Source organism: Diplotaxodon limnothrissa, linkage group LG12, assembly GCF_057381915.1.
Source record: "Diplotaxodon limnothrissa isolate DT_005_m linkage group LG12, D_limnothrissa_male_GT1.1, whole genome shotgun sequence".
Taxonomy (NCBI): Eukaryota; Metazoa; Chordata; class Actinopteri; order Cichliformes; family Cichlidae; genus Diplotaxodon; species Diplotaxodon limnothrissa.
This window is the reverse complement of record NC_140607.1, coordinates 21,618,734-22,167,635: the sequence shown is the minus strand read 5'-3', so window position 1 is coordinate 22,167,635 and position 548,902 is coordinate 21,618,734. Positions and strand designations below refer to the sequence as shown.

At 40.7% G+C, this 548,902-nt stretch overlaps 35 protein-coding genes across 56 annotated transcripts; 19 read left to right on the top strand and 16 right to left on the bottom strand.

Annotated features, from left to right (window-relative positions):
• Nucleotides 1–4,515: 4,515 nt before the first annotated feature.
• Nucleotides 4,516–23,663, bottom strand: LOC146621318 (ubiquitin-associated protein 2-like). 4 transcript variants are annotated; one of them, XM_085367339.1, is made up of 30 exons: nucleotides 23,605–23,663; nucleotides 21,622–21,759; nucleotides 21,325–21,402; nucleotides 21,085–21,195; nucleotides 20,777–20,933; nucleotides 20,545–20,622; nucleotides 18,023–18,086; nucleotides 17,707–17,795; nucleotides 17,496–17,548; nucleotides 17,252–17,316; nucleotides 16,844–17,075; nucleotides 16,501–16,750; nucleotides 16,210–16,347; nucleotides 15,855–15,991; nucleotides 14,918–15,150; nucleotides 14,214–14,451; nucleotides 14,055–14,094; nucleotides 13,655–13,781; nucleotides 13,401–13,458; nucleotides 13,057–13,276; nucleotides 12,755–12,846; nucleotides 12,362–12,412; nucleotides 12,097–12,175; nucleotides 11,481–11,675; nucleotides 11,214–11,384; nucleotides 10,537–10,641; nucleotides 10,402–10,434; nucleotides 9,947–10,020; nucleotides 8,928–9,119; nucleotides 4,516–5,375 (listed from the first exon to the last, which is right to left on the bottom strand). In XM_085367339.1, the coding sequence occupies exons 2-30, from the start codon at nucleotides 21,715–21,717 to the stop codon at nucleotides 5,280–5,282; spliced, it is 3,552 nt and encodes a 1,183-aa protein (XP_085223465.1). In that variant the 5' UTR covers nucleotides 21,718–21,759; nucleotides 23,605–23,663; the 3' UTR covers nucleotides 4,516–5,279. The 4 variants fall into 4 exon arrangements, with proteins under 4 accessions (XP_085223465.1, XP_085223466.1, XP_085223467.1 ...); XM_085367340.1 differs by having other exon boundaries at nucleotides 12,362–12,409; XM_085367341.1 differs by lacking the exon at nucleotides 10,402–10,434.
• A 3,268-nt stretch (nucleotides 23,664–26,931) lies between these two features.
• On the bottom strand, nucleotides 26,932–34,389 carry LOC146621317 (uncharacterized). Of its 2 annotated transcripts, XM_085368327.1 has the most exons (16): nucleotides 34,331–34,389; nucleotides 33,569–34,252; nucleotides 33,201–33,369; nucleotides 32,994–33,091; nucleotides 32,426–32,635; nucleotides 32,076–32,163; nucleotides 31,811–31,888; nucleotides 30,812–30,933; nucleotides 30,559–30,664; nucleotides 30,397–30,468; nucleotides 30,183–30,292; nucleotides 27,975–29,995; nucleotides 27,676–27,825; nucleotides 27,405–27,468; nucleotides 27,148–27,241; nucleotides 26,932–27,081 (listed from the first exon to the last, which is right to left on the bottom strand). In XM_085368327.1, the coding sequence occupies exons 1-16, from the start codon at nucleotides 34,387–34,389 to the stop codon at nucleotides 26,932–26,934; spliced, it is 4,275 nt and encodes a 1,424-aa protein (XP_085224453.1). The 2 variants fall into 2 exon arrangements, with proteins under 2 accessions (XP_085224453.1, XP_085224452.1); XM_085368326.1 differs by lacking the exon at nucleotides 31,811–31,888 and having other exon boundaries at nucleotides 27,405–27,825.
• A 4,409-nt stretch (nucleotides 34,390–38,798) lies between these two features.
• Nucleotides 38,799–41,270, top strand: LOC146621316 (Rieske domain-containing protein-like). Its single transcript, XM_085368325.1, has 4 exons — nucleotides 38,799–38,932; nucleotides 40,410–40,631; nucleotides 40,737–40,771; nucleotides 40,922–41,270. Exons 2-4 carry the CDS (start codon nucleotides 40,436–40,438, stop codon nucleotides 41,210–41,212), a joined length of 522 nt encoding a protein of 173 aa, XP_085224451.1. The 5' UTR covers nucleotides 38,799–38,932; nucleotides 40,410–40,435; the 3' UTR covers nucleotides 41,213–41,270.
• Nucleotides 41,271–42,474: 1,204 nt separating this feature from the next.
• Nucleotides 42,475–47,831, top strand: gtf2h3 (general transcription factor IIH, polypeptide 3). Its single transcript, XM_085368323.1, has 13 exons — nucleotides 42,475–42,679; nucleotides 42,771–42,850; nucleotides 42,949–43,055; nucleotides 43,436–43,578; nucleotides 43,669–43,731; nucleotides 44,175–44,204; nucleotides 44,304–44,332; nucleotides 44,426–44,500; nucleotides 45,174–45,227; nucleotides 45,419–45,487; nucleotides 45,581–45,716; nucleotides 45,800–45,836; nucleotides 47,687–47,831. The coding sequence occupies exons 1-13, from the start codon at nucleotides 42,670–42,672 to the stop codon at nucleotides 47,754–47,756; spliced, it is 903 nt and encodes a 300-aa protein (XP_085224449.1). The 5' UTR covers nucleotides 42,475–42,669; the 3' UTR covers nucleotides 47,757–47,831.
• On the bottom strand, nucleotides 47,765–52,396 carry psmd9 (proteasome 26S subunit, non-ATPase 9). The gene is made up of 6 exons (XM_085368324.1): nucleotides 52,251–52,396; nucleotides 52,059–52,158; nucleotides 49,651–49,844; nucleotides 49,444–49,545; nucleotides 49,106–49,194; nucleotides 47,765–48,469 (listed from the first exon to the last, which is right to left on the bottom strand). Exons 1-6 carry the CDS (start codon nucleotides 52,374–52,376, stop codon nucleotides 48,442–48,444), a joined length of 639 nt encoding a protein of 212 aa, XP_085224450.1. The 5' UTR covers nucleotides 52,377–52,396; the 3' UTR covers nucleotides 47,765–48,441.
• A 1,217-nt stretch (nucleotides 52,397–53,613) lies between these two features.
• On the bottom strand, nucleotides 53,614–58,676 carry LOC146621313 (rab5 GDP/GTP exchange factor-like). 2 transcript variants are annotated; one of them, XM_085368322.1, is made up of 9 exons: nucleotides 58,441–58,676; nucleotides 57,048–57,224; nucleotides 56,721–56,848; nucleotides 55,881–56,032; nucleotides 55,730–55,799; nucleotides 55,512–55,647; nucleotides 55,285–55,379; nucleotides 54,727–54,983; nucleotides 53,614–54,631 (listed from the first exon to the last, which is right to left on the bottom strand). In XM_085368322.1, exons 2-9 carry the CDS (start codon nucleotides 57,203–57,205, stop codon nucleotides 54,245–54,247), a joined length of 1,383 nt encoding a protein of 460 aa, XP_085224448.1. In that variant the 5' UTR covers nucleotides 57,206–57,224; nucleotides 58,441–58,676; the 3' UTR covers nucleotides 53,614–54,244. The 2 variants fall into 2 exon arrangements, with proteins under 2 accessions (XP_085224448.1, XP_085224447.1); XM_085368321.1 differs by having other exon boundaries at nucleotides 57,048–57,221.
• Nucleotides 58,677–59,767: 1,091 nt separating this feature from the next.
• Nucleotides 59,768–70,944, top strand: cfap251 (cilia and flagella associated protein 251). The gene is made up of 20 exons (XM_085368320.1): nucleotides 59,768–59,962; nucleotides 60,068–60,208; nucleotides 60,382–60,491; nucleotides 60,579–60,687; nucleotides 62,487–62,567; nucleotides 62,661–62,738; nucleotides 62,830–62,871; nucleotides 62,972–63,192; nucleotides 63,287–63,460; nucleotides 64,292–64,542; nucleotides 64,641–64,792; nucleotides 64,918–65,094; nucleotides 65,204–65,388; nucleotides 65,476–65,590; nucleotides 65,773–65,936; nucleotides 66,038–66,128; nucleotides 70,044–70,187; nucleotides 70,262–70,490; nucleotides 70,610–70,723; nucleotides 70,817–70,944. The coding sequence occupies exons 1-20, from the start codon at nucleotides 59,768–59,770 to the stop codon at nucleotides 70,942–70,944; spliced, it is 2,901 nt and encodes a 966-aa protein (XP_085224446.1).
• A 706-nt stretch (nucleotides 70,945–71,650) lies between these two features.
• mlxip (MLX interacting protein) lies at nucleotides 71,651–98,305 on the top strand. 2 transcript variants are annotated; one of them, XM_085367337.1, is made up of 17 exons: nucleotides 71,651–72,215; nucleotides 76,275–76,381; nucleotides 79,358–79,440; nucleotides 79,642–79,731; nucleotides 79,857–79,898; nucleotides 84,033–84,207; nucleotides 84,318–84,407; nucleotides 84,585–84,679; nucleotides 86,354–86,924; nucleotides 88,621–88,727; nucleotides 89,296–89,404; nucleotides 89,491–89,624; nucleotides 89,845–89,952; nucleotides 90,058–90,185; nucleotides 92,387–92,510; nucleotides 95,854–95,983; nucleotides 97,937–98,305. In XM_085367337.1, exons 1-17 carry the CDS (start codon nucleotides 71,893–71,895, stop codon nucleotides 98,041–98,043), a joined length of 2,523 nt encoding a protein of 840 aa, XP_085223463.1. In that variant the 5' UTR covers nucleotides 71,651–71,892; the 3' UTR covers nucleotides 98,044–98,305. The 2 variants fall into 2 exon arrangements, with proteins under 2 accessions (XP_085223463.1, XP_085223462.1); XM_085367336.1 differs by having other exon boundaries at nucleotides 83,964–84,207.
• Nucleotides 98,306–116,228: 17,923 nt separating this feature from the next.
• On the top strand, nucleotides 116,229–130,806 carry LOC146621310 (leucine-rich repeat-containing protein 43-like). Its single transcript, XM_085368318.1, has 12 exons — nucleotides 116,229–116,315; nucleotides 116,392–116,604; nucleotides 117,041–117,151; nucleotides 118,889–119,031; nucleotides 122,162–122,400; nucleotides 122,523–122,686; nucleotides 124,338–124,476; nucleotides 124,884–125,026; nucleotides 128,799–128,888; nucleotides 129,990–130,202; nucleotides 130,375–130,456; nucleotides 130,667–130,806. Exons 1-12 carry the CDS (start codon nucleotides 116,229–116,231, stop codon nucleotides 130,804–130,806), a joined length of 1,764 nt encoding a protein of 587 aa, XP_085224444.1.
• A 4,053-nt stretch (nucleotides 130,807–134,859) lies between these two features.
• On the bottom strand, nucleotides 134,860–160,296 carry clip1a (CAP-GLY domain containing linker protein 1a). 3 transcript variants are annotated; one of them, XM_085367335.1, is made up of 26 exons: nucleotides 160,186–160,296; nucleotides 156,492–156,792; nucleotides 155,310–155,845; nucleotides 154,507–154,631; nucleotides 154,196–154,412; nucleotides 153,890–154,087; nucleotides 153,711–153,802; nucleotides 153,437–153,497; nucleotides 151,156–151,260; nucleotides 149,073–149,981; nucleotides 148,798–148,914; nucleotides 148,441–148,498; nucleotides 148,208–148,291; nucleotides 147,936–148,092; nucleotides 147,614–147,779; nucleotides 146,984–147,199; nucleotides 142,388–144,832; nucleotides 141,599–141,736; nucleotides 141,327–141,433; nucleotides 141,040–141,160; nucleotides 140,875–140,927; nucleotides 138,253–138,370; nucleotides 137,604–137,736; nucleotides 137,012–137,064; nucleotides 135,739–135,866; nucleotides 134,860–135,464 (listed from the first exon to the last, which is right to left on the bottom strand). In XM_085367335.1, exons 2-26 carry the CDS (start codon nucleotides 156,580–156,582, stop codon nucleotides 135,236–135,238), a joined length of 6,657 nt encoding a protein of 2,218 aa, XP_085223461.1. In that variant the 5' UTR covers nucleotides 156,583–156,792; nucleotides 160,186–160,296; the 3' UTR covers nucleotides 134,860–135,235. The 3 variants fall into 3 exon arrangements, with proteins under 3 accessions (XP_085223461.1, XP_085223459.1, XP_085223460.1); XM_085367333.1 differs by lacking the exon at nucleotides 151,156–151,260; XM_085367334.1 differs by lacking the exons at nucleotides 142,388–144,832; nucleotides 151,156–151,260.
• Nucleotides 160,297–164,805: 4,509 nt separating this feature from the next.
• Nucleotides 164,806–173,288, bottom strand: zcchc8 (zinc finger, CCHC domain containing 8). The gene is made up of 14 exons (XM_085368317.1): nucleotides 173,102–173,288; nucleotides 172,926–172,968; nucleotides 172,756–172,830; nucleotides 172,519–172,618; nucleotides 171,680–171,757; nucleotides 171,482–171,585; nucleotides 171,292–171,357; nucleotides 171,121–171,181; nucleotides 170,901–171,037; nucleotides 168,576–168,718; nucleotides 168,333–168,448; nucleotides 167,143–167,229; nucleotides 166,265–166,385; nucleotides 164,806–165,893 (listed from the first exon to the last, which is right to left on the bottom strand). The coding sequence occupies exons 1-14, from the start codon at nucleotides 173,274–173,276 to the stop codon at nucleotides 164,827–164,829; spliced, it is 2,373 nt and encodes a 790-aa protein (XP_085224443.1). The 5' UTR covers nucleotides 173,277–173,288; the 3' UTR covers nucleotides 164,806–164,826.
• Nucleotides 173,289–175,645: 2,357 nt separating this feature from the next.
• Nucleotides 175,646–177,234, bottom strand: LOC146621307 (SUN domain-containing protein 3-like). Its single transcript, XM_085368316.1, has 8 exons — nucleotides 177,146–177,234; nucleotides 176,963–177,024; nucleotides 176,809–176,868; nucleotides 176,620–176,700; nucleotides 176,425–176,525; nucleotides 176,151–176,318; nucleotides 175,975–176,064; nucleotides 175,646–175,759 (listed from the first exon to the last, which is right to left on the bottom strand). Exons 1-8 carry the CDS (start codon nucleotides 177,232–177,234, stop codon nucleotides 175,646–175,648), a joined length of 765 nt encoding a protein of 254 aa, XP_085224442.1.
• A 5,428-nt stretch (nucleotides 177,235–182,662) lies between these two features.
• On the top strand, nucleotides 182,663–185,394 carry LOC146621306 (uncharacterized). Its single transcript, XM_085368315.1, has 4 exons — nucleotides 182,663–182,882; nucleotides 184,064–184,193; nucleotides 184,412–184,545; nucleotides 184,618–185,394. The coding sequence occupies exons 1-4, from the start codon at nucleotides 182,763–182,765 to the stop codon at nucleotides 185,392–185,394; spliced, it is 1,161 nt and encodes a 386-aa protein (XP_085224441.1). The 5' UTR covers nucleotides 182,663–182,762.
• A 6,272-nt stretch (nucleotides 185,395–191,666) lies between these two features.
• Nucleotides 191,667–194,398, top strand: LOC146621305 (uncharacterized). Its single transcript, XM_085368314.1, has 4 exons — nucleotides 191,667–191,886; nucleotides 193,068–193,197; nucleotides 193,416–193,549; nucleotides 193,622–194,398. The coding sequence occupies exons 1-4, from the start codon at nucleotides 191,767–191,769 to the stop codon at nucleotides 194,396–194,398; spliced, it is 1,161 nt and encodes a 386-aa protein (XP_085224440.1). The 5' UTR covers nucleotides 191,667–191,766.
• A 6,270-nt stretch (nucleotides 194,399–200,668) lies between these two features.
• LOC146621304 (uncharacterized) lies at nucleotides 200,669–203,400 on the top strand. The gene is made up of 4 exons (XM_085368313.1): nucleotides 200,669–200,888; nucleotides 202,070–202,199; nucleotides 202,418–202,551; nucleotides 202,624–203,400. Exons 1-4 carry the CDS (start codon nucleotides 200,769–200,771, stop codon nucleotides 203,398–203,400), a joined length of 1,161 nt encoding a protein of 386 aa, XP_085224439.1. The 5' UTR covers nucleotides 200,669–200,768.
• Nucleotides 203,401–229,663: 26,263 nt separating this feature from the next.
• Nucleotides 229,664–236,821, bottom strand: rsrc2 (arginine/serine-rich coiled-coil 2). 2 transcript variants are annotated; one of them, XM_085368311.1, is made up of 10 exons: nucleotides 236,706–236,821; nucleotides 235,481–235,622; nucleotides 235,132–235,172; nucleotides 234,030–234,193; nucleotides 233,708–233,839; nucleotides 232,780–232,896; nucleotides 231,791–231,876; nucleotides 231,310–231,548; nucleotides 231,086–231,175; nucleotides 229,664–230,967 (listed from the first exon to the last, which is right to left on the bottom strand). In XM_085368311.1, exons 1-10 carry the CDS (start codon nucleotides 236,709–236,711, stop codon nucleotides 230,782–230,784), a joined length of 1,203 nt encoding a protein of 400 aa, XP_085224437.1. In that variant the 5' UTR covers nucleotides 236,712–236,821; the 3' UTR covers nucleotides 229,664–230,781. The 2 variants fall into 2 exon arrangements, with proteins under 2 accessions (XP_085224437.1, XP_085224438.1); XM_085368312.1 differs by having other exon boundaries at nucleotides 231,310–231,545.
• A 963-nt stretch (nucleotides 236,822–237,784) lies between these two features.
• Nucleotides 237,785–265,828, top strand: kntc1 (kinetochore associated 1). Its single transcript, XM_085368309.1, has 61 exons — nucleotides 237,785–237,922; nucleotides 238,033–238,153; nucleotides 238,292–238,407; nucleotides 238,590–238,665; nucleotides 238,819–238,896; nucleotides 238,992–239,026; nucleotides 239,116–239,226; nucleotides 241,110–241,203; nucleotides 241,860–241,912; nucleotides 241,992–242,104; nucleotides 242,198–242,252; nucleotides 242,343–242,441; nucleotides 242,552–242,595; nucleotides 242,683–242,745; nucleotides 242,832–242,907; nucleotides 243,359–243,484; nucleotides 245,247–245,413; nucleotides 245,521–245,632; nucleotides 245,763–245,906; nucleotides 245,995–246,051; nucleotides 246,285–246,356; nucleotides 246,487–246,606; nucleotides 246,792–246,935; nucleotides 247,025–247,120; nucleotides 247,246–247,349; nucleotides 247,721–247,823; nucleotides 247,891–248,025; nucleotides 248,134–248,253; nucleotides 248,502–248,574; nucleotides 248,766–248,833; nucleotides 248,927–249,228; nucleotides 249,351–249,523; nucleotides 250,317–250,417; nucleotides 251,455–251,599; nucleotides 251,895–251,951; nucleotides 252,051–252,214; nucleotides 252,294–252,398; nucleotides 252,502–252,630; nucleotides 252,952–253,068; nucleotides 254,333–254,442; nucleotides 254,586–254,802; nucleotides 254,931–255,020; nucleotides 255,117–255,282; nucleotides 255,901–255,959; nucleotides 256,073–256,289; nucleotides 256,372–256,445; nucleotides 256,565–256,775; nucleotides 256,857–256,969; nucleotides 257,087–257,142; nucleotides 257,559–257,637; nucleotides 257,722–257,846; nucleotides 257,934–258,069; nucleotides 258,179–258,274; nucleotides 258,460–258,516; nucleotides 258,828–258,882; nucleotides 259,982–260,045; nucleotides 262,043–262,172; nucleotides 262,253–262,342; nucleotides 262,815–262,969; nucleotides 265,549–265,651; nucleotides 265,787–265,828. The coding sequence occupies exons 1-61, from the start codon at nucleotides 237,785–237,787 to the stop codon at nucleotides 265,820–265,822; spliced, it is 6,645 nt and encodes a 2,214-aa protein (XP_085224435.1). The 3' UTR covers nucleotides 265,823–265,828.
• A 3,434-nt stretch (nucleotides 265,829–269,262) lies between these two features.
• LOC146621301 (hydroxycarboxylic acid receptor 2-like) lies at nucleotides 269,263–270,228 on the bottom strand. Its single transcript, XM_085368308.1, has one exon. The coding sequence runs from the start codon at nucleotides 270,226–270,228 to the stop codon at nucleotides 269,263–269,265; it is 966 nt and encodes a 321-aa protein (XP_085224434.1).
• Nucleotides 270,229–280,756: 10,528 nt separating this feature from the next.
• Nucleotides 280,757–306,963, top strand: hip1rb (huntingtin interacting protein 1 related b). 2 transcript variants are annotated; one of them, XM_085367331.1, is made up of 32 exons: nucleotides 280,757–281,061; nucleotides 295,346–295,409; nucleotides 296,049–296,191; nucleotides 296,354–296,410; nucleotides 297,109–297,189; nucleotides 297,289–297,365; nucleotides 297,564–297,625; nucleotides 298,138–298,278; nucleotides 298,369–298,426; nucleotides 298,862–298,937; nucleotides 299,091–299,273; nucleotides 299,362–299,417; nucleotides 299,505–299,577; nucleotides 299,885–300,068; nucleotides 300,176–300,264; nucleotides 300,365–300,481; nucleotides 300,782–300,883; nucleotides 301,036–301,230; nucleotides 302,092–302,239; nucleotides 302,366–302,452; nucleotides 302,556–302,663; nucleotides 302,843–302,979; nucleotides 303,820–303,930; nucleotides 304,037–304,095; nucleotides 304,255–304,285; nucleotides 304,413–304,475; nucleotides 304,602–304,702; nucleotides 304,896–305,001; nucleotides 305,811–305,934; nucleotides 306,021–306,082; nucleotides 306,298–306,540; nucleotides 306,774–306,963. In XM_085367331.1, the coding sequence occupies exons 1-32, from the start codon at nucleotides 280,969–280,971 to the stop codon at nucleotides 306,780–306,782; spliced, it is 3,240 nt and encodes a 1,079-aa protein (XP_085223457.1). In that variant the 5' UTR covers nucleotides 280,757–280,968; the 3' UTR covers nucleotides 306,783–306,963. The 2 variants fall into 2 exon arrangements, with proteins under 2 accessions (XP_085223457.1, XP_085223458.1); XM_085367332.1 differs by lacking the exon at nucleotides 280,757–281,061 and adding an exon at nucleotides 285,414–285,512.
• A 2,758-nt stretch (nucleotides 306,964–309,721) lies between these two features.
• Nucleotides 309,722–322,822, top strand: LOC146621299 (RILP-like protein 1). Of its 4 annotated transcripts, none has more exons than XM_085368307.1 (8): nucleotides 309,722–310,167; nucleotides 316,698–316,848; nucleotides 319,260–319,378; nucleotides 319,482–319,757; nucleotides 319,860–320,054; nucleotides 321,538–321,680; nucleotides 321,760–321,864; nucleotides 322,031–322,822. In XM_085368307.1, exons 1-8 carry the CDS (start codon nucleotides 309,877–309,879, stop codon nucleotides 322,119–322,121), a joined length of 1,371 nt encoding a protein of 456 aa, XP_085224433.1. In that variant the 5' UTR covers nucleotides 309,722–309,876; the 3' UTR covers nucleotides 322,122–322,822. The 4 variants fall into 4 exon arrangements, with proteins under 4 accessions (XP_085224433.1, XP_085224431.1, XP_085224432.1 ...); XM_085368305.1 differs by having other exon boundaries at nucleotides 319,452–319,757; XM_085368306.1 differs by having other exon boundaries at nucleotides 319,257–319,378.
• Nucleotides 322,823–324,102: 1,280 nt separating this feature from the next.
• Nucleotides 324,103–326,676, top strand: rilpl2 (Rab interacting lysosomal protein-like 2). 2 transcript variants are annotated; one of them, XM_085368303.1, is made up of 4 exons: nucleotides 324,103–324,471; nucleotides 324,557–324,705; nucleotides 326,053–326,193; nucleotides 326,603–326,676. In XM_085368303.1, the coding sequence occupies exons 1-4, from the start codon at nucleotides 324,178–324,180 to the stop codon at nucleotides 326,622–326,624; spliced, it is 606 nt and encodes a 201-aa protein (XP_085224429.1). In that variant the 5' UTR covers nucleotides 324,103–324,177; the 3' UTR covers nucleotides 326,625–326,676. The 2 variants fall into 2 exon arrangements, with proteins under 2 accessions (XP_085224429.1, XP_085224428.1); XM_085368302.1 differs by having other exon boundaries at nucleotides 324,554–324,705.
• Nucleotides 326,677–329,036: 2,360 nt separating this feature from the next.
• kmt5ab (lysine methyltransferase 5Ab) lies at nucleotides 329,037–332,611 on the bottom strand. The gene is made up of 8 exons (XM_085368300.1): nucleotides 332,602–332,611; nucleotides 332,304–332,407; nucleotides 331,016–331,163; nucleotides 330,640–330,844; nucleotides 330,432–330,519; nucleotides 329,982–330,041; nucleotides 329,685–329,875; nucleotides 329,037–329,247 (listed from the first exon to the last, which is right to left on the bottom strand). Exons 1-8 carry the CDS (start codon nucleotides 332,609–332,611, stop codon nucleotides 329,037–329,039), a joined length of 1,017 nt encoding a protein of 338 aa, XP_085224426.1.
• Nucleotides 332,612–334,240: 1,629 nt separating this feature from the next.
• Nucleotides 334,241–334,997, bottom strand: mtrfr (mitochondrial translation release factor in rescue). The gene is made up of 2 exons (XM_085368299.1): nucleotides 334,629–334,997; nucleotides 334,241–334,533 (listed from the first exon to the last, which is right to left on the bottom strand). The coding sequence occupies exons 1-2, from the start codon at nucleotides 334,884–334,886 to the stop codon at nucleotides 334,303–334,305; spliced, it is 489 nt and encodes a 162-aa protein (XP_085224425.1). The 5' UTR covers nucleotides 334,887–334,997; the 3' UTR covers nucleotides 334,241–334,302.
• Nucleotides 334,998–337,917: 2,920 nt separating this feature from the next.
• Nucleotides 337,918–382,242, top strand: LOC146621295 (membrane-associated phosphatidylinositol transfer protein 2-like). Of its 3 annotated transcripts, XM_085367330.1 has the most exons (26): nucleotides 337,918–338,615; nucleotides 357,008–357,250; nucleotides 361,021–361,235; nucleotides 361,981–362,102; nucleotides 362,679–362,912; nucleotides 363,033–363,368; nucleotides 365,682–365,777; nucleotides 368,101–368,205; nucleotides 368,280–368,344; nucleotides 369,252–369,496; nucleotides 370,491–370,680; nucleotides 370,873–370,992; nucleotides 371,182–371,396; nucleotides 371,525–371,700; nucleotides 371,866–372,036; nucleotides 373,060–373,212; nucleotides 374,141–374,305; nucleotides 375,181–375,468; nucleotides 376,017–376,165; nucleotides 376,245–376,361; nucleotides 376,855–376,971; nucleotides 377,503–377,651; nucleotides 377,825–377,974; nucleotides 378,076–378,256; nucleotides 378,410–378,538; nucleotides 378,672–382,242. In XM_085367330.1, exons 2-26 carry the CDS (start codon nucleotides 357,173–357,175, stop codon nucleotides 379,053–379,055), a joined length of 4,350 nt encoding a protein of 1,449 aa, XP_085223456.1. In that variant the 5' UTR covers nucleotides 337,918–338,615; nucleotides 357,008–357,172; the 3' UTR covers nucleotides 379,056–382,242. The 3 variants fall into 3 exon arrangements, with proteins under 3 accessions (XP_085223456.1, XP_085223454.1, XP_085223455.1); XM_085367328.1 differs by lacking the exon at nucleotides 373,060–373,212; XM_085367329.1 differs by lacking the exons at nucleotides 373,060–373,212; nucleotides 375,181–375,468.
• A 307-nt stretch (nucleotides 382,243–382,549) lies between these two features.
• Nucleotides 382,550–385,162, bottom strand: arl6ip4 (ADP-ribosylation factor-like 6 interacting protein 4). The gene is made up of 5 exons (XM_085368298.1): nucleotides 384,967–385,162; nucleotides 384,568–384,891; nucleotides 383,292–383,409; nucleotides 383,123–383,192; nucleotides 382,550–383,042 (listed from the first exon to the last, which is right to left on the bottom strand). The coding sequence occupies exons 1-5, from the start codon at nucleotides 385,127–385,129 to the stop codon at nucleotides 382,986–382,988; spliced, it is 732 nt and encodes a 243-aa protein (XP_085224424.1). The 5' UTR covers nucleotides 385,130–385,162; the 3' UTR covers nucleotides 382,550–382,985.
• A 467-nt stretch (nucleotides 385,163–385,629) lies between these two features.
• Nucleotides 385,630–390,912, bottom strand: mthfd2 (methylenetetrahydrofolate dehydrogenase (NADP+ dependent) 2, methenyltetrahydrofolate cyclohydrolase). Its single transcript, XM_085367323.1, has 8 exons — nucleotides 390,742–390,912; nucleotides 389,026–389,210; nucleotides 388,773–388,895; nucleotides 388,339–388,491; nucleotides 388,143–388,250; nucleotides 387,969–388,061; nucleotides 387,746–387,871; nucleotides 385,630–386,927 (listed from the first exon to the last, which is right to left on the bottom strand). Exons 1-8 carry the CDS (start codon nucleotides 390,819–390,821, stop codon nucleotides 386,779–386,781), a joined length of 1,017 nt encoding a protein of 338 aa, XP_085223449.1. The 5' UTR covers nucleotides 390,822–390,912; the 3' UTR covers nucleotides 385,630–386,778.
• On the top strand, nucleotides 387,642–401,010 carry LOC146621292 (MOB kinase activator 1A). Of its 3 annotated transcripts, none has more exons than XM_085367326.1 (8): nucleotides 387,642–387,878; nucleotides 390,378–391,065; nucleotides 392,503–393,111; nucleotides 394,248–394,414; nucleotides 394,852–394,945; nucleotides 396,350–396,483; nucleotides 397,109–397,272; nucleotides 399,147–401,010. In XM_085367326.1, the coding sequence occupies exons 3-8, from the start codon at nucleotides 393,098–393,100 to the stop codon at nucleotides 399,222–399,224; spliced, it is 651 nt and encodes a 216-aa protein (XP_085223452.1). In that variant the 5' UTR covers nucleotides 387,642–387,878; nucleotides 390,378–391,065; nucleotides 392,503–393,097; the 3' UTR covers nucleotides 399,225–401,010. The 3 variants fall into 3 exon arrangements, with proteins under 3 accessions (XP_085223452.1, XP_085223450.1, XP_085223453.1); XM_085367324.1 differs by having other exon boundaries at nucleotides 391,276–393,111; XM_085367327.1 differs by lacking the exon at nucleotides 392,503–393,111.
• A 1,207-nt stretch (nucleotides 401,011–402,217) lies between these two features.
• trafd1 (TRAF-type zinc finger domain containing 1) lies at nucleotides 402,218–414,232 on the top strand. Of its 3 annotated transcripts, none has more exons than XM_085368297.1 (12): nucleotides 402,218–402,599; nucleotides 402,880–402,928; nucleotides 403,030–403,165; nucleotides 404,949–405,002; nucleotides 405,100–405,523; nucleotides 406,078–406,353; nucleotides 406,428–406,492; nucleotides 408,662–408,922; nucleotides 409,092–409,230; nucleotides 410,017–410,224; nucleotides 410,420–410,477; nucleotides 412,524–414,232. In XM_085368297.1, exons 2-12 carry the CDS (start codon nucleotides 402,894–402,896, stop codon nucleotides 412,560–412,562), a joined length of 1,695 nt encoding a protein of 564 aa, XP_085224423.1. In that variant the 5' UTR covers nucleotides 402,218–402,599; nucleotides 402,880–402,893; the 3' UTR covers nucleotides 412,563–414,232. The 3 variants fall into 3 exon arrangements, with proteins under 3 accessions (XP_085224423.1, XP_085224421.1, XP_085224422.1); XM_085368295.1 differs by having other exon boundaries at nucleotides 410,014–410,224; XM_085368296.1 differs by having other exon boundaries at nucleotides 402,224–402,249; nucleotides 410,014–410,224.
• A 2,338-nt stretch (nucleotides 414,233–416,570) lies between these two features.
• On the top strand, nucleotides 416,571–466,243 carry smtnb (smoothelin b). The gene is made up of 20 exons (XM_085368294.1): nucleotides 416,571–416,876; nucleotides 436,944–437,101; nucleotides 438,557–438,635; nucleotides 438,722–438,800; nucleotides 439,848–439,921; nucleotides 445,032–445,128; nucleotides 449,220–449,887; nucleotides 450,865–450,916; nucleotides 451,626–452,225; nucleotides 453,560–453,633; nucleotides 460,413–460,592; nucleotides 460,803–460,878; nucleotides 461,037–461,069; nucleotides 461,832–462,011; nucleotides 462,219–462,281; nucleotides 462,384–462,456; nucleotides 462,539–462,715; nucleotides 462,808–462,934; nucleotides 463,067–463,218; nucleotides 465,687–466,243. The coding sequence occupies exons 1-20, from the start codon at nucleotides 416,826–416,828 to the stop codon at nucleotides 465,838–465,840; spliced, it is 3,147 nt and encodes a 1,048-aa protein (XP_085224420.1). The 5' UTR covers nucleotides 416,571–416,825; the 3' UTR covers nucleotides 465,841–466,243.
• Nucleotides 466,244–467,587: 1,344 nt separating this feature from the next.
• On the bottom strand, nucleotides 467,588–471,276 carry selenom (selenoprotein M). Its single transcript, XM_085368292.1, has 5 exons — nucleotides 471,110–471,276; nucleotides 470,368–470,403; nucleotides 470,135–470,169; nucleotides 469,970–470,048; nucleotides 467,588–467,994 (listed from the first exon to the last, which is right to left on the bottom strand). Exons 1-5 carry the CDS (start codon nucleotides 471,203–471,205, stop codon nucleotides 467,764–467,766), a joined length of 477 nt encoding a protein of 158 aa, XP_085224418.1. The 5' UTR covers nucleotides 471,206–471,276; the 3' UTR covers nucleotides 467,588–467,763.
• A 5,005-nt stretch (nucleotides 471,277–476,281) lies between these two features.
• Nucleotides 476,282–493,906, top strand: inpp5jb (inositol polyphosphate-5-phosphatase Jb). Its single transcript, XM_085368291.1, has 13 exons — nucleotides 476,282–476,443; nucleotides 482,779–483,299; nucleotides 484,708–484,815; nucleotides 485,070–485,178; nucleotides 487,968–488,084; nucleotides 488,901–489,076; nucleotides 490,556–490,667; nucleotides 491,026–491,135; nucleotides 491,337–491,532; nucleotides 492,639–492,776; nucleotides 492,872–492,955; nucleotides 493,036–493,140; nucleotides 493,571–493,906. The coding sequence occupies exons 2-13, from the start codon at nucleotides 482,791–482,793 to the stop codon at nucleotides 493,904–493,906; spliced, it is 2,100 nt and encodes a 699-aa protein (XP_085224417.1). The 5' UTR covers nucleotides 476,282–476,443; nucleotides 482,779–482,790.
• Nucleotides 493,907–500,627: 6,721 nt separating this feature from the next.
• mat2ab (methionine adenosyltransferase 2Ab) lies at nucleotides 500,628–503,980 on the top strand. Its single transcript, XM_085367322.1, has 9 exons — nucleotides 500,628–500,843; nucleotides 501,576–501,653; nucleotides 501,743–501,865; nucleotides 501,956–502,068; nucleotides 502,158–502,301; nucleotides 502,382–502,600; nucleotides 502,678–502,860; nucleotides 503,224–503,357; nucleotides 503,808–503,980. The coding sequence occupies exons 1-9, from the start codon at nucleotides 500,750–500,752 to the stop codon at nucleotides 503,908–503,910; spliced, it is 1,191 nt and encodes a 396-aa protein (XP_085223448.1). The 5' UTR covers nucleotides 500,628–500,749; the 3' UTR covers nucleotides 503,911–503,980.
• An 8,812-nt stretch (nucleotides 503,981–512,792) lies between these two features.
• Nucleotides 512,793–515,851, bottom strand: lg12h2orf68 (linkage group 12 C2orf68 homolog). Its single transcript, XM_085368290.1, has 4 exons — nucleotides 515,706–515,851; nucleotides 513,242–513,357; nucleotides 513,002–513,144; nucleotides 512,793–512,915 (listed from the first exon to the last, which is right to left on the bottom strand). The coding sequence occupies exons 1-4, from the start codon at nucleotides 515,813–515,815 to the stop codon at nucleotides 512,793–512,795; spliced, it is 492 nt and encodes a 163-aa protein (XP_085224416.1). The 5' UTR covers nucleotides 515,816–515,851.
• Nucleotides 515,852–516,205: 354 nt separating this feature from the next.
• Nucleotides 516,206–521,362, top strand: usp39 (ubiquitin specific peptidase 39). Its single transcript, XM_085368537.1, has 12 exons — nucleotides 516,206–516,372; nucleotides 516,669–516,747; nucleotides 516,828–516,922; nucleotides 517,008–517,144; nucleotides 518,417–518,569; nucleotides 518,659–518,884; nucleotides 518,978–519,052; nucleotides 519,399–519,466; nucleotides 519,711–519,899; nucleotides 520,647–520,789; nucleotides 520,923–521,058; nucleotides 521,186–521,362. Exons 1-12 carry the CDS (start codon nucleotides 516,312–516,314, stop codon nucleotides 521,360–521,362), a joined length of 1,539 nt encoding a protein of 512 aa, XP_085224663.1. The 5' UTR covers nucleotides 516,206–516,311.
• Nucleotides 521,363–521,776: 414 nt separating this feature from the next.
• On the bottom strand, nucleotides 521,777–525,309 carry sftpbb (surfactant protein Bb). 2 transcript variants are annotated; one of them, XM_085368288.1, is made up of 11 exons: nucleotides 525,179–525,309; nucleotides 524,873–524,925; nucleotides 524,683–524,760; nucleotides 524,433–524,555; nucleotides 524,167–524,286; nucleotides 523,985–524,065; nucleotides 523,714–523,897; nucleotides 523,488–523,630; nucleotides 523,209–523,289; nucleotides 522,806–522,916; nucleotides 521,777–522,236 (listed from the first exon to the last, which is right to left on the bottom strand). In XM_085368288.1, exons 1-11 carry the CDS (start codon nucleotides 525,228–525,230, stop codon nucleotides 522,192–522,194), a joined length of 1,071 nt encoding a protein of 356 aa, XP_085224414.1. In that variant the 5' UTR covers nucleotides 525,231–525,309; the 3' UTR covers nucleotides 521,777–522,191. The 2 variants fall into 2 exon arrangements, with proteins under 2 accessions (XP_085224414.1, XP_085224415.1); XM_085368289.1 differs by having other exon boundaries at nucleotides 524,683–524,757.
• Between the last annotated feature and the right edge of the window lie 23,593 nt (nucleotides 525,310–548,902).

Sequence of the window (548,902 nt, the reverse complement as noted above, 5' to 3'; positions counted from 1 at the left end):
TGGCTAAAATTGCTCACTTAGAGTATGAATAATATACACTTTTTGCAAGTATAGGAATTTAAAGCTAATAGTTTGAATATATATGTGTACAGTACTTTGCAAATGTCTTGAGCCGCACCTCATTTCTTGATATCTATATATTTATTTATATTTTATAAGAGTAGTGGATGAATGGCTATGACTGACTGTTTGAAAGCAGGTCAGATCCTCTTTTAAATCTGTTCAAATAAATACATTTGAACTTGAAACATTTGAGTTTCTGGAGTCCCTGTGACAGTGCTGGGGATGATAATGATACAGAACTGACCCCAAAAGTGATTAGTATTATCAGCAGATTACCTGTTATGTCTGTTTTCTTGATTTTGGGATTCATGTGGTTGTTAATCCCCCCAAAAAACACAGACAAACTTTTAAAGGTAGAAAGAAACATGTTGAGATTCTTCACTGGACCTGATATGACAATCTACACTTTTGATATTCTGCAAATTAATTTATAAAAAACACACAGGAGTGTGCACTTTACATCTGGTGACTCCGATGGGAGTGCTGTTTTCTAACGATCGACCGTTTCGCAAGCTTTCCCTGACTGACAGATTTTTATATGTTTGCCCGCGTATCACATTTCAAAAGCTGTGGTGTTTTTCCCTTACTTTTCACCCTGAAAAGTTCACCAGCTAACAAGATGGCTCATTATACTTTGGATGCAGCTCGTTTTTCCCGCACCTTGAAATCTGCTTTTGAATGCATGCTTTGTCAGTCTCTCTGGCCAATATTGACACAGACATGCCAACGTAAAGTTGAGCAAACTATGACCTTCACCTCAGCCATCATCCAATGAGAAACAACCACAGATGTGTAAATATTATTTATCCAGAAAGAAAATATTCTTCTTATTTACAGAAGACACCTAATCCCTCTTTTAGTTTTGTCAGTTTGATGATTCTTTACGTCACGATTAATGATTTGCCGTGCGGATTGTTTCGAAAATATCTTAGGTTAGTTCGCTTGAGTTGGGTTTGCCTTCGGCTACATCTTTGGATGCTCGACTGCCGCTTTGCTGTATGTCGGGATTATGTGCCTTCCTCCAATACTGGTTTAATGCACATTTTCTTCTATATCAGTGAAGCTCTAGATGTCATGGCCCCCCAGATCACAGCCCAGGTCAAAGCCGAGTGAACGCTGTCATTGTGGAATGTGTTCAGAATTGAGACTTTCATTCAAGGTCCTTGTTGATTGATGGGTTTTTGTTTTGCAGCAGTTTCCTGGCGACGTCTCTGTTCGCACTGAAAACTCTGTTCTGAGTGGTACACAAGTAAAAATCAGCATAATTGCACTAATTACAGCCAATTTTATTGCTGAATGGACCCCGCTGCCACGTCTTACAACAAGCGGGAGGACAAGACCATCTCACGGCACGCTCAGATAGAGACGAAAGCGAGTTAAAAAGGCAGATCCACTGATCGCACTCCATTCAGCAGGGTGAGAAAAGAAGAGGAGACAAGATACAGCAGAAATTGATCTGGGCATCAAAATTGAGCACCCAGGTCACGAGACAGCCTTGAGCAATGGGGCCCCCTGGTTTCCATTCAGGTCTTAGCTGTCGCGATATCCTGCGTGACAGCTTCACAGCTCCCAGAGTCTTCTCCAGGGAGAGAACCGAGTGAATCCCAACAAAACGTCTTTGTCGACATCTGAGAGCGGAGCGGTCACACGAGTGTCAACAAACACTCCGAGGGGCATTCCTGTGTGCATTCCTGTGCCTCTTCAGTGGAATAACAGGGTGAATCGCGTGTTTGAAGCCAAACACAACTTCGGGGGGGGGGGGGGACTCCACGATACAGTACAATAGAAGGCCTCAACAGGAAACCGCAGCCAACAAGCTTCATTCAACAAGGACACAGCTAATTTGTTCATTCAGCATTGAGCCCATCACTTCTACAGGGAAACATCCCACATGATTTTTCTTCCATCAGCACAGGCATGTTATCAGATGTGAGCTAGTCATGTAAATGCATCCAAATTGCTTTCTAATGTCTCCACATTCTGTCATTGGTTTGCTTTCCTTTTCTCTCCAAATGTTCTGTTTTTTGCTCTTTACTTTCCTTCACGTACCTTTATGTCCCTTTGGTTATTTCCCATGGCTCCTTGGCCTATTACGTATTGGTATCTCTCTGGGCGGACATCCAGGGAGCTGAGGCAACTTCACTTTGACCTTTGACCTTGTTGTTTTAGGCTCCTGCACTTAGGCCACAATAGCACCTGCCATTCACCAACTTTCTCTCCTCGCTGTCCTGAATTTTATCCTCCCATATAACCATCATTCTCCTCATCTCTTCACCCTTTCCTTTGTCCAACACATTCCAGGGTTATATAGGCTCCTCTGGGTGTTCACACACACTCTCTACATTCACTTGAGACAATGAATGTAGGGTGGAGACAGAGAGCAGTATAGCTAAAACTTTGAAGGTCCATCTGTGAATGTTGTCACCACCAGTTTTCTGTGTACTTATCAGGCAAAAATGACTCAAATAATCTGCAAAAACAAAAAAGTGTTTGTTTTTTTTAGGTTTGATCACCTCACATTTAGACACACTCGTGTAGCATCACACGTATGAACTGTGTACATTGATCTGCCTCAGTATTAAAACCAGCTTCATGAAGGCCCCACTCTCTGTGCTGCTCAAACAGGCCTGAACCAGCTGTATATGGATGTAGGACCTCTGGAAGCAGAAAGCTGGCAGAAGAGCTTCCGTGAATTAGGCTTGTTCCAGTATATCCCACAGACTGGGATCAGGGACATTTAGGGGCCCTTTCATCACCTTGATACTTTGTCACGTTACACAAGCCGAGCTGTTTTTTCAGTGTCACAGGGCACTTTGAACTTTTGAGGAACAGCATGCCGCTGCCATGTGAAGCATGTCAGGTTGATATACTGATAAAGACCGAGTGTCTGCCAGTAAAATAATGCATTGTAACAAAACGGTCAATGTGACCCTTGTCAGTGGTTTTCACCAGCACACTCAGTCTGAATATTTTGATTTTCATAAGAGGATTTATTTGATATGTTCCTGTAACAGTGATCCACTCAGTCTGGGCTCCTGGGTCAAAAGTCTGTGTATGGCATGGAATTAATACCCACATAGGGCAGTTATATACTGCCACCAGGTGGTGACTGATAAGTTACACACAATTGCAGTTGAACTCATCACCATTTCTAACCATGCCTTCGCCTCTACACAAACAGAATTAAACTTCCTCACTTTGATTTTTTTCATATGCTATACATTTCAAACATCACTCAAAAAAAGGTTCAGAACCGTTGCTGGGACTAACCTTGATTTATCAGTTTGAAAATGAAATGTCTCATAAAACTATGAGGGCCTCAAGTGACATCATAGCTCACCTTTAAAAATATCTCGTTCTCTTTACGTGATGGTACTGTGCTGAACGTGCACAAGACTAACAAAGTCACCGTGCATCAATGCACCGTGCCGCACAAATTCAGCCACTTGAAATAAAAGGCCCTGTCATAGAACAAGGATGAGATTAATACACTTTTAAACGTGCATCAGTTTAGCTTTCATTAACATCACAAACTTGGTATTTTATGGGAAAAGGAAAAAAAAAAAAGAGTGCTATGATGGATTCACTGTGATCAGAGCCACCTGTGTCTTGCTCAAGCTGGGCCACCATATGGCCAACTGGCTTAAAAGACTATTGCAGAGAACAGTTACACTGACCAGATTACAGAAAATGCTAAACCTGCGTGTCAGGGACCTACTCTGCTCTGAATCTCATGCGAGTTTAGAAATGGAAAGAAAATATTTTTTCTCGGACTTGAACTGAGGATGCTTTTATCATTTAACATTGTAGCATACAAGTATAAATTAGATCAAAATAGGACAGCAGTAGTTCTGGTACTTAGAACTGAACCACAGCAGATGGCTCTGGAGGTTCAATTTGGCCCGGATTTTACACCTCATGCCTTCTTAATGGAATCTAATTTATCTGAGCTTGGGACAGCCTGAGAGTTTCTGTCTTAGTCTTGAATCGGAGTCTAATTACTACACCATGGAGCCATCTTCATTAACAGTCATTCACTGTCAGTGGGTGGCACAAAGAACAAGAGCAGATTATTTAACAATAGTGATCAAATATGCCCAGCTGGGGAAAATATGCATTCTCCACATAGAAAGCCTCCAGTCTGCAGGGGGATTGACACCCTGGAGCTTCTCACTGTGAGGCAACAGTGCACACCACTGTGCTGCCAAAAATGACCAGTTTATCACTAGTAACTTTTGTGTTTTAAGGCCTTTTTGTACTCTCACGTTAAAAAATATTTAGCCGTTTGCCTACACATTTGTTCATGATTTATGTAGTGAAATAGACATTCATCCGAAACAAATAAATCCCAGTAAATACAAGTAAATATGTTAAAACACTGAAAATGAGTCTGAAGACATGGGTCAGTCAAGGAAAACCCACTTGATTAACTTGTGTAAATGTACATACATATAAAACAAGGAGTCAGTTACCAACTGCTCAGAACTTTATTTCGAGAAAATGAGGGTTAAAATTAAATAAAAATATAAAATTTAGATGGGCAGGTCTTTCTTTAAAGAAAGTGACCCCGGGAGAGTAGGCAGCTCTCCAGAGGAGAGGGAGAGAAGAAAGAGGGAAAAGACAGGAAGCTACAAAATGAAGCTCAGAGGGACGAGCCCAGCCATTCAGGAAGTCATGTATAAAAAGAAAAAAAGAGGAGACAGATGCAGTTAGTTATTATAAACCCCACCCCCATCTGAAGTGTCCTCAAATGCAATCAGTGCTATAGCTCTCTCCTTTTCCTTTTTCTGGTTTCTTCCAGGAAGTTTTGGGTCGTTTTTCTTCTTCACTCACTCTCTCACTAACATCTCATTTTGTCTCAATGTAACATCTTTTCCTGCAGTTTTGAAAAAAGTAAACAAAAAGTCCTTCAAAAATAAAATGCAGCAACCACATTTCATGTTCTACTATTACATATACAGTATATATATATATATTTATATATAAATACATAAATATCTTACATGTACAACCAATTTTGAAAAAGGGGGGGGAAGAGAGAACCCAAAAGACTTAAGAGGACTTGGAGGTGGGGGGAGCAGGGCAACGAAACCCATGGTTGCTCATTGTGAGGGTAGTGTGTTTGTTTTTCTGTTTTAGCTTTACACACGCAGCCTTTCAGGGAGACGAGGAGAAAAAACAAAACAAAAAAAACAAAAAACATATGGAAGCATTCCTCAGTTTGTCCAGTATGCAGAGCTGCTATAGCTGGACTTGCTGCCTTGGGTTTTCTGCTGCATGCTGCTGGACTGACTGCGCTGACCAGGGCCGCCCTATGAAGAAAAAGAAGTCCATTCAGTGGATGTGTTTAATTTGTGTCATTTCAAAGTGCTTATATTATTCATTTTAGTCAGCCCTATTCTACTGAACTTATCACACAAGAGGGTGTAGATTCTAAATATACAACAACAGTGGAGAAAACCAGGAATTATCAAGGAGAACTTTTCAGTGATGATGGATAGTGACAGGCCAAATAAAATCTTTAAAACTGCAGGAACGATTCTGTCTCTCGATGCGCACAAAGCATTCGACAGGGTTTCCTGGCAATACTTGGCCCATACACTTGAAAGAGTCAAATTTGGGCCAAACTTAATTAAGTGGATACAGATTCTTTACTCCAACCCAATGGCGGCTGTACGGGTAAATGGAACAATATCAGCCAGATTTCCACTGGAACGTGGGTGTAGACAAGGTTGCCCACTGTCGCCCCTGCTGTTCGATATAAGTATTGAGCCTCTGGCGCAGCTGATTAGAGATGAACATGAAATTCAGGGCCTTACAATTACTGGAGAACAGCATAAATTGTCCATCTATGCAGACGATGTACTTTTATACATTTCAAATCCTGCAGTCAGTGTACCTCATTTAAAAGAAATTATTAGTACATACGGTTACCTCTCTGGTTACAAAGTTAATATTGACAAAACATTGGCAATGGATATAGGAGGAAACATTTCATCTGGCTTTAAATGGCCAAAGGAAGGTATCAAGTATTTAGGAATTCAAATTCCTCACTTATTATCAGACTTGTTTAAAAGTAAATTACCGTATTTCCCGGACTACAAAGCGCACCTGAATATTAGCCGCACAAGCTAAAATCAGGGGAAAATCCTGTTTTGTACATACATTAGCCGCACCTGACCAAAAGCCGCAGGTGTTTCAATGTTGACTTATCATATGTAAGAGAATATGCACAAAGGGAATTGTCAGGAAAGAGATGGCTGTTTGGAGACATCACTTTTATTAATATTTTGAAAAACAAGTTATGGGTACATATTTGCACATGTAGTACATAACAATAACCTACAGCACACCAGAACAATAGATTCGGCCTACCTTTTAGGCTCAGGTGCAGTGACACAGCTTTAACAAGAAGAAAAGTCAGTCATTCACCACCATCTTTCTCTTCTTCCTACGCACTAAAACCACCAAAGTCCTCTTCTCCAGTGTCGGATACAAACAGGCTCATGATGGCTTCGTCATCCACTCTTCTTCTCTCCTTCGTTGTCACTTTCAAAACCAAAGAAATCCTCATTGTCAGTGTCAGAGTCGAACACCCTCAGAAGGGCCGTGGCGGTGTCCTCCTCTCCATCATGCAGCAGTCCAGCCCTTCAAAATCCGTTGGTGATCATGGATGTTTTCACACTTTTCCACGCTGTCAGAATCCACCGGTGGAGTTGGGCATAACTTGCTTTTTGGGCATAACTTGCAAGTTTATCGCCGCTCATCATCCACGACTCCCGCTGAACGCGTAGCGCTACTTTGAAGTTTGTTTTTCGCGCTACTTCGTACGGCACTACGTTGCCTGGCGGACGGACATGTGACTAACATACCACTCTTGAACCCCGATCCTTCCGCCAGGCAACGTAGTGCCGTACAACAGCGGAACACACAAAACAAATCGTCTTACGATATGACAAAAATCACGGACAATCCATAGAAAAGCCGCACCTGACTAAAAGCCGCAGGGTTCAAAGCTTGTGCAAAAAGTAGCGGCTTATAGCCCGACATTTACGGTATGTAAATTATGTCCTGTCTCTGTCTTTCTTGGGTCGGATCGAGAGTATACGTATGAATGTATTGCCAAGACTTCTATACCTTTTTCAAATGCTGCCTATAAACATTCCCAACTCTACATTTGATAATTTAGATAAACTTTTTTCCAAATTTATATGGCAAGGCAAACGCTCAAGGATCAAGTTCCAAACATTAAAACTGTCAAAACTGCAGGGGGGACTGGCTGTTCCAAATCTGAAATATTATTTCTGGGCAGCTCAGATGAGACCCCTGACTGTATGGGTGCGGGATCTGTCTGAAACTCAGTGGCTAAACATTGAGAAGACAATATGCGAAAGACCATTGAAATCCCTGTTTTTTTTCTAACATTTCAATTAAAAATGTGCATATGGGGGAATGGACGAGGGTCACTAAAGATTTGGCGTAGAATCAAACAATCATTCGGTCTTCCAAAAGAAATTTCAATTTTATCAAGCCTCTCCTCCCTGCAGGGTTTTTCTCCTATTGTGGAAGACTGGCTTCAGAGCATGGTCACATAACGGGCTTCGTAAACTTGAGCTCATTTGAACAATTGAGGTCAGTTTCGGCTTCCTTCTTCTGACTTTTTCAGATTTCTGCAGCTAAGAAGTTTTTTGACAAAACATAAAGAATGGAGGCAAGTTTTGGAGCCCTCACCCACTGAGGAAATATTTCTAAAAATATTTCAAAGTAATTCCTCTGCAAAATTAATCAGCAATTTCTATAACGCATTTATGAGTTTCAGTACAAGTGCAACTTTGGATATTAAGGCAAGGTGGGAAGCTGAGACTGGCACTCAAATCTCAGAGGACGCCTGGGAAGAGGTGTTCGGTGAAGCCCATCTCGTGACTAACTCTGGGCTGTGGAGAGAATTCAAATGGAAGGTGGTCATGAGATATTTTAGAACCCCAGAGATAATGGCCAAAATGAAGCCTACAAATCCTGATACCTGCTGGCGAAATTGTGGTACTCATTTAGGAACCCATATCACAAATGCCCAAAAATCTGCTCATTTTGGAATGACATATTTAGAGTTCTCAATACAGTTTTCCAACAACCACTAACAAAGACCAACAGTTAGCCATTTTAGGAGTATTACCAAATGGTTTTGCAGGAAACAATAAAAAGTATCTCTTAAGAATCTTGCTTACAGCATCACTAAAGTGTATTACTATTAAATGGCTGAATCTTGACCCACCTTCATATAATATGTGGATTGATAAAGAGAAATTTACCAGATGGAGGAAATAACCTATGCTCTGCGGATTCAGAGAGAATTGTTTACTGAGCGTTGGCGACCCATACATGCTTTACTGTTTCAATAATTTAGCATAGGTCTTTTTCGTTTCGTTCATTTATGGCTATTAAGATTACATATTGTTAAAAAATATGTGACAAAGTTTTTTTTTTGTTCTTTTTTTGGGGGGGGGGGGGGTTTGCTTCCCAGTTTTGTGTTGTGTTTCCCAATTGCAGTTCTTATTGTAATCAGTATTTCTGGACTGCGGTTCCAGTAACTGTCTTACTTGTGAACATTGCAAAGTTGTAAATTGTAATAAAAACTGAGTTTAAAAAAACAACAACAACAACAACAAACTGCAGTAACACAGGTGCAGAATTTAATCAGATGTACACATTGAGTACTTTTCTTATTTGATTAGCACGAAAAATATTTAGTAAGGGTACAGCAGCCTTTTTAATAGACAATAAACCAAAAGCAAAACTAAACTATACTAAAACCTCGAAGTTTAATGTATAAAAATATTTTTTTCCCACTGGTTGTGGAGGGTTACCTGTCCGTCCTGTGTGAGGTGATGGTGCAGCAGCTGGGAGTGGGGCTGTTGGTGAGGAGGCAGAATGTGCAGGAAAGGTGCAGGGGCGTAGCCAGGCGCACCACCAGGGTTCAGGGGCCCCGTTCCTCCTAGTGCTGAAGGCAGGCTGAAGGGAGGTGGTGTCCCTGTGTGGAAGCCCTGCTTGTCAAATGACTACCACAAAAAAAAAAAAAAAAAAAAAAAAAGAACAAAAACAAAAAACGAGGACAAAAGATTCATTTATGTCTGGCAAAAACAATCTAATCCATAATCTTTCCATTTAATATTCTTCTGAAATTAAAGTTCTTCATCCGAGCTTTATTTTAAAAAATTTGACATTCAAACTGAAATGCTCACATTTCTACATTTTCATTTGACAAGCAGAATCATTTAAAGAGGATCTAACTGAGCTTGATTATGGTAATATATGTAGCCAAAGTTTGTACTAACCAGATGCGTATATGGACTAAGGCATCAACTAAGTCAAAAGTTGAGAGTTCAAGCTGCTCTGTATGTAAAGTCGCATGCAAACTCACAAACATAAGCTATGAGCAGTCACACGTTGTTAACATGTGGCTGTTAGTGAGTTCTTCAATGAGTGAGGAAGCTAAAGAACACTACAGGGGAACCGTATCAAAGAGTTCAAGACAACAAACCTAACGAGACATTTTAATCAATTTCACCAAGCCAATGGAGCTAACAAAGTGAAAGCTATGCAGAACTCTGAGCCAACCACAGGCCAGCAGCCTCGGTATGAGCAAAGGATAAAAACAGTCATGTAGTGGGCTTTAAAATAGGGTGGAGAGTGGATGAACTGGTATTTTTACCAGTTAACTTTGCACCACACATTTAAATGATTAAACCTCTTAAAAAACGTCATACAAAACACATTGTTTTAAATATAATGTTGTAAACCTCAACATCTGGCAATAAACCCATTCTGATTCTGATTCTGATATACAAACAGATCATGCTTAGACATGTGGACCACACACACACACCTGTGTTTTGCTGTAGATTGAACCTCCCATGTCAGGTACTCCACCACTAGTACCTGAACCTGACAATCCTGGTGCTGGAAAGAAATGAAAGAGGGGGAGAAGGAAAAAGAGGAAAAGACAATGTTGGGATTTCAGAGGGAAAGGAGGACAAAAACAGAAAAAGCAACAACAAATCAGTGGGAATGCATAAAAACAAAACAAAACCAAAACCAAAAAAAAACAAAAAACAAAAAAAACAAAAAAAAACAACAGCAGCTGTGTCACTTCAATGCTGATAAGCTTATCTTCTAAACTAAATGCCAGTTTCCACTGTTAGTAGGACACAGGCCAGCCAGGAGGAAGAAGCATAGTAAGTGAGGAGGAGCAGGGGCATGTTTCTCACTTCCGTGCCGCCCTTTAGCATGTACCCAGCCATTTGCACATGAAAGTAAAATCACATGCTTGCATATACACACCTTTCTCAAGGACACTCTCGACTGTAGAATCATCTGCAATTGTGAGTACACCCGTTTTTCCTCCTTGAAAAACGCCCACTAACTGTGTGTGTGTTTGTGTGTTGTTAGAGTGTGCACCATGTGTCGTGCATGTACCTTTCCCTGGACCGCTGCCTGCTGACTTGGCCTGTGACTGGGCAGTGCTTCCATACCCTGCCTTACTGTATTCCCCACCGTGGGCTTGAGACAGGTCATCAAAGGCTGAAGGGGGAGGAGGAAGAGTATAGAAGAACAGAGGAGGCAGAGCAAAGCAGAGGGGGGAGGGAGAGAGGATGAGGAGCAGATTTTGTGAAGGAGGAGGATGGGAAGGAAAAAGAGGGGGGAGGGGGCAGGAGAGAGAGAGAGGCAGTAAGGTAACCTGACTGAAATGGCAGCTGTCTATACTGAGCTGTGTCCAACTTTAGCAGGGGGTTTGAGCTATGCATGCAGCACAAGCAGAAAAAACAAACAAAAACAAAACAGGCCCAACTCTACACGCACATGCAGCATGTGGTGTACATGTGTAAAGGTTTGGAAATTCAGTTCACTTTCCCCTCCCACTAGAGACACCTTGATTTAGTCTGACGTCTATTTTTACACTTGAGTCTCAAAATACACAAAAATAACTTTCCAGGAAGCCCACAATAATGCCAGCTTTTAAGCTAATTAAGCTTCATAACTACATTTTGTGTTGCTGAGATATCAGTTTAGTTTACTAATGTATTACAACTACTATTACAATAATAATAGAATTCTAACAAACCAGACAAAACCCTGTTTAGTCCAGGTCTTACCTGTGCCATATGCGTGCTGTCCATAACTTGGCTGATGCTGTTGGTGGTACTGATTGGAGGGGTTGGCCAGGCCCATTGCTGGCTGCTTGGCTGAGGCAGGAGGCACAAAGACAGTGGGGGCATACTGGAAAGCTGAGGGAACTCCAGGCATACCAGCATAATATGGCAGACCTGTGAAATGATGGAGGATGTGCAAATGGTTAATAGTGTAAAACCTTAAAATGACTGACGTCGATGTGATTAAACATGATTTTGTTTTTCCCTTACCAGTGTATCCATAGCCAGGAGGGAGAGGGGGGTTGAGGAAGGCCTGGTTCTGTGTCTGCTGACCCTGGCTCTGACCCTGCCCTTGTGTGCCTGTCTGCTGTGTCTGCTGGGGCTGTGACTGCACCCCAGCTGTAGACAGGGTGGTTGGAGGAGCTGGAGATGAAGAGTCATTCCTGCCAAACTTTGTTGCTTCACCTGAGCAGAATCAGGAGAGACAGAAGAAAGGTAAGACAAAAGTGGAAATGAACCCTAAAGCCTCATTTCTACTCTTATAACAGGTACTCCAGCTTTCCACCGAACACAATTCCCCATCAGTAAAAACAGAGTTCTTAGATGACCACCCTTTAGGCAACAAATACACGAGGCTTTAAGGATATTGTTGGGCTGGTGTTCTTAGGAAATGTCCTTCATTTGCTTCAAGCCATAGCAAAGATTAAAAACACAGCTTAGAAAAAAACTAAGATGCTCACCCCCCTTAAAAAAATAATAAAAAAAAACCACCTACAGGCAACAGAAAATTTCAGTTCAACATAATCTATAAAAAAAAAAAAAAGTGCTTAACCAAAGTCATCAAGTCAAAATGATGAAGTGCAAGGGAGAATAAAATTTGATCTACCTGAATATGGGTTATTAGCAAGTCCATCTCTACCAGGCATAGCAGTTGTAGCACCAGGGAATGTTACACCATAGTAGTCCTGTCCAGATAGAGGAAAATAATTAATAATTAAAAAGACAAACAGCATTAACCTCCTAGGACCTGGCGTCCACATATGTGGACATCACATTTTGGGTTGTCTAGATCAGATACTCAGATATTTCTCATGTTAAAAAGCAACTAACATTAAGGCATTATTAAAGGTTAAGTTAAGCAACAGACTCACCAAAGGAAGACGCGATTGCAGCATTTGCAAGTCCTCATATCCATATATCTGCTGTTGAAATTAGGACAATGGTTATTTAGCAGATGTTGGAGTCTCTAATAAACATCGCTTATGCCTACAAAGCCTTTTATCTTTACTAGCTGCTAATGAGTGTATTCAGTACATGATCAAAATCTTCCCAAATGACTAAAAACCTCTATAGAATAAAGAGAAAATTCAATCCCTCTGTTCAGTTTCTGCACTTCTAGAAAAACCTGCATTTATTTATTTTTTAAAGAGGACACCCAATTAATCTATCTTTAGGATCCATATTAAGTCTTTCCTTTCCCTTAAAAATTCATGGGATCAAGAGTAACACAAACAAGTAATTATATGATACAGTTAAATAGCTACCGGATATGCAGGGAGCAATCCACCAGGGCCCATGATGTACTGGTTGGCCAGGAGAGGTGGCACTCCTTGGGCCAAGTTGGGAGGAGCTTTACCTGGAGCAGACACCACAAAGGACATGTTATGCACTGAATGAACATAACTATTTATAGATAAGTACAGTCTCAGTTAAGTGTCCAAAACAGCCGGATTAAAATCATAATTCATAGTAAAAAAAAAGAAAAAGAAAAAAAGAATTGAGTATGATATTTCAAAATATTTTAGTTTTAACGTCCATCGTGGTGTTATGGTAGTAAAGATCATACCGGAGGTGGTGGTGAGCAGGGGTGCTGTGCGGCTGCCGGCAGCTGAGAGTGTGGCGTTTGTGCCATTTGGAATTAGTCCAGGTGCTCCAGATGGATGCAGACCATTGGTGGCAGAACTACTGACAACGGGGGGAGCTGAAGGATTGGGATTAACAACCTGGCTGGATGATGGCGAAGTAAAGGCATGGATGTTTCCGCTGCTACTCTCCTCGTTACTCGTCTGAAAGAATAAAAGCAGAGAACGCATTTTCTTTTTGTTTGTTTGTTTGTAAACTCTGGAGCTTAGTTAAAATTTTGGATTAAAATAAAATTATAAAATCCAAACATACTAAGCATCTGTTTACCGTAAGGGAGGAAGTCGTAGAGAGGGTCGACCCAGATGAGTGCGTACTGCTTGTGTGACTACAAAGAGAATAAAGCGAGTCTGTCAGCCTGCTGAAATCTGATAAATCTGCAAAAGCACTTCAAATTGGATGTGTGATCAGGAAGCAGGGAGATTCAGTGAAAAATATGTCCACTTTAAATGATTTAGATATGTGCTTGTAAGCATCATCATCTCCAGGCAAAAACATCAAAGTGCAGCCGAGCCGCTCCTTACCTGCTGAACGATGAGATGGATGTTGAGTGGGAAGCTGTAACTGCAGGAGAAGGGATGTGGTGGCCAGGGCTGCTGTCACTTGTCATAATGGGAGACTCAGTTGTCACTGTCCTAGATGATGCTGTGCCTGGTTTAAAATTAGAAAGATTAATCTGGGGCAAAATTTGGTCTATTTGTCTGTTTTTTTTAAGTTACTATATGAGAAGGAAAAGAATTGAACAGAATCAGGGTGAAAAAGAAAATGAGATGGGGTGGCTATAAAAACGGCATTTAGCAAACCACAACTTGCGCTAAGATGCATCTTTCCATTTCCTCCTCAGCATTAAGCAATCAATGTTCATTATACCAGACTTTATTGGCCATGTGAGTGCATTTTTACATTACTGACAATAGTACTTACCGTCTTGTGTGCTCTGTGTCTTCATACCAGTGTAGCCATTCTAAGAGAGAAAACGTTTCAAGACTTGGTTTCATCATTCAGCTTTCAGGCAAATAACATTTAAGTAGTTGCCAAAATCTTTATTCTGTTTGAGACCTGAGAAAAAAGGTTTATACTCACCGTCAGAGGCCCACCAGGAGCCGATGGGATATCTTTGCTCTGTGGGAACCCAAGATGAGGGGGTAGGGACCTCGGGATGCTGCTCTCCACCCGGCTGACTGTGGTTGGGGCTGAAGAGGAGGGTGGCGCAGCAGCACTGGGGAGACCAAGGGAGGGTGTGGGCGTAGCACTAGGTAAGCCCAAAGAGGGTGAAGGGAAGTTGGGGTCCGTTACAGAAGATAAGCTGCTCATGTGTTCACTGTTTAAAGGACAAATAGAGATTTTGTGTTGGGGGAGATATAAAGTAGTATAGGGTCTCCAAAAATAAATAAATAACATTAAATAAATGTAAGCAAAGTTGCAAAGGGTTCCTGATGGAGTCATGAAAAAGCTCAATTTAAAAAAACAACAACAAAAAACTGGTTCAATTCAACATCAAGAACTTTCTTTGGACAATGAGACTTTTCTGAATCTGAGGTTTAACATTTTTTTAAAACCAAGTTTCCTGAATGTTTTTAGGGCTCTGGGCTACACTGCAAAACAAAAAGAGTTGTGGTCATTTTAGTCTCTGGAATTTAAAGTGTTGCGAATCACCCGGTTTGCCAGTATTATATCCACTAAATGGGGAATTAAAAAAAGCAAAAAAACAAAACAAAACATAAAAAACCCACCACACATAACAAATACCTCACATACACCAACATGCTTGCATGACAAACACATACCTCACAGCTCCTGGCTTAGAGAACAGGCTATTCTGAGGCGGCTGTGTGGGAATAGCAGTAGGAACTGGCATGGCTGGTGGGGCCTGAACAGGCGTGTGTTCCCTGGCCAACTCAGTTGGTACCATATCTGATGTTCCACTGCTAGCCTCAGACCCAAAGTCTAGAGCTCCAAACTGAACATTAAGACCAGACACATCTGCCGATCCCGGCATCTCCACTGCTGACGATGGAATCTAAAGACGACAGAAGGACGAGTAATCAGAACTGATCTAATTTTTGGATTTGGGGTAGGTTTCTGTTCTTTATTACAAAAAAATTGATTGTGAAAACATTTTACCAACATTTTGTCAGTGTTCAATCAGAGTTAAAACAGTCCCATTAAAAAAAAAAAAAAAAAAAAAAAAAAAGTAACTGAAGGTCAGGACAAAATGTGATGCTGATTTGAGCATAAGCACCAGCTGCTGCTCACTCAAGAGCAGATGTAGTAAAAGGTGAACACGACCTCATGCTTGCAGCTTAGCGGTGGCTACTGTCCAAACAGTAACCAGAGAGGTGTGAAAAGTCATTATTTGTAACAACAAAGACACCGAGTTGAAAACAAAGCCAACAAAAGAACATAAATAGCTGAATATTCTGGTCTACTGCTACTTCAAGACTAGCAGATAAACAAGCACCGGGAGGAGTCAAGTACAAGCAGTCTATTCTTTAAAAAAAAGTTTGCATACCTGTGTGTGTAGTAAGGGGAGCATAAGGCTGTGGAAACTACCTCATTAAGTCTGCTCATATAACTGGTTAACTAGCAGACCTGCCTTGTAAACCCCTTAAGAGGAGATAAATTACTGATTTTCGGTTTCTATCTCCTCTTAGAATGAATACAGCTCTTTTGTCATTTCTCGTTTACATTTTCTGCCAGATAAAAAGGTTCAAAGAGGCTTACTTTTGAGGGAGGAGGCGCTCTGCGTCTCTGTGTCTTTATTTGGCGCTGAGGAGGCTCTGTGGTCAAAGGCTCCATGCCTGGCAGCTTCACTCCTGGAGAAGCGCTGTCTCTTACAGGAGGGACAGAGGACTCATGACCTGAATGAGAATAAAAGCACCATGACCATTCACCATGTCATTATAGTCACAACAACAATAGCACGGTATAGCAATAAAGCAACTGACTAACTCGACTTCCTGTTATGTATCTTTTTTGTAGGGGCACTACATATTTTACTGTCTCTCTACTCTATAGGTAGCAACAGCCTACAATCACACTTTTAGTGGTACAGGATAGTTCTATTTTGCAGGCCTACCTGGCGGTGTGGGGGCCTGTGGAGCATGTGCCTGGACAGGGCCCAAAGGCTCTGTGGTGGGAAGGATTGTGGACTGCTGTTGCCGTTGAGCCAGCTGGCTGAGCACCACTGATGGCTCTGGCTGAAGCTTAATCTCCGCTGAAGACAAAGGGAGACAAATATACATTCATTACCATGACTACAATACTGATATTCACCATACCTCTGGGTTTTACTCCATTCTTTAAAAAATGCTTCCAAACCTAATAACATCTTTGTTTTGGATTCCTAACTACTCTGAGATAAACTTACAGTGTTGGGCAGTAATAGAGCCATTCTCCAGTCTTTGAGCCTTGTTGTCTGCAGAGGGAGAGGGGGCAGGAGCTTGCATTGGAGACTGCCCTTGGTCTTTGGAAATGCTGCTATTGCTGGTGGTGGCCAACATCTGACTGGTTCTTTGACCAAGCCGAGGCCCATTCAGCTGCTCTGATGTCCGGATGTCAGGGGCAGGTGCCTGCTTGGGTGCATTCAGTGACCCAAAACCAGAACCTAGGACTGAGGACTGACAGGGAGACAGAAGAAAAAGGCGATGAGGATACATCTAAATGTATATTGTATTAAGGTCTATAAATCTATAGAGTATAGTTATGAATACCAGTGCAGCATGTGCGTAGGTGGTACTGCCAGAAGCTGCATGGGCATAGCTGTTGGCTGTGGCATGTGCGTAGCTGTGTGTTGCAGTGCGTCCATTGTGATGTGAATTGGTAAACACCAGGCTTTGGCCTAAATCCTCAGCTGAGGGGCCATCGACTATCGCCCCCAAATCGGAGTCCACAGAACTCCCTACACCCACTCCAGCCTTAGGAAGTATGCCAGCCAGGTCCACACTGGGAACAAGCAGGAAACAGGAGAGCACACAGAAAGTGGAGTGAAGAGTGAAAGTAGAAAGGTTTGGAAGGAGGAAAGAAGGAATAACAGTGTTGATTAAATAAAATGCCATTCCCCAAAATTAAACAATTTCTACGTGTTCTTTCAAGGTGCCAATGACTTATGAAGGGCTTACTTGTTTCCAGGTGTGATGTGATTTGTTGGGGCAGAAGAGGCAGTGAATACTTTGGTCTCAGATAACTGTGTCAAAGATGAAGATATTAGTACAGCATTCCAAAACCTCCCAGAGCCACATCAAGTCACCCTTTAACAACAGGACTTAGTTAGCTAACATCATTAGACAGCAACACTAGACTTTAAGCATAAACGCGCACATTTAAAGCGCTGCAATACACTTTCACTGAAAAGCAGTGCCTTACATCTTCATTCCAGTCTTCTGAACTCCAGTCTTCTGGGTTGCCTCCCCATGTCCCTATTTAAAACAGAAGCATAGCCAAATTAGTGTTTTTGTAATTTCTTGTGGCAATCCTGAAATAGTCGAAAACGAGACATTTGCTCAAATGTAGAAAGTGGACACTAAAAAGTATATATTGCAAGAAAAATCAGTGTATGCCTGACTATTTTCTTTACCAGCTTCCTCAGCAGCTTCGTTGCCATCTCCTTCCCATGCCTCCTGGCGAGCTCCAGCGTTAGCAGAGTAGTCAGCAGGATTGAAGGTTCTGGAGGGAAAAAAAGCAGCAGTGTGAAAAAGCAAAACAAACCAAAAAAACAAAAACTGAGCAAATTGAAAGACATCTGTTTTTACTGATAACGGTAGGCAGAACAAATTTTCAATCAAGGAGATTCAGAAACATATTTTTCCACACACACTTGTTTTTAAGATATGTGCTTGTAATCAACATCATCACCTCCTTTTGTAAAACTTTTACATGATGCATATTCTTACCCCATTCCCTGCGAAGAGAACCTGTTACCAACAGCTGCTCTTCCTCTGCCACGAACCCCTGCAACTGAAAATGCAGCAAAACAACCATATGAACAACACAACCAAGTCACTTAAGTCTAAATTCCTCATTAAGCATTTTTAAGAATATCAAGCCTTGGGACAAATGATTGTCAGTGACTTCTCAGCTAAGTTTCCCATTAGTGCATTGGAAAAAAAAATATGATTAGCAATAGATTCACTAAATTTTCATGTCAGGGCATGTGCACACCTCTGCAATCTAAAAACAATTTGTGTGGGGAGTGGTTACAGTGATCCATCATCAACTCAAAACAGGTTGTGGTGTTTCTGTCTGTTGACTTCATTTTAAGATTGTAGCTTCATTAAAATTTGTATCTGAATTTAAGAAGACAGGAGTAAGAGTTGTCAGCCATTTTATACACTTTTTAATAAGATATTGAATTGCAGACATGGACAGCTGAAGACAGGTGGCTCTTTTAAATCAACTGCCTATTGGGCATGCATAGTTGCATTGTAAAGTAAATTCTCCTCAGATGAGTCTGTGCGGTCACAACAAACATGCAGACCCTCACACTCACTCATTATGAAATTTACATCACTCGACTCTGAACAAACCCCGGTGGAGTTGCAGATACAGAAAGTATCATCAAGGCTAGGGCTGGGCCATATTATACCGTTCATGGTAATACCGGTATAATGTTAGGCAACGATAGGAAAATGAAATATCGCGATAGAATATGAGTAAAACGCGCATGCGCAGTGCCTTTGTTTTCATACGCACATGGCCGATTGTTGAGTGAAACAAATGAACCAGAATTGGTTTGTAAAAATGGTGCAACTTCAGTGATGTAGAACTGGTTTGGTGTTTGTCCGTCAGATACACGACAAGGCACATTTTTTTGCAGAACATGCAAGCGGCCGTTGTATTTGTCGGACTAAGATGCTCTTAAATCTGGGAGTAATCTGGGTCCTAAACTCCGTACCTTCAGGTCAAACGAACACTGCAGCATCACTGAGAGTTAAAAACTGTCTAAATTCTTTAATAAAACGATCAGCATTGCTGCTTTACCAGGTGTAACTATGAAGTTTAACTTCCAGGCATCCATGAAAACAAAATTTATTACATTTAACGGAGTTAGAAGTTAGCAGGAAGCTAGCGGAAGTTAGCTCGCTAGTTTCGCTAGTTACCTAAGCATGATATTGCATGTTCTGACTGAGAGATTTCTGAAAAAATTCAAACGTACAGCTCTGCTATCACTTCCAACATAAATGAAGACAGGAAACTAAACAGCAGTGGCGTTTGTAGGGTTACTGAAGTTGGGCTAGCTGGTATATAATGATGTGCTACGTGATCGCTAGCGACACAGCTATGTTAGCATAACATAAACAGTGAAGCTGGAGGACGAACACTAACACTTTTCCACTTATAAAAGTTAACGTGCCTGATAGTTAGGGACAAATGCAATCGCATGGCAGGATGCTGTAAACGGACCAAACTTCAGTCAGGAGAACAACTGAGATAATCCATCCACAATACAAGGTTAGTCATTAATATACTGCAACAACATGGGAATAGAGCAGCTGCCAGAGAATTCAACATTAATGAAACAATGGTACAGAAGTGGAGGAAGCAAGAAGAATGAGTTTAATAAAGTTTGATTTATCTGACTGCTTTGTTTCGCTTAATGTGCCTTATAATCCCGTGCACCTTATGGTCCGAAAAATACGTACTGCACACTGCAGTTTAATGTTGCAAAGCACCTCTTTTTAACTTCAGTGGATATTATACATGGTTATGCTCAGGATATGTCAGCCCATTTCTACTGGAAATGCCTTTTGGTTAAACTTTCAGCAAGGAATTTGCATTTGCACTGTTACATTTTTATAAAGCTTTAATGTACATAAAAACCAGCTTCTTATTTAAGTGAAAATAAATGGAAGGTTGTCTTTTTGCGCTAGTAATGTTGTGGAGTTGTATTTTGTCTCGCATCAATTATATCGTCAGTTATATCGTTATCGCAAATTTTCAAATATATATCGTGATAAATATTTTTGGCCATATCGCCCTGCTCTAATCAAGGCTGTAGCAGAACTACTAAAAAGCATGAGGAAATGTTTTGACTTAATGCTCTTAAATCAGCTGATAACCATCCACTTACAGTCACCATTTCCTGTAGGCTAAATCATTTATGGCACGTAAATGAGGCTCTGTTGCTGGTGTAGTACTTTCTCTTTCGCTTTATTGTTGCTGGAGGAGGAAATAAACTCCTCGCTGTGCATCTTTGGCCCTGTTCCATTTTTGCATTTTAGTGACTGTATGCATCAAACACCCATTCAAGCAAGCACATGGAATTGGTGGACTTAAATTTTGAAGCAACAGACAAATACGATGCCGGTCACATCAGGGAACATGAACCTGGTAACTACAGTTAGCATTCTTATAATCCAACTCTGCATTTGGATATGTTTAATAAATCTGACATGTGTTACTCTCCAATGCTTACCTCTACCGCGTCCCCTGCGTCCACGGTCTCCTCCTCTCTCACCAGGAGCCACATCAAATCCATTCTCCTCTGACCGACCTGAAATTCAACAAAAAAAAAAAAAAAGATGAGGAAAGTGAGATGATGGAAAAGTCATAATTAACACTGAGCCAAAATAATGCCATTGTCCTCGATGTGAAAGATTACGTTTTTATCTTATTTATATAAGGCATACGACGTGTCTTTTTCTTACCCTCACGTCCTCGGCTGATGCCTCTGCCCCTTCTGGTGGACCCTCCACGCCCACGACTGGCATCCCTCTCTCCCTTCTTCTCCCTGCTCTCCTTTAACTCTGAAGGTCCTCCTTCTTTCCCAAGGCTGCGCTTCTTTCCTACAGTCTCCCAAGAGGTCTGAGAGTTGAACAGAACATCATGATGGTGCTACAAAATGCATTTGTACTTCTACTTTTGCATCATGATTTAGTCTCTCCCAAAACAGCAATAACGAAATCATATGTAAAAAGCAAGCACAACACATGTTTTGGGAATGGAGCATACTTACTGTGTCAGAGGTGCTCTCCAGCAGGAAATTGATGGCTCTGTTTACATCTTCATTGCAGTCATGAAGGGCTACCATACACTCATCTTGAGTCTTTCCAGTGACCTCAATCAGCTGTGAAAGTCACAGCATAGGAAAAAAAAGAAGAAGAAGAAAACAAACACAGTTAAGTTTTAAATCCAGGAAAATATATCCTGGTGACCCAGAAAATTTCTTTACGCACAAAATATGAACAAACATTACCTGTTTGACTTTGTCTTCAAATTCAGCATCGTTTTTGTCATAAATCACTTGGGCTAAACGAATCTGTTCTGCTGTGGCCTGGCAAACAAACAGAGCTTAATGAGAATCAAGAACTATCACCATCTGAATAGTACATTTAAATGTTTTTAAAAGCATTTGGATCCTTTATATATTTTAATGAAAAGTGGGATAAAATCATTTAAAAGTGAAAAATTACGTTTAAGAGATGCAATATTTTATTGAAGTTAAAAGACTATTTTGCTTAATAACTCTGTATTTACAATGACAACCACCCACCTGTATCTGCTTCTGTTGCTGTGTTGTTTGTGTGGTGGTGGGCAGCGTTTTGTCCCGAGTACCCCGGGCTTGATTGCTGACCAGTGAAGTCATCATATACAGTATATACAAAACAATGTATGTACAAAATAGAAAAATCTGAAAGACAAAGGACACAGAAGCAAAGGTGAAACGAAAGCCAGATGGTACGGCATCATTACCCCTTAGTAAGAAAACAATAATAAATAAATGTGCAGTATATATAATTTGAAACTCAAAGTCAATGATGCACATGAATATTTGGTTCTTGCACTATTGGATGTCTCTATTGCCCGCAACACAGCTGATTATGGTATCCTGAATGAGAGACTTAGAACTTGGGTGGGCATCTCTTTCTTGCTCTGGACCTTTTCAGATGCTTTTGCTAATTTTTGGTCCTTTTCTGCCATCCTAGGGCCCAACTTGTTTCCCTTGTATATGCTGCCACTTGGACAGATCCTAGTTAAACTTGGACTACATCCATATTATGAAGAACAGGATGGCAGCCGATTATCCGTCTATTAATACACAAAAAACTGAAGTTCTTATTCGTGCCCCTTTGGTCCTAAGGTAAGTGAAACTCTTGGACATCTTCAGTTCTCCCAGCTTTCAAATACCTGGGTTTTACGTTTGCTTTACTTGCTTTTGCTTTAACTGTTGTATTTTATTTTGTAATATAAAGCACGTTGTCACTTTTTGCTCTTGAAAATCGCAATTTAAGTAAACTTTCCTTACTTACAGTGCTGATACTGTACACTTAATATAAACAGACCGACTCACTAGTATACCATGTAAGACTATAACCCCCATCTGTCGCTCCCTACATCCCCGTTTAAATTTAGCCAGCCCAGAGGGGCCTGTTGGGTGTCAGCTTACAGCCCTGCCTTATTCTCCCACACAAAAACACTCAGTGCACCGCTATATTTTAATACTGGTATTAACATCTTTTATATATATCAAAAATGTGAATAAAAGATAGGCAACAACAACAGAAATACAGGCTTTTTAAAAAGGCGAAAAACAAAAGCACAAACACTGCCTGAGTAGTATCGAACAAAGCAACTGGCTGTAGCTAATAATACAACCAAGTGACAATTTGTCAGGCAGCGTGGGTTCTTAAATAAAATCCACGGGAAAGGGTTATCTGGCAAAGCATTTGCGTGCGTCGTACATATACAGATAGCAGTGTTTATTTTTGCCTTAATTATACGTATTAAATATCAGAGTCACTCTTATTTGTGTGATAAACTCGACAGAAGCATGAACCACAGAGGCTAACGTTTATGTTAGGTCAAACTAGCTCACGATAGCAGCAGCCCGGCTAACTGCTAGTCTTTGTTCTGTGTGCGAGTAACACGCAAATTTCTTCGTTAAACTACCACAAGCCGTGTGTAGAGTATCAGTATCCTAACCTGTCTGCCAATATGTCTATTCTATGTACAGTCCGTCTGGGGTAGCAACCAAAAAATAAACAACCGTGACAAGCGCTGCCATGCTCCCCTTTGTGTAGCCCAACGAGCTAACATTATGCTAACATTAGCTAACATTATCTTCATGGGAGATGTGGCTAACGTTAGCAACAAGCTAACAACTGAAACTAAAACGAGCTGCGTGGTTCGTTGACATTTCTAATTGTCCGTGTCCCTTAATATATTTATAGGCACACAATTCAGGGAGAAAAGTTATTAAGATTTGTTTGGGCAGTAATCAGGAGCCAGAGACAGGCGGCATGCCGACTGCCCGGCGTGCGAACGGCCCGTCCGCATACAAAGCAGCACCGCTCAGCACGGATACAACGCAGTTAGTTAGACGACTAATAGCCGAATAAGACGAATAATGTTTTTGAACAGGCCCATCGAGTTCGTTAAAATAAACAAAAAATACACAATAACATACCTGAACTCTCAAAACGACTTAATAATAAAAAAAATATTCAAACATAACAAATCTGAAGCTTTCGTTTACCTGCTAACACGCTTCGCTCAGCCAGCAGCAGATGCTGTCACGTGACCTACCCCGCCGACACTCGGCGTTGTGAAACCGGCACAGCCAATCAAAACCCGCCATGCAGGTCAGATGGCCAAGCACCACGCCCTTACATACTCGTTCCTGTGTGTGAGCGCGCTTCAGCCTTATGCGATACCGATACTCTGTACAAAAACTTAATGTTTCATTGTCTTTCATAATACAATATAGAATTGCATTTTGTAATTGTAATAATAATATAATAATATAGCTTCACAATGATTATAGGACATCAGACTACTTGTTCTCATTGCTTAATGATGCAGAATAATCATATAGAAATAAAAAACCTGAAGTTGTGCGCTATTTGAGCATGTTGCCTGCCTGCAGCACCAAAGGACTCTGTGAGAGACGTCTGTCTTGCCTTAGCCGCACCTGTCCCTGTCCTCTCTTCCTCTTCAGTTCGCCTCAACATAAGCCCATCATATTCTGTGATAGGATTTACTCTGAGGTGTTTGACGAGGTTAGTGGTGTTGCCACAACACCTCACTGTCTTGCCACATGTATCGCAAACCGCGTCTGTTTGTGGAGGTAAAATATGTCCACACATGACTGTTTACGCTCAGCCATTATTGTGAGTGCGCACGCCAGGTGCAATGTTGCCAACTTAGTGACTTTATCACTATATTTAGCGAGTTTTCAGAGCCCCTTAGCAACTTTTATTCTAAAAAACGACTAGTGACAAATCTGGTGACTTTTTCTGGTGTTATTGGAGACTTATTTATGACAAGCGTGTATCGCTCTTCTCAACAAGCAGTGGGTGCTGCTGTGGGCACCTTGCCCGTGCCAAAGCGCTCACGGGCAGAGGATAGTCCTCCCCCAGCTGCTATCAGGGCAGGAGATGTTCCCACCTATGCGTCCAAACTGCAAATGAATCGCGTATGAGTGAAGCCTCTGCTCCCGCACTGACTGTAACGCAATCAGTTCTTCTTTTACTGTTATGTTGTTTTGTGGATCACAAGGTTTAAAACTACTTAAACACACACACACACACACACACACACACACACACACACACACACACACACACACACACACACACACACACACAAAGTAACTCCACTAGAGTGCCTATTTCGGGTCACTTTTACCGGTCCAAGCGCAGATAAAGGAATAAGGTTGGAATTGTGACATAAAAACAAACAAAACAATAATCGCTAAAAAAAAATTAAGTTGTAATTCTAAATAAATTCTAAATGCATTTAGGACGTTTTTTTTACTCACTTTATGTCTCTTCTTTTTTTCTCTCCTACACCGTGGGTTACAATGATATTAGCATGACCAATTATGCAAATTAGGCGATGACGTTGTTTGACTTCTAGAGACTTTTAGCATAGCCAATAGCAATTTTCCTTACTGAGGAGTTGGCAACACCGGCCAGGGGCTGCGACACATTTATACAGCCGTATTTAGCATAAGATATATGAAAGGCATAAGAGGAAATAGTTTCTTCCAATTTAGACGATCCGAATGATATATTTTCTTTCCACTGTGTTCCTGTTAATGAAAAACTACAAATTTACCCCAAAGTACTAAAATATCGATATTTTAATATGAGAATCGATTCTAGAACATAAATGATTGGTATCGGAGGAATCGATATTTCAGGATCGATCCGCACATCACTACTTATAACAGGTGGTAGTTCCATCGACTCAATTTTAATGTTTTTTGTTTGTTTGTTTGTTTTTTTTACCATTTCTATGTGGAAACAGATCGTCTACCTCCATCTCACCCTATCCTTAGTATCCTTCCCTGTCACACTACCTTCTCCATGTCCTCCTTTATTACGTTCATGAATTTTCTCTGTGGTCTGTTTTTTCCTTCTGGCTGGCAGCTCCATATTCAATATCTTCCATACCTCCTCTGCACATGTCCAAAACATCTCTACCTGAGCTGTCCCTTTATAATCTTCTCCATCTTGGTGATGAAAATCTTAACAATTTCCTCTCTGCCCTGTCTTTTTGTCAGTGCCACCATCTCCAAACTGTATATCCTATTACTACCGGTACCAACTTCTCAACCTTCCCTTTTACTCTTGCTTCTATCCTTCTGTCACAAACCACCTCTGACACTCATCTCCGCCCCCTCCACACTACCTGCACTCTGTTCTTCACCTCTCTTGTGCATCTATTGGTTTCGATGTCTGATCCCAGGTATTAAAACTCATCCATCTTCACTACCTCAACTCCTTGCATCGCCACTGTTAACCCGTCTGCCTATCTTTTATGTCTTTCTTTTACTGATTTTCATTCCTCTTTTCTGCAGAGCGTACCTCCACCTCTCATCTTTCTTCCAGCTGCTCCCTACTCTCACTACAGTTCATAACGTCATCTGCAAACATCATAGTCCACAGAAACCCGTGCCTGACATCATTTGCCAGCCTGCCCATCACACTGCAAACAACAAGGGGCTCAGAGTCAATCCCTGATGTAATCCCACTTCCACCTCGTCACTTCCACCACTTTTTTGTTCTCCTCATGCATGCTGCTTTCATATTATTTATCAGAAGACTCAGCACAAAACTCAATGTCAAATTGAGCTTGGATAAAAATGTAGAAGGATGTGCTATAATTTTAATACAAAGAAGTGCTTGGGTATACTTTTTTTAGTCCTTATTTTATTGATTTTCAGTTGCCCTCTGTGGAAAAATGTGCACACATTACCCAAAGTTAAACACTGACATTTAAAGAGGAAGATTTCAAATTCAGAGATCACAACATAACAGATATCAGCAATCTTGAAATCTTAAAAAATTTAACACTAGAAAACAGTCTGCTAAGCAAGCATTTCTATTACAATCTGAGATCAAGCTCAAACAAATGCGTGGTTCTATGAGTTGTCAACCCAGAGACACAGATTTAGCTTTGTCCAGATAGTGGTGCTGTGAATAAAATATGCATTAAGATTAAAACCAAAGATTTTCTTTAATGAAAAATTACAAAATCAGCAGTTTTCATGGACAGAGGCTAAGAAAAAACAGATAGAAAGAACTATCTTTAGTGGCAGAATCAGAATTCCATATATATTACTGTCACCATGAAAGAAAAACATATGATTGTACGTTTCACCAGTAAAACCCTTAGTGCATCATGCATTTTGACATCAAACACATCAAGTGACAGCTGTCCAAGAACTCATCAAGCTCAATTTACTTAAACATAACAAAGCATATAGGATGACCATATATGTACGATATGTAGCAAGCTGCAGTTATTGTTGTCACTGAAAACATTGCACAAAAACATAAGTATTATTAACTCAAATTCAACTAGTTGATCTGTGATCGTCTGCTCCCTGTGGGTGGATTGAGGTGATGGGCTTCAGATATGGCTGTAGCTGAGCTCTCATGCTGTGTACACACCAAGCCTTTTTCTCCATGATTTCCTCCAGCTGCTGGACATATTCTCCAAATGCCTAACAGAAAAAGAGTATGTACATTAAAAAAATGTAAAGAGTTGCTTTTGTTGCTTTATTTCTCACCATATCAGGCTGCTGGCACAGAAGCTTCCCCTCTTTACGACATAAAGCTTCCATCTCTTTTAGCTGCTCCCAGTGGGCCTTGAATATACACCACCTAAAGTTAGAATGGGTACAAAAAATATGCATTAATGTTTTATTAAAATAACCCCTTTTTGTGCATCATTCTAATATTATCAAATACACAAGAATATGTTTGTGTTATTTTAATGTTTTTTGGATGATTACACTAACAAAAATTGTGAGAATTCTGGACCTACTTTGCGTGGTCTAAGTCGTCCAGCTTAAACAGCTGGATCGTGGGTCTAATGTGGTGATTAGTGGCGCTTTCTTCATCATTAAACTCTCCAAGATTGTTTGGTTGGAGTGAAGTGGTTGAGTTGGAGGAATGCTTTGAATATACTGTGTGACACTGGCTTGCTGGTGTGTAACCTGAGACACTTTCTAATTGTGGTGTTAAAATGGAAGCTAATGGAAGTTTTTCGTGGTTATCATGTGCATATTCTGGTGGAACTTGTGCATCATTTGTCATTAAATCCTGTAAACTGGGTAACCCTTGCACAGAAGTGCATGTAGATTTTTTAAGTGGTGATGCAGGAGGTTTGTTGAATGTAGCTGGTGGTGTTTGCTTCTGATTGCTATCTTGATCCTGTGAGGAGTCCAAAATATCTTCAGGAATACCTGCACAGGAAAACAAAACAAGGTTGTGGACAGACCTGTTTAAACACACACACACACACACACACACACACACACACACACACACACACACACACACACACACACACACACACACACACACACACGACCATCAGAATTTATACTTATACCTGTGTAACAATTACTGAGATGTACGTCTTGTTTTCCCTCTGTGTGATTCGTAGCTGTCGTAGTGTCAGATAAGGGAGGGTAGTGCGTCTTTGCCTGTGGCAGTTCCACGAAAGACAGTTGCAAACCCGTATTCTCATCCTCTACAACTTCCTCCATCTCTTCCCACTTGTTGTATTCTCTATTGTCATTAAGAGGACTGAGCGAGGTGTTTTTGTTGTCCCCTCGCAGGAAAGAGATTGTAGCAGCCTGTTGATCCACTTGAAGCTGGGAGATGCTGAGGGGCTCCATGATGGAGCTAAAAGAATCCACCTGAGTCTCATTTTGAGGTAAAACCAACTTTTTGACTTCTGAATGGTTATGTAGCTGAGTGTGAGCTGGATTTTCTGGTGGTTTGTTAAGGGGTTCAGTAGGTGTGATGGAAGTAGTGGAAGGTAATGTAGCTGGCAATTTACCGGGATTAGCAAGAAACCATAGTTCTTTCTCTCTCTGTGTGTTTGATTGTACTGCCTCTGGGATGACTTTCGTACACTTTGATTCAAAAGAGGCAGCACTAAGCATAACTGGGGTCAGGAGTGTGCTGGTATGTTCACAGTCCGGGGAGAGGGACTGCTCTGCAGGGGGGTAGCTAATGAGGCTGTTGCCCTCATTGTTCATGTGAGCAGACAATAAACACCCTTTTTGAGCTGCTCCCCCCTTCCCAGCATTCCACACTCCATCAGCTGGGTCATCTGAGGTATTCAGTCCTGCCACACCCACTTCCAGTCTGTCTTGTGAATCAGAGCTGTGACACAATTGTGTCTCACTTGTGTCAAAGCAGACAGCACCTGCTGTCCCATTTGACATCCACACCCACCTCCCTTCTCCCCTCTCCACTCCAGCTGGCCTCCTCTCTTTCCTTCTTTGCCTTTCTTCACTTGCTGCCTCAAGTGACCTCCTCTTCTCGTTTCTACTCATTTCTTGTTCAAATCCTGTCCATGTTCCTTCCAAAGATGCCCTCGAGTTTTCCCCAACACCACCAGTGTCTCCATTAGCATCCTCTTCACTAATGTTATTAGAGATCGAAGAGGTTTCAGTTTGTAACAGAATCTCAGCGCTGGGAGAAAACACCTGTCCTCTGTTACCATTAACTCTATCTTCAGATCTGGTTGTGCATCCATCTAAAACCAGTTCCAAACCATGATTCGCACGGGAAGAAATGGAGAGGTGAGAGACAGAAGGCTGAGTAGAGGAAGAGGGAGATGGATATATAGAGGGTGAGGAGAGTTGGCTGGATAAAGAAGCAGAAGAGGGCATAAACTGCTGCAGCTGCTTGTGATACCATCTCAGATGCCTCTCTCTTTCCTTATCCCTTTCATTGGCCTTTGGTAACCCCCTTTGTATTATCCCTTCCCCTTTACTATTTGCATCTCCATTCTCTCCACCTTTTTTTATTCCACCTTTCATAGCATGTTGCTCATGTTCTTCTTCTCTGAAACAGGAGTCAGATTTACTTTCAGTAAAAAATGAATCATTCTCATGAGCTTCTCCCTCCTTTTGCACCTTCCATACACGCTTGTCTTTTGGTTGTCCCGACACCAGCACTGCCCTGGGGCTTTGCTGACTAACAGACTGTCTCTCCATAGTTTTTAAACTGTCATTTCCTGTTCTCCCCCCTCCTAATTCATCTGCTTCATTTCTCCGATGCCTTTTGTCACCTATTCTCAGCCAACCTCTAACTGGAGAAATATGTTCAAGTCTGATCTCTCCCCTCCGTCTCGCATTTGCTTCCTCTCCACATTTGGTGTTCTTGGGTGTGGAGCAGAGAAATGCACTCCTCACAGGTGACCTTGTGGTAGGAGTTGTGGGACCGAAAGAATCGCTTTGTCTTGTTAACTTTGGCTTCTTTGGAGGACTTTTCCCTCTACTGCTAACAGTGCTACCAGTGGTGCTGCTGAACAGGTTTTGATTGGGTGAGGCTGCTGTCTTGCCTCTGTTTCTTCTTCTTCCTCTCAGCCCTCCTTGTCTTTTCAACTCTTTTACCCTGAAAATATTAAAGAAACCTTGATTGTAAAGACTGAATTTAATAGAATTTTCCCTTTCATACAATATAAAATCAGAGGACTGAAACCCGGCATGGCTTTACACAATAAAGATATCAATAAATATTTTAAGAAACTAATACAGTATATTAAATTCCCCTCATTATACCTGGATATGTGCACACTTACCGGTCTGCATATCTCAGTGTATTAAGTGTGTGCTCCGTTGCTGTGTGACCAGGTGAAATGTTGGCAATCATGCATGTCATTGAGTCACCGACAAATGAATCTTTCAAAACCTAGAAAAAGAATTCAGTATCAAAACATAGAGGATCAGTGGAGAAACCAGAAAATCAGCCATATGATGCATACTCGTGTCACTATTTCCGTCAGCTTTTACTACCTGAGTCAGTTTGCTCTGCCTAAAAGGTGTATGCGATTGTTCCTGATCAAGTGACCGGATACATTCTTTAAGCTGAGGGAAATAAAAATCAACAATGTCAATGAACATCCTTGACTTTATGTTGGGCCTCTTAGTGTGAGAGCACGTATCTGTATAGCTTACAGCCAACAGACTCTGGTTGATCTCAGCTCCCTCCATGCGGCTCTGCCTGTCAGGTTCTTTGGCATCGGATGCTCTTTCGCTTCCTGCCAGATCCACAAACCACATTCTACGCAGACACATACACACACATTTTACAGTCATTTTACACCGACACTGTTGTCTTGTTTGATCTACTAATCAATAATCAATAATTCAAGTATGGTTTCAGAGAAAGAAAAAAGTAACATCATGAAGTGCGTTACCTGTCACTCACCTGCCAGCTATCTGCTGGTTTGAATCTCTAAGCTGAATCTGAAGCAAGGCATGGGATCGAGAAGAGAGTGGATTCACGCCACTCATCCCCTGTGTCCGCTCGGCTGTACCCTGAGAAATCACCTGAGTAAGAGGGGAGAGATGGAAACTACTCTTACTAGGTTGAGGAGATTGCAGAAATCATACTTACTGTTAGGCAATGTTTCATGTATTTAAGGTTATTAAAGACAGAGGTGGGGATCACAGAAAAAAAAATGTCCATGAGACAGCAACACTATCAAAATGACTCTGGTAAGTCAAACTGCTGGGGGAGTCTGTTTAGAGTGCTTACATATTTTAATAAAAATTTCAGTATCAAATCATATTGATATTGTGACTCACCCCGACCTAAGATAACACTGGTACACCTGTGAGACCATAATATAAAAGTGAAGTGCAAGAACAACTGCTACACTCAGTTCAGTTATAGCTGGGGACCTGTTTCTTATTATTTCCAGGGAGAAAAGATCTTGGAATCTTTCTGTGCATTAGCTCATCTGTTCCCAAGAAGCAATGAGGTCACGCCATTGTCTGTCTGTCCAGAATTCACAGGAATTGCTTCGCCTCCCACAGTATTGGTCAGATTGAGTCAAACTTACAAAAAATAATGACCTAACAGATCTTCACCCAAATTGTATTCAAAGTTGAGGTCATATTCTGCATTTTAAGGACCCTTTTCCATTTTCAAAGCATAATCATCATACACACTGCATACAATTTCACCAAATTATCATTCCTGATGGACTGAACAATATTAACTTCAAAGCATTTAACAGAGTCATTACTGTGAGATTATCTATGTTGATTTGCATGCACAAAGTGATGAAGAAATAATTTTATTATGTTATTGGTCATGATCATTGTTGGGGCCTTCACATTAGCATTACATACTATTTTCAGTAATCTGGTCAATGCTATAATTTGTTGATACACTCACATATACTTATGCTTTACTACTGACCTGAGTCATAACGCTCCAAACCTCAAACACTTTATTTGGTGTTGAAGTAGATGAATTTGTCCTGCGGCCCTGCTTGACCTATCAGTAAATTTTATTTCTCATTGTTTTTGAAATACAGCCACACACATTAAAATGAACCACTTTTCTTTCTGTAGTTCACACACTAAAGTAACCAGTGAATTGTGATGGATCATAAGCCAGAAACACTAATATGTCACTGATTTTTTTAAATAATATAACTTATTGTAAAGAAAATCAGGCAAACCTCCAGCAGAGAGCTGACTGAGTCCACTCTGACATCTCGCAGCCCTGAAATGTGAACCACTTTCTGTCCATCCTCCCTAGCAAATAACCTGCAGAAGAAAGAAAGAGAAAGATTAAGAGATACAAATACAGAAGAAAGACTTTGAGGCTTTGAGCAAAATACTAAATAAAGAAGTGAGGACATCCTAGATCCAGGCATCTCAATTTTATGATAATGTTATCATAAAATTGAGACCTAAATGACCCCAGTGAGATAGAGATTATATGAATTCCCCCAGTGCAGCGTCCAGCTCAAAAATCTGCATGCACTTTTAACACAACCCCCCCCCCCCAAAAAACTTAAACACAGACCTTTTTCTGTGGTCCAGGAGGTCATACAGCTGACCACAGTAGATCTCGAAGAAGCTGACAAACACCAGCTGGTATGAGTGTGTGGCTGACAGGTGAGCAAAGATGTCCTGAACTGCCAGAGCATATAGTCCTGGAATGGCAGGTGAACCCAGCATGGTGTGAGTCTTCCCTGCACCTGTTTGACCGTATGCAAAGCAGGTGACTTTGCCTCTGTGCTCACACACACAAAGAAGTATAGACGATTAGGATACACTGATACAAACAATGTCCTTAATGTGGTGCAAATGAATACCTTTAACCTAATTCACTTTTTTAAATTGGGCATTTTTGTACTTTCTGCCCATACTGAGATGTACTGTTGTGCATGTTTATTTCATTTAACAACCTTTCATTTAACAATTTTTATTATTTAGTTTATTATACTTTAAAATTTGTTAAATTAAAGTTGCACAAAGTCCATTTAACTAAAGCATTGGGACTGCTTTTTTTGGTGTAATGATATACTGTTTACTGCACACTCAATCAAGTTAGTACAACTCTAGCAAGATGTCCATGAATGCAACCCTACCCTTTGAGCATGTGCTGCACCAGAGGATATGCTGTTTGGTGATAAACCTCTTCGTTGGAGCTTTTCTCCCCAAAAACTTGGTCAAAGTAGAACTTGTGCTGTGTGGACAAAAAAAAAGCAACAGGAAAGGTTTGAAAAGGCCTTAAAGTAGTAATTCAAATACCGTGACATTGGTTAGAGTACACTGTCTCCTCTCTGCACATTCACCTGCAGTATGTATTGTGAGAGATCCACGGCTTCCTTGACTTCATGGACAATCACACACTCTCCACCTGGAGTTGTCACAACATCTGCCTCTCTTTGTCGGCTCTCGGTGCATGTCAGTGGTCTTTTCCTCACACACACCTTAATCCGCTGCTCTTCTGCTTGCCTGGCTCTCAAATTAGAGTTAGAATTTCAATCACAGTAGAAAAACTCAATATTATAAAGAGACACTGTCATAAAGACAATGACAGTCATCAAAAATGTTGTCTCATCAGTGTGTTTACATTTGCTTTTTTCTAACTGTCATTTATGTATCCTGCTGTCATCAATGACATTCAGTCTAAGTAGAGGACAGTATAGACCACACTCACTGTTTGCACTGAGCAGGAGGAGTACTCATTGGTAGTCCATAGTTATATCCAGCTGTTCTCTTTGCTTCATAAACAGGTGTTGGCTTACACATGCATCCATCAGTGTCCATTTCTGTATAAAGAGTTTTCTTCCTTGTGGTTCTTTTTCTGTCTTTGTGACCCAAAGGTTTGTGATTAAATGTGTTTGATGTCACATTTGCAGGCTTGGGTTTTGGCCTATATTGATGTTGCACAGAGGTAGCAGATCCTTTTTTCCTAATGGACTCCTCATATCTGGCATACCTCATGTTAACGTGAACAACAGGATGAGACAACCGCTGATGATGATCACTGGTCTCATTACTGAAATCAAGTCGCCTGCGAACATGTGATGGTCTGGCAAAAGTGCTGGCAATTATATTATTGACAGCAGCTCCATTACCATCTTCATCATCAAAAATGCTGTCACTATCATGATAAAAGCTGCTATCCACTATAGTGCTGCCTTCGACGCGTCCACCACCACTATAGTGATAATCATCATCATCATCATATCCAAGGCCCTCCAGATCAAGAGTTTTGACAAATTGGACAAGTTGAAATAACCGAGTCCTGTCCTCCATTGTGTGTATCCCCAGCAGGGGGTAGTCCTCCATGGTGAGCACTGAGATGTGGGCTGTACGACAAACACCCACTGAGGTAAACCTGAAGCACAGGAAAGGGGGAGGCAAATTGTTTTATAGCAGAATAGTGCCAATTTGAATGGCTTGTGGTTGCTCTTACCTGGCATAGTGATGCTGTAGCCCGACCGCTCTCAGACACTCATACAGACAAAGTGTCATTTCCTTCTCTTCCTCTTCTTTCCCTTTTTCCTTTACTTCGCTCCACCTGCCCTGGAAGTGGCAGAGACATCCCTCAGTATTTTCGTCTTACAGCCAATAGCCGGTCATTGTGTCATTACTACCACACTGCTCTGTTGTTGGTAAGCAAAGCAGAGGATACTGGTAGCAGGTCGAAATCTGACACTAGGCCAGCAAGGAGAAAGGGGAGTGTGCTGCAGTCGTCACACATTTCTGTACAGTAGCAAATACGATAAATATAGCAAACACATGTAAACAGCTGCTGGCTTCTACACAGGACTGACCAGTTGCTGCAACAGCTCTGCAGTAAGGCATGAGAGACAGCCTCTTCTCCTTCATACATAAGCCACAGTCACTTTGGTGAGTCCATACTGGGATTTCATGCCCTGCCTTAGTAACTGCAAAACTTCAAATTGTGCTATATAACTTACTGAATGGGGTTTCATGTATATTCATGTCTGCAGAGCATAAAGTAAATGCTGAGGAAATCCCAATTCCTATCACCTGAAATGTGACTGATCTGCCATTGGGCAGATCTGTCACTGTGTATCTGTGTGTCACTGTCATCTGTACTGTCACTGTGAAAACATCCAGTGCTTCTGGACTGATCACGTGTCATTGTTTTACAGCTGTTAAGGGTTTTCCCCCCGTTTTACTCTCTTTCTCTTTTGCCGTGACTTTCTTTTTCCCACAGGTTGAGGTGGGCATGTACCACTCCCTAGCAGAGCCACCTGGTTTTCTGCTCTTCAGCCAGTGCACTAATTTCTAATCTAATCATTACTTATCAGCACTTAAGAACAAACTCGAGCTACTGTTCTCTGCCAGATTGTTATCTATGGTTGTGGTAATAAGGCTTTTTGATGTTTTCTGAGTACGTTGCCTGCGCTAAAGTCACCTGTTTCTCTAAGTAGATCCGTTTGTCAGCTGAAGAGCTCTCTCCCTGTGGATAGTAGTTACCTGATATTCTGAGCTGGTCTGTTCCTGCAAAAAGAAACTGTGGACTTACTCACCGAAATACTAAACTGCCTGCCTGTTTGCCTGGATTCAAGTAAGAATCCAGTTAAGTTCAAATATCAAACACCTCAGTCTTTATCAACAAAATGAATGAACGTGAAGCCTGCACGCAGTGTCTGTTTTGGGTCACAGCTGGTCATGACAGCATGGATGGGACCAGTGCTGGAAAGTAAGTAGAGCTACTCAAGTTCTAGACTGAAGCACTTATGCTATGTTGCTTTCTATTACCACTGTATTGGAGGCACTTATTGCTCTTTGTACTGCTTCAGCTTCAGCTAGTATTTATTTTGCAGTCATAGGTTATTATTATAATAAAAATTTAAACCTAAAAATAAATCGGTATACCATTATACATTACACTAAATAGAAATTACTTAAACAAATCAGAGACAGAAGATTTGTTCATATTCATCATCTGTCCTCTGAAACACTGCGAGCAAGTCAGGAACCTTGGAATCATTTTGGACAGTAATCTTACTTTTGGCAATCATATTAATAATGTCACTAAACAGCTTTCTACCTATTAAAATTTTGTGTAATTTAAGCATTTTCTAATTTTTAATATATTTTATTTGAAACTGAATCTGAGAAAAATGTGTCATGCATTAATATAAACCAGGTTATTCTATGGTAATGTTCTATTTGAAGGATTATCCCAGTCGGATGACTTCAACTAATTCAGAATGCAGAAGCGAGAGTCCTTACGTATAACATACGTAAGGACTCTCTAAACTGTCCTTACGTATTACATATGTAAGGACAGTTTAACACAGAATTGCCTTTAAAATATTTTTATTAGTCAAGCTCTCAGTGGTTCGGGTCTATTATCCAGAACTGAATCTAAATCTGTTGAGGAAACTTTCAATTCTGTGGAACAACCTGCCTGCTGACCTGAAGTCAATTACAACTGTGTATAGATTCAGAAACAAACTTGGAAATTTTTAAATCCCATGGTTCTCTACATAACAAAACAGACATTGACATTACATATTAATTATGTAATTATGATTCTAGTTATAGCTGGTAGATATCATCTTTTACAATTTTCCTGGACTCCCCTGTCTGGTTGTTACTGCCTGTGCCACCACGGTTTAAAAATCCTGGATTCGCCCCTGAATGGATCCCACTTACATGCTTGTGCTTGGTTTAGTTTAAGAAGTGATTATGCTAATTTTGACACAAATAAGTTTTCTTTTTCTAAAATGCGAAAATCACTACAAAGCTTACCAGATCAAGTCCAGACCACGCAAAGAGCAACAGATAGCCGCAAACGCAGAGCCAACTGAATAGATAATTTGATTTTTCACAAAGTTGCTAGCTTCAGCAGGACCACTATTTCCGTACACAGAGAGGGTCTCCATGACGACGGAAACGGTTGAGGAAGAAGAGCGCTTTGTTTTCCCGCTGCTCGTCCTCACGGAAAAGAGGAAATGTTAATGTTAACATATTTCCGAAGGACAGCCGGTCGGTTCAGCATGACAGAGGGATGATAATCCTTAGGACGGCTTAATGCCCACCAACAAACCCACTAAGACAGAAAGCCTTCTTACAGGCATTACAGCATACTGAGAGATGGCAGTACTACGAGCTACAGTATATTTTCTGCGTTTATATAATATAGAGTTTTCAAACTGTTTTGTTTTTTTGTTTTTTTGTTGTTGTTTTCTTTGTTTTGTTTTTTTTTTGGGGGGGGGGGCTTGTTTTACTCAGTCTAGATAAATCTTGTATACATATATCCTCAAAGACAATGACACAAATATATCTGCCGCACAGTTCCGGGGGATGCAGTCCAGGGATCAGAGCGTCCAATTCAGCCCACTGGATAGCTGTTCGAGGACAATGACTGTATAAATTATTTATTATATGCTCATTGGTCAGATTACAATGAGGTCTATAAGTAATAAAAATGTGCGGCTAATGCAGGCCAGTGTTGCTACAGAGAAGTAAAAATGAATGGAAAGTAAACATTTTAAAGCATAAATGCATAAAATCCTGTTGCACTTACAGTGAGTCAGGATACAAGTTTTTATCCTGAAATATCCTTATTTCTTCATCCAATATGATCTGTCATGTGTCATCGATGCATTTAATGACAATGAATGTAAAGACTTACATGTATTAAAATTGGATTTATTTTGCATGGTTCTCTCAAGGTTATTATTCTTTGCTAGTTTATACATTATAGTTTTTCTAGCATAGTCCAGTTTAGATCAAAATGGGATATATGTGGCCCATTAACTTAAATGAGTTTGACACCCGTATAGGCAGACAAAATGTTTACACTCTGATACACTCCAATACGATTGTAAGCGTCTTCATGGTTGCTTTTAGAGATAATTGCAAGTAGAAAGATAGTGGTTTAAAGTTGCACTGTCTATAAATTAAATATACAGGTCAGTGCAAAACCCGTGATGCAATCCTCATTTCGTTATATTTAGCAAAGAATATGTAAAAAAAAAGAAAAAAGCTCTTTGGGAATCACCTTGCTGGTATCTTACCTTTGGCATTTATTTTTATTTATTTATTTTGTATATTAAACTAAAGAAATGGGAAAGTTTATATGCTTTCCAACAAGCTGCTAGTAACAAAGTGCCTAAACATACAGTTTAACATAGGTTCATTGTTAAGTTGTCTGTGTAGAGAAAACACTTTCGTTAGATGCATTTATGAGTGATTTATAAGTCAGTGTTAAGTAGATTAACAAACAAAATGAAATTCCTCTGAAAACGGTCCAGTGCAAAGACTGGACTGGAAATGAGTAAAAAAGGAGCAAATTTCCTTAAAAAAAAGAAAAGAAAAAAGAATCTCCTGAAGACCGGCCGAACGACTGCCTAAGAGCACTTAAAAATCACAATAAAGTCTGGCTCCTTGGAATCAAAATATAAAGAAATGCTCAAGACATACACAAATGGGTGATAATAGACTTCTTCATCTTGGTACTTGCTTTTTATTGTATTTGTCCTTATTAACATAATTATTGCTCCTTTTTGTGTGAAGCTTTTTTTTTCTCAATTCAATATGCACTTGTTGTGCTATTTCAGTGTGTGCAGACTGCACTGCTGTATCATTTTCCACATTTTTTTTAATTTTCTGTTATTCCCCTATTTTGTTTTGTCTACCTCGCATGAATAAAGAAAATATCTCACCACGCAAATATACACACTAATTACGCAACAGTGAACTACTTCGGACAGATTTGCCACGAAGTGAAATGTTCTCTGAAAGTTTTTTTTCTTTTTGCTTTTGTTGCATTCTGTATAGTTTCACCGGGGACGTATTTCGATGTAACACACAACATTGGCGCTTCCTGTTCAAACCTCAAACACTCGTAGATTTCTTGAAACTTCGACGTTTAGTTTACGTTTTGTAATTTCACACGTGTCCAGTTTTCTCAGGAGGCCTGTTTTAGAAAGATAACGTGCTGACACGTGATCGAAGCGCTCTTCAGCAGCAACGAAAGAGACCGAGCATGACAGCCGCTCATTGACTTCACGGTGAAATTACAGAAAAGGTAATTAAACGCTTTATGGAGTTGGCGTAGAGAAATAGAGCTGAATAGAATAGAATAGAACGCGTTACTCGTTATGTGTTTCATATGTGTAAATGTGAACCTTATTAGCTAGCATATTTCTGTGTGTTTTAGTCACACAACGCTGGTTTCCTCCGTCAGGTTTGATAGATGAAAACAGGTGACAGGAGAGTATCCCTGGACAAAATTCAGACTTTTTACATAATCTGTACAAAGCCAGTCAAAGTGACAGATTATCGCTTACGAAAGGATTTACAATGTTTGTTTGTTTTTAAGTTAGTATATGAACTTTGGAAAGGAAAACAGTTTCTTCTTCTTCTTCTTCTTCTTCTTATTATTATTATTATTATTATTATTATTATTATTATTATTATTATCATCATCATCATCTAGGTATATATAAAAAATATTTTTCAGTAAATGTGCAGGTTGGTGAAAAGAAGATGTCTAACTATAACTGTACAAAAAGAACATTAGGTTGTTTACAGTGTTCATCCAAGTGACTTCAGCAATGACATCAGTCTATATCTCAAATATACCAGAATAACCAAAAACTCTTCATGGCAGTTATATTGAAATTGTCTGTGGGCAACATGAAACCAGATTTACACTTATTATTTTGATTTGGGAGGAGGTGCTGGCCGTCGGATTGGGGTCTGGAATGCGGGGCCTCCCTGCTACTGCAGATAAGGAGGCGGTCTGCTTTCCTCCACCCCTGAGAGAAGGGTTACATCTCCTGGGTCTGTGTATGGTTTGCCCCTCTGGGGCAGGGGTACCCAGACCTGGGATATAGAGTATGTTTGGAGAGTGTGAATGTGTGTACAGTGTCTATTTGTGTCTGTCTCCACGTCAGGTGAGTGCTGAGTATTTGTTTGTGTATATGGGGGTGGGAATGCATGGTTGTGTCTGCATGCGCCTGTTCGTCTGTGTCTATATGTCAGCTTGGGTCTTAGACTCCACCTCTCTGGGAACATCTCAGGCTCTCCGAGGTATGGAGACTTATCTCCCCTCACCACACTCCCTGCCAGTGGCTGATGCCCTCAGACGTTGGTGTATTGGTGGTTCTTGGTGTCTGGGGCTGGGCGCTCATGTATGTACCGGCTCACTCCTGGTGGCCGATTGGCGGGGCCTGGTGCCTGTGGCTCAGCTGTGCCCCTTCCGGGGGTGGGGCCCTGAGGCCCGGTGGCCAGAGGACTTTTAACTGTATTTTCATAGGTTTTACAGCTTTTCCTTTGGATAATTCATACTACTCTGAAGAAAGTAGTAGGTAGACAATTAAGTGACTTTACTTGTATGAAGACATCCGAGGGGTTCTATGTGTAGTTATAAAAAGAGACAGACAAACACTGTTTTTTTGTGTGTTTTGTAACTGGAGTGTAATAAGCAATCCACATAAAATAAGAAATTAAAGTGATCTTTTTGTTCTTTTCATAAGCGTAATCTTTTTCATTTTATTCAGAATATCAGCTATAAGAAGAGATCAACATGTCCTCTGAGGACGAGATGTCTCAGACTTCTTCTGCCTCTTCCTCCTCCTCAAACTTGTCTACCTCCCACTTCATTGGAAAGAAGGAGGACATTGTCAAAGCTGGCCGTGTGACAAAGCTGGTGAACGGATGCAGAGATGTGCTGGTCGTGCATCACCAGGGGCAGCTTTATGCAATGGACGTGCACTGCTACCGTAAGTACTGCTTCTGCTGAGATAATCCATAGTACATTGCAGAGTATATGTTCTTCTACGGCTCGTCGTTGATGTCCATAATGCCACGTTTTTTTTCACGGACAGATTCAGGTGGTGCTTTACAGTATGGAGACATTGAGGTGAGTTTTCTGCTGTTTATTCTGATTACTGGTGTATATTAAGAAAATCAGTCACCTTTTGACTCGTTTACTGTAAACAGCTGTGCATAAGTCTGACACTCAACCTTTTCTGTAATATCTAAAAAATCTTTTGATCTGTGTTACCTTTAGGAGTTCAATGGACGGCTGTGCATCGTGTGTCCTTGGCACAAGTACAAGATCACCCTCGCAGAGGGGGAATCGCTTTACCAAGCTGTGGACGACCCTACAGCCAAACCGCTGAGGACTTACTGGCGCTCCAAGGGTGTCAAACAGCGGGTTCATAAGGTCACTGAGGTCAACGGGGATGTGTACGTGACGCTCAATGACTCCGGCGAAGCCATCAAGTCAGACGTCTACCAGACTGAGAAATACAGGCGCGCTTCACTCAAAGCCAAGCCGAAAGCCAAACCCAAGACATAACCTTTAATGCTTCAGGGACAATTTAAGGAGCTTTGCTCGTCTTCCATCTGACTCTCTGATCTTGTAATAATATAGAAAACATGGTGTTCTGCAGACGTGCATACAATCAGTAAATGTCTGGCATGGTGACTCCTCAGGAACATCTCTATTTTGAAGCTGATACAAACAGCTGACCAATACACAGTTTGTTTTTAGTTATATTTTCTAAATTACTGTTATTTTTAAACAAAAATAATCATTGTGTTTCATTATAACTTTATATGTGAATTTTTATAATTGTTGTTATTATTATAAGATAAGATAAGATAAGATAGAACTTTATTAATCCCTCGGGTGGGTTCCTCTGGGAAATTCGACTTCCAAAAAAAGCACAGCAACGACCAAAGTTACAGTTACAGAACTGTTATATATATATATATACACACACACACACACACACACACACACACACACACACACATATATAAATACAGAGACAAATATAAATAAAATATACAAAGGGGATAAATAGAATAAATAGGATTTTTTTATGTTTTTATGTTTTTATTGTATTTATTTTTTTCTTGTTATTAAACTACCTTAATGGGGATCAATTTTTCCAGAAAAAATGGGACAGTGTGCAAAAAAAGCAGAATGTAATGATTTTGAAAATCATTGAAACATTAACTATTTAACTCAAAGTATGATGAAAAATAAAACATGCATCGTCTAATCTTATCTGTTATGCAATAAATAACACAATTTTAAAATGATTCAAGACTGTAACTGCTTATATTGTGAAATCTACAGCAGCAGCTTCTCAGGTAATCAGTTAGTTCAATTAAACTGATAACCCCCTGTCGTGATACTGCTGAATTTTATATATATAATATATAATTTTCTGTAAAAGATTTAAAAACTTAATGTGTTGTTTTTTTCTAGCACATGAACAGGATGATGATCTGAAGCTTGCAAAGAAATATTAGAATTAATTTATAGATGGAATTTCCATCCATAAATGTATTTTACAGACCGCCCTGCCTCCCGCCCTATGGCAGCTGGGAAGGGTTCAAGGGGGCCTCTAAATTGGATGAGCAGAAGATAAGGGATAGATGGAGAGATTTAAGAACGAAAAAAGGGTTGGTTTATATGACCATGAATGTAGAGAATGTATAGACCTAAGAATTTACGCTACAGCAAATGGGCGCTAGGTGGCAGCAGTGTGCCGGGCGTCTGTAGTCTGCTATGAAAAACCACAGAAGAAGAAAGAAATCTTTTCCTGGAGACGCCAGCGGTGTAAGTGATGAGAAATAATGTGCGTATCCCTGCATATAATTGTTTTTCCTAAACTATCTGGACTTTAATACGCTCCTAGCTGTCTGCAGATTGTTTGAAGTTTACGATAAAGTATGAGCACTAAAAGAAGATAGAGCAGCAGAATAGAAGCCATCTCTTTTTCAAGACAATAATCCGCCGTGATGGCATCAGGTATGTAGCCTGGCTCATAATGAGTCTTTGCAGTATTTGTTTTGTACACTCAGGTGCTTTTTGATGAATCTCTTTCAAAAATGTTGCCTAGAGGACGAAATCAACCTCCTGGTGATCGTCGTGGATGTAAACCCCATATGGTGGGGGCAGCAGGCTCAGCGGGATCCACAGGTATTAGCTGTGATGTCTGTGGTTACTCTGACTCATTAAAGTTTTTCTGAATGTCTCTGATGCCAAACAACGCTCCATGTACCCCTGTGTCCGCCCAGTTCACCCTGTCCAAGTGTATGGATGCAGTCATGGTGATGGGCAACGCTCACATGGCCATGGCTAGGACAAACAAGCTGGCTGTCATTGCTAGCCACTGCCAGGGCAGGTAATTTCATACCATAGTTTCACTGGGTTTTACTGCACAGAGGAATTTCTGAGGTCCACACACAGGCTTGTAAACCATATTAGAGGAGAATCACCATCATGTGGAAAAGTATATTATCTGTCAGTTCTTGGACTTAAATATTAGGACATAAAAAACAGCAGTCGTCTTAAAATCAAGGAAATACAATATCAGATGAACAAAAACTGTTCATCTGTTTGCAGTGCAAACAGATTATCAGTTTAGCTGGTGGGTGTGGAATCCAATATGCTGGTCTGAGTATTTCTTCCACTAGTTTCAGTTTCCAGGAATAAAGTATTGTCTGTTTAATGTTTTGCTGCTGTCGCTGCTCATACGCGCTTTTCTCCCACTCACTTTTTCAGTCACTTCCTGTATCCCAGTAAGAGCTGGAGTGGAGAAGACGGTGGTGGCAATGATGTATCCTCAAGCGGAGATGGAAAATATGAACTCCTGTCTGCTGCCAATAACCTTATTGTCGAAGAGATCAGGAACATAATGTCAAAAAGTAAGCGTGTATTTACGAGGATAAACTCTTAGGTATTTAAAGATGTTGTACAATGCTCCCTAAAATTCAGTGTATCTCACATGATTTCAGTTGAAGTGACGGGAAATTCAACAGATACTTTGTTGGCCGGATCCCTCGCCAAAGCTCTCTGCTGTATCCTTTTCGTGCAGACTGTTTTATCATTTATGACATACTGTGCAATAATAAACAGTGCATTCAGTGCACGACTCCACAGAATCAGCCAGGAAGTGTAAGACAGGTGCTGGAAACTGTAAGCAGATATTTATATTTATAGCTTTTTTACAAAATTACTGTAATTAATGTCAAATGGGCCTACATATATGTAGGTAGTGCAGGAAAAATATTGTTAATCTTGACTTTAGAGGACATTTAGTGTCTATTTTGAAGAGAAATAGAATGCTATCACTTATTTAATCTTTCTTTTTTGCAATTTTAATTTATATGCCATCGTCGCCCAGAGAATTTGTTTGTGTTGCAGAACGTATGTGATGTTTTGCTCTAAAGTTAAATATCTATAGATTATTTATTTTCCACCAATATTATTTACTTTTTCACCTTAATCCTTTAATATATAGATATTCACCGGCTCACGAAAGAGCTGGAAGGTGATTTAATCTTTATACATGCTTAATGCCAGTTATTGAATGAAGTTTTCCATTTACCCTGCTTTAATGTGTATATATATTTTCTCTCTCTTTTTTTAGTTGGACAAGAGATTAAATCAAGAATACTGGTAATGCCCAAATGTTCAAATATTATGAATGCTTTTGTTTAGTTTTTTTCCCCACCTGACTTTGACCCCTCTTTGATGCTTTGCACTGTATAGGTGGTAAAAGCAGCTGAGGACTGCGCTCTCCAGTACATGAACTTCATGAATGTGATTTTTGCTGCTCAGAAGCAGGTAGAATATTAATAGATCATTGTCCTGTATTAACACTTAATTACCCTTTACTTACTACAGCAACTGCTGTAGATGAAAAGTTGGACCTAAAGATGCTTATAATGAAATGCTGTGTTGAAATAAAATAGTTTAAAACTCCCAGAAATAAGTAAAGCTGTTGACACTATATATAAAAACATCTGCTATCACTTAACATCCAAGTCATTTTCATGCTGTTTTTAAGAAATATCAACCACTAATCCTTCTTTATTACACATAGAAGCCAAAATTTACAAAATAGAGTTAAATGTTTTATTCATTATGACCCAAACTAACCAGCTGAGTCCATAAATTCAACAAGACCGTCTTTACAGAGGTAAAGCTTGAGGAGCCGTTTTCCCATTGACTTCTATAAGAATGGAAGTGTTTTTGCAGCCAGAGCAGTCGCCACCTGGTGGCCATTAGAAAGAATCCAGGTTTAAGGCACTTGACTTTTCAAACCTGGGAGCCTTCTTCACCTATTATACTATTTATGATATCAACTGAAGTTAAACTAAGCCCAGGTTGTACTTGTCCTGTAATACCAGTTTGTAATATAAAATGGTTCAGTGAGTCAGCGTAATCTTTATTTAGGTAGAAATAGAAAGGTAAAAATGAAACGCTAAATTTAAAAACGTTTTTGTGTTTTAAACAGAACATCCTGATAGATGCCTGTGTGTTGGATTCAGACTCTGGTCTCCTTCAGCAGGTAAATTCTTATAGCTCTGTAAGGACAATCACCACTTTGCAGTTTTCCAAGTATTTAAGAAAAGTACTTTGTCTTAACACAAATATTTTTCAGTGTATTAACATCTTTAGTGCGAGGTAGTGTGGTGATTATCATGTGATGTGATGTGTGCCCTCTACCATGCTATCGTAACCGTTATATACTCATTTCAGGCTTGTGATATAACTGGAGGATTGTACATGAAGATACCACAGAAAGTCGCCCTTGCACAGTATCTGTTGGTGAGAGTGCAGTACAGTTTCACACGCATTAAGAAGAATGGGGTTGGTTTCATTTGCATCTAACGACAGCTGTTTTTGTTGTCTTCTGAGCAGTGGGTGTTCCTGCCTGACTCTGAGCAGCGGTCACAGCTGGTGCTGCCGCCGCCTGCACACGTGGACTATCGAGCTGCGTGTTTCTGCCACCGTAACCTCATTGAAATCGGTTATGTGTGCTCAGTTTGTCTGTCCAGTGAGTTTGAATTGCTTAAGTCTTTATTACTGGAAAGAGCTGCAGTATGTTTTTTTTAATCAGTCTGTTTCTTTTGTTTTTAGTATTCTGCAACTTCAGCCCCATTTGTACGACATGCGAGTAAGTGTCAGTGTTTGTGGAGTAGTGCTAATACATCTACATGTGTACATTCTGTACACTTATTTCCATATTAGGGCTGCCACAAGCGATTATTTTGATAGTTGACTAGTCACCGATTATTTTTGCGATTAGTCGACTAATCAGATCACGCGTCCATTGGACGTACAAAGTACAGCTTATTGCACCAGCAGCATCTGCTCTTATTTAACTATCATTAGCTATCATTGGAGTTTATTAAACGCAGCCGTCTGCTCCTTGCTATCTAAAATATAACAGGACACCTTAGTATATTCTCCAGCATCTCGCTCTTCTGATAATCAGTTGTCTGCTTGACGTTTATTCAGCTGTGTAAAAACTATAACTTTAATCTCAGCCAAACCGATTTACTCAGGAACAAATAAAATACTGAAAAAGGCCAAATAATAACATTTGTAAGTGATCTAATTGACTTGTATATCATGTTTAGCCTTAGTAGCGAAAGACAGCGGGGGGTTTGAAAACGATTGCTCTAGTGAGCCTTGAACCCCGGCTCGCTATCGAGCTGGTGGGTAACAGACGTCTCCGAAAACGTCGGAGCGCTTTTGAAAATATGTGGTGTCTTAATAAACTGTGCAGATATTTGAGGTTTACACAGCTACATCCTCGCCTGAAAAATGTTAAACGTTTATTTTGTGCCCCAGAAAGAATAATAAGAGTAATATTAAAACTAACTAGCTGCCGCCATTGTTGGAAACTGAGCAGGGCCGCGCTATGAATTCTGGGACACAGCTTCTTCTTCTTCGAGGTTTAACGGCAGCTGGCATCCTTCTTCATGCAGCGCTGCCATCTTCTGTCTCAGTCCGTTATTACACTCTTGAACCCTTCTACTTATTCCTGCGTCTTTTGGGATCTTACAAAGCTTCAAACGACGCGTCGACTATTAAATTGGTCGTCGACGATTTTGATAGTCGACTAATCGTGGCAACCCTATTCCATATGTCTTTGAACATTGGCTTTTTCAAAAATATTTTTTGCCTCTGTACAACAGCACAGTGGATTTGTATCAGGTCTGAAGTGCAGACTGTTTTAATTCAAGGGGTCCAAAAAATATTACATTAACTGTTCAGCAAATACAGCTCTGTTTATATACAGTCCACCATTATGACAAGGTGATGCCTGTTTCCCTGTTATTTCTTGACAAATTAAGGAGAACTTTCTTTGGATAGATGAAACCACGGTTAACTTGTCCAAGAATTATGGGAAGTGAAAAGTATGGAGGAGGAGTGAAACAGATCATGATCTGGAGCATACCATTTATCTGTTAAAAATATTGGAGGCAGTGTTATGGCATGGACATGTATGGCTCCCAGTGGAGGCAAGCCAATAGTGTTGATGCTGTGAATGCTGATAACCGTAGCAGGATGAACTGTGAAGCGTGCAGGTCTATACTCTCTGCTCAGCCAAATGCTGAGTTTCACAACGCAAATGGATAATGACCCAAAGCATACTGCAAAAGCAACCAAATAGGATATTCTTAAATGGCTGAATCACCTCAACTCGATACAATATGCTTTTAGCTACTAAAACCAGAGACCCACAAACAAGCCTGGGTGAAGGCCTAGCAGAGCATCTAACAAGAGCAAAAGGAGCATTTGATCCACTGACTGCAAAGGACCTTTATCCAACTATTGAAACTAACCTTATGTGATGTTGTTAGTTTGATCAGTTCATTTTAGGCACCTGAAAGTGAAGGGCTGTGTATAAAGAAGTCTATAATAATTAAACAGTGCAAAATTTTATTTAAACACCTTAAAGCTTAAAGTCTGAACTTCAACTTCCATTTAAATCATGTATTGTTTTTTTCTTTTTAGGACTGCCTTCAAAATCCAGCTACCACAGATAGTCAAGCCCAAAAAGAAGAAACTGAAACAACCAATGTGATGGGGGATTTTTTTGTGTTTGTTTTCTCATACTAATACAGTGAATTTAAATATACTTGTGAGGCAGTATAGCCTTATGGACATGTGGAGTAACACCGATTGTCTTCATGTTCACCGAGGCTGGTACTCATGTTTGTAAAAACATAATTCAGACATGACTGAAAATAAGTCTCGTTTTCTTCGTCTTGGGTAAAAATCACTCACCCAAAATTAAAACAGACACCGTTTTGTTATGATTTCATTCTTTTTACATTAAAAAGACACCGTAATAAACGTATGTTTTTGTTTCATTTTTACAATAATCGTAATAGTGCTATCTCCATCGTGATCTCAGAAAGGTTTGGGTGTTTTTTCTCCACAGAGTTCAAAATAAGCCTTTATTAACAGAGGACTGCAAATCACGCATGTGCTCACAGTCAGCTCATCATCACTTCAGATAAATAAGTGTCCAGCTGTGCTCCCAACAGGAAATCAAACACTGAACACCATAAAGCTGCTTTTTAAACACACAGAAATCTAATCAAGGTTCAGCTCCACACTCGGTAAACTCAGCATGACTTCTTGAACAGAGGTGCTTTATTTTCATACATCCTGTTCTGAAAACTGGAATAAGGGATATTGTTCCAAGTTCCCATAAAGTAGTGAAAAAGCCAGAGAGAGTTTTCAAACTTTAAGTGTTAGGGTGATCATCGCTGAACTGGAACGATGTTACATCTGAAAAATACAAAAATCAAGAATAACTTTTTACTTCTTATGGACATGATATGATGAATTTTAAGTATGTGTACTAAAAAGTGTTTTACTAGTGTCACTACATGGCAAATTGTAGAAATAATATGCCAAGAAACAATTTTTCAGCATTTTCTTGGCATTGAGGGCATCACTTGTTTTTGTTTCCAAATATCTATTAATCTCCAAACTCGTACAACTCAGGAGCTGCATCCTCTGAAGGTGTGCACTACATAGGACACAAAGCCCACACTGAGCTGCAACTGTGACAGCAGCAGAGGTAGAGTAGTATATTTTTGAGGGATATGAGGGTGAGAGAATAAACCACAGTATTTCAGATGATGCAAGAAAATTAATTATTCATTCATTCATTCATTCATTTTTAAATTTGAAAACTTCTCACAGCCCCGAGCAGGTGTTGGATTTTATATCCAGTAAAAATTTAGAATGGCGTTTTCCCAGATGATGTGATAGGACACAAACTTCGTTGGCAGCATAGAAATGGGAGAGACTTTGCTACAGTGCTGCAACACGGTCAGCCTTTAAAGGATGCATCCCCTGAGCTGGGGGAGAGCTTGAGTCTATATCAAACATGTCATTTTACCACAGTCGTGCACTCACCCCAGCAAACCTCTGCCTGACCACCGCTGTGGAGTCAGGCTCATCTGAACTTTCTGGCCAGCCCGGATCACCGAGACGTGCAATGGTTTCTGCAGAGGAATGTCAAATTACAGTTTGCAGACTCAAATAACAACAAGGGAGATGCTTTTAAGAAACAAAAACAAAAAATCAAAACATTGCATTCTCTCATTATGACAAAGTTAAATACAAATGAAATTATATGCAAAGTATGACTTCTTATGCATCACAAGCTTCATGCATCAACAAAAATAAACTGTAATGGAATATTAAGAAATGAAGTTTGATTAATTGCCCATTGAGTTTTCTGTGGTTCTTACCCCTTCACTGTGTTGCACCACAGAAGCAATATTCTGGAGGTTCTGAAAGTTCCCTGAGTTCACAGAACCAAACTCGATCAGCTGATCACCGACTCGGAGCCCCTTTTAAAAGAAACAATCACTAAAATTATAGGAGAACCCCCCCCAACAATGTTTTGCAGTACAAACTGAAAACAGCTGCTAGCTACAAAAGTTCACATCACTCACAGCTCCACAGGCAGGTGATCCCTCTGTCACAGCATCAAGCTGTGCAAAAGGTGGAGGCAGCGTAACCTGATGTTCCATCGCCTCCTCCTGGGCTTCTGCCTCATCCTGTTCCCGCTTGGCTTTCTCTCGAGCATGCAACTTGTGTAGGGCTTCTTCTATCTCCGCCATGATGGTCTTGTGATCGTTCTGTAAACCTGAGTATAGAATAAATATCTTAATAGGGTTAAAACCAATCTGAAATCAAAGAAATATAATAAATAATAAGTATACATTAAAACATTAAATAACATATTAAGTAAACAAAAATATATAATATACACCCAATAGCCACTTTGTTGAAGACATCTGTTCAACTGCTTGTCAATGCAAATACCTAATCAGCCAATAACATGGCAGCAGCTACACTAAATGTAGCAGGGAGGCTGGTCTGAGTCTTTTAGAATCTGCTGAGATTTTCTCAACCAACCATCTCTAGGGTTTACAGAGACTGGTCAGAAAAACAGAAAATGTCCAGTAAGTGGCAGTTCTCCGGGTGAAAATACTTTGCTGATGTCAGAGGTCAGATGAGAATGGCTTCGAGCTAATAGGAAGGCAACAGTAACTCAAATAACCACTCGTTTAAGCTATGCTGGAGTATCGCTGAACTCACAACATCTGGAACATTGAAACATATGAGCTACAGCAACAGAAGACCACACAAGGCGCTACACCTGTCAACTAAGAACAAGAAACTACAGCTACAATCGGGAGGGGCTCATCAAAATCAAACAACAGAAGATTGGAAAAATGTTTCCTGGTCTGATGAGTTTTTCATTTCTGCTGCAACAAAAGCACGAATCCACTGCATCAGCAGTTCAAGTAGATTATGGTGGTGTAATGGTGTTGGGGATATTTTCTTGGTCCACTCTGGGTCCTTAGTACTGAGTGAGCATCATTTAAACTTCCCACCCTACCAGAGTATTGTTGCTGAACATGTTCATCCCATTTTTAGCACCTTGTTGAATCTATGCATTGAAGCATTAATGCAGCTCTGAAGGCAAAGGTGGGTGCAGTCTGGTGTACACTCTGGCAAGTGTATTACATCTTAGAAAAATAAATGGCATTTAAAATGCTTACTACATGTATTTAAAACCAAATAGAATTATCTGTTGGTGTCATCTTTAAAATATTTTAGTGACCATTAACATGTACTTTTGTTTCATCATGCCTTGGGAACGTAGATAAGTTATCTGAAATACTACTTTAACTTTTAAAAACGCACCGCACACGTGGTGTGTGCGTAAATTATGAGATATCAGTTTGTGCTTTGATAGCATACATCAGTTTTTCTGCCACACAACATAAAGAGACATTATCTGCCACCAGAGATGGGCAGTAGCGCGTTACTTGTAACACGTTACTGTAATCCGATTACTTTTTTCAAGTAACGAGTAAAGGGATTACTATTGCAAAAAATGGTAATTAGATTACCGTTACTTTCCCGTAGGAACGCTGCGTTACTGCGTTACTAAAACCGTGGGTTTTTTGCAAGAATGTCTCATGACAGTGACGTAAGCAAGTGCGACGTTTGTGACAACAGCTGTATGCAGATCAACAGTGGATAATATATCGAGTACTGACCTTACTTTGAGTTTGATTCCATAAAAAGTGACAAAAACATTAGCGTCTGTTGTGCGTGGGAAGAAAACGTCTTTTTACAGCGAAAAAAACCCCTAAACCTCCAAGCAAGCACCGAGTGCGCAACGACGTAATGGGAAACTCACAGAGAAACTCGCGGATTCTTCCACTGACCGCCGCAGCACACCTGCACCAGGGTAAACCTCCGCCTACCCGACTCCTGCTTTACAGGTGAAAATAGAGCAAAAGGAGCGCTAGTCTTTGATTTTATTTATTTTCTGCTGTGTTTTACTTGCATCTATTTGAAAGAGTGAGTGTAAACACACACACAAAAAGAAAAAATTATGTGCTGGAATGTGCAGAAAATAGGTTTAAATATTAAACAAATTTCTTCCAGTCAGAGAATGTTGCATATAATTTAATTTTTGCTTGATGCATAAAGTTAAAAGATTAAAACTAATAAAACAAGTTTTAAAAAGGGACTTTTCCATTTGATTACATTTTGTATGATGGATTATGCAGAAAAAGTAGAATTGGGCTGAAAGATCTATCGCTTTATCACCTATTCAGGTTGTAAATCGTGTTTTTAAAAAGTAACTAAGTAATTAATTACTTTTGAAAATAAGTAATCAGTAAAGTAACGGGATTACTTTTGGGGAAGTAATCAGTAATTAGTTACTGATTACTTTTTTCAAGTAACTTGACCAACACTGTCTGCCACACAGTCAAACACGACATGCGTGTCTCCAGCTGTCAGGGAAACCACTGAAAGCAAACAAACTGCTGCTCACATGAAATGTTGTGCCTAGCCGTCCTAATCTGGTACAGATTAACATCTGCTCGTGGGTAACCCTCCGCATCCACCAAAGAGTCTTCAACTCCGACCCCCTGCTGTAAATAAAAGTAAACAAAGGCGATTAAAAAAACCTTACTGTGACTTAGCTTTGTGCTACGTTTTGCTAATAATATGGTCGCCGACTTACGTCTTGTAGGACATCGTAATACGCCTTTATCTGCTCTTCAATTTCATCTTTCTTCTTGATGAGGTTTTTAACATCATCCATTGTTATTTCGGAGTTTCCAGGAATGTTTTCATCTGTCATCTTCATGGCTGCTCCAACTAGTGCTTCCGGTGTAACGCCTGTTTCTTCTTCGCTTGTCTTTATTTGGCAGTAAAGCGCTCCGCTGCCCCTCAATGATTTGCTCGTTGTACGAAAACATTTTAGACGATCTTTAAACTGGTATTACTGCCAACAGCACAAATAATAATGAAATTACTGTTGGTCATTGTTATGGTGTCCAAAACAACTACAGCCGAAAAGCGCAGAATTCTTATGAAATAACTAATAATTTAAATGACACATATAGAATTTCTAAAAATACCTAAACTGGAACATTTAAACTTTGGCTCATATTTTTTATACTCCAGTGGAAAACACGTTCACCACTGGGTTCCATCAGTACAAAGACCAAATAAAAAACTTCCGACATCTCATACACAACAGTGATCAATGACTCTTCCTTTTGTGCATCTCTCAGCTCAGATGTTTTTGTCCTCTACCTGCTTCCATCTGAGAAGCAGAGCTGTAAGCTCTCGGGGCCCTCTTCTGTTGAACAAGCTCGTTTGGTTTGGGAGAGAAACACCCTCTCTATTTTTAAGATTAGGTTCAAAACTCTCCTTTTTGATATAGCTCATTGTTTATATGTTTATATGCGACTTTACTCTTAGTTATTATGCCGAGACTCTCTTCCACTCGACTGAAGATCTAGATTAGGCAACAATATTCACAAAAAAAAAAAAAAAAAAATTAGGTCAACTTATTGCCTGTGTATCCTGAATGACTAGGACCCCGCCCCCCTCCTGATGATGCAGTAATGCTGGTTGTAAATAACAATTTTGAAGTTGCAAGAGATTATCACTATTTTTGCCCTCACCAAAACTAAACAAAATATTAGTGCGAGGCTTTTTTGAGTACTTTATTTTTCCTGTATACCAATTTATTTATTTTCCAAAAGAGCTACCAACAGTTTTTTCTAATCATATAAGATGCAGACAGTTATTGCTACTAGAATCTCAGCATGAATTTGAAACCTTTCAGTTTTCCATTTATATGATAAAGTTTTGTTTTTTTAATAAAAAAAAAGTTAAAGCTTTTAATGGAAATTAGTAAAGGAGGACCAGGTTTGGACTATCAGTCATTGGACTGAGTCATTTCAACATCTGACACCTGTCTGACTTTCCAAAAAGCCAAGTTTCTAAAACTTCTCTGTTGGCAATATGGCAAATAATCATCGGCTTTAGTGAAGGAAAACACCCAAACACATTACATTCAATCATGTGTCACCTTTAATATATTAGATACATACAATCACAGATCTTTAGATGAAGCCCTTGGATTTTTTTCAGAAATCTTTCTAGAGCTGTAAACAACGTGCAGCTTGTGCATGCTAAAGATTTTTTGCACCCACGTGCTGAGAACAAATACACAGCTTTCACAAATACACCCCTGACTTTTAGTCAAGAACAGTCACACCAACTTGTCCTGTAGCCTACTTTGGAATTTCAGAGCAGCATACATAAAGGCACAATGGTATAAAACTATTCAAAATTATCATAGTGAATAAGTATTGTAAAGTGTTTGTTCTACATCTGTAAGTGCTGTGTACCCTGAGTGCTTAGATAGTACATATGAGATCTCTTATTGGAAAATGGAATGTGATTTATTGGCTCAATGCTTAAATTGGACAGATGGGCAAATAATTTGGACTAGTCATTAAAACCTCTGTGAACGTTGTGTTACTGCATGCATCAAGTTTCCTTCATCTTCAGCTGGCTTACAAATGCCCTACTCCTGCATTGGGAGCATGTGCAAATGTGGCACTGGAAAGTACGCTTCATTTGTCCTGCAGCCTACAAATGTTAGTGCTGACGATTAAATAAAGTCAAGTGCCAGATTAGCTCTATTAATAGAAATGCCTAACAGCCTGTTTCCCTCAAACCTCCGTCTTGATCCTCAAGCACCAGCACTGACTCCTCCTTATTATCCTGAGTGGACAACAAAACCTCCTTCTGAGCAGTTATCTCCTTCTGAGCCAGGACAAATTGGCTTCTGGTCTCGTCCAGCTGTGAATGAACTTCTTGCACCCACTTTTGTAGCTGCGCATTGAGAGCATCCATACCTTGGTCCAGCTTCTCCTGCCTGCCTTTGAGGTCTTCTAGCAGGTTCTGTGTGTCACTGATCACCTGCTGCCTCCTGTTTAATGCACAGGGAGTACGCTGACCCAGCATGTAGCCTTCAAACTCTTCTGGACTGAGGCTGAGTGCCGGCCCATCCAGCTTTTCAATGAAGGCCACAGCACAGGACTAAATAAAGAGATGCGGACACCCGTATGAGTTATTAACAGGTCTAACAACACCCTGTGGTGTATGATGGGTGAGGAACTTTTCAGTCAACTCACCAAATTTGTGAAATAGTAGCCGCTCTCTCCTGCCATCAGACTGTGAGGGAGCCCAAAACGAATCACGTATTGCATGTTGGAGTGGAGGCGAGGCGGATTGGCCTTCAGCACCACGTAAACCAGGCTTGACAAGAAGTCATCAGCATTAGCAGGCTCACTGTTTGAGCGGGAAAGGGCTTCGAAGACATGCTGGCTGCATTTGGAAACGCACGCGAGTTTGTCTTGAGGTGCTCGTTTGGCATCCATTTCGATTATGGCTGTGGGAAAAATAAAGGCTGGAACTCATTTCAAATGTTATGACATTGACAAAATATGCCTCCCTTTATCATTAAAGTAACAGTTTTTCATTTTGGGAAATGCACTTTTTCTTTTCTTATGTCAGGGAGTTAAATACGAGGCTGCAGTTGGCAAGCCTGGACCCGTACACAGGTAATATGTTACCAGCATTAAAGCTGCTCATGACATGAATCTTTTGATGCAATTTTTAGATAAGAAAGCAAACAAATGCATTTCCCACCATATCAAACTGCTCATTTAAGTATTGAGATTTTAAATCACCAGTTATAGCAGGCAGAAAGGGGTCGCCTGTGACAGAGACCTTTTCATCAGGAAAAGGTACGCCTAGCATCTGCGGCGTAACCCAGTTCAAAGAACTGCAAATAAGAGACATTAGTTATAAAAAACAAAAACACAAAACTTCTAATCCTGACTTTTAACTCAGGATTAGAAGTTTGGGTTTTTTTTTCCAAGATGGGTAAAACCAAAACAAAACACAGCTGATGTACCGGATCCTTCTCTGGAGAGCCAGGTCCTTCTGTTCATCATCACAGCTGTCATGGCAGAAAACCCATTTGTGCAGCCGTGTCATTATTAACTTCTCTACATGCTCCATTATCTGAGTGACCTGAGCTTCAGGAAAACCTGAAAACATAAACAGCGATTTAAAAGCCACTTTAAATACAAATATTGCATCATACACAGTTTGGAACAGATCTGTACTCACTGCTAAAATATTCAGCAAAAGACTGATAAAAATCCTGCACGAGGTCTGACTGCTTCTGCACCGGCAGATCCTGCAAAGATGACGTGAATCGATGATCAGGATGCCTCTAGCTCGTGACATAATTGTCGTGTTAGATGCTTAAACTGCTTACATGGTATGCCTCCATTGTGTTGAGAAAAGCTGTACAGCGGGACTGCAAGCGCTGGGAAGGAGGACTCCGAAGTATCTTTAGGAAACCAGTGAAGTCTCCAGGCTCAAGGTTTTCGTAGGCTTTTAACACATTTGCACGGCTTTCAGAAGACTCTGGAGGGACAAATAGTCAAAAGGTGAAGAGGCAGCAAAATCCAAACAGATAGCCAGATAATCTAATCCAGGGGTGAGGGAACTCTAGGCCTCAAGCGCCAGTGTCCTGCAGGTTTTAGATGTGTCCTTGATCCAACACAGCTATATAATATGGGTAAATTACATCCTTAACATGTCTTGAGGTTCTCCAGAGGCCTGGTAATACTATATATAGTATATAGGTATGTATAATTTGGATGTGTACAAAAGACCAAAACAGTATATATAGTGCATTCTGGTTCAGCAGAAGGTATGGTGGATGTTTATGTACAGTGATTATTAGTAAAGTCTGTTGCCTTATTCTCTGCATTTTGCTGGGGGGGTTTCTTACAGACAGCAAAAATACTGAGTGAAGGTTAAAACTTTTACCTTCATGGACTTAATGACAATGTTTAGAGGAAGAATTCTGGCTTTCTATTCAGAGGTGCTGGGTAGTATTAAGTTATTCTTCTTTTTGAGTATTTCAGAGAGACAGGATTGCAGAAAAAAGTAAAAAGGGCCACCTTGGTTGGTGTGACAGAGGAGGATGCTTGGACAAGGTGAAATGGAGGCAGCTGATCTGCTGTGGCAACCTCAAATGGGGCTAGCTGCTGTAACTGGCTGTTGACCTAATAATGACTTTAAGACAACCACAAAACTAAAGTTTTACCTTGAGGTTTTGGAGGCGATGGGCTGCCCCAGAACAGTCTTCTCACTGTGTTAATTCGACGACCTTTCTCAATGTTTTTCTTCTCCTCAAATTTGGAGAATGTGGGGAGCGTTCCATCACTGCGCGGTCTATGAGGAATGAAAGGATTAGACATCTCTGTCCCGAGCTGAGAGACAGAAAACAAATGGAAGGTCTCTCTATCTGCATTTAGACTGATGCGTTATACCCTCACATATCCAGATGTCATATTAAAGGGCAGTATTCTCACATACATTTTCAATATACTTTAACATAATGAGCAAACGTAACAGCGTGAATAAAGTTTACCTAATTTCTTCTCTCGGGGTTCCAGCGGCCCGTGCCCTCTCTCTCCAGCACTTGGAGCACAAACCCTGCCATGCTGGGTTTCCATAGTAACCACATGCGTTCTTACAGAGCAGCTCCTCCTGAGAAACTCTGATTCCTCTCTGTTTATCCATCCACATGTCTTTTATATGCTACCTGCTAGACATACAATTCAGCTTTAGAGCACAAAAAAAGTAAAGTTCCACTATACTTATCATCATAATTATTATACTTAACTACTCAATATTTGTCTTATAAAAAACGTCAGTAATTTTAAAGAAAGCTCAGTTGTGTGTTTGAAACTATAGCCTGGTTATGCGTACCATAGCCCAACACCCTGTGAAAATAAAAAAAACAAAAAACAAAAACTCAACCAAGTCTCATTTTATGATTCTGGATGACCACATAATGTCAGAATTGCAGTGACGCAAAGAACATTAAACTGAACAACTAAAACTGATAAATATAAGATTGGAAAAATGTCCAAATTCCATTTTGGCACAGGGTCAGAAAACATTAATGCATGGATCCATCTTGCCTTGTATCAATTGTTCAGGCTGGTGGTGCTGTGCAAACTTTGAACCTTAGTGCCGACTAAGCATTGCTTAAACACCACAGCATAACGGAGTATTGTTGCTCACCACTTCCATCCCTCTATGACCACAGTGTTCCTATCTTCTGATGGGACAGACAACACACCATTTCACAAAGCTCAAATCATCACAAACTGGTTTACTGAACACGACAATGCGTTCACTGTACTTGAGTGAGCTCCACAGTCACCAGATCTCAATCTAATAAAGCACCTTTGGGATGTGATGGAACGGGAGATTCACATCATAGATGTGCAGCAGACAAATCTGCAGCAACAGTGTGATGCTGTCATGTCAATATGGACAAAAATCTCTGCGTAATGCTTCCGGTTCAATGCTGAATCTATAGCGTGAAGCATTAAGGCCAATCTGATTGCAAAAGAGAATCCAAGCCGACACTAGCAAGCTCTACTTAAAGTGTCCAGTGAGTGAAAAATATCCTAAAATATCCTAGTATCCTAAGACGTCTTATACATGTCTATGGCGCTGAGAGTTAACTAACTTTTTCGGCAGTATCGAGTACTATTGCAAAAAGCTATAGCCTCGTGGTAACATTTTATTCAAAACTTTTCAATGAAGGCATAATGTCTAATCCCCGAGTGTATAAGAGTTGGGTGTTAGCCGTTAGCATCTCAAGCTGGAGCGGCTGACTGTCAGCTGAGGGGGATTGGCGACAAGAACCGCTGGCTAATGCTAATGCTAGTACCAACTAAAAGCGAGTGACCAGTCAATCATTAAATCAGTCACCAAAACCTCGTTTTAAACACAACCGTCAGTCTCACCTGTCAGCTGATAAAACCATTACCAGCCCCAGCTGTTATCTTATCAAAGCGCTCCTTTACTTTCTGGAGTCGTCACAGTCATAAACGCTTCATACTGATAACGAGAACCTTTCAGACCTCAGTTGAAGACATTTAGTAAGAAAAAACAAAAGGCTAAGAACAGGTAGCAAACATTAATAACGCCCAGTGGCACGAAACAGAACCAGAAAGTCCGCCGCTTCTAAAGCCGTGCAACCGGAAAAACCATCCAGAAGGAAACCGTGAAAGTACAGGTATTTGGACACCGTGTCGACCCTTCAAAGTAAAAGCTTTATATATACCGAGCATCTGTAGATTTCAAAATAAAACATATTTTTGGTTAATGCGATCTCGTATTATTATAGTTAATAACCACATAATCTTGTCTATCGTGGCTTTTATCTTTAAAAAAAAAATACATAATCAAATAATGGAATAATTGTCAACTAATCAAAATTACAAAAATATTTAAATACATAATTATTTTATTTAAAAACATATTTAATCATGTCACTATTTGATTAAATATGATACAGTGCATCGTGAGTTTATTTTATCTGTCAACCTCACAGATCATAAATGTCAGGGGGCAGGGCTAAGTGAACTGGTTTGTGTTTGTATAAAACAAGCAGCGGTTAGTAGATCACCCACAGAGCTTTCCAAACCAAATCTATCCCATAAGGGCATATATGACAGCTTTGACCACTCAGTTTTTATTGGGTTTCTTGCATGGAGCACTGTTCAGAACCTGTGATACATCAATTAGAACTGGAGCAACTATAATAATTTTTATTTCATAATTTTTAAAGGCAATTGAATTTTTTTTTGTTGACAATTGTTTTCATTGGAATGTCTATACTAAACTTATTTAGGACATTCCTGGCTTACTATGAGCACCAAAGAAAGTACAATGTTTATTTTTTTGACAGTAATTATCCTATAAGTAATGTAACAATTACAATAAATAAACATATTAAATGACCAGAAAGATCCTCCTGGTGTTTTCATATCGAAAGGAAAGCATTTCCCCCCACCTTTAATGCTTTCGAGTGCTTTTGTGACTATCATGCTTTTAATTTGAAAAGGCTCATCCGTTGATCTTCTGTAACTAGGCAACGAAACGCTTCCCTCCAAGTAGCAGCCAGACAGAACAGACAAAAACTTTTGGTAGGAATAAAATTAGAAAGAGCAAATATCGAATAGAGCTTAAATGTGTTGTTTTTCTGTTACTATTTGGCCTACAGTTAATTTAGGGCAAGGATAATAAGGAGAAGGCTTATATAAGTACCAAAAGGTAAGGTTAATCATAATGGAGCCACCCACAAGCTATGAAGCTGAAAAGCACCCAGTAGTGGGACAAGAACAGGACAGGGGAGAAGCAGGTAAGGATAAAGAAAAGGAAAACTCTGACATACCGAGGAGGACTGGGCAGTCTCAAGTCTACACTGCAACTAGAGACACACTTTTCTCAAAGAAGACAACTGATGCTGAAGCACATGTACTGGTAAGTATGTCCCAATCAGTGTTTATATTTGAGTGTAATTTGAAAGTATTTGTCTGTTTTACTTCACATATTCTTGGCAATACCCTAAACCTGTCCTTCATCCAGTCACTAGATTTCATCTGTGGCATGAGCCCTGCTCTTCCCGTTTTCACTCTGCAAGACCAGGATGAGCTGGTTTTGCTCTATGCTGCGGCTCATGTTGGAATTATTTACAATCACACCTCAAAGTCCCGGCACATGCTTAAGGTAAAAATCACTTCAGCTTTTTGAACAATGTAAGAGTAAGTCATTGCTTTAAGTTGCAATAAACAGTCTGAGAAATCAGATCATGTTAGCCTGGGTTTTCATGTTAAATGTTCACAGTATATATCTTTTCATAACAGGTGTGCAGATTTATATATTCTCCTTAATGTCTTCAGGGGCACTCCCACTCCATTTCATCTATGTGTGTGAGTGAAGACAGACGCTGGATTGCAACAGCAGACCGGGGACCAAATGGCATGGTGATCATATGGGACTCCTACTCTGGGTATCTCTTCATTCTTCACACATTGAGGCATTTTCACTGCATTAACCTTGCTCTCAATGGTAACCACCTATATGATAAATGTTACAGTATTCCTGTGAACACGTTGTTTGACTGTCACCCTGACGCCGGTGTCATAGCAATAGCGTTTTCAAGCGACACAAAACATCTGGCAACACTTGGGACAGAAGAATTTCAAGTAAGTATGGCAGCTCAGGGCTGTCACAATATCAAATTTCCACCGAGCTATTGTGCTGGCAAAAAATACAAATAAAAAATAAATCACTGTAATCATAATATGTGTATGGAAAATAAAAAATGATAGCAGCATCAGTAAAATGTATATAAATTAATCGCTCTTTTTTAAATTTGTTTTTCTAATATTTCAATGAAACTGCATTTTAGTCATTTTAGGTCATTTTTTTAAGAGTCATATCACCATGTGGGATTGGCAGTCATATGGAAAAGAAGGTTTTGCAGGACGGTTTCTGTGAAAAAATAAGTACACCCCATGAATCGGTGGCTTTTAGAACCACCTTTAGTAGCAATAACCATTTTCTGTATGACTTTATCAGTCTCTTGCATTATTGTGGAAAACTTTTGACATTGAGGTTTGTGGGTATTCATTTATTCACCACTCTCTTAAGGTCCCAGCACAGCATTTTAATCAGGTTGAGGTCTGGACTCTGACTAAAAACTTTGACCAAACTTTTACATTATGACCTAAAATCTCCACTTAGGTCTCATCTGTCCAAAGAACATTGTTACATAAGTCTTGTGATTTGTTCGGATGCAACTTTGCAAAACTAACCTGTTTTGCCATGTTCTTGTTAGAAGAGAAGAGGCTTTATCACGACAGCCCTTCTAGACCAGCCATACTTGATCAGTCTTTTTCTAATTTTCTAAATATAGCATTTATCATGCAAACCAAGGACTTTAGAGTCTCCGATGTAGCTCTTGAGTTTTTTTGCAGTTTCTCTGAGCAGGGGTGGATTTGCTGAGACATCCATTGCTGGAAAGACTGTGAGACTGTATTAATACAAACCTAACCTGAAAGTTCCAGACCAGCAAACTGCCAAAACCTCTCCTGTTACAGAGGTGCTCACACTTGATGAGGATAAGCATATAGTTTACAGCAAAGATTATTAGATTAGATTTACATTTCATATTATATCTATATTTCTACATTTATCTGTCTATATTTACATAATATCTCTATCATCACCTGGCTGCTAAAGCAGTAAGTGTGCACTTTGTTTTTCACATGACTGCAGCTGGTCAAAAAAAGTTATAGCGCATGCAAGGTCTCCCTTTTAGTTGCATTTTACCAGACTAATCTTCTAGTCCTGTTATTTCCTGGTCAAAAGAAATGTCTAATATAGTCAAATTTCAACATTTGTAAGTATAGACTGTGAAATGTTGACAGTTTGGCCATATCGCAATGATGAAACAATTTTAGTGAAAAAGTGAACCAAATAGTGCGATTTTTGACCCCCTCCTATGCAATCATGAGGCGTGTAGCTCAGAGAATGCTGCTGATGTGGAAGGTAACATTTTGTATGGCTTATTTAAATATACTGCAGCTATTACACAAAAAAAGCTGATTCTGAGGATGTTTTGTGAGAGGGAGCAATTGAAAACTTTACACATTGTATGCTGTCCTTTTCACTCAAAATGGTGTAAGTCAGTTATTTAACCAGAATTGTCCAAACGTATACAAAATTACAATTACATAGTTATTTATACTATTATCACATTTTATTTTACATATAAGAGTTACACTGACACCCACAGTTTAGATACACCTAAAAAGAAAAGAAGTTACTGCTGAGATTATGAAACATGCTCTTCACGAAAAGGGAAATTTTATATTAAGCAACACTTCCTGGTCTTAGAAACACTTACATACAAACACAATAGGACAAACAGTGCCTGTATGGTAAAAGCAAACTTTTCATGAACTGACAATCTGCTTAAATTATATGGCGATCTTTTCAGCGTGTGTGCATTTGGGACTGGACCAATGAATCAGAACAGCCTTTGTGGTTTACCGAGCTCAATCCTAAATATGGTTTTCAGGTAAATATGCTTTCTCAGTATGTGAATAGCACCTTTGCTTTATGGAAACGGCACTGTGGTGAACAGATGTTGAAGTGTTAAGCTGTTTTTCAGGATTACATCATGTTTAGGCTGAAGAATAGCTCTCAGCTGCTCAGCAGCAGTGAAAGTCATGTGTTATTCTACAGCAGCGTGAGTTCAGCTGTTCAGTATTTTTTTTTTTTAAAGCGTAGTACAACTGTTATGTATTTATTGTGATAGTGATAGACTCATCCTTTTTCAGGCAAGTGGAAGTCTGCAGTACACTGACCTGAAGTTCAAGAAGGTGAAGATAATCTTCTAAATTTGAAGTTGTTATTAAACTGTCTGTCTCATTATGTAACTGAATATATTGATTTGTGTTCTGGTGTGTTTTGCCATTACAGTTCAATAAGGAAACCAGTGGTGCTGCTGAATTTACTTTGGACCGTTCTGAAAATTTTGGTGTGGCAAATATGTCTCTCAGTCGGTCTGTGTTTCACTGGGAAGAGCCTAAGATCTTAATAGCCTCTGGAGGTGGTGTTGTTGAGTGGCTTGTGAAAGAAGACACGGCCAATCGAATCAACCTCCAGCAACAGCAAATCACTGTTCTGGCCGTCACCGACAGGTGGGCACAGCAAGAAATATTGTCTGTTGTTGCATGTGAGTTGTGACCTGCATTTACCGGTTCCTAATCTATCTTTGTCTGTATGCTTGCACAGCTGCATCGTAACGTGCAATACTGAAAGCCACATCTGCTTTTACAATGGCAAATTCACCCTGCTCGCTCGGTACACTGAATTAAATCTGGATGCCATTGTTTCTATTTCATTTTCCAAAGAGTGGATAAGGAGGCAGCAGGAGTACAGACTGGATTCCAAACCCTTAATTACCAGGTATACAAATTTACTCTACTACAGTGTTCAGCCTAAAGAGCCACTGAACCAGTAGATCAGACTTTTACTGGCCATAAAAGAGACACCAGTCTGATTACTTTCTATACTCAAGTACATAGCAAATATTATTGGTAGATTTATATTTTATATTATAAATCTAAAGCTTGATGCACTGTAGTAACCACTGCTTCCCTTTTTAGATTCAGCCCTGTACGTTGCAGGTACCATTGCTAGAGAGAGATGGATTTATTTCTGTCAGCACTCAGCAAAAATACAAGATAGACAGACAGCTTCTATTTTACCTACTTCTCCTTATATGAGTTTGTGGTACTGCTATGTTTAACAAACTTGTGGTGGACAGGAGCAGACAAAACTGTGGCTTATTTTAAAAAACAGCTGAAAAATTCATCAGTTTAGACAGGCGTTTGGGTAATGTTTTTGTTTAATATGTCTGTTTTTTTTGTCTGATGTATTTTTACATTCCCTGCAAAGTACTTTGTAACAGATTCCTGGCTTTAAAAGTGCTATGTAAATAAATTTTACTTACTAACTTTACTTACAAAAAGTTCACTTTTCTTCTTTTAATTTATGTGCAGAGGTAGTTTAAAGAGATTAAAAGAAAATAATAGTGAGCATCCATTCATGTTCACAGAGGAATTGATCTGTGCTGGCCAATGAACATAGGCCACACACTTTTTTACTGGCTCAAAGCCATCAGGACACTTGTTATGTTGAACCCGATACTATATCTTCACGCTGAACTGTTTTACACAGCATAATGAAAATACACATTATACATTTTTAGGCAAGCTGACCTGTCTTTTTCTGCAGGAACTTCACTGTGACCACTGTCAGTCACAGAGTTGTGCATGTGAACGCAGAGAGCCTCATCACTCGAATTGTGCTGGACGAGGATTATGAGCCTATACATGCACTGACATGCCACCCCAGTCAGTCAGCTGTGGTCACTGGCAACCACGGAGGCATTTTAGAAATGTGGGACTATAGCAGCAAAGTACGCAGTGGTAGAAAGGTCTTTAACACAGAGAAGCAGATTCAGTGTGTCACATTTGACCCTAAAGGTAAGGTCAGACTATGTTTAAAAAGAAAAGTGCTTCCATATCCTCAGTGTGTAAAAGCTGCTGTTAGATTTTGTTTGTCACATTTCATTTCTAAACAGGATTATATCTGGCTGTTGGTTTTGCAAGTGGAGCTGTTCACATACTGAATGCCAGAACCTTAGAGAGTGAACAAGAGGAAGCTTTACATTACACCAAAGACAGCATCCAACTCATCACCTTCTCCTCAGACTCAAAATATCTCGCCACTGCGGTGAGTGAGAGAACTGTGTGGATTGGAATTTGTTATAATGTATTGAGTTTTGTTAGAGCTGTCATTGCTACAGAAACATTTTTTGTTGTTGTTGTGAGATGATTTATGATTTGCGCGTCTGTCAGGATGCTGGAAAAGCAGTGTCAGTGTTTCACTTGATCACCAAAGAAGGCTCTTTACCTCAGTGGATGCATTTGGGTAGGATCCACTCTCACTACAAGCCCATCAAAGATCTTCTTTTTGGGGTTCACCTGGACAGCACCCAACCCAGACTACTCTCTCTGGGAATGGACTGCCAACTGGTTAGTCTACCTGGTCTAAGTTGCAGCACTCTTGTCTACTTCACTGTTTTGTTTTTGACACGATAATGGTACACGCAAATCTCTGTGCTTGTGTGGAACTGAATAAAAGGTGGAGTACGACCTGGAGAACAGCAGCATGGACCGGCTTGTCATCTTAAGCTCGGAGCGCATTGAGCAAAGCGGCGTGCCAATGTGCATGACTTGGTATCCTCCCCTAACGGCAGAGCAGTTTCTCCTCATCATCACAGATCAATATAAGATGAGGCTTTTCAACAGCACAACAAAGATGTGCAGGTCTGCAAAATACTGTAACAAGATCAGTCAGATGTTGTGTCACAGCAAAATACTCACGCATCTCTATTACATGTTTTACAAAAACAGAAAGACCCTTCAAGGCCCAACATATGGCTCTCCAATTAAAAAGATAGTTGTTCTTCCCAAGTCTGAAAAAGCTGATACAAACTCATATTACCTGGCGTTCATCACAATGGAAAAGGTCAGTGTTTGCAGTATTTTACTGACAAATGTTTGACTTTCACTTCCACCAAATGGTGTGTCTTGTTTAAATTCCTGCAGTCGACTGAATGCAGACGTTTTTTGTGTCTTTCTTTTCTCTGATCAAATTGTCATCACATTGACAGTGATACTGTCATGAAGAGTATTTTGTATTTTCTTTAGTTGGGTCTCCAGATTCTGCCACTGGATGGGAACCCCTACAAGTCAAATGCTTTGATCTGCCATTCAGCAGGAGTGTCTGCGTTTGCCTGCTCCTATGATGGCAGATTCATTTTCACTGCAGGAGGAGCAGACTGCACAGTCCTCTCATGGGAAATAAACTTGAAGTATGTTTTTTTTCTAAATAGCAACCTTGTAATCAGTCGAAATGAAAGAGCAGTATAATGATGTTTCCTGAAATCTGTCTCCTTTCCTGTGATGAATGTAGTGTGCTTGAGGCAGCAGCCGCTTTGGGCGGAAAGGACATGGTACCTTTTTACAATCTCTTAGAGGGAGGACGAGATGGCAAGTTCTACAGAGTGAGTAAAATTTTTCCTTTTTCTGCTGAACTTTAAGTAAACAAGCATAGCATTATTCAGATTTTTTTAGACTGAAACATGTTAGAGGCACACTTACTCAAGTGCTTGTTAATGCAAATATATCAGCTTGGATAGGGCAGCAGTGTATGTAGACATGGTCAAGATGATGGTCAAGGCACCCTGCTGAAGGCCAAACTGAGCATCAGAATGGGGAAAAAGGTGATTTAAGTAACTTTGAACATGGCATGGTTGTTAGTGCCAGATGGGCTCATCTGAGTTTTTCAAAAACTGCTGCTCTGCGAGTATTTTCCCACACAACCAATTCTATGGTTCACAGAGACTAAATACCCAGTGAGCGGCAGTTCTCTGGGGAAAAAATGTGTTGCTGATTTCCTGAGTCAGAGGAGAATATCATTACTGCTTTGACCTGACAGAAAGGCAACAGTAACTTAAATGACCACTTCTTGCAACGAACGTATGCAGAAGATTAACTCTTTGAAGCAGATGGGCTACAGCAGGACATCCCAATCATCCCCCCAATCATCTCCCAGTGTCACAGTGGATCAGGTCAGGAGACAACTGAGGAAGCTTCGCCCCAGAAAGGCAGCAGGCCCAGACAAGGTGTGTCCGAGGATGCTAAAGGCGTGTGCTGCTGAACTTGGGGAGCCGGTACAACGAGTCTTCAATCTCAGTCTGCGACTGGGGAGAGTGCCCGCCCTATGGAAGACATCCTGCATCGTCCCAGTTCTCAAAAGGAACCGGCCCAATGAGCTGAATGACTTCCAACCGGTGGCACTGACGTCACATCTTATGAAGACTCTAGAGCGGCTCTTCCTCAACCTCCTCCAACCACAGGTACAACATGCCCAGGACCCACTACAGTTCGCATACAAGGCGGATGTCGGAGTGGAGGATGCCATCCTGTACCTCCTGCATAGAGCCCACTCACACCTGGATGGGGGAAAAGGCACGGTCAGGATCCTGTTTCTTGACTTTTGCAGTGCCTTTAATACCATCCGGCCCTGCCTGCTTCAGGAAAAACTGAACAGGATGGAGGTGGACCCCTGCCTGGTCACTTGGATCTCCGACTACCTCACCGACAGACCACAGTACGTCAGGCTGAAGGACATCACGTCTGACACTGTGGTCAGCAGCACAGGAGCACCACAGGGAACTGTGCTGTCCCCTCTTCTCTTCACCCTGTACACCTCTGACTTCTGCTACAACTCTGAATTATGCCACATTCAGAAGTTTGCAGACGACACAGCCATCGTGGGGTATATCTGGGATGATCAGGAAGAGGAGTACAGAAGTCTGGTGAGGAACTTCGTCACATGGAGTCACACAAACCACCTGCAACTCAACATCTCAAAGACCAAGGAACTGGTTGTGGACTTCGGGAGGTCCAGAACAGGTCCACTGCCGGTTCAGATAGAGGGAGAGGAGGTGGAGGTGGTCAACAAGTACAAGTACCTCGGGCTGTGGGTGGACAACAAACTGGACTGGTCATCCAACACAGAGCACCTGTATAAAAAAGCCCAAAGCCGACTGTACTTCCTCAGGAGGCTGAGGTCTTTTAACATCTGCAGGAAGCTCCTGAGGATGTTTTACCAGTCAGTGGTTGCTGGAGTACTTTTGGGGGAGCAGCACAGCAAAGGAGGACTCATCCAGGCTGGAAAAACTGATCAGGAAGGCTGGCTCTGTGGTCGGCATGAAGCTGGACACTCTGGTGACAGTGGCAGAGAAAAGGACATTAAAGAAACTGCTGCACACTTCCATAAACAACCAGAGGAGTCTGTTCAGTGACAGGTTGCTTCTCCCAAAGACAAGAACCAACAGACTTTTAAAAAAAAACCCTCCTTTGTCCCACACGCCATCAAACTGTTTAACTCCTCTCTGGAGGGGAAACAGGAGGACAAAGGAGGGGGGAACAACTAAGCTGTAGTGCCTCTTCACTGTGCAATACTTTTTGTTAATAACCAACGGTGCAATAGACTTCAATACTTGAAATGTGCAATTCCCTTATATTCTTATTCCTATTTATTCTATTTATCCCTTTTGTATATGCTTTATTTATATATGTTTCTGTATTTATATATGTGTATATATGGTATTCTGCTCACATTCTGTAACTTCTGTCAGTGCTGTGCTATTTGGAAACCGAATTTCCCAGAGGAACCCACCTGAGGGATTAATAAAGTTTTATCTTATCTTATCTCTCTTATCTTACAGCAGCTAAAAACCACACCGGGTGCCACTTCTGTCTGCTAAGAACAGGAAATTGAAGCCACAATTCACACAAGCTCACCAAAATTGGACAGGGAAGAAAAAACATCTGATGTCTAATGAGTCTCAGGCAGATGATGCTCAGCTGAGCACCAACCGACTCCACTCTGCCATCTATTCAGCAGTATGTGGACTATAAAACATGGGATAATAAAACTCTTGACCATCTATATGCAGACAGCAGGAATGCATACAAAGCCCCCGCCCTGCACCCAGTAGGTATTTCAGACAACAACCTGGTCCTGTTAAGATCTCAATATGTCCCTGCTCTTCAAAGACTCCATGTTGCCATGAAGTCTGTGATGAGGTGGATTCAGGAAGCTTGCGAAGTTCTGCTCCATACTCCCCTTCGACAATGCAGAGTCGGACAAGCCACATGGGGATGACATCATCAGAATCGTGGATTGTATCACAAGTTATATAAATTTCTGCAAGGATACCATTGTCCTAAACAGCATGCCCGATGTTTACCTAAGAACAAACCCTGGATCACCATTGACCTGAAAGCCCTAATGAATGAAAAAAGAGGGTTTTCAGTTCAGGAAATAAAAACGAGCAAAAAAGGATACAGTACTGGACCCCCTGTTGCCCCTCCCCACACAGCACCAATCTTAACACCTCATCAGCCATCAAACGTTCTTCCACTTTGTGTTCCTCTGCCTGTCTCAGTGAGAGACAGGAAGTCACTAAACAAACTGCTCTCAATCATCCGCTCCACACTACAGAGGGACCAGAGCTCATTCTCCCTCAGATTTAGTGCTACCATAAAGAATGCTACAGGAAATAATTCCCACAGTCCTTTATATAACTCTACCATAACTCTTCTTTTTGTGACAGGTGAACACACCTGTCAGGATATAAAAAAAATTCTAAACATTTTACACACTTTTTGCACTACCTCGGATTACCCCTGAGGTAGTTTTACTTTTAGTTTTAACTTTCAGCAGTTCTGAAAGCAAAAAGTGGTCCAACATGGACGATCAACATGTAACTAATAAAGTGTCCACTGGCATTAATGGCATTATATAATATGGTATTTTGTGCACCAAAAACTAGAATACATGTATGTATTTGTTTGATCTCTGGTTGTTAAGCACCTTAATATAAATGTCTTTTTTTAATTCACGGAGCTCTGTTGTTAAATGTTTATGTATTAATTCTCCTCCTTTTACTTACTATTTTTTCTTTTTAAATTGTGTTTATTTCATTGAGCTATTCTTTTTTTTTTTTTTTTTTAAACCTACATGACCTAGACAATAATTTCCCAACTTTCCCCAAAAAAGTTTATTTAATCTAACGGATTCATTGTGCTTTTAATTCTGTTGGTTCTCAGAGAGAAAGGCATATGTGCATGAATTTCGCTTATTTAATTGAAATTTTCTTTAAAAAATATGAGCCTACACTTTTTTATGCATGGCTATACAAAATGAGTTTACAGAGAAATATATTTTAAAAAAATATGGCAACTATTTTGGACATTCGGAACTGAAGACCAATGCACATGGCCACGCATAAAATGTATTTCTAAATAGTACAAGAAAATAAGATAAGTCCTCGCCCTAGTACAAGTTTTAAAACTGTTGTTTACTGTGACATTTTAATCAGTAATGGGAGTTCTTCTGTCTTTAGGAGATGGAGGACTTTTTTTATTACTGCCAAGTCCATCATCAAGGCGTGGACTCGATGGAGAAACGACAAGTGTCTTGCAAAATCCCCTTGTCAGAGGTTTCCTCTCTCATGAGAGCTTTGGGGTACTATCCTACTGAACAAGAGGTAAATTCAGTGAAACTAAAACCGCCACTTAATCTCAACCCTTTAATAATAGTTAAACATATTTTCTTCACCAGATAGAAGACATGCAAAATGAAGTTAAGTTCAGTAAGTATGCCGAAACAGGAAAATATGTAAATGACGTTGACCTGGAGGAATTTATCAAGCTGTATGTCAACCACCGGCCGGCCTTCAGCATCTCTAGCAGTGATCTGGTTAGAGCTTTTTGGGCCCTTGGGAAGGTTGACAGCACAGGACAGCCCGTCCTACAGAGACAAGAGCTGATAGAACTTCTACAGGTTCGAGGTAACGAGAATGATTGGTCAGCATCTTACTGGTTATAAATCTTAATCCTATGGTCCATGTTTTATTGTCAGTTTTTATTAGCTCATCCAACACGTTTGTTATTTTGATATTAAACCCAGGAGAACACATGACAGAGGAAGAGGTGGTGGAGTGTTTCACTGCTCTTTTAGGCCTCGATGATGTGGAGGAGGAGGAGGAGGAGGAAGAAGGAGGGGGACTATCTGAACCTAAAAGTGTGTAATGCAACAACACATACTTCCAAGTCATTACCAAAAAATTCACATAAATGCTGAGAATAAAATATTTTTTTCTGTGCATGTACTCAGGTGGACATTCAGAGTATACACTGGACTCTGTGATCCCAAGTGAGATATCTGTGGAGACATTCACAGGTCAGATCCTGGGCTTCACGTCCTCAGCAGAGCAGAGCAGCAAGTCTTCCCCTCCAGAGTGATGAACCAAAAACGTCTGCCTGAGAATCTGTGTTTATGACGAGGTTTTAGCTCTGCTGGTCTGTTTAAAGACCAGCAGTATTACTGTAACATGTTATTAACAGAAGGTAGAGTGTAATCTGTGTTTAGCTTAAAATATAAAACATTATATCTTATACTAATACAAAAAGTCAGTTAAGCAGTAGAGAGTTTTTTTCTGTTGATATTTGAGTGTTTCTGATGACAATCGCTTCCACATGTTAAATGTAGAAAATGCATTCTAATAAAGGAAGATTTAAAACAAGTCTTGTTCTCTTTTATCAGCCGCTCCCTTCATAGGTCGCCACAGCGGATCATCTGGCTTCCTAGGATCTTCTGTCAAATCATCCTGCTGCATGTCCTCCTTCACCACACCCACGGATCTTCTCTGAGGTCTTCCTCTTTTCTTTCTACCTTGCAGCTCAATATTCTAAAGCCCTTTTTCTGATATATCACCTATCCTCGCCAAACCATCTCAGACTTGTTTCTCTAACCTTGTCTCTAAACCACTAAACCCGATCCTTAAATTAAAGATATTTTCACAATTCACAAGCGTGATCATTCGTCTTTCCTCGCTGCAGAAACGTGCCTGTGGCTGCAGGGTCTGATTAGTGGGCGGGGCTCTGCGGCGGCCCAATCAGAGGCGCTTTTCGACAGGAACTTCCTGCTCTGGGCAGAGGGTCCAGTGAGCAGCTTCTCGTCAGCTGGTGGTTGAGACTCGTAGCTACGTCAACTCAAGACAACAAGTTAAGTTGGGAGTTTAATGACCGACAGCGAGCTTAGCGATGAGTGAACCGAGGGCCTCGACTCCGCGGCGTGAAGCTGGTGAAGTTTAACGGTCGGCGTGTTCTCCGGAGAGACTCATGAAAGGGAGAGTTTTATTGTTCTAGCTTGCTGGCTAACTTTAGCCATTTGTCTGGTGAGTTATCGACATGGCTATGAGCGAGGTGTCCCTGCGGCACAAATATCGTTGCCCTTCCGCGAGCATAAAGCAGGAGCAGGATGACGACTCGGACACGGAGGAGACTCACCTAGGGCTGAGGAAGGCAGAAGGACTGGAGTCTCAGATCATCCATAGCGGACACTTCATGGTGTCCTCGCCCCACACCGAGCATCCGCCGAAGAAAGGCTACGACTTCGACACTGTCAACAAACAAACGTGTCAGACCTATCATTTTGGAAAAGCGAGCTCGTCGCACTTCTCCATAGACGCCTCACTGACGAAGCTCTTTGAGTGCATGACTCTGGCGTATAGGTAAGTTATGGCGAACTATGTAAACACATGGGGACTATTCATTTTCACTTTAGCTCCTCCTCACCCACTCCTCCACGCTGAGCTTTCCTCTATGTGCAGAGTCAGGCATGGGGCGACTGCATGCGGTCACGAGTCTTCCTTTAACTTCCTGCTCGATGATCATGATTTTGTAGGGAGTGTGGTCCTGGAGATAGTTGTAGAAGCCTTACTTAGATCAAGGAACTAGACACGGAGAAAAAACAAGCCCTGCATCTAATTATGTAGGGATTTAGGTTGAATTGTGTAAATTGCTAAAAAAATATCCTCTGCAACTCATATTATACTACATGACATCACCGGGTTGTGAATTTGCAGTATTTTTTATTTTGTAGAAATGTAGGCCACCTTTCCAGTAAGACTACTTTCTTTTGATTGGGTGCTTCTTAAAAAAGTTAGTTAGCACTAACTACTGCAACTCGCATTCACTCAACCACACACACATACAGTGACTTAACTAAAACACACACATCCACTCTACCACCTGAGACAGTTCTACTCTGTTCTGCTCTAGTTCTACTCTGGCCAAGCCGCATTGTCCAAAAGACTCACACAGTGTGCAGTACAGTAAATAATACTCAGTACAGTAAATACATGCAAAAATGATGCAACGGAAAAGAATTGGTCAAGAGGGACAGGCTGTAAAATTTGACAGGAAGAATGGAAAGACGGGAAACTGTGAACCAACCCCTTTGGATCGTAATAAACATTTCCCCTTAAGGCACTTTGGAATTTTTTTTTTGTTTGTTTTTTAATTTAATGGTCTGTCTTTTTACAATTCAGCACTCAGATATCAGAATGGTACACCTGCATCCCTTAAGTCCACAAAGCGTCAGTGATTTTTATCATTGATTGTTTGACTCTCCCATCTTGTTGTTATCTCACACTGAACAGACAGAACCGTTACTGTGGTGTGTGTGTGTGTGTGTGTGTGTGTGTGTGTGTGTGTGTGTGAGTGTGAGAGAGAGAGAGAGAGAGCCATATTGACCATTGCTGAGTCAAGCCACATTGTCCTATCTGTGTGACCACACATTAATGTTTAGCATTATAGTCGTTAGAGAATATTTCAGGGCTCTGGTAATTAAATTGTTCCTACTTAAATTAAGTTGTACCTCATCCCTTCTTACTAACCCCATTGAGTTTTGCAGTTTTCTCATCCAGGAACCCTAGAACCAAAAAATCTGGATGCAGGAATCAACTAGATATGTTGTTATGCTGACCCTTGTGCACAGTGGATGTTTATAAAAGTTTAATTTGTTTTGTGGCAGGCTTATCTACAGTCATGTGAAAGAGGAAGTTTTCACAGGACTCTGTGCAATCCTGTTAAAACCTAAAAGCACCCTTACTGCTGCCACAATGAAGGAAAGTAGCAGCCAGGTTTTATAGATCATCAGTAAATGTGAGCACCTTTATGAAAGCAGAAGTTTTGCCAGTTTGCTGGTATGGACATCCCAGAAAATTCACCTCAGATTAACCAGTGCTCGTAAAACCAGCAAAAACCACAAAGAGCTATGTCTCAGACTCTAAAGGTCTCAGTTGAAATGTCAAATGTTAAAGTTAATGACAGAAATAGAAAAAGACTGAACAAGTATAGCTTGTTTGGACGGCCTGTTTGGAAAAAGTCTCTTCTCTCATTGATAACAGGATGGGAAAACACAGCAGCAAATCAACAACAGAATGTCTGAAAAAGGAAAGGATCAAGGTTTTGCAAATGGCCCAGTCAATGTTCAGACCTCAACCCGATTAAAATGCTGTGGCAGGACTTAGAAAAAACTTGTGCATAAACAAATACCTGCAAAGTTTATATAACTGATGCAACATTGTAATGAAGAGTGGGTGAAAACTTCTCCACAATGGTATGAGTGACTGATAAAATCCTGCAGCAAACAATTACTTGGAGTTAATGCTACAAAAAGGTTGATCTACAAGCCGTTGAATCATAGGGCGTAATTAGTCTGTGGGCAGAGTCCTGTAAAAGCGTTCCTTTTCACATGACTGTACTTGTTATTGTTTCTTCGCTGATTAGACATGAAGTTAGCATGGCAATTTTTCCTGTGCGCTAGTGGGATGAATCAAACATACTGATCATGTCAGCACTCTGAGTTGAACTGTAAACAAAGCTGCACATGCTTCTGTGGTTGTAGTAGAGGTATGGACTGTGTTTTAAAGACATTTCTACTTGGTATGAAGTCAATGCAGAAGGCTCTTAAAACTAGCATTCTCCTTCATAGCCAGCAGACTGGTGGTTTTATAAAATGAGTTTATATGACTTGGTGACATATCAGATTAAAAGAACAGGACACCCCCACCATGACCCTGGCTCAGGCCTGTACATCAAAATTTGCCTTAGTTTAAAATCTGATTTCTGTGCCATCATCATATGTGTAGCACATAAGTGCTTCAGAATTAAAAATATTTATTTCTCATCAATAGTTGATTCATTTTAAAGCCAAAAATATGTCAATTATTCGTGTAAACTGTGCATCTCAAGTTTCCAGTTCAATTACAGATCCAGACAATGTTGAGCAGTTATGCCTGAGCAGGGATTTATAAAATTAATTGACAATCACTATAACTCAATTGCCAGTTGTTCCATGCAGCTCTTATTACAAGATAATGCCTCCATGCAATACTTAAATCAGATAAATAAAGCACCTTGTTATTCTGAAAAGGTAGAATTTGCAAACTTACAATCAATAAATAGGATTATTGATTGTATGTTTGCATAAAAGCAGTGCTTTTGTGCAGATTTAAAGAAGAAGGTTTAAAGATGGTCCCTATAATGGTACATTATAGTAATAGTGGCCGTACTCATAGTTTTCTGTTTACAGCTATGTTTGAGGTGCCAGTTGCTCAGAGGATTTCCTTTGCCCTGATTATTTAAAGATACAGTTACTGTTCTGTTGTTTTTGTTGTAAGTGATGAGGGTTTATTTCAGCAAAAGGGCATTTACCATTGAAACGGTTGTATATGCTCCAAAAGACTCACACAGTGTGCAGTACAGTAAATAATACTCAGTACAGTAAATAAACAAACAAATGATGGAAAGGAAAAGAATTGGTCAAGAGAGACAGACTGTAAAATTTGACAGGAAGAATGGAAAGACGGGAAACTGTGAGCCAACCCCTTTGGATTGTAGTAAACATTTCCTCGTTAAGGCGCTTTGGAAATTTTTTTGTTGTTGTTTTTTAATTTAATGGTCAGTCTTTTTACAATTTAGCACTCGGATATCAGAATGGTACACCTGCACCCCTTAAGTCCACGAAGCGTCAGTGATTTTTATCATTGATTGTTTGACTCTCCCATCTTGTTTTTATGTGACACTGAACAGACAGAATCGTTACTGTGATGTAATCATTAAGCGCACATGCTGTACACATACCTGCACATACAGATGAGTTCCTCCAGTGCTCACTTGTCTCAACATTACCGACGTGTGTGTGTGTCTGTGTATTAGTGATGTTACTGTTTGCGTAAGCAGCAGGAGCAGCTGCCATCATCTTGTTGTATAACTTGTAACTCAAGCATGACTTTAAACAGGCTTCCTTTTTCTTGTCTGCCTTTGCTTTCCCGCTCTTGTGGTTAGACATAAGTCACGGGTTGAGCAGGCGAACAACACATGTGGTTTATTTTCACACCTTTTTTAATGTGATTATACATTTTTATTTATTTACATTTTGTCCTGCGGCCCACCTCTGTTCAAATATAATTAGCCAAATTTAGGCCGCACAGTTGGTGAAACTCTTTCGTCAGACACATAACTCCTGTCAGAGGATGGTGCTCCCTTACTTTTTTACTAATTGATGGGTGTTGGATCAGTATAGCCTCTAAGTATCACTATTAGGCTTTAAAAAAACCTGTGATCATTTCACCTGAAAAAGATACGTGATTAACGTGTGCATGATCAATTAATCAAAGAAAAAAACTGTTTGTGATTTGCTAATGCAGGTTATTCTTACAGTATTTTAAAGGTTTTGGTTTGGTCTTACAGTTATTTCACTGATGTTTTTCTTTCCTTTTCAGTGGTAAGTTGGTGTCTCCAAAGTGGAAGAACTTCAAAGGGCTAAAACTGCTTTGGAGAGACAAGATTCGCCTGAACAACGCCATATGGCGAGCCTGGTACATCCAATGTAAGAGTTCCACAGTGCTTTTCATTTCATACACAAAATGTGAAAGTGACTGTTTTTGGTTAATATTTAATTAAACATTGCCTTCAGTGTAACACAATTTGAATCAATCATAGAATCCAGTTATTTTTAGAAGTGATTACTGTTTTGCGGTTTCTTTTGATGTGCTGCTCTTAGTTTCTCTAACTGCATAGCTCTTTTCTTCCCAAATGAATTTTGCACCAGGTATGTTTAGTTTCACTCCTATTTAATTGGTTTTCAGCTAATTAAAGTGGAAATAAATGTATGTTTAAAAGAAAAAGAATTCAACACAAAATGATTGACTAAGAAGCCTAATACAGTACTGTGGAAGTCTAGAGGCACTCCTCATTTCTTTAAGTTTTGCTTCTGGACCTTTGTGTAATTTTTTTAAAGTGGTCTTAAGCAGTAGTTCTCCAGGCTTAAAAGTCTTTCAAAGTTTTTCTGTGGACAGCAGCTGCTTTTTTTTCAGTCCATTAATTCTACCTCACCCTTTTCAAAGAGATAATTTTATTAAGCGACTTAATGCTGCTATATATGACACTAAAGCATAAAAAAGGCATATAACTCCAGGGATTAAGCAGTGTTGTGTCTACTCATAGCACTGAACTTATCAACTTATTTTTTTCTGTCAGGTTTTTCCCCCAACCCCCCCCCCCCCCCCCCCCCCCCCATTATAAAATTTTAGCAATTATTGTTCCAATGTGTAATTTCTAATGAGACACTAGTTTTAATCACTACAAAAACTGCATTAAGATCTAAAACAATATGCATAAGAAGGGGAGGAACATGAAAGGCTTTGAAAAACTAACTACACCCATAATTTAGTGCCTCGTAGAACCACCTTTAGCAGCTCTATGTTGAAGTACTTGTTTTGCATGTGAATTTATCTGCCTCTCACATTATTGTGAAGAAATTTGGCCCGCTCTTTTTTTTTTTTTTTTCTTCTTCTTTTTTTTTCACAATGTTGTTTCAGGTCAGTTTTGCGGGCGTTCATTTGTGCACAGTTCTCTTAAGGTCCTGGCACATCATTTCAGTCAGGTTGATGTCTGGACTTTGACTGGGCCATTGGAAAACCTCAATTCCAAGTTTGAGCTGAGCTTTAGCTATTGAACAGATGGCTTCACATTTGTATCAAGAATGCACTCTGACAGTTAGTGTGAGGTGTCTGTGTTTGGTTTATTTTGCAAACTTTGCAAGCTGTGCTGACATGTTCCTTTAGAGAGAAGAGGAGTTCTCCTGGCAACCGTTCCAAACAAGCTGTGCTTGTTCAGTGCTTTTGAAGTGATCTAAATGTAACATTTAACATGCTAACTGAAGCCTGCAGAGTCTGAGATGTAGGCTTGAGGTTTTTTTTGTGTGTTTTAAAAAATATATATATATTTATTTATTTATTTTTATTGTTTGACTTTTTTCTGGGACATCTCCCTTTGGATTGTGGGATTATGTTAATATACACCTGAATGCTCCAGGTGAGCTTTGCAGATGATCAGTTAATTAATCAAGTGCATTTGATTTCCAGTGCCTTCCTTTCTTAAAGCTATCTAAGCAGTAAGGGTATAGTTATTCACAGGACTGCATAGAGCCTGTGAAAACTTTGTTTTTCATGTGACTTTAGATCCTGGGGGGAAATCAGGTCAGAGCACAGGAAGTGTGGAATCAGCAGTATGTGTTTGATGGGCTTCATAAAAATCTCTTGCTATACCAGATAAATTAGAAGCCATTTACAAACAACAAAGAAATACAGGATAGGATGAGATATGCACTTAATAATGATACTAAAGGGAATGGAAAGGATGTCATGCCGGTCTTACTTCCACCATAATAGATCTTAGAGACAGTTTCTGATCTTCTGTCTCCAGTATCCTTTCATACACAGGCTGATCCAGCAATGTGAGAGCAGAGTGAAGGGGTTTGGAGAAACCTGTAATCAACCTCTCTTATTATCACTGTTGAAATCTTTTACACATTTTGTGGGACATGTACTGACCTGAATACTGCTTTTAAAAACGCTTTGTTGGAATGGACTATTAGTATCATGGTTAGGACATGTCAGCATGCTTTTCTCACTGAAATTATAGTTCAAGCTTCTATTTGTGTTTATAAATAGCTACTTGTGGTCCTTCTGATATAATACTTTATCACATGTGAAGATGTTTCTTGAAAGTCATTACTACAGCAGAGGCTTAGCCACTTTTCCAGACATGCAGTAAACCTAATTCTAGAAAAAAATGAAAAGTAAACAGAGAAGCACACGGACTACACTTATAATCCATGTTTTGCAAGCTGAGCCACTATGTTTTGGCTAATATATTTCAAAGTTATACCAGCCTGGCGATAGCTGACTTAAAACTGAAAACTGCATGTCTTAAATACACTTTGATGTGAATCTAAGGTCACCACAGGTGACGCCTGATTTGTGGAAGTGACTAATAGTAACTTTCATTTACATCACTAAGTAAACTAAATCTGGGTCAAGTGTTTCTGAGCTGGGTGAGTTATAACTAAACAAATAGAGCTATTTATTTTAACAATGAAGCTTTCATTTGCAGTTGTAGTCAAAATGTTACATCCACTCATCGTGGGTATAAATGTTGAAGCAATTTTGGGCCTTTGGTCAATTCGTTGAACTCTTCTTTTTCTACGGTGGAAAAAGAAAAGGGTAAATATATAGACGCAGTCGTTTAGAAATGAGCGTATTCTAGTTTGTTTTGTTTTCTGTTTTTAAATCACCAGAGATGTATGCAGTACAATCATTCCACCCTGGAAAAATAGCAGTTTGAAGAAGTCATTAGGGGACCAAAATAACCTTGACATTCGTGTGCATGATGAATGTATGGGAACCCTAACTGTACATACCTGTTATGTTGCTTGTTTTTTTTCATATTCTGCAAATATCTTTTTCTAAGATGGAAAAATCCAACTCTCTATTTTAAACTTGAGTTATTTTTCAAACCCCAGATGTGGAGAAAAGATCGAATCCTGTTTGTCACTTTGTGACACCACTTGATGGAAGTATGGACCTGGACATCCCTCGTCCTGAGGTAAAGATGAAGAAGTTGTGATCATTGTGAGATGCACAGAGACTTGTTTTTTCTTTTCACTGAAATCATCCAGTTGTCCAGACACTCAAACCACTTTCTTGAAATTGATGTTTGTTTTCCTTTCCTGCTTCCTTTCTTTGTACCATATGCTTCTCATAGGCTTCGTTTTAGTTCCTATCTCTTGCCTTCTCTCTTTTCCAGGCCATCGCTGCAGAGGGGAAATGCTGGAAAAGAAGAATTGAAATTGTCATAAGAGAATACCACAAATGGAGAACATACTTTAAGAAAAGGGTGCAGTATAGTTTTACTGAAACATTGTTTCTGTTACAAAGATGCTGAGAAATTTTAGTAGACATGTTGTTTGGCCATAAAGCATAAATATTTATTTAATGTTGAACTTGTGAACTCTTTTATAGCTACAGAAACACAAGGATGACGACCTCTCGAGCTTACTTAAGGTATGCAGCATTGCAACATGCTTAGGTCACTAACAAGACGTTAATATTAACATAATCATTAGTGTCAACATCTAACATCTGTTCAGCCAGATATTGATACTGATGAAATGAAACCACACTAACCCAGTCAACTTGAAATTATTTGTACTTAGAAGATCATCTGTGACTATGCATACAAGGCACTTATGATTGTGTGCATCTAATTTAGCTTGTAAAACTATGTACTCACTCACTCACTCATTCAGGGTCCCATTATACCCGGCATGTGGAATATTGTCACCTCTCCCATCATTTCCGCCAGTCGTGCACTTCTCGATGTGCACGACAAAATGTGTGTCGCGACACCTGCACACATACCCCCAGTCATCACAGCCATCCCTCAGTTTGATATCCGCTCTTCAACGAGCCAAGCTGCGTGGCGGTACCTTGTTCCTCTCCTTCAGGGAACAGAAGTTATAGATATAACCGTTCATTCCCTTTCATTCGATTCAGTTGATTCACTAGGTACAGCACACAGGTATGGAACATTTCTACACGCCCCACAGAGCAGCCACCGAACTAGAATCAGACCGCCAGCGCTTTAGCGTGTGGTAGACCCAGCAGAAAGGACATCATGAGCCACCAAAGGGGCTGTGACATCCAAATGATGGGCATTACTTTTGTTCAGTTCTAACTAGCTGCAGCACAAATATCATGGCCCTTTCAAAAAGAGCCCATGATGTTTCCATTCCCATGGTGGAATGAACAATCACACCCTGGGGCAAAGCAAGACTCTTGGTGCTGTACACCAGTGAGATGGCTTCTATAATCCAGTGGGAAAGCCACTGTTTAGGCAGAGCAGGACCTCTGGCTGGATTAGCAAAGCAGACAAACAACTGGTCACATAAACTCACATTCTGAGTAAAACCAGAATCAAACGTTATGCCAAGGTTCCTAACAGAGAATTTTGCCAAATAACCAAGAGGTCCAGGTGTCTCATTTATCCCAGACATGCATTATTCTTGTGCAAAGATAATTATTTTAGTTTTGTCTTAATTTAACTGAAGAAAACCATCCACCTGCCAGCCACTGCTTAACAGTGTCAGGGCACTTTAACAAACTGTGGAGTTTAGACATGAGCGCTGATGTCGAGGTGTGAGTGTCAAACCTATGGTTCAGGAGAATACTGGAGCAGCTACCTGTGCTGTAATGCTGACTATAAATGGATGTGGTTGTGTGATGATTTTACATCACACAACCATGTGAAAGGACCAACATGCCGGGTATGGTGGCATCCTCACCCATTCAGCACTGTGCAAAAGTTTGAGGTGTTAAATTTAAAGTGGAGCTTTAAAGAAAATGAACCTGTTTATTAGTTTTACTCAAACTTCAGCCCAAAATAAAATCTGTATTTGGTGTTAGTGATCATTCACTTTAAAACAGCAACTGTTTTTCTGGGGGTTTATGTCAGCTTCTGTTCCTTCATGCAATCCCAGACGCAGTTCATGATAAAATTTGAGCTCTTTGTGGAGCCTAAAACATTTTATTTTTGTTTTGATGTGAGTGAATATGGATATAAAACCCCACTCATCTGTCCTCAGTACTTCCTCCGTGAAGACGTACAGTGTCCAGTCAAAAGTCATACAAACTGATATTTTATTTGACTACCTGTAGCTTTAATGACGGCACACATTTGCCATGGTGACATTTTAATAAGCCGTTTTCTCTTTTCAGTAAATAATCTCAGGGCATTTATTTCTATCAACAGTTGCATGAATTTTTCACCAACAAAGGTTTTGTGTTGATGCGATTCGAGTGGCAGCTTATAGTGCTGTGAATGTCTGCTCATATGTGTAAGTGGACTCGTATTTGTATAGCACATTCCTAATGACGCAGAGTGCTCAACTCACACACACATTCATACAGCAATAAGCTTTATTACCCTGAGCTTAAAGGTGGTATGACTTACAGCCGTATCACTCTCTGGTTCAGTGAGCATGGCATTTCAGTATATTCAGGTAGTCAGCTGACCTAAAACATTGCTTAAATAGGCCTGAACAACCGGAGCAACCCCAGATCACAACACCACCTCCACTAGGGATCATGGATGCATTACTTCAGCCATTTCTCTTCTTACCCTGCTTCATCTAGTATTGGTATGAGTCCGATGTTTGTGCTCCATAGCGAAATGAAGTCTTTTTTTTTCCCAGTTAGTCTCACTAATTAGTGGTTTTCTCGAAGCTGCACAGCTGTTTAATTTCAGTCCCTTTAGTTCTCTTCTCATCATGTGTGGAAATGCTGTTACTTTTACTGTTATCAACATATCAATGACTTCTAATGTTTATTTATTTACTTTTTTAAGATTTAATTTCTCCAAATGTTTTTCCAGACATGATTGTTCAGGATTTCTTTTGATTTAATAGTATATTAGACAGTATTTAACTCAGTTTTACCCTTTTCAGTTTTTTTCTTTGCTTGATCTAGGACAATAATTTGGCTGAAATGGAGTAACACAATTTCCATGAGTATGGGATAGATTTTTCAACGTGGCTGTTTAAGAAATGAGAAGCTAATCGCTGCATCATTTACAGTCAAATAACATGTTGCAAGCTGAAACATAGTAATCACTGCAGTAATTATCCAATTATTGGAAGACTCTTGGCTTTTTGTGTAGTTACATCCAGGTGGTGACTTATTTTGGGGGCTGGCCATTGCATGCCTGTTGCTGAGAAAAGAAGGAATGGGATGGGAATGTGTTTTCCGTTTCAAAGATGAAGCCAAAATAATGCAGGCTATATCAGCGAGGGAACAATGTTCACAGAGGACAGAGGAGTGCCCACTCTGAGTCGAGGACGAGTTCCTGCCCCAAGTGGAGGAGTTTAAGTACCTTGGGGTCTTGTTCACGAGTGACAGGAGAAGGGAGTGAGAGCTCGACAGACGGTCTGTTGTGGTGAAGAGAGAGCTGAGAGTAAAAGCGAAGCTCTCAATTTACTGGTCGATCTATGTCCCTACCCTCACCTGTGGTCACGAGCTGTGGGTAGTGACCGAAAGAACGAGATCACGGATACAAGCGGCGGAAATGGGCTTCCTCCAAAGGGTGGCTGGCCTCTCCCTTAGAGATAGGGTGAGAAGTTCGACCATTTGGGAGGGGCTCAGAGTAGAGCCGCTGCTCCTCCACATCGAAAGGAGCCAGTTGAGGTGGTTCGGGCATCTGACAAGGATGCCTCCTGGGCGAGGTCTTCCAGGCATGTCCCACCGGGAGGAGGCCCTGGGGCAGGGGACACTGGATAGATTATATATCTCGGCTGGCCTGGGAACGCCTTGGTGTTCCCCCGGACAAGCTGGAGGAGGTGGGTGGGGAGAGGGAGGTCTGGGCTTTTCTGTTTGGGCTGCTACCCCCGCAACCCGGCCCCGGATAAGCAGAAGAAAATGGACGGATGGATGTTTTGAGCTGCTTTTTATGTGTTGAAAAAGTATTCAGTATGGAGAGATCATTCGGACAAGTTCAAATGATTTACGAGATACAGAATTTGAATAAAAGCTATTTAGTGATTAGGCTGTGGAACAGCGGAGCAGTGACCCAGCAGTGACAGGAGTTTGGACAGGATCCTCTAAGATCTAGAGACTGATGGTGGTGAAGAGGGAAATGGAAGCTTTGATGGGGCTCTGAGACACCGGGGGGGAGGTGGAAGTGCATGAATTCGAGTCTGACATTACAATGACAGAAGAGCACTGAGATCTGAAGCATGCAGGAAGCAAGCTGATTGGGTCATAGAAGAAAATGATTGGACTAGAGTAATGATGTCAGTCTTGAGTTTGACAGCATGGAAAAGTAAATGTAAACAATAAATAAATAAATTAGCAGCCTGCTTGAATGTAGATCGAGGTTAATCTTTTAGGCTTCACTTAAAAGACTGAATTGTAGCTTGTATCGTTTAAAAAAACCAAACATCTAAAATGCATAAAATGAAATTTCCCATCAAACTTTTGCACAGTTCATGTAAATGAGGAGTTCACAATACTACGTGATGCTGCATGCTTGTGTGTTGCTAACTGGTGTGGTTACTGCATTTTGAACGCTCAAAGGGGCCGGAGGAGCAGTTATCCCTGTTTGGGGAAGTCTCTCCAGACATGCTCCGTGTCTCCTTTTATCAGGATGAAGAGGCCGCTGCACGCTGTGTGACTCGTCGTATGATTACTGAAGCGCCTGCCCCCATGGAGATGGACAACCTTTTCGATATGGACGTTTTGATGTCTGAGTTTACAGACACATTGTTCTCTACGCTGGCCTCACACCAGCCCATACCCTTCCCTAATCCGAGGGAGATTGGTAAGAAAATCAAGAAAAGATATGCTTGTGGAACTGGGTCTCTTATATTTGCATAAACACAGCCATGCCGTGGCCCTTACTCCCCATAACTCTGCCTCTCCTGTCCAAAGCTCATGCAGGGAATGCTGACATGATCCAACCAGGACTCATCCCGTTACAGCCTAACTTGGACTTCATGGACTCATTTGATCCACTGCAAGGTAACAGTAAAGCACCACCCACAGCTGCATTAGGACTTGACACAGACTAATAGTGCACACTGTACAGAAATCAAGCACACATATTCTAGTAACTCTGCTACAGCAGTTGACCTAGCCTAACGCAAAAAGTAGTGTGGTTTTACTAACCTCTAGCTAACATAGAGACTCTTGTTCCAGACTTATTTCACAGCCTCCGTCAGCCCGCCTTCCCCTCTGTTTCCCCCACTGCATCATCTGTCACCCCTCTACCCAGCAGCAGCTCTCAGTCACAGGTAAACACAGATCCAAGGCTCAGTCCCTAACACACACCACCATAAAAACAGTCTGTTCAAGGAGAGTTTTTTTTTTTTATTGTCTTAGATTTAAAATTTCTTTGTATTTCTCCCACGTCTGCCACCAACTTTCTGCCTTACTGTAGTTAGACAAAAACAATGAAGTAACATAATAATATTACTAAACTGTTTACACAGCACTTTCATACATGACTTGCTCAAACTGATTAACATTTAATTCATAAAATTTTCAATAAAATTGTGTACTCTAAATAGCTCTGAATATTTGGCTTTTTTTTTCATACCTTCCTCCTTGAAGTTTCTCAAAAGTTTTTTAATCAGCCATGACTTGGCTTTAGTGAAAAAAATGTGTATCTTTTGGGTCCACGGTTAATTGTTTCTGGGTCCCTGTATGAATTTTAGCAACTCAGACAGTATAAAGGCTCATCATAGCCATGAAAAAGATATGCAGCGTTCGTGAAACCTGAACCTGGTTGAACCAGCAGACACTTTCAAAAGTGACATGAAGGTGTCACAGAGTTGCTGCACATCCATAATGTGAAACTCCTGTTCAACCACCAGTGCTATGGAGATCTGGTGGCTGTGATATTTAAACGGTGCTCAGTCGGTACAAAGTGTACACCACCACCACCACCAGCCTGAACCACTGATAGACAATAGATCATTGCTTTTATGTTACTTACCTCAAATCTGGACCCAACCACTCGAATGTTGCAGCAGAAATCAAAGCTTAGGCAACATGTTTTTTTTCTGTTGTCTCATATTGGTGAGTCTATATGATGGTCTTCTGCTGCAGACCAGCTGCTCTAAGAAATGCTCTTTTGTATACCTTGGGGTATTGCGTCACTGTTGCTTTTCTATGAGCTTAAAGCAATCTGGCCATTTTTCTCTGACGTCAATCAAGACATTTTCACCCAGAGGAACTCCTGCTAACTGGATATTTTACCTTTTTAATCATTCTCTGTAAACCCTACAGATGTTTTTGTGGGAAAATCCAAGCAGGTCAGCAGTTTTTAAAAAAACTCAGAGCAATCAACATCGATGCCACGTTCAAAATTACTTAAATCACTTTTCCTCCTCATTCTGAAATAGTTGTACCTAATAAAGTGTCCAGTGAACTTGTTTAAAAAAACAAGAAGCTTGTTTGACAATTATATATGCACACTGTCATAGTCCTGTCACTGTACTTCACTGTAATTGACTTTAGAAAACCAGTATTTGAAGACAGGACACGTACTACACTTTAAATACTCCATAAATAATCCTTTGGTACAGCACTTAATAATTCTGTTAAAACTATGACCTGTGAAATGAATAAAATAGTGTGGCTCAAAAATAAACTTCAGTATGAAGCAAATCAAAAATCTAAATAAGGTGAAAATATTTTTAAAATAAAAATTTCAATAAAGTAGAAACTTCAAATGAAAATTAAGGTACAGGATCAGTTAGCAGTGAGGTCAGTTATTAATTATTCAGAATATTTAGTATTATAAATCATGGATCCACTCCTGAAACTTTTACTACCGTTAGTTAAAGAGCAGGTATAACAGATGTGTCATCAGACAGTCTGTTTACTGTCATAAACCACAGAAGTGTGTCTGCTCTGTGTCATATTTTACTAAGTGTGCTTGTTTCCTTTTCATCCCTTGCCAGGCCCAGTTAATGTCCTCCATGCAGCTGACAACCAACCCCATCTCCCCTTCTAGCCCCATGTCTGTCCCCTCTCCCATGGCCAGTCAGTCAGGCGGTAGTAGCGATGTTGTCTATGCGCACAACTACATGTCCTTGTTCCCTGGGCAGGTGGCGCCCAGTGGTCAGGTTCCCTCTGTCGCTCAGCCGTTATCACATGATCCTCTGGTACAGTGCCTTCCAGGTCAGGACATGGCCTCAGCAGCACCCATGGTTACCTCACCCTTGAACAACACCTCAGTCTTGGATGAGACTGTAGCGGCATCTGTGATTACGCACACAGCCTCCTCTGTCACGCCGAGTGACTCTGCCACCACCTTCAGCCACAGCTCGGATTATAGCACCTTATCTGCACAAGCGCCAGGTCACCCATCCCATCTCCAAACCGTGGCTCCTCTGGCTGCCACTTCTGTACAGCAAACTCAGACTTTTGCTCTGCCTCGACCTTTACAGCCACCCAGTGCCAACAAAAGTCGGCCCATGCCAAGGATCGCTCCTGCTAACACCCTTCCCTCGTCTCAGATCATCCTCACAGGTCTGTGGTTTCTAAAATCAAGATCAGTATTTTATATCTGTAAAATAGAAATGTAAAATTATCATTTTCACCACAAGGTAGCGCTACAGTATGTCTAATGTAATGACTTAATGTTGTAACACACATATTTGAGTTACTGTAGCTTCACTTGTGTTAGAGTTTTAAGGAAAAAAGTACACTGAGGTAGTTATTTCAAGTATAGATGTTTTCATTTTAAATATGACAATCTTTGTAAGATGTATCAGGAAAAGCTGCTGAAAAGGAGGTTATACTCATCGATGACATTAAAAGACAGATGTAGTGTGCTGGTCTGAAATGCCAGTGTGGAAGTAGCCTAAGCCAGGAGGAGGCGAATCACCCTTTTGTAGAAAACCAAGACTTATTTGATCTTTGAGCTTAGCAAAATGTTTCTGATGAGCTCATCATATCAGTCGCTTCATTTTGTAAACTACAGAGCTACAGTTTCATTGTACTGTGGTCGCAGATTTTGAAGCCATCCTGATAACCTTCTCCCACCAACGATGTGGAGATCCAACCTCTTTAGATCCAATTAAAATCAAGAGATGCTCTGGAAAAGAGTAGAATTCTTGGAACAGAGTTTAATACACTGAATCATATGAACAGCAGGAAAAATACATACAGAAATCTAGCAAGAGAATTACATAGCAGAAAGCAAGCAAAGCAAAACCCCGGGGTGTACAGCCTTGAGCACAGACAGTAGAGCAACTCTGAGACGGACAAGGAGAAACAGCAGAGGGGAAAAAAGTACTGGGGGTGTCCACTGGTCCCCTAATATATAGGGACCCGTATCCCCGCCCCCTGCTGCTGGGTAACTTTCCCACCCGCCTTCCAGCCAAACACAGCTGCAGGGGTCAGGTAGCGGCCAAGGTCTAGGCCAAAGGCCAGTCAGGACTCTGACTACCCTTTCGATTTGGCTTATCACAATAGGTCATGACACGGTCAAACATCACACATTAACCCTAATTATTAAATCTTCACAATCTTATTTTATAATTACATAGGTTCTTAAAACACTTCTCTGTGTGTGTGCGTGTGTGTGTGTATTTTATCGTGATGTGTTCAGGATCTCTGTTACAATGTTACTGTTTTGGTTGTGCTGCATGAAAGACGTTGAGTGTGTATTAGGGAAGGTTAGTTACCGGAGAGTAAATTATTCAGGACAACTCTCCCCTTACATTAACTGCCCTGTTACTGTACCACCTTAATATACCATGGTGAAGCAAAATGTCTTGTGCTTAAGACTCTACATGAAAGTTAAAATATATATGTTCAGTGCACATAGATATATAGTGTATATAGTTACATAGTTATCATACAAAAATCCACCACAGTACTATTGTGCAAAGTACAATGACGATAAAAAGTTAAACTACACTAAACTTGGGTCTCCGTTAGAGTCAAAAAGAGTAAAGATCTGGGTTTAGGCAGTAGAGTGAGGTTGTCTTTTGATTGAAAAGAAGATAATAGATAAGCAAAAACTGTACCCTAGTTTCTAGGTCACATCCACAGTTTGTCACATTTGGTTTCAAAAAGCCTCAAGAGCTCCTGTCCACAAACCAATGAGCGAGGTTAATGTGGCTACAACCATATTTTATATACATCCTATGATTAGATTTCCCACAGAGCTTTCAGATCACTCTGTAACATTTGTGTATGTGTGTGTAAATCCTCTCAGGCCCTTTCCCAGGTCATGCCAATGCTGTGATTGTTACACCCACACCACTGAAAGCAGATTTGGTCCCTAACACAGGTGTGGTCATCACTTCTCCTGCTCTTGGACCGGTATGTTTGCAGCTTATTGTTTGAATTTATTTCCTACAGTTTTGTTAAATGAATAAATAAATAAATAAATTGTAAGGTTTTATATCATATTATAACAAAACAAATCTAATTTTTACCATGTCTTAAAAATTAGGTAAGTACAACCTCAGATGAACAACAAGACATGAGAAATCATGTTGTTTGATAATTTATTTTGGAAAAATGTAACCAAAATGCAGAAGCAGTGTGAGAAATGTGATTCTATAGCTTGCAGAATCACATTTAGCAGCAATAACCTAAAGTACATTTTCTGTGCCATCTTCAGTGTCTCATATCTTTGTGGATTAATTTACACGCTTCTTTATAGTGTTTGCAGGTATTTGTTTACGCACACATCTCTTGCCACACTAATTGCCACGTTTTTAAATCCTTAACTGGTCTGGCACCTGTATATTTGTGAAATTTGTTCGAAGGCCGTCTTTTTTATTTTTATTTTTTATTTTTTCTTTAAGTAAAGAGGATTGATATTTATTGCAAAGTTTCTTTCATGTTTTTATATTTATTTTTTGGATATTTTCATGTATCTCAGGCATCTGGATTTCACGTCGTGCCTCAGCCTCAGAAGTCTCAGACGATTGTTCCCAAAGAAAAATCATTTTCCTCTAGCTGCAAAAATCAGAAGGGTTCCTGCAGTGTTGGTGAGAATTAATTCAGAAAGTTACTTTAAACTTCACCTCCACAACGTGTTAAAACCTGTTTTGTTTTTTGTTCCTTTTCTTTTCAGTTCCTAATCAGCCACAATCTGGACAAAGGTCGCCCTGCGGGTTAGATCAGGTTCCTAGCCCACAGTCGTTACCCAGCCCACAGTCATTAATCAGCAGTACCAGTCCAGTTTTGGTGAAGAACGAGCAACCTCAGGTTTGTATTCGTGTGTTTTCAAACATAAAACTCAAACTTAAATAAGTTTGATCATGTTTGAATAGGACTGAAATCCAACTTTACATGTAAAACATCTTAATTAACTGAGATTGACCTTAATGCACGGATTACACCGTCATGGGGCATTTCCGATGTTTCTTTTTAACATTGCATACAATCTCCATAATACTGTCTAATCCTTTGTGCTGTTGTATGACAGATCCGGAGGACCACACACATATCTGCTGAGCAAAAGAGGCGATCAAACATAAATATTGGCTTTAAGACACTCTGCAACCTGGTTCCTGCTCTAAAGTCCCAATCAAATGTAAGCAGGCGTACCTGTATGTTATCATGAAATGTCCAGAACCATGTTTGCCTCTAATGCCTGATTTGTTAATTAAAAACATATTTATTAACTTTGTGCTTTTAGATCAGTAATGCAGTGACGTTACAGAAGACAGTGGAGCACATTATGAAGCTCCAGCAGGAAAGGCAACAAATGCAGGACGAAGTTAAGAGACTACGAGAGGAGATTGAGGAGCTCAACACCTCCATTAGGTATGTTTAAACATTTTGTATCATGTCTTAAACATTGAGCACTGTGCACAAGTCTTTTATATTTCAATTTTTCTTCTAAGGAGCCAGAGTTTTTACAGTGGTCTTGAGTAATAGTTCTCCTGGATTTTTGATGTTTTTTCAAAGTTTATCTTTGGACATTGGCTGCTTTTTCACATTTTTTCAGTCCAGTTCTTGCACATGACCATTTTCAGAGCCATGTTTTATTTGTTTAAGCTACTTAACGCTGAACTATGAATCATTCAAGGATACAAAGGTACCTGAATCAAGCGCCTACAACTTTAAAAATAATCAGTTTTAAATTGTGTCTTTAGGCACTTTGTCACTAAAAATAAATTATCTGATCCCCTTTTTTGTTTGTTATGACTTAGATAATACAGTCTAACCAAGTCATATCATTAAAAAATGAAAAAGTTGTTTAGCAATCACTTTTTCACACAGGGCCATGTGTAGGTCTCCCCCCCCCTTAATAATAAACATCTTCATTTAGAAAATGCATTTTGGGTTTACTTATGTAGTCTTTGTCTAAAATTTACATTTGAAACCTTTAAGTGTGGCAAACACAAAAAAGAGAAAATCAGGAAGGGGGTAAACACTTTTTCACACCACTGTATCTAATTAGCAACAGCTTTTTCATCATAACAGTGATCCCAAACACACTGCTGAATGTGCCGATGCAGCTTGGTGGATTGCCGGAGCATTATGACTACCGTAGTCAGGAGTCTCGTGGAGTAATCTGGGTCCAAAACTCCGTCTGTTTCAGGTCCCAAAGTCAAACGAACACTGTGGCATCACCGTCTAAATGATGTGCTACGTAATCGCTGGCGACACAGCTACGTTAGCATAACATAAACACAGTGAAGCTGGAGGATAAACGCTAACTTTTTTCCACTCTATAAAAGCTAGCGTGAGGGTTCCTGATGTTTAGGGACAAATGCAATCACATGGTAGGATTCTGTAAACGGACCAAACTTCAGTCAGTAGAACAACTGAGATAATCCATCCACAATATGAGATTAGTAGTGATGTACTGTTTTCCTTTCAGATCCGATACCAAGAAAATTTCAGGGTGGTATCCACGATACTGATCTGATACTTTATACAAAAATGTAATGTTTTATTGTACAGTGGTCCCTCGCTATAACGCAGTGGATTTCACCTATGACAGGTTATTTTTGGAACGTAACTCCTGCGATAAACGAGGGACCACTATATTTTAAATTATGGCTTCATAATGGTCACAGGACATCAGACTACTTGTTCTTATTGCTTAATAATGCAGAATTACCATACAGACATAAAAAACCTGAGGTTGTGTATTTGAACACGTTGCCTGCCTGCAGCACTATAGGACTCCGCAAGAGATGTCTGTCTCGCCCTAGCGGGACCTGTCCCACTCCTCTCCAGTTCACCTCAACATAAGTTTCTCATATTCTGTGATATGATTTACTCTGAGGTGTTTGACGAGGTTAGTGGTGTTGCCACAACACCTCACTGTCTTGCCACATGTATCGCAAACCACGTCTTGGCTGTTTGTGAAGGTAAAATACGTCCACACATGACACTGTTTACGCTCAGCCGTTGTTGTGAGTGTGCACGCCAAGGGGCTGCGACACATTTATACAACCGTATTTCGCATATGACCATGAAAGGCAGAAGAGGAAGTAGTTCCTTCCAAGTTAGACGATCCAAATGATATAGTTTCTTTCCACTGTGTTCCTGTTAATGATAAACTAAAAATTTACCCCAAATTAGTAAAATATTGATATTTTAATATGAGAATCGATTCTGGAACATAAATAAGTGGTATCGGAGGAATCAATATTTCAGTATCGATCCACACACCACTAGAAGTTAGTCATTAATATACTGCACCGACATGGGAATAGAGCAGCTGTGAGAGAATTCAATATTAATTAATCAATGGTACAGAAGTGGAGGAAGCAAGAAGAATGAGTTGAGTAAAATTTGATTTATCTGACTGTTTTGTTTCACTTAATGCACCTTATAATCCGGTGCGCCTTATGGTCCGAAAAATACGGTATGTTTGCACAGGTTTCAGTACATTGCTGCACCGACCAAAATGTAAGGAAGTAAAGAGTGGCTCGAGACTTATGCACAGTACAGTACTAAACATGCACAGCGATCTGATGTATTAACTCTGAAATCTTTCCTCACTGCAGCTTGTGTCAGGAGCAGCTTCCTGTGACGGGCGTACCGATGAGACGACATCGCCTCGACCACATGCAAGAGAAGTTTAATGAATATGTGAAGAACCGCACACTTCAGAACTGGAAGTTCTGGATTGTATCCTTCTACAAGCTAGCTGATGTAACAGTTTTTATTTTTTGAGGGAGGCTTTTGTGTCTCCCACTTGAAACTAGAAAGAGAGGCACCTCACTGAGATCTGAATGATAAGTTGCAGGAAATACACAGCAGAGGCAGAAGCAGGCTTCCGACAGGAGAAGTTACGCGTAAGTTATTTTCTTAAGAAGGGTTTAGATAAAACTGGTGCCTCATACAGCTTTTAAATTTCAAAGTTTTCAGTCCATGAAATATTAAAAGTATTCATATATAAATAACCTAAAATAAATAGGTACTGTGTTGTATCAGATAGCAGAGGGATTGGTTTGTTTGTTATCTACCAGAGTCCAATTAGCCTCCCCTCACACAAGACCAGAAGAGTTTATAGATCTGTATTGACTTTGTATTATGTGAAGGGGAATCTTTATTTATTTATTCAGTTTAATATTCTACAGTTGCACCTCCTCTCCCCTTAAAAATTTCTCAATTATTAAGAAAAGACCCAAAGAAAATAAATTCCTTGCGTTTGTCTGGTTTCTTCTAATTTATCACCAGTGACTCTGAAGCAGGGAGTTTGTTTTTAGGAGCAGTAATTATCCCAGATAAAGTTTCTTGTGTTTTAGCCCTGTTGCTGTAGTGCAGGTTACTAGCATGCGGGCTGCTTTTCAGGCCCATTCGGACCCGGACCTATATCCAAAACAGATTTAAAACCTGATGGGATGCTTCTGTTTTAACTGGTGCAGGTTTTCTGGTCTTTACAGCAGTGGTTCAGTGGCTGAAGAAACACGCAGAACAATCGGATGTGACTTAGCTATCTCACATGATATCGTTTAGCCAATCAACTCTGTGCATTCCGGGGGATACACACGGGGACTCTGCAGTGCCAACAGCTGAAAAGACAGTGAAAAGAAAGTGACAAATATAGAAAAAAGACAGGGAGTGATACAGACGACTGTGCTGGAGAAGGCCGAGACAAAAAAAACGGAGAGAAAAATAAGTAACAAATGGTGCTGGTGCAAAAAACAAAAACATTGGACAGTGAAAATAGAGGATTAAATGGCTGAATGCTGGACTTCTACACATCCAATCAGGCGATCTCCTAACAAATGTGATCCTGAAGGAGCAGTTTGTAAAAAGTGACTATTCCACTGTATTTGACTTGACACACAAATGCAAGGTTTTCTACAAAGTAAATATAATCAAACTAAATATTGCTCCAGGCTCACAAATGACCACCTCCACATGTGTATGAATGGCTCTGACTCCAGTCCAGGACAAACTACAGTTCTGAGCCAAAACATGGGAAAGAAAGCGAGCCACTAAAACTGTTCAGCTGTTAGGATGTTTATTATTTTTAAAACCAGTGGAGACTGTTCAGTCAGGATGTGAAACAGAAAAGGGGAGGTCTATTTACTTTTTCTATTTCGGATGTTAGGTCTCCCATAACTGCTGGGCCACTGTAACCTTCACCCTCCACATCTTCCCGCCCTTCTCTGAGCCCTTGGAATTTCTTAAGTTTCTTGTGTTCCTGATGTTGCTGTCATTCGGAACTGCTACATCTGTCATTATAAGCTGTCTCCTTCTGTTTGCCATGGATGTTAGTTGCCTCATCCTGGACTGTGGTGCTGACACTCACCAGTCCCCAGCCTCCTTCCTTCTGCTTGGCATACAGCCTCAGGATGCTGGACATGAGGTGAAACCCTGCATGCATGCATGCATGCATGGTAAGGAGCTTCCTTTTCTTGATATCAGTGGCTTCTATCTCCTCCTCTGGCCAGCTTATTATCCCAGCAGGGTCTGATCACAGGCAGGGCATAGGTGTTATTACCCCCTCAGTTCTTACTACCTTCCCTCTCTATGTTATCATCAAACTACTTTTCTCCAGGCCGGACAACATTCCGATGTCACTGCTGTATATCCTGGTGGTGTGGATCAGTGAATTGATGTCTTGTTCACTCTCGGCATACAGCTTGATGTCATCCATACAGGAGGTGGCTGAAAACTGCTCCATTCCACAGTCAGTATTTGTAGCCTGTAGGTTTGGGTGATATATAAAAATTTTCCAGCCGACAATTGTCAGTCCAATAATCGATGATGGGCGATATATTCGCGCATGCACATATCCTCCGTGTAATCATGCACAGACTGATTTCATGTTTATAATACAGAAGAAGTCCAAACATGGATGAACTAATTTCCCCAGAAAAATTGGGGCTGTCAGCGTTGGCGCAGCATTAATGCGGTCATCACAATTAACATGATTAAAAATTTTAACGCGCTAAACCCATCTCCATCAACAAGCATTTGGGCGCACTCTGAGGAAGGTGCATTTGCTCACGAATAAAAGAGGGTGCTGTTAAAACAGCGCTATTATTTATTTTTATTTTTTTTTGTTGACTGCTTCTATTAGCTCCATCATCATTAGCAAACTTGCTCATGGGCAAATAAATGAATAAATCGCCCTTGTGAAAACGATCACCGATAGTTGATATATTCGTCCAATCACCCAACCCTAGTAGCCAGTCTTGTCAATGATCTCACTGAGGGGGTTCAGGCCGATGCAGATGCATCCCCATTGAGTTCCTGATGAAGGCTCTTAGGGTCCTGTTGATCTTGTATAGTTCTAGGCATTCCAGGATCCAAGTGTGGGACATTGAGTCATCGGCCTTCTTGTAATCTATTCTTCTAGTCTTCTCTTAAATTCATTAGCCAATGAGCTTTGCTACCCATATGCTCTTCCAGTATTGTTCCGTCTCCAGCCTTGGTGGTGCTGCTCTCATATTGTTCCCTTGCCACTGAAAGTACACCTTGGCTGGTTCTGTGGAGAACAGCTACTTTATTCTCTGCCTTCTATCTCTCTGGTTTACCTCTTCAAGCAGCTGGCCAAAGTTGTGAGTCTTTTCTTGGCAGTTTCCAAAGTGTTAGGTATGGACAGCTCGCTGTACTTCTTAAGTACCTCCCTGCAGTTCTGATAGTTGGCTAACCACTCTCCTTCTCCAATGGAGGGTACTGCTCCTTGTGGATGTTCAACTTGTAGCCAAGCATCTCATTGATCACTGCTGCTGTAGTGTAGATCAGCTTGTTTGTCTCAGTATATATCTTAATAACCCTGTATTATGTATATATGTGTGTGAGAGAGAACCTAGCATCCTAGTAGGGAAACCTTCAGGTATTTATTTACCTTTGCTCTCCAGGTCAATAATGTAGTAGGGTTGATAATAAGACTTCAACTGTATCAAAACCACACACTGCATTTTTAATACCTCTTGGCCTTTTACATTTAAAGCCTATTTTGATAAGTTGTGTAATCAGATTTAAAGTTCCTCCTTGACTGTCATACATTCAGTTCAGCATCATTATCAAGCCTCTTTTTGATTCTTTCAATGGGATGGTGTCAACAGCAAGCAGAGCAGAGCTTTGTCAGACCACGCTGCAATGGCTGGATCGTCACTGCTCGCTTCCAGCACTCAGACCCAGTAAGTAAAATAACCGACATGCTCTGACATACAAGTGGGGGGGAAAGTCCTTTACGTCTTCATTCCACCTACTGTTTGCAAGAGAAGTGGATCAGCACTTTTGGATGATTTTTGACCCCAAAGGGACTTTCTTCCATCTGCACAGCTTTGACTATGCCCTATCTTTCACCATCTCTGTATATTCCTGCCTTTTAATCAGAAATCACACAACCATGACACAACAGGAAATTCAACATTGTAGCACAGTTTTTGAACGATATGATAACTCACTTGAGGGGTAATCACAGTAACTTTGTTGTAATTACAATGAGTGCATCTGATTATTACATAGCATTTTCTTCCACTAAAAATGCTACGTCCTGATGAACAGAGGCAACTTTTTGAGATTTGTGACATGGCGTGTTATGCTGTTGGAAGCAGTCTTAAGAAGATGGGTACACAGAGGTCACAACAGTCTTATAAACAGCATGACAGCATCACAACACACAGAACAGCAAGACAACGCAAAGCAATCCCCGGGGTGTAGCGCCTTAAGTGCCAACAGCAGACAGACAGATGAAAGATGAAGACAAACATACCCACACTTGTCAGGGCTGAGGCTCCTTTATATTGAGAGGCATCTACGGCTTCTCCTCTTTTTGTTATGTAAGCTCCCAAAATTTGACTTTAATTTCCACTTTGATTAAATTTTTCCCAATTTGTGTGAAATCATTCTCTTTAAAAACAGTTACACATTAGATGTATTTATTCATGTCTTACTTTGATCAATGTGTCAGTTTACACAACTTTCCCAGACCTCATCGTCCATCATCTTTATAGCTCATTTTGACAGCTTTATGGCCAAGGTCAGGTTAAAGCGTCAGGATCATGGTTGTTATGCCAGCTTTGCAGCAAAATGCAATTAGTCCTCCTTGATATTTTTATGGCTTTAAAGGAGTTGTAATGCCAAAGTTATCAATTTCACTAATTTATGGTAACTTCAGACTTCAGTTTGGGCTGTCAAAGCTATAATCTACCAATATGTCACAAACCTGACCTAAGTATACTGGTCACAAATAATTTGTGTATGTTTCGACTGCTTAACATGGGCACTCCCTAAAATATAAAGCACTGTAGTACAAGTATATAGTGTATACCAGTATATATCATTTCAGAGTCTACATGCCATGAGAAACATCCCCTACAGGTAGACATAGTCAGCAACGATACTAATGGAGGCTGAGAAGTTTAAATGATGCTCAAATGGTAGTAAGGGGCCCAAAGTGTGCCAAGAATATGTCTACAACATCCCCATCATTAGACCACAACTGATCCATTGGAGCAAGGCAGGACATGAAGCTGGTTTTCTTGTTGTTTGTACCAAATTCTGACCCTACTGTAAAAATACTGCAGCAGAAATCAAGATGCATCACGCCAGGCAACATTTTTCTCCAGTTTTTGTGAGAGTCTTTGTGAACTGTAGCCTCAGTTTCCTGTTAGCTGACAGAAGTGGCACTACATATGATCTTCTGCTGCTGGAGTTCATCTGCTTCAAAAGTGCTGCATACATCGGCTATAACCAGTGGCTGTATAAATTACTTTTGCTTTTCAATCAGCTCACAGCAGATTGGTCATTCTCTTCTGACCTCTGGCATCAACAAGCCGCTCACTCTCTGTAGTATTTTATAGTTTGTTCTCTGTATGAGATGGTTGGTTAGAGGCAAATCCCAGCGGTTTTTGTGATATTAACACCAGTTAGTGTGGCACCAATGACCATGTCACATTCAAAGTGACTTAAAATCACCTTCTTTATGCTGATGCTTGATTTGAATTTGACCAGGTCATGCAGTCAACCAAAACTCAGATTAAATCAGAGCAAACTACATGCGGCTCTAAATGGAAAGCACACGGGCATCTGTTTGTGCAAATATCAACCATTTGTTTTAATGCAATTCATTTGGGCTTGTTTTTCAGTGGTCCTAAGTACTCTTCGCCAGCTGTGCACTACCACGTCCATTCTCAGCGATCCATCCGTGCTCCCTGAAGAAGCCATCCAGGCCGTAACACAAACAAACTCTTAGATTCCTCCTGGAAGTGACCCAGAAGCCACCTGAACTTTTTTTTTTTAACCATCATAACATATCACTGGTTTGCCTTGTAGCCTTTCAGCAAGCTCAGTCTTCCACAAATCCCAGAAAAGAGACTATGTTTGACTTTTGGGAACGAGACACATGGTGCACCAAACAAAATGAGTGCAAAAATGACTTTTTAATCATATTTAAATAGAAGTAACTATGACTATCTTTAACTTTCAGATGATTTTCCTCTTTTAGTGTATTAGAAGCTGGCCCATGTTGTTTTTATGTCTTGAAAGCAACAACTTGTATTTAAATTTAAGTTACATTTAAAAAATGTTAAGTTGCAAGATTGTGTTTCAAAAAGGGAAATGCTGAATGGGAAGTTTGTTCTCTTATGCAGTATAAGGACATCATTTCTTTCCTTTCACAAGATTATCAGATGTTTTTTGTTTTGTTTTGTTTTTTTTAATCTAGCTAGAAGTACAATTTATTTTATTTGGAGGTTCAAACGCCTCCCATTGAGGAGATTGAAATATATTAAAGTTGAATACTTATATGTTGGAATTTGCCTGTCCTGTTCTGTTCACCGTCCCTTGTTTACTCAGGTGAATGTTATCTTGTTCATAGCAGTTTTTTTCCGTCCCTGCTCTGCCCATTTCTACTGAGCTCACCTGCAAACAACACAAGGATGAACGTTGCAGGCCGCAGCACGATGCCGCAACATTACTGTCAGCGCCCACAAGACGCGTAACTGAACTAGCAGTACAGATTTTGCATACACTACTGTATATTCCCGCATCTACAGTGTTACAGGATCTTCAGTGTGCAGTAGGGGTCTTTCTGGTTCTTTACTGATCACTCAGGGCTGCGCTAATCATCTAAGAACAAGTCGAGCCAGGATCCTTCTCAGCAGGAACACGTACTGTCTGTAAGGGTACAGGTTTCACTTATATGCTGTTTCTTTCCTTCTCACGGGTACACGTGTTCAAAGCAAACACAGATAAAAAGCAATGCATTGGAGGAAGCGCAAAGAAACACACCCAAAGCCATATCCAAGAGTATTCTCAGTCTGTTGTGTTACTGGCATAATGTTTTTATGGAGTACTCTGCTTTGTGGAGAGCTTGAGGGTTAGACACTGAGTGCAGCTGGCAGCCTTGAGGTCAAAGTGTGCCTGCATGTGATCTTTGCCAGCGGATTCGTCTCTATCTTCTTTTGTGGTTCAGCACTCCTCAGGCAGATGTTGTGAGTTTGTTTTTTTTTTTTCTTTTATTGTGCAGAACAACTGAGTTTACAGTAGCACAACGCACCATGTTTAATAGATGAATGTGCAGCTTTTTGTGTGTGCAGTTCTTTTCTTTTTTTTATTTATGATTGGATTGCACGAGTCTTTTATAGGGGAAGTTGTGCTCTTGTGTTCCTCTGTAGGCTGCTCAGTTCACAAAAAATGGAGAATGCAGTGATGAACACTTAAATGAACAGTTTGGTGTTGCGAGTCAAATATATAGAGTTCAGATATGATTTACTACTATTTGATGATGAAGATGCACCTCTGAATGCAGCTAGGCTTTCTCTTTAAATAGTTTTGTAGTTGTTTCTCCTCTTTTGATGATGTCTCTGTGCCGTTTCTCTCCTGTATTACACCGTTTTCTTTCCTTCTCTCTCTCTAGTGATCTTTACTTTTGTGTTTCTTTGTGTGGATTTGTTTTGGATGATGTACAGGATGACGCAGATTGGATCTGCTTATGTTCGACTCCCAACATTTAGTATTGTATTGTTGGTTTTATGAAGAAAAGATATTTTCTTATGCTGGATACGACTGTTTCTTTGTGCTCTTCCCAAATGTCTACATGTAACATGATGGAAAATGCCTTAAATGATTCAGAATCACAATAAATACAACAAAACTGAAAACTTTGTCTTCTCATCACTTTAATTTCAATACAAAACATTTGCTCAATAGAATCCATGACCAGGTATCAGATTTAACTAAATATTTTCAATAAAAGAGAACATTAGTAGCCGACCAATCAGTGAATTCTAAACGTAGCTTTGCCGAGCCATTCGTCCACAAGCTCCAGCAAGCACTTGGTGTACACATAGCTGTCCAAGTCCTGCTTGAAGGAGGGTAGTCTGCATGTGTGGGAGACCGTATTGCCGGTCCAGAGATGCACCACATCACGTATGATCTGGCAGATGTAGTGCAGCTGTGACGACAGCTCCGGGGTGAACTTTGACACCTTTGCCATGTAGCACTCGAAGGAGCTTAGCTGGTGAGCGGTGAGGTGCCGCTGCTCCGGCTTGATCAGCTCTGAAATGTTCAGGGTGAAGCAGGTGATGTTGGGAAGCAGTCCAAAAGCATCCTGCAGGAGAATCCATGAACATACAACTCCGTAACTACTCATCGCTGTTTGTGTGAAACTGATGATGATGTGTTGTTATTTTTGTAACACAAACGCATGCAAATGATCCACAGAAGAATTTGAAACTGACAGACTGTTCAAATACAGCTCTTAATTCATCACTTTCAGTCCCAGGAAGAGTTTATTATGCCTTTCTTTGTTTTCTAATGTAAAGTTATGTTTACATTTTTTTTTTAAACCAGCTGCTAAAAATAGAGCAAAAGTCTTGATAATGCCTTTAAAGCATCAACATACACTCATGGTCTGTGGTGTCACCAGCTCCTCATGTCCATATAATCAAGGGAGCACAGCCTACAACTGGTATTGCTTGTAACATCCTAATACCAGTGTATGCACCTCAAATAACCTGATATGACTATAAAAGCTTTAATTTACTAAACCAGTGGTGGACTACCTATAACACCGTTTACCAGCTCAGTTTAGTTTCAGCAGAGACAGAATCAAGTTAAAAACATCAGTTTCTTTTATAAAGTCTAAATTCGTCCCTCATTATGTAATACTAATGATCTTTGTAAGCATCAGAAGCCTTACCAAGTGCTCCAGCGCGCTACGTATCTTCACCCTAATCATCCGGATGCTGGCATTCAAGGCACGCTCGGCTGCCCTGTTTCCAACAGCCTCACAGTTTGCTTTCACAGCCAGCAGGCAGAAGAAGATAAGGACTGCAGCAGCAGCATGAAAGGGAACACAGTGGAGATTAATTAGATTGATTACACTGAGCAAGTTTGCCGACCAAAAACTCGAGTCGAGCTGCAGCCTGCTTTCAAATGACACAGCCTCACTTCAGGATGCTTACCAGCACGGAAATTCATGACAGCAGGAGGCGTTGGTTGACTGCAGGCTCTGATGAGATGCTGTGGTCCATCTTTCAAGGATCACTTTTATTAGAACTCCTGAGATAAAGATCAGGCTTTTAATATTTTCCTCTGCGTGCAGCTTTGAGAATAAGAAAACTTTAGGATTCAGGTTTTTTTCTCTTCTGGGGGTTTCCTCAAAGGAATCCCTGGTTTAAAAAAACTACACATCCCGTAACAGATCTCATGTGATTACTCATTTAAATTACATGAATGACTTGCACAGCTTTCTATATATATATATGTGTGTGTGTGTGTGTGTGTGTGTGTTTCTATTAGCCTAATATTAAACAAGAAAATGAGTCAGTGAACGTAATCAATCAAGCTTTGTCCTGAAAATGTAAATGTGTCATCACTGTTTTAGGTTTTTTCTTGAGCTTAATCATTATTGACCTTTGCAGGTCTCCATTAAGACCAGCATATAATGGTAATATATTACTAAGGGGCTCAAGGTGAGAAAATATCCCCCATAACATCACACCACCAAGAGCTTGAACCATTGCCGGATGGATTCTCCATCCAAATTCCGACCCTGTGATCCAAACGTCACAGCAGAAATCAGAGTCATCAGATCAGGGAATATGTTTTTATGTTTCTGTGGCACACAGTGTTGTCTTCTGCTGCTCTGGTCATCTGCTTCAAGAGATGCTCCTTTACATCCCTTGCTGGTAACACATTGTTATTTGAGTTGCCTACCTATGAGCTCAATGCAGTCTATTTTCCTCTGATCTCTGACATCAACAAGCGATTTTCACCCAGAGAACTGATCCTGACAGGATGTTTTCTCTATGTTGGGCCATCCTGTATAAACCCCAGAGATGGATATGTCTGATCAGCAGTTTGTGAAATCTGGCACCAACAACCAGAGTCACTCAAATTATGTTTCTTTTCCCTTCTGATATTCAATTTAAACTTCATTATTATCATCGTCACCTAAATACACTACATGTGATTGGCTGAATAGGCATAGAGATACTAAATTGCTCTTTTTAAAGACTCATAGTGCTTTCTTACTACAAGAGTCTCACTCACACCAACACAAGTCATTTTTTCTACATTCACATATGTGATGGTTGGGAGCATCTGATGGATTACGTTGGGGTTCAATGTCTTTCAGAGTTGTGGATGTCAGCGATCGAACCACTGACATTCCAAGGACCACTTTTATTGAGGCTTTTCAGAGAAAGATCATTCTTTTCCTTTGGGTGTGGCTTTCAGAGCAAGAATTTTAGGAGTCAGTGTTTTTCTGCTGGGGCTTTCCTTTGTAAAGAAATTTCTTCAAAAGAAAACACAAAACATCGACACTTCCCGTAACAGGTAGTCAACCAAAACAGATTAAATCTGTAATAACTGGACAAAACAAGAAAAGTGTACAAACAAGAATTAAAGGTGGGTACCTTTGTGCTTTACCCTCGTTTAATCTTATTTCCTGTGATCTCTCATGTAAAATCAAATAAGTAACTCTTTAAAAAAATGCCAAAACTGTTTCAGGGTTAGCTAGAATGCAATTTTTTTTCTATCTTTGACCTTTACCATTGTCCTTTAAGGCCAGCGTATGATTCTCAGCTGCTACTAAGAGGCCCAAATTGTGGCAAGAACCTATCCCCACATCATCACATCACCAAAAGCCAGATACAAAGCAGGATGAATCCACCAAATCCTGACCCTACCATCTGGATCCTGCAACTCAAGACTCATCAGACCAGCGTTTTTTCCAGTCTCCTATTGTCCAGTTTTGGTGAGCCTGTATGAATTGTTGCCTAAGTTTCCTGTTCGCAGCTGACAGGACTGGCACACAGTACAGTCTTCTGCTTATGTAGGCCATCTGCTTCAAAGGGAAGGGAAGGAGCCTGAGCTAATGTGTGAGGTTGAGAGGTACTGGCTAAATATAGTCGGGCTCACCTCAATACACGGTTTGGGCTCCGGAACCAGTCTCCTGGAGAGGGGCTGATCTCTGTCTCAGCCTGGAGTTGCCCTTGGTGACAGGTGGCAGGCTGGGGTGGGTGTCTTATCTTAGTGTCCCCTCAGCTTGCTCCCTTACATTGGAGTTTTTCCTGGTGGACGCAAGGATTTGTTCCCTGGACCCATGCGCTGAATGACAGTTCAGAGTAGTGGGTGCTCCACCTGACGACTCCACCTGTCGTCTTATTGGGAGACTTCACCACTCAAGTCCTATCGGGCTGGGTTAGCCTGTGGGACTTCGGAGGCAGCCGATTCAGGAGGAACAATGCGGTTTTTGTCCTGGTTGTGGAACACTGGATAAACTTTTTAACCTCTTGAGGATACTTAAGGGTGCATGTGAGTTTGCCCAACCAGTCTGCATGTGTTTTGTGGACTTGGAGAAGGCATGTATGGGGTCTCTGACCCATTGCTACGGGCCATTCGATCCCTATACAATTGTTGCAAGAGCTTGGTCTGCATAGCCAGCAATAAGTTGGGTCCCAAGGGTGGCTAGCCCTTCCCTTATAGATATATATAGGGTGAGGAGTTTGGCCATCTGGCAGGGGCTCAGAGTAAAGCCACTACTCCTCTACATCGAAAGGAACCAGTTGAGGTGGTTCAAGCATTTGACATCCCCACACTCGTGAACAAGACCCTGAGATACTTAAACTCCTCCACTTGGGGCAGTTACTCGTCCCTGACTTGGAGTGGGCAGTCCACCCTTTTCTGGCTGAGGACCGTGGCCTCAGACTTGGAGGTGCTAATTCTCATTCACACCGTTTCTCACTCGGCTGTGACTGCTCCAGAGCGAGCTGGAGGCCACCACCTGATGAAGCCAACAGAACCATATCAGATATCAAAAGTAGAGATGAGATCCTGACACCATCTAAGTGTTAGCCATGTGTAGTTAGTCCCTGTATTGTTGAGGGGTGAATTAAAAATAGATTTAATTTTTAATCATTCGTGCTCCAGTCTGTGTCCTTTGGCTAAGTTGCACTGCTCTCTCTTGGCAGAAGAAAAAGCAAAATTACTTTTTAAAAAATATCATATTTAGATAAAAGTAACTATCATTACATCGAAAGCTGATCCTTATTGTTTATTTGTCTGGCAGAAGAATATTTAACTTCATTTAATATATTTAACTACCTGTGCTTTCTAAAAGTATTTATATAAAACTTTGACTTTGGTTGTTTTAGATCTTTTAGTCTTAATATAAAGATTTTTAGTGTGTTGTGTACATTTCTAATGTGCTGCCAGACTTGTTTGCTGGACTAAAAGAGTGGTTAACTGACCAAACTGAGTAATGATGACTGGATAAGTCAGCCTGCAGCTGGAAGCTGGTGGCTTAGGGCCACTTGGTGGCTGTAATGTGGAACTACAGGCTGACAGCTGATTACATCTGCACAATACACTGGGCAGATGCTGGAGTCTTGTGGAGCTCATAGGAAGTGATATCAGACGGGAACTGTGCAGAAGAAGGACAGCTCATTTCCTGTGGGTCTGGCTGCTGTTTGAGAATGAGAAGAGATCAGGAAACAGCCTGCTGGACAGTTACAAGGACTGGACTGTGCTGTAACTCTGTGGACTGGGCTTTTGTTTTTATTTTGCTGTATTCAGGTACCTGTGTAGTGTACTTTGTCAATGGAATTTCCCCTCAGTTCTTAAAGAGTGTAATAACTATTTTTATTATTTTTAATCATCCATCAATTCACTTTCTTATCCGGGACCGGGTTACAGAGGCAGCAGCCTAAGCAGAGAAGCCCAGACTTCCCTCTTCCCATCTTCCTCCTCTAGATTTTCCAGGGAAACGCCAAGATGTTTTCAGGCCAGCAGAGAGATATAATCTCTCCAGGGTGACCTGGGTCTCCCTGGGGCCTCCTGCCGGTGGGACATGCCCGGAATACCTCACCCAGGCAGCATCCTTTTCATATGCCCGAACCTCCTCACCTGGCTCCTTTCATTGTGGAGGAGTAGTGGCTCTGAGCCCTTCTTAATGATTATATTCCTCGTTCTATCTATAGGGGAGAGGCCATCCACCCTTCAGAGAAAGGTCATTTCTGCTACTTGTATCAGCGATCTCATTCTTTTGATCAGTACCCACAGCTTGTGAGGGTGGTGACATAGATCGACTGGTAAATTGAGAGCTTTTTCACGGTCAGCTCTCTCTAGGTACTACGGCAGACTGGTACAGTGTCCACATCACTGCAGCCGCAGCACCAATACGTCTACTGTGCTCTTGCTCCCCTCACTCATGAACAAGACCCTGAGATACAGGGGACAGTATTTGGATCAATGTGCGTTATAATTTGTATTTAAATTTCAATTGGTTTTAAAGATTTAAAGTCACAAGAATGTGCGTGGGTTTTTAAAAAAAAATATGAAGCAAAGTTTTTATCCAACATTTGTTTGCTGTTTCTGGTTGATGTAGAGTATTCAGAATCACAATAAATACAACAAAAATGAAAACTTGGAGTTCTTTTCCCTTTATCTTTAATAAAAAATAATTTGGTTATTAATAAATAAATACAACCAGGATATCAGATTTCAATAAATATTTTAAATAAATTAGAACATTAGCAGCCGACAAATCAGTGAAATCAAAACTTCGCTTTGCCGAGCCATTTGTCCACAAGCTCCAGCAAGCACTTGGTGTACACATAGGCATCCAAGTCCTTGAAGGAGAGTGGACTGTAGGTCTGGGAGACCGTCATGCCGGTCCAGAGCTTTTCGGCATCCTGCATGGACTGGCGGATGGCCTTTAGCTGCGATGACAGCTCTGGGGTGAGTGTTAACACATCTGCTATGCGGCTGTGGAAGGACGAGAGCTGGTGAGCGGTGAGGTGCTGCTGCTCTGGCCTGACCAGCTCCGAAAAGTTCAGGGTGTGGCAGGAGATGTTGGGAAGCACCCCGGGAACATCCTGCAGGAAAATCAGTGAGTTACAAGCTGCAGGCGGTTCAAATACAGCCGTCAATTTATCACCTTCAGTGCCAGAAAGGTTGAAAGGCTGTCATTGTTCCCTAAAGTGCAAATTTACATTTTCACCTTATTTTTTCCAAACCAGCTGCCAAAGCCCCCCAAAACTTTCAGTTTACTTTAGAAAAGGAAGCTGAGAAATGTACTTTTAGATTTCTGCTTAATTTAAAAGCAGTTGTAGATGCTGATTACGCATCACTGTCGGTAAGTCGGCAAATAATTTCAGCTCACTGATTTACTGATATGTCACCTAGTCCCTGTTAATCTCTATTAGGGCCTTTCAGTGCACAAACTAAGAACAAACCTAAAATAAAAATGAGAATTATTGTTATTTATTGTGTTTGTTAAATTATCTAAAATTTTCATTTTAATATTTTTAGCATAATCTCAGTCGATTCTGACATCTGACTGGGCTGTGTGCTCAAACACAGCACAGCACTTTACCGAAGCTGCTTCCATTAAGATGAGTCAATTTTTACAAACTATCATTCAAGCTGCTTTAAAACACATGTAAACTGTGGAAACTTTTACCTGAGACAGTACTGAGTTAAAAAACACCAAATTCTTCACACAGTCTCCCTTCTTTATGATCTAATGATCTTTGTAAGCATCAGAAGTCTTACCAAGTGCTCCAGCACGCTCCGTATCTCCACTCTAATCTCCTGGATGGTGGTGTTCAAGGCTTTGTTCCTAACAGTCCCGCAGTTTGCTTGCACAGAGAACAGGCAGAAGAAGATAAAAACTGCAGCGGCAGCAGCAGCAGCATGAAAGGGAACACAGAGGAGATTAATTAGATTTGAATACACTCACATGTACACACAGAGAGAGAGAGAGAGAGAGAGGGGGGGTGAGCTGCAGTAACCACTGGAGAGTTTCAACATTGCACAAGTTTGCCGACCAAAAAACTCGAGTCGAGCTGCAGCCTGCTTTCACACAGCCTCACTTCAAGATGCTTACCAGCACGGAAATCCATGACAGCAGGAGGCGTTGGTTGACTGCAGGCTCTGATGAGATGCTGTGGTCCATCTTTCAAGGACCACTTTTATTAGAACTCCTGAGATAAAGATCAGGCTTTTAATATTTTCCTCTGCGTGCAGCTTTGAGAATAAGAAAACTTTAGGATTCAGGTTTTTTTCTCTTCTGGGGGTTTCCTCAAAGGAATCCCTGGTTTAAAAAAACTACACATCCCGTAACAGATCTCATGTGATTACTCATTTAAATTACATGAATGACTTGCACAGCTTTCTATATATATATATATGTGTGTGTGTGTGTGTGTGTGTGTGTGTGTGTGTGTGTGTGTGTGTGTGTTTCTATTAGCCTAATATTAAACAAGAAAATGAGTCAGTGAACGTAATCAATCAAGCTTTGTCCTGAAAATGTAAATGTGTCATCACTGTTTTAGGTTTTTTCTTGAGCTTAATCATTATTGACCTTTGCAGGTCTCCATTAAGACCAGCATATAATGGTAATATATTACTAAGGGGCTCAAGGTGAGAAAATATCCCCCATAACATCACACCACCAAGAGCTTGAACCATTGCCGGATGGATTCTCCATCCAAATTCCGACCCTGTGATCCAAACGTCACAGCAGAAATCAGAGTCATCAGATCAGGGAATATGTTTTTATGTTTCTGTGGCACACAGTGTTGTCTTCTGCTGCTCTGGTCATCTGCTTCAAGAGATGCTCCTTTACATCCCTTGCTGGTAACACACTGTTATTTGAGTTGCCTACCTATGAGCTCAATGCAGTCTATTTTCCTCTGATCTCTGACATCAACAAGCGATTTTCACCCAGAGAACTGATCCTGACAGGATGTTTTCTCTATGTTGGGCCATCCTGTATAAACCCCAGAGATGGATATGTCTGATCAGCAGTTTGTGAAATCTGGCACCAACAACCAGAGTCACTCAAATTATGTTTCTTTTCCCTTCTGATATTCAATTTAAACTTCATTATTATCATCGTCACCTAAATACACTACATGTGATTGGCTGAATAGGCATAGAGATACTAAATTTCTCTTTTTAAAGACTCATAGTGCTTTCTTACTACAAGAGTCTCACTCACACCAACACAAGTCATTTTTTCTACATTCACATATGTGATGGTTGGGAGCATCTGATGGATTACGTTGGGGTTCAATGTCTTTCAGAGTTGTGGATGTCAGCGATCGAACCACTGACATTCCGATTAGTAGACGCTGCTAAAGATGTTTACAGTCCTGTTATTAACGCTTTTCTTCTTTATGTGGGACAAAAAGTTGGTTCTCATAACATGAAGATGCAGTCGTGTTTATGGTTAAGTGATGGTTAGGCGGGTTAGTATCTGTGCTTACACTAAGTGTTAGTCAGCAGGATGTTCTGCGAAGTCATCGAGACAACTCTGTTTGTGTGGTCCGCCTTTGGCAAGAGCGTCCTCTGAACTTCACCGTGTGAAGGTTTGGCCGTAGGTTCGCTTTTAGGTTAGTGCTGCGATGGCTACAACATTTTGATGGCTAAGGTAAAATGTAAAAAAACAAAACATTATGTCGTTTGTGTGGCAAGCAGAGAAACAAGGAAAGGTCAAAGGGCTTCATGGTCTGAGCTGAACATTTTATTATGCCAGGTAACGTTTTTAAACTGCACATGTGGTAGGTTACGTTATCCAGTCAGAATGGACCAGCCATAAAACATTACACATCATTCGATATAAATAAAATAAATACAAGCAAAAAATAATAATTAATTAATAAATACAAAAATAAATAAATAAATAGGTAGGAAAATAAATATTTTTAAAAACTCTTACATTTTGTCTAACAGGTTAGTGAAAACATTAACAAGACGGCTCCATCTGTGTGAAATTTTTCACCCATATCATGCTGTTTTTTAAAATACCAAAGATAGTGGTTTTCTTATTGTAAGTGTCTAAAGCCTTTAAATCTATGCTGCAATGTTGCCGGGGGGCACCAGCTAAATCTGTCTGCGCAACAGTCAAGTTGAACCGTTTAAGGAACACATTTGTGTTCTTGGTGACTTTTTCAGCCCCCAAATTTCGGTCCCCAATTACATCCTTGACAAATGCTGGCAGGCTTTCGAGGCAGCCCACAATGGCACAGATGGAATTCCTGATCTCGGTTTCGTTTCCCATTCCCCAAGTTTGTCCCTTAAGTTTCCCTGTGTCGGTTGAGTTGAGTGGCAGACCTGCGTATTTGCACTGCAAAAGAAGTGAGAGCAGTTAGCGCAAAGGCAATGATGCAGCACAGCGCTCTGAGGATGTTAGCTATACTTCCATGATAAAAATCAGAGTTTCAAAGGGTTCCTTTACAACAGATCGTGTTTATCGTGACACATAAAGTGGCTTTGACAGTTGAATGCAAATCTTTAGATTTATATTTACCGGCACATTTTATTTTATTGTACTTACATAATTATTTGTTGCCCTTTGTAGTTCGCAGAGAGATGCTTCCAAGTTCTTCTTCATTTCCTCTTTAAGCTCTTGTATAGGGTTCTTTGGCACTGGGTTGGAAGCCATAATGGGAATACATATCATCACGATGAGCGACAGATGAGGGAGCTCTGCAAGCAGTTATGCAAAAAAAAAGCTGATGTCAAAAAAAGCTGAAATCAACACTGCTGGCAGATCACCTGATCATACTAAAAAAGAAAGCTAGACTTGAGAGACTGACACTTAAACAGTTATTTCAGATGGTAAGCACACCCTCATACCTCAAAGCAGACTTACACCATAAAAGGCGGTAAAGTAGCAGAAGGATCATTTACTTCAGTGTATATTTTTATGTATATAGTGCCATTTCAAAACACTGGTTACTTCACTACAAAGTAAAAACCCTACAATCTTAGAGAAAGAAGATTAAGCATGTCGCAACAGCAGGGAGAAAGAACTCCCTTTTAACAGGAAGAAACCTGCATCGAAACCAAGATTGGAGAGGGGAGAGGAGGAGAGCGTGGAGACACACAGACAAAATGCAAACTATGAGAGGGGAAGACAAAAGTTGATGATATGCACTAGTGAAAAGAGCTGAGTGGAAAAGAAGTGCTCAGTGCATCATGGGAAATTCCCTAGCACTCTGAGGCTATAGCAGCATAACTGAGAGATGGTTTCAGTCACTTGATTCAGCTCTAAGTAAAAGCTTTATTAAACAAAACCAACAAAAAAACAACAACCAAAAAACAATAACAAAAGCTGAAGCCTAATCTTAAAACTACAGAGGATGTCTGTCTCCTGAATCCAAACTGGGAGGTGGTTCCACAGCCGAGGCTCAAGCCCCTGCCTCCCATTCTACTTTAAGAAACTCTAGGAACCATGTTTAGCCTGCATTCTCCATCAGGACTACAGGTCTGTAAGGGCCCTGATCAATCAGTACTTTGTATGTGAGTAGAAATAGGATCTCTTCTTCTAGTCCCTGTTAGCACTCTCACTGCAGTGGATTGGACTGAAGGCTTTTTTCTTTAAGCTTTTAGAGCAAAATCATAATAAAGAAGTACAGAATAGTCCAGCATAGAGGTAACAAATACCTCAACAAGTTTTTTAGGGTAACTCTGAGGCAGTTATTGACATTATAGTATGCAGATGAAAGATGGCAGCCATACAAATTTGTTTAATGTGACCGTTAAATGACAATGACTCCACGCTTCGAGCAGTTCTAAAAAGCCTCACTTCAAAACACACCACAACGTGAAGATAAACAGCAGCTCTACACAAAGATCTGTGTCTGATCTACGCTTTGCAGGAACAAATGATCCTCCTATACTGTTCAACTAGAAATCAAAAGGAGCTTACCTTTAATAAGACCCATGGTGTTGCCTGTTTCTGTTTGCTGCTAATGATCCTAAACTGGCACACAATGTGCTTATATACCAAAATGTGGGATTTTTTTTGTTTCAGGAGATGACGTTTGTGGCACTATCGTCCAGAGAATCTTTCTAAATGTTTCTATTTTGCAATTGTAGGTCGTTCACCACATGAACTTACTGTGGGTAGATGAAGCAAACTACCACAGAGGCATCTCAAAGATCTGATGTCTGTTGATTAAAGACAAAAAGTGGTGAACTGCAGGTAATGATTTGACTGTGTCTCCCACTGACCCCATAGTTAACTGCTTGTGGCAGTACAGGAAACCCAGAAAGACTGATCGCTTTTTGTTCTTTCTGTTTCTGAATCACATTGCTTTCCACTTTTGTTGACCAGATATTTCCAAATAAGGTCCAAAAAGCCAGATTAACTTTAACTGCGGGGCTCCAGAGGGCCAAGGCCCGCCGCCTTTGGATTCAATCACAAGGGGTCGCCGCTGCAGGTAGTGTCACAAACACCGAGATGATCCATCTCCTTCATGTTATCAGCACATGTTCAGTTTCTGTGTACTTGTGGCAAAATGTAATCAGCCACATGACGTTACCGACTTATAGACTGCGTAAGAGGCCCTGAACCACGCAGGGCAGGACGGATTCAAATTTTCATGTTGTTTACACAACAACTTAAGATTCATCTGACCAGTCAATATTTTTCCAATTAAATTTTTGACGTTCGTGGGCACCGGTTTGGCTCAGTGCGCTGAGCGGGCAACCACATGCCATTCGGCTGAGAGCGTCCCACCCGGGTTTGAGTCCGTCCCGGGTTTGAGTCCGACCCATGCCCCTTTGCTGCGTGTCTCTCCCCCGCTTTCCTGTCCGACCTTCACTGTGTCTATTAAATAAAGCTGAAAAAGGCCAAAAGGTTTTTGATGTGTGAACTGAGGCCTGCTCTTAGTTGACAGGGATGGCACTCGGTGTGGTTTCTGCTGCTTTAACCCATCTTCTTCACAGTCACACATGTTGTGTGTTTAGAGATGCTCTTTATATTTGCTATACAAATAAATTTATTATTATTTGAGTTATTGTTGCCTTCCTAAGTAGAAGCAGTCCGGTCATTCCCTTCAAACCTCTGGCATTAAAAAGGTATTTTTACCCAGAGAACTTCCGCTCGAGGATATTTGCTCTTTTTCGCACCAATCTCTGTAAACAATAGAGATGGTTGTGTGGGAAAATCCCAGATTAGCAGTTTCCAAAATATTCAAACCAGCTGGTCTGGCACCAACAACCAACCCACATTCAAAGTGACTTAGATCAACTTTCTTCCTCATTCTGATGCTCAGGTTCGTCTTCAGCAGGTCGGCTTGACCACGTTTACTTAAAGCAGCCTTGCAGCATCTCAGTCTGACCTTTTGAAAGGCTGTGTTGAACTACAACACATTTACTCCTAAATACAGTGTGCCGCTGCCATGTGATTGGCTTAGATTTGCATTAATCAGTTGGGCAGGTGTACCTAATGAATAAACTTAGTTTGAGCAAAATGCAAAGAGCTTCACTCACATACACTTTTTCACTTATTTATTATTCAACAACTATTCAAGTGTGGTTCAGTAGTTAGTAGTAGTAGCACCTAATAACGTAGCTGGTGTATATTTGAAGTGGAGAACAAAACTGTTCGTGGAAATAAGGGGAGCCATAACTCCTCATACCTGAGAGTAATTTCCACTCAGGGTTTCACAGACATGTCTACAATGGTTCCAGTTCCAGTAGACTCACACAAGCATTGAAGATACTGAGTCATATTCAAAATCTACTTTATTGGTACACAAATTTCATAGAAATTAATCTAAGAAAAAGAAGTCAGAGTTTTTCCATTCTCAGACACAACACAGGATCTTATCACCTTGTAGTCTGTGTAAAAGGTTTTTATCTGAAAACGTTATCACTGAATGTCACCTGCAGTCTGTGTCAGTTATCTGAGATCTCAGTTTACTAATTCCATTCTCCTTGTGGTTTACAGGGAACTCTGTCACTCGATTACTGGAGAATTCCACAAAACATTTGTGCACACCTAACTCAACAATAATTAATAAGCTGCCATAAATTTTTGCCAGATGTTCACACTTCCCAGAATGTGAATCCAACTCAGTTTCCAACTCAATCCCAGGCCTCACTGCAGCCGCATAAAGGCCACTAATGTCTGTTCAAGCATGGGGTAAAAGAGACAAACCCGTATAACAAACACACTCATTCATATATTTCCTCATTGAACAGTCATTTCCAGTGGACAAGCACACAAACAACATCCTTATATTTTCAAACTTTTACAAAAACTCAAACAACTCACCCATCAGAACTTCATCTTTTGGACCTTGTGTTCAGCAAAGTAACTGACAGCACTGCTCAATTCCAAAATCCTTGTGGTTTACTCATCCTGCTCTCTTCCCTCTTTCCCCCTGTGAGCACTTCCTTGCTTTGGTTGCTAAATATATATTTTAAAAAGCCACTGCGCTTAGTAAGTGCTCTGAGCGAAACACAGGTGGCATCAACAGGTTTGGGCACATTTTGCAGAAATGACAGGAAGCAAGACGAGGAAGTAAAGCAATATATTTCGCCAGAATCCCCCACTGGCAACAAAACATAAAATGCACCTATTAAATCAGTGGAGTGTAAAAAGTCTGAGTAAATATTTGCAACTAAAATCCAGTTCATCTTTTTGTTCACAGTAATTGTGAAAAACACTGACTTTATTTTACACTTCCTCATTATTTTCTTTAAAATCCATCACTAAATAAAATGTATTATGAATACGAGTCAGTATCTTTAATGCTTCCACAAGTCTTATCATGTAAATCGATCAATAATCAGTGCAACACATGCCATTTAACATTAACTTTCTGTAGGCTCACCTGCACGTCCCCCACGGTGAAAATGTGTGGTCACCCAAATTCATTGTCATCCTATAAGAAAAGCCTCCACAAGAGCAAATTTAAAATCGATATTTAGTGTTAAACTAAATACCTGAAAATGTAAAGACATTCCTATCGGGCTCTTTACCCCAAAGCACCTTTGTGCTTAAATATACAGCTGCATGGAGCTGCTACATCAAGCCTTTGTCTTTGTCAGATGACTGGTGTTAATCAGTAAATCTGAGATGAAAACGATTGAAATGCACACATTTACTCTTCCATTCAAGGAAAAACACAGATTTAATTAATAATAAAGTTATGTTTGTACCTGTCAGGAATTATTGTGTCATTATTATTCACCTCTGTATCTCCTTCCTGCAAATGTCTGGGAGCTGCCAAGGGTTAATTGCTAATTGTTTACATTAACAAGGTGTGGCTTGAGGTGTGCATTTGGCTAGCTTTGGGGCCTGGTTAAGTAAAACTTGAACAAAGAAAAAGAAGAAATACTGAAAGGAAAGCAAGATGGCAGTGAAAGAATAAAACTTAGAACTGATTATCAGTCAACCATCTTTTTAGCTAATGTTTAAAACATTGTATGTATGCTGCTGTCTGATGCTGATGGGGACACTTTTGCACAGCCTTTGCAGAGTCACATCTACGTCTGTTTATCCTGATGGTAAAAACGTTTGACATAAATGTAAGACAAATTTTCACGCGTCCATGTGACCAGATTTTTTTCAAAGCTAAGTAAGCTGCACTGTTAAAGCATTAGACTGCGACTGTGTTATAATACAGTAAATTATATTGGGAAAAAAAATCTGAGAAAACATTTTAGCTGCACGAACAGACGCTTTATTAACTATTTATTTGAAGATGACATTTTTCAATGTGACTACTTTTTTAAATTTAGGATTTAAAAGAGAGTTTAGAGTCATTCAATTTCCCAAATATTCATCACAGCAGTTTTTCTGCAATATGTAAATATTACTTTCTAGACTGTCCTGATTTGGTGAAAAACACACATGCTGTTTTAGAAACTTTTAACCAAAGACGAGAATGATTCAGCCTTCCTTTTGTGGTTTCCTGCTAACCTTGTTTCTTCTCGTAACTTAGTATGGTGTCAGTTGTATTTAGCAGCATTTTAGAGAAAATCTGACTATCTTCCTTTAAATCGACTCCTAGTAGCGAATGACCCCAAATAATTCACTTATTGTTTTTTTATGAAGTGTTCTTTTCCTTTTTTTTCAGGAGTCCAAATAACTTTTGTTTTCTATAAAAGTAACATCTTTAATTTGCCAGTGAGGTAATGATCACTCAGTCCAGTAGTCATGTTATAGTCATACCCATTATAATAACCTCTTTATTAAAGCATTACATTCATTTAACAAAGCTAGAAAGTTATCATACAATCATTATTTGATGAGGGTGGCCTGTAAATAACTATCAAAGTAAAAGTCCTTTGTGGAAATAACACTATATTAAGGCCAATACGTTCTAATTCAATACAGTTTGTCCACTGGATTACATTACTGCGAATACCCTAGTCCATAAAAACCATAATCCCTTCACCTTTTGCAACTCCACTCTCTTCTGTAGATGTTGTAGCCAACCACATTTAGTGCAGCAGAGCCATAATTTGTAGGAGAAAGTCAGTTCAGTTATTGAGAGCAAAAAAGAAAGACAGAATAGTAGTTGGGTGTAAATAAGATAAAAACCCACAACATGCATGCAGGGGATGATGGAAAACTATAGTCAGGAAGAATAAAGAAGAATCAAGACAGGCAAAGAATAAAAGTTAAAATTTATTGATTAAAAACAGATGAATAGTGATGATTTAGGAAGTATGGCAAAGTCGTCAGGTGAATGACCTTCAGTCGGCTTTTCTGTCCACTTCCAAACACAAATCCTTTCTACTAAGGCAAAGGTCATCTCACCACAGAGACAACAGGTAAGGCCAAAGAATCACTCACAACAAAGAATCACCAAGCTTCATCAGAGAAGAACAGCCGTCATTTTATTCAGTTAATGTGTTTGATTTTTAATGGTTAGTAAAACAGAGGACTTCAGAGCCATTCATGCCGAACTCCCTCCTAATGTTTCACAGGGTAGCTGCATGGAGCCCCAGGTGTTGCCAGGCAACCCTACAGGCATTTGTAAACAAAGAGCAGAAGTCCTTTTCTTCTGACAGACAGACCAAAGACTGACCATGAATGCACGAACTACACTAGCTACAGTGGGACCGTGGTGTAAATCCGCCTAAATGTGATGAAGTTACACAGTGACTAAGTCAGCCATGAGCTCAAGCACACTGTCTGCTGTGATAGAGAAGCTGATTCGCAGCCTATGTCTGAATGACTTTCCCGGTGGAAATGGCACATGGGTAAGTATCTAAAACACTGACTTGTCTATAAATACTTTAGAGTCTAAGACATTAAAAACATGGATTCAATCTGCAGAGAAACACCAAAGGGAGTGCGGAGCGAGCAGAGATGGAGTCCACGGATGCTCTCCTGGATCTGCTGAGCTGCCCTCATTCTCCATGGCGCCATGATGCAATGTGGAGCCCTCAAGCTTTGCCTCTCAGACAGCTGGCTGTGCTCACACCTGAACGCCTCCACGCCCCCTTCATTTACAACTACTTCACTTCACTTCGTATTGTTGACAGAGACGTGAGTAGGCCTCTCATTAGGAGTGCACCTGTGTTCACTGATAGCCTTTGGCAACAGTCATTGATCAGTCTATGATCCACAGTCATTCAGAATAAAACATTTTGTACCCCAGATTGAGAAGGAACCATATGAGTATCTTCACTGACTGTGATGTGCAACATAAAAAGTAATAATTTTAATACAACTCAAAAAACAACAGTTGAAAAAGAAAAAGAGTTTTGTAATATGAAGGGTTATTGGGGGTGAATTTTATATTTGTCCCAATGTTAAACTGCTGTCAGTTTGTCTAATGTTTCTTCGCCACAGATTAGCTCAAAGCTACCAGTTTGCCTCGGATGACTCCTCACCCCACTATTTATCATAGCACGGATTTATTTAATGTTTGATGCTTTTACACATTTGTAAAGGTTTATCTTCTGTCTGTCTGCGTGTTCAGGTAACAGCCATTGACGATGGCCTGTTGAAGTTCTCAAAGCTGGAGGAGCTGGTGCTGAGTGCTAACAAAATCTCAGAAGTACCCACAGTACACCTTCCCCGCACTTTAAAGGCAAGTCCCAGTCCTGCTTCAGCTTGAATTTGCAGCTCTTAACAGATTAAGTGTAGACAGCATTGTTATCATTTAAATGTGATTCATGATTCACCAAAAAACACTATAGCTGTCCCTTTGTGCATCATCAAAGACGACACCCTTGCTTTCGGATTTACCCATGAGATCTGCCTTAGTTGAAGCCTTTAAGCTCAGTTGAATGAAGTTTGCAAAGCCCTCTGGAGAAAAGTTTTATGGTTAGATGAGACAAAGACTGAGCTATTGAGTTTGGGAGAATCAAGGTGAGCTTTCAAATCTGAGAACACTGTACCAGCTATCAAGCATGGCGGCGGTTGCATCATGCTCTGTTTTGCTGCCATTTATATTGTCACATTGCAACACATGCAAGTGGATAGAATAATGGAGGAGGAGGACTACCTCTAAATCTTTCAACTTCACCTCAAATCAACAGCTACATGGTTGAAAGTTGGACACATTTGGCAGTCCCAGCAGGACAATAATCCCAAACAAACTGGTTTTGGAATGGACACAGTAGGCTAACATTAAACTTCCCTTAATGACCTTCCCAAAGTCTGGTTAAAAGTTGGGTCTGTGCCAGCAAAATCAACCAGTTTGAACTCGAACAATTCTGCCAAGAAGAGTGGTCAAATATCCAGCCAGGCTACCAATAGTGTCTCATCCAGGTGCAACTTGCTAAGGGGCGTTTAACCAAATATTAGTGGGGGTGTGTGTAAAAGTCTGAGCCTCTGTGTACATGTTTACCCTGTGTGAAGACGAAATCCAAAATAAATTCAAACTTCTGCACTCAATTCTTGTTTTTTAAAGTCATTAAAGACATGTGTGCTGTAAAAACTTTAAACCACGGAAAAATAACAGTTCAAATTAGCACTAAACCCATGATGACTGTGTGTAAATTCTGAACACAAGCGTCTGTGGGAAAGTGGTTTTAACGTGTTGATGCACTGAGAGCTTAGCCCAGCACAGTCTGGCAGTGGCGGCCTGAACGAGGGGTGCGTAGAGTCATCTGCAAATCCAGCCACACTGCTGGCTTTGCAGATGCAGTGAGAATCAGATTCAGATTCTGTGATGGAGGAAAGAGCTTCTCAGCTGTTCTCACTCTCTGCCACACAGTCTCTCAATCTGATTTTGTGCAGTTTCACTATCATATACCGATGCAGCTGCTCTGGATGGTCTTGATAGTCCCTCAGTAGGAATGTGGTGAGGATGGGAGGTGGGATGTAGGCTTTCCTCAGTTTTTGCAGAAAGTAGACATCCTGGCTATTGAGATGTTCAAGTTCTGCACCAGGCGAAGACCGAGGAATCTGATGCTCTTGACAACCACAGCCTAGATAACACGAGAAGGTGACGATGACAAGTGCTGCAACCAGTGTGCAGTGTCACACTTGCTCTTTTGCTTTCGCGTTCTCGCTCTTTGTTCCCTCTCTCTTTCACTCTTTTATCTCTCTTTGTCTCTTTCGTTCAGCGTGCACACAATAACGCATACATGCCAAGGACTGTGAAGCTTTAAAGTTTTGGGCTTTAATGCACAATCAGACTTATAGCTCAGCAGCTCAAGTCAATCAGTCCTTGGTGTTTATTTTGTTTGTTTCTTTTTCATTTTCAGATCTATGATGATGACGCCCAGCAGGCTTTTATCTGAAAGTTCAGAGAACATAGTGTAGCTGATGCTGCATGGAGATGAGTGAGTGACACATTTTGACCATGTTTCTTTCAAAGATTTTGGAGCTACGTGCAAACCGGCTTTCGTCTTTAGACAGCCTCACCAGCGGTGCTCCTCCTCCCCACCTGCAGTACCTCGGCCTCGGCTCAAACACTCTGGGTTCCCACAATGATGTCACTCATCTTACTGGAAGACAGTGGTTAGTTCATAATACACACCACACATGCACAGACACACACACATACACACAAACCGGAAGCTTTCTGGCATTTTAAGAAAACCAAACCAGGTCAAATCAAGCTTTCAAGTGCAATTGTGTACTTTCTAATCAGTCAGCAGGTGACATTACTTCATTGCAGGTTGCTTTTATGTGGATTTACTTCTCTTTCACACCTGTGTGTCATACTTGCACTGATCAAACTGAAGCAATATCAGCTGGTTTGCTGCTAAAGTGGCCACCAGAGACTAAAACACACCCTGTTGGGAGTAAAATCTTTTCATCTCACCCACAAAACTGTGAGGAAAAAACAGAGCTTTCACAGTTTACAGAATTATAATACCAGAGGGGAATACAGGTCTGATGATGTCTGTGTCTGTTGCAATCAAAAGGAAGTATTACAGCTTCATGTTAGAGCTCTGAGGCTTCTGCTCTTAATCATCACTTAACCAGAACTGCAGACATCTACAAACCCGTCAGGATTTTTCAGAACAGGAAGTGTTAAACATCTTGTGAAAACAGGAGTATAATGGCTCGTACAGGGGAGAGAGGAGCCTTGTTGAGCAGCTTTTGGATGGACTTCTTTTGTCCTCCACTTGTCCAGTTCCCTCAAGATTTTTTAAGGACACACTGCACACAGTGCCCATAAATGTCATGTTTTTGGCTTGTAGCTCGTTGGAAATCGTCTCATTGGTGCAAAAATACTATTTTATGCCTACCAAACTATGTTATGTTATATGTTGGGTGTAGTCTATGTCATTTTCACCAATTCAGTTAATAAAATGGGAACAAGTGGTGTGTTTTTATTTTATTCATAGGTCAAACAAAAAAACAAGCAAAAAAAACCCCAAAAACAAAAAACACAACAAAAACTTTACTTTGAAAATGGACAATGACAAGAAGTGGACTGAAAACGAGTGAAAAACAAACAAAACACTTTAGAAAGCCTGGAAAACGAATGCTCAACACCAATTAAAAAATAGCTTGGCTCCTTGGAAGCAAAAATATAGAGAAGACTTTTACACAGTATTTTACAAATCTACAAAAATGTGATTTGAACGTTGAGTGAACCATGGAAATTCATGAAGTGTCTTGATAGAGTGTCGGGTGAGCTGCTTCTGTGCACCTTTAGTTTTTTCAAGATCAAGATCAACCCCCTTCAACCTGATAGCTGTGAAGGCCACAGCATTCGAATGATATCACGGCCTATGAATGACCGGCTCATATCAGGAAAATCCCAGCAGAAATTTACCATCGTAATGCAAAAATGATCAGTCAGAACAGCATCGTCATGATTTGCAGTGAATTTTATCTCCATTGGTGGGCGGCTGGATCCCCGTTGGTACACATGCACACACAGTTTGTGATTTTAAGGGTAACTTTCCAAGTGTGACCACTGACTGAGGGTATTTTAGAGCCTGAGATTGTCTCAAAAAGACACAGTTGCATTGATGTTTATAGTTTGAAACACTAGAGGACCAAACATACAGCTTTGATTTTATTTCTTTTTTGGAGTTACGTTGATCAGGTGCCTTCTGTGGCCCCCTTGGTCCATTCACTGAGACGGTGTCCCACATTTCGAATGGCGTTCAGTTTTGAAACTCAACTCTGTGAGAGAGACAGACGCAATGTTTCTGTTACGCAGTGAACTTTATCAGTAAAAGTTGGACTTGTCTTGGCTGTCATCATGGGTTTCCTGCAGGTTAACCTGACACCGCCCTTTGCTGCCTACGCTACACCCAAAGATTGCAGCTCACAACTGATAAACACCACATAAGAAAAAATTAGAAGGAAACGCAGCTACATCAGTCAAGACCGGGAAACTTTAAGTAACTGGCTTAAACTAGTCAAAAGGGTTTTTACAAGTGCTCATCAGTCATTTGTGTGCCATACAATGAAACTGTCATTGGTTGCATCCCAACTGAAACCTCAGCATTAACAACCAGAACAGCAAAAAGGAAGGAAATAAAAACAGGCATGACATCATAGACGGAGGAAAAAACAGGTTTAAAAAAAGAAAAAAGAAAGAAAAGAAAATCAAAATTTTAAAAGAGATTTTAAAGGCGATTTAAGTGAATCTGGGATGTCGCGGGAGGAGATTTGCATTGTGGATGCAGAATGAGATTATTACATCTGGATCTTAAATGACTGGCACACACACTGTAGCTGACATTTAGCGATAACTGTGATAACAGCCTACAAGGATGCTGTGTCATAGCCGTTCGCAGTTGACTTGATTTTGATTTCCCAGATAAATTTCTTTGAAATTCATGACTAAATAAAGCATATTTTGAATATGACTGACGTGTTTAGATCAGGGATGTCAAACTCCTTTTATAGTGTGGGCCACATACATTTTGAACTTAATTAAGTGGGTCGAATTGGTGAAACTCAGCCTGTATTTATATTTACTGTGAGCCCAGTGTAAAAAAAAAAGATCAATTTTTTGATCTTTTTTTATGTTTGACACCCCTGGTCTAGAGAAACTGTAACTATTTTAGACACGGACGGATTCGTGTCAGTGCGACCCTGGGTGGAAATTACACTCAGGGATGAGGAGTAATGGCTCCTGCGTTTCTGTGAAAAACTATTTTGTGCTCCTCAGTTTCACTATGTATATACATTCCCTGGCCACTTTATTAGGCACACCATTTCAGCTGCTCATGAGCGCAAATATCTAATTAGCCATTCACGATGTAGCAATACAGTGTGTTTAGGCATGTATGAAACTGAGTATCAGAATGAGGAAGAAGGATGATTTAAGTGAGTTTGGATGACAGCTGTTGATCTTCAGGGATTTCCCAGAACCATCTCTATGAGTTATAGAGAACAGGTTGAAATAGAGAAAGTATCCAGTGTGTGTGTGTGTGTGTGTGTGTGTGTGTGTGTGTGTGTGTGTCTGTGTGTCTGTGTGGTGTGAGGTATTTTATTGGCACACTTTGGCCCTCTTAGTACGAACTGAGCATCGTTTAAATATCATAACCTATCTGAGTATTATCCATCCCATGAAGATGGATGGAAGATGTGTTAAAACACAGTTAATAGCTGCATGGATCACAAGTTGTCTCATACACATCTGTCCTGTAAAGCCAGCACCTCTGTCTGTCCTCAGGCCACAGCTGGTGTGTCTGGACCTCAGCGACTGTGGGTTTCAGGACCAGCCAGCTCTGCTAAATGGCTTGAGCACCCTGCCTTGCCTCAGGACGCTGCTGCTGGAGGGAAATCCTTTCACGCTTGCATCTTCATACCCAGGACTGACTGTGGACAGCCTCCCGCAGCTTTCCTGTCTGGACACCTCATGGATTTCCCCGGAGGAGAGGATTCGCTTTAGGGGCTTGGCCAAGATGAGTGGTGAGTGTGTAAGCTGCCCTATGAGCCCTGTGAGCGAGGGCCCCAGATTTCTATATAATTTTAATGCACACTGAGCATGTGCTTACAGGTCATAACATCAGAATACTTTTTACTTTGCACAGGCCTGGCAGTAGGCATAGCGTCACCCACAGTGAGCGTGGGCAGGATGATGGGAATTCCAGATCCTCGGATGACTGTGGATGACAAAGCTCCCGTTTTCCCTGTGGCCAGCTACCACTATTTTATCACCTACGAGTTCCTGAGGCATCAGACACCTGCTCACTCTGTGACGTATCCTTCCCACACATTTTTAGCATAGCTACAAGTTTAAATGTTTTTAAATGTTTTGGGCCTCATTCTAATATGGTTTTAAGCATTTAAGCTTTGGACGTACAATTGTCAGAATAAAGAGTGCAATTTAGTCAAACAACATATTTCCTTCCTGTGTTAAAAGATAAAGCTACCCACACGCTGATAAGTTCGTCATTTGTTGTTTCCACCTTGGTTACGCAATCTCTCTACTACACACTACATCTTCACATCTTTCTTCTTCTTCTTTATTAAAATTTTACTACAAATTGAGGTTTGTGGGGGTTTTTAACCTCACCTTTCTTTTGTTGCACGTGATTAATGTATTTACTTCACTGCTGTAACTAAATTAAGAGCAACAAGCAGCAACAAAATCCTTCTAAAATCTCTATCTAGCAATTTACCGGCAATCTTAAGATTTGCTTTAAATTTCTAAATATCTTTTAATGCAACTGTATCTAATGTATTACATTAGATACAGTTATAAACCCTGTTTAACTTTAACAGGCCAACAAAGTTTTGCTTGCATTTACAGAAAAAGGTGAACGAGTCATGGTGAAACATAGACATAATATTTAATCCCACATTGGGGAAATTCACTTATTACAGCAGCACAAATGTGAAATTGAGATATTATATATTAGAAAACTAAAAATAGAAAAAATTAATAAGAAAAATCGTGTAACGGCTATTACATGCAGTAAAATGCAACAAGATTTTTTGTACAGTTCAGTGAGAGTGAAGGAGAAATATTGTTAGTATTAATTTTACATGGCATGAGTAATATTTTTATGTTATTATAATACAGTATATATACATATGTGTGTGAGTGTGTACCTGTTTAGACATCTTTGTGGGGACCAAAATCTCGCCCACATTTTAAGTCTTCAGACTTAAAATGTGGTTTTAGTGTCAGGGTTACAATTAGGTTATGGTTAGGGTAAGGGTAAGGGTTAGGCATTCGTTTTTGATGGTTAGGGTAAGGGTAAGCGGCATGGGTAAGTACATGAGTACACACGTGCCATAGGACACATTTACAGTGCAGTAATGTTTAAAAAAATGTTGCATTTACTGACAAGGTTTGGGAGCATTAATAGTTTTCTTTTTTTATACTTCTTTAATATGTAAATGTATTTATTCTTCTAAAATGGCAACTGCTTGTTTTTCTACTACACATCTGTCAGATCTGATGACTTTGTGGCCATTGACTGATTGACTCAGTAGCCACTTTATTAGGTATAGCTGTATGTTAATGCAAAAATCTAATTAGCCAGTCACACAGCAGCAACTCAAAACAACCCGCTGACGTTGACACTGAGCACCAGAACGGGGAATAACTATTTCACACACTGCTGATCTACTAGGATTCTAACACACAACCATCTCATACAGACAATGCTCTAATCGCTGGAGAGATTGTAACTCCACTTTCTATGTTGTAGACAGCAACAAGTCTTTAACGTCACAAAAACACAATACACAAGCCACACACTTCAGTCAAAAAGGAAAACGAGCACATCATTTCCTAAATTTAAGCACACAACTGGGAGGAAAAAGGACTCAGAGTACCACAGAAGTAAAATTATCCCATTACTCCAAATTGAAATTGATTTTCTTTTTTTTTACAGAAACTTGACACTGAGACAAAATCTGACACAAGATCTGTGACTGAAGGCCAACGATCAAACGAGAACGGCGAAAAACAGACGTCCAAACAAGATGGCGGCATTCTGAACTCAGAGAAACCCAGTTGTGGCAACACATGTGGTAATAACACTTATCTCATCTGACCTGTGTGTCTTTGACGTAAACGTCTGACTGCAGATGAAGCACAGCAGACACTGTGACAGCTTTTTGTACAGACACTTTGATTTCTTAAACTTGGTGATGTGTCCTGTTCAAATGAGAGAATTTTTCTCTTATAAAGTTTGTGGAATTTACACAAGTGCTTTAAAGGAAACTACAGTCAGATCAGCCGATGAAGAGCTGTATGCCTACATAACCTGAAACCAAATGACGAACCTGATCTTTTATCGCCTTCATCAGGTGTCAAAGGCACTGATGAGCAGCCAGTTTATATCTGGTTTACTTGTGTGTTTTCTTTTACTGCAGTGTGTAGTCATAACAATTCAAAAGCTGGACTTTTTTGTATGTTTTTCTTATTTACTCCTTAGAAGTGTTAAGGCACAGCACGTCCAAGCTGTCGTGGTCAGAGAGCATGGACTTCGGTGACACGCAAACCCACACTGTGAGCGCTCTGGGAGATTTAAAGAAATTCCTCAATCGGGGACTGCGTTTATGCTTAGAGGAAGAAAAGGTACAGAAAGTCAGGTTTGATAGGGTGTGTGATTGCTCAGGCCTGCAGCCAAATTTTTCTGATTCACTGAAACCTGAAATGACTCAAAGGCACTTTGAAGAAGTTAAAGTGCTTCATTGGGGTCATCTTGAATTCAAAGACACACAAAAATCAAAGTGAAAAAATGATCACTTTCTGGAAAAGGGTGGAGTGCCCACTCCGGGTCAGGGACGAGACCCTGAGTTTAAGTATCTCGGGGTCTTGTTCACAAGTGATGGGAGAAGGGAGCGAGAGATCGACAGACGGATTGGTGCAGCGGCTGCAGTGATGCGGACGCTGTACTGGGCTGTTGTGGTGAAGAGAGAGCTGAGTGTGAAAGCAAAGCTCTCAATTTACCGGTTGATGTACGCCCCTACCCTCACTTATGGTCAGGATCTGTGGGTAGTGACTGAAAGAACGAGATCGTGGATACAAGCGGCAGAAATGAGCTTCCTCCGAAGGGTGGCTGGCCTCTCCCTTAGAGATAGGGTGAGAAGTTCGGCCATTTAGGAGGGGCTCAGAGTTGAGCCGCTGCTCCTCAACATTGAACGGAACCAGCTGAGGTGGTTCGGGCATCTGACAAGGATGCCTCCTGGGCGAGGCCTCCTGGGCGAGGTCTTCCAGGGATGTCCCACCGGGAGGAGGCCCTGGGGCAGGACACACTGGGTAGATTATATATCTCGGCTGGCCTGGGAACGCCTTGGTGTTCCCCCGGATAAGCTGGATGAGGTGGCTGGGGAGAGGGAGGTCTGGGCTTCTCTGCTTGGGCTGCTGCCCCTGCGACCCGGCCCCGGATAAGCGGAAGAAAATGGACGGATGGAAAAAATGATGCTGCAGGCTCGTCCGTTTTGCCAAACTTTCAATGCAGCAACTCAGAATGGTCTGTATGACCCCATGTGGTAGTATACACTAGGGGTGCAACGATATTCGTATCGATATTGAACCGTTCGATACAGTGCTTTCGGTTCGGTACGCATATGTATCGAACAATACAACATTTGTAATTTATTTTATCAACTTTCCTTCTGACGATGCTGCCTGTGTTGAGCGCTCAGTGAATCTGCGTTCGACTACTCCGCCTAGGCTGCACTGTCGAGCGCAGATCCACTGAGCGCTCAACACAGACAGCATAGTCAGAAGGAAGAGCGCAGGGCAAGCTAGCGAGACAGAAGTTAAGCTCTCCTTGCAAGATGGACCTCCCCCACTCTCATTCAGATCTGGCGTTTGGAATTATTTTGGTTTTCATGTGAGGTATGACCCTGAAGGTAAGCGAGTCATGGACTAAAGTAAAACAGTATGTTGGATGTGCCACGCAATGCTTAATTACATGGGTGGGAACTAGTGTGTTAGCGCAGTTAGCTCGTTAACGTGTTGGCCGTCTAGCCCCATGCACGGGGCGATCGGCGGTAGCTCGTTAACGGAGATTTGCCGTGTTGTGGCGTTAAGGTCATTTCAACGAGATTAACCTGAAAGCACTAGTGGGAACACAACGAATATGACTGCACATTTACGCCGACATCATCCTAGTGCAAAGACAAAAACAACAAGCATGCTACTAACTTTAGCCGAGTCATTTAGACAGCTGTTAGCACATGATTCTCCTTATGCTGCTGAGAATATAGCCCAGAAGAAGCGGATAGTATAGCTTTTATTTTGGAAAGAGCCATTTCTCTGTAATAAACTCTCTTTTCCAAAGATGAGTGATTCCTCAATCAGATACAGGGCTTGCAAAATCGCTAGCCCGACGTCCTGGGGCTAGCGATTTTTTCAGTCGGGCTACCAAAATCTATCTCTTCCCTGCCCGTCGCTATTGTAGGAAGGAAAAATATATGTCAATGCTTTTGCATTCTTTCAGAAATGTAGCTGGGTAATTATGTCATTGGCATCGGTGAGCCACTGTCAATATGTGACATATTGAAGTCGCGTTTGAATTTGCGCTTGTTTTTTTGCTTTCACTTTGCAATCGTGCGAACTGTGTATAGAGAGCGACAGCACTGATCTGTGAGTGATGATAATTTGTGCACCAATTCCTCTGACATCTCTTATTAATCGTTAGCTTACTATGCAAACATGACAAGTGAAATCTCCCGCAGCAAGCTTAAACATGTGAGGTTGATCGCGCAGAGAATCGCTGAGCTTATGTGAGTCGTGTGTAAAAGCAGCAGTATATATATTTTAGTTCTGCTGAGCCAAATAAGACAGGTCAGGGTGAAGAAGTGACAGCCAAAGAAAAGCTTACCACAAAACGGAGAAGTTATGACAAATCAGACTATAAGGCAAAAAGAAAGTGCAGCTTTATGGTTTCATGGACAAAAGAATTTCTGTTGCTGCGATATGACGAGCTAAATAACCAGGGCTGCACATAAGTGGTCCGCAGGTGCGCATTCGCTGTCAAAATAAAAAACACGCACAAGGGTTAGGGTTAAATTTAAAAACTGTACTTTTGAGTTAAAATATATATTTATAATTTTAATAAATGACAAATTAAAAAGGCATGAACATTTTTTTTGTATCGAAAAAATATCGAACCGTGACACCAAAGTATCGAACCGAACCGAACCGTGAATTTTGTGTATCGTTGCACCCCTAGTATGCACGTAATGTGACGATGGATGAGGTCCTGCGGATCTAATCCCAGATCTGGACCAGGGTATCACTCTTGGACAGTCTGAGGTGCAACCTGGTTAGATGGACTACCCCTCCATGGGTATACCTCCCCAGACAATCACTGGGTCACCACCAAACCGGTCATGCTGAAGGATGTTACAGGCAGCTTAAGGTTCACCTCAGCCTCTCCTGACCCTTTCATGTCTGTCACATGTGCTCAGGGTGAACCGGCTCTCATTTGTGAAAAGTGGTGGACCTGCCAGTTCTGGTATTCTGTAGCTAAGAGCCAGACAGTGAGCACAGCGCCTACTAAATGACATTGTCCTCAGGCCACCCTCATGAAGTCTGTTGAAGTCTGAGGTCATTTTGTAGCTGTGGCAGAGCTTATCTTGTTCCTCTGTGCGCACTAGGGTAGATAACGGTACTGTTGATGGCTTAAGGACCTTCTACGGCCCTGTCCCGCTCTACTAGAGTAAGTGTCTGTCTCCTGGAATCTCGTCCATGCTATTGAGACAGTCCTGGTCCAGGTGTTACCTCCTACCACCAGCAGTGACACAGATCCTACTGCCAGCAACCTCCACCTGTAAAACCATTCGTGTTATGGGGTTGTCTTATTGTTCTCACTGTAGTGCACCTGTTGTTAATTTCATTAACACCAAAGCATCTGAAACTGTTTTAAAAAAAAACCCTCTGATACTAAACTGACCTGATCAATATCCCAGGAGTTTAATCGACTTGATGCTGCACTCTGATTAAAAAGAGTTCCAGTTGATGATAACCTTGGGCCTGTTCAGTACTAATGTTGTCTCTGTAAGCTTATTGATGAGGCTCTCCACAACAGTCACAGTTTATCATGTTGACCAAAATTATTTGGTTAAACCTAAAAATAAATATATTAGAAGCAGGAGACAATGAGCAGGTCACGAGCATGTGTACTCGTACTCAGGGTCTCAGCCCTCCTGAGAAATGGGTCATTTGGTAGCAAATCAAACACGCAGATGCAATAAGGGAGGAAGGCACCTTATCAGATTTAGCACATAGAACACCAGAAATATTCAATTTTATTTCTGAAGCAGACAATGAGCTGAAGATTTGTTGGCCACTGTGAGCCGCAAAATGAATCGAAACTCATAGTTTGTGGTTTTAGGTCCTGTCATGGCCTGCAGCTTCTGAAGAAGTCCCGCTGACCAAAGCCAACCAAACTGGAAAAGAGAAGAAAGGCAGGAGGGAGAAAGAAGTGAGTGTATCATGTAATACCATTGAACTGTAGGTACAGCCATCACCTAACTCACCGACTGCAGACACAATAATGAACTTATTTTCAGGGAAATCTTGCACCGTTGTGGAACGTGGAAGAAACTTTGTGATGTGGACAGATACTCTGATTTTTACGTCTGGGTTCAGTGTCGGAAGCTATGCTTTATTGCATACTGTATATTCCTTTCAACGCTGATGGTGCCTTTACTTCAGAGATGCAGGCTTTTGACGAGTGTCAGGGGTGATTTGTGCAACACTAGGCGAAAGCATATAAAGGTTCAAAAGTTCAAAATGGACCAAAAAGTGACCCTTGGGGAATCCCAAGAGCTGTTTCTGTTTGGTGCTTATCATAAATACTGAGAGATTAAAGGTATGCACATTTTTTCTGTTACGGTGGAGTGGGTGGAGATAAGTGTCAGGGAAATAGCAGTAAATCTAAAAAACAACTAAAAGGTTCATGTTTATATGTGGCACCTTCTTTTTTGCATAACAGACCTTTAACATGCACTTGATGGTACAGGGAACTGTGATCTCAGATGAATATTTCTGGAGGTGTTCCTGAGTCCATGGAGGGATTTCTGTGACATGTTTTTAATGCAGTGCTGCCTGACGATCCAACGATCTCTTGCGTAAGGAGATTCCTCCAGATTATCTGAATCTGTTGATTTGATTATTCTGAAATCATTTATAGATGCAGTTTTTTGCAGGTTGGTGAACCTCTGCCCATTTAAGTTCTGTGTAACTTTCCCTCTATAAGATTATATCCAATCATGTTACTGACCAGTTGCCAGTAAACCTAGTTGTAATAGTCACTTACTTTTTCAGGTTTTTGTTGCTCCCGTGCCAACTTTTTAAAGATGTGTTGCTGCCAATAAAAATATTAACTCACTCACTTTAAACACTTTCTGTGTCCTGTGGTGGATAAAATTTGGGTTTATGGATTCTGGTTTTATTTTATTTATTTTAATTTTTTTTAGAAATGGGGTTGTAATCAACCGAAACATAATAACTGCTTGGAAAGCCTCAATGGGACTGTATATAAACAGAAAGTTATTTAATGTCAATGGTCTCTTCTTTCTAGTCTCCAGTTAAATCTGATTTCACCAAGTCTAAAGACAAAAATAAAAAATCTGTATCTGAGCTGGTCCAAGATGCCCCGATCAGACGAATCCTTGGCTCCGTGCACATCCCCCTGCAAAGCCTGGTCAGAGGAGGCCAGCAGGTTAAAGTCCTCTGTGACTTTGGCATGCTGCACACAGACTCTGAGGTGGAAGCAACACAAACACATCAAAAGGCAAGTTTGCACATATGAGTTTATGTTTTGCTGAGATATTATTGCTGTTTTCTGGATGAGTTACATGGGACAAAGGTTAAAATAGGAAAATCCATCCAAAAGAGTAGCATTGTAGGAAAGGACACAAAAAACAAATTGACATGTCCGGGCTATTTTTTTCGTACATCTTTAGGATTTGGGAAGGAAAATCAAAGACGACAAGAAGGAGGACAAGGAAACAAAAGGGAGACAGCACAATGCAGCATCGTCAAAAGGTTAGCGAGAAGACTGCTTCATGACAAAATGGCTTTGACATACATAAGACAGGATAAAAGCACTAGACCACTTTGAGAGTCAGAGCAGCTGTAGATGCTGTGGTCTGTGTCTAGGAGAGGATATTAAGAAAGAAGGCAAAGAATGAAATTGCATCATTAGTCAGTGAGCTTTTCTTTTTCCGTCTCTGTAATCCTGCGTGATTTCGGCAGATAAAGAGAAGAAGTCACTTGAGGTGCACGACTCAATAACCAGCCAACAGGAACCGGTGATTGTGGAGCTGATTGTGGAGCTGAAGAAATGGCAGACTGCATCTGAAGCTCACCACTTCCTCCTGCCACAAACCTCCTAAGGCAGACTGCTCTCCCCGGGGTCCGTTTGTCCTTCCTTCCTCATGACTGTTAACTGTGACTGTACCGTTGATTTAACTGCATAATAAATTTCTTGCCTCTGCAAAGTACCGCGTTACCAGGCTGCTGTATTTGCATCCTATGTGCATCCTATGTGCATGTTCTGTGTGCATTTAAGTGGACTGGAAAATGTCCGTACTTAGGGCTTATTCAGAACCTCAAATTAAATATCATACCCAACTTTGTGTTCATGTGACATGGAAAAACCACCCAGACTGACAGATTCCTTTTAACTACATGGAAGCTATTTTTTTTTTTTTACTTAAATCCACTCAGTGAATCACCATCTTGTGGTGGTGGAGGGGTTTGTGTGTCTCAGTGAGCCCAGGGGCTATGTTGCTGAGGGGTTTTTGCCCCAAAGCAAATTAGTCCTGTATGAAGGGCCAGACAAAGAGTGATTCAGAGGACCTCTGTAGAAGTAAAGAAATCAAGAGAACGAATTACTGTGCCCAAGATGGGGTTACCAGGGCCCCTGCCCTGGAGCCAGTCCTGAGGAGGGTGGTCAAGTGAGAGCGCCCTGGGCCCGTTGGACCCAGCCACTCCAGTAGGGTGGGTTCAGTGATGGAGAATGTCAGCACTGAACCCCATTAGAGCCTAACTTTTTATATTTTTTCAAGTGACAAAAAGCAGTTGTGGTAACTTTATTAAATTATTAAAGTGATTATCAAAGCTTAGATCACTGTCGAAAAAATAATGCCAAGCTTCATAACTTGTTCACTGTGTTTCAGAGAAAGGATGATAAATTATTTTATGTCTTTGACTTTTTGGAGTAACAACAAATATTTCCATCTTATCTCTTTTCACTTCTGAAAAGTTTCTAGAAAATTAATCAAGAATCTGACCCGTTAAACAAGTTAAATTGTGATCCTTGAAATGTCTCTGTGAAAGAATCATAATACATCACTGTTGACCTTCAGGTCATCAGTGACTTCAGTAAGAGCCGTTTCTGTGCTGTGGTTGGTTCTGATTGGTACTTATCAGAAATACTGACATTAAAAGTATGAATATTTTTTTTCAATTAGGGTTGAGTGGGTGGAGATGAGTGTCAGGGGTGAGTTCTGACAGAAGAATAGCAGCAACAGTGAAAAGGACTGTTTATAAGATGGTAGTGAGACCTGCTGTGATCTATGGTTTGGACATGACAGCCCTGACAAAATGGAATGATGAGACCAGGATGGACACATTAGGCTGAGTGGTTTGGAGACAAAATTAGAGGCAATGCTGAGTTGGTTTGGACTGAGTTGGTTTGAAGATTAGTGGTTACAATGGACAAAGGATGCTGAAGGTGGAACCGTCGGGCCAGAGGAAAGGAGGAAGACTACAGTAGAGGTTCATGGATGTAATGAAGGAGGACATGCAGGAGGTTGGTGTGACAGAGGAGTATATCACAGATCATAGCGCTTATAAAAGAGTCTTACAGCAAATATGAAGTCCTTATTAAAGGGGATTGATAATATAACTAGGTGTTAAAATATATTAAATAAAATAAGCCCGCCAGGCAAGTGCTCCAGATTTGGCTTCTGGAGCTTTCTAAGTGTGCCTCTATGAACACGTTTGCAGTCTATTAAACAATTCCCCCTGGTTTAGTACTCTGGTTTTGAAATGTATAAAATAAAGGTTTGCATATTTAGTGTACTGTAGTGTACAACAAGGTGGAAGGATTCAGGTGTGACACACAGATATTATTATGAAGGAATTGTGCACAAAGATGCTTCATTTACCCATAAACGTTTTATTTTTTAATACACCAATATTGAAAACATGTTGCGAGAAATGCCAAAGTGTTTCACCGTTTCATACAGAAATGATCTTCTAAGAAACTTTTTTTGGAAAGGCCATTATATATATATATATATATATATATATATATATATATATATATATATATAACAATTCTGTAACTGTAACTTCGGTCGTTGCTGTGCTTTTTGGAAGTCGAATTTCCCAGAGGAACCCACCCGAGGGATTAATAAAGTTCTATCTTATCTTATCTTATTACAGGAACTGAGAACTTATAAGCATCAAGTCCATTAATTAACAGTTTCTTTTATTCTTATCAATCTTCCTGTAGTCCTTTTCAAAGTCCATAAAAAAAGTTCCCTATTAAAGCCAAACAGCATTGCTTTTTGCTCCAACTCCATATCAGAGCAAGGAAACCTCTCCCTGTTACAAATTTACACTCATACTATCAAATCTTTAAGTACATAGCATTTCCAGGCATAAAAAATAAACTATAGCTCCCAGACTTTGCGCAAACGGACATTTGTTTTTCAATCAAGTCATTTACAGCTTCAAATAAACAACTTTTATGATATTATATTATCTCTGTAACCCCCTTACAAGCTGTGCAAACGGTGTTAACATACCGATAAATTAAATGATTTGAAGAAGACTGCTGCTTCTCCCAGAATGATACAGTGGGGCAAAAAAGTATTTAGTCAGCCACCGATTGTGCAAGTTCCCCCACTTAAAATGATGACAGAGGTCAGTAATTTGCACCAGAGGTACACTTCAACTGTGAGAGTCAGAATGTGAAAAAAAAAAATCCATGAATTCACATGGTAGGATTTGTAAAGAATTTATTTGTAAATTAGGGTGGAAAATAAGTATTTGGTCACCTCAAACAAGGAAAATCTCTGGCTCTCACAGACCTGTAACGTCTTCTGTAAGAAGCTTTTCTGTCCCCCACTCGTTACCTGTATGAATGGCACCTGTTTGAACTTATCATCTGTATAAAAGACACCTGTCCACAGCCTCAAACAGTCAGACTCCAAACTCCGCCATGGCCAAGACCAAAGAGCTTTCGAAGGACACCAGGAAAAGTATTGTAGACCTGCACCAGACTGGGAAGAGTGAATCTACAATAGGCAAGCAGCTTGGTGTGAAAAAATCAACTGTGGGAGCAATCATCAGAAAATGGAAGACATACAAGACCACTGATAATCTCCCTCGATCTGGGGCTCCACGCAAGATCTCATCCCGTGGGGTCAAAATGATCATGAGAACGGTGAGCAAAGATCCCAGAACCACACGGGGGGACCTGGTGAATGACCTGCAGAGAGCTGGGACCAAAGTAACAAAGGTCCCCATCAGTAACACACTACAACGGCAGGGAATCAAATCCCGCAGTGCCAGACGTGTTCCGCTGCTGAAGCCAGTGCATGTCCAGGCCCGTCTGAAGTTTGCCAGAGAGCACATGGATGATACAGGATTGGGAGGATTGGGAGAATGTCATGTGGTCAGATGAAACCAAAGTAGAACTTTTTGGTATAAACTCAACTCGTCGTGTTTGGAGGAAGAAGAATACTGAGTTGCATCCCAAGAACACCATACCTACTGTGAAGCATGGGGGTGGAAACATCATGCTATGGGGCTGTTTTTCTGCCAAGGGGACAGGACGACTGATCCGTGTTAAGGACAGAATGAATGGGGCCATGTATCGTGAGATTTTGAGCCAAAACCTCCTTCCATCAGTGAGAACTTTGAAGATGAAACGAGGCTGGGTCTTCCAACATGACAATGATCCAAAACACACCGCCCGGGCAACAAAGGAGTGGCTCCGTAAGAAGCATTTGAAAGTCCTGGAGTGGCCTAGCCAGTCTCCAGACCTCAACCTCATAGAAAATCTGTGGTGGGAGTTGAAAGTCCGTGTTGCTCGGTGACAGCCCCAAAACATCACTGCTCTCGAGAAGATCTGCATGGAGGAATGGGCCAAAATACCAGCTACTGTGTGTGCAAACCTGGTAAAGACCTATAGTAAACGTTTGACCTCTGTTATTGCCAACAAAGGTTATGTTACAAAGTATTGAGTTGTATTTTTGTTATTGACCAAATACTTATTTTCCACCCTGATTTACGAATAAATTCTTTACAAATCCTACCATGTGGATTCATGGATTTTTTTTTCACATTCTGTCTCTCACAGTTGAAGTGTACCTCTGGTGCAAATTACTGACCTCTGTGCAAGTTCCCCCACCTAAAATGATGACAATCGGTGGCTGACTAAATACTTTTTTGCCCCACTGTACATCCACTTACATTAGCCCCTCACTCACACAAACCCAAGATAGCAAACATTTTTTTTCCTTCAAACTCATTTACAATTGCAAATGAAACGTTTATTTCATGTGTAGCAGTTTATTTGAATGAATGGAGAGATTCTGCCAAACCTTTCTCCCCTAAGAGCGCTTAAGGGGTGGTGTGGACAACAAAGATGCTTGGAAGAAAGAAAAAAAAAAGCATACAAAATGTATACACACACGCACAATTAGGACCCCAGAAGCACAGCGTAATCCAAAATGGTGTGCAAATATAGTGATTGTGCGAATGAGGGTTTAAAAAAGAAAAAAGAAAAAACAAAGCAAAAAGGCTTTAAAAGGTCTGGTCATCGTTACAGGAGTCAGTCCAGTGCCCAAAGACCTCACAGATGTCACAGTAGGGCCGCTCCTCACCCTTATTGCCATGGTAGGTGGTGTGTGGAGGGGAGTCTGGCATTTGCGTTTGCGTAGGACAGTCCTCAGTGTCGTGGAGGTCAAAGCAGTCGCAGATGTCGCAGAAGAGCCTCGGAGGAGGTTTCTTCTTTGCAGGCTGCTTGTCGTGGCTGTGGAGCAGGAGAAAAAGTAGAAGAAGAAGGATAAAATGACAAAGAAGAAGCAAAAGAAGGAAGAAAAAAAGAGGAGAGAAAAGGTAGAAAAAAGGAGAAGACAAGAAGAAAGAAGCAAAAGGAGGAACAAAAGGAGAAAATCATGAACAAAAACAATGGAGAAGCAGCAGAAGAAAAGGAGGAAAGGAGAAGGAGAAATTGTTAAGAGTCATTGCCACGCAGCGAACATCATTTTAAACACCCGAGAAGCTCTTTTGTGAATCGGACTAACCCGTCACAGTTATCCAGCTCGCTTGGATTATTCCCATTAAGGGCAGCAGCTGCCATTTTTTCCAGTTTGTCCTTGAGCTCCTGATTCTTCTTCTGGAGGTCCACAATGACTGAATTCAGGAAATCAATCTGTAAAGGAAACACACAACATTAGCATCAAGGCTGCCCCCGGAGAACAATGAGCACAACATTTTCTAACATATTAATAATTTTAAACAATGGGGGTTAGAATTATTGTACTGTTCAAAGGCTTTGATTGCTACAACAATGTGGACAGTAACTATGGTGATGTTACGACAACAGTAACTACGTGTCACTAAATATTCCCAAAAATCAAATCCCCCTTATAAAACAAATAAACCAAAAAAAACAGAAAGAAAAAAAAGAAGGTGCTGAGTGGCTACTGAGAGTCATCAAAGAAGAATCAAAGCTTGAAATGAGCCACAAAGAAAGCTCGCTTATGATGACTGCCAATTAAAACCTCTGAATCTTAACAGAGCGCTCACTGAACGCTTAAATCAAGCTCGATTCATCTTTGGAGGACATTTGTAGTTTTCACACCAAATAATGTGACTCGACCACATGAAACATAAGAGCCACAGTGATGGACAAACATGCACAAGTGAAGCTGATGAAAACAATAACAAACCGCTGCCTGATGGTGGTGCAGCATTGCCAACATCAGAGACAGGGCAGAGGAGAAGAGTTGGAATAAAGAAAGAGAAGGAGAAAAAAAAAGAAAAGAAAGTGAAATTCAAATTAGGACTTCTGCTCGACAACACGCTCAAGTCATCACAGACACGTACTACAGTATAACATTTTTAGAATAAACATGGGAGGGAAACTCGTGAAGCTGAAAACACGCTCACAGAGGTGACCCGATGGAAGTGTGTTACCAATTTGTTTGGCTTTATCAGTCATCCTTGTAGAGCTTGGGATGACGGAAGCTTCAAATCCTTTCAGTGAAATTAAACTCCACTAAATTCACCTCCACAAAACATTATACTGTAAGAATTAAATGAGTCAACAGAACTATAAAATCCACTATATAGCCTGTTGCTACAAACAAAAACATAGTGTCATTTAGTAGTACTGCATTGGCAAACGGCCCAGTCATTCACAAACAGCATTCAGGAAGTCTGTTTCCATACAGCTGCCCCAAACGGGCAGGGTAGGAAAGCATTGTTACACTGAATGTGTTAAAAGAATAAAATAGACAAAGCAAAACTCTCAGTCTGTTCACCGGTGTCAATCGGGAGTGCCGCAGTACACACCTGACTCTCTGCAGTCTCCTTATCCTCCCTCATTTGGTCCAACACTGCATCACCTGGAAAACAGAAATTAGTTTACCTTTGGATGGACGCACTGTCAAGTTTCATTAATTCTGCTGCTATCGAATGGCTGCAGTACAAGAAGAGATTAAAGGATTAATGAAGTATGTGGACCTGGCTAGACCGCCACAGCAATTACAGTCTACATAACGTAAGCATGTTTGTGCAGTTTTGGATTAAAATCAACCTTTATTGCATATTTTCCATTGACCTTTTACTCTGTTTCCTCAACATGCTATACAGACTCTTTGCTGAAGGAATACATTTTATACATTTAATCTGCTGAACAGTAAATGACTAACATGGCAGAAGAAAGTGGTGCTGCACGCGGTGCATCATTGTAGGAAATTACACATCAAATGCCCCCCCCCCCCCCCCCCCTTTTTAAAAAAATAAATAAATAAATAAATACAAACACACATAGCCCGAAGCAGAGGCCAAAAGAAAACCATTCTGATTTCAATTATCTGAGCCAGGTGACACAAAGAAAGTCTGGCTATGTTGAAACTGTGCACTGTTGTGCCCGAGGACTTACCAACGGGCCCCACGGTCAGATCCTTCTCGAGTCTCTGCACACGCGCCTGTAGAGTAGCTTTGTCCTGCTCCAAGGATTGAATTGTACCCTGCAGTGTCTTAACTGAGGCACTTTCCCCGCGTACTACAGCCAGCTATGATGAAAAACACAAAACAAAACAACCCGTGATATTAAATTACTGAAACGTTTCTTTTCAGCATTATAGTACACAATAAACAAACATTGTACAAATACAATCTCAGCCAATCTTCAAGCCAAGATTTGAGAGTATATTCAAAATAAGAAGACGAAAGCATAACAGAAATGTGTTACCACCTCCAGATGTTTCTTGCATTTCACAGATGCACTTTCAAGTTTCATTTTTAAGCAGAAAGCGTGGCCACACTTTATGACCTAGAAGTAACTTCTTGTTTCTAGCCTCTGAATTTGAAGAAATGTGCCTCGAACCTCCAATTAAAAGCTATACCAACTGTGACAATGACACTGAAACCCACACATGGCATTTAACAGCCAGCTGACATAAAAATGTTCCTTGGAGCAAACACTTGGAATTGCAGCAACAATCAGATGAAAAAGTTTGTGCTTCAGAATTATGTAACAACATCCTTCCCCTGGCTGTGATTTGCTATAACAACTTAAAATAAATTACCTCGCTCTTGAGGTTTTCCACCTGCTGGTCCTTTTCTGAGATTAAGGCACCGTTTTTATGGATGGACTGTTGGAGGGCAGCCTTCTCCTTATCCAGCTGTTCCTTCAAGGCGCTCTCACTATTTCAGGAGACAAATGGAAAAAGTTTATTTCTATGGACAAAATTTTCAAATTGTAAGACAGCAAATGTACTGAAGACAACGCTAAAACTGAGATCCAGTACAAACAACATGTCATGCAGGTGGGATGGAGCTGTAGGATAAATTACAAGCATTAGTGTCTTGTACAGGTTTATAGAAATGTGGTCAATATACACTCACAAGCCAGTTCATTAGGCACACCTTGCTAGTACCAGGTTGGACTCCCTTGTGTCTTCAAAGCTGTGTTAATTCTTAGTGGTACATATTCAAAATGTGGCTGGAATATGTGTGGCTGCACATCTATGATGCTAATCTCTTTCCCACCACATCCAAAAGCAGCTCACTGTCATGTTCAAGAAAGCAGTTGGAGATTATTTGAGTATTGTGACATGGTGCTGTCACACTGAAAGCAGCCATCAGTAAACTGGTACACTGTGGTCATAAAGTGATGCACATGGTCAGCAACAACACTCAGACAGGCTGTGGTGTTTAAACGATGCCCACTTGGTAGCAAGGGGCCCAAAGTGTGCCGAGAAAATATCCTCCACACCATTACGCCACAGTCACCAAACTGAACTGCTGATGCAAGGCAGGATGGATCCATGTTTTTATGATTTTTGCACCAAATTCTGATCCTACATTCTGAATTTTTCCAGCAGAAATTCAGACTCAGACCAAGCAGTGTTTTTCCCACCTTCTATTGCATATGTGTCAAACTCTGGCCCGCGGGCCAAATTACTATTAGAGCTGGCCTACTGGTATTATATAGCTAATATATATATTGTTTAATATTAAGCTTTGCTTGTTCCATATTCAGTTTTCCAGCAAAACTTATTTGAGTCCATAAGAAAAGATTCATTCCTATATCTGGAGGAAGATTTTTTTTTTAATAAATATTAATGCTAGCCCGCGACTTTGTTCCAGTTTTGAATTTTGGCCCACTGTGTATTTGAGTTTGACACCCCTGTTCTATTGTCTAATTTTGTTGAGTCCGTGCAAGTTTTCTCAGTTTCCCGTTCTTAGCTGACCGACACCTAGTGTCATTCACTTGTAATCGGAAGGTTGCCGGTTCGAGCCCCGGCTCGGACAGTTTTGGTCGTTGTGTCCTTGGGCAAGACACTTCACCTATCGCCTACTGGTGATGGCCAGAGGGGCGCAATATGGCAGCCTCGCTTCTGTCAGTCTGCCCCAGGGGAGCTGTGGCTACAACTGTAGTTTGCCTTCACCAGTGTGTGAATGTGAGAGTGACTGAATAGTGGTATTGTAAAGCGCTTTGAGGGGTCCCGAAAAGCGCTATATAAATGCAATCCATTATTATTATTGTGCTGCTGTAGACCATCAGCTTCAAGGTTCGACGTGTTCAGAGGCACTCTTCTGCATACCTTGCTTGTAGCAAATAGTTATTTGAATTACTGTTACCCTTCCATCATCTTAAAGCTGTGTGGTCTTTCTCCTCTGGAAGAAACAAGGAATTTTCATCGGAGAATTGCTGCTAATTGGATATTTTCCCTTTTTGTTTAAAAAAAATAAATCAATCAATCAATCTTATAGAGATGGCTGGGTGAGAAAATCACAGCAGAACAGCAGGTTTTTTTTGTTTTTTTAAATACTCAGACCAACAACCATACCATGTTCAAAGTCACTTAAAACACCTTTCTTCCTCATTCTGATGCTCAGTTTGTAACTAATGAATTGGCCAGTGAATGTATATTTACGCTGTGACATGACTGACATGGAGTAATATTAAAAAGCATTAAGTACCTGAAGGCATTATTTGGCAGGCTTTAAAGGAAAGGAAGAGCATATTCACTTATTCATCAGTTCAGATGTTTAGTAGCTGAAGTCATTCGTGCTTATGCTGTTTATAAAAGGCTTTAAAGTGGACCTCCTCATTCCCAGCACCACATTTTTATCTTGCACTCTACTAAAGGAGCTTTCAATGACCAACACTTCAAATGATCAATCATTATCTGCCACTGTGAAACAATAGATTTCCTCAGTTGTCTGTCTGACAAAAAAAAGAAGAAAAAAAAAAGAAGCTAATTTGGCTACTATTTGAATTTTAATATTTTACTTTCTGTCACTGGCTGCATCTAGGCTTGTTTTGAACCTGGTGGCTGGGCGCCACCTCTCAAATGCATCTGTCATATCAGTAATATGAGGGTGGATATTAAAAGGTTATGCAGCAAGATTATAGCAATGTTGTTTCTCTGAATATTCAAATGATACTATTATTAATATTAGTGCGGATTTAGTCAATCACAAGCTGTACAAACCAGAGTCTATATACATTTCTGGTAAAAGGTGTATATGAGGGAAGTGTAAAGAAATATCAAATTAAGTAGAAGATTTTTTTAAACTTTTCCTGCAAAAGCAAGAATCATCAAGTGATGTTTACTACATATTTGTAAGTGGTCTGATTATAAAAAACATATGAGGTCCACTTTGCGTGAATCACGTAATGCAGGTGTGAATAATTTTACCTTTGCTTCAATTCTTCCAACTGTTTTTTGAGCTTTGAGTGCTCATCCTTAAGCTGGCAAAGGGGGGGAAAAAAACACACAAAACAGTTAATATTCAGTCACTGTCAGTTGAATTTAAAAATCAGAATCATGTGGGTCTCTGTATCCAAAGAATAAAGTTTAAACCTTCACAACATCACTCTGGTCTCTGTGTTTATCATCGAGCTCCTCAGTCAGTCTGTTTTTCTCATCTTGGAGCGTCTGCAGGGACTGCGACTTCACAGAGACCGCTTCTTTAAGCTCCTCACTGGAGAAAAATATTGTTGTTCAACTCATCCAAGTAATTTTTCAACTCAAACAGACCATACACTGGCTTTTCATATCTTTACAATAATATGCTATTTAGTTGATTGAAAATATGAATATGATGTGTTTCTGTAACAGAAAACAGTTGAGGATGAGGATGTACTCACATTTCCTGGCATAAACCTTTGCTCCTCTGAGTTTCAGTGCAAAGCTGTTCTTTGGATACATTAAGGTCCTCTTGATACTTGGAGTTCTCTTTCTTCAGCCTTTCCAGCTTTAAAAAACAAACAAACAAACAAACAAACAAACAAACAAACAAACAACAAAAGGTGGAGATAAATACAATCAGAAGATTTTTTACTTCACACCATCACTTTCACATCACTTTATACAAAAAGCCACATTATTAGAAGTTTCTCTTCAAAATCCCATCTTTTACCTGTGTTTCCAACTCCTGCTTGGACGTCTGCAGCTCGTCCAGCAAAGACTGGACTTCATTCTTCTGCTGCATCAACACGGCCTTCTGTTTTGTCAGCTGTTCGAGAGCCTCGGCTGTCTTGCCAGAGGCCTCTGCAGCCTAAATGGCAAATGATCAGAGCAGATTGAAATTAAAAGCAGCACATTGTTGGTTAGGACACCAAATTACTTCAACCAAAACAATAGAATTAGAAATGTGCAGATCAGATTTAACTACTTGTAATGCATGATTTGTTTTGACAGCAATTTTAAAAAAAAATGTAATTAACTACATGTTAAATTTATTTCCTCAAATAGCTCGACAATTATCAGACCTCAGGTTTTTGCAATCCAACTGTGCCTAAAAATGAACAACATGAAGATTTCACAATGAGGAAACATAATTACTACATAAAGACTTAAATCCTGTGGCCTCAGAACGGACACTGACAGCTGATTGTCTTGTGGAAGAGACAGTCAACTATTTAAATTATGGCATTTCTCACTTATCATTGAGCAGGACCCAGATCACCTGACACCTACATAACCATATGATCAACAGGAATTTTTGCCCAACATCAGATCACGTTATAAACCCACAGGCTAAGGCTGGGAGCTAAAAGAGGTAAACACTGGTTAGTAAATGGAAAGTGTTAAGACATAAAGAGCAGAGGGACAGTGCGACAAACCAGCAGGCATGCAGTGAGAGGGTGACATAGCCCCAGCCGTTCTAACATGTGTTAATCAGTGATTTCTACAGGAGGACAAATACCTCAAGTTGCTTAGAAATGGCATTTTTTAGCTGTGATTCCAGTTTCCTGACTTGCTGGGTGGCTTCATCCCTCTCCACCTGGAGGGCATCCTTCTGAGCTGTTAAATGTGCGATGCTGGAGGAAATTTTTTCTTTTACAGCAGTGGAAGCAGATACCTCGGCTACAGCATCTTGATATTGCTTTTCCAAAGTTTCTTTGTCTGTCTGTAGGACCTTAACATCAACCTGTAGTTTTTCCTGACTAACCTGCAAACACTTCAACTCTTCAAGAAGTTTTGATTGCTCTGCAAGCCAGTTCTCCTGGTCCGTCTGGAGGGAAGAAATCCCCTGCTCTAGTTTACACTGGCTGGCTAACAGCTCATCCTTCTCTGTGGTCAGTGAGATCATCTGTCTGCCCAGCTCCTCCAGCTTCGATAGTAACTGGTCTTTATCTTCTGTTAACTGTGAATTTTCTTGCTCTTGGCGCTTCAGTTGTGCCTTCAAAGCCTCCACATCCACCATGAAGGCCTTCTTTTGCTCCTCAGCATTGCTGAAGTTGTATGAAAGCTCTTCTTTTTCCTGAGCAACTTTGGACAAAGCTCTCTGTAGTTCTTCAATTTGCTTGGAAAGAAGATCGTGGTCAGACACCGTTTTACTGCGCTCATTAGATTCAGTCTGCAGCTGGGTCTCAAGTACGCGCTTGGCATCGGAGACTGAATTAATCTGACTTTTCAACTCCTGGATCTCCTGAACTAGCTCCTGGTTCTCCTTCTGCAAGGACAGCACTTTTCTCTCTGCTTCAGTCTGTAAGGACTGAAGATGTTTGTGTTCTTCTGTCAGTTTCTCTACCTGATTAACAAGCTCAGAGTTAGCCTTCTCAAAATTCAGTTTTAGTTTACTGTGCTCTTCACTGAGTTCAGCTTTGCTCTTTTTAAGCATTTCATTATCAGAGGACTTTTTCTTCAGTTCATTTTGCAGGTCAGTCTTTTCCAGTTTCAAAGAAGTCAACTTGGCTTCAAACTCTTTTTTTTGCAGTTCGGTTTCCTCCAGCACTGTTGATAAGTGATTCTTCTCCTGAATAAGGTTAACATTAGTTCTGGAGCAACTATCCAGTTGGTCACTGATTGTTCGGATATCATTAGCTAGCTTATCACGTTCGAGAGAAAGAGCACTTTTGTCAGATACGGCCTTTGTGTGCTTCTCTTCTAACTCTTCCTTCTCCCCAGCCAAACGCTCATAGTCCATGTTCTGCTGCTCCAGCGCTGAATCCAGGCTCATCTTCTCTTTTCGTAAAGCATGGAGAGCCATCTCCGTTTCAGAATTCTGAAGACGAAGCGCTTGCTTCTCTTGCTCAACAGATGCTAACGTTTCTTCAAATTTCTCTCTGGTCTGGGTCAGCTGTTCTGTTGATACTTGAAGCTTTTCCTTTAATTCTTGTATCTCTCTGAGAAGCTCTTCTTTCTTGTTAGAGGTTTGTCTTTGGATTGCAAGAAGGTCTTCCTTCTCCTGTAGCAAGTGAATCCTTTCAGAATCAGTCACTTGACTGCTTGTCTTGAATTCTTCAAGCATCTGGGCCAAGCTCATTTTTGAGATTTTAAGTTCTTCACATTCACGGATATAGCTCTCCATGTTTTTCTTTGTAATACTAAGCTTATTCTGGAGCTCCTCCTTCACAGTCTGAAGGCTCTTTTTGTCCTCCACAACTGCGCTGATTTCAGAGGACATCTCTGCCTTCTCTTTTGTCAGCGTTTCTGCTAGGGCTTGGAGCTGGGTGTTCTTGATTGTGAGATCTTCTTTTTCTAAGTTCAAGGATTTCAGTTTTGCCTGCAACTCAGCATTCTTAGCATCAAGAGACTTTTTAGCATTTCTAGCAGAATCTCTCTCCAAAATCAGATTGTCCTTCTCACACGTCAGCCTTGACTTGCTTTCATTAAGGTCCTCTTCAAGCCGGTTTCTCTCCTTGCAGACTTTTTCATAATCCTCAAGTAGCTGCTTCTTTTTCGCTTGTATTTGCTCAATGTCCTGTTGATGCTTTCGGATAGAATCATTCTTCTCTGCATTTTGTCTTTGAAGCTCCTCAATTTGAGCCAGATATTCACTTTTACTTTGCTTCAGATCTTTGATTTCAGTCTGTGCTTCTAGAAGACGGCTTTTGAGCTTGTCGAGTTCCTCATTCATTGAAACATCTGAATGCTTCTTAGTGGCGAGCAGTTCCTCTTGGCGTTTTGTTAGCTTTTCTCTGGTTGTAAGTAGTTCTTTATTTTGGACTGAAAGTTCCTGGTGAATAATCTCAAGGGCAGAAAGCTTAGCCTGAACATCTGAAAGCTGCTTCTCCAGTTTGCCTTTCTCAGCCTTAAAATCCTCACTTTCCTTATACATATTTTCCAGATCTAGGTTTTGCTTTTCCAGTTTTTTCGACAACTGTTCAACGTCATGCTTGTAGGAGTCAAGCTCAGCAGAAAAACACTGGGAAAACAAAAGATGACAGAAAAAAAGGGAGGGGAATACCCAAAGCAAGGAATGAATGAATACAAAATAAACCAAGCAGATATGGATATCAGTCATGTGCAAATGGAAAGGTTAAGCTGCAGAAGCATCAAAAATGGCAAAAGATCAAACCAGAGCTTACACCACAATGATTTTCAAAAGATATGCATATATAAATAAGAGGCAGAACATTTTCACTTCTGCTTTCTTTGAATACGACTTGAACAGTGCATCTAAGATGAAGCAATCAAGATATGATTGATGACACAGAATTTATTACATTTAACGGAGTTAGAAGTTACCAGGAAGCTAGCAGAAGTTAGCTCGCTAGTTACCTAAGCATGATATAGCATGTTCTGACTGAGAGATTTCTGAAAAATAATCAAACGTACTGCTCTGCTATCACTTCCAACATAAATGAAGACAGGAAACTAAACAGCAGTGACGTTTGTAGGGTTACTGAAGTTGGGCTAGCTGGTATATAATGATGTGCTACGTGATCACTAGTGACACAGCTATGTTAGCGTAACATAAACAGAACGCTAACACTTTTCCCCTCGATAAAAGTTAACGTGAGGGTTCCTGGTGGTTAGGGACAAATGCAATCGCACGGCAGGATGCTGTAAACAGGCCAAACTTCAGTCAGGAGAACAACTGAGATAATCCTCCCACAATACGAGGTTAGTCATTAATATACTGCAACAACATGGTAGAGCAGCTGTGATAGAATACAGCATTAATGAATCAATGGTACAGAAGTGGAGGAAGCAAGAAGAATGAGTTGAATAAAGTTTGATTTATCTGACTGCTTTGTTTCGCTTAATGTGCCTTATAATCCCGTGCACCTTATGGTCCGAAAAATACATATTTGACTTTTTTATTTGGCACACTGCAGTTTAATGTTGCAAAGCACCTCTTTTTAACTTCAGTGGATATTATACATGGTTATGCTCAGGATATGTCAGCCCATTTCTACTGGAAATGCCTTTTGGTTAAACTTTCAGCAAGGAATTTGCATTTGCACTGTTAAATGTTTATATAGCTTTAATGCATATAAAAAAAACAGCTGCTTGTTTAATTGAAAATAAATGGATGGGGTTTTTATTTTTGCGCTAGTAATGTTGTGGAGTTGTATTTTGTCTTGCATCAATTATATCGTCAGTTATATCGTTATCGCAAATTTTCAAATACATATCGTGATAAATATTTTTGGCCATATCGCCCTGCTCTACTGCCGACTTGATTCTGAAGCGTGTGGTTGTATTTGTATCAAAGTATCAAAAATTATCCTTAAAATTTAAATTTATTAACCTTTTACTGAGTGTAGAATGATATATAGTAACTTGACTTGCAACATAACTGAAGAATTCACAAACACATGTTAGAACACATGAATACTTAACTTTGGTTCAACTGTTGGATTTCAAAGTCTTGAATCACATCTTGATTGCCTTATTTGTGCGTACACTAAGTTTAAATTTCAACTCAAAAGAAATAAACAAAAAAAATTGTAACCATCCATCTCACGACTAATTAATGTAAAATAAACTTTTTAAGTGAGCACTGACACAAACAAATCAATTTTTTGAAAAGTGGAAATGTTCAAATTTTTTAAAAAAAAGAAAAAAACAAGCAGATTTTTACTATGACTTCATAAATTTAGACAATAACTTCGTCATTTTGGGTTTATGTCTGTAATTGTATCCATGTCATCCTGATCTGAAGTTCTTAAAACTTTTCTAAATCCATGGCAATCCAGATTCATCTGAAGGTGAACATGCGATCCATGTGCACAGCATTTAAAACTAATCGTTTCTCTTTATGTGAATGTTTTTCCACTAATAAGTATAAACCATCTATAAATACAGACAGAATTTTATAAGCTCTACCCCTGCAAGCATGCAACCCATGGTGCCTTTGATTGTAGGGCTTGTTATTAACTGTAATGTGAGGGGAAAATTAGCAACTCAAAACAAATAATGTGTATGGCAAAACGTAAATAAACAACAACAACGAAAAACCCAAAACAGTTAAATACATCTTCCTCATCGTTTCCGTTTCAACCATTTTAATGTTTGAGGCTACCAAATTGCCAAAAATAAAAATGCACCAATAGGTGTTTGCACTTACCTGGGCCTGCTCTTTGTATGGCTGCAGTTCAGACACCATCTTCTCTAGCTCTTGGGTTTTGTCCTTGGAGGAGGAGAGTTCCTGCTTAAACTTGTCAACCTGACTCTGCAGTGTTTCAAATTCCTTTGCATGGAGCTCAGACACCTGAGAGAGGGATTTCTTCTGTGAGGCCTTGAGCTCCTCAACCAAGGTCTCACCCTGTTTAACAGTCTTCTCCTAAAGAACAGGGAACAAGAAAGGGACACAACAATAAAATTTTTGTTGCCTTGTTTTGATGCAGCTCATGTCAAAAGAATATGTTTTTAACGGAATAATTTACATCGAGTAATAAGTAGTATGTTACTTTATAAAAGGATTCAAGTTAACCAAAGGCTCAGGGTCAGTTTAAAAAAAAAAGAAAAGAAAAGAAAAAGGTTTGTAGAGCAAGATTTTTTTGCAGTTAGGAGTTCACCAGTGAACAGGCTGATTAATTCCTGCCATAAGTTAACCGCTCTGATGTTAAATGAAGTGTTTTGTGGTTAGTGAAATAAAGATGCTGTGAGCATTTCTAAAAATAGATGTGTGCATTGAAAATGCTAGCTCAACATATGTACTCAAAATATACATCAAAACATATTTTTTGTGACTAACCAAAGTAGTGATGTTCTCCTGAAGGGTATTTATTTCAGTCTGATGTGCCTCTCTAGTCTCTTTGAGCTCGTGCTCTTTGTGGGACGCTTCTTGTTGGAGTTGTTCATTTAAGCGTGCCACCTTCTCCTTCTCCTCTGCTAGATGATTTTGTAACTCCTCTAGCCTCCTGTGTGATGACAAAAGAAAAGGAGGATGTGTAGTGAGCAGTCGGATAAATTACAAATTACATGGACTAAAACAAAAGAAAAACAAGTATCCGACTCTTTCTGAGTAAACATTGTAATCAGGTCATATTTAATGATGGAAAATTAAAGTGTGGTACCTTTCTTTCTGTATGAGTTCTTCATTCATTTTGGTCAGCTGTACAGAACTATCACCTGATGCCTTCATCATATCAGAGATATCATTTTCCAGCTTGTTTTTGTCTTTTGAAAGCTGCTCGTTCTTTTCATCTGAAGCCTTTAACTTCCTCTCCAGCCCTGTAAAAACATAAAAAAAGATGACTTTGTTAAAACAAAAAATGTACACACACACACACACACACACACACACACAATATTTAAAGACCGATCAATGAAATGATAATGATCTTACCAGCAAGCTGACTTTTTAATGACTCTGATTCTTGGGCCAAGGATGTGTACTCCTCTTCTTTCTTACTCAGTTTCTCAAGTGTTTCTACAAAAACAAAACAAAAATCATACAAACAAAAGAATTATACTGATACTAGAAGATTTTGCACATTAAAAACGTAGAATGACAGCAGATGACAGGAAAATGGGATGTGAAAACATTTCGGTAACTCAACACAGAGTGACTCAGATTACCTTCCATAGTTTTTGATGATGTAGTCTGCTCCTCTGTGCTTTCAGCCACCTTTTGTTTCTGTCAGCAAAGTTTAGGAAACGTTTTTTTATATGACACTTCTACGGTAGACAAACTGCCAATATGTAATGTTTTAACTGCGTTCAATACTGAGATCAACCCACTGGATCAGTAAATATTAGCTGACACTAGCTTACTGCAGATATATATGCAGATTTGTTGTGTGACAATAATAAATATCAAAAAAAAAACAAAAAAAACTCCAGCAGAGAAATAAGATAAAGGTAAACTGTGGGGAAAAGGGAGGTACAATTTGGGGAGAATATCTCCAAACCCAAAAATTAAGTCACAGTTCTCACCAGGCCTCCAAGTTCTTGTTCCAGGGTATCCTTCTCCTGCTTTACAGTATTCAGACTCTGCTGTAAAGAAAGGACTTCCTGCTGTTTGCCCTCCAACTGAGAGTTTAATTCAGCAACCTTTAACATATAAAATGCAATGAAATGCATAACAAACAAAAAGCAATGATTTTATGAAAATGGTACACCAAGTCAAGGATAATCACATCACCAGGAGAAAAATATGGCACATAACAAAAAGGGAGCATTTATTGATCATGAAGTTACCAAGAACCCACCTTGGCACCCTGCTTGTCTCCTTGGCTCTGTACCTCCTCTAGCTGAGCTTTCAGAGCTACAAGCTCCTGGTTACTTTGTGCTACTTTGCTCCGCAGAGCCACCATTTCCGCCATCTGTTCTTTGGTTTCTCCATCCTTGTCTTGAGCCTGTTGTGCTAGCGTCACTTCCTTCTCCTCAAGCTCCTTTACCCTAAGTTCAGCAGCATGAAGCTTTCCAAGAACATCTTCCATCTCCACCAGGTGCTGTTCTTCTGTTTTTTCAACACTGGACCGAAGTGACTCCTCCAGTCGCTCTTTGTCCTCAGTCAGAGACAGCACCTGTGCCTTCAGCGCCTTCAACTCCTGAGTCCATGCCGTGGCTTCAGCTTTGTGTTTGGCGTCGGCCTCCTCCAGAGCTGACTTGTGCTCCAACTTCAGCTTCTCAAGTGCACTTTTGGTTTCTACAAGTTCTTCTGTCTGAGCACCTGCACCTTTGCTGAAGGACACCTTCAGCTCTTCCATGGCTTGCTGGTGAGAGGCAACGGCAGCCTCCAACTTTGAACGCCACAGTTCAACAGCGTCAGCATTCTCCTTCTCTGCCTGACTTAAGCGCATCTGCAGCTGCTCTTTGTCACCAGAGAGCCTCACAGATGTAGCCTGAAGCTGAGCAACTGCATCACTGTGGATTTTTTCTTGAGCTTCTAGCTTCTCCTTGTATTTACCTAGCTCTTCTTGATGACTAGTTTCCTGAGAAGCCAACTGATCCCTCAGAGAGTTTATTTCTTCCAGGAGGGGAGAAAGAGTGGAGTTTGAGTCCTCAGAGCCCTGCTGGACCCCAAGACGCAGCTGCAGGTCAGCCACCTCTCTTGTTCGAAGTGCAAGGTCCCTCTCAAGTTCCATAATACGGGATCTTTCTGACACAGTAGCAACCTTTAAAAGCGGGAAATCTTTATTTAAAAATGTATCTCAAACTAGCCTACTAAATATCTTAGTACATTTAAAAAAAACAAACAAAGGATTAATAAGATTATTTAATAACTAACTTTTGCTAAATATATGAAAAACTAATTGTTAAAGAAATTTAAAGTGATTACTGGGTGAGATTTTTTCCTCAATTTGCTTTTTTTTAAAATGAGAAGGATACAAAACATTTGATGTTGAAAATAAATCATTATACTGACCTCTTGTGGTTATAAACGGTATGATCCAAATAATGGAAGTGAACACTGAAAGCATGTATGGAGCTACAGCAGTGTGCAAGAGATTTTCCACCAAGTATTAGACTAGAAAGTGTCCTCACTGACGTCGTGATTTATCAGACACACAAACTAAAAACATCTCAGGTAGTCCTGATATTTTATAGTGCTTTTACACCATTCAAGCTCTGGTACAAAATTTTTTTATTTTTTTTTTGTGTTAACATAGTGCAGTTTTAAACCTACAGGCCTAATCCTCCTCAAAACTATACATTTACTGTGACTGTAACACTGTAGGTGGACTGGTCTGGGAGGTGGATACGGTTTTAAACTAGCAAAACGCAGGGACACCAAATAAGCGGGACAAATGGATGTCAGGAAGGACCGGGAAAGGAGAGTATAGGATAACTGGGAAAATGATTAGCTTGGTACAAGCTGGGGAGGAGTTTGTCTGTCTGGTTAAGCAGTGATATCACAAAACCATCTGCTGGAAATATAGGTAAACATGTGTCTCTCTGTCAGATCCACATGGTTATTGTTTTGGAGGTCAAAACCTCCATATTTTCAATATAAAAAGATTTTGAGTGGACCAGTGTGAATTTGAGATAATTTAATATCTGATAAAGTGTGACAAAAGAAACTAATACTTTTGACATTTAATTTGCAAACTGTAAGCAGGGCAGACTAATTTAGGATTTTAAACATACCAAAGATGTTTAATATTTTAGTATATGATTTAATCTGGTTTTTAAGATCAGGGTTATTAGTTTTATGTAAAGCTGAAAAAATGCATCTGTAGGGTACATTTACCACAAGCCCATATACAGCAAGAGTCCAGTTACTGCTGCACATTTTTTGGCTACGGGCCTTTTTCCCAACGCAACACGCTGCAGAGCAGAATTCATTACCCTAGTGTCTTCTAACTCTCTTTGGAGTTTCTCAGCTTTGGTCTTTTCAAAGAGCAGGCTCTGTTCAAGCTCCTTAATGTGGGCATGCTCCAGTCTGGTCTGCGTCTGTTAGTAAACAAGGGGGAGAGGAAGAAAACACACCAGTGCCACCATCACATGCCAGCCCAACGCAGACAGAGAGGGAGGGAGACAGGAGAAAGGAAGGAGGGGTTGGATAGGGATGACAGTGAAAGTGTGTGTGTGTGTGTGTGTGTGTGTGTGTGTGTGCGTGCAAGTGAGTATTTGAAGGGTTGAGGCAAGGACACTGGGTGGGTGTGGATAGTGATGGATGAGTGGAAATGAGAAAACACCCCCATGCAGAACTTTCAGGCTGTGCCATAAACAGCTGCAAATAGGGATTTTTTTCAAAGAAACAGTGGGGGGGAAAAGAAAAAAGAAAAAAAAAAAACAACAAGCAGCGGACGACGGGGGCATGTAGTATGGATGTGCAGGATGAGTATGTTGATGGAAGCAGTTTAGAAGTAACCATGCAAAAAAAAAAAGTCACCTGGTAAACAAATCACACAGACTGTTATGATACACAGAAAATTTGATACTGTGTGCCAAGCCAGCAAGTAAAATCAAGTTAACATGACTTCACCACGGTGTGGAGAGAAGGCAGTACTGGGAGTTTCCTGATCCCTGTGTGTCACTAACACAAAGTTGGTGCATGTTAATATACAGAAGATGTCCGATTTTACCAGACGAAGTCAATATAAAGACATTTATTATTGTGGTTTTCTATATACAGCAATTAGTGTTGTCAATACCTACACTGCTTTCTCTCTTTGGTGATGAGGCCACTGTCCACACTTTAAATATTTAGTGTTGTGAGAAACCAGCCGTTATCAGACCACCGTGTGCAAGACTTGTGACCAACTTAACAGATATCAATCAGTAACAGAAACATTTTAGGCTCAAGAAATAGAAAGGATCTCACTGGCTTTCTCTGTATTTTGGTGCTACAAGTACAGATTTTTATGGAAGCTTAATAAAGCATTACTTAGAAAAACGCTCTGCTTCTAATCTTATGTAAACACAATAAAAGTTAAAAACAGGGTCTGTTTGGAAAATTGGAATAGCACCAGTTTTAAATGTATGTAGACCATGGTTTATCCCAGGTCTTCATTGAATACAATGGATAAAATAAACTAATATTTAACAATCTGATACACCATATCCAGTCAGTGGTATGGATGTTGGACCGGTTTTATTAGAAAACTGAAAACACATATATTAAATTACATTTTAACTCTTATCATAGGTGTTATTCCTCCCTGGTTGCAGTGGGCAGGCTCAGAAATTAGGACTGTGACTGGGTAGTGAAAAGACAAGGGGGCATTTCCAGTGGTTCCATGCTGAGCACTGGACCAACATGAAAGACGAACATGGGAAGGAAGAAGAAGCAATAAGACCGCGTCACTGAACAAGGAGGGTTACTGAGGGTTACAGCTCAACATTAGTACACCTTCAACAGCTTGAAGTTAACACATTATTTTTTAGTTTGGTGGTCATATTTTTTTTTTTAACTACACAAAATTATTTATGAATATCTGCTGCTTTAACTGTTAGTACACACATTTAAAGAGAAGGAAAATTGAGTTTCTAACCCTGTAGCCCACAGTTTAAAACATCTATTTTGAGCTAGGATGCCTTCAGAGTAACAGAGGTGGTTTCCTGTGCAACACTGTGGAATAAATAAATTCTTTAATTAGAAAAGAAACACATACTACTGAGCTACTGCACTCTCAATATTGCAACTTGGGATGCAAGTTGCTAAAAAAAAAAAACAACAACAACCCAGTAACAAATGGTAAACAGATCATGACATAATTTATCTGTCTGCATTAAATTGGGGGTTACATAAAACTAACACTTTCAAAATCGAGATGTCAGATTTGGTGATTTAATGGAAATGGGGGCAGGTTTAAATGCAAACATTGTATTGACTTGACTGTACTTGTGTGAATCTCATGTAAGATTAAAGTAGATATATTATGCTCCATATTCTATTATAGGACTCTAGTTGAGAAGATTTGTTTTATTTGAAATTCAAAATTTACCAAACTGGACCTTGGAGTAGCTACTCCAATTTTGCTAGCTTTACCAACATTTTAAATCCCTTTATTATGTGGGTTTATGTAAACTGGAATTTCGGGCACGGTGAATGGGGCAGCCCACTGCGTCTGAAGTGTAAATTTAGATATGAAGTCAGCGGTGTGTATCCGTGCTGTGTATTTACCTCCAGGTCTCCTTTGGTAATGGAAACTTCCTCAACACGAAACTGAAGATCCTCCACCTTCCTATTTAACAGAAACATATTTACTCCTCTGAGGCACAAGCCACCTCTAAACTGCAGTGATCAAGAGCGATGCCAACAACAAATTTATTACCTTATGACTGTAAAACAACAGTACTGGGAGCAAAGCTCTCACCCCACTTTCAGTGTCTCACAACATTGAAACTAGAGGACCTAATTTACTCTCATGAGCATCTTTAACTAGTCCCACACTCACCTACGCTCCTCCTCAAGCTGATTCAGCAGCTCCACCTTGTCTTTGTCTGCAGCTTCTACCAAGGCACGCAACTGATCCATCTTTGCCTCCATCTGTCAAAATCACAGACAAACATTTAAAAGAGATAAAATTAATACATACTAAACTAACTGTGGTTCAGGCTCAGTGACTGAGCTGACCTGCTCATGCTCATCCCTTAGCAGGGTAATTTCTTGCTCCATTTCTCCAACATGGCTTGTGGCCTTGGCAACTTCTGCCCTCTCCATGTCCCTCTCAGCCATGAGCTGCTCAATATGCTGTTGCTTTTCCTTCAGTGCCTCTTGCAGGGCTGTGGTGCCTGAAATCTTTCGATTATACCTTGAGGATGTCTCTGTCAGCTGTAGAAAGAGAGACAGGTACCATGTTCATACTGCTGCGTGTCTCTCACCATAATGCCACATAATACACTGTTGTTGTTCTTTGTTTTTTTTATAAGTGTGTCTCACCAGGCCTGTGCGGCTCGGCTTAGCACTAACAGAAGATGCCACAGAGCTCATGGTACTGATGGATGAGGCACTGGGGCTCCTCTTCAGCCCTGCCGGTGTGGCCACCACTTTCCGAACGGTTGTTTTTGCTTTGGCAGGCGTAGTGGAAGGAAAGCCAATGCGTGTGACTTTGTGCACTGGAGCAAATAAGCCATACTTGGGTTGGCACTGAAAATATCTGAATACAACCACAATAATAAAAGTGTTCAATAAAAGGAGGAGTGTGGTTGAGTTTACACACAACTTGTTTATAGATCTTGTGGCTTCTGTACCTTGTGCCTGCCACTGCCCCATCATTCTTTCCTAGGGGCTCGTCCAATTCCACGCCACACCACTCGCCTTTGGCAAAGTCTGTTTCTCCAAGGAAGCGTACCACTCCTGCCTTTGTACCACCAACCTAAGAGGAAATACACCAAAGATTAGCCAACATTTAATTCTCTTAACAGATGAGAGGGGACTAAAAAGTAATCAGCTTTGCCTGGTAATAAATCCCAAGGGAAATAATTCCATAAAAGCCACAGATGCAAACATGCCAGAATTGTGGGGTATGTGTGTGTTTATTACATTTTATTTTTTATCATTTATAAAATAATGTTTAATAATAATAAATTATTTATAAAATAATTTCTAAATTATTTTAAAAGCATAGTTTGGAAGTTTACTAAATGTGGTAATGGTGAGCATATTTCCTCTGCTGCCCAACAGGCATGAGTAACACTTCCTCTTTACTTAATGTGCTACACATCCTCGTGATTGTGCGGGGGAAAAAAGGAATTCATAAGGAGGAAGCAATGCACTCAACATCTATAAGCAGACCTGAGTGACTGTACTACGTTACTAAAACTACTTCACTGACTCAGAAGTGAATGGTTCAAAGTACAAGTGAAAGCAACCATATTTCATTTGTTAGCTTCCTAAAAACTGGAGGAGGGCTTCGTGAGTCATGTGATTCTCAAGGCCCTGCTGACATTGCTAAAACACAAAAGGGAGAACCTTCAGATATTTGTAGCTTTGCTGAAATGTTCAGGGAAGAAAACTGTAGGCAACTTTTTTTTTCTACTTATAGAAACTTTACCAACACACGGTCACCAATCTTCAGTTCCCGTTCCCCCTTCTTGACCGATCCAGTCTCTGAGAGGTTGGAGACAGATTCACTGTTTGTCCTTGCAAGGTTGGAAGATGGGGTAGCTGGTGTTGTTGCTGTTGAGGCCTTCTTGGCTGTCGCGGTACTTGAAGGCAGTGCTGTTTTTGTGGCTACGCTTCCGACTGAGGGAGTGGGTGATGCTGCGCGGGACGTCGGTGCCGTCTGAGTTCCATTAGCCTCTTCTTCTGTGCGAGACAACTTGGAGGGGCGGGTAAAAATCCCTCGCAGGGCTTCACACTGAAAGTATCGAACGCCTGCTACTGACCCATCGTTCTTCCCAATTGGCTCATCTAGAACAATTCCCGCCCACTGTCCTGGGGCAAACTGCGTTTCTCCCAAAAACTGTATGTAGCCCGGCTTATTTCCATTCACCCAAACTCGATCCCCAATCTGGAAGCTCTCCTCCACATTCCCTGACTCTCCAGAGCTGGCACTTGCAGCCGATTTGTCTGCAACAGCAGTTTTAGCTGCATTTTGGTGAGAGGGAGAGTAGTAAGTTATTAATTTGAATCACAGAGCCACGTCACAAATGCAGAGCAAACACAGCACACCCCTTGTATATATATATATATATATATATATATATATATATATATATATATATATATATTTTTTTTTTTATTAGTGCTGTCAGCGTTAGTCTCGTTAAAATGACGTTAACGCCATAACCGCATTAACGCAGCAAATCTCCGTTAGCGAGTTAGCGCGGATCGCCTCATGCATGGGGCTGCACGCATTAACAAGCTACCTGCGCTAACGGCGTTGAAGTCTTGCAGCTCCGCAATCCGCGTTAACTCGCTAACAGAGATTGCTGCGTTCATGCGGTTATGGCGTTAACAAATTTTTATATTTATATAACACTATAAATGTACTGTCATCTGTTTAAGTCTTGCTGCTTAACGGGGTATCAAAGGGAAATCTTGCATTAAGAATATACTAATTATTTATTCAAGAATCAATTTTCATGTTTATTGTAAGTTTAAAAACAAAACACACACACACACACACACACACACAAAAAAAACAAAACACCAAACATGTACATTGTTTTAAATAAGGCTATACCTGCATTCAAATGCTACTCAGCTGATGAGTTTCGACATGTATTCCTACCTGTGCTGGGGTTGGTCTTGGGGGCTCCTGTTCCAGGTGGCCGAGCTATCTTGCTAGGCACTTTTATGCCACTGGGCTTGGCTGTGCTCATGTTTCCTCCTGTGATCTGAACCACAAGGCTTGTGTTCGTCCCTGGATACAGACTGACCCCAGACCATCAAAACCACTGCCTGCTGCTCTGTGATTGCAATGCTTTTTCTCTCTCCGCACCAAAATTTAATAAACAAAAAAAGGAAAAAAAAAAGAAAAAAAAATGAGGAAAAGGGAGAAGGGAGAAAAAGCGCTTCTTGCAAAAAGGACCCTGTTGATAGAGAGAGGGAAAAACAAAACAAGTAACATTACTTGATTTTGTGAACCTTTACTAAAGTATTTTTACTCATTGGTCAATAACCCTTCTGCCAATATCCTCTGCCTTTAACTCTTATTGTCTTTGACAAAAATAATTTATTTAAATAATTGATTTAATTTATTTAACTAAACTAATAAACAACAGTGCACCTGTTGCAAGCCATGATCTGTAGACTTTGTTTTTAGTGCTGTGTTAATGGAGGTATTTTGTTATGACAACAAGTTCCTCGGCATACACGACATCACAGATCTAAAAATACCCCTTCACAGCCTGACCAACGTGCAGTCTGTGGTAGTGCCATCTGAACGTCTGATAATGTGTGACCTTGACCACAGAGCACAGACTGTGTCACAGAGGGTCTCTCTCAATCTATCATTCTGACATCAAACAACATGTAAGGCTTGGCTGGCAGCTTTTTATAAAACTGGATTACTGCAGAAACACGACCACAGGCAGCAGATTATCCTGTTTGTCAGATTACCTAAGCACACAAGCCGAATGGTTGAACGCTCCATTTTAACAGAAATTGTCTGTCACTTACTTGAAGCAAAGACTGTGGAATCATAATCATAATGTTTTATACATCTGCTGACCTTTAACATGCACTTAGGCAGGGAAAGACCCTGCATATGTCCCCATCAAGCCGAGACACTGTTTGTACAAGTATGGAATTATCACAACAATTTTTGTATGTAATCTGCAAAGAAATTTGCTTATAATGAAATTCTACCAGTATACAAACAAGGGTTTTCATTTAGTGTACTGACACTTAATTCTGTACTTGGGCTTTACCTTGTCACGTTATGAGTGAAAACAAGGAGCTCAAGGACTTGAACAATGTCAAGAAAATGATTTTATTATATGTAGCTATTCCTGTAATCATTGACTGCAAACGTCTGAAACGTCCCAGGACAATGAAACAAGCTGTGCATGTATCGAATTCCTGAGAGCGTTAAAAGTTTTTCACTTCAAAACAAACTATGACGTGAATCTCTTCTGAGTCAGGCAAGACGCTCGTCTTCAAAGTAAAGAAATTAAATGTTCAACAGCAGCACACAAACATTACTTTCATTCCTGAAAGGGCCTAAGAGCTGCACTACACAGGTTTACCTAAACAACTTAAGAAAGGAAGCTCTCACGCAGCCTCCAAGATATTTCTCAGCAGAGAGTGAAAGGTGGCCATCAGCAGACATGACCCAGTTTGAAAGCAGTGCTCCAGTTTTATCCCGCTGTGTCTTTGAGTGACGACTGACTCAAGCCCTCAGGTCAAAAATAGGCAAAACAGGGAAGCCATAGCCATTATAGCTGAAGACGTCTATGCAAGACTGCACTTTCTAGTCTGATTGACCCATGAACGCGTGGTACAATACGCAGAGGTTACATTCATTGTGCAGAGAGTTTTAAAAGCAAAAGGTTAGTTCTATCAGAAAAACCACAAAGCTCTAGTACAAATATCACATGAGCTTGACCAGAGGATGTTACAGCTCTGATTGGTGAGCTGAGGCTGTGAGCTGAACATGATCCTCTCACGGTGAAGAATTTCCCACAGCAGTAATGTTAATCTTTTGCCACTGACTCAGTCTAATCTGTAGCTTGGGGAAAACACCAAATACTCAAGCTTTGCAAAAGTTAAAGAGATTTAATACACTGATGCATGCAAAAAAAAGTATAATTCTTAACTAGATTCACATTATATCACATGTAGTATGATTTTCTCTCCCCTGGTGTAAATAAACAAACAGAAACAGGTAGACAGTAGCTTGTAAAGCAGAAGTGAGACTTCTCAGAGACCTCCATTAACATAGATGACTTCCATTTTCACAACTGCATACATTTGCATGCTCAGTGTCCATTAAAGTATTGGATATGAGTGTTATGGCTCTGACAAATGATTTAACTGTCCCCCACCACACAAAACAGGATGAAAACAAATTAACGTCCAGACAGAAGTTCTTAAAATTCTTCAGTATATTCACTACTAGTTGGAAGGAGTTAATGGTTACACAAGTCCACATGGTCTTCCACAAGATTAATATTAGCCAGAGACTTCACTACTAAATCAGGCCCATTTCCACTATTTGAGCTGCCAAGGTATCCTTTTAAACTCCTGCCCCAAACAAAGACCAAGTAGGGTGCATTTCGTTGCATCCATAAGCAATAAACTAACACCTTTACATCTTCAGATGTGTGCATTATCTGACATGACTTGCACATTCTCTCTCCTGCTTTGGTCATCTCAAGGCCAAGTCAAGCTCTGGCTCTTCCTATTTGAGGAAACATCTGCAGGGAGGATTATTCAGGCCCCTGTTAGCACTGACAAACGTAGGCAAAAAAAGCCTCAAAGGTACAGAATAAGAGCCAAAAGCATCCTGTGTCCTCGAACTTCACTTGTTTTGAATTTAACAACCCTCACCTTGCTGCCATTTTACAGACACACCCCTGTCCTACAAAGATTCTGGCTCATACCAATGTGAATAGACATAAATAAGGCCTGGAATGACCAAAAACAGACTTCCTACCTCTTTAATGTGTTCTTACAGCACTGCAAACATTACAGTTAAAAAGATAGCATTCACGAGCCCCTTGCCTCTCAATGCAGCTTCACTGACACACTGCACACTGTGGCTGAGCTGTAAACCCAGTTATCTTTGTGTCAGGTCAGCGAATTTGCCTGTAAGCGACACTCGACTTGTCACCTCTGCCTACCAGTGGCTAGCGGACCGAGGAGCTGTCGATGAGGTGGCACATCTGGTAACGCTGCTCTAAAAATGTCCTGTCAGCTAACTCACCTTACCAGCTAGCTGAATGGTAGCTCTTCTCCGCTAAGAATGGGAGACATTAGCGCTACACAGGTTCAACACGTCCACGTCCAAACCTCCCACATAGCCCCCCAAAAGAAAAAGGTGTCATAAGCTAAGAAACTGAAAGGCAAATTCCACAAGTCCAAAAGTCTCCGCAATGTCACCGGCGCTCCAGCAGGGCACACTGCTGCTACAAATTCACTCAGCACACGTAATTGTTAGCTAAAATCATCTGTATCGAATGAATGTTCGTATAGTGTTGTGGCGCTCAGGTGCCTGGTCACCTCTTCGGCTTAAATGGATCCCGGTCGGGGGGGGGGGGGGAGAGATGTGATCAGTTGCTAAGTAACGCTAGCAGCGAGGCCCAAAGCGGTTCAGCGAGCCGGTGGTTAAGACCACAAGCAATATGGGCTGGTTAGCTAGTGAGCTAAACTAACACCTCACCTCAAGTAACGTCTGAACAACACCTGAACAACTTTCACGCGTGTTTATCAGCCGCTGTTGGACCAGAAAATATGCGGAAACGGGATGAGGAAGTACTGACCTGATGTGTTTATGTACAGACTTCGTCGTCCGAGGGGAAAAAAATAACACAGCTAGCAAGCTAAGTACAGAACCTCGATGACTTTTAGAACTACGTTCGACTCACACACGGGGAGGCAGGCACAGCCCAGCGTGCGTGCAGTCTGTCCAACGGCTGAGGGAAACGTCAGGGGCGGGAGCTGACCAAAGATGATATGTGCAGAAAGATGGAGCACTCCATTGCTTCGAAGACTGAACGATAGATTAAAGAAGCACTGAAAATAGTCTTTTTTGCCATCCATGTGTAAAAAAGTGACGTACTATGGAATTGTTTAAAAAATAATAAGATAACTTAAATTTTTTAGTTTTTAAGTAGACACTTTAAAATAATTAATTGGAATTTTGACTTAGGAATCCCCAAAAAGTTTTTCTTCTTTGTTCCAAGTTTCCATAGATAACAATAAACTGGGGAGGAAATAAAATTAGACTTCACTGATTCATCTCGCATATTGGTAACTCGTTAAAAATGGTGGTCATAGTATTTTAGCTAGTTTTTTAGTAAACGGATGTTGGCCTTGGATGCAGACCAGCGCATCAAACCCTCGGAAGTTCTCAAGCATCCCTTTTTTGACCCTGGCCTGAGAGTTCCCCCTGCATTAAAATGAGAAGCAGAGGGAGACAAAAGTCTCCAGCATTGCTTCTTTGACCCCAGACAAAAGTGACAAAACCACAAGCAGGGGTTGGAAAAGGCAATCCACAGCAGAAATCCACTGCAAATGCTTATCTACAATTCAAACCCAATACTCCTTTAAAACTGATAACAACAGCTTAAGATTTTAACAAAAAAATAATTAAGTTGCTCCAATATTTATCACTTTGGCTTTTTTTTTTTCACTCCCCCCACCCCAACCAGTCGCGGCAGATGGCTGTCCCTTCCTGAGCCTGGTTCTGCCGGAGATTTCTTCCTATTGAAGGGAGTTTTTTCTCCCCACTGTCGCTAAATGCTTGCTCACAGGGAGTCCTCTGATTGTTGGAGTGGCCAAATACTGTAGGGCAGGAGTCTGTATGTTAGAGTAGCTCTCGAGGACTGGAGTTATAGAGACTCTTGCTCTAGGGGAACTAGCAATTCTTGTGAAAATGTAAAAGAAAAATCCTTAAAAACAATAACAACAACCAGCAAATATGGTCTTGAACGTGGGCACAATTTTGGTGAAAATCCATTAAGTAATCACTGTTTCAAGTTCATACCAATATTCAAAGTGGAGCAGCGGACACCTTACCATCACATCAATCCTTCAATCAGACCTCAAACACAATGTTAACACTGATAAATTGGATACAAATTAATTAAATAAACCAGCTTTAAGCATCAACTAAGTCTTGTTTGTAATTCTTCAAAAATACAGAGCTACCCTTCAGCTTCCTAGTAGACAAACTGTCATGATACTGGGTCTGGTGACCCAGGGTTCTTATGTTTTTGAGTTGTGTTAATATTGCAGTGTCAGTCATGTTTTAATATGATTTAACTTTTGATTTGTGACTATTTAGAATTGTAGTTTAAACATTTTCCTGACTGCATAAGTCTCAGTGAATTTAAAATACGTTTTCCAAGTCATAATCCTTCTTTCCCGAATGGACTTTTATCTTGTGCAGTCTCCAGACTTAAACCCCATTTAGCTGGTGCCACACACATTCATGGGAACCTCTACAACAGATATTGGAAGAACTTTCTGAAGAATATTTGATTTCTATTGTAAAAAGAAAGCCTCGGGTGTGTTCAGCTGTTATATTTGCCAAATCTGGCTACTTTGACGACTCATAATTTTAGAATACATTATTGTGTACAAATTGATTCCATGATTATTTCTTTTTAACTCCAATTGCTTATTTGTACTCTGCTTTCATTTCAGAGTGCAATGAGACATTGAACTGCATATTTTTCAATTTAAAAAATTGAAAAATTGGGGTGTTCTAAAACTTTTGACCAGTAGTGTTTGTGAAAGTAGAAGCAGAAGAACAGTGGCAGAAGACCACACTGGATGCCATTCCTGTGAGCAACAAAACAACGAGGCTACTATAAGTCATCTTACCTTGTATCAGTGATTCAGACTGCTTGTGGTGTCGTAGATATTAATACTAATTTAAAATCCAAAGACTACCTGAGTATTGTTGCTGACAATATCCAACCCTCTGTAATTAAATTGTCCCCATTTTCTGATGGCTGCTTCCAGCAGGTTGACAGACTGTGTGAAAAAGCTCAGATCATCTTAAACTGTTTTCTTGAACATAAAACTGAGTTTACTATACTCAAATGACCTTCACTGTCACCAGATCTCAATCGAATACAGCACCTTTGGAATGTGATGGAACAGCAGATTCACATCACGGATGTGCAACAAATCTGCAGTAACTGTGTGACGCTATGATGTCAACATGAGTCAAAATTTCTGAGGAATGTTTCTAGCTCCTTGTTGAATCTGTGTAAATGTAGTTATGTGCAACACTTTCATTGCTTGTAATTATGTGTTCACACCTAATTAAATTTCATTAGAAGAGGGACTTAACTCACACCTTATGCATTCATTTACATACATACACACACAACCAACACTATAAAACAATTAAGGCTACGTTCACACTAATGCGTTTTCGTTTGAAAGCGCATCGTCTTCTCTCTGTTTTGGCCTTCGGTCCACACTAAGACGGCGTTTTCCCCAAGGAAAAACGCAGCGTTTTGGAAACGCTCTCGAAAACGCATACATTTCAAAACTGAGCTGTCCTGTCGCAGTGTGGACACTCGAAAACACAGACTTTCTAAAACGATGCTGCATTGTAGTCATGTGACCAATTAAACAAAGACAGCGGAGTGCATTATACAGCAGTTGTTTTGATTGCTCTCAATTTCCACAGCCCTAAAAAAGATCGATATCAGTTTGTACATGCTCCAGATAGCTTTTCTTCAAATTCTTTAATTCTCACTCGCTTTTGCGTATGCGCAGGACTGGAACGTAAGCGTTTTGGGCCATTTCAATGTGGACGCACAACTCTGAAAACGCTAGTGTGGACGCGGAGTGTTTTCACCCGGGTCAAGTTTTTCCATCTTGTGCTGGGCAGCTGTTGTACCACACTGTCATGCTAAGACAGCAGATGCCTTCTATTGTGGCTCTGTAGATGTTCACAAGCAGCAAGAAGAGAGTCCGGTCCATTTTAGCTTCAAGAGGAAGAAGACCCTTAGTTGGACTTTAATCACCAGGTGTGATGTGTTCAGCTACCAGATCAGGTCACGTTAAGTGAAGACCCAGGAACTTGACGTTGTCCACACGCTCTACTCCCTCCCCGTATACAAGGAGAGGCGTTTGTTCTGTCTTCCTGGATATCCTGCAGTCCATAATGAACTCCTTAATCTTGCTGGTGTTCAGGATAAGGTTGTTATCTAAGCACCACTGTGGATGAGAGGATAATTCTGCTCCTCCAGCTGAGGGAGATACAGTCTCTCTGCTGCTGGATGAGTCAAAGAGTGCAAAGAAACTGTTCAAGGTGTCAGGGAGAGTTGGATCACAGCTAACCTGTTGGTTACTGTGTTTACAGTCTGTTATACTCCTGATGCATCGCCACATATTTTGCGGTAAAGTAAATTTTACTTTAACTGAATTTCAACTTGCTGAAATTTCACTTTCAAGGTGGTTCAAAGACATGATTAGATCAGCTATTCAGAGTGCCACAGGAATCTTCACTGAGCGCTGCTAAAATAGCTAATATTGAAGAATATAGTCTAAGGAGCTTTGAAAGAAGAGCATCACGACTTCTTTAAGCTGCTTGAAGACATTTCACTTCTCATCCAAAAGGCTTCTTCAGAACTGAAGACCAGGACGACTGAGAACCTTCACAGACATTGAAGAATATAATCATTGTCTATCATGGGGCTGCCGGCAGGCATATATTACAAGAACTATTTAAATTCCTGAAACTGCATTACCGTTTTTGCTAGAGACCAAATTCAAATAGTTTGGGAGAGAAGAGAAGGCAAGCTTTACGGGGATATTTGGTGTAACATGGTAGCATATGGCATTTATAAGGTACTGCTTTCTGAATATGGACAGAAAAAGAAAATCAGCTCCTATTCGTTACCATGTGTGCGTCACGTTACCGTATTCCTCCAACATTTGGGGCTTAAGAGCACATTAAAATGATTCCTGAAACATGAGAATAACTTTTTTTCTTCAATTTTACAGCAAAAATGACAAAGTATGTCCATAAATCTTGGTCAATAAAAGGGCTAATTTGCATATTTCATTTGGCCATGGGGGTGAAATCTGCAATCAGACATAGCAACTTGAGCAGAAACAATATTGTTTACTCCATTACTTTAGAGAAAATCGAGTGGAACAAATAACACAAAAACACCACAAGATGAAAAATAATGCAGGTCAAGAGATTACCATTGTACACATTTTACAGTGAAGTAAACAGTTCACTTGTGCTGAAAAAGAATCTCAGACTAGTTGGTCAAAATCAGTTGTTGAAGCATCTTTAAAAGGCTTTCCCTAACTGAATTTTACATATCGACTGCATTTACACAGAATAGAAAAAACCATGCTGAATGGAGATGAAATGAAGACTTTCCATTAAAATATACTGTGTTTTGAATCAAGGCAATAAACTGTCACTTCTTCTTCGCCAGACTTCGTGGGGAACTTTTAAGCAAGTCTCTGATCCTAAGGTATGTTCCTGTGGCTTCAGCAACTTCAGTGAACTCTGGTGTATCTTCAAATGGAACGATGCCAGCTGCAAACTTGCTACGATGCGGAACAGCAGTTATCTTGTCGAGATGCCCTGGAGTCGTACAGTCTCCACTCACCGGATGAGGCAAATCTGACTCGGGGCTCTGTGGGTTGTCTACTTCGGCTTTCACTGGCTCAGGACTCTGAAATGTGCCGTCCTCGACTAACAGTGAAATGGGACTCTGAGGGGTGCTGTCCTGAGTTTTAACTGGCTCGGGACTCTGAGGGGTGCTGTCCTGAGTTTTAACTGGCTCGGGACTCTGAGGGATGCTGTCTTGGGTTTTCACTGGCTCGGGACTCTGAGGGGTGCTGTCCTGAGTTTTAACTGGCTCGGGACTCTGAGGGATGCTGTCTTGGGTTTTCACTGGCTCGGGACTCTGAGGGGTGCTTTCCTGGATTTCGGCTGGTTCGGGACTCTGAGGGCTATCGTCCTTAACTTTGACTGGTCCCGGGCTTAATGACAAACCCTCTTGAACTTCCGGTTGATTTTCTTTGCTTAGGGAAGGTTCTTCAGGTTTTATTGAGTCCATTCCTTCATCCGTGTCTTCAGTTTCTGTGTCCGCGTGTGCAGATGTGGATACACTTGGTGAACTTGGTACAGGAGTTTGTGCGGCAGGTGTCTCACAGTCACTGTTAGAGGCCATGTCAGCATTTTCTAGAGCTGCCCAGATCAGTCTCTGCTGCTCCTCCAGTTCCTCCAGTGTCAGGTCATCCTCTGTTCCCTCCCCAGTCTCATCAACCACCACCCAGTCACGCCCTCGCACAGCTGGAGAGCCGTTGGTGGGAGTAAGTGGAGGTGTACCTTTAGGGAGAGGTGGGGGGGTGGGTGTAGCAGGAGGAGTGCCCTGTGGTAAAGGCGGAGGAGAACTAAAGCAAGGAGAGCCAGGAGGCAGTGGTGGCTGGAACTGGAAATCATCAGAGCTGTGAATTTGATGAGGTGTTCCTGGATCTATGAGAAGAAATAAAATAAAATCATCCACAGAGTGCTGACTGTGTATTTTTGTGCAACTGAGCTACAAATACCAAACCAAAACATTGTTTCTGTGAACTCAGCGTGATCTACTCTTGTTAAAAAAGTTATTAATTAGCAATAATCCTGGTAACAATTTACATAGAGCATTGATATACTGGCAGCAGCCAGGTCAACATGTTGGTTCAACAACAGTAAAATGAGAACTACTCATCTTTAGAAGATCCACAGTTTTTACATTCCAACTTAAAAACACAAAGTGAAGTTGGATGGATGGGATCCCAACTCTGGAAATCTAACCATTCAAGGAGAACATGAATGCAGGCTGTGACACCCAGATGTACGGTTACCTGATTCAATATCCATGTCCGAGCTCCTGTCTGGGGTCCGGTCCGGGCTAAATTTACTCCTCTTCCTCAGCTGTGGAGATGAGTCAAATTCATGTCTTCTCTTGCTGGAGGCGGCACCAGGCTGTTGGCAAGAGCAACATGCAATAAGACCAAAAAGCACGACTTTTGTTTTTCCTTTCTTAGTGTAACATATGTGTTAAATACTTGTGAATTTCACCCAAAACACTTTCTTTTTTTGGATTAAATATGTCATTTTTGCATCTCACTCTCCTACCTGTGTGATCCGAGTCTGTGTGCGTTCATGTGCATGTGTGCGCTGCGTGGTGACGTAGGCGCGTGCATGTGTGCCCCGGTCACAGCTCCTTTCAGCATGGCCGGAGGAGAGGTGTACTGGCAGTCGCATGACACACACAGATCGAACGCATATTTCTGTGTTGCAGATGTGCAGTAAAGAGCCAAAGACTCAGTACTGTCTCCTGCCTCTTACTTTCACGCCAGAACACAACGCAGAACAACAGGCGTAACGCATGAACGGGTTACATTAGCAACATATTTAAGTAGAAATATTGAAATCCTGTGGATTAAATGGAGGTCTGTGCAGTTGGATCAGTGTTGATTCATGCTGTAAAATGCGTAAAGGAGATTTTAAAGGATGGGTCATGTGAACACCATAAACTGTTGCACAGAGCAAAGTAACCTCAAGACAGTAGATTTTGTCCTCGATGAGAACAGTAATGGCTTAAATATCTAATCTATATCTTATTTCTAAGAATGAGCACTAATCTGCTAAATTTTGCTCAAGGTGGTGGCCGATAAAAATTTGGTTGAAGTTGAGAAGCTGCCGTTGCAAGAAGTCAGTAGGGAGCTGGGATACAGACCGTGGGAAAGAAGCTGGACAGGTAGGCTGCATAGTTTTGCTTCATGTGGCTGCTCTGCATTGGAATTGAACCATAATGCAGGAACTCCTGAAGATACAACAGAAATAAAGAAAAAGTGTTATTTAACTTAATAAAAAAGACAGCAAAAAAAAGGTCCCAGCATACTTTAATGGGTTGTAAACCATTTAAACTCCACATTTAATTGAAAATAACACAAAGACAACATAGCAAGTTTGGAAACTAAAAATATGTAATCATTGTTGATGCCAGCAACATTTGTCAAAAAGTCATAAGAAGCTCATATACACCACAATATAAATTAGCTCTTTTTAAAAATTAAAAAACAAACAAACGCAATTTAGTACCTGGACTTTTATTTACTCCACAACTGTCTAGATGGCTGAAAAATGTTGCTCCTGACCCTGTGTGTGTGTTTCAGCATTCACAGGGCTGACACCCATACAAACATGGACGCTGTTTTTTTTCTGATAACTACTCAGATGGTCCCTCTCCTCATCAGAATTTAACCTTTTTAGTTGTCAGATGACATGACAGGTGGCAGTCGTGTCATTTCTGTGTCCTGTTTACATTTTCAGTCAGTCAGTGATCTCCACTATAAAGCTGTGGATATTGCAGAACCGTCTGTTGGCCTGAGGATCTCAGTCATATATCTATGTGCAGCGATTTTTTTCTAGATTCACCAAATTATTTTTTGAAATCATCTTTTTTAGATGACAAACACCTCAAATTCCTTCCAATTTCACACTGAGAAAGAACCTTACATTTATTATTATTTTTCCCATGTTTTGGTTTATATTCACACAGTGAAAACCCCAATCAAATCAAAAATGTTTGTGTACTCTGCTGTGTGCCAGAATGCAAAGCATGTCTGGCTACACAAACAAATCGCAACAAAGGGGGAAACAAAGCAGAGTTTGATTTAACCAGACTAGAGAATGTAAATTTAGCTTCACAAGTACTGATCTGTTGCAATTTACCTAAAAATGTGTTGTGTTGAAATTATTCAACAAGATATTTCTAGTCTTTCATTGCCCCTTTCTTATTTTTATGACATCAAATCAACATTTAATGTTGATGGTTTTGAAACAGTACATCACATATTTACTTTTTACTGGATACCAGGCGGTACTGGAGGTCAAACATTTGAAAAGGCAGACTGCAACACTTACATCTTTCATTTTGTGTGGTGCGGCTACATTGAAACCTGGGAAATCCACCAGTTTGGAAACATCATAAGAGAGGTTTTGTGAATTAGTGTTGTCAGTTACAGTGCCATCACTTGATGCTGTAAGAGAGAAAAAAAACAACATCCTCTATCATCTGTGCAGACTGCAGAAGCTTTTATTTTTCTACTTACTCTGTTCAACAAAGAAAACAAATTGTGAAGCTGTTTAGTTCTTTTTCAAACTTACCATTTCCGTCATACAGTGATAAGCCAGAGTTTTCCATCTCTGCCTCTTTGAGCCAACCTGGTGGGTAACCTAGCTGCCTCATGCGATAGATCAGAGGAGGTAGGGTGTTCTCATCAATGCCCAGAGCTGTCAGCAGCTCCTCACTGTTTAACAGCACAACACAGTAAATAAATCAAATGAAAAATTAAAAGACTAAAAATTACACTTGTCTAAGGGGACATAGAGACCAAAACCATGTGATCTACATGCCAAATATCTTTGGTATAAACTAACTAACGGGTGAAGCCTTTGGAGTACGAATGTGAGATAGAAAGCACTTACCGAGGAAAAGCTTAGAAAAAAGTACTTGTGTGAATGGGTGAATAAAGCAAGTTGCGCTTTCAGTGCTCAGAGAGTGTAGAAAAGCGCTTTAAAAGAAAAAGTCCATTTACTGCCAATGTTGCTGAAACTGCAACCTCTCAAGAACAACAGGCTCACAGGGCGGCAGTAGCAGCGAGCCAAAAGCAGTCTTGGGTGTGGTTACGCTTTCAGAAACCCAAATGTATTAAAGGACATGCAGCTAACTGCAGCAAGTCTACCACCAGCATGAAAGAAGCTGAAGCCAAGGATTATGATTTAGAAACTCTGAGTGAGACACTGACAGCTTCTTCTTCATGTAATTAATTTGGTAGAAAAACAGATGTAAACAGAACAAATATTACACTGTCAGACAAAGAACCTGGAAGCTGCTGTGGTTGTAAAATGTTGTAAATACAATACATTTTTAAAATTCAATTGAGAAGTACAGACTTATTTCAACATGAGTACTGAAAAAGGTACTGTTGCAGACATAAACCTTAGGACAATAACGTTGGGCAATTTTCACCCATATGATGAAAAAAGATCACTTAGTGGTCATTTCCAAGGGAATTCATAATCATAATAAAATGTAACAGGGGTCATTCTTTCCCCTCTTATATCTTATTTTGTTTCTCTCCCACAGTTGTCAGTTTGCAGGGAGACTGTGCCTTCACCATTTTTCATTTTTATGATTTTTTTTCCCATTAATGATTCCCAAATTTTGAGCCTTTATTTATTTTAAATTGAGTCCCCAGATAACACTTTTTTTTCATTTTATGAAATGAGGTACGTATATATAACTAGGGATGGGTATCGAAAACCGGTTCTTGTTGAGAACCGGTTCCCACTGTTTCAATTCCTTGGAATCGTTTGCCACTTTTAAAAACGATTCCCTTATCGATTCCAGTCGACCCGAATGACGTCATCACGTTGAGTAGCGTCTTTTACCCAGTAGGAAACACGGCGCCTGAGCGGCACAAACGCTCAAAAGTTTGGTTACACTTTATGAGAAAGGATGACAACAGGGCAACGTGCAATACTTGCAAAGTAGAGATTTCATCAAAGGGAGGAAACACTACGAACATGTAAAAGCATTTTGCTCAAAAAACACGCGATTGCTTTCAATGAATGTCGTGTTTTTGATCCGCTCCGGACTAGCGAAGCTCAACCCAGCAGCAGCGGTAGCGTTTCCACGTCCTCTCCCGTTAATACTACAGGTAACTAATCAATTAGCATTGCATATTATGTTAGCGCGATTTACCTTATTACAAAACCTGCTATTACTGTGCGTTGCATTTAGATAACCATGATGAGAGAGACAGAGGCTGGCTCAGATGCTGGCAGTTCTCGCTGCAGTCTACCGGTAGCGTCTCCTTTCAGGCCAGGATAGACGAATGTCACCCAGCAGTGTCTAAGTTTGTGGTCAAAGGCTTGCACCCATTTGCCACAGCAGATGCCCCCGATTTCACTTTGGTAAGTGAATGTGTTTAATTGTAGGCAGGGACATTACTGGATATTCTTGTGTAATTGCTACAGAATAATTTATGTTAAACTTTGTTATTGCTACAGGAGAATATTTATTTTATTATTTTACATATACATTTTTTTTCCTGGGGACCCTGTGACACCCCATTGAAGAGCCGTAGGCTGTGGATCTCTTAAGATCTCACTGTTGGGTTTGTAAGGCCATGTTACTCCTAAATTTCTATCTTGTTCAAAGAGAAGATATAAAACACAGTTCTAAGCTAATCGACTTTAGTGTTCTCCTTTTTAAAAAAAAAGAATCGATAAGAGAATCGATAAGAGAATCGATAAGGAATCGAATCGTTAAACAGAATCGAAAATGGAATCGGAATCGTTAAAATCTTATCAATACCCATCCCTATATATAACCCTGTAAAATATGCACTTTTGCAACATTATGTAATTAAATTAAAATTGTGAGTAAATAAAGATGTGTGGAGAGTAAAAAAAAAAAAGTCCTGCCTCATGACTCCAGGCTTGTATTTGGCAAACCGCTCCTCCACTTCATCAGCATGGTATCTCTGGTTACTCTGCATGGCTTGGTTGTTGCTCTGATTGAACTCCTTTCTTCTCTCATTAATTGCAGCCATGTCTTTAGGCTAGGAGAAAAAAAAATACATTACTATATTAAATTATGTTCTGTCCTTGTGTTCATCCTGGATTAACAGATCATTAATGGTACCTTGGGACAATCTCTCAGCTGGTGACTGCTTGAACCACAGTTGAAACACATAGACTTGGGTCTACAGTGAACAGAGCAGAGACAGAATCATTATACATTATAAATTCCACCCAGCACACAAACAAAGAAGAGTTGTAAACAGGAAAAGCTATGGAATTTTTGTAGTCTTACCTTTTGTCTTTCATTTCTATTTCCTGGCCATCAGTTCCAATGACTTGGTTGAAGACTTGCTGATAACTTTGCAGCAATTCAGGAAGCTATAATCCATTTGTCTACACAGCTGTGAATTTTTAAAACTTAATAAATCTGACTACAGCACTTCATAGGCAATAAATGTTTAATTTATTCATGTTAAAGATACGTTGGGACATCCCATCCATCGGTCAGCTGGGGGTTTTCATTTACCAGAGGCTGTCCAAGTTTATCAACACTGAAAGTAGTGAAATATAAGACACTCCCAACAACCTAAAACAAAAACATAACACAATAAGTTACTACTTGTGAGCCTACACATCTCGTTTTCAGTGTGTTTGAATGAGAAATAACAGCATGTGCTCACTTTAAAGGCTTCTGTTGTTGTTCTCACACTACTGGAAGACATCATCTGTGGATCTTCGTCCAAAGTAAAAGCGGAATTCTTTATAGAGGGAGAAATATGTATTTTTAAACAGAAACTTAATTGTGATATTGAAAATATTTACAATAGTAATATACAGTGCTGTGAAAAAGAATTTTCTCCCTTCGTGACTTGTTTTATTTTTGTTTTTTTTTGCAGATTTGTCTGTCACATTTACATGTTTCAGATCATGAACGACTTTATAAGACAATGAAAACCTGAGTAAATGCAAAATGCTATTGTTAAAGTTATGTTTCTGATAATGAAGTCAAAAAGAATTTCTAAACTTACCTGTGTAGAAAACTAAAACGCCCTCACCCCTTGCAAATGTAAAATTAATCGTGCCTTTCTGTCTTTGTAGACAGACACATGTATTTAATTTTCAATGATTTATTACAGGTATTTGCCGTATTATCAGTAACAGACTGGATGTTATTGCCAGCTTGACCCCATTTAATGACAGACTGACAGCATACCAACTTAGTCTTATGGCAACATTAATGGTAGGTTGTAATGACAGGGTTAGCATACCAGCAACAAAATGTTTTTTGTTGGGTTTTTTTTTTTTTTACAATATTACCCCATCAGCCTTTTACAGCTTTTATGTCAAAAAGTGATAAATTACAATATGTGCTATTGTAATGTTAAAAAATCTGAACAATGTCATATTTTGAGTGAGGTATTGTGGTAATATTCTATCATGTTGAGTCTGGTGATTTTCACCTCTAACAAATAGACACAAAAAAAACTTCTTCACGGCTCTGTATATTCTAGGTACACACCTGAGGTTTGATGTTAAAGGAGGACCTCTTTTCAACGTCTGGTTTATGGTGCCTCAAAATCACACTGCAGATGCAGTCTTCAATTTCCTGGCGACACGTCCTAGCAGGGTGATTAAAAATTGTCATTCATATGTTGTGAATGGATCTAAACTAAACATTACCATAGATGTAATAATTTCACCAACAAATACGTTCATACATAAAAACTTACTTAAAATATAAAGAATTCTGACTTACTTTGATATGATGTTGTTTGTATAAAGGACCTGAAGAAGAGGCCCGTCGGTGTTAACATCTTCAACAGTGACGCCGCTGTAGTGTTGGAGGAGGGAAAACATCGCAGGATCACGGTTGGCGAACAGTTTCGTTTCATTTGAAATGATCATTATTGGGTGTCTACTAGTTACCTTGGTCGCGTCAGGAGGCTCATTTTCCTTCGTAATATTTTATGTGGTCTGGGAATTAAAGAAAAATGACAAATTCTGCAGAAAAAGGACTGTTAGAAGTCATTTCTTGGCTGTGTTTTGGTTGCATCCTATGCTAGCAAATTTAAGCTAGTGCTAACAAACTGCCACAAGGATATTCTCCTCAGTGAGTCTCTGGATGTAATCGTCGCACTCCTCCAGCCTGCTCCGGAGCTCGCTCCTCTCGTCCTGCTCTTCATCATCATCTGTGAACCGAATGTGCGTCGTGACCGGGGGAGCAGGCTCATCGAGCTGCTGAAAGAGCTCACTGTCCCCAAAATCAACTTCAGCCATACCTGGCGCTACCCGATCCGTATGCGGAAACACGACATATCGTGCGCATGCGCAAAATGTGATTGCTCCTGATACTTTCACAATAAAACTACTGAACCGTCACGTAACTGATGTACGTAAAACCACTAATTTTATTTGTTTTTAACTTGCATTCACAGCGTAAAGTAACCCTAAATAAAAATATAAATAAATTGGATTACTACATATCTCTGAAGATAAATACAAATAAAAAAAACTCCAGGAATAAATTTGAATTAAAAAGTTTTTCTTTTCTTTTCTTATGGACTCAAATAAGTTTTGCTGAAAAACTGAATATGGAACAAGCAAAGCTTAATACTAAACAATATATATATATATTAGCTGTAGCTAATATATATATATATAGCTTCAAATTTGTCCCACGGGCCAGAGTTTGACACCTATGATTTAAATGGACAAGTCATTTTTTGAACTGAGGAGACCAGTTGCTCGACCTTTGGGAAAGGATTATCCCATTGTTATATATAAACCTTTCTGATGTCAGTTTTGACAAGACTCCCAATAGAACTGGCTGAGATGTCAGTATTTGTCAGTATGTATGTCAGTATTTTTATTTATAAATCACCTAGAGCTCCAAGCCATGACAGTGTCTCAGAATTTACACGTGTTTTACGGATGTTTGTGTTTTAGAGAGGTAGGCACATATGTACCTCTTTCCTGGTTGGACATGTTGGCACTGATTTTAGAGCAGTTCTTGTGTTGTTGTATTGTGTGTTATGGATTCAGCACTGAAGCAGATGCTGATTAGCAGACCTAGTTTGACTGAGCAAACTCACTGCAATTTTTTTATTTTTTGCCTAGACAACAACACTGTGATCAAGATGAAAAACAAAACAAAATAACATTTGCATCTTTTCTCAGTTTATCTATTAAATGTATTACTCTTTTACAGGTCCAGCCAAGGAGTTCCTGCTTAATCTGTGAATGAGTAATACATCTGTGAATAAGTGAGTTGAGTGACTGAGCTGACTGTCTCTGTGTGGGATCAGATAGTAGAAGGAGATGTTCTCTGTCCCTCCTGATGGTGCCTGAAGGACTATCTAGGAAATATGAATGTGGGGTGAAATGAGGGAACATCACCTTGCCTGAAGTCTTTGTGTCTTGACGCACACTTGCTGTCATGGTGTGACTGGGCTCAAAGCTCTCACTGGGTGTCTTTGGTTGAAGGATGTAGTGTCTTGTATCCTTCTCATCTGAGGGATCGTCCATTAGCCTACATCAGGAGGCTCCACAATGCTGCAGCCAAGTGGCTGCAACCCAGCCCAATGGAGGGGGAAGTTAAGCTGCTGAACATGCTGACACTGCAGCAGTTGATGGAGGGGCTCCCAACAGGAAAAGCAGAGAGGGTCTGCTGTTATCGGCCAGTGAACCTCGAGCTGGCTGTGACGCTTGCTGAGGATCACTTGGCAGCACGGCAGACCCTGGTCCAACCAAACCCTGGTTTGACCTGTGGCTTTTCTGGAGGCAGAGAGGGTGGAGGTTAGGTTTGTGAATGGCGACATCCCATAGTGCCACTGCAGGTCTTGTTTGAGTGGATTGGCATGGATCTCATCGAGCCATTTCAACGCTTTGTATTAGTGGCGGATGTGTAATCTGGTGGATTATGCAACATGATATCCCGAAGCACTGCCGCTGTGCACCATTTTGGCAAAGAGTGTGGTGCAGGCCCAGTTTCAGATCATCTCATGAGTCAGCATCCCGAAAGAGACAATGACTAACCAGGGCACATTATTCATGTCTCACACATTAAAGGAACTGTACGAATTACTGGGAATTAAATCTGTTTAGACTGTTCTGTTCATGTTTGGGAGATTAACACAGGAGCAGGTATCATTTGCCCATCTTTTTCACTCTTAGCTGCTGTTTTTTTCTTTATTGAGAAAAGAGACAAAACACTCCATCCCCGTATTGACTACTGCACCCTTAACCAGATTACAGTTAAAAACAAGTTCCACTACCTCTTCCTTTTTTCCACCTTTGAACTCCTGCAGGGTACGTCCATCTTTTCCAAACTGGAAATGCTTACCATCTGTATGTTCCTACTTCAGCTCAGTCTAAGGTATTGCATTGAGAACACACAGCAAAATTTAACTCAGTAGTTAAATTAACTGCTTATAAGTTCATAGCAAAGGAAATTTCGGTGATCTAATCTGAAAAAATATGTTGGGGAATATATTGGATCCTGCACCATCACTCAAAATAAGATGGTCCCCACTCCTCCTGCAGGTCTCCTCAGACCCCTGCCTGTACCTGGGCAGCTGTGAGCCCCCAGAGCCCAAGAATTGGTCACTCACTTACTACCCAGGTAACACAGTCATTCAAATCATTTATTAGGTAAAGAGTTTGCCATGGACCCTAAAATTATACAGGCAGGGGAAGTCTTGATCTCCAGAGTTCCACTCAATCCTAAGCTTCACATATCTGAAGATGCTGTTGTTTGTATACTGTTGACAAATGAGAGAGAGGTGGTAATGAAAAGAACCAACCAGGTTGAAAAGTAAATGCTATATAACATTGTGCGGTAGTAGCCCCTCCCAGACCAGCTGTCAGTGCATCCCAGTAAATTTTGTCATCAGTTTTTTCTTATTTGGTTACAAATTGAGCCCATTAAAAACAGCATGACTGAAAGAGCTCTAATATGTTTTTGTGTTGTACTCACTGGTAGGTTGAAGGTCTGAAATTCTCTTCCTTGGCTGTCATATAGGAAAGTTCCCAAAAAGGTCCCTTCTGCCCCTATGGTCAACATTCCCTTGAAGAAGAAGAGAGGTTTTGGTGAGAATTATAATACAAAAAAACGTGAAATCTTTAGACTATCAACAAAATCATGTCACTCACATAGGCAGAAAACACTCTTGGGGCGCTTTTTTTGGTTCCATCGGGCGACTGGTGTTTTCGGAGATGTCCCAGTGTCAGGGCAGTGATGGAGACTGGGTGGAACAGTGAGATGATTACACTCTGACCTGCCAGGGGCCAGCAGTTCCCTGGAGGCACAGGCAAATATTCCTGAGGAAAGAAATTAATTATTACGCTGCCCAGAGTTCATAAATGTAAACTTTTTCTCCATGTTATATCACTTTAAATCTTGCTGTGCAAACTATGTCATTCTTACTTGGATTACTCTTCTACTGGCCCTGGAGGGGTCCACCCACTGCATACATTTGCGCACAGAGTTCTCTGTCCATGAGGAAACCCCGCTTTGGATCATGGCTCCTGAATTCACACAAATCACAGACAAATTATTTGTTTTCTTTGTGTACATTCATGTATAAATGATGATGAGACAGATGAAGATGGCGATCTTTACCTTGAGATTCAAAAATTGGCTGAGTGTCTGCTGTTTCTGCTTCTTTTTTGCTGTTTATGGAAATTGTGCAGCTCACAATTCCTAAGAGACACGAAGTAGAGAGGTTAGGGGTGGATGTGGGGACAAATGGTCCAGGTTTTACTTGTGTGTTAGGAAGGATTGTCTGACAGAAAGTTCTGACTCACTCACCAAAAGTCAGAAGGGGCAGCAGTAGGAAAGCGGTGATGGTCTTTAAAAGTCTTGTTTTGTCTGCAAAGAGAGAACCACAGGGGAGTTTACAGTCTGATAACAGAATCTTCTTCTCTCATTCTAAATGATGTTAAAATTGAGTAGTGGTCCTTACTTTGCTGTATGCGAGGGTTCATAAAGGGACCTCGTCTCCTATGTTTTCTCCGACGGAAGACCCTAAAAGATGACACACATGTTTAAAGACTTATTCTACAGGTGAAGATTTACACCGTCGGTACGCCTGAGGATGTTTTATCCAGAATGTAGCGTGCAGTCCCAAAAGCATCCACACACATACTTGTATGAGGTCTCTTTATATGAAATATTTGGAGCTCCGTCTTCCCTATAATAGCCTGACTCCTGCAGGCGGAGGCTTCTTCGTGCCATCACTGTAAAATGGCAGAAAGACAGAAAATGATCAGTGATTCACTCTTTAAACACAAGATGCATTCATCACTATGTAAAATCAAAACTTATTATTAAAAGCTGTTTACTTTCTCTACTTAGAATCATTCAATATATTTAACATCCTAAGACCTGGCCTCCACATATGTGCACACAACACATTTTGGGTTGTCTAGACCAAAATGCAAAATTTTGCTCTACAAGGGGCTGATATCCACTTATGAGGACATTATACTGCCATTGAGATTTAAAGTGAATGTCCTCATATGTGGATCTCATTTTTCTCAGAAACAAAAATCAGGTCGAAACAAACAAAAAAAAGTAATTCTTTGTTTTTACAGCCCAAATAACAAAGAGAAATTAAAAAGGCATGCCATGAAAGAGTTCAGGTCTTAGGAGGTAAAACAAAGCTTTGCATCTCTGCTGCAATAAGTCTTTAAAGCAATGTGCACCAAGCTCATACCTTTAGGGATCAGGTGTTCACCTGTCTCTGGCTGATCTTTAGTGGATCAGTGTATGCTTGTCGTTTTTTCTCTCTCTCGCTGCAATCACAGGTATCTGAGTATGCTGAGTATGCTGAATGCTGCAAACACGAAGGTTTACTAATAAATTTATTTTTTTTCAAATCCAAAAACATTCTGTCTGACGCAGTTGCCATGGAAGCACGTGTAAACACTGTCAGCAGAGTTGCTATAATTCGTCATTTTTTCACATCACCGCAACTTTTTCCCTCTTAAAAAAAATGCACGTTACCAATGCAGTGCTTAACACTCTAAACTGGTGTTTATTTAACTGTGGCATCTCTCCTTTGTCTCCCAGTAGACATGATTTAGGTGATCTGGACAAATTACAAGGTATCCATCCCTGCATATAATTCAATACACTGTTCCAAACTGGAAAAAACAGCCGGCATTCCCAGAGGGCGTGTATCAGTACCTTTACTTGTCGACATTTCCAACACAAGTCCTCTCTACCAACACCCATTCAATACAGCGCTGAAGGAGTATAATAATATATATTAAGAATTTTGTGCTGCATAAATCCCTCCTTATCTATCGGGTTACTTTCGTGTGTTATTGTAACTCTTCCTTTTAAACAGTTTCTTATTTGTAAATACTTCCAAAAATGACAATAGCGCTCCAAACAAAACTTATTTGTAATATTCTCATATGACATGAAAAAATCTCCCTCAAATAAGTCACAACAGTTCTGATACCTCTTCTTAGCCATTGTGCCCAGTAAACAGTCTGCTTACCAATTTTTATTTTAAGATTATCCCACAAGGTGGCATACTTTTAAGGCACAAGTTTATATTTTTATGCACGTCCAACCACACCATTTTTGAAATTTCAAAATAGGATTTTGCATCTTACCCTCTTTATTTACTTTTTGTGATAAAATATAAATTGGTGTGGATGGAGATGCAAGCTCTTGTTCTATTAAAATCCAATCTATATCGGTTTTCATTGCGCAATGTTTGCCTAATCTAGCCATTTTTAAAAGAGATGCTTTAATACTCTATATTGCCTAGGTCTATTCCCTCTTCTTTTTTTTGGTTGGGAAAGTCGATTAATGTTAATAAGGGGTTCGAACCCTTCCAAAGAAAATCTTTTATCATATTATTATAGCTTTGGAACATCTGTCGCGGGATACACATGGGCAACATTCCTGTATAATAGCTGATGACTGTTGATATAACCATTTTTACTGTTTACTTTTCCCCACAATGTCAAACTAGTTTACTCAATTTATCCAAATTTTTATTGATTTTGCTTATTAATTTTCCCACACTGTTAGCCATAATATCCTCAATATTTGGGTTCAATTCAATTACAACACACTTCATTCCTTTGTCCACCCACTTAAAGTTAAAGCCCAATATTAGGTTATGACTACAAGTTTGGGAAACTGGCATCACCTCTGATTTATGCCAATTAACTTTGTACTCCAAAAACAATGAATAATTATCAGTCACCTCTAATAGTGTTGTGATATAATTAGCAGGGTCTTGGCTTAATACCAGAACATCATCTGTGTACAGGAACAATTTGTGTTCTCTACCTCCCCCAAATACACCTTTAATCTCTGCATTTTCTCTGAATAGCTAATGGCTCTGAAAAGATGGTAAATAGAAGTGGACCTAAATTACATCCTTGACGTGTTGATCTAGAAATACTCAAAAAAGGAGAGAGTACCCCATTCGTAAATACAGCTTCTTCTGGCCTCAAATATATGGTTCTAATCCATCTGCAAAAGTTGTCGCCTAATTCAGATTTTTCCAGGGTCCTAAACAGATATTTCCACTCCACCGTATCAAGTCCTTCTGTGCATTTAAATATGGAGCCAGTGCAGGATTTGTGTCTATTCTTGATAAACCCTACTTGATCTTTATGAATAATTTGTGGTAGTACAACCTCCAGCCTCATTGTTAGTACTTTGGATAGAATTTTGTAATCCACATTGATTAAATTTATCAGTCTGTAATTGCCTGGATCCGTTAAATCTTTGTCGCCTTTGGAACTACTGATATTATGGCCAGATTAAAACTTGCAGGGGGCCGTCCATATTCAAAGGCTTCATGTAATACTCAGTTAAAAATGGACGTAGCAAATCTCTAAATTTGTGATAAAACTCTGCTGGGAGGCCATCTATTCCTGGTGACTTTCCAGCTTTCATTGCACAGATCCTTCCTTTACTTTGCCTCTGTTAGGGGAGTTTGCAATTTGTCAGAATTGGAATATTCTTAAATGCCTAAGTCAGTCACCTGATCTTATCCCAGTTGAGCATACATTTCACTTGTTGAAGACAAACTTTGAACAGAAAGGCCCACAAACAAACAGCAACTGAAAGCCGCTGCAGTAAAGGCCTGACAGGGCATTAAAAAGGAGGAAGCCCAGCATCTGGTGATGTCCATGAGTTCAAGAACTAGGCTGTCATTGTAAGTAAAGGGTTTTTTTTAATCAAGTATTAGAAATGGACATTTATTTTTCTGTTATTTAATTTGTCAATTACTTTGAATCCCCTGAAATTAAGGGATTGTGTTAAAAACGCTTTAGCTCCTCACATTTTTATGCAATCTTTTCATTCAACACACCAACTAGTTAAAACTGCAGGAATGTCTTAAAGACATAAAGACCTGGATGACTAAACTCTCTGAAGAGCCTTCAGTTGATCCAAAATGCTGCAGCAAGAGTACTGACAGGAACTAGAAAGAGAGAGCATATTTCTATATTGCACTCTCCTTTCTCTGTTTAATCTGTAATCAAATTTAAAATCCTGTTCCTCACATACAAGGTGTTGAATAATCATTCCCCATCTTAATGACCCTATTGTACTGTATCACCGCTGACAAGCTCTTCATTCTCAGACTGCTGTTTTACTTGTGGTTCATAGAGCATTTAAAAGTAGAATGGGAGGCACAGCCTTCTTCAGCTTTCAGACCCCTCTTCTGTAGAACCAGCTCTCAGTTTGGATTCAGGACACAGACGCCGTCTCTGCTGTTAAGATTAGATTTAAAACTTTAATAAAGTGTATACTTAGGACTGGATCCGGTGACCCTGAATCCTCCCTTAGTTACACTGCAATAGGTGTTGGCTTCTAGGGGATGCATTGAGTGTTTCCTCTTCAGTCACCTTTCTCACTCACTATGTGTTTATACATCTCTCTGCATTTGATTATTAGCTATTAAACAATGAATACATATTACCAACTCTGTTATTAGTAATTATGCCACAAACATCAAAGACAAATCCTTATATGGTTGGAACAGAACCATGTAAGGATTTGTCTTATAATAATTTAAAGTTAGACCTAACAACATAAAAAAACCAAAACTAAAGACCATAAGTTATTGTTTTGTTTTTTTTTTACCTCTCCCAGTTTCTCCAGTAATGTACAGCATTCATTTGTTGATTATTTATCAAACATAAAATTCTCACCCTTTTATTCTGCTTTTAAAAAAAGAAAAGAAGAAAAAAGATAGTGGTTTATATTTTAAAACACTGTCGCCAAAAGAAAAAAAAAAGACTTCTTGTGGAATTCATATTCATTTTCTTTTATATATTTTTTTCTCATTAATGCAGTTGTACTGTGTATTTTTCCAATTTGTTTTGCAGGAAAGTATTTTAAAGAAGAATTAGATAAAGTTTTTTTTTTTTTTGTTTTTTTTTTTTTTTTTTTTTATTAGTAATATAAACATACAAACAAAATGCACCATATATTACAGATTCAGAGAATAAACATTTCTTACATATTAGCAACTTTCATATATAGTGAAAATAAAATATAAAGATGGGGTCACATAAATTAACAGATTATTAACTCACTAAATCAAAATCTTCTACAAAGGAAACAAAAAAAGCAGCCTTTTTCTTTTTAACTAAAGTCAAAGATTTAACCAACAGGTTTAGGTCGTTTTTCCAGTGAGCCAGTGTTGGTTTAATCTTAAAAAAGCGACATTTATGTATAAAATACTTACACAAGATTAATAACACATTAACACCATAATTAGCTTTCTTTTCTTTCAAAAACACTCCAAACATTATCATATTTAAGGTAAATGGGGTAATTTGAATCCCACTGGAATAAAGCCAGGTATGAAAATCCAACCAAAATATTTGTATAAAATTGCACAAAAAGAATAGATGGTCCAAATCCTCCTCTTCTGTTTCACAAAATACACAATTACCCGTTTCTATTTTGAATCTATCACCAAGGAGTCTATTTGTCGGGTAAATTTTATTCAAGATTTTAAATTGGACTTCTTTCCCTTTAGGAGGGATAGGGAAGGTGATATAATCAGTTCTTATTTTTTCAATTTCTTCCCTTTGGAAATCTTTTAATATGTAATTACGTCTAAGTAAATTTGGAGAATAAAGACTCCTTAATGAAGATCTAAGAAACTTATTGTTGCATTTAACATCACAAAATCGAATACCATCTATATATAATTGCCTTAACTTGGGGGAGATGTCAGAATATATTATATCATTTACAACTATGTTTTTAAGTGACAATGGAATGGATTTTATAACCCGATTAAATTTACTTTTAGAACATTGGATATTAAACTTTTGGCAAAAATCTTGATGTCCTAGAACATGTCCTTCCTCATCTACAAAATGGGCAATTGCCCAAACACCTTTTGATAACCAATCTTGAATAAAAATAGATTTTCTGTTCATCAGTATATATCTATTGTTCCAAATTGGGCTATTATGTGGAGTGAAATTATGTTTAAATAACATTTTCCAGAATTAGATAAAGTTAAAAGCGACACCAGCCAGGAAACGGCTCTTTCTAATCTGTAGCGATGACAGGAAGTACGTAAAAGTTCGCGCATGTGTAAAGCAAACCTTACCCTGCGAGTCATCGCTGAGGGTTTAAAGCATATGTTTTTGTTTCTGTTTCGTGTGCAGTCATTTGTGTTGATCTTTTTATTACTTTGATTTGCAGTGACTCTTCCCGCAGGAACATTTCTATGGGACAGCACTTAATTGAGACTTCCAGTAATGTCAGGTTGCTCGGTTATCCCTCTGACGTTACCGCAGCGGGACGGGGGCGCGAGGAGGATTCGTTTCATTCACCTGGTGGGTCTGACATCGTTCAGACTGACAGAGAGCACCAAACAGGTGAGTTAATGGTTCACAGGTAGTCCAAGAGGGTGATGTGTTTATTATGCTGGTGGTAATACATCTCCTTACTTGCAGGACGGTCGCAGACTTTCTAATTGGATAGTGATAAGTAATGTTTAACAAATAAGTACTGTAGCTAACTAAAAACAAAAAACAGCTTAGTAAAATAAATAAATAAATAAATAAAGCTTGACTAATACTATACTGCAGTTTTACACTCATCGGGCATTTTATTAAGTACACCTTACTAGTACTGGGTTGGGCCTACTGTTGCCTCCAGAACCAGCTTAAATCTTTGTGGCACAGATTCAACAAGGAGCTGGGTACCTTCCTCTGAGATTTTGATCACACACAGCTCCTGCAGATTTGTCGGCTGAACATCCATGATGTGAATCTCCTGTTCCAGGACATCCTCCTGGAGTTGGACCTGGTGGCTGTGGCGGCCATGTGTGTACAGTGAACTCATTTTCGCTGCCAGTTTGAGATTATTTGAGCTTTGTGACATGCTATGTTATCCTCCTGGAAGCAGAAGATGGGTAAACTGTGGTCATAAAAGCTGGACATGGTGAGCAACAATACTCAAGTAGCCTGTTGAAATTCTGTTCAGTTGGCACTAAGAGTCCCAAATTAAACTTTGCTCCACCCAAACCCGCAAAATGTAGCGTCAGTTTCTTTTCTTAGCTGACAGGAGTGACACCCAGTGTGGATTTCTTCTGCTGTAGTCCATCTGCTAAAAGCTTCAACATGTTGTCCATTCGCAGATGCTCTTCTGCATAATTTAGGTGGGATGAGTGGATGTTTGAGTGGTTCTTGCCTTCCTTTCAGCTGAAAACTCAAAAGTCTGGCCAGACTACTTTGACCTCTGGCATCAAGACATTTTCACCCAGAGAAATTCTCTGTAAAAGCATGTTTGTGTGGCTAAAGTCCCAACAACCATGTCACATTCAAAGTCACTTAAATCATGTTTTTTCTCCATTCTGATGCTCGCGTTGAACTTCAGCGGGTTGTCTTGGTCATGTCTACATGCACAAATGCACTGGGGTGCTGGCATGTCATTGGCTTATTATAGACTCACATTAATGAGCAGTTGAGCATGTATACCATTAACATGGTCAGGCAGTGTACGTTATTGTCAGGCTTTATACGGCGGTGGCTTATATTCATCCTCTCTGTTTCAGGGTTCAACGATTCCGCTCTATTTGGGAGCCGATCTCCTCTCAAAGACTGATGTGCGTACAGAAAACCATCCAAGACACCATGCCAAGTTTGCCAAGAAAGGCCTTGCAACAAAAATAACTTTTTCCTCAGGTAAAATACAGACATACCAGTGGAAGTTAAACATTAACTACACCTGTGCCTCTAAAACCACGGGGTGGGTGTAGACAATCAAATGAAATAAATATGACTAGGGGGAAATAAACATAGACAAGCTCATGCTATCGCATTGATATGCACCTTATTTTTAGGTAAAAGTCACCCACCAGGACAGACACATTGTCACACTGATCCCCCTGATTGTGTTCAAGCTTTCAGGTTTCACGGCTTGAAGGTACCCTCTGCAAATAACAGCCTGTGGTTCTACAGCATTCAGGGACTTTTTCGAGTAGCCTTTGAGTTGTACAGTAAGCAAGATCAGCTTGCTGTGCTGGAGAATTTCCAGGTAAACATCATGTATACGTGATAATTTTATTTTTCTGTCACAATGCATGTTTTAATCACATCTGTCCCCTAGGATGTCTGGAAAGCACAGATCAGTGACAGCCCTCTGGAAGTGAGTTACAGCCTCAGCGTGCAGCTGGACCCTTCAGGGTCGCTCAGCCAGCGTGACTCACAATCAAAGGGTGTAATATCACAGCCTCCTTATTTCCAGGCTGACAAGGACGTGGTAGATGTTAGTAGCATGGACACTGCTGACACATCAGCAGATCATGATTATTGTTCTCTTCCCAAGCAGAGCTTACAATCTGAGCAAAGAGAAGTAGTAATATCCACAGTGAGACAAAAATTGCACCGCTTGGATGAACAGTTCTCCTCGGAGCCTCGAAGCTGCTCAGAGCAGCTGGAGACGGTCTTGCTGCTTTTGGAGAACATTGATCGCTACATAAATGGGAGACTTGAAGAAAAAGATGCGACGGAGATTGTGCTGGCTCTGCTAAAGGCCAAAGACTGGGGCCCAGTGTATTCAAGCAGCCTGCTCACTTGTATAGGACGTTGGCTTGGCCAGCAGTTTCATGCAGCCAACAGCAGCATCAGCCAGAAGGTGGAGGGCTTTAAACTTCAGCACATTGAGCGCATCAGCGACCTGCCACCTGCTGAGGAACTAGCCACAGAGCTGTTCCCTGAAGCGATGCGGACGCTGCTGCTTCACTGGATGGGCTTAAGTGAGGACTTCAGCCTTGAAAAGAGACGCAGCGAATACCCAATCCTGCTCCTCATCCTCGAGTTTGCCAACCACAACCTCATCACTGGCGTAGCTCATGTGTTGTACTCCAGTCTTATATGCAGGTAAAAGTGTCAACATAAGACCTGTTTTTCAATGGAACAACGTTTTATATTCAAATAAAGGTTTATTTTGTGCGTGTGTGTACATTACTATACATATGACTCCTCTTAGGTTGGGTAAGGTTCAGTATTAGCAAAAACATTTGTTACACAGTACCCTGCAAAAATCTCCAGATTCTCATTTCTTACTTTTGCTAGGAAAAGAGATATGGGTGGAGATTGATCAAAACACACTATCTAATATAGAAAGAACAGTGGCTGAGATCCAAACAAGCTTAAAGTCAGTATCTGGTTGTGACCACCTTTATTAGTGTTTCATTGTGTTTTTACTGTCTAGGTATGTTTTTGCTGCATTGACAGTGTGCTTGGGGTCACTGTTATGCTAAAAAAATAAAACCTCTGACCATCAGATATTTCCAGGTGGTATTGACTGGTGGATCAAAATCTGACTGTACTTTTCTGGGTTCACAGTTCAATCAGTTTTGATTAAATCTCTGGCACCACTGGCTGAAATGCAGCTCTATGACAGAGCCTCCACCATGTTTTACACACAGTAGCAGAAGATACAGTTGTACCTCTCTTCTGAACTTGTCTGTATATCGTGACGATGATTTGAACCAAAAATGTAAAATATGGATTCATCTCTCCATCAGACCCGTTGTCACTGATTTTCAGGTACTGTTTATCTGCTGTGGGCTAGTTTTTGGGTTTTTAGGTCCTCCACTTGTCCAGTTTCTTCTGATTTATTTTATTGATACAATGCACACTATCCTGAGATATGCCAGGTTCATGGCTAAAGGTTCTTTGGGAATCACCTTGGTGGTGTAAACATTATTTTTGAAACACGTTATGATCCAACCATATCACATAAAAGGAAATGCTGCGACGTGTTCTAAAACTTTTTTAAGACACAAAATTTATTTATTTGAAACACATTAAAAAGTACAAAAGAACATTTGAAACACATTTACTCCTCCCCACTCATCTCTGTGCAGGACAATTTACAGGAATTGTCCTGCAGGGGCCAGCAGTTCCCTGGAGGCCCAGGTAAATATTCCTGAGGAAAGAAAATTAATTATTACGCTGCCCAGAGTTCATAAATGTAAACTTTTTCTCCATGTTATATCACTTTAAATCTTGCTGTGCAAACTATGTCATTCTTACTTGGATTACTCTTCTACTGGCCCTGGAGGGGTCCACCCACTGCATACATTTGCGCACAGAGTTCTCTGTCCATGAGGAAACCCCGCTTTGGATCATGGCTCCTGAATTCACACAAATCACAGACAAATTATTTGTTTTCTTTGTGTACATTCATGTATAAATGATGATGAGACAGATGAAGATGGCGATCTTTACCTTGAGATTCAAAAATTGGCTGAGTGTCTGCTGTTTCTGCTTCTTTTTTGCTGTTTATGGAAATTGTGCAGCTCACAATTCCTAAGAGACACGAAGTAGAGAGGTTAGAGGTGGATGTGGGGACAAATGGTCCAGGTTTTACTTGTGTGTTAGGAAGGATTGTCTGACAGAAAGTTCTGACTCACTCACCAAAAGTCAGAAGGGGCAGCAGTAAGAAAGCGGTGATGGTCTTTAAAAGTCTTGTTTTGTCTGCAAAGAGAGAACCACAGGGGAGTTTACAGTCTGATAACAGAATCTTCTTCTCTCATTCTAAATGATGTTAAAATTGAGTAGTGGTCCTTACTTTGCTGTATGCGAGGGTTCATAAAGGGACCTCGTCTCCTATGTTTTCTCCGACGGAAGACCCTAAAAGATGACACACAAGTTTAAAGACTTATTCTACAGGTGAAGATTTACACCGTCGGTACGCCTGAGGATGTTTTATCCAGAATGTAGCGTGCAGTCCCAAAAGCATCCACACACATACTTGTATGAGGTCTCTTTATATGAAATATTTGGAGCTCCGTCTTCCCTATAATAGCCTGACTCCTGCAGGCGGAGGCTTCTTCGTGCCATCACTGTAAAATGGCAGAAAGACAGAAAATGATCAGTGATTCACTCTTTAAACACAAGATGCATTCATCACTATGTAAAATCAAAACTTATTATTAAAAGCTGTTTACTTTCTCTACTTAGAATCATTCAATATATTTAACATCCTAAGACCTGGCCTCCACATATGTGCACACAACACATTTTGGGTTGTCTAGACCAAAATGCAAAATTTTGCTCTACAAGGGGCTGATATCCACTTATGAGGACATTATACTGCCATTGAGATTTAAAGTGAATGTCCTCATATGTGGATCTCATTTTTCTCAGAAACAAAAATCAGGTCGAAACAAACAAAAAAAAGTAATTCTTTGTTTTTACAGCCCAAATAACAAAGAGAAATTAAAAAGGCATGCCATGAAAGAGTTCAGGTCTTAGGAGGTAAAACAAAGCTTTGCATCTCTGCTGCAATAAGTCTTTAAAGCAATGTGCACCAAGCTCATACCTTTAGGGATCAGGTGTTCACCTGTCTCTGGCTGATCTTTAGTGGATCAGTGTATGCTTGTCGTTTTTTCTCTCTCTCGCTGCAATCACAGGTATCTGAGTATGCTGAGTATGCTGAATGCTGCAAACACGAAGGTTTACTAATAAATTTATTTTTTTTCAAATCCAAAAACATTCTGTCTGACACAGTTGCCATGGAAGCACGTGTAAACACTGTCAGCAGAGTTGCTATAATTCGTCATTTTTTCACATCACCGCAACTTTTTCCCTCTTAAAAAAAATGCACGTTACCAATGCAGTGCTTAACACTCTAAACTGGTGTTTATTTAACTGTGGCATCTCTCCTTTGTCTCCCAGTAGACATGATTTAGGTGATCTGGACAAATTACAAGGTATCCATCCCTGCATATAATTCAATACACTGTTCCAAACTGGAAAAAACAGCCGGCATTCCCAGAGGGCGTGTATCAGTACCTTTACTTGTCGACATTTCCAACACAAGTCCTCTCTACCAACACCCATTCAATACAGCGCTGAAGGAGTATAATAATATATATTAAGAATTTTGTGCTGCATAAATCCCTCCTTATCTATCGGGTTACTTTCGTGTGTTATTGTAACTCTTCCTTTTAAACAGTTTCTTATTTGTAAATACTTCCAAAAATGACAATAGCGCTCCAAACAAAACTTATTTGTAATATTCTCATATGACATGAAAAAATCTCCCTCAAATAAGTCACAACAGTTCTGATACCTCTTCTTAGCCATTGTGCCCAGTAAACAGTCTGCTTACCAATTTTTATTTTAAGATTATCCCACAAGGTGGCATACTTTTAAGGCACAAGTTTATATTTTTATGCACGTCCAACCACACCATTTTTGAAATTTCAAAATAGGATTTTGCATCTTACCCTCTTTATTTACTTTTTGTGATAAAATATAAATTGGTGTGGATGGAGATGCAAGCTCTTGTTCTATTAAAATCCAATCTATATCGGTTTTCATTGCGCAATGTTTGCCTAATCTAGCCATTTTTAAAAGAGATGCTTTAATACTCTATATTGCCTAGGTCTATTCCCTCTTCTTTTTTTTGGTTGGGAAAGTCGATTAATGTTAATAAGGGGTTCGAACCCTTCCAAAGAAAATCTTTTATCATATTATTATAGCTTTGGAACATCTGTCGCGGGATACACATGGGCAACATTCCTGTATAATAGCTGATGACTGTTGATATAACCATTTTTACTGTTTACTTTTCCCCACAATGTCAAACTAGTTTACTCAATTTATCCAAATTTTTATTGATTTTGCTTATTAATTTTCCCACACTGTTAGCCATAATATCCTCAATATTTGGGTTCAATTCAATTACAACACACTTCATTCCTTTGTCCACCCACTTAAAGTTAAAGCCCAATATTAGGTTATGACTACAAGTTTGGGAAACTGGCATCACCTCTGATTTATGCCAATTAACTTTGTACTCCAAAAACAGTGAATAATTATCAGTCACCTCTAATAGTGTTGTGATATAATTAGCAGGGTCTTGGCTTAATACCAGAACATCATCTGTGTACAGGAACAATTTGTGTTCTCTACCTCCCCCAAATACACCTTTAATCTCTGCATTTTCTCTGAATAGCTAATGGCTCTGAAAAGATGGTAAATAGAAGTGGACCTAAATTACATCCTTGACGTGTTGATCTAGAAATACTCAAAAAAGGAGAGAGTACCCCATTCGTAAATACAGCTTCTTCTGGCCTCAAATATATGGTTCTAATCCATCTGCAAAAGTTGTCGCCTAATTCAAATTTTTCCAGGGTCCTAAACAGATATTTCCACTCCACCGTATCAAGTCCTTCTGTGCATTTAAATATGGAGCCAGTGCAGGATTTGTGTCTATTCTTGATAAACCCTACTTGATCTTTATGAATAATTTGTGGTAGTACAACCTCCAGCCTCATTGTTAGTACTTTGGATAGAATTTTGTAATCCACATTGATTAAATTTATCAGTCTGTAATTGCCTGGATCCGTTAAATCTTTGTCGCCTTTGGAACTACTGATATTATGGCCAGATTAAAACTTGCAGGGGGCCGTCCATATTCAAAGGCTTCATGTAATACTCAGTTAAAAATGGACGTAGCAAATCTCTAAATTTGTGATAAAACTCTGCTGGGAGGCCATCTATTCCTGGTGACTTTCCAGCTTTCATTGCACAGATCCTTCCTTTACTTTGCCTCTGTTAGGGGAGTTTGCAATTTGTCAGAATTGGAATATTCTTAAATGCCTAAGTCAGTCACCTGATCTTATCCCAGTTGAGCATACATTTCACTTGTTGAAGACAAACTTTGAACAGAAAGGCCCACAAACAAACAGCAACTGAAAGCCGCTGCAGTAAAGGCCTGACAGGGCATTAAAAAGGAGGAAGCCCAGCATCTGGTGATGTCCATGAGTTCAAGAACTAGGCTGTCATTGTAAGTAAAGGGTTTTTTTTAATCAAGTATTAGAAATGGACATTTATTTTTCTGTTATTTAATTTGTCAATTACTTTGAATCCCCTGAAATTAAGGGATTGTGTTAAAAACGCTTTAGCTCCTCACATTTTTATGCAATCTTTTCATTCAACACACCAACTAGTTAAAACTGCAGGAATGTCTTAAAGACATAAAGACCTGGATGACTAAACTCTCTGAAGAGCCTTCAGTTGATCCAAAATGCTGCAGCAAGAGTACTGACAGGAACTAGAAAGAGAGATCATATTTCTATATTGCACTCTCCTTTCTCTGTTTAATCTGTAATCAAATTTAAAATCCTGTTCCTCACATACAAGGTGTTGAATAATCATTCCCCATCTTAATGACCCTATTGTACTGTATCACCGCTGACAAGCTCTTCATTCTCAGACTGCTGTTTTACTTGTGGTTCATAGAGCATTTAAAAGTAGAATGGGAGGCACAGCCTTCTTCAGCTTTCAGACCCCTCTTCTGTAGAACCAGCTCTCAGTTTGGATTCAGGACACAGACGCCGTCTCTGCTGTTAAGATTAGATTTAAAACTTTAATAAAGTGTATACTTAGGACTGGATCCGGTGACCCTGAATCCTCCCTTAGTTACACTGCAATAGGTGTTGGCTTCTAGGGGATGCATTGAGTGTTTCCTCTTCAGTCACCTTTCTCACTCACTATGTGTTTATACATCTCTCTGCATTTGATTATTAGCTATTAAACAATGAATACATATTACCAACTCTGTTATTAGTAATTATGCCACAAACATCAAAGACAAATCCTTATATGGTTGGAACAGAACCATGTAAGGATTTGTCTTATAATAATTTAAAGTTAGACCTAACAACATAAAAAAACCAAAACTAAAGACCATAAGTTATTGGTTTTTTTTTTTACCTGTCCCAGTTTCTCCAGTAATGTACAGCATTCATTTGTTGATTATTTATCAAACATAAAATTCTCACCCTTTTATTCTGCTTTTAAAAAAAGAAAAGAAGAAAAAAGATAGTGGTTTATATTTTAAAACACTGTCGCCAAAAGAAAAAAAAAAGACTTCTTGTGGAATTCATATTCATTTTCTTTTATATATTTTTTTCTCATTAATGCAGTTGTACTGTGTATTTTTCCAATTTGTTTTGCAGGAAAGTATTTTAAAGAAGAATTAGATAAAGTTAAAAGCGACACCAGCCAGGAAACGGCTCTTTCTAATCTGTAGCGATGACAGGAAGTACGTAAAAGTTCGCGCATGTGTAAAGCAAACCTTACCCTGCGAGTCATCGCTGAGGGTTTAAAGCATATGTTTTTGTTTCTGTTTCGTGTGCAGTCATTTGTGTTGATCTTTTTATTACTTTGATTTGCAGTGACTCTTCCCGCAGGAACATTTCTATGGGACAGCACTTAATTGAGACTTCCAGTAATGTCAGGTTGCTCGGTTATCCCTCTGACGTTACCGCAGCGGGACGGGGGCGCGAGGAGGATTCGTTTCATTCACCTGGTGGGTCTGACATCGTTCAGACTGACAGAGAGCACCAAACAGGTGAGTTAATGGTTCACAGGTAGTCCAAGAGGGTGATGTGTTTATTATGCTGGTGGTAATACATCTCCTTACTTGCAGGACGGTCGCAGACTTTCTAATTGGATAGTGATAAGTAATGTTTAACAAATAAGTACTGTAGCTAACTAAAAACAAAAAACAGCTTAGTAAAATAAATAAATAAATAAATAAAGCTTGACTAATACTATACTGCAGTTTTACACTCATCGGGCATTTTATTAAGTACACCTTACTAGTACTGGGTTGGGCCTACTGTTGCCTCCAGAGCCAGCTTAAATCTTTGTGGCACAGATTCAACAAGGAGCTGGGTACCTTCCTCTGAGATTTTGATCACACACAGCTCCTGCAGATTTGTCGGCTGAACATCCATGATGTGAATCTCCTGTTCCAGGACATCCTCCTGGAGTTGGACCTGGTGGCTGTGGCGGCCATGTGTGTACAGTGAACTCATTTTCGCTGCCAGTTTGAGATTATTTGAGCTTTGTGACATGCTATGTTATCCTCCTGGAAGCAGAAGATGGGTAAACTGTGGTCATAAAAGCTGGACATGGTGAGCAACAATACTCAAGTAGCCTGTTGAAATTCTGTTCAGTTGGCACTAAGAGTCCCAAATTAAACTTTGCTCCACCCAAACCCGCAAAATGTAGCGTCAGTTTCTTTTCTTAGCTGACAGGAGTGACACCCAGTGTGGATTTCTTCTGCTGTAGTCCATCTGCTAAAAGCTTCAACATGTTGTCCATTCGCAGATGCTCTTCTGCATAATTTAGGTGGGATGAGTGGATGTTTGAGTGGTTCTTGCCTTCCTTTCAGCTGAAAACTCAAAAGTCTGGCCAGACTACTTTGACCTCTGGCATCAAGACATTTTCACCCAGAGAAATTCTCTGTAAAAGCATGTTTGTGTGGCTAAAGTCCCAACAACCATGTCACATTCAAAGTCACTTAAATCATGTTTTTTCTCCATTCTGATGCTCGCGTTGAACTTCAGCGGGTTGTCTTGGTCATGTCTACATGCACAAATGCACTGGGGTGCTGGCATGTCATTGGCTTATTATAGACTCACATTAATGAGCAGTTGAGCATGTATACCATTAACATGGTCAGGCAGTGTACGTTATTGTCAGGCTTTATACGGCGGTGGCTTATATTCATCCTCTCTGTTTCAGGGTTCAACGATTCCGCTCTATTTGGGAGCCGATCTCCTCTCAAAGACTGATGTGCGTACAGAAAACCATCCAAGACACCATGCCAAGTTTGCCAAGAAAGGCCTTGCAACAAAAATAACTTTTTCCTCAGGTAAAATACAGACATACCAGTGGAAGTTAAACATTAACTACACCTGTGCCTCTAAAACCACGGGGTGGGTGTAGACAATCAAATGAAATAAATATGACTAGGGGGAAATAAACATAGACAAGCTCATGCTATCGCATTGATATGCACCTTATTTTTAGGTAAAAGTCACCCACCAGGACAGACACATTGTCACACTGATCCCCCTGATTGTGTTCAAGCTTTCAGGTTTCACGGCTTGAAGGTACCCTCTGCAAATAACAGCCTGTGGTTCTACAGCATTCAGGGACTTTTTCGAGTAGCCTTTGAGTTGTACAGTAAGCAAGATCAGCTTGCTGTGCTGGAGAATTTCCAGGTAAACATCATGTATACGTGATAATTTTATTTTTCTGTCACAATGCATGTTTTAATCACATCTGTCCCCTAGGATGTCTGGAAAGCACAGATCAGTGACAGCCCTCTGGAAGTGAGTTACAGCCTCAGCGTGCAGCTGGACCCTTCAGGGTCGCTCAGCCAGCGTGACTCACAATCAAAGGGTGTAATATCACAGCCTCCTTATTTCCAGGCTGACAAGGACGTGGTAGATGTTAGTAGCATGGACACTGCTGACACATCAGCAGATCATGATTATTGTTCTCTTCCCAAGCAGAGCTTACAATCTGAGCAAAGAGAAGTAGTAATATCCACAGTGAGACAAAAATTGCACCGCTTGGATGAACAGTTCTCCTCGGAGCCTCGAAGCTGCTCAGAGCAGCTGGAGACGGTCTTGCTGCTTTTGGAGAACATTGATCGCTACATAAATGGGAGACTTGAAGAAAAAGATGCGACGGAGATTGTGCTGGCTCTGCTAAAGGCCAAAGACTGGGGCCCAGTGTATTCAAGCAGCCTGCTCACTTGTATAGGACGTTGGCTTGGCCAGCAGTTTCATGCAGCCAACAGCAGCATCAGCCAGAAGGTGGAGGGCTTTAAACTTCAGCACATTGAGCGCATCAGCGACCTGCCACCTGCTGAGGAACTAGCCACAGAGCTGTTCCCTGAAGCGATGCGGACGCTGCTGCTTCACTGGATGGGCTTAAGTGAGGACTTCAGCCTTGAAAAGAGACGCAGCGAATACCCAATCCTGCTCCTCATCCTCGAGTTTGCCAACCACAACCTCATCACTGGCGTAGCTCATGTGTTGTACTCCAGTCTTATATGCAGGTAAAAGTGTCAACATAAGACCTGTTTTTCAATGGAACAACGTTTTATATTCAAATAAAGGTTTATTTTGTGCGTGTGTGTACATTACTATACATATGACTCCTCTTAGGTTGGGTAAGGTTCAGTATTAGCAAAAACATTTGTTACACAGTACCCTGAAAAAATCTCCAGATTCTCATTTCTTACTTTTGCTAGGAAAAGAGATATGGGTGGAGATTGATCAAAACACACTATCTAATATAGAAAGAACAGTGGCTGAGATCCAAACAAGCTTAAAGTCAGTATCTGGTTGTGACCACCTTTATTAGTGTTTCATTGTGTTTTTACTGTCTAGGTATGTTTTTGCTGCATTGACAGTGTGCTTGGGGTCACTGTTATGCTAAAAAAATAAAACCTCTGACCATCAGATATTTCCAGGTGGTATTGACTGGTGGATCAAAATCTGACTGTACTTTTCTGGGTTCACAGTTCAATCAGTTTTGATTAAATCTCTGGCACCACTGGCTGAAATGCAGCTCTATGACAGAGCCTCCACCATGTTTTACACACAGTAGCAGAAGATACAGTTGTACCTCTCTTCTGAACTTGTCTGTATATCGTGACGATGATTTGAACCAAAAATGTAAAATATGGATTCATCTCTCCATCAGACCCGTTGTCACTGATTTTCAGGTACTGTTTATCTGCTGTGGGCTAGTTTTTGGGTTTTTAGGTCCTCCACTTGTCCAGTTTCTTCTGATTTATTTTATTGATACAATGCACACTATCCTGAGATATGCCAGGTTCATGGCTAAAGGTTCTTTGGGAATCACCTTGGTGGTGTAAACATTATTTTTGAAACACGTTATGATCCAACCATATCACATAAAAGGAAATGCTGCGACGTGTTCTAAAACTTTTTTAAGACACAAAATTTATTTATTTGAAACACATTAAAAAGTACAAAAGAACATTTGAAACACATTTACTCCTCCCCACTCATCTCTGTGCAGGACAATTTACAGGAATTGTCCTGCAGGGGCCAGCAGTTCCCTGGAGGCCCAGGTAAATATTCCTGAGGAAAGAAAATTAATTATTACGCTGCCCAGAGTTCATAAATGTAAACTTTTTCTCCATGTTATATCACTTTAAATCTTGCTGTGCAAACTATGTCATTCTTACTTGGATTACTCTTCTACTGGCCCTGGAGGGGTCCACCCACTGCATACATTTGCGCACAGAGTTCTCTGTCCATGAGGAAACCCCGCTTTGGATCATGGCTCCTGAATTCACACAAATCACAGACAAATTATTTGTTTTCTTTGTGTACATTCATGTATAAATGATGATGAGACAGATGAAGATGGCGATCTTTACCTTGAGATTCAAAAATTGGCTGAGTGTCTGCTGTTTCTGCTTCTTTCTTGCTGTTTATGGAAATTGTGCAGCTCACAATTCCTAAGAGACACGAAGTAGAGAGGTTAGGGGTGGATGTGGGGACAAATGGTCCAGGTTTTACTTGTGTGTTAGGAAGGATTGTCTGACAGAAAGTTCTGACTCACTCACCAAAAGTCAGAAGGGGCAGCAGTAAGAAAGCGGTGATGGTCTTTAAAAGTCTTGTTTTGTCTGCAAAGAGAGAACCACAGGGGAGTTTACAGTCTGATAACAGAATCTTCTTCTCTCATTCTAAATGATGTTAAAATTGAGTAGTGGTCCTTACTTTGCTGTATGCGAGGGTTCATAAAGGGACCTCGTCTCCTATGTTTTCTCCGACGGAAGACCCTAAAAGATGACACACAAGTTTAAAGACTTATTCTACAGGTGAAGATTTACACCGTCGGTACGCCTGAGGATGTTTTATCCAGAATGTAGCGTGCAGTCCCAAAAGCATCCACACACATACTTGTATGAGGTCTCTTTATATGAAATATTTGGAGCTCCGTCTTCCCTATAATAGCCTGACTCCTGCAGGCGGAGGCTTCTTCGTGCCATCACTGTAAAATGACAGAAAGACAGAAAATGATCAGTGATTCACTCTTTAAACACAAGATGCATTCATCACTATGTAAAATCAAAACTTATTATTAAAAGCTGTTTACTTTCTCTACTTAGAATCATTCAATATATTTAACATCCTAAGACCTGGCCTCCACATATGTGCACACAACACATTTTGGGTTGTCTAGACCAAAATGCAAAATTTTGCTCTACAAGGGGCTGATATCCACTTATGAGGACATTATACTGCCATTGAGATTTAAAGTGAATGTCCTCATATGTGGATCTCATTTTTCTCAGAAACAAAAATCAGGTCGAAACAAACAAAAAAAAGTAATTCTTTGTTTTTACAGCCCAAATAACAAAGAGAAATTAAAAAGGCATGCCATGAAAGAGTTCAGGTCTTAGGAGGTAAAACAAAGCTTTGCATCTCTGCTGCAATAAGTCTTTAAAGCAATGTGCACCAAGCTCATACCTTTAGGGATCAGGTGTTCACCTGTCTCTGGCTGATCTTTAGTGGATCAGTGTATGCTTGTCGTTTTTTCTCTCTCTCGCTGCAATCACAGGTATCTGAGTATGCTGAGTATGCTGAATGCTGCAAACACGAAGGTTTACTAATAAATTTATTTTTTTTCAAATCCAAAAACATTCTGTCTGACACAGTTGCCATGGAAGCACGTGTAAACACTGTCAGCAGAGTTGCTATAATTCGTCATTTTTTCACATCACCGCAACTTTTTCCCTCTTAAAAAAAATGCACGTTACCAATGCAGTGCTTAACACTCTAAACTGGTGTTTATTTAACTGTGGCATCTCTCCTTTGTCTCCCAGTAGACATGATTTAGGTGATCTGGACAAATTACAAGGTATCCATCCCTGCATATAATTCAATACACTGTTCCAAACTGGAAAAAACAGCCGGCATTCCCAGAGGGCGTGTATCAGTACCTTTACTTGTCGACATTTCCAACACAAGTCCTCTCTACCAACACCCATTCAATACAGCGCTGAAGGAGTATAATAATATATATTAAGAATTTTGTGCTGCATAAATCCCTCCTTATCTATCGGGTTACTTTCGTGTGTTATTGTAACTCTTCCTTTTAAACAGTTTCTTATTTGTAAATACTTCCAAAAATGACAATAGCGCTCCAAACAAAACTTATTTGTAATATTCTCATATGACATGAAAAAATCTCCCTCAAATAAGTCACAACAGTTCTGATACCTCTTCTTAGCCATTGTGCCCAGTAAACAGTCTGCTTACCAATTTTTATTTTAAGATTATCCCACAAGGTGGCATACTTTTAAGGCACAAGTTTATATTTTTATGCACGTCCAACCACACCATTTTTGAAATTTCAAAATAGGATTTTGCATCTTACCCTCTTTATTTACTTTTTGTGATAAAATATAAATTGGTGTGGATGGAGATGCAAGCTCTTGTTCTATTAAAATCCAATCTATATCGGTTTTCATTGCGCAATGTTTGCCTAATCTAGCCATTTTTAAAAGAGATGCTATAATACTCTATATTGCCTAGGTCTATTCCCTCTTCTTTTTTTTGGTTGGGAAAGTCGATTAATGTTAATAAGGGGTTCGAACCCTTCCAAAGAAAATCTTTTATCATATTATTATAGCTTTGGAACATCTGTCGCGGGATACACATGGGCAACATTCCTGTATAATAGCTGATGACTGTTGATATAACCATTTTTACTGTTTACTTTTCCCCACAATGTCAAACTAGTTTACTCAATTTATCCAAATTTTTATTGATTTTGCTTATTAATTTTCCCATACTGTTAGCCATAATATCCTCAATATTTGGGTTCAATTCAATTACAAGACACTTCATTCCTTTGTCCACCCACTTAAAGTTAAAGCCCAATATTAGGTTATGACTACAAGTTTGGGAAACTGGCATCACCTCTGATTTATGCCAATTAACTTTGTACTCCAAAAACAGTGAATAATTATCAGTCACCTCTAATAGTGTTGTGATATAATTAGCAGGGTCTTGGCTTAATACCAGAACATCATCTGTGTACAGGAACAATTTGTGTTCTCTACCTCCCCCAAATACACCTTTAATCTCTGCATTTTCTCTGAATAGCTAATGGCTCTGAAAAGATGGTAAATAGAAATGGACCTAAATTACATCCTTGACGTGTTGATCTAGAAATACTCAAAAAAGGAGAGAGTACCCCATTCGTAAATACAGCTTCTTCTGGCCTCAAATATATGGTTCTAATCCATCTGCAAAAGTTGTCGCCTAATTCAAATTTTTCCAGGGTCCTAAACAGATATTTCCACTCCACCGTATCAAGTCCTTCTGTGCATTTAAATATGGAGCCAGTGCAGGATTTGTGTCTATTCTTGATAAACCCTACTTGATCTTTATGAATAATTTGTGGTAGTACAACCTCCAGCCTCATTGTTAGTACTTTGGATAGAATTTTGTAATCCACATTGATTAAATTTATCAGTCTGTAATTGCCTGGATCCGTTAAATCTTTGTCGCCTTTGGAACTACTGATATTATGGCCAGATTAAAACTTGCAGGGGGCCGTCCATATTCAAAGGCTTCATGTAATACTCAGTTAAAAATGGACGTAGCAAATCTCTAAATTTGTGATAAAACTCTGCTGGGAGGCCATCTATTCCTGGTGACTTTCCAGCTTTCATTGCACAGATCCTTCCTTTACTTTGCCTCTGTTAGGGGAGTTTGCAATTTGTCAGAATTGGAATATTCTTAAATGCCTAAGTCAGTCACCTGATCTTATCCCAGTTGAGCATACATTTCACTTGTTGAAGACAAACTTTGAACAGAAAGGCCCACAAACAAACAGCAACTGAAAGCCGCTGCAGTAAAGGCCTGACAGGGCATTAAAAAGGAGGAAGCCCAGCATCTGGTGATGTCCATGAGTTCAAGAACTAGGCTGTCATTGTAAGTAAAGGGTTTTTTTTAATCAAGTATTAGAAATGGACATTTATTTTTCTGTTATTTAATTTGTCAATTACTTTGAATCCCCTGAAATTAAGGGATTGTGTTAAAAACGCTTTAGCTCCTCACATTTTTATGCAATCTTTTCATTCAACACACCAACTAGTTAAAACTGCAGGAATGTCTTAAAGACATAAAGACCTGGATGACTAAACTCTCTGAAGAGCCTTCAGTTGATCCAAAATGCTGCAGCAAGAGTACTGACAGGAACTAGAAAGAGAGAGCATATTTCTATATTGCACTCTCCTTTCTCTGTTTAATCTGTAATCAAATTTAAAATCCTGTTCCTCACATACAAGGTGTTGAATAATCATTCCCCATCTTAATGACCCTATTGTACTGTATCACCGCTGACAAGCTCTTCATTCTCAGACTGCTGTTTTACTTGTGGTTCATAGAGCATTTAAAAGTAGAATGGGAGGCACAGCCTTCTTCAGCTTTCAGACCCCTCTTCTGTAGAACCAGCTCTCAGTTTGGATTCAGGACACAGACGCCGTCTCTGCTGTTAAGATTAGATTTAAAACTTTAATAAAGTGTATACTTAGGACTGGATCCGGTGACCCTGAATCCTCCCTTAGTTACACTGCAATAGGTGTTGGCTTCTAGGGGATGCATTGAGTGTTTCCTCTTCAGTCACCTTTCTCACTCACTATGTGTTTATACATCTCTCTGCATTTGATTATTAGCTATTAAACAATGAATACATATTACCAACTCTGTTATTAGTAATTATGCCACAAACATCAAAGACAAATCCTTATATGGTTGGAACAGAACCATGTAAGGATTTGTCTTATAATAATTTAAAGTTAGACCTAACAACATAAAAAAACCAAAACTAAAGACCATAAGTTATTGTTTTTTTTTTTACCTGTCCCAGTTTCTCCAGTAATGTACAGCATTCATTTGTTGATTATTTATCAAACATAAAATTCTCACCCTTTTATTCTGCTTTTAAAAAAAGAAAAGAAGAAAAAAGATAGTGGTTTATATTTTAAAACACTGTCGCCAAAAGAAAAAAAAAAGACTTCTTGTGGAATTCATATTCATTTTCTTTTATATATTTTTTCTCATTAATGCAGTTGTACTGTGTATTTTTCCAATTTGTTTTGCAGGAAAGTATTTTAAAGAAGAATTAGATAAAGTTAAAAGCGACACCAGCCAGGAAACGGCTCTTTCTAATCTGTAGCGATGACAGGAAGTACGTAAAAGTTCGCGCATGTGTAAAGCAAACCTTACCCTGCGAGTCATCGCTGAGGGTTTAAAGCATATGTTTTTGTTTCTGTTTCGTGTGCAGTCATTTGTGTTGATCTTTTTATTACTTTGATTTGCAGTGACTCTTCCCGCAGGAACATTTCTATGGGACAGCACTTAATTGAGACTTCCAGTAATGTCAGGTTGCTCGGTTATCCCTCTGACGTTACCGCAGCGGGACGGGGGCGCGAGGAGGATTCGTTTCATTCACCTGGTGGGTCTGACATCGTTCAGACTGACAGAGAGCACCAAACAGGTGAGTTAATGGTTCACAGGTAGTCCAAGAGGGTGATGTATTACCACCAGCATAATAAACACATCTCCTTACTTGCAGGACGGTCGCAGACTTTCTAATTGGATAGTGATAAGTAATGTTTAACAAATAAGTACTGTAGCTAACTAAAAACAAAAAACAGCTTAGTAAAATAAATAAATAAATAAATAAAGCTTGACTAATACTATACTGCAGTTTTACACTCATCGGGCATTTTATTAAGTACACCTTACTAGTACTGGGTTGGGCCTACTGTTGCCTCCAGAGCCAGCTTAAATCTTTGTGGCACAGATTCAACAAGGAGCTGGGTACCTTCCTCTGAGATTTTGATCACACACAGCTCCTGCAGATTTGTCGGCTGAACATCCATGATGTGAATCTCCTGTTCCAGGACATCCTCCTGGAGTTGGACCTGGTGGCTGTGGCGGCCATGTGTGTACAGTGAACTCATTTTCGCTGCCAGTTTGAGATTATTTGAGCTTTGTGACATGCTATGTTATCCTCCTGGAAGCAGAAGATGGGTAAACTGTGGTCATAAAAGCTGGACATGGTGAGCAACAATACTCAAGTAGCCTGTTGAAATTCTGTTCAGTTGGCACTAAGAGTCCCAAATTAAACTTTGCTCCACCCAAACCCGCAAAATGTAGCGTCAGTTTCTTTTCTTAGCTGACAGGAGTGACACCCAGTGTGGATTTCTTCTGCTGTAGTCCATCTGCTAAAAGCTTCAACATGTTGTCCATTCGCAGATGCTCTTCTGCATAATTTAGGTGGGATGAGTGGATGTTTGAGTGGTTCTTGCCTTCCTTTCAGCTGAAAACTCAAAAGTCTGGCCAGACTACTTTGACCTCTGGCATCAAGACATTTTCACCCAGAGAAATTCTCTGTAAAAGCATGTTTGTGTGGCTAAAGTCCCAACAACCATGTCACATTCAAAGTCACTTAAATCATGTTTTTTCTCCATTCTGATGCTCACGTTGAACTTCAGCGGGTTGTCTTGGTCATGTCTACATGCACAAATGCACTGGGGTGCTGGCATGTCATTGGCTTATTATAGACTCACATTAATGAGCAGTTGAGCATGTATACCATTAACATGGTCAGGCAGTGTACGTTATTGTCAGGCTTTATACGGCGGTGGCTTATATTCATCCTCTCTGTTTCAGGGTTCAACGATTCCGCTCTATTTGGGAGCCGATCTCCTCTCAAAGACTGATGTGCGTACAGAAAACCATCCAAGACACCATGCCAAGTTTGCCAAGAAAGGCCTTGCAACAAAAATAACTTTTTCCTCAGGTAAAATACAGACATACCAGTGGAAGTTAAACATTAACTACACCTGTGCCTCTAAAACCACGGGGTGGGTGTAGACAATCAAATGAAATAAATATGACTAGGGGGAAATAAACATAGACAAGCTCATGCTATCGCATTGATATGCACCTTATTTTTAGGTAAAAGTCACCCACCAGGACAGACACATTGTCACACTGATCCCCCTGATTGTGTTCAAGCTTTCAGGTTTCACGGCTTGAAGGTACCCTCTGCAAATAACAGCCTGTGGTTCTACAGCATTCAGGGACTTTTTCGAGTAGCCTTTGAGTTGTACAGTAAGCAAGATCAGCTTGCTGTGCTGGAGAATTTCCAGGTAAACATCATGTATACGTGATAATTTTATTTTTCTGTCACAATGCATGTTTTAATCACATCTGTCCCCTAGGATGTCTGGAAAGCACAGATCAGTGACAGCCCTCTGGAAGTGAGTTACAGCCTCAGCGTGCAGCTGGACCCTTCAGGGTCGCTCAGCCAGCGTGACTCACAATCAAAGGGTGTAATATCACAGCCTCCTTATTTCCAGGCTGACAAGGACGTGGTAGATGTTAGTAGCATGGACACTGCTGACACATCAGCAGATCATGATTATTGTTCTCTTCCCAAGCAGAGCTTACAATCTGAGCAAAGAGAAGTAGTAATATCCACAGTGAGACAAAAATTGCACCGCTTGGATGAACAGTTCTCCTCGGAGCCTCGAAGCTGCTCAGAGCAGCTGGAGACGGTCTTGCTGCTTTTGGAGAACATTGATCGCTACATAAATGGGAGACTTGAAGAAAAAGATGCGACGGAGATTGTGCTGGCTCTGCTAAAGGCCAAAGACTGGGGCCCAGTGTATTCAAGCAGCCTGCTCACTTGTATAGGACGTTGGCTTGGCCAGCAGTTTCATGCAGCCAACAGCAGCATCAGCCAGAAGGTGGAGGGCTTTAAACTTCAGCACATTGAGCGCATCAGCGACCTGCCACCTGCTGAGGAACTAGCCACAGAGCTGTTCCCTGAAGCGATGCGGACGCTGCTGCTTCACTGGATGGGCTTAAGTGAGGACTTCAGCCTTGAAAAGAGACGCAGCGAATACCCAATCCTGCTCCTCATCCTCGAGTTTGCCAACCACAACCTCATCACTGGCGTAGCTCATGTGTTGTACTCCAGTCTTATATGCAGGTAAAAGTGTCAACATAAGACCTGTTTTTCAATGGAACAACGTTTTATATTCAAATAAAGGTTTATTTTGTGCGTGTGTGTACATTACTATACATATGACTCCTCTTAGGTTGGGTAAGGTTCAGTATTAGCAAAAACATTTGTTACACAGTACCCTGCAAAAATCTCCAGATTCTCATTTCTTACTTTTGCTAGGAAAAGAGATATGGGTGGAGATTGATCAAAACACACTATCTAATATAGAAAGAACAGTGGCTGAGATCCAAACAAGCTTAAAGTCAGTATCTGGTTGTGACCACCTTTATTAGTGTTTCATTGTGTTTTTACTGTCTAGGTATGTTTTTGCTGCATTGACAGTGTGCTTGGGGTCACTGTTATACTAAAAAAATAAAACCTCTGACCATCAGATATTTCCAGGTGGTATTGACTGGTGGATCAAAATCTGACTGTACTTTTCTGGGTTCACAGTTCAATCAGTTTTGATTAAATCTCTGGCACCACTGGCTGAAATGCAGCTCTATGACAGAGCCTCCACCATGTTTTACACACAGTAGCAGAAGATACAGTTGTACCTCTCTTCTGAACTTGTCTGTATATCGTGACGATGATTTGAACCAAAAATGTAAAATATGGATTCATCTCTCCATCAGACCCGTTGTCACTGATTTTCAGGTACTGTTTATCTGCTGTGGGCTAGTTTTGGGGTTTTTAGGTCCTCCACTTGTCCAGTTTCTTCTGATTTATTTTATTGATACAATGCACACTATCCTGAGATATGCCAGGTTCATGGCTAAAGGTTCTTTGGGAATCACCTTGGTGGTGTAAACATTATTTTTGAAACACGTTATGATCCAACCATATCACATAAAAGGAAATGCTGCGACGTGTTCTAAAACTTTTTTAAGACACAAAATTTATTTATTTGAAACACATTAAAAAGTACAAAAGAACATTTGAAACACATTTACTCCTCCCCACTCATCTCTGTGCAGGACAATTTACAGGAATTGTCCTGCAGGGGCCAGCAGTTCCCTGGAGGCACAGGTAAATATTCCTGAGGAAAGAAAATTAATTATTACGTTGCCCAGAGTTCATAAATGTAAACTTTTTCTCCATGTTATATCACTTTAAATCTTGCTGTGCAAACTATGTCATTCTTACTTGGATTACTCTTCTACTGGCCCTGGAGGGGTCCACCCACTGCATACATTTGCGCACAGAGTTCTCTGTCCATGAGGAAACCCCGCTTTGGATCATGGCTCCTGAATTCACACAAATCACAGACAAATTATTTGTTTTCTTTGTGTACATTCATGTATAAATGATGATGAGACAGATGAAGATGGCGATCTTTACCTTGAGATTCAAAAATTGGCTGAGTGTCTGCTGTTTCTGCTTCTTTCTTGCTGTTTATGGAAATTGTGCAGCTCACAATTCCTAAGAGACACGAAGTAGAGAGGTTAGGGGTGGATGTGGGGACAAATGGTCCAGGTTTTACTTGTGTGTTAGGAAGGATTGTCTGACAGAAAGTTCTGACTCACTCACCAAAAGTCAGAAGGGGCAGCATCAAGAAAGTGATGATGTGCTTTAAAAGTCTTGTTTTGTCTGCAAAGAGAGAACCACAGGGGAGTTTACAGTCTGATAACAGAATCTTCTTCTCTCATTCTAAATGATGTTAAAATTGAGTAGTGGTCCTTACTTTGCTGTATGCGAGGGTTCATAAAGGGACCTCGTCTCCTATGTTTTCTCCGACGGAAGACCCTAAAAGATGACACACAAGTTTAAAGACTTATTCTACAGGTGAAGATTTACACCGTCGGTACGCCTGAGGATGTTTTATCCAGAATGTAGCGTGCAGTCCCAAAAGCATCCACACACATACTTGTATGAGGTCTCTTTATATGAAATATTTGGAGCTCCGTCTTCCCTATAATAGCCTGACTCCTGCAGGTGGAGGCTTCTTCGTGCCATCACTGTAAAATGGCAGAAAGACAGAAAATGATCAGTGATTCACTCTTTAAACACAAGATGCATTCATCACTATGTAAAATCAAAACTTATTATTAAAAGCTGTTTACTTTCTCTACTTAGAATCATTCAATATATTTAACATCCTAAGACCTGGCCTCCACATATGTGCACACAACACATTTTGGGTTGTCTAGACCAAAATGCAAAATTTTGCTCTACAAGGGGCTGATATCCACTTATGAGGACATTATACTGCCATTGAGATTTAAAGTGAATGTCCTCATATGTGGATCTCATTTTTCTCAGAAACAAAAATCAGGTCGAAACAAACAAAAAAAAGTAATTCTTTGTTTTTACAGCCCAAATAACAAAGAGAAATTAAAAAGGCATGCCATGAAAGAGTTCAGGTCTTAGGAGGTAAAACAAATCTTTGCATCTCTGCTGCAATAAGTCTTTAAAGCAATGTGCACCAAGCTCATACCTTTAGGGATCAGGTGTTCACCTGTCTCTGGCTGATCTTTAGTGGATCAGTGTATGCTTGTCGTTTTTTCTCTCTCTCGCTGCAATCACAGGTATCTGAGTATGCTGAGTATGCTGAATGCTGCAAACACGAAGGTTTACTAATAAATTTATTTTTTTTCAAATCCAATAACATTCTGTCTGACGCAGTTGCCATGGAAGCACGTGTAAACACTGTCAGCAGAGTTGCTATAATTCGTCATTTTTTCACATCACCTGTCACCCGCAACTTTTTCCCGACCGCATCTTAAAAAAATGCACAAAATAAAAAAAAACAGCTTAATAAAATAAATAAATAAAGCTTGACTAATACTATACTGCAGTTTTACACTCATCGGGCATTTTATTAAGTACACCTTACTAGTACTGGGTTGGGCCTACTGTTGCCTCCAGAGCCAGCTTAAATCTTTGCGGCACAGATTCAACAAGGAGCTGGGTACCTTCCTCTGAGATTTTGATCACACAAAGCTGCTGCAGATTTGTCGGCTGAACATCCATGATGTGAATCTCCTGTTCCAGGACATCCTCCTGGAGTTGGACCTGGTGGCTGTGGCGGCCATGTGTGTATACAGTTCATAAATGTAAACTTTTTCTCCATGTTATATCACTTTAAATCTTGCTGTGCAAACTATGTCATTCTTACTTGGATTACTCTCCTCTTGGCCCTGGTGGGGTCCACCCAGTGCATAAATTTGCACAACCACCACTTTGCAGAGTTCTCTCTAGGCAAGTATGTCCACGAGGAGACGTCGCTTAGGATCATGACTCCTGAATTCACACAAATCACAGACAAATTATTTGTGTTTTTTGTGTACATTCATGTATAAATGATGAAACAGATGAAGATCCTTACCTTGAGATTCTGAGGTGAAATTTGGCAGAGTGTCTGCCACAGGATGAACCTCTGTCATCTGTTGCCTCAGAGACGTACGTTACTAATTGTTTGCTTTTGGTGAAAATTGTGTAGCTCACAATTCCTGGGAGACACAAAGTAGAGAGGTTAGGGGTGGATGTGAGTACAAATGGGCCAGTTTTACTTGTGTGTTAGAAAGGACTGTCTGACAGTATAGAATCAGAAGGTTCTGAGTCACTCACCAAAAGTCAGAAGGGGCAGCATCAAGAAAGTGATGATGTGCTTTAAAAATCTTGTTTTGTCTGCAAAGAGAGAACCACAGGTGAGTTTACAGTTTGATAACAGAATCTTCTTCTCTCATTTTAAATAATGTTAAAATCAGAGGTGTGGACTCGAGTCACATGACTTGGACTCGAGTCAGACTCGAGTCATTAATTTTATGACTTTAGACTTGACTTGAAAAAATGTTCTAAGACTTGTGACTTGACTTGGACTTTTACACCAGTGACTTGGGACTTGAATTGGACTTGAACCGGTTTACTTGAAAAGACTTGATATTTTACCCCAAATATAAAATTTAACATGCATATTATATAGAGATTGAAAATGTGACGTCATTCACGGGTAGAACCGCAAAGGATTCTGGGAACTCGTGGCAAGCGGTACTAGCGCACGCAGGCTTTCAATTAAAATCAGTTATACAGCGATAAAAAGAAACACAAGAAGCTGTTGTATTATTAACTGCAATAGCCGGTCGCATGACAGCCACAGGAAGCCGACGGATAAAGAGATCGGTTGTTATCGGATTACGTCGTTGAAGAGAAATTGTTCGAGCCATGTTTCCGAAGTAACAAAGAGGCGACTGGATTGCAGCCATTCAAAGATCAAATATAACGTCCCAGAACACTCCAGCTCACAGGTTAGTCTGCTCCAAGCATTTACACGAAGGTCAGTGTTTTTTAGTAGTTAATGCGTCATTTTCATAACATAATTGGTGATATAGGTTACAAGCAAGTCTGGCGCTGAACAGAAATTGTCGCGCTATGCTCCTCTGTTTATTGTGCATAAATAGTGAATTGTCCTGACACAATATTGCGTTTCGCTTCTGTTATTATGGTACATTGACAAAAACATATACTTTTATTCACAGGATAAAACAGGTTTTTTGTATCACTAATTGCCCAGTACGATTACAGCATCCAATATTATTGTCACTGCTACATTTCTGTGATGGGTACCAGAAATTATTTCCACTACTAATTAATTACCGTTGAGCTCAAAGGTCCGATTAATAAACGGTTAAGGAATGTGTATTTATGACGACGATTTGTGAGACTGGTAAACTTATGATACGTACGATGGTCTTTCGTTCTACACGGTGCATTTCAAGGTCCTGTACCCATCCGTCGGTAAACTGTACCTGGGCTTGTTGCAGTGACCTGAAGTTACTAAACTTCATGAGTGTATGCACTCACTCCAAGAACCGTATGATTATAAATATGCATATAAATATGCTACAATGAGATAGCTGACTTCATCTAACTAGCAAATGTTGTCCAGGCTACGTTGGTGATGCAGTTTTTTTTAATATGTATGATATTTTTGTCATGCGATTTTAAAGCCGGTCCTACAACCGCATCCAAGAATAACATGCAGCTTATCTCAGAACTGTCGGTGAAAATTATTCTTGGAGCTAGGTTTAATTGAGCTGCATTTTAAAGAGGTGCAATTTCACAATTTGTGTATATTTTCTAAGTTCACTATTTTGTCATGTGTTGAGAAAAACACAGATTTTAAAATTACATGGTCTAATATTTACATTTAGCATAACTGCAACATTATTTTTTCGTTTTTTTTTTTAAAGACTCGAAAGGACTTGAAATTCAAAGTTTCAGACTTGTGACTTGACTCGGACTTTTACACCAGTGACTTGAGACTCGACTCTGACTTGCCTGACATTACTTGAGACTTGACTTGAGACTTGAGGATAAAGACTTGAGACTTACTTGAGACTTGCAAAACAATGACTTGGTCCCACCTCTGGTTAAAATTGAGTAGTGGTCCTTACTTTGCTGTGTGTGAGGGTTCATAAAGGGATCTTGTCTCCTGTATTTTCTCTGACAGAAGACCCTAAAAGATGACACACAAGTTTAAAGACTTATTCTACAGGTGAAGATTTACATTGTCGGTACCAAGCAGGGCCGTGCAGAGAGGTTTAAAGGGGCGGGTGCTTAAAGCTAAAAAGGGGCACATTGAGCCAGGCTGAATAACAACAACACACATTCATCAAGAATCTAATATGGGCAACAAGGCAAAGCAAACGTAGCCGATGTTTTACCTGATGGGTACAATGTTGCTGTTGAGGGGTTGCTGTGGATAGTGCTGGAGGGCAGGGCTGTGTTGATCTGAGACTGTAGACATTAAAAAGTCCATAGGAGAGATGGTAGCTGATTAAACAAGTGTCATGAGATAATAACTAAATGCAAAGATTGGTGACAGCGCTTAGGCTCTGCCTGTGAATCACTCTTTGCTTCTCTTCTTCCTTCCATCCCATCTTTTCATATATCACTCTCCACTTGCTGTCTATCTGAGAACAAGGCACAACTTGCTATTGCAATAAACTATAATTTAATTATCCACACCTAACAACTCTTGCACTTAATCTATAATAAAATGATGAGAGAAAAATGTTATAGCACTGCCTTTAGTAGCCTCACACAGCTCCTGCTGTTTCCTCCTCATGTCCTTACCAGCCATGTCTGGACAATGTTATATCATGAGTAATAATTTAAAATAATCCATATACATAAAACACACGCACGCACGCACACACAGTGACATTTTAGACCTTCTTCAGAATACTGTATATACTATGGGCATCATGGTGCTGATCCAGAATCCTTACATTATTATTTATTACTAGAGCTACAATAATAAAGCAATGAGGAGGGGGAAGTAATAAATATGAAATAATGTCATTATGATGATTCCATTTGTTTCACTATCCACCCTGTGCAGGGGCAAAGCTTATTACATTTTTAAACTGTAGAGATACAATCATTTTACTGCTGTAAAATCCAACTTTTGTCTTATTTAAAATATAAATCTAATATAATCTGCTTCTTAATGTATGTTCTTTAAAATACAGCGTGTGTTTTTTAATATATTATAATTATAATAATTATTATGTGGACATGCATATTAGATCGTTTTTTAGTGAAATATAATCCCTCCAGAAAGGCAGGAAAAGCCCGGAAACTTACTTTAAAACTAAATATGTTCTAAATACTTTAAAACTAAATATGTTCCCTAAAACGGTGACAGAGCTACAGACCCATGACAGCCAGGTAGCCAGCAGCTGTGACCAGCACTACTTGTGCAGTTAATAAAAGTTCGTCAGTTGCAACAAGACAGCTTACCAACGTGTACGTAATAAGCTAATGCTCCTGGGTGCTATACACTACAGTGTACGCTGTACACCTACTTACTGGTTTTGTGGCATCAGTCTGTGTCTCTGAGTTAACTTGTGTTTCTCCTACAGCTCCGGACCGCAAAAAATGCGCGTGCTCTTTGTGAGCTCGTTCCCGGCTCGTAACCAGCGCGTTCTGCCGTCAAGGGCGATCATTGGTTAAATGTGATCATGTGACTGATGCAAGCCAGATCCTTTTATTTAGCAAAACTGTGATTAATAGTTAAATATTATTGTTGAGGGGCACTCAACAAAAGGGCACTTTGGGCACCCATCAGGAAAGGGGCGGGTGCTCAAGCCCCTCTAGCCCCCCCTCTGGACGTGCCTGGTACCAAGGTTATTACCGTTAACGAAATAACGAAAACTAGAAGTGAAAAAACATTTTCATTAACGGAAATAAAAATAAAAAGGAGACTTTGTGAAAAAAGGAAAACTAACTAAAACCGTAATGAATGTTCACAAAACTAACTAAAATTAACTAAATTTATAACGAAAATAGTCTAGGGTGAAAATGAAGTTTAGTTTCCAGGTTTTTTCTTGCTGTGTCTCATTATGCCAGCAGGTGGCAAGTACGTTGCTCCAATTTGGGATTACTTTGAATATGACTGTGTTTTAGATAAAAGCAAGTGTCTTGTAGTGGAAAGAGACAAAATATGGGGGATATTTCTAAAGGGAAAAAAATCCCACAAACCTTAAAGTGCACTTGAAAAGCTTGCACCTTGAGAAGGTAAGGGAGCACGCCCAACCCTCATCCCCAGAAACAGAAGCTAACCCCAGGCAAGGCAGCGTGATGCATCCCGAGACAACGCCACAAAAAACATTAATGCAGTGCTTCCAGCGGCGACCCCATGGCTACTGGTTGGTCAATTCACAGGAACATCACAAGCGAGAGGAAGCATTGACGAATATGTTTATTGGGACTGGGATATCTACACAACTATGTGAGCCAATTGGCTTCAAAAGGTTTAGCAATTCGTTGGAACCAAAATTCAGAACACCCAGTGCTGCAAGAGTTAATAGCCAAGATGGATATAGCAAGCTAAGCTGTGTTTATCTACACTACCTGCTTTGCAGATGCTGTGGTAATTGTGTCTACTAAATTTTTCTTAATTACAAAGCCATATATATTTTATAGTTGTCTGGTATCAATGGCTGTTCATACACACACACACACACACACACACACACACACACACACACACACACACATATATATATAGTTTTTTTTTTTTTTTAAAGAACCCATAGGTGGAAATGTGGGTTGTCGGTCTTTGCGTGTTAGCTTTGCGACAGACTGGGGACCTGTCCAAAGTGTGGTAGCTGGAATAGCAACATACCCAAGGATAAGAGAATGATTGATATGATGAAACTGGGATTTTGTTGCAGGTAAGTATTTAAAAGAAGAATTAGATAAGGATGAGATAAGCAAGGAACTTTCTTTTTCTTTTTTAATAAGCTTTATTCACAAAACACAAATATAACTTAACAAAACACAATGTTGGGGGGTTTCGTAAAAGAACAAATAGATACAGTCTAGAAAAGAATCACATAATATTGAACAGGGAACATAAGTTTATAGTTTTGACAGCTTTTACATTTTGGGAATGTTGTATGGTTTTAATATAATGTTTGGTTTCATTTAAATAGCACTGAAAGGATGGTTTTGCTTTATAAAATTTAGATGTATATGAAATTTAGCCAGTAATATCATTAAATTAATTAAATAAAGTATTTTTGTATTTTGTCTATGTCTGCCATTGAAGAAATTAATTTCACCAAAACAATAACAACAATTTAAATTAAAAATAAAAAAAAATAAAAAATCTGCGTTTTCAAAAATACCCGTGTACGTGTGGACGTAGCCTTAATATAATGAATTCTATTCTTCGATATAAAGTTATAAAGAAGCCCACCAGAGTTTTTTTATTTACATCAAGAGACAAAGCAGCATAAGTTAGACGAGATAATCCCTCCGCTTTCGTGAGTAAAACTCTCTCTATAATGGATAAATCCTGCTGGAGCCAAGCATTTAGCTTAAGTTGCATTTTATGCTAAATTGGAGTGAAATTAAGGGAGCACCTGGTGGATTGATTTTTATTAATGATGATACCAAGGTAAGTGACAGACTCTTTCACTGGGATGCCAGCCATAGATAGACTGGTACAATTTCTGCAAGCAGTTCACATTTGCCAGTGTTTAAGTGGAGTCCTGAAGCTAAAGAAAAGGCATTGTGTTAATGGCTATCTGCACCTGCGAAGCGTTTTTTAAAAAGAGAGTCATCAGCAAGCTGACTAATTAATATTTCTTTATCCGCAATTGTTATACTTTTCAGAGGACTGTGTTTAATATAGTCAGAGAGGAGTTGAGCACAGATTAGAAATAAGTATGGGGAGATGGGGCACCCTTGCCTGATACTGCAGTTTAAGTTAAACCTAGATGATGTACCTGCTTGTAGTTTGATGGAGCCAAAGCCTGAAAAATACCCCCAAAGCATTAGGTTCCCACCACCATGTTTGACAGTGGGGATGGTGTTCTTTGGGTTGAAGGCTTCTTTTTTTTACGCCAAATGAAGGAAACATCATTGTGACAAAACAATTCAATTTTTGTTTCATCTGACCATAACACAGGAGACCGAAGTCTGGACCATGGCCTGAATGCTGCAAACACAAAGGTTTACTAAGAAATTTAATTTATTTTATATCCCATAACATGGGATGACGCGGTTGCCATAGAGGCATGTGTAAACGCTGTCAGCAAAGTTGCTTTAATTCATCATTTTTTCACGTTACGTGTCAACCGCAACTGTTTCCTCCATCTAAAAGAAAGAAAAAGACAGTGACGATGTTCCCATACTGTTAGCCATAATATCCCCAATATTAGGTTAGACTACAGGTTTGGGAAACTGGCATCGCCTCTGATTTATGCCAATTAATTTTGTTGGTTCCATCAGGCGACTGGTGTTTTGGGAGATGTCCCAGTGTCAAAGCAGTGATGGAGACTGGGTGGAACAGTGAGATGATTACAACCCCACTCTGACCTGCCAGGGGCCAGCAGTTCCCTGCAGGCACAGGCAAATATTCCTGAGGAAAGAAAATTAATTATTACGCTGCCCAGAGTTCATAAATGTAAACTTTTTCTCCATGTTATATCAATTTAAATCCTGCTGTGCAAACTATGTTATTCTTACATGGATTACTCTCCTATTGGCCATGGAGGGGTCCATCCATTGCATAAATTTGCACAACCGCCACAAAGTCTCCATGAGGAGACGTCGCTTAGGATCATGGCTCCTGAATTCACACAAATCACAGACAAATTATTTGTGTTCTTTGCGTACATTCATGTATAAATAATGATGATACAGATGAAGATCCGTACCTTGAGATTCTGAGGTGAAATTTGGAAGAGTGTCTGCCACAGGATGAACCTCTGTCATCTGTTGCCTCAGAGATGACACTTCTTGTTTGCTGTTTGTGAAAATTGTGTAGCTCACAATTCCTGGGAGACATGAAGTAGAGAGGTTAGGGGTGGATGTGAGGACAAATGGGCCAGGTTTTACTTGTGTGTTAGGAAGGATTGTCTGACAGAAAGTTCTGAGTCACTCACCAAAAGTCAGAAGGGGCAGCAGTAAGAAAGCGGTGATGGTCTTTAAAAGTCTTGTTTTGTCTGCAAAGAGAGAACCACAGGAGAGTTTACAGTTTGATAACAGAATCTTCTTCTTTCATTTTAAATAATGTTAAAATTTAGTGGTGGTCCTTACTTTTCTGTTTGTGAGAGTTCATACACGGATCTCGTCTCCTGTATTTTTTCTGACGGAAGACCGTAAAAGATAACACACAATACCAGAACATGTGAAATAAAGAAGCAGGTTCTTGTTTGCACCGGTCACATGTGGGGTCAATCCCATCCTTGATTTTGCTTAGTCTAGTTTTTGACCAATGGAGACAATGAACCACTTTAAACTGAATCACCACATGCTCAAGGCAGATAGATGACGAAAAAAATCCTATTGATTATCCTATGCCAAGTCTCATCTGCAATCTGTTGGCCCAGATCTCTTCCCCATTGTTCCTCTAAGTGATTGCAATGTGGGCAGTTTGTGATTACTTAACAGCTCATAAACATCAGTAACTCACTTAGCATCTGGTTTAAGATCAAAGACTTTGTGCAAAAGAGATGGAGATGGGCAGGACGGAAAACAATCAATATTAGAAACAACAAAATACTTGAGTTGAAGACACCTAAAAAAAAAAAAAAAGTGACTGAGGAATCTTAAACTTGGACACCAATTGTCCAAATGAACAGAAGATATTGTCCGCGAAAAGAGCATTCATCGAAGTTACTCTGAGCTCTGTCCATATAATAACTGCCTCGTCCATTAAGGAGGGAGGAAACATACAATGTCTATGCAGTGATGCAATAAGAGAGAGCTCAGTCCGTTTAAAGTGACTTCTGAGCTGGTACCATAACTTCAGTGAATGAATAACAAGAGGATTTGTGGTGAAGCTTGAGATAGGTCCTGCCAGGGCACACAACAAGGACAACAGGGAGCCTCGATTCACTGACTACTTTTCCAGTGTTACCCATGAAAATAAATTATCATGATCTTTTACCCAGTACAATTTGAATTTATTTATTTTTGAATTTATTTATTTAACCCTTGTATTATGTTGAAAAAAAATCACATTGATTATGTTGCGGGTCATTTTGACCCGTACTGTGTAAATCCACTCAGAATTGTCAAAAAACTGCAATAAAACAATAGCAACTTTATTTTCCATTAGAAAAACATTTAGAACACAGACATACAGCACAGTTTGAATTACCATAACTCTTTTTAAGAACAATTTAGTAAAAGTTTTTCCTTCTTTACAAACACATTTCTTTTGAACTTGCCCGATTTTCCCAGTTTTTCAGTGTTCAACATTTTCAATTTTGTCCACATGATGGACAGAATGTGACTGTGTGCTTTCTGCAGATGTACTTTTTGCATTTCTCACAAACAGTGCTTGTTTTAATGTCTTCTCGTGAGGGACAGACCTGGCATCTTTTCCGTTTCTTTACACCTGTATCCACTGGATCCACTGCAGATTGGTTGGATGGTGCACACTTGACCTTTTCAATGACAGCTGCTGCTGCTGGGGATCGAGCTGGTCTGACTCGCATCTGGATCTTGGGAGTGACAAGACTTTTTCCCAGTTCTTCCAGGAAAAGGCGACGTCGGTACAATTTACCCGCATTCCAATGTTGGTTGATTTCAGTCCACAGGACATAGGCATTGTAAGCAGACACATCCAAAATGTTGTAGAAAATTACCAAGGGCCAACGAGCTGTCTTGCGCTGGCAGCTGTATGTCGCTGTGACTTTGTCAAGATTGTCTACTCCTCCTTTGGTGGAGTTGTAGTCTAGGATCATTTGTGGTTTTTTGTCTTCTCTTGTGCTCAGAGATGCATCTGTGTGCATTGTGCTCATGACAAGAACATTCTTGTTTTTCTTTGGGCAATATGAAACAACTGTTGCTTTCTCAGTGAAAACAAATATTGAGGAATGCAGAGATCTTCCCTGCATCTTCAAAATTTCACTGGGAAGTTCTGGCTTATTTCTTCTGATTGTTCCCAACATAGTCAGCTTTCTCTTCTGAAGTTCCTCTCCAAGCCAGTAGGATGTAAAGAAATTGTCACAGGTGATGTTATGCCCTTGCAGCCCTTCACTCATCTGCAGCACCACACGCATCCCCTGATTCTTCTCAGATGCTCCTCCAGGTAGCTTTCCAGTGTACACTTGCATATTCCATGCATAGCTAGATTTTGCATCACAGGCTGCCCATATTTTGATGCCATACTTGGCCGGCTTGTTGGGCATATACTGTCGGAAAGGACAGCGACCCCTGAATGGGACAAGGCGCTCATCAACAGTAACGTGGGGACCAGGGTTGTACAACAAAGGTAGAATTTCCACCCATTTATCCCATACATCTCTGATTGCAGCAAGTTTGTCTCTTTCACGTCGACCAGCTCTGGTTTCACGGTTGTCAAATCTGATCACACGAGATATCTTGAGAAATGTCTCCAAAGACATTGTTGCTCGAAAGATTGGCCTTCCATTCTCTTCATTCCATAGACTTGCAGTTGCTTCTCCCTTGGACCTGTATACTCCAGCTAATATCAGAATTCCAATATAAGCATGCAAGTCAGTCTGATCCAGTGGCTTCCATTTCTCTTGAAATACACGCCTCCCTTCCAGGTTAGTCATGTCCAGTATAATCCTCTCTATTGGAGGGGATATGAAGAGTTGAAATGCTGATTGAATATCATCAACTCGTGTGATGGCAAATCTTGTAGGACCAGGAGTCATTTTGATGATATTAGAAGATGACAGCCTGCCTTGACTTCGGTGTGGTGATAATGACCATTTTATATTACCATCTTTAGATGTCCATGTCTCCTCTGTGGATGATGATTGCTGCATTCCTTGGTTTTCATTTGATGTAGAGATGGCGGCACACTCTCCCTCAGAATCCTCCTCCTCGTCTGAAAATTGGCAGTCTGGATCATCAATAACATTGTCCTCGGCCTCTGAAAGATCCTCAGTCTCTGAAACATCTTCTTCTTCATCACTATCCCAGTTGAAAAGCAGTGATAAAGCTTCTTCAGTCGTCAACCTTCTGGAGCTCATTTTTGGTGTGTTGAAATGACATGAGAACAGTGACAAGAATAGGGGAGAGAAAGTTTCTTGCATGCACACCTGGGTCTGAATGTATATTCAGAAGCAGTCAAAACAAAGTACATCAAAGAGAAATGTTTATTTTGGATCTGAACAACTTTTTACTTACATAAAAGTGTGCGGGTCAAAATGGCCCGCAACATCATCTTTGTATACAAACACTGCAGAGACATTCCAGGACACATCAAAGTGTCCATATTTTACACACCAGTTCATGACCCCAGATAAGGAAAAGTCATAAGCTTTCATGAAGAAAAAGAAAGGATGACCAGTACTTTGGTCAACACAAAAACTGGAATGGGTCAAATTGACCCTTAACATAATAAGAAGGTTAAAAGGGACAGTGCAGTTTAACATAGTTCAAGTGCAAGACATGAAACTGATGTGCCGCACATAGGTTTATAGCTACTGCTAATTTTCAATAATGCCCTTATTTTTGATGCCCAGTAATACAACAAAAGATTTGGGAGTGCTAAGCCTCCTGCGCTCTGCGATCTTTGTAATATGTCTAGGTGGCTTTTTTCCAAATAAAGGAAGAAATTTGACTATTCAAACTGTTAAAAAAAAAACATTTCGTTAAAAAATTGGAAGACATTGAAAAAAATATTGAAATTTAGAAAATAAACTCACCTTGATGATATTTATTCTACCACCCAGCGAAAGAGGCAAGAACTCCCATTTTCCAAAGTCCTCTTTTAACTTAGACAATAAAGGAAGATAGTTTTATACAAGTATTTGTATCAGAAACTCACTCTTCCCAAAATTCACTTTATATCCAGAAATTGTCCCAAATTCCTTATGTATATCCAGAAGTTTGGGGAGGCTATTCGGAGGGTTGGAAATAAATAAAAGCATGTCGTCGGCATAAAGAGAGACTTGATGTTCAATACCACCTCGATGTCTTCCCTCAACATCAGCACATTGTCTCAGAGCTATAGCTAGTGGTTCAATTACGATGGCATAAAGAAGAGGAGGCAGAGGACATCGCTTTCATGTACCGCGTTGGAGCTCAAAGAAGGGGGACAAATTATTATTGGTCCAGACAGCTGCTAGAGGGGAACAATACAATACTTTTATCCAAGATACAAAATTACTCCTGAAGCCAAATTTTTTAAGCGTATGAAAAACAAAATCCCATCTCACCCGATCAAACGGCTTTTCTGTGTCAAGCGAAATTACGGTTTCCAATGTATTACCTTTAACATGGGTATAAATTATATTTAATAGACATCTAATATTAAAAAAATAAAGCCTATTTTTAAGAAAGCCCGTCTTGTCTGGTGAAATAATGGAGGACAAATACTTCTCTAAGCGACGGGCCAACACATAAGCAAGAATCTTGCTGTCCTTGTTCAACAAAGATATTGGACGATATGAACTACAATCTAAATGGTCTTTTTCCTTTTTTAGAATTAAACATCACTGCTTGACGCATTATTGGAGGCAAGGATTGTGAAAAGAAGGACTCTTCAAAAGTTGATTTTAACAGTGAATTCAATTGGGAAGAAAACCTTTTGTAAAAAATCAGATGGATACCCGTCGGGGCCGGGACATTTTCCAGACTGCATGCCATTTCAATTTCAAAATTAGAAATAGGTTCCTCCAGACTAACGATTGCATCTTCTCCTAGGGAGGGAATATTATGTCTTTCAAAAAAAAACAAACTCTTAACTAAAGGGACAAGTTTTTTTATCCAAAAGAAAATTGGGGAGCCATGCAAAGACATTAGTGAAAAAACTATTATCTTCCCAATTAGCGGTGTAGACATTTGCTAACATCAAAGCAAAACCATATAGATGCCCTACAGCTATAACAACTACAGTTCTACAGTTGTAGCTGTAAATGGTAGAGTTTTACTGATCAAGATTGCTGTCCCCCGAGCTTTAGAGTTAAATTCAGAGTGAAATATCGGACCTACCCATCCAGTCTGGATTCGGAAATGATCAGAGGTACGCAAATGCGTTTCCTGAAGAAACGTTATATCTGTTCTAAGCATACATGCCAACCCTTTTTCCGGGAGAATCACGAATTTCAGTGCCCCTCCCGAAAATCTCCTGGAGCCACCATTCTGCCGAATTCCTCCCGATTTTCCACCCCGACAACAAAATTAAAAAACCATATCCCAGATTTCATAGCGCAGCCCAGCCAATTCCAGTTTCCAACAATGGCGGCAGCTAGTTAGTTTCAATATTACTCTTTCTGGGTCCTAAAATAAACTTTTAACATATTTTCAGGTGAGAATGTAGCTGTGTAAACTTCAAATATCTGAGCCGGAGAGAGCAGCGGACTCCCAGCACATCGCTTTCAGACCCCCCGCGGTCTTTAACTACTCAGGTTAACATGATATATAAGTCACTTAAGATAACTTAAAAATGTTATTGTTTGGCTTTTTTCAGTGTTTTATTTGTTCGTGAGTAAATCAGTTTGGCTGAGATTGAAGTTAGTAGATTAGATTAAATATAACTTTATTAATCCCTCAGGAGGATTACTCTGGGTTTTCACACAGTTGAATAAACATCAAACAGAAAACTGATTAAACAGAAGTGTGAGATGGTCAAGAATTTACGGCAGCATATGGTCATATTTTGGATAGCTAGGAGCAGATGGCTGAGTTTCACTCCACCAAGAGAGCTTGTGACGTAATTCTGAAGGCTAGACCGTCCAATTTCACAGTCGCTCACTTCCAGCCTACCCGGTTTTCGGAGGATGCAGCCTGAATTTGGACATCCCTGCTGCACCACCAGGCATAAGACATGCATAATAAAAAATAAAATGTACAAAAAAATAAAAAATACGGTTAGCATTAGCGGTTAGCATTGCGGTTAGTGTTAGCACTAGCAGTTAGCTCGCTAACACGTTCATGCTATATAGCTAGCACTACTAGTATTTTCACCATTTACAACAGGGCCATAAAGTGCAAAATGAAGAGTGTGTGAAACTGCGTGAAGTCTCCCAGCCTCCTGCCCTGAAACAAACCACCTTACAAAACTTGTATACGATATTTTTCGGACTATAAGCACGCACTAAAATCCTTTCATTTTCTCAAAAATCGACAGTGCGCCTTATGTATGAATCTGGTCATGCTTACTGACCGTGGACCAAATGTATGAGGTACACGGCGCTCAGAAACCTGTCAAAAAATGTTTTAGTACGACTTTAGTACGCTACGATGCCGCGCCACTTGATGGATTGTCGGAGCATTACGGCTGCAGTAGTCAGGAGCCACGCGGAGTGATACGTACTGTGCTTCAACGTAATATTACCGTATTGTGTGTGTATAAGGACCACAAATGGCACCTGCTAAGAGACATGGTTATGAAGCAGATTTCAAACTCAGGGCTGTCAGTCACGCGGTAGAACTTGGGAACAGAGCACTTGCGAAATCTGTCTGTCTTTGTCATTATGCTCAGCTTCTTTTTAGTTTACATTTTGACTGCACAATTGTGAGCTTTTTGTTATGCACAAAAACAACATTGTTTTATTTTATTTATGGAGCATTATTATTTAATAAATGCTGATTTATTTCTGAGCAAGTTTTTCATGTACATCTACGCTGTATGTTAATAAAAGTGCTTGTGTGAGATCTGGGACACAGCTTTGACTAAGAACTCTCTTTTTGTTCTTACTTCATGGCTTTAAAAAAAAATATCGAGATATATATCGTATATCGCCATCCAGCTAAAGAACATTGAGATATGAATTTTGGGCCATATCGCCCAGCCCTACTCCAAACTCTTTATCATAACGTGGACGCTGTGATAAACAGAATCACGCATACGCAGCAATGACTGATACCACCAACCGTGCTCCCATGTAGGATACCAGGCGAAGCCTGTTCAAGCACTAATAATATGTTCTTTGACATTGCCTTCGCCGCATCCAGGAACTCTTTCTCTTCCCCGTTGTGCTTGATACGAAGTCACGCCGGGAACATAATCCCAAAACGGACACCTTCCTGTTTATGAAGAAGCTTATGAACCTCTTTTATATGCAGCCCAAGCCCGGGCTACTGAGGATGTAAAATCCAGGAATATTGCAATAGATTGTCTGTTAAACTTAAGCAGAGCTTGGGCCCTGGCACATCGTAGAATTTCCACACAATCCTGGTAATAGTGAAGCTTGGCTATGGCGGTGCACGGGTTACCACCTGAATTTCTCGGGATAGGGCTCCTGTGTGAGCGGTCGACAATAACTTCTTTATCCATACCCAGCACTTCACATAGTAGCACGGATACGGCTGTGGAGGAGCTTGAGACCGGGACCTCCGAGATCCCTATGATACGGATGTTTGCTCTTCGTATCCTGCCTTCTATGTCAACACATTTATCTTTCAAGTAAGACAGCTCCTTCTTCATACTCTCTACTGTAGATTGCAGTGTGGTCACCTCATCGGTCCACATTGACAGCCCATCCTCAACTTCTTTCACCATGGCCTTTGCTCCATCAGTTTCGACGCGCGTCGCCGGCATGTTGTCAGCGATCTCATTTCTCATTCCTTGCACATCAGCCCTAATATTGTCAAAATCTTCTTTCAATGCATTTCTGTTTTCTTCTTTTAACACTGTACTAATGTCCTCTTTAATGGATTGAAGAAGCTCCAATTTTAGAGCAGTAGTATCCACATCGCGTGTGTCGCCCTGTTGAATTTGTTCCTCAGCGTCCGTAGAGCTGGACGCTGCCCTTGGGCAGTCCTCGAACTCTCGCCTGAGATTGCACCGGGCCTAGTCACCACTCCTCCTGTGCTTTTATTTTCTTAGGTTGGATGCCATTTCTTCTCAAATAAAGTTATAATACAATGTATAAGTATGTATAAGACTAACTTCCGCTGTAGCACAAAGACTTTGTAGGTAGGGTTGAAAAAAAAAAACCCAACTATTTTTTAGAGACACGTGTTACTCCATTCCCGGAAGTCCAGCAACCTAATAGCCTGACTCCTGCAGGTGAAGGCTTCTTAATACCATCACTGCAAAATGGCAGAAAGACAGAAAATGATCAGTGATTGACTCTTTAAACAGGAAATGTATTCATCACTATGAAAAGTTTAAAATTTATTATTAAAAGCTGTATACTTTCTCTACTTAGAATCATTCAGCATTTAAACAAATCTTTGAATCTCTGCTGCTGCAATAAGTTTTTAAAGCAATGTGCGCCAAGCTCATAACCTTAGGTATCAGGTGTTCACTTGTCTCTGGTTGATGTTTATTCAATATCCGTGGATCAGTGTACGTTAGTCTTGTGTTTTAAGCTGCAATCACAGTAAGTATGGCCTGAATGCTGCAAACACAAAGGTTTACTAAGAAATTAAATTTATTTTAAATCCCATAACATGGGATGACGCGGTTTCCATAGAAGCATGTGTAAAAGCTGTCAGCAAAGTTGCTTTAATTCGTCATTTTTTTCACGTTACGTGTCAACCGCAACTGTTTCCTCCATCTAAAAGAAAGAAAAAGACAGTGACGATGTTCCCATACTGTTAGCCATAATATCCCCAATATTAGGTTAGACTACAAGCTTGGGGAAACTGGCATCGCCTCTGATTTATGCCAATTAATTTTGTTGGTTCCATCAGGCGACTGGTGTTTTGGGAGATGTCCCAGTGTCAAAGCAGTGATGGAGACTGGGTGGAACAGTGAGATGATTACAACCCCACTCTGACCTGCCAGGGGCCAGCAGTTCCCTGCAGGCACAGGCAAATATTCCTGAGGAAAGAAAATTAATTATCACGCTGCCCAGAGTTCATAAATGTAAATTTTTTCTCCATGTTATATCAATTTAAATCTTGCTGTGCAAACTATGTCATTCTTACTTGGATTACTCTCCTCTTGGCCCTGGTGGGGTCCACCCACTGCATAAATTTGCACAACCACCACTTTGCAGAGTTCTCTCTAGGCAAGTATGTCCACGAGGAGACGTCGATTAGGATCATGGCTCCTGAATTCACACAAATCACAGACAAATTATTTGTGTTCTTTGTGTACATTCATGTATAAATAATGTCGATACAGATGAAGATCCGTACCTTGAGATTCTGAGGTGAAATTTGGCAGAGTGTCTGCCACAGGATGAACCTCTGTCATCTGTTGCCTCAGAGACGACACTTCTTGTTTACTTTTGGTGAAAATTGTGCAGCTCACAATTCCTAAGAGACACGAAGTAGAGAGGTTAGGGGTGGATGTGAGGACAAATGGGCCAGGTTTTACTTGTGTGTTAGGAAGGATTGTCTGACAGAAAGTTCTGAGTCACTCACCAAAAGTCAGAAGGGGCAGCAGTAAGAAAGCGGTGATGGTCTTTAAAAGTCTTGTTTTGTCTGCAAAGAGAGAACCACAGGTGAGTTTACAGTTTGATAACAGAATCTTCTTCTCTCATTTTAAATAATGTTAAAATTTAGTGGTGGTCCTTACTTTGCTGTGTGTGAGGGTTCATAAAGGGATCTTGTCTCTTGTATTTTCTCCGACGGAAGACCCTAAAAGATGACACACAAGTTTAAAGACTTATTCTACAGGTGAAGATTTCCATTGTCGGCACACCTGAGAATGTTCATCCAGAATGTAGCGTCTTTAAAGCAATGTGCACCAAGCTCATACCTTTAGGGATCAGGTGTTCACTTGTCTCTGGTTGATGTTTAAATGGTAAATGGTAAATGGCCTGTATTTATATAGCGCTTTACTAGTCCCTAAGGACCCCAAAGCGCTTTACATATCCAGTCATCCACCCATTCACACACACATTCACACACTGGTGATGGCAAGCTACATTGTAGCCACAGCCACCCTGGGGCGCACTGACAGAGGCGAGGCTGCCGGACACTGGCGCCACCGGGCCCTCTGACCACCACCAGTAGGCAACGGGTGAAGTGTCTTGCCCAAGGACACAACAACTGAGACTGTCCAAGCCGGGGCTCAAACCGGCAACCTTCCGATTACAAGGCGAACTCCCAACTCTTGATGTTTAGTGGATCAGTGTATGTTAGTCGTTTTTTTTCCTCTCTCGCTGCGATCTAAAAAAGTATGCTGAATGCTGCAAACACAAAGGTTTACTAATAAATTCATTTTTTTTCAAATCCAATAACATTCTGTCTGACGCAGTTGCCATGGAAGCACGTGTAAACACTGTCAGCTTTAATTTGTCATTTCTTCACATCACCTGTCACCCGCAACTTTTTCACGACTGGATCTTTTAAAAAAACCCAAAAAGGCAGTGACAATGTTACACAGAACAGAAGCCGCCAAATGAATTCATAGGTGTTCACAGACATGCTGTCTGCTCAAATCCAGCTAAATGCATTTATTGGGTGACGTTTCATAATAAAGATGGAGAATGACGCAAAACATACATCCAAACCAACCCATGAGTTTCTTGAAGCAAAGAAGTGGAATATTCTTAAATGCCAAAGTCAGTCACCTGATCTTATCCCAATTGAATATAGTATTGATTTTGTTTATTAATTTTCCCACACTGTTAGCCATAATATCCTCAATATTTGGGTTCAATTCATTTCCAAGACACTTCATTCCTTTGTCCACCCACTTAAAGTTAAAGCCCAATATTAGGTTATGACTACAAGTTTGGGAAACTGGCATCGCCTCTGATTTATGCCAATTAACTTTGTACTCCAAAAACAGTGAATAATTATCAGTCACCTCTAATAGTGTTGTGATATAATTAGCAGGGTCTTGGCTTAATACCAGAACATCATCTGTGTACAGGAACAATTTGTGTTCTCTACCTTCCCCAAATACACCTTTAATCTCTGCATTTTCTCTCATTTGAATAGCTAATGGCTCTGAAAAGATGGTAAATAGAAGTGGACCTAAATTACATCCTTGACGTGTTGATCTAGAAATACTCAAAAAAGGAGAGAGTACCCCATTCGTAAATACAGCTTCTTCTGGCCTCAAATATATGGTTCTAATCCATCTGCAAAAGTTGTCGCCTAATTCAAATTTTTCCAGGGTCCTAAACAGATATTTCCACTCCACCGTATCAAGTCCTTCTGTGCATTTAAATGAGCCAGTGCAGGATTTGTGTCTATTCTTGATAAACCCTACTTGATCTTTATGAATAATTTGTGGTAGAGATGGACCGATCCGATATTACGTATCGGTATCGGTCCGATACTGACCTAAATTACTGGATCGGATATCGGAGAAAAATAAAAAATGTAATCCGATCCATTAAATATCACGAAAGCGCCTCACAAAACTTGCAACACACCGTAACTCACCTCAGAACGTCGGAGGAGTATGCATCACGTGATAGAGCGGCTGTGGCATGCAGGACCTGTCGGCAGTCTGAATAGCCTGTGGAGCTTCGCTAGCAACCCGGCATTTCATCTCCGACAAAGTTATCCCGAGAGAAGTAAAGCAAGTGTGTAAGTCCATCTCTGAATGTTTGTAAAGCATTCCTGCGTTCTTGCTGCTACTTCAATCATGAAACTGCTTAATGATCAGCTGATCGGCTTTTCTGTTGCGAGTCCGTGTCTCTTGTTTGCTTTTGGCCCACTTTGCACCAGAAAGAGGAAACCAGCGGCTGAACAACAGCAGCACGTTTAAGCTTGATCAGCTGTTGCTAGAATGTATTTAATATTACTTTCTACTTGAGGATCTTTTTCTACATAGCTGACGCTGGTAACTGTGCAGGGGCGGATCTAGCAAAGTTTAGCCAGGGGGGCAGGTAGGGCATTAACAGGGAAAAGGGGGCACAAAGACATACTTTTCTTTCTTATTCTCATTTAAAATGTCTAGCTTTTAATAAATAATTATTTGACACCCAAAGTTTTAATTTGATGTAAAATGAATAGAAGTCAATTACTGTATATAGTGACTATTAAGTCTAATATATATACCCTAGTAAGCTATAGTACTTTTTCCTTTGGGAAGGTACCATCTGTGCAGTCTGCAATTTTGTTGAAGAAAGATGTTGAATCTATTTAATGTTTCTTGAAAAATAATTGATTTCGGTGCATTTTTTTTTTCACACTGCATCAAATTGAGGTTGATTACGTCGATTAAGCATCATGAGGTGGAGCGTGAGGGGTGGTTCCCTATTTTTTATTTATTTATTTTTGTTGTTGCTGGGAGTTGGAACCCTATTAGTTAGGTTGCTTAATATTTATGCTAAGTACTCTTTAAAATACCAGAATAGGGAGGATGGTGTAGGTTTAAGTTTATTAGATTGATCAGTATTGCTGAAGTATGAAATATTTTTTTTTGCATACAGGTATAACAGAATAGCTGTAGTGTAGTTGTTGTTTTAAACTTGAGTATGAACTTATACAAAATGCAGCAAGATATTTAAAAAACAGTTTTGTTGATTAAAAAACACTATATCGGATTCATATCGGTATCGGCAGATATCCAAATTTATGATATCGGTATCGGACATAAAAAAGTGGTATCGTGCCATCTCTAATTTGTGGTAGTACAACCTCCAGCCTCATTGTTAATACTTTGGATAGAATTTTGTAATCCACATTTATCAGTCTGTAATTGCCTGGATCCGTTAAATCTTTGTCGCCTTTGGAACTACTGATATTACGGTCAGGGAGCCGTCCATATTCAAAGGCTTCATGTAATACTTAATTAAAAATGGACGTAGCAAATCTCTAAATTTGTGATAAAACTCTGCTGGGAGGCCATCTATTCCTGGTGACTTTCCAGCTTTCATTGCACAGATCCTTCCTTTACTTTGCCTCTGTTAGGGGAGTTTGCAATTTGTCAGAATTGGAATATTCTTAAATGCCTAAGTCAGTCACCTGATCTTATCCCAGTTGAGCATACATTTCACTTGTTGAAGACAAACTTTGAACAGAAAGGCCCACAAACAAACAGCAACTGAAAGCCGCTGCAGTGAAGGCCTGACAGGGCATTAAAAAGGAGGAAGCCCAGCATCTGGTGATGTCCATGAGTTCAAGAACTAGGCTGTCATTGTAAGTAAAGGGTTTTTTAATCAAGTATTAGAAATTGACATTTTATTTTGAGTTATTTAATTTTTGTCAATTACTTTGAATCCCCTGAAATTAAGGAATTGTGTTAAAAATGCTTTAGCTCCTCACATTTTTATGCAATCTTTTGCAATCTTTCAGTCACTTTAATTTTAAAACTGTGTAATTTTAAAACTGTGTATATACTATATATTTTGTGTATTTATTATGTCACTCTTATTGCCTGTTTATGCCCTGTCCTTATCTTCAACGTCATGCTGCTCTGTTGTATCTTAATTGCCCCCTGGGGATAAATAGTCTTTCTGATTTTCCATTCAACCCACTGAATTAAAGCTGAAAATCTGCACTTTAATTGCATCTGAGTTGTTTCATTAACAACTCAGCTTTGTCTCAGTCTTGCACTTTGGGTCCTCACTCTGCTTGCCACACATAGTTTATTATGACAGAACATTGCAAACAGTAACCTGGACCCAGCCGACTTGGTGAGGGCTCAGCAGTGTTTGAATGGTTCTTTTCTAAAAGAAAAGAAGAGGTGGGAGGCTTTAAGCGCCCCAGATAAATAATTCCTATATTATGGGATTTGCTTGTGTATTTGAGGACGTTGAAGATGCCAAACGCCTGCAGCAGCGTAGGTTCCCCTTCCCCATCATCTGGTAATGAGAGTGGGCAGTCTCTTCTTCACACCAGCTGCTCACTTGCCGGTCTTATCATGTCTGCTCTCCTCTACTACTGCCAACTGTATCCTGCTCTAAGCAAAAGGTTCTCTCAGCGGGAGAAGACTGGGTGTAAGGCTAAGTTCTGCAGCTTCACCCTGGTACAGTCTATCCTCTTGGTCCTGGGAATTCCAGAGTCTGCGCTAGACAGCCCCGCCGGCTCGATGATTTCCAGCACTCCTGCCTCAGCCACGGCAGACTGCTCGTTGGATTATCTGCTCCCCTGCTCATCGAAGGTTCCTATCCAGTGTTTGTCAAAGAGTCACTGCTTCAGCACTCCAGTCCCCCTTTTCCCAAAGGAAGCAACAATAAACTTTCTTGTTGTGTTCCAGACTCAGCAGATAATTAAATTTCCTGTTTTGTTTTAGAGTTGTTAAAAACGAATCCTTTTTGTTATGTTTCTGAGACAAGAACTGTGTTTTCTGTTCCTGAGTCGGCATTCCCTGGCTTGGCCTGTATATTTCTGACAGTTCAATCAAGAACTCTGTACCATGCTTCTGAGCTTGACAATTTAAGAGTTGTCGCAGTCTGTACGTTTTAAAAACTGTTACATCACCCCCGGAGACTCAGTGTTGTTTGTGTTTGTGTCTCCAAAGAGTGTTGCATCACCTGTTGCCAACCCAGAGTCTCCCACCTGCTCCAGTTAAGGGTTTTCAGGGAATAATGTTAAATGTTGAGTTTACATGACATATCATCCAGTCTGTGATTAAAGTGCTGGTTGGGTTGTCTTACATTTTGAGAAAAGCCAGTTGATTGTAATCATAGATTTAAAAAAAAGAAAAGACAGAAAGAAAAGCTTTGTTGAGGCTGTAATTATATGCTAATTATAATTATTTCACCTGAAGGGCCAGGTGTAAGGGCCAGGTGGATGATAACAACAAAACTTGCTTTTGAGTTTTCCAACTAGGGCGGACCAGTCTAAGAGTGAGGCTTTCAAAAAAAATGAAACTCAGTGTCTATGGTTGATTAATAAACAAGAGTGGAAGCTACTCCTGCTCAGCTTGTTTTTTATTAAGAAATAAAGAGTAAGTATGATTTGGGGTTTTTGATTTATTAAAGCATAGTCACCCTGTTGTAACCAAGTTTCTGTAAGGCAAAATAAATCACTACACTACTTACTAGCAGGGACTGAGAAGAGAGAGGCCTAATAGCATATATTTTCATTGCTATACAGATGATACCCAGCTCTACTGACATATACATACATATATATCAATGAAGCCAGATAGCACACCAACTAGCTAAACTGCAGGAATGTCTTAAAGACATAAAGACCTGGATGACTAAACTCTCTGAAAAGCCTTCAGTTGATCCAAAATGCTGCAGCAAGAGTACTGACAGGAACTAGAAAAGAGAGCATATTTCTATATTGCCTTCTCCTTTCTCTGTTTAATCCGTAATCAAATTTAAAATCCTGCTCCTCACATACAAGGTGTTGAATAATCATTCCCCATCTTAATGACCCTATTGTACTGTATCACCCCAGACAAGCTCTTCATTCTCAGACTGCTGTTTTACTTGTGGTTCATAGAGCATTTAAAAGTAGAATGGGAGGCACAGCCTTCTTCAGCTTTCAGGCCCCTCTTCTGTAGAACCAGCTCTCAGTTTGGATTCAGGACACAGACGCCGTCTCTGCTGTTAAGATTACACTTAAACTTTGATAAAGTGTATGGTTAGGGCTGGATGAGGTGACGCTGAATCCCCCCATAATTACACTGCCATAGGTGTTGGCTTCTAGGGGATTCCTATGATGCATTGAGTGTTTCTCACATTTCTCAATCACTAGGTGTTCATACACCTCTCTGCATTTGATTATTAGTTAGTAAACAATGAATAAATATTACCTACTCTGTTATTAGTAATTATGCCACAAACATCAAAGACAAATTCTTACATGTTTGAAACCGAATCATGTAAGGATTTGTTTTAGAATAATCTCCAGTTGGACCTAACAACATAAAAAAACTAAAGGCCATGAGTTATTTTTTTACCTGTCCCAGTTTCTCCAGTAATGTACAGCATTTATGTTTGATAAATAATCAAAAAATGAAAGTTAATTTCTAAATTTCTCACCCTTTTATTCTACTTTAAAAAAAATAGTGGTTTACATTTTAAAACACTCACCAAAAAACCTGATCTCATGGAAATTCATATTAATTTGGTTTTATATATTTTTTCTCATTAATGCAGTTGTACTGTGTATTTTTCCAGCACATGTATTTGTTTCTGTTTTGTGTGCAGTCAGTCAGGTTGAGTCATTTTATTACTTAATCTACAGCCCCTATTCCCGTAGCAACATTTCTACGCAGTTTGTTATGCTTGGAGAGTTAAGTGGCTTCACAATAAAAAGACAATCCTCTGAAAATGGTTGGGTACAAGGCCTGGATTGAAAATGAGTGAAAAAGCAACCAGTGTCCAAAGAAATCTTTAAAAGACGTTGAGAAATCCTCAAGAGCTCTAAGTGGCTCCTTGGAAGCAAAATATAAACAAATCAGGGTGGATTAAGACAGTAATAAATAGAAAACACTGGTTATTGTAAGTACTGTTACTTTCCCAGCATCCCCTTAATCTTAAGCATGTTATGACCCACCCATATCACATAAAATGAATTGCTGTGATGTGTTATAAAAACTTTTTAAGACACAAAACTAGATTATTTAAAGAACATTTGAAACACATTTACTCTTCCCGGCTCATCTCTCTGCAGGACCTTTCAGAAGACCGTGTGTATTACAACCCAGCCTCTAATACAGAAAATACACACTGTGTTTTATATAAGTCGTTTCTGCCAGTCAGGAGAAGACAAACTAAAGGATTCCGATTATGCTACTTTGACCTCAGACCTTTTGCTAAATTGATGTAAACAGTGTCCACTTGAACCACATATTCAGTTTATGTTCAAACAATCACATCAATATGAGTTGTTGTTTTTTTTAAAAGTTACATTATTCAAAACATATGTACTTTTATCCAGCATCAGCCCATCAAAATGATGCCTCCTCTTCCAGAGATGTACAGATTAATAAACACTGAGACAAACTCAGCAACTGGATATTTACAATGTTCCAATATGTGAGACCTTTGCCTTTAAATAAATTACATGTTCAGAGCAACATCCATGCAAGCTTGAGGGCTAGCAATGAATTGGGAGTCCTGTATGATCAGGAGAGTGGCGACAACAGCCAAGTTTGGCACTACATGGAATCCATCCCACGTGAGAACGAGGAGGAAAAGCCGAGGCCCATTCCTCTCTGAGTGTGCGTCTGAGAGCGAGCCATCTCATACTGAACATCGAGGTTCCTAAACATCTCCTCCTGCTTCTGAAGTGTCTTCATCCCATCATCGTTCAGTGGTTTGGCAGCTTCCACATCATCATCGCCCTGCAGAGGTAAAACATTTGGTTTAAATTTGACAAGTTGTAGCTTAACAAAAAAAAAAAGAAAGTTGCAAGTTGTGGATTTGGTACAAAAAGCTGATAAAATTAACAGCTCTACTTACTTTAATACCCATCAGTTTGCGAAATTTAACATTTTGGTCCTTGTTTCCAAAGTTAAGCTTCTCCCACAACTCAGCTGTTTGGGACTTCTCCTTAGAAAAGAAAAGAAAAGAACCCCCAAAACAAAGTCAAAAGAAAACATGATAAATATGGCATCTTTTCAAAAGTTAAAGAAGAAGAAAATAAATAAATAAATAAATAAATAAATAAATAAACCAGCTCTTACCCCATCCTTCTTTCCCTGCCATAGCATTTTCCTCTTCTTCTCCTGCTCTGCAAACTTCGTGGGGTTTACAGCGGATGGGTTATAGTAGCTGGGAACAGCAATACCAGTCTCTGCCAGCGTCTTTGCTTGTAGGGCTGCCATCTGTGCTGCCATGGCGATCTGAGGTGTGACCTGCGTCCCAGAGGCCAGGAGAGCCGCAACGTTGAGGGCGGGGTTTGAGACAGCTGCTGCAGCAGCTGCTGCTGGCAGGAAAAAAACCAAAACAAAAAGAAAAGAAAAAAAAAAACAAAACAAAAAAAACAAAACACAGACCATCCTGATGAACTGAATCTTGACTCGTATGTATAGTTGTAGGGTCTACCTTACAATATAAATCGCCTTGAGGCGACTGTTGTTGTGATTTGGCACTATATAAATAAAATTGAATAAAATTGATTCAGGCGCTAAAGTTTCTACTTTGTGCACAGTTAGCACTTCTCACCTGCAGCGATCTCCTGTTGTTGCTGCTGCTGTTTCTCAAACATTTCCTTCTCCTTCTGCTCCTGCAGTTTCTTTGCTCTCTCCAGCCTGGAAAAAAAAGAGTGGAGACCATTTTGGGTTAAATGAACAAAAGATCTTGACCTACACGTAAACCATAATGGTAAAAAGACACCAGGATACTTTTCCAACTTAGAGCCATACTGTAGACCACTAGGGGGAGTGTTGATGCTACCAAAAAGGCCAGTGTGTTTAACCAGTGGCTCCATTTGACTAACAAATAATAGATTCCCAGTTTAATCTCAGGAGGAGACACAATTCGCTTTAGGGTTGCATCAGGAACTTAAGGAGCTGGTCTCACTTAATGAATTTAATCCTATTTACAGATTTTTTAAATTTTATTTAATTTAATAACTGTACAGTACACTCTTTATAGTAACCATTGTCCTTTATGTAAATATGTAAGAAAAATTGTGTATGTTTCTGTTCTGTGTCCTGTTTGTTGTATGTGTGTCTTTCTGGCTGCTGTTACAACCAAATTTCCCCTTGTGGGACAATTAAAGGATTATTCTATTCTATTCTAGATAATGTAACTACCTTTGAGTTTCTTTGAGTTTCTGCATATCAAACTCCATCATCAAACCCAGCAAGATTTAAACTCCATTTAATGTCTTCCTGCACATCTGATAGTGATCTGATGAAGCTAAAGCTTCTCTAAGCTCACTTTCTGCTACCAAAGTTAGCGCCTTTTGTTGGAACCATGAATGCTGAAACCAGCCATCATCATTTTAGACTTTTATGAACAACATTAGTAAAAAGTGCAACATGAATGAGAAGCTTGACTGTAACCACAAACTGCGATATTAAACTTGCACCTGAGATTCAGTAACAAAAGCCTTACTTATTGGGCTGCGCTTTAAATCTATTTTTTTTTAATCACAGGTTTAAAGCCAAACATCAAAGGTCTACATTTCCTGTCAGCCGTTTTCTTACCTTCTTGCTAGGGCCTCTTGAGCATCCATGGCTGTGTTTCGGCCTCGGAAGGCGGGTGGACTAGGAGTCCTGCTTCGGCTCTTCCTGCGCACCTTTTCAGTCCTTTTCTTATGCTCCCTGGAGATAGAAAACAAACCAAAAACAAAGTCAGCCAACTAACATACTCTTAACCCTTTAAGACTTAGCAAAGAACCAAGTCTGCCAGAGCTTATCTTTATATTTTTACATGCTGGAGAATTTCAAGTTGCTATACATCAATACAACCATTATAGCCCAAATCTTAATAATATGTATGCAATAAGTGCATAGTAACTGCATAAATTGCAAAAAAAGTGCAATAAACTACAAAAAAATTTAATTTATATATATTTTTTAAATAAACATTTCTAGTTAGAGAAATTTAAGAGGTTTATCCCTCAAAACTGTAAATACAAAAAGTTGCACAAAATAGTTTCCCACCACAGGAAATTTATTTTGAGTATCTTCATAGTTTTATTTTTGAGATACACCAATTTTTACATACTGCAGGAAAAACGTAAATATATATTATAATGCAAATTTGCAAAAAACAAACCAAAACTATTTCCAGCAGTGCAATTTGAGTTCTAAGCATCCCGGAAACTATACAGAAAAGCATAAAGTTAAACATGACTTTTAAAAACACCAGTTTTATGCAAAGCTATATGTGGATGGAAACTGTGACCTAGAGCAAGCTGATGGCATAAGATGTAAGTACAACTCCCCCGTTTCATATGCAAAAAAAAAAAATATTGCGCTAGCAGTTCTACAGGGATTTAAAAATAGTTACGCAAAACGGAGCGTGCCCGCTCCGACCGGTCTTAAAGGGTTAATGACATGTAAAATCTAAGACAAAAGTTCAAAAGCACTTCATTGGCATAAGAAACGGCGCGATTTCAGCTGAGCCCACCTGCTCTTACTGCGACTTCTGCTATGGTGACGATGTTTGGTCCTTGAACCCGAGCGAGACCTGGCCTTCTTCTTCTTGTCTCGGCTGCGTGATCTTGATCGCCGCTTGTCCCTACTTCTGCTGTGATGCCGTCTGAAAGCAACATTAATGACATGAAACAAATGCAGGCATTTCTGTATTTCTTGGCACGTTTTTCTTCTCAAAGTTTGATAAATGACTCAGGTCATCCAGAAGCTACAGCTAGCAATTCTAATCAATTTGCATTTTTCTTTGTCATAAGTATAGAGACCTGCTGCAGTCTTACTTTACTGAGCAGACTGACCTCTCTCTGGAGTGTGACCTGGACATGCTCCGGCCCTTTGAAGACTTCCTGTCCTTGCGCCTGGAACGTTCCTCTCCGTTCTCTGCCGAAAGTCTCTCTTGGTCTTGCGGTTCATCTGTTTTTCTGTGTGATTTTGATGGCTTCTCAGAGTCCCTCTTTCGTGCCTGTTTTAAGAAGAAGTTGTCTCTTTCAGGAAAATAGTGCAACAAAAAGAGTTAGTACCATGGCTTAGACCATAAGGTATGTAATAAAATTGACAAGCTGAATAAAACCTTGTCATTTCAAACCCACTTCCATAAAAATTACAGAATGTCATTCTTAGAGAACTTAGAGAAGTGTAAGTGTGGGCAAACAGGGACCAGCAAGTTGTCATTTTATTCAATAAGCTAGGAGGAGGAAACACTTTAAGGAGATTTTTCCCCCCCAATTTGATGACAAAAACTGAGCGCAAACCAAATTAGTTTGTGCCTGCTGAAAGGCTGATGTAGGTTCGGGCATCCAACTTACTCCTTACACCCACACATTTGATCGTGTTTGGATTCAATTTCAGTTTAATTAGATTAATTATGCCCATCCCCAGCTGCAAGAGATGCAACAGTTAATCCAATTTTCTACTCATAATGTGTGACAAAGAGGAGTTTGAATGGCAGATAGTTACCTGTCCCAGTAGTAGGCATATTATTTTGCTATGTCAGCAGGGTCTTCTGTTCAGTCTCTTCGTGCATTAGCACGCTGAGTATGATTTATTGTAGAAATGTTATCATGTGATCTCCACACAGGATTTAACAAAAAATAAAAAGGAGAAAAACTAGTCTTCACCATTTACAATGGTTACAAACAATGACAGATCACCAAGGACAAAAGCTTCCTTTGAGAAATCAGAGCACAACGAGGGTAAGAAAAGAAAAGAAAAAAAAAAAAGACCCTTTCCACGTGAGCAAGCCCATCGCCATTTATTTCACTTCTTAATTTTGGCTATTATAATTTGTTTGACCTAAGAAAACATACTCACCTTGACTTACAACTAACAAGGAATATAACTTAGGGTCCTTAAAATCACATCAAATGCGTTTCTAACTATAGAAACAAAGATATTAATTACCTCTTTGCTCCTGCTGCGACTGCGTCTGTACTTTCTGTCACCTGTAAAAGCAGAGCATATTTCAGATTAAATTTGTTAGTCTGACAAGATGATCAAGCCAGATGAAGCCAGTGTGTAAAGTAGACCAGATTTCACATGTGTGATTAACTCTTAGCAAATTTGGTAATGTTGAGACTAAATTGCCCACCACTACTAGGGATCATCAGAAACTTTAGTTTATTGTTTTTGTTTTGTGATTCCAATCTTTTTTTGTCTAGGTTACCTCTAAACTGGGAATGTAACAAAATTTTGTATTATAGCTCGAACATATGTGACATTTTTTTGTGCCATTTGTGAACTGAATACTAACGTTTTCGGTCCCTGGAGCGTGACCTTGACCGTGAATGGTGGTGTTTGGAGCTTTTGGGGGACTTTGATGACTCCATATGTCTTTTTCTGTGATGAACTGGGGAGCCAGATCTGGTCAAGTCAACAGAGTCGTTGTCACTCACCTGAAACAAACATGCAAAATCACAACAGGAACTAATTAGTGAAGTTCTTTGGAGTTAAGTAAATTTTATACATCTAAAGAACTGTTATCTACTATAACTCATGGCCTATGAGTAAAACTGATCAGGTGTTTGTTGAGTAGTAAAATGCATGTGGTTTTGGCTTTTCACTAAAGTAAAAAACAAAACAGTAGAACTGTAATACAATAAAAGCACTTGATTACATAGGTAACTACCCTCAAAAGCCTATTTGGAGCCATTAAAAACCCCTTAAAGTACAGCCCGGATTTTCTGTGATACTCAAAACATGCACAGGATGATCTGGACAGACAAATAGAGCTTCTGTCTAATGTATTAACGCCAATAAATACATTAGACATTGATTACGCATGTAAGCAACACCAGTGTGCATAAAGTTGCCTTAATTAACAAAGATTTCCCTGTTATTCTGAAGGTTTTCGATAATCAAAATATGTATGTCGCAGACATTAATGCAGTTGCAGTAAGGAGGGAATGTAAGGCTGTGTAGTCCACAGGCACAACGTTATTTTTATTTTATGCTTTTTATTTTAAGTATTGCTCAGCATTTATTAACATACTGTAGTACCTATTTAACATCCTTCAATGCTGCAGTATTACACTAAATGTCACGATATAATGCCTTTTATTGTGTGGCTCACGTAGAGTAAAACACAGCCGTTTTCAAAGTGCAGTCATTTCAGGAGATGAGACATACCATGGATCACTGCAGTGTTAATTCATAGTTAGCCATATCAGTCATTTGTGCTACTGTGTTGCTATTGTATTGGATTAAATGTGTGGATTCTAGTGATCACATGAAATGAATAGCTAGAAACCCATCACGTAATCTACGGCAGCCAAATCTCTCCGTTTTCGTTCTTTATGCCTTCACCGCAGTGATATTTGGAGTAATTTTATCGTTAGCTCGACCGCTAAGCTAACACACGCTAGGCGCCATCTTTAAGAGAAAAATATCATGAATACAACCGAAAACTTCCACTAAAATTACGAAGTGGCTATCAAACCCATATACGTACGACATTACAATAACACGACAATACTTACCGACATTATATTGAAGTATAATATTTGTGCCTAAATTCGATTTTCTTGCTGCCTTTGTGAACGAAGACGAAAAGCTAGAGAGGTAGCTTACTGCTGAGGCCCTTTGACTAGCTCAGTTTATCTGATCTGGGTTGCCAGTTGTAGCCTCTTGACTCCCCGATTCAGGTAAATGCCAAACTTAAGAAACGAAATACTACTACTACTACTACTACTACTAATAATAATAATAATATACTTTGACTGCAATACAAAAACAAATAGTATAATACTGTAAGACATAATTATTTTTATATAGTCATTGGTTATACACCCAGTAAACATTTATTACAAAAACATATAGTCGTATTCTTATAATCCTTTTTGTCTTATTCTTTTTTAACTTGTTGCATTTATTTATTTTGTTGTTATGTTCTTTAAAAAATACACGTTTTTTGTAAAAATGTAAACATGGCCATATGAGTCCTAAAGTTTAAGCATTGCGTCAAATGCGGCCATAAATCACCAAACCTGGCAACACAAAAGACTCGCCGGATATTCCTGCAATGCCCCGCCTGTATATTTGTTAGATTTTATCCTCGATTTAGCCTTTCAGGCGTCTCTTAATCGCAGGTCAAATTATCTTAAACATTTAAATGAGCCATATTGGATCATAGACACATTGCATTGAACATTTTATAATAGATTACCGAGTGTCGCGTGGGATGCTACTCCTAAACTAACAGAAAGCTCTGGATTTTTACCTTTTACTGTAATGATATTGCATCTGACAGGCAAAACTCTGGGAACAATCACCACAAACAACTCAATCCTAACAACCTGCATCAACCCGCCAAATTCTAAAGCTAAACACGGTGGCGTTATGTCGGCTCTCTCTGCTATAACTGTTTAAGTATTACAGTAAACTGGTGAGTTGCTGTCGGTTATATCTCCTTAATAAAAAAGTAATTCAATTTTTTGCCTTATATTTTATTGTTATTTGTAAATCTCTGCTAAATAGCTAGCATTGGTATTATAACCTGATTAATGACAGCTTGCGGCTAGGCAAGTTAAGATATCCTCTCCTATATCAGCTCCTGAAAATGGCGCTGTGGAGTGAAGTCGAACTTCTGACCAACGAAGATACAAATACAGTCCGTTTCGATGGTGTGTCCCGGGAGGAAAACAGCAGTGGCCTGTATCAGGTGGACACGTTGGTCAAAGTCTCCAGTGCTAATGAGGTGACTGATGTAAATATTTACCACACACTCATGCCAAGGGGTTTGTGGCAAAGACTCCTGGGCCTGTATTAGTGTTTTAAGCATGGTTTAGTAAACCTGGGTTTTTACAGGTGCAGGCAGATCCTAATCTCACGTCCTCGAGCGGCTCAAACTGGAGTTTTATTGTTGCTGACAGGACAGTCATCCTGTTTGATCAAAGCTATCAGAGCATCCTCCTGCTCCTTAACTTTGGTAAGCATCATTTGTGTGGCTGCATAAAAAGTCAGCCATAAAAATCTCTTTGAAAATCGTTTTGAGGCATCTGTAAAGTATAAATAAATATACATTTTAAAAAAAAAAGTATAAATAAACAAAGGTTTTCTTTTCCAGAAACTGATGTGGACGCCATTGACGTGTGCCTGAAGGGAAAGTTTCTGGTAGTTTGTGAAAGAAATGGAAACCTTCATTTGATCTACGTTCCGCAAAAGAGGATCCTCCTAACCCGGGTGTGTGTGGTTGTTTTCATCTTTAAGGCCTTAACTCTTATCCTATCTAATCTTATCTAGTCTCATGCATGTCTGAATAATAAAGCTAAAGTATACAGGACAGTAGCAGCAGTAAAAACTAAACCCTGGTGATGCATTTAGTGTTACATCATTAACATGTTGTGTATCCTCTGAAATTGAAGGCTTTGGTTGAGAAACCAAATGGAGATAAGAAAACCTACTGCTATCTCATCATGGAGGAAGACAAGGCATCCTCAGGTGATATGAGAAGAGTGATATATATATATATATATATATATATATATATATATATAAATGGATGTAGAAGCAGTGCTCTAGCTGCCATGTCAGGTTTATGTTTGCTTGTTTGTTTTTGGGGGGTTTTTCATGTTGTGTGTTTATTATTGGCAGGAATGTACCACATGTTCCTTCTCATTAAGGATGGTTTTTTCCACATTACAAACCTTTCCTTGGCAAAAATTGAGTCAGGTATAAAAACTTGTGTGCCCCACATCTGCTAAGTTTTTTGTTTGTTTGTTTGTTTTTCAAAGCCATTGTTTGATTTCTGTCCTTTGTCATTCCAGCTATTGATAAAATGGATGTCGGAGCTCTAAAGGAGGTAAGTTAAGGTCAAAAGCTCTTTTTATGCACAAGCAAATTTTTTTTCATTCAGCAACGCAGAAATAGTCACGTATTTCTCTGTTTCAGCTCCAGTCTTTGATCAAGATAGATTTTTACTCCACCAAGGATTACCATGAGGAGGGTTGTAGCACAGCAGTGATGTTCAGTCTGGGCCATGAAGTCCACCTGATGATTGGGGTCAGTGTCTATCAGTGTCAAGTTTCATTAATTTGACTTCCAGCTACAATTCTGAGATAAGTGTTACATGATAAAGGAAGCATATTGAAAGAATTTTAAGAAATGATTGTAACACCTTATAGTGTTTCAGATATGTTTTAGTCATTCTGTCCGGCTGTCTGTATTTCATTTTACTTTTGGTCTCATACCAGCAAAAGTTACACTTTTTAATGGCAAATGACTCAAAATCTTTTCCAAATACTGTAAGTTTAAAACCATTTTTAATGGCAAGTTTACAGTGGACATTTTATTAGGTACACCTTGCTAGGACTGGGTTAGACCCCTGTTGCTATCAGAGCTGCTTGAATTCTTTGCGGCACAGATTCAACAAGGTGCTGGAAACATTCCTCAGAGATCTGGGCCCGTATCCCTAAAGAATCTTTGTGCAAAAAGTGGCTCCTAGCGGCCAAATTCTAAGAAAATTCTCAGAGTCATGACGTTTTCTTAGAATTTCCCCTAAAAGTGACACGACAATCCCAGTTAATATAAAAGCTATTCCTCAAGATTCCTAACGCTTAAAAGGGCTCCTAAGGCAAGATCTGCTAAGAGCAGGGAAGAGGACTTTTAGTGGCTTAGGAGTTCCCCTAAGCAGCTGCACAAAATGGCCAACAGAAGAGGCAGGAGAGATGTCCTGCAAACACTGGATGACAGGGAATTATTGAGACGCTACAGATTGGATCGTGCAGGAATCATGTTTGTGGTGGATCTCCTTAGAGATGCAATTACTTCACCAACTCGACGCCACAACACTATTACACCGGAGACGAAAGTAATCACAACCCCGAGGTATTTGGCAACCGGGAAAATGCAACAATGCAGCAGTGATGACTTGGGTCTGCAATCACAGACATTGCTAAAAGCTGAGCCGTGTTACCCTCGTTAAGACCACACTGGACTTGTAACGTTGTGATTTCTACTTCATTAAGGACAGCCTCTTGAGATAGGCCATCTTGTTTTCAACAGGGTCCATATGGGAGTGAAAGTACAAAATATGTCAGCTAGGATATTAATATGAGCAAATAAGACACAAATCATTATTTGAACAGGGTGTAATGAGTTTAAGTTTTCACATATTTTAGATTCTAATGTTAGGCTATAACCCCTACAGCTTACTATTCATTTTCCAGATATTTTCTTGAATGTGAAATATTATTTACAATTACAGTCAGCATAAGATTAGAGTGTATAATTATGTTTATTGATTTGAGGGTACATCCTTTGCTCATTATCACCAAAAGCTCATTTCCATCAAACTTGTAGGATCAACCAATCACGGCTTTTGAAATGATGACTCATACCTAGCAGCGGGGTCAACCACACCTCCTCACTAAGATAGGATTTTCCATCCATTCCTTGCTCAGAGTTCACTGAAAATGTTCTGGAATCACTTCTAAGCTAAAACTCCTGGCAAGGAATTTTTAGGTTAAGTTAGGAGCTCTCTGAGAGGATTCTCAGAATCTTTAGGGATACGGGCCCTGATCTATAGTGACATAATAACATCACACAGTTGCTGAAAATTTGTCAGCTGCATATGCATGATGTGACTTTCTACCGCATATCAAAGGTGCTCAATAGAACTGAGCTCTGGTGAATTGGAGGCCATGTGCGTACACTGAACTCATTGATCCTCATTTAGAAATATGTGCGTGGAAGCATTGTTGTGCTGCACAAAAAAACATTCACATAGGCCATGACTGTGTATATGTCTTTAAATCAGAGTCATTCTAAATCAGTTGCCTCGTGCTCACAGTTTTGTCAGTGCATTTTAAATATTTGATAGTCCTCATATAACATAAAGCAAGCGTTTCATTATATCATGTACAACAATATTTTCATCTTGACAGGGGGATAAAGAAAATGTTTTGACTCACTGGAGGATGGACCCTCATCAAGCTAAGATGTGCTTTGCTCAGACCGTCGACAGGAGCTTAATTCCGGGTAAGTGCTCTTAGTTCCCAAGTTGTTTTGTTTTTTTTGGAAGTAGGGCTGCAACGATTCATTGAGTAACTAGAATAATTAGATTCTGCTTCAATGCTTCATTTAGCACACGGCTCTGTAGGCTGCTGTTGTAATAAACGATGTAAACCTGAACATTTCACCCACATTTGTGACTAAAAACAGACCTGCAAATAGAAACTTATTTCGGAGCAGCGTGTGAATAAAAAGTGACAACATTAAGTTCACACAGTCCCTAGTTTGAAACAGAAACACTGATAACACAGCAGCAGTGATGACGGGCCACCACAGTTTAATGTGGCGCCGGAGTCTGTTTACGGTATACACCGTGAAGAGCAAAGAGGCAGAGCTGTTACCAAGGTGGTGACGCTCAGGTGGGGAGAAAGAAAACGTGTTTCTAGTATCCAAAACAGCAGCACTGTTCCCGTGAACACCATTAAAAACCTTTACTGGGAAAAAGCGAGCAGGAGTACTTCATCAACCTCATCAATAAACTCAGACGTGAAGAAAAGCAAACTTTGCTCCATCCACTGCCGTTTGTTTCACAGAGAGAAATCCATGGTTATATAAGCAAAATGTTGAATCTAATGCTGATTTAAGAAGTGATGATTTTAGGAGCTGTTTTTGTGTCTTTGCAGGTGTAAGGAAGATGGTGGTGGTGGATAACCTTTTGTACATCCTCGACACTGAGGTGAGATCCTGCTTTGTAAAACAGTTCGAACTTTTAGAGGAATCAGAATTTGAGTTTGAAATCTATCCTTGTGTCTCAGGATGTTCTGAGTCTTTGGGATCTGCACTTTCTTGTCATGATTCACTGTTGGCCAGAACTCGCCGTTCACGACTTTCAGCTCACTGCAGAATGTGGCTCTGCCTCCATGGTGGCGTACGTATCACTGTTTTACAACATACTGTAACTGTGAACATGTACTGTTTGTTAAAACAGTTTTGAAAATGTTCATTCACGTGTGTATTACAGCCAAGATAAAGGCAGCATGAAGATGATCATGCTGACAAAGCAAGACAACAGTCAGGTAGAAGTACAAATCAGTTTTAAGAAGCTTTAACGGATGATTTCCCAGAGATCTGCTCTGAACTCGTTATGTTGGGTTTGAATTTTTCAGATCAGCTCACTGCAAATACGATTCCTGCCCTCTATGACTGTTTGCTACTCTCTGGATGTTTCCTTTGTCTCCTGTCTCGTCCACACAAAAATAAACATGGTAAACAGTCAACACAAAGTAAAGCGTTACATTAATTTTGCTGCTGCAATTTCTGTCTGTTGAGATTTCTTCATGTTAAAGTTGGTTGCCTTTTTTTTCTGTAATTCCAGGATGCATTTTATTTAGTCGAGGGGATTTGTGAGAACCCAGAGAGGTAGGCTATGTCTGAGTGAGTTTTATTGTGATGATCGGCCTTTGCTTACCGTTCAAACATTAAACTTTTTTCTTGCTCTTCAAATAGTCGAAGCGAGCCAGTCGCTTCTGTGGTTGTTCGATCCTTCACAGAGGCTTTACCTGAAAACAGGTACCTAATTTAATTCAAGTTTATGACATTATAGTCTATATGATGTTGATGTAATTTGACTTAATGTGACTACTCTTCATTTCTAGGCTGAGCAGGCTTCTTCACAAACACATGTTTGAAGAGGCTGAAAAGTTTGCCATCACATTTGAGCTGGATTTAGAGGTAATTGAGTTTGTGTAACTACAAGCTTAGATTTGTGATTTATAGATCATTATGAATTAAAAACAGATGTAATATTTTATGATGAAGGTGGGAAGCGTTGCATGGCTCTGACAAATGATCTGACAGGTGCTCTTCAATGCAGACCCTGATTAAGACTGAGAGCCGATACACATAAGTCTGTTGTCTGTGTGCTGGAGTTTTTCGTGTTTGTTTGTTTTGCCAGTGTGTGCAGAGACTAAATTTAAACTACCACTTCAGCAGCAGGCATAATTGAAGATTGGCTTTGTCATTTTTAAGTGGTTATACTTGCACCACACAATATATTTAGCTGGATTTCTGAGGTTTTGGTTTTCAGTATCTATTGTTGTCGCTTTAGATGAGCGGTGCTTCTTATAGTATTTTGTCATCCTAATCAGTGCTGAATACAACAAGCACTCCTGTTTTTGTTCAGCTTGTCTATAAGGTGAAGCTTGACTTTGTGCTGGAGCAGCTGGCCTCTGCATCAGTGGGCGGTTATGGAGAGGATGTGTGGTCTGAACTGGTCGAAGAAGCCAAGACAAACCTGATGAAGATCACAGTGAGTATTATAACAGTACTGTCATCACCCTGCCAGGTGATTGGGCAAGTTGCGTGGACACCCAAGTTTGTGAATGCAAGATCCCCAGAATGAGGTGACGTAGGACTTTGAAAATGGAGGCTGAGGTGTAGCACTGGCAGCCGCCAGCATTTTATTTATTTATTCTTTTTAATCTGGTGTCAATTTACTGTTACAGAATATTCATATAACTACAGTGGGGGAAATAATTAGTATTTGATCCTAGTGCTGTTCGATATAACGATATATATCGGATGACGATATAAAAACGTCTATCGTTTCAATTTACGCTATCGTTTGTTTCGTGGTGTCGCAAAATAAATTGTTTACGGCAATATTTTTTTATCGTCTTGATGGTCACTGTAGTGGCTGTATTAATTTCTTAAAGTTCTCTCTTTCTCTTATATTTTATATAACCACACTACGGAAGGACAAGCGCCTGTTTTTATGCGTTGTGGTTAGCAACAACGACGGTAACACCATCGCGTGTCCGCTTGTTTATGTTCCACATAAACCTTTCACAATAAAGCTCAAGATCCTGTTGAGACTTTTCAAAATAAACTGAATCACGTGAAAGAGCAGATTATTTACGGATGAGAAGTAAAAAAGAGCCGCCAGGTGCTAAAAAATAAACCTTAGACTCAAACGTTAGAACAGGCTTTTCCCCGCAGCACGCCGTGTAATAAATACTCACAAAGAAAACGGCGGCCGTTACAACTTATGTCTAAAAATGTATAGTTTCATGCATCGGTTAAAACACTCGACTCCAGCTACATGACGCGCAGCTGGAAACACTTCCCGCAAGACGAGCTGCCCAAGATTCACAGAATTTACAGAAAATGTTACATTTTTATGATTTATATCGTTATCGGACGATAGAATTCTTATATCGGGATATGAGATTTTGGTCATATCGCCCTATTTGATCCCCTGCTGAGTTTGTAAGTTTGAAAAAAAGACATTACATAAACATTATACATTGATTTTCATGTCATAGAGTGAAATAAGGATTTGATTCCCTACAGCCCAGCCAGAGTTCTGATTTCTTGTGTCAGTCAATTGATTTCAAAAACACTTGTTGTAAATGGAGAAAAAAATATAAAGCTGTATATAAGCTCCATGGAAGGTTTTATCTCATGATGTGAGGATAATCGCGAGAAAGGTGATCAGTCTGGCCAGAACTACATGGGAGCAGCAGGAAGTGGTGTAATCAGATGAAACCAAACTAAAGCTCTTGGGCATGAACTTGATCCACCTTGTTTGAACAGAAATGGTGAGTGTGACCCAAAGAATACCATCTCCACAGTCAAGCACAGAGGTGGAAACAAAACACACCACCATTGCAGCAATTGAGTGGCTAAAGAAGAAGCACATTAAGGTCATTCAGTGGCCTAGCTAAATCTGCTGAAACAAGAAACCTAAAGGATTTAGAGAGTTTCTGTAAAGAGGAGCCAAAATCCCTAATTTTTGTGTGGAAGGCCTGGTGACCAACAACAAGAAACATCTTAACTGCTGTGCTTCCTAACAAGGGCTTATTTCGGTTAGAGATTAAATACATATTTCACTCAGTAACATGCAAATTAAAGTAAATTTTTATGTAATGTGTTCATCCCGGATGTTTGGTTGATATTTGTCTCTATCTATTAAATGAAACTATGATAAAAATGAAAGAATGTTCATTTCTTGAGTAGTTATTGAGTAGCAACTGTTTATTTATATATATGTATTTTTTCACGTGGTCTAGGATGAGCAGTATGTGGTGGAATACTGCCTCAAGGCCCCATGGCCGACCTTTGAGACAGCAGAGAAGATGCTAAACCACGCTGCCACGCGATACTCCTCTTTACAGATCCAGGAGGCCTTGGCCAGACTGGCCACCTTCTGCAGCCTCCACAGTGTGGAAAAATTCAAGTAAAATCAATGTCTTAGTGTCCAATTCTGAATTATTTTGTTATACAGAGTTTGTTTGTTTGAGTACAATTTTGAGTGGTTTTAGTTGGTTACTTTACCATCCACAGTGGAATCGCCTGGATTGAGTTTCTGAACAGCACTGATGATCTCGGAGACATCCTGTGCCATCTAAGAGAAGGAGACATGAAGGGTGCACAGCTTCTTTGGCTCAGATATGAGGTCATTATTATATCACCACATTTATATGTGTAGAAACTTTTCGTACATCATTAAATCCACCGGTTAAATCAAAAACAGTGGTTATTGTTTCGGCAATGGCGTTAAGGTGTGTTGCGATGTTTTGTGACAGGGCCAGATTGCAACCAAGTTCGGTGAGAGCAGCCTTGAAGCCATCCTCAGTGCCATCCCAGAGGACCTGCCCTCACAGGATCTCTGCCTGTGGTTCAAGACAGTTTTTGTTCCCTTTGTGAGGAGAGTGTTACCACAAGGACAGGTAGGATACAGTCCTGCATTCCTAAATACTATTGTCTCTAACGTATAGTGGTATGCTTAATAAAGACACTGCCGCCATATCCCTGCAGAGAATCCTGGCAAAGTGGCTCGAGCAGAAAGCAAGAAATCTGGAGCTAACAGAAAAGGTAAAGACAAAAGGATATTGATCTGAAATGATTAAATAAAACCAGGCTTCTGAAGTCATCCACAACTTTAGAGACCTCTAATTTAAATGAGTTCTTATATGGACTTATTTATATAAACTGGGAAACGTATTTCAGCTTTATCTTATTATGTTGTTAAGTGGACACAGATATTTCCCTGTCTCAGAATAGGCCTTTGAGAAGTCTTGCACTAAATGCACATTATTTGTTTTCAGCGTGCTTGGCCTCAGAATGGGTTGGACCTGGCTGTGCTTGGACTGCCCTCTTTATGGACATGGATGAAATCTGTAGGTTTTTGTTTTGTTTTTAGGCTCTACCGGTTTCAATAAAATGCAGCTTAATTAATATGATGTTGTGTTTAATTTCCTGATAATTTTTTGATTGATTGTTTTTTGTTTGTTTCTTTTGTTTTTTAAGGATAACAGTAATTGTGTAGAAGAGGTGGAAAACCTCAAATCCCTGGTGTCCAACCTACGTCAGCTGCTGGACCTACATCAGAAATACAACTGCTCACTTTCCCTTTCGGTCTTTGAAAAGGTTTGTCTTTTTTTAATATCTACCCTGCTGTAGGGGGTCGGTTGCTGTGTCTGGGTCAGCGGCAAGGAGTGGGGGCCCTGGTGGTCTGATCCCCAGCTTCTGAAGCTGGCTACTGCAGCATTATTTTTTGTAGAGGATGTGTTTTCTTGATGTTTACTGCGTTATCTTCTTTCACAATTTAAAAGAAGACTGTGTGGAGTGTGGCATTTTTCATGCTGGACAAAGTGCCGGCTCCGGAGCTAATCGCCGCCACAGTGGAAAACAGCATCAGGCCGTACACTGAAGAACACAAGATTCCTTTTGATGAGCTACTTCTGCAATACATCAAGGTAAAATTCCATTGCAACCTCATGCACATGAGGAACTAGTTTATCAAATACTCAATGGTGTTTGTGTTTCTCCCCCTAATCTTCACTAGGATTTGCTGGATCGCTGCAGTTCTCAGACCACGACACTTTTCACTGAATGGGAAGCTAAAGCAGTGGCCGTGCTCGGCTGCATGACTGACACTGATGTAGGTGACTGTTACTGTTACATGCTACACGACGAGACAATTAATGTGCACAAATATTTGAGTGAAAAATCAGCCTAGCAGCCAGTGGGAGCTGTAAAATCTCACATCATGGTGTTCTCTTCCAGCTGATGGTTGATGCTGTGCTGGAGATCATGCAGAAGGCTGTGGTACCGTGGAGTAATGTGGTGGAAAAACTGGTCCAGCAGTACCTAGAGATGGATGGACCAAAGTATGATTATATCATTGTCTCCTTCAAGTACCTTTAACCTCCTAAGACCTGAACTCTTTCATGGCATGCATTTTTAACTTTTCATTGCTGTTTGTGCTGATTAGGACCTGATGAATATAAAAACAAAGAATTATCTTTTTACCTGATTTTGCTCTACAAGGGCCTGATATCCACATATGAGGACATTGGTTTTAAATTTCAATACAACAGCGGCAGTATAATGTCCTCGTAAGTGGATATCTGGGCCTTGTAGAGCAAAATTTAGTATTGTGGTCTAGACAACCTAAAATGTGATGTCCACATATGTAGATACCAGGTCCTAGGAGGTTAATGTGAGACACTGAATAAAATCCCTTTTCTTTTTTTTAAAGACAGGAGCTGTTAAAGGAGAGCTACCGTCTGATGGAGATTAGGAAACTTCTCAGGGGATACGGCATCCGCAACTTCAACCTGTCTAACAGCACCCAAATTATGGTATGTACGGACTGCTCTATGTAATATGCAACTTATTATCTGTAAAATAACCTCAGTTTTTCCCCAGACGCTGATTAGATACATCCTCAAGCAAGACTTGCCAATGTCCTTGGAAGACTCGTTGACGTTAGCTGAGGCGTACAAACTGCCAACATCCCAGATAAATTACCTGTATGTCATCCACCTCATAGGCCAAAGCAAGGTATGTAAATCCTCACAGGAGTTTTTAACCGCATGTTACTGACTAATTTTGCTTTTCTGTGTTCCTGATATTTTTGTATGGGACTTTTTGTACTGTGTTTTTTTGCAGACTGAGGAAATCTTGACTCTCCTGAAGAAGCTGCCCTCTGCAGAGGCAGAGTGTGTGATTGAGCGTCTCACATCGTGGGCCAGGATGCAGCTGGAGGACAAAGAACACATATCTGATGAGGTACAGAAGGGAAGACGTCACCTTTGTGGAAGTGCATTTTATGCTTATTTATTTTTAAGGTTCAATTAAAGTGTTGCATTTTAAAAGAATTGAAGTCATTCTAGCTAAACTTTCCTTTGCAAACATTAAATTTCTTTTGCGTCTGCATAACCTTATAATCGAAAGCTTAAGATGGCAGCAGGAAACATTGGAGGTTGTTATGGTAACCATATGATCATTTGGTTTGAATTGAATTTCCTCTTTGATAGCACAAGAAACATCAGATGGTGATAGCTCAGGTGATGGTGGAGACTCTGAAATACCTGCATATAATCCAAAAACGTAAGTAATATTTATGACTCGTTCCTCCTGCTCTTTGGCTGACTGAAGGAAGTTTCAGAAAAGTCTCTGTGAGATAAAATTGTTTAAAACGATGTGACACTGGTTTTCTATCCGAGGCTTTTTGAAAAGATACGCAATAAATGTGCACCTGATTATTCAAGAGTGAATCCGGGCCTCGTGTTTCATTGCAGATGATGCTCTAAAAAGCGTCGAGTGTGAGAACAACCTCATCATGTTCAAGGCGATCGCCCACCTGCAGGTGAGCTTCATTTAACAAATGTTTTTCAGCATTACTAAATCTGTTATTTGATTTTGTTTTAAACTCCAGACTTATTATCTTTCTCTTCTTAAGGAGGACTTTGATATTTTTTTCACTCCCTCCAACTATGAGGATCCAAACATTCGAAAACAGATCCAGGAACATCACATCACAGCGTACGAAAACACCCGTGGCCGCTGTTCATGTAAGGGGAAGGCCACGACAACTCCAGTTGTAGCAAACGATCCAGATGGCAAGACCAAGACGATCTCCACAGAAGCTGGTTTGCGCCGTCTGGGGAGGCAGCTGCAGCGCACCGAGCAGGAGCTGTGGTCCGACTTGGCCTTGAGAGCTCTGAAAGTTGGCAAAGTTGACAAGGCGCTCAAGATCCTGAGGTTTGCATGTAGAAACTGACAGAGCCAGCTTTTTTGTTTGGTTTTTAAAAAAACCTGGTGCATTATTTAAACATTTAAAACTTGCTTGTAGTCATATTTGCACTTTCTCTCTATGTTTTCAGTGAGCTGTATGAGCACCACTATAACAGCAGCACAGGGAAGGTTTTGTTTACTGCTGCCAAGATGTTATGCCATATGCTGGAGGCGGATGTCCCCATGGTGCTTCCTGATGACATGGATTTGCCAGCAGTGATTCATGATCTGGCCTGTCAGGCTATCACCGTGTGTCATTCAGGTAAAGAACACATGAAAGCATCACAAACGTTCAACAGTATTTCACACAGGTGAAAGTTGCACTAAAGTGACTCAGCCCTGGATCTATAGTTTTACTGTAAAATATATTTTGCTGTAAAAAGTGAATACATGCGTGATATCAAAGTTTGACAGGATTTTTTTTACCCTAACTATCTTAAAACAAATTTAAAAAAAAAATACAGTTATCACTTATCTTTGTCTGGTCTTTTTAAAGCAGCTGCCTTTCCTCAGCCCAACAGAGTGAAAATATAGTTGGTTGAGATGTTTTTGTTTTTTTACCCTCAGCCAACAAAGGCTGGTGGGGTTTTGTGGTTACTCTGCTAGATGAGTAGGTGAGCAAGTGACAAAGACACTTACATTTTTAAATGTGATAAACCAGAATGAAGCAAAGTAGCAGGTCCAACATGATATCATATGTGTATCTACTCGAGGCTGAGGGATACCACTACAGAGGTGGTGTTCATATTTAAAATCAAAGTGTTAAATTACGTGTGAATGCTCTTAAAGCCAAAACCTCAGGCTTCAGCCTGCTCTGAATGCTAAATGACTCTGTAGGACGTCATTGAGAGATGCACTTTTTAATATCTTCTGTTTGTGAGGGGCATCCAATCACAAAATCAACTTAAAGGGAGAGTCAAGATGTAAAAAAACATCTAGAAGAAGGAATTTTTTCAACTGGTCTAAGTGAGCATAACGTGTCTTATTCCCCTTACCTTTTCATATAATTTGCAAGTTTGCAAATTCTGAGGTTTATCTTGTATTAACTGTTACAGATCTTCTCCTGGATTGTTTGGAGCTTTGCAAATGCACACGGTTTGCTATGGATGTCTATCATCAGTGTCAGTTATCAGACAACTATGGCTTTATCGTCAAGGTCAGTATCTTCCTACCTCTCATCCAGTGTAAATCACATAAACCAGTAGAACAAAGAAAACATTTCAGATGTTTAAACTGAAACTTTTCACGACTTGATGAAAAACAATATTAGTTTGTTTTGAATTTGATGACAGCAACATGTCTCAAAAAGAGGAGGATGTAGCAAAAGGCTTAACAGCAACAGGCCAGTAACAAGATTTTCTGTAAAAAGAGTTTCAGAGATTGAGGTGCTATGGAATTGGCAGCTTGCATATCTGAAAAGGCACCATCAATGCTGGAAGGTATATACAGATTTTCAAATAACGTGCTCCCATATGTAAGCGGGACTTACATATTTCAGTGAAACAATGCTAAGCTGCATATTGGAGCTTTTACAACAGCATGGCTTGAAGGTGAAGTTGCAGGTGCAGAACTGGCTTCCCTGTAGTCCAGACATTTGAGCAGCTGAAAACATTTGGCATATCATGAAATAAAAAAATACAACAAACCAGACTGCTGAGCAGCTAGAATCCTATATGAGACAAGAATGGGACAACATTCCTCCACAAGAAGTCCAGCAGCTGGTCTCTTGAGATCGCCGATGCTTATAGACTGTTTGGGGTGCTACACTGTGGTAAACGTGGCCTTGTACCAAGTTGTTTTGTATTACTGCCATCAAATTCAAAACAAGCTCATATTTTCCATGAAATTGTACTTTTTCTCAGTTTAAATATTTCATATGTTTTCTATGTGATTTGAATGACATCTGGGTTCGTGAGATTTGAAGATCATTGCCTTTGGGTTTTACTTTTATTTTACACAAACTTTTTGGACATAGAATTGTATATTCTAGCCTCTTCATTTTTTTAAATGATTTATTTGTTGGTAGACATCTAAATTATTATCATTACAAAATTCTAACTGTGAATCTCTTAAGCGGATGGTAAGAAATAATCCATGATTTTGATAAACGTGCATTTATTTAATGCTTCTCTCTCACAAAGCTGCGGAGTGAAGCAAATGTTTTCATACTTTTTAAACTGTGCACCGTTCCAGGATTTGACACCGGAGGCAGAAAAAGACCCGCAATCTCAGTGGAGTTTTCAAGATGTCTTTAATGAAGATTGCATTGTTCTGGACCCAGTGTCAGTGCTGCCTGTCCAGTATGAGATTACCAACTGCTTGCTGCCTATTTCTCAAGGTAAGAAATTCTCAGATTTATTTTCTCTTAAATGTTTTTTTGTTTTTTGGGGGTTTTTTTTTTAAGCTTGGCAACTTTTAGTGGTCTATGCCATTGATTTTAACTACTGATATTTATTTAATTTTGCAAACTGATTTGATCGTATTACTTTTATGTTGCATATTTCTCATGCTGCCTGTCATATAATGTCTATAGCCCTTTGGCCACCTTTGACGTTATCAAAAAATGCTTAAATATACTTGACTTGTGTTATTTTTACCAGAAGTCTTATTATAACTTATGACCTTTTTTCCAGATACCAGATTGTACTCCCTGGACTGTTCCTGTCTGTCACACTGCTCATTTGAAGATGGTAGATTTGAAATTAAAAAACGTCCTCTGCTTTCTATGTTTTGTTTTTTTATCAAATTGCAGTTTTGTATGTTGACCTGATGTCTCATCATGCATGCAGGTTCAAACTACCTGCGGCCGCTCTTCGGTCCCCTGGCCAACATGCTACAGATGTTACAGGAGTGCAGTCAGCTGGAATTGGCCCTCAGAGTGCTGGTCAACGCGTACGGCAGCTGCCTGCAGCACGTCACCTCAAACGTCATGGATATAAAGCTGAGCCTACAGGTACAACTGCGATATTCACAGCGGTGCTTGTTGTGTTTCTCAAGACGTTATACTGAAAATGATTGTTATCTCCTCTCAGCTTTATGACGCACAAGAGCTTAAGAAGTACAACCTGTGCCTGAACGATCACAGGAAGACAACTACGTCTACTCTGAATGCTGTGGCTGTGCCACTGTTGAACAAGGTGAGTCAGCCAAGTCCACAAAACCACAAAAATTCTGTAGTAGATAAACAGCATTTTTGGTATATTTTAAATAGCCATCTATGTTTCTGTCTATTGGCTACAGGTGTTAAACTGGAGGGTGGTGGATTGTGATTTGGCTATTGGTCTCTGTACACTCCTCTCCAAAGCAGAAGTCTTCAAAATACTGTGGAAAGTTATTGACAACACCTGGCAAAACTATGACAAGATTTTGGTAAGCAATAAAATCTCTTCTTTTAAAAAAAAATGTAATTAAAAAAAATGTTTTATTGTTTTTAGTAAGGGAAATTTAAGAGAAACAAATGGGCAAAAACGGACTTTATTATTTCTGTGTATCAGTTAGTGAGTCCATAAATATCAGACTTTGTCATATCGTTTTGTTTTTTCCCTTTGACTACAGAAAAGATTCAGCTGAAGTTTGTCTAAAGAACCTGAGATTAAACACTTGGGAATCAGTTATATCAAGCAGTTATCAATTTTGTAGAAAAATCGATGTTATATTCCAGAAATCCCTTACGGTGTTTTATTCTTCCAGGCTGTGGCGAGGATTGGAGCAAATCTCTGTAGTTTATATAATGAGGCAGAAGAACAGAGGAGGTTTCTCTCTGTCATCACTGATGCTGAGTGGGGAATCAAGCTTGGCAAATTGGAGGTAATGAAGTATTTAAATAAGGTGGTCAAAGGTACTCTGGTCTGAATAAATGCAATGCTCACATTAAAGGAATACTTAGAAAACACATCAGGTCTCAATGGGAAAATCATGCTGATATCTACAGTGATATGGACTAGATAATGTGTTACATATGAATGGATGCCGCTATGTTTGATCAATATTAATTCAAAGACAGCCCCAAAATCAAAGTCCATTTTGCAAAAATGTCAGTGCAGCAACTCTGAGTTGCTGACTCAGCAGTTTGTATGGCCCCCACATGCTTGTGCCTCACCACATGAGGCTGAGCATTGTCATGCACCAGGAGGAACCCAGGACCCACTGCACCACGGGGACATGGATTTTATCCTGATACCTAATGACAATCAGGATACCACTGCCTAGCCTGTAGAGGTCTCTGCCTCCCTCCATTGATTTTCCTCCGCAGGCATATCACTGACTCACCACCAAACTGGTCATGCTGAACGATGTTACAGGCAGCTTAACGCTCTCCTTACCCTCTCCAGACCCTTTCACTTCTCTCACATGTTCTGAGGGTGAACCCGTCTTTCATTTGTGAAAAGTGGTGGACCTGAATTCTGGTATTCATAGCTAATACCAATCAGGCTCTATGGTGCCAGGCAGTGAGCACAGCGCCCAGTAGAGAACATTGTGCACTCAGGCGAATCAAAGTCATTCACACCAGTGGCCTACTGGATGTAATTTTATAGCTCTGGCAGTGCTCAAACCTGCTTTTGGGTTAAAGACCTTCTATGGTCCTGTCCAGCTCTACTAGAGTAACTGTCTGTCTCCTGGAATCTCCTCCATGCTACTAAAACTGTTCTTGGAGACAGCAAACCTTCTGGCACTGGCACATATGCATGCGCCATCCACGAGGAGTTGGACTACCTGTGCACCCTCTGCAGAGTGCAGGTATTACCTCATGTTACCAGCAGTGACACTGACGCTAGCCAAATGCAAAACTAGCAACAAAAGAAAAACAGTCAGAAAAGACGAGGAGAGGGAAAATGTGGGGGTTGTTGCCCTACTAGTGCACCTGCTGTTAATTTTAATAACACCAAAGCAGCTGAAACTACTTAACAACTCCCCCCCTACTAAACTGACCTAATGTACTCTGATTTAAAAGTGTTCCTTTAATTTTTTGAGCAGTGTAGGTCTATAAAGATTTGTTTAATTTTTTGTGTATTTCATTCTCTCTCCCTGTTTTGTGTCACTTCATATCTGTTATTGTGCGTCTCTCTCCCAGATATCAATCCAGCCAGTGTTCCGTCAGCGGTCTGAGATGAAGAGCACTCTGATCCCTGTTTTAGTGAAAAACAAGAGAATCACCCCAGACATTATCCTCCAGTACTGCAGGTCAGCTCCTCCTGTTGTCACTTTTGACCATCTAACATGTTGGACAAATGTGTCTGGACTGTGTTTAAATGTCCACCCTGTCTTGGAGTGCATGTATATGTCACGCTCAGCTATGCTAAAAGTTGTTTTTTTCCTTTCTGCAGCACCTACAATCTGGACCATGATAGTGTAATCAACCAGTACATTACCACCTTACTGCTGCTCCAGGAGGATGAGGAAGGTGCAGGTGATCCAGCTGTCGGTCAGGAGGAGGCGCAACCTCTGTCTCACACTGACACGCTGGATCGAGTCCTGCAGATCATCCCAATGTTACACAACACCAGCAAGCTCACAGACAACCTCTGTGCTGCCATATTCAAGGTCTTTGTATTTAAAATGTAGTATACGCTAAAATTATCTGTTTTTAAGACTTTTAAACATTAAAAAAATAAAATTCCAACCTACAAGAATCTGTTGAGCTGATCTGTAAAACGTTTCCTCTCATACAGCTCAGCCCATACAACTACGAGAGAATAGAAGTGGTGCTGAAGATCATACAGGCTGCAGATGAGAACGTGACCAGCCTCTCTGTGGGTCAGGTAAAAACCAAACACACTGGCATATTCAAGCCTATGTAGTTCACTGTGTTCAAAATGAAATGTTGGGACTTGAAACATTTGACTTTAAACCCACAGGCGATGGGTCTCCTGCAGCATCTGAAGTCCTACACGCGAGTCTCTCCTCCCACAGACGTGGAGAACACGCATCTTCTCGAAACCGGTCTGCTGCCAAACCCCCTTTCCAGCAGCAGACTTCCCTTCCACCTACTTATGCAGACCAAGCATTACTGGAAGATTATCTGTAAGTTAACCACTGTTACCTTTTCACACCTCAGTATTAATGCTCATAAACTTATCTTCATCACATCTGCAGTGGTAGAAAGTTGTTATAATGTAGGTGTTGTCTAAAAGGAAGTAATTTCAGCACTTCTCCTGAACTGTGAACATGTTTGCACACTGGCATCTATTACTTTTAAAATAATAATTATCATAGACCAGAAGCAAAAAGCTCCATTTGTGGTCAGTATTTACTTTTAAGGGTATTGTATTGTAAGTGGACATCAATAACTTAAGCTTATTATATAATATTACAATACAGTATATTTCTAACTAACTAGGTAGCTCATTCTCTTTAATCATAGTTTTAAAGACATTTTATTAAGGTTTGACCTTATTTGACCTGGAAGAACAGGCCAGAGGTCAAAAGTGAAACACACCAAAAATTTAAGAATTATAGTTCAAAGGCTTTGGTTGACTTAAGCCAATTTTTAATGGATTGTTAACATGACCCCACTCTACACTCCAACAAAGTTTTTATCATTTTTCATTAAAAGCCTTTTGAGTTACAGACAGAAGTATACTGGTAGAGTTGATGAGATGGTTTAAAACTGATGAAGTTAAAATATTCTTCTTTGTTTAGGTCCTGAGCTCAGCGAGGAGACCTTCCCCACACTTCTGCTGATTAGCAAACTCATGAAGGTAAAGCCACGCTAATCTAAACCACGGCCTTAGTCTGTTTAATCACAGAAAATATTCTTTTATTCATAAAATGAGGTAATTTAGGCTGTTAAAACCATCCTGTTGCTCCACAGGTGAGCCTTGACAAGCTCTACATGTCAGCAGCAAACCATGTCTTTGAGAAGAAAATGAAGCCGTTAATCTTAGAGCAAAGGAAAATGGGTCAGGGGCATTGTCAAAACAAGGAGACTTTCAAGGTGGCGAAGACTATGATGAAGTACATCAAATGTATCCAAAGCCCGGAGTGGGCTGCTGCCACGGCCCACAAGATAACCCAGGAGCTTCCGCCAGGTTTGAGCTGCACGTTTGACTCTACGCTGGACTGTGAGGGGTGTTTGTATAGATGCACTTAGCTGTTTCCTCTTCTCTACAGGCTATGAGAAGACACAGTCACTCAGGTTCTGTTTGGCACTTGGAGACACTTGGTTAAAGGATCCACACCTTGATGTCAGTCTTTGAATTGTTCACATTCTGAAATGTCTCAAATGCCCATCTAAAAAGTTTTTTACACATTAGTTGATGATTTTTTTTTTTTCCTCTCCTTCTCCTCCTCTGACCTCACACAGGAGGTAGCACGGGCCAGAGGAGACACCTTTCTGTCCAAGCTGAAGCTACAGTTTCAGCGCTCAGCCACTGAGAATACTTTAATATCCAGTCAGCTGAACAGCCCAGAGCTGATGAAGCTGTCTGGGCTGCCAGGCAGGCTCATAATGGCCCTGTACGAGCACAGCAGTGTGGAACAGCGTTACAAAGAGTCAGGAGGTCAGACGTATCCAGGTGAGCACACTTATCAACGCAGTAGGTAAATGAATGCTCGCTTTTTCCCTAAATATATAACCAGGTCTCTCTATTTCTCAGATATACATGGTGCAGTTAAAGAAATAGCCACAGTCAATAATGTGGATCTTCTAAAAATCCGTACCATGTTGTTAGAAAAATGGATCTGCAAGACGGGCCCGGCTGTGGTCAAGGTTTGTCAGTCGTAGCTTTATCTTATCTCTCTGCCTTTTTATTGTTTTGTGTGTTATCAGATTTGCTGCTGTGTGTTTAGTGCAACTAAACTTTTTTCTTTCTTCTTATTTAATTAGGATATTGGGTATAGTGACTGTGTCAGCAACATTGAGGAGGACCCAGACTTGATGAGGTAGCGCAGTCACTTTTTCCATTCTTACTACTTTTCTTTTTTCTTAATTATAATTCGTTAAAACGGGATAGTTTACCTTTGAGTTACAAAGGATGTTAGCAGTGACACTGCAGTGTGTCTTCTGCTCAGCTGTCAACTCTGCCCTCATAGGCAACCACAGATCGAGACCTCAAAGCTCACATGTACGACAGAGCAGCCGCAGACATGCAAGTGCAACCCTAAGATATCAGTTACTGTTTACAGAGTGCTTTCTTTCTTTCTTTCTTACAAAAGCCTTTAGCAGCGCCCACAGATGTTGCATGCATCTGCAGTATGAATGAAATAAAGATTTCTTGGTTGCTCTAAATTCTCTCTGGCTCTGTGTTGAGAACCCACTGGCGTAGTCATTCTACTCACTGTGTTTTTAATGCTTACAGGGTGGTGTACATGCTGGAGTCCTGCTCGATGCAAGATGCCGTCCGTCATCTGAGCCCTATCTTAACTGCAGAAACTTGGGTGCGTTTAAAGGGAAAAAAACAAAACAAAAGCAATAATGGGGGGAAAATCCAACTAAATCTGTGTTTGATTTCCCTTCTCTAGCCGCTTAGCACATCTGGGCCTCGTCTGACCTTCTGCCATCGGACTCGAGCGCTACTCTGTCTCGTTCGCCTCGCTGATGCACCCATTCTGGAGGCTCAGCTGCAAATCCCCATCACCAAAATCCCGTAAGAATCCATTAAAAGTTAAACGGTACCTGTATGGCCTGTAGGTCTATAGTAACTAATGTTTCTCTGGTTTCTATTCATATGCAGATATTACCTGAAGTGTTACATCTTTGTCTCACAACTGGAAGCATTAAACATCCCGTACACAGTTCAGTCCTTCCTCAGTAGTCCCAAAGAGGGTTTAGTTAAAGGGCTTTGGAAGAACCACAGTCATGAGCCTCAGGTACTTTCTCACAGACAACATTCAAATTATCCCAGCTTGTTTCCTCACTTTTACTTCATTGGGTTAGAAATGTCAGACACAAAACCGGAAGCACCTTTTATCCTTTCAGGCTGTGCGGTTGGTGGCAGACCTGTGCCTGGAGTACCAGATTTACGACCCTCAGCTGTGGAACAACCTGCTTCAGAAGCTGCTCGGCTTCAACCTGGTGAGAACGTGCATCACGCTTTTATTCAAAGACCCAAAAAACAAGTAGCGTAAAATGAGAGGGTTTTTTTTCTCCAGTACTTGGAAATATTTTCAAGCTGAAGATCCATAAATACATTATTCCTAAATAGAAGCTGGGTTGTGTTTCGGAAGTAACACCTGAATGTAAATATTTCTCTTCCTCAGATCAGCCACCTCCAGAAGGTATTGGAGGCAATAGTGGCTGTTCCGGCTTTGTGGGAGGTAATTCATCACTTTTATTTCACGAATTGAAAAAAGGCATTTTTTTCACTTGTAAAACCATTTTCTCTAAAGTGTCATAAACCATAAATGCCTAATGTCTTTACAGTAATGCAGCACTGGAGTTGATGCTCAGACATTTGTGCAGAGCATCGGCTTTGGTTGTTTATGTGTGTGTTTATGTGTTTGTTGGAACGAAAGCAGTGGCATTGCATTTGGTAGAGCACGGTTTAACCACTGCACCACAGGATGTCCGGTGCCAGAAATAACTTTCCAGTTTGACAACGAGTAATTATTTTATTTGTGCTCCGCAGATTTCAAGTTTCTCACGGACCTGGAGGAGCATGATACTGGCACCTTTTGTCTCAGGTACGACGCAAATGACTGAAATTTGCTTGTCTTGGTGCTCGTTGATGTTCAGATATCCACTTTCTTCATATTGGAAGCTTTAGCCCCAAACTTGTTCACCCTGCAGGCTTAAGACTTGTACAAACAAGTTACATGTGTCTTGTTCCTCTTTCATTGGCAAGTAAAAGATGAAAAATTACTTTATGTTGAAATGTTTTGGCAAGAGTGGTGCAACTTTAGGCTTTGTGTATAGTTACAGCAATGCAACCCAATAACAGAAAGGCATGTATGAGGTAGGACTGCCCATCATGAGCTGTGGTCAGTAAAAGACTGGGTTAATAACTCTACCTTATGAGCCACAGCTTCCCCTTGAAAAGTCAGAATAATGAGACTCGTGAGTAAGGGCTTTAATGCAGGTTCATAAAAATAAAAAAAACCGAAGAAGAAAAGTAGGAGCTGAAGTTTATTTTGCTGCTTTAAACTTTTTCGAGAAGTCTTTCTCTTAAGCCTTTCAGCATCAGAATTTCGAAACCACCCATAAGCAATTCCCCAAAACCAAGACAGGCTTGATCAGATCTAACAACAAATAATGCTGTGTACGCCACTTCATACAAGTGAGCTGTTTCTGAGGCAAAGCTGATAATGGGGTGTACTAAAATAAGTATAAGGGCAAAAGAAATTATATATGCAACAGTGATTTTTTTTTTTTTTTAAAGAAAGAAAAAAAACTTGGATTAACTTAAAGAAGAGAAACATGTCAGCTCTCTAAGAGAGTAGTGCAAATTACATTGAGAAATAACAGGTTTAGGCAAATCTGAGAAACAGCTGCAAGAATAATACAGACTTATGTGAGTTGAATCTGACAGATGTGCTCATCTGTACAGTACTACTGTTTTATAGAGGATGGTAGGGATGATTACCTGAAGCAGGGTCAGTGCAGATCATTAATGTGGACATGACGGTATGCTGTCACTGAGTATAAGTTCCCTGATAGTAACTTCACTAGCTAACTGCTTCCTATGAAGCCTTTTAAAGTTGATGATGCATGTGTGCTCTTCTCTGTTCAGCTCTTCTTTTAAATGCAGTTGTTTGTTTGTTTGTTCTTATTTTTTGGCACCAGCTTCTGTTCCTCTGAGTCCAGATCAGCAGGCGATGCTCTACAGGACATTTGTTCTCCTCCTCAAGTATGCCTCACTCACATTCAGCTATAACCACCAAACTGATTCTTTCATGGACTTCTTGTGTTTGAATAGGGCAGCATACTGTGCGTACACTCTTTATTAATTTAAAAGCAAAAATAAATCTTGATACAACTTTTTCAATCAGGACTTGAAAACTCTGGCTGTGCTACAAAAACAAAAGAGGCCTTGCACGTAGATAAAGATGCAAATACTCGATAAGACTATATAAAGTGTTCACACTTAAAATATACTGGTCAGCAAGTGTTTTTAAATAGGCATTATACATCAACTATAATAGAAGCTCAAACAAGAGATCTAAAATGAGGTATGACCTCCTGTGGACACGATGCATGCTGTTGTGCATCTGTGCATTGATGGTACAAGTGTTGAAGAATTGCTCTTCCATACTGGTTGAGTACAGTCAATGAATAGTCACCGGTTGTGCCTGCCTTGAAAAAATTGTATGTTCAGTAGGTGGCATATTAGAAATAAGTAAGCTAGGGATATGTCAGGATATGCTCCTGATCCACAAAGACCTGTCCTGTGTGGACAGGTATTGTCTTGCTAAAACAGGATGTGGTGCTGCTGCAAGAATGGTACAAGTACTGGTTGGAGCACCTCATCCCGGTGCCTCAGTGCAGTCAGATTTCTTCTGAGAACGATCAGGAAATGCAAGGCTGCTGCAGCAGATGCATGCAGGCATCCAGGGTGCCAGTAACTCAGTCAGCTTCAGTCAGCTGTAGCACCAATGATCTTATACATGCTTGGGGTTTTGTTTGTTTGTTTGTTTTAGCTTTTTTGGTGTTCTGAGACAAGTGGCTTAAAAATGCAGTAAACTGAACCCGTGTGTAGTTCATTTGTGTTCAATAAATAGATTTCCAATGCCATCACTGACTAAAACCAGTCAGAACCAGGAATTGGGGCACATCTGTATGCTGTGTTTTCACATCAGCAGCCATGATTTGATTCAGAAGAACAACAGTTTCATGACACATGACATCATCACAGTGAATGAGTGTAAAAGGCTGTGTTTTGTTCTTAATGCAGTGATGTAGGTCTAAACTGCAATATCATGTACTTGTATATATGTTTTTCTCAGTTTAGATAAGATATTAATAATGAAAGTTGATATTGAATGTAGGTGGATTGTTTTGAGTCAGCAGTTAATGAGGTCACTGCCTGTTCTGCCCTTTGTGTGGTCTTTTGCCCTTTGAGGGCATCCACACACAATAACAACAGGTGCACTACAGGGTCCGACAATGAGACAGCCTCCAAAAGGGAATGGTTTTATAGGTGGAGTCCACTGACATTTTTCCCTTATTTTTTCTGACTGGTTTTTCATTTGGTGTCAGCGTCACTACTGGAAACATGAGGTGATACCTGGTCCTTGCAGAGAGAGTGCACAGGTAGTCCAACAACAGTCTCAAGAGCATGGAGATTCTAAGAGAGAGATAGTTAATCTAGAAGAGCTGGACAGAATACCAGAACTGGCAGGTCCACCACTAGTGCACTGTGCTTTTCAAAGATGAGATCAGCTTCACCCTGTGGACATGAGACGCATGTGAAAATGTCAGGAGCAGCGGTGGAGAACGTTATGCTGCGCATTATGATATTTTCAGGCATGCATTCAGGCTTGTGGGGGCCATACAAACTACTGAGTGCCATTCTGAGTTGCTGCAGTGAAATCTTTGAAAACTGGACTAACTTGCTGCATCTTTTTTTATTGATTTTTTTTTACTTTGATTTTCAGGGTCTCTTTGAATGTGGCATTCTGCCTATTCTAACATATTACCTAGTCCATTTCAGACAGATAGATGGATGGATGTCCAGCATAATTCCTTCCCCATTGTGTTTTCTAAGTGTTCGTTTAATATTTTGGACAGTTTATAAACACACTACTTCCGTCTGATTCATTTCTGAATTAGTATTAGACCTGAGTAATGCTTCATCTAATCTTCACCTTAACTCCTAATGTCTCGCCATTGCTTTTCCCTCCCGAGGTGCCCATTTCTGTTGAATCTGGATTTGATCGGAATTGCCAATCGCTTTGCACAGTTCAATCTGCCAGCCTTCGCCCTGGGAACGCTCCTTCTAATTCCCTGTGCTAGTAAGAAGGAGCAGCAGGTCCAGGTCAGTGCATCCATTTAAATACATGTGAGAAGTAAACGTGTAGTTTAGGCTCTGACTCTTTTTTTTGTTGTTGTTTGCAGGGTTTCCTGTCTGTCTGCAACCCGCTCGCCGTGCTCGAGCAGGTGGACGAGCTTATGAACACCGGGGAACTCGCTGGTATTCCTTCACAGGTTAGATGTGACGTCTTTCCACTGCTTACAGATTTAACTGCCTTTAACACTTGTTACTACATTTTACTTTCATTTAGAAATGTCCACTTCAGCTACATTGTCATTTCATTTAATCTTTCTTTGTTTCTAAATATATTTTAAAAATAGAATTCTTTTTATTTTTTAGACATTAATATTTCTGAGTATCAGCACACTCCTTAAAACTGTTAAACAGGAAGTCTGATCAGCTGATAAGATGGTGTGAAATTATGAAAGATATTTTTTTGTGTGTCGGAAAAACAGTGTTGCTAACCAAACACAGAAATAAACCCAATCTTCACGTGAGCAGATGTGCTGTTTTGTAACATCTGATGAAATGAAATTCATCTGCATTCTTCATTGTGATTCTCATATAAACAAAATTATAGAGTATATTATGTTATATATTTAATGTCTTATACTACATGACTTAATTTTCTTAATGATCCATCAGGTCAGGGAGACTGTGTTAACTTTCATCAGCCAGAATGGACAGCATCAGAAACTGCTGAAGACGAAACACTTCAGCCATCTGAAGCAGCTCATAGTGTCGAGTGGGCAGCCTAACCAAGTGAAAGATTTGGTGGACTATCTGATCAGCCAGAACTGGTGAGATTCACACCGCTCAACCTTTCATAGGAAAGCAACAAAAACTTTTCTATAGAGATGGTTTAAAAACATCAACAATAAACTGATGCATAGTGCTGTGATCTAAAAAGTCTAAAACCTGATGTAATCATCCATACAAGGATATAAAGAGCGGGTACCTGTCCTTCCAACCCTCATATAAATGGAAGGAGACTAACAATGATCTACATGTGCCTATGATATCTATGAGCTGTGATCTAAAGCTTTCATTATTATACACATAAAAATCCAGTCTATAACCACGCACTGAGACGCCTCCTCTGCATTGATCTGTAATGGCCAGATCCCCAATCTGCAATTTCACCATGGGCCTCAGACTTGCACAGGAAAAAAAACATCAGCTTTTTAAAACAGGAAGTTATTGGGATACAGTACCACACAGTCGTGTGAAAAACGAGCACACCACCTTCTTTCAAGTCTAAGAGTTTACGCATCAGTGCACAATTTTTAAATTATCTGGTCGTTCCCAGGTTCTAAAATTATTTAGATACAATGTTAGATGAACAACAACACAACATAATTACGCTAGTTCATCATTTATTGAGAAAAAAGAAAACACAGACGCTGCATGTGAAAACTAACTACACCCCGTGATTCTGTTTGCTTGTACCTTTATCTGAACATTGAGTTTGGTTTTAGATAAGAAGATAAGATAAGATAAAACTTTATTAATCCCTCGGGTGGGTTTCTCTGGGAAATTCGGTTTCCAAAAGCACAGCACCAACAGAAGTTAGAGAGTTACAGAATATTATATATATACACACACACACACACACACACACACACACACACACACACACACACACATAAATACAGAGACATATATAAATAAAATATACAAAGGGGATGAATAGAATAAATAGGAATAAAAATACAAGTGAATTGCACATTTTTTAATTCAGTTTATTGAGGTTTGCAGATGTTCTGTCTTAAGATCTGACCACAGCATTTAAATCAGGATGAGGTCTGCTCTTTAACCGGATCAGTGCAAAATCTTGGTGTTTTTCTATTTCAACCATTCAGCGTAGATTTGTTGCAGTGCTTGGGATCATTGGGCCTCATTTACTCATTCACAGTGCATATGCACAAATCTGTGATTTATCAATATTTTTGTATTTTAGGAACAAATTTAGTTTAGGTCAGTTCCTCTGACCAAACATACGTACAACAAACACCTGGCTGCCTTATGAATTTGAACACAAATCTGTAAAATGAGTAAGGCTGCTACTACTACTACTACTACTACTACTACTAACAATCATTAGCAATTATCATTGAATTTTGGTTTTTATTCATAGCTTTCTAAAACGCATTAAGCCACAAAATGCTCAGGACTACAAAAAAGGCACGTGAAGAAAACAAAATACTATCGCCAAGGGGAAGCACAGCCACCCTTTGGTGGAAGCTTATTTGTGCATCCGATTCTTTCAGTCACTACCCGAAGCTCGCGAGGTTCTCGTGTGGGGCTGATGGATCACATGGTTCCTCGGCCTCCACCTGTTTTAATCTTTTTATTCCTTGTGGTATTTTGTTTTTATGTCAACTTTGATTCCAAACTTTGGTGCACAGGGAATCTCTCAGGAGAAATTATATTCTGTTATTTCAGGCCTGCGTGCTTATTTTATTTATTATTTTTGAAACTTCTTTGGTCTCTTCTGGCTTCCTCTTTCAGCATCCAGACACTGTTATTTAATTTTATATGGTCAGACTTTCTTCTTGTTTCTTGCCTCAGAGGTGCAGGATTCTGTCTTATAACATCGTCACCACTTTCTCTTCACTTGGAGCTAAGTGTGTTCACTTATGTTGAGAAGCCATGGCGGGGAAGTGCGCAGATAATAGGCAAATTATATGGGGCTCCCACAAGGCTGCTGGTTTTGAACTATTCTGATTTACTAACATACCCACAGTGGTGAGAATAAAATAGGCCAGTTTGCAGGTTTCTGAATCTGACTGTAATTTTGCATGCAAACTAATTTGTTGCACATGATAAAAACATTTCCACCCAAATATTAGTAAATGAGGCCCATTATTCTGGCTTCAGCTGTTGTGACTCTAGAATACTTTGATATACTAAGTTAATGGTGAATCCTGAATACTCCTGACCTGCAAACTGCCAAAACATCTGCTTTCATAGAGGTGCTGATATCTGCTGATGGTCATTTACTCAAATGCTTTTGATTAGCAGCACCTGGCTGCTACTTAGCCTCTCAATTGAAATGAAAGCAGGTTTTCACACACTGCATTTTGGCTCAGTTTGTTCATTTTTTTTATTTTTTTTTTTTATTTTGTCTTCATATCTCAAACCTTTTAACTGGAAGAGGTTGTCATAGACTGGCTGTTATTTAAAAACGCTAGCTCTTACTGTTACTCTTACTTACTCTTAATGTTATCCTACAGTCTCAGGTTGTAGCTCGAAATTCAGATTTTTGCTTCCAGTTTAGTTTAAATGCTCGCACTTAGAACTGTGTTAGAAACAGATGTCTTAAACCGGTTAAAGTTGCATGACTTTAGTTGTCTGTGCTCTTCAATCTTCCCTGCAGCCATGATGATGCTGAATCACTCGCTCGTGAGTACATGAAACACAGAGAGCGTCAGCGAGGGAAAACCCTGACAAATGGCTCGTTGTCATCCAGCTGCCTGAAGGTAACTGAAGCCGATATCTTGGGCCGAGTTTAGTGGAACGTAAAGGCTACACATGTTTGATGTGAAGTAGAAGTTTCTTTTTATTAGCTAAAAGCACTTCACCTGTGTGCATTAATGATTTCATTTGTTTTTCAGGACTTTCTTAACATGCAACACGGAGTATTGAGATGAACCAGCACTGTTGCTTCAGCCGTGTTTATATAATCCTCCTTGGTCTGCTTTAGGCTGAGATGCAGTATTTGCACTTCACATTTATCTTTCAGCTGTAATATTTGAATAAACTATTCATTTATGAAAACTGTGGAGATGAGCTATTTAGAAGCAGCAGATCACATGTCAACTTTTATTTTCCACTGTAACTCCAAGTTTGTTTCCTAGGATGTGTATTGAGTTTAACTGTTGATTTTCATTGCACAGCCACACTTTGTACAATATTTTGAAGCTAAAGTACTGTCGCACATCGGTTCTAAAAGAAAGAGGAGCAGTAATCCTAATAAATGATGTACACTGTGTTGCCAAAAGTATCAGCTCATCTGCCGTCACACACATTAAGGAACAAACCAATCTTACTTCATGGAATTTTATACGATGTTGGCCGAACCTTTGCAGCTATAACTTCAACTCTTCTGAAAAGGCTTTGTAAAAGATTTAGAGGTGTTTATGGGATTTATGGGAGTCAAGTTCTTCCACACCAAACTCGGTCATCCAGCTCCCACAGGGCGAGAGGCAGGGTTCACCCTGAACAGGTCACCAATCTGACGCAGGGCTAAGACAACCATTTGCACCGATGGGCAGTTTAGAATCTAACCCCACTAACTGCATGTCTTTGGACTGTGGGAGGAAGCCGGAGTACTCAGAGAGAAAATATGAACTCCACCCAGAAAGGTCCCGACCAGATGGTGGTTTCGAACGCGGGACCTACTTGCTGTGCTCACATTTTCCTAAAGTTATTTCTGTTTTCTTTTTAAATACTTGTTACTTTCACATTTATATGAAACAGCTTCCTTATCTCAGTCGTACTTCTTTGGTTCATCAACTTTTTTTTAAACACTGGTCTTGTTTCTGATGGACTACTTCCCGTCACTCGCTGTTAGAAGTGACTGTGTGATATTTGAGAGGAAGTGTGCACTCACAGTGAGACCGATCCGAGCTGAACTTTATCCATTCTGAATTTTTCAAAAGATTTATACATTTTGGTCCTCCAGTTTTTTCTTCTCCTTTGCAGCTGTCACTCATTCAAGTGTGCAGAGATTATGTATCACGTTTGCCCATCAAGAACGCTCAGCAAGTTTACTTGTTAGTGGTTTAGCCACACATGGTGTGCCCTTAAATGGACTTATAAAGCTCATCTGTTCCCAGAGAGGAGCGCATTAAATTAATGTCACGAGACTTCCTTTTCAAACTCACTTGCCTCATGGGAAACGGAAGACTTTGTATTCTCTGCGTGGCTTTGTGTTAAAATGACGGTTTCATTTTCATCTAAAATGGCCATTTTGTGAAACTGGTGTCCAGATTTAGTCCGGTCCTTGTTCAAGGAACCTAACTCAAGGTATGAATCAGTGTTGCCCTAGCATTATAGACAACTTGCCAAAGAACCATGTTTAAATTGTATCTTTTGGGACTTTGTTACTAGAAGCAAAAACTAAGAATTTGTTCCTATTTTTTCAGTTTAATCAAAGAAAGGTCAATATACTAACACAGTTTGACAGACTCCCTTGTCTAAGAAAGACCAGACTGTGCTTCAATAAATCGGTGGATGCATTTTTCTGCAAAAAAAAATTTTTTAAATTGAGGGGTGGATCAAGACTTTTGCATAGTGTTCTACAGATTGTGTTCATGTATGCAAAAAGGTCTGAGAAATATGAGATTAAATATGTGTTTATACACTCAAACTGTTGCCCCTCAGAAAACATTATATAAAGATATATAAACCAATGCATGTTTTTAAATGCAATTTGTATCATTTATGTGTTTTCAATGATTCAAGGACTTGTTTAAGCTGCACAAGAACCATAATTTTAGCTGCGTGTGAATTAAATGAGAAGAAATGGCTTGTTTCTCAGAATGGACAGATCAAGTGTCATAAAGTTATATTTATAAACTCGATTCACAGAAACCAAAGTGTCTGAATCATCTTTGCTGAACTAGGCCATCAGATATTGTACTTCCCCAACTTTAGCTGCAGTTATGAAACTGCAGTTGTGAGTTGGTTAAAATAGTTTCATGTAAGAAAAACAAGACCCAATAGAGTGCCGAATACCAGGAAAACAAATTAATGCACCAAACAGATTTGATAATATACATGTGAAAGATTTTTCTCTAAGGGTTGTGCTCGTTGCTTAAAATCTCTTAAGGAACAATCAGGCTTTCATTAAATCCATTGTTTCCTAATTCAAGAGATGATACAGAACCTCAGTGTGTCTCTATCTGGGAGAGCGCATGGAGATTTAGAAAAACGGTGTAGATGGAGCACACATCTGTCTTCTCCTTCGTATCAAGTATTTGTGTGATAGGTCTGGATTTTATATATCATCTGCCATATCTGCATGTCCTGAAAGATTATTCCTAAAGAAGTTATCATTACATCATACTGATATTGCTGTTGCAGCTGCACACTGATATGTTGTTTAGCACTGTTACCTGACGACAAGGAGGTCCTGGGTTCAAACCCACCACTTGCGTGGTGTTTGCATTTTCTCTCGGTATACACCATCTTTGTGCAACAGTCCAAACATCGTTTTTTGATTGATAAACTTACTTTAGTGGGTTTAGGTCAACTCTAAATTACAAAGGGGTGTCAATGTGAGTGTGAACAGCTGACTCTCTTTGTTAGAGAGTCAGCTGTTCACAGACTGTGACAGACTGGCAAGCGGTCCAGGGTGTACCCTCCTTCTACCCCAGCCACCTAAAAGCAGCTATAAACTCCAGTGCCTGTTGTTTTACAGGGAGATATTTATTATCATACGTTCATACAGCATTGGCAAAAGACAAAGAATACATATTCATACAGTTTTGTTGTTTTTATTCAAAGTTGCCTTAATATATATCCATATTTTTAACTCATGTATAAAAGCTTTTATACATTATGTATATATGCAGTATGTTTCTCATTATTATAGTTTTCACATGACAAAAGAAAGAAATCTTATTCAGATGAGGTTATAAATGTCCTTATTTCACATAATCTTTGTTTAATTCACACGTCTTAACGTGTACATGTTTTGGAAGACAAATACATTTAGAAAAGTGCAGTCAGCATTGGTGTGATAGCTTCTAAGCAAGTGATGTGCTGGGAAAAAAAAAGAAAAAAGCTTTTCACTGATGAAAAGTTTAATCACTCAGTTCGGAGGATTTCTGTGCCAGTGTGTAGCTTATTATTTCAAAGTGTGAGTGAGACTGCTTTAGCTAGAAACGGCTCTATAGAAGACACAGCTGCATCGTTTTTTGACTTTTAGAGGTTTTTACTCCATAATTGCCATGTTTTGAAAATGCAATTAATAGTAAATATGAAATAGCTTTAGCACTTACAGCTTAATGATGGAATCGATAAACTTACTTTAAATTGAACCTTTAGCTATGAAGCTGCTTGTTATACCTCCTCAGTTTAGTGATCACAGCTGGCTGATCGACTGGGAGCCCGTTTCCCGGGTTTTCTTCTCTGTACTCTCAGCATTTTCTGTTTCAGGCAGATGAAGAGCCTTCCTGCAGATGCTCTTAAAGACGGGGCTGGAGAAGTAGTAGACCACAGGATCCAAAACGCTGTTGAGGTAGGTCAGGCTAATGGTGATGTAAAATACAATGGTAAGGTTTTCCATTTCAGAACACATGTTAGAGGAACCGGCTAATTTATAGGACTTGATCCAGATCACCAGCTGTGTGAAGTTGCTTGGGAGGAAGCAAATGATGAAGAGCACTACCACGACTATGATGAAGTACAAGGCCTTCTTGATCTTGGCATGCTGGGCCAACTGCCTCCCTTTCAGGTTGCGAACGATGCAGAATGTGCAGTAGAGGATGACCAGCAGAGGCATGTAGAAGGAAAACAGAAATGCAAACTTATGCCAGGAAAGATTACCCTTGGTCTTGGTGTCAATCATGAAGCTCTCACAGTACGTTGTGTTGATGTGTGACAAAGAGAAGACATGAGCAGTCATTGAAGTGGTGATCAACCACAGCCCGAGTGCTCCGATTATGGCTTTAGAGACGCTCAGAGAGTTGATGGGATGGTGGGGATGCACCACACGCATGTACCTGTCCACAGCGATGGCCATCAGGAAGAAGGTGCTTCCGCTGCGATTCAGGGCCAGCATGAAGAGGCAGATGTTACAGAGGGCGTTTCCAAACTTCCATTTGATCCCGGCGAAATAGTAGCTGGCACGGAGAGGTAAAACAATATTGAGCAGAAAATCAGCCATTGCCAGGTTAAAGAGCAACACTGTGCTGCTTTTCCAGGGCCTCAGGTGGAAGCAGAAGATCCACAGAGCCAAACCATTACCAAGAACTCCCAGGACAAACTCTGTCATCAGCAGAGGAGGGAGGACATTGATCAGCAGAGTGCCATTGAAGCTGCAACGCATCGTGAGCTACGTGCCTCTTTGATGTCTTCACAAAAAGAAATGACTCCTTTGGAGCTGCCCGTACTCTTTAAAGGGAAATGCAAATGCAAAAAAAGTGTGATTATGTGGTTCACCCTTTACCCGGAAGCCTGAGGCTTCTGCTTTTTTTTTTTTTTTTTTTTTTAGGTGTTAACAAGCAATTAGTTGTTTGTCTTGGTGGTGTTAAATTTCTGTAGAAATAAAGAAATAAAAATAAAGGTGATAACAAAAAAATCACTTTTACACATCTCTGCATGCAGAAATATTTTCAGCTGTTTATCCTTGGAGTTTTATAAACCTTATGTTGTCACACTGCATGGCTGCACAGTTAAAACTGTCCTACTCAATCAAATCTCTGAGCACATAAGCAGGAACTCATGCCTGTGATGAAGCACTCCTCACATCTTTACCTCAGTCCACACAGGGCCTTTCATGGAGAACTGAAGAATCTCTCTTTCATAGATAACTATTTCACACTCCACTAAGAAGCTTTTCTCATGAATCACAAAGACTAGATAATGATCTGTGTTGGTTTTTATTGTGCACTCTCTATGTACAGGAAGTTTAGCATTTATTTTATTATCCTAATAATATAATTATAAGCAAGTTCTTATTCTGGGACAATCACCCACTGCTGTGCAGCTAGCATGAGAAAGTTCAGCAATTATAAAAAGCCACATTGTACCGCATTGGTTTTATTTACCACGTGCCAAAAAAATTTTACACAAAGGCTTCACTTTGTTGCATGCATTGTGGAGAAGTGTTTAACCTGCATCTGCTGCATCACCTTTTTCATGAAGCTACCTAACACCAGGTAGTACGTGCCAAATAAGATTAGACCAGAAAAAAAAACAAAGGCGATCTGCAAAGTCAAATATGAGAAAAACTGTCTGCATCCAGCTGCGACGCATTAAACTGACCGCTAACAGCGTCCACCTGTACACGCAGAAAGATACTTGTTTTTAATTGGCTATCATCCATTCTCTGATGCTTTGTTGTAAATGAATTCAGTACTTACGTCTTGTACATATTGTATAATAATATTTAAGTCCTTAATGAAACAGAATCTGAGAAATGTCCGAAAGGTTTCAGATCTTTTTATTTTCACAGAGGTTCAGTACTGGAATGAGCCACGGTGGCGTAGTGAAGTACTGAAGCCCACGTTTATTGATTCATGAAGCGAAACTATATAAATATCATCTGAGGGGACAACGTGTCAGATGATGTTCTGCACATCCTGGACAGAGTTGGGGTTTTTTGTGTTTTTTTTTCAAAAGGCGGAGGTGTATCTGTCTCTTCCTCACTATGAATACTTAAACAAATTGTGTCATTTAGCACCTTTCAGATAAAACTTTACTGCTGGACACATTTTGCATAATGAAGCTGCATCACTGAGGAGGGTAACTGTGCAAAAGGTCACAGAGTGGAGCATTTTATTTCATATATAAGTTTTGAGCCGTGTCTCATGTCCTTTATAGTTTGCTCCGAAAACTGGAAAATGGGTCAGTGACTGGCTGAGACATGCCCACATATAGACGGAAATACAGCACATAAGTCAAAAATAGAGTTTGTTGGTTTGACCATTTTTATTCTTCAATAAAAAGAACTCTCTTAGGTAAGCTTTCTCGTCATTTCTTGAAATAGTCTTCAGGAATAGTTCTCCGGGCTCCGAGAAGTGGAAATACAAATATGGGAGAAACTGAGCTGTAACAACTTCCAGCTGTACACACAGAGAAAAAATGGCCTTTGTCTTCCGATCATTCATTTTCTGATGCTTTCTTGTCAGTGAATTATGAGCCATTTGTTTCTTTGTGTGCGTTTCTTTTTTACTCGCTACATGATTACACACCTCTCTACATTTAATCATTAGTTATTATTAATCTCTTGCTCTCTTCCACAGTGTGTCTTTATCCTGTCTTCCTCCCCTCATCCCAACCAGTCGCAGCAGATGGCCAAGAGACAGCAGGCGGTTTAACAATATTTTATTAGTTAGGCTTAGGCTTGGAACTGTGGCAAGGACAAAAGCAATGAAACAAACTGGCAGTGAATGAACATCAGGGTGAGGCTTAAATCACTTTGGCTTGATTGCCTGCAATCGGCTCCAGGTGCGCAGGAACTGGAGGAGGTGGTCCTCCCCAGGGGCGGATCCCAGGTAGGCTCAGGAGCCTAATGGAAATTTCAGCCAACCACTGCGGACCATGACAATTGGGACCTGATAAATGTAAAAACAAAGAATTACCTGATTTTTTTTCAAAAATAACAGTGGCACTACAACGTCCTCATAAGTAGATGTCACGCCCTTGTAGAGCAAAATTGGTATTTTGGTCTAGACAACCCAAAATGTATTGTCCACATGTGTGGACGCCAATGTCGTAGGAGATTACGTTGAATTGAATTGAACTGGAGAGACCAATGCACGACTGATAGTGTTCCAGTCTGTTTTTCTATCCAGATATGCTTTTACTGCGTTGGCAGTATGTTTTTTAGATCAATCAGATTTTAACCCAGATGGTATATCATGGTGGAATAAAGTCTGACGGTTCTTTATTGAGTTCATAATTCCAGTTGTGACTGATAACAACACCACTGGCTGAAATAGCAGAGGTCAGCACGTCTCTCTGTCACGTATGAATCCTTAAACAAATCATGTTATTTTGGACCTTTACGGTCTGACCGTTTTACATAATTTAGCTGCATTGCTAAGTAGGCTAACATTTTTACATTGGAGTGAAGCATTTAATTTTAGCTGCTTTCATGTGTAGTGGTCCTTTAATAATCGCCCCGTTGGCGTAAAAATACTATTTTATGCCCATCAAACTATGATATCTTTGGGATTTTTTTTGTAGATACAAAGAAATGGGGAAAAATTGCGAGTCTCTGGTTGGACTGCTAGTGACCAAGGCCCCAAAGATATCATTTAAGGTCACGTCCACACTAGCCCGGATAGATTTGAAAACGGCGCTTTCGTCCGAAAACGCTCCGCGTCCACAAAAGCACTTTCAGTCATTTTCACAGAGTTGAGCGTCCACGTTCAAACGGCCGCAAACGCTTACTTTCCAGTCCTGCGCATGCGTGAAACGCAAGAAGATTCGACCTGCCTCTCTTTGAAACGTCGCGGCAAAATTTTGAGGAAAAGCATCGAGTTTTTTAAATGGACTAACAATGAGGTGGAGGTGTTTCTGCGATTAACACAAAAATACAAAGTTGCAAAAGTGAGTAAGAATTAAAGAATTTGAAGAAAAGCTATCTGGAGCATGTACAGACTGATATTAATATTTAATAGGGCTGTCAAAATTGAGAGCAAACAAAACAACTGCCCTCCGCTAGCTTAGTTTAATTGGTCACGTGACTGCATCACATGACTGACATACGTCATCGTTTTAGAAAGTCTGTTTTCGCTGTGCACACTCGAACCCTGCGTTTTCCATGAGCGAAAACGCCGTCTAAGTAAGTATTACTTCTAAGTTGCAGTGAATTGATAGAAGAAAATAAACTGTACAAAACTAAACAGAAGAAAGTAGAGAAATAAAAACTTAACACAAACCAGTGACGCACTCCAGGGCCTGTTCCGTAAGAAGTGTATTTGTTGTAGCATTACTGTGGAAACAAAGTACTTTTGTTCATATTTGGTTATGTTGTGAACACGGCGGTGATGAAATGTACCCATTTACTCCTTAGTCACGTCCTGTCTTACAGTCTGGGTGATCTGTTTCTAGCGCTGTTGGAAAGGGGTTGTGGGTGGTGGTGTGAGCAGACTTGTGTGATAAATTAACCCTGGGGAGACAAGATTTATACACTTTAAGTATTATTAATTATGTGAATTTAATCCAGGAAAAATATTTCAAAGGTTTTATACATTTCATTTAGAAAATACTGAAAAGAAATGAGAAATAAAAGTAAGAAGTAACTGTAGTTTACTGGCTGGATCCTTTGTAGTTTTGTAAGATACGTTAATGAAATTAAAATTAATTACACATTAGAGCTCAGCAAAATAAAATACATATGATCTTATGATATTATCACATAGTGAAACTAATATCTCATTAAGGTAAAACCTGAACAAAAGTAGCTCAAATTCAAACAGAACATGAAAGTTTAAAAAAACAACAACAACAACAACAACAACGAGCTAGTTGTAAAAAATGTAACAATCAAATTAATTAAAGAAATTAATCTGAACAAATTCAAAACTTAATTTTTTTTTGAATAAAAGATAAAGTGAGTATAATGAAACACAGTCCTTTTTTTCTGTATTGCAGTGTTTTATTTATTTTTTGTCATTAGCAGTCTGACCTTGCATCATTTTTTAATGTGAATCTGGTTGTAGAGAATTACCAGGTTTCGTCATAGGGGTTATTTGACAGTCAGGCAAAAAGCCGCCTTGTTTCAGCCCATCCATAATCAGCAGCAGTGGACAATTATGACGCAAACGCTGGCACTATGTTTAACTCTGCTGCCATCTAGTGGATAATATCTGAAAATGCATACAGCACACAGGTCAGAAGTTGAAACATACTCATCATGGGCATGAATGTCATGTTAATTTTGGACTTTTAATGAATAATTGTAGAGGATCTTTGATTACTTAAAAAAAAAAAAAAACAAGACAAGGTTCCACAAGTTTGAATTTATTTTTGGTATTTCTACGATCTACACACGGTCAAAGGTTTTAATCAGTCATGCTAAAGGTTCTGCAATGTAGTTCAACTTGACAAGACCAAGGCCTATTATCTTCTCATTAGTGATCATGACTGACCACAACTGGTCAACACAACTCTTTGCAGCATAAAAAGTGTTTGTTTGACAGCATTCACTGGAGTGACCAATACTCCAATGAGCAATTGGGAAGTCAAAGGAAGTCACTGAAGATCTAAGAATAAGAATTGTGGATTTACATAAGTTCAGAAGGTCTCTTGGAGCCGTTTTTAAACAACTGCCGATCATCAGTTCAAGCAGTTGTACACAGGTACAAGTCTTTCAGATGTGTCACCACTTAGCTGAGGTCTGGAAAAAGTGTCACCCTCAGATAAGAGGACTTTGGTTGGGATGTTTAGAAACAATACAGGAACCATCGAAGGTCAAACCTGCCATGAACTGGAAATTGCTGGAACACCAGTATCACTGACCACAGTGAAGTGAATCTTAAATCAGAGGTTGCTGACAAAGAAAAGAAGCCCCTGTTCCAAACAAACGCCTTCAAGATTGGCCAAAAATTCTCCACATGGACAAGCCAAACTCCTTCTTGAGAAAAGTTTAATGGTCAGATGAGACAAAGACTAAGCTGTTTGGCCTCCATGACAAGACAATGTTTAGAGGAGTAAAGGTGAGGCTTTCAAGTCTGAGAACATTGTATCAGCTGTCAAGTATGGTGGTGGCAGCATCATGCTCTGGATATGTTTGGTTTTGTACAACATGCATATACATTGTATAAAACTTGGACACAACTGGGTGTTCTGACAGGACAATGATCCCAATGCACATCAAAACTGGTTTCGGAATAGATAAAGCAGGTTAACAGCAAACTTCTGGAATGACCTTTCCAAACCCCGACCTCAACTCTATGGAAAATTTGTAGACTGTGCTTAAAAGCCGGTTCTGTGCCAGGAAACCCACTCATTTAATTGAACCTTACCGATTTTGCAAAGAAGAGAATTCAGATTTGCAGCAGAATCATCCCAGACGCTTCTTGTTGGCTACCAAAAGTGTCTGGTCAAAGTGCAGCTTGCTTAGGGACATTTAACTATATCTTTTTATGTATGTCAGTCTGCCTCAGGGCAGCTGTGGCTACAACTGTAGCTTGCCTTCACCAGTGTGTGAATGTGTGTGTGAATGGGTGGATGACTGGGTGTGTAAAGCGCTTTGGGGTCCCTAGGGGGGACTACCGGTAGTAAAAGCGCTATAAAAATACAGGCCATTTACCATATGGATAAAAAGGGGTTTTATGTATATGTCTTAGCCTCTATGTATCCTTGGACCCTGTGTGGATTAAAGAAAATTACAAATAAATTTAAAGTTACACCCAATTCTTGCTTTTCTTAGTCATTTAAGATGCTGTACAATCCTTTCAAATACTGTTTAAAGAAATCTTGAAAAAAAAAAAATTACCCCAACAATCTTGACCGTGACGAGTGTATTAATACCTTTGACTGCAACTGTACATGTTTTAGAGACTACGTCATCTGAAGTGTTTCTTTGATGCACAAGAAATGTTGTGTGAGGAATTACTAATAAGAATTTTATTAATGATTACTATCTTTTCTGTTGTATATAATGTGCTTTATAGAGGCATGCACAGTTACCATCAGTTATCCCATCTTTCCTCCACAGACCTTCACCAGAGTTCATCTAATTATTCACACATAGCTCATCGGTCATAATGTCAGTGCATTACTCAGAATTCTTTCATACAGATGTCACGCGGTAATTATCCATGGATGTGACTTGCAGCTCGTCAGTTCAGATATCGTCAGTGTGTGCAGAGTTTACACCAGGGAGAAAAAATGTGAAAGAGCCAGTATGGCTTGCGGGGCCTTTTGTCTCCCATCTCCTGTTGTCCCATCAGCCTCTGTGTTTCTTTTACTGCATAGCTGGGAATAAGACATGTGTGTGCTACTCTACCCAGCCGCGTGAACATGAAATTCCAGTCTGACAACATTGAGCAGCACTGAGATCTGAGCAGATCCTAAAAATAAAAATAAGAAACGGAAACTGAAACTGAAGGGTCAGTCTGTTGTCACAGAGATTATCTTGGTGGTGGTCGACTGAGGAGAAAGTGAACATCCAACAGATCAAGAAACAGCACCGATGACTTAAACCGGGAGTTAGTGCTCAGCACAATTCAGCGTAAACAAAACATACAACATTAGAAGGCTTTTGCGTGTCTAACTGATTCCGATTTTTTGTGTGTCTTGATTATCTGAACTGATCTGTTGCTGAACATTTTGTCTGAAACTGTGAAATGATAAAAGATTGAAGACATCATGATGACTGAGACAAACAGAAATCAGGTTTTTCCTCATACCTGTCTGCCAGCCACAGGGAGTTAAGTCAGGAGAGGCATGTGACACAACACCCTGTAGCTCAGAAGTGGGCAACATTAGAAACTGGGACTGTTGCTTTTACCGATTAATCCATAAGGGAGTAATTATTAGGGACAGACCACTTATTTACTTAATTATAAAGAGAAATAAGAACATCGAAGAGGAAACACATTAGTTTGTTTATCTGCTGAATTTTAATACACCTGAGACTCAAAGTGAAGAGCAGAGATTTAAAGCATACAGAACATTCTGTAGTCATGAAGTGGAAATGAATTATAACCTGAGTTTAATCAGATCCTAAAAGACTAAACTATTGTTATTTTAAATGAACTGTGTGTGTTACGTTGGGTTGGACCCTTTTTGCTTTCAGAACTGTCTTAATTCACCTGGCACAGATTCAATTTGATGCATGTTGACATGACAGCATCACACAGCTGCAGCAGATTTCTTTTATCCTAAAGGTGCTCTGTTGGACTCAAACTTCTAATTCCTCATCTTAATGTTACAGGAGCAATCTAGACTCATCTGACCAGGCAACATTTTTCCTATTTTAGTGAGCCCGTGTGAATTGTAGTCTCAGTTTCCTGTTCTTAGCTGATGGGAGAAGCACCCAGTGCGGTCTTCTGGTGCTGTAGCTCATCTGCTTCGAGGTTTGACATGTTGTGCATTCAGGGATGCTCTTCTGCTAAGACATTTTCACTCAGAAAACTTCTGCTCATTAGATATTTTCTCTGTGTAAGCCCTAGAGATGGCAGTGTGGAAAAAAATCACAGTACTCAGACAAACCTGTGTGGCACCAACAATCACGCCTCTTAAATCTGACTTAAATCTTTTTCCTTCCCCATTCTGATGCTCATGTGAACTTCAGCAGACCATGACTACATGCCTGAATGCACCGAGTTGTTGTCATGTGATTGTCTGATTAAATATTTGACTTACACGGGTGTACCTTAGAAAGTGGGTGGTTCACACCTGCTTATATAAGCCCAATATTTTTGTTTTATTTAATTTGATTTGTGGAATTAATTATTCCGCAAATGCGAATGTGCATCTACAAAAACACATCTTAATCTGACTGTAATTTCCTGTTTTATGTCCTCCCAGCTGGATTACTTAAAAAAAAATCAGACGCATTCTCGGGATTAAAAGATAATTTAGAAATAATCCTCATGGGCTTGGATGTCATTGAAATGGCGAGGCTGACAGTGGCGTGTCTAGAAAGTTTTGTTGGGGGGGCCAGGTAGGGGCACAGATTTGGAGAAGGGTGGCAGATGTAATTGGCAGATAATGTTAAAAAATAAAATTCTACCAACCGTTAACCATAATTCAATAACCCTATAAACCTAATAACAGAATGTGCTTTTAATTCTTATTAGAATGAGATTTTAACCACTACGGTGCAAAGTTTTTAGATACTGCGTTGATAAAGTACAAGAGATGCAATCAGTGTTTTGTCAGTGTTTATTCAGTATTCAAGGACAGCAATATTTGCATAGTATTTTTACTGACATATAGTGCACATATGTTTTGGCCAAAAGCATTTTTGAATATTAAAATACGAACATTTTTAACATACAATTGGCAAATTAGCCAATGCAAAACTTTATCAGCCTATTAAAAAAAGAAGATAATGATCTCACAAACTGGTGTTTGATTTTGAAACAGGAAAAAAGTGGGGAAACAAATGAAAAGGCTAACATTTGAATGAAACCTGAAAGCAAGTAAATACTTTCTATACCTTCTTTTGATAATTTTTTCAGTATAAATTGCGCAAAAATAAACCTCTTGAACTTCTAATAAGAGTGTGTTACATGTTAGGAAAAAAAAAAAAGTACAAAAACATTTGTAAACAGCAGCACTTGGAGTTGCAAAATATTTATGTTTTGAAAGTGAACATTTACTCAAGTACCTACTCTATGCTTCATCAAATATTATCAGTGATTTAGAATAGGTGGATCATTAAATTAAAAACGTGTTATTTAAAGCAGGATTTTGTTTTACTTTCCAATTATGTGCCACAATACATATATTTGCTTAGTTAATTATTTATCCCCAAATATTAGGATTCGTCACCTATGGATCGGTTGAACAATTGACAATATAAACATCCCTTCCTTGCATTTTCCTTATTCATTCTCACACATACCTTCATTTGTAGAACTCAATGACAATGATGACTGCTGACAGTCCACCTTTCCCTGACATTGCTCTCTGCTTCTGGTTGTATTTTAGCCTTCTCCAGGAAGAAATTCTCAATTTTGAGATCTTTTCATTCTTCCTATTCTTCTGGTTTGCCCTAAAGTAATAAAGCAAAAACTTGTGTCACAAACAACAACTTTCCTGATATATGACCTTGACTAGAAGTCAGGGATGTCAAATTCTGGCCCTCATGGACCCCTATCCTGCACGTTTCAGATGTCACCTATACCAACATAGCCAATTCCAATAAAATAATCCCCAAACACCTAGTTGTGCACAAGTCTGTAAATGATTCTTTTAATCAGCTGTGTTGAAGTATGGAAACATCTGAAACCAGGAGGACAGGAGCCTTGAGAACTAGAACTGTACATCCCTGCATTGAACATGGCACAGCCATTCATGATTTACACTCTATTCATAACATGGAGCTGGCAGACAGGATAAGTAACGAGAGAAATTAGCTAGACCGCACAGTGTAGTGTAAGTGCTGCCTTATGGTAAACTTTGGTAATATGATGATGAAATACAGTCAGCTGGCATGGTGACACTGCCAGTATTAACCTGCAACCAAATCTGCAGCTCCATACAGCAATGTTACGACTTGGATTATATCTTATAACTTGTAACTCTTATGCTGGCTCCCCCCAGTAGCCTACTGTCTGAAATATTACAATAATTCTTTAAGTGTTTCCTTGGTATTCTAATTTCAACGAAGTTTACTAAACTCAACAAACTTAATATTGCTTACCGGGACATTTATTCTCTCCTCATTTTCTTTCACCGAAAAATTGTTTTCTGCGGTGCCTCTTTCTTTGCTAACATGATGCTCATAGTGCAGAAGCCGATGCTGCATTCACTTACACTCGGATATCTGGGCTTCACTGTGAGAACATAATCGTACATTTGATATTTGATTAAATTTTATTATTTTAGCTTCGGGGTAGCACCTGGGCTGCCCAGTCTGGTTGGGGTGGCCTGTGCCCCCCAGGGGACGCCATTGGAGGCTAACAGCGAGAGGCAGACTGTTAAAAACAGCAAGAGCCAAAAACACATACTTGGCATTCTTAAGGGAAGAGTCGACGTGAAATCTGCGCCGTAATCATTACAGCTGGAAAAAAAGAAAAGGAAAAGAAAACGACCTTCATGTAGGAGGATGACTTTAGCGGAGGAGGACGCGCAGATGATTTCCTCCACCTTAGGGGGAGGATCCGTCCACGTAACGCGAGGCAAACTCACCGCATTTTCTCGCATTAGCGTTTCCTCCTTCAGCCGTGATGCATCAGAGTAATGAAGCGGCAGTCTGGAGATGACCGTGGCACCCCCGCTCACAGCCAGCAGTCTACATAGAAGAAGAGACCGCTGCTGAACCTCGCTTTCATTCGGACGTTTTTGGTGATTTTTTTTTTTTTTGCGTAAAGAGGGGGAGTGACTGTTTGTTAATAAAGCCATCATCGTAAAAAATTAAAGAAGTGAAATCTAGAGGATGAGCAGCTTAGGTCATGTACCCACACGGGTGAAATCCAAGCGGACTGAGGTCAGGCTCGGCGCGGAGAGGGATCATTTTGACAAGCAGCAGGTAAATATGCAGGAAACGACGGGTTAATGCCCGCTGTGGGACGGACGGTAAACCTGGGTTTTATTCAGGCCTTCGGTGGCTTCAGAGGATGAGTGAATATCTACTGGATAGGCCACAATCCCTGTCCCCAAATTAAATGTTTAATGAGTGAATTAACTGCCCAGAAGGCGTCGCAGCTTTACCAGTGGCCACTGAAAGATCCCACGCGGGATGCCCCCTGTGTGTGTGTGTGTGTGTGTGTGTCTGACTGTATGGCCTATACTGGAACATTAAGCCGACCATAAGTACAAACTCTTTGGCATAGCGTTGTAAATTTGGACTGTTTAAACACAATGCTGAAAGTGCTTTGCCATTGCGCACTGAAGTCAGTCCATTGGTATCCCGGTATCATGCTCATCTAGTCCTTCCGGTTTGGCCACCTTTTCCCCTAGTATAGGCATCTCTCCCCGTTTTTTTCCCTAAACCACCTTCACGTTTCGTTTCTTTGTTGGTTGTTGTGTTTTGTTTTTTGAAAACATGAAAAATAGACCCTTAACTTTGACAAACTATCCTAAAACATCACCTCAGTTTCTTTTGAATGTGTGCAGTGAAGAAATGAAGGCTGCCCTCATTCCTCACACAACAGGTGCTTTGTGGTTTCTGCTCCTTACTCCACTGCACTGTTCCATACATGGCGAAGAGCTAACCCGGGCACTGGTGGATTCATGTTGTGCATTCGTGTTATTGGCTAAAGCCCCGGAGACGCTATGGCTACATTTTCAGGTGGAGAACACAGATACACCAGAGCCGAAGCGAGTTGAGTAACTAAACAAACAGCTGTCCGGCCGGTCAGGCTTACAGCCCTAATTTATCTGAACTGAGTGGAGCGTTTCCTCCGCTGGGCGTGTGTTTTACTCGGTGTTTTATTTGCTTTTGACGCACGTGTAGCGAGGTGGAGCTGAGGTTCTCAGACTACTGTGGCTCAGCAAATGACAAGAAGCAGGTGTGGCTTTGCTTTCAAAACTAGGCATTGTTGTCAGACTTGTAGTTTATGTTCCTTTGTGTCAAACGATACATTGCACGTAAAATATGGGTTTCAGGGAGCTGCTCAAATTCTCAGCATAATCAGGTCTAGTCAAGGGATTTGGCACAGTGGATCATAAACTCCTAAAGCAAATACTTCAGTGGGGGGTCCTCAGAAAGAAAAGCTGCTGGATGGATTCAGAGTGTGGAGGTAGGAGGAGTAATTTCCAGGGTACTTAATATGAATAGAGGAGTGCCACAGGGATCGTGTCTAGGGCCACTGTTATTTATTTAATGTATAAACAGTCTTTGGTGGGATCATGCAGTTCAGGGCTCTTAGAATGAGTTAGTATCTCAATAAAAGTACTTAAGATTATAATTGACACTCTCTCTTTTACGCCTCACATTCAGTAACTAGTGAGAAACCTTTTACTTCACCATTAAGTCCATTCTGTTCTTTTTATTGCCTTAACCTTTGTCTTTGCTGGATTATAGTGATGGTGATATTTACATGCACATCTTCACAATGCTTACACATGCTGGTGCACGAAGATTTATTACAACTTTAAAGCTTGTCTCATATCAGAAATGAGGTATAAGCCAATGACTTTTATTGATGACTGACTTTATTGCCGCTGATGTTTATAAATTCTTTATTTTATTGTTTTTTTTCACCAGCTGTGTTTTAGTGTAGTTTTGTGTACTTCTTCCTCAGTGTGTGCTCTGCTGATTGTACTGCTGTTTGTCTTTGCTTGGCCACTCTTGTGAGAGATTTTTACTTTTAAATCTCCAGAGTTATATTTTCCTAGTGAAACAAAGGTTAAACAAATAAATAAAATTCAAGCAGCAGTCGAGCTGCATTGACAACCGTACCCGGTCAAAATGCAAATGAAGTCCTGGCAGAATGAGGAATCTGGACTCCTGTCTCAAATAGTGTGCTAATTGCATACAATTTATAGACTGTTGCTTTAAATGTTGCATAGTGTTGCTAAAATGTGTTCTCTTAATTTAATCCTGTTATATTAAAGAGGCTGCTGCATGTAGTAGGGAGAGCTGAGAGACTGAAGCTACTCTGGTGCTGCTTTTTATTATTTTTTTACTTCCACTCTCTCTCTCTTTCCTCCTGTTTTGCCTTTTCACGTCGACCTCGGTACCAAGGTGAACCGTCTCGCACAGCAGCTTGTGTGTTTTTGTGCGCACTGTACTGTTTGCACTCTGTTGCCTGAGTAAGCACCCATGAGAGGCAGAGGTAAGGGGGGGATGGGAGTAGGAAAGGGCAAATTCAGCTACTCAGTGGGAGTAGAGAGAATGAAAAGGTTTCTGGTTAACTGTTTAGCCACTTTACTCCACAGGTCACTGCATGTTATTAGAGTTTGGGTTTTTTAGGTTCTTAGTAGTTCCAGCCTTGTTGGTCTGTGCGCAAAATCTATTACAAGAAGTGACTTTGATACAGAATGTGCACATTCTTTATATTTACATAACAAGCCGTGTTTGCCTGTGACATCCTTATATTTTCACTCATAACAGGCCAGTGGTAATCCTGCTGTCATGGTTTGGTGCTGAGATGTTTGAGCCATGGTTTCATTATATTTATGTTCCACAGCTACTAATATTAATAAACGGCATGTGAGTCACGAGCTAACAGCTCAGCGAACAGCATATGTTTTGTTGCTATTTTAATGCAATAAAGATAATTCAGTTAGATATAAAACTGAGTCATGACCCAGTGATCTCCATATCTGCAGCTACTCTTCCCTTGTGTTCACTCCAAGTTCATTCATCTACACTGTCATCATACCTTTTTAATGCATGTACTTCATCCAGTCCTGTTAAAGGTAACTAAATATGAGCCTTGTTGGCTTTTTGTTTTCCTTGTAGCTGTTACTATTCATGTTTGCTCCAGCTTGTAAACTTATTGAAGGACATTGTGGTGATAGATTCATTAAAGTCGACCTTCATTCTGTTTGGGGCTCACATTCCTCAGCCTCCCCGTGGAGGTGTACAACTCTGACTCATTCCTATGGTAGGTGTTATCCAGGCCTGCCGCTTTGTCACCAATTTGCTTCATAATTCTTATAGACAGAATTTCTAGGCGCAGCTGTGGGGCTTCAGGCGGGTTCGGTGGTCTCAGTATGTCCTCTGTGCTGTTTGCAGATTATGCGGTTCTGTTGACTTCATTGACCGATGACCTACTGCTTGCATCCAGTGTGAAATGCTGGGGTTAAAGTTGGCACCTGGATTTCTGAGGTCGTGGTTCCTAGCTTTAAATGGGTGCCTTGCCCACTCCAGGTTGGAAATGAGTTTCTTCTCTAGGCAGAGGAGTTTAAGTATCTTGGAGTTGTCGTCGTGAGGAAGGAAAGAAGGATGAGGGTGACTGGTGCTGCGCTGGGTCTGTAGTGAAGAGAAAGACGAGCAACACTGTTGCTTTATCGTTTCAAGCTTCAATTATGGCCACGAGCTCTGCGTAGTGACTAAGGAGAGTGCAGATAGAAATGGTGGAAATGAGCTTCCTCTAAAGAGTGTGAGGATTTCAGACTCATTTCCTCCACATCGAATGGAGTGCTGCTCCTTACCTCATCCTCCTAAGCTCTCTCCCTACTTCCTTTAAGGCTTGTCTTCTGATTGGCTGCACCTCTGAAACTGAGGATTTGAAGAGTAGGTGGGTGGGGTTGCTTGCAGGAGGTAGCTCAAAGAGTGGCTTTGGCATCCTTGGAGACCACGTACTGATGCTGCTGTTTGGGTGGGCGATTCCATGACCGATGGTACAGTTATATTTGGTAATAACACCACCATTTATTTCCCACTTTCATGCATTAATAGTGGATTATAAACCAGATCTGAGGGATTATAATTTGGATGAAAGTCAAATGAACTTTTTTGCTTTTGGGTTGGGAGGTTGTTTTAGATGTGGTGTTTCTTTTGCTCCCTGTACATCGTTTCTGTTAGGACAAAATAAGACACATGATGTGGAGTACTGTTAGGTTTATTGCCTGTGTTGATGTGGGAGAAGCAGAATGAGTCAGTCATAAAACAAGATAACAACAAAAGATGTTAATAAAACACCAAATGAAAAAGGCCATTTGATCTGAGAGGATATTTAAAATCACTGAAATCTTTGATTCTCCATTTCTATGGTTGATTTTTGACCCTGGTTTCACTTTTTGGTATGCCAGTCATGTGATTTGTTACCATTAACTCTACCTGCAGGTAACCTCAGCTAAGAGACGTGAGCTGTGTTCATGTCTGCGCTTGACCTTGTCAGCCAGAGCCTCAGCAGCACTCTGTTGAATTAAGCTGATAAGAACCAGCAATAAGTGCTCGTGCCTTGGGGCGTTGAGTCCAGTGTGAAACAGTTCTGGTGTCATTTGACTTTGTTAACTTCACGCACTCTCATCTAAACCACAATGTCCAAGCACATGGACATGCTGCTGAAAGCCAGAGACGACCAGGTAAGCTCAGACGTAAGGAGGTTGAAGGCATTAAAGCTACGTGCTTGGGGTGTGCACTGTGTAGTAATGCTAGCTGGCAGCAGACCGTATGGCAGGCCTCAGGGATTAGTCCAGGCTTTTTCTTTCTCTCACTTCTCCTCTGTGCTGGTCAGAGGGTTTAACCACATCTGAACCAGCCTCCAGGAAACGGTGCCGGCATGTTTGAAGCTCTCGGACTGAATGGCTGTGTTAGTAGAAAGTTTGGATTTCATCTGACTTTACCGTGCCATAGGCAAATGGTATCGCTGTGTAGGAGCGTTTGGTGTAGGCTGATGTGAGGCTAGATAGTGAGACCTAGTGCTGTGGGTAGAGGCTGACTAACAAGAGCTGCAGCTGATTAATAGATTAGCAGAAATTACCCGATGCTGTTTTTATTAAAGGGTTATCTGATTTTTTTTTTTAATTTTTAAGTTTGCATTGTGATATTTGATCTCATTAATTTTTTGGATTTGTGCAGACCCAACAAGTAAGCAGGCAAATATTGAAAAATAAATTAACGTAACTGTTATTTGTTTGTGAATGGTTGCTAGTTTGACCCCTGTGGGCCAAACCAGCACCTGTTCCTTGCCTAAGGCATTTAAGAGTGTGTGTATACTGGTGCTAACCCGTTACAGCTTAGAAAGTGCTGCAGTAAAGATTGTGGCTGTAAATCATATAATGTACTTTTTTTCCCCCCCCAACAATATCTTTATTATTTTTTACATTTTAATGACTTGCAAACAGTCCAACATTCTAAATACTACATGAACATACACTCCTCTCAGACAGCAAAAAGAAAACAAAAGTCGTCAGATTTATCACTCCATTAAAGGCCTAAATTTGTCATTATCCCAAATCAAATGTCATTGCCCTCAGTCCTCGTCCTCCTCAGATAATACAAATCCTTCTACAAAATTCACAAATGGTCTCCACACCTTCTCAAAAACATCCAATTTCCTTTTCAGTATACATGTTATCCGCTCCAATGGCAAAGCCACCATCATTTGTTTTATCCACTGTGTGATACTCGGTTCCCTTGTTTGTTTGTTTTTCCATTTTAGTGCAATTAATCTTTTTGCTTGTAACACATATAATGTACTTTTATCATTTTTTTTTTTTTAAACTGTATAAAGCATGAGCTTGTCCTGTTGGCTGTCTCGCTGTTTTCTGACAGTCAGCCTTTCTGAATGTACTATGAGAGTTTCCCTGCAGCCTCGCTGCTCAGCAGCCATCTGTTGAGGCCTCTGTGCCAGGCTCTGTGTGCCAGGCTCTGTGTGCCAGAGCGCGGCCCCCATCCAACCCAATCTTCTACCCCAGCTGACGGCCTTCCTCCTCCAACAAGCCCCTCATTGTCGCACAGACAGCCACACTCGCACTGTGAAAACGAGGGACTCGCGGTTAATTTGCGTCAGAAGCTTGTGGGAAGGGAGGGTCTCCTGTTAAGCGCTACACCCCTTCTCTAACTCTGAACCTCAGTCTTCACCCACAGTAGCCCCTCTGTGCTCTCCTGTGTGTGACCATGCTTCTTCTGGAGCTTGTGTGCATGGATCAGCGTGGTGGCAACCTTCAGATTAAAGGAGCTTTCATAATGTTTTGTTGGATAAAGCAGAGCTGCCACTGATACGTGATTATGGTTTAAAACATAAACCTTTCTGTGGTGTGGACTTCCCCGGTCAGTGTTTTAGACAACCGGGGTCTTATCAAGGCTTTTATTTTAAGCTTCCACTGTATATTCTGGTCACATGTTTGTGTTTTTAAAAAGCTTTTCTATCAGGAGAGGTAATTTGTGATAAAAGGGAGGGTGTGATTGAGCTGCGTGTCCGATTTTTCTCTTGTACAGTGCACTCGTTCTAAAGCAGACCTCCTAAATCATACAAATGTGGTTGGATTCAACAGCTGTGATGTGATGGGGACCAGTGACAATGCTAGAATTTCAAGCTTCATACAAATACTCAGGAAAATACTTGGTACTATTTTCATGAAGACAAAACAATTAAGTAGGTTTTTAAAGTTGATTGACAGAGAGTGTGTGGTATTCAAAAAAACAAAGCAGGTTGTCCTGTGTTCGGTGACTGGGCTTAATATTTTCATTCCTGATCCAACAGACTTCACGTTGGTAATTTAGACTGCTGGTTGATGCAGTTTTAGAAAGTTTATATAGAGAAATAATTTTTGTTAAATTAACACCTTCTATTATACCGATAAGATAAGATAGAACTTTATTAATCCCTCGGGTGGGTTCCTCTGGGAAATTCGATTTCCAAAAAAAAGCACAGCAACGACCGAAGTTACAGTTACAGAATTGAGAGATAGATATATATATAATATATATATATATATATTTATTTATTTTTTATTAGGGGTGCAACGATACACAAAATTCACGGTTCGGTTCGATACTTTGGTGTCACGGTTCGATATTTTTTCGATACAAAAAAATGTTCATGCCTTTTTAATTTGTCATTTATTAAAATTATAAATATATATTTTAACTCAAAAGTACAGTTTTTAAATTTAACCCTAACCCTTGTGCGTGTTTTTTATTTTGACAGCGAATGCGCACCTGCGGACCACTTATGTGCATCCCTGGTTATATAGTTCGTCATATTGCAGCCACAGAAATTATTTTGTCCATGAAACCATAAAGCTGCACTTTCTTTTTGCCTTATAGTCTGATTTGTCATAACTTCTCCGTTTTGTGGTAAGCTTTTCTTTGGCTGTCACTTCTTCACCCTGACCTGTCTTATTTGGCTCAGCAGAACTAAAATATATATCTGTCTGTGAAGGTTCTCAATCATCCAGGTCATCGTAGTCAAATATATATCCTGCTGCTTTTACACACGCACTCACATAAGCTCAGCGATTCTCTGCGCGATCAACCTCTCACATGTTTAAGCTTGCTGCGGGAGATTTCACTTGTCATGTTTGCATAGTAAGCTAACGATTAATAAGACGATGTCAGAGGAATTGGTGCACAAATTATCATCACTCACAGATCAGTGCTGTCGCTCTCTATACACAGTTCGCACGATTGCAAAGTGAAAGCAAAAAAACAAGCGCAAATTCACACGCGATTTCAATATGTCACATATTGACAGTGGCTCACCGATGCCAATGACATAATTACCCAGCTACATTTCTGAAAGAATGCAAAAGCATTGACATATATTTTTCCTACAATAGCCCGACGGGCAGGGAAGAGATAGATTTTGGTAGCCCGACTGAAAAAATCGCTAGCCCCAGGACGTCAGGCTAGCGATATTGCAAGCCCTGTATCTGATTGAGGAATCACTCATCTTTGGAAAAGAGAGTTTATTACAGAGAAATGTCTCTTTCCAAAATAAAAGCTATACTATCCGCTTCTTCTGGGCTATATTCTCAGCAGCATAAGGAGAATCATGTGCTAACAGCTGTCTAAATGACTCGGCTAAAGTTAGTAGCATGCTTGTTGTTTTTGTCTTTGCACTAGGATGATGTCGGCGTAAATGTGCAGTCATATTCGTTGTGTTCCCACTAGTGCTTTCAGGTTAATCTCGTTGAAATGACCTTAACACCACAACACGGCAAATCTCCGTTAACGAGCTACCGCCGACCGCCGATCGCCCCGTGCATGGGGCTAGACGGCCAACACGTTAACGAGCTAACTGCGCTAACACACTAGTTCCCACCCATGTAATTGAGCATTGCATGGCACATCCAACATACTGTTTTACTTTAGTCCATGACTCGCTTACCTTCAGGGTCATACGTCACATGAAAACCAAAATAATTCCAAACGCCAGATCTGAATGAGGGTGGGGGAGGTCCATGTTGCAAGGAGAGCTTAACTTCTGTCTTGCTAGCTTGCCCTGCGCTCTTCCTTCTGACTATGCTGTCTGTGTTGAGCGCTCAGTGGATCTGCGCTCGACAGTGCAGCCTAGGCGGAGTAGTCGAACGCAGATTCACTGAGCGCTCCACACAGACAGCATCGTCAGAAGGAAAGTTGATAAAATAAATTACAAATGTTGTATTGTTCGATACATACGCGTACCGAACCGAAAGCACTGTATCCAACGGTTCAATATCGATACGAATATCGTTGCACCCCTTATATATATGTATATGTGTGTATATATATATATATATATATATATATATATATATATATATATATATATATATATATGTATATGTGTGTACACACACACACACACACACACACACACACACACACACAGAGAGACAAATATAAATAAAATATACAAAGGGGATAAATAGGAATAAAAAATACAAGTGAATTGCACATTTCAAGTATTGAGTCTATTGCACTGTTGACTATTTACAAAAAGTATTGCACAAGGTATTGTACAGTGAGGTGAAGAGGCACTACAGCTTAGTTGTTCCCCCCTCCTTTGTCCTCCTGTTTCCTGTTTCCCCTCCCTCTCCCCTCCAGAGAGGAGTTAAACAGTCTGATGGCGTGTGGGACAAAGGAGTTTTTAAGTCTGTTAGTTCTTGTCTTGGGGAGAAGCAACCTGTCACTGAACAGACTCTTCTGGTTGTTAATGGCCGTGTGCAGAGGATGCCCAGCATTGTTCATAATGTCCAGCAGTTTCTTTAATGTCCTTTTCTCTGCCACTGTCACCAGAGTGTCCAGCTTCATGCCGACCACAGAGCCAGCCTTCCTGATCAGTTTCTCCAGCCTGGATGAGTCCTCCTTTGCTGTGCTGCTGGTAAAACATCCTCAGGAGCTTCCTGCAGATGTTGAAAGACCTCAGCCTCCTGAGGAAGTACAGTCGGCTTTGGGCTTTTTTATACAGGTGCTCTGTGTTGCATGACCAGTCCAGTTTATTGTCCACCCACAGCCCGAGGTACTTGTACTTGTTGACCACCTCCACCTCCTCCCCCTCTATCTGAACCGGCAGTGGACCTGCTCTGGACCTCCCGAAGTCCACAACCAGTTCCTTAGTCTTTGAGGTGTTGAGTTGCAGGTGGTTTGTGTGACTCCATGCGACAAAGTTCCTCACCAGACTTCTGTACTCCTCTTCCTGATCATCCCAGATACACCCCATGATGGCCGTGTCATCTGCAAACTTCTGAATATGGCATAATTCAGAGTTGTAGCAGAAGTCAGAGGTGTACAGGGTGAAGAGAAGAGGGGACAGCACAGTTCCCTGTGGTGCTCCTGTGCTGCTGACCACAGTGTCAGACGTGATGTCCTTCAGCCTGACGTACTGACGTACATTACAGACAGGACTCGTAACACTAACATGATCTTTTATTAGTTGTAGCTGCTAGCTGGTTCCGTAATGATATCAGTAAAGCTGAAGGGTAACGTTACCTTCGGCTGCTTCCTTATTTCCTCCTGGGTTAGAACAGCAGATGGATGAACATGCTTGATCTGGCAAAGATTACAGCTGCTTCCCAAAGCTTAGTTTACGGTAATGAAGTAGTCAGTTTGCAGTGTTGCAGTATTTGACTATTAAGAGCAGTTTTCAACCATTGCAAACAGGCAGTTATCCAAAAACCCAACTGCAACTTGCTTGATGTGGATGATGCTGCGTGTTGGTCGAATGCTGATTGGTTGACAAGTGGGCCAGAGCAGAGAATAGAGGGGCATGCACAGTTCACCAGGAAAAATGCAGTAAGAAAAGTACAGATAGCAGCTGCAGTGGACATTGTTGCTTTAACGCTCATTTTCACTTCATCCATGCATCTATTTTCCTCTGGTTATCCATTCAAGGGTTGCAGTGGGGCTGGAGTCGATGCAGAGCACGATGTAGGGTACACCCTGGACGGGTTGCAAATCTGTTTCAGAACTTACACATACAACCGTCCAGATCTATGGATGGTTAGAATCACCAGTAAACCTAACACCGAGCATGTTTCTAGGCTGTGGGGGAAACAAACTCAACACAGAAAGGCCTCAAACTGGACCTTGAACCCAGGACCTTCGCACCACTGTCCTGGGTTTACACTCTGTTGTGGTCAGGCTTTTGTTTTTTCATAGGCAAGTTTATCCACTTGTTACATTACCTCATGTCCATATTAAGTTTCTGCTGTCACCATCCAGGAAGTTGCTGACATCTGTGAGTGCGTAAATTATTCTCTCAGTGATTAAATTAAAAACCTGCATTTAAAAAGTTTAAAAAAAAAAAAAGAGACAGAAATGCACAGGAGGAATCGACGGTACTGAACAGGCCAATCAAGTAAACAAGATGATGTCCCTTTGCATTATATTTGTGCTCTTTTATGTTTGTCCAAATTACCTCCCAGATCTTAAATTCCTCACAGCTATTGTGTGTTTTTCCAGTTTGCTCCACTTCACTAACCTGCTGCGAGCTTGCATGTTCTGACAGAAACAAGAAGGTCTGGTTGATTGCGAAACGTCAGTGGGACACTAGTCTGGAAATTAATGTTTGTGTCCTGTCCTCCCCCCCCCATTCCTACTGTGATTCTCACATGCATATCCCACCTCTCAGCCTAAATTTAGCGATGACTGGGATCACAGTGGTCCAGCGTAATTGTGCTGTCTAGACTCTGCTTTGATCACGATGCAGTCATTATGAGTGATTTCAATCTTTCATGTTCCCGAAAGGAAACGCGATGGTCAGCAGTGATTTTTATCAGAGATGTTACTTCTACATGGCTCTGCTGTACAGCATTTTCGTGCTCTACCTACAGACACATTTGTTTTTTTTTGTTTTGTTTTTTTTGTTGTTTTTTTTTTTTTTTTAAATGACATCAGAAACAGCAGTATGCGACATTACGTGATGGCAGAGCTTCAGTTCATCCTTTGTCATTTTTTTTTTTTTTTTAAATAAATAGGACAGGGGGAATGAATGAGAGAAAGAGGGGGAGAGAAAGAAAGAAAACCAAAGGGGAGAAGAGACGGTGAGAAGGGGGGGGAAGAGAGAGAAAAAAAAAAAGAACTCCTGGGTCACCTGTATGGAGAAAAAAAACAAACAAACAAAAAAACAAACAAACAGAGGAGACAGCAAACAACAAAGAGCAACATAATAATAGAGAAAACAAAGCACCATCACAATAAACTAGCTAGTCATAGATATCAATATTTACTAAATAATAAACGATATTGTGCAGCACGCAAGATAGACAGCGCACAGTGTGCTTTGAGGCAGCAGCCAAGAAAGCTTTAGTCCGCGTCTGTGAATACCCATGTGTGCATACCTGTGTGGATCAGCATGCTTGCATTCCAAAGGTTTCTCCATGTAATGATCTGCTAGGGAGTGTGGGGGGGCCACAGCCCCGTCCTCCAGGGTGTGAAGCGGGTATGGAGGAGATCAAAACTCCAGACATCCAGAGGCCCCCAGAACACAAGAGACCAAGGAAGACCAGCAGAGGGGCAGCCGCGCCACTGTTCCAGTAAGAGCTGAGGAGAGTCCCAGATGAGGGCTGGGAGCCCAGCAGCCGCGGAGCAGAAGTCAGGGGGAGTTGCAGTGACGCGCCCGTGAGCTCCGCCGGCCCCCAGCTGTGCCTGAGTGACCGAGCCCCAGGCCGAGAGGCCGGGGGCACCCCACCTCCAAAGGGGCCCGAGCGAGCCCCAGGCCCCAGGCCCCGACAAGCGGCCGCCAAGGAGTGAGCCGGTGTGTACCCGGACGCCCACCCCCAGACACAAAGAACCACCAACACACCGACACCTGAGGGAGTCCGCCACCGGCAAGGGAAGTGGTGGTGGGTGGAGATAGGCCTCCAAACCTTGGAGGGCCTGAGGTGTCCCCAGAGAGGTGGCGTCTGATACCCAACCTGACATATAGACACAGACATACAGACACACACAGACACAAACATCCATTCCCACCCTCATGCTCTCATATGCACTCACTCCACACTCAACCAACGTGGAGACAGACATAAAGAGACGCTGTACACACAATCACACTCCCCAAGCGTACTCTACAAACCGGGTCTAGGTACCCTTGCCCCTGGAGGGGGGAATTGCACCCAGACCCAGGTGGTGTTACCCTTTTCCCTGCGGTGGGGAGAGGCAGACCACCCCGACTCCGCAGCAGCAGGGAGGCCCCACACCCCAGACCGCAGTCGGACGGCCAACTCCTCCTACTAGCCCTCCCGCTCCAGCAGGCCGCAGAGAATGGGGGTGGGAGAAGACTCCAAACCTCCCTCCACCCGCTCATTGTAGTGTTGATGCATATGTGTTCTAAGGTGCAATTAAAACCCAGGAGGGCATGGAGCTACCTGCCAAGGAGCAGCAGGTAAGCGCATAGTCCCTCCTGCTAGCCCTCAATGACTAAGTGTATTTAAAATTGAGAGGTGGGCAACGACGTCAGGGGTGAGGTATACACCCTGATGGTAATTTGGACTCCGTGATGGTGCCCACCCCCAAGATCCTATATGTATGTGTAATGAGAGTGTGAATAATGTGAATGTCTAAGTTGTGGGATAAAATTGAGGCAGAGGCAGCCAGAAGGGGACGGGGGGGGGGTAGCCTCCTCTGCACCCTGGTGACATATCCCCACTCCAAGGCCCTGCATGTGTGGGTGGTTGTGGAGGAGCGGGAAGAGGGAGGCAGCTGGAGATGGGGAGGGAAGGAAGGGAGGGGCAGGTAACGTCTATTTGTAACGTCTATTCAGATTGCAGTTTTTGTTTGTTTGTTTTTACAAAAGTTTTTCTGGAAATCATATAGTTCACAACATTGAGTTTCATCCAGGCTGGGCTTGTACCTGTTTTGTTTACATAACTTGTTCTTTTGCAAAGCCTTGACCACTGCTTTCTGTGCTGATTTCAGTAACTGGATAGCGTGGGGAAAAACGCTTTTATGTGAGTGGCAATGTGCCATGAAACAGCAGCTGGGCACACGTTGTCTCACACTGTGGGGGGGGAGGGGAAAAAGTAAACTTATGCACGCAGCTCTGTCTTTTTCTTGATTGGGCTCTCATGTTAAAGAAATTGTTTAATAGGGCTTTGATCATAATAAATGTCACTTTGAGAGAGCAAATTTATTTCCAGATGGGATTCTGAAAAATAAAATAAAATGCATGAGAATATGTTTAAATGAAGACTATTGAGAAATATTTTTATCACAAAAACTATGAAAATGATCCAGAAACCACTGTCGAGACATAGAGGTGATGATGATGGCACTGAGTGGTTGTGTGTTCTCCCTGTGATTGATTTAAAATGCGTAAATCCCCAGGAGGAGATTGATCCCCGTGTGTGTTTCCGTGTTTCCCTTCCTGCTCCTTTGTCAGCGGTGCTCGCTTTACCTGCCGAGCAGGTTGTAGATCAGCTCGCTTTGTGTCCCGTAAATCTGATGACACTCCGACTCTGACGCGCCTCATCAGCGGGGTAATGGCAGACATTATCTTTCCATGTGGGGTTGGTCTCTTCTGATCGCAGTTCCCACAGAAAAGCAGTAATAAAGTTAAGTGGTTTTGTTGTCTCACTTGGGTGGCACAGAAACATTAAACGTGGATTATCTTACTAGAGATGAGATCACACTAAAAGCGAAGGGAAAGTTCATGAGGTGCAGTCACACTGATGCACTTTTATGATGACCTTTGTCCAATTGTGAGCTAAATTTAGTTCACTGTAATCAGCGGGATGGGTTGAAATTAGTCTAATCAAAAGAGGACAGCCAGAAATCCATCAGTACATTACTGTGTACACAGTGCAGTCACTGTTCCTTTGACTCCAGTCAATGTCGTACAACTGGTTATCATTTGTTTTGCTTCCCAGTTAAGGTGCAATGCATTATGTTTGTTATGTCTATTGTAAGTCCTGCAAATGGAAGTGATGTTTGTGTGGGTGGAGAATCAAGACGTTCAGGCTCTAACAACCTCTCTCTGCTTCTCTTTCAGCTCAGCAGCATCAGCAAAGCCATCAATTCCACTGAGATACCTGTGAAAGAGAAACATGCTCGACGTATCCTCAATAATAAATCTCAGCAAAATGACTTGCACACAGGCTTGACATGGTAGTTGCCACCTCTAAACAAATTTTTTTTTTTTTAAATAGTCCTCACTTAAAATAAAAAGGGACATTGATGGAAAACGGAAGCGTTAAACGCCACCTGATTAAGCAAACACTCCAAAGAATATGAGAGAGCATGTCACTTTTATGATCTGGTCACACTTCTGGTCAAGTAGCAGGCTGGAACCCCTGAACAGCAGGAAGGTCAGGAAAAGGCTGCGATATTTCTATGATTGTTCCAGCTTTGTTTTTCATTACATGTTTTAGTCATCGTGTCGAGAGCTGAGCTCGTGTTGAGCATAACCGGCACAGACAGACTTTTTGTGGCTATCCATTAGTGAGTAATGATCCCAGATAGAGCTGATTCAGATCTATCATAAAGCTGGAAACCATGTTATTGGAAGCAAAACAAGGCCACAGAAACAGATTTTAAATATGCTGCAGGAACATGAGGGGAGAGATGCATGATGTGATCTGACTCAAGTTGAATTTGCTCATCGTTGTGTCTTTAGTGCTTACCAGAAAGAAAGAAATGGATTATAAAATGCACAGTGCTGTGATGGTTTTTGCTTCCTTAATGAAGGACAACAGGAATCATATTGGGCACTCACAGGGAGAAGGGAGCCTTCACCTTCTGGTCCTACGCTCTGGGCTTCACTTTTCCCAGCAGCTCCATCCTTTGCTGGAAGTTCTGCCATGTGCTGCACAAAATCCTGCGAGACGGGCACCGCAATGTAAGGCACCAAGTATCCTCCTGCATTTCTATTACTACCTAAAGCGCCAGACGCTGGAGTGCAATTAAGGCAAAATTTTAAAACCTGTGACTGTTTGAATATTTTGTCGTACAAATTATTCAAAGTTTGAGTTTTTACTCATTCAGCCTGTTGTCTTCACAGGTTCTACAAGACTGCACGAGACATTACAGCTCCATGGTTGAAATTGGGGAAATATGGGTGAGTCCTTGGATCTTATTATAGTTCAGAAACTAATCATAATTTTATAAAGGCAATTTTATAGAGTTTTGTTGTTGTTGTTTTTTTGGGGGGGGTTTTGTTTTTCCTTTTAAACTTGCTCTTCTAGTGTTGTTAAATAGTGTAGTGGTTTACACATTCACCTAACAAGGTAAAAAAAAAACTGATTCAGTCCAGGGAGGAGAAACAAATCGTGATTTTTACTTATGGGGCATAAGTAAGAAATGCCAAATTAATGCAGGCAGAGTGACCCGCTGTGGCAAGCCCTTGTGCTGAGAGCATCTAAAAATTGCTCTGTCTGGTAGAAATGATGCCACCTGAAATCTGCTTTTGAACAGTTTGACACCCTGAAGCTCTTTCATCATTAAACAGCCATCGCTTGTTTCACTTTCGCTTTCTTCTGTACCAGCGTCCACCATTTTAGCCAGCTGGTCATCGCTACAGGTGGCTAATTTCCTTAGTTCCTTCTTACATAATTTAGGGATTAATAAAGTGAAACAAAAGCACTGGCCTCTCTCTGTTGTTGGTTGAGCCTTTTGTTTCCCAGTCAAATCCAGAAATGAATATTTTTTTAGCTGCTACATTGTTCAGTCAACATTTGGCTCTTTTAATGATGAATTAACTCGAAAATGCCTCTTGCCCATTTAACCCATGCTCTTCTCACTCCTTGGGGTTTTCAGGGCAACCTCCATGACAGATACGGACAGCTGGTGACTCTCTACTCGAAGCTGCTCTGCACAAAACTGAAGTTTCATACGAAGGTAAATGCACCGTCACTCATGTTTTACATGCACTTTATGTGAATGGATAATTCAACCACATTTGCATTACAAATCTCATGAAGCTGCACCTCATTGTAGCATGGCGATATCCCAGCAAACCTGGAGATCACAGATGAAGAGCTGGAGCGCGCTGCAGGAACAGACATTAATAATGTGTGAGTTTCATAATATTTAATGGAGCTTTAAGTGCCTGTGTAGCCTTAAATCCCTGTCTTCCTCAGTCTTATACTGCTGTCAGCTGCATTTGTTAATAAAATAAACAGACAGGCCCAGTTGCTGTGTCATTTCGCAGGGTCATAGTTTGAGTGCGTGTCCTTCTCAGTCTAACAAAGGTATCAACTTCTCTCCTGCAGCTTCCAGCTCTCTGTGGAAGTGTTTGATTACATGGACGCAGAGCTGCGGCTGGCCGAGACAGGTGAAAACAAAAACTCATCCCACCTTTCCTCCCCTCTGTCCTTCCAAGGAGGCGTAACCTGAGTAGAGGTTGAGAGCTGCTGCCTGCTGACATTATCTATTAATGCACAAAAGCTAAGAGCCTTTCAAAACAGGACTGTCAGCAGCTCTCAGTCTATCTGTTTTCACAGACTGCAGTTTGTTTTCTTCATGAAGTGGCTTCAGTTACTCTTGGCTCAGTTTTGACTCGTCATTGTTTTTTTGTTTTTTTTGTTTTGTTTTTTACTTGTGAGGAAATGCTTGCAATTAGAAGACATTAAGCAACTTCCTCCAGTTTAGCAGTAATGCTATGATCCTCCCAGTCCCTGCAGGGCGGAGGTCCAGCAACACGTATCAGACTGTAAACAGAATTTTGCAATGTGGTTGTCATATCAAGAAAAATATTCAACTCAGAAATTTTCAAAATAAAATGCAGCCAACTAATTAAGTAGCAAATGCTCTCTCTCTTTTTTTTTCTTTTTTTTTTCCTTTCAGTGCTCCGACAGCTTAACTCGTCCCTCGCCATGACGACTCTCACATCAAGCCAGTGTCGCCTGGCTCCGCTGATCCAGGTCATCCAGGACTGCAGTCACCTCTACCACTTTGCCGTCAAGTTGCTGTTCAAGCTGCACGCCTGTAAAGATGATTATTATTCATTAATCAAATGTCATTTAATGTTCTGTGACTTTAATGATTTAAATGCTTGGACCATTTCATCAATTTTAGGTCTCCCTGCTGATACTTTGCAAGGACATCGTGATCGTTTCCACGACCAGTTCCACAAGTAGGTGGCTATGAGTAAAGAAGGGTGACTGCATTAAAAGTTTTTAATACCTGTGGAAGCTTTGCAACTTAATCTTGCCGCTCCCAGTCCCCGCAGCTCTTGGAACTAATGCAAATGCATCCCTTCCCCCCCCCCCCCCCCCCCCCCCCCTGCCCTTTGTTGTGTCAGGTGGTGACACAAATGCATTTATGTTATGTTCAGTAGCCATAAGGTTCAGAGGGAGCTCCGGGGTTTATTCGTCACTCATTGTCACAGTCGAGTAACAAAGTCACAAAATCAAATCTATTTATAAAGCACAAAGTGATCGAATGTAAGAAGAGAATGGAGCCTGCAGAGTATGTGTAGCACATGTCTAAGTTTGTCTTTGTGCTACATTATTGTGCATAAATATGAGGTGAATATTAAAGTTAAGCTTGTTTTTCTTTTGTCCTCCAGGCTTAAGAACTTCTTCAATAGAGCCAAAGAGATGATCTACTTCAAGAGACTCATCCAGATCCCCAAGCTGCCTGAAGTAAGAACACAGGGGGAAGAAGGGAGGCAGGATGATGATAGTGACCGCCTCCATTTTGGGGCGTCAACATCTTTATCACAGACCCCCTACTGACATCTGCGGTCTGAAATTTGCAGAAATCTGTACATAAAATTTAATGTCTTCTCTTCTTAGTCCCCGCCTAACTTCCTGCATGCAGCCTCACTGGCGAAACACGTGAAGCCAGTGGTGGTCATCCCCAATGAGGATGAACCGGAGATGCAGGATGACGACGATGACGAGCCGGAGCCGCTCATCGAGGTCGACAACGTCACGACCTCCAGCGTCACGACCTCCAGCGTACAGGCTCAGCCGCAGGTACGGCATGCTACACCCACTCAAGTACTCAGGTGTTACCATACTGCTGTGTGAGCTGTCTGTTACATTTACTGATTCCCGCTTTCAGCAAGTGGACATATTTGATCAAACCTTCGGACCTCCAAATGGAGGCTTTGACGACAGGTGAGCTAGCCTGTTTTTAACTGCGAGCCTTCATTGTTTCAATGGTGTCGGGAGTTTCTTTGAATGGGACTCTTTTCTCTCCGGCAGGGACCTCCAGATTGAGACCCTTAAGCGGGAACTCGAGCTGTTGAGAGCAGAGCTGGAGAGGGTGAAAGCCGAGGTAAGAGCTGTTGAGAGTGAATGGCCTGTTGCATGGACTTAGACAGTTTTGTGTGTGTGTGTGTGTGTGTGTGTGTGTGTCTGCATTTGACAGTGCAGGGCTTGGTTAGCTCCGTGCAAAAGAATCTGGGTCATGTGTTGGGAGGATGTGAATACTTCTGACATGTAGAATGTGGCAAGTAGCTTCTGAATGAGATGACTGACATTGCAGACACAACTTCAGCTTTCATGCAAAATGTCTGGAAGAGGAGATTAGCTGGCCCAAACTTTTTATATAAACATGCTCATGTCTCTTTTTCCTCCTGTAGGCTCAGCGTTACATCACGCAGCTCAAATCCCAGATCAACAGTTTGGAGGCAGAGCTGGAAGAACAGCGTGCGCAGAAACAACGAGCCCTTGTGGAAAATGAACAGCTGCGCATGGAGCTCGAAGCGACCCGCCGCCGCAACACTGAACACGAGAGCTTACAGACCACCTTCATCGAGGCTGAAAGTAAGAGTCACAGTTAATACTCTTACAGACTTACAGACTGTTATCATCAACGAAAATGTAAAAAATAAATAAATAAAAAATCTTTCTCCTTGGTCTTGTCTGTGCAGAAAGGGCACAAGCCACTGAACAGCGGTACAATAAGCTGAAGGAGAAGCACACAGAGCTGGTGAGCAGCCATGCTGAGCTGCTTCGGAAGGTATACACAGACCGCAGACCAGTCCAGAGGTGTTGGCTTTAAATTAGATGTCAGCATCTGGCTGTGGGTTGTAACATCAAGTGTGTTAATGTGCTGACAGAGTGCAGACACTGTGAAGATGCTGTCAGTAACCCAGCAGACCCAGGAGGAAGTAGAGAGAACCAAACAGCAGCTGACCTTCGAGATGGATCGAATAAAGCAGGAATCTGACATGAAGGTTGATGGAGTTTTTGCTCTTTTCCCCATAAAGATGACCTCCCATGTTGAGGAGTTTTAACACCTCAGTATATATATCAATAAAGATGTGGTTAGATGACCCTTAGAATCGGTTCTGTTTTTTTGGGGGCGAGCCCCAGTAAGTCGTACAGGCAGAAATAACCTTCACTAACTTCTAATGCACGGTCATTCTGTTCTGGAAGCAGGCCTAAAATGAAATCTCCCCCAGTGCAGAAAAGAGACACAAAGGTTGGTCCAAGTTACGTGTATAGAAGATTAATGCTGTTTTCCATCACTGTAGATGGAAGAGCAGAGGTTTGAGGTGGAGAGGGTGAAAAGAGAGCTGGAGGAGAAGATGGCAGAAGTGACCCGTATCAAGGCGACCCTGCAGAGCAGCGAGGAGGTGAGCATGGGGTAACCTTCATGGCGTCTAGCTAACTCATCTCGATTTAGTCGTCAGTTTAGGCGTGCTGCACGTTACCGCCTGGACTTTTCCTCCGACATTTGCAGCCATCTGCCTGTCCAGGCTCCGCTCACTGCTCTCTCTTTTGCCAGACGTCGGAGCAAATTAACAGCTCGATGACAGCTCTGCAGACGGAGAAGGAGCGTCTGATGCGGTCTGTGAGCGAGAAGGAGGCTGAGCTGTCATCACTGCGGCAGACTGCGCAGCTGCAGCAGTCGTCGCTTCAGCAGGAGCGAGATAAGACCAGCAGGGAGCTGGGAGAGCTGCAGGGAAAACTGAAGGAGAAGGTCAGTCAGGACACAAGAGCCAAGCTCAGCGGTCTCTGCAGAGTGCTATTTTAAACCTGTTTGCCAAAGCAACCCAGATCATAAATAAATGTCCCAGAAATGCAGCAGTCAGTCCATTGTATTTGTACTATATGGTTACATTTACACCTGCACACCTGGAGATCTGAGGTTTCCAAATACCCTTTGTTTTCTATACAGTTACAAATTTTTAACACATCATGCCTTATAAGCTGTTGGATAAAAGTTTGACCATCTAATTATCTCATTCTACCGCAGTAAAGGTTTTTGCTTTTTCCCTATTACTGCTGCAACAGTGGCAACCACATTAAAGCAGCAATGCGACAGACTAAATTCACCTAGCAATAGCCAGAAACCTCCAACAACCACTCCTCAGACAGTTTGGGAACATTTATTTTTCCATTGTGAGCAGAGATTGCCACCTGGTCTCTAGTCCTTAGATGTAACAAGAGTATGAATATCACAAAAACGTTCTTACTTCAAAGTCTCTAAAATCTAAGCAAAAGTATGTTGACAGGCGAGCTATAGGCTGATGCTCAGAAGATAAATTACAGCAGAGAGACAATAATTGGACCAGACATCGTGAGTAAAGTAAATGTGCGATAAAGTCAACACAAAGTTAAAGCAATGAAAAAGATGCTAAACTAAATGTGAATATAAAGAAATCCTGATGTAATAAAGATGACATCTGCTGCCTTTTTGAACTATTTTTGAAAGTAACTAAAACACTGTGGCTGTACACAGACATTTACATCTAGCTCTCCAACAGCATGCTTTGTATATATTTGTATATTTTAATAGTGCCATAAACCTGTATGTAAACCTGTGTGTGTATAAATGTAGACAAGTCAGGAGGAGAAGATGAAGCAGAAGCTTCTGGAGGAGCAGTTTGCCCTGCTGCAGGGAACTATAACAGAAGCTGAGACCATCATCCAAGATGCTATTGCCAAGCTGGATGATCCCCTCCATATACGCTGCACCAGCTCTCCAGGTTCGATTCCTGTGCTCAAAAATTTAAATGGCAGAGCGTGTCCCTAGCTTGCTGACCACATGCATAAATATTGATGTCTGTTGCAGAGATTGAGCGGCCTCTAATCTTTTGCTGTCCTCCAAACAGATTACCTCATAAGTCGGGCGGAGGCTGCACTTGGCTCCATCGACAAAGTGAAAAAGGGCCATGCAGATTATCTGAGAAACATGAGCGGTGAGTTCTCTCCGCTTCGGCTCGGTCCCGCTGACCTCGTGGCTGCTCGGTAATCCTCGTTGATATGGCCTGCTGCCCTCTCACTGTCTGATCTTGTAACCAGATGCTGGCACGCTGCTGAGATCTCTGACCCAGTTCTCTCACTTGACCGCGGACACAATTGTTAACGGCAGCGCTACTGCACACATGGCACCCACTGACCATGCCGACAGTAAGGAATATTTTCTTGGCTATTTTCTTAACTTTGTACTTTAAAAAAAAATGTGTTTATTGTCCACACCATATGCTGATATGCAAGCCTTTAGTCTTTAAGTACATGTTAGAATTTAGTTACTCGGTGCATAAATGATGCAGAAGTATGACTGATGATTAATCTTCGACGCCCCGCAGAACTGACGGAGAACTGCCGAAGCTGTGGCACTCAGAGTCTGCTGTTCTTGGGGGAGATGAAGTCCAAGGCCACGCTACAGAAGGCAGACCCAGCCACCATTCGCATAATCATACAGAAGATCCTACACCTGGGTCAGGTGAGGGAAAACATATATTTAATGGGAAGCATGTACTCCAAAGCATTCAGGAACTATTTAACTGAGCCTGAAGAGCCTTTTGGTTCACCATCTGAGATATGAACAGCATGTGAAGCTGCCATACTGGGGAAGCTGCTTGTGGGCAAAACTGCGGACATTTAGAAAAATATTACTGCATTTTATAATAAATATAAATGTAATTATATTCTATGCCAAAAACTCTAAATGTAATTATCTTATTACATTTAGAAAAATATTACTCCTAATATTGTACATCATGTCAGTCTGCTATCATACCGCATCATCCCTATAAGCCAGAGGATGAGGCCACTTTACAATGTTTACACTGTTAAATGTTAAATGATCCATCTTCATGTTTGAGGTTAAAAACAGGAAGTGGTAAGGATGTAGGTCAGCAATCAGAGTTTAAAGGCAGCGTGAATGTAGAAAACTCAGGTGGATTACTGACACATGAACTATTTAACAATCTAAAAAACAGACTTCCACAAGAATGTCAACCAGCCTGCTCCTCAATCTGAAAGATTTTAAACATTTTTTTGATTATTTAAGTCCAGTCTGCAGTATAATCATATAATACATAATACTTTGGGGGGTTTATTTAGACGTGGTAATCCTTTCAGTTTTCACCTGGCTTCTTTGGAAACAGGAGCCTTAAAGAGTCAGTTATTGAATTATACTCCTTATTAGCAATGTAACCAACCATACACGTTACCACTGAGCTCTACTTCAGGCTCCAGTTTTTACCTGTGTAGGTTTAAACAAAATATTATTTCTGGTCTTATTGACTTTTTCCCAAACACTTCCGCTTGTACCATCCAGGAGCTGCGGCCAAAGGGCTTGGACGTTCGTCAGGAGGAGCTGGGAGACCTGGTCGACAAGGAGATGGCTGCAACATCTGCAGCTATTGAGGAGGCAGTCCGCAGGATCGACGTAAGTACTCTAACTTGAAGATGTTAATGTTATCTGTGAAGAACAGACTTGTACTCTGCAGTGTATTAATTTTAAGAGATTACCTTTTTTTCCCCTGTACATTTAGGAAATGATGAGTCAGGCACGAAAAGACACCACAGGAGTTAAACTGGAAGTCAATGAAAGGTTTGTTTATCCTGTTCTTGTGTTTTTGTTTTTTTCTTCATTAAACACAATCTTATAAGAAGATTTCTTCAGATCATATTTTTATTCTTATTAGTATCACCATGTTTATTAAAGACCAAAGCAATTTAACTCTCTGTACCTCCCACCCCGCACTTACAGGATCCTCTTCAGCTGCACAGACCTGATGAAGGTACTGTACTTTAATTTCTTTCATTAGCATATGTACTACACTTCTGTTTTTTGAATAATCCAGTCAACTAAACCTTTAGCTTTCTTTAGTCTTATTCTGTGCTTTTATCCTCCTCCATCTCCCCCAGGCCATCCGCATGCTGGTCATAGCATCCACCGACTTGCAGAAGGAGATTGTCGAGGGTGGGCGGGTGAGTCACACTGTTCTCGCTTTGAATCCAAAAGTGGCAGCTTGTTTTGTGTTTCTGAAATCAGAGTGGGCCGCTCTGTTCCATTCAGAAATATCGGCTAACTGTGCTGGTGTTTTTCTTGTAAAGGGCGCAGCCACCATTAGGGAGTTCTATGCCAAAAACTCTCGCTGGACAGAGGGACTCATTTCTGCTGCCAAGGCGGTGGGATGGGGAGCCACGGAGATGGTGTAAGTTCTCATTGAATTTCTTTGCATCTGAAATGAATGATGATTCTTATTTGAAGCTAGTGGTCTGCACCATTTGAGCAACAGGAACTGCATCCACAGCTGTTCTGAGTATCCATTTACGACCTTTTAACAGGAAGTGTAGCCTGTCATAGGCTGAAGCATTAATGTCGTGTGTTTGCCCGATTTCTCACAGAGAGTCTGCTGATAAGGTGGTTCTGCACACGGGAAAATATGAGGAGTTGATCGTCTGCTCTCATGAGATTGCTGCAAGCACGGCGCAGCTGGTGGCGGCTTCAAAGGTAAGATGTACACACAAAGGTTAAAGATTTTCTATTAGGGCCCCGGTTTAGCTAAGCCATGTGGCATATGATCGCCTGTTCATCCTACTAAGAGTGGCCAGCCCAGGCTCGAATCTGACCCGCGGCCCTTTGCCGCATGTCTTCCCCTCTCGCTCTCTCCCTCTGCTTTTCTGACAGTCTCTACTGACCTTATGAAATGAAGCCAAAAAAGCCCCCAAAATTATTAAAAAATGTTACATTAATAATATTACTGCATAAAACTGAATTTAGACTAGACTTTACTTCCTGTTTATTCCTTCAGTGGCTTTAGAGGGCCTTATTGACTTTAAATGAAGGACCACACATTGAACAGTTGCTAGAACTGGGGCTAATTTACGTTAAACATAATGAATCTGGCAGATTATTTTATTGCAGGCCTGGGTTCTTCTTTCTAAAATCAAAAAGTTCCTCTCAGGAGATGTAGCAGCACCTCCTACAGGTGTTGGAAAGGTGGGCCCTGTGGGCTAAGGGTGGACCATAGTGCCCTACCCCAGGCCTGACTCCAGCATGGGGAAATGGTAAAAGTAAACCTGTCCTGGGCGGGAAGTTAATTTTATTTATTTTTAGTAATGGAAAGATTGCGCATCTCAGCTGGTTTGGGAACACCGTGGTGTCCCTCTCGAGAAGCTGTTGGAGGTGGCAGGTGTAGATGGCACAACCTGCACCCTGATAAGTGTTAGAAAATGGATGGATTAAAAATACTGACTTTTGTGGCTTTAGAGTTTGAATAGTGTAATCTTGTCTCATACCACACTCTCCGGTGCTCTCAGGTTAAGGCAGATCGCCACAGCAAGAAGCTGACAAAACTCCAGCACGCTTCTCGCCACGTGAACGAAATGGCAGCTAACGTGGTGGCCTCGACAAAGACGGGCCAGGAGCACCTGGAGGACAAAGGTGAGTGGAGTCTGATGTGTGCAACCGACCGTCATGAACTCTGATGAGCATCTAATATGGCTCTTTCACCCACCTTTTATTTGCAGATACAATGGACTTCTCTGGGTTGTCGCTAATTAAGCTGAAAAAAGAAGAAATGGAGTCACAGGTTAGTCATGGGGCATACTGAAGCATGCCTGCCTGATATTTACTGTGAGGCTGTGGAAATCTCACATTCAACACATTTCTGTGAATTGTTCATATCGAGTTTAGTGAGATTCAATCTGTATTTTGCTGTACAGCTTATGTAATTCTGCTGGTCTAATGTGGTGGATGCAGGAACAAATACCTCACTTAATTTTTCCCCCCCCCCCCTCTCCTCAGGTGAAAGTGTTAGAATTGGAGAGCATGCTAGACAATGAGCGTCTGCGCTTGGGCGAGCTCAGGAAGAAGCACTACGAGATAGCCGGAGTTCCTCTGGACCAGCTTGCCGAGGGGAACGGTGAAACCTCCTCGCTGGTCAATCCTGTCACCATGTCACCAAAACCCTTAAAGCCCAGTCTCATGAAGAAACCTCCGCTGGCCCAGAAACCCAACATCCCACCCAAAAATCAATTTGCATACAGTGTGAGTTTTAATTTCTTTTTTCTTTTTTTTGCAGATCATTGCTCACAGTAGGAATGTGTCTGATCGGTATATTATCTGATGTACATCAGCTTTTTCAGGAAAAAAATCTAATTGAATGTAGTGGGCTCAAAATCTCACTCATCAAATGTGATCCACTTGGTGTTGCTGGATTTAGAAAATGAAAATGTGGCTTTTTTCTGAATATCAACTTTTTTTTTCCCTCTTTGGTGCAGTTTAAATAAATGCCTGAGCAGAAGAATGAGAAGCACTAACAGGATGGTTGGACTGAAGAGGAGGAAGACAGCCTTTTTGTGAACCTGCACTTCCTTTAAGTTGCATGCTGACAATCCTCTAATCCTGCTTCTATTGTCTCTGCGTCCTGCTTTTATTTGTCTTTCCTTTTTTTGCCAAAATGGACCAGAAGCCTGATGTTTGATGCTTGATGTCTGTTGGTTTTTTTTATTATTATTTTATTTTCATGTTATTGTTAGGCATCGAGAACAAAAGGTAAATAATAAAGTTTTGGTTGTATTTGAAGTATTTTTTTTCTTCTCTATATAATTTTAAACCATTAAACACTACTCCTGCTTTTTAAAATGCAAACCTCATCACTGACCCCAAATCGACAGCATATCTTGAACTTGTAGGATTGTTAGATTTGATCATCTTCTTTTCTGTTTTGGGGTTATTTTTTTTTTTTTCGCTGTTTTGGATGTTTGTCACAGAGCACATCAGTTTTCTCAGCGTACACTGTATGATATTTGTGGTGTGGTGGGTTTTAACGAAAACTGGGGGAATCGCTTGCATCCACGTTTCACAAATTTAACATACCTCCAAGCTTCGCCTTGACGATGGATGCCATTCATGTCCTGTGTAAAACTGCTTTCTTTCTCAAGAATACAAGATTTGTCTCAGAGGCCTTGAATAGTGATGTACCAGTGCACTGAATGATACCTGTAGAGACATACAGTCTGTATAGGAGTGTACAAAGTATTTATAGCTACACTCATCTCTTTAAATACCCCTTTACTAGCAGAGAACCTGGATATTATGTCAAATAGATGCTGTAGTGCTTGCACACACATACTGGCTGTAGGTGTCCTTAATTATCAAATGCTTCTTTCAGGCTGAATATGCAGATTTAGGTTTTAGTAGTTGTATGATATCAAGGTGTTGAAGTCCTTGCTGCCTCTAGGAGCCTTTTCTTATAGGGTCTTACAGGTTCTGTTCTTTCCTCTGTATGAAATGTCTTTATAAGCTCAGATCTATTAATATATTTTAGTAAAGATACTGGTGGGGTTTTTTTTCCTTGTAACATGAATGAACAATAAATGTTTAAATTTTAATGTGGCATTGTGTTCATTCCTCTTCTCAGATTACGGATGATTTTAAGGAGATTTCATCAGTAACCTAAGATTTGACATGCTAGTAAATATTGGGGACCAGGAGCTTTCAGTCTTTCTTTACTGCAGTCGTACAGATGAACACAGACCACACATGCAGCAGGCATTAGTTTATGGTTATAAATTGTGAGCTGAGGCAAATCTAGAGCGGCAGATGGCATATTACAAATACAGTTAGGTCCATAATTTGATTGATTTAAATACACTATAAGAATGACTGAACTCCAGACTTTCAGCTTTAATACAAGGTTTACTGATTTTTAGAGGCTCTAACAAATATGGATCATTTTTAATACTTGGATTAAAATCATTCGCAGTTGGTGACCGAAGTGTGGAACCCATACACGTCAACGTCATCAAATCCTGCTTGTGGGTCTCTCTTTGCCCTCAGTTTTGTTTGTAATAACTGAAAAGCTGGTCTGTCAGGTGATTTCTTTCCCTTCACAAAAAATTTGGTTCCTTTATCAGTATGGATTGGGCCATGTCATATCTACTTGCATTTTCCAGTGCTGTCTGATCAGTTTTCAATATTTGGCTGAATCAGAGCGGAGTGTACACCTCTGTACCCTTAAGAATGCATCCTGCTGCTTCTATCAGCAGTCACATCGATAGCAACCACTAGTGACCCACTTCCACTGGCAGTCACACATGCCCATGCCATAACGTTGTGTGGGGAAAATCCCAGCAGGTTCTGAAATACTCAGACCAGCCTCTCTGCCACCAACAACCATGCCACGTTTAAAATCACTTAAACCACCTTTCTTCCTCATTCTGATGGTCAATTTAAACCTCAGAAGGTCTACATGAGTAAAAATGAATTACTGCCCTGTCAGTGGCTATGTAATGGTTAATGTATCTGTGTAATTCAAACATCTTACTTTCCATTGAATAAAGATACATAAAACAAACAAACAGTACATTCAGCATGCCCGGCTTAATGCTGAATAATGGACATTTGTAACGATGTCAATACGCATGAGCTTGAAACCACAAAGAAGAGGTTCAAAAGAACATTTCTAACTAGAACCGTTTTAATTGCAGCCTTTTGTGCATTTTATATATATGAATTTTGCAAAACTTACCTGGAAATTTACAATAATAATAATAATATTAATAAACGCTTTCAAATTATTAATGACTAATTCAGACAATTAAAAAATAACACTGAACATATGAACCATGCATTGTTACCACAACATATATCAGTGACACTGGCGATATTTTAATATTTTCAATTAACTTTTTTTTGTTTTATGTATTTTGCTGTACTGCTTATTATTTCCTGCTTGTCGCTAAGGCGCCACGTACGGCCGGGATATTTTAGAGCCTACATTAGGAGCATAAAAGGTAACGAATTACTGATATTTTGACATGCGCAGTTCGGCCTGGAGACAACGAGGATTGCTGCCTTCACAGACAATTTTAAATATGACCAGCGTCTTGAAATCACACGTTGAACTGCTGGAACAGAGGAGTGTGCGTTTCTCTCAGTTTTCTTACTTAGCGTGAGCTAAAAAAAAAAAAAAAAAGCACTGATATTTGTTTAAACACCCAACGAACTGCTGTTTCATCATACACGACTCCAAGTATCGCCAAAATTATTTTACTTCCAATAATCACCGGTCCTTTAAAAAAAATGAAAGGGGGTATTTACACGTTTTCCCTCGTATTTCGTCATGTCTCTGTTTTACATCTGATAACATGCAAAAATGTCACGTTTTACCGCGGATGAGGACATTTACGACTTTTCGCGGGTATGTGAACGCGGCATCCGAGGGGCAGCAGAAAGTTTTAACTGTCAACAAACTGCGTTCTCGCTCAGGTTCCTGTTTGCTTAGGTAAACTCGTCTATCTGCAAATTAGTCCTCTCGGAGACTGAGAGGACATGAAAATATGTAAAAGTCCTGCGGTGTAGATAAAACTGAGCTCAGGCATGGAGAACCGGGCTGTGTCGGTGCTGGACAAACCCGCGGCGGTGCTCACGGTTGTGGATGTGTATGAGATAGCGGCGGTGCTAGGGCAGGAGTTTGAGCGGATGATAGACAAGTTTGGCTGCGACGCTCTCGTCGCATTGGTGCCCCGAGTGGTTCGGGTCCTGGAGCTACTGGAGGCGCTGGTGAGCCGCGGAGCCACTGGGCAGGAGGCCGAGGACCTGCGGAGGGAGCTTGACAGACTGCGGCAGGAGCGGAGCGACAGACACGAGCAGGAGAGGAAGCACCAGAAGGTCAGTGTCAAAGCAGAGTGAAGCTGACCCCCCACCCACTTGAAACGTAAAGGCAAATAGGCGGAGCGGTTAGTGCTACGTTTGTGCTGATTTGTGCAGGTAAAATTAGCGTTTGTGCTGCTACGGTTTCCGAGATATTAAACTTTATTTTATAGGTCATTCAAAGGTCACCATCCCCCCAGACTGCTCCAAAACGGGCCAAAATGGTCTACTTTTTTAGTGCTACGTTTGTGCTGATTTGTGCAGGTAAAATTAGCGTTTGTGCTGCTTCTGTTTTAAAGATATTAATGAAAATGTAAAGGTCAAAAGGTCAACCAGCCCCCCCACATTACCCAAATCCAACAAAAGTGGTATCAAACGTTTGTGCTGCAAAGATTTTCGTTTGTGCTGCTATCATTTTAAAGATATTAATAACAATTTCTAGAGGTCATCAGAGGTCAACCAGCCCCCCCACATTAATTAAATCAAACAAAATGGGTGTCAATCAACTGTGCTACGTTTGTGCTGGTTTGTGCTGCTAAAATTTTCGTTTGTGCTGCTTCTGTTTTAAAGATATTAATGAAAATGTAAAGGTCAAAAGGTCAACCAGCCCCCCCACATTACCCAAATCCAACAAAAGTGGTATCAAACGTTTGTGCTACGTTTGTGCTGGTTTGTGCTGCAGAAATTTTTGTTTGTGCTGCTAACATTTTAAAATGTTTAATAAAATAATGTCTTGATGCGTGCTTAATCATCCAGGTAAGTAAATCCCAAAAGGTTGATTCTGTTCATCTGGACATTTTCAGTTGGAGAAACGTTTCGTCACTCATCCAAGTGACTTCTTCAGTCTCAGCTGACTGTAGGTTTCCCCAACCTTATAAACAGTACATTTGCATAGTGAAGGAAACTAGCGCCACTGAATGAACAATGTGCCGGGGGGTTAATTCCATGATTGTTAGTATGCAAATTCTTATGACCATTGATCAATGACAACTAATCAAAGCCTATTGATCAATGGCCATGAGTACCATTCACAGAAAGTGGGGAATGGCTACAATCACAGCATTGTAGGATGGCGAAAGATGTACCCTTGGGCCCCCCTTCTCGATCCAGAGATGGTCAGCATCCTGACAGCCCGATGGACGAAGCTGTCTCTCAGTCTGCTGGTTCTGGCCCGGAGGCTCTTCAGTATCCTTCCTGATGGCAGCAAACTGAAGACGCTGTTGAAGGGATGAGTGGAGTCACCTGTAATGGAGACAACCTTCCAGATGAGGCAGGTGCAGTAGATCTCCTGGGGAGGGAGGCAAGAGAGGTCCCCACAATGCTCTCGGCTGCTCTCACTACCCGTTGTCATTTTTTCCTGCAGAACCCAATGCAGGAGTCATACCACACAGTGATGCAGCTGGTGAGGATACTCTCAACTGTGCCTCTGTAAAAGGTGCTCATAATGGGGGTTGAATCTCTTGTGCTTCTCAGTTTGCAGAGGAAGTAGAGTCACTGTTGGTCTTCTCCACATTCAGGGACAGGTTGTTGTTGCTGTACCACTCTGGCAGATGGTTAACTTCACCCCTGTAGTAGATCTCGTCGTGGGTCAGCAGAGTGAAGAGAAGGGAGCTCAACACACATCCTTGGGGAGCCCCCGTATTCCGTGTTCTTGGGCTGGAGGTGTTGCTGTTGACCCGTACTGTCTGCTGTCTTCCTGTCAAGAAATCTAGCAGCCCGTTATACAGCAAGGTGCTGATCCCCAGCAGATCCAGTTTGTGAATGAGTTGCTGGGGAATGATGGTGTTGAATGCTGAACTGAAGTCTATGAACAGCACTCTGACATATGAGTCTCTAGTGTTCAGATGTGTGAGGGCTGAGTGAGGGGCAGTTGAAATTCCATCATCGGTTGAGCGTTTTGACCGGTATGCGAACTGAAATGGATCCAGGTTGGGGGAAAGCAATAATTTGATTTGATGCATGACTAACCGTTTAAAGCACTTAACTTAATAATGATGGAGGTGAGTTTGACAGGACGGTAGTCCTTAAAGCAGGAGATAGATGACTTCTTGGGTTCAGTAATGATGGTGGAGGGATCTCCACACACTGTCTGGGGATTGTGTCACCACGGTCTGTAGAGTGGGCTTGTAGTCTGTGATGGTTTGTATTCCTTGCCACTGCCTCCAAGTATCTCTGCTGTCGCTGAAGCTTTGCTGTAGCTGATGCCACGTGACAGGTTTGCCCTTGCTGTTCTTAGACTCACCTAATTCCCGGCTCTGAAGGCTTGCATTTTTCAACTTTAGGAGCATTTAAACCTGACCTGTGAGCCATGGTTTCTGATTGGCCCAGACAGTGATAGTCCTGGTCTCTGTGACATCATCGATGCATTTTGGGATGTAGGCAGTGACAGTTTCTGTATATTCCTGAAAGTCTGTGGTGTTGTCGTGTGTGGCGGCCTGTGGTGGAAAAGCAGTGCCTCTGAGGACCCTTCTGGCCACACCTGTACCTGCTTACGAACTGGTTTGGTGACTTTGACCAGGGGCCTGTGGGAACCCATGGCACACCTAGATTTCTGCCTGTACTGACCCTTATGCAAAATAGGTGGAATTAAGACAGTTCCAAAAGCAAACACAACTGATCAGTGCTGAGAGTGGTCCTGTTGCTGAGGTTGGGATGATCCTGTAATCTCTTATGAACGACCTCCAACGCTTCTATGACTGGGATGCAAGTGAAGACAGATGTAACATCTCTCTCTCACTGTACATGTACTGTTTATAAAATTAGGGAAACATAACCTGCACAAACAAAATAATTTGCAGGACAAATGTTTGACATCAATTTTGTTCGATTTGAAGAAGGTAGGGGGGGCAACTTCACTCACGGGTGTTTATAAGGTTGGGGAAACCTGCAGTCAGCTGAGACTGAAGAAGTCACTTGGATGAGTGACGAAACGTTTCTCCAACTGAAAATGTCCAGATGAACAGAATCAACCTTTTGGGATTTACTTACCTGGATGATTAAGCACGCATCAAGACGTTATTTTATTAAACATTTTAAAATGTTAGCAGCACAAACAAACATTTTTGCAGCACAAACCAGCACAAACGTTTGACATCCATTTTGTTTGATTCCATTAATATGGGGGGGCTGGTTGACCTCTAGAAATTTTTGTTAATATCTTTAAAATAATAACGGCACAAACACAAATTTCTGCAGCACAAACCAGCACAAACGTAGCACAAACGTTTGATACCACTTTTGTTGGATTTGGGTAATGTGGGGGGGCTGGTTGACCTTTTGACCTTTACATTTTCATTAATATCTTTAAAACAGAAGCAGCACAAACGAAAATTTTAGCAGCACAAACCAGCACAAACGTAGCACAGTTGATTGACACCCATTTTGTTTGATTTAATTAATGTGGGGGGGCTGGTTGACCTCTGATGACCTCTAGAAATTGTTATTAATATCTTTAAAATGATAGCAGCACAAACGAAAATCTTTGCAGCACAAACCAGCACAAACGTAGCACAAACGTTTGATACCACTTTTGTTGGATTTGGGTAATGTGGGGGGGCTGGTTGACCTTTACATTTTCATTAATATCTTTAAAACAGAAGCAGCACAAACGCTAATTTTACCTGCACAAATCAGCACAAACGTAGCACTAAAAAAGTAGACCATTTTGGCCCGTTTTGGAGCAGTCTGGGGGGATGGTGACCTTTGAATGACCTATAAAATAAAGTTTAATATCTCGGAAACCGTAGCAGCACAAACGCTAATTTTACCTGCACAAATCAGCACAAACGTAGCACTAACCGCTCCGCCTATTTGCCTTTACGTTTCAAGTGGGTGGGGGGTCAGCTTCACTCTGCTCAGTGTCAACCTACCTGCAGACACCTGTTTCTACTTCCACCTGTGTGTGTACCTGTTTATGAGGCCTTGTGTCGGGTGAGCAAAAAGGATATCAGCACATTTTATAATTCAGCTTTTAGTGTGGAAAAACAGAATAAAGTGGAGAAAATACAGCTAAAAATGTTTGTGGATGCCTATTGAAGCTATCATTTGTGTATTTTCCTTCAGTCATAGGTTATTGTAGTTAACTAAAACTAGATGTGGAAAAATATTGTAACTTCTAAAATAAAAACTAGAAATACAAAAAAGGGGAAAACTAACTGGAACGATTTTGTGAACTTGGAAAACGAAACTAAAATAAGCATAGAGATTAAATATTATTACAGCTTGCCGGATGAGGCTTTGATTTAAGTGTCTGGACTGTGAGTCAGCTGCTTTTAAACACTTACATGTTCTGATTTTTCCTAAATATAGTCTCTGGCACATGCTCTGCACACAATAAAATTTAAAAAGACCAAAACAAATACTGAAACTAATAAAAACTAAACTAAAGCTAAATATTTTCAAACAATACTAACTAAACTGATACAAGAAAATCATCTCTGGAAACTAATGAAAAAATAAAACTATAACAACTATATTCAGGTAGTGGCATTTAATGAGTTGCTTTGAGCACTGTTTGTATTATTTAACATTAGATTGCTGCAGTAGGATGACCATTTCACATCCATTACATAACTGCTTTATAGCACACTGTCTAATGAATCAAACAACCTCCTATCATGTATAATAACAAGACCGGACCTTTAAGACACATGTGTATGCTTGAGTATTTTAAGTACAGATTTTGGGAGCAATAAACCAGATGTGCGGCTGGCCTTATCCAGCACAATATTTCATTTATTTTAGCTGTGGATTAGAGCCATTAGCTGCACAGTTTACACAAATAACTCTCAGATTTACAAGAAATCAGCCCATCTGAGATAATAATTTGTTTTCATGAAAGAAGCGGTGGCAGAGACGCAATTTTTTTTTTATAGGGTTGAGAAAATTACTTACATTTTCAGTGACAAGAAAATTAATTTTGTTGCCTTCAGTGTTGCTGCAGGCCAAAGAGGTTTTGTTTTTGTTCTCGCACTTCTATCATTTCCTGATGCAGGTGTAACCAGTACTGAAATACATAATCATTTTTTTAAGCAACTCTCCAATGATCAAAAAGCAAATCTGGAAGCACTGCTGAAATGGAGTCCCACGATGCAACCATCAGAGTGTGTGTGTGTGTGTGTGTGTGTGTGTGTGTAAAACCTGAGTTTTTAAAATGATGAATTCATTTTTTTAAGGGGAAAAAAGTTTTCCAAACTTACCTGGCCCTGTGTGTTAAAGTAAAAACTCTCTCTCCACAACCCCGTAATTAACTATCATTAACCACATTTTTTGTGGTTACTGATAGTTAAAGCTGAGTTCTGTTTCCAGCCACACCCAGGACTGATTACTGTTAGACCTGTTGAATCAGGAAATCACAGTCTGTCTGACAAAGTGAAGAAGCAACACGTCATGCCACGATTCAACGAAACAGCTGAGAAAGAAAGTTACTGACGTCTATCATTCTGTAAAGGGCTACAAATCCATTTCTAAGGCTTTGGACTCCAGTAAAACACAATGAGAGACATTATACAGAAAATAGAGAAGACTTGGAACAGTGCTGAACCTTTGCAGAAGTGACCAGCCTGCCAAAATGACTCCAAAAGTGCGTCAACGACTCATCCAGGAGATCACAAAAGAACTCAGAACAACATCTACAGAACTCCAGGTCTCACTTACCTCAGTTAAGATCAGAGTTCATGATTCCAGTAAGAAAGAGACTGGGCAAAAATGGCATCCATGGGAGAGCTCTAAGGCGAAAACCACTCCTGTGCATAAAGAAAACAAAGTCTTGACTCACATTTCCAAAAAATAAATAAATATATATATAAAATTCTGTGGATTGACGAGACAAAAGCTGAACCTTTTGAAAGGTTTGCGTCCCATTGCATCCTATGTTAAACTTACACAGCATTTTAATCAGAAATGGTGGTGGTAGTGTGACGGTCTGGGGCTGCTTTGATGCTTCAGGACGACTTGCCTTAATTAATGGATCCATGAATTCTGCTCTCTACCAGAAAATCACGATGAAGATGTTATCTTCATGTAATGTTAAAACTGCTCGATCTAAAACATGGAAAAATAGTACACACACATCTGACCCTGTAACCTTGTTTTATGGTCATGTGACCGCTAGAGTCTATCCCCTCTTTGAACAAGTGGCGTGAAACAGCATGGACAGGTGGCCAGTGCCTCTCAGAGCTAACACAAGCACACACTCTAATTTTCACACTATTTCTTCTCAGCTTCAAGCACTGGATGCACAAAAGCTGAGTTTTCTTGTGATTAGTTATCAGTTCTTGGTAATTTCTATTCAGTCTCAGGATATTTACGGTGAATCAGGACTAAAAAGCTTTTTCTTATTTCTACATTTAGATGCAAATTAGACTTTATTTTGATTCACTGCTTGTGTGGAGCACAGAGTGTGATAGGTTTGATCCATCCTCATAAAGTAAGGGATGATCTCTTTTGATAAAAGAAAAAAATCTAACATGCCCCTAGCTTCCTTTTTTCCATTTAAAGTATTAATGGGTCCAGTACTCCATTTGAAGTGTCCTCATTTTTGTGCTCAGGAGTTGGAGTTGCTGGAGGATGTGTGGAGAGGAGAAGTCCAGGACCTGCTTTCTCAAATCACTCAGCTTCAGGCGGAGAACAAGAGGCTGCTGGTGAGCCTCTCACTTAAAGAGACACCGGTCACAGAGGAAGATCTGCAGAAACATGAAGGTGAGTTGATTACCAAAAAGCTCTCGGCCAGGGTTTAATACACAAACCTTGAATAAGAAAACAGTTGGTGTGTTACATCTTAGTGGACAACTCAAGGGATGTATGCTCGTAGTCATGGTCAAGATGGCCTGCTATAGTTCAAATCAAGCATCAAAATAGAGAAGAAAAGTGATTTAAGTGACTCTGAACATGGCATGGTTGTCGCTGCTAGATGGATTGTGTCAGTATTTCACAAACTGCTGATCTGCTGTGATTTTTTTTCTTCAGGCAACCATTTCTAAGGTTTACAGAGAATTGTTCAAACAGAGAAAATATACAGTGAGCGGGGGGTGAAAATGTTTTGTTGATAACAGAGGTCGGAAGCAAAAAACACACTGCTTCAGGCTGTGAGAAAGGCAGCAGTAACTCAAATAACCACGAGTTACAACAAAGGTGTGCAGAAGACCATCTCTGAATGCACAACATGAGGAACCTGAAGCAGAAGACCACACTGGGTGCCACTCCTGTCAGCTAAGATTAGAAAACTGCTTCACAGGCTCCTCAAAACTGGACAACAGAAGATTAGAAAAACGTTTCCTGCTTCCTTAAACCCCACAGTCTACCCGAGTGCTCTTGCTGACCGTATCCATCTCTTTATGGACAGATCTTAAAACTCAGATCATCTCAACCAGGTTTCTTGAAGGTGACAGTGAGATCACTGTACTCAAAGGACCTCTACAGTCACCCCATCTCAGTCAAACAGAGCACCTTTGGATGTGGTGGAATTGGAGAGTCACATCATTGATGTGCAGCTGACAAATTTGCAGCAACTGTGTGATGCTGTCATGTCAATATGATCAATTCAATTCAATTTTATTAATACAGCGCCAAATCACAACAACAGTTGATTCAAGGCGCTTGATATTGTAAGGTAAACCCTACAATAATGCATACAGAGAAAAGCCCAACAATCATATGACCCCTGTCAGCAAACACTTTGGCGACAGTGGGAATGGAAACCTCCCTTTTAACAGGAAGAAACCTCCGGCAGAACCAGCTCCAGGGAGGGGCGGCCATCTGCCGCAACCAGTCGGGGTGAGACAAGGAAGACAGGATAAAAGACATGCTGCGGAAGAGAGACAGAGATTAATAACAAGTATGATTCAGTGCAGTGAGGTCTATTACAACAAAAATCTGTGAGTGGTTAGCATTGTTCCTTACAAAAAGAAGATCCTGGGTTCGAATCCAGCATCTGACCTTTTCCTCCCTGTGTCTTTGTTGGTTCTTTCTGGGTACTCTGGTTTCCTCCCACAATCCATAGACATGCAGTTAGTGGGCTTATGTTAAATAATGATTCCACATTGTCCATAGGTGTGAATGTGAGTGCGAATGGTTGTCTGTCTCTATGTCTTAGTCCTGCGACAGGCTGGCAACGTGTCCAGGGTGTATCCCGCCTTTCGCCCTATGGTAGCTAGGATAGGCTCCAGCCCCGAAACCCCCCTTGTGACCCTGTTTTGGATAAGTGGAAGAAATGTACAAAAAACTAACATCCAACACGAGAAAATCCACTGTGCAAACTGGTTGAAACTAAACCGAACTGAAAATAAAAACTCAAATGTTATTACAAAAAAAAATGCAAGACTGTAATAATTCTGCTCTGACTCTTAAAGATCAGTCTTGGCTGAAAATCTGAAATGTGTTTCATACTCATAACAGTCTGCTGTATGTTACACACTGCCACCCTGGGCATTAGGCTGTGCAGAGAGAAAGCCGGGAGCTTGTGAAGAAGTCTATTTTTGAATCCGACTAAAATATTGCTCTGTGTGGAAGTGCTTTTATACTTACTGTCAGGGCTGCAGCACATGCACTGGTTATAAGCACACAAACAACAGGATATTACATGACGTGACTCCTCTGGCCACTGACACCTTATCTGTCTCAAACATATACATCTATGGTACTTTATTTTCTTGAATCTCAAAGCCATTTGTGAAAGTTTCTATGTTTTGGGAAAATAACCTATCATATTTTACTTTAAATTGAAAAGTTAAATATTTTTATAAATCTTTTGCACTCTTTTATTTTGTGTATTAATACACCAAATTAAGAAGGTGTACACCATGGAAATTGTGTCATTTAATAGTTTTAGGCGTTTGCTGTTTAAAACAAATGACTGTGACCCTGGTGTTTAACTGGAGGATTTACAGTACACAGTGCATCCGTACTGAAAAATATTCCTGTGGATTCGTAACTCTTTAAATGTGATTGTAGTTCTGTTCGGTTTCATGCTGGTAAAAGTTTTTAGTGCAAAATCTGCCCGAGTGCAGAATTTCACTCTGTTTTGATTTTTTAAAAACCTATTTTACTGTGCTTATTTGAATGCTTATGTAACCCTTCTGTGAGCATTAATTTATTAATTTGGATTACAGCAGGAATGTCAGAGAAAGAAAAACAAGTGATGAAGAAACTTCAAGACTTGGTGGATAAACAGAGAGACGACATCCGGGCTAAAGATCATGAGCTGACGCTAAAAAATGAGGATATCGAGGCGGTGAGGATTCACAATACCTGCATCTAAGAATATATGTACTATAAAACAAAAAACAACAACTTTGTTTTACTAGAATTCATGGAGCAAATTCTCTGAACTTCAGCTCCAGCTGCAGCAGCATCGGCTGATAAGGATGAACCAGGAGCTTCTTCACAGGATAGGACTGATGGAGGCCCAGGGCAAGACCCTGATTCAGCAGAGGGCTGAGCTGGAAGCTGCAGCCCAGGCACAACACCAGGAAGCGGGGGCTCTGCGGCTGGAGGTCACCAGGCTGAAAAAGGAGCTGCGGGAGCTGGAGCGAGAGATAGAAGTCGCTCAGACAGAAGAGTTGCCTCTGTCAAATTCTGAGATTTCTTCACCTGCATCCCCACTGATGACTGTAAGAAAAAATACCTGATATTTAGCAGATGTTTAAACTATTTGTGGGTGGGTTTTTTGTTTTGTTTTTTGCCTAAGTGGCTTTTATGTGTCACAAATCTAGTCTGCAGCAGCAGCTGCTCACCTTTCTAGCTCCTTCAAACCAAATTCAGTGTGGGTGGAGTGTGGGGCAGATCCAGACTTTCTGGAAAACTGTTTCGAGTGCGACAAGAGTCTTTCCTTTCTCCGAAAGTCAGCAAACAGAGAGGATAACAAGGAAGACGGAGATGAAGAGGAGAACTCAACAACATTGTTGCTGGTAATGTCCACGTACACTTTACTATTTAGCCAGTGCTGCTGTGTTGTTATAGCAGAGCTGCCATAAGGCTGTTTACACTAAATAGTTGTTATCACCTTGTCATAGTGAGGCACAGCAGTCAGCTGGTACCATCTTTAATCTCACTACTCACAGATGTATCTGGTTTAATCTAATTTAACTTCAGGTCAGTGGTTCTCAAACTGTGGGGTGGGCCCATTGCTGGGACACAGAGCCACTGCAGGTGGGACATGAAGGACCAGGGTTAAGTCATAGGGTGAAACTAGGAGACCAGATTTTTGGGACTCCAGTGAACCATGAAACCATGATCTGTTCCCTCTATACGTGCTGGCCTCCAGCTCACACTGAAGTGGTTCGAAGCTGAGTGTGAGGCAGCGAGAGTGAGAGCAGTGGGTCAGGGATGAGATGCTGCCGCTAGTGGTGGAGTTAAAGTATCTCGGGGTTTTGTTCATGAGTGAGGGGAGAGGGGAGATCGTCAGACAGATTGGTGCTTCGAGTGTGTTTGGGTGAAAAGATCTCAAAGCTGTCGATTTGATCTACGTCCCCACCCTCACCTGTGGTCACACAGCTTTGGGTAGTGATCAAAAGAATCAGATGGTGGATATAAGCAGTGGAAATGAGTTTCCTCAGAAGGGTGGCTGGCCTTTCTCAAAGGAAGCCAGCTGAGGTGGTTCAGGATCCAACTGGGATCAATTGTGGGCGAGGTGTTCCAGGCATGTCCTAATGGGAGGAGGCCTCGAGGTAGACCCAGGACAGGCTGGAGAGATTACTTCCCTCAACTGGTTTGGAAATACCTTGGTATGAGCTGGATGAGCTGGAGGAGATGACTGGGAAGAGGGAGGTCTGGACTTCCCTGCATAGGCAGATGTCTTCACAACCCGACCCCAGATAAGCAGCAGAAATTGATGGATCTGTAGTTTGTTGATGCTACAGTGGTATAATGAGGTGTGCGTAGCCATGCCAGGATACTGGTATTGCCACAGTTTTAAGGGCGGAGCAAGGTAAAAATAGTTTGTCCACACTTTATTACTAGCTACGCCTCATTGGTGCTGAAAATGATCAAGCACTGGATGTTTAAATATGCCTGAAGTGATGCACAGCTGGGAGAAGATTGTTTCACCGTTTAGCTAATCTGCCATAACACCATGACACTCACTGGACTGATGTTATTGTTAATGCTCATATCACAATGCCAGAGACATTAGACAGGTCAGCGTAGGCAGATTCAGACAAACTTTGTCATGTAGTGTTTCCTTAAGGCGATGAACATCTGTCAGACATGACCTTTTTTTGTTAAATGCACAAGAACGGCGACTCATGGTTGAAACTTTGTTTGCTCCTTTTTCTGTTGTACATTGCTGGAGAAAACCAGTTTGACTTCAACAGCATAACCAACCTCTTTCATTTTATAGTATTTGTTTTTAAGCTGTGCAGTAGAAAGAATGAATATTTGTTTTGAATGCAGAATGGATCGACGGATGAAGAGCCAGAGGAGGACTCGGACAAGCCTCGCTTCACCCTGCAGGAGCTGCGGGACGTCCTGCAGGAGAAGAATGAACTCAAAGCTCAGGTGTTCCTGCTGCAGGAGGAGCTGGCATACTATAAAAGGTACGACTTCCTTCACAGGCATAAAATTTGACTCGGCGCGGATGCAAAAGCTGACATTGACCTCCTCCTTATCCTTCAGTGATGAGCTGAACACTGAGGAGAACACCGGCTCCATTGTCTCCTCTCCGTCTCCTCCTCCGAGCTTACCTGTGGCTGATCAACGTGAATCAGGAATAAGACGCTTGTGAGCGATGAGTTTGTTTGTTATGGTTTTCTTACTCCTGTTATTTGAAATATCAGTACTCTGCTCCTGTGTAGGATAACATGGCCTAATAATACATGACTCAATAATACTGATTTCACATAGTCTTTACATATGATGTGTTTTCTCTCTTTTCCTGTCTTGACAGGATCTTCACAGCTATTATGCCAATGGTGGCTGCCGGTTTGATCACAGACGATCCAACATTGTTGCCAATCAGAAGACTTTCCTTCGTATGACTTTTTTTTTTTTTTTTTTTTAAACCACATCATCTCAGCACGAGTTTTCTGACCGACACGCCTGGGTTTAATGGCTCCGATCCTTAATTATTAAAAACCAAACCCATCTTGTGTTTTTACATTTAAAAATGTGGCGATTTAAGGAATTAATGTTTATTTTGATGATACTTCTTGTTTTTATTTTTGCTACTTTGAGCTTTACATAAACTTCAGCAGTTAAAATGTGAGGCAAATGGCCATATCTGGACCTTCTCAGGTGTTTTTATGACCTGTCACAGTCATATTTTATGTCTTTGGAAAGTCACCACCTGTAAGTGCTTTGCTTTATGCAGATATACTGAGGGAGACTTTTGATGCTGCACATGTCAGACGCTTTATATTAGCATTTAAGCTTCTTATTGCATGGCTCCAAATACATATACACATATACAGAGTATTTGTTGAGCCTATAAACTGAATGTCTTGTTTGGTTCATGTTGAGATGCATCTGATAGCAAAGTAAGCACATGATCATGAAAGTTGAAGTGCCTTTATTCTATGAGCTCATCATGAAGAGAGTGCGCTTGTGCTAATCACTACAGCCTGGCACCAAACATCGTGGTGTACACTGGCAAGTCTTAATCTCCAGGAGAAGTATATTCCATCACTAATGAATACTCTATAAATACTATCATAACTACTGGTATGTGCCAGGATGCACAGGGAAAATAATGTTTGTTTGAAATAAAGTAATAAAGTTTTATTTTTAAACTTTTGAATTTTTTTGGTGTTACAATGAAACACAGTCGATATTTTGCTCTTTTTAAAAATATATCTTCATTAATTTTGCAAAATTAGCAAGCAGAAAGAAAGCAAAACTGAAAAAGGAATAACTAGGGAAAAGAGCTCCTGTTGTTATGCATAGAATACCATTTGACCATTAAAAACATATCCAGACACATTAATGCTGAATTAATGATTCACAGAGCAGTGGAAGTGCATTTTATGGGCATTACAAACCATTAACTATGTATAACTATTACAACTGTTAAGCACTGTCCTTACTTCTGTATCATAAAAATACTAAAAGGGCCATTGCTCTCAAATCAACCAAGCCTTCTGCTCAGCCATCTTTAATTTGCATAAAAATTTCATGGTCCAAAATTTGAACATTTGTAATGACAGCTGAGATATTTTAGCTTCATATATCAGATAATCAAAATTTTTCAGTTTACTTGGTAGTTAAAATTTAAATTAAAAAAAGGTCAGTAATCCTGCAAAGTCCCATAATTGAGCACACATAAATAAAACTTCAAATTGCTAAAGATTTCTGAAAGACATACAGTTGAATTACACAATACCATGATATTTTTATTCAGTTTATATGCTAGATTAAGCTACCCCACAAAAAGTACACAAAGATCGGAGATGTACAGTTTCTGAATTCCTGAAACAACTATTTTCCCAGATATGACCCACTGGAGCACAGATGTGGGTTAAATTTTATCCGGAACAGCCTTAATGTACAAAAACTTGTACTGAACAACAGTATAAAATGTAAGAAAATATTTTTTGTTTATTTTGTGTCATTTTCGGAAAAGTCATCAAATTTCAATCTTAAAGATTTAGGATATTTTTCTCCCAAACCTTTTGTTTTACTGTAGTTAGTCAGCTAACCAGAGCCACTAAAACAAAATACATGAAATCACGTGTTTTCTCAACTGATTTGATTGAGAGAAGTTCAGAGAGACTATATGAAGAGTGATGTCTCACTCACAAACTGCTTTATTTTCCTTACAAACCGACGATCTGTGATCTGGCGGATAGCCAGAGCCGAGTGAGCGCTCTTGACTTGTACACGATCTTTGTACTCACCTGTCGCTAGGATACTTTGCCCTCCTCTGCTGTCCGACGAGTCACGCCATTGGTGCGTGAGTGATGGGGGAAGTGCTGCTTCTCCAAAGTTAGCCACCTTCGCTCTGTACGAGCCGAAGTCGAGAAAGAGTGAGGTTTAAGAACTTATGAGTGGCATCCGGGGGAAAAAAAGTCGAGTTTATTTCGGCCGTCCCGCTGAGTCATGGAGTTTGGTGAGGAATCGTCACCAGCTCGGGCTTTCGAGAAGGACGCTTTCGAGCTCACTGTGGAAGATGTGTATGATATCTCGTACGTAATCGGAAGAGATCTGTTAAAAATCAGCAGCACTGGCGAAGAAGTGTCAGACCTACAGTTTAGGATAGTCCGTGTGTTGGAAATGTTTGAGACTTTGGTCAACAAGTACAACTTGTCTCTGGAGGAGCTGAAAATGGAGCGGGACAACCTCAAGAGCGAACTGGATAGGATCATCAAGGAGGGCTCCTCCAGGCCTGGCGCGGTGAGTTTGACGCTCTATAGTTCAGGCTCTTGTCAGATAGAAGTAGACCTTTAAATATGGCTTTTTGTTTTTTTAATCACAGCAGACTTCGGGACCGAACCAGCTGGTGGTGGACCTGACAGACCCTAACAGACCCCGATTCACTATGCAGGAGCTGAAGGAGGTGCTGCAAGAGAGGAACCAGCTGAAGGCTCAGCTCATGGTGGCCCAGGAGGAGCTTCAGCTGTACAAGAGGTAACCGGTGTGAAATGTAAAGTTCACTCTGGCTTCTAAGAGTACATAAAATAATGATAAATCTTTATTTATATCAGAAACATGTAGCTAATGCACCTGCTCAGTGTCAATACACCTGAAGACTGTGCGCTTGTAAGAGGATTTATTGATGGGCTGCTGTATAATGCTATGTCAGACTGGCTTGAATCTCATATCAGTTTCAACTAGAATTACACTGAGTCCATGGGGAAATGCATAAAATGATCAGCCACTCTATTAGGTACAACTTGCTAGTAGGTTGGACCACCTTTTGTCTTCAAACCTTTAATTCATTGTGGCACAGATTCAGCAAGGAGCTGGAAACATTCCTCAGATTTTGATGTTGACATGACAGCATCACACCATTGCTGCAGACTTGTGGGCTGTTAGAGGCTGTTAGATTTGGTGACTGTGGTTGCCATTTGAGCTGAACTCACTGTCATGCTCTGAGCTTTGTGACACGGCCTGTTATGGAAGCGGCCATCTGAGGATGAGTACACAGTAGTTATAAAGATCAGGTAGATGGTTTCTACGATGCTCAGTTGGTACAAAGAAGCCCAAAGTGTGTCAAGAAAATATCCTCTGCATCAGTATACCATGACCACCACCACATGCCTGAACCATTCAAACAAGGCGAATTGAGCTGTGTTTTCATCTTGTTTTATGGCAAATTCTGACCCTGCCATTGCAGTAGAACTCGAGATTCCTCAGACCAGGCACCATTTTTTTTTAATCTTCTATTGTCTAATTTTGGTGAGACCGTGTGAATTTGAGCCTCAGTTTCTGATCTGAGCTGGTCTTTATAAGGCTAGCCTCTGTAAACCATAGAGATGGTCACGTGGGAAAATCCCAGCAGATCAGCAGTTTATGACATACTCAGACTAGCATGTCTAGTTTGACCCCCATGTTACTTTCAAAGTCACTTAAACCACCTTTCATTTCTATTCTGATGTTTGGTTTAAAGTTCAGCACCTCCTCTTGACCAGGTCTACGTGCATGAATCTATTGTGCTGCTGCCATGTGATTGGCTGATTAGATATTTTTGTTAAAAAGCAGTTGAACAGGTGTACCTAATAAAGTGCCAATGAGTGAATGTGACTATGTAATTATAACACTGAGTGCACAAATATAAGAACCACAACTAGCCAATGAATGCAAAAGGATATATGCATATTATAGAAGCCTCACATTTCATTGTCAATCACATCATGTTTTTTTTAATTTGTTGTCATTTTAAAGCAGCAAGATCGATCATGTCTCATAAAATGAAATATTAGCCTGTCTTATAAAATACTCTTAGTGATCATAAATATCCCCGTTCTCCTGCAGTGGGATCCTGCCACAAGCTGAACCAGCCATGGTGGAGGTGTCTCCATCTCCACCATGGCAGGTGGAGACACCTGCAGCTACAGAGCACAGACCAGCCATGATAAACGACACGAAAGAAGAGAAGACGACCATAGGCAAACTGTGAGTAACAAGCTGGCTCGGTTTACCAACAAAAGTATTTACAGATGACTAAAAATAATATAAAGAAAGCGGAAAAAAGGAAGTAAAAGTAGGCCTTGTTTTAAGCCGTGCACCTCAAATGGAAAGGATTCAGAAGAATTCTGAGCAGCAACCACATGATGCTGTAATAAGCTAGCAGGGAGATTGTTCTCACAGCCCGTCTCCTGTCTCCTAATGATATACTTGTGACTGGGTGAATTCATGCTGACGCTCAGGATGTTTGTCTGAGCAGTGAACGAGACGCAGAGAGAGAGTACGCCTCTGCCAAAATGCTTCCGTCAGTAATCACAGCCTCCCGTGATGCAGCGTTGTTTGCGTGCTCCATGTTCACCAGCGCTCCTTCAGCTAACTCTGACCTTTCTGTTTGTAGGTTTTCATTCAGGCGAAAATGAGAAGAAAAGCTTTCACGGAGAACTGACCATGTAGGAGACAAACAGGATTTGTCGGCACAATTAAACTCCTTTTGTACTTTTTAAGAAGTATTTGTCAGTTTTAATAAGCATTATATTTTGTACTAATTTTTAACCTAAGATGTTTTTAGAGTAGACATCTTTTAATTCTGTAAAAATAAGATATGGAAAGGAAACTGGAAAGTATTATTTAACAAGTGATGATCATGTTAGATGTTCAAGTTTATAATTATTTATAAACTTGAACATCAGCTTTTTTTTTTTTTTCTTGTTTTTTAATGAGCCACGATAAGGTCTTTATGTAGGCACATTCCCATCACTCATCTCTATCTTGTTAATGAAGGTGAAATACCCAATCAAAATCTAATAATAAATTTGATTGTACTTGTGTTTTGTCTCAAGTTGAATATTTAAAAAGCTTTTGTTTTATCATATTTTAGCCAGATGCCAAAAATATTGCTAATACACAAATTACAGCATAGATTTACAGGCTTTAATCAGCAGATTACAAGGCTTTGTTCTTGCTGAAGTCCTCTCGTTGACTTCTGTTTTGTGTGAAGAAGGGTAGGCGGGACAAAAAGGTAACCCACTCTCATATTTCACTGAACTGTCTTTAGCTTTGTTGACAGTTCAGTTCATGCAATGATGGAAAAACCTGGTCACTATATTTAGATTAGTCACCAACCACCACATCGTAACACTGCTCCCACAGGCTCGTACTGTAGGCTTGACTGCTACATCACATCATCCCCTCTCTTCTTATCCTAAGATGCCCATCACTCTGGAACGGAGTAAATCTGCACCCTTCGAACCACATGACCTTTTTCATTGCTGCAGGGTCCCATTTTTTTGCTCTCTAACAAATGAACCCTTTTTTCCCCCCCAATTAGCCTCACTGATAAATGGCTTTAACACTACACACTTGTTTAACCCAATCTCAAGTGCTAGCTGCATGTGTGGAAATATTCCTACTTTCACTCTTAAAGCCTCGTCAGGTACGTTTTAAAGAAATTTTGTAGCAAATTTTGCTTTTATCTCCTAACTGCACTAAAGAATTTGTGGACATATAACATGGAGGGACCATGCAACATAGTATTTAGAGTTCAGTATCTGCTGGAGACCATTGCTGGATACAAGCCCCTCTACATGGGCTTTTATTTCTTTGTGCCCTCCTCTCCTACGTCCTCCTGCCTCTGACCTGGACATCAATTTCAGTACGCTATGTTGACGGATGTTTCAATTGCTAAAATAAATGTAGGAATTAGGCGATTAAAAAGGAGGGAAGAGGCACAGATGTAGTGTTTATTATACAGGTATTAGGTGAAATAGAGTTATTTGTATTCATGTTGTTTTAAGTTATAAAAGATGACAGAGTAATTACACTTTTAGCCTTTTACCATTTAAGATTTTATATAAAAATGCACCACACTGCATCATGTTGTGAGTTTAATTTTGAGGTGACAGTAGCGCAGGAGGTGGAACAGGTCACCAATGGCACTTTAGACTGCATGGCTAGAGACTGGACTCAGCGGAGTTGTTCTCCAATGTGTTCATTGTATGAATGAAGCAAGAATGACATGTGTTGCATATGGGAACCAACCCATAATTAAGTGGCTCTAAATGTTAAATATCATCACTGTAATCACAGTAGTGGCTGGGCTATAACAGAACAATTCATAATGTACCGTCACTTTGCAATTTCAACAGAAGGTCTCATGGAGAAGAAACACTGCTGTAGTAAGTGAAAGAAATCTGCCAACATGACTCTTTGGGCTTAAATTGAAAGAAGTAAATGTGTTTATAAAAATAAATAAAAATAAAAATCTATAATTTAATTACTTTGGTGTGCTGTGAATGGCCCAGGCTGTAAAACCTGTGAAAATATAGTTTTTAAAAAAAAAAAGAAAAAGAAAAAACAATTCACAATGTTTGAAAAAGCCATCCCATGGGTCACATTGGAGTCTTCGCCAGGCCAATTCAGGCTCCTGGCCTTATGTTTGAAACCCCCGATGCACGATATGGTCTTGTCCCACCTGGAGGATAGTAGATGTGTCCCTTATTTAGTTATCGAATGCACCACCAATCATGTCACGGCAGGAATGAAGACCGCTTTATTCCTCAATTTACAGCACATGTAATAATTTACAAAAGCTAGAATGACAATTACTAAAGGAAACCCCGTTCACAGTGCAAACCTGCTTCTCAAAGAAAATGACTGCTACATTTCATAAAGATATAAAATCCTGATAAAAAATATACTTCACCAGCTGAAGTTTGAGCATCTATACAAAATAAAACATTTCAAGTATCACATCTTTTTCCATAAAGAAACTGGACAGCAGACGGGACAAATTCATATATTAACGGAAAAAAAAAAAAAAAAAAGTCAAGGTCTCAGTGTTTGAGCCATGGGTGAGCAAGGATTGAGGCTTTACTCCGATCGCCATAATCGTAAAGCAGCTCCTCGCCTGCATTGATGTCTCTGGAGGCGACCAAGATCAGGTGAGGCGTTCCATCGATGGGGTGAAGCCTCGTCTGGCAGTTTCCAGTTTTACAGTGGTTGATCAGCCTACCAAGCCGACTCGTTTCCTTTGTGGCATCAACACTGTGATACACAGACATGACTGTCACAACACAAGACAGGTGTCCATACTAAAAATCACAGCTATTAAACTTTTGTTTTTAATTCTAGGAGATGTCTTTCGCATAATAAAATGTCAGCTAGAATAAAGTTTTATAACAGTGCTTTTTGTATTAAAGAAATAATTACTCATCCTAAAGAACACATGCTTTTATGATTCTAAAAAAACAAAACAAAACCTATGTACAACTAGAATTTCGATTTCCAGGGAGACAAAAATGACACAGAAACTATTTGGAGGAAAAAAAAAAAAAAAAAAAAGTCATAGGGTGAATATATACAGGTCTATGGTGAGACGCCAACACTGAATAAACTGATGATTAAAGATTAATCTCACATACTTTGAAGGTTTGTGTGCACGGGTGTGAGACCTCTTGCAGAGCAATGCCATTTGGACTTACCAGTAAGTTTTGGATTGATACTGGAAGTAGTACATGTAACAGCCTGTTTGAGGATCCTCAGCGTACTGGGCCTCTCTGATTTTAGCTTCAGCCAGGTCCAGCAGGTCTCCGTGATACTCCACGACAAAATCTCCCCTTTTGAAACCACTCACAGCAAATACCCCTCTCCCCTTGCCGTCTATGTTTTTGACCTGTTCACAGTGAAAATGTACACTGGATTAGCAAATGTTGCTTAACCAGCATTCAGGGATCATGTCTGCATGCAGAGTTTTGTAGTGGCACAAATGTAAACATTACCTCCATTCCTTCTTCAATGTCATTCTTTATCAGGTCATCGAGGTGCTTGTGTTGTTCACTCTGTTAACAGTGATTAGATCATTTAGTTTAGTTTTTTTTTTTTATTAAAGAGAACATCAAGACAACTTTATATACATTTTTGTTTTAATAGTTTCACCCCCTCCCTTAAGAATGGCTCGACAGCCACTCCACAGAGACCATTTCCAATGAGGCTTCAGTGAAAGAAACTAATAAACTAAAAGAAACTAATAAATTATGTGTTATTTAACTGTTTCTTTGCCAACTGTGTAGACACAACTCATGGTTCATCCCTCGAGTTAGGTGCCTCTATGCTTTAATGAGTCATAGATCAGCATTTAGTGGCTTTCAAAAAGAAAAAAAAAAGAAAAACCCAACCAAAAAATTTTGAAGTCCTTTCAGAAATCTGGAAAAGTATTAGTCAATACAGACCTTTAACTCTGCATTTGTTTTTCTGTTACTGCGCCTGATGGGAAAGTAGTCAGTGACCTTTCTGTTTTGAAGAGCTTTACTCTCCATCCTGAAAACAAGAGACATCAGAGTAATAAGTCATTATGCTTGTGCAAGTGAGTGTGAAAGAGTCCGTGCCCACCCCCTCTGTGTTTTTAATGAGACTGGCACGTTGGTGACATGTACCCACTTTTTTGCTCCCAGCTTGTGTCCATTTCTGCCCCGAGACTTGGATTTTGGGACACTGCCATCTGTTGCAGACCTGACGTCAGTATGCGAGGTGGAGCTTGGTTGCTCAGGTTGCTCAGAGGCCTTTTCTCTTGTTTCATCACTATGACAAGCCATTTCAGCCTTCTGGACTTTGGATACCTCAGCTTTCATTTTATTGGATGAGCCTTAAACACAGAAGAAACAAAAACACCACAAATATTTAAGAAGAACAGGTCAGTGAGCGCTACTACTACTAGTAGCCTGGAAAGTTGTGTAGCTCACATGAATGCTGATGAAACAGCAACTAAAAGGACAACAGTGAAATAACAGAGTAAGTGCTTAATTTAAGAATTTACCTTTTTTCAGTTTTGGCATATCTGGTTTAGTTGAATCCGAATCATTTCCTTCCTGAATGAGCGTGCTTGAACTGTCACTCAGAGGGGACCTGGGCTTGCTTGGAGTCCGTAGACTTGGGAGAACTGTCTGCACGTTACCTTTACAACCCTACAAAAATCATTATAAACATGGGTCATAAAGAGAAAGCTGTATGAGAGTGATCTGATGCAATAAACAAAGTGTAGCATTTCATCACTGTTCAGGAACTTGTCTAAATCTAGAGACATGTTGCACACTTAGCACTGTGCTTTCCAGCACCTTTGAGAACAGAAAACAGATTTTATCCATCGCTTTAATCCAGCCGAGTCCAAAAAAAAAAACAAACCATGAACAAATTGCAAAAACTGCACGGCTTGGTCTGGCAACTCTAACAAAGACTCTGTCCATAATCAGCTGTTTCTCACTCATTCAATACTTTATAACATATATAAAAGGGAACACTAAACTGAGATTTTCTGACAGGACTTGCAGGAAAATCTGCTCACAATTTAACCGATTCAAATATCCAGTTTAAATCAAGTACAGGAATGTGGATGCAGCAATCTAAAGTAAATTAGGAGCATACATTCCTGACCCATACAGTGCGCAAACTGTAAAAAAGATGAGGCATTAATATTTTTCTGCCATTTGCAAGCCACAGGCCTAAATTTCAAATTGCTCAAATTAAATGTTCAAGTTTTTCTCCCTCTCTACTTGTGTGTCAAGCGGAGTTTCTCTCACAAGAATTCATTAACATGGTCAGTGAATCCTTGTACTACTGTTGGTCATTCACTCAGACACAGAGAAGGAGTAAGTTATAACATACAAATAGCTGTACTGAAACCAGGTGTCCACTGTGGCCGGACTCTGAGTAAGGACATGAAGGACCTAGAGGGAATCTCATACTTATTTTACATCCACTAGCTAGATTAAGCCCACTTTGATTAGATATTTTGTAACTATCAACCTAGTTACTTTGGTGTAGCATGAATACTCAGAAGGGAGGTGTTTATCAGTAAAGCTAAAGCTGTAAAACCTATAACATTAAAGTTAAAAGTCCAAAATGTAGGTCTTCTTTCAACCTGTCCAGTTGGGCCGTACTGGAATATCTGCCGGGCAGCTTCTGGTCTCCGGGCCCTTATTTTTGAAACCCCTAGTTCACAGCATGAAGCGGAGGATTTACCCCTTGCAAGAGTAACACTAATTGGTTTACCAGAAAATGTGAGCTTCCTGCTTTGGAGATGCATAAGCTGAGGAGAGCCTTGTTACCTTGTTATTTGCTGGCTTGTTTTCCTTTGTCTCCGTCAGTGAGGTTACTGTATCTTCAGCAGGGTTCTCTGGCTTTTTGTCGACTCTCAGCACATTTTTCTTCCCTGCATAAACATAGACATGAATAAATTTGAGCTCTTCTATCTAACAATTCATTGACATATACGACAAAAAAAACACTACCGCTGAGTTTTATTTGTAAACAGCCACGTGTATTTTAACAAACCTAGTCCCTTTTTTTGCGCTAACTAGCATTTAGCAGTCAGCTACTACACAAACAGCAACACGTCTCAGTTACCTTTTGCCATGTCAGTACACAAATAAAAATCCACAGAGGACGTGGGAGCTGTTAAATGCAGTCCTGTGTCTTCTGGTCCCTTACTGTACTCAGTTCACTGCAACGACAAATATCAGACCGCATCACTCCGGAGAGAGCGTGGAGGATTTAAAAATACTACTCCGCTTCTCATTGGCTCTTAAGTACAGACGGGAGGGGCTTGGGTTTGAAAACAGCTCTCTGATTGGCCCCAGCTGACGGCTCTGCGTGTTATCGGTCTCTTTGCAAAAGTTTTTCTCAGTGGCATTAAATAACAGTTAATGATAATTATTTTAATAGCAACACAAAACAATCTGTTTTGCCTGTTTACCTGTAAAGAGCTTATAAAAGTAATATTAACGGAATATAACATCGCAAAGATAAGAATAAAAGACAATAACTTACAGCTAGAGATCATGATTTTTACTTAGATATGGCTAGAATTGAGCACAGACCCACATTTGCTTTTTAAATAAAACTTTCTAAATAAAACATCCTATTAATGTAGAGAAAGAGATTTTTACTGACATCTAGTGGCAAAAGGATGTAAGAGGTACTGTTAAAAATTATGCAGACGTACTGGTCTGAGTATTGTAAAAAAAAACAAAAAACTGCTGATCCGCTGGGATTTTCCCACACAACCATCTTTAGTGTTTTCAGATAGTGGTCTGAATGAGTAAAGATATCCAGTGAGCAGCAGTTCTCTGGGTTAAAATGCCTTCTTGATTATAGAAGTCAGAGGAGCCCAGACTGCTTTGAGCTGATAGGAAGGTAACAGTAACTCCAATAACCACTTGTTATGGTATTTCCTTGGCATACTTTATGCCCCTTGGTACCAACTGAGTATTGCTGCTGATCATCCCTTTATGACCACAGAGCACCCATTTTCTGATGGATAACACACCATGTCATAAAGCCAAAAGCATCTTAAACTGCTTGAGTACTCAAATTGCCTCCACAGTCACCAGATCTCAATTCAATAGAGCCCCTTTGGGATGCGATTGAACAGGACATTTATATCATGGATATTCAGCCTACAAATCTGTGCAATGCTATTATGCCGGTATGGACCAAAGAGGAATGTTTCTGACACCATCTTGAATCTATGTGAAAAGAATTTAGGTAGCTCTGGAGGGAAAAAGGGATCTAACTGGGTAGCAGCAAGGTACTTAAAGTGTCCAGCAACTGTAATTCATTTCAATGCAATTTTTCAGCATCCTATAATCAGTATAAATAGAAGCAAACGTTTTTTATGTTCATTTGCAATAGGTCCACTTATATATTACTGTGTTCTGGTGACACCTTTAGGTTTCAACATGAAGACATCCACAGATCAACTCGTCTCTTTTTAAGCTTTTTCTTGTGAAATTCAAATATGCTGAATGCTCCATGGCTTCCAAAATTTTTGCCATCCTACTTCAATCTAAAGGTAAACGAAGCAGACCCCCCTATTTAACTCAAGTTTAGACTCACACGAATAAACAACCAATCACACATAACTTTATTTTAATCCTTATGTGACACACTGATACTGTGCCTGTCTGAAGCTAAACAAATAAAATCTTGTTATTAGAGCTGACAGCACTTCTTCAGACTGAGGCTTTACAGACACAACGTGCAGGATCATTCAAGTATCTCTGACCTCACCGACCACACACACACACACACACACACACACACCACTCATACAGTGTCATTTCCGGGCTTGGAGTCTGCAGCCAGCGCTTCTTTCAACAGTCTCTTTCTCTCCAGGTTCTCGTTGGCCTTCCTCCTCTTTTCTTGCTTCCTGAGCACAGACTCCTTCTTCTTCATCACAACTTCACTGAGCTCTCCTTTGTACGCAACGTCGAGTTTCTCCCTCATAATCTCTCGGGCACGTTTTCGATTTATGTCCACAGATCTGGTCTGGTGGCACTAGAGAGGAGATTAAAAGACAACAAACAATATCAAAGGTATTCCAGATGTACTGGACACCATTACACGATTAACTATTGGTGAACAAAAAGCACCTTCACCACGATCCCAGTGGGGATGTGCTTTAGCACCACGCAGTTGCTGGTTTTGTTGGTCGCCTGTCCTCCAGGTCCAGATCCTCTCACAAACTGCTCTTCGAGCTCATCCTCGACCAGGACAGGAAGGTCTATCAGGTCCTTTTTACCGGCTGCCAACACACACCTGAGTCCAGTGGGAGGGGGTCTAAGCAGCAGAGAGCCTATCCATGTGAGCCGCATGCGCACAAAGCTGGTGATCGGTACAAACACGGACATCACATCACAACACACCAGACCCTAACAGAGAGACAGTTTTCATTTCTCTAATCCAGAAAAAAAACAACAGGTGTCACAGGCTCACTCTTTCAGAGTCACGCTGAGCCTTTGTTTATGTTCCGGTTTGTCTTCTTTACTTCCGTCGTTGTGTTTTTCTTCGCGGATTGAATAGTGGGTATGCTGACTCTACAGCGCCACCACGTATCACTTAGCCACACTGGTGTACTTGAATAAGCGATTACTCTATTTTTCTAATTATTATCATTATTACTTTTCAACTTTAAGCTGTGATAGTGTTGATGGAGAAGTTCAGAGAAGGTCAGAAGGAGTTGGACTGTGTCTCTGTGGATATAGAGAAGGGACATGAAAGGGCGCCAGGAGAGAAACTGGTACTGTCATGAGTGAGAGACAAGTGTGAGGGTGGTGCAGGACAAGGGTGATTGGATGTCCCACTTTACGCAGGACTGGACAGCATTTTTATCCTTTGTCCTCCTGTCCCACATTCTGATTGGTTCTGCAGGGCATACACTTTTCTAAAATCTGACTTTTACTTCAATGTATAAAAAGGTTAGGGCTTTTGTTTTATTTTGTTTTCTATAGTCCAAAGAAGGTTAGATTTATCATGCCTTACCCCTCACCAAAAAGTCACAAACTTTGCTGATTTGATTGAATATGATGGGGGGAAAAACACAAAGAAAAGAAAGGGGGGGGGGGGGGGACAAGGTAGGGTAATATACATACATCCAAGCTGGAACCCAAAAAGTGCTACGAAACAGAAAAGCAGTGAAATAAAAGAAAATACAAGCATATATAAAGACTATTGCATAAGGTGACAGCCAAAGTTTGACCAAAATTGGGTCATGTAACAGGACAATGACCCAAAGCAGAGGAAATCTACCAAAGAATAGTTAAAGAACAAAAGTTAAAGACCAGCCCAGAATCTGATTTAAATGCTGTGTTGGGACTTTAAGAGAGCTATGTATATAAATGAGTGTCACCTTCCTCAATGAACGACACTGTGCTCTGTAGTGAGATTAAGGAGCAGGTAAAGCAACATTGTAAAAAAAGTGTGGCCTGAAATTCCTCCACAACATTGTGAGAGGCTAATAAAGTGACACAGAAAATGAGTACTTCAAGTTATTGCTGCTAAAGGTGGTTCTCCAAACTGCTGAATCAGTAGGCGTGTTTAGTTTTTCCACAACAGACTGCATAATTTTGCTTTTTTAGCAGCTGTGCCAACTGTAAATGCTTACACAGCTCACGTATATGTTTGTTATGTCAAAAATGTTATACTGCTGTAGTTCCAGCAGGAACTATAATAAAAGCTTTTATTGTGATGTGATTGTCAATAGGTTCACAACCATGCAAAGTAACTTTTTGATATGATTTCCTGGTTTTACACAATACATATATACTTCATTTAAAAATTTCCACGTTGTTATGTCTTTCACTTCTCAGTGTCCAGGCAAAACTTGTGAAAGAGATTCATTAGGTTGTCATTTCTGTAGTAATAACACAAAGACATAATAAATGTCAATAAATAGTAAAAAAAAGACTGCAAAACAGTTTCAACCAATTTTCCAAATGGATTGTTAAATGGACTGTGATGTAATGCTTCCTGTTTGTCCCTTAACAATGACTATAATTAGTAAAGCAGGAAACTTATGTGGGTCACAGGGAAAAGACAATGTCTCCAATGACCTGTGATGGCATTTCTTTTATAAACTAAGTGTGGGGACATTGAATTTCGAACATCTATTACTCTATCGTTTTTCTTTGGACATTTGCTGCATCTAATTTAAGGAATAAACCAGCGTTGTGTTTACACATAACAAACAACCTCGAAAAGAATCTGTTTTAAATTGTATCTTTAAGCCCTTTGTTACAAGCAACCTGTTGCAAAAATATCTCATCTGTATAAACTTGGATCTATAATCTAAAACAACTGCCACATCTCAGCATGGTGTGCAGTGCGCCCTTAAAAAATTTGAGGAAACTGAACAATTGGAGGACAATTATACTGCAGAAATATCTACAGTGGCGCAGAAAGTCATGTCCTTAAAAAACAGGAGCAAAGACCTGAGAGCCGAGAGATCTATCTGACCCTTCAGTTGATCCATTTACCTTTCACTGAAGCTTCACACGAAATAGTCTTTGTGTAATGACTTATTACGCAAGAACTGGACTGAAAATGAGTGGCAACAGGTCTTATGGAGTGAAATCTCTCTTTATCCCTTATGTACTGCAATTCCATGTATATTTGTGTGTATCAGTAAATCACTGCATCTATTCCTCATTTTTCCTTCTAAAATATATATAAGGGTGGTTCAAGGGAACAAAATCTAAAAAACTGTTAAATCTAATCAGTCACCTGCTTGGAATGCCACCAGTTTTATAACAGAGCTTTTTAAAAATAAAAAGAGATTATTTTAAATATGTCATTTCAACTCGTTAATTCATGATTCCAGTTTTTGTAGAATACAAACAGAGCAGAGTAAGTGTATCAGAAATGTGTGAGTCAGTGGGTATCAGTATGTTTCACCGTGAGGGCATTAACCTTTGTAACTTCACATCCTTTACCGCTTATGTCTGCGGAAATACGTAACCACCGGTTTGACCAGTTTCGAGCGTGTGCGCTGCGGCCAGCAGATGGCGCGTTACCTCACAAACCCCGCTCCGCCTGTAGTCAAGCTAAAGGATGGAAAGACAAACACCGGAAGTCCCGAGACGAAACCTTCAAAAAGCTGACACAATGGCGTTAGTGGTCCCGTTCATTATTGGTTTCCTCCGAATAACACGCCGGTTAAGACCTGAATTGGTGCGAGGCTGAGCCACGGGGGTGTGGGGACAGCTGAAACCCGGTGAGTATTTGGATATATGTCATGAAATTGTCGCTTAGCAAACGAAAGGCTTTACATAACTTAGCTCTGCTGTCGCAATTTTCAAGAAACCGAATACGCAGCCAGGCCGGCTTTTATTTCGAAAGTGGTGCGGGGAAGCTCGCCGAGCTTTGTGTTGTACTTGGCAGCAGTTTATGTCGTGCTTGAAGGGACTGAAGTCTCGCCGCGGCTCAGACTTGAGGAATGATAACTTACGATGGCGAGAGCTCTTCTTCTTCCCGGTTCTCTGGACGGAGGCAGCACCCGCTGAGCTCACCTCACCTCGCAGGCGATTTATCCTCCTCAGCACCGGACGAGCCCAGCCGCCAACTCCTGGGAGGGCAGCTCGGATATTCAAGGACATTTTAACGTTATCATAGCTACCTTAGCCGTTTTTTTTATTTTTTATTTTTTTATGTATGTTTTTTTTAGTCGATTGAGGAAATCCAGCGTGTGCTTCTCCGGCGCAGCGATGTGGACAGATTTAGTAAACACTGACTGATCTCCTGTAACACGCTCGGGGGGCTGATGATGCTTCTCTGCGTGTCATCTTTACGTGTCGTACCCGCGCCCCCTTCCTCCTCTGCTGAAGGGCCACACAAGACAGCGACGTAAAGGAAATTAGTGTCCGACTTTCGATACGTCTCTGTCGGTTATGGCATCGTTTCCAGATCTCGTCAAGTGCTGAAGGAAACCCCGCGTTGCTGGAGAAAGTAGCTACCCGCCAAACCCTTCCTCATCCCCCCTCTCCTGGGAAAAGGCTGATAAACTTTGCATTGCTGGAAGGTGTTGGGGAGAGGGGGGGGGGAGGACCTGCCAAAGGTGCATCGCTGCTGTGCATCAGGTTCAGGTATGTGATGAGCCGCTGAGAGCCATCAATTTGTCATTACCGTGCTGCCATGTTGCTAGGTAACTAACTAACGGTGGGTTTACTCCAGTTCAGATTTGATAATCTTCTCCCGGAGATGCAACGTCACGTTAAGCACGTCTTATTTTACAAGGTGCTCCTACACCCAGCATGTTTAGATTAAGTTTGCATCCCTGTTCGGGGCTCTGGAGAGGAGCACCATGTTTTTCTGCTGCACACAGTTAAAGCTGATGAAATGTGCCCCTGTCTGTACCGACTGTCGGCTGTGAAGATCCTGTCACACACACTGCGTGTATTTTGGTAACATGCATACATTAATTTGCCTCTTAAGATGCACACTTATTTTTCTGAGACAATTTTCAGTGACAGCCAGCCAGGTGGAAGGATTTATGTAACATCCTGCTGCACATTAGAGCATGTTTGATGATGATGATGATGATGATGATGATGATTATTATTACCTCCCACTAAGCAAATTAACAGCAAAATGAAGGAGAATGCCAGACTTATTTGCTTATCTAAAAGCCTACATGCTACAAGGAGGTTGTGTGTGTGTGTTTTTTTTTTTGTTTGTTTTTTTTTGTTTTTTTTTTAGTGCATACCCAGGCATATTTTTGTTTCAGTATGACTTTATGAGTCTCAGCATCAAGAGTCACTTGACTCAGCTGGGCCTGGGTGAGTCATGGAGGCAGAGCTGACTTTGGAGGCTGTGGCATCTGTTGTCCAGATGATGGCTGTGCTGTGAGGGGCAGGAGCCACTTTCACTGTGAACCCCTGTTTTACTCCCAACATTGCACCATGTCTTTAAGGTTTGAGGATTTTATTTCCAATGCATCTCTGCTAATGGCAGGGGCAAGGTCAGGCCTGCACTTGGGGTGTTTCAGCAAAGCAAGACATTCAGGAGACACCCACTATGATGGCTTGTTTCTCAACCAGTGTGCTCTGAAACAGGGTGGAAGCTTTTTTGTTTTTGTTTTTTCCTTGACATGTTAAAACCTGCATCCCGCTCCTTCAAGCCCCAAAATTTGTGTAACATGCTCGGCACAAGCTGCTCTGTAATCTTAAACCTTTTTTTGGCTGTCTCAGTTTTGGGTGTCTCATTCAAGTACAATGAAAGCAGCAGAAATCTGAGCGGTACGTCCACTGCAGGTGTAGCTGACAAAGATTACAGGCATTCTGTGGGTTTTGGCACGTAATTCTCATCTAGGTCCCTTGTGGTTGAAACTTTTTAGACCAACATCTGTTTGTTAATCTGAAACTAGCGTTGCATCTTTTGATGCGGATTGTTACAGCTGCCATTCATTAGTGTCATGAGGCCCGCTTGTCAGTCACTGAAGTACTTTTCTAATGATTAAAAGCGACGTGTCTGACGCACAGTCCCTCGATTACAACACAAGCATCATTTACGGCCGAGAAATCAAATCTCGCTCATGCAACTGCACGTCACTCTCTTCACAAGTTAAATGTGAACTTTAAGATATGATAATGACCTTTTAAGATGCTGTGAAGGTAACAGCATCTTAAGAAACCATTTATTTTTTATTTTTTATAAAAAAGAAATTATTGACTTCCTTCCCTCTTCCCCGACAGACATTCGCTCACAAACATGCACATGTGGTATGTGGTCAAGGGCGTGCTGATGATTCGGAAGTGTAATTGTATGGTGACATGAGGTTTAGACAATATTTTGTCTTTTTATATATTCACCTTGTAGTCACCAAAGATAACTGTGATATTCTGCTACAATGAGTCTGTGTATCAACAGTGTTTGATTCTGCAGCTCGCTGAAGTACTGATGGTTTTCATATTCCAGTGGCCAGCTTGATTTAACCGAGCTCTCTGTTTGTTTGCATAACCTGTTTGCTCATTAAAAATACAAGTACAAGAGTACGAGTACAAGACTGCATGAGGACTCGTGCTCAGCGGAAGAAGTGCACAATACTGTGTTTTTGTTTTTTGGGTTATTTTGTTTTTTTGTTTTTTAAAGAAAAAAAAATCCCATTTCATCCTGGCAAAAAACCATCTCTGTCTTTTATAAGAGCAAAGACCTGCACAGACTTCATGCTGGATGCATCTTTTGTCTTGACTGATTCCTGTCTTCTTCCACATTCCTGTAACTAGTACACTGTGAATTGTGGGTAGTTCCCTCAAGCAGGTTCTGCAGCATTGCAGACATGCTGAAAGGTAGAGACAAGACTAAAAATGTCTTTGAGACAGCTCACAGGAGCTCACAAATTCTCATTAGTCCTAACCTGTCTACATAGATGTGTGCTGGGAGTATATATGTACATCTGTGAGTGTTGACACTGAGACCAAGTAACATGTTAATGACTGTACTGGTAGTTTGGTGCCATGTTTACCTCTTTTGAAAAAGGCAAACTGGTTAACTCCTGCAAAATGGGCTTCTGAGACATCTATTTTGGAAAATGTACCAAAAAAAGGTAATTTAGAGTACCTGGGCAGGTTTACTTGAAAAGGATTAAGCTGCTTTTTCTAGATATATTCACTTTGAAATGTGCTTATAATGTCAGCCTAGGCTTAATCCATCTTTGGGAAACTGGCTCTCTAAGTCTGTGTGGATGTATGAAAAAAACACAGTCACAAATGTTTACATACAGATGTGTAACGTAGCTCAAACAGTGGACTCTGGGTGGTGTTTACACATTTGCGTCACCACTGTAGCTTCAGAAATGTGTAAGCAGTAGTCACAAAACCGTACGTGTGTGTGTGTAGCTGACGTCAAAAATGAAAGCCATGTTCATAGATGGGCGTTGGCTTCTGTTGTTCCATTGTGATGTGATCGCTAGTGGACTCTAGCGCATGCTTTTTTTTTTTCTTTTTTTTTTAATATTTAAATTTGCTTCAGTTGTTATGAGCACATTTAACACTGAGAATTGACGTTTCCCTTCCCGCAGAAAAGCACCTCCAGAATCTCATTTCACAAACATTTGAAGTAACAAAGTCATTTAACGGACTTTAAATATTAATTAAGTATAAATATTGTATGAGTTATTTGCTGAAAACCCAGAGTTGCAGCTCCTGGATGACAAATTCATATGCAGCTGTAGCCCAGTGAATATGTAAAAGTTATTACTGTTATATAATTATTGGGGGGGGGGGGGGGGGGGTTGTTTGTTTTGTGAAGCTTGTTTTGTACACAGACCTGCAGATATTATTTTCAGGTTTTAATCCATTTCTTTTTTAGACGAGAAGCACAATTACTGATGTGTTTCTGAGCGTTCACAGAGACAGAGAGACTATGAGAGAGCGGTTGACAGGCTTCTGAAACCTGATAGCTCTTTTACTCTCAGGTGCCTCTCTTAAATATAACACATCACACAAACAGAGGCACCGAAGGAGAAAGAGTGGAGGTGATTGTGAATCAGCCCGTTGTCTGTACAGTTGTGATTTCTTGTGTGGCTTGTTCACAACTTGTTGTTGAATTAAAGCAGTTCTGGTGCTGCTTTTAAAGGAGGGGGGTGGAAAAGGGGGGGGGGGGGGGGGTAGGGCTGGGCCATATTATACCGTTCACGGTAATACCGGTATAATGTTAGGCAACGATAGGAAAATGAAATATCGCGATAGAATGGGAGTAAAACGCGCATGCGCAGTGCCTTTGTTTTCATACGCACATGGCCGATTGTTGGTTTGTAAAAATGGTGCAACTTCCGTGATGTGGAACTGGTTTGGTGTTTGTCCGTCAGATACACAACAAAGCACATTTTTTTTGCAGAACATGCAAGCGGCCGTTGTTATTGTCGTATTTGTCGGACTAAGATGCTCTTAAATCTGGGAGTAATCTGGGTCCCAAACTCCGTATATTTGACTTCAGGTCAAACAACACTGCAGCATCACTGAGAGTTGAAAACTGTCTAAATTCTTTGATCTTTAATAAAACGATCAGCATTGCTGCTTTACCAGGTGTAACTATAAAGTTTAACTTCCAGGCATCCATGAAAACAAAAGTTATTACATTTAACGGAGTTAGAAGTTAGCAGGAAGCTAGCGGAAGTTAGCTCGCTAGTTTCGCTAGTTACCTAAGCATGATATAGCATGTTCTGACTGAGAGATTTCTGAAAAAATTCAAACGTACAGCTCTGCTATCACTTCCAACATAAATGAAGACAGGAAACTAAACAGCAGTGACCTTTGTAGGGTTACTGAAGTTGGGCTAGCTGGTATATAATGATGTGCTACGTGATCGCTAGCGACACAGCTATGTTAGCATAACATAAACAGTGAAGCTGGAGGACGAACACTAACACTTTTCCACTTATAAAAGTTAACGTGAAGGTTCTTCATGGTTAGAGACAAATGCAATCGCATGGCAGGATGCTGTAAACGGACCAAACTTCAGTCAGGAGAACAACTGAGATAATCCATCCACAATATGAGGTTAGTCATTAATATACTGCAACAACATGGGAATAGCTCAGCTGCCAGAGAATTCAACATTAATGAATCAATGGTACAGAAGTGGAGGAAGCAAGAAGAATGAGTTGAATAAAGTTTGATTTATCTGACTGCTTTGTTTCGCTTAATGTGCCTTATAATCCCGTGTACCTTATGGTCCGAAAAATGCGTACTGCACACTGCAGTTTAATGTTGCAAAGCACCTCTTTTTAACTTCAGTGGATATTATACATGGTTATGCTCAGGATATGTCAGCCCATTTCTACTGGAAATGCCTTTGGGTTAAACTTTCAGCAAGGAATTTGCATTTGCACTGTTACATTTTTATAAAGCTTTAATGTACATAAAAACCAGCTTCTTGTTTACGTGAAAATAAATGGAAGGTTGTCTTTTTGCGCTAGTAATGTTGTGGAGTTGTATTTTGTCTCGCATCAATTATATCGTCAGTTATATCGTTATCGCAAATTTTCAAATATATATCGTGATAAATATTTTTGGCCATATCGCCCTGCTCTAGGGGGGGGGTACTGCTATGAGCTAATTGAAGAATGATAAAAATTCATATCCGTGCCAATATTTGCTCCCGCCTCTTTTCCAAGGCTCAAATTACGCACTGCTCCACTAACATTATACAGCTTGACAACCTCCTGACGCTCAGGAGGAAACACTGCAAATGTATGCTGTATATCTGAGTGACGGTGGAGTGGAAAATTCCTGATAGAGGAGCCTGTAGCTTTCGAGCATGTGTCCCCAGCCTTGTTTGAGTATTCATAGTGGTGTGGTATCTATTTGGTTTTTTTGTGCGTGTGTGCGTGTGTTCTTCCATGTGGCAAATCGCCCGTGCTCCCACATTAACCCTCGGTTTGCTGGAGTTTGTCCTGCAGCATAAGTCAATAATCCCGCCGTTAATAAGATGACAAACAAGCATACAGTCATTAAGTAACTGAATTTAGTGGAGCGAGGAAGAAAAGATGCATTTCCTGCCAGTGTAAGTTTGAATGACGTATGCTGCTGCTCACCACATCTTTTGGTTCCACGTGTGTACCGTTTGAGCTGATTATCGGATGAGATCACTGGCACAGGAAGAGGAAAGAAACGACAGGTTCGTACAGCAAAAGGAGCGATGCGAGCAGCGGCTAATAAGGTTAAATATTCAAACGGTGCGTCTTTAGATGTTGCTCTGGAGATGCGTGCACTGACTTTACAGGTTTGTGTAATCTGATGTTTTCTTAACCCACTTGCTGCATTGCCACTTGTTTTTCAAAGAGAGAAAAATCCCCAAAAACCGAGCTGTTGTGTAATATCGGACTGTTTCTTCAGTTCTCCAATTTGTTTGTTTTTTTTTCTTTTCTTTTTTTAAGCAGAGGAAGAGGTAAAGTCTCTGCTTTTTATGTAGACCTGCCACCCACCTCATAACGCAATTACTGCCACTCTTACCAAAGCCAAGTTAGCAGTATAATCTCATATAATGGTTAAAAGGATGCAGCTGTAGATTTGCGGTTTCCCCGACTTCCTCATTTATTTTATTCACTATTTAAAATGGTCAAACTCAGTGCATATGCTCTCTCTGGAGCTCACTGCTGAATTGTAGTTGCAGTGGCCAGCTTTCTGTTAGCATTAGAAAAGTCAATTTATTTTGCAGCTTGGCATGTTACGTGGGATTTCATCTGGTCAAATAAGATTAAAGAAAGATAATAAAAGCATTAAACACGGTTCACCCAACAAACTGGTGTTTTTTTTGTTTTGTTTTGTTTTTTAAATCTCAGACTCTATATTCTAAAGTCTTTTCCCTTATGGTGGTTGTCATGATGTTTGTCATGAACAGAGTCGTGCCTCTTTAGTTTAATTTCTTTGGCCATTGTTAGAGACCGTTTTATATTTGTACATTCGGCACAGGAGGGGATTTTATTAGTTGAGTACAAGTCCTGTTAAGTGTCTGATCTTTAACAAGGAAGCTCTTTAAAATATCCTGTGGTCTTTGTTTATTGTCTGAGAGGACATGACTGTTTGGTTAGCAGCTAACTAGCCCTCAGCTGTTATTCTAGGTGGGTTTGTCAAATAAATATATTTTACTAAATGGGGACTTGACTTTTAAAGATGAGGGTTTTTTGTTTGTTTTTTGTTTTAAGAAAGGGTGGTGATTTTAGTACTCATGAAGGATGATGATGATGTCAGTGATTGTTTTTGTACTGATATGATGTCTGGGTGACGCTTAACTGAAACAAATTCATGATCGGATGTAGATGGAGTCCACTGACTCCTGTGTATTTGCTGCACTGATTAACGCGCGGTTTGAAGAGTATTTTTGGAAATAGCCAAATAAAATGTCAGAAAAATTTGCGTGTATAGTACTGCAAAACTGACCTTAAATACACTGCAATCACCACAGTAACTTTTCAAGGAGTTTCGGCACCCCTTTGTTGACATGCTCTGGCGTTGTGCGATATGTTGTGACCTGTTATCGGTACTCCTTGCCTACATTTTTCTCTCTGACTTAAATTAGTTGTGCACTGAACACTGTTATGTTACTCAAGCATTGCGCCTATGGCAGCTGGTCTACTGTTTGCATGGTGGGGTTTATATATACATGGCAGGTGATTGGGTGATGTTTTTGACACACCTAGGAAAAGAAGTGGAAAAAAAAAAACACCATACTTTAATGCACACTGTTTGGTAGAAGTGGGAATCGCCAGATACTACACAATACTGCGCTCACAGTACAATAATATTGCAATATAAAATTTTGCAGTATGCAGTAACACATATTGCAATTTATCAGCTTTTTTCATCTGCAAATTACATACTCAAAGTTAAACTTGGTCAATCTGTTTTACCCAATAATTTTTGTTTTTGTTTTGCTACAAAATGAGATTGTTAAGCACACTGTCGCTAAAACCTGCCATAAATGTTACCATAAGACAGTCTGCCATCAGTCTAATGTCAGTCTTAAATTGGCAATTAATTGCAATCTGGTTCTGATAATACAGCAAATATCTGACAAATTGTTGAAATGTACTCATCTGTTGCTGTCTACTTAGACAGATATTCACATTTAACTGTTAAATATGTGCTCGGCAGCCTTCCTGTTCTGCACGAATACAACCAGAAAACGACCAGCTGGCAGCCAGTCGAGTCCCCTCAAGTTGTGCTTATTGACGCATTCAGGCTGATAGCAATCAGTCTTTATAAGTTAAATTGCAACTATTTGTCAGCCTTTGACGAGCTCTGCAAGAGTGACTGTAGTCAGTCTAAGTGACACTGCAACTGGTCTGATAGGAGGCAGGCTTTCTGCCTCCTGTCGGCTTGCGATTAAAAGTGGTTGAGAGTGTGCAACACCCTCAAACTCTGGGCAAATATTTACTCACCAAAAGTTTTTATTTATGCATTTATTTTTGGTAGGTGCAAGGAAATTCCTGTCCTACTTACTTCTGTGACTGAGCCATTAGCTAGCTCTCACTTAGGATGTATCTTTGTCAAGCTAAGCGTGTTCAATGTTAGGCTAACGTTATCTGAGGATGGTGGTGCATGAGATGAGCCTTCTTATTTGTAGTATTCTTGAGTTTTTAAAAAAAATTTTTTTTAAATAAAATATCAATATTTTGGTTAACCTTTTATTTATATAATATCCCAGTACTATGCTGTAACAATTTTTATCCCCCCGCAGTCTCCACTCTTATGGTGTAAGCACTAAACTCTCACACACTTAAATGATGTTGCCTGGGGGGTGAATGAGTGCAAGAGGCCCCATGGGCGCGTAAAGTTATGAGGAGGAATGTGATTCCAGCGACTTTACTCTTTGTTGTGTGAGTAGGATCTGTGCCCCCCCCCCAAAAAAAAAAAAAGCAAAACTTAAAAGAAATTGTTCACGAATAAATAAACAAGATGTGTAAAATACCACATTCTGCATTCTTCTGGTTTCATGTAAAATTATTTCCTGTATCAGTCGTATTGGGTTACCCTTTTGCACTTATCTTCGCTTTTGTTTTTTTCCCCCTGCTTTTATTTGTAAAACCATGTTTAATCTCACAGCACTATGAGGGATATTTAATTACCTAAGGCCACGTCTGCAGCAATGCAGACTTAACGCAGAGCTCTCATGGTTTCAGTGGGTAAGTGCCCCAGAGGCTTTAAATGAAGAATCTTTTTTATTTATTTTTTATTCAGGCAACAAATGAGGTCACTAATCACAGAAAGGAATCCAGCAATTATTTATATACTACTTACACATATACTCTTATTATACTTTTTTTCTGTAAAACTGGAGGGTTTGTCATCATCCATTTTCCTCACCGACCGTTTGAGATAAATACAATCATTTTCCAATCGTATGTTCATAATAGCTTGTGTGTCCCTTTTTAAAGTCGTGCAAAAGATTTTGCAGTGCATCCCGAAGGATATTCAGTCAATTTCACTAACCAGAAACTAAATGCTGTCATCTGTGCCCTTTCAATCATTCAGGAACCTGCAGGGATTTGATGCACTCCTAAAAAAACAAAAAACAAACATCTCTTACAATTTCTGATGGGAGCATAGGGACACATTGCCAGCTGGCTGGTTATTTCAAGGTCTAATTTTTCTTTTAATTCATCTTGAGCAGACAATCACGCATCATGACAGTACTGAGCTTCCATCATGTACCTGGGTGCTGGCCAAGCACTGAAGGGAACACTGTGTTTTCCCTGCACTTCGAGCTCCGCAGACTCTGTCCTTTTTTTTTTTTTTTTTTTCCCATCTCGCTCTCCCACCCTCAGCTCTCTTAAACAAAACAGGTGATGCTAATGCTGGTGTTGAGCTGTTGACAGGGACAACAGGGGTACAACCTGTCCCCACGCATCCCTGATGAGCCGGCTGATGAATGGCATATCATTGCTAATGCTCCTACAGTGGCGTTGTCTGGGAAATGAGACAAAGGCGTACGCTTTGCACGCGTCTGCTCCATGTCCTCCTTCATTTGGACACAAGTTTTTCTCGCACTGTGGGCAGACTCCAAAGAAGAGCCGAAGTCTTTTTATAGAAATCGTCCACCTTCCTGTGTCCTTTCTCGAGCTTTATTTTTCCTGGAAGATAAATCGAGTTTATGCACATCCTCTAAGAGGGCTGGCATGTTTTATTTTTTTTCCTGGCCATAATCATCAACCTTGTAGATGAAGGGATATCAAGGCAGTCTGGCACATGCTCTCTGTGCCGGGAAACCTTTTAGCTCTTAGGCAGAACGATCTGCTTCTGGGAGGGAAAGTAAATTGAGCGACGAAGGATCACAGTCAGCTGTGAATTAGAAATGCTGCTTTCACCATTAAGAAAGTGCTCGTCAGTGGACTTTTTCACGCCTCCTTATTCTATCTCCACATTAGTTATGAGTCAGCCATGTTTATTTCACATATTTTAGAAATGTAAGTATTTATCTCTGCAGCTTTTACATCAGTATGATGCACAAGTGCCATTTTATATCTGTTTCCTTTTTTTGGTTCTGCCCTGAGCCCTCGCAGCGCTCTGAGTCACATGGACTTCGTAAAATGAAAGCAGCAGCGCTGGTTCATGTCACTTTACCCATGTTCCTCTTTCTTTTCCACTGGTCAGAGACACCTGATTTTTCTGAACCTAAAAATAGACCCCTTTGGACCCTAACTCAGCGTCTCACGCTTACTTTTTTGCTCTCACTGTACAGGCTTTTTTCTTTTCAGGCGGTCTCTCTGTATTGCCCATTCTTACGTGGCAGACAAAGTGCCACGTCTTCCTTCTTTCAGAGTTGTGTGCCTGTGTGAGAGAGAAAGGGAGAAGTTAGAGAATTTGTGGGGTTTTTTTATTTTTATTTTTTTATAGCCCTTGCTCTGATAAGAAAATCCCATAACCAGGCTTTCCACAAGGCTGGAAAGCTCACCTCACAACCCGCTGCAGTGTTAGCCACAGACACTTACCAAGAGCATCTTTGAAAATGGCCTTTTATGGTCAGTAGAAGAAGCTGCTTCACTCTTTGGTGAGTGGGTAGAGCACTTTTTGGAAGGCTGCGTTATTTGTGCTACATAAAGGGGTTTAAGGTATTTCACCAAAGGGCAGCCTGTAACCTTGGGCTTTTTTTATGAGCAGCTTTCTTATCATTGACCTTTTAAATGTGCTTTATGCACAGTAACCTTGAAATGAGCAGTGACGCACACTGAAGGTGATGATTCAGTGATTTGAGTTGTAACCCAGAAAGTACAAGGTTGGCATACAGACCAAAGCACCGACTGAGACTGGTGTCGATAATTGAGTTGAGATCAGATTTGTCCTCCCTTTTTTGTGAATTGCTTGGACTTTATGCACTTGGCCAAATAAGACTTTAGTTTGATATGAGGGGCTTGTGAGGGATTAAACTGTCATAACATTCAAAACCAGTCTGTTTTAGTAGGTACACCATTTCAACTTTGCACACTTTTAGTTTCTGTGTCCTCGATTCACAGAGAGGTTTTCGGATCCACTTTCCTCTAAGCTAGTGTGTGAAGCTGGCACAGAGAGTTTGTTTTTCTTTCCACTTTCTTGTAACTGACTGCTGTTTTTGAAAGAGGATCTGTCAGTGGTTTACTTGGTTAATTTTAAACTTCACAAAGAGAACTAGCATTAAACTGACAGGGTATAGGCCACCTTTCAACCCTTGATGTGCTGCAGGAAGTAACATGCGTGTCTATTTAATTTTTTTTTTATTAATTTTAAGCATAGTACAGTAGACGCAGAAGGAAACTAGTCTTGAACCAGCATGTAAGGATTTTCAAGTCTTATCGTGAATTTTCTTGGCTATTTGATGTTTTGTTTTTCTGTTTTTGTTTTTTTGGGCCACATTTAAATCCTGCATGCTGACACAGTTGCAGATATTTCGGGTTGCTGTATGAATCGATGAGGCTTCTATAGCAGATTGCCGTGGAAATGAGCTGCGGCAGGAGGGAAAAGAGACCGACAAAAGTGAAAGTGGAGACAGGGGAAACGGGAGAAACCAGTATCAGCCCCGGCAGCGTCTGGTCTCTACTTTCCCCCGTCACTCTGACTTCATCTTGGCAACCAATAAGGAAAGGCCCCTCTGTGTCTCCATGGTAACCCCCTGTTCAAGCAATGATGGAGAGGATAAAGGGGCAGGAAAGAAAATACATTTTGGCCTAAGGCAAAACATTTTTCTTCTCAAGTTTTGTTGAGTGTAATGCATTTTCTTTCTCTTCTGTGACATTGTCATTCAAAAAACAGAATGTTGCATTTTTTTTTCTTTTTAAATGTGAGAGACTAAAAATAGACCCCAGGCAAGGCACAATGATTTCTGTTTACACTTGCCTTTAAGCTTTATATGCTTCTATACTTTTGCAGTGACCACGACCTTTGTTGTCTATCACAACTGATAAATATTTTACTCGTAGCCCTGCTGCTTCTGCAGTTTGCAGATGTTTCAGCGTCTTTTTAAACGCTTCATATCAAGCGCTCACTTTCCTCTCTGCAGGTTGCGATACACACGCATGTGCCCACATTCTTTTATAGAGTTATAGTGTAGGTGTTAGCGCAGTAATGAATCTCAGCCACAGCGCTGTCGTATGCCACATAACCAAAGCTGCTTCTCACTGTTGTGAGAGACAGAGAGTGGCAGTGATAATGGAAATTCATTTGTTGTTATCCGTCCAAGCCTTTGTGGCACTGGTAAGCATGCACTCTGCAATAGTCTCCACATTAGCAAGAAGGCCTTAATTTGAATCAGCGTCTTGTTGCTGCCAAACACTCGAAGAGTGACTGATGAGAATGTTTTGGAGAGATTGTCTAAATGCACCAAAGCATTTCCTTTCCTTTTGGTCTGCTGGGCTACATGAATTAGTTAATGGAATGGGCAAAATGCGAGCGTAGCGACGCTTTCCTTTTCTGTATCTGCTGAGTTATATAACCCGCTCTCTCTACGCAGCTCATTTAGGCTCGCTGAGCACTTTCAGAGAATGACAGCAAGGGAAGATCCTCGTTTAACCTTGGCACGTAACTGATTAATCCAAGTGCAATTTTCATATAAGGTCATCTAATTTTGGATTTCTGAGTGAAGCGTGGGGTTGGTTAGAGATGGTGTTGGTATGCAACGGGCCCATTTTGGACCACTGTGGTGTTGACGAGCACCACTGAGGCATAAGAAAACAATGGCTCCAATTATTAAAGGGGCTTAAAGTTCTCAGCGATCACTAAGCACCCGATTTATTTATTTTTGAATTTTAATTACATGATGCGGGTGTCAAATGTAAAACCTATATTCCAGTGGTTCCTGCACTCTGTTAAATTAGATGATCTGCTTTAGATTAAAATCATGTTCACCTCGAGATCTTGCAAAAATGGCAGATATCTTTGCAACAGGTGTGGCTTTCTTCTAATATCTAATTCTTCTGTATGTTGCACAAGGAGAGCTTTTCACATCAAATGAGCAGTTATGACACTCTTTAAATGTATATTGGTTTTTTTTTGTTTGTTTGTTTTTAGATATCTTCCAAGTGGGTATACACACTAAAACTAAAACTCACAGTTAATAGAAGATTATTCATTTGTTTGTTCGTGTTAACAAATCCCTTTCTCTGTGGTAATCAAACTGCAGTTTCACGACACCATGTTCAGCTGTGCCTGAGCTCGATTTCTTTTTGCTCTCGTTCATTCCCTCCCTGTGCAGGCTCATTTTTAGAAGCAGATCATACTTGCAGGGCTACTGTAGGAGGTAGAGGACGAGAAGGAGGAGGAGGAACACAATGCAGGAGATGCTCACAGGGTGTCAAGTATTTTTAGCTTTCCCCTTGTGCTGTGATGATGAGTAAAGAACAAGGGCAGGTTGTGCTTCCCACCTTCATAGTTTGTGGAAGATTGTGGACCTGAGGGACGGGAAAGGGTGATGGATATGTTTCAGAATGCATACGGCGCTCATTGTATTTACTGTATAAGAACAAGATGACTCACCATTATTTGGCCCCTTTATTTTTACAAGATTATACTGTTTTTTTTTTCAGCTTATAACACGGCTTCCAAAGGTGATTACTCACACTTTGTTTTGTTTTTCCATATGAAACTGATTCTCTCATCTTAAGTCAGCATCAGACTTCTTTTAAACTGAGGCTAACTAAAGAACCATCATAATGCTCTTGCTTTGCTTTTGTTTGAGCTGTGCATTGTGTGGTGTCACATATTTAAAAAAAAAAAAAAAAAAGGCTTTTTCATTAAAGAGAGAGGCTCAATGTTTGCTCACTACTCCAGTGCTGTATTGAAATCAAGCAAGGTAAAACACGGCGTGTGTGTGTGTGTGTGTGTGTGTGTGTGTGTGTGTTTTATTAAATTTCTTTATTGGTGCCTAAAGGGGGTGGGTTTTGTTGGGTGTAAATTGGGTGTATTGTCACAAAAATACTGTTTATCTGATAAATACTCTTCATTCTTTGCCCTCATTAGACCCTTCACCTTATAATCTCAGTATGTTTGAGACTGAAGTTAGAGTTCGAAATAAGCCCAAAGGCTTCTTTAGGCTCGTAGATGGATGGTAAACTCCCTCATTTGTGTGCGTTTACGGCCCAGCACGAATACATTTGTCTTAAGCCTCTTGACATTTTAACTGGATTGGTCGGTAAGCCCATCAACTCAATCAAGGATTCTTATCACAAGCTGAGGCAGTTGCCATAACCGAGGTTGCCTCTGTGATACGAGAGCAACAGTGTGAAACCGATCTGCTGTATTTCAGGCAAGCCGGGAGGCTAATATGTTCCACTTGTATTTTAACGGTCACGTGAGCCACCGATCCCTGGAATTTACCGCCTTCTCTGGTGCGCAGCCTCAGCACTGTGCTCTATAAAACACTGCTAAATTTAAAGGAGCGCCACCATTGCAGCCTTTGGGAAAAGCCTCCAGTGAGTCACCACTGCCCTCTCGGTATTGCTCCGTGTTTGACAGCAAGGCCCAGCTGCTGCTCTCTGTCCTGGGGATCTGTCTGTTTACTGTGCATATATCATGTCTTTGGACAGATTAAGTCATGCCACTTTCCATTATGAGAGTGAAGGACAGTGTGGAGTGGCAAGGAAAGCCAAGAGTGAAAGGCACATTTCATGTTTATGTCAAAGCAATCGACCCGAAGGATATGCTGGTCTGTGTTCTGTGGATTAAGCAGGTTTCGTCTGTTTATGTCACTTATCAGTGGTTAGACGTAACCAGATGTGCAGCGCTCTCCACACTTGTTTGTTGAGAAAGGCTTTTGTAGCCAGACAGATGTAGCCATGATTAAAGGCGTCACCCTTATGGCTCCTCTTGTATTATTCATCATGTTACCTGGAACGTTTCTGTATTGACGCTGATTTTTAGTGTCTAATTCACCTTTTGAAAAAGGAAAAAATGAATCACTTGGTACAATAACACTCCTGCCTGGAGGATTGCATTTTTAAAAAAAAAATTTTTATACCTTCGATGGCTCATCACACTTTGATGTAGCATTGTGCACGTCAGGGTGTATGCCGGCCGCACAGGATCACGAAACGGTAGCAGGAAGAGGTACAAAAGGCAATCCCACTCAAAGTGTCTTGTAGCTATCGCTGTCTTCAGCTTTGTCGAAACAGGAGCAGGAACATTGGGGGCTGCTTTGTGATGAGCGCTGTGCATGGGCTTGTGCTGCTGTTGCGTCACTGCCTAGAGGGGGGCAGAGACAGTATTTTTAGAAGGGAATGAGCATATTCTCTGCACAAACAACGTCAAGCACTCTGCTTGCGTATGCTTGGATTATTGTGACCAGGCTATTTTTAAGCTCTGTGTGTGAGAGTGCTTTTTTTTCTGGGTCAAGCATGGTGCCAGTACTCTCTCGAGTCTGCTGGTGAATCGTACATTACCGGTCCTGTGCTGTGCACTGCATCTGCATCAGTCAAAAATGAAAGTTGGAGAATCACAGGTTTAAACCAGCAGGAGGAAAGACTTTCCTTTTTATTTTTTTATTTTTTTATTTAAAAAAAAAAAAGCTTTCTATCTGCAGTGAAACGTAATGCCTGTATTTGTGGAACAGTCACCCGGTCTTAAATTAGCTAATTCAGGAGGCCTTATAATGTGTAGTCAATACAACCGCAGACACAATACATAAATATACAATACAAGATGTATGCTGTCAAATGTGTATAAAGTTTGGGTGTGTCCATGTGAGATTGTTGTTTCACTGAGTTTACACAACTGCAGCCGGACAAGAGGAGACAGGTGCTGGAAAGTGGTGCATAAGCTTTCCACTGAAACCAAACGTTTTACTGAAGAAGAAGGAAAAACATATTTTAAGCTGGAACCGCAGATTATAGAGGGTGGAAATAACTTCCTAGTTTCTGCCCAACAAGGCATAAATATGACTCACATTTGCTGGTATATAAAATCAGACTTAAGCCAAATACGAGTACTTACTTTCATTATGTGCACAAAACAGAATTTAGCTTGTATGTTACTTTTTTCTTTTTTTTCTTTTTTTTTAAAGACTGAATTTAATTGAGTAATCAAGATGGTGGGGAATGGTTGCTTTGTGCAATGCTCACCAGTAGCAATACTGCTGTAATCCTGCAGAATAGTGACATAACTAACCTGCATCAGTATTGCTGCTAATCCCTGCAGAGCATCATCACAACAGCTTCTGAACACATGCTGTCGGACAGAGCTCTGCTTTGGGTGGACAGGGTCCCTCTGTTGAGCTGCCTACTGGTTTTTCTTGCTTTGTTTGTTTGCTGTGTCCTTGTTGTGGTATTTGCATACCTGCTGTCACTTCCGTGTGTGTGTAGGCTGGCCGTTGAGGGCTGAACTTTGATTCATAAAGCAATAGTAGACAGCAGACAGTAAAAGAAGTAGTCTTATCATTGTCAGACTGAATGACCTCCAAATCAGTACAGTTAATACATCCATAATCTGTGGTCAAGAGAAAATACTCAGACTCATTTCTTGCATCAATAAATGCATCTGCATTAACAGTGTTGCCAGATTTTTAAATCATGCTTGGAGTAAATGTTACTTTGAGGCTGTTAGTGCAAAGTGCTTATCCTTATTGATTAACTTCTAAGGGCTCCAGAGCTGCAGGCTTTCCTCTGGGCCTCTCCATGTAGCCTAGTTTTATTCTAGCATCCCCCCAAGAGTGCAGTTATTTTCAGCAAAATGTGGTGTTCTGCTCTGATTTTGTCAATGCTTTGTTCTTCACTGTAAAGAAATCACAAAAAAATGTATAGAAGCAGAACACTTCCTAATATTTTAGTAAACAGCTGCTGTTCCAGATGTGAAGTCGGTCAGGCTGCGTCTTCTTTCCAGCCTCAGTAAAGTCAATAGATAAAAGCTTTTCTTTAGCGGCATTCAAACATTCAATCATTGGAGGGAATGGGTCTGTTGGTTCAACCAAACCTGGCCTTTGTTTGTTGGATAAGTGACGCAGGGGGGATATTGATGTGATTAGAGTGATTACACAGAATGGACGCATTCCTGAGCAAGGTCCAATAGCTTCCATAGTTCAGAAATTGGTAAATATTAAGGTTATGCAAGACTGTGTGGTCACATTTGGCTAAATAGCTAAATCAGCAGCGTCAGGATGGTGTTGTGCACTATAGTCTCCTCGGCAGCATAACTAAGATCCTGCCTAATGTGCTTTCACCTGACCTATCTGAAAACAGGCTGAACTTTATCTTAAATTTCAGTTAAACTCAGTTTTATTTATATCATTACACTCGCTTAAGGTGCTTTATATGGCACGGTAAAGACCCCAACTATCCAGTGACCCCCAATGAGCAAACACTTGGGGACAGTGGGAAGGAAGAACTAACTTTTAACAGGAAGAATTCTCTGGCAGAATCAAACTGGTTGGGGGCAAGGGGTGAAAGACAGGATAAAAGATGCACTGTGGAAGAGAGCCAGAGATTAATAGTAACTAATGATTAAATGCAGACTGGTGTATGAAGGGAGAAGAAGATACACTCGTGAGAAACCCTGAGCAGCCTATGCCTATTGCAGAGTAACTAAGAGAGGATTCAGGGTCAACTGACTCAAATAAGTGCTTTATCAAAGTACACCTTTAAATCTTTGCTGTTAAAATATCCAAGTTTGAGAATTTGAAAACATAACCTGGAAAGGAGATAATGCCTGTGACAGTTATTTAGCTAAACTTCCACTACAGTGCAGTATGGTGCTGCATAGGCGTGATCTTGTTTTGTACTTTTTTAGCTTCGGAGAGCTGTTTTCTTGCCTTAACGGTCAAAGCAGACTTCTGCAACTCACGCCACCCACACGTTGTGTATGTATAGCCCACACCTACCCCTATTCTACCCAGTGGTTTGAAAACAATGCTTTGTGTATTCCTTATTTGTGAAACCTCGATCATGAACAGGGGGGCTCTTACACTGTTATATAATACCTCCCACTCTACTGTAATCCCTCTTATGCTAACTTAGCACCCCATGTGACGGTGCTGGACCGCTGGAAGAAAAAGGGTGGCTGTCGGGACTGTCGGCAAGGCATGGGTGCTCTTCGTAGACTCTGGCCACACACCTACACACAAAAACACACACGCAGTAGCCTGTGTATAAGAAGGAGTATTTATCCTAGGAAGTGCTTTACTTGGATTTGCGATGCTGGATGGAGGCACAACACCGGTGCTTGTCTTCATTGCCAAGGCTTGGAGTAGATGTCTACTACACGGAGCATATGTTCTGAATGACACTTTGGCTCTTTTCTTCATCTGCCTGTGAGCCACGAGAGGGGATCTTTGTCCTCCGATGTGTGTAGCAGAGTTAGACAGATTCAGAATTTAGTCTGTGTGCTGACAGGTTTTGCCCGTTATTGATATTTTTTACTGCTGCTTTCTGATTTTTGAATCTGGAATAATCATTAGGAATTTTAAGATGTTAACTTTATCCATATGTTTTGACTAACACACTCTACAAATGGGATGTTTTGCATTAATATGCAGCACCCATAACCCAGTTTTTTTTTTTTTACGTTTTCTTTCACCTCCACAGGAGCCATCAATGTGGACTTCAGCTGGTGATTTGACAAGTCTCGTATAGGAGCATCCCGAGTCTCTTCTTCCCTCTCTCCCCCTCCCTTTCCCTCTATCCCTCCCTCCCCCGTTCCCTTGTCAATCTCCTCCCTGATCCCCCTATCCCCCTTCTCCAAGCTTCACCATGCTCATCAAGGAGTACCGCATCCCCATGCCCATGAGTGTGGAGGAGTACCGCATCGCCCAGCTTTATATGATACAGGTGAGGCAACACAACCATGGTTTCCAGCAAATCCTCACCCACACACACGCACCTAACTAAAAATGAACAACCGCAGAAACGAGGGGACGAAAACGAGCAGTCAAAGAGGAGATAAAGTAACACGGGGAGTTCTTGAAGTGTGCAATCACAGCATACTCAATGATGAAAACGATTGGTCGTATGATGCGTGACGTTGGTGGAGCAACTAAACAAAGAAAGCCTGTGTGCTGATAGATTATCCAGTTTAAACTCTCTGAAGCTGGCTGTTTAAAGCTGTCATAGACCGCATGTTTCTGCACTCGATGAAACGCCATGTACACACACTGCTGCGACGGAGATGGACATACTGCTTTCATTTGTCAAAGCAGGCCCTTAGCTGGAGATGGAGGGTCTGTGTTAGAGCATTAGGGTTTACAGCGCCTGCAGAAAGGGCCCATTTAAATAGCTTTAGTTCTGCTGTGCAGCATTATATCCTCTTCATATGGCATGTGTACATGAAGGTAGATTTACTTAATCCAGCAGTACACAGAGGAGGTATTGATGCCAAGACTCAGGCTGTGGTAAAAATACAGTGTTATTTATAGTTCAGAGATGTGCATATTAGGCATTAGGTGCATTTGTTTGGATTTGAGCTGCACGGTTACGTAATGTGTGTTTTACGATCATTGCAGAGCAAGCTGAAGTTACAGACCTGTTTGATCAAGTTGAGGTTTTTTGAGTTTCGATGCATTTTGCCTCTTTGCTGATCTTGCATTGCGATGGTAATGTGAGTCTGGTTGCTTTTTGTTATCAGAAAATAAGATTCACAAAGAGTGCAGAGTAAATTCAAAGCAAAGTATCAAGAGAAATCGGCATCTTAAGAGTCAAACGTGGGAGCTTTATTTGTGACCTTCATCTCTCAGGGTTCAGCTTTGTTGGATAGGTTCAGCATTTATGACTTGGGTAAGGAAAGCCCAGGATGCTTTCATGATGTAGACCAGCTGTTAATCTTACAGCCAAATAAGGATGTTGACGGGGTTGTTTAAAATTAATATCCACCCACAGGTATAACAAGGCTACATAGAGATTAATTCAACTGTATTGACTCTGAAAGCCTCTCCTTGTTTTTGCCGTGTACTTTAAAAACAGCCTGTGTCACTAGCTGCATTACATCATTGCAAATAGAGAGAGCGAGTATTTGAGAGAGGATAAGAGAGAGAATTTGGTTGTTGCAACGGTCTCACCAGTTACCGGTTTTCTCTGCATAAGCTGAAATGAGTGTAGAAAGAGTGTGTACGTCTTCTAAAGAATTTCAGATTTATTTGTTAATTTTTTTCAGATGATAAAGATGTTTGCTTGCTTTTCTAAACGTCCTCCTGATGCTGTATCCAGCAGACAGGTTGTCTGCTTGAGTTGTAGATGTGTGGGAACATGACTCAGAGGACATGCCCCAAAGCAAGCAGACGTTTCAAGACGGCACATGTCGGGCTCTGCGGCACACTTCTTCCTCACCTCATAATTCACCTTCATTGTATTTGTGAAGAGTTAATTAATCTTTAAGAAAAAAAAAAAATATAAATATATATATTTTTTTTTAGTCTTTAACTGCTTGCCTTTCATATTTTCAGGACAAAGGCAGAACACGTGAGAAAGTCTACTAAAGAAATTCTTTGCGCGTGAACTCTTAAGTATGTAAACAAAATCCCAGGACGAAGAGTTCCAACATTGTATTGACCCATAGTTACCTTTCCCCCTGACCTAACCGCCTCTAAACAGACTCGGTGCGCTGAGGCTTCTGTCACTATGGCAACCATGACATCAGCAGCATGCCAGTGGTCAGGTTTTGTTCACGAGAAGGAGTGAATGAGGAAATGGAGGATAAAAAGAGAGGCAGTGAAGAAGGGATGGGAAGAAATTTGAGAGAGGGGGTGGAAGGAAAGGGAGCATGGCTACCCTCACTTCATTGCTTTATGTTACCAGGGCAACCGCAGCATGTAGCCCTGTCCGCCCGCCTGCAATCCATCCTCTGTGAAAGCCTCATAAACGAAGCCGGGGCCTTAGGACAGCCTAGTCATATCTCCACCTCACCAGGCTGCGCCCCACCCTATCTCTCCTTTCACGTTCTTTCCTTTGCCCCTTATGACACTTTCTTATATGATCGGTAATTGTCACATTCTTCTCACAATCGGGAGATTTACAGTAATAAGAAAATACAGAAAGTGTGAGATTTTAAATATGAGCAGTTCTCATTGAGCCTCATTCATCCACATAGGCCCTACGTGTTTTGAATAAGCAACTGTGGAGTTATCGTTCAAAAAGGAGCATCTCTAGCAGGAAACGTGCCTCGCGAGAGGAAAATTCCAGGATGTGACTCCTATCCTGTCATAGTAGTTGGGTCTAAACATGTATAGCAGGCCATCATGGTGTGAGTACTTCGCAAAAGTTTGATGGCTGTTTAAAGAAAGCAAAACTGTTTACATGAGAGACTCCCTGTAGAGGGCATCAAGGTACCTCCTTCTACACTTATTTTACTCCAAAGGTACACTTTACCTCCGTATGTGAATAAATAAAGTGTCCTGTATTTTGTAATATATAACGTTACATTGAGAGTTTCTTTATTTTTAAACTTGTTATCTGTTCCCGCTCTTCCCGTTATGAGAGTGGCTACGCCCTGGCCAGTGTTTTATGATCTTTTTCTGGTGAACTGGAGAAAATTACCCAGCGCTGCAAAGGGAAGAAGGAGGGACTCTGCCTTTGACAGGCAAACACGGGGATGTAGTGTTTGTAGGTTGGACTTTTCCTTTTAAAAAATGCTTAAAATTCATCATCAGTGGATATGTATTTTTGTTCTGTATTTTCGTAGTGAGCTTTTTATAATGCACTGTAATCTGGAGATTATCTGTTCACTTGCTGTGACTGAGTTTCTGCATCGCCTACTGGTTGAGTGTACGGCCGGTCTGACGTTGCTGTGGTGGTGTCTGTGCTGTGTCTTTGGAGCTGTGTCTGGGTTGTTGAGAGCTGGGCGGGTTGCTAATGAATGACCTGTCAAAGGTAATGAGGTCCAGTGTGCTGGATGCCTCATGGCTTCCTCTTCCCTGCTCCACTGATTCACTGGTTTGCTTCCATCACCTCGCTCTGCACAGCTGACTGGAGGAATCGGTCTCCCTATTATGCCATCGCTGCACTAAACACGCAGTTAAACAAAGGTTAAGCTGCATATACTAACACTGAACAACTGCTGATAAGAGGAAAAAAAACATGATACATCAAAAATCTGACTTTTTATGGTCCTCATGTCTGTCGTCAGCATTTGGACTATGTTCTGCTGTTTAATGTTTTCTCATTCACAAGTTTCACAATTACAAATTGTCCTCTAGCAATTCCCGACATTTGCGCCATTGACTTCACACAGCCGCAGCTGCAGGCTCCACCCGGCTTCTCCTCTTATGTGCATCTGCAATGTAAATACAGAAAAGGTGTGGCTCCACACGCTGATTCTTTTTTTCGGATCTTCCTGATATGCCGTTCAGAGCTGGAGGTGCTTCCAGGAAGCTATTAATTTTGTGTGTGTCGTTGCCATACCCAGACTGATGCCTCACTGTCTCTGCAAAAATCCCATTCATTTAGTTGTTTGTTCTCAAACATCAGTTCCAGATTTAGTGTGAAATTATTATTACTAAAAATTATTAGAATAAAAATGATCCTATGTTGTTTCATCTAACATCGCCACACTTTGTGCTTTTCTACTAATATGCAAATATGCATTTCTTCTTTCATTATTCCTCTTACAGAAGAAGAGCAGAGAAGAGAGCTGTGGTGAAGGCAGTGGGGTGGAGATCCTAGAAAACAAGCCGTATACAGATGGACCGGGCGGGATCGGCCAGTACACCCACAAGGTCTACCATATTGGCATGCACATTCCCAGCTGGTTCCGCTCTATCTTGCCCAAAGCGGCACTGAGGGTTGAAGAGGAGTCCTGGAACGCCTACCCTTACACCCGCACCAGGTGAGATTGGGTGATGTAAGGAGGCCACCTCGACACTTTTAATGCAGCATTGTGTCGAAACAGGAGGATTTTCTCCTTTTGGATACAATAAAGTAACATTAGCTTTAACCTTGACACCTCTTTAAAGCAGGGTAGTAGAAATACACAGACTGTTTTAATAGTATAAATGCTTTGTGCATGTGACATAGCTGCTGCCGGTAGATCTACATTCATTTACAGACAAAAATCTAGCCCAGGTTCTGCAGAGGATAATATTTTCTGCCATAATTGTATTCAGTGATTAATTTGATGATTCCAAGTCCATGAACAAGTTGTCAGAATATTACGAGGCAGCCCATCAGATCGGCGCATGGCCAGCAGTGCTCCCAGACAGCCAGACGTTGACAGCCCCTCACTTTCAGAGCGTCAGTCCGTTTGTCTGTGTGAGGTCTGACAAACAAAGATGTGAAGGTGCTGAAAAGAGATGTGCCCTTGACTGCACACTCGGGATATTGATAGACTCCAAGTGCTGTTGACACATCTATTCAACTAGTGACAGTTTTGCTGCAGATGCAGCAGATGGGTATGGCTTAAGTGTCTTTTATAATCAAAAGTAAGATGGGGTTGTCACTCGTAGTAAAATAGTTCTGCTCTTGAGTTATTAATATAAAATGAGTCCAAATGAAGGGAGACACAAAACTCACTGGTGCTTTGTTGGGACAGTTGTTTCATTTCTTTTTTTTTTTTTAAATTTCTTCTCCCTTAGATACACTTGTCCCTTTGTGGAGAAGTTCTCTATTGACATTGAGACATACTACAAGCCCGACACTGGCAACCAGGCAGATGTCTTCAACATGTCAGCAGCAGAGAAAAGACAGAGGACTATTGGTGAGACCATTTGACGTCTGCCCCGAACGTCTGTGTCAACATAAAACTCGGATAATAAAATAATGTGGCTAATTTCACTTTCAAATTGCACACATACAAAGCAAGCTCAGGCTGCGTGTTGGCATATGGCCGCATTAGAGAATCAATACAGCAAGTAATGATCTCCTCATTCAGAAGCTGAAGGCGTTTTGCTGTCTGTCCTCTTGCTACTAAGATATGCAGTGGATGAGGCCCACTTGTGGTAGCTTAATGGTACAGCATCTGTTATTTTTCTATGGTTATGAGTGTGCTTTCCCAGTGAAAACAACGCCCTGAAAGGAATGGCTCTTAGGGTACGCAGTGACTCAGTTCCACTATTGTAATTATTTAAATCACTTGTGTCTGTGTATCTTATAGTGTTAGCTGGAATTCCAGTTATAAAAAGAATTTGAAGCTGTTAAACACAAGCTCATACAAGTCGGAACTACTGCTCCACCCACTTGTGCACACACCGTAATGTAATAGTAAAGCCTCAACAACTTCCAAACACCTGTGTCCATAAAAGCTTACCCTCTGAAAACGAATCGCCTTTTGCAGACCCAATTGACATAGTGACAGATCCCATCCCCGCTCATGAGTACAAATCAGAGGAAGACCCGAGGCTTTACAAGTCAGCCAAGACCCAGAGGGGTCCTCTGTGGGACGACTGGATAGAAGAGTACAACAATAACCCAGGCAAGACCCCCATCATGTGTGCCTACAAGCTCTGTAAGGTGGAGTTCCGCTACTGGGGCATGCAGTCAAAGATTGAACGCTTTATTCATGATGTTGGTGAGTTGAAGGTCCCAGATGTTCCTGCATTTTTTTTTAAAAAAAAATGTCATTTTACTGATACCCTATTTAGTTACAGTGTTAGCGAGGGTTTATTGTTCTGCAACTGTTTTTCACTAGGTTTAAGAAAGGTGATGGTGCGTGCCCACCGGCAGGCCTGGTGCTGGCAGGATGAGTGGTATGGTCTGACCATAGAAGACATCAGGCAGCTGGAGCTGGAAACCCAGCTGGCCCTGGCCAGGAAAATGGCTCAGTTTAGCCAGGCGGAGGAGGCCACCGAGGCCAACGGAGGCACACCGTCTCCAGACAAAGACCAGGAGGTTAAAGAGGCAATCAGCTGTATCGAAGCTGAAGCAGTCGTTCCCAGCTCAGGAGGAGAAACTCTGCAGCCACGAGGTATACTTACCAAGCAGTGGTCCACCTCCTCCCGATCCTCCCGATCATCCAAGAGAGGAGGTGAGGAACATGCCATCTTCATGCATTTACCCTTATCACTGCTGTGTATGACTTTGTGAAGCTGGCACATTGATGTGATGTGTAAACGTCTTGATCCACCCCTCATTTCATTATTTTTGCTTCCAAAGAAGCAATTTTTTTTCCAGGCCTCCTGGAGAGGTTTTCTTTAGTCATTGGCTGCTCTTTCTCTCATTTTCAGTCCAGTTCTTATCTCAACTATTTTCAGAAGTATGTATTTTTGTTTGTTGAACCACTTAACACTGATTTATGAGCCATTCAAGGGTAAAGGCAAACAACTCAAGGGATGAACCAATGTTGTGTCTACAGATAAGAACGAGTTTTGGATTCTATTTTCAGGCACTTCGTTACTGGCAACCTGTCACAAAAGCAGTTTCTTCCTCTTCATTTAGTCGAAAAATTGCAAAGATAACACAGTTTGACAGGCATAAAATTTTACACCCACAAGGTGTTTCCTGAATAGCTATTAGCTGAAAACTTGACATATCTCAACATGGTAAGTAATGTCCTTAAACAATCTGCGAAAGCTGGACAAGTTGAGGAAAAAAGAAGTGACACTACACCGAAAAAATAAAACTATCTTCAGGAGTTGAACAATATCTGAAAGTCGTGTTTTGTTTTTTTTTTTTAAAAAAACATTGAAAAAAATCCAGCACAAACCAGTCACTATCAGTCCTTCCCAGAGCCCAGATTTCAACATTATTGAAGCAGTGTGGGATCATCTTGACAGAGAATGGAACAAAAATCAGCCAACATCCAAAGAAGAGCTTTGAATGTCCTGCAAGAATTCCTGAAGACTACTTATAGAAATGAAAAAGCTGCCTAAGAGTTCTTTCTTTCGAGCTCATTAGAATTGTAAAAACTCTGTTTTTGCCTTACATATGACATTTCCATGTGTGTTTGCACATGCATGGAAATCCTTGCATCCATTTTCCTAGCAAAATATAAAGAAACGAGGGTGCTCAAGGCTTTTGCACGGTACTGAACTCTTTCTTGTGACAACTGTATTTACATCTCATCGTGCGTTAAAGTCTTATTTGTTAAGTCTTGCATGTGACTCATTTCTGCCTTTTATATATTTATGCATGCTAACATCAAAGTCCAAATATCCTGTAAGTGAACACAGCAAACTGTGATACTGCAGACTCGTCCACACTAGAAAGCTAGTATGTGAAGAATTCAGTCAGTAAGGTCAAGCTTCAAGCTGGTGCAAAGCTAAAGTAGGATTGTGTGATTCTGTGAAGTCTCATTTTTCATTTTGCACACCTGCGGTTGAATGAATTTGGGTTACAGCTGCACAGGAAGTGCAGTAATAGCGCTTCTTTTTTTTTTTTTTTTGGGGTTCAGCTCTGCACAAACATACACACTAAGAGTTAACCCAAAGGTGAAGTAACCAGACTCTATTGGAAAAACCGTGAGCTCAGACCTTTGAATTGGTGTTAATAAAGCAAACGCATCAGAACCAGCTTTTAAAGTGTGCAGACTCTATTTGTGCCTTTACTTTCCTATGAGGCACCTGAATTTCCTTTAACTGCTCCTCAACCATATTTACTCACACCCCTGTGTGAATCTCCTCTGGGTTATTTTTGTCAGCAACATTGATATCTGAATTCACCCATCTCAAGTGTCACCCCTTCTTCAAGGTGGCGCTCACTTTAGCTGCCATCGAGCCTCATTTCACCCCTGTAACTGCCCTCCCTCCCTCCATTATTCCCTCCAGGGCTATTTTTAGCAACAGTGCTGACATCACAGGACAGAGGAGGCTGATGCTCCTCAGAGTGACCCTCCCTTCCAGCGCTGCTGTGTCTCTGCACTGACAGCTACATCTGTGCCCCTCTCTTACTGCCTCTCACAGTGACCACCTAATGATATATAATCCATAGATTGAAGACAGGTGATAGACGAGGCCTGTTTTTCCTCAGCTGGAAAAGATTTTGGTGTGTTTGGAGCTCGTTCTTGTTGCACTGGGCCTCTGTTTTTAACACACCGCCGCTTTAACACACCACCAATCAGTCCATCTGTGATGAAGTAATGCACCACAGAGACTGATATATGTTTATGTAACACTGTGTGTGTGTGTGTGTGTGTGTGTGTGTGTGTGTGTGTCTGTCATTCATAGGGGTGGGGGGTGGGTTGTGCAATACATCTTTGTGGTTGAGTGTGTGTGTGTATGTGTGTGAAACACAGAGGCTAAAATGCACATCCCAAAATAATGGTGAATTTCTTGCTTGTGTGTTTCTTCCTTTTTTTTTTTTTTTTTCTTTTTTTTTTTTTTCTTGTTCACCCCCCACCCAGTGAGCCCGTCACGTCACAGCATCTCCGAGTGGAGGATGCAGAGCATTGCACGAGACTCGGACGACAGCTCGGACGAGGAGTTCTTCGATGCTCACGGTAACTTGCTGCTCTGATTTGTAAAGTAAATGTGGAATCTGGGTGAAATGTTTCTAACCTGTTTGGCTCCCCTTTCTTCATTTCCTTTGAATGCGTCTCTTTAATCGCAGATCAGTTCTTAAGCTTCCCAGATACCCAGCATGCTTTGGGGCTACAGTTGAACTAGGTGGGTGTGCTGCGGCACCCGTTCTTCCTGCTGGATAAGTTCGGCCGAGAAGACACGAGCGAGGTGTCTCATCCCAGTATCACGTTCAAAAATCACAATCGTCTCTGCCCAACTACATTCACACAGTTCACGGTGCATCAAAGAAATAAAAGAACCCCTTTGAATAATTTACGTGTGTGTGTGTGTGTGTGTGTGTGTGTGTGAGGTTGAAATTCACCGTTTAGTCAATATGATGAATGAGAATAAAATTCTGCACGATGCAGTCATTGATTACACTGATACTAATTTTGCTGCATTCATTAGTTTCCACCTACCCCGAGTTTAATAGGTTGCTCGTGACACTATGAGTCACTGGAAAACAATAACTAAAATGAATTGTGTTGACGTCTAATTATTTTTTTTCATATTAACATGTGTCACAGTATTCGTGTTTATATGGATTCATTGTTTGTGTGTGTGTGTGTGTGTGTGTGTGTGTGTGTGTGTTAAGTGTTCATAAATCATGACGTTTTAAGCAGGCCATCTGGCTTTTGCTTCTCACACACACACACACACACACACACACACACACACACACACACACACACACACACACACACAAACAATGAATCCATATAAACACGAATACTGTGACACATGTTAATATGAAAAAAAATAATTAGACGTCAACACAATTCATTTTAGTTATTGTGTGTGTGTGTGAGTGAGAGAGAAGCAAAAGCCAGATGGCCTGCTTAAAACGTCATGATTTATGAACACTTATTTAATTATGGGTAAATAAATGAGGGCATCAGAATGAGCTTATACATGTAAGTGTTTGTAAATCACATGATGCAAGTACACAAATTAAATCTGGAAAATGACTGAGTTGGCTCAGATTGCTTCCAATTTTAGGATTCTGTCTTTAAAGTTCTTGTGATCTTCTTGCAGTAACAATCACTCAAGGATTAGAAAAGCGTATGCAAGTTTATTTTTACACTCCATTTTTTTTTAATGCAAATGAATAAAGGAAGAAAAAAAAAAGCTAAGGAGGTGAATTTGCCAATGATGGTACACGTGTAACCTGTCGTATTTAATTAACATGTTTTATTTAAATCATTGAAGGTTTATAAATAAAAAAAAATGTTGCAGTGGAATAAAGAAAATATGACATTTTTATCCAGTTTAACACTGGATGGTTGTTTATATTAATGAATAAATTAGAAGGATGTTGAAGCAACTGAGGAAACAAATGAAATAAAGGACTCTGTTGATTTCGAGTCAGAAAATTTTGTGTGTTAGGAACGATGCTACAAAAACTTGCCGCAAGCCCCTGTGAGTATTCCAGCCAAATCGTTATGAAATAAAGATTGTCATTTGATTTCCTGCGTTGATGCTGTTTATTTGTAGTGTAGCTGCTGTAGAAATAAATAGGACATGATTTGATTTTAGGTCAAATCTTGATTACCCAGCTAAAGTGAACGCTGTTGGCAAAAATCGCCCCGAGAGGAATTAAAAAGGATCTGTTTGAGGTCCTTTTATAATCACAGGTTAATGTCAGTAGATCAGTGAGACGATTCATCCATATGTGTGCATGAATTTAAGGCGCATAGTGAAATTTTTGTAGCAGGTAATCATGGAGGAAGTTAACTGTTTTTAGTTTATAGAAAATAAATTATAGTGATACAATAAATGCAAAACAACGTATACTCACTGTGTGTGGATGATCACACATGGAAACACCAAGCTTCATGTGCATTTGTGTAGGTTGTTAACTTGTAGGAAACCCTAAGGTTCCTTTTCCTTCATTCCCTTCTTTATTAGATCACTTTGACACTGACAGGGTTCATTTAGATTAATTTTTTTTTTTTTATTGTTCATTTTTAGCGGTTTGTCTTTGTTATTCTATTTTATTTGTTTGCATATTTATTTTTATATCCCATTATTTGTTGACACGCAGCAGGGTTTGTGGTTCGTGTTTAAGGACGGCATTGTGTGAGTTTGATTGGGTGAATAGGTTGTCGGGGTAAGCTGCAAACAAATTGGCCTTTCTTGGGATTAATAAAGCAATCTGGCACTCTGAATCTGAACTCTTGGTGTAATAATCCATTCAAAACCCCTGAATAGTGAATACAGTTTTAACCAATCTGTTGATCCCCCCCCCCCCCCCCCTCACAGAGGATCTCTCTGATGGAGAGGAGGTCTTCCCGAAAGAGATTGCCAAGTGGAACTCCAATGACCTCATGGACAAGATCGAAGCTGCAGAAACGGAGGAAACTCCTGGTATGATGAACACCTCTACATGGGCAGGCACAGCCCAATGACACTTGATGTTAAATGTGTGTTTGTGTTTCTAGGTGAGCTGTTCAAGGAAATGACTGTTGATTATGAAAGAGCAACCAGCGAGGAAAGATTAGATGAGGTATGTGTGTCACATATTGACTGCCAATGCAAATAACACACCTATAACTCGCACTCCTCTGATGCCCGTCCATGTCTGGAATAAATATCCCTTACAAGCCATCTGCTGAAAGTTTCCTTCAGGACATGATTTAATTTGAGTTTAGCTGCTAAAAAACAAAAAAACATATCAGGCTTTAAACTTTGGAGGATAAGAGCCTCTCTGTCCTCTTGTGTTCAGATGCGTGGCTGTCTTAGCGGCCAAGCCGATAGCTCTCCCATTCCCACCATCACGGTAACAAGGCACCAGTCAGTAAGTAAACATTTTGGCCCCAGTGCAATGTGGGGTACAACAGTTTTTCAGACACCTCCAGTCTATTAAATGCCCCTGCCCTTATCCTTGCCGTAGCCCGAACCCAAATCCATGTGTACTCCTCAACCTCACCACCTTCTGTTCGACCCCCTCCCCCCTCCTCTGTACTTAATGGAAATGTGAAGTTTTGGATTGGAAGTAAAAGACAAAACTACACATTGTGCTGTGCTAATTAGTGTGAACTTGTCATCAGGAAGCATGGTTGTTGTTTGCTGTTAGTTGAACGGTTGTCCAGGTGAAGGTTGGCTCTGTTATGTGTCTTCATGGTTCCTCACCCCTCAATGGCTATAAAAAGCAGTTTGCCATGTAATTCATGTTCAAAACGATGGACGCAAAACGTTGCAAGTCGTACCTTTTGAATCGGTTAAAAAGTGATTTGATGCCCATTTTCAAGGCCTCGTTTATCTGTTTTTGTTTGCTTGTTTTATCACTCACAGTAAGTACGTATTCTTTGGTCATGCTGATGAAGTGAATAAACATTTTATTGGATATTTTCCCGATAGCGTGCCTTAACATTCCCGTCCATAACGCCGCTTATTAAATTTGCTGTTCTCAGGAGAGCTCTTCCCAGCAGTGTCTGCAGCCCTCCAAGATCCATGTGCTCATCTTGGTCTTGCACGGAGGGAACATCCTGGACACCGGAGGAGGCGACCAGAACAGCAAGCAGGCCGACGTCAACACAATCAGTACGGCTTTCGACACAGTCATGCGTGTTCACTATCCTGCGGCGCTGGGACGCATCGCCATCCGCTTGGTGCCCTGCCCTGCCATCTGTGCTGAGGCCTTCTCCCTAGTGTCCAAGTAAGAGCACGTGCATGCACACATTTCTCTGCAGGCTCAAAACCTCATGGATAATCATTGAAGGTTTGTGTGCAGTTAGGTTCATAATTTATTGGATGAAGACAGAATTCTTGTGGTTTTACACAACCACAGTGGAGTTTAAATCAGATAATCAATCAAGATGTGATTGAAGTGTAGACTTTCAGCTTTTATTTAAGAGGTTTGATGAAGAATTTCATTAACTGTTTAGGAATTACAGACATTTTTTACAGTCTCTAATTTTAGCTCTAAAGTAATTGGGCAAATTTACATCATTTTAAATGTAAGGATCCTAAGGCTCAGTGACTGCCTAAAATCTAGAGCCCATATACATTTTCTGTTGAAGTGCTCTGGTGAACCTTTACTACAAACACTTGAGTTGCTGCTTGTTTAATAACTGAAAAGCTGTGCCTTTGAGCTGAGAACAGGTGACTGACTCCGCTATTGAAAAATATCATATTTCTGTACCCTGAGAAACTCTTGGGTTGCTCTTACAGTTTGCTTTGTGTCATTGTCCATTTGCACTGTGAAGAACTGTCCGATCAGTTTTGCAGCATTTGTCTGAATCTGATCAGAGAGTGTAGCTCCATACACTTCACAGTTAATCCTGCAGCTTCTGTCAGCGGTCGCATCACCAATAAACACAAGTCCTCCAATTATACTGGCAGCCATACGTACCCATACCTACCTAAAAAAAAATGCATCTGACTTTGTTAAACCCCTCCAATTAAACTCAAAGTCTGCCTTTCAGCCACATCCTGATTTGTAATTTAAAAATAACAACAAAAATTGTGTTTGTGAAACAAATTGTGGTTCTAACCGTATTTTAGCTCGATAGCTGTTTACTTATGATGGAAGAGGTCCAGGTGCAGCTCGTGACTCTTGTCCTCTCTTCCTGCGTTTATTTATTCTCCCGTGTGCATGCCTTGGGTTTTAAATTTCATAATTTGATTTTTATCCACTAATGTTCTCACAGCTTGAGCCCTTACAGCTACGATGAAGGTTGTCTGTCCAGCAGCCAGGACCACATCCCGCTGGCAGCCCTGCCTCTCCTCGCCACCTCTTCTCCACAGTACCAGGATGCTGTGGCCACCGTCATCTTCCGAGCCAACCAGGTGTATACGGACTTCATAAAATCTCTGGACGGGGCTTCTTTCTCCGGCCAGGTCAGATACCGATGGGGTTTGTTGTTCTTGTATGCTGTTTAATAAAGAATTGGAGTCATTAGAGTTGAACCAGCTGTACTTTTTGGAGCCACATTATCCTTACATCCAGCGTGTAACTGCGGAAGTCTTTGCAGGTGATCCTGAACCCCACGCATATATGTAATAAATATTTTTCATCCTTTAACTCTCCAGGTTTGCCTCATTGGGGACTGTGTGGGAGGAATCTTGGGCTTTGATGCTCTGTGCAGCAGCAATCAAACAGTAAATGAGAGCCAGAACAGCAGTCGCAGGGGCAGTGTCATTAGCGTACAGGTAAGCGAGACATCCTCCAGCATTAATGAATGCACGGCGACAGTCTCGGCTCATCCTAAACAGTGCCTGGAACACTCCTGTGTGCACCTTTAACCTGTTTTGTTCTTCTTAATTGGCTCATTTGTTGATATTTTTTTTCTTAAGGTGCTGGAAGTTTTAATGACACATTTTCACAAATTTCCCCTGCAGGACCAGGATCTTCTCTCTCCTGGCATCATTGTCAACAGCGGACACGGATCAGCATCTCCAACCTTGGAGGGCAGCCGCCACCTCAGTCGCAGCAACATCGATATCCCACGTACCAGCGCAGGCGACGACACCAAGAGACAGCTGCCTCGGAAGAGAAGTGACTCTTCCACCTACGAGCTGGACACCATAAAGCAGCACCAGGCTTTCCTGTCCAGGTGTGTCGTCCGTGGGAGGACAAACTCTTTATGTGGAATGAACTTCTTTTGTCCTTTTGTCATGCACTGTCAGAATATGTTTTATTTTTAGTTCCAGGCACGGAAGTGACTTTGTGTTGTCCTCCCAGCTTACATTCCAGTGTCCTGCGGAACGACACAACCTCCCGAAGGTCGAGCAGTAGCACAATGCTGGATGGAGGCTCCCTGGGGAAATTTGACTTCGAAGTGTCCGACTTTTTCCTCTTTGGCTCTCCACTTGGCTTGGTACTTGCCCTGAGAAAGACTGTGATCCCTATGTTAGATGGTGAGCTTCAATTACCAGGCTTTGTACTATCTGTAAAGTGAAAGGTTTGCCCCAGATGGAAATCTGCTTATTACTATAGACACCTATAGACCAGGCTGTCATCAAAATATGCTTGAATTCTTCCCTTCCTCTTTCTTATGTCTCTGGTTTCATTTCTCCCCCTAGTGGCCCAGCTACGACCTGCCTGTCAGCAGGTTTATAATCTGTTCCACCCCGCTGATCCTTCAGCCTCCCGCCTCGAACCTCTGCTGGAGCGGAAATTTCACCTCCTCCCTCCGTTCAGCGTGCCCCGTTACCAACGCTTTCCCCTGGGAGATGGAAACTCCGCCCTGCTGGGTGAGCTCTTTTTACAGATGATAGATGAAAGGCCACGTTAATGTGAAGCTTTCAGTCTTTGTACGTCTGTCTTGGATGCACACACACGAATGCAAAATACCCTTTAAAAAAAAAAACCCAGCAACAACCACTTAAGATCACATCACCTGATGCTTCAGATGCTGATTTTAACCCACTGTCCTTTTTCCCATGGATGCACACCATAGATGGCTTAAAGATGCCTTAGTAGCATGCGTTGAGTTCATTTACAAAGTAGACACTGCCTGAAAGAAAAATACACGCTTTTCTACTGTTTGTGCTTCGGCATGTTTTGTGAAGCAGTTTATTAATCTCGGTGTTGTCACAGTCCCACTGGTGGTTTCTGTTTGGACTGATCTTTATAGCGGAGGATGCCTACCCTGTTTATACAATTATATGTCTGATGTTCTCGAAGAAAACGCACACAGAATTTAATAAGATCTTTAATGAGGAGAAATTTCTTTTTTTTAAAAAAGATATCTAACATTATTGAATCAGGAACTGAGGCTTAGTAAGGATGGAAACCGGGGTTAATAAAGATGTTTAATATGGTTAAGATGTTTCTTAATTACTTCAGACCAGAGTTTTTGTGTTCCCTGGTGGTCATGGCCTCCATCAGATCAGCTACCAATGACCATCTTCAGGCCTTCCAACATTTTTTTTTATAGCGATGAAGTTTCAAAGACAATTTCAAGATCACTGTTAAGGCAAGAGAGTTCAAATGATTTCATAAATAGCATATTGCAGGCTTTTTCTAATCTTAGAACAGGGTCATATGTCAGCTTATTGTGTCTCTGAGGAGCAGCTGTGGTCCAGGAAAAAGTGAGCTCCACTAAGGGCTTGACTCTTGTTCCTTGTTCAGTTCTTGCTTCATATGTTTTTGTCTTCCTTGTCTTCTTTCCTTCCTCCTCTCTTGGCCTCCTGTCTCCATATCCGTGTACCTTGCTCTCTACCTCTAAAACCTCCTCCCCCGACTTCTGCCCCTCCACCCACCCCCCTCTGTAGTGGAGACAGTCCAGAGCAACGCTCAGCTGCTGCTTGACAGCGGGCCTCTCCTGTCCCTTCGCTGTCAGGAGACCATCAGTGAGACCTGCATCCCTGTACCTGTGCTAAACTGGCAGGAGGGCTCCCTCAAAGCCACACCCGCCACTATGGAGTGTGTGTAGCCTCTCCCATTCACCTCTATCTGTTCCCAACCCTCATTCGCCGTATCTCTGTCGTCCCTGTGTTCGTCCCTCTCGCCATTACGTCGAGATGCTCAGATTCCAGGCCACCTCTTACACTCTTTGAGTATGTCCATGCTGTCATTTCAGTGTCTCCAAATACTGATAAATACATATATATTTGACCTTTTGGCATCGTGTCTTCTGGTTTACAATTTAAAAAGAAATGTAGCCAATTGGAACATCAAGTCATGGAAATACTCGAGACAAATCTGCTAAGCATCTCTTGTGGTGCTGTGTTTTGCTTTGTGCCATCACATTTTCATGACAGAGTTTGGAAGATGCAAGCGTCTGTGTTTGTGTGCTGCGGTTTTAAGGCCGGTTTCAGTGTATTTGCATCATCTCTGTAATATTAGCTGATTTGTAGTGACATAGGGTTTTTTGTTTCCTTTTTTTTTTTTTTTTTTTTTTTAATACTGTTTTTTTGAATTTCCAAAAAAAGGTTTTGATGTGCTGCTTGTGACGTGTTTGTGCAGTGGACTTGGAGCTCTGTGTGTACATGCTAAACAGACTGAAGCCTGTGCTGCTTCTTGTGATACTAGTCAGAGGTCTTGTGATTTTACTAAATCTCTGACGTTATTTTATTTTCAAGACATTAGAATAGGCTCTGAATTTAAAAATCACCTCCATAACACACACTAATATTACTGTAGAAGACGTGGATATTTGTGATTTTACATTCACTGTGTGTTTAATGTCTTCATTTACCAGTCACGTGTTGATCGGTGAAGAAATGTGACCGGGGCCTCGCCGCCTGCTGTCACATTTCTCACCTGCATTCCCCCTCCTCCCCCAACCGTCACCGTGAGTTCCCCCTTACCTGTGTCTCTGTCTAATGGGATCTCCTTGTTTGGGCTCAATAGCGGATGTTGTTCAGTCTCATGGTGGTGTCTTCATGGACAGTTCGTACCCCTCATCCCCCGTAACGGGCCCCCTCTCCCGGGGCCAGCGGAGGGCCAGTGAGGTCAGCATTGCCAGCCAGGTCTCAGGAATGGCAGACAGTTACACTGCCACCAACATAGCCAACAGTAAGTGCTCTCAATACCAAACAGTCTCTCTTTCTCTCTTCCTTCCACTCACACAAACACTCTTCTAGTAATTCTCCCGCTTTCTCTCACATTCAGCCCAACTTTTATCTGCTTTTATCTGTCCTAGTTTCTCTTTCCAACACCCCGACATCATTTACTCTCACTCTGACTCTACACACACCCTGCTGTCCTGCAGAAACAGTCTAGTCAGCCACGTTGAGTGTCCCGCTCCTTTTTGCTCTTTTCTGCTTTGCCAGATTTGGGATTGAAGTGAGACTCATGTAAGGTGATTTATCCATCTCCTGTTAAAACTAAGACAAGATCAGAGTCCCGGAGAAGAAACCAGCTTAGAGCCACTTTCCACTGTCTGTCTTTCTCTTACTCACTGTCTAAATGTAAATGCAATGAACGAGTGCTGCATTTAATTAATGTGGCGATGCATGTAGACACCTGTTTCCCTCAGCCATTCCTGCATTGTCGACTCCCTATTGCAGTGTTTGCTGAGATAACCGGTACTGTTTCCTCTTTGTTTGAATGTCCTTTGAATTCCTCCTCCCCCTCACCCGTTCACTTCTGTTACCAGAACATTTATTTGTGCCTCATGTTACTGCGCCTGAACACTGCTGTTCAGCCACCCACAGTATAACCCTGGAAATGTGCTTAAACTGATTACGACATGTTTCTCTTCTGCAACAGCATCACTCTGCCCCATTTACCTGAGCGGTTCCTAATATATCTTTAGGGCTTACACAGTCGCAGCTCTTTTTAAAACTCTCCAAGCTGTCCTAAACTGTCACAAGTGAATTTGTATTCATCACATCATATATGGTTTCTTTATCTTTTTGTTATTTTTGCTGTTGTTTTTCCCCCCATAGCTGAATCAAACCAGGTTAACCAATCCAAAAAATACAGTCTTTTGTCCCTACTCGCCCTATCATCACAAAACAAATTCTTCCTGAAAACTCCTCCCACGTCCCGTAAGGAAACAAAGGCTTGCCAGGCCGCAGGATCTTCTGATGCATACGTAGCGGCAGAGCTGGACGATGAGGCAGACTCTAGTGAACCTCTAAGTCCCACCGGCCAGTACGAGAACTACCGGGCAGGGCTGGACTTTGCTATATCTGATCTGGTCTCACTGGACTCCCAGGCTGAAGTGGACCAAGGTATTTTTATAAGGAAGGGAGCTACTGAAATCAGTGTGAGGCTACGGCTCTCTTCCATGTGCTGCTCTGTTTTGTGCCACAGTCAAAAGACTCAGCGCTGCTCTTCCAAAAAGCCTCTTTGCCTCCCTTTCACTTCATTTTTCTAAAATGTAATTCACAGCGATTCAGGTGCATTCACTGTCACTGATGAGGGGTAATCCATAAATCTAGATGCTGCCGGGGCTTTTAAAATCATTCATCTTTTTCACACGCAGACTAACACAAATAACCACCTTCAGCTGCTCATGTAATCAGCTCTAACTATCGGTTCCTGTTCTCAGCCTTTGGATTTGCTGATAATAACCATTATAAACTCCTTCCTTTCCCTCCTGTAGCTGAAGAACTGCTGGGATTGGTGATGAGTGTGGCTGAAATTTGAATTCAACTTCTTTCTTTTTTTGCTATAACATCAGGGGTGTTGCACCTTTCTGTGGCATCACATACCTCACGCTGGCTCTTTGAGTTTCATCTTACGTCTCTGTACCCTATTCACTCCATTCCCATTGCAGTTGCAGCACGCTGGTGGGGCACAAAGCGGCTGGACTTTGCCCTGTACTGCCCCGATGCCCTAACAGCTTTCCCCACAGTGGCTTTACCGCACCTGTTCCACGCATCATACTGGGAGTCTACTGATGTTGTGTCTTTTCTCCTGAGGCAGGTGAGTAAACAGCAATAATGAAAGTGTTAGGACTTATTCAAAAATTCTCAGTATGAATCACTGAATTGTCCCCTTTCAGGTCATGAGGCACGAAAACTCAAGCATTCTGGAGCTCGATGGAAAAGAAGTGTCTGAATTCACCCCCTCTAAACCTCGAGAAAAGTGGCTCCGCAAGAGGACTCACGTGAAGATCAGGGTGAGCATCTTATCTGGAAACAAAGTCTGTTTCAGAGAGCTTTAAAGTTTAGTCGGGGACACTACGATACCTGCCATCTAGTTACAAATCAAAAAATAGCCCTTTTGTTTTTCTTTTTTTAAATTCATTTCAATTTAAAATTTTAATAAAGCACCAAATCACAATAACTGTTGCTTCAAGGCAAAGACCCTACAATAATATAGAGAAAACGTCCAACAATCAGATGACCCCCCCCCCCCCCCCCCTCCCTATGAGCAAGCACTGGGTGACAGTGGGGAGGAAGATCTCCCTTTTAAAAGGAAGTAACTGCCGTTAGGGTTGAGGGGAAGGAGACGTGACAACACTCTGGACGACAGCCAAAGATTATTAATGACCAATTCCAACCAATATGCAAAAAAAAAAAAAAAGTTGTTGGTATTTGTAGACTGTTTATGTTTAAATAAAGATAAAGCAACACATCAGCATTTTCCCTTTGTTTCTTCTGCATTGACAGAACGTGACCGCCAACCACAGAGTGAATGATGCCGTCTTCACTGAAGATGGCCAGCAGGTCTTGACAGGCCGCTTCATGTACGGCCCTCTGGACATGGTGACTTTGGCCGGGGAGAAGGTGAACATGCTTCTGTCTTTAGTAGCTCACCTGCTGTTAGAGATACCTGGGAAATCTGGGTTTGAGCTTTTTTTTTATTTTTTATTTTTTTTAAGTTCACTTCTAAGTGGATTTTAAGTCTCATACATTTGAGACATGTGTCTTATGTTTGACAAACAATCCAAAGTTCAGGTATATATAATGATTGCTGTGAAATTTTAGCTTCATAAATTTCAAGATATATTATTGAAAATTGGTCCGTTGACCCAGGACATCTTGAAATCTGAGCCACTGCTTGAGCACAAGTATGTCGCATTCACTGGCCTTACTAGAGTATTCACCAGTTGGCTAGTAGAGCCCTACATTTGAGCACTCACTAATAATGTGAAACATTTAGAAAACTTTTTAATGTGAAATATTTAATCATAAAAAATGAAGACAATGTTGTTTTCATTCAACTTTACCTCTGGGTTGAGGAAATATGAAAAAAACTCAAATATCTGTCGATCAGCTGCATTGAAACGCTTTTGTTTCCTTTTCATTCCTGCGCAGGTCGACCTCCACATCATGACCCAGCCACCATCGGGAGAATGGGTGTACTTCAACACCGAGGTGACCAACAGCAGCGGGCGCGTGTCTTTTGTCATCCCAGAGGACAAGCGTCTGGGAATCGGCGTGTACCCGGTTAAAATGGTGGTCAGGTGAGATTAGCCTGGTACCAAACTGTTATTGTATTTTATATATTCAAGCTTTTTGTCCGTTTATCTTCACAGAGCCTGGTTTCCATTTGACTTTTAGCTCACTTTATTGCAGCTCATTTTTTCTTTAATCTTTTGGTTTCCATTTCCTTACTCTTTTTCTTTTTATTCACCAGGGGTGACCACACGTTCGCTGACAGCTACCTGACAGTTGTTCCACGTAGCACGGAGTTCGTAGTGTTCAGCATCGATGGTTCATTTGCTGCCAGCGTTTCGATCATGGGCAGTGATCCCAAAGTGCGAGCTGGAGCTGTAGATGTTGTCAGGTAGCTGGCTGCTCTACCTCTCCTGTTTTCTTGGCTTCACATATTTTCTCCCTGATTGAACTTTAAGATCTGGTGTGTCCTGCTGCTTCTCCTTATTTCAGGCATTGGCAGGATTTAGGCTATCTGATCATCTACGTGACCGGACGGCCAGACATGCAGAAGCAACGGGTAGTGGCCTGGTTGTCTCAGCACAACTTCCCTCATGGCATTGTCTCCTTTTGCGATGGCCTGGTCCACGACCCGCTCAGGCACAAGGCCAACTTCCTCAAGTCTTTGACAGAGGTCAGAGTGGGGATGGGAGAGGGGACAGTGAGTGTTTTAAATAAAGAACCGAAGCGACAAATGCTGACAACCCGTTATTATTTTAAAAATGTACCCATTTGTTTAGAAGAAGCCAGGATTGAACATTTCTCGTCTTAATTTCTCCGATTTCAGGCACACATGAAGATTTTTGCTGGCTATGGATCAACCAAAGACATCTCAGTCTACACCTCCATTGGCCTCCCTTCTTCTCAAATATACATTGTTGGCAGACCTTCTAAGAAGATGCAGCACCAGTGCCAGGTATCACTTTCTGCAAACGACCCTGTTAATAGTCTCTTCTCACATTAAAAAAAAAAAAACTAAAGTAAAAGCTCAAGTCACCGCAAAATGTGTTGCTTTTTAGTTGACAGTTGTTTCTCTGATCCTTCAACAGTTCATCACAGAGGGATACGCAGCTCATCTGTCCCAGCTGGAGTACAACCATCGCTCTCGGCCAGCCAAGACCACCAGTGCACGCATGGTGCTACGCAAAGGCAGCTTTGGCTTGGGAGCAAACAGTGACTTCTTGAGGAAGAGGAACCATCTGTTACGCACCATCTCCTCTCAGCCAGCCCCCAGCTCTCCGACGGGCAGCATCCACAACAGGCCGGAGCGCACGCAGAGCCAATCAGACAGCGAGCGGCTGGAGCGGGAGCGGCTGGAGCGCGCTCACAGCCACGGCCAGGGAGGGGCCCAGCGCAGCATGAGCATCACGGCCAGCTGCTGGGGCCGCAGCAGCAGCACCAAGCTGGAGCCAGGAGTTTTCAGCTCAAAATGAGACTGGAGACACGATGCAGGGTTCGGGAGAGTGACTTACAAATGCAGTGCTGAGGAAGAGACGCAAAGTGACGTGAATATAAACGCAAACAGTGGAAAGCAGTTGGCTTCTTGCACCAGATAGGTAAAATACCATAAGGAAAAAAAATCAGGTGCTATAAATCACTCTTTATAAAAACTAACACCAGTCACATTCAGCACAGATATTTATGGGCAGAGCATGAGGCAACATTCATGATAACACAGACCAACATTTCAAGAAGTGTTGCCCCAAGGCGGGAAAGTGCACACAACCAAATAAAGCTAATATTGTAGGGATCCAGGCTGTTTGTACTGTTTAGTAAATATTTATTAGTCTTGAATACAAGGTCAGTTTTGCTCCTTCAGCACATGGAGACAGTTACTTACACACACACACACACACACACACACACACACACACACACACACACACACACAAGCACGCCCCATGCAAACAACACAGAGTTGTTACAGTAGCAGCTGTAACCAACTAACGTGACCAATGCAAGCACAACAACGACTACAGAGACGAACTTTGTTTATAGCAGTTTTAAAGCTGCGTCCTTTTTAACGCGATGATCAGGTACGTTCCAGTCAGAGAGCGGAGCTGAGAATCAGGTGAAGCTGATTCGTCAATTTAGTGTACACACGGAAACAATCGAGAAGCCAAAATAAATTTTTGTTAGATTTCTTTTTTTAAGGAACACCGAACAGATTTAACCCTCTCAAGGCAGGCGTTGCAGATTTGCAACAGTTAAAAGCTAACAACCTGATTACCCCACATACATATTTTATGAGGTTTTTTTACTCAGAAGTACCACTGCAGGTGTTCTTTTGTGCATTAGCAACAAAAACTTAATTTGAGCCTGAGAGGGTTAACATCTTTACACTCCCGTTCTGCTTGTTTTCTGGTCGCCCCTTAGACACGAAGAATCATGTAACGCAACACGAAGCAAAGCGCGTAATTACCCTTTAACTGTGGCTGCAGCTGAAACTGTTCTTGGGTTTTATTGCATCTCACACTTCACTTTATGCCATCGCTGCCGTACCCTCCTGAATGAGTAGCGTGCAGCTCTGCTATAGGGAAAAGCAGTACTGTAAGGGAAAGTGCCAAAGTGAAGCAGTGCTGAAGGATAAGCCGTCTGTGGATGCAGAGGAAAGGAGGGCTCTCCTGTGTAAAAACAGAAACATAATAAATGGGTTAGTTTGTGTAAGTATGTAGTTGAATGCCTTAACAAGGCTTGTACATAATTGTTACATTACAGTGCAGATCTGGTATCTGGTCCACTGAAGATCAGTTTCAAGTGTCTTCTTTACTCTGGGGGTAAACACCGTCTCATTCAGGATATACTTTATTGATTGATGATACTTGTTGTTATTTAAGACTATAGAAATGTTAAAATGTATGGATTTTTTTCGTGAACAAAATGTGTTTTAAGATTACTTTATCTATGATGTGTTGTTTTTTTTTTCCCCCTCTTTCCTTCAAACTTCAGTTGCAGCAACCAAACCTCAGAGGTCTTTGCCTGGCACAGTGTTGTATTTCTGTTATTTTATCTCTCAGATCACCAGAGTTGTATCAACAGAACTTGTGTCAAAATATTTTTTGTTTTTGTTATTAACTTTTTTTGGGGGGGTTCAGGATATGGCTTGTCTCTCTCTTGTTTATCCCCAAGCTGTAAAATGAGGTGTTGAATGTTCTCATAGATAATCCTCCTTAGGTTAAGGTCTCTTTCTCTGTGTTGCTGCGCCTTTAGGAAAAGAAATGTGCAAATTGTAAATCCTGTACAATACGCTGTTGAAAGTAGGAACACAGAGCTAAGATTTTGCTTTAATACCGTTGGCCATTTATTTTCTAAAGCTGGTTTAAAAACAAAGTTGTGATTTATTCATTTAAATAACATTTATTTGTACCTCTAGTAATCATGTACAGACAGAGCTGACAGCAGTGGACCAATATGGGCTCAGACACGAGGGGGAAACGTGCAATATTCCCGAGTAGCACCACCAGATCTTACAGACTGTTGAGGAAACACGTCACAGTGCATTGACAATCAGGTGAACAGGCACATGGTCTACAGACGTCAAATTGCAGAGGGTAACTCACCTTAAAACGGCACTGCCCTAATTTTGGCTGTCGGGTTTTCTCCTGCAGAGAGACACGCTGTTTTGTTGTGATGTTTCCATTTTAATATATGGGCATCTAGACAGACACACTTAATATTTATAAAACAGTCAGCCTGGTAACAAAACAAATGGTTTACATAAGTGCAATGAACAGCACGTTTACAGATGATGTAACCTTCAGTTTGCGTTGGCCCTCTTCAGAGGTGTCATTTTAAAATTAGCGGTCCTTTTAGAGGCTTCACTTTGTGATGCAGTTGAATTGTATTGTGCTGAGATGTGTTTCTAAACATTTCATCCACTTCACATTTTCAATAGACGACGTAAGACATCCTAGATCAAAGGCACCTGTAACCTCTTTAATCAGCAATGATTTTATTTTATATTTTTGTCAGCTGGTTGAGGAGAGTGTGACTCATGCTGTACTTCTGTCCCTCTGCATTTTGACCTTGACAAGAATCGGCTTAAAGCCATAACTCTTTAAAAAACAAAACAAAAAAGAAAAGGAACAGGAAAAAAGCTGCTTGTTGAAGAATAGCTCTTTGTACATTTATTGTAACTTGAAAACAAAAAAAGGACAGTCAGTCCTGGAAAACATGCAGTCATCTAACATTTTCAGCTACTGAACCATGCTCCCTGATCTGAAACGCCTGGATATTAAAAATCCAGAGAAGCGATCCGTGCAGTTTTTGCCACCTCTGGGCAGACGATCGCTTTGATTCTGCTACCAACACACACATTACCAGAGGCCTTACATTTCCCGTTTTACTGCCTTACATTGACCATTGTGCGGCGAGAACGTACGCCGATCACGCCCCGAACAGACTTCACGTTGAAGGACGTTGTTCGTGTTACTTTGTGGGAAAAGATGGAGGCCATATTTTCTAAACAGGACTTTGGTTTGTTTGACTTTTTTAAAGGAAATTTATGAAGAAGAAGAGAGTGGGACATAATTCACCAACATTAGGCAATCCCATCGCTGTCTCCAGCTCCGCCTCCAACAGTTATCGTTCAAAGGCTGTATATCTGCACCACAATATCATGCTTGGAAAATATTTTACCTGTACAGGGTGTGTATCTTGTAGGTTTTGGATAACTACATTTGACCCATTCCCTTGTGTTTTTATGTACAGTGTATAAAGAACATATAAAGAACAACTAAGGCATTTGGGCTTTTTTTTTCTTCCCCACTGAGTTGAAACGAGGATGTTGTTGTTTTTTTTTGTTGTTGTTTTTTATGAGAGCAGGAACTGAAGTCAGACTTTACTTTCACAAAGAAATGGAGATTTATTTAGAGAAATTAAAAAAAAAAAAAAAAAAAAAAAAATTGAGATACAAATGTAAGACAACCATGAGGTGGTGTGAGAAGGTGATATCAGACAGCTGAACTGGACGCTTATCTGGGATTAATCATTACTTAAAGCAAAGATTTTGCACAATAATTAAATTAAATGAAACTTTTCTATGAAGCTCAGTGTTACAGAAAATCAGTAGCAATGTCTTTTGTTGAAATCAAAAATCTACTATAACAGAATCCCAGTAAGATCCTTGTTGTCAGCAGTTTTATGTAGGCACTACTTTCTATCTACTCGATTACATCTGACAGCCATTACAAGCAGCTCACTATGACTTCTACCGTGTGTACCTCAGGAGAGCATCACAGTATTATTTTGCTATCACTATTATTTGATATGAAGTGCATTTCAGTACACTGACGAGTTGCTTTCTGCAGAGCTGTTTAGTGAAGGTGCTCTCAGGCTGATGAAGCTGAAGGTGACATCATCTTCTACCTGTTGATGCCCAGTTTTCTCTGGAAGGCATCCCCGTCTCCCTTCGTAGCTTGCTGTGAGATGAATAAAGTCTAGCTGTTAACAGTTATAACGGCACATTACTGCAATTACAGCTGAAAGGTTTCTGTCATACCTTGTTGATGTCTTTTTGTTTCTCCCGGCTGACTATCTCCTCTATGATCTCCCCCTCTCCTCTCACCAGTCTGTAAGACAGCAGAGGGGAAAAAGATCACCAGTTTAACCAGGGTGGGTGAATTCTTCCTCCAAACTCCCACTCTTGTGGCACGCTTTCCCCTGCTTACCTTGTCCTCCCTGTTTCAGGGTCCACCACCCTGCGGATCACGCTCTGCCTGGCTTCGTACTCCTCTTTGGTGAGGGGCCTCTTAGTGGAGAGACGGGCCTTCTGCTCATCTGTCATGACTGGAGAGGCAAAAATTCACCAGATTCATTTTTGGAAAAAAGAGAGGAGGGAAATAACCAGATAACGATATCAGAATGAATATCAGAATTGATGGTACTACATATACTTTGAGTTAATAAAGGTAAAGGCGCTTTCCTCCAGGAACTTGAGCTTCCTCACACAGTCCTAAAACACGCATGGTGATTCTAACATATGTGTGAGGTAGATAAAGTGCTTAAAGTTTACAAAGTAAATGCTGAATGAATGTATGGTTGAAAAGTGACTTTTAGTCTAAAATTTAGGCTGGCAACAAATGCAAGTGACAAGTAGACTGATTGGGATTTGATTTACCAAGACCATCAGAATGAACTAGATGTGAAAAAAAAAAAAAAACATTTTTAGTTAACTAAAAAGGAAATACACATTGGGCCACAGCTCTTAATTTAAACCCAGGTGCTTTCAGTGCCAGAAACGCCTACCTATGCAGTCTCTTTACAAGCATTTGTGAAAGAAGGGTCATTCTAAAGAGCCTGAGTGTGGTGCTGTAACAGAATGCCGCTGTACCAACAAGTCAGTTTGTGAAATCAACTTGTGATGGTCAAATTATTAAAAAAAAAAAAAAAAAATCAATCTTTCTACAAATCAAAGATCTTCAAAAACGGGATCTCAATGTCGTCTGTTAACATCACCACTATAAACAAGAAGGGTTCAGAGCCAATGTAATCTCGCTCCACCTTGAACCCATCTGCAACTCCTACCGCTGGTGTCCTCATTCATGCTCCCCATCAAATGCTTTATTTAGATCTATAAAGAAAGAGTGCAGCTCCTTCTGACCTCCTTTAAACGTCTCCATTGACACTCTCAAAGCAAACATCACATCTGTAGTGCTCTTTCTCTGAATGAGGTCATGGTGCTGCTCATCACCTCTCTTCTAAACCCAGCTTCAACAACTCATTCCCGCAGCTTTGTGGCCTGCCAGCATTATCCTGCTCTGCAGTGCACTACTTCTTAGACTAGGAAGTAATGTGTCCTAATAAGTCCTTATGTTTCACAAGCTGCGAAACAAATCCCACTCTTGATTTATCAAATATAAAAAACACCGTTATTTTGTTGTGTCAGACTTTGCGTGACCAGCTGATCCACTGAAGTGAAGTGTGGGGTTGTGTGTGATGTCCCACCAGGCCCGAGCTCCACGGCCCCCTCCTCAGTTTGCCACACCTCCAGGTAGGATGGAGGTTTCTCTGCTGGGCTCTGCTTTATCTCTGCCTTCTTCTTCATCTTCTTCTCCTTTTTCTTCAACTTCTTCTTCTCCTTCTTGATCTGCTTCTTCAGTTTCGCCTTCTTCTTCTTCAGCTGCTGCTTTTTCTTTTTCTTCTTCTTGGCTTCGCTCTTCTTCTTCTCATCGCTTGACGAGGATGACGACGATGAGGAGGAAGGGGTGGATGAGGAAGATGAGGAAGAAGAAGACGAGTGCCTTCTGCGCTTCTTTTGTGTTTTCTCATCTGGGGGAGAAACAGAGAATATAACCCAATGATGAGGTTGATTTTCCTGTGAATGCTAGCATTTCATTTTCCAACCTTTGCTCCTGTGCAACGTCTTCTTTCTGCTCCGACTCCTGCTGTTGGAGGAGGAAGACGAAGATGATGGAGAGGAGGAAGAGGAGGACGAGGATCGTCTCCGTTTCTTCTTCTCGTGTTTTTTCTCTCTGCTAGCTCTGTCGGATGGTCTGCTGCGGTCCATGGCTCACAGAACAACTGTTTACAGACCGTACTGAACGACAAACACGGAAGTGTGCACGTCAAATTCCTTCCGTCGCCTTCTCGGATTGAGGAACCTAGTTCCCACTTCATTTTTATTATTATTATTATTATTATTATTATTATTATTAATGCTAAATGTACCTGTATATTGTTTACATGATCGAAATAAATTAACAATTATTATAGTTGCAGTGTTTTATTATGAAACACTTTGCAAGGTAATAGACTCACTGTCATCTACACATCTCAAACTAATACACCAAAGTGTCGTCATCTTAAAACACATCTTTATTAAATACATTCCGTTATTATCTTATTTAATTTGAGATATTTATTAATTAAATAATTCCAGTCTGTTTTGGTTCATTTCCAAATACCAGACTGCTACAGCCCACTTAACCAAAAAAAAATCCCCTGGGGCTCACCCAAATTATAAATCTTCACTCTAATGAAAGTACAGGACGAAGTATTTCCTTGAAAATTTTATTCAAATAAACAAACTCCCTGCAACTGGGACACAAACTTCAACACAAGAGCAGAAAATTAAAAGTAATGAGTACTATCAAACTATCCACTTCTTTTTACTAGTTTTTTTATTTATTCATTTTTTTATTCACTTTATATAAATGAATGTACATAAATGTAACTGACCACAAAGAATTAATGCAGTTCTGAAGGTAAAAAGAGGGGCCAACCCATTGCTAGGAAAGTATACCTAATAATGTCCACTGAGTGTATGCTGTCAATTTTAATTAAGACTGAGGTCATTGTCCTTTGTTTTAAGCTACATTTTGAAACAAAGTAAAAACACATATTTAATTTTAGTGAATACGCAAATCCCCCAGATCTCCCTTCTGATTTCAGTCAGTCTTAATTAGTTTTTGTATATTCAGTAAATCTGAGACAGAGCGCCAAACTCAGTGAACTCAAACTGTACTGCTCTTCAACTCCAAGATCATTCCTCGAGGCGAGAGGTGCATCCAGTTACAGCAAAACAGGAAAAGAAAAGAACTAGAAAGAAGTGCAGGAAACACGGACATCATTTACTTGGCGGTTAAAAAGTAACAGAAAAACATCATTAGGAGACATTTGTAATATTTATTTCAAAGATTTCTCAAAGGCAATTGTGAATCTTTAAAGCTTGTATACGGATATACATACTTGCCCCTGATGACATTAGCCCTTATCACCCTTTGCACATCAGGATAAACTAATAGAAAGACATACAGCAGAAAGGCTTCAGTCACCCGGCAAGCTAATCCTCACCACCCGGTTTCACTCATGTTCAAACACTGTGTCAATGTACCAATAAATAACAATCTCAGAAAATTCTTTAAAACCTTGCACAATGCAAATGATAAATACTGAAAACACTGTTACATTAAACATGCTGCTGCATCAGTGAATGTAACAGTCTAATTATGGCTGGACCTGGAGTCATGAAAGGTTAACGACATCAGCAGAAAGAGATCCATAAGGCTATCATCTTTCCAGTCCATGTGCAAGGGGAGCATGGCAGGTTGCTCCAAGTAAAAAAAATAAATAAATAATAACGGTAGTGTTGGGAAGGTGGAGAGTGGGCTCGTCGGTGGAATGTGTCACTGTTGCTGGGATGTGGTCTTGATCCAATTAGGACGCAACAGCCATGCGGATCCTCTGTGGGGGACACAGGAGGACATTCTTGGCTGCTTTGACAGTGTTTTTCATCAGCATCGCCACAGTCATCGGGCCAACGCCTCCTGGCACTGGGGTGATGAATCCCGCCTTCTGTCTCACACCTGAAAGTGCACAGGAAAAGTATGACGATTAAGACCTTATACACCAAATGGAACTTTCCAGAAATCAGGTCCTCCTTCCATCATCGTGTGTATAAATATAATTTAAACAACATAAAGGTCACTTTATAAATAACACGGGTAATGAGGCAACATGATGCCAAGTATGTGCTCCAGAAACATGATCACGTTCAGCTTCCAAGAAGCAAAGTATAAGTCTGTGCCAAATGTTTGTTTATCAAACATTTATTTATTCCCTTTCCTCCATGAAGGAAGCGACGTCATTGGTTCGTTTTGCTAGCAGGATTACTCAAAGAGTTGTGCATGTATCTGCATGGATGTAAAGGAAGCTCCAGCTTGGTTGTATTAACTTTTGGATGTGAATTGCAAGTGTTCAATATGGGAAAAATCTGACATTTTGTGTCATATTGTCACATATAGAAATCTAATTAAAACAACAAACATCATTATAATGTTTTCTAGAAACTATTACAAACTAATCTAGCTCCAGAACAATGACAAAGCTAGCAGGTCACACTGCTTAATCTTCGAATTTGGGCGTTTTCAGTCCCATTGCCACAGCTGTATAAAAATCAAGCACAAAGCCATGCAGTGTGCTTTTACAAACATTTATGAAAGAGTGGGTCGCTTTAAAAAGCTCACTGAACTTGAGTGTGGTACTGTAATAGGATACAGCTGTTACAGAGCGTGCGCAGGGGAGTTGAAAAAGGTTGCCTGTAGTACGTTTTATTGGAACACAATTTTAAATGCCTGTGTGGAGCACTGAGGTGTTCACATATGTTCTCCCTCTCAAGCCTTACCTTCAAAATCCACATCCCCAACCAGTCGGCTCTTTCCAGTGACGGGGTCCTGCACTCTGTTTATTCCGACGTCGATCACAGCTGCTCCCTCTTTGATCATGTCTGCAGTGATGAGGTTTGGAATCCCTGAAAGGTCAGTAACGTGCACACACGCACAAAGAGTACAGTTAGTGAAGTACAGCAAAAAGACAAAAAAGATTAACAAACAAGCCAACCAACAAACCTGCGGCAGCCACAATGATGTCAGCAATTTTAGTGTGTTGGCGAAGTTGATCCTTTGGAGTGTATCGGTGAGAAATTGTGACTGTAGCGTCACCTGCCACAGAGAACAGAGGCGTTAGGGGTGCACACGCTTTGGTTTTATCACCCAGCAATGCGCGCACACATCCTGTCCTACCTCCGGGCCTCTCGTGACGGCCGTCTGTGTGCAGCAACATGGCGATGGGCATGCCCACGTTCTTGGAGCGTCCGGCAACCACGACATTCTTCCCAAAAGTAGGAATACCTGGAAGATAAGAAAATTTGCAATCTTTTAGATAGGGTTAAAATGCTGTTGAAGAGTCTGAGAGGAAGAAGGTGGTCACTATAGTTACCTGTGCGTTTAATAATTTCCCAAACACCCCAGGGAGTGGCAGGGAGCATGGTGGACTGATCCAGGCACATGCGGCCCACGTTGACCACGTGGAAACCGTCCACATCCTTGGTTGGGGAAACTGCATTGCAAACTGCACGCTCATCGATGTGTTCTGTCCAAAGAAAAGGGAGTTACAGTCAAAACAACTTCATCAACTCGTTCTGCTCACGGTGATAAGGTCAAATTCAGTTTCTCAGAGCAAATTCTGCCTCCAGCATGAAAGAAAATCCAAGCAAGAGACAGAAGGCAGGTGGGCAGTTTTCTGCTCCAACGTAGGCGCTGCAAACACACGTTCACCAAAGCTTGCATTCAGCCGTCATACTGGATTTCTAGACACCACGCACACGTACGCAAACCCGACTCCCAATGCAGGATTTCCCAGTTTTTCTGTACCTGGCAAAGGCAGCTGTACCAGTAGACCGTCCACGCGGGGGTCGGTGTTGAGTTTATCGATCAAGTCCAGTAACTCCTCCTCACTGATGTTCGTGTGCTTGAGAATCGTCTCACTTGAGATTCCTGTGGGAGGTCGAACACACAGGCGAACATTTGCAGTTTTGCCAATCACACGTATGAGGAATGTGCACCCCAGCCTTTAAAAAAAAAAAAAAAAAAGGGGAAAAAGAAAGAACCCCCCCCAAACACCTACCGACATCAGCCGCAGCCCGTGTCTTGTTCAGGACGTAGGAGTGGCTGGCTGGGTTGTCTCCCACGAGAATAACACTCAGATGGGGTCTTCGGTGGCCGGTTGAGACCCATTCCTCTAAGTCGGCCCGGACCTCATCCCTAATTTGCCGTGCGAGTTTCTTTCCTGAGATGACCACCGCCTCCTGCCTGGGAGTTGGCGAGACAATTGTGGTCAGAAGACAAGTTATTGGGCATCAAGATGCTGGGATTCATTGTTTAATTCCTGACAGATTTGTACACAGCTTTATTGAAAAGCGTTGGCCAACATGGCACAAATAACAGCACTGCGGCGCCAAAGCTAAGCCAAAATTCTTTCAACTAGGACTCATGTAAACTCATCTCAACCTTAATCCAAGCACCAGTTCTAGCCTCTAAAATTAGACATTAGACTGGGCCACATGCTTTACTACCACTTATGTTTCAATATGTATAGTAAACTGGTAGAAACAAGCAAGGAAAGTCAGGCTCTTTGAGCGTCTAACCATCAGGCACGGTCAGAGATATTCGATGGTTAAAACTCATGTACAGTATTTAGGACTGTACAGACGGCCGCCGCACCGTTTTGTCCTCTTTACACAAGTGTCAAAGATGGTTCTCCGTTATATAATGACAAGCAGAGCGCAGGGGCTAATAACTGAAGAGTAATGAGCCATCAACAGTGATGTAACCGTCACTTTTATCCTGTCCAAAGTAATTAAATCCTCAGAGAAAAGGATTGAGTGTTTTGGGGAGAATCACTGGGACCAGTGTATCAGGTCCCAGACGCAATGTGTCGAGGTTACAGGGCTAATAGAAGTTCAAATCCCCCGACAGGCTGAGGAAAGATCTCTCTTTACAAATGTTTGAATCACTCATGTTCATAATCGTTTACTCTGCACATGATAACACAGCACTAGTACCTCTCGCAGCTGAGTTTGCATAAATTTTCCTGGCATATAAATGAAATTAACTTGAAGTAACGTGATCCCACCAGATCTAATTTCACAAGCAGTGATGTAAGATAATCACACACACACTAAATTATCAGCCTTGTGTCTTTATAAATCACGCAGATCATGTGCAGGACCCACGAGATTTAAGAGTAGTTTTTTGTGTGTGTGTGTGTGTGTGTGTGTGTGTGTGTGTGTGTGTGTGTGTGTGTGTGTGTGTAAGATTAGTTAATTGCATGTAGTCATACTGCACTCAGCACGTTTCCAATAAATACCTGCACATGCAGACACTTGCTGACTGGCTGCTGCAGCATTACTCTCAGCGTGTTATCAGGTTTTACAGACCATGTGATCAGATCTGCCCTGCGTCTTCATTTTTCCCCAGGTGTGCACAACTAAATCTCGAACTCCACCTGAAGCCTGCCACTGGGTGCAAGCATTCACACAGATTTCATCAGCCAGCCCCCCCACCTCATCTACACCTGCAATATTACCGGCTTGACGCTGGGGGCGCTGCGAAATGTGTTCCACTGAGGACGTTTAGTGCAATAAAACAATAAAAGCCGGCAGAATAAAACCCAGCGACCTCATCCGCGTACACAAAAGCCTACAAACAAGTGGGCACACGAAAAAAACAAACAAAAAAGAAGCAAACACTCCCACCGAGTGAGGTAACAGAGCCGCCTCAGAGGTCGTAAAATGACCGTTAAAGCCGCTCAGATCGCAGCAGATGTGCGGAGGAGACTCACCTCGAGGCGGACGTGTGCAGTTTACAGACTTGGTGCTGTGTGTGCTGGCACAGTTTCCTGAGAGTCCTGAGCGCTGCCATTTCTCACCGGCTCACAGAAGACGAGACACAGCTACAGCGCCGGTTACGAAAGCCTGGGTCTGACGGAGAGAGGCTGGGAAGGAGGAAGAGGAGCAGAGCGGCTTTAAACACCTCCCCCCGCTCGTGCAAGCTGCCTACGTCACTGCTATCAGTCACCACCAGCCCTCCGCTGCGGATACCAGAGCCCTGCCCCTTTACAGCAGCCCTGCGTGGCACAGGCGTGGAAGTTCATGAGCGGTACCAGGTCAGAATTGTTGTCGTTTTTAGAGCTTTAAAGGTATTTTTCACGTACAGTTTCCACGTTCAAACATCATAGTTAACTAAAACAACATTGAAACCAAGTCTAGGTGTGGTAAAAACATTTGAATCAACTGACTTAAAAGCTAATTCATAAAAAAAACTTAAGAATATTATATAGTTGCAAAACTAACTTAATTGTTTTGTATTTTCACAGAACTTTTTGCAGTTTTCACCGCAGGCCAAAGTCACACCCTGCAATGCTCAGAGATACTGCAGCTTAATGAGGCTTTGGCATAAATTAATATCGAGTCTATCAAATGAAGCGTTGTGTTTGTATTGTAATACATTTTCTGAACTTCCTAAATCTTGCTTCTAACTCTTAACGCCCACATTATAATAAGAAAACTAAAACCAACACTGAAACTGGATTGTTATTATTAGATTACTAAATGATTATCATGGCTTTCTTGGTCAAGTTGAGCCATTGTAATTACTTTATTCCCTATTGGCAGCTTTAACATCCTTTAAAACGTTTTTTTTCTGAAACCATAACAAAAAACAACTACAAATATAATGGCGTACATGGCACATTTATCTATTGGATGTATTAAAGCAGATTTTTATACATTTAAGTACTCACTTGTGTACACATAACAAGAATTGTACTTTAGTCAAGCACTTGATTAAATGTAGGTCTTATCTGTACTCATGTTTATTTCAAACTGTGGGCTCTTAAAGGAAAAACATTTCTAAGGCAGTAGATTTTTTGGAGTTAACCCCAGTGTCTGCTGGAGGTTTTGTGGAAAAAATTAATACCTGACTGAACCTTTTGAAACACACTGATCTGTTCTCTGTTTGCCACTGTTTGTTCTCACTCTTTGGTGTAACCACAAGCGAACAGCCTAGCTTTAGAGCTTGGAGAGTACCGAGATATACTGTAGTTCCTTATCTGGAGAGCACATGCAGGGTGGGCTATAAATGAATAGGTAGGTTCTCTGACAGATAATGTTGTATGCTTCAGATCATATGCTGTCTCTCTCTTCTCTTCTCCATCTTTCAGGTACAAGTTCATCTTGTTTCATATATCCAAAGATTTATTTATTTATTTTATATATATACATTTATATATTTATTTATTTTATATTTTGATATCTCTCTGATAAGTTTGTGTTTCCAGACTAATGATGCCTTCACCTGAACTGATGTGTCTTTTTTGACTCATATTGCGAGTTCCAAATGCAAATCCAAGACTTTATACCTTTTACTCCAGATCTTTTATCTGCTTAATTAGTTTTGCTATAATGAGGGAACAGGCCTCACCTGGCCATGAAATAGCTTGTTATTTGACTGAAAATGGAAAAGATTTAAGCTGACAGTCTGCACTTAGATCACATATCCATTGTTTGATTTGAAATCTGACTCTGTCTCACCCTGTCCCTAGGATCTACCTCTGTCACACCAGTCCTCTGCATGTCCTCCTTCGCTACATCCATGAACCTTCTCTGAGGTCTTCCTCTTGTTCTCCTGGCTGACAGCTTCATATTCACCTTCCTTTGTCCAGTATATCCACTATCTCTTCTCTGCACCATGTCCAAACCCTCTCAGCCCTACCTCTCTAACTTTGTCTTCAAACTCACAACTCACTGCTGTCTCACGGTCCTCATATTAAACAATCAAAAAATGATATAGAACTTAAGGGGAATGTTCTATGTCACAGTATTACAGTGTCACAGTATGTCACAGTGCTCCAGGATGACACATAAGAAAGTAACAGCTTTCTAACAGAAAGTTTTTGATCTTGGAATATGTACGTAGTAGTACCCACAGGCAGCCTGAAGGGGGCGACAGACTACCGGTTGCGCTGCTGCAGACAGAGGAAGAGGGTCTGCGGGTGCAGTTCATGTTAGCCTTCACTATTGCTGTTAGCAGGCACCACTGACAAGTGCCTCGCACAGTGTACTTCTAAAACGCGTTTTTGTTTATTAAACCAGCTTTAAGAGTTCAAATCGAGGGTCTTAAACGATTCCTGCGCCAAGATGAGCTTCCTGTTGTAAGTAAAAAAAAAAGTTTTTGCTTTTTTAAGCGCTCGTTGAGTTACAGCCGGAGCTTGCGGTTAATGTTAGCTGCGCTTCTGCGAAGTTCAGTCAAGGGAAGTAAGCGGCGATAAAATAAGACACCGCTACATAAAGAGGTCAGCTACCCATCCCAGTCTTAGTATAGTTTTAAGTTATGTTAAAGTCACCCATTTCTTACGCAGAGCTACCACTGATGATTGTAACATGATCGGGAAACTGTTGATTTACAGTTCGCCACAACTCGCGAACTATAACTTTTTAAAGTAGTGAGTTAGTACGTGCTAACTTTGCTAGCCTGGTGAGCAGCGCTAACTCGCGTTTGGTTAGCCAGCTTAGCTCATATAGTCACTCTCTAATTGACTTAAGCGATGCTAGACATTCAATTTTTAGTTATGAGCCACACCTTTGGAGGTCTAATCTCGCTGGGTTGTTATAAAGTGTAAAGCAACGCCGCTAATTAAGTTTCCGTTGTTTACAGTAATACCGTGACACTGGTGTATTTCCTGTCAGTGGGTATACACTATGATGTGGTTGAGTCACGGCTCTGACGCTGTGGAAACCAAAGTTTTTGGTTTGATAGCAAACGCTGCAGCGGTCATCCATCACGAGTTTGGATTCAGCGTGAAGTTCATAGATGTCCACCACCAAGCTTGCATCTGCTGAGTGCACACATGAATAGGAGTCCTCCTGTGTTTAGATCAAGGCCCAGGAAGAGGATCTGCTCTAAGATTAGCCTTTTAAAAACAACACTTTAGAGAAAAGTCTCTTGTTTATATAGTTCACTATCACAAGTTCAGTTTTTATTGTGTTCAGCTCCCTGTCCTGTTACACATTTGATTTGACAGTCTTACCCCAAAAGACCTTATAAAGGAAAAAAATAAAAGAGGAAGGAAAACACATGAAAGTCAGCCATGCAGGGATCAGACACAGACAGATCAACATGTCCAGTTAACAGTATATTTATCAGATATCAGATATTTAAGATGTAAAAATTACATTGTCAACATTTGAAGGGCAGACGTTAACCCCGCAGGGGGCAGACAGATATGGCCTGTGCCACATGACCACCGTGAAGACAATATTTCTTAGATCCACTTTGATTTCTTTCCAGTGGTAGTCGCTCATCTAAGACCTTCAAGCCGAAGAAGAACATCCCAGAGGGCTCCCACCAGTATGAGCTGCTGAAACATGCAGAGGCAACGCTGGGTAGCGGAAACCTGAGACAGGCTGTCATGCTGCCAGAAGGAGAGGATCTCAATGAATGGATTGCAGTGAATAGTGAGTGACTTAGTACACACACAGTATCCAACTAACCAGTTAAAGTTTGTACCTGTGCCCAGTGTTAGTATGAATCATAAATAAAATAGTTCTGTACAGGTGCTGCACATTTGCACCACCCTGTGGTGTGAAAAGAGTAGTAGGGTCATAGAAGAGTGCACACAGCTGGCAAACTGGTAAATAATTGGTTGTTGCATTAAGCAGGGATTGTAGAATTACATGTTTTATATATTATCTCTAATAAAATATGGTATGTTTAAATATATTGCTTATGTGCATTTTGTGCTTTTAAATCTATTAAACTGTGAGTGTAGATGATACTAAAATACATATTATAATCTAATTTGTTGCAAACCCCCCCCTCCCAGTTCTTTCTTCATAATAATAACATGCATAAATTCTGGATAAAACAAATAAGTATTTACTCTTTCCATTAGCGGTGGATTTCTTCAACCAGATCAACATGCTGTACGGTACCATCACCGAGTTCTGCACCGAGACGAGCTGCTCCGTGATGTCTGCAGGACCAAGGTAACGCCAGTCATTGTCCTCCTCATGTTTGTGCTCTTAATTTAGAGCAAGTATTTTCACTAGGGCATATTTAACTGAAGTCACTTTGTGACACAGCAGGAAAACCACGGGTGTTTAGTTGCTTTATCGATTTGTGTGGTTAATGATGTACACGATGGCCCACTGTCATGCGTATATGGGTAATGTCAAGAGCCATCTGTAAGATTGATCAATTCAACACAACAACACCGAGACTAGGGCTGCAGCGATTAGTCAAGTAATTTGATTATAAAAAATTCTCGACACAAATTCTTTGCTCCAGTGCTTCATTTAACTGTAGCACGTAGGTGTTGCCATGGAAATGTGAGCCACATTTGTGACTAAAAACAGACCTGCAATACAAACACAATAAAAAGTTTGATAACATTAGATTGTATTAATTAATTCAATTAAAAACAAAACGTTAAAACTTTTTTTCACAAGCCAATAGAAATTTAGACCGGCCAGCAAAACTCAGGGGCAGAGTAAAGGTAAATTTTTTTGCCTTAGTTTAAATTTCATTTACATCTTATTTTGACCTTTGACTGTACTTGAGATTATTTATATATTTTTACATTTCAGAGAAGTGGATTTTTGACTTTTAAGACTTGGGTTATTATTGAGCTATGAGAGAAACATTTTTTAGTGTTTGATACCAAAACATAATGTTTTTGTTGAGGATTTAATCCCCCCCCCCCCCCCCCCCCCCAAACAAAAAAAAAAGACCAACAAAAGGAAAAAGCTAAATCTGTTTTGCACTGTGTGTCAGATAAAGCAAAATTCAGCTGACTCATTTCATGCGGGTCCACTTCCTGTGTTTTATCATCTCCACAATTAAATTTTATCTATTTATTTGCCGTTGTTTTACCAGGAAGTGTCACTGAGATAAAAATAGCTTTCTTTTACATAAGAGACCTGGTCCAGCTGTTAAGACCTGATGTCCTGAGTTAACTGCAGAATCAGATTCCCAGATCACATTTTTAGTGGTGAGATGGTTAAGTTAAATCAGCTTCAAATCAGTCATCTGAATGTCACATGAGGAACACGGGAATTCAATCTTGCTCGTGGACTCTGTAGAAGCTGTTTAGTTAGACTCTTCCCCTATCCTCTGTCCTGCCAAGACTTTCTGCGCTCAGTCTCTAATCAGGAGGAAGAGACGAGGGGGGTTCACTTCCTGTTGACATAGCCGCCATCAAGACTACGAAACTTCTGCATTTCCCTCTTCTGTTCTTTTTTTGGCCTGTCAGCTACCAGATGACGTTCCACTGTCCTGACAGATACACAGTTATATGCAGAGCTCTCATTTTTCTTCAGCAAGTCCAGTTTAACTAGTGAAACAAGGTGGTAATCTGAGAGATGACTACTGATTTTGTTCTTTCTCTGAAGGTATGAGTATCACTGGGCTGATGGTACCAATATTAAGAAGCCCATCAAATGCTCTGCACCCAAGTACATTGACTATTTGATGACTTGGGTGCAGGATCAGCTGGATGATGAGACACTTTTCCCCTCCAAGATCGGTGAGTTTTAACAAAAGTTAAAGCTTTTGTTTGTGTTTAACAGATAGAGGGATGTTTCCTTTGACTTTACTTTTAGCCTGTGAGAATAATTATGGTGTTATTGGTCTTCTGTGTTTTTGATAAAAAGACCAAAGAGCAGAAATAAGTTTTTTAGCTGCACACTTGGCATTTAAAGCAATGCAATCCTAAACATACAGACAAGATAACCAAGGGCAGCAGGATAATGGTGTTGGCGGTCCAAGCCAGTCACATGACTTCAGTCCAGCTAAACTGTGTCTTGCATGCTGAGGAGCAGACTGATGCCAAGAAGCCCCTTAGACAAACAAGCTTTCTCTTTGTTCATTTTCTACAGCTGAGGTTTTAAAACTGGAAGACAGCGCATGAGAAGGTTACAGTTCTTGCTGCCAGTCTGTCTGTGAATGTGATACTATCACTTTTAAACTGGAAAAGTATCGCTTTAACTATCAGCATTGTAGTTTTATATCAAAACATCATTTTTTAAGCTAGGCAAATGAGCTAAAAGTCCAGCAATCCTCTGGATTTAGGATGAAATTCATAGTGGACATTGAGGCAGCGCATTCTCTTCTCTTGACATCAGCATTTTCCAACCCCTTCTCCCCTACAGGAGTTCCCTTTCCCAAGAATTTCATGTCTGTGGCCAAAACCATCCTGAAGCGCCTGTTCAGGGTTTACGCTCACATCTACCACCAGCATTTTGACTCTGTGATGCAGCTGCAGGAGGAGGCCCACCTCAACACCTCCTTCAAGCACTTCATTTTCTTTGTTCAGGTAGGTGGTTTGTGGTTCTACAGCCCCTTTCATACCTGGACTGTTATTTATATATATACTGATCTAAAGAGTCCCGAGTCATTTTTTCTCTTACTTGAGTAATCTTTGTGAGGGGGAACTAATAATGTTTCTGAAACTGTTTCCATTTGGCTCAGGTTTGAATAAAAGCATTTTTAAGATAGTGACAACTTCTTGTAATATATATCTACATTGAGCCACTTCCATAACTGATACCACATATTTTTGCAATGCTACCTCAGTCTGTAAGCAGTTAAATTAGAATACATGTGACTCATGCACATTCGCCTGACATGAGTATCTTGCTGCAAGACTCTTGTGGAGAAGACAGATGTAGTTAAAATCCTCCTGAAATGTTTGCATGTACACACACCTCCATGTAGAAATAGTAGTCATTACTCTGCTGAAAGCCATAATTAGAAAGTTAGCTCCCTCTTCTCATCCTTTTCATCTTGATCATGTGCACACTAATTCTCTGGCGTCCATTGCACATTAACTTTTAAGAGAAACTGTGATTGGCGACTTCTTTGGCCTCCCGGTTTATTTCTGTTCAGCAGTGTGCTGCGTGTGCCTGCACGGCTATTTTTGTCCACACGGTTCTCTTCAAGATCCTTAAATGTGGTAATGTCCACATAAAAAAAAAAAAAAAGGAATGTGAAGAGCCAAACAGGGGGAAAAAAAGTCACTTTTGAGGAAAAAAAAAAGATTGAAATTGATATTTAAACACCTTCACAGACCACACTTGTCACAATAGCTGACATTGCTCAAACACAGGAATAAGCTGAGCTACTCTCAGTTGCAGAACAAGATAAAACCACATCTTAATAGGGTGTGGCAGTAAATACTATGTGCTGTTAAGATGTCTTTTTATCATAGACTATACATAATGTACTTAAGTGTCTTGCGTCACACGTGCTTGATGCTAAATGCCAGTTTTAGTGCAGGTACTGATGCTCTAACTGCTTCAACAACAATAATAAGAGGCCATCGCCTGCAAAGAAAGGTCGACATACGCAGGATTCCATTAGCAGTCAGGATAAGCGGTCACACGAATATGGTTGTTAACCCAGGGTTTATGAATCTAGCACTCATGTTAAAGGGGTGGTGTTGGCAGCCATCACAAACATGCCTAGGTCTACTGTCACCAAAGCAGTTGAATTTACAGAAGATAAAACTATAATGCAGACAAAGCAGCCGTATGTGTGTCTGTAATAGGAAAAGCACAGTAGAGCAGTACAGTATTAAGGTCCTGTGTGAATGTGCAGTCAGTATGATGGGAAAAGACCTGCTGTGTTAATAAAGTCAAGGCCGGGGGGTCAGTGAATACAGTCGTGTCTTAAAATCTATCTTTTATGACTGACGTTCAGCGTGGACAGACATAGACTTTAGAAGTTACTAAAAAAAAAAAAAAAACTTTAGATGCTCCTGCTATCTGAGCATGGAGGCCTGAGGTATCTTCCATGAATCCATTCCTAATCTCGGACATAAGGTTATTTCTTCAGCGTAAATGACCAGGATACCTTGGTAAGAAGTGAACCATCCTCATAGTACAGAAACCAAAGTTAACCCTGAAATGACCCAAATCCTGGTTCATAATACAGGCCTTGTGTTGGTTGTGGAGAGAAATTTTTATTTTTGAGCTTTAGTAAATGCTACACTTTTATTTTATAGTTTTACACTGTAAACTTAAAGGTTCCCTGTCTAGTTTTCTCCTAAATAGATAAATAATGTTTACATTAATCATTCACATTGTGTCTATCCATGAGGTCTGAGAACCATTTAATTAAACTTATAAAATATATCTTAGGAACTAATCTGGAATACATGTGTAATTTTTAAAAACTTTTTTCTTACAGGAGTTCAACCTCATTGACCGGCGAGAGCTCGCTCCCCTGCACGACTTGATCGAGAAGCTTGGATCAAAGGACAGATAGACATTTCATCACACGTCTTCCCTTCATAACATTTTTTTCTCCTTTTTTTCGCTGTCTGTGACCTCTTCTACCTCTGACTTCTAGCCTCAGCTCTGAAAATCTGTGCCTTCCTCCTCGTATCTCCTGAATCTTTGCTGTATTCTTTCCCTTTTGTTCCTTTCGGTTGTTTGCTGTCTTTGAGCCTCTGTTTTTTGTTTATTTTAGCTTCACAAGATCATAAAATAATTTTGTAGAGTAAACTTTTTTTTTTATATACAGGACTGTGGTTAGTGACTCTTTAAGAGCAACCTACTGATTTTTTTTTTTTTTTTTTTTTTCTCTCAATTGGACCAAGGACATTTGGAAGTTGAAGTGAAACACAGCTGATCCTCTGTAATTACAGAAACTGACCAAATGTAGGTTTTTCTTTTTCTTTTTTAACTCTCTGTCATTAGTTTACAGGGAGAGTAACAGGAAGGATTGGGGGTAGTGACGTTAACAAAGGTTTTCAGAGGGCTTTTGTAACATTACATGAAGGCAGGCAAAAAAATGTAACAGTATATTATAGTATATTAACAGTATATAGAGCTCTGTCACGCGCTAGTTGTGTATCTGATATCCCACACGCTAACAGGGGTCTGATTATGTGACGAGATTCAGTGATAGTTAATCGTAAGGTGCCTTTCCTCTTACACCATAAAAGAACATCATCTTAGACTCCAGTAGTTTCAGTTTGATCACACATTACTGTCTTTTTGCACTTTTTTTCCTTCCTTATTTGATTAAAATAGTAAAATGTGAGATATAGTGCTTTTATTTACAATTTGGTTCCACCTATAGCTTTTATAATGACCCTGTGAAGGGACTATGTAGTGTAAAGTCAACCTGTTAACAGCAAAATATAATCTGTGAACTTTTTAAAAATTTTTAGTTCTTTTCTGTGGTGCCGATTAAAGTCAGTGCTGGTACTTAGTTTCTTTGTTTTTCCTTTTATTTTCAAAATTTGTACTAAATATTCCCCCTGAAATGGACCATAGTGGATAATTATTACTATTATTACACCTGTACACCTGAGATGTATGCAGTATTTCAGGCATGGGCAGTTCCTCCGGCTTCAAACAGCAGGGCTGTTTGTAGTACCATCTTTTTATAAACTGAAGCAGATTATATTCCTGCTGAATGCTTTGTCTGGTTTTATCAAGGGAATTCTTGTTGGACCTAAATTTCTATTGGACAATCACGTGACCAATTATGATCTTAAATTATGCACAACAGGAACTAACTATTAGATTTAGGGGCAGCAGGATTCATTTTATTTTTTGTTACCACTTTGTAAGAAAGACTTGTCGTCATACCAAGGTAAAGGTGTAATTGTAAACTTTTAGTTCACGGCTCACAAGATGCTAGTCAAGTCAGTACTCTGCAGGCATTTCCAGGCATTACCTTGAATCTGTATTCAATGACATGTTTTTGAAATTTATTTTCTTTTTTTTTTCCCCTCATGATTTTTATTTTTAAGATTTTGGTATGACGTTACATTTCATATTGCATTGCAAAATGTTGGCTTTATCTTTTGAATCTTGTTTAACAAAAAGGGCTTTGAAATGAATGAAACCAGTTTTGTTTTTGTTTTTTGTTTTTTTGTTTTTTTGTTGTTGTCTTTTTTTTTTATTGGACCAATTGTTGGCTGGTCATTCAGGCTAAGAAAGAGTTGTTTGTATGTACCACGTCCACACATTTGCTGTACATAAGATCAGTGTTTTCTCTGAACAAACCTGTGCCTTACCATAATGGAAGTGTCTGATATGATGGCATTGATAGATCAGAAACTCAATAAACACTGAAAAGACACTGCTGCTTGGTGTGTACTGCATTTCCATGACATGTCTTTTTAAAAGACTATCAATACCAATATTAGTGTTTCTGACAGTTCATTTAGTAACATGCAGCTGAGCAGTTTCCAGGGAATCATTTTGTAGGGCTTTTACGGGAGCAGATACTGGTGCTGATGCTGGGTTCATGGCTTTCTACTGCCCTGCACAGCTCTCCTTGAGTAACCGCCTATCTCCTGAGCAGGGAGACACAGCAGAACTTCTTGGGATGGCATGACGGGCTGCAGGTGCCATCAAGAACACTAGCAAAAGCGATACTAGAGAAAAATCAGTTAGTGATAAAGAGAGCAATATTCTAGTAACCATTTGCAAAGCCATTCCCTTATGCAGGTGGTCTTGTTAGCTCTGCAGTGCACCTGTTGTAGCTTTCATTTGCAACAAAGCACAAGAAGTAAATTCTCAGTGTTTGATGCTTCTATCTGGACAAACTGACATCCATTGAGTTTAACTGACTTAATTTTATAACGTTTTGACTGAACTTTGGCTTTATGTGATTGAGTAGTGTATGATAGTATCCAGGCTATGAATCTAAATGGGACTAAAGCTGGTAATTTGTTTGCGATCGCCACTAAATTGTAGACTTAAAATTCTAATAGTTTTAAAGATGGTAATCATTATTGTTATTTAATTTGAAACTATTATTTTTCTGGTTTTAAAAAAAGAAAACTGATTAACGACAATCATGTTTTGAAATGATAGGTTTAAATATCTAGCTAAATATACAATAAAATGTGCACTAAACCATTAAATGTGTAAGATTTCGGAGAAATAGGATAGAAAAAATAAAAATAAGTAGATTTACCCGAGACGTTTTCAGCCATTGCACGGTCCTCCTGTCAACCAATCAGAGATCAGTCTGGCGAGATAAGTGAAGCTTTTGTGCCCTGAGTTGAGACTTACAGTTAACTTTGACCCTTAACTGCTTCAACGTAAGTGGGTCCAGACCCCAAAATATAGAGCCTGCCATTCCGTTCGGTAGGTGTATTCTGGTTGCAATTTTATAAATTGTGACGAGACGCTTTGGTTTGGTTGAGTCATAAACTGCCTGACGAACTCCGCGTTGGGTGTCAATCTAAACCAGCTCAAGAAGGAAATAGCGAACTGTTTTTCTGGCTAGTTGTCGTCAAGTAGTTATCTGTCGTCTGTGAGTTTGGGTGAATATCATTGACTGATAAGCGCTAGCGTTAAATCGGTTGATTTGGCTTTACTTCTAACGGTCGGCAGAAACTATCTAAAGGGGGGGAAACGATGTTACATTAGCTTCTTGGCTTAGTAGCCTCTTCGTATGCGCTTATAAAGTTAGTTAGCTAGCGTTAACTTTGCGGTGATACCTAGTCGTGTATTCAATACGGGGTTATATATCTAGCAAAATAATAAGGAGCTAGCACAGTAAAACGTTTCGAGGTATTTCAAATATGCTTGTTAGTTATTACTGAGGAGGAATTTCCTTGCTAATTCAGGCCATCGTTGTCAGCTAACGTCAGCTACCTGCCTGAAACACCCGGTGAGCAAACCGAAAGTCCTGCTGCCAAGCAGTTTCAATGACTAACAACAGTGGCGGCCCATATAATGTCTGGGCCTATTTTAATAGAGCTCGATATAAAAAAAATATTATTGTCGCCCGATGTTCAAATGGCACCTTTTTCACGAATCATTCACACATATTCTTTAGCTTCAAACTGTAGCTCATATGAACGCCAAACTCACCAGAGAGCTGATTTAAATGTATCTTCCTCCTAACAACTTGCTGATTTGTTACTAACGTATTACTTTTCCCCCCACAGTCTTTGGTAAAATCATGGCAGATGAAAACACACAGTTCTGTGGCAATTGGTAGGTATAATATAATAGGTGGAATATTTTGCATCGCCCGATGAATATTTTTTATAGATTGACGTTATAAAAGGTTTCTTAATTTTCTTTGTCCCTTTAAGCAAACATGACATCCCTGAGGCCAATTTTACAACCCACGAGATTCACTGCAGAAGAAATATTTCTCTGTGTGATGTGTGCCAGGAGCCAGTACCCAGGTCAGACCTGCAGGATCACAAGCAGCAGGAACATACACAGGTAAGCCTGAAGAGGAGCGATGTAGACTTTCACATGATCTCTGCAATAGATAGATGTGTGCTCTCAGAGGTGGGGAATATATATATATATGTGTATATATATGTGTATATATGTGTGTATGTGTGTGTGTGTATATATATATATATATATATATATATATATATATATATATATATATATATATATATATATATATATATATATGTATGTATGTATGTGTGTATATATATATATATATATATATATATATATATATATATATATATATATATATGTGTATATATGTATGTGTATGTATATATATATATATATATATATATATATATATATATATATGTATATGTGTATATATGTATGTGTATATATATATATATATATATATATATATATATATATATATATATATATATATATATATATATGTATGTGTATATATATATATATATATATGTGTGTGTGTGTGTGTGTGTGTGTGTGTGTAAAGAGAGAGAGAGATGTTATGAAGTTCAGTTTTATTTATTTACTGACAGCTCACAACAACTTTCCTCTCAAGGTGCTTTGTACTGTAAGATAAAGACCCTACAATTTTAGAAAGAAACCGCTGTAATCACACGATCCCTGTTGGCAAGGACTTGGCGACAGTGGGAAGGAAAAACTCCCTGGTTACAGGAAGAAACCTTCACCCGATCCAGGCTCAAGGAGAGGCAGTCATAATCTGTAACCTGTAGGGGAAAGATGAGAGCGCAGAGAGAGCTAAGACAAAAGACACATTATGGATGTGAGACACAAACTTGATAACTGCTAAAGACAGCAGTATAAACACACAGGTCTGAGAAGACCTCATGCAGCCTAGGCCTATTGGTGCATAACAAAGGGAATGTTAGGCCTACCTGATTCATCCCTAACTATAAGGTGGATCAAAAAAGAAACTTTTAAGCCTAATATTAAAAATAGAGAGGGTCTGTCTCCTAAATCCGAACTCGGAGATGGTTCCATAGTTGCGGGGCCTGAAAGTTGAAGGTTTTGCCTCCCATTCTATGTTTGAAAACTCATGGAGACTGAAGTTAACTTGCAGTGCGAGATTAAAGTGCTCTGTTAGGATAATAATATATAAGGGATATAACGGGGCCTAATTATTCAAGACTTTGTATGTTGAAAGAAGCTTTGTAAATTCAATTCTGAATTTATGAAAACATTTATTTGCTGTAAATTGATTCCACCACCCATTTGATTTCACTGGATTCTCTTACTTTATGACTCATTTGGTGTTACTTAACAAAAGGAAAGGGCTTAAGGAAATGAAAGTTGGCTAACTTGAAATGAAGAAATAGAAACTCAGAAGGAAGATGGCTGACAGAGATGTAATTGTGCGCAGGACATCTTGTCAGAAGGGAATAATAATGATAAAACACACGGTGATACATAGTCACTGCTTTTTAAAATATTTTTATGTACATTTTGTGTTTCTCAGTTGCTGAAATATTGTGATACATCACAGATGATTTTTTTTTTTTTTTTTTTTTGTTGCAGTGGTTCTCAAACTTTTTCTGAACCTGGAAAAAAAGTTTCATCCTGCTCTCTACAAGTTTTATTAATGTGTAAAGTGTAAAAAGTTAAAGTTAAAAAATGTAAAAGTTAAATTCTTTTCAAGTGCAAGCTCTGTTAGTGTGTTTTTTTTGGGGTGGGGGTGGGGGGTTGTTGTTTTTTTCTTTATTTAAACCTTATTGGATTCTAAAGTGTCACAACAGTGATAATGTAATAAATCCTGTGCTTTTCATTTTAGATTACCTGCAAGTGTGGTTTGAAGATTGAGAAGAATAATTTGGATGCCCACCAGGTATTATTGGAAAGCCTTTCCATTCCTTATTTTTATAACTCTTAGCTTTGTTAATCTTCATTAAATCCTGCGTCTTCATGATGATTGTCTGTTGCAGAGCTCTGAATGCTCTCAGCGGCTGGTTCCATGCCAGTACTGCGAACTGGAGCTTGTCTTCAGTCAGTCCAAAGACCACGAGGATTATTGTGGAACGCGCACTGAGCCGTGTCCCTACTGCAAGTGCAATGTAATGCTGCGAGAACAAGCTACACATCCGGCCTTATGTGGAAGCCTCACACCGCCCCAAGAAAGAAACAACAGTAGGATGGGTCGAAGTCCAGGGGACCCTCAGTCAGGGGCATGGCTGGAAGCTCACTCTATTAGAAACCCCCTGAGAAGCCAAGAGAGAGGCCCGAAAAATAATAACGTCAGTGCAGCAGAGCAGCAGGTCTTTCCCCGACCTTCAGTTTATAATACTTCAAGGGGATTTCGGCCCTTAGGAGACTGGAGAAATATTTCACCACAGAATCCTTTCAGCAGCTGTGAGTGTTTTGATTGATACATTTTGAAACAGCAGCACACAAATGAATGCTCCAGAAATGTAACTAGCTGAAAAATTAAAATACTTTTATAAGGTGTTGTAGGTGCTTAAACTGAAAAATGTGTTATTTTACCCCATTGCTAGATAATTGCTAGGTATCATGATGATATCATCATAACGTGTGTTTTAGATCGGAAGCTTCAGGGGCCTAAGATGTACCTGTGTGCAAAATTTGGTTCCTCAACTCCTGATTGCGCGGGAGGACACACATACACAGACAGAACATACACAGCACTGTGTGTTTGTCTATATCAGCATAACCTCAGTGTTATTGGCAGTTTTCTTCAAAAACTTGTGAAATATTGCTCACACTTTAGGTCTCCTACTGTCATGTTTGTTTTTTAACTTTTACATTTTACCAAAAATAATTAAACAGACATTTATATTTTCTTTTACTCTACATTTTGCATAGAGATTAGAATGAATTTGCCATGCTGTTAAGTTATTTTCCTGAACTAATTATTATTATTATTTTTAAACATCTTGTACTTCCAGTGCTGGGGCAGAGTGATTTTCTGCACAGCAGAAGCGGCAGCACATGGGCACATACTGAGCACACTCTGGATGATGATTCATCTGGTCTGGACTACATGTTGGCTCTCAGCCTGCAGACTGAAGGAGACACAGGGGCCAGAGGTGTCGAGGGCAACGTGTGGAGTGGTATCTGGGATCACAAGATTGGAAAATCCAACACTTCTCTGTCCAACAACAACTATCCAGACTTCACTGTTGGATCGAGTACAAGTGCAGTGCAGGACCACGATCAAAAAGGTGAGTTAATGTTTGCTGGAAACATCAGGTTATTCGGATATCCATTTATTGATCATTTCAAATTGTTTCCCCAGATGCAATGCTGCCTTGTGAATTTTGCGAGGAGCTGTTTCCAGAAGACGACCTCATTTTACATCAGGTTTGAGATTGCCTTTGATTGGTGTTTCTTTGAGTCTCAGTGCTAACTCGATGTTACCACTCAGAGTTTTAGATGTCGGAAAGTTCCTTTAAATCGGCTGAGCTAAAACCTGAGTGGGGTCACAGAATACACGATGGACAAAAGCACTACAGTCACATGGTGCCTGAAAAGACTGCCGTGTGTCACAATTATACACTTAGACAATCGTTGCTTTGAATAATAATAAGGATCTTTTGCTGATTTTCTTCACGTCCAACATTTCTAAACGTTGTTTTACTTCCGCCTGTAATAAGGCATGGTGTAAGTTTAGAGGGGGCCAGTTTCAGCAAATGAAAATAAAAAGGAGCAGTTCATCCTCCCCAGACTTATCAAAGTAAAAGCTTATATTCATTTGCTTGCATTTTGGTGTTTATTGGCTGTATAATCAGTGAAACAAAAAATATTTAAAGTTGGTTCTTTGAGAACAAAACATATCAGTATTCATAGCAAATCTATGTCAAGTTGTCTTTGGAAGGAAAACACAAAGCATAAATCATCAAAGAACTCCTAGGAACTGTATTTCCAAGTAACATTAAACTGCTTTTATTCTCACAGAGTGGTGATGTTTAACCTAAAAAACTCGGTATAACTTTAAAATACTGCTTGCAACTAACTCCCCTGTAATTAAATGAAATTTCAATGCATTTTAATTTGAAATTACAATCTAATTATATTTACCCACTAATACCTAAAGGTAGGTACATGTGAATAAGGGGCTTACAAGTCAGGCTTTTACAGGAAACAAAGAAATAATTATACTGTAATTAAATTAAAGTAGCATGTAAATAATTTTACATATTGCATGAGTAAAACGATTTCGTACTTTGTGGTACACGGGCTGTATTATGGAGTGGATTAATGTTGCCTTTTTACGTCTTTATTTTATTTTTATTGTATTTTTTTACATCTATATTTAATATTCATTATGTTGACGTGCATTATGGATGCACAGCCACCCTCCTGTTAAAAGCTGACTTGCTGCCCCGTTATTCTAATGTGCCCAACCTTTTAAGCATTTGTAGGTAAATATAATCGCTTTTTTTTTTTTTTTTTTTTTTTTTTTTTTTAAATAAAATACATTGAAATGCCATTTAACTTCTGGGGAATTATGCTCTAAGTCGTGGGCTATTATAAAGTATTACCATTATAAACTATTAGCAAAAACTCCATTGTATTTCAGTGCAGAAGTCTTCACGCAGAAGCCCAAAACACCATAACACATAGGTGCACCTGTCCAGGTTTTCAAGATTCCTCCTATTGGTGGAGCTTCTCTGGTGGAAAATGCCACTTTCATCCTAGGTGGAAGCTTACCATTAGTGGAACGTCATTACAAACGATCATGTATTCCTTATAAAGTCCTGTTTTATTTTCTGATGATGGCTTGTGTGGTGAAATGCATTGGATTTCTTTTGTTTTGTTTTTTAGTTTGAACAGTTAGTTAGAATACAGGCGTTGTGAATTTTATTTAAAGAGACGGTGCCTTTGATGATTTTACCCTGTCAGTCAAGTTATTTTAAATAAGATATTGCCATTTTTGTTATAAATGTAAAATGTTTAATCACTAACTCGTTAATTTCTTTTTTTCTTTCTTTCTTTCTCTTTTTTTGACTAATGAACTTAGATATTTCTGATGGCGTCCACCCAGAGGCTACACCTTGAAACTAACCTTTATGCATATCTGACAGGAAATCATGAGATATTTCCTCTTAGAGAAACATTCATTTACTCAGTCTAAAAGACCTGCTTCAGCCTGCCAAGTAACTTCAGCTGACATTTTCAGATATTTTCCCTCTTTTGGTCTGAGTCCAGCCTCAGCTTTAGTTCATAACCTCTGTGTATTTCTGGTTCTCTTTCTAAGCCTTCTGCACACACTGCTGCCCTCTCAGTTGGCACTCTGTATTGTTAAATGACAAGTAATTGTGTGTGCTGCTCAGTGTAAAATGCTTAGATCCAGACTGATATCACACAGCGTGCAAACATTTGCATACCTTTGGTTTATCTTCGATTGTTCACAGTCCACTTAAACTCTATGCATGTTGGAGCACATGCCTTATTTCCATCTATATACATCCATAACATGACAACTTAACTTACGTAGGTTTCAACAGTGTCCACTTTTCTCTGTTTCAGACTGGATGCAGTCCTGCTTCGGCCTTTGCGTCTTTCAGCAAACAGCCCTCATCTCCACCTAAAGATGACAGGACCAGCTCCAGTACTTCAGGGCTGATGCACAGCCTTCCTGACACACTCGCTTCTAATATCCCCACCTTCCCGCGGTCAGTCTCCCCAGCGTCCTACAGTCCTCCAGCCAGTCCACTAGAGGGCGATGTGGTCATACCATGTGAATTTTGTGGAGTTGCTCTTGAAGAGGCTGTAGTCTTTCACCATCAGGTATTTCACTCGTCTAATTACCCAGCCAATACAAAACTCCCACTTCATGATGACTGTTAGGAACTCTGTGTTACCTTTTAAAATGTGTTCAACTACATGTGTATGTATTGGGTTTTTTTAAAAAAGTTTTATTTATTTTGTTTGTTTGTTTTGTTGTTCTTTAATACAGGACAAATGTGATATGCGGCCCCAGAGTGCTCACCCTCTGAATAACGTAACAAAAGCATCGATCAAAAAGCCACTAAGCCCTGGTAGAGAAGCCTTTGGGCTGCCGTCCCCAGAGTTTCAGAGGAGAATAAGGCACCAAGGTAAAATCTGACATTTATTCAGAAACCTGAAATATGGGAATAAATAACTGACTAATTCTGAGAAATCTAAATATGCCATTTGCAGTGATGTAGTAATATATGGAGACATTGTTTTTTTATATGAGCAGAAATAATTTTGTAAGTCTGTGTTTCAACAGTGATTAAGCGATTTGACGCACTTGTGTTTAAATGACATTTAAAATGTCTTTGTTCTCATGGTTTAGTCACGTTTTGGCATTTTAACCTTTAACAAAAGCAGGGGAAAGTGTGTGTAAGTGTGGGGGGTGGGGGTGGGTGACAGACGGCAAATGGCCTGGGTGGACATAAATCTAGGCCACTGCATTAGCCTTCAGTATTTGGGTCACGAGCTCAGCCAGGTGAGCTGTAACAGCACATAAATCTAAAACAACTTTGTTCAGCAAACGAGCCTTCATCAGGGAGTTAAATGTGATCACAGCATGAGAATAAAATTGATTTAGATATTTTATGTTTATGTGTGTTTAATTGAGTTTTCGTTTGTACTTGTGGTTAGATAAAATCAGAATTAAAGAACTGTTCAATTCAGTTTAAAGAAACTACATACATAAAGCTAGAATACCTTTCATGCAGTATCAGCAAACACGTTTGTATAACTTGTTAAAGGTTTGTGTTGTTTGCATTTTATTTGGGTTACTAGATACTGTATGTCCAGTTTTTCTTCTGTTGTATCTACATCTGCATTTGTTTTCATTTACACCTTTTCTTTTTTTTCTTTCTTTTTTTTTTAAATTCTCTTGTATATAGCAGACTTCTTGGATGAGGACTTTGCATTTGACAGGGAAACACCATCAGGGCAAAACCAAAGGGGATGGCAGAAAAGCTGCATCGGCCAACCGAATCAAAGGAAGGCATCAAACTTTGATGTTTCGCTTAAGAACAGACCTCAGCAGGGCGGAGAAGAAGAAGGGACTCACTTTTCTTTCTGTGACACAGACAAGAATGCATCTCTAAAGGGGTAAAATAATTATATGTGCAAATATTTTTTTAGCTTTACATGACTGTTGTTAGTTTTTAAAAAATTATTAAATATATACTTTTTGCTGCACTTTTAGTGATATTTTCCCTGTGACTCTTAACAAGTAGTAAAGAAAATAGATGAATGGACCTGATATGTTATTAATATTCTCATTTAAATGTATTTTTCCACCAGACTTCATTATCCAGAAAACAAAGAAGGAAGAGGTAACAGAAGGAATCAAGTATCAAAGGTACACAACTTTTAAAATCCCATTCACCTACATTGATATTTGTTTGCATGTTTGTAGGATCAGAGCATGTACATGGTGAAAAAGCAAAAAGTTAACCCAGGCAACACCAGCTAATTTTCCTGCTTGTTTTTTTGTTTGTTTGTTTGTTCCTCAATTGTTTTTGCCAAAACTTAAACTTTAAATTAATGACAGAGCAGTAGGATAAAGTTAACCTATTCAAAGTAACCTGTTAATAATAAAATAAAATGTAAAAAAAACAAACAAAGCGAAAGCCTAAACTTTTTGTTTTGCAGGTGGCATAAAAAAGTAAAAGTAGAAAAAATTGAAGTTAAACCAAATAAGATGTTTCTGCTAATAATCCTAATTTGATTAACAATAAAAACACAGCACATTCATGCATAACGAGTGACGTACCTTGACAGTGTCTTTACCTTCCAAACAGTGCATACACTGTGCACAATCTCTACTGACATACATTCGGTGGTTTATAGTATAGCTCTGACCATAAAACCACAGCCTCTGTGCACCAGTCTGTGCACACTGTTCTTTACTTTAAACCAATCACAGCACAGGAATCTAACCTGTTTATCCTCCACTAACCTGCAGAGGATTTTCATGCAGCCTTTAAATAGCAGTTAGTCTACCTCAGTTTGCTTTGCAGCAAGTTTGACAATATGAAAAAAACATAATGTCACATGTACAGACCCAATATCTGATTTAAAAACATGAGGACTTACATGTAAGCTTTAAATTTACAGTTTATCAAATCCCACTAAGCAATTCTTACCTTTAGATTAACCTCTCTTCTTTCTCTCCTGTCCCCTTTCTTATCTTTCTCCATCTGGGAGTGAAATACAGCAGCTGGACCTTTAGCTGATGTTTGTTGAGCTGATTTAAAAACGCTGCATTTGTAATGACCTCACATTCCCTTAATGCTTACTCGTCTTCAGTATGGCTAGCGAGATGCTGAAGTACCTCAACAAATAACTGTAGGAAGGAAAAGCAAAGAGTAGTGAGAAAACAAAAACTATTCAAGTACAGATACCTGAAAATTGTACTTAAGTACAGTATTTGTACTTTGTTACTTTCCACCTCTGCCAATTAACATAATGTTTATTTTACTGGTCTGTACACTAAATCACCAGATTATTTCATCTCTTATCTTATTTGTGACAGTGTTGCATTTCACTGCTATGGTTTTTAGGTTCTTTATAGATTTTTAATCACCATTTTATCAGCACTATCTGATAGCATCTCTGATGACAGTAGACGACACTCGTAGGGATTATTTTGGACAGGAACAAAAGTCACATGAGGGGTGAAGCGCCCCTTTTTATGTGGGCACACAGCTTAACAGAGAAAGTTGATAACCACTCGTGATACCTGTTATCTCTGACTGGGGTTTAGGTTTTGTTAAACCAGCTAGCACAAAGAAAGAACTTTGTTCAACGCCCCTCTGTGAAACTTTCACAAGGAAAACATTGAGGATAGAGCAGGTCCAAAACAGCAGGTCATGGGAGCTCTTGGTAACATTTACTGAAAGTGGTCCAAGTCATAGCAACCAGTGAACCCAGCAACGGGGTCATGGGTGACAAAAACCTATTTATATGTCTATGGTGCAGCTAGGCCATCACAAAAGAGCCATTACCGCACAAACTGCTCCAAATCATACTGCTAGCTTTGATAGATGGATCTCACGCTGCATCACAGCTGTTTGCAGTTCTGTCCAATGTGCACAAAAGGTGGACCTTACCCAGTAAAGTAAGGCCAGCACTATGCTAAAAAGAAGGTTTGATAGAAATGTAACTGCACACTGATGCAGACCATGTGCGCTCTTCATGGTGATCATAGGATGATGCAAATATAAATACAAGGATGTAATTATTACTATGAAATAAGTGAGGTCATTAATTCTCTGCACACAGAACGAGTTAAAAAAAGAAGAAAAGTTTGAAGACATTTGATCGCAGAATAACTGTATAATTAACGTGAGGGCCACACAGCATGATTTTAAAAGCATTTTCACTTTTCTTTTTTCAACTGCAGTTACCCAAGAAGCAAAATGAAGAGCAGGACGAAGAGTGAGAGCTGAGACTGGTGCAGAAATGGAATAACCAAATCTTCTACTCTTCTGCTTTTCGTGTAACTTTTTGCACTTTTTGAAACTTAATGAAACATATAGCTATCTGCTAAGTGCCTGTGAGAGTGTTTGGATTTTAAAGTTTATATCTTGAGGAATTTTACTCTTAGTATAAAAAAATAGAGTGCCCCTATTATGCTTCTTTGTAGCTTTGTAATTTTTATTTTGGGAGACTGCTACAGTAAGCTTACATGCCTTAATGTTCAAAACTACAATTTTCTCAAACTGTATACTTGTGAAATCTTCAAAAGCTCCCATTTAAGCTCCTCTCATTTTAAGAACCCCCGTTGCACAAAACCCTGCTCTGATTGGTCAGCTGGCATGAAAGCAAGGACAGCTCTGATTATATACTTAAGATAGTCCAGAATAGAGAGAATTTTGATTACTTCTAACTTTCTGTGATTAGTTTACATGTAAATATAAATGAAATCACAGCACAACCATTATCTCTTACTTATCTGAACCATCATGATGTGGCTTTTCTAACATCAAGATTATAGGAGTGCTGAACTCTGCCTCCTCAGATATCAGGGGTGCATGAAGACTCCTGCATACCGTCTTTCAGTCAGCAGAACATTTGGCATGCTTTGCTCTAAACTAAGATATTTTGGAATGAGCAGAAATGACTCTACTGTGAAAATCATGGCAGACTGTGAGGCAGCTGCTCGTTCTTTGTTTGAGGGAGTGCCAGTCTTGTGGCATTATAGGAGTGTGGTGCATAGCGATCTAGAATGAGTTCAGGAGCAGTGTTTTCTGGGGGTTGTAACTCCTTATGGACTTTATAACTTTGCAAACCTGCACAGAAAAGCTAAATAGTGTAGCCAGCGTAGCGTCACCTGTTCATTAGAGAAGTCCTGTTAGGAAGCCTCGAGCTGATCTTTAAAACTGCACACTCACTAGTTATCAATTTCTGATTGACAAGATGCTGACAGATGACTCCGGCAAGGAGCATAATTTATAAAATGAACTTCATGTTTTATCCAGTATGAGCTGAAGCTAGCTACTGAGCCCATAAATACTCCTCAGGGTAGGTATCCCGAGAGCCAAGGAGCCGAGGACCATTTTTCACATAGCCTACAACCAGAGGAGACTGACCGCTTAAAAGGATGCAGGCCTGAGGCATACCTGGAGGTTATGTCCATCATTCACATACAGATTATATGCATAACACACTAAAGAATAGGGAAAGCCTACAAAGTATAATAGGGGCACTTAAGTCTGTTTGGTTTATTCATACATATTCTACTTTATATCAGATGTTTTATGGCTAACATGAAGCCTTCACTATAAATGCTAAGATGGACTTAATTTATACTGAATATAAGGTTGTTGGGTTTTTTTTGCTTTTTTTTTAAGACCTTAAAAATCACATCTTGGTTTATGAAGAAAACTGTGTGTGTGTCAAGGGCAGTCACCCGACCCCAACAGTGTGCATTTGTTAGACTTTATATTTCGTTTGTTACTCGAGCCTATTATTATTACGTTTAATTTTTTTAAATTTTTTTTGTAACCACTATTTGCCGTTTCTTCGTCTTTCTATAACCTAAAGCACTTTGATAGATTTTACATTTAGTTTAAAGGGCTTGAGGAACAATTTTAATTTCTACATCTTTGACCAAGAGAAGATTTTTCGGTTCGATTGAACACTTGTCTTTTTATACTGTTAAACTTTTGTCTTTAATAATTTGTTTGTAACTACTCAGTAATGTTTTCATTTGTATTTAAATACCATCATATCTCGGATCATATAGAATTCATATAGAAAGCTTATAGAATTATATTTGTGGTGTTATAAGATGTTTTCTAATATTTTATGAAGTAGTGTTAAAAGTTTTGTATGTTTCTCCTCTAAGTAGTTAGGATAGATAGGATGTATTTTGTGTGTAACATAGGGCCTGCTCATATAATGAGATCTGCACATTTTGCCTTTGTGATCAAAATGCCCAAGTAGACAGCAGCTCATGAGCGAAATCACCTTGTGTGTTGTTTTTGTTGGATTTTAGGCTGACGTGCTGTTTAAGAACAGCTGTCTTGATGCTCTTTGTCTTGTGTAGTTATTAAAAGTTTTAAGGCGCACTTTGATAGTTTTGTGACTGGTGTTTGTATTTTCTTTTCCATATACATCACATGAATAAACCTGGTTGTAACAAAGTGGCAGAAAGACTAAAATATCTGCTCATGTTCTTCACTTAATCCACTGCTCATTTCTTTTCTACCGCCAACAGCGTGGCTAGGGAAGTGAAATACTAGTGTCTCTAACAGTAAGAATACAGTATAAATGTTTTTATTTTAATAATATTTAAAATGTTAAATTTTAATATATTATATATTCATTAAATGTAAAGTTAAATACCTGTATGTCAAGACTTATTTTGTTTTAATTTGGATGATTTTTGGGTTAAAGTGCATGAAAATCAGAAATCCAGAATCTCTGATTATTTATTTATTAATTATTTTACTTTAAGTTTGAGTAAATTGCTTTGCTTTCTGTGTTAAACTGAGTGTATTTAGGCACGTAGGCATGCTTGAGATGACCTGCTGAAATTCAAACTGAGCATCACAATGAGGAAGAAAGGTAATCTATGTGACTGTGAACGTAGCTTGGTTGTTGGTGCCAGATGGGCTGCTCTGAGTTTTTCACAAACTGCTGATCTGGGATTTTCCCACACTACCATCTCTGGGGTTTACAGAGAACTGTCCCAAAACAGAAAATATCCTGTGAGTGGCAGTTCTGTGAGTGAAAATGTTTTGTTGATGTCAATGGCCAGAGGAAAAAGGCCAGACTGCTTCAAAAAAGTAACTCAAATAACCAATCGTTACAACCAAAGTATGCAGAAAAGCATCTCTAAATGGACAACATGAGGGACCATGATGCAGATAGGCTACAGCAGCAGAAGACCACACTGGTTATCACTTCTGTCAGCTAAGAACAGGAAACAATTTGCAAAACCTCATGAATAGATGATTGGAGAAATGCTGCCTGGTCTGAGTCTTGATTTCATTCAGATGGTAGGATCAGAATTTGGTGTGAACAACATGAAAGCATGAATGCCTATCAGTGGTTCAGGCTGCTGATGGTGCAATAGTGTAGGATACATTTATTTGGCACACTTTGGGCTCCATAGTGTCAAACAGTCCGACTGTCATTGCTGACTATGTCCATAACCACAGTGTAACCTTACTCTGATGGCTGATGTCACAACGGCCAAATAGTCTCAAACTGATTTCTTGAACATAATGACTTCACTGTACTCAAATGACCTCCACAATCACCAGATCTCAATCCAACAGAGCACCTTTGGGATGTGGTGGAGTTGTGTGATGCTATCAGTGTCAACATAAACCAAAATCTCTCTGGAACATTTGCACAAAATCTTGAATGAAGGCAGTAGTGAAGGCACACTTTGGGCGTCAGTTTAGCTTAGTGGGGTGAGTGGATGTCCATCTGCTGAAAGGTTACTGCAGGGGCCTGGCTCTAGTTCAACTCTGGGCTATTTCCTGTGTGTCATTCCCTCCCTGGTCTCTGTCCCACCTTTCCGGTCTGCTCTACTGCCCTGTTATCAACAATAAAACTTAAAAATCTACATTTATTAGATAAGTACTATCATATAAACTATTCCCTTATTTACTGTATAAACAGGTAATTACAGACTATAAATAGATGTAATTATTATTATAATTATTGGTAACAGGCATGTATAATTATTAGTATTATTTTAGGGAGGTTTCATTAATATTATAAAAAGGTAGGATTTTAATGAGAGTCTTAAAGATTTGAGTGCCATATATACCTGGAGGCTATTTTACGTCTCCCCACACAGCGGCGCGCTTTGAATGAGCGCCGGGAGAGGCCAGATCCAGCGAGGGGCGGGGTTACACCTTTCCGAGGGAATCCTCGGTTCAAAAAGCTCCCAACGTCTCCTCGTGAGTACTTCGGACTGTGTGTACTTTCATTGTGACTCGAGAAACGGACGAAGACGACCGAGGTATGCTCTTGTAGCAGGACGAGGGTTTATTTCTGTTGTCAGAAGTAAAAAAAAGTTTCTGCTGTGCTGAGTAGAAAGTTATAGACAGTGCGGATAATTTTTAAAAAGACGATAACAACAGCCTACGTGCCGTGCAGGTGGGTACAGACGTTGTTGTTGTTGATCGGGACACCTATCCCTATCCAGACCTCGTCTCACCTGAGCTCGACAGGACACTCAGAAATGTCCATGGAAAGCTATTCAGCGTTGGATGAGCCCTCTCTCCGAGCTTTGGTGAGTAGATGAATGGGAATACTAATGCTGAGCACTGTGGGATATAAGTGTGTTAGGGGGCTAAGTGATTCCTTTGTTCTGGGGGAAAATGTCTTTAAATGAAATGTGTGCTTTTAATCCAGGTAAATGTCTGTCTGATCACCGGTGATTGAGCCCAGTGCTGTTGATATATTCAGTATTTGTCTCGCCTTTTGATACCTCACAGGTAAGAGTGTCCAGACAGGTGGTCTGCACGCATACAGGGCCATCTACTCCCAGTGCTTACCACTACAGTGGGAGTAATTCATCTCCAGTATATCCCAAACACAACGGCAGTACAAAAATTATGAGGGTTTGCTACTGGTGGCAGGATATTAAAGGGTATTTTAATCTTTAATAAATGAGTAGTTTTGTGTATAATCAAAGCAAACAGCTGTCAGTAGCTGTTTAAAGTAGCTGTTTAAAAAAGTTAATATCTAAAAATGTCTGATGCGGAATATTCAAAGTAGTTCATGATTAATAAAGTTATTCATGAGGCATTACGTCACAGGAGCATCAGTCAGTACTGACAGGAGGAATGTATTATTCACCAGGAAGTCTAGAAACATTTATTAGTTCTTATCAGGAAGGTTGTAATTAATTATGGAGGAGGGGAAAGTAACACCTGCAGACATGCCTACGAGGAAGTATGAGTCAGCTGCCCTTGTTTAGGCATGAGTTTGTCTGAATCACAGACACATACGCAACAGTCATACATGCAACAGATTCATTCCTTAGTTTTTTAAAATTTGTAATGACTTAAAGCCTTCAAGTTTGCATCTCTCAGCTGCAACTCTGTGTGGCTTTGCTTTTCTGTCATTACCCTCACTGGCTGATTTCAGAAGAATGTGCACTTTAAGATGGAAAAGAAGAAGGGGAAGAAAAAACCCTTGATTGCTGTTTTTAAAGATCGTTTAACCTGACAAGAAAAGAGCTGTTTGCTTTTGAAGCGAGTCAGGGTATGAATGCGATGTTTAGCTGACCTGCGTGCTGTTCCTTAAACCAAATCCATTAGAGTCTGGAATCATCTTGCCGACAGACACAGTCCCTGTTTTCCCATAAATCGCTCTCACCATGAGTGACGTTACACTGGTGGGAGCACAGGAGAACATGCAGGAAATAATATTTATCCTTCAGCACAGTGATTTACTTTGAAGCGGTGGCACTGGCTGCTTTGATCAGGGGCTTTATGAGTTTATTTATACGAAGACGGAGCAGGAAGATGAACTGAGTGCGAGGGAGGAAAGCCACAAATTTAGCTGGGAAGGTTTCAAAGACTGTATTGGGAGATTTCGTTTGGGAATATTTAATTTCAGACACATTTTTCACCAAATTATGGTCCCATGAGACCCCAGCTCATTGGTTTTAAGGGTGCTTGTCTGCCTCTTGCTGTGTGGCCTGTGAGAAAATGCTGTCCAGAGAGGAGCAGCAGCATCAGCAGGAGAATTAAAAAAAAACTTGTGTTCTTATCCTGACGCCCATTAGTCAAGCCTTTACTGAGCTGGAGCGAATGGGGCTCTTTCGGCTGAGCGTCTTTCCGCTCAGTTTTCCTCCCTCAGACGTGACCAGCAGCCTGTAGGTCACAGAGATCCCACATTTTCACTGATGATGTTTGTGGTGACTCGAGTGTCAGGGTTTTCCGTGGTGAACTCAGATTCAAACGAAACAAACCTGGAGGAGAAGTTCACATGAGGTTGCGGTGTAATTTAAACGCGGCATGACAGCTGTGAATGGAGCCTTTTTTGTGTTTTAAGTTTTTTATGAAACATAACACCTCATTGTGTGGGGTTTATGCTCTCTGTGAATCTGCCTTTATTCAGGACACGGGCGTTTGGAGATGGCTGGGCTTTAATTAAGCTCATCGTAAATCCGGGTGGAGGAGCTGCTATTAAACAGTTGGATAACGAACACAAGTTCCAGGCCTGTGTTGTACCTAATGAACTAAGCAGTCAGAAGGTCATACGGCGGCCTCTCTAACGCCACTAATCCCGTCTCTACACTTGTATTGAAAGCCCGGCCAGCCTTTTATACTGCTCATTTAATCCCCTCCATGGCAACAAGGGAAAGCAGTTGTCTTCTTCTCTCAGCTACCACAATTATTTAAATGTCCACAGGAATAATCGGTTGGTGTCCTGGTTTCCTCAGGAGAAGAGTTGAGGTGGGGAGGGGGAGTGTTTGCAGCGGGTCATCTGTCTGAATGGTGCTTGTGTGGCCACAAAAACACAAAAGCTGCTGAGGCCACTCAGAGAAAACCCCTTTCCTTCCAAACCACTCCAACCGCTGTTACTTAATAGCAGACTTTATCTGATGGTTTCAAGCTCTGAGGGTGATGGTTATCTGCTGTTATTCCCATCAATGTGCTGTGCGGTAACAGTTTTCTTGTGGATTAAACCTGCAGGACGGGTTGGGTCTGCAGGTGTCTGTTGATGTGGCAATCTTGCGTCATCCTGCTCTGTCGTGAAAGTGTCTGTTGGTTCTCTGGCTGCACTGTAACAGACCTGAAATCAGTATTTGCATAAAAATCACATTGCAGTTAATGTACAACTCAGACGTTTTATTATTTATGAATTGATTTGACCGCTTGGAGACTTTTCTGCCTGCGGCGCCTGCTGGGCTGGTTTCACACGGGCTGGATGTCTCGCATAATGATTTATAACCTGTCTTGCCAGCTGTGTGACTGTCCCTTTCTCCCTGGTGAGCGAGAGGCATTCACACATGTTTAAAATAGCCGATTTTGCTCTGTGGTCCAGCCTCGTTGATATATGGGACCCCTGGGCCTTTATTTTATGGCTCTGTGGACCCTTTGTGAGTTGACAGGGGCTCAACGGTTACAGTCTGAGAGGAAGAATGGACTTGTTTTGAAGGATCTTGGTATAGTGTGCAGATTTTGCTTAACCCCCAGAGACGGGGGTCCAAAATGTCAGCCTTGTCATTAGGAAGATATAAATTGCAGGAGTTGCACTATATTACATAACTCTTGTCTGGGACAGTTTCATAGATATGCAGGCTGTGTGTTTTTATACACTCCAAGCTAAAATTAGAAAAAAAAAATTGTTTCCATGAAATTTCAGTCAAGGGGACTGGTTATGCTTGTACCAACTATAAAATGTAAGAGCTGGAAAATTTTAAGTGAATTAGAGTTAATATCTGATACACAGTTCAAAATAATCCTTCATTTTCTTATACCAATAGATGGCCATGCTTACAGTATTAACTGGAGCGTTTGGTGCTGTTGGCAAACTCAAATATTTAATCACATTAGGCCTCTTTTCCATTACTACCTACTTGGACCGCAACGCGTTCGAGCGTCCTGCGACGTAACAAACTCTACAACAAAGCTTGACGTAGAAGCAAGAATACCTGCTGCTCGGTCTGCTGAGACGGAGAACACTGCGTTTTGGGTTTTTTTGTTTTTTGCTTTTTTGTAACCGTTTCCAGAAATGGCAGGTTTGATTTTCGTGAATGAGATGATCTCATGACTCATCGAGTGACTCTACTGACCAGCCAATTGGTGGCATGCAGTCTGACGACGTCACCCGGCCAAGCAGGTACTGGTACCACATAGCACCTGGTACCAGGTGCTATGACCTAATGCACAGGTGTCGAACTCTAGGCCTCCAAGGCCTAGAGTTGTAAATCAGCTGTGATGGCCCAGGGTGTTATCTAAAACCTGCAGGACACCGGCCCTCGAGGCCTGGAGTTCGACACCCCTGACCTAATGGAACACCCTTAAAACCGTGCCCAGTCAATCTGAGTAAGTAGTAATGGAATAGGGGTCGTGGTATGATAAATAACTCAACTGTGTGGGTATAAATGTGATGAAAATTCAAACTATGCAATGCTTTTAAGGTGTTGTAAGTGTGTAAAACCTTAAAAAAAAAGGTCATTTGGTAAGTGGTTGCTTGGCAACGTGACAGCCTTATAATATCTGATATAGATAAGCGCATCCAGGAGTCTAAACTTTGTGCCAAGTTTTGTTGCTCAACTCCTTGCGGACTAAATCGCATACAGACACACGCAAAGAGATTTCATTTAAAACGTGGCCTTAGTGTGGCCGCAGTCTGAAACAAGTTGTTTTAGCTGTCTTCTGATTGGTTGCCCACTTGCAAACAGAAGATTTGAACAGCAGGTGGGTTGCGGCTGCTGTGTTCATCATCATCAATCTCCTCTTTCTTTAGCACCACACAGAGCCAAGAGCAGTAAAACATGCCTGAGCATTAAGAACCGTTTCACGTCTGAGCTTTCAACTGGCCGGGATTACTTGTAAATACACTGACCTACATTATTCAAAAATCATCCACGGCTGTAACAGCCGGTGTGTGACAGAACAGTACAGTAGTGGCACCTTTTTAAAGTGATATAAATCAAATTGAAGCTGAAATGATCAGGTATTGCTGTCGCCTCAACAATCCTGAAAACCATTTTCATTCCTTCATACCTTTTTTGGAAAATTGAGTGAAGTGTCCTGTTGCATACATTACATCTCCCTCCGAATGCACACCTGCATCCCACCACAAACACCTGTAAAGACAAGAAAACTTAACCTGAAGTATCTCCTACATCTCGAGCTTTAGGGTTTGTGAACTTGGCTGCCTTTGACCTATGCAGATGTGTATGTGTGTTTGTGCTCCATTTTCCGAAGGATTAAAGGGAGGTGGTGATGAAGACTGGAGCAGTTTAATATTCAGGGCAGCGCTCCCTCTGACGCAGGATGAGCTATCTGCACTGCTGCAGTGACAGCCTATTATAGTGAACCATTTAGTTCCTGGCTTCAGTCTTTGAAGCAAATATCCAAATAAATGGCCGTGCTCAGCTGAGATAAGAAGCTGCATGTTTGGAAACTTTTGTTCTGCTATAAATAGTGCTCTACGATTTTAGCTCTGAACAGATGAGAAAAGAAAAACCATGAACTTTGAGATCATCTGGTCTTTGACCCCTCAGTAGTTTGTTATTGTGGGACAATCATTCAGAGTGAACGTAACACTGTTTAGCGCAGCTCAGAATGTATTTAAGTGTTTGTGTTTAGAAGGCAAAGTTGAAACTGAGTTCAGTGTGTCAGTTTTTCTTCTTTAAGCGTATATTTACTATTGTTATGTTTTTGAAAAGGTGGGTTCTCCAGAAGGACGAACGGCCTTTAAAATCTGAAGCAGTATTTTATTTTTAGCAGTCTTTTTTTGTAATGCCATTAGAGAATAATGTGGCAGTACGCTGAACAAACAGCGCTCAACAGTGTAGTAATGTGATTACATTATTATAAGATTGTGTATTAGCTTGTACATAAATTGTTACTGCTTAGACTCCTTGTCTGTGAGTTATATAGTTCTCATGAGGCGGTGTTTGGAAACTTTACTAAATATTTTGCGATACAAAGTTAAACTAATTGTCACCGTGGCCTTTGGAGCCCAACAGCAAGCTTAAATTTCAGGAGTTTCACTTTAACGACTATCAAACCCCGTACTCTGCAAGACAGAGTGAAAAAATGGGTTATTTAAAAGAAAATGACAGGTAGACTTTTAAAGTGTTTATCCACCAAAACAAATGGGTTGAGTGCATTTCATTTATCACAAAACGTTACTCTTTATATCAGGGATGTCAAACTGATGGGCTACATACAGCCCACTTTGATCTTAAGTGAAGCTCACAAAGTTTAACTATACATTGAATCCTGCATTGAGATGTCTTAGTATAAGAGCAAGAAGTGCCATTTCTACAGTACATCTCAGTTCCTTCACATGATAAAGAAATGTTGTTGTAATAAAACAAAGATATCTGATGACTTTCAGTAAGAAATAAATGTGTAAAATGACAAAACAAGTTCTGGTAGCTCATTGCTCAGTCTGTCCTGTAATTATTTTAAAAACAGTTTTTGTTGAGTCACAGAAAATACTTTTTTGTTTTATTTTACTGTGGAAACACTGTTAAAAAAAACAAATGTTTATAATATATAGTAGAAACAGGAACTTTTCTGTCATTTGATTGTTTACTTTATTACTACGGTGTAGTAATAATGCTCGTGGGGGAGGTCTTTATCCATAGGAAACACTGTAAAGTCCAAAATTTATCCCGTAATATTTTTTACATTTTCCTAAGCTGTCAAGTGGACCAGATTGCAGTCTTTCCTGGGCTGATTGCAGCCCCTGGGCCTTATATTTGACACACATGGTCTATATCAAACAAGCTTGATGGAGACTATTTGGTGACTTATAGAGTAGAAGTGGGATTAAATAAGTGTGCACTTTTTCCCAGTCCTTTGTGGGTAGGTAAACTAAATCAGCAAATCAGTGGCTCCATATTTTAGTGAAGGTGTGTCAAACACAAGGTCCGCGGCCCAGAATCGGCCTGGCAGAGAAACCAGTCCAGCTCACTGAACATCTTTGGAAAATGTGAAGGAGGACACTTTTGGACTTTTAATTGCTTTTATAAATTTTACAGCTTGTCCTAATGATAAATATCTCTCCACAGCCATTCTAACTACAGTAATAAAGTAATAGATAAAGAGGTAAATAAAATGACAGGAGAATTCCAGTTTTCAATATCTACTACAGAAATATCTATTTTTTTAGTGTCCACAGTAAAATACATAAATAAGTACAAGAGGACATTTTCTGTGAGTTAACAAATCTTTGCACTGTATAATTACAGGACAATCTGGGCATTGAGCTACCAGAATTTTCAGTCATTTTATATATTTATTTCTTACGATTTACGCTCGCATTGAGTCACACTGACTTTATCATGTAGAAAAACTGGAACATGTAGTGTTGATGTTGCTCTTCTTTTTCTTGCATTGAGATCTCCGGGATTAAATGTGCAGTGGAGCTACTTTACACTGACAGAAAGGGTATTTTCACCGGATCAAAGCGGGCTGTATGTTGTGCGCGATGTAAAATGAGTTTGACATCTCTGTTTTATCTGTTTATACATTCACCCAGCAAACAAAATATCAGCAGTTTGTTCTCAGGAGAAGATGCAGAACCCTTCACGACTGTGTCAGGAAGGGAACATCAATGTAGTGTAGTGTTGCTTTATTTTTGTGTATGTTTAAAAAAATATTTTTTCCCTAAATTAGTTTCTGTTTATTGTTGAAAATAAATTGAGCACAATGTGGGTTGTGTTGCTGTGTCTGGTTTGACTCAAACTAATGGCGCTTCACTCTTAGAAACTTGCAGTCTGCAGCTTGTCAGAAGAATTCCTACTTCCAGTACTTCTGATGCAGTCAGCCAGGAGATATTCAGAACGACTGAGGAGACTCCGCCTGTGAAGTTTAGACTCAGTATATTGTGTAGCTGTCAAGCAGGCGGTGCACCGAGTTTTGTAACTGTCAGATATGAGACTGCTGCTGCTGTCACAGCTGCTCTGGTCTTTTCCTCTGTTTGGTAAGTGATCCAGCAGAGGCAGTTTGTGCGACTGATCTCTGTCCGGATCATCAGTCAGCCAAATGGAAAAGGTCTGAATAAGACATTGAACGTGTGCTTTCTTTCTTCCCCTCCTTGTCCCTGTCTGCTGTCAGAGTCGTCTCTGAGATGGACAGCAACCTTCCCTTGAGCTTTATGAATTTAGTGTCTGGAGATTTTTGGGTTCCAAAGTCTTCTCTTTGTCCAGTTTTTAGACAAAAAATACTCAGCAGATGTGGATGAAACATACAGTTTTTTCGATGTGATGAGAAATCTGTTGTTCTCTCAGGGGGAAGAGAAAATTAACTCTCATTGAGATGCCATTAAGATGCCATCTAATGCTACTTCCCAAGCTCTGATTCTCAGCTGTACTGCTGGAGGGAGTCGACACAGATTTTGCTCCCATTTAAATACTAAGCTGTTGCTCTGTTTATAGAGGAAAATGGAACATATAAGGATCTGCTTTCAGCAGGAGGGAGAAAAAAAGTTTTTTATTAAGTCACATAGAGAGTTAATAAAAAAGGATGATTGTATGGCGCTGGATAATGCTTTTTAAATGAGCAATTGAAGAAATTTAAAAACACTGTTTTTCTTTGTTAGTTTTTTTTTCTATATTAACTTCCTGAGGAAAGAGGCATTTCCTGAGTCCCTAGAACTCATCAGGCGGATGTTTATGTTTTGCTTTCCAGCTCGGCCTTGTTAATGTCGTGGCATTCTTGAGATGTACACTGCTGATCTGTTAAATTTTGTTTGCCTCTCTCAGTCTGTCTCTGTATCATTGTTATACGCAGGATTTTTATTGCTGCCTCTCTGGGATCTTTTATAACAAACAGTTTGTGCTCTGCAGCATCCCAAATTGCTTCATTTATCCCTCTCTTTTTCTTCCTGTGGGACACCACTTCTGCCTTCTGGCCCTCCATCATTAAACTAAATGAGTCGGTCACGCAGGGCTTCGGTTTGACCAGCGATGTAGCATATTTAGAGAAGATTCATCATACACTTTCAAAGTCTTCTCACAGGACAGTGCAACTGTAGTGTAGGATGCAGTGGGATTTTTGAAAGGCTCGTTCCTCCTGGATGGGAATATACAAATGTTTTTTTTAAAAGCAAATAAGGTGTTTTGGGGGGTTTTTTAAACTACAATTTCAGCTTCAAGAACCAGCTCCTACAGATAAGATTCAGTATCAGAAATGAAAGTACTAAGGAACAGTGAGGCATAAACCCTGTTACGAGAGTGGCTCCCAAATGTGGGTCACAGTTTTCCTGCTCGACCTGGATACCTCACTGCGACCTGACCAGCGGGTCTGGAGGCAAGCACTTTCACAGGAGTGGCTGAACGAGACCAAAGAGAATTACACAGCAGAGCTGATTTTTAGTGTGCTGAGACGCAGCAGTGCAGCAAAGATCTGAAATAACTTTGAGGTCCTGCACACAGCCGAACAGTAATTATTTTGCAGTTTAGATCAGAGTGCCGACCATGTGTGCACAATGAAGCATGCGCTGATTAATCCTTCAGTGTGTGGAGTTGTTTGCACTAATGTGAGACTAAATGAATACAGCACATTCGAGTCCAGATCTGTCTTCAGTGCATCATTACGGCCCTATAGGGCATTGTTGATTACTATACCACCCCCCCCACCCCACCCTCGTGGCCCCCGCGCATTCCTCTATGTGTCTGTTCTTTGTGGCTGCTACCTCTATCAGCAGGGATGATGAGACAGAGTACCGGGCTGTGGTCGACTCCTTTGTCACGTGGTGTGAGCAGAATCATCTGCAGCTCAACGTGGCAAAGACCAAGGAACTGATCGTGGACTTCAGGAAGACCAGGAAACACTTGACCCCTGTTTCAATCCAGGGGGTCAGTGTTGACATTGTGGAGGACTATAAATACCTTGGAGTACACATTGACAATAAACTGGACTGGGCTAAAAACACCACAGCACTTTACAGGAAGGGCCAGAGTCGTCTCTATTTTTTGAGGCGACTGAGGTCCTTCAACATCTGCCAGAAAATGCTGAGGATTTTCTATGAGTCTGTGGTGGCCAGTGCGATCCTCTATGCTGTTGCATGCTGGGGGAGCAGGCTGAGGGTCGCAGATGCCAACAGACTTAATAAACTGATCCGTAAGGCCAGCAATGTTGTGGGGATGGAGCTGGACTCCCTCAAGGTGGTGTCGGAGAGGCGGATGCTGTCCAAGATAAAGACAATGTTGGATAACACCTCCCACCCACTCCATGACATGTTGGTCAGTCACAGGAGCTCGTTCAGTGAGAGACTGAGATTACCGAAAAGCACCACTGAACGACACAGGAAATCATTCCTGCCTGTGGCCATCTCCCTGTACAACGCATCCACTTAACACACTGTTTGCTGCTACAACTACACATGTTTCTTTTCCAAATATTTATTTATAAGTGACTTATGTATGTATGTATGTATATATATGTATATATTGTACTATTCTTAGTTAGCGTATTGTCTGTCTTGTCTTAATGTTGGTTTAAAATGGAGCACTGTAACAAAAAATAATTTCCCCCAGGGATCAATAAAGTATTCTGATTCTGATTCTGATTCTAGTGTAAAGGGGGACAGTGTTTTCCCAGGTCTGTCTATTGAAATCATTTTAAGCTTTCCTACACGTGCAACTGCACTTGCTGCAAGCACGTTGGCACATGCACAGTTATCTCTCCCTCACTTACCTGTATATTTCATAGATGCTCCTTCTTTTTCTTCATCACAGACAATGGAGGCTCAGAGTGCTCTGTAACACAATGACTTCTAACCTTGAGTTTGGTTTTCAGCTGAAAGGCAACTGAAACTGCCTCCTCTCCAGAACCAGGTGTCCTCTGCCTTGCAGGGCTTTCTGTTGCTATCCTGATTATATTTCCACCTATCTTTGTCTGTGTGTGTGGAGACCTACTGTATGCAGGCATTGTGAGGTAATTGATCCACTTGATCAATCATTAAATCTTGGAGTTTTGCCCTGAAGAAAACCAACAAGGGCATTATATGGTAATTAAAATTACTCTGAGCTTTACTCACCCTCACTTCTCTGTTTTTTTTTGTTTGTTTGTTTGTTTGTTTGTTTGTCAGTAGCAGCCCAGCTTCCTCGGTGGCAGCTGCTAATCTATTTCAGCTTTTGCTTAAAGAAGCATCCCGTGTTTCCTTATAAGGCCACACTCACTTGTGGACTTGACACAGGACTGATCCAATCAGCTGCCTGGCTGCACTCAAACCTCAGTCTACTCTGGAAATTATTACTCTAGGGCTCTGTTCATGCACAAAAACACAGTACCCCCTACCTCTCCTTTATATTCATGCACATGGATGCACAACCACATACTTGAGACCTTTGTGTAAAACTGTACAAGTCCTAGCTTTCAGTAAAAAAACAGCAAAATGAGACGAGACCTGCACACACCCACTGAGAGTCAAAAGGTCACTTGGTCTGAGGGGTCTCAGACACTGGGCTTATGTTTTGGGTCATTATCTTGCTGTAGGATAAAACCTTCACCAACTAGGTGCATACCAGAGGGTGCTGCAGAATGCTGTGGTAGCCGTTTGGGTTCAGGGTGTCTCTCACTCTCAGTCACCGACCCTGGATCCAGACTATCACATTTCCTCCTCCTTGTTTAACAGTTGATGCCACACACTGTGGAACTATCATTTTGCCTACTCGAAGGCGTACAAAGATCCTGTGTGACGAACCAAAGATTTCAAATTATCATTCATCAGTCCATAATACCTTCTTCCAGTCTACAGTAGTCCAATAGCAGTGTTTCATGGCCCAGGCAAGCCTCTTTGTCTTCTTCTGATGTCTTAGCAATGGCTTTCTTGCTGCAACTCGTCCTCTCAAACCTGCAGCTTGAAGTCTTCTCTTCATACTTGAAACGGAGACTTGCTTACTATGAACACTATGAAGCTGTAGCCTATAACACAAAATAAAAGAGTCCATCCGGGCAAGAAGGATTGCCACTTGGAAAATGTATTTTAATTTCAGAGAAAATGTTCAAACAGAGGGAGACTGAGGACAGGCAGGATAATGAGAGGTGGGAACAGGTGGGAACACAGCTGGGGGCTAATCTGACATAACATGACAAAGGGGAAGCAAAATTGAATACATCGAATGCAGGACAAGGACTATCAAGATAAAACAGGAAGCATGAAAAATATGGAGAAGCATTACTGACTGGAGAGACAGAGAGGGAACATGAAATACGGAAAGACAGGGAAGAAACTGAGACAGAACCCTAAAGACTAAAAACTATACATAAGCACAAATCCCATACAGACAAAAAAAAAACAACAACAACAAAAAAAACATGACTGACACTGCAATATTAACACAACTCAAAAACATAAGAACCCTGGGTCACCAGACCCAGTACCATGACAGTTTGTCTACTAGGAAGCTGAAGGGTAGCTCTGTATTTTTAAAGAATTACAGACAAGACTTAGTTGATGCTTAAAGCTGGTTTATTTAATTAATTTGTATCCAATTTACCAGTGTAAACATGGTGTTTGGGGTCTCATTGAAGGATTGATGTCATGGTAAGGTGTCCGCTGCTCCACTTTGAATATTGGTATGAACTTGAAACAGTGAGTACTTAGTGGATTTTCACCAAAATTGTGCCCACGTTCAAGACCATATTTGCTGGTTGTTGTTATTGTTGTTGTTTTTAAGGATGTTTTTTAAATTTTCACAAGAATTGCTAGTTCCCCTAGAGCAGGAGTCTCTATAACTCCAGTCCTCGAGAGCTACTATAACACACAGTAGCTCTTGAGGACTGGAGTTTGAGACCCCTACCTTACAGTATTTGGCCACTCCAACAATCAGAGGATTCCCTGTGAGCCGCGACTGGTTGGGGTGGGGGGAGTGAAAATAATTTTATTTTTTTTAAAAGCCAAAGTGATAAATATTGGAGCAACTTAATTACTTTTTTGTTAAAATCTTAAGCTGTTGTTATCAGTTTTAAAGGAGTATTGGGTTTGAATTGTAGATAAGTGTTTGCAGTGGATTTCTGCTGATTTCTTCTTCTGATTGCTTTTTCCAACCCCTGCTTGTGGTTTTGTCACTTTTGTCTGGGGTCAAAGAAGCAATGCTGGAGACTTTTGTCTCCCTCTGCTTCTCATTTTAATGCAGGGGGAACTCTCAGGCCAGGGTCAAAAAAGGGATGCTTGAGAACCTCCAAGGGTTTGATGCGCTGGTTTGCATCCAAGGCCAACATCCGTTTAATCAGGCTGACCAATAAATCTGTATCACTTTCAGGTCCTGTTCTAACTGTGATTACTTGTTTGAGGTCATCAAGATGCTGCAGTGTTATATTTCGAGTGTCGTTGGATTGGTATCCTGTCTCATACTGAAATTGTTCTTCTGCCTTAAATGTCCAGCGCTGTTTGCTGTGGTCGTTTTGGCCATGCCACAGTCTGAATTTTAAAGCATCGTAATCCATTTTCCCAGGGTAGGGGCACCCCCATAGCAAGTTCCACAGCTACCAGCCCCAGAGACCACATGTCAATTGCTTCATTATATGGAATATGAGGCATAACTTCATACCAAATTGTCTGCACACAGGTACCAGGAATCACTACAGACACAGGACGTGCTAGGCCAAAGTCAATAACTTTGACTTTGACGGGAGACTCATGGCGGTTCACAACTATTATGTTTCCAGGTTTGAGGTCAGCATGCACTATTCCCAAAGAACTGAGGTGGTACAGAGCATTTGATATTTGATTTCATTTCATTCGATAATTTGTAAAATTGGCCTCAATTCTCTTATGGGGAGACCCTGGTAATTCTGATCCTTTATGTAGTCCCACAGGTTTTGATCAATTTTGTCTGTTGCAAAATTTCAGGTTTGCTCTTGTTTATTTTAATAGCCACGTCCATATAATAAACTCCACAGGCATGAAAACTGAGAATTCTGTAGACTGGACATTGCTGGCGCTCACAGCAAAAGGATTTTGTCAATACGACTTGTAGTTTTCTCTTGGGAAGCATTTGTTTTGGGCTCACTTTTCTGTTTATTTAAACCAGCAGCAGACGGGCGCATGTCTGTCTGTGTGTGTCTGGTGCCACTGGCTGGAGTTGCTATAGCAACCAGGCTCACACCTGCCTGCTTAATGAGCTCTGTTTGTCACTCTGCCAAGATTCATCTTAAAACTGCTGCTGTGTCCACAGTGTTTGCTCTACAGCCATCATTTTACCCTCAAAACGTAGCCATCGTTATTCTCTTTCCAACAGTGTGTCTTCCAAAGCTCAGAGTTGTAAACTTTTTGAACTGTGTGGATCCAAGTAGAGGGATCACATTTCAGTCATTCAGAATGAATATGAACTTTTAATATTCATTCAGATGTTTTCTGACTCTGAATTTTCTTTTCTCATTACTCAGCTTTTTCTAATTTACACTTTAAAACATTGTGAGCTACTTTTCAACTTCTTCTGTGTGAATGTCAGCTTTCAACAGTTCTGCACTTTTGTTTTCAGGTGAAAAATTCTGTATTTTTCAGCTCATTCAACATTTTTTAACTTAAAATTCAGCAGATATGTCATATGAGCTCAAGACATTCAGCTATCAGCATTCACACTGCAGTTTCTTCAGAAAATGCATTTTTGTGATATTGTTCACACTAAATTTGACCCCTATTAATTTGTTATGAGTCAATCAAAGAAAATGTTGGTTTTGGAGAATTTTTAATTATAAAACCTTTGGTTTGTTTATTTACTGTATTTGGTTTTTCGTTTGCATGCCATGTCAAGCTTTTCCGTATATATTATTTATTATTATTTTAGATTCTCCTTCAGCTTCATATATTCTTATTTACACAAGCAGTGTGTGTGTGTGTGTGTGTGTGTGTGTGTGTGTGTGTGTGTGTGTGTGTGTGTGTGTGTGAATGTGTGTGTGAATGATGTGGTTCACAAAACAAGCTGCAACGTTTGACCCAACTTTTGTGAACCTCTTCTCACAGCGTTGTTCAACAGTAATGCAGTTTTTACAGCTAACTTTTATACTTGTAATACCTGAGTTTAGTGTTGTAAAGTACATGCAAACCTCTTATATATTTAAGTATATACAGCTGCAGAAGAAATCATATTTTTTGACAAATACAGGCAAATTAAAAAATGTAAAATTAAAAAAAAAAGAAGAAATTTTCAGCACGCAACGTTTCATGTTCCCATCAAGGCTCCTGTGTGTTACCATTCAACCCAGTGCACAAAAACGTCTGAAAGCCAGAGCTTTCATATAATAAGTGGTCTATTTGTTAAAGATGCTCAGACATTCAGAGGCTGTGTACTGCTCTGCGTTATTACCAAACAATGATCTAACGCTGGGAAAAGAATAGAGGTTGACACATCATTTGTATATTAATCCTGTCTAAGCACTGCATGTTTTCACATGTTTCACAATGTCAAAATGTAGTCCTGAAAATACCAGCGGTCATGGGAACTACTACAAAGGCAGTTTTGAGTACTTTGGCAGGCTTTGATTTGTCTGTGGACAGATTTTTGCCAAGTCGCCTTGGAGGTCTTGTGGGTCCATGATTGACAGGCTACAACTACGGTGAAAAGACTCCAGCACATTAAATGCAGGACAAAGAGTAACCTGTCTTTGTGTGGGACTATGCTAGGAGTTCATTTTGACATATCTAACAAACCTATCTAATATGTTTGGCATTTGAATGTAACACTCTCAGTTAATAAACAGTATAAGTAAGTATATATAAGTATAAGTATAAGCAAAAACAGAAGATAAAGGTTTGTTTTTTTTTTGGCTAATTTTTTAAAAAGTTTTACATATTAAAACTGATGTCACTAGACAAGATGTCACAAGCTACTCTGTCTGGTAACATCTTCAAGTTTTAGAAAAGTTGCCTCCACTTGAGCCAACCAAATCTGAGTGTGTGGGACAGCACCTCCCCTAGCCTAAGCTGTTTTGACAGCACAAGACCCACAGAGGGCAGTTTTTATGATGTAGTTGATGCCAATATTGTGACTACCTTAAATCCCCACCTTTTTAACCACATCTGGTGCAGTTTCTATATCGGGCAAATTAAAATTAAATTGGCCTCCCGAAACATAGTCCTATTGAAACCTGTGTCTCTCATGTGTACCAGATGACTTCAGAGGGTGCTCCTGTCCTCAGGAGCATGTCGTCAGCTGGTTGGGATTACTGGTAAACCGTAGGAGCTCTCTAATTGGCTGTGATTGATTGAGCTGCTTCAGTCGGATGTCTTTTGGAGGTTTGAGGTTTTGACTCCATAGAAAGCTGCTGCTTGGCAGGAAGTGACTCAAAGCACCCTTCAAGTGCAAGTTTTTACCAACTCCCTTGTGAAGCAACTTTCTTTTGTCATTCGCCTCCTCTCTCCTTGTTTCCTCACAAATATCATGGCGTAATGTCTCTAATACCTGTCTCCCAGCAAGGATTGTTCTCTCATCACCCTCTCATATCCACCTCCTTCCTCCTGGATCTCACCGGCTGAGTCAGGTGAGGCTGACAGGTGTGGCGGCATTTTCCTTGAAGGTCTTTCAGCACAGCAGACCAGACTGCAGCATGACTGTCTGCAGTCATTAAAGGTGCTGATATCTGGCGCTGATGTCTCAGTGACTGCATCATTTTCTGTAAAAACGTACTCTGCGTGTGTGACGACGTCGTCATGTGCGATTTCTGAGTCATGCGTCTTGTTAGAGGCACGAGCAACGTTTTCTGTCTGGGTGTAACGGCCTCTTTCTGGGTCACTGTGTCGCTGTTTGGAGCCACAGTGACAGTTGGTGAGCCAGAGGTTTGTGGTCTGGTTTGAAAAATGCCTGCAGGGACGGTCACTGGTGTGAGATGCTGTCAGCGTGTAACCAAAGGGATATTTTTCCCCTTCTCCGCTCTCATGACACAGCTCACTCTTTGTCAAGGCCGCTGTCACGAGGCGCCAACTGGACTCTGTTACTACCCAAGCGCATGTTTCCGTCTCTGCTTCTTTGACCGTTATTCTGTTTTGTTTGGCAGGCATCCAGGTGTAAGGTGTGTTTTATTAGTCTGGGTTAAGCCCGCTCATTTCTTTCCTGTGCGAGGAAGTGCAGATATGTAAAGGGAGAAAGTGGGTTACAGTCTTTGGCGGCACTGGCCAGTTGAATTCAACAAATAAATGTTGCAACCAATCCAGCAGCCATCTGTCTGCTGATTGGTCCGTTTAAACCCCCTGTACATGTTAGACGTTACTATTTGAAGTTGTTTTTAGAGCAGGTCAAGTCGAAGTGCTCGAGTCTGCTCTTAATGACTTTAATTCCTCCATTTAAGTCACATGCTCTGATTCTCTCCACACTGTTTAATCATTTCTCATGATTTTTGTTTTAAGTTTAAGCTGAATTGGAGCCTGCTAGAGAATGCTAGGCACACATTACTGTCTTTGAATTGAGGGTTGAAGCTGTGCTGCTCTAAATCATGAATAAATAAATTAGTTAGCCCTGATACTTGGTGAAAAGAGTACTGGCTGTACCATCACATCCTGACACTCGCTCAGCGCAGAGCCCGGCAGTGTGGTAAGGGATGACTCGAGGGAGAGTGTTTGAGTTAGTGTAACACGGGCGTGTGAAGGACACACTGGCCAGTGATGAGCGAATGTGATCTCATTTTCCTGCTTCACAATCAGAAACCAGCCATTGTCTCACCAGGTCATAGTTTCTCTGTGCTGGGCTAGAAACAAACCCAGTGCCTGATTGCTGTATTTCGCTGCCTTCTTTTTCTCTTGTGAGTCAGTAGGAATGTGAGGAATGACCTTTGCGAGGACTGACTGTTTCCCACCCAGCTCTCATCTGCCCATTTTTAGTCATGCACAGGTCTAGTTTCTCCTTCGTTTTTCTTTGTCATCCTAACGCTCCATTTCTTTACTATAACCTATTATCCATCTCCTGCTTTCTCATATCCTTTCTTTCCAGCTGTTTATGAGCACTTTCTCTTCTTACCCTTTCTTTTCAGTCAGCTCAGCACATTGAATTTACACAAATTGCAGCATAAAGAAAGAGCCCCTGTGAGCCGGAGTAGCTTGGGCTGCATATTTTGTGAAACCTCAAAAACCACTGGACCTCTTCATCTCTTGTGAGAAGTGCCTCCTCCTCCTCTTCCTCCCATGGGCCTAGCAGTGGGGCTACATCAACCCCCTTTTTCAAGCCATCAGCATGTGGGGCTTAGCTTAACAACCACATCCAGCTCCCTTCAGAAGAAGGCAGTTGGCACACACAGGTTTGAGTCACAACACTGCAGGTTTTAACCGGTGCAGCGGGAAACCTTAAAGTGTGTGAGCATGAGATTCATAAGAAAAGCCTGCCAGAGGAGCTGTTCCTCTCTGCGTGTGTTGACAGGTTCCTGCTGTTGTGGTTTTTTTGTTTTAAAAAGAGAGATTTATCTCCCGTTTGACAGGAGAGGGCTCTCTCTACCCTGCGCTCACGGCTGTTGCTGACACGAAGGCGCCTGTCTTGTTGAAGTGGTGTTTCTGTCTGCAGGTGTGCTTTTATATACACTTGAACACCTTAATTAGTCCTCTTTGGCTCGAGGAAAAGATGTGCCTTTTAAGTAACAGCCACTCAGAGCGATGAAATGGCTCACTCAGTGTTTTAAGTGGGCCATTCAACTTTTCTGGGTCCCGCTGCAGTCTGGCTGCCATTCAGCGAGACAGGGTAAGACACCACAGTAGTGTGTTGACCCGGGGAGACAAACACACTTCTCATCCTTAGTGCTGAGCACCAGCTGTTGCCAGGCCAATTTCTAATCCTGCGCTCTGTCTCGTCACATTAGTGAACTCTGATCACTTGTCATCGCAAATCTCTAAAGCGCCCATCACCCTACTGACCCTATAACTCTTTACTACATGTTCGAAAGTAAGCCAGCAGTGCATGGATGGGAACTTCTACTCTATTTGAACTCTCAAAATGTCTAAATGGAGCATCTGAAGCATCTAAGCATTTTTTTTCTTGTTGGAAAAAAAAACACACTGAAGTCAGGGTTCAGTATTTTGCCAAAGGATAACTAGAATAACTAGAGGAGCCAGGGATCGAACAAACGACCTTCTGATTAGTAGATAACCCACTCCACTTCCTGAGCCACAGTACACAGTACTCTCTCAGCCCTACCAGGGATACATCCATGACCTTTGTCACCACAAACTATAGTCTGACCAAGCCATGAGATCGGTGGGAAAGCTAATTATACTACTGAGTACGCGCACATACTTGGAGCTGGAGTTCAATGATTCCAGATTTGTATTTTTTCAAACAGCTGAAGGTTGCGTGAAAAGCTTATCCTACATGCCAACCATGCCTGCATGAGCAAATGATAACGGTGTCATCCAAAGTTATCTGCAATGCATGGAAAAAATCCCAAATCTCTCCAATTAATTCTCTAGCTCTTCCAACACATTCCTCAACACCATTTACACCATTTATTATCCTAATCGCAGTCACACCTAATCGCAATTAGGCTCGCATAATTAAAAATCGCTGAGTTGAGTCCCAAACTTTATTGGATACGCTGTCTCTCGTGTGTGTGTGTGTGTGTGTGTGTGTGTGTGTGTGTGTGTGTGTGTGTGTGTGTGTGTGTGTGTGAGAGAGAGCTGGGATTAATTACTGAGACCAAAAGTAACAACATATTGTAACTATAATGTAATTACCAAATTTAGTACTATAACGTCACATTACTGCATTACTGGTGAAATAAAATGTGATCGCAGTAATGTGTTACTTTTGTTACGTGTTACGCTCAGTGCTGCTCGCCACCTTGTACTTACACTGTCAGCAGGTCTGTGACTCTTTACCTGCAGACTCTCATGTAACTATGTGGCCATTTCCTGAAATGTGAGCAAGCCTCTGCGCTGTATTTACTTGTGAATATGTGCAGATATGCAAACGTAAGACTAAACTTTGCAAGCCAAATGTTTGCCACTCTGTGCAGCCTCCATCCTTCATGCACTTTATTCTGTTTGTGTCATGGTCCTGGGTCGTGCGACCCAGTGTTTTGTGTTTTAGCCTATTTTGATGTTTATTCTTTGTTTTAGGGTCACTAAGGCAGTCCAGCCATTTGTACATATTACCCGTGTATTAAGTCTCCCTTGCCCTTCGTGTGTTTATGTCTGCGTGTCTTATATTGTCAATTCCATGCTGTCAGTTATGTCATCTCCCCTGTACTACGTCTCCCCGGTTCATGTGTCTTGTTTAATCTCCATGTTTCCTGTTTTACTTTGAAAGTCTGTATTCACGGTCAGTGTATTCAGTTTCACTCCTTCTGTCCTGTCGTTAAGTTCAGCTGTGTTCCCATGTGTGTCTCCACTTCCCCTGATCACCTCATGTGTGTATTTAAGCCTTCTGTTTTTTGCATGTCATTGTCAGGTCGTCTGTTTGCATCCCCATAGTGTTTCGTCATAGTTTACTCAGTGTTCATAGTTTGTCATCGCATTTTCACTGAGTTTCTTAGTCCTTTAGTTTTCTGAGTGTTCACAGTTTTCTTAGTTTTCATAGCTTCATGCTTTTTTCGTGTGCCAACATCCAAATAAAGGATCGTCTTCTGTTCAGCCAGCAACTCCGCCTTTCAGCATCTGCTTTTGGGTCCTGTTTCCATTCACATCGGCGCACCCCGCCGTAACAGTTTGTCTTTTATTATGGTGTCTGCAGCTGGATGGAACTGTGGATCTGGACGAGAGGCGCTGCATCCGTTCAGCCATCCGGGAGCTGAGGAGGAGGGAGATTGAGGACATGGAGGCAGCTCTGGCTAGCAAGAGATTTCGACCCACACGCCTCAATCAGCAGGAGGACAAGGAGAACCAGCACAGGTGAAGCTGCACACACAGACACACAGATGTCTGTGCTGATGACAGTTTACTAGGCCAGGTGAACTGGAAATGCTGAAAAAACAATCTTCAACTCCACTGGGAAAGCTCTGGAAAAGTCAAGTTAGCAAATCACAGGAGAGAGAAAACTGCAACAGTAAAGTTTCCCATCCCTAAAATTTCCACCTAGTGTGGCTGTTTTACAATAAATACTTTCACTTTCAAATATCCCACACCGTCATGTGTCACATTAACGTAGATCAGCTATCGCAGTCTGTTTGATTATTTACCTTTCAGAGACTTTCCAGCACCTGTCGTCCAGCTAAGCAGCGTGGACTAATGGGTTACTTATTTGAATCACTTTATGTTGCCATAAACATAGCACAGATTCTGGTAAACCCGAGTAAAATTAAAATATTATCTCTTGAAATCTCTCCAGTAATGACCGACTAGAGAATTAAAAATGAAAAGCAAACAAATTTACAGCAAAATTGAAACAAGTTTCTTTCAGATGACAAAAGGGGGGAAAAAGGTCGAATCGTTTGCTAAATAAAGACAATAAGGAACAAGAATCAAGCAGGAACTCAAAGTGTGGATGATTTGAGAAAAATCCCAAGTTCCACGTGATCTGCGACATATTTTATAGGTTTTCATTAAAGTTCAAGACTGCACCACAATCCCATCATCTGTTCTGGAGTAAAGGGAAGAAGTGACATTATTGGATAAGAAGCAGACGCACAGAATCAGCCGCCACTCTCCTCCTCCATCGCCGAATCCTAATATAAGAGTGGTGACGGGGCCCTGATTGTTTCCATTCAGTGCTGCTCTCGAATGACTTGCGTTACAATAACACAGGAGGTGCCTCAGTGAAGCTGCTAAAGAAAGCATGCTTTTGCACATGCATGCACGTATTCATATGCCAGGACACAGAAACCCATCTGAAAGTGGGATAGAAATGGGGTAGGAGGAAAGGCCATTGTCCCGTGCCTCACAGTGGTGGAATGTGAAGTATTCCACTCCGGCATTGCTGCGCATCTTTTTAATGCCAAAGAGCGGAGAGAAGCGAGGATAATGAGTATGTGAGTAATAGAAACCACCATAAAAGCAAGGAGTGAAATGGAGAATATGAGGCTGAAAAAGGGAAAATAAATGCAGCTTTTTTTTTAGGGGTGGGGGGGAATGTCATTGGCTGTCAAATCTGTCATGTCGTAATATCACTTCTTCCATGCTCGATTTGGGAGTGTTCCCTCTGGGTTTTCTCTCTGCCAAGAAAACCGTCCTTTATCTTTCAAATTACCTTCAGCTGCCTGTAATATATGGGCAGAAGCTTCAGATTAGAGTCAGAGGAGCCAAAGTTTTACAGTCTGATATTTTAAACTATTAGGCTTTCTAGTTTGTTTCATGGTGAGTGGGGACTAGTTGAAGATCCATTAAAATGTCTTTGCGTTTCTTTCTCAGGTCAGAATCCAACGAGAACTTGGATGGGCTGAAACAGAAACTGCAATCAATCCGGGACATCGACGAGCTTCAGCAAATGGTGAATATCGTATCGTAATATCAGTAATGCTAACGTCTCACATCACTTTGTAGTTTCACTGAGCTTTTGCGTGTGTTTGCTCATAGCTCAACGCAGCCAGCGAGTTCAAGGAGAGGAGAATGATCCGAGCGGCCATTCGGCAAGTTCAAGAGGAGCAGCAGCAGGGTGAGTGGGATCCAGTAACACTTGTCTGACGGAGCGGAATCAGAAACATCTTGTCTTATAATGACAAATCAAATTAGGGTGTTGCAGTCTTCATGCCACGGTGGCATCTCAAACAGTTTAACCAAGCTATAATTTGCACCAGTGTAATTAGAGAGAAATGCACCAGAGGGAAATATGTCAGAATTTCAAGTCTTCAGATGTTTGCGGTTTGTTGCAAAAGATGTAAATTGGTTTGATGAGGATGCAGAGAGGAAGAAATTCCAGAGATGGACTAATTATTGCTCATTTACAGATGAAAATTATTACATTGTTATGAAATAATCCCTGGTTCTCTCATACTGGGCCTTGGTGCAACAATAGACAGGGAGAACATGCAAACACATGCACATAGAAAGACCTCGGCCAGATGGTGGATTTGAACCCAGGACCTTCTTGCTGTGAGGCAACGGCACTAACTAGGCTGAAAAACTGCCTAAAAATCAAGCCGTTTGCATAGTCTCGTGCATGCGCTTTTGGCTTAGAGTTATCTTGCACATTCACTGATTCCATGTGCTACAGCATCCATCATTGTAGCACTTGGACATCAATACTTCAAGAGCCATCCAGGCACCATGTGCACATCCAGAAGAGGGTGCTAGAATTAAAGGTAAAGAAATGAACTTAGCTATTCATTGTGGAACGTGAAAGTAAAAGTAAGTTGGCCTTATCATTGTCTTGGCCATAAAGTATGTTCACGTGTGAGCGCTCAGTGCCATAGTTACTAGGGCAGATCTACGATGCTGGGTCAGATAGGGGATTCCTGTCATGCCTAAGTGCTGTCTGGCCCGTGTGAACATTGAACTGCACGTAGGAGGCTGTATGTACAGGGTGATACACGCACACAAAAAAGCAACCCATTTTCAATTTAACTTGTGTCCCCCTGTGTTTCCTCTTCTTTTAAAATCACACATGACCAGAATGTTAACATGAGATGAGATTATGAGAAGGTATCTACTTTGCTCTAAATATTCCTGTACTGTATTTCTATTGTGTGCCCCTGTTTGTTAGTGGTCGTGGAGAGGGGGAAGACTTCTGGCTTGGAGCCTGAGGGTGTGCAGTCCCAGAGCAGCATGGGAACTGGGGTGAGTACTGCAGAGTTACTGGAGTGGGAAGAAGAACGATTAAATGTCACAGCGCTGTGCTGGTGCAGTCCTGACATCTCACTTATATCTGACGGGTAAACCGTCTGGTGTCAACTTCCATTTACAAAAATCATCTATGCATGGGGCCGTTTACGGGTGTCACGTTCTGTTGCATGGCAGCAGTGACCACCGAGGTTTCTCTGCTGCCGCAGTGAAGAATGCACAAAACAACAAACAATGAGACTTGAGTCACTTACCGGAGCGGGAATATAGCTGCACACAAAACAAAAAAACACATGCCTGAGGCGCCACAGAGGGAGGAATGTGTTTGTCACATATTCCTATTCAGGTTCGACCAAACCGAGGAAAATGATAAAATGTGCTTTGACTTTGGTGTGAGGGCGGAAAATTGTTTTTGACAGGGAGAGTCTCCCAGGTGCTGTCATTTCACACACATGTAACTGAAAAGCCTGTCTCATTTTTGAAGAAAAAAAAAGTTTTAAAGTATGGATTTCTTAAGATTTCTGTTACATCTGTCGGACAACTACTTTTAGCTGGAGTATTCGGCCTTGTCTCAGAGGTCCCTCACAGCTGGTGTGCCCTCTTGTGGCTGAGCAGCGGAGCCTTACAGGAGGAGATGTTAGGTTATCCGCTGTCAGTGATCAGTTTCTTGATAAAAGCTCTCTTTCCAGTGGATAGGATTTCTATAGGGAAAATTCATTTTGTATGCAGCCACTGCTCTTAAGACTAAGTCCCTGAGTGATGAGACCACCTCCCATATCTGTGCTTTTAAAGAGGGGAAAAATACAGTCACTCACCTTATCAGAGTTCTGGTGTTTCATTTAAAAGCACTTGTTTTTCCCACCACAGAGATGCAAAGGGGGAGAAATGAAAGGCTTTTAGTATCAGTCCCATTGTCTGCTGGAGCCTGTGCTTTGCTTGCATTCCTGTGTGTGTGTGTTCTCCTCAGCTAGGAAGTGATGATGGCATGTTGGCGTAACAGGATGCCCTATCACTCAAGCCTATTTTACCTCACTTCCTTCAAGACAGCTGAACAGTACGTTGGTGAAATTGTGAGGATGGACGAGGAGGGGGAGTGGGAAAATGCGGAGGTCGGGGGTTGAATTCGGAAGGATGGACAGACAGACGGCCCACCAGCTGTGCCCCGGCAGTCTTAAAAGTCTGTACTGAAATGGGAATGTGGGCCAAAAAAAACATCAGCCAGCAACAGCAGCAGCAGCAGCAGCAGGGCTCCTTCCAGTCACATCACAGCGTCGGATCTCTTTGAGCCTCTTACAATTGTTCCGTTGAAGATGGTCTTAGATAGGCCTGAAAAGCAGCACGCAGGCACAAGCGGCATGCAGTATGTGTATGTGAGCCCGGACTCAAGAAGTTGCCTGTATACAAAATGATGAACGAAGGTGTTTAATTAGTAGGTTAATACGGCTGTTTGTCTGTATTTATGCTAGATTCCGATCGCATTTAGAATTTAATGTTTCTAATGCTCACATGCGCGGGTAGCTGAGGTACACTTAAAGTTTCCTTTTGCCCATTTTCTAGTAACCACGTGGAAACTTTAATTATATGTATGTAGCAGAAAAAAATGTCAGCACACAGAAAGGGTCCTTTTGATTATTGCAACACATAAAGGCACAAAATATTTAAATTGTGTTTTTTGTTTTTTTGAAGAGCACAACTCCCCAAAAAAGAAGTCAAAACGAGAGCAGAGTGTGTCAGAAGTTAATGTGTCAACCAGGCAACCCATTAACCTGTAAAAGTGTCCGTGAGTCTGAGTGTGGTGGGGGTCAGATCCCTCTGGAGACAGAATGGGAGGGAGGGGAAGTCAAGGGAGTGGCTTCTTGGTATTATATGTGTATGTGTGTGGTGTTTGTGGTGGTGTAAATGTTTGTGCGTGGGTGTGTATGATGTGGCTGCGGGAGCAGAGCGTCAGAATAGCGGACGTCCTGACTCCAAGAGGGTTGCTGCTGATAGAGAGGGAGAGAGAGAGGCAGTCAGTCGCGTGAAGAGAAGGTAAATGTCACTCTGATTTTATCGCAGGCTAAACACGCCTCTCATTTTCTTAACCTTTGTTTTTTTTTGTTTTTTTTCCTTGTCCTGAAAAGGCATGTAAATATCTTTCCTCGTCAGTCTGTGCTCATTTCTTTCTGAGCGGAGAATGGGATGTGCCTGCCTCTGTGTTTACATTTCAGGTATGTGTACTTAATGGTTTATTGCTCACTTAGATCGCTCGGTGCGCATTTTAGCCAACAGGTAGACTAACTACAGCTGAAAGTTTTCACGTTTTGCATGAAGATCCATTCAAATAGTCAAAGTGTTGTTTAACAAGTTTAACAGAAACTGTAATATTTAATGCTGGATTTTAAAATGGATTTATTAAACTAAACTTTGAAAGTTTGCAGGTTCGCTTACTATCTAGGCGTGTTCAGTTCAGACAGGCTGCTTGTTGGTTTGTTGTTTAATCATAAAATTGCTACAATAAGGAACCTTAGTTGTCAAAAACAAGCCCCAGTATGTGCAATAGAGAGGGTTTAGCAGACTTCTTAGAGGTAAATTGTGAAAGCGTCCTGTAGGAGGAAAAGTCTAAAAAAGACCAGAAGGAAAGCTTAGACTGGCATGTGCTGATCTGCAGTAAGTAAAAATGGGAATGAGACTCTGGTCTGACGACTTCTGCGGGTTTCCTCACTCCAGACTGAGTGTATATGTGATGCAGAGATGATTCCTGCTTCATTCCAGATATTGTATTTCATTTGTTGGAGGTTAGCCGAGCGTGTGGTTCCTCAGGCTGCCGTAATGGAAAGTGAGCCGCCAGGTTCCTTCTTCTTTTCTTCTTCTTCTTCCACGTAGCGGCATGGAAGACCCTCAAATGGGTCTGACCTCACCAGTGGAGTGATGGATTTAACTTCCACGGAAAACTGGAAGTTAAACCCCGTCATTTAATCCAACTATGGATTAAAACCCGGCGTGTTAATCCACAGTTGAGCTCACTTGTGTGAGCTGGTTGGTAAAAGAGGTGCTTGTGTCTCATTCTGAGCTCTCATTGTTGTTTTTTGTGGAGTTGAGGGTTCAGAGGAGTCCAGATGGCCCACGCCTCGCTGCGGTCACGGGAGAGGACAGTTGTTTTTCTGTTTACGAGGTTGAGATTTTGCAATTATAGTCTGACACAAACAGGCGCTTGAGGCCGTATGGGACAATTGGCTGGAGCGACAGGGTGTCGGTGTTGGTTCCCCTCTGTCAGGTCCCAGCCATCAGGGCCAGAGCGAAGCCGCTAATGATAGCATGGCGGCTGGCAGCAGGTCCTGTACTCTGGTCTCGATCTCTATTTCCACTTTATCTTCCCCTTTTTTTTCACTCAGCCTCGCTGTCTGTGAGAAATATGTTCCCTGTGGTTTAGTGGGAGTTTTAAATGACGGCTGTCTGTCTGAGGCCCGGTAGGAGCAGCAGAGGGTGAGGGGGGTGAGCACGTGAGGGAAGGCTTGTTCTCTTTAATTGTGTTTGTTGCTCGAACACAATTATCTCCCCCTGCGACTCTTTGATTGGGTGACTGCGCTCAGGATGCGAGCATCCTCTCGCCTCAGTGCACCATAGTGCCTTCATTACAGGAGACTGTTTGTGCCCTGCAAAACCATCAGACGCTTTAATGACTCATTATAGGAGCATTCTGCTATGTTTCTGTGGCTTGCCGCAGTGTATAGGTGACATTTATTGTTGTCTAGAAAAGCTCAGAAAACCTTTTTCTCGAGCCCCTGAGTCTGTGCTCTGCTTTTAGCTCCATATGGAAACCTGGAAAAAGTGACATCAGGGCACCTGCTACGTAGATTTATACTGTTATAATATCACATTTAGGAGTTCAACTCCCCTTTTGGCTTATTTTAGCAACAAAATGTAATCATGTGTCCCAACCCGAGCTGTGCATTTTCCACATTCACCTTTTGCCTGCGTCTCATCACATTTTCTCCTCTGCTTTCAAGCCACTATCTCCTGTGATCTGCTCAAGGAGGGGAAGGTCACAGTCAAGAGAGCATAAAGCTGTCGGGTTTCTTTCTTGCCTCTTGCTTGTGTTTGACTTGGAGCAGGCTTTGTGGTTGGTCCTCTGTCTGCACGGATCACACATTGCACTGATTAAATTCCATTTAAAACACCAAAGGTGTGATTTGTAGGATTTTCACTCTGCTTCTGCTGTTAACAACCAGGCCAGCCTTTTGTCTTGAATAACATAATTTACACATGGGGAACTGATTGTGCGGTTGGGTGTGTGCACTTTCTTTCCATGCCTGAGAGATAGTGAATGTGTTTAAGGAGCATTTGGCAGTAATAGTAGGCTGTAAATCTGGTTTAAGTATTATATTTTCATGTATTGTATGTTTTTTCAGGATCCACCCCAGCATTTGTTGTGCTATTCTTAACCCAGATGCCTCTTTTAAAGTGATTTTTGCGCTGTGATGTCATTCATGTGTGTGTGTGTGTGTGTGTGTGTGTGCTCAGAGAAGCCCTATTTGTGCAGCTGATTTTCCCGTGGAGTAGCTCAAGGTCAAGCACCAGAGGCCCAACAGTAGTGTCGGCATCCACATCTTTCCCTCTCTGTTCTCTCTCTCCTGTTTCTTTTCTTCAATCCAAAATGCTGCCGCCTCCTCCCCGTGACCTCCTGCATTGGTTAAAGTGCTGAGGTAATCTAAAGATGGTCAAATCATGGGCCTAATATAGCAGTAAACCAGGTGGTGAATGCACATGTTTGCTTTTTAGCCATTCAGGGCGCCTCTCTCTCTTTCTCAGCCATACACAATCTAAAGTAAACATCCTTACTTTTCCAGCTGGCCAAGCTGTGTTGCTCATCCATGCTCAACGCCTCGAGCATTTGACCTCGACCTCAAACAAAAGACAGTTGTGATCACCAGCTAACCTCAGACCTACGACAGTAACTGATCTTTCATTCTGGTTTTGATCGGAGGAGTGGCTGCCTGCTGCTCGGAGCAATGGCTGAACGCATTGAGCCTTTTGAGAATTTCAGCTCAGTTGAGTGCAGCTTTGCTTTTTGCAGCTGAATTGAAGATCACTAAGCACATGTTATTCTTTTCTTCTTTTTTTTTCACAGGAGACTGAGAAGGAGAGCCGCAGTGAGCGTATCCGATCTCAGATCTGGGAGTTAAGCAGCCAGCAGACACAACAAAACAGAGAGCAACAGAGAATAGGTGAGAATGAATGCGAGTACTCTTCAAAAGAGAGGGAAATTTTCACCGTTTTATGGTTTGTTTTTCATAAGAAAAAAAGAGAAGCTGCACAACCTCACGCTTGCAGGATATTACTTCTGTCACACTTAGGGATCACTGCCATATAGAAGTTTGTATATACTGTAAACATGCCCTAAAGGTCAAGTTTAGTCAGGCAATATCAACACAAAACCAACACTGGTCACCTCTGTTACACGTATGTGTAAATGCATACGCCTCTCTTGATGCCTTTTCCTCTGGAGCGCCTGTTAAAATAGTTGGCCAAAGGAGCCATTCTCCTCATGAGGTGGTCGTCGGGAGGTCATGTTAGTTCAGCCTTTTTATGCTCCTTCATCTAACTTTATTAAGTGTTTGGGGTAACTCACAGCCACGACTAAATCTCTTTGGCTACACGTCCTTTACTTTTTCTTTTTTTAAGTGTAAAGTAATTTCATTAGCCACTCTGTCAGTCCAGCCATCAATAAAGTAATGTCAGTTCATGCCTTTAAGAGGAAACAAGTGTGCTACATTTGCAGCAACACTTGCAGAGCTAACACGAGCAGCTTGTAAAACGTGTAAAAGTGATTGAAGTCTTGTTGCAAGCCTGTTTGTGTTTTTTGTCATTTTTACTTTTTTTTTTTTTTTTATCCCAATGACCACGTATAACATCCACTTTGTATAACTTAAGACCAAATTTAACTTTGGCCATCCTTAGCTGATTTCAGCACACATTTGGCTAACTGGAGGTTGGCCCAAGGCTCATAGTCATAATGTCATTCTGTGTGGCCTGGTCAGCCATGGGCTTGGCTCTTGGTGTCCTTCACATGGATGAGGGGTTGGTGATGGGGTTCTGGGAAGCAACAGAGGGAAACCCAGCAACCACACCTCTGCTAAATAAAGCTGATACCAGAACAGAACTGAAGCCTCCTTTACGTGGCCGTGAAACTCCCCACTGTTCTGCATTTAGCTGTGCCTTACAATTTAAGCCAGGGTGAAGCTAGGGTCAATAAAAAAAAAGACCACCATAGAAATGTAAAGAGGAAAGGGAGCTTTTTTAAAATGGATCAACAAAGACATGGGACATTTGTGGTTGGTGTAATACAGTGTAGGCAGGGTGGGCATGTGGTTCCTGAAGGTGTGGTCGTCTTAAGCCCTGAGCATAAACGCATAATTCCGCGTTTCACATACAAAGAAGAAGCTTATATTTACATGCTTACGTCAGTGACCATGTGTCACTATACCGGTAAGGTTATGATTTCAAGAGTTTCTCAATGCTTTAAGTTCTCAGGGGAGAGCGAGTTCCTTTGAACGTATCTTATGCAATTTTAAAGCTTTGAGCTGATCGTTTTGGAGGTGATGTGGGATAGGGGTAGTTCAGACTGAGAAAGTGATCCCCATACAGTAACTTATTAATCTAAAGGTTTTGCACAAAAATATTATCCTTTTGACTCTATTTGGGTCATAATTTGCAAAAAGAGCGTCATTTGCTATTCAATAGTACGTGAAGCTAACAGCTGAGACCACTAACTCCTCAGGATTTTGTGGTCTGTATACAGTACACACACAGTTTCACGGATTTTGTTTGCAAACAAGTGAATTCCTCGCTGCTGATCATTAGAAAGAATGGACATGCTCAAAGGCACAAGTGGCCAGGTGATTTGTCTAGCTATTAGTATAAGTACAAGTCCCCTGTCATTCGCTATAGTCTTTGGTCTAAACCAACAAATCGCTGATTAACCATAGTGTCACAGCACCAGTGCAAATATTGCTATAACACATGAAATCTCTTTACACAATCACAAGCTGAGCAACCAAAATTGGCACACAGGTATATCTTAGGCCCCCTATATTAGATCTTATTATGTTGCCTGGCAACCACCTGCCAACGCAACAAAAAAGAAAAAAAGAAAAGAAAAAAAAAAGTAACAAATTATGAAAGCATCATCTCATTTTGCAACAATAACATCTAATTTATATCCACAAAGCTTTAATGATGCGTGATATGACCTAATCACGGTTCCTAGCAACCACCTAATAACACAGACCCCGCAGTACCGTAGCACAAGCGTGTACTAGCTCTAAAAACAAGTTGCTTAATCCCACCACAGGTCGGATCATTGAAAGATTACGTACGTTTTTGTTTTTTTTTAACCTCTCTGTCAGTGTTGCTCTTCCATTTGGTTGCCACTGAAAAGTTTCAACAGCAACTACATGCACGGACAGACATTCATTGTTCCTGAGGATGAATCATTCAGACTCTAGTAATCCAGACTGTTTCTTTTCTTTTTCCTTTTTTTTTCACCACGGTGAGGTTAAACTTGTAGATTTGAGTAAAATATCAAATCATATTGTATTACTGTGTATTGTATGAGTTGTCAAATTGAATAAAAAATACTAATAATGAAAGTCCAGAGCTGCTGGCATGGCTCCAAATCTACAATGGGGTTAATATTGTGTTTACATCTAATATAACAACTTCTTTTAAAATACTTTGTGGCTAACAGGGCTAACTGTTGCCTTCATCACCTTGCTACAGAAGCCTGTGCCCAGCCTGTTACAACAAATTTAAGGTTTGATTAAACCATGGAACTGCTCATGAGCAGCTGAAACGAACTCGTGTTGACCCCTTTACAGCCAGCACAAATACTGGGCAGGCTTCCTCTGGGGTCATTGCTTCACTGTCAAAGCAGTATAAAGAAAGCTCTTGGTTGTCCTTTGTTTGTGCTCCGTATATATACTGGCAGAAGGCTGTAGCGTTTTGTTGCTATTTTGAAATATATATAAAAAAAATGCAAGCCTCTCATTATGCAGTAGCAGTGGGGATTTTCCCAGAAATGGCCACACAATAGATACGACAGCTTCCCAACGGCAACGACGTGAACAATAACGTGAGTTTGCTGGAGAGCAGCTGTGTGTGTGTGTGCGTGTGTGTGTGTGTGTGTGTGCGCGCGCGCGTGTGCTGGCTCTCACCTCGGTTATTACACTTATTAAAGACCAGTAATTGAGCTTTGGTTGAGTGCATTGCGAGCTATAGACACTACTGTGTAGCGGACCATTATTGTCCTAATTGTGTGTCCCGATCACGTTTTCTATTCAGGCTGTATTACATAAGCATTCGGTCTGTTTAATCAACAGCTTGCTGCCATTTTTAGCTTCTCTCATATCTGAAACAATTCACAGGATTATTTTGGGAAATTGCTTTAAAAGCGATAAACTATTATTAATAAACTTATTGTGCAGAATCTACAAAGCAGTAATGAGCCGATAAAGGTCAGCTATGCTTGGTGAAGCTGTGAATGCTCAGCCGTGATTACATCTGCTCGAAAGTTGAAAGAGACTGTCGGCTGCCTCCGGTCAGACTGGAGTCCCTCTTTGATTTGGTTAGTAAATGACAGACATGCATACTTGGTGAACTCCATTTGGTTGCCAAGCTGGTGCAAACTAAGGTCAGTCAGAAGTGTTTTTAGGTCTTTCTTTGTACATGTGCTGTAGGAAGTGGATACACATCTTGGTTTTCTCTGTTTTTCTTATCTGCGGTGTGTGTGCATAACCTCAGATATTCATATAGCAGCATGGTGGGGTGTTGGAGGTAGATACTTGTCGCAGGGGGGAGGATGCGGGCAGGGCTGTGATGTTTGGAGTGTGGTTTCCTGTTCGTCTCTCTTTTTAACCCACTCTCTCCCTGACTCCTTTTTTTTAATCGTGTCCCAGATATAACTGTGCCACATGATCGTGGAAAGCCTTCTTCCTACTTGACGCACATTCACCGGCCCAGTTGCAAATCTCACTCAGGAACTTGAGGCCAGTCTGGAGGAAATGTCTACATCCCTTCATGTCTCCACATGCCTGCCCTGTGATCCTGAGTGTATTTTCTAGCCTGGCCTTTCTGGGGCCCCAGTGTTGTGGAAAGATTTCATTTAAGTCTCCAACATACCCATCTACTTCTTCCATTGCCCTCTAGTGTACTAGTAATACAAGAAGAATCTAGGTAACATGAAAATGTGTTTTTACAGAAGAGAAAACTTGAATGGTACAGAAAGTTACTTCATATATTTCATTTGTGTTTTTTATAGCAGGTTCCAACTCAGGGATGGTGTTGGTTCTGGATCACCTGGTAAAGGATGATGGACCTCTGTTGATCCAGCCTCAGCGAGAAGCTGTGACCAAGGAGGCCGACCTGGTTATGTCTCACTGTCAGAGGTCAGACTCCTCCGATCTTAGCGCAGCCTCGATGCTTTCCAAGCCCAATCTGGATTCTGTGGCCTCAGAGAAAGGTCTGGGCTCAGCTTACAGAGCCCGGCTGGACTCTGGAGCCTCAGACAAGAGCCAGAGTTCCTCCCAGCGTGGTCGGCTGAACTCCGGGGCATCAGACAGAAGCATCAACTCCCAGTCCTGTGCCAGACAGAGAGTGGGCTCAGATGTCTCGGATTCATGCGTCAGACCCCGTCTGGGCTCCGAGACTTCAGACAGCATCGGCCTGTTGTCAAGGAAGCGGACGGTCTCTGGCACATCTGATCAGAGTGCGAGCATGTCCTCAGAGGAGCGGGCGCCATCGGAGGAGGCGGAGGTAGCCGGGAGTGAATCGACTTGCAGCACAGATTCAGAAACTGACAGCAGAAGCCGAGGTTCAGCCGGCACCCAAGCTGAGTCTAACCAGGAGGAGCCTGATGGGGCGGTTTTATCTCGGAGAGATCCCGTAAATGGCCTGCTCAGCGGGAAAACTGACATCCAGAGGCAAAAGGTGGAGTGTGTGTGTGTGTGTGCTTCAGGATTCAGTCATATTCATGAATTAACAACTTAAATTAAGTAATCCATGTTTTTGCACCTTTTTAAGCTACTCTGTCTTGTACTCAGGCTGTCCTGGAGTCTTACATGAATGCTTTGTGGTGCATTTGTCAGCTGTCTGTCTCTTTGAGCCCGCTGAACACTGAGCGACACACGCCGTATATCGTGACTGCGCCACTAGAGTGGGGTGCTGAGCTGCGTAGCCAAACTGAAGCGCACAAACCGTCCGAGCGCTCCTTTTTTCTTTCCTTCCACGTCATTATTCTTGACACGAAAGCCGACACTTCATTGTTCAGTGACACCCAGGTCACATCGGCATCCATAAACACTCCACTTCGAACTCCCGCTGGATGTTGTTTGACTTTTGTTACTTGGTTACACAAACAAACTGTGCACCTGACTTGTCTCTGTTTCACCTCAGCGGCGCTTCGGCCTCACCTGGTGTCAGAGAGGAGTACACAGCGTTAAAGGCCAAACATTCCCTCTCTCTCTGTTTTTCTGCACTGACTCTGTTAAACTGTTAAAAGCAAGATCTTCACATGGAGCGGGAGGGGGGCTACGGTGACCATGACGCCATCGTGTCGCTTCGCTTAATGTGTTTACTCAAGACTGGCCCCAAACTTTTTTTTATTGTTCCCCGTGCTATACAAGCTGATCCTCAGGCTCCTCGCAGTAATGTAAACACTCTGGGATCCGTCGTGGCCACAGTGCCAAAAAAAGAACAGATGCTCACATCTTCATGCCGAGTACAATGTTACATAATGAAAACACCACCAGTCGATTCTGTATTTAGGACTGTGTAGGTCAGGAGTCCCCGGAGCCGCCCGTGTAGTCCTCATGAATGTGTATTTTTCGCTCTGCCCGTTGACCTCTGCTCTCCTCTTCTTCCTGTACTAATTGTTCTGTCGTGTTTTTGTTTTTTCCCGTGTTTAGATAACTGTGGGCAGTGACCTGTCCCGCTCTTATGGCAAAACGAGGGATTCTGGTAAGAGCCCTGCTCTGATGTATAAGTAGAAAGCCTGTCAATATCAAGCTAGATCATCTTTTTAAGATACTTATCAAGGAAAACCTTTAAACATTCATCTTTACATTTTCTTGAATATATCTGGAGAAATTCTCATTGAAATTATTGCTAGATCAGTTCTGAGAATTATGTAGGGGCTGTTAGGTTGACCATAAAGGAATGGACGGCTGGGAAGGGAGCATTTTGTTAATGCACCATATCTTCAGCGCTCTCTCCTAGATCTCATGTCATGTCATGTCCTACAAGCTGTGCTATAATTTTGTTTTCCTCTTAAGTGTCACATCTTGTTTCATCTTTGTAAGTATGACCCCAGTAAATATCATCTACTCTAATCCTTAGATATCCCAAACCATGAGCGTTGTACATATCACCTCTAAGTGAGAGAAACATTCCCTGAAAAGTCCAAAAATATAGGAACAATGAGAGGGTGAAGCACAAGTTAAGTCAAGTAAAACATGGGGCTGGAACAAAGGCTAAAAATGAGGAAAGAAAAGAGGAATAGGATTTGTAGAAAGTTTTTGAGGTGAAGGAGGGGGATTACAAGAGCAATAAGTTGTAACGGTGCTAAATTCAGCCTGGGCAGTGGAGGAGATCCTGGTTACTTATCTCTCCTGTACGGAGCTGTCTCTTTCTTTGATTTAAACTCCCCTCTTTCATTCTGTCTTCACAGCACCCGAGAAGAAAGCTGTTATATCGGAGCAGTTAAGTCGCACCACCTCTGTTCGTGATCGAATGCGCAAGTTTGCAGAACTTGAACAGAGTTCAAATGTCTCATCTTTAAAGAAAACTCCTTTGAGGAATGGTTCCTTCTCCAGCAGCACTGGCCATGCAAATGTCTCCAGAGCTACCGAGCTGTTTACACACTCAGCAGCATCCCTCAGCACATCTGAAGACAGGCCAGCACGGTCACGTGTGGGCTCTGCATCTGCATCCGTGAGTCAGGTCGTGCCTCAGCCAAGAGGCGTGGCTAACAAGTCTCTGTCTTCAGCTGACCAATCGCAGAGCTCCATGGGTGGGATGGGACATCCAGCTCAAAAAGATGCGCACGCCTCCGATAAGTCAAAGGAAGACGGGACCCCAGGGATAGCAGCTGGAGAAAAGGTCACCCAGGGAGAGGCAGACCCAGACATGAAGACCTTCCTCACCATTGAGATCAAGGATGGACGCACCACCACTTCCTCCTCATCAACCACCAGTAGAGGCAACATTATACCCATCACCCACATGACCCCACGCATCACTCCCAATGCCCTGGTGGGGCAAAGGCAAGGTAGGAGCATCAACCCGGAGCTCACTACGTCCTTAAATGGTCACCAGGAGCAGCGATGGTTGACATAGTGTAGTGTAGAGATTTTACTCTGAGCTACCACACACTAGTGTTTTTGTTTGGACTGATTAAGGTTGCCAAGCTGCAGCCCACGTTATTTCTAATGGACTATATGTCTTTTCTTCCAAATGTCAGCATTAATATCAGCCGCTACAAGGAGTAATCAGATTGAAGGAATAATGTCACAAGTGGGATAATGTCAAGGGGGGTTTTGTGCATCTGAAGAAGCACATGGATGAGTGGGGATAGATGTTAGAGCTGAGTGTATAAACGGCGCGGTCGCACTGAATGGTATTTGTTAGAGCGTGGGCATGTCGGGAGTACGGAGCTGTGGGGTCAACAGAAGAGAACAAACTTGGACAAGAGAAACAGCAACTGGTTGTCTCAGACGAAACTCAATGGGAATATTGTTACAGTGCAAATGAATTAGCCTGCCTGCCCATACAGTACAGGCCTTTGTGTGTCATATTCTGTAGTTATTGTCTGCAGCACACTTACTTTTTACAGTCAGTGGTTTGAGTGTGAATTTTAAAATGAGAGAAAAATGCCATCAGAGAGGGAACACATTCACTTTGAATGTGGCTCAACATCTTGATAGTACACTCAGGACAGTATGTCGTGATGTAACAGAGACGAATTATCTGCATGATAGAAAAACATGTCTGGCATCAACTCAGCGCTTTACAGAAGCGCGAGCGCTACGGCTGCTGTTACAGTCTGTCCAAACAAAGATGTCTAAAGCTTCAGCTCTTCTCAGCGACCGGCATCTAAAACCCAAACAGTTTATTTTAAACTCAGTCTGAACACGTGCGATTCCAGCCCGCTCACCACTTACAGCTCCCTCGTACTCCGAGAGCCGCGCTGCGCTCTGTCACGAGCCTCGCACGGCTCTTTTTCATGTCATGTTCGCTTTAATGTTTTTAGGCTCCTTTTTTGGAATCCTGCCTGTCCTGCTCTGAGTAACAGCAGCCTGTTAATGTGTCTCCAGTTTCCTGCAAAAGCACTGCAAACTCTCTTAAATGTAGACCGAGCTTTGCTGGTTTGCATCAGTCCTGTATTTTATGATATAGCTTTCATGTGTGCGTGTCTGGATGTGGGAGGAAGCGGGTCACATAGAAATGTGCACACCAGGCCAGTGAAGAAAGTGCTTATGTTAAAGGTGGTGCTATCTTCAGTCATTAGACTTGTGTGCTGTGTATGACACTGTAGTGGTGTGTGTTTGTTTTCACACCAGCTTAAGGTCTTACATTTCTCAAATCTTTGTTTCTCTGTTTCAGAGTTGACCCTCGGCCTAAGAGCCACACCATTTAAGATCTCTTCCTCCAGCTTCTCCTCTGGACCCTCCATCAAGGTACAAACTGCCTTACAAAATGGTTTTGACAAATGGTCACAAAATTGTGGCTACACATAAACCTGACAGATCTTATCAAGCTCGTGTAACAGGCTTGATAAGATCTGCTATTAATTTATAGTTTGAGCTTTTTTTCATCTTCTGTTTTATTTCCAGCGGACCCAGTTAAATTGCACGGTTTCTGCTGCGTTTCTGTCACAACAATCACCTATAAGGTCTGAAAAGCTAGAGAGCCAGGGGAGTGAAGGACACCATGTGTAAGAAAAGGAGGGAGAGGAGGGAAGAACAGTGTTTATCAAACACAGAGCCAGTCACATCTGCCCTTGTAGGGTATATGAAAGAGAGAAGGAGAGAGAGAGAGAAAGAGGGAGGGAGGGAGGTGTTCTGGGTATTCCCGTTTTTCTCTGTAGGTCATGCACGCTGAAAATTATCCAGGAAATGTTTCCTAAATACACCTTCAGTGCTGTGCAAAAGTCTTGAACTATCCCTCATTTCCTTTTTGTAATTTTTAGAAAACCTATTTCTTCAGGCTTTCTAGAGATTTTTTAAAGTTTTCCCTGGACATTGGCTACTTTTTCACTAATTATAAGGCCTTGTAAACATTCAAATGAACATTTTTTTTTGCTTTTTAAGCCAGTTAACGGTGACCTATGAGTCGTTCAAGCATGAAACAACATATAACTCAAGGGATCAACCTGTGTTGTATCTAGACAACTTAGCAAAGAACATTTCTTTATGAAAAATGCCAAAGATAACACAGTTTGACGGATATCAAATTATATATTTTTTTATCAGCATGACTCCAAAAGTGCTATTAGCTGAAAACTTGGACTATCTCATCCTGGTGTACAGTGTCTCTCTTATCTTATCTCTTAAAAAAACTGAGAAAACTGAACAAGTGGAGGAGAAAACTGGAAGTCTTGGACCTAAACCCCCACTACAGCACTATCTGAAAGTCATTCCCTTACAAAATTGGAAAGAATCCAGGAAAAACCTGACACGGGACCTGAGAGATACGTCTGCCCCGTCAGCTGATCAATCTAGTGTGTGCCAAAGCTGCACTGCGCCCATTTTCCTAGCAAAACATAAAGAAATGAGGTGTGGATCATTTGCACAGTGCTGCATGTGCACACACTGCACTGATTGGGTGGATTGGTCTTTCCATAGGATTGGAAAGTTACAGCAGTCAGAAATGACCAAACTATAACCTCTGAGGTCTGGGAGAACAGATAAACTCCCATTTGCCCCATTTCTTAAATCCTTCACTCTACCATGAAAGGAAGCATCCTAGTTAATGGAGAGTGGGTGATTGAGAGAGGAAAGGCACAACAAACACTGTTCTGTTTACTCTTTAATGGCTTTGTGTCCCCCCTCCCCCCGTGTGTTGAGCGCAGTGGTAATCTGATTATGAGATTTGAGAGTAGGTTAATTAGGGCTGGGAAGAGGGTCCACAAGGCTGTGCCTGTGGACCCTCCTTTAGCATAACAGCTTTCTTATAAAAGACAGATTTTTGCATGAAGAAGATAAATCTTCTGCAAGATGTGAGGTTTATCCTAGCATGCAGGTAATGTCTTTAAGTGCAGCTGTGCATAGGATTACTTCTAAACAGTTACCAGACAACAACTGTGCTATCTGTAACTGTTGAGGTTGGTGGATCAGCAATGGGCTCCAGCGACACAGCACAGGTATGACTGCATGCTGGCAGCAGCAGGCAGTGGTTTACAACATCCAGACAGCTGCATCGTAGTTGTATAAGTTTAACGTAAACACCTTCAGTGAGAAAGCGCAGAGCTGCATTAAGGCTGCTGCTGATATTTCAACAGCTTCTGCTCACCATCGAAGACTAAGCCTCAGTCACCACGCTAATGAGACTGAGAAAAACAACAGACACCGTTGGTTAAGCTGAGCTCAGAGGTTGGTGGGTTGGTTCAGGCAGATGCAGAGACCACCTGTTGCCTGACTTTCTCTGGTTTAGCTTGTGTGTGTGTGTGTGTGTGTGTGTGTGTGTGTGTGTGTGTGTGTAAGAGAGAGAGAAGGTGACATGTCAGGAGGATTGACCTTAAAGAAGCTTACCCACATACCCTTTTCACATTAGTGACTATAAGAGAGTGCACAGGATGGCATGCGTTTGAATAAACTCTTCCTGTTTAGTGATGTTAATTGACCAGAGTGGTTTTGAGATGAAACTGTGATCTGTTTGGGTGGTCTGGCCTTCACTTTGGTGGTCTAACCTGAGCACTTGCAATTTATTTCTATCCCAATAAAAGACGCTGATAGCATCGGCTTTTCTTTTCTAGACGATCACTTTTAAATCAGGAGCCATTTGAGAGACCGGTTAAGATCAAATAACAATGAAAAAGTCCAAATACTGAGTGACTTGTAGTTTTTTATTTCGGCTAAGTGCTCGCAGTGTTTCATTACAATGAGAGTTCATTTTAGGTGGTGGCTAATTAATGTTGGCTTCTGCTCTAAGTGATCGCAGCTGCTCCTGCCTGTTTTGTCCGCTGTCTGTCCATGCTGATCGCTGGCCTTGAACACAAGTACAAATGATGCCTTAGCTTTATAACCATGGCGATGACAGGACAGTTGGCCTTTCCAAAAGTCGCAGAGATTATTTCAAAGCTCTCGGTCACGCTGGTGGTGCTGCCGCATGAACGTGGACGTCTAGGCTCAAAGTCAGTGGCAGATTGTCTCGCTGTCACACAGAGGGATGAAAACTCTATTGTTAGCATGCTGTCGATCCATGACGCATGCTGGGTACACAACCGGTTCATGTGTGTCACAGATTTAAGCTTGGTTCACAGACCGGAGGGTAAAGGCTGGGGATGTACTTAATTAATAGAGTAGAGCGATGTCCTCCATGGGTTGGGCTATTGTTCCTGCTGCCGCTAAGCATTTGTATTCACTCTTCGAGCCCACGTCATTCTCATTTGCTTATCTTTAAATTCCAGCGACTGTTGCACTTTGTCAAATTTCTCCCCAGTTCCAGTCCTCATTTTAATCCTAGATTGATGCACTTTACTTTACGTCTTTATGTTTGTCATCAATGATCACATATTTATCATGAAATGCTTCTGTTCACACTGTGTTCATAGATGCAGTATGCACAGTACTATTTGATTTCTGTACTGTGGTGCAGCAAAACGCCTTTGAGTAACTTCATCTTAAGAAGTTTTAATTTAACACAGAAGTACTTGACATCAGCACTGGCTGATTTGACTTTACCCTTGAACGAAATTTTTGAATTGCTGTCCTTCCTAACATCCTTGCCCAGAGCTCTGAAAACAGGGCTTTACTTCATATCCACAGCATGTCTGGTTTTCTCATGGACCTAAATTCTTTGCCCTCTTCCCAAATCTGGAGCTATATCTTGAATGGTAATCATGCAAAATGGCTGAGCTGATGAATCAGGTTGTATTTTGTTAGAAAGCCTTTAGTAAAGGAGGTGTACAACCAGTGTGCAACTTTTTCACCTCAGCCCAGGCCTAGAGCCACATCTAAATGCCTGCTGCCTGCCAGTGGAGGTGTGAAGGACGTGCTTTAGATAAAAGGAAAGTTGAACTGGGAGGTGTGAGTTTCCTGACTTGTGGTCACTACAATTCCACCTCCCCCAGTGCCCCAGATCTAACCAGCTCAGTGGAATAACAGCGGGGCAGGAGATAAATATACACGCCCAGGGCACCTAGAAATGAGTAGGTGTGGGCTGCCTGGGAAACAGGATTCCCTGCATACTCATTGGTTGCAGGGGGGGATTTGCTGGGGGTATAAAGGTCATGCATTGTTTTCTGAGAGGACACTTCTATTCTCACTGAGGCATAGGACACAGCCCTGATCTGACACCTCAGGATAAACTTTTTGGAAACTTGTGGGTATTTCAGCAAAGAGGACATTGGCCAGTGTGAGTTAAAGTTTGTCTGGCCATGCCTGGAGTGAACCTGGACTTCCTCCCAGCCTCTCAGTCTCCTAAGGCTTTGGGAAGCCCAGACAGTGCTTGTGCTGAGTCTGGCCTCGAAGAAGTAATTGGGGACCTGCTTGCTCAGGATGAAGCTGAGGATGAAGAGGAGCAATTTGGTGTGAAGAAATTTGAGGCAACATTGCGCTGTGCCGTGGGGGAGATCCACAGTGACCTGCAAGCCTTTGGGAAGCGAGTGGATGCCCGGCTGGATGAGGCTGCGGCTGAGGTGGCTCCTCTGGCTGAGACAATGTCCAGGTTGCAGGAGGAGAACCTGAGACTGAGGATTCAGCAGGAAAGGCTGATGAGGCAAGTTGAGGCCCTGTGTCAGGTGATGGGGCTACCTGATCCATCACTGCATGAACTTTACAGCAAAGACTGCTCCAGTTTAATTTCTAATAAAAGCAAAACTTCATCCGGTGGTGCTCCATCCTGCATGCAAGAGACTGGGTCTGAAAAACTCCAGGATGCTTCCAGCTGCACTCCCCAACACTCTCTTTCCAGTGCACCTCAGGAAACCCAAGCACACCGTCTCCTGCATAGTCAGTTAAGTGTACCCCAGGAGCCTCTAACGCCCATCCAGCACTCAGTCTCTCTGTCTCCCAGGACAAACGCACCTTCACCGGCCCCTCACCCGCCAACCTTTGCTACGTGCCGCTCCCTCTCTGCTCCCTCTCTGATGGCAAACATTTCTCTCTGCAACAGCATGGTACTGCTCTGTTAATGATTCTGATCATGATCCCTTTAATTCAGATAAGCCACTTGAAGAATGGGACTGTCTTTTTGTGCCAGTGTTGCCAATACCTGCGGATCCGCAGACCATTAATTTTATGTGCCGCAGCAGCGATCCCGTGTTCAAACCACATACTCTGGTCACCTCTTTCAAATCTCTCAGTAAGCTTGACCGTCTCAGCTGACCGTCTCAGCTGCCACAGATTCCGACAGATTGTGTTTATGTGAAGGACTCCACTGCAGTCTGTCACAGAGGTATTCCTGTGCTGTAACACCATGCGTCTCTAATTGTGTCCCAGCTCGCATTCATGGATGCCTGCAAGTGTTCTGTTGAGTGGATGCACTTCCCGGCGGAGGGAAGGATGATTACATTTAGCAGCAGCCTTTTAGTTTGCCATCTGCAGATTGTGTGCCGTGCTCACTTTGGCAGGCACGTGAAGATAGAATTGAACGTTTGAAGTCTTTCTTCTGCTTTTTGTTCCTTTTCATTTATAAAGTTGGAATCACGAGTTAGAAAGAAAATGCAAGGAAGGAAAGCAGGTCCCGCAAAGCCACTGAAGGCGTTTTTAACTCGTGTGGCACAGTGTTTTTCAGAAAGGAGCCTAGTAGCAAGACGTCAGGTTAGAAAAGACTGAAAGGCTCTGATTAGATGTGGTCCTCATCTTGAGGCTTGTTTGCTTTTGCAACTGTGTAACATACCCTCTGTGTGTGCACTTGTAACCTTTCCAGGGATATTGTAAATTTGCAGCATGAGATTCAGTTATTGAACCATGAAGAGTCTAATCTTGTGGAGGCAGCTGGGACCGCCAGTCAACTACTTTAAGTCAAGGTGACTGGTTTCCATTAAGTGGTAATCCTTTCAGCAGACCGATGTGATAATGAGGGGTGATCTTATCTGATCGTGTTTCTGTATGTCTTTGCCCAGTTTCAGCTTATTTTGCCATTTTTTCTATTTATACTTTTTCACCTGGAACTGGTCAAAGCAGTCTCCCATCACAGAAAAAAAAAACTATCAAAACAGGCTTTTTTAAAATTCCACAATGACTTGGATGTTTATAGGTACACTTAGGCTTAGTTATACATGACTCGACCACAAAGGTTATCGGGGAGCTTCTCACCCCGTGTGCATTCCCCCTGTGGCCTGACTCAGAGACCTTGTCTGGCTGCATTGCCTCCCAGAACATTCTTCATCGGTCGCGGGCCTCTCAGTCCAGCCTGTCCCATGGGTCAGAACTCTGTGTCCAGAAAAGAGTTGAAAACCAGGGACCACCTTTGATCACCCAGTTCTGTGGCTGAGCTGGGCATTGTCCCTCCCTGCTGAGACCTGGTTTGGCTGGGGGACTTCAGTGGGCAGGACTCGGCGGCTGTGGATACAGATGGGACCAGCTGCCTGAGCTATATCTGGACCCAGAGTCGTTTACAGCAAAAGCATTGAGGCCACAGCTAGAACATATAGTCTGCCACAGGCATTCGGCACCATATGAACATGTAAAAGGAATTTGCTATAGGATTCATGGTAACTCTCAATAATGCAACACATTCCCACGTTCCTCAGCTCTGCTCCTCAGCCCTTAGGAGATATTTTTCCTCTGGACTTTTTTATATAGTAATGCGTTGTCCCTATTTTACAGTGAGAGTAAAGCATTGCATCTGTCACATAAACTCGGGTTGGCAGCAGTGTTGTATGATTAAGAAAAATCCATGTGTCAGCAGCACTCCATAAACTAGTGAACAGTAACTTGGCAGGGTTTCTTTTAGCCTCGTGTGCTTATTGTCACTCCCTCGCAGATCATCCCGCTGGAGCTGGCCTAGAGACAAGGAAGTTATTACTGGACAGGAAGTGTCAGACGTACTGTCCCTGCGATGTGTTAGAGCAGCCCTCGGCTTGTTCTGATTACATCTTAAATGTCAGCCACTTTCAAATAAGTTTTCTTTTTTACCCTCCTTCATTTTGGTTCTGGCTCTGGTTTAAGAAGTGTCCTCCCAGTAGCTCACTGATTTCCAACTAAGGTCACGGTTTTCTTTGCAGTCTATGATAATAAATGTGCTCCTGTTCACGCTCTGTGTTGTGTTACTGTGTTCGTTTTGCGCGCAGATGGAGACGGGGCCCGTCATTGCTTCTGAGCCAGTGTTTTCAGCTGTCTCGTCTGTCCAGCGTCACGTCCCACTCATTCCCAATGGCTCTGGCGCTCAGACCAAACCTGCTGAATTCTCCGGGAAACTAACGGCTGAAAAGCTGGCTGCGATCGAGGATGAAGAGCTCCTCGACAAAATGGTACGTCACGCCGGAGCCATAATTCTCAATGATTTAAGTTATTATTTCGATAAAAGTGTGTTTTGATTCAGGCGTGTGGAAAGTTTGTGCATTGACACTAAACCTTGTCACAGCTCTGCATTGTGTGTGTGCAGATTTGTAGCATAGAAAGTACCAATTGGGCAAATTTGCATAGAACGACCCCTCATGTTTCCATCCCCTCTTTCACAGCTCGATGAGTCAAAAGACTTTGAGGAGAGGAAGATGATCCGCGCAGCCATGAGAGACCTCCGTAAAAGAAAGAGAGGTAACATCATGCATCTTACTGTTACTCCAAACTGCATGAAGGCTTTCTTTTTAGATATTTAAAAGCAGTCAGGCCTGATGATTTCTAATTTTCATCTACTTTTTTGTTATTGTTTATACCTTATCTTGACACGTAATTGCCTTTAATTCTGCCCTCAGAGGCCATGCTGGGATGTACTCAAGAAGAAATGGGTAGGACAGGTGGTGTGCAGTGTGCAATAACAATTTATACTTGCCTGTGTTTGCCTTTTTGTGTGCACACACCCTGTCATTGTGAGACCACAACAATCTTAGATGTGGTTTGTGATGGAGGATATTATGAAATTTTTTGGTATCTTGCATGCATCCTGTGTTTTGTTTTTGGGTTTTTTAATGTGTTAAACACTCACCCTACAACAGTTAAGATCTGTTTTTCTGCGGGCACTCACCACGTGGTTTCATTAGGCACCTGCTAATGGTGAGCTCAGATTTAGAGTGGATGCGTCAGTGGATTCGGTGGAAATGAGCATGCAAAGGGTCCAAGAGGGCCTCGGTGATCTAGATATTAGACACAATTTAAGTTAGTAAATCATTAATACTGTGCAGTATGTGTAAATGCATGCGTGTTTTCTGAGAAAAACTACAGCCATCAGTGCAGGTACCAGCGTTTTCAACATCGCAGTGTGTATTTGCTCTCTGTGGTCTATGGTGTTTGCGCAGAACATCTTATTTGACAGCTTTGGCTTGCCTGTTAAGACTCCCACCTGTGGGTGTTTGTGTGCTCAGAAACCCTCACAGTCCCGTGGAAAGAATTCTCAAACATATTGCCTCAAATCTGGAAGGCCTCACTTAATCCAACTTTGTGGCAGTCAGATGAGGTCCTGTCATCTTATTTAGGACCTCTTGTCCTCCTTCTCCTCCTCCTCTTTTTCCACTGACATCATCTCTCTACCATTCCCGTCTCCTCTCCTCCAGACCAGAGAGAAAAGGAACGCGAAACCCGCCTGCAGGAGCTCCGGCAGCAGAGAGAAGACCGGGTGCAGAAAGGTCGTGCCGGGGTCGGAGCGGGAGAGGTGGTCACGAGCAAGGTGGAGAAGTCGGCAGATGGGTCAGCCGTCGGCCAAATCACCAAAACGAACCGCTTTGCTCAGTCTGGTAGTCTCTAATCTTTCTTGAACCAGCATTTAACTGAAGTAAAACCAAAACAATAAAACCAATCTATAAACATTCAAAACAAAGACATTAGCTTGAAAGTAAAAAGAGTAAAATTGTGTTGCATCAAAAAAAATTGATTATAAAGACAGAGATGGGAAGAATTTTATAAAGAATGGTCAATTTTAAAAAGTTTTTGTGTGTTTTCAGATGATGGGAGCAAATCAACACGCAGTACTATTGTCGAGTCCAGTTATGTGCAGAAAACAGACAGTGAGTTTTGCTTGCTGGATTTACAAAAACACATTCACTCGAGTGCATTGCATTTTTTTTCTTAATCTTCTCATTAATGTGTCCGTGTGATTGTCGTTCTAGGAGGGACAGTCCAGTCAAAATCATTCAGCTTCACCTCTTCCACCTCCACTAACACGAGCAAAAAAATAGGAAGGTTGGTCACGAGGCATTTGTACTGTTAACTACAGCAGATTTAAACATCTGTGCACTCTCTCAAATTAACCTCCTGGGCTCAGTGTGTTCGACCGCGAGGACGACGCGTCGTCGCGAAGCGGCAGCGGCGGGTTGGCCGCCATCGAGCGAAGGCAGGCGGAGAGGCGCAAGGAGCTGATGAGGGCTCAGACGCTGCCGAAGACATCGGCCATGCAGGCCCGCAAAGCCATGATAGAGAAGCTGGAGAAGGAGGGAGGCGGGTAAGAATAAACAGAAAGGTAGTGCTACCAAAGAAAGAAAAGGAGCAGATGGAGGCATGTAAATATTAACACAAAACTGACTTTTCTTTTAGCCCTGGAAATCAGGCGGTGGCCAAGGTAAACAAAGTCCAGCGCTCCACCAGCTTTGGCGTACCCAATGCAAACTCCATCAAGCAGATGCTCCTCGACTGGTGTCGTGCCAAGACCCGCTCGTATGAGGTGAGCCAGCGATCCTCCACGCTAAGTGCTCATTTTTAATCTTGAACCTGAGCTGAGATGATACTTTGGGAAAGTTTCCACTGCTTATCCATCCCCGTCTGCGTATCTCTTTTGTTTCTTTTTCTTCGTCAGCATGTGGATATTCAGAATTTTTCATCCAGCTGGAGTAACGGCATGGCGTTCTGTGCCCTGGTGCACAATTTCTTCCCCGAAGCCTTTGACTACAACTCCCTGAGCCCGAGCAACCGCAGGCAAAACTTTGAGGTGGCCTTTAGCGCTGCAGAGTGAGTACATGCTGAAGACAGGTTCTTCCTAACATTTGCAGTGACTGTAGGAAACCAATGGAAGAACTACTGTGTTAGGCCTATAGGTGTAGAAGTGATGAGCCAGTTTGATTCGCTGCCCCGCTCCCCTTTATTCTGTGTCGCTGTATGCCGGCATTTGCAGACCAGTGGTATGGGAAAACTTCTCGACCGATGTCCTGCTTTCCCCCTTTCTCCCAGGTTTATCAAAACCCCACTCACGACTGAGCCCATTACTACTCTAATACCGCTGCCTCTAAACCTCCACTCTTCCCTCTCCTATGAGTAACCGCTCTGACACCCCAATCTCCTCCAAACCAGATCCCCACAGGCAATCCCACTCCAAACAGCAAACAGGTTAAAAAAAACAAACTTCTAAGCTCGCCTCTGTGCCTTGAGTCATGTCCCTCTATTTTAGTCTAAAACTCTTTCCTCTCCTTGTTCTTTTCTTTTTCAAATTCCTCTTTTATGCCACCAGTCTTCACTTTTGGTACCCCCACCCAGCTGTGTGTGCATCTTCACGTGCTCCCACCAGGATAATGTAACGCTGAGATATCTCAAGTAGCAAATCGTACTCAGCACTGTGCTGTCACTCAGCCACAGCCCCACCCACTCCCCCAGATCTTCTCACCTTTGTGTTGCACTATCACTCACCTCCCCGGGCACTCCAAATCCCCGCCAATAGTTTATGTTTACTATCTGGATCCTTGATACGCACTCAAACACACACTATACTGTGCACCAGTGTGGTTGTTTTTGTTAGTCACTCTGTCGTTGTAACTTTGGGGGTTTTTTTTGTGTGTTTTTTGCAGAATCCACGTTGTTTTTTTCATCGTGTCTCGTATTTCACATTGATTATGGTTAAAAAAAACAACAACAACAACAACAAAAACATCCTCGTCTCAGTGCACAGAAAAAAACAACAGCAAACAAAAAGGCTAAATGAGCATCGCCTGGCGCTCATTTGACATTTTGTTTTGCCTTTGTGTGTGTGCGTACGTGTTTTTGTCACGCACTGTATGTATGTACTGAGATGTTCATGAAGCATGTCAGCTCATGGATATATTTGTGAACACAGAATGTAATGTGATTGTTTTTTCTTTGTGTTCTTTCTCACTCCTTCTGTTTTTGTTTTTCACTGGCTGCTCACTGCTTTCTTTTTTTTTTCCCACTCCCACTTCCTCATTTTCCCACACTCTCCATCTCTTTGTCTACTCTCTCCGTCCCGTTCCTTCTGTGTCTTTTTATCTGTCCTTTGCCTTTTGTGTTTCCTGTTCTATCCACGTTGTTTCTGTCTTTTTGGGTCCTTTCCTTCCTCTCCCTATTCCCTTCCTCTACCCCCTTCCCCCGCTGGCCGTGGGTGCAGGAAACTAGTGGACTGTCCCCAGCTGCTGGATGTGGACGACATGGTGAAGATGCGTGAGCCAGATTGGAAGTGTGTGTACACGTACCTGCAGGAGTTCTACAGGGGTCTGGTGACGAAGGGCCTGGTTAAAACCAAAAATTCCTCCTAAAGTTGCACCCCAGCTAAAACTGAGCCTATGGTGAGAGAGGGGACGAGCTTGTGAGGGAACCGCACACACTCTGTGGTTCCCGACAGACTTAAAATGTAAAACACAGAAAAACTCCTTTATTGGCTTCTTTTGGATATTTGATGCTTCATGTTAATCTGAAGCTCCAAAGTACCAAACATGGTGTGTGTGTGATAGCATGTGTGTATCTGTATTCTGAGACTATGGCTCAGGCAGAGGGCCAGGACCATCTGCAGATCAGTGCTTTAAAAGGAACTGCCGGATCACAACGTTTCAAACAGAGTTAAGGAAAAAAAACAGAGAAGGATGAAGCCTGCTTTGTGCACCAAGTTTTTATCAAGTGTAAGGTTACAGGTGTTTATGCACTTGGCTTGTCAAGCCTTGTAAAGATACTCTAATAGAAATAAAGTGCAGACTGATTTATGTCCACAGTTCCTGAAATTACTGAAAAAATGTTACGTTGTTGACGTTTATTATCTCATCGGCCCATCTGCTGTTTTTAGGTGCTTTTTCTCTTTGTGGGATTTCTCAGGGGTTAGAGTGTGAGGAGATGTTGCCACCTTGTGGTTACACTCTGCATAGCTCACACTGGAGGTCTCAGTTCTTAAAACTGTTTATTGAAATGCCCAACATTACCCAAGTTTATTTATACAGAGCTTTTAAAGGGTCCATAATGGTTTAGAGCAAATGTGCCAAAGACTCTAGCACACTAAACAGCTTTGGAAAATGTGAAGAGCAGCAAAGTTTCTACTGTTAAAGACCTCCTCCATGGCCATTTATACTATATTCATAGATAAAGAATCATCTATTTGAAAAAGAAAAAGAAACTTGTAGTGAACATGATGATTTCTCCTTCCCAGCTGGTCTTCTGTCTGTTCTGCTTTCTCATGCACGCTGTCCTGTACGCCTGTTCCTCAGGACCCACGCCAACTGCATGCCTTTGCTGGAGGTGGAAGACATGATGATCATGGGTAACAAACCAGACTCCAAATGCGTCTTCACCTACGTGCAGTCTCTGGTCAACCACCTGCGCAGGTATGAGATGTCCATGGGTCGGCCCTGTGACCTCTGACCTGTTTTCGGGCTCCCCCCCCCCCCCCCCCCCTAACCTTCACCTGATGATGGCCTCCGCTCTGACAGCAGGCTGGGTCAAACAGTTGCACATCTCTGATGGTCGGCTTGGGGATTGTAAGCATGTGTGTATGTATCAGTTAAAATCAGCTTAAAATGTTTTCCGGCAGTGATAATGTGTGTTGCTTATTCTGGACACACACACACTGTCGACACAAAAGTCCAGTAAGAGATCAGCAGCAGCATGATTCTTAAAAAGACCCCTTTGTTTAAAAAAAAAAAAAACTCCAAGTAATATTCAACAGGCAGTAGTTTGATCACATTGCTGTTGTACTGAGAAACGGCTCAAGAGAGAAAAAAGAAAAATAGTTTTCTAGTATTTGCAGTTTTTTGCAGTATTTGTACGTGCGTTTTTCTCTGCTACACTTTTGTAAGTACTGTAATGTGTTTGCACTTCTCTCAGTAATCTCACTGAAAAAGAAAAAACTTATTATTTCTATTCAATTTTGGTACTTTTACTTTTTTTTTAAAACCAAACTCATGTTGCTTGAAGTGTTTTAATTAAGTTATTTTCATTTTGATGTAATTGATGAGTATAAGGATTCTTATTACGTGAGCACAGGGATTTTCTGCATTTGTTATTCAAATGGATTCAACATCGTTGCTGTAATCTCACTTTTCTGAAGTCCAAACAGCTACTGAGGACATTTACTGGACATTTGATCCATCCTGTATGACCACACCACCACCACCATCATCATCATCACCATCATATAAGTATGGATGAAAGATGCTAGCTGTTAAACTGAGGTTTGGATTTTTTTTGTATTTCGGTACAAAGAAGTCATTCAGCTGATTTGTGTCATTACTGGCTGTTTGGTGGACAGCACACACACACCTCCCACCACCGCTGCATTGCCCTGCCACACACATTCTCACACAGCTGTTAGAGGGCTCCTTATTTATGCTTGAGTAGTTTTTAATACGGTTAACGCTGGTGTGCACATCGTGCTTTTAAAAGGTTTTGTCGATAAGCTTAAGATGCCACAATGTTGTTTTTTCCTGTGTGAAAGCCGGCTTTCAGTACAAACATGAGGATTCATGACTGATAACCAGCCAACTGTATATTTAACTAAATGTAGCTAAGAGGAAACGGGACAAAAATAATTTTAAATGAATATTTTATTTCACTTGTATAAAATTTGGGTTTCTACGAGAAGAAAATTTGGTTTCAGAGTTGATTTAAAAGAAGCTTATTTCTTAGATTTGAGAGATTATTTGAGAACTATCTGCTGCCGACAGAAAAAAAGCTTTCATGAAGCAGTGGAGTATTGTATGTGTGTATGTGTGTGTGTGTATATATATGAGAGCTAAAACACATTATTTCATTTTTCTGTGCACCACAGTTAAATGTGAAATAAACCAATTTGAGAAACAAACGTGTGTTTGTGTGGGATTATTGTTTGGAAGGCTATCCATGGTCCCGGCAGCGTGGGATATCTGCACACAAACACTCAGCACAACAAGAGCCAGAGCACACTTCTTTTTAAAAATGGTTTACTTTCCATGCACTTGAGTCTTTTTGTGCGCATCAGCCCAACCCACCAGAACACGCAGCATCAACCCCAGGCTAGTCAGACGATTTTCAGCCTGAGGCTTCATTTAGTTTCACAGTAGGTCAGAGGCAATCATAGACACACAAAAGAGCTCAAGCTCATTACAACAGATGACAACACAATGGACAGTGGCGTAAAAAAAAATGGTGCAAATTCAGACTGTGGAGCGTCTACAAAGGCCTGCTGACGGGCTCATCTGTAATCTGCTAGGCTCTGAAATTACAAACATTTCTGTCACCTGTGATAATCAGCTGGTTGTGGAGCAGCTAAGGGAGCTAGAGGGGTACTGTTACTGCTGATGTCTACTCTTACAGGTCAGTGTGTTTGACTTCTGTGCTGGGCTCTGAGGAGCCACTCTCGGTGGCTATAGATGAAGCAGAAGGCTGGTAGGCAGGCTCATTTTTGAACGGGCTGTCTTTGGCAGGAGAGAAGCGGAACTCCTCCGGCACCTCGGCCTCGGCCTGAGCCTTCTTGTAGAAACCCAGTTTCCCCAGCAGCTCATTTATCTCAGAGCGGGTCATGTCAGACAGGGCGACGCGCTGCGGAGGAAACACACTTGTTATAAAAGGACCATTAAACTGTGCTCTAAACAAAAGACACTGATCTGCGATATATTAATAGTGCAGTAAAGCTGAGCTGAACATTGATGGGTTTAAAGAAACCTGAAAAAACATTAAACCTGCACAAATGAATTATGTGTCGTGTGAAAAGATCACTCGTGATGAAACTACAAAGCTCTGAAACATTTTACATTTCTTTTGGATCCTTGTTACAGTTTTCTGGCCAATGTGCTGCTCTTTTTAATGTCATAACAGACAGTTGTATTTATACAACCCATTCAAAAGCATGGGAACTGGCCCAAAGAGCTTTCCAGTGGAGGCTGATTAACAATGCAAACATACAAGACGTCACAGGAAGGAACAACAGGTGCAAAAAAAAAAAAAAAAGCGATAAAGGCTGTTAACCACAACCACGGCAACAAATGCAGGAGTTAAGAAAAAATAAGGCTATATAAAAGATATGGCTGAAGTTAAAAACAAAATAACACCTGAGAACAGGAAAAGTAAAAAGGAGAAAAATCTGATTAAATCATAACAGTACTTTAAAATTTCAAAGAAGCCTCAGATCAAACAAAGTGATCTGCGAGTCATTCCACGGAAATGCTCCCGGCATTTACAAAAATATTACACTTGAAAAACACTTTAGGGTTACAATTTATTTCCACATTCAAATAAAACGTTATCCGAACTATTACATCTTCTCGAATATTCAGTTCAACAATTTTTTTTTGTTTGTTAAGTGATAAATAAGTTTGACCATCACAAAAATGCTCATCCCCACAGTCAAGTATAGTGATTCAATGCTGTATTTTGACCACAAAAATATGCTTTTTACCATTTAAAACGCCATAATAGGACTACCACATATATTTTAAACATGACACAACAAAGCTGAACTTGTGTAACTGCATGAGAAAAGTCTATTGTTTTGAATTGCTAGTGGTAAGTGGTTTATCTGAATTCCTCTCTTATTTAATAATTTGAAGCTTTTAGTTAAAGTCACTGGTGTTACTCACTTTACTTTTAGGGAAGTGCAAAATACATAAATTGATTAAATGACAGAACTTAATGAATATGAGGTGACTGACAGCATGTCAGGTGACTGACATGCTGTGACTCCCAATTACACAAAAACATTACAAGCTGTTTCTGGAGTAAAACTTTAGTATTTTATGTAAATTCTAACTGTTCTGTATCATTATCAATCTTTTTATCAAGTACGTCTAATTTGGGTGTCTAATATCTCAGCAGATGGTTCACTGCGTCACTGTTTTTTTGTCACATAAAATAAAACATGTCATATTTGACCAGATAATTTCACAGCCATTGAATTTTGTTACACTTAAGGCTTAACATATGAAGGATTACTTACTTTTAACTGTATGAAATTAATAAGACAATCTGCTGATTTGTTGCACGATTATTATAACCGACTACGTGGCTGAAGAGCCTGAGGAAATAATATTCATTAAAACGCCTGAAGACTTGCAGAAGGAGTAAGGAAACACCGTTGAGGGAAAAAAAAAGAATCACAGCACAACCAGGCTTTGAAATTTGGTGGGAAAAAAGCTGTCATTTTTTGTAAATAAATAGTCAGTTAAGTAATAATTTAGTTCAAGTTTAAATGTTAGAAGTAAGTTCTTGTCATATCAAAGTGGGATATATCTGTAGAATGACCTGTGCTCTGCAGATTTCTTGTTTCCTTCTGAAGTTATTTTAATCCAAAAGACGGGAAAAGCTCAGAGCCTGCTCAGCGGTCACAGGACACCTGTTTGTCATCATTTCAGCTGTAATCTCTTCGAGTAATGATGTCAAGTGTTGGTGGTGAGATGCTTTACTTCAGTTGTTAAACTGAATCTGACATTCAGCACAAACGAGTGTCATATTTGCTGCAAGTAAACAACAAATACAATTTAAAAAAGTAAAATAAAAGAAAGGCACAACACACACTTACGTCCAGCTCTTCATAATAATGGTTCAGGAGGACAAGCTCAGGGTCTGCGCCAGGAATGTGCTTCATCACCAGGTTATGGCTGAGGTGGTGCTCAGGGATTAAACAGCGTGCAGTTTATGAGCAGATATTTCTAAAGAGTAACAGTGCACTTCAGTGAAAGGATACTAAAGAGGAATATCCTGGATCACAAAGGCTTTGACCTGCAGACAGAGGTTTGGATTAGTGTTTTCCACTCAGTTTGGGTTTCAGTGGCAAATGTGTCAGGGATTATGTGAAACTCTAAACTAAAATGTTCCTCAGAGAGAAAAAACTTCTAGGCAGGAGTAAGGCTTTAGCCTGCCTCTGACCCCTGGCTCTCAGTGTTTTGTCACTTTTGTTCACATAACAGGGCAACTTGCCTCTCTGAGCCTGTTCAGCTGTCATCCACCACACGTCTGAGGAAAGACAACAACACAAGAAACAAGAAAAAGTTACATGCAGAGCTCGTGTTTCAGAAATGGGGCTTTACAAGAACTGGAAACATGATTACTGAACACACGTCATCTGCAACTGTAATGCATCTTTATACAGAAAAAAAACCATTTATGTGCTGGTATCACTGCGAGCTTTTACTTTGAAGAACGCTTAGTACGGCCCCAGGGAAGGCCACCCGACCTATTTTTGCTGATATCTGAGCCTCAGGTATAAGGCGTGACTAACACTACAATAACAACAGATCATGATTTGCTTCAGTGATGCTGGCAAGTAGGTGACTGGGTAGGTGACACCCTGGGGGAAACTGCACAGATCTCAAAAGAAAAAGGTGTAGAGTTTCAGTCTTTGTGCAGGACCGCCTGTTACACACCCTGTGCCCCCCTTTTAAGCTTCCACCAAGTCACTTTGTGATGACGATTTTAGGGTTACTAAAATAGTAACAATGTGAATTAGAGACCGTGTTCTTCATTAGATCCCAGGCCATTCAAGCACGGAGGCATCCATTCATCTTAGTACACATCTGTCCTGGTCACGCATGCGCCCAATCCAAAAATGTTTAAAAGCAGGGCACCCATTCACACGTTTAAACGATAATTGGCCCTGACACGATTATTTCCGTGTTCTTCTTTATGCGGAGGATTATGAAAAAATAAAGCCTTATGTTACCTCCACCCTCGCTCTTGCCAGCCCCTCCAGCTTCTTCAGATCCACATCATAAGCCGAGGCGCAGTGAAGTAAACTGGCCAACACGATCAGCCACATTTCTCCTGCTTCAGATCGAGGAGCCGCACTCGCTCTTCACCGGGACCAGTACCTGCAGATGATTGAAGGTAACCGAGCTATGGAAGAGGAGGGAGGAGAGATGATGAGCAGCTATGTCACGTCCGGACCTTTTGCCACGTCAAATATTTTTGTGGCGGAGAGAGGAGCAGGCGTGGTTAGCGCGCTCATTGGTTATTCCAGGTTTCCTTATGGATTTCATGCGCGCTCTATAGGCTGTCACAGGCGGTGTAATTGTAGAGATGGACAACGGAAAGAGCTCTGTTATTGTCTGCGTGCTCTTCTTTTTTTTTGATGTCCTTTTGTGCAAAGTGACACATGTTACATTAATAACAGCATAATTTTAAATTCCTAAATGCACTGGATTATATGGTAGACTGATCCTGAAGGTGAACTATGCAAAGTTATTTAGTCTGTGTAATCTTGGATTTAGGAGGATTAAAGAAGATCGATTGTTGTAAAGGATTGTGGTTGAAAAACTCAGAGTCCCGTGAAGGAAATGTGATATTTACCAAGTCAAGGACTATTTAATGAGTCACAACCCTGTGTGGGAGCAGACTTTTCAGGTGTCTGATCCCCGCACTACAAAAGTTCTCACAGTGACCGGTGAGCGCTGAGCTCAAGAAATATTAGATCCGAATATGAAATAAATCCAACTTACTTGTATTTTACCTTCTTTCGCTGTTCTCCTGTTTAAATATAAAGGATAGATCTTCCTATATAAACATTTCTGGGAAGAAGAAAAACTGGAGCTGTTTGCTGTGTTTGCACTGCTCTGTTTCCGGGGTTAAAGCAGGTGACGGTATGTAAACCATTAGTTGAAACAACAGGAAGGAGGAGGACCTCCCCTTGAGTTAAGAAGGGTGTCAGGTTTACAATCTCACTTGAAAAAACCGTGGAAATAAGTTGCGCCAACATCAATGAGGTAAACTACAACTTCACAGCTCACCTCCCTGAACTCACTGTGCTGTTGATCAGCTTCTTTGTTTTCAGGATGTCCCTTTCAGGACTGCTGTGCTGAGACTTCTTACGCGTCAAGTGAAGCTCATTTGTGTGAAACTCGTTTATAAATAGACTTCACTGGTGCCACCGGTGACAAATAAGTCAGTCACAACACTGGGACAAATGTTATGTTTTTATTAGGGCTGTCAGTCGATTAAAATATTTAGTCGCGATTAATCGCATACTTATCAATAGTTAACTCAAGATTAATAGCAAATTAATCAGATTTGTTTTTTAAATCTGTTCTAAAGAAACTTCAACAGCATACTCTTCATGTTTCTAATACCCTTAACAGTATGGGAGTGAACAAATATACTTGCTTTATGCAAATATGTTTTTATTGCAACAATTCAAAACAATGAAAAGTCCAAAATACTCTTCAGAAAAACCTCAAAGGTACTGAATGCTCAAATATCTAAATTATCAGCACCGGGAAAAGATCAGGTATGCTATACCATGTTAAAACAACTCAGTGAGTCCGCTAAAGATCTTTTGTGGATTTATCTCTAAATATCAAAGTGGGTTTAGAAGAAGGAGGAATACTATGGATCCAGTTTTATGTTTGGAACATGAAGTTCGAAAAGCACAAACAAACAGTGAGAGTGTAGTTTTGATATAGAAACGGCCTATGATATGATGTGGAGAGATGGCCTACTAATTAAACTCTGTAAATTGGGTATTAGGGGGAGGATGTACGGGTGGATAATGGATTTTTTTAAAGGGGCGACATATTCAAGTGAGGATTGGGAAGGTTTTTTCTGAAAGGTTTTTGGTAGAAAATGGTACACCTCAAGGGAGCATAGTGAGCCCTATGTTATTTTCTTTGATGATAGATGATGTGTTTAATGATATAGAAGCAGGGGTGGGATGTTCACTTTTTGCTGATGATGGAGCAATATGGAAGAGAGGGGAAAATATAGAGTATATTGTGAAGAAACTGCAGGGAACAATTAGAAGAGTCGAAGAGTGGTCTTATAAGTGGGGTTTTAAATTTTCGGTTGATAAAACCAAGGTGATGTTTTTTTTACAAGGAAGAGAGTTGGTAAAGACATCAAGCTTAAGTTGTATGATCAAGAATTAGAAAGGGTGAGTAAATTTAAGTTTCTTGGATTGTGGTTTGATGAAAGGTTAAAGAAGACGTGAGACCTTTACATGCTGTCATTTGTTCAGATTCAAGTTCATCATTGGTCAGTCTACAGCATAGTCACTCAGACAGTAGAGCAGATGCTTTGGCGGAAATTCAGCAGTCACTTTTCCGGAGCAAGATGGCAAAAGCAGTGGGAGGAGGAAAGGAAGGGACGTTGGTTGTATAAAATTCAAAGGAGGGAGGAATGGTTACATCAGTGCAAAAGAAAAACAAACAATAAATATAAGAAGGGTAAGAAAATAAATATACACTTTAAGATTAGGAGATAAAAGTATCAATAACAATTTAAATTTTATAGTTTGAATTATTTAAAGTGACCTTTAAGTGATTTAAAGTGACCAGTGTAGCAGCTTGTAAACATTGAGCAGAATTCTTGAGAATAAGGAGTGTCCTAAGGATTGTGCATGCTGTTATATTTTTTTTTCTGTAGTAATGTGAAAATGCATCAATGTTCATGCATTAAGTTAAGATAAATAATTAACTGTTTGTTACAGGTAGTGTTATGAAGGTCTAGTGTAGGTACTGTTAGCAGCTTCAAGCTAACCACAGTGCACGGCTTTTCCCAAGTCTTGGCCCTAAATAGCACAGACATAAACACACACTCCGTTTTTGACTCATGCATTTTTAAGTACCAGTGAGACTCATGAGGTACCCTCAGGTGTTTCCACAGGCTAACGTAGAATTAATTAGTTTTTTTCCCCTCTTTGAATAAACCGGTATTTATGACAGTGAGTGCACTAGTTCCAAGTCTTTATTTTGACATTTATATGCAGTAAATACAATAACGATAATTAGAAGTAATGAAAAAACATTACACAAAGATACAGCATTATCACTGTATCATTGACCCATAACTAGGAAGTGAGTATATTACATGTTTAATAAGTGACATAAGGTACAAATGTGCAACACTGGGTGATGGTTTAGTTCATCAGGCAAAGCAGGTGACCCATATGACTTAAAACTAATTGGAATGAAATGGAATAAAACTATTGTGGTCTGACGGGAGGCTAAATGCTGGGTTAGAATCTGGCCTGAGGCTATTTACTGATTGTCTTTCTCCCTGCTCTTCATTCTTTGCTCCCCTGTTCTATTATAATAAAGCCCCCACCCATCAATCAAAAGTAAGAAAGGAAACTTAAGAAACCTGCCCTGATTAAATTATTTAGAATAGTATAGTCCTTTTGTGTCATTGTACATGCTGTACCGGAATAAAATATAAATGGTAGATGGCAGGAATAAACAGCAAACAGGAGAAATATATACAACCAAGAGGAATATACACAACAATAAGACAAAGGCACACATTAGAGAACAATAGTTGCTTGGAAGCAGTGCAGAGATAAGACTTGGTCTGAGTAGAGTCCATGTGTGAGTGGCCTGAGTGATGAGGGTTTCTCAGACCATGGCTCAGGTTGGTGAGGAAGGTGAGCAGAGGTGGGGTGTGGGGGGCATAGTGTTTATTGACAGTCTGAGTGGCCCAGGGGAAGAAGCTGTTTATGAGTGTGAAGGTGTGGGACCTGGTTTTTCTGAGATAGGAAGATCTGGCGATCGCCTCCAGGGGTGGCAGAGAGCGGCCAAGGATTTTTTTGGTTGGTGTTAGTTTCCCTCTGCACAGCCTTCCTGTTCTCAGTTGTGGCCCCTGCGTACCCAACACCCAGGCTGTAGGAGACCATGTTCACCACTGAGGAGCCGTGGAAGGCCATTTATTGCCTTTTGTTGTTAATGGACAGTGTAAAAAGACATCTAAGAGGAGGAAGAACAGTGCAGCAATTTATGGAACTCCAGCTAGTGTCTCTAAGCAGTGAGATGAGATCTGAGGACTGTCAAAAATTGGTTTAAATAATATGCCCCGCAACAGAGTTTAGGGGTCACCACCATCTCACCCTATCCCTAGCATCCTCCTTTGTCACACCTGTGTCCTTTGTGGCATGTCCTCCTTCACTACATCCATGAGCTCTCTCCGAGGTCTTTCTTTTCCTCCTGCCTGACAGCTTCATATTCAGCATAATTGTGCCCAGTATATCCACTATACCTCCTCTGCACATGTCCACGTCATCTCAGCCTCGCCTCTTGAACTGTGTCTCCAAACCTCAGCCTGAGCTGTCCCTCTGATGTACTCATTTCTAATCCTGTCGGCCCTGCCTTTTTCTTAAGGTCACCAAAGCACAGGCGCTACCACTGTTGACCGGCAATGGCGCTGTTGCGCTTGGGGGCTGTGCCAAATCCTAAATCCACAAATAGAAAGAAGCACATCTGGGGGTTTGTTCAGCTGTTACTATAAAGAGCATTAAAATGACTCAGTCACTGCTATTTGATTGAAAGTTAAAGGCATACAAGCCTCGCTAATTTTCTCCCACGCTCTTCAACACAGTAACCACCAGACAGCAGGAGTGCGCCATCATAGAGTGAGAATACATAGATCTGACGTTCCTAATGTACGTTTTCCATCTTTCTTTTCTTGTCTTTTCTTTCTTTCTTTTTTTAAAAAAAAAACTTGCACCCTGACATTGTGCATCATTTAGTGTGTTCTCGTGGCAAACAGTGTACATCCGCGCGGAAGCCATGTTTGTAGTTGCAGCCTAATTGCCCAGTGTCCTTTCTGGTAGTCGCAGTTCTGGCAGACTCTGACTCACTCTGCACAGTAATCGTCCGCCAACATTGGCAGACAGCGGCTGCTCGTTTACGGAAGCGCTCTTGGTCGCTCGCGCTCTCTCATACCGTCCGGGACGTCTTCTGTAATTTGAAGCCTGTGTCTTTAAACACAAGAAGGGGGAATGTGTTTCTGAGGCATGTAGCCTGCCTGGCTAAACCCACCAGCTCCTCCTCTCTCCTACCTCCCGCTGAGGAAGGAAGGAAGGAAGGAAGGCGAGAAAAGCGCTTGAGATGCCGATGGTTTCATCAGAGAGGCGACTGGAAATAAAAGTTGAGCGCGTTTCTTTTTCCCCAATTTTTTCTTTCTATAATTTCCTGTAAATTCCCATCTTCCATCGGCGCTCCGGACAGACAGACAGACAGACTCTGCAGAACCCCAGCTCTTAAAATTTTTCGGCGCAGACGATCGCAAACAGGTAAAGGTGATAATTAATGAGACACGCATGCGTTATGTTCTCGATTGAAACCTATTAGGAGCTTCTGTTACACAACTTTCAGCTTTTCTTAAAACAGAATACATATAGAGACGCTTGCGTTACCGAGACAGGAAGTGTTAATTGCTGTTACGCCTTAAGAGCAGCTGCAGAAAAATTCCAGAAACCTGACTTCGTTGCCGTGGATGTGTGCGTACACGTGCGCGCTACATCATTTGTTTATAATATGAAAGTATGACAAGACATTAACAAAAAAAAAATTAAAATTAAAAACTGTCTTTCCACCTTTTGCATCGCTTTACACACGCATGCCCACAGGCTGCTTGTCATCTTTTCCACCCTCATCTCATACATAAGGGCTCACAAACACATGCAGACTTAGTATCTCAACTCAGATGTGATGCACAACACAGCACTGTTAAAACTGACCTTCATTCTCTTTTCCTGTCCTTGAAGGAAGAGTGTAATTAGGCCAAGTACTCGGCTGCTGTTCTTGTTCCAGCCGAGGTGTCACAGCCATCTGTGGCACAGGAAATGTGAATATTTACAGCAGGCTTACATGCAAGATTCTAATGTTTACATACAAGATATCAGATGAATGAAAAGCACTGTTGGCTTGTTAGGGATGTTTGCATATTACACAATGTGTGTGTGTCATTTAACTGACTCTTGTTATAAATGTAGCATTATGAGGTAAACCATTCAGTTACTTAATCCCTTACATGTAATAGGAGTTATTGGGGGTGGGGGGTGGGGGTCATGATAGAATGTCTCCACTCCGTATTTCAAAACAGTGTGTGTAATGTCAGCTCAAAGGACTGATTATTACTCAACGCTTGTGTCAGTGTATACAAGAATGATTACAGCGATGATACAAAGATGCAGTTGCAGAATTTTGTGATTTAAATCAGTTTCTTTGGCTTGTATTTAAATACTGCTCAGGAAGGAAAACTGTGAGTAATGAACCAACGTCTCTGTGAGAGATCCTTTTGCTATCTTGCAAATGCAGACATTAGTCCACACGGTCAGAAGCTGTTTCACATTCCTTTAGCTACATTCATCTCAATTACTTGACAGTGTGCAACAAACATATGCATGAAGATAACTCGCTATATAAGATGCTGCTTTTGCAACATGGTGACCAATGTTCCCTATGGAGAGTCTTCGAAGCAGAAAGCTTTAGGAAGTGAATCTTTCCATTCGACTGATTTCTATAATTGGTAATGGACAGAACTGGAAATTGCAACTCACAACATAGTTTTACAGTGCAGACAGCGCACTGTGTGTTGTCAGCACGTGTCTTAAGTGTTAGACTGTAGGAGAAATCATAGTGACATCCTGCAGCCCTGGCTATGACCTGATCAGAAAGATGCAGCTCCTTGGATACAGAGGAGCGATACTCAGTGGCATTAGGACCTGGAGGAGCCATTTACAGCTGTGGTCATTTACTGCCGGTGTCGTTTCAGTACGGGTCATCATTAGTATCCCTGTCACAGGGGCATATGGCTCTGGAGGCTCTCAACACCAATGTACTGCTTGGCTGTAACTCCAGCATTCAACACTAAAGAGGGCAAAATGTGACTGGCATGTCAGCTGGAATCTGTGTGTGAACAAGGAATAGGATAAAACATTGGCATTTCAATGTATTTAATTCCTTCTCCATTTGATCCAAAATATAGATATAATTTTTAATTAAGCCATGCTCTAAATGATTCCCTTGGTAGTTGGACTTACCTGTGTCAGTATTCCATGACTCGTCGCAGTGGCTTTTGTCAAATGAATGAGGGTCAGCTGAACAGACGTTAATGAACTTGTGGTGTAGTCGGGGGGCTTTGATGGTCAGCAAGGCAAAACAATTCAGAAAGCCAATTAAAGTCTTTAAGCCCGGAGGTGCTTGTATGGGGGAATGTGTCTGTAATGTAAACACACCAGAACCATTTTTATTAGACTGCATGCAAGCTGGGCACAGTAAATGAAGAGGCTACACTAAAGACAATCTAATATCCTCAAAATGCTTCTTAAGGGCAAAGAATTCAAAATGCTGGATCTAGTAGAGATCTTGCAAGTGAAGTAGTTTTTTTTAAGGCATTTATTTGTAGTTGCACAACTATGACATCACACCAAAGTGACTGGTCACTTACAATGTTGAACCTGGATCAACAATAATTATGATGATGTGGGAACAACGCCAACAAGTGGATATCAGATCGTGCACACAGTAATGTCAGTGGGGCTGTGTGGTTACCTCAGATTAAATTTAGAAGAGAAGCAATTAGGAAACTTTCAAAATTCTCCCAAATCAGTCTTGTCCATAGAGCCCGAGGTTTTCCACATTCACTGGTCATTATATTAGATACACCTATTCATATAAAAGCAAACATCTAATCAGCAAATCACATGACAGGAACTCAGGGCATTTGGTTATGTCAAGACGACCTGCTGAAGTCCAAACCAAGAATCAGAATGGGGAAGGAAGATGATTTAAGTAACTTTGAATGTGTCGCGGTTGCTGCTGGGCTGGTCTCGGTATTTCAAAAACTGCTGGTCTGCTGGGGTTTTCACACTCAACTATCACTCAGGTTTACAGAGACTGGTCTAAAAAAAGGGAAAATATTCAGTGATTAGAGGTTCTCTGGGTAAAAGTACCTTGTAGATATTAGATGTCAGAGGAGAGAACGACTTGATTACTTTGAGGTGATGGCAAGGTACCAATAACTCAAGTGTCCACTCCTCATAACCAAGGTATGCAGAAAAACATCTCTGAATATACATCAAACCTTGAAGCTGATGGGCTGCAGCAGCAGAAAACCACTCCTGGTGCCACTCCTGCTGAGAACAGGAAACTGAGGCTACAAGTCACAAAATTGGACAACAGAAGATTGGAAAGACATTGCCTGGTCTGTTGAGTCTTGATTTGTGCTTCAACATTCAGATGGTAGGGCCAGAATTTGGTGTAAACTACATGAAAGCATGGATCCATCCTGCCTGTTGTCAATGGTTCAGGCTACCGGTAGTGGCGTAGTGTGGGGGGACATTTTTTTGGCACACTTTGTGCCCTTTAGTATCAACAGAGTATTCTTTAAACGCCACAGCCTGCCTGAGTATTGTTGCTGACCCTGCTCATCCCTTTATCACCAAAGTGTACCCATCTTCTAATGGCTGCTTCCAGCAGGATAGCGCACCATGTCACGAAGCGCAAACTATTTTTTGAACATGATTAGTTCACCTATGCCCACTTGTGGGGATAGGTTAATTGGATAATCCAAATTGTCACTAGGTGTGAATGTGCGAATGAATGTGAGTGCGAATGGTTGTCTGTCCCTCTGTGTTGGCCCTGCGACAGACTGGCGACCTGTCCAGGGTGTACCCTGCCTCTCGCCCTATGACAGCTGGGATAGGCTCCAGCCCCCCCCGCGACCCTGAAAAGGATAAGCGGAAGCGAATGGATGGATGGATGGATGGATGATTAGTTCATTGCACTCAGATAGTCTCCATAGTCACCAGATCCAACAGAGCACCTTTAGGGTGTGGTGGAACATCATGGACGTGCAGCTGACGAATGTGCAGGAACAATGTGATGCTGTCTTGTCAAAATGGATCAAAATCCATCCATTCATTTCTACTTACCCTTTACAGGGTCGCAATGGAGCCTATCCTAGCTGTCTTAGGGCGAGAGGCAGGGTACACCCTGGACAGGTCGCAGGACAGAGACAACCATTCATGCTCACCTCCACGGTTGTGTGTTTCCAGTTAACCTATCTCCACTAACTGCATGTCTTTGGACTCTGGGAACACGCAAACTCCACACAGAAACTCCACCTGATGGTGGAATTGAACTCAGATCCTGGAATTTTTGCAGGACCTTGTTAAATCTGTGCAACAAATAATTAATGCAGTTCTAAAGGCAAAAGGAGTCCAATCAAGTACCAGCAAGGTGACCTTAGTACATTTGCTGTTAAGTCTATTTCTTTCAGCTGTAATTTTAAAAAATAGCTCAACTTCAATATTTTAAAACCTGAAAAATGATAATGATAGTGAAGTGTATGAATGATAGTGTATTGTTAGTTAATTGGTGGATCCCAAAACTGGTGTCAGTACTGTAATTCAGAGCCAGTGGTTTAAATCCCTCCACCCATCCATCCAGTTTTGGGTCATGGTTGACCTTGAGTCTATACCAGCTGTCATAAGGCAGTTACACCTTGGACAGGTTGCCAGTCTATCACAGAGCCACTACAAAAGATCAAAGTCCGTGTGTGGAAATAGAAGAAAAAATAGTGTGTGACTGTCATCCAAAACTGTATAGTCAGTGAATCCCACCAAAGAAGCCAAGGAGGCTGGTTGGAGCCTGCTGTTTGGGTTACACCACATCCTTCCTGGCTCTCTCAGCTCTCACCCCCTCAAGAGGCTGCATGTAAACACTATGACACATTTGTTATTATCAAATCATTCCACTCTCTCCTCTCTGAACGTGAGTGGAATAAAAATTGGCAGCCTGTCGTAATTGTTCCCAGAAAGGCAAATATTTGGCTCTTCCTCCGTCATGCAAGAAGGAAATGAGAATGTTAGAAAGATGAACTGAACTCGATCTAGATTTTCAGTCTTCTCTCTCATTTTTCATTTTTCCACATCTCTGAGCACTTGAACATACTTTACCATTGATTACAATCTCTGTATGGTTGTTGTGACGGTAGCATATGATGTCTTGCGTTGATAGTGGCTGTGAGGTGGCTGGCTGAGAGAAGACGACACAGAGCCTCAAGGGTCACCTTTTAGTTCAGATGGGTTAAGAGAGGAAAGAAATGGAACGTTTTTAGCTCGGGAGTAGTCTACATCCAAAAACGAAGCAGTTCGGTGTCCATACACTAAAGGTTGGAAGCCGGAACAACAGAATTTGGAAGATGGGGAGGGAAAGGATTAGAGAAGTGGAACGATAAGAGAGCAGGGGGGATTAAAGCCTGGAAAAATACACAGTGCCAGAGGGAAGTGTGAGAGGATCAATTTGGAGACATTCTGCAAAAAGACTCGGTGCTGTCGCTGAATGAAGGGCTGACTCGCTTGGCTCTTCCTCCCGCTGCCCTCAGCTCGTTTTGCACCCACCCACTCCCACGTGTGCCCACTCACCCTCCTCCTTCATGCTCCCCCACCCGACTAAATGTCATACATGGATCATAAGAATACTTTATACCCAGTCAGGCACCAGGTTATTGGTGAACTGAAAGACCAGCATGTTAATGAGCACATGTGGAATACAGAGGTGACCCTCCTCCCTGCGTTAAAGCCACAACCTCCTGCTGCTCAAGGTCATGTGAATAAATACGAGGGAGCTGTGTTGCCTCTGTGTCCCCAATGATTCCTGTGATTTTCACCCAGAAGGTTAGGTTTGTCCTCACCCTCACTACCACCACCACCCCCACACGTTACACTTGAAACGCCACTGACTCGCAGATCCGTCACCGTTTTGTGCCCAAATCAGCTTTTTTTCCAGCTTGTCCCCGACCTGTCCCTAAGATTTTTACATGGTGCACATTTTTTGCACTTAGATTAAAAATTGTCATTTAAATGGGACTTCAGTAGCTTGTGCTGCTTTTGTATTTTATCAATCCACAGTCGAGAAACGCAAATGAGATAAGGACAATGATTGAATACGTCGTTGCGTGAATAAATGGCCTATTTGAATTTGTTATTTATCTCTCTGCAGCTTCCTCTCTCTGCGCTGTTGCTGTTGTGGTTTATTCTGGGCTGTTGCTTTTTGCTCTTCTGGACCGTGCAGTGGTTCCTCGTGTTAGTGTGTGACAGGTGCTTTGAGCTGATATGAACTGACTGAGTATCTCCCTGGTTACTGGAGGACAGGCAGGGGGCTTAGGTAGAAGCAGAGAGGATGATGAACTGCGTCCAGGCTTTTATTCACAAAATGTCCAATCCTGTAGCCACAGTAAGACAACATGCCTCTTTGTGTCTCGTTATGCATTATGCTCTTTATTCTGTTATGTGAGTTTTGTTTCGTCATTGTATTCGGTACATTCAGCTGTTTCCAAGGCCATAAGAAACCAGGTAATTGTACATTCATGATGCGGGGAGCCAGAATGACTCACTCAGTTGTTCTGCTGGGTCAGTCTTATGACGGCCTTTTAGTCATCAGCTGAATTGGTGTGTCATTTGTTAAAAAGGCTACAGGTTGTGTTGTGCAGTGTTACAAGTTCACTGTGTGCTTTGTTAGCTCCATTTATTACACAGCGTTATATTTTCTAATATATGCTCTAAAATACAAACGTAATGTGTGCCATCTGAGTTGATACAGTCTGTTTTTGTCGTCACAGAAATCTTAAGAAATGGACCAAGATAATCCAACCCAGCTCCAGACCTCAGAAGGCAACCCAAACAGCGAAGCAGCAGCTGTAACAGCAACTTCAGCTACGCCTTCAGATACGTCAGCTCTTGCCACCGACTCTAGCACTGGCCAACACGCAGTGCCTGCCAGGCCTCGGCGGCCGCAGAGGACTGCCAGAGTTGAGGGCTCTGTAGATATCTCTGAACTCAAAGCCGAGCCCAAAGCAGAATCCACTGCACTGCCTAACCAGGAGGAGTGTGACCCTGATGGCAATGTGGCCAGTCATTCCAAACCCTCTCACCCTTCAGCAGTCAAGCTCTCAGAAGAGTATACTGGGCCCGGCATTAAGGCTGGTCCTAAAGGTCCAGGCCACCACCCAGTAAGAGCTGCCTCCGTGCCCCACCCATCTGCCAGCAGGCATGTGCCTCATCACCTGAACCCTCATGCACAGAGAGCTCTCTCTGTGGCAGGTACAGCTGACACTCAGGCGCAGACTGTGGAAGACTTCAGGCAAGTTTCCTGTGTGTGTGTGTGTGTCTGAGCATGCCTCGGCAGGCCCTGTCCTGCCCAGACAGCTGAGACAGATTAACTGTGGCACACATCACATTTATTTATATTCATTGATAGTGACACTGGAAGGTTGCGATTATAGTAAACATGAGGCCAAAGTGTGGCAAGTTTTTGCAGAATGATGTCACTGTATTTTTATTATCATTGTTTCTGTGTGTAAAAATTTGGGAATAATGGCCTGAATATTGAAAAGTTTCATTATAGACATTTAATGTTTTTATAAATTACATAATAACCCATTTACGAAGTGAAACCATGTTATTGAAGTTGCTTTGGCCTAGTCACAGTTGCTGCGCATCTACAAGCCCCTTGGCAACCCACCTCCACCCCACTGCACCTTCCTTGCTGTGTCAGGCTCAATAATTGTTGTTGTTGATGCCTGGGCTGTTCTTACTTGCTGGTTGTACTGCTGCTGTGGCTTCAGAGGGATAGCAGCAGAGCCGTAACACCAAATATCAAGGTTGTAGTAACACTGATTAGTGGATCCTCAGGGGATCGTTTTTTATAGAAGCACAAAAATTAAGCTAATGATAAGAAGTTCAATGAAGATTAATTTAATGATAACACTATTAGATGCTGAGCACTGTAAAAAGCAATTAGCCCCCCTGCATTAGGAAGAGGTTTCATACTTATTGGTATGCTTAAAAGTTTTGATGTTTAAAGTATAGTATCAGATTATGAGACGTGTCCTTTATTTAGGATGAAGAGAGGTGACGGTATCCTCACCACATCTTACACCCTTGGATTTGTTTGGCATATAAAGTAGAAACTTTAGGATCTAGGCATGTTATACTCCATTAAAATCCATTTTCTCAGTATTGCATGTAACTGGATCCTGGCCCAGTGTACACTCTGGCTGAGAGACAGGGTTTACCCTGGAGGTCTCTAGTCTTTTAAAGAGCCAATTAGAGCTACAAAGACAAACATGTCCTCACATTTACATTTATATGAGTGATTTAGGTTTTATTTACTTTGTATGCATGTCTTTGAGTGGCCCAGGTGCTGGGAAACAATATTATCAGTTTGTCTGTTGCGGCTGGCTTTCAGTGCCATTTATTTTAATTTGATATTTTTTAAGTAATTTAGTAAAGTTTTCCTGAGTATGAATCAAAATGAGTGACTTTGTGAAGCTAAAATAAGCCTGTTCTGTTTAAGTGATTTGTAGACGATGTCACATAATGTTGAAAGACGGTCAAGGCTTTGCATTGTAGTGAAACATCGACTGAAAGCATTATTGTCGATGTGATCTGCTGTTGCATTCACTGTAGGTTTGTCTGCAGGTTGCGATACAGGTGAGCAGGAGATGAGTGTTTGCAAGAGTTTTTTATATAGCGCCCTTTTCCAACAGGCTGCACATCGTCACTTGGAATGTGGGTTCAGCCACACCACCCGATGACATCACTTCTCTGCTCGGGCTGAATGTGGGTGACGGAAACACAGACATGTACATCATCGGGTGAGTGTTTTGCCTCGACTATCTCATTTGTTCAGCATTAAAGCCGATTGGCCTGTTTATATGCACGTCAGCGCTGCAATACAATGCATCTAATGAGCAGTCAGGCCCAGATTTGAATGTCTCTCTCTCCTTATGGAAAAAACAAAAGTGCTTTGATTACATTATCAAAGCACGCTCTCATTAGCTCCTTTTCCTTGTCTGTCTGCTCTTGACCCTTTTACCCTGCTCTGTGTCTTTTTTTGTTTTTCTTCAAGGCTGCAGGAAGTAAACTCAATGATTAACAAAAGACTGAAAGACGCCCTCTTCACAGACCAGTGGAGCGAAGTCTGCATGGAGAGACTCAGCCCCTTTGGTTATGTGCTGGTCAGTAATGGCTTCTGTTGTAAACACATATGCACACTCTTATGGTGAAGTGCTCAACAGCTTAGATGTATCGTGGGATTCCTGACGAGCTTGCCGCTTCTTACTCTCTCAGCTCATTTTGTTCCCTGAGCAACGGATGGGGTGATAATTTGCTAGAAGCGTGTAATGTCAGCGAATCTGTTATCTTATCCTGTCTGCCAGGCTGCTAATGTCGAGCTCTTACTGACTGTCGGTCTCCCTTTTTGAACCTTCAGACCTGTGCCCCTCTTTCTCTGTCTATAGCTACATATACCGATTGTAGGTGTACTAATATAGAAGATGGGGATAAATACTATCTTAAGATCTCCAGTAGGTTTCATGTGTTACTAGGAGTTACGAAAATACCGATTCGTTTTATTAAATTAATTTTCCATCATATTTCATTCCAGTACGCTCATACACACAGTCCCACACACCAGCGCACACTCTTCAGTCTCTCCTTATAGACAGCGTAGCTCACATAGATAAGTCAGTCTGAGTACAAGTAGAAAAAATTCCATGTAGTCCATAAAGTCCATAAGTCCATAAAATCCAGAGATAAGAGTAATGCAAATCCACAGTTTATGATGAAAAAGATAGTGTCTTTGATGATGAGAAGAAATTACCCAGCAGCAGGAAAAAAAGAGAGAGAGGCTCGTCATCCCCTCTGATCTTCAGTAAGTTCAGCCCACTTTTATTTCCACTGGTCGCTTTATTTAGCGGCTTGTCCTCAGTCTCCTGAAGCCCCTTTTGCAGTATTTCCACCTTTATTTTTTTTTAACTCCTGTTCCTGGTATTCACCACAAAATAAAAGGTACTACTATTATAGCTCATAGATGAGATATAATGATGCTGTAAAGATTAAGCATAGTTAACTACTGTTTTGATAGGAAAACAAAAGTCAAGAAAGGGGATTCTTATGTGGAATAAGTGTTATGCACATATTTCTAGTATATATTGAATATTGTTTCAAAATCAAATACGACATTAAAGGAATAAAAACATTATTGTCAGATAAAAAAATCAGACCTTTTGATTTCATTTGTATTGTTTGTGTTTAAACGCTGTGGTCGGTGTTTGTCTGGCTGCGTCTGCAACAATGCTTGGCTCAGTTGGCATGGTGAGCCAGGCCGCGTGAATCAGCTGTCGAGTTGAAAGAGCTAGACAAACGTCTCCCAGGGTGCTGTTTTATTTTTGGATCTCGTTGTTGTCAGTGTTGATGGGCCTCTGACAGTGTGACTGATGCTGTCCTCTGGCTGTCTCGCAGTCCTGCTACGTTAGTTTAAACCTTGTTAATGATCATCGCGATGTGACCTTTTTTAAGTTTCTAGTAGAAATCAATGCCGTGAACAGGTCGTGGGGGTTGTCAGGCTAACAAGTAAAGTGAGATGCACGGTTGTGGCAGTAGGAAGATGTTTAGTCATGACAAAAGAAACGTAGTAACGAGACACACCATCTATACTTTCTGCCTTGAGATACTCTGCTCGCTGTGACTCATTGTTGGGTTCAAACTGACTGTTCAAGGAAGCCTTTTCTTGTGCAGTGCAGCTTCCAACACATTTTTTCGGGCCATTCACTGCACGGTTTCTGCTGATGTTCACCATAGTTCCTGTACAAGTAAGCTACAATTTAAGTGCTCTGAATAGCAAAGGCAGTCTGGCCTTTCTGATTGCAACGTGGTTTAATCCACTAAATGCAAGACTTCTCTTTTTCTGTGTTTCTGTGTCCATCTCTGTTAGAGATGATAAAGAATGCACTAAACTTTTTCCAAATAGCATCACACTCACAGCTCATTTCTTTAGTCATGTTTGTGCTGTACAAGGTCAAACATACGCTGCTGGACTCATGGCCCCGCTCTGTCTCTGTCTTTCACACATTTGTCTTTGGGCTTTAATGTCTTTTCTGTGCTTGGTCAAAATGTGGCTTGGCAGCCTTCAGCAGATTTCTGTTTTGTTTTGTTTTTCTTTGTTTAATTATGATGATGGGAATTTATGTTCATCCACAGTGTATGCAGGCCAAGGTACCCTCTCCTCAGACTTTACCCAAGTGCACGCAGACCCAATCGTTATGTGTCCTCACACAAATGACAAAAAAAAGAAGTTGGTCCACTTTACGGTTCACTAGAATCCATTATGCAACAGCCAGTTAGTGTGCAAGCAAGAGGATCTCCTGTCACGCGGAGATGTATGCCTCCATTTCCACCCGCGGGCATTTAGACTGGGTGTGATTGTGCTTCTTCAGACTGTGGATGGGGGTTGGGATGTGTGGACAACTGGAGAAGGCAGCGGGGAGGAGGCATGGACATGGGAAGGGTTGACATCTCGTGTAAATGGCATGTAACATTCCTCACTGTCTTGTACTGAACAAAAATAGCACCAGAGGTGCACTAATGTCAAATCCTGCATATTATCATGAAACGCTTGGTGGGATGTTGAAGGGCTTTGAGAAAGGTAAGGGGCAAATATCAAAGGTTTTAGTGGTTTTTTTAACCTCAGTAAGTGTAGATGCTGTGGCAAAAGCTGCCCGGGGCTTCATGTGAAGTAGCTGTTGAACTAGACCACATGCTCCTGCAGGCCAAAATGGAAATGCAAGTTGGTAAAAAGAGGACGAGTGCGAGGGATGCCAGGAGATTTTATATTCATGTTGTAAGCCTGATGTGCAAGTGAACTTTACAGCTGCTCTCCTTAGCGAATTATGCAAAGCATGTCCTCATAACTCTGCTGTCTATTTACATTATCCCGTCTAATTCTTCATGGCTTTCTCTTCTCTAGGTTACATCCCAGCGGATGCAGGGAGTGTTACTGCTGGTTTTTGCCAAATATTTCCATTTGCCGTTCCTGCGTGGAGTCCAGACTGAGACCACTCGCACAGGCCTGGGGGGTTACTGGGTGAGCTGGCTACTGACATTTTGTTGTGACCAGCACTGCATTATGGAAACTTCCCACGTAAAAACAAAGCACTACAGAGAAGTGGACTATATCTCGGTTTTATTTTTAGGCTGGTATCTCTTTCCCACGTACCCTCATATAGAAATGGGACACACCAAATATCTGCACATCAGCTCTTGCACTTTGTTAGTCAAACATGGCTTCATCCAGTTTTATGTAAATATAGAGATAGATGCTGGTATCTTGCAGCAAGCTGTTATTAACATTTGGAAAAGTCAAGCATAAAAAAAATGAACCAAAGGCAAACTGCTGGCTGGAGTGATATTCCAATCTAATAATTTTTTAATGTGTTTTAAGCTTGAAAAGTAAAATATATTTTTACCAAAAAGCAACTGCTTTACAGCAGTTTTGTCAACAAGCACAGTTTTATTTAGAAAGGAGGTTAGTTGCAGCATTTCTACGCACACTTTTTTCAAAAGTAAAATTCTCATTTTATAAACTCAAATGACATCGACGTGTACTGTGGGTTTTATAACGCACCATCTTTGGTGTTGTTGTGGGTCAGAACAGTGGGAAGTTGTGTGCCGACTCATCTTGACCCCACCTTTGTGCTCTCTGCTGTTATCATTAAATATTGATATTGTCCCTCGGTATTCCTTAATGAGTGAACTTCCTGTTTGTGGCTGAGACACATATAATACAGTGGAAAATCGTAGCATGCTAATTACTGTTTTTATTGGCTTTTTAATCACTAATAACATACATTGAATTCATTTGTTTCCACTTAACTTCTCTTCTGCTTGCTCCTTGCTACAGGGGAATAAAGGTGGAGTGAGTGCCCGCATGTCAGTGTACGGTCACACCATCTGCTTTCTCAACTGCCACCTCCCGGCTCACATGGAAAACTCAGATCAGCGGATGGAGGACTTTGAGAGCATCCTGCAGCAGCAGCAGTTTGAGGGCCAGGCTGCCACTGGGGTTCTTGACCATGAGTATGTCAGTTCACAGAAACACAGAAACTTTAGGTTAATGTATAAGCTATGACCAAAAGTCAGACGCTACTTATTCGCTCTCTCACGTCGGTCCATTAAGGCTGAAACAGTTGCAGAACCCCAGAGTTTGACTTTCAAAAGGCAGGATTCAACATTATGGATGAGCTAATGAGAAATATCTCTGCGTCTGTCAGTTGCATTGTAGCTCCTTTTGCACCTTACCTCCTCCAAACCAGCATGTTTTCTTCTCAGCAGACACATTCTCAGCATTTTCTCCTGGAAGTCTAAATGCTTATGATTATGTGGTGATTGTAGGTTACAATCGTATGTAAAGTTTTCACAGGACTCTCTGCAGACCTGTGACTAAGCACACCACATCATTCACTAGCTTGTAGAATCACCTTCAGCAAGAATAAGATGAAACCATATTTGTTTGTATGACTTTATCCGTCTCTCTCGTCATTGTGGAAGAACTTTGGTTTGGTTTTCTTAACATCGTTGCATCAGTTCATTGAGGTTTGCAGGCATTCATTTATGCACAGATCTCTTAAGGTCCTCTCACAGCATTTCAATCTGGTTGAAGTCTGGACTTTGACTGGGCCATTAAAGTAGATTTTATTGCTGCACTTCAATTCATTGTCCTGTTTCATGACCCAATTGGGGCCAATCTTTAGCTGTCAGACAGATGGCCTCACATTTGACTTTAGAATACCTTACCTAAGTGACTAGAAGATGCCTGGGTTGCAAAACTGTGCTGTGCTTTAATGCCAAACATCTGCACTTTGGTCTTGTCTGTCCAAAGGAAATTATTACAGAAATTGTCAAGAAATTTATCATTTAACATGTTGACTGAGGCCTGGGAGAGTCTCAGGTGTAGCTTTTGGGTTTTCTGCATTTTCTCTGAGCGTTGCACAGTCTGATGTTGGGGTCAGTTTGCTGGGACATCCACTCCTGGGAAGATTGTGGCATTGTGTTAGCATACACTCGAATGATCCAGACCTGCAAACTGCCAGAACTCCATCTTTTCAACGTAACAGTATGTTATGTTGTAAAATTTGATTGCAAAGTGGGCTATAATTTGATGAGGTTTCCCACTGTCGGTGCGAAGCTGTGGCATCTGTGATATGATGAGTGGTAATATTGAGTTTCTCGCAAAGTAAAGCAATCTAGTACCTTAGGAACTATCTTTCTGAATCTTTTCTTGTAAATTTATGATTTTATAACCTAAAAAAAAATCTACTCTTTTTTTTTTCTCTCATAAATTTTTAGGTCTTGCCCAGGAAACTGTTTTCTCTGAATATAACCTTCATCTCCATCCTCATTTTTTTCCCCTCTATATGCTGTATGTATCTGTAAGATCAACCTAGTGTTGTTTTTCCATGCTCGTGGTTTCTGAGGGAAATAATTACACAGTCATTGAGGTAACTTAAAGCGTCACATTTGTTTGAATTCACAAAATGACTCCTTTTTTTTTTTCAGTGTGGTGTTTTGGTTCGGGGATCTTAATTTCCGCATCGATGACCTGGAGATGCAGGTGGTCAAATCAGCCATTGATAACAACAAGTTTTCAATATTATGGGAAAAGGATCAGGTAAAACCAAACGTTTATATGTATGCAATTATTGTACCTCAGCTCATCTGCATGTGGCCTTCCTCAGAAGCACTAAAAGTTCTCATCTCATAGCAACTGAGGAGTGTGTATATTGAAATTCTATCCATATTTATTTTTCTTATTATTATTTCAGTGCATTCAGCCTGAAATGAATGTAAAACTGTATAGAGAAGTTCTTTATTTTATGAGACGAAAGCTGAAATGATGTTAGTCAGGAAGTGGTGCAGTGTGTAGGGAATGCCACTAGAGGGTGATACAGAAACACACTATTCCCATGAGCAGCGTCAGTAATTGTTGAAGTTATGTGACGTCTTCTGATTGGTACTATGATTTACAGCTAAACATGGCCAAAGACAGCGAGACAGTGTTAGAGGGATTCCAGGAGGGACCGCTGAAATTCCCTCCTACCTACAAGTTTGATGTTGGAACAAATACATACGACACAAGGTTGGTGATGCCGGGGGTGCTTTTATGAATTCTAGGCCACTAACCAGATACCTTTAACACACATCCTCTGAAAGGCTCTTGCTGGCTTAAATGAATCCTTACAGTTCGTATTTTATCCTCGATCTAGTGGTTTCAAACATGGCGTCATTTATTTCTTTATTTTTGCCATGCCCCATCTTTTTGTTTCTGGAAACTTCCCAGTGGGAAGAAACGTAAACCAGCTTGGACTGACCGGATCCTGTGGCGTCTGAGAGCCACGGCACCTGCTGGTGCAGGGAAGCGTGGCTCCATTTCAGGGCTAACGAGTGGCGCCAAAGTGACGCAGCACAACTATCGAAGTCACATGGAATTCACCGTCAGTGACCACAAACCAGTTTCTTCCATCTTTACTCTTCAGGTGAGAAACACTAGGGTATGTCTGTGCAGGCTCTCAGTCATCCAGGTCATGGTTGTTTTAGGATCCGAGGGTACGTTATGAGGATGATTGTGAGCAGTATTAGGCCTTTGCATCTTTGAAATTAGTCTGTAGTTGATAATACAATAAATACATATTCTATTGCTAATCAGAGTAGTTTGGCTAGAAATGTAGCATATTTATGATAAAGTCAGACAATGAAATAAAGAAAATATTTAAAGAATATATACACATGCTAAATGAATTTGGAGCGGGCTTTTGATACCATACTATTTTTGATAAATAAAATTCATATATCTGTCTCACCTGGAGGGCTAAACAGGGCTTTCCTCTGCTCTGACAGTTATTTTCAACAGGTTTGTGTAGACAAATGCCAGATAGCTGTTAAACTAACAGCAGCTAACCGCTCTGTGTTCATAGCTACTAGCAAAGTATAGACTGTCACATTGAACATAGTTCTTTAAACCTTACTATAAAATCGCATTGACCAAATCAAACCAATTCATCCTACTTCACAACAAATCAGATTCCCGTTGGTGGTTATTTTAAACTGATGTTACACACAGGTTTTGATTAGACTCAAAAGATGACTGTCTCGTCAGCTGTGCCCTACTTGCCTGACTACAGTAACCCTTAAACAAGTGATTGTAAATAACTAACATTAGGTCTTACCTTTGCTTTCATATTGATTTTGCTGTCCTTCACCTACTCGATTACACCATTATTGACCTTTTCCGAGTGATATAAATAGAACTGTCTGTACTTCTGTAGACTTTCATCCCGGTGGTACAGATTTCTCCTCACAATACATAAATGTGCTAAAGTGGAGCTTTTACAGGGAGAATTTCATCTCACAAGTGCCCAAATCTGCTGTTTGTTTAATCTGTCTTAAGAAACAGAAATATAACAGGCTTATGTTGCAATGCTGTGGAGGTCCAGGATATCAGAGCAGTGTTTTTAGCCTCCGCCGACAGGCACATGACTGACATTTTAGATGAGGTCTATCCTCTGCTCTCGTTATCCTTTAGGACATCGTGGAAACCTCACAGCACTTTGGTATTAAATAACTATGATAAGTGTCTTTGTAGTTCCCATACAAGGTGGATCTTCCCCTGGTCACAATCATAGTGGAGGATGAGTGGAACAGTGTTGCTGATGCCACAGTGATATTCAAACTGGCACCCAACTACTCTCGCAGTTCTTGGGACTGGATTGGACTTTTCAAGGTAACAAACCAATACGTGAAATTAATACTACAACAAGTAGGTTGAGCATGACAAGTAATCCTGTGTATTACTGATTTTACTGACTTCTCCCATAGGTGGGTTTCAAACACTACAAAGACTATGTGGGATATGTGTGGGCCAAGCAGGAGGAATCAGATTTTCTTCGACAGGAACATCAGGTAATCTGGATGCACGTAGGCTTCAATACAAGGATAATTTTCTTTCACATTTAATGAACGTCTTATCGACTGATTTCCAGGTAACCTTTACTGAGGAGGAATTGCCTAAAGGCTCAGGAGACTTTATCTTGGGTTACTATAGCAACAACATGAGCAGCATTGTGGGTGTAACAGAGCCATTTCAGGTAATTGCAACCCACTGCTTGTTTGACGTGAAAACAGCCAAATGCTCTTTCCTTATCCATATCATAACTATCATATCTGATATCATATCTCACAGTACAATAATATTGAATGGGTTGCATTGTTGTATTTTGTCATGTTTCTCAGGTCTTTGTCTGAATTTCTACGAACATTATTGCTAAGGATTGTCTTATTGCATTGGAGTCACACTGGGTTAAATATGTACACTTGGGTTTTAAGGGGTATTTATTATTTTCTTCTTTTTTTTTTTTTGGGTTGTATGGAAGCCCCAAACGCAATTTCATTGTTCTTGACAATGACAATAAATAAATAAATACTAAATACTAATACTTTGGTGTTCTCATCTGCATCTGTACTCTTTTTATTTCACGTTTTCCACTTTTACTTACACTCTTTTCCATCTGTCTTCAGATCCTGCTTCCCACCTCAGGCGATGACACGAGCTCTTCAGACAGCTCTGATGTCACTTCAGAAGATGACAGCACTGTTGTCATGAAGATGAGGTCCCGCAGTCCTAGCCCACGTAAGAGCAAGCACCGCGGCCATCGCAGCGGCAGCCGAAGCCGCAGCCGCTCTGGCAGTCCTCACCAGGTCAAAATGAAAGAGGTTGATGTCACCAAGGCTCCTCCATCAAGCACCACTGCAGAGACAGAGTGCAAGTCCATTAGAGGCCCAACAGAGGGCAGTAGCAGCCAGCTGTTTGGTCCTGAGGAGCAAGAGAAAAACTCACAGGATCCAGGAGTGTGAGCCCGGTTGTGTTTACAGCTCACATTAAAAACCTGTTGTGTCTTTAAAGTCATGCATCCACCTCACTGTAAAGTTTCTGTAGAGAAAATTTACAGTTTCTGATGCCATCCTTTTCAGGAATAGCCATCTGGTTTGTCCAGGAGGTTTACTTTGCCTTGGGTTGTTTCAGTAAGCTGTGCACATGCATGTCTTTTATTTGTAAACCCTTCACTCTCTGCTGTGTTTCTTCTCTCTTCGTCCGTTCTCAGGTGTGGTCAGCACAGGGAGCTGACACCTTTCATGAGAAACTACTCAAGGATTTTTGCTCACTTAATACTTCATAGGAACCATCTTTACTGTTTTTCGACAGTGCTTTGATGTTCCTAGCAGTCATGTCAGCTCACTACATATACGATATTTGGATTATAACTTATACTCGACACAGATATTCCACATAATTCACTCAATGTTTGCTGTAGTAATGGATCCATTATAGAACAAATCCTATCATACAGATAAGATTTAATTCAAAAACAATCCATAAAGTTATCACCAGCTCTGGAAACAGTCACATTATTAGTTTCTGCAATCGGAGACAGATGTGCAGCATACAGTTTGACTTGGTGATGTGGTTCTAACCTAGCACACATTATACTACAAAATATCCAGGGAGCATTTCAAATGATCCACCAGTGGGAATAAATTCCCTCAAGGGTGCATAAAAGCTGAGCAGAGCCAAAGTACGCGGAGGCTGTAATTCAGGGGACTCGGACACTAGCCACGGCGTCAGAACAACACACACCAGTGTAGAGTGAACGCGAGTGTAAGGACGTTTAAATAGGCCGCCATGTCCACGCAGTGCGTATGTGATGGGTGTGGGAGGCTAGCTGTCAGCTGACACAGCATAGCTGTCTTACAAAAACTAGCTGATTGATTGCTGGCCACTTACTGCTGGACCAACTGTGGCAACGCCTACAGCAATACCTGACTCACCATGAATTGCTTTTTACACACAATGCTTGGTGTGAGTTAATGAGCCGCACTGCTTTTGCTCACAGCAAACAGCTGTTAATTTTTAAGCAAATTAACAACATGAATAACAACATGGATCTTTTATTTAATTTATTTTTCGCATGGTGTTTAAACCCAAAATCAATACATTTCTCATCTGGATATCTCATAAAAATGTGAGCAGGAACTCTACTGTGTAGAGCCACCATAGGGACTTGTATTGTACTGTAGGTCAGCGGTCCCCAACCTTATTTGCGCCACGGACCGGTTTACGCCCGACAATATTTTCGTGGACCGGCCTTTAAGGTGTTGCGGATAAATACAACAAAATAAAACTAGTACCGGTACCGAAAAAAAGAAAATTTATTCATAACACACGTGAAAAGACCCAGGAAAACCGAGTAAACGATAAAAACGATAACGAAATAACGCTGAAAACCGATAAAAACCCTAAAAACTATACATTTCACACCTGAGCCTCAACTCTCGCGGCCCGGTACCAAACGACTCACGGACTGGTACCGGTCCGAGGCCCGGGGGTTGGGGACCGCTGCTGTAGGTAGTATAATACAAAAAATGACTTGCTTCACTTTTGTGAAATATCATGTTCATTTATTTTCTTTATTAAAGAAGTGGAGTGGTCCTATCAGATACTTTACTTTCACTTTAATTTGATGCTTGTTTTCTCTCTTGCTCAGATCCACCCTTAATGATCCAGGTGATTAGCTGACAGTGACAGTAGTCAAAATAGTTGTGTTAGATTGCTACTGTGTGACCTATTAGACACTTTATACTGTTAAGCACTTAGCATAGGACAGTGTATACTACTGTAGCTGTAACTCTGTGTGTGTGTGTGTGTGTGTGTGTGTGTGTGTGTGTGTGTGTGTGTGTGTGTGTGTGTGGCTGAGGCAGTGAATGGGGTCTGTCTGCATGGTTTGCTGCTGTGGACATACTGTACATTCCAGTACTGTGGTTTTTGTGCCGTAAAGTGCTGTTTTTGACTTCCCTTGTCATAATAGTGGCCGTGAAAATTGTTAGAAAAACTTGGTAAGGGCAGTAAAAAAAAATTACTTAAGTGTATGTGTTAGGTGATAAACTGCTGAGTAGTTATACTTGCTGAAATCTGGAGCTGTTTGAAACACTTCATTGTATTTAAATGTAATTCTTTGGTTTTAAAATGGGAAAGAAATCTATTGGACCTTTATTGGAAATAACGTGTAAAGACAAGTCTCACATTTTAGATAGTAGATGATCATGTTCTGTATTGCAGTCAATGCCAGTGACTATGTATTGTGAAATATTAATGAAAACTGTCTACAGAATGTTATTATTTTGTAATTTATGTGGCAACAATAGAAGAAAATATATGTGAAGGATAAATATGAAGTATGGTAGAAATGATCAAATAGGAGACAATCTATGCCGCAAAGATTATTTTACTGAAATTCTGTATTTATTTTCTTATTTAACTGTAAAATGAGCCTAAATTCTGCTGGCCAGCAAGGGAGCGTTATTTCTACTGAAACAATATTACAGAATATTGATAATAATTATTTTTCTTTTTTTGACAAATGATGATTTCTCCACTTCACATATTAGTAATTTCATATCAAATTCTGCTTTCACTGTCAGACGTGTAGATTGTTAAGTGTACAGGTGTTCGTATAATTGTGAACGAAACTACAACAATACAGCAAGCCTGTGTGATCCTGTGTTGGCCTAGGATGATGGTTTATCTCTGATCGTCTAATCACAGAAGCAGGAAGTTTGTTAAAGGGTTGCTTGCTTTATCCTCCAACCAGGAAACTAGTGCAATACTGTCCAAAGAAATAATATTCTCCCTTTCAAGTTGTCTGTCTGTTTCTTTAATTGTTTCATATTTAATATCATTGTATTAAAAAATGTGTAACTATCTTATCATGTTTTATCGTTCAGGTTAATTAGTTTGAATGAAAGGTGTTTGTTTTTGTTTTTTCTGAAAACTGTGTCTATGGGAGAGAACACAGAGAATGATACAGACAAAAAACAGTGAGTTAACTTGCAAAATACATTATAAAATGCAGTAACACAGTAATGTACCAAAGTACAGCACCAAGCATAAAGTACCTGCTTTTTTTTAAATTTAATTTAAAATTGCATCTTTAGAGACTCTGTTAGGAACCTTTTCCAAAAACATATATTTTTCTTCCCAAAAAATCCCAAAGACCACAGTTTAACAGGCATAAAATAGTATTTTTCTGTAGCATGGTGTGCAGTGTGTCCTGAAAAAAATATGAGGAAACTGGATAGATGGAGGAGAAAGGCAGAAGACGCAGGTCCAAAAAACTATTTGTGTGAAATGAAAGTCATGCTGTTAAGAAACAGGAAGACACAAGATCCGAGAGATGCAAATGACCCTTCAATGGAACCATGTTTGCTGCAGCCTCCTTAGAAATGGTCTCTGGTGACTGTTTCTCAATGTCGTTCTTAAGGAAGGGAAACAAGACATAAAGGCTAACGTAATGGAGGTCAGGAGTGAGTGTCTACACCCACATGTAAAACATAGTGGAGGCTGCATGGTTTGGAGCTACATTTCAGACAGTGGCATTTGGATCGTATTCAAATTGATTGAATTATAAAGATAAGTATCGTATCCACCATGCAGTACCATCTGGAAAGCAACTGATTTGCAATGGCTTAATTATTCAGTGTGACAATTATCCCAAACACACTGCCAGTGTAGCAAAAGCATACTTGGATAGAACACGACACAATGGCACACAATCAGTCATGGATTGGACCTCCCCAGAGAATAGAACAAAAGGCACCCAACAAAGAAGTGCATTGAATGTCCTTCAAGAAACCTGGAGAACTATTCTTGAAGGCTACTTAAAGAAATTACAAGAGAATTTCCTAAGAGATTTCATGCTGTGCTGGAAAATAAATGTGCTCATACCAAATATTGACTTTTAAGCCCACTGGAATTGTACAAACTCTGTTTTTGCCTTATGTTGTTATGTATGCTTGCACATGTTTAACAAGCTTAACCATACACTGAAAACTATATTTCTTTCCCATTTTACTAGCAAAACATAAAGAAAATGTTACGGATTCAAATATTGGGGATGGATACAAGAGGAAAAACCAAAAGAACAACACTGGTCCGGCCGGGTTGAGTCAAGCGATGATTTTAATGATCACACGCGTGGGAGATGGACACCGTACGCAGACAGCATCAGATCTCAAAATGGTGGAGCATTGATCAACCTCTTATAGCCTCTAGTGGCCCCCACCTAATCATAAAAGCCTGAACATTCACATGCTTTCTCTCACACAGCGCCTAAGCTACGACCTTGGCTCCCTGTTTATCTGCTCCTGCTGAGATGGGGCAGAAAACTCCAGTATGTTCTGTTCTCTTCTAATCAGACAAATAAGGCGATGACTTTCTGCGAACAGTATTTCTTATAACTCAGCAGTATAATGCATCATATAACAATATCATTCATTCACAATAAATCAGCAGTCTAATGTAATGCAAATCAGTTTAACAAATGCACTAGTTATCACCTTCTTCTAATTCAGGAGAATAATGCAAACTAAAACTACATAATAATTCACAATCTTTAATTAGGGGTATAACATGGCATAAAATAATATTATAATCTCACAAAAACCATGCATGGCTCTGGGCTTTTGCAAAGAAATGACAAGAAACAGAGTCTACATTGTGAAATCCTTTGCACAAATTACTGCATATTCATATCTCCTTTGGGGTGTCATTATAAAGGTAAATAGAGTAGCGGCACTACCGAGCTACATTTATTTCAAAGATAACAAGCAGTGAAGGGGACCTTTAGTCCATTATTAATCTAATGAAAAGAAATCAAAACTTATTGATTTGCTATTGTTTGCTATTTTAGATTTTCTGAAGTCTAAAATGGTCGGCAACAAACACATTGTGCAGAAAGCAACAGCAGGTACATCTTGCATCATACTTTTGCCCTGTGAAAGGAAACTGTCCACCCTGCACATTCATGATGAGTGCACTGATGCAACACTGTGTGGTCTAAACCTCTGTAAACGCTATGTCACTGTGACTGTTATGTCACTGTAATATCTAATGAAAAAAATAGAAATGGATGCAGAATGTCAATATTCACAATGACATGCAGAATAGATTTATGCAAGATGTCTCAGCAAACAAGTGGTTCACTAAGATATTATGTAAGTGTTTTGTCAGCTTCTACATGCATATCAGATTTGTGATAAACTTATCTTTTGTGGGTAAAAAACAAAGATCTATGTGTTCCTGTGAAGAAATACAATGTTCCCAAACTAAAGATAGATAGACTCTGGTCTCCTAAAGTGGAATGAAATCTTGTAAATCTTATTCTCTGTTTTGTTTTATGTTGTGACTTCTTTGCTTTTGTTTAAGTACTAAGTTTTAGAGATAATAACTAAATCCATCTGGGACTAACAAAGGTACATTCTCACAAAACATAGATGTTGATTATATTAAATAACAGGCCCTGGAGCATGAGAGAGAGAGAGAGGAGCATTTTTATTCTAATATAATCAAGTTGTGTTTAGATATAATATCCACAGCATCTGTTCCCCCCCCAACAGTCCAATTTTCATTGGTGGAAATGCATTTCCAGGTTATTCTGGCTGTGTCACCAGGGAAGCGAATGTTCTGATGTACCCACGATAGCAAAACTAATGCAACTTATCAGATTAATTACGCCACTGCTGGTTTATACCAAACTTTAATAATTGTTTCCAGGAAACCCACTTCTCATCCAGTACACTTAAGCCTATGATCAAATACTTAAAAACTAAAATATGGCACTCAATGGGAGCTGCATGGAATTATACAAAACAAACAATACCTTAAATCCGACTATTTACAATGCTTTCTATTTGTTGTCTAACCGGAATTTTTATTAGTCCAGCATACATGCGAGCTCAGCCCCAGCCGGTTAATCCTTGGTGCTCAATTTGTGGCCTGTAACTTGAGAATTCAATTTGAGTTTTGATATTTGTATTAGAAGACAACAATGCTGTATTCTTTTTTAGTCCAAGGCATTAATAAATTCAAGAAGGATGTGTTTGGGTGGAAGGCACCGATTTTCAAACTCTGTGCCACTTTAGAACCCAAATAAATGCTCCCCCTCTCCTCACCTTACAATTTTCACTCAGTCACTGGCAGCTCAAAGCACCAAAATCTACTTTGTTTACACAGTTTGTGCGTATTCAGCTTAGCTTCACTCCATATTTCCCCTTTGGTAGTCTATAATAGATCCATGCCTAAAAAGGAATTCCACGCACAGTTTCAGGAGTAAACAAAATAAGTTTATGATCTCAAAAGGAGTTGTTTTATAGTCAGATCAGAGCAAAAATTATTCTTTAATAGTTTTAGCTGTTAAAGGTGGGCTTCTGACCTGACCAAACTACCACATACGATGGGACAACCTGGACGGATTTACAAGATCATCATTCTTGCCACACCTTCACACGTCCATATACTTTAGGTATTATACTATTATTTCTAGGGAAAAACCTGCATATCGGCCATGTCACTGTAGCATCTACTCGGCACGTGTTCGCTATCAAATTCAGCACCGCATTCTCGGTTGGTGCGCCCCCTTCATAGGCTCAGTGGTACGGTCCGCCTACTCGTTACGTCATGGCGTCTGACTTCGCAGGATAAATACAGCTGCTCTGCGCAATGAGGCTCAGAACACCGAGACTGTAGGGGTTGTCCTTTGAAGAGCTGGGAAAACCGCCGAGGCAGTGCCACTAATACGTAATACCGACTAAAGACGTTACCAACCCCGTAATTTAACGTTTTCGTACCAGTGGCAGCCGTTAACGATGATGAACGGACAGATGAATGGTTTTCATAACTCCCTCATTGACGAGGACTGCTTCTTGTTCACCTCGGAGTCCGTCGGGGAAGGACATCCCGGTAAGACGCGAGATGTCGGCCTTCTATCGTTCTGGCTGATGAAATAAGCTACATCTCTTGCTTTTTTTTTTTTTTTTTTTTAATAGTTTGTCCCACAAACTAGCCTATTACTGTATTAAAATGAACAAATAGGGAGTGAAATGACAACATCGCGGCCCTTTTTTCCCTCTTCTTGTACCTTGGCCGGCTTCGAGACCACGCGCTACTAGCTGATGTAAGCTAGCTAATCTTAAGTGAATAGGTCATTCTGTCGCGTGTCTCCGCCACCGGCAGCAAATGTAGCACAATAGTCATAGTGGACATGATGACATTGTCATGTGAATTGTTTCTTATTTACAGTATCGTTATTCGTTTTAACTGGTTTATTTATTTTTCTCATCCTGCCATCCGTCCCTATTCATGAAGCACGCGGCTGTTTGTGTAGGTGACTCCTAACACAGTCGTCTTCATCCCTGAAGATGAAAATAGACTGTGCATTTTATCAGTCTGTCGATATGTAGTTGGTTCAAACATTTATAAGTGTACCGTGCTTGCCTTCCGGTCTCCGTGGAGTTGCGCGGGCTCTCTTTGACGCCACACGTGCGCATGCTGACATGGCGACCGCCGAGACTCCGGTCTATTCCTCTTGAGTATGAAGGGGGACAGTTTGCGCCGACGTGCGGCATTTTACGTTTAGACCCTGTGATGTGATCGATGTTGCCGTTTACTCACGTTATTGTTTTTGTTTTTCAGACAAAATCTGTGACCAGATAAGCGATGCAGTTTTGGACGCCCATCTGAAGCAGGATCCAGATGCCAAAGTTGCATGTGGTAAGTAAATATTTCCTATCTTGTTTGCTTTGGCTTCACTCCTGTGTTGACACCAGGGTATTGAACTACATGTGAATTGCCTCATGCAGAGACCATTGCCAAGACTGGGATGATCCTACTGGCAGGTGAGATTACCTCACGGGCCACGGTGGATTACCAGAAAATTGTTCGTGACACCATCCGCCAAATTGGATATGACGACTCCTCCAAAGGTGTGCATTGCTTTACTGATTTTATTTCCCTTTTTTCTTCTTCTTTTTTTCTGTAAGGACTGTTCTTAAACTCCTGTGTGTTCTGCCTAGGTTTTGACTACAAGACGTGCAATGTTCTTGTGGCGCTGGAGCAGCAGTCTCCTGACATTGCTCAGGGTGTTCACATTGATCGCAATGAGGAGGACATCGGAGCTGGGGATCAGGTTAGTATTGGCCTGAGTGTTCTGAAACCACAAATACAACATGTTGTCCTTTAACAGCTTTTTAAAACTATAATTGTCTCACTCTGCAGGGTTTGATGTTTGGATACGCCACTGATGAGACTGAGGAGTGCATGCCTCTCACAATCGTTCTTGCCCACAAGCTGAATGCCAAGATGGCTGAACTGCGCCGCAATGGCACCCTTCCATGGCTCCGACCAGACTCAAAGACACAGGTATTCATCATTTTATTTTCTAATTTTCACTAGCAAAATGGGTTGTTCTAAAAAGTTGCTCATTTTGTTTCTTTTCACAGGTTACTGTACAATACCGCCAGGACCGCGGTGCCATGCTGCCAGTGCGTGTGCACACTATTGTCATCTCTGTCCAGCACGATGAAGATATTTGCTTGGAGGAGATGAGAGATGCTCTGAAGGAGAAGGTCATCAAGGCGGTTGTTCCCTGCATTTACTTGGATGATGACACCATCTACCACCTGCAGCCCAGTGGTCGTTTTGTCATTGGAGGTCCACAGGTAAATACCTTTTCATGGCGTGTTTTGTTTATCGGGAGCTATTGAGCTTTGAGTTTACCTTGATTCTTTCATTGCAGGGAGATGCTGGCCTCACCGGACGTAAGATCATTGTAGACACTTACGGAGGCTGGGGAGCCCATGGTGGCGGAGCCTTCTCTGGGAAGGATTACACAAAGGTGGATCGCTCTGCTGCTTATGCGGCACGCTGGGTGGCCAAGTCCCTGGTGAAAGCTGAGCTTTGCAGGAGGGTGCTGGTCCAGGTGAGTGGTAGTGGTAGAAGCTGAGTTTCCACACGGCATGTTCAGAAACATTTTCTTTTTTTTAATATATTTTGTCCTATTGGGGTTCATCAGATTTGTGGGTAGCTGTGGTTTCACTGTGCTCTAAAAGCTGGGTGTAGATTAGTTGTTTTTTTTTCTTTTTTTTTTTTTTAAATCAGCTGAAGACTAATTTAAACCCCTAGCCCCATCTTCGAAAGGTTCATTTCCTGTGGTGGAAACACAGCCAACCCCCCCCCCCCCCCCCCCCCCAAGTCTTTATTTCAGGGAGCAAGGCTGCAGCAGACTCCTGCCTGAAGTTTTCTGTTTTCCTGCTTGATATAACACATCTGTGTGCTGTATTAGGTGTCGTATGCCATTGGAGTTGCCCACCCCCTCTCGATTTCTATCTTCCACTATGGGACATCCCACAAGAGTGAGAGGGAGCTACTTGACATCGTGAAGAAGAACTTTGATCTCCGGCCTGGAGTCATCGTCAGGTAACCTTTGAAGCCACCTCCTCACTGATAGCACAGTTCCTGGAGGATTGCTGTATGTTAGTTTCTCCAATCTGTAGTTTATTATATCCAAATAAACTTTATATAGATTATTAATTACGGGGTGAGGTAATAAACAAATTGCATTAGGTTAAACACCTAAGCTTCAGTGGGGGCAAACAGCTTATTTAGTGGGGGGTCTTGTATTTGGATTATTTAGCTCAGTTAGTGGTTTTATAAATGGGAGGAGTTTGGTTTCTGCAAGCTGCAATGTCCTGTGGTTAGCAGGGTAAGTGTTGCGTCTTCACGTTCCTCTCTTTACCAGCCAGCCATCTAATTGATTTTTTTCGCTGTCGCCACTCCCCACTGGCTAATTCGAGTATTATGCCTGTGTGTGTGCATTTGAGGTCACTGGATGTGACTGCTGCTAAAGAGTCTGATTATGTATTCCAGGGATCTGGATCTGAAGAAACCCTTGTATCAGAGGACCGCAGCCTACGGCCACTTTGGCCGAGACTCCTTCCCTTGGGAGGTCCCCAAAAAACTCAAATACTAAACCTGTTAAGCTTTTACCCCCAGGCTTGTTGGTGTATACTACAGAGAAGCCTCCAAGGTTCCGGGGGTGAAATGCCCTTTTCTCTCATATTGGTACCATTTAACACATTAACTGCTTTCCTCACTCCACCTCCCTTCTTTTGTCTTGTTACTGTTTTTCTGCTGATTGCAGTATCGTGCTGGGTCCCAGGAGGCATGCCTCAGAAACTTGATGTTTTAAAGAACTAGATGAGTTCCATGAACTCATGCACCGTAGTACTTACTGTTCTCCCACGTCTTGAGGTTCCCCCCGCTTCGTATTGTGATGCGCTGAGTAGCGGCGTTCAGCCCTCATTTTTGGCATTCCACACTCATCACTATCGTCACTATCACTGTCATGGCGGTAGTATAATAGGCTTTATGTGATATTCCTCTTAATTTACTGGTGCTACTAATGAGTCTGCATGACATCTAAAAGAGAAAAATAATTTCAAAGTCCTCTCAAGTGCATATTTGGAGTCGTGTGATCTGGCTGTGTCCCCCTAAAATTGTTAGCTTCTCCATTCCTCCTGTTGTCAGCCTGGTACGGTTGTTCCTTGACCCCCAGTGTTCATTTATCCTTTTTGTTAGCTTGTTTTTTTTCCCCTCATCCTTGTGGAGGATGCTAGAATGGCACAATTTAAAATTCAAGGGTTGTTGCTGTTTTCACTATTTAAAAAAAAAAGAAAAAAAGCTATGCATTGCAGGCTAAGGGGCAAGCCAAATCCTAATTATTCAAGCTCTTAAATGAGCATTAGGCCTCAGACACCCCTGCAGACCTTTGCTGTTTTCTGACGTAATACAGAAAAGTCAGAAGCTGCTGTCACTGCTCTGGTCTGCAGAGGTTTTGGTTATACTTGAAGGTTATGGGAAAAATTGAATTGCTTATGCATTGAAATTCAATTTTAAACTAGTCATTAAAAAAAAAAAACTAGTTACACTTGATTATTTTATTTAATTTTTTTTTTGTATGCTTTGAAGTGACCTAAAGACTCCATTTCCCTCAAGTGTATATAGATGGCAGGTGTAGCTACAGAGAAACCTGTTTCATCTTTGTCCTTAGAGGGGTGTGTTCTTTGCCACAGTCTTATTGGCTAGGAATTAAACCTCAACACTATTTATTTGTTCTCTGAAGCTCGGCGTGGATACAGAGAAGCCGAAATTTCAGAAGGCAGCTTTAAACAAACTTGGGTATTAGGTCTTGACTTTCTTGTGACGTGGTCATTTTGGTGTTTGGCTTGAGGCTCCAGAGTGTTGTACAGAAAAGCTTTGGACTGCCTCGGCAAGAAAGTGTCACTGGCTAATTGTAAATGACTATTTTACAACCGTTTTTTTTTATTTTTGGACTGCAGAACTTATTTTTTTAGGCAGGTTATCGAAAATCCCATTTTTTTTAAAAAATATCTGGTGCAATTATTTTATTTAATTTTTTTTGGCTCAAGCCTATCCCCGTTACTGTGATGGCAACATTTGGTTGGTGTAGTACAGAGAAACCAGCCTTGTTTACATGTCCATCTCATGTGTGGGATAGAAGTTTTGGTTTTGGTCCCTTTTTTTTACTACTTGGAGGTCATCCCGTTGGCTATAGTAAGTGTAAGAGTGCCTTTTCTATTTCCTCTGCTCCCCATTTGCTTTTCTCCCCACCACCAACATGCGTTCAACTTCCAAAGGAACACGTAGCTCATTCTGTATTAAACTTCATGTCTGGACTGGGTAGTTTCCTTCTCTGTAATAAACAACTACACCTCTCAAGTGTCTTTGTGCTTTTTTTATTTTTATTACTTTATTTGGGGATGTAAAAAAACGCAACTGTGACATTTTAAGAATTGTGATGCAGGTTGACTCAGGCTCGGGGTCCAAAGGTGGTGCTGGAGTCTTGAAAATTCAGATTGCAGTACAATGTGGTTGTGGGTGGGGAGAAACCCTCCAAGATTAATGCTGCTCATTAACATTGGTTTGAAAATCATACAAAATTAGAATGGGTTTATAAATAAACTGCAATCCTAATGGATACATGTAGGTCTCCAGTACACATTACCTCTTAATCACTTTAACTGTTTGGCATTCATCGTCAGGGTCACTGGTAAGGCTAGCATCACTTAACCGGGGGAACTAAAGGGGTTTCAGAGCCACTGGACCAGTTTCAGCCCTGAGCAATGTTCACTGCGGTCTTTTGATTTGTTACTAGCAGCTGTCAGAACAAGATAAAAGTCAGGTTATTTTCATGTGACTTGGAGCACAACCAACACCCTGGCTGAGCTTTTTAAGCTCAAATTGTAGCTGATAATTTGGTTATATGGTAGGTAGTGGGAATGGAGGAAGCTCCAAAGAGTAATTTGATCTGTGTACCCTCCCACCCTTCATGCACGCTACCAAGCAACAATGTGGTACCAGTTGTGGCAGGGCAGATAATACTAGGCACACCCAAAATGGTTTTGAGGGGGAAAAATACAAACATTTAAAGATAGTTTTAACAGTCAGGGCTGTACCAAGCAAAACTGACCTCATGTACACTCATCACGTTATGCTAATAGCTCCTTAAATTCTACATATTTCTGACAGAAAATCGAAGACTTTATACACACTGAGTCACATAAAAGCGAAGCCACTTGTACTGTTTCAAAACAGACTGAAAAACTTTGGGTATGCATACCTGTATAATAATAAAGATGGACAATAATGTGTCATGATCTGGTTACGGCAATAATGATGAATGAGGTTAAATAGCTGAGGTCAACCATCCAAAGCAATAAACAGTGAAGAAGACTGTGCAGGCAGGGTCTGCGGTAATGTGTGGCTGAAAGATGGCAGTGAAGGTTTACAAGATGGCTGGAAATCTGTGTGATTTTTATTTATTATTTATTTTTTCACCGTTTCTTTGCATATGCTTTGGGTGAATTTGTTTGAACTTCAAAACTGTTAAAACATTGCGGTGTCTTAATGGACTGACTAATGGTTTGCTCGATACCTTCCAAATAAGTGATCGTAATGTGTCTGAAATGTAAAAACAAATCCATGGTTGTGTAAGTACCGTAATGAGCAATGACCCTGAAGCAAATTCCAAACACTGCGATTTGAGCTTCAAAGGGGAACATGTGCCACCCTTTCTTAACCGAAGATAATATTTCCAGTTACATCTCAGAACTCATCGGTCACTTTGAAAAGGTTGAGCACCCGTTTCAGCTACATTTGAAGTTGTTAACCAGAGCAAAGCTTACAACAAATTGATGAGATCATAGTAATGATTAATAAATCGATAAAATGACATAAGATCCCAATTTAGCAGTTTGAAAGGTTTGCACAGATATTTCTTTTATTATCAAACACCCATGAAACTTTATGATGTGATATTTTAGTCATTTGTACTGTTGGCATTCTGTTGTGAAACATGTCATTGTTAGCATGCAACACAAGGTAATATGTTAATTACAGTTTTGTAATGAAAGCAATAAAAAGGCCAAATATGGTCTGAGAAGATTCTGTTGTCATTCCTAATCACACCAGAATGTCGGACAAGTTCGGGCAGTTCACACAGCTCGCTGCCAAAAGGAAATGGCAAACAACTGTTAAGAAAAATATTTGCCTCCGGAGACAGGTGTATGCAAAGAATTTAGACTGAGCCGCTTAAAATGTTTAAAGTTTAAAGTGAGAAAGGGTAAATGCAACCAAATAAACAATAAAAATGTCCCTTTGTTTGTTTAACCTCCTAGGACCTGGCGTCCACATATGTGGAAATCACATTTTTGGTTGTCTAGACCGAAATACAAAATTTTGCTCGACAAGGGCCTGATATCCACTTATGAGGACATTATACTGCCTATTTTATCAAAATTTAAAACAAATGTCCTCATATGTGGCTCTCATCAGGTTAAAGAAAAAAAAATCTGCTGATTCTTTGTTTTTACATACATTGGGTCTCAATATGCACAAATATAAAAAAATAAATAAAAATGCATGCCATGGAAGAGTTCGAGTCTTAGGAGGTTAAAGGTTAAGTTTCATTTTTATTTTGAAAAATTAACATAAAAAAATCACCTGCAGTTTAACCTGTCGATGACCTGCTGAGGGAACGTCACATTGAATGGAATATTATGCTGAGAACAGTTTTTCCTGTACTGAATGCTTCACTCCAAATCATGTAGATGTTTTATTGGCATAAAAGTCTGTGCAGACTGAGATCTAGTGAGTGTGATGCCATTTCAGTATAGGGAAGTGTCGTGTTACAAAAAAAACCAAAACAAAAAAACAGTTTAAAATGATAAGGGTTTAATGGACTGGTTCTTGTATGGAGCTTTTCTACTCTACTACGCACTATATACTACGACATCCCTCATTCAAACAATCAGTTTTTATTTGCTTTCTAGTTCATTCGCACACATTCACACTCCCATGATGGACCGCAACTTGGAGTTGAGCATCTTTTTCAAGGATACTTTGGCATGACTGTCAGCCAGGGATTGAAGCACCAACTTTTCAAGGTTCAAGGTTCTTTATTTGTCACATGCATAGTTATACAAGTATAACACACAGTGAAATGTAGCCTGACACGCTCCTCGACATGTGCACTTTTTGGTTAGTAGATGACCTGGTTAATCTCCTGAGATGATCTGAGTTTTGTGAGATGGCACGTTATCCTGGTGAAAGCAGCGATCAGAAGATGGGGACGCTATGGTCATAAAAGGATAGATATGGTCTCAACAATACTCAGGTAGGCCTCAGTTGGTACTAAGGAAATACACCCACACCATTACACCACCACCACCACCAGCCTGAACCACTTATACAGGCAGGATGGATCCATGCTGTCACGTTGTTACATTGAATTCTGACCATGCTTTTTGAATGTTGCAGCAAAAATCGAGACTCATCGAGGAGTTGAACAGGTATACCTAATGAAGTTGGGTGTGAGCATATTAATTTTTCTACTGCAAAGGTCAAACTTCAACTGAGAATTACTATATGCTGAGCAAGAGAAGCCTTACTGGAAATAACTTCTAGGAACCTCTCCCTTTCCCTTTTACGGAGGACTGGATGTACTTCTTGACTCTGAAATTTAGCCTTGCACATACAGTTACAGTCAAGTTCTGCTACTCGAGTAACATCACTAGACTTCTTGGACCCAAATTGTGGTTACTGGTCGTACTGCAGCAGCTGTGCATTTCCACTACAGCGCTCGACAGCTAAGCATCTATATTTAGCCGAATGTTAGTAGAGGGGAGCTCATACTTGAACAGCTTTGAATGGGCAAGAAGACTCACCACGGTAACAGCACCATGGTACCAACAGAGGCTGTTGCAACTGAAAAGCACTGAGAACTAATTAAAGGAAAAAGGCTTGGAAGCTTATTTTTCAAGAACAATGCACCACACACACACACTAAGCAGATCTTTTTCTTATGTAGCAACGTGCTGATAAAGCTTTAGCCTTTTATTGGTGGTTGACTTAAGCATGCTGCAAGTGGAATACAGTCATAGTGAGAAGGGCAGAGGCAGGTCAGCTGTTTAGTTGAGGTCACTGGCATTCACTGTCAGGATTAGATGACAGCTGATACAATATCTGTATGTGTTTGCTGTTGCTCTACTGTACTTTTGCAGAAAACTGGACTTCCTCCTCCAACTTTTCTGCACAAGATGTTCGCCTTAATTTAGCTTTAAACTGTTAACAAAGGGCGAAATAAAATGTGAACTTGCAAACCACAAGGGAACTCAAGAGTGCTTTGTTTTTTAGTTACACATTTATAGATGAGGCTTTTGTAACACATTTGTTTTTAAAACGAAAATGCATCGTCAGCTAGCAGTTCGTTTTTTTTTGTCACAGTATGTATTTCATGATTTGGCTGTTTAGAAAGACAGGTTATCTTCACAGTATCTTATACCGACAAAGTGCAGTTACAAAGGTACAGCAGATAACAAGGTAACTGTGAATCAAACTGAGTCATTGTCAGTTCCAAAGTTGTGCAATTGTGTTTTTGGGGGTGGTTGGAAGTTCTTTCGAAGTGTTATGACGTTGAGATTAAGTAACCCAGCCTCAATTCTCTGATCTGTTGTATAACATCCGTCTCCGAGACTGCTCCATTTGGTTGAGAAAAGTTCCCAAGCCAAATGCTAAACCTCAAATGCTGATCTCATTACAAATTTCAAGATGCGTTTTATTATAGTATATGATGGTATAAAGTTGGATTTCTATTTAGTTACAAGAACATCAAAAGCAAGAAAAAAAGAAGAGAAATTCAGACGCATGGTCAGGTGATGTGGCTCGAGGGTCTCGCTGTAATGATTTAGCCGGCAAAGTAAACAGAACTCTAAACTCCCCAAACATTGAGGGGTCAGATATTGGATGCTAGGTTTGACAATAGTGCTCTTGTTGACAATATTTCAGTTCAAGTGTTTAGTACTTCAGTAAATAAATCAAGACAAACAATGTGATGTAGGCCCTGATAGTAGAGAAGCTGAATGGCTGACTGATTTTGACATTGGGTCAGTATGTTTGTTAGTGGAGTGTATGAACATCTACTGTATGTAAAAAATAAAGACAATACAAACTTGCACATTCTTGCAAATAGAAACTGTATGTTTATGGTTTCTGGATTTTTCTTAATTTGTCTTTTTTTTTTTTTTTAATAATACAGCAGTGGATGGGAAAAGAGTCTAACCAGTGCTTTTTACCACAATGGCTAACCAATTGGTGCTTTGCTAAACTGCATAATTTCACCCCTTAAAAGCTTTTCACAGGCAGAATTAACGTACGGAAGAAAAGGTTTTGAGTTACATAATTTCTAATGATAAGCTACACTAAGGGTCGGGTATTGAATTGTGAGCTGTGATTGGGCCATTTCAGCCAACTGGAAATCTGTGTAACTTTAGATAATCTGCTGAGCAGCAGAGTAGCTACCCTGGGAATGTGTCTCCCTCCTTCAGTCACATGCTGCTTAAGAAATGAAAGCAAGCTGGAGGAGGGCGTTGACGGCATGAAGGGGAGTGTTTCGGTTCAGCCAATCAATTTGCACAGCCCACTCCTCCTTGACAAGGCTTTGTGTAATATTTGGCCCGCCCTGTGATCAGAGGATGAAGTTTGCATATCTTCATACGTCAATAAAAACAATGTAGTAATCTCCCACTATGGCGTGGCTCAACAGTTTATCTGTCTAAATGTCAAGTCAGTTTTGTATTTTTCCATAGCCAGGGAAGTGGAGCTTCCCATTTTCATTTTCGAGTTTGATAGGAGACAGACATTTTAACATGTGCATGCTATCGGCCTTTTAGGGGGACGGACCTTTTTTTCCTCGTTTTTTCTTGAATAACTGATAGACATCCGTTTTAAAATGAATCCTGTCGTAGCTGTCAGGTAGGGTCTTACGAATCATAGGAATTTGACTTGAGGCATTTTCACAATACATCACTAGCGAGTTCCAGCTTGCTTGGTTAAGTCAAAGTAGAAAAACAAATCATAAACTACTGCTCCAGGTAAAAAGGTGGGGAAAGAAATAACATAATAGTGGGAAAAAAGTTATACAAAAATCACAATTGCTTAAATAATATGAGAACAGGTACAACTTCACACAAACTAATCACTCCTTTTGGTCACAAGATGAACATCTGCTTTGTCACAGAAAACTCAAGTTCATATTTTAGAGCTCTGCATAGCAAAATATAAAACTGCCACTTGAAATCTGAACTCTACAAATTAAGAGTTTTTCCTGTGTATAGGAGGCTATATATTGTTGGACAAGCAGCCCCAATGAGATGAGATTTCTGACAAAGCAGAGGACAGAAGCTCTGACTGAGGTGCACAAAGATCCTGAAATGGATACAAACCTAAGGTGCTACTCCATGTACAGCAACTTGCCACCTAATTCTTCATAGCCCCTCAGAGGGGGAAATATTAGAACAATTCAAAGTGCCCTTTTTATGGAAACTAAACTGTTTAGTAGGTCTCTGTAGAAAAATGCATTCTTTATACAGAAGTACAGAGTAAAACCTGATTTAAACAGAAGGAAAACTACAGCAGAGGTCTGTGTGGTTATATGACTGATGCTGCCACCTGCTGAAAATGTGATGTGAAACATTTGTCAAATCAAAGTGATGCCGTATTTTTCTATGTTCCAGTATTATATTCATGTTTAAAATCAGAATCTCTGTCATATAAGATGATAAGGAAAAAAAAAAGTGGTGCTCAGCACCATAAAACTGGACAGCAATGCATGGCTTTTATACATTTTATATGTAAAGTGTCATTCTCAAAAAGATATTACAGTATCAAAAATAAGCCTCTCAACAATCCAAAATAAATCAGAGCACTGAAACCTACAGAACAGTTACCAACCCAACATCTACTAAACTCGGACTTCAAAACTAATTTCCCTCATTTCTTAAACACAGGATTGCTGACAGACCGATGATCAGCTTAAAACACTTCGCACAAAGAGTTCAAATCTTAATTTAACAAAACAGAATCTTTGTAAACACAAGAATCACAGGACATGGAGGACAACACTTTTAGGACTCTGTGCTGAAGAGTACCTGCTCTTTCTAAATGTAACTATTAAAAAAAAGTAACAATTTTAAAAATGTCCAGTCAACTTAAATGTGTCCTCAATATGTGAATCAGAGAATAACACAACTGTCCAAGGTCAAGAATTGCAATTAAACCTGAAAACAACTCCCAGCCATAAACTGTGCTCTTCCTTCTTGCGAAAAAAAAAGGCCTGAATACAAGTCTCCATGTTAGATCTCTGCTGACAGTCACTCTAAATGATCCTTCTTATACCCTTAATGCACAAGAGTGCTCTGGAGGAGTGCAGAACTGCAAACGAAGCATTACTCCTCTGTGTGTGGAGCTCCTTTATGGTCGTAATCTGTTGATTGCTCAGCGTTTGTCTCGCCTTTTATCAATTTCCTTTCGAATTCGAACCTTCAGAGCTGCCCGCATGGCTGCATCCAGGATGTTCTTCTCTGCAACACGTTCTACCACCTTCTCAGGCTTGTCTTCCTTCAGAAACAGAGGGCATTTAAAGGAATTACACACAGGAAATGACCAAAGAGCTGAAAACACCATAAAAAGAAATCGGCATTAACCTTGTGCACAAGGATGGATGTAATGGTACCAGAATCTGCTTCATATTCAAGCCAAAAGAGTTCAGTCCCACTGGCGTCAGTCTCTGTGCTTGATCCACTCTCGTTTTCTTCAGCATCAGCACCGGCCCCTGGCTCTGAACCATCTGAACAATGAGCGCACACACACACACACACACATTATCTTCCCGCTAATGGGTGCACAATCAGCACAAAAGTCAAGAGAAAGCACATCAGTCTTACGTCTTCTTCGAGGATGGTACACTTGCATGTCAGGTCGACGGGGTCTTCGAGGGGTTGTGGTGTGTCTCCGCCGCTGAAGCTCTTTGGCTTGCTTCACTTCTTTATCATAGTCATCTCTGGAGAAAGGGAATCAAAATTTTGTTAATGCAGAAAATATGACAACTTGGTTGTTCCATGGCATATGAATAAATAAATAATAAAAATAAAACCTAAATCAAGAACATGTAATAAACAATTTGTTCATTCAAAAAGAAAGAAAAGAAAAGATTAAGCCTCAGAAATATTTTTAACTCTTCCCTGTGATGCTCTCATTTTCATCTTACTGTTAATTTTACCTGGCTTTTTTTTTAATTACATGAAATTAATGCTAAAACAGCAGAATGAAACAACCGCATTTAGTAATAACCTGTCATGTGGACTACTATCAAAGTCACAGATTGCAGAATTCTCCATTTATTCAAACCCAAGCATTAATGGAGTAACACTGTTTTTTTAATTGTGATTTTTGACTTGACTAACCACTGTATACAGAGGTCACCTTTTAAATAAAATTGAAAGACACTGACAGCAAAATGCCCCTTTTTACCAGTCAGCCAGTCTTCAGCCAGTATTGAGAAGCTTAAATACAGGCTTGCAATGTAATTTGGGGATTTTCTTTGAACAGTCTTTTTGTGTGTGAAATGATTCATGGACATGATATCCATGCCTACATATGCATGTATGTAAATTTCTAACAGTTTGTTGTATAGTTCAGAAAATGCATTATGAAAGTAGGTCGTTCCTATGTAAATTTGGCACAAAAAGTAAGGTCCATTATTTCTTTCTTGTAACAATCCACCTTGCAAATAAATCTCATACCGTTGGAAGCCTTTTTATTTGCCCTTCAGTAGTCCCACATTTCTAAGGAAAATGCATTTTTCCTAACATATGCATTGAATGATCAGCAGAGGTGAGTATGGGGGTTTTGCCATGAAAAACCTGCTAAATCTTCTCAATACCAAACAGCCTATTCTGCTATTGACTCTTGTTTGGTGTTGTCTACTGAACTAGATGATTTAGGTCTTAAATTTTTTTTTAGCAATTTTTTAATCCAAGAAATATGGGGCTATGCATGCAGCAGTAACCATACGCAGCCTCAACAGCTTGGCATCTTCTACGCTGGTCACCGGTTTGGTCCACATCCAAGCTGATCACATAACTGTTCAACAGGGTCAGGACTTCAGGTAGGACATTCCATCCTCTTCACTCCCAAAGACCGGAGCTGAGGTGGTCCGCTCTGTTGTGGTGACCACCATTTGCAGAATCTCATCTCAATATCTCTTGCCTTGAGATTGGCTCAAATTTTGGCAAGCCTCGTTTTTCCACCAAAGGAGATGCTGCCCCACGTTATAACACTACCTCCACCAAAAGCTGCTACCCTATCAGTGCAGCAATCATCACAGTGTCCCAGTGCACATGTTGCCAACAGCAGCGCAAATTTGCCTGATGGTGAACAGCAGTCATGGCAAGCCTCCTGGCAGCCCTATGACCCTGGAGATTGGCCTTGGGAGTCTGGTCTGGATTTTCTGGGTAGAGCGCAGTCAGTCATACTGTTCTGCAAACCTTGACTGAAAATCTACAGAAGTCTGACTTCTGTTCCAAAGTGCTGACAGGGTGAAGAAACAGTCTTCTTATTGTGTCGTCTTCTTGGGATTCCCATTTCGTCGCCTGTCTGACATCCTGCGTCAAATAGAACTTGGCCCTTAATTTGGATAAGGTACTTGAAGTTGCCCTATTGGCACGTACCCTGTAAGGTCCACGATAACAGGTGGTGCTAATCCGGCAACAACCAGACACCTGACTGTCTGTATCCGGGGTACTAGAATCTCAAAACAAGAGTCAGTAGCAGAAAGAAACTGTTTAGGATTCACAGAGAAGATTTGCCAGGTTTTTTCATGGGCACATCCCACAAGTGGCACAATTTAAGAGGACATAAACAGACTTTACAGTGAAATATCACTTATTTTCAAAAGCCAAATACAGATTTTCCTTACCTTTTGTGCCAAGTTTACTTGCTATACTGAAATGCATTTCAAAGAAACCTACAAACAAAAACATTATAGAAGTGAAGTGATGTGTTTAATTGCTTTCCTAGTATTTTTTGGGGTCTGTCGTGTTTTCTGTCAAAAACAAGTTAAAAATGACCCCCCTTTTCACAGATGCACGCACTGATTGAACTCAGTTTTTTTCAGTATGCAGTTGTTCATCATTTTGCTTCTCAGCATCTTAAATCAAAACGAACTGGTCACCAGGCCTCTGCGACCTCCCCATATATTTTAGCTCCGAATGTAAAAGCGTGTATGTTAATAACAAGATAACATTCACTTAATCATAAAATTACTTTTCACTACTAATAACAACGATTATGTTTTTAGCTGAATGACCTATTGCACTAGCATACGCTAATAGCAGCTGAGGAACTCGCCTAGCAATCTGGTTCCTCCGGATATGGTGCAGGAAGCCGTGGCTCATATCCAAGCGGCCACCTGGTTTGTATTTCAGCTCGTGGACCCCCTCTTCTCTTAAAACATCCATTTCAGCAAACCGCTTCCAAACAAAGTCAGTATTTAAGCACTACTGATTGCAACAAGTCCCAATCAGAGCACTCTGAACGGTCAAAAAGCTATATAGCTACGGCTAACTAACGATAACATGTTGTCCAATTATAATGCTCCCTGAGTTAATAAAAATGTTATAACTAAATTGCACACCATAAACAAATACCCATACATGACAAACCTTTATATATATATTATATATATATATATATATATATAAAAGACAAACAAAGGTCCAGTTAGAGTTTAGAAGTTAGGCAAGTTATTATATTAGTTTTTGGTAAGTGATTAACAGCGTGTATAGCGTTAGTAGGTTTTTAAACTCCGGGTTAGGTTTTAGTTTGCTGCTCCACGGCTACAACGCACAATCGCCGCGAGTTTCGAGGCGCACCGTGTTTGACCCATTCATCACTCCCTCCAAATAACGTAAAGTTTTAGCTTCTCCATTGTTTTGACGCCGTCTCTCTGCTGCTATGGTTTCTTTGAAGCGTGAAAGAGAGGTGGATTTAGATGATGATGACAATGAAGACGGAGGTAAGTATATTCCTCAAACGTATGCCCTGTGTTTGGTTAGCAGTTAGCGTTGTTGTTAGCCAGTGGTGTGTTCGTTTTTTTTTACTGGCCTGTCCAGTAACGTATAGACGGATCAATAAGTGTCTCCACTGTGTGCTAAAAACAACGATACCCATCATCTTAAAGCACCCAGTGTTTGAAAACAAGCATACCTCACAACATTAAAGCTAAGCTAGTTAGCATGTTTAGCTCATTGCTTTGAAATGTTGGTACATGGTTTGGCTTGACATTTGTTCTTGGGCCACTTCACGTTGCAGTGGCAGCCAAAGTGGGACGAGGACATGCAGTAGAAGACCGAAGAAGCCGCCACTGTCCTTACCTTGACACCATAAACAGGTAGGCCGGAGTAGACTGTGTATTGCTATTAAAGCTGTATTCCACCTCTGCAGGTGAATTCACGTCTGTCAATCCTGCAGGAGTGTGCTGGACTTCGACTTTGAGAAACTCTGCTCCATCTCTCTCTCCCACATCAATGTCTACGCCTGCCTTATATGTGGGAAATACTTTCAAGGTAGGCAAATTGACATTTTAACTGGGGATCAGAGACCCTGTTGTATTTGTACTGATTTGTGTGGGTTTTGTTTTGTTTTTTGTAGGAAGAGGTCTGAAGTCTCACGCGTACACTCACAGCGTACAGTTTACCCATCATGTGTTCCTCAATCTGCATACACTCAAGTTTTACTGTCTGCCAGATAACTATGAGATCATTGATTCATCACTAGAAGATATCACAGTAAGTAAAGTAATGTTTTTCATACTAAAACTAAAATTCATGTAATCTCACTGGCCACTTTATAGGGTACACCTTATTACTACAGGTTTGGACCCCTTTTACCTTCAGAGCTTGCTTATTAATTCTTCATGGCAGAAATTCAACAAGGTGATTGAAAATTCCTCAGAGAAATTGGTCCATTTTGACATGATAGTGTCAGACAGTTGCTGCAGATTTGTCAGCTGCACATCCATGATGTGTGGCTCCTGTTTCATCACATCCCATTGCTTTGAAATCTGGTGACTGGAGGCAATTTGAGCATTTAAACTCACTGGACCGTATTCACTTATCTCTGTGATCAGGATAGACAGCATTAGCTACACCAGAGGGACAGCTCAGGTTGAGCAGTTTAGAGGTGAAGTTAGAGACAAGTCTGAGGGAGGTTTGGACATGTGCAGAGGAGGGATAAGGCATATACTGGGCTGTAATGAGAAGAGGTGAAATTGAGGCAGATGATCCGCTGTGATGCCACCTAATAGGAGCAGCCGAAAGAAGAAAAAGAATCTACAGTGTAAATATATATCTATGCTAAAGGTTAAATTACATTCAAAATATTTTGACTTTAGTGACTTTTTTTTAAGCTGAATTGAGTGAATAAATATCTTTCAGTCTGAATTGTGACTGGATTGACTGAAGAAGCACCAGTGTTTTCAGTCTGATATGATACTAACCATGTTCTGTTTGATTTTGTCATTATTTCTGAGCTCTGGCTTTGGAAGAGTTACCACAAACAGCTGATTTGCTTACATGCAGCAGACTGTGACAGCACTGAGCAGCTCCTTCAGTGGGAGACTGCGGCACCCACGGTGTGGGACGGAGAGATTTCGCAGGTCTTTCCTCCCCACTGCTGTCAGACGCCATAATAAAGACTTTAACTGATCAAGCAAACACATCCATACATATGCAATAATACTAAGTGCAATAATCCTTTCTGTCATCGTTGTATTTTTACTCAGTTGTATATAGTATTTGTATTTGTATTCTATTTTTATCTTATTGTATATTTATTTTATTCTACTGTATATAGTATTTTATTTTATTCTATTCTGTACAGTTGTGTACTGTATTTATTCTTATTGTATTCTAATTTTTGCCTCATAACTTTTGCACTGTCCACTTCCTGCTGTGACAAAACAAATTTCCCACGTGTGGGACTAATAAAGGTTATCTTATCTTATCTTATCTTATCTTATCTTATCTTATCTTATCTTATCTTATCTCTTCTCTCTACAGTACGTGCTGAAGCCAACTTTCACCAAGCAGCACATTGCGGGGCTGGACAAGCAGGGTAAACTGTACAGAGCCTATGACGGTACCACCTACTTACCGGGCATTGTAGGGCTCAACAACATCAAAGCCAATGACTATGCCAATGTGGTGTTACAGGTATGGATATCTACCACTCTAGATTTTATTAATTGTTGTACATTTTTTGAATAATATCCTCCCTTCTCATTTGTGTCTCTCTTTTCAAGGCTTTTTCTAATGTTCCACCTTTGCGAAATTACTTCCTGGAGGAGGAAAACTACAGAGGAATCCGCAGGCCCCCGGGAGACATCATGTTTCTCTTGGTGCAGAGGTTTGGTGAGCTGATGCGCAAACTTTGGAATCCAAGAAACTTTAAGGCCCATGTGTCGCCCCACGAGATGTTGCAGGCTGTAGTGTTGTGCAGCAAGAAGAACTTCCAGATTACAAAGCAAGGTATTGCTTTACATTCACTAAGTTGTACTTTCTGGGCTTAGGTAGGCTTTCAATACAGGTTTTGGTGCTAATTGATTGTTTTCTGTTCTGCAGGTGATGCTGTGGACTTCATGACGTGGTTCTTAAATGCCCTGCATGGTGCTCTCGGAGGCACAAAGAAGAAGCCATGTAAGTGGGAAAAAAATTGGATTTGACTCTTAAGTTTGGTTCTAATGCAGTAGTGCATCTTTAGCCTTCTGTTGTGATATTAAAAGCATCTTAAGGACTTTAAGGGTTAATTTAATTTGTATTTTTTTGATTCTCAAACCTTGGGTTTCATACAGAATCTGCAGTCTCTGCACAAAATCATATTGTGACTGTGCAGTGTGATGGACAAGCTCCGTGGACTATGACGTTTGCAGATGACATTGTGACTTGTAGTGAGAATGTAGAGCAGGTGGAAGAGATCACTTCGACGGTTCACCTCATTATGAGGCCACTAAACCTCCCTTTTCTTGCCCTTCTCCCCTCATAGCAATCATTACAAAAGCATTTCAAGGCTACATGCGGATCTTCTCCAAAAAACTCCCACACCCAGATTTGGTGAGTTTCTTGCTTGTGTTATAAGATAATTGTTTAACATATGGACCTGAATAAGTTTAGTAATAGAAAAACTTGACTTTATTTGTTACTTATTCAAATTCTTTTTAAGTTCTGCACTATTTAAGATTCAGTTCTTCTAAGAGTCCAATAGCATTTTACTATGTATTCTGTGAAAGTATATAACTCATTTCCTGTGAATTCAGTTGTTTATGTTTTGATGACTTTGATTTTTAAAATCTTACAGCCGCCAGAGGAAAAAGAGGCTCTGCTTACAACAGATGAGTATCAGGAGCAGATGTCTGAGTCTTCCTTTCTGTTTCTGACCCTTGACCTCCCAACTGCTCCACTGTACAAGGATGAAAAAGAGCAGCTTATAATCCCTCAGGTCCCTCTCTTTAACATCCTGGCCAAGTTCAATGGCAGCACAGAGAAGGTACCGATTCATTTTAATCCTACTGGCTTTGATAATCACTCTCACAAAGTAAAAGAGCTTGCAAATACTGCCATGTCAATATCGCAGTGGAGTGATCTGTACTACTGATGGCTGTGCAGTAATATAAAGTAGAAAGAAGGAAGTGCGCTGCGTATATCAAGCGCAGCATTATGCCCTCTAACATCCATGACGTAGCCACTGGGTTTAACAACTTTTATTGCAGAAAACCTGCAGTGATACAAAAGTTTGCATTGAAACTTAGGTTTTTACAGTCTATAAGCATTATTAGCTTTTCCGTTAATATCCACGAACTGGATATGTGGTGCAAAGCTTAGACATGTTTGTCTTGTTTTGCTCCTGGTTATTATTGCTTTGGTTCTTTGCAACCAAGCGTGATTTCTGTCTAGCATCATGAGAAGTTTCACCTTTCAGGCTGTTCTCTAGAATCCCTTTCCTTCCACGTCTGCCTCTACATCGACATTTCTCCTCAGGGCAGTCCTCGATGCTACAGCTAATGGCCATTCAGTCATGTGGTACAAATTGGTGTTGCATAAAAGTCCACTTAATTTGATTCAAAACAATCTCTTCCTCCAAAAAAAGAAAGAAAAATCTGTTGATAACATTAATTTTGAAAGGGTGTCTATTTTAATTGAAATTAGAGCATTTAAAGCTTAGTGTTACTTAGATGTGAGTTCTATTAATAATTGAACACTGAGAACAAATCTGTGTATTTTCCCTTAATTATAGGAATACAAAACCTACAAAGAGAATTTTCTCAAAAGGTTCCAGTTGACCAAACTGCCTCCGTACCTCATCTTTTGCATCAAAAGATTCACCAAGAACAACTTCTTTGTGGAAAAGAACCCCACAATTGTCAACTTCCCTATAACGTAAGTGCCATTCGTGTATTCAAAATGTAGCCTTGATCAAAGACATTATACTTACTGCGTGTTGTATCTCTTGTGTGTTCATTGTGTCTTCGGTTTAAATGACGGTATGTCGTCCCTTTGTGTAATTCAACAGAAATGTAGACCTTCGTGAATACTTGACAGAAGAAGCTCAAGCCACCGAGAAGAACACGACGTATGACCTCATTGCAAATGTAGTGCATGATGGGAAACCCACTGAGGGAGCGTACAGAATACATGTTCTGCATCATGTAAGCATCTAGAACTTTTTGGTACTGCTAATAGAATTAACCGAGCACGTTAATGCTTTTAGCCAAATTGATTTTGTAAACTGTGGCTTGTCTTAAACGGCATCCGTTTGTCTTTGTGTTTAATCAGGGAACTGGAAAGTGGTACGAGATGCAGGACCTGCAGGTGACTGACATCCTCCCTCAGATGATCACACTTTCAGAGGCTTACATCCAGGCAAGTCGACCACTCAGTTTTATGTGCAACATCCACAGTTTGAAGCAGACCATTGCATCTTCGGACTGTGATATTGACGACATGCGTTAATTGTTTAACAAGGAGTCCTTGTAGTTGACAGTGTGCTTTCTCCTCCCCTCTCAGATCTGGAAGAGGCAAGAAAGCAATGATGGAAGAAACAACCACATGGGGATTTAAAGTATTCCTCAGTGTGTGAATAACCAGAGGCTTTGTGATTGTCCTGGACATGAACTGGGTATTTATGTGTTTTAAAACAACAGAATGTTGAATGAGAGTGGCAAGAGAGCATCAGGGCATCCTTTACAACCACATGAAGCAAATGTCTGCTTGTTTTTTTTTTTCTTTTTTCCCCACAGTTTTATCTTTTTACTACTTGGAAGTTTCTAAATAAACCAGGTCCAGTACACATGTCTGTCTGCAGGTTACATTTTTTTACACCACACCTTTGATATAATTTAATACCATTTTTATTCATATGTGGTCATTTGCAACAGCAGTCAAGGCAAGATCAAATAATGTTACAGAAGCAGCAGCTGTGTCGATCAGTCAGTAGTTTCCATTATATTCTTAGAGCTCAGCGTGTGGCTTGCAGATTTTCACATTGATAATAACAGCTATTGTAATACACAGAATAAGACTTACTGTTCAGCCTTAAACTAATGTTTCAGAATGAACCCCAGCCTCAGTGGGACACTTCATGCAAACTGGAAACTTCATGTGTAACATTCATAAGGCTTATTGACTGGAATATGGAAAATTTACCCATAAAACAGCAACAATAACAAAAATGTAAAAAACAAACAATCAGTGCATCACAGGTAGAAAACATTTAACAGTTGATCAGTTTAATAAAAAGTAGGTCACTGTGTGCACAAGGCTGCAGTCAGTCTGGCAGGCTTCACTCATTCTTCTTCCACATGTATTTCTCACAGTAGGCTTGATTCTGCAGATTGAAAACACAAAGATCTGAAACAAACGTAGCGTCTCACAGAGTAGCAGTCTTCTTTGTGTATGTCAGAGGACAGGAGAAGACATAATTAAAAGACACATTCAATTAACTGGTGATTTTAACATTTAACCTGGGGTAGACCCCAACCTGACCAGTCTCAGTGGATGGAAATTGCTTGCTCTTCTGATCAGAGAGGACATTATGTTACATGTTTGCCACAACTAAAACTCAGGGCAGACTGAGCTGTCTTTCCATACAGATCCTGATATTTATATAAGGAGTATTACTGATGCAATCAATAAACATAAAAAACTCATCAATAGGCTAAATTATTAGAAAAGAGAGATTGGAAGACTCTTTAACAGATAGCAAGGGTTTATCAAATACACAGAAGAGTAAGAGCTGGGTCCAGCTGGCGATCTGAAGTGTTTTTCTTTAAGATGGGATGCATAACTTTAGGCAGCCAGTGGCAAAATCGATTTAATTGCTGTATATTTAGTTTTCACATGGATGTTCATGTCTTTTATCATTTCACACTACTAATAATAAAGAATTTCACGTACACCACACTCCTGAGCAGTTTCAGCATCTTTGCACCAGTAGCTTGGTCCCCAGGTACAACGATTCTTTCCCAGCGGTTCCAGCTGCTTCGAGGCCACACACAGATCAGCTCTCTGCAGGACAGATGGAAAGAAACATCATGAGAACATGAACAACACCTAAAGAATGACAGCTGCTCATGAGTGGTGCCATCAAGTGGTTACTTGTGTGTCTGTGATTGATATTGCCCTGACTGGAATGATTCACATCGTAAATTTGCAGATCAGTGCACGTTTGTGAAGGTTTTAGTTGCTGAATTTCTGTGTTGCTGCAGGCTGTGGTAAAAATTTGAATTAGTGCTGATACAGGCTCTATGTTGCTATTCAGATGTAAACCCATTGACAATAACCTTTAGTTTATTCTTACTTCACATGCATGAGGATATCCCATCTGGTTTCCCAAGACCTTCTGCAGCCGTGAGCCGTAGATACTGGTGAAGGCTTCACACTGAAAAGAGAATCAACAGTATTATCGTGCTGTGACACTTTAAAGACTCGAGCGAAAGTCCAGACAAGAAGCTGAATGATCGCATAAAAAGGTTGGAGAAATTTACCAAAAGGCTCACTGGCTTCAAGTGTTTTAAAGTTCCATATAATTTGTAAAGAGTGTTGTTCTAAGAGTACCACTGTTAGCTGAGAGTCAGACCTTAGGGATGGCGGTAGGGTGGATGTCACACACAGACTCCAGGAAAGCATAAGTTTGAGCTTCAGTGGCGTTGAGGCCCTGGTGTAGTCGGCTCAGCGCAGCCAGTATGCGGCATGACTCACAGTCTGATGGGAGGAACACCTCTGGAGAATCAGCAACAGTAGAGCATTAATTAGGTGAATGAGGAAGTGAGCCAGGTCCAGTCTATACATCAATAACGACAAACCTGGAACCGGCTGCTCATTGAACAGACAGAGGTGCAGAAGACTGCATATCGTGTGAGGTGCAGCAGAAGACAAAAGGAATTCGACAATCTCGACGCCATATTTATTGATGAAATCATCACACTGGTCCTTATAGTGCTTGGGTATAAGATCGCAGACCTCCCCCATGACCTTCTTTATAGCATCCTGCAGGGCAAGAAGGACAAGGCAGGGTTTACACGATGTGATGGATGGTACGGTTCTTTAAATGAACCAAAGTAAAGAAAAGATGACCTCAGTCATGTTTTTGGGCAGCAGATTCTCCAGCTTCTTGATGATAAACAAACACAGGGTGCAAACTGGGTTGAGCTCGTCCTGGAGAGAGAATTAGCCGATAAGAGGCCCATTTCATAAAATTCACAAAGGTTTCACTTCACTTTTCAATTTATATTCGACTTCTGCTTTCTCATACTGACATCTGTCTTTGTTCCTGTGGCCAGTGTATCTGTGCCAGCTGCATGGTGGGAGAGTTTCTGCACTTTCTCTTTCTCGTGAGGAGCACAAAGTCCAAAAGCTGCACAAAGCTCTCCTGGTTTCTACAAAAAAGCAAAAACAAAAAAAAAACAACAACCCCAAAACACAATATATCAAATATTTTACATCAAGTAAAAGGACTCTCAGAAGGCTTCAGTGTTTATGGTCTTCTTTCATAAAAAGAAGCCTCACTTGAGGTTAAACTCACCACGTGATCAGGGGTTTGATGCAGGATTTTGGGCAGGTAAGTCTTCACCTGTAAATCACACTCTGGCACCTGCTCTTCAGGGAGGCGGCGGCACAAAGCGTGCAAGCTTTCATATACGACTCCCTGCAAACGCATGGAGAGAAATATTACAAGGGTGTGGCGGCCACTTTATTTAATAAGCATTTCTTCAAGCCCAGTTCGTGTCGCGAGTAAAACAGTGAAGTGAAAGTAAAGTGAAACCGTTCTTTACCTTGGTATCGCTGCTGAAAATCATGTTGGCCGACAGCTGGATGATCTGGCTGCATTCTGGACAGATATCCAACGTCTGCTGAAGCCACAGTGACAAAATTGCTCAGTTTTCGCGCTTTCATGTTATGCAAACAGATACAGTTTTGTTTAGTTTTTTTTTTTTCAATACATGTGCTCTTTTCGAGGCTTACCAGAGATTTCTGCTTTATGAATGACAAAGGGTCAGTAATAAACCTGGAGTCTCCTTCAGTCAAAAGAGAAAAGAAACAGAAAACAAGACAGAAGATTGCAGGTAATGGCTTCAGCATCGGTTAGCATATAGTTACAACACTACAAGGGGGTTATACGTTTTCAATAAACAGCAACAACAGCCTGGTGTAAGTTTACATTATATATTGTATACAGTAGTGTATAACTGAATAATGAATAAATGTCGTCTGGTGGGGGGGCGCAGTGATGCAGACATTAATATGATTGTGAGTAAACGTCCATCTTACCGGGCCACAGGGACACCGCGAGGATCACGAGAACAAATCCAGATGCAGACATGGTTTAAGCAGCAGAGGACAACACAGATCGGATAATTTTGACTAGAAAAACATCGGTGCAGCTGTTTGGGTTGCAGCGGAAGTACAGATCGATCGTCTTTACCCTATCAGAACGTCATGCGCAATGCGCAGGCGCCTATGGACTATTAAAGGCCATACGCTTCAAATTAAATCTCTAAACTTCCTTAGTTATCTATTGCAGTGATAAATACAGGCTAAGAGTGGATAAACGAACATTTTCCGAGCCTTGGAGGCGCATGTCTTTTAGGGGTGTCTGGTATAAAAACTTGACGCTCTTGACATAACATGAAAAGCAGAAGGGAATTGAGAGTCAAGGCTCCTTCGCCAAGAACGTGGCCACTTTTTGAAGTTTTATTTCAGGTTGTCTGGAACCTCCACTATAATTCACTCGGTTCTTCCTGTGCCCATGCGCCATGCCTCATCAGATTCAGTTAGTGTCAAACAACACGTATCACGTGCCTCTACCTTGGCTCATGAAGAAATCTAAAATGACCACCAGATGGCAGCAGAGCTGAGTAAATGTATCTGAGCTGAGGCCGGAGGGCGACAGAGCACTTTAAGAACTTATTCTGTTGAATAAATTATTGTAATAATCGTAATAATTACGATATGTCATAGACCCGAAAATACTGCCACAAGACGTAAGATTTAAGATTTATAAAATATATAAAAGCTTTATTTTTTATTTCACAACTATCGTTTTATTTAGTTTAGGGATTTCAAGCAAAGGCTGAGTGGAGGTGACCTAGGACTACAAATCTGTCCACACCAATATACTACTACTACTACTACTACTAATAATAATGATAACTTTATTTATTAAGGCTTTATGTATAAAGCACTTTCAAACAAAGTGCTGAACAGTTATTGAAGATAAAAAAAAAGATAAAAATAAATAAATACAAGCAATACAGAAAAAACAATACAATTTAAAAAATGATAACAATTTAAAAACTAATGGGCATAAAACTAAGACACACACATATAAAATACACGCCACACTTAAAAAGGGATCTATACAAAATAATTAGCCTCTTCTAGTTACCCTGCAAATAAGAGCAATTCCTTATCATAATTGTGAATATTACATTATGAAACCTGCAAATGAAAAATAAAACAGTCAATTAGTTGTTTGGTTCTGGACCCTTTTAGAAGTCTGCCCGTGCAATGCTGACCACTCCACTGTTTGCTTATTCACCCATTGTGTTTTCAGCAACTTTGCAATGAAGATGGAGCCCTTCATGATTGCAGGGTTCAAAATATAGTAAAGCATAACTTACTAAACTAAACTTAATTATGTTTTCTGGGAGACTTATTGAAACAGGAAGTCATTTAAATAGAATTAGTCTGACAAAGTGAAGCAGGTTGAAAGATTTTAATAAGCAAGACCTGATGCCAGGATCTAAAGAATCACCTGAGAAATAAATTCAGTGACATCTATCAGTCTGCAAAGGGTTACAAAGCCATTTCTAAAGCTGTGGGATTCCAATTTTCATAAAAATTGAGGAAGACATACAGTGGGGCAAAAAAGTATTTAGTCAGCCACCGATTGTGCAAGTTCCCCCACCTAAAATGATGACAGAGGTCAGTAATTTGCACCAGAGGTACACTTCAACTGTGAGAGACAGAATGTGAAAAAAAAATCCTTGAATCCACATGGTAGGATTTGTAAAGAATTTATTCGTAAATTATGGTGGAAAATAAGTATTTGGTCACCTCAAACAAGGAAAATCTCTGGCTCTCACAGACCTGTAACGTCTTCTGTAAGAAGCTTTTCTGTCCCCCACTCGTTACCTGTATGAATGGCACCTGTTTGAACTCATCATCTGTATAAAAGACACCTGTCCACAGCCTCAAACAGTCAGACTCCAAACGCCGCCATGGCCAAGACCAAAGAGCTTTCGAAGGACACCAGGAAAAGTATTGTAGACCTGCACCAGACTGGGAAGAGTGAATCTACAATAGGCAAGCAGCTTGGTGTGAAAAAATCAACTGTGGGAGCAATCATCAGAAAATGGAAGACATACAAGACCACTGATAATCTCCCTCGATCTGGGGCTCCACGCAAGATCTCATCCCGTGGGGTCAAAATGATCATGAGAACGGTGAGCAAAGATCCCAGAACCACACGGGGGGACCTGGTGAATGACCTGCAGAGAGCTGGGACCAAAGTAACAAAGGTCACCATCAGTAACACACTACAACGGCAGGGAATCAAATCCCGCAGTGCCAGACGTGTTCCGCTGCTGAAGCCAGTGCATGTCCAGGCCCGTCTGAAGTTTGCCAGAGAGCACATGGATGATACAGCAGAGGATTGGGAGAATGTCATGTGGTCAGATGAAACCAAAGTAGAACTTTTTGGTATAAACTCAACTCGTCGTGTTTGGAGGAAGAAGAATACTGAGTTGCATCCCAAGAACACCATACCTACTGTGAAGCATGGGGGTGGAAACATCATGCTATGGGGCTGTTTTTTGCCAAGGGGACAGGACGACTGATCCGTGTTAAGGACAGAATGAATGGGGCCATGTATCGTGAGATTTTGAGCCAAAACCTCCTTCCATCAGTGAGAACTTTGAAGATGAAACGAGGCTGGGTCTTCCAACATGACAATGATCCAAAACACACCGCCCGGGCAACAAAGGAGTGGCTCCGTAAGAAGCATTTGAAAGTCCTGGAGTGGCCTAGCCAGTCTCCAGACCTCAACCCCATAGAAAATCTGTGGCGGGAGTTGAAAGTCCGTGTTGCTCGGCGACAGCCCCAAAACATCACTGCTCTCGAGAAGATCTGCATGGAGGAATGGGCCAAAATACCAGCTACTGTGTGTGCAATCCTGGTAAAGACCTATAGTAAACGTTTGGCCTCTGTTATTGCCAACAAAGGTTATGTTACAAAGTATTGAGTTGTATTTTTGTTATTGACCAAATACTTATTTTCCACCCTAATTTACGAATAAATTCTTTACAAATCCTACCATGTGAATTCATGGATTTTTTTTTCACATTCTGTCTCTCACAGTTGAAGTGTACCTCTGGTGCAAATTACTGACCTCTGTCATCATTTTAAGTGGGGGAACTTGCACAATCGGTGGCTGACTAAATACTTTTTTGCCCCACTGTACATGAAAATGTTCTTTTTTAAATTTACCGGCCAATTGAACATGGTTTGTTTATTCAAGTCTTTAAATATTTCAAGAATGTCCCCACAACAAAAATGACTTGAAAAACATGTTTTTGTATGGTTTGGAGCTAAATGTGGAAAAATGTTGCTGTTAATTTCAGCATGTTTCAGTATACAAACAGCACCCTGCTGTCTCTGCCATTGTACTTTTGCACAGATGCCTTTTCATTTTTAACCCTCTAGATTAGTTGCTGTCCTCAGGCAACAAATTTCCATCTCTTAATTTTTATTTATTTAATAACACTAGACTGTTCATTAAAATGAGGAGCAGAAGAGGGTTGGAGGTGCGGGAATCCTTTTATGACACAAAGCTGTGAGGGCTGCAACCTCTGAGGCTAATCTTATCTTTATACATGTTTAAATAGAAATAACCATATTAATAAAAAATATGTGCATGTGCATGAAGTTGTAAAGAAGTACATCTACTTGTTTAAACACTGAATGTTTTCATTCATGGCAAATTTATGAGTATAGACCACTTTTATCAGGGCAAACACTACGTTGGTGCTTGTCAATTCTAAGTTTGTGGAGCACAGGAGGGAGCACATTCTTGAAATATTTAAAGACTTGAATAAACAAACCATGTTCAATTGGCCGGTAAATTTAAAAAAGAACATTTTCATGTATGTCTTCCTCAATTTTTATGAAAACAAACCTTTTTAAGCTCATGTCACAACATCTCAATCAGTTTAGGACAATCGGGCCAGGACTTTACGTAGGCCACTCCAAAGTCTTCATTTCATTTTTCTTACATCATTAGAGGTGGACTTGCTGGTGTGTTTTAGCTCATTGTCCTGCTGTTCTCCTTCAGGATGTTTTGGTAGACAGCAGAATTCACTAGGGCAAAACAGCCCCAGACCATCACACTACCACCACCATATTTTACTGTTGGTATAATGTTCCTTTTCTGAAATGAAAGGACAGTGAAAACTTTCTTAATTCTGTTGAATAAAGTTAAATTACTACACCTGATGACCAAAATAAAATTTCAAGCAGCAGAAACTTCAGATGTTCAGATAATGTTAATAAATAAAGTTTAAATTATCAGAAATGAGGGAGGCCAATCAAATTACGTTTTTCGTTTGTTTGTTGGGTGGGGGGGTTTGGGCAGGTAGTATTGTCACCAACATTCAACATTTTTTCTAAGCACAACATAATGTTCTTAAAAATCGAACAAATGACAAATGTACAGTAATAAAAGTTCGTACATTATAGATAAAATATATTCATTTCACTTAATCTAATGACACCTTTACTCTCTCATGCAAAGTACGGAAGTTATTCCTGGAAAATTATTGTTACTGCAGTCAAAGACAAAGACATCTTTTGTTCTTGTCTTTTGGTATTTGTACGCTCCATGTGAGATATTGCAGCCCTACTGCATCTAGGGTAAATGAAACCCAGATGACGCCACTGAGTCACTGCTGTGTTTATTTAAAACTATGATACACTTACTTCTATGTAACTTCTTGATAATCCCTTAGTTAGGTATGTGAACAGCTAATTAAAGCACAGATAGCCAAGAGCTATTGTTCCTGGTTGTGTGCCCATTTCAATGCATCTCTGTCATAACTAAGGGATTATCAAGAAGTTACATAGAAGTAAGTGTATCATAGTTTTAAATAAACACAGCAGTGACTCAGTGGCGTCGTCTGGGTTTCATTTACCCTAGATGCAGTAGGGCTGCAATATCTCACATGGAGCGTACAAATACCAAAAGACAAGAACAAAAGATGTCTTTGTCTTTGACTGCAGTAACAATAATTTTCCAGGAATAACTTCCGTACTTTGCATGAGAGAGTAAAGGTGTCATTAGATTAAGTGAAATGAATATATTTTATCTATAATGTACGAACTTTTATTACTGTACATTTGTCATTTGTTCGATTTTTAAGAACATTATGTTGTGCTTAGAAAAAATGTTGAATGTTGGTGACAATACTACCTGCCCAAACCCCCCCACCCAACAAACAAACGAAAAACGTAATTTGATTGGCCTCTCTCATTTCTGATAATTTAAACTTTATTTATTAACATTATCTGAACATCTGAAGTTTCTGCTGCTTGAAATTTTATTTTGGTCATCAGGTGTAGTAATTTAACTTTATTCAACAGAATTAAGAAAGTTTTCACTGTCCTTTCATTTCAGAAAAGGAACATTATACCAACAGTAAAATATGGTGGTGGTAGTGTGATGGTCTGGGGCTGTTTTGCCCTAGTGAATTCTGCTGTCTACCAAAACATCCTGAAGGAGAACAGCAGGACAATGAGCTAAAACACACCAGCAAGTCCACCTCTAATGATGTAAGAAAAATGAAATGAAGACTTTGGAGTGGCCTACGTAAAGTCCTGGCCCGATTGTCCTAAACTGATTGAGATGTTGTGACATGAGCTTAAAAAGGTTTGTTTTCATAAAAATTGAGGAAGACATACATGAAAATGTTCTTTTTTAAATTTACCGGCCAATTGAACATGGTTTGTTTATTCAAGTCTTTAAATATTTCAAGAATGTCCCCACAACAAAAATGACTTGAAAAACATGTTTTTGTATGGTTTGGAGCTAAATGTGGAAAAATGTTGCTGTTAATTTCAGCATGTTTCAGTATACAAACAGCACCCTGCTGTCTCTGCCATTGTACTTTTGCACAGATGCCTTTTCATTTTTAACCCTCTAGATTAGTTGCTGTCCTCAGGCAACAAATTTCCATCTCTTAATTTTTATTTATTTAATAACACTAGACTGTTCATTAAAATGAGGAGCAGAAGAGGGTTGGAGGTGCGGGAATCCTTTTATGACACAAAGCTGTGAGGGCTGCAACCTCTGAGGCTAATCTTATCTTTATACATGTTTAAATAGAAATAACCATATTAATAAAAAATATGTGCATGTGCATGAAGTTGTAAAGAAGTACATCTACTTGTTTAAACACTGAATGTTTTCATTCATGGCAAATTTATGAGTATAGACCACTTTTATCAGGGCAAACACTACGTTGGTGCTTGTCAATTCTAAGTTTGTGGAGCACAGGAGAACCTGTGTGCTAAAGTTTTGAAAACTGAGTTTTAGAATTAGATTTGTATTTCCAGGTAAAAGAAACTAAAAAAAGAGACTGTGACTGAAGCCAAATCTGTGTCCTTATCTTGCAGGTGACAAGTCAACAAGTAATGAAACTTGGCTAGGTATGTGAACAGCTAATTAAAGCACAGATAGCCAAGAGCTATTGTTCCTGGTTGTGTGCCCATTTCAAAGCCTGTGCTTAGAAAAAATGTTGAATGTTGGTGACAATACTACCTGCCCAAACCCCCCCACCCAACAAACAAGCAAAAAACGTAATTTGATTGGCCTCCCTCATTTCTGATAATTTAAACTTTATTTATCAACATTATCTGAACATCTGAAGTTTCTGCTGCTTGAAATTTTATCTTGGTCATCAGGTGTAGTAATTTAACTTTATTCAACAGAATTAAGGAAGTTTTCACTGTCCTAGGAAAATTGGATTCAATCAAATGCACTTGATTTACTGGTCATCAGCAGGTGTGAACACCTTTATAAAATCAGAAGGTTTGGCACCTTGCTGGTCTGGAGCATTCAGGCATCCTAACAGATTCAGGTCAGACCAATGCCCAGAGAAAATGGCAAAAATAAAATAACAAATTAAGAGCTACATCTCAGATCCACAGGTCTCATTTAGTGTGGTAAATGTTAAAGTTCATGACAGTACATTTAGAAAAGAAAATAACTGAACAAGTATGACTTGCTTGTCAATTTTCAGTCATGGTGATGGAGGGATGATGTATGAAGCCATGGGATCCGAGCACCTTACAATCACGGAGTTGGCCATGGACTTCCCTGTAAATCAAAATGTTAAAGTTTCAAATATGTAGTCATCTGTCCCACAGCCACAACTCAAGGTGTTGCAATGGCTGAGACCATAAATGTTACACACACACACACATACACACTCACGTGCACGCACACACGCACGCACACACCTTCATACATCAAGTTACTTTTTGCACAACCCATTGCCATTGTTGCACTTTTCTATTGCACACTGTTGTGTCTGTATCATTCTGTTCTGGTGTTGCACTGTTTTTGTTTGTTTTTGGTTTTTTTGCAATTTCTGCACATTTACACTTTATGTAGTTCTGTGTTGATTGTCTGCTATATGTAGCACCCTGGTCTTGGAGGAATGCTGTCTCACTGTACTATGTACTGTACCACTGCACATGGTTGAAATGACAACAAAGCCACTTCACTTGACCTAAAGAAGAGTGAGAAAAAAGTTCTTCACAATGATGTGAAAGACTGATAAAATTCTTCACGTTACTAATGAATGATAAAAAATTCAGCACAATTTAGTTGCACATGTACAATGACAATAAAGGGCTAATATCCTATTGTTGTACTGTTGAAAACGGTCCTACAAGCTACCGAATCATGAATCATTCACGATGTAGAATCTTGTGAAAATGTAAAAGAATCCACCAAAAGAGTTCAAAGTGACTGGGACAGACTCAAAAATATTCGTGAACCAACCTCTAACTGATCTAGACATGGAATTATTTTACTGGTGGAAAATCAAAAGACTACCAAGCTTCAACATATGCACTGATATATCAATGGCTCCAAGTCACACAGTCACGAAACAAAACGAAACAAAACCCCACAGAACTATGTTCAGTGTGGTTTGTGAACATAGTTCTGTGGGGTTTTGAGTGAAATAGTTACCGCATTCCTGCATGTTCTTGGCACTAATACAGATTTCCCCCCACACCCTGCTATTGTTTTAACATGTCTGGCTCTCAAAGAATTTCTGAACTTCTTCCTGGAACATTTGTGGCTTTAAACTTGTGTAGGTTGTTTAAGGTGTCTTGAGTATCATCTTTCTTTCAGTGTTATTAAATATTTTTTTGTTTTCTCCTTTCAAGATGGCTCCGATCACATTTCGCGCAGACACGCATTCTCCTATGACCGTGTATTAGTGTAGAGTAAAAAGAAACAAAACATCAGCAGGCTTACTCTTGTGACTTATAGAAATTGAGAAAACACTGAATGTTAAGTTTTTGCAGACTATCCAAATAGCATTTACTGAATGAGTGATGACGGTCCATATAATATTAATTAGTATAATTTGTATTATCAATAAACAGAATGAACCATTATTTTCAAATCCAGTCAAAGACGTGCACTATTCAGTACTGTCATGAAAGTCCAGTGGTGTAATATTTTTCTACAGATAGCACCGGTGGCTACATAAAGCAATCTGAGAAAAAGTCCGGATTGCTAGACACAGTCAATAGTGGAAAAACCCAGATACAGCCAGAGAAATAAAATCATTTGAGCCCCAGGTGATTTGATTTTTGCACACATATCAGGCGGATTTTGTCCCACTCCTCTTTGCAGAAGATCTTCTCCAAGTCATTAATGTTTCATGGTTGAAATTTGGCAGCACAAACCTTCAGTTCCCTCCACAGATTTTCTATGGGATTAAGGTCTGTAGACTGACCATGCCACTCCAAGACCTTAATATGCTTCTTCTTGAGCCAGTCCTTTGCTGCCTTGGCCGTGTGTTTTGGATCACTGTCATGCTGGAATACCCACCTATGACCAATTTTCAATGCCCTGGCTGAGGGATGGAGGTTCTCACCCAAGATTTGATGATGACCCCATCCATCCTCCCTTTGATGCGGTGCAGTTGTCCTGTCCCCCTGGCAGAAAAACACCCCAAACCATGTTTCCACCTCAATGTACAATGGTGGGAACGATGTCCTTGGAGTCATAGGCAGCAATCCTCCTCTAAACATGGCGAATTGAGTTGATGCCAAATAGCTTGGCTCATCTGACCACAACACTTTCACCCAGTCCTCCTCTGAATCACTGAGTTGTTCAGTGGCAAACTTCAAATGGGCCTGTACATGTGCTTTCTTGAACAGAGGGACCTTGTGGGCACTGCAGGATTTCACCCGTGTGCACACCTGTGTGCGTGAGCATGCTTGTATTCAAAAGGTTTCTCCATGTAAGTATCTAATAGTAGGTGTTGGGAGCCATAGCCCTGCCAACAGGACATGAAGCAGGCATGGAGGAGATCCAGGCCCCAGACATCTAGAGGCCCTCTAGAGCATAAGAGCCCATGGAGGATCACTGGAGGGCAGCCATGTCACCCTCCAAGAAAACTGCGGAGACCCCCAGTTTTCTTGTAAAACAAAGGGGGCCTAGTAAAAAAAACGTCTGGGAACCACTGCTGTAAATGATCATTGACTCATGTTAACAATAAACTTCAAACAGTACCTCCCTGTCTCTGTTCCTAACATTTATAATCAGGATTTCACTCAGGGGGCATCAGCTGATTCTGTTATTTGTAAATATCAGTATTTTTTATTCAGATGTGGGAAAAATACTTAAGAGTGCACACTCCAGTGAAGTTGGTGAGGAGATGTACCAGACTGATCCCTGTCCAAAGGTATCGTACACTAACTATGACCACTGGGACAGGCTGTAGCCCCCCACCCTACCACTGTGAACCTGAATTGATTAGGCAGAAGAAAATGAATGGATAGACTGAAATTTTTTAAAAATGTTTTTTTTCTAGAAATCTGAGCAGTTGGTGTGTCCTTGGATTTGGTGATATTAATATTAGAGCTAGCAATCTTTCCTACAGAATCTCTACTATAAGCCATGTTGACTGAAATTATTCCTATTTTTACCTGAAGGCCCGGACAAATATGCTGGGTGAAGGATGTAAACTAAATCACATCTTAACTGTTTACAGTTAAGGAACATATTCATATTTAATTGAAATATGAACCAGTGATTAAATTTCATAAATTTGCGATCATTTTTTGATTGTTGATTCCAAGATGGTCTGTTTGGCTTTTTTTTTTCATTTTAATTCTCTTTTCAGTTTGCCAGAACAGTTCTCCATGCACTCTAAAAAACGCTGGGTTAAAAATGAGCCAATTTGTAACCCAACGCTGGGTCAAATATGGACCAAACCAACGCTTGGTTGTTTCAACTTAACAAGGTTGGGTTACTGTTTTGATCCAGCACACTGGGTTAGGATAACTATCCAAAAATTGGGTTAAATTGACCAATGTTTAAAGTTGGGGTTGCCAAAAATTGGGTCGAAACTCAGAACCCATCACAAGGGTTATCTTACCATTAACGTTGGGTTAAAATTTCTACTTACTATAAAATTAAACATATAAAAACTAGATTCAAAACAGATTTTCTCAAATAATCTTTTTATTCCCATATGATACATAGAATATAGACAAACAGAGTAGTTAATTATCACTTTTTAAACTCTTGAACAAGTCTGCCAGCACACTGAGGTCACAGAAACAAGAGAAAAAAAGCTTGCATTCACAGTGTTGTTTGCAGTTTTCTGTCATCATGATCTCTCCTGAAGTTTGTCACTATTAGCCAAGCAGTAAGTCCACAATACTGTAATGATGATTGTGACTTTGGTCATGGTTGCAGAAAATTTTAATAATATATAATATTATTATTTTTTATAATTAATACTTTTTCTGTTCATCAAAAATTTACTCTGTGAAATTTGAGAATGCAGAATGTTAGAATATATTTTTGTTCAATATTTGATTCATTCAGTTGCATTTTCTGCAACTGAAAAATCTGAACGCATACACACAGCAGTAGCACAGAGGTCAGCACTGTTGCCTCACAGCATCAGGCTGGGGTCTTTCTGTGTAGATTTTGCATGTTCTCCCCGTCTTTGTGTGGGTTCTTCCTGGGTACTCTGGCTTCCTCCTGCAGTCCAAAGACATGCAGTTAGTGGGGATAGGTTGCCCCTAGGTGTGAGTGCAAATGGTTGTTTGTGTCTATGTGTTAACCCTGCGACCGATATATAGTTTGGATAAATTATTGTGACACCTGAATTGAAAATGATACCATACTTTATTCATTCACAATCTGTTGTCTCTCTAATGTTTAATAGTAGTAATATTCTTCACCTCTGTGTATGTTATATGTGATTTTCTGGCAGAGCAGCAATTTGTGCTCACAGATGGTGAAAATGTGGAGAGATGGTGGTGTTCATCCAGCTAGCGGTGCATGTTTACTACAGTGTATGAGGTGATTGAGTGCACAGCGTCCACACACTGCACAGGGTAAAAACATTACTTGAATATTGTTTTATATTTATATATATATTTACTTTCTGTTGGCCATCACCTCAGGTTCACCATTATAGTTTCAGCCTACAAATATAAACTGTCTAAATATTAAAACATTTCAAAAATAGTTGTTTTCAAGCATTAATGTCTCAGAAATAAGCAAAGCTGTTCATGTTTGTCATTATAGTTTTATTTTTATGAAAATGATGAACTTCACATTGTGTATCTAATCAAATAACATTTGATAAATCTGTTTCATTCTCATACATATGTAACAGAAATGTCTCTAATGTAGACCTGTACAGAGTAGTGTAAGCTATAAAATATCATAAATGAAACACTAACATTTATGTAAAACTTTTTTGAATAAAAAATGAACAAGCACTTTACAGATTTTTAAAAAAGGATCTTAAAAACAACACTTTTTAAAATCTTTGGTCTAAGTGGTCATCAAAACAGAAAACAGAACTCAACAGTTTTCAATAATAAACTGTACCATGCACTAATATGACACATCCCCCGATAACAATATATATTTCAAAGTTTAAAACCACATGCAGTGCGTGACCATGATCAGCACACTGTTCACTGAGACCCTGAACACCACTTCTTTGAAGCTTTCTTCTTCTTCTTATTGCAATCAAAATGAAAGCAGAAACAGGACTAAGTGGTTTGATCTACTGAAAGGAAAAAGCTGAATATCTGAGCTAAAACCTCTCAGGTGAAATAATTACGATAGAAACAATAATTCAATGCAATGTCTCAGGTAGCTTAGTCCATTATAACTGTTGATACAAGCTCAGTACAATTAATACTCAGTGTTAGGGAACTCCAGTGTGGGAACTAGTGGCTTTTATGATTTTATGCTTGTAATCATCTAACTTTCATCCATTCATCCATCCATTTAACTTAGGAGTAAGAAATTTCAGGTCATGCTGTCTTTAACTAAACGACTTGGTTCACTTTGTGGCTGGGCTGTATGTGCGGATATATCATGTCAGCTTGGGCAGGAGTACTTGTCCCCTGTTACCATTAGCAAGATTCTCCAAGAGTTCCTTCATGAGTAGAGCTTATAAGCGCTTCAACCTTCTCGCGCATCTGTGGCTGTGCAGGTTGCCCGTTTTTTGGTTGCTCTTTTTGCCCCAATGGTTGTGAGTGTGTATATACCCCCAATAGATTTTTCGGGCTGCAGTTAACTTGGGAGGAAGGGGTGGGTCTCCCATGACAAGATAAAAAACTATTATGTGGGATACCTTTTAATTAAATCCCATCACCTGATATCAAGTGTCAAATTATATCAAACCTGTAAAGCTGTTTACAGTCAGAGGTTTTGAAAACTGTGATTGTAAATACATTCAAACAAGCTTTTCTCTTTGTGTTGAATATCAACACTGTGACTTCTTTGCCTGTAGGCTTTACTTAAACGCGACCAAGAACTGAGTTGTAGAAGCCGTCACTCCAAATGTCCTTTGATAATAAGAAAAAATACCTTTTCAGTACACGGCCTAAATTTCTTCCCTGACTTCTTCTGAATGCCATCATAGACTGGACCAATTATGCTTAACTGACTTAGAGACTTTAACAGTGTTTTCTATGTAAGAATGTCTCGTGCTGATAGACCTGCAAACTTGACAAAACTGTTTTTCAGACTACAGGTAGCTGTCCTCAATGTATCCAATTCAGGGTCACAGGAGGATGCTGCTGCAACAAGGCAAAGGCAGGACAGGCTCCCAGTTTATTGCAGGGCTAACACAATACATGTGACAGAAAATCCACTTAAATGTTTGTTTTTTATAATAATAATCATAATTGTGATTATAATTATTATTTGAAAGTTTCTTTATAAATCGACTTAGATTTTTTATAACCCCTAGAATATAAACCTGAGCTGTTTCAGATTCTGAGCTCTGACCTCAGTGTAAGGTGGCTATGTCCTCACTGCAGCTGCCTCTCCCAAGTACTTCTGCTTCTTGTCTTCCCCCAGACAAACACGCCTTCCTTTAGGCGTACATTCATACAGAGGTAATCTACGGAAACACACTAGTTCAGTCTTTGATAGAGAAATCAGTTTCTGTGAAACATTTCTGTAAATGAACATCGTGTGGAGAATTAATGTATTACTAACATAACCACATTATCATTATTATCATCACTCGCTGACTTGTTAATAGTTACTATATAAATGCTGTCCATTTATATGGTCTTACCTGTAAAGACTGCTGTATTCATCGGATTCCAACTAGAGCGGATCTGGAGTCTTCCCATGCTCTTGTAAGTGATCCTCGATCTGAATGGATGATAACAACCTTCTGAACAAACTATCTGTTGGAGATGGCCCATACTGGCTCAAAACGATGGGACTGATTTCAGCTAATAACGTCCATTTTATGGACTGATCCATAGCTGGTGTTCCTTTACCCATGCTCCATCGCTATGAGATGTATAATCGGCCCTTTGTGCGTCATTTCGCTGAGAAACAACGCCGATCACATGCGTCCCCTTGGTTCATGAAAAAAAAATAAAAAAAATCTAAAATGTCCATTAGATGGCAGCAGAGCGCAGTAAATGTACCTGAGCCTAAGTCACATGTGGCCCGTGGCAGACGGCTGTTCCCTCTTAAAGTGAGATAACTTTAGAAGCTCAGTTGTTCTGTTGATGAAATTACACAATAGTGATAAGGTCAAAATCCGAAAAAACCAAACACTACCGCGAGAGGAAACATCAAAAGCTTAATTTCATACCAAAAACTTTGTGATTTCAAACTTTGTCCTCCCTCGGGACAAATCTGTCCACACCAATATAAAATACCCACCATCCGTGAAATGGTAAATGGTAAATGGCCTGCATTTGTATAGCGCTTTTTCTAGTCCATAGGACCCCAAAGCGCTTTACACTACATTCAGTCATCCACCCATTCACACACACATTCACACACTGGTGATAGCAAGCTACATTGTAGCCACAGCTGCCCTGGGGCGCACTGACAGAGGCGAGGCTGCCGGACACAGGCGCCACCGGGCCCTCTGACCACCACCAGTAGGCAAACACGGGGTTAGTATCTTGCCCAAGGATATATCCGTGAAACACTACAAATATAAAAACGTATTTACATCACATTACAGCCCCGCTCTCAAAACCCGATGAGGGTGTAAGACTTCCTGTGAAGCTGGATTTAAGAAAAAAGTGAAGATGGAGCTTTTTTATGACCCCAGATAGCAAAATATGGTAAATGGCCAGCATTTGTATAGCGCTTTACTAGTCCCTAAGGACCCCAAAGCGCTTTAAACATTAAGTCATCTACACATTCACACACTGGTGATGGCAAGCTACATTGTAGCCACAGCCGCCCTGAGGCGCACTGACAGAGGCGCCACTGGTGCCACCGGGCCCTCTAACACCAACCAGTAGGTAATGGCGAAGTGTCTTGCCAAAGGACACAACAACCGAGACTGTCCGAGCTGGGGCTCGAACCGGCAACATTCCGATTACAAGACGAACAGCCAACTCTTGAGCCAGGATTGCTAAAGATGCTTGTGCTTTACTTGAATTAGCTTGTGTGTTTCTAATGTGTTTCTTTTTAAATCCCTGTTGTGTCAGACATTTTATCAATATTCCGTGATGATCAGCTGATCATTGATCAGTTTCATGCTTGAAGTAGCAAGAGGAGAGGGAGGGGGAGAGAATGAGAGAAGAAGAGGCAGCTGTGCATTCCTGCCGCGACAGACTGCTCCATACACGTTACGGGGCATGCCTCTGAGCACATCTGTCCTTAGTGCGACTGCACATACAGTTCCGACAACCCCCGCAAGGATGACTTATGGTATAGATCAGCGGTTCATTACACTTTAAATGCAGAATGCTACTCAGAAGTGACTACACTAGTTTTGAACTGCAGCTGTTTATGCTGGATCTGTCCTAGGCCTCCTCACCTTAACAAAGATTTCATTCAGGAATTTTCTGTCTGTGACACTGCCAACCACTGATAGGTTTCTAATCCTTGGTGACTTCAATATCCATATGTGTTGCCCCTCCAAACCTTTGGTTAGGGAATTTTCACAACTCTTGGAGTCATTTAACCTGACCCAGTCTGTCAACGGCCCTACACACAAGCAGGGCCACATTCTAGACCTCATCTTGTCATCTGGGCTCTCACTGATCGGTGTTGAGGTGATTGATGTGTGTCCAGCTGATCATAATTTCATTTTGTTTAATGTTCCCATTTCTCACTCATCCTCTAAACAAACCCAGGCGCCCTCTCTTACACGCCCTATAACACCTAAAACTGCTCCCCAATTCTCAGCTGCCTTCGCTGCATCTCCTTTAGCCACCTTTGATGAAATCTCTCCTCATTACAATAATCCTGATGAGCTACTGGCAAAAATTTAAAACTCAGCCTTGGCTAAATAAGGTCACTCGTGCCGTCAGACAGGAATGCAGGAAAGCAGAATGAAAATGGAAGAAAGATAAGCTCCACGTTTCTTACCAAGTGTTTAGAGATTGTTATTTCTCCAAGATCATTACTAAGAATTCTGGTAATACCAAAGTTCTGTTCAACACAATCAACTCTTTTCTGCATCCCACCACTTCAGCCATATCTGAGACTGCCTCGCACACCTGTGAGGATTTTCTAAAGTTCTTTACTGAAAAAATTGATAATATCAGAGCACATATCCCGCTCTCATCCCAAGACCCTTCTGAACCCCCTACATGTTCATTCTTTTTCTCTGAATTTAAACCAGTTTCATTATCCCATCTTACTGATATAATAATGCATATGAGACCAACTACGTGCCCCTTGGATGTGTTACCTACTCCATTTCTCAGAGATGTGCTGAAGACAGTCCGCCCTAACATCCTTGCTATTGTAAATGGCAGTATCTCAAATGGAACTGTTCCTCATTTGTTTAAACAAGCTGTTGTCCAGCCGCTTCTAAAAAAAACAAAAAACTGGTTTGGACCCGTCAGTTCTTGGCAATTTTAGACCAGTCTCTAAGCTGACATTTTTGTCTAATGTTCTCGAGAAAATTGTCCTCCACCAACTTTCCTCATTCTTAGATGCACATAATGTCAACACATCTCTGAACACATCTCTGTTATAACTAAGGCATTATTAAGAAGTTACAAGAATTGTTTGTGGATTTAAAAAAAAAAACACAGCGCTGACTGAGTGGTTGAGCTGCCTGGGTTTTCAGTTGTAATTCTATCCTTTTCATGATTTACCCTACAAGCAGCACGGCTGCAGTGTCTTACATGCAGAATTAAGTTTCGCAATACTTGTCAGAGAAAACACAAAAGATAAGAACAAAACATGCTTTCTTTTTTGTCTGCAGTAATAATAATAATCCAAGAACGACCTCCTTGCTTTTCATGACAGAGATAAGGTGTCATTTATGTCAAGTAAAATGATTAAATATTATTAAAAAAAATAATGGACATTTGTTTTTAAGAAGATATTGTGATTGCAGATAATATGGATTGTTGGTGATAAAAAAGGCAAAACCCCCAAGAGCGATCTCTCAGATTCTACAGGCCTCAGTTAGTGTGATAAAGTTTAAAGTTTATGACAGTACATTTAGAAAAAATAAAAACTGAACAAGTATGGCTTGCTTGTCAACTTTCTGTCATGGTGTAGGAGGCATCCACTGGAGTGTCTTGGGAGTCCTCTGCATACCAACACAAAGCGCAAATTACATTGTAATTGTTCACTTGCTTATTGAGCACAATTTTACCTTTGTGTACAGGGTTGCTCTCTGTAGTTGTTTATGACCTTTGACAAGAGAGAGCCCATTGTTCCTTCAGTGGGCTGGTTTCAGTCATTATGCAAATGTGCTGTTTATAAGGTTGGGGAAACCTGCAGTCAGCTTAGACTGAAGAAGTCACTTGGGTGAGTGACGAAATGTTTCTCCCACAAAACGCCACGTCCAGATGAACAGAATCAACTTTTTGGAGAAGAGAGAGTCCAATTTATGTTGTTCCAAACAAAAGAAAGGTTCCTTGCCAAACTGTCCAAAATTACAAAAGGCATAGCTATGTCTCTAATCTCTAACTTTGCTCTGTTTTATTTCAGCAGGATCAGTATTTGTACAGGTAATGTCCATGTGTTTAATCATGTTTTTTGCTTCAGTTTTTGATATACTGCAGCATATTTGGGGTTATATGCAATAAATGAGCAGGTCAAGAAAGAAATCTTTCCTATTTTTCTGTTCTGTCCTCAGTTACTGTGACACAAAAGCATCTTCCGTGATGCTTACATCTCTGGTAAAGTCTCACAAGTGTCAGCTCTATTGTAATACTAAGCTACCAAGAAGATTTACACAGAGTTTGTAATTGCAGAGAAAAAGTTGACTTCCTGTGGATATGCCATAATTATTTAGATATAAAGAAAGTATTTTCATGCATCGTGAAATTGTAGTAGAATTCGAATTCTGAAACAGGGGCAAAAACACACGGGACGCTGTAAAGCAGTTGGTGACATAATGGGACGCAATATGATAAGGTGCGATAATAGTCACGTGACATCGACACAGCCCTCGGAACAATCCATCAAATCAAATGTTCTACTCAGGTTTTGACGGGTACTGAAACAATTTTTTGATTTTAACCCAGCGACATGTACTTGAAATCTTTTTATTGGTGGAAAAACAACCTTTAACATATGCACTTGTATTTTAATGGTTCCAAGATTCAAGTCAAACAGTCAAGAAGCAGCAGCATTTTTTTCTCGTCCCTCCACAAAACCCGAAACAAAACAATATCTCACAGAACAATGTTCAGTTTCTTGGGAAAATGGAGTGTTTTTTATTTTTGCTTTTGTGATCACCTTCATCTGCCAACCCGGCACGTAGGCTGCTTGGCAGCAATCCTGATTTTTTTCACCCGCTATTGTTCAACATGTAATCTTCCTGGAAGATTTGTGGTTTCAGACTTGTGTAATTAGTTTTGAAATGCCTCAGTGTCATATGTCTTTCAGTGTTTTTAAATATTGCATACTCTTTGCTTTTGAAACAGTTCCGATCACATTTCACGTGGTCACATATCTCATGTACTCACAAATGAAAAAAATATGTGTCCTGTTTTGTGACAGTTTAATAAAAAGTCAGGATAATCCAGACACGAAGAAAGGTATTTCCTAAAATGTGTCCATCGATACAGTCAATACCGGCATACACTCCGATTTTTATCAGTTGATTCTCTAGAAAACAGATTATGACAATGGAGCCACCAATTTAAAAATATCAGCAACTATGAAGAGTTTTTGCTCTACCCAACCAGCCTAAACTCCATTTTTATTCATAATGTTTTGTAAAGCAATTGGTGATTGTCCAGGAAGAGCTCACTGGGCCTTAATTTAAACAAAAACAGTGATTTTGAGCTATTAGAACGTGAATTTAACATAATACATATACTGGAAAGGAAACCCAGATATATCTGTCGTAAAACACAGACATAGATTCTTAATCCCACTGTGAAATTCACTGTTCATTGTTACAAACGCACAAGGGTCAGGAATAAAAAGGGAATTTGAGATATATTAGAAAAAAAAATATATGAAAATAGGAATAGACATAATAGCGCTGTCTGTCTAGAATGTAAAAATTTAACAAGCTTCATTTAATCTCTAATTTAATACATTTCTTGCTTTCCACAAAACACGCAGGAGTTGTCAGATGTTTCTTCCTTTATAAAACCAACTAATCTGGGTGGATAATTGATTAAATCAGAGTTTGCATCCTAAAGTTTTTAATATTCTTAAAAATACGTTTTCATAAATAATCCTCTCCAAAACAAACAAAACATTTCCTTGTCGTTACAAAGTCTCGTTAGCCAGAAAGAAGCTAGCAGGGAAGCAAAGGCTTTGTAGAAATAGATAATGTGCCTTGTCAGGTTGGGTTGAATGGAAAACAGAGTTGGAAATAATGAACAGTTACAATAAATAATGTAAATAATAATGAAAACAACGTATGCTGTCAAAGCCCAGGAACCGCAGAACAGGAACTAACAGCAAGAAAAGGTAGAGGAAGAGGAAGAAGAGAAACTTAATTTCTAATTCTTGATTTAATACTTTCAATAAGTCAACTCCACTGCTTGCCGTAGTGCTGAGGAGTTTCTTATGATTCCAAGAAGAGGAAAGCTCTTGAACCTTCTTATGACAACTGTCTGTTAATATTTCAGGAATATTAATGGATTTTACCGATACATAAATAAGACCTGCACCATTCATTTTACTGGAAAAAGTCTGCAGATGAATTGAAATATGATAAAAAAATGAGAAAACACTGAAAACTACAAGCTCTTATAAGCTCCGATTCCATGCGCAGTGTACACACAAACACACACATGTGAACTCCTCCCTCATTCGACTCAATGTGATTAGACAAACATTGGTCACGTTTCAAGTTCAGCATCTTTTATTAACGCATGCATCACTACATTCCTTAAAAACATTTACCAGAAGACGAGCCTGATTCCCATTATTTTCGCCACAGCTACTTCCTGATTGCTGCCAAAATAGAAACAACAGATTAAATAGTTGAAATAAAACACAATCCCCTAAAACCCGGTTTCGTTTTGTTATTTGATACTCCTGTTACCGCAATCCTGCACATGCTTGGCAGTAATACAGATATTTTTCCTCATTGTTCGTTAACATGTCTGGAATTTTTTAACCCTCTACTGCATGGCGTTGCCCTGAGGCAACAAACCACATTTTCATGCCTTACATTGGCCCTTCAAAAAAAAAAAAAACAGGTTTTTTTTTTCAAATAATGCTACCAGGCACATCTCTTTCCAATAAAATGATGACTTGAAGGTGGTGTGACTTTCATTTCATTTTAAAAATACTTGTATGTGCATGAATATGTTGAGAAGCATATTTGATTGTTTGTTCTACTTTTTTAAATTTATTTATACAGTAAAACTGTTAATTTATATTCGTTGCCTCAAGGCAACACTGTGCAGTTAGACCAATTTTTTTCAGGCAATATAAAGCATTTGCATATGTGTGTAGAGATGTGTTTTTGTGCATTTATATGATCATAGTCAATGTTTTTTACTTTACAGTCTACTCATAATTACAGGACATGGATGTAAAAACGTTTTATGCAAGGAAACCAAGGGAATGTGCACTTTCTGTCCTCAGAAAGTGAGGACAGTGAGTTTTCAGGGAGTGACAGTGAAGTAGAGGAGTGGATCCCTGAATGAGGTTTGAGGGACACTTAGGAGCTCATGGGTCAGTTGGTGAAGTAACTGTGTCTTTGTGTGTGTTAGTGCCCACATAGCAAGCAGGTCTGGCCAGGATCTGGTATCAAGCCGGCACTTTGAGTAATCTGGGAGAGTAGAAAAGCGCTATATAAAAATCAGTCCATTCACTGTCTGAACAGAGTTTCGGCATGTTACTTTTGCACTGTTTTGCATGTTCCGGCACATGTTATTGCATGGCTTGATTAAGGTACACATTATGCTGACATCTGGGGCCAGAGCTGAAACTGTTCTGGGCCTGCACAGGGCCAGCAGTGTGTCTACAACTGGCCCATGGCTGCACACCACCTACAGATGGCTCACATACCGCAATGAATAAGGGCCCTTTGGTGGGCCAGATCATGTTTGCCAGAGGTAATCCACACATGGGCCAGCACAGGACGACCAGGGTGTCTGAAACTGGCCTTGTGCTGCCCCACGTGTGGGCCACCTCTGGCAAACAAGGTCTGGGCCACCAAAGGGCCGTCATTCTTTGCGGTATGTGGGTCATATGTAAGCACACTGTGTGGGCCTGATCCCTGCCATACCAATATTGCTGTGAGGGTCTCAGTGTGTGTGGTCATGTATTAATTATTGTTGTGGAGACACAAATTTGTTTACACACTCACATTGTGAGGTCTCGCTTACTTTATGGGGACAAATTGCAAGGTAAATCATTAAATTTTAGGGTGAAGGCTTGAGTCAGGGTTAGGGTAAGGTTCAGGCAGGGACTTGTGATGGGTAGAGTCAGGATAAGTCTCCAGGAAATGAATGTAAGTTAATGTAATGTCCCCAAAAGTGATGGAAACACAACGTGTGTGTGTGTGTGTGTGCGTGTGTGTGCGCGCGTGCATGGAGTTAGGGTCAAATGTTGGATGTACTTTGGTGTTTTATTGTTTTCTGAAATGTTTACATTGTCTATTTGTTGTTTATTTATTTGTTCATCCTTGTTGTACTAATACAACTTATTATAGAATAACTTGGCATTTTACTACCCTTGTTGCACAGCGTTGCCTTGAAGCAACAAACCAATATCTGTTTGGGGGGGGGGGGGGGGCAGGGTGTCAAATTTTATGATTGATATATTATTAGGGACCCTAAAGCGCCCCCAAAATAGGGAGAAATATTTTTTTTCCCAAAAATTAAAAAGTCATGCTCTTCCAGGAACATTTGTGGTTTTAAACTTGAATAAGACGAAACATTTTGAGAACTTCTGGGATGTCCACCGAGAATCAAGGCCAGTGTTATCAATATATCAGAAAGCTCATGTGTAGAACGGTGACACTGAGGCTGGAGTGTGAGCGCCTAAAGCCACATGGAGTACTCCCAACTGAAGCGGCCTTGAGTGCCAGCGGAGCAACAGGTGGAGACTCTTGGCAGCTCCGGGGACCGCCGAGAGCCAGCCGAGTTCCATGAAAAATGCGCCCGACGTCAGGGGTGAGCCATGGCTTCCAGCGGAGTTCCTCCTCCAACTGGGCAAAGGCTGCTCAGCGTCGCTCCAGAAGTTCAATGTCTGCTGGGTCCATAGTATGGTCGCGATCTTCTGTCTTCTGGCTGTGTGCAGGCAGGAGTGGTGGTAAGGAGGACCCAATGTGCAGACATTCGGAGGCAGAAAGTAAACTCAAACTCAGATTTATTGCTAGATGGCAAACAGAACTAGCAAAACTGGGAATACAAATACTAAACTGAAAACAATAATAACCTGAACTGGCAAATGGACAGAACACACAGCAAGATGAGGGTAGATCGCGACATGGACACAGAAAAACACAGGGCTTAAATACACAGAGGGAGCAATCAGGGAATGGGTAACAGGAGGGAAACACAGCTGGGGCAAATCAGGCCAAACGAGACAAAGGAAGCACAACCAGAAACAAACTAAACACAAGGAGCCAGAAACAAAAAAAAGTGCAAACGACCAAACAAAAAAGTTAAAAAAAAATCTTTAAGAGAGGAAAAAGATTATTAGAAAGTGAAAATGGTTCCACTTGTGTACTGCACAGTAGATAAAATAAGTTTCAGTTACTGTTTAAAAAGGTGGTATTCAAAATACAGTTACTTTGTTGAAATAAATGGATTACATTACAGGTCTTTTCCTGTTTCATATGTTAGGTTATGCCCTCTCTATTTTTGGTAATTCCACACCGGTGGAAACAAACAAAACACGCATTAAGAGACTCAAATGCCTGTATGTCACGTCTCATAATGACGTGAAGAAATATTTTTAAAAATTACTGTTCAAAAAATGATTTAATATGAAGGCAGAGTGTGAGAGGCATAGCCCTAAAGAACGTAGCCTCATGGGCAGTGTAGTCCGTGCTGCAGGGAGAATGGACTACCATACCCGTTATGTGTCTGTGAGCGAAGGAGGGAGAAAAAGATGAGTTGAAAAGTACGAGTTGTCACCGAGCAGAAACGGGAGCTGGAAGCATGTAAATATAATAATAACCACTGCAGCCAAAAAGAGTGCCTGACGAGCCCAGTTGTAAGTACGCTATTAAGACTCAACTGTACACTGTGTTCGTGTTTTCCTCTGAAACAATATGTTCCATTGGAGCAGCCTTTTCAACGCCTCTCTCTGTATCTAGCTAGCAATGTTGACCCAGACAACAAAGTAAAGCTAGTTTTCAGCTAAGAGCCCGACATGGATCCCGACGTATTAGCCAGAGGTCCCTTTACTAAGGTTCGGTGCTGTGAACCCGTTTTATATACGCGCAGAATAGTTTTAATACGAGATTGCTGCTAAAAGTGCAGCCTTACCTAATGTCCACCCTACTGTTACTCATTTTATATGAAGATTTAAAAATCTAGTTGCTATTGGTATGGCGAGTAACCTTCAGTAATGGTAATAAAACACACAGCAATAGTACAGTCATGTAGTTGTAAAAACCATGATAATATATTAAGTAATCCAAAATATTCAGAATACGTTACTCTCACTGAGTAATGTAACAGAATACGTTACAAAATACATTTTGGGGCATGTATTCTGTAATCTGTAGTGGATTACATTTTAATAGTTACCTTCCCAACACTGTCTATTACTGTACACCAGATGAATTACACAACACTGAGGTCATTTTAAGAACATTACTG

What these genes read in the sequence shown, in the direction of transcription:
- LOC146621318 (XM_085367339.1), bottom strand. Translation starts at nt 21,717, where the DNA reads ATGATGACTTCACTGGTCAGCAATCAAGCCCGGGGTACTCGGGACAAA. An exon ending in AGCAACAGAAGCAGATACAG is followed by an intron (nt 21,403 to 21,621) that starts GTGGGTGGTTGT and finishes TTTGTTTGCCAG; the next exon opens with GCCACAGCAGAACAGATTCG. An exon ending in ACAGCACGCATATGGCACAG is followed by an intron (nt 10,642 to 11,213) that starts GTAAGACCTGGA and finishes CTCCCCCTTCAG; the next exon opens with CCTTTGATGACCTGTCTCAA.
- LOC146621317 (XM_085368326.1), bottom strand. Translation starts at nt 34,389, where the DNA reads ATGACACTTTGTCTGTATGAGTGTCTGAGAGCGGTCGGGCTACAGCAT. An exon ending in CCTCCTGCTCAGTGCAAACA is followed by an intron (nt 33,370 to 33,568) that starts GTGAGTGTGGTC and finishes CTCTAATTTGAG; the next exon opens with AGCCAGGCAAGCAGAAGAGC. An exon ending in CAGTCAGCTCTCTGCTGGAG is followed by an intron (nt 30,934 to 32,075) that starts GTTTGCCTGATT and finishes CCTCTTACTCAG; the next exon opens with GTGATTTCTCAGGGTACAGC.
- LOC146621316 (XM_085368325.1), top strand. Translation starts at nt 40,436, where the DNA reads ATGTCCTCTGAGGACGAGATGTCTCAGACTTCTTCTGCCTCTTCCTCC. An exon ending in AATGGACGTGCACTGCTACC is followed by an intron (nt 40,632 to 40,736) that starts GTAAGTACTGCT and finishes TTTCACGGACAG; the next exon opens with ATTCAGGTGGTGCTTTACAG. An exon ending in TACAGTATGGAGACATTGAG is followed by an intron (nt 40,772 to 40,921) that starts GTGAGTTTTCTG and finishes TGTTACCTTTAG; the next exon opens with GAGTTCAATGGACGGCTGTG.
- gtf2h3 (XM_085368323.1), top strand. An exon ending in GCTAGCCACTGCCAGGGCAG is followed by an intron (nt 43,056 to 43,435) that starts GTAATTTCATAC and finishes TCACTTTTTCAG; the next exon opens with TCACTTCCTGTATCCCAGTA. An exon ending in ACTCTGGTCTCCTTCAGCAG is followed by an intron (nt 45,228 to 45,418) that starts GTAAATTCTTAT and finishes TACTCATTTCAG; the next exon opens with GCTTGTGATATAACTGGAGG.
- psmd9 (XM_085368324.1), bottom strand. Translation starts at nt 52,376, where the DNA reads ATGAAGATGACAGATGAAAACATTCCTGGAAACTCCGAAATAACAATG. An exon ending in ATTACGATGTCCTACAAGAC is followed by an intron (nt 52,159 to 52,250) that starts GTAAGTCGGCGA and finishes TTTTATTTACAG; the next exon opens with CAGGGGGTCGGAGTTGAAGA. An exon ending in GATCACCTGCCTGTGGAGCT is followed by an intron (nt 49,546 to 49,650) that starts GTGAGTGATGTG and finishes TTCTTTTAAAAG; the next exon opens with GGGCTCCGAGTCGGTGATCA.
- LOC146621313 (XM_085368322.1), bottom strand. Translation starts at nt 57,205, where the DNA reads ATGTGGATGGATAAACAGAGAGGAATCAGAGTTTCTCAGGAGGAGCTG. An exon ending in ACCCCGAGAGAAGAAATTAG is followed by an intron (nt 56,849 to 57,047) that starts GTAAACTTTATT and finishes CATTCCTCATAG; the next exon opens with ACCGCGCAGTGATGGAACGC. An exon ending in ATCGCCTCCAAAACCTCAAG is followed by an intron (nt 56,033 to 56,720) that starts GTAAAACTTTAG and finishes TTGTCCCTCCAG; the next exon opens with AGTCTTCTGAAAGCCGTGCA.
- cfap251 (XM_085368320.1), top strand. Translation starts at nt 59,768, where the DNA reads ATGGAGCCACCCACAAGCTATGAAGCTGAAAAGCACCCAGTAGTGGGA. An exon ending in TTGGGACAGAAGAATTTCAA is followed by an intron (nt 60,688 to 62,486) that starts GTAAGTATGGCA and finishes CGATCTTTTCAG; the next exon opens with CGTGTGTGCATTTGGGACTG. An exon ending in AGCACAACAAAGATGTGCAG is followed by an intron (nt 65,389 to 65,475) that starts GTCTGCAAAATA and finishes TTACAAAAACAG; the next exon opens with AAAGACCCTTCAAGGCCCAA.
- mlxip (XM_085367336.1), top strand. Translation starts at nt 71,893, where the DNA reads ATGGCTATGAGCGAGGTGTCCCTGCGGCACAAATATCGTTGCCCTTCC. An exon ending in GAACATACTTTAAGAAAAGG is followed by an intron (nt 79,732 to 79,856) that starts GTGCAGTATAGT and finishes ACTCTTTTATAG; the next exon opens with CTACAGAAACACAAGGATGA. An exon ending in CTCTAAAGTCCCAATCAAAT is followed by an intron (nt 89,953 to 90,057) that starts GTAAGCAGGCGT and finishes TTGTGCTTTTAG; the next exon opens with ATCAGTAATGCAGTGACGTT.
- LOC146621310 (XM_085368318.1), top strand. Translation starts at nt 116,229, where the DNA reads ATGAGCTCAAGCACACTGTCTGCTGTGATAGAGAAGCTGATTCGCAGC. An exon ending in ACCTTCCCCGCACTTTAAAG is followed by an intron (nt 117,152 to 118,888) that starts GCAAGTCCCAGT and finishes TTTCTTTCAAAG; the next exon opens with ATTTTGGAGCTACGTGCAAA. An exon ending in CAGTTGTGGCAACACATGTG is followed by an intron (nt 124,477 to 124,883) that starts GTAATAACACTT and finishes TTTACTCCTTAG; the next exon opens with AAGTGTTAAGGCACAGCACG.
- clip1a (XM_085367335.1), bottom strand. Translation starts at nt 156,582, where the DNA reads ATGAGCACAGCCAAGCCCAGTGGCATAAAAGTGCCTAGCAAGATAGCT. An exon ending in CATACAAAGAGCAGGCCCAG is followed by an intron (nt 144,833 to 146,983) that starts GTAAGTGCAAAC and finishes TTGTTTTCCCAG; the next exon opens with TGTTTTTCTGCTGAGCTTGA. An exon ending in TGGAAAACCTCAAGAGCGAG is followed by an intron (nt 137,737 to 138,252) that starts GTAATTTATTTT and finishes TTTTCATCATAG; the next exon opens with CTGGCTGTAGTACGCGGGGA.
- zcchc8 (XM_085368317.1), bottom strand. Translation starts at nt 173,276, where the DNA reads ATGGCTGAAGTTGATTTTGGGGACAGTGAGCTCTTTCAGCAGCTCGAT. An exon ending in CAACAACAGAAGCCTTTAAA is followed by an intron (nt 171,586 to 171,679) that starts GTGAGCACATGC and finishes TTTTTGTTTTAG; the next exon opens with GTTGTTGGGAGTGTCTTATA. An exon ending in CACCACACAAAATGAAAGAT is followed by an intron (nt 167,230 to 168,332) that starts GTAAGTGTTGCA and finishes TTGTATCTTCAG; the next exon opens with GAGTTCCTGCATTATGGTTC.
- LOC146621307 (XM_085368316.1), bottom strand. Translation starts at nt 177,234, where the DNA reads ATGGCACGAAGAAGCCTCCGCCTGCAGGAGTCAGGCTATTATAGGGAA. An exon ending in GAACCCTCGCATACAGCAAA is followed by an intron (nt 176,869 to 176,962) that starts GTAAGGACCACT and finishes CTCTCTTTGCAG; the next exon opens with ACAAAACAAGACTTTTAAAG. An exon ending in TTCAGACCTTCAACCTACCA is followed by an intron (nt 175,760 to 175,974) that starts GTGAGTACAACA and finishes ATTTGTCAACAG; the next exon opens with TATACAAACAACAGCATCTT.
- LOC146621306 (XM_085368315.1), top strand. Translation starts at nt 182,763, where the DNA reads ATGTCAGGTTGCTCGGTTATCCCTCTGACGTTACCGCAGCGGGACGGG. An exon ending in TGACAGAGAGCACCAAACAG is followed by an intron (nt 182,883 to 184,063) that starts GTGAGTTAATGG and finishes TCTCTGTTTCAG; the next exon opens with GGTTCAACGATTCCGCTCTA. An exon ending in AAAAATAACTTTTTCCTCAG is followed by an intron (nt 184,194 to 184,411) that starts GTAAAATACAGA and finishes ATTGTGTTCAAG; the next exon opens with CTTTCAGGTTTCACGGCTTG.
- LOC146621305 (XM_085368314.1), top strand. Translation starts at nt 191,767, where the DNA reads ATGTCAGGTTGCTCGGTTATCCCTCTGACGTTACCGCAGCGGGACGGG. An exon ending in AAAAATAACTTTTTCCTCAG is followed by an intron (nt 193,198 to 193,415) that starts GTAAAATACAGA and finishes ATTGTGTTCAAG; the next exon opens with CTTTCAGGTTTCACGGCTTG. An exon ending in CTGTGCTGGAGAATTTCCAG is followed by an intron (nt 193,550 to 193,621) that starts GTAAACATCATG and finishes TCTGTCCCCTAG; the next exon opens with GATGTCTGGAAAGCACAGAT.
- LOC146621304 (XM_085368313.1), top strand. Translation starts at nt 200,769, where the DNA reads ATGTCAGGTTGCTCGGTTATCCCTCTGACGTTACCGCAGCGGGACGGG. An exon ending in AAAAATAACTTTTTCCTCAG is followed by an intron (nt 202,200 to 202,417) that starts GTAAAATACAGA and finishes ATTGTGTTCAAG; the next exon opens with CTTTCAGGTTTCACGGCTTG. An exon ending in CTGTGCTGGAGAATTTCCAG is followed by an intron (nt 202,552 to 202,623) that starts GTAAACATCATG and finishes TCTGTCCCCTAG; the next exon opens with GATGTCTGGAAAGCACAGAT.
- rsrc2 (XM_085368311.1), bottom strand. An exon ending in GTCGCAGCAGGAGCAAAGAG is followed by an intron (nt 234,194 to 235,131) that starts GTAATTAATATC and finishes TTCTTAAAACAG; the next exon opens with GCACGAAAGAGGGACTCTGA. An exon ending in AGAAGTCGCAGTAAGAGCAG is followed by an intron (nt 232,897 to 233,707) that starts GTGGGCTCAGCT and finishes TTCTATCTCCAG; the next exon opens with GGAGCATAAGAAAAGGACTG.
- kntc1 (XM_085368309.1), top strand. Translation starts at nt 237,785, where the DNA reads ATGGCGCTGTGGAGTGAAGTCGAACTTCTGACCAACGAAGATACAAAT. An exon ending in AAGTCTCCAGTGCTAATGAG is followed by an intron (nt 237,923 to 238,032) that starts GTGACTGATGTA and finishes GGGTTTTTACAG; the next exon opens with GTGCAGGCAGATCCTAATCT. An exon ending in ATGTCGGAGCTCTAAAGGAG is followed by an intron (nt 239,027 to 239,115) that starts GTAAGTTAAGGT and finishes TCTCTGTTTCAG; the next exon opens with CTCCAGTCTTTGATCAAGAT.
- LOC146621301 (XM_085368308.1), bottom strand. Translation starts at nt 270,228, where the DNA reads ATGCGTTGCAGCTTCAATGGCACTCTGCTGATCAATGTCCTCCCTCCT.
- hip1rb (XM_085367331.1), top strand. Translation starts at nt 280,969, where the DNA reads ATGAGCAGCTTAGGTCATGTACCCACACGGGTGAAATCCAAGCGGACT. An exon ending in GCGTACAGGCTCAGCCGCAG is followed by an intron (nt 299,274 to 299,361) that starts GTACGGCATGCT and finishes TCCCGCTTTCAG; the next exon opens with CAAGTGGACATATTTGATCA. An exon ending in AGCAGGAATCTGACATGAAG is followed by an intron (nt 300,482 to 300,781) that starts GTTGATGGAGTT and finishes CCATCACTGTAG; the next exon opens with ATGGAAGAGCAGAGGTTTGA.
- LOC146621299 (XM_085368304.1), top strand. Translation starts at nt 309,877, where the DNA reads ATGGAGAACCGGGCTGTGTCGGTGCTGGACAAACCCGCGGCGGTGCTC. An exon ending in AGATCTGCAGAAACATGAAG is followed by an intron (nt 316,849 to 319,256) that starts GTGAGTTGATTA and finishes TTTGGATTACAG; the next exon opens with CAGGAATGTCAGAGAAAGAA. An exon ending in ACTCAACAACATTGTTGCTG is followed by an intron (nt 320,055 to 321,537) that starts GTAATGTCCACG and finishes TTTTGAATGCAG; the next exon opens with AATGGATCGACGGATGAAGA.
- rilpl2 (XM_085368302.1), top strand. Translation starts at nt 324,178, where the DNA reads ATGGAGTTTGGTGAGGAATCGTCACCAGCTCGGGCTTTCGAGAAGGAC. An exon ending in GCTCCTCCAGGCCTGGCGCG is followed by an intron (nt 324,472 to 324,553) that starts GTGAGTTTGACG and finishes TTTTAATCACAG; the next exon opens with CAGACTTCGGGACCGAACCA. An exon ending in GAGCTTCAGCTGTACAAGAG is followed by an intron (nt 324,706 to 326,052) that starts GTAACCGGTGTG and finishes GTTCTCCTGCAG; the next exon opens with TGGGATCCTGCCACAAGCTG.
- kmt5ab (XM_085368300.1), bottom strand. An exon ending in ACAAGCCAGCAAATAACAAG is followed by an intron (nt 331,164 to 332,303) that starts GTAACAAGGCTC and finishes TGATTTTTGTAG; the next exon opens with GGTTGTAAAGGTAACGTGCA. An exon ending in TATGCCAAAACTGAAAAAAG is followed by an intron (nt 330,845 to 331,015) that starts GTAAATTCTTAA and finishes TCTGTGTTTAAG; the next exon opens with GCTCATCCAATAAAATGAAA.
- mtrfr (XM_085368299.1), bottom strand. Translation starts at nt 334,886, where the DNA reads ATGTCCGTGTTTGTACCGATCACCAGCTTTGTGCGCATGCGGCTCACA. An exon ending in CCACTGGGATCGTGGTGAAG is followed by an intron (nt 334,534 to 334,628) that starts GTGCTTTTTGTT and finishes TCTCCTCTCTAG; the next exon opens with TGCCACCAGACCAGATCTGT.
- LOC146621295 (XM_085367330.1), top strand. Translation starts at nt 357,173, where the DNA reads ATGCTCATCAAGGAGTACCGCATCCCCATGCCCATGAGTGTGGAGGAG. An exon ending in ACGCTTTATTCATGATGTTG is followed by an intron (nt 362,913 to 363,032) that starts GTGAGTTGAAGG and finishes GTTTTTCACTAG; the next exon opens with GTTTAAGAAAGGTGATGGTG. An exon ending in GGACTCACGTGAAGATCAGG is followed by an intron (nt 376,362 to 376,854) that starts GTGAGCATCTTA and finishes CTGCATTGACAG; the next exon opens with AACGTGACCGCCAACCACAG.
- arl6ip4 (XM_085368298.1), bottom strand. Translation starts at nt 385,129, where the DNA reads ATGGACCGCAGCAGACCATCCGACAGAGCTAGCAGAGAGAAAAAACAC. An exon ending in CCTGAAACAGGGAGGACAAG is followed by an intron (nt 383,193 to 383,291) that starts GTAAGCAGGGGA and finishes GCTGTCTTACAG; the next exon opens with ACTGGTGAGAGGAGAGGGGG. An exon ending in AACAAAAAGACATCAACAAG is followed by an intron (nt 383,043 to 383,122) that starts GTATGACAGAAA and finishes TTCATCTCACAG; the next exon opens with CAAGCTACGAAGGGAGACGG.
- mthfd2 (XM_085367323.1), bottom strand. Translation starts at nt 390,821, where the DNA reads ATGGCAGCGCTCAGGACTCTCAGGAAACTGTGCCAGCACACACAGCAC. An exon ending in CTGCACACGTCCGCCTCGAG is followed by an intron (nt 389,211 to 390,741) that starts GTGAGTCTCCTC and finishes GCCAACTCCCAG; the next exon opens with GCAGGAGGCGGTGGTCATCT. An exon ending in GGAAATTATTAAACGCACAG is followed by an intron (nt 388,251 to 388,338) that starts GTAACTATAGTG and finishes CTTATCTTCCAG; the next exon opens with GTATTCCTACTTTTGGGAAG.
- LOC146621292 (XM_085367327.1), top strand. An exon ending in TGAATGGATTGCAGTGAATA is followed by an intron (nt 394,415 to 394,851) that starts GTGAGTGACTTA and finishes TCTTTCCATTAG; the next exon opens with CGGTGGATTTCTTCAACCAG. An exon ending in GTGATGTCTGCAGGACCAAG is followed by an intron (nt 394,946 to 396,349) that starts GTAACGCCAGTC and finishes CTTTCTCTGAAG; the next exon opens with GTATGAGTATCACTGGGCTG.
- trafd1 (XM_085368295.1), top strand. Translation starts at nt 402,894, where the DNA reads ATGGCAGATGAAAACACACAGTTCTGTGGCAATTG. An exon ending in AAGAATGCATCTCTAAAGGG is followed by an intron (nt 410,225 to 410,419) that starts GTAAAATAATTA and finishes TTTTTCCACCAG; the next exon opens with ACTTCATTATCCAGAAAACA. An exon ending in GAAGGAATCAAGTATCAAAG is followed by an intron (nt 410,478 to 412,523) that starts GTACACAACTTT and finishes TTTCAACTGCAG; the next exon opens with TTACCCAAGAAGCAAAATGA.
- smtnb (XM_085368294.1), top strand. Translation starts at nt 416,826, where the DNA reads ATGTCCATGGAAAGCTATTCAGCGTTGGATGAGCCCTCTCTCCGAGCT. An exon ending in AGAGCAGCATGGGAACTGGG is followed by an intron (nt 439,922 to 445,031) that starts GTGAGTACTGCA and finishes TTTTTTTCACAG; the next exon opens with GAGACTGAGAAGGAGAGCCG. An exon ending in ATGTACTCAAGAAGAAATGG is followed by an intron (nt 461,070 to 461,831) that starts GTAGGACAGGTG and finishes CCTCTCCTCCAG; the next exon opens with ACCAGAGAGAAAAGGAACGC.
- inpp5jb (XM_085368291.1), top strand. Translation starts at nt 482,791, where the DNA reads ATGGACCAAGATAATCCAACCCAGCTCCAGACCTCAGAAGGCAACCCA. An exon ending in GCCCCTTTGGTTATGTGCTG is followed by an intron (nt 485,179 to 487,967) that starts GTCAGTAATGGC and finishes TCTCTTCTCTAG; the next exon opens with GTTACATCCCAGCGGATGCA. An exon ending in CTTCCATCTTTACTCTTCAG is followed by an intron (nt 491,533 to 492,638) that starts GTGAGAAACACT and finishes GTGTCTTTGTAG; the next exon opens with TTCCCATACAAGGTGGATCT.
- mat2ab (XM_085367322.1), top strand. Translation starts at nt 500,750, where the DNA reads ATGATGAACGGACAGATGAATGGTTTTCATAACTCCCTCATTGACGAG. An exon ending in GACCAGACTCAAAGACACAG is followed by an intron (nt 502,302 to 502,381) that starts GTATTCATCATT and finishes TTCTTTTCACAG; the next exon opens with GTTACTGTACAATACCGCCA. An exon ending in GCAGGAGGGTGCTGGTCCAG is followed by an intron (nt 502,861 to 503,223) that starts GTGAGTGGTAGT and finishes GTGCTGTATTAG; the next exon opens with GTGTCGTATGCCATTGGAGT.
- lg12h2orf68 (XM_085368290.1), bottom strand. Translation starts at nt 515,815, where the DNA reads ATGGATGTTTTAAGAGAAGAGGGGGTCCACGAGCTGAAATACAAACCA. An exon ending in CGGAGGAACCAGATTGCTAG is followed by an intron (nt 513,358 to 515,705) that starts GCGAGTTCCTCA and finishes CCCTTTCTCCAG; the next exon opens with AGATGACTATGATAAAGAAG. An exon ending in GTACCATCCTCGAAGAAGAC is followed by an intron (nt 513,145 to 513,241) that starts GTAAGACTGATG and finishes CTCATTGTTCAG; the next exon opens with ATGGTTCAGAGCCAGGGGCC.
- usp39 (XM_085368537.1), top strand. Translation starts at nt 516,312, where the DNA reads ATGGTTTCTTTGAAGCGTGAAAGAGAGGTGGATTTAGATGATGATGAC. An exon ending in TGATGACAATGAAGACGGAG is followed by an intron (nt 516,373 to 516,668) that starts GTAAGTATATTC and finishes TTCACGTTGCAG; the next exon opens with TGGCAGCCAAAGTGGGACGA. An exon ending in AACTCCCACACCCAGATTTG is followed by an intron (nt 519,467 to 519,710) that starts GTGAGTTTCTTG and finishes AAAATCTTACAG; the next exon opens with CCGCCAGAGGAAAAAGAGGC.
- sftpbb (XM_085368288.1), bottom strand. Translation starts at nt 525,230, where the DNA reads ATGTCTGCATCTGGATTTGTTCTCGTGATCCTCGCGGTGTCCCTGTGG. An exon ending in CAATGAGCAGCCGGTTCCAG is followed by an intron (nt 523,631 to 523,713) that starts GTTTGTCGTTAT and finishes CTGATTCTCCAG; the next exon opens with AGGTGTTCCTCCCATCAGAC. An exon ending in ACCCTACCGCCATCCCTAAG is followed by an intron (nt 523,290 to 523,487) that starts GTCTGACTCTCA and finishes TTCTCTTTTCAG; the next exon opens with TGTGAAGCCTTCACCAGTAT.